The sequence below is a fragment of the Prinia subflava genome, chromosome 1 (genome assembly GCF_021018805.1).
Source record: "Prinia subflava isolate CZ2003 ecotype Zambia chromosome 1, Cam_Psub_1.2, whole genome shotgun sequence".
Lineage (NCBI taxonomy): Eukaryota > Metazoa > Chordata > Aves > Passeriformes > Cisticolidae > Prinia > Prinia subflava.
Genome location: NC_086247.1, coordinates 61,575,125 through 62,055,507, shown reverse-complemented (window position 1 = coordinate 62,055,507; position 480,383 = coordinate 61,575,125). Strand labels below are relative to the sequence as shown.

Sequence of the window (480,383 nt, the reverse complement as noted above, 5' to 3'; positions counted from 1 at the left end):
ACTGAAAGTGGTGCAGTGAGTTATTTTTTGAAAGGCCCAACAGCATGGATACTCAGTTGTTAGAGTTCAATGGGAATGACACATATGACACAGCCAGGTGCACTTGGAAGTCTCAGACATGCCCCTCTCTACTTTTTTGGGCTGAGAGTTTCAAAAATATTGATGAAGTGAAGCGAAGTGAAATGTGTACTGCTGCACACATGTGGCCATAAACTTTGCAGGAGAGAGTATTGGTCTCCAGAAAGCTTGTGACAAGTTCATGCTTCTTGAGCAACTCGGTGCCAAGTGCTGTTTCTCATAGAGGAGCCGTTTGTATTCTTGTCCAATCTTAATGTCTATGATCTTTGCTGTACTTAACCGATGCTGGTTACAACTACACAAAAAGAAAAATCATTATTTCCTTGAACATTTTTAGAGACTTGTTCTTACCACTTCATCTTCTCAAATACTCAAGAAATATATTACAATAATTAAGTTTATTTTCCAGAAATTTAATTTAAATAACCATCAATTTCTCTTTACCAGTGGTGTAACAGAACAGATTTTGTAGCAGTTTTGATAACGAAAACAAATATAAACTTCAGCCAGATTAATATAAACTTCTAACTGAATTAATGTCATTTGTCCTTTGATTTATGGGTTTTGCAGGTTGTATATATTTGGATTTTTAAACATTCTTGAAATACATAAATTAATTCACATAGGGATCTGAGGAAGTGATATTATCTTTCTGTGTCTACAGACATAATTTTCTCCACATTAGTCAAGGTTTAATTACAGTGGTGAAGATTTTTCTTCCTACACGTAAGATATTGCACATTTTAATAGATCTTATTATTTGAAAATGTCTCTTGAAATTCAGCATTTATCATAATTTGACTAACTTCATCTCATTCACTAAATTAAAAACCCAGTTGACTTTTTCCTAGGTTTTTTGTTGGTTCAGTTTCCAGAGCTTGAAGTACTAAAGATCCTTCATCTTTTATTTTTATCTTTAATGTAAAATTTAAGCAGGCATTTGATTGACCATCTCTGTTTAACTTTGACAGAGACTAAGAAAAAACCAGCAGACCAAGGGAGCCTTTAGAGCACTGACGTTTGAACTTCCAAGGATTCGTTTCTTCAGTGAACGGTTTTCAAAAGCTAATTTCTGAACTGTAACTCAAGGAGAAGTATAAGGTGCTCTCTGACATTCTCAAAAGGTTAAACTGGAAAGGAAACTGTGCCTCTGCCTGATATTCTGGTAAATGGTGAGGGGGGACACCGGGTGAAGTAGGAATGTTGCTTTTAGTCAATACAGGCTTTCAGTTTTGTAGTGCTTTCAGTAAGAAAACAGTAAGTACTCAGAAATATGTTGCTTTGACTAAATCTGGATTGTGAAGGAGGAAAGATTAAGTAATCATTAGGTGTTTGTGAAGTGACAGTGGAGACAAGACAGAATCATAAGGAAATCTTACATGAAGAATTTAAAAAATTAGAATTATTAATTCCAGTGTTACATGGGCAATATCAGTACAAGTAGAATAAAGTCTGAGGAGGTGACTCAGATCTTACAGCCCACATTCTTTATAGTTCTCAGTGCTAATGAATATGCTCACATATCTGACTCCAGTTTAACACCAGCCACTTCCTGCTTTCACAGAAAATAAGGCTTCTAAACACAAATACAAAGCATTAGTACTCTGTGAATCTGATTCTGTTCTTCCCTCTGTATTCCAATATCTGTAAAATCAATATTGCTTGCCTTGCTTTTATCTCATTTCAGTAAGGTACAGTGATTGCAAGTCCCAGTTGTGGAAGAGTGACAATCTGTTAAAGAGATTCCTCAGAGATTAAAGACAAGAAGGAATATCTTCAAGTAACCTTCCTAGTAAATTAGAAGTAAGAGTTTTTAGGCAGTGAAGGGAAAACAAGTGATAAATGGTCCATTGCAATGAAAACACTGAGAAGTTATAGGCCTAAAAGTCAAATAAGAAGTGGTATTAATTTAGTAATTCTTTCTTGCAGCTCAGTACTGCATATGAGACATTTTCTGTATTTCTTGCTTGAATTCAGCATTGCAACTGATGGTTTGTCCAGGCACCCTTTTTGGCTGAATTTTGTTCAAAAGTGTTGTTTATAGGAACCAGGAGATTGCCTGAGAGTGTGAGCTGTTCACAAATGAATAGAAACTTGATAAATTTTTCTTTTGGTGTTAAAAATAAAATCCTCTTGATTGTTTTCAGTGCTAGATCTGCTTTTGTTTTTAATTATGTCATAGGGGTTTATATGCTTTTGCTTAGTATCTCAGGTAATATATATCTGATACCTAAGGAAAATCATCTTATTTTGCATTTATTATCCTAGAATATTTTTTATTCTTTGTTACCACCAAAAAAAAGTTTACTCATTTATGATTGCAGTGTTGTCTGTAAATATTAAATATACTCGGCTGATACTTTAGTTGGCTTATTTTGTCTTTTCATCGCATCTTTGTATAAATCAACAGTGTTAGGTTTACAGTCAAGTTTTATTTTAGTGCTCCCATGACTTATAAGAAGGTAATCTGGTAAGGTACCTCATTTGTATACATCCTGTGAAGTTTTTGCTGCAATCAAATTGCAGATCAGTTGCTGTAGGTTTCAGTTGCATTGGATTTGTTGAAGCTTTAACTATCCACCCTAATTATTTGGAAACCCTTATGGATAGTTACGGCCTTGATTAGTATAAGCACAGGCAGAATGATAAGTACAGAAAAACTGTAAAATATATAAGGTAATAGCAGGCAATGTGTATTAATCAAATTACAGAAAACCCGAAAATTTAAAGGATCAACTCTGTGTCATGAAATTTAATCCTTAGATTCTTCTTTCTTCAGTATAGTTTTAAATGCACTCAAGTAAAGGTGAGTCCACTATTTGTTGAGGAAAACTATTGTACTACCTGAGAGTCCATAAATCCTATGTACAATTCATTTTTCATCATTTTACTCATTGGATAGTGATGTAGGTTGTAAATTAGAAATGTTCAAAGCTGACAAAGGCTTGGCTTAAGAGATTTTAAACAAAAATGCATCACAAACCTTGAGTTATTCTAAATCATTATAGCCTTGAGGCTCCCTGGATGTGTACTGCAGCATTTCTAAAGACATTCTTGGCAGCAGGAAAATTGCAAATTACCTTCAGGGCTCTCCCCTGAGGTCTCAAAGAAATTATAGGGAGAAAGGTCAGTTCCTCTGAGTGCCTCTGCTAGGCATCCAGAAAGTGGCATTATTCAGAAGTACTCACAGAAAGCAGGTACCAAACTGATTACTCTGCAAGAGCTGCTTGTCCAACAGTGCTTTAAATCTCCCTGTTACCCCAGTCTGCCTGAGTGTCCCACTTACACCTCACCACGGTCAGTAAGTTAATAGTATTCTGCTTAAAAATAACAAAGACGATTTCTGCACCCAGAAATGTGGGAAAAGGTTTGTAAGGACTTCCTGCCTTACAAGCTGACTGAGGCTCCACTGAGGACATAGTGATAGCTCACTACAAGCTTATTTTGAAGACCTCTCCTCTCTTCTGTGGAGGCTATTTCCCACCCAATTCACAGCCAGTCAGTTTTACTGAAGTGTTCAGTAGGAAAGGTATCACCAGAGTTTCCTCAGACTTCTTGCTGCAGTTTCCAACGTAATTTATGACAGAAACTCCTCTGAAGTGGGATCAAAAATTTGAAGGGAATCCTGACTGCATGAAAAAAAGCAGCAGTCCTGTTTTCTGAACTTCTGTCAAAGTCTACCATTCCACTAAATATAAATTCGTATTTGTTGCAATTGTTTTTCGAGTGTACCTAGAGAAATTGAAGGGAAGTTTGTTCTGGAGAAATGTCTCTCTAGCAGTGCTTTTCCCCTTGTATGCACAAAGGAAAAATGGAGATCTTTCAGCTTCCTTTGTAGGACTTGTTTTTTAAAAAGGAAAAAGGCTTTCTGGTAGGAAACCACTCATTTGAATCAATCTCCTCAAAAATAGATGTATCAGGAGCTTCTCATTCTCAGTTAAGCCCAGAGTGTCTTCCACCAGTTAGGCTGTTTCCTCTTAACATTAGCTGATCTCAGCTAGGGAATCCAAGGTAGGCTGACTCCACAGTTTTTGTCTGAGAAAGTCACAGTATTTGTTTCTTTAATCCTCTGCTTCTACAACTCAATGTTTGTGCCTAAACTTTGGTCTCAGAATGCAAATATAGTCACACTCAAAACATCTAGTTGCATATTGTACATTTAAAGGAAACTGCAGCTTTCACTGGAGTTTCATTTCCCACTTTGTGTTGCTGATCTCTTGCCTCTGGTGTTCTTCTAAAATTTCTCCTCTGAGGGGATGTAATGGGTTTGCTAGTGGCCTGGTAATAGCCTGCTGTGGATGTCTGAGTTTCCACTGCAGATTAGCTCAGAATGAATTTTAGGACCTCATTTCTTGCCTTTTTTGCTATTTTTGAAAGTGAGATAGTTGCATCAGAAATTCAGTATTTTTTAGGACTTTTTTTTCCTTTATATGTGGATCTCTAGCTCACAGATTAGTTAGAACCATGACCTATGTATAACCAAATAAATGGATCTGCCTAAGATGAGAGAGCCTGAAGCAGCTGCTTTGAGAGGTGAATTGCTTCATTCATGACAAGGCTCAAAAGCCATTTCTTTGACACCTCCCTACCAGACAATGCTGTACATGTGACAATCTAAATCTAAGCACCAAGGAGCTAAGATGAAGAAACTTTCCTGTTGCAGGCAAGGGGAGAAGAAACAGATCATTTTCTTGGGAAGTGTACATAAGAATGCTTTCACACCTTCTTTTCTGAGCAGGAGAGAGGTGTTCTCTGTCAATGTCAAAATCTTCCCGGAGAGTAGTACACTAGCTATTTTCAGTTTGATAAAATTGATCATCTACATGACTGTAACATTTCTTAAGATAAATAAAAGTCCAGTTTCTCTCACACGGCCAAAATCACACTGAAAATCCATATATCTTTTTCCATTTTAATGTCTCTAAGATTTAGTAGAACATGTCTAATTTACAAGCGTTACAATTTTTAAGAATAGTTAAACTTTTAGCTCAATCCTCATAATATATGAGGATTTTAAGCAGATAAACCATTAATACTAATGGGATTAATTCCCTAGAAGCAAGAGAAAAAAAATTTCAAGAGCTTTCAGAAAATACCTTCTGCTTTCATAATGTAATTAAATTGTAGTTAAAGTTGCATTATACATTGCTAACTAAAGGGGAAAACCATCACTAACATTACCAATTTCTCTTTTAAATAACAGTAATATGAAGAAAATACTTGCACTTCAATTTACTTATACTAAGCATATCAAACATGATTCTTTCTGTTCAGAGAGGAGGGCTGTAGGCACAATCCACTTCTCATGCTGTGATCAGGGTAGGAACCCCTGAGTCAAAATCATGGAAACTACTTTAAGGGCCAGTATGAGATCTGTTTCTGTCTCTCTTAGGAAAAAGGAGTGATGTCCTACTTTCTTTTTTCTTTCTTTCTTCTTTTTTTCTTCTTTTTTTTCTTCTTTCTTTTTTTTTTTCTTTTTTTTTTTTCTTCTTTTTTTTTTTCCAGCAGCAGCCTAACTTACTCAAAATTTCTTTAAATTTTTGGGAGGCTATTTAAATTTTGAAGGCTAGAATGTGACCTTTTTCAGGCAGATGTTGCATGCTGCTTACTGCTTACATCACACTGTGATGTAACTGTGATGTAACTGATGTACTGTGAATTCAGACAGAATACAAACAGCCCTTGAAACTTGCCCCAGACAAGTAGGTTCAGGTTGAGAGAGACACATCTTCTACAGGACACCCTGAAAAAGCTCCTTTGGGGAGTTCCCCTTTGTTCTGTATACACTTACAGGGATCAACTCAGTGGTAATATCTGCAGCAGCCTCTACAAGGATACAAGCCTGAGGTAGGGGTGGTTTGGTCACTTGGAGTTCTGTAGTGCCACTATGGGAGCTATCTCCATGGTAAATATTATCATGGTAAGTATTATGCCTTTAGTGGATTTTTGGAACAGCTATTGTCTCATTTCTGGATCTCATACAACTTTTTTCTTTTTTGCTTTGTGAGCTGCTAAGTGCCATAGGAGTGTAGCTATTTGCTGACTGCCCTTTACTCTGTAATGGAGCTGGGGTGGCTACTAACCCGTTAATTTAATGGAACAATAAGATGAAAACATTGCAAACCATAGAACCTCATCAGGAATCAGTGAGGAAAGGCATTTACAAACAGAAGCTATTTTCATTAGACATTTCTATCTATCAGAGCCAATTTTTTTCATGTAAATGTATAAGATTTGGAGACACTTTGGTAAGTCAGATTATATAGGTGTTACATGGAATTTCTGACCTGATGGGTAAAAGTTCAGATCCTCCTCTTTTCTGAGTCAGCCTGATTGTTGTTGTTTCTTCAATTTTTTACCCATACCTGAGTTCAGATTGGTAAACTCCACCAGCAGCAGGCAGGCAGAGGAAACAACAGCTAGGAGTAATGTGCTTGCATGAAAGAAAGAGTGAACCAGGAAACCAGATGTGAATCAGCACCTTTGCAGATGCAATCTGGTGTTTTGGATTTCTCACTCAGGCCAGCAGGTGTATAGGTGTTCCCTCAGGCTGAGGAGTGTGGGATGGGTGCTCTCCTAAAGCCTCATAGCTGAAATAATTGATGGCTCTCTTATTTATCTTGTGTGGGTTTCACCCTACATTTTACATTACCCATGTTTACAGGATTCTTTCGGTTTTCAGAGACTTTAGCACTTCTCTCTAGCTGTCAACACAAGGTGTGTCACACAGAAGGGGAACCCGGTGCCCATGGTGCAGGAGCAGCCCTACACCTGAGCTCCCCCAGGCTCAGCCAGCAGATCCAGGTGCTGGTTTCAAGATCCAGGTGGCAAAGGCAGCCACCAGCTGTGCACAAGGTGGGAGCCAGCAGGGCAGGGAAAATCACTTCTTCCCTCTCCTCAGCCATTTGTGACACCACTGCTGAGGGGCTGGCTCCACCCATGGGGATCCCTGCCACTGATGGGGCTCCAAAGGGAGGGGAGAAGGGATTGTAGTGCCCTTGGAAAGGCAGTACCCCAGGGGTCCGTCATGGGGGCTGGGCCATTGAACATCTGGAGGAGATAATGGAGGGCTTGATCCTTTTTTTGGCTGGTGACACCAAACAGGGGAGGGAAGCTGGCAGTCAGACTGCCTTTAGGAACTCGGGCAGGATAGAGAGCTCCAAGACTGCTCCTGGGGCTGGTCCCCAACACTGCAGGGACACACTCAAGATTGTGTGGTGAGAGGAGGAGATTGGTAGTGCAGGGGGAGTTTCTGAGGCCTGGAAAAATGACCAGAGTGTCATTCTGCATGGGCAGAGGGAAGAGATGCAAAGTGCATCTCCATCAGCCATACTTCATGGTTGACTCAGCTCAGAAGGTTGGATTAAATTACCAGAAGTGGGCTGGCAGGAATCATGAGCTCACCTCTTAACTCCCAGAGGTCAGGAGAGTGTAAACCAGGACTGGCCACTTTCCCTGTGTCTTGGAGGCAGGCCAGGAGAGCTGTAGCTCTCCCTTCTCAGCTCTCCGTGAGCTCTGTGCTTTAGTGAAATGGGCAGAAATGTTTGACTCCTAACTCTTTGCCCTTAACCCATCCTGACTATGTTGTCATAGTATGTGTCTTTGGTAGTACATTTGGAGCTGATAATTCCTATGCAACTCCATAACATCTCTATTTGTTGGTTTTAACCCCAACTGAGTTTCACTGATATGATTTCTAAAGCAAAAATGTGACCATGTCATTAGATACAGAGAATAGGAAGTGGGGGAAAGAGTTTTAGAGGATAGAAGGATACTGAATTCAGCTTTTTTTTTGTGTTGAATTTAAGGGTTTGTTGGATAAAGATATGGAACTTGGGAGAAGACAAAACTATTGTTAGAGAAGAAAAATTGTGAGAAAGTAACTGAAATGGGGGCCAAGAGAGGAAACCTGTGGATGAGGATGGTGTATGGATGTTGAAAACAGTCATCATTGAAGCTGCACAAATGAAAATGTTCCCTAGAGAAGTTTGTGCATGACAGAGGAACTTGAATGTCTCTGATGTTCCACTTCTTTTCCTTTGGACAAATGCTGTAGCAGGACCTTTGCTTGTTATGTTTAGTCTCTGTTGGTTTAAGTGGAAGTTAGTCTAGATTAAAGACAGGTTGTGGAATATAGGCTGCCTTGGAGATCACAGGCAGAGGCATCACTTGGCTTAGCTGGCTGTTGGGTGATGCTGAAGCAGACTTACTACTGCTTAGAGTCACTGGACTTTGATCTACTAATTTGTTCTTGATATTGTAGAGTCCTGACCACTCATTAGAGTATGAGGAGAATTGACCCAGATCAAGACGTTTATTGAGGAATGTGTCTTTCTAGAAAATACAATTTGCACTATAAATTGCTTTAAAATGTCAAGTTCTCAAAAAATGAGAAAGGGCTCCCAGTTTTTTACCTTTACTTTGAAAAAATGGGTTATTTTCCAGAAATAATGTATCTTGATGGCCCATGAAGCTAAAAAAATGGAACTTCTGTACATATACTGGATTGAAATTCAGTGCTGAGGAATAATGTTCTGCAAAAGGGAAAATAAGAAAATGCCTAGGAAGAAAATGCATACATTTAGCATAATATGGTCTATACATAATCTATATCCTACTCACTTCTTCCCTAAGATTACAGACCTGAAATGTGTATTCATAAGCTTTCACAGTGCCTAATACAATGAGGTTACAAAGGGACTTGGTTCCTCTGAGTACATTTTAAATTGTACTGAGATAATGGTGTGAGAGGACAACTGGATTGAAAAGTCAAATATCAAAAAATCAGACAAATACCAAACTCATGCCTTTAAGCCTCCTGTTTGACCTGGTAGAGCAGGAAGAGTCTGCAGCTTCCTGAGTCCTGGTTTACTGTAACCTAGAAAGGAAAATCAGGAGGTCTCATGACAAAGACCACTGAACACTCCAAAGAAAGTTATGAAATAAAAATAAAGACTGGATTTCCAAATGGTTATTATTTTGTTTTGTTTTGTTTTTTTTTAATGTCTGTCAGCTAGACAACTCACTTGACCAGGTATTGTAAATATCTAAATAAAATTGGATTTATATGAAATAAAAACTGTCTTTCTTTGCTTCTTGTCACAATGTCACAAATGCAACCATGGCTTCACAAGCTTTGTTGAGAAAAGCAGTCACATTAGAGCAGTAACAACAGGTGTTCTTAGTAAGTCACATCACAGTTGTGGTATGTGCTTAACAACTGAGCTGTTGAAAACATTTTAGTCCTAGTATTAATAAAGAAGCCCTCCTAGCACATATCATTAATAAGAAGTTTGGGAAGTTGCTTCATAAGTAAGCCCTTTAACCTGACTGTTTGGAGTAGCCAGTGGCAGAATCTCCTCTCCCTTCCATTTAAAAGGATATATCAAATGGATCTTTGTTCCCTCTTTTGCTCTGTAGGACACATCTTTAACTACACCTGTAGTGCTGCCCATATGAATAGCACACATGCATATATTTATATATGTATTTGTATCTATATCTGTATCTATGTCTATCTATCTTTCTATCTATCTATTTATCTATCTATCTATCTATCTATCTATCTATCTATCTATCTATCTATTTATCTATCCACCCCTATGTAGAACAAACTAGCAGTTAAATAACCCATGATATCCAAGTGAACAAGCCCATTATGATTCTGAGATTGGACAAGGGACTTTTCAGGTGAGCATATAGTATTTTTTTCTCTTTTTCTTGAAAAAGCTCATAAATCCAAAATGGAAATAATTCACTACCTCTTTACATGAGCATTCTGGTTTTCTCTAGTTATGAGGCTAATAAACCTGTCAGTTTAAGACAGATTGACTGATGGCCATGGACAAACAGAAAGTTTCCCCAGCTTACTAGAACTCTTGACCAGGGGATCATATGCAAAAGATCTCTATAATTTCTGTATTCATGGAAGAACTATACTGCAAAGCAAGGTGTTTCTACTTCTGCATGAAGCAGTTTGATTTCTTTCCATGTGCTCTTCTAAGGCTCAGTCTGTTTGTTTTCCCTTCTGGAGTTATTTTTGTCTTGATGGCTTCCTTGGGGCAGCCATCCAGTGCTACAGGATTTTTTACCCATTTTTTCCCTGACATGGTAAAAGTTGGCATTGCTCAAATTGCACATTGCTATATTGACTTTGAAATTAATTAATCCTTATTCATTAATACTGGTTGAATATAGTTATCCCTCTGTAAGTTAATGTGCTGCCTGTTAGCATCTGCCAAGGGGCTGCTTATGTAATGGGTGTGTGTTTGACTTAAGTACCAATTAGCTTTGTTATTTTAAAATAACATTTTAGAATTTAGAATTTAACATTATTTTAAAATAACGTTCTTTGTTAGAAAAAAATAACAGTCACAAGTTACCCATATTCTCTCCTTCTAAGCAGGAAAAATAATGTTGCTGAAAAACAGCTGATTTTACCCCATCAATTCAATCAATTATGTGAAGAAAGGAATGGCAGATGCTGTGAGAGTAAGAAATAGGTGCCATCTAATTCCTTAATAGTCACTGAGAAGGATTTTGCATTTCATTTGAGCAGAAACTGAACAATATCAAGTTTTTGTAGCACACCAGAAGAAATGCATTCATCTAATTGTCTTATGAACACAGCTCTGTAAAAACACAGTGAATTGAAATATCAATTTCAATTAATAATCTGGAAAATAATTTATATTACATCATTTGACAGATATAAGTCTACTAACGCTTTCTGCAATATGATAATTTTAATGACATTTGAGGAGGATGGTTTTCACCCCCAAACTTACTAGAATTACAGGGAGAGCCAGAAGACAAATAAATCCAATGTAGAATGAAATCTCTGAATTATATACCTGTTACTTCTTTTCTTTAAAACTATACATAAAAATTAAGTCAGCATATATGATAATAAACATAAGTAATAGACTAAAGAGAAGCATAACATTTTTAAAGCATAAGAAAACCAGATTATACAACTGACCCTGACCATATACTGGAGATAAATTCCTGCAGAAGATACATGTTCTACTTGAAAACTTCTAAAGGAGTTCATTAAAAGATTAATGAGGGTTATTCTAATGAACTTTTCTAAGAAGAGATTAACAGTGGTAGCTTTTAGAAATACAGTTTTCTTTGCCTGCAGCAAATGCAGTGCCTGAGTATCATCAAGGAACACTGAGCATAAGCCTGTGACTTGTGACCAGACCCTGAACTGTGCCTTCAGTGACTGAGAGCATAGATTTAACATCTTCCTTTTCCTATGCACTGCTGAAAAGGTGAGCGAAATGAACAGTTCCTGATTGGAATTTATTCTAGCATCCTCCACGGTTGAGAGATGATTGTGTTGCATCAGCAATGATTCCTTATATTTTCCTTCACCAGAAGTTGGAGCATAGATGCTTTTGAGATGCTGGAAGGATGATCTTCTACATCTGCCAGTCCTAGTCCTCTTTTCCTTCAAGTATGTCACACTACCAGGCTGAGCAGTGAGTTGTGGAGAAGTTCAGTAGTGAACTCCTTGTGGAGTCAACAGCACTGTTTTTAAGTTAAAGGCTTAAGCCAAAGATTAAGTTCGTCCTACATCTTTCACAGCACAGCATTGTCTGTCTTCGTTCCTACCCACTTTTTCCTGCACTGCTTTACACAGCCTTCTCCAGCTAAAAGCAGTTGCAGTGGCAACAGGAAGGGGCAGTCTACTCTATTTTTTCTGTTCTGCTGAGAGCAGCAGCATAGGAGAGAGAATTTCAGGACTTGTACTTGAGGTAGTGGAAGAAAAGCATCTCCTGCACATTCTTCAGTGTGTGGAGCTGGTCAGTCTGAGCAAGTATGAAGATTTCAGGGCACATGGCATAGCATACCTATGTTTTCAACAATAATGTGTGGTCTGCCTTAGAGTATGAGGGGCAAAAATCTGTGCTGGACCATAACCAAGAACTGCAATACATATTGTCATGCCTCACAGTCGTTAAGCAAATCAAAATCCCTTTGGGTTTGAATCTACCTAAGAAAATATATGCAAAGTGCAACTTGTTATATTGCTACACCATATCTGCAGTCTCAATCCGTGGTTCATAATCTAAAAAATTCAGAATTTTTTTTTGACAAGCTTGACAGCAGTGATGAAAATTAAGACAATGTGGGAGAGGAGAGAAACCTGCATATAATAAGAATTTTAAAAGCGGAATATTGGGCAAGTTCTATATATCAAGTACTGTAAAGTAAGACTTAGTGAACACTGAGAAAGTAACAAACAGAACACAAAACGTGAAAGCACAATATTTAAAATTGTCAAAGGCTATACTGCAGACAACATAAACACTTTGTTACTGATAAATGTAATGGAGTCAAAAAGTCCAGGAGGCTTTTAAAGGGAATTCAAAGTTTTACTGCTATGGCATGGGAATATTATGGATATGAGAGAAAGCAGGGTGGACCAGATGCAGTGTTTGTTATATATATATTTAGGCTGAAAGTGCAAACAGCATTCACTGCTATTACATTATGTTTACAATATTGCATAATAATATGACATCATCACAAAAGTGTAATGCCATTACTGTCTGCCATAATTGAACTATAGCCAAGATCTAATCCAAAGTTCGCTGAATATCAATATAAAGACCTTCAATGACATCAATATGCTTAGGTTCACTTAGGACAGAAATGAGGGAATGGCTTATGTCCCTCCAGCTTCTAATGGCTTACCGAATTAATGTTTGTTTTGCTTGTTTGCAAAGACCTCTTAGAGGGGGTTGCAGCCGCTCAGTGACAACCAGTATGTCCCGTGCTGTGGAAAAATATCTAGGTATGCCCAGAGCCCGCCACAACCCTGTGTTACTACTAAAAGTGTGAGAAAGGCATGAGGTCTTGTCTCCTACTGAAGTACCATGGAACCAAATATCACAACCCCTGAACATGTTTGAATGGATTCTTCTTCATTGTTTCCATGTATCTTTGAGAGGACACACATAAACCCAAGGTGAAGCCAGCATTTGAGCCTCTACTTGACTAATACCCAAGCCCTGGAACTCAGGCTAAGGCATTGAATGATAATGCAGAGTGTGATAGCTAAATTCAAGCTTGAATTCTTGTTACTGGCCTCTTTGGAGTGTGATTGGACTGCAGATGAAGTGAGAAGTCTTCAGCCCTAGACCACAATACCTTGCAGCACCATCATGAGACCAGTACTAGAAAGGCAACTCTATTTTGGGATGACTAATGAACTGAAACAAACACTGAAATACAAAATTTCATCCTAACCTGATTCAAGTTCTTCCAAAGAAACAGAAACTCAATCAAAAATTAAAGGAAATAGCACTGGATAAATAAATGTATTCAACATGAAGCATTGGAAGTAACCATAGAATAGACAATCATTTAGGTTAAAAAGGATCTGTAACATCGAATCCAGCTGTTAACCCAGCGCCGCCAAGTCCACCACTAGACCATGTTCCCTAAGTGCCACATCCACGTGTCTTCAGAACACTTCTAGGGATGGTGACTCCATCACTTCCCTGGGCAGCCTCTTCCAGTGCTTGACCACCCTTTCAGTGAAGAAATTTTTCCTAGTATCCAATCTAAACCTTCCCTGGTACAGCCTGAGGCCATTTCTTCTTGTCCTATTTGCTGTTTCCTTGGAGAAGAGGCCGACCCTCACCTAGCTACACCCTCCTTTCAGGTGGTTATGAGAGGGATAAGGTCCCCCCTGAGCCTCTTCTTCTCTAAGCTGAACACCCCCAGCTCCCTGAGCCACTTCTCATCAGACTTGTGCTCCAGACCCTTCCCCAGCTCCATTGCCCTTCTCTGGACATGTTACAGCACCTTAGTGTCCTTGGTGTAGGGAGGGGTCCAAAACAGAACACAGGATTCCAGTTGTGCCAAATTGTTCGATGGCAGTTCAGAGAAAGCCACTCTGCTTAAGGGAAGCAGACAGAGTCATCTGGAGATGAAGCATGTTGTGTCATCTGTCCTCATGCAGCCAAAGAATGGCCTTGGCCCTGTTTTGAAACACGTATCTCTTAAGAATACCAGATTTATCAACTGAAAATCTGTATGAATATGTTAGTTGTTTGTAACCTTCAAGAAATGAACTTTACACTGTGGTTGTCAATGTAGCAGAGACTATATAATGATTAAGAGCATAGAGAAGCTTTCTTGCTTGACTACATTAGATTTATTCTACTGCTATGTCATTATGCACATAAGTCTTAGAAATGAGAGTTGTGTAAAACTAGTTGAAAATGAGAGCTCAGCAACGCTGTCAGAAAGTTCTCACCACTGCACAGACATGCACCTTCCCATTGCCTCCAGAAAAGGTTATTACATTTACTGTCATATGGAATGAAAAGCAAGTAGCAGCAATTTAAAATGTTCATATAGGATAATCTTAGGCAGGAAATGCATGAGGTTTGGCTGTACTTTTAAAGATAGTGTGCTCACAAAGGGCTGTGAGTAAGAAAGCCTTGAAAGCATGGGCAAATATGTGTGACATTTAAGCGGCACCTTTTGAGAGATTAGATTCAATATTGTCTTAAATGAGACACTTGGTGTTAGACCTCAGACTGAAGTCCGCACTGCTACACCAAACCGTGGATTTGCATATACGTTAAGGTTAAAGAAAAAAATTATTCTGCTTCTTTAAGGACCTTTGGAATTTCCATTTGCCATCACTAAAAGAAGGAAGCTACATTTGCCCCTTGAAATGTTGTAACAATTGTTTCATCAGTTTCATCACACTATCTGTCCTGTTCTCGCTCTAATCATGTAGAAACAAAGTATTCTTTGTATTCATTAAAAATATTCTAATGTGTGTAAACACTGGCAGGGATCTAATTTGCTAAGCTGGGAGTTAAGCATGCTGTGAGTTTTAATAAAGCTGGTATAACTGGTGACTTAGTTCTCCCAAGTGTATAATCTTTTCCTTTTAAAATGTTAATAATGACATCTTTATTGTGAAGGCTCCCCTTCCTCAAAGTCCTACTATTGTTCTCTACAGATCTGAAATCTTTGGTGCTATTTTTTGTACAGCAGCTCTTATGGAGGGGGAAAGGCACACGGCCTGTGGAAGAGCCAGCCTTATCTGGAAGACTCAGGGCTTGTTGCCCAACACAACGATGGCTCAACATGGCCAATCTGCTCAAGGGCACCCAGACACTAGACAGTGCTTGCTAACACACCTAATTTGCAGCTAGGATAATGTGTAAGGTCCTCACTTCCACTCGCTGTATTTTCCCTCCTTGAAGTGATAAGGGTATCTAAGAGCAGGGCCAGGAGTCGCTTCTAGCCGGAAGGAAACACGGAAGTCTCTTAAGTTGCACCAACCCTGGCTTTTAGCTATCCAGTGGTGGACTGCAGGGATTTAGGGTTTCATTGACCCCAAATATGTTAAGCCTAATATGAAGAGCATTAGCCCTTTCTACAGTGGAAAAGAAAGTGCAGAACAAAAGGGGGAGTTCAGAGGACTGTAAATAGAGGGTGTTGTCCATTCTCTTTTATTCCATACCTGGAGGAACACCAAAAATGTAATGATCCACAGAAGAGAGACGGAAGACCAGAATGCAGTATCCTGCTCTGGCTGACAGTGGGTAACTTGTCTTTTCTGTGGCTAGAATGTTCTCCTTGGCCAGGACGTGTGTAATTGTTCAGTGCAAATTTAAACAGCGGGAAACAAAAGGGAGCAAGAAGGTCCCATCCTGTGAATACGGCATGCAAAAAACCACACGGAGGCAAGAGGTCTGCAGTGAAAAGCTGCTCCCCAAAAAGAGCTGAACTGGTTAATTTTTTCATTTTTATACATTTGTGGGTCTGGTTGCGGATTGGCTTCTGGAGCTACTACCCCTTTATCCCACTGGCCAGACTAGCTGTCAACCAACATTATTTTCAGGCTAGAAATATGTAAACAAAGAACAGTGAACAAAAACAAGAAAGGTTGGTTTTATTCTAAAGTGTGAGAAAGTGAAATAGTGACCCTTAATGTTGTACAGAAACTAAAGAACTGACTCCATCTTATGAACGAGTAGAAGGCTTAAAAAAACCTTGGAAAAACCAGAGCAACACCATCCTAGAGTACTTTGTAGCAAGGTTGCACAGCTACGCTGCATGGGAGAGTGTGTGGAAGACCCTGACTCCCCAAACAGTGTTCTAGATACCAGGATGGGTCTGCATTGCTTCAGTTTTGTCTGCAGATGTAAGATCTGTTTTCTAAAATGTATGGGATTCTGAGTTACTTTTATTTCCAGCTGATTAGTCCCCTACGTACATGCCTGACAACACCCCGCTGTTACTGTCAGCTCTGATCCCAGCTCTAAAGCTGTTGTATCCCTTTCCAACCTCTCTGGCTATCAGAAGCCATATCAGTCTATATCACTCTGCAGTGCATCCACCAAACCCTGTTTTCCAACTGCATGCTACCACTTCACCATTTCCAACCCCCAAGGGTCCTTTATTATTCTTTACCACATATTCCTTCCCTCATAGCCTCCTCTTCCATTTTACACATCCAAAACTCCACTTTCTGTCCCCTCCCCACCTTCCCCCACGTGCCAGCAAGCCTGCTCTCTCCATTTCAGCTTCCTGCCCCATTACTACAAGCAGAAGTGCAGGTATCAGTATAGAGACAGTTGCTGCAGGGAGTTCTGCTGATGTTTGTGGGAATTGGCAGCTGCTGTACTTGAGAGGGAAGATTACAGTTCCAGGAGTACCTTGCTGAAGGACAAGAAATTATTATGCATCAGCTGCTCCATAACAGTGACCCTGGTCCACATTATTTCCTCATGGCAAACCAGAGATGGTTTGTCTCTTTGTAAAAGCATATCACATCTACTCTAGGGTAGGAATGTGCCCCTGGGCAGTTACCAGGAGAGATTTTCTTCATATGTCCACACAGCTTTCTTTATTGTCAAGCCAAATTATCATGCACCACATGACTGGTAAAGTGGCAATATCAGGCACCACTGGATCTCAGCGCTCCACTTCTTCTCCTCTGTCCACTACCAGGACTGGGGTCAAGAGGAGAAGCTAGAACAATTGGCAGAAATAAAACAGTTCCAAGGATCAGAAGAATGATATGGATTATGACTAAGGAGTGACATGGAAAAGAAATGCCTTAGCAGCATGTGAAATGGTTTGCAGAGCTGATGTAAATTGCCAGTGTAGTTGTAAGAATACTTAAATGTAATTCTGGTACTAATTGCCAGCTGAGCCCTGGGAAACTACAGTCTTTACTTAGGCAGCTGAAATGGCAGTCAGCAACAACTTGTGCATCTATGCAATAAAATTTCCTGTATTTAAATTCTGAATGTCATGACAATTAGAAAAAAACCCACCCCAAACCTGGAAATGTGTATAAAATTTCTCTCTGCAATGACATCCATTAGAGAAAAGTTAATTGTAATGTGATTTTCTGGCACCAGCAATTGATACTGATCCAGAATAAAAATATGAGTGATTTTTAAAATTATTTTATTTACTAGTTCTAGCCTGCTTGCCCTGTTCTCTTTAAGAAATATGTGGAAGGGCCACTGTTGTTGAGAAGTAATTGGTTGTAGTCAAAATTTAACCTCAGATATCAATAATCTTTACATACTTTTTATTGATTTCATATTACATTCTCATTTCTTAAGATGAATACTGCCTTAGTCTGTAAGCAAAATATGTACAACTTGCATGTGGATAGGAAAATATAACTATATCTCTGCATATGAAATATGTTTGTGTTGTTATGTGTCAGTTCCCAAAACATATGATACACACCTACATTTTCAGGTTAAGTGACTTTGTTTCAGATAAAAAAAGGAGGACAATCTTACAAAGTTGTGTCAGTCCACAGAAGGTTTTTTAAGTTTCCTCCATTGAAAGCAGAGATGATTGACATTTCATATAAAAGTGGATAAAAGGCTGTGCTGTTTTGGCTGGGGTAGAATTAATTTAAGTAGAATTATTCACAAGTACAAGTTTCTAAAATATGAAGATGGAAACAGTTGAAGAAAGTTGCATCTCATATGACCTAGAACCTTCAGAAACCTCCACAACTTTCTTAAAGTATGTGCATAAACTGACTCCAGATTTATTATAATTCTGTACATCACAGAAGCCACAAAATCCAGATGGGCTTGCGTTCTTTTGATCTAAAATGATAAAATTGATGATGACTCATATATAAGAAGTGCAATATTTCTGACTCAGCATTGAGGATTCAGAACTATCCTACTGATAGAAAAGTTGGGTTTCCAGCACAGATGAAACACTATCAAGTATAATATAAGCAAACAAATGCAAACACATTTTCTGTGTGTGGTAATTAAAATCTGAGTCTGAACCTCATAAGACCTTGGAATAAAGGCAGCAATTACAGGATGTATACTGCTTACTTGGGGATGGTGAGAGGCAGAAACTACAGGAGAAGTCACAAACGGAAGGCAAGCAGAGGATTTGCTGAGGAATTGTGGTGGGCTTGCTGTACAGCTGGATCCTCCAGGGGTCTGGTGCTTGCTGGCTCCCTTCCCCCTGCTGCTGAGGATTTACTGAGCAACCTCTGTTCCAGCTCTGTCCATCTGCCATCATGTCCACAGAGTCCTGGCAGAGGGATTGCTCTTGAATTTTTCACAAAGTCACAAATCTTGTCAGCCACCAATGAGACTTTCTGTCACAGAAGAATGGAAATAGCTTACCTAAAGTTCAGTTCAGCTGGAAACTGACTGATCCCACCAAGGGTTTTGCAAGCTTTCCCCCTTTGGTTCCTTGAGATTTTTCACAGTGCATATTATAAGAAACAGTAAGTCTTGTAACTGAGCCTCTGTTGGTCAGCTTAAAGTATTCTTTGTTTCACCTTAAAATACATAACATGCTCTGCAGAGAGCAGAGACTGGATTTTAGAGCATGCCTGTATTTCCAGGCATAGTCTCAAGACAACATCAAACTCCCATGAACTCAGAAGGCATTAGGTTTCATGACAGCATATGATTTAGGTCTCAGCTCCCTAAAATTTTCTGACTGCTCCCTTCCAGTCAGACAGAGATGCTTTCTAGCTGTGGTGAGTTGACCTTGGGGGGCTGTCAGTCACACAGTCAACAGATCTTTCACTCCCCCTGCTCAAAAGGATGGGGAAAATATTAGATTGAAATAACTCATGTGTCAAGACAAGGACAGGGAGATCACTTACCAGTTATCACAAGCAAACCAGGCAACTCGGGGGAGATTAATTTAATTTATCACCAATAAAATAGATTTGGATGCTGAGAAACAAAGAAAAAAACTACAATTCTCCCCCCACCCCTTCTTTCCAGGGTCAACTTTGCCCCTTCATCTCTGAATTCTATCCCTTCCCCTCAACTCCAAGCAGCACAGGAGGACAGGGAATGAGGGCTGCAGTCAGTCCATAAGTCTTCCTCTCTGTCACTCCTTCCTCCTCACACAGTCTCCTTGCTGCAGAGTGAGGTCCTTCCTGCAGTCCTTTAGGACACACCAGCTCCAGTGTGGGCTCTCCATGGACCACAGTTCCCTCAGGAAACATCCATGTGCTGTGGCACGGGGTGCTCCAGGTGTTGCAGGGTGGATACCTGCTCCAGCACTGCCCTCTCTGTGCACTGCAGGCAAACATCTGCTCCCCTGTGGTCGTCCCCAGGGGCTGCAGAGGTGTCTGCTCAGGCACTTGGTACCTCCTCCTCCTTCAGCTCTCCCCCAGGGTTATTTCTCTTACATTTTTTCTCACCCCTCACTGCCAGGCAGCATTTTACTCTTTTTAAAATACATTTTCCTCAAGGCACCACCACCTTAGCCAGAGGGCGCAGCCGTGCCGTGTGGTGGGGCCATTGGAGCTGGCTGGAAAGGGCTGTGTCCAGCACGGAGCAGCCCTGGCCACCCATCACAGAGGTCCCTGAAGCCCCCACCACCAGCACCTGGGCACCTGCACCCTGCACATGTCTTCAGTTTCTTCTCAATTCTCTGGTATTACTGCATTTTTAACTCGCGTGTGATAGCCCAAGTAGCCTACAATCCATAAGTAAAACTCAAAATTACCTGAAGTTGATCAATTTAAGATAAGTAAGTTACCTTAATATGGGTATTAAATAACTTATGCAGCCCCTATGTAAGAGCCTAATGAAGTTCAAATATGATCTGAAAAGTCAAATTCAAAAACTTTTTTGGAAGCTGGAAGCAGAGAAGTGTTGATATTTGTGTCGTGGCCTGGCACACAACTGAAAAAAGGAGTTAACATGGGGGGAAAAATGGGTTGTCCTGCACATCTGCAGGATTTTATAATCATCCCATAGATATATTGTCAAAACCAAGATAAGATTTTTTTGTCTGTATGGTAAAGTACTACCTGAAAAATTAGCAAAGCTTAAAACTGGCTCAGATAAGATATTGCCAGCATGAAGAGAGAGTTGCTAAACTACATTGACAATTGCTCTGCTAAAACCCTGAAAGGCCAAAACACCCCAAAAGCGACGAAAACAAGCAACTGATTTCTGCTTGAAATGTTTTTGTGCTGTTTTTCGGGGGCTTAAATGAAAGGCTGTGCTTCTCTCCCAAAGTGCCACGGTAAGATAAATAATAAATGGACTTCAGTGTTTGAGCCCTACAACTGAAAAAGTTCAAGGGCAGAGAGAGAAAGTGAAAGAAAGAAACTGTTTATCCAGGATTACACTCTACAGACAAATGTAAAAATTAAAGTTTATGTAGGGGGTGGGTGGCTGACTTCATGTCATTCATCCCCTGTATGAGCAGACCTTTCAAGAATATATCTACTTATTTTTGCAATCTTAGTACAAAATGAGTGCATCACATAAGCATTTTTATAATTAGCATCTCACAGTATCAGCCAGAGTCATTAGTGAGGAGTTGCACTAGGCTGTGAAAACTTTTGCTTCAAGTGAAAGAGAACTTCCACTTCAGATACACTTTTTATGGTGACTGATAAATGCTGGTTCTCTAGACAGTGCTCTTTTTTGTCAGGGTCCGGCTTGTGTGATCTTGGAAACAGAGCTTGGGGTGAGGGGTGTTGAAACAGTTCAAAATGAAAGGAGGGTTTAGCCACAGCTGCAGCTGCTGTGCATTTGTGCTTCCTGTCAGCTGGACTTTGTCTTCAATGGAAATATGATGATCAGGCCCGGCAAAACAACTCTTTAAACATCAATTGATACAACTGTGTGGTGCAATTCTACATTGTAAGGTGATCAATAACAGTGTTCTGTAAATGCATAGCAGTACACTGGGCCTTTTCTACCATTGCCTTCAAAGCAGAGCAAAGCTCACAAACTCTGCCATTTGCTTTCTGTGGGTTCACACATCGCATTTTTAATAAATATTAGATGAGTAAAGCAAATGTCTATACTGGTATAATTTAAGCTATTGTGATTGTTAGTAAACATCAGCAGGTTAGCCTTCTCCTCTCTTTATTTCTTCATATCTGCGCAGCACTTCAATACAACGTGGAAACCACAGATCAGCAACTCTTCACTCAGCATTGTATTTTCATCATCTTCTTCCTGGAAGCACAGCTCTCTGTGGATCAGAAGGCAGCAAACCCTCCTGCACAGAAATGACACCTTCCAGACACAGGAAATGCAGACACTTACTCTCTTTTGGGTGTATCTACCTTGTTGAGTTTGGATCAGGAGCACAGTCCCAGAGTGCATCTCCCAGTCCTTCTTAATGGTCCTGCTTGATTCCACTATGGAGGGCTCCCTGAACACATGAACTTGATTCCTTTTCCATAAAACTAAACTGGAAGCTGCAGTCCAGATGCCAATAGGTGTGGTGCTCCTGGGAGCAACTTTAACCTGGCTGAAGGAAGACATCCTAAAATACATATTACAAAGATGAAAGGTCCTCAGAACCAGCTGCTTTACAGATCTCCTCTTGCTGGCTGCAGTGCCTGCTAATGTGAACACAGGCGTTGTGGTGACCTTGCTTGACCTTGGCAATTTATTGCCAAGTTTTTATCTCTGCATCTTCAGATGTGACTTTGAGAATTTGTGGGCTCTGTGAAGTGAGCAGGTAACTGTGCAGTCAATTTGGGGCACACATCCTATCAAGCAAGGAATATTTGTGTACTTTGAAATGGCAAAGGATGATGATTATTTGGCATCTCTCCTTCCTCCATGCACAATGCTGTTTTGAAGTGCTGGAACAGTACAAAAGTGCTTTTCTAGCGTTTTAAGATATTTTGTCTGTTTTTCAGGTTGGACAAAACAAATTACATGTGGAAGGGGAAAGGGCCTGGAAATTGTTAACTTGGCCATTACTGGTTTTTATAAAGCCAAAAAAGGGATCCTGGTTTTTTAATCAAGGCCAACTCTGGCACCAAACAATGAATCACGGAGAAAGCTCAGTTACTTAAATACTGCTAGAAGCCATTTTTTAATGAAAAAATGCTGGTTGTTTTAAATAAAGAGCTCACTACTTTGTGCCTTACCATGCAGAGTTTAAAATAACACAACCGAGCTTGGAGTTTCACTTCAAAAGAAAATGTTGCTGTGCTGAAACCATAATTGGAACATTTCTACCCAGAATAAATTACCAAAGTTAGGAGCAATTGAGGGGTGGTGGAAAGATGCTGCAACAGAGGTTGCATGTCTCTGTGAATTAGAGTGGTCATTGTCACAGCTTTTATTTTAAGTGAAGCAGACTCTGAGCACTGGATTTTTAAGGAGACTTTGGCAAGCTGTCGACATTTAGACCCCAAAAATAGGCAGAGAGGCTCTCCAGAGAGCCCAAAAGTGGAAACTGCTGGATGCTGGGCTCTCTCAAGCATGAGCCTCCTTTAGATTCCAGAGCATTTGGAGGCATTAGTGAAAAATTACCAGACATACCCTAGTCTGAGGACTTACCTAAACTTCCAGTTGTCATTCCTCAGTTTCCTTGTTTCTACTCTTCCAAGTTCAGTTTTCTAAAGTAGTCTGCGTGTCAATATGCAAAATCTATACACTAGATGGATGAACAAACAATGGTTAGTAGATCCCAGTCTGGACCTAGCCAGGACATTGATAAGGACAGCACAGTATCTCCAAATGCAGCATGATTTTTCCTAGATGAGACTGGCCTTTTGTATTTTATGAGTTGACAAATTTATAAATAAGTCTTTGAGCCTCTGTATGAGGAGAACCTATTTTTTATATCTTTTATATATATTAAATACCTCCTAATTGCATATTATATTTCCTTTTCTAATTGCATTTTTATAATATTTAAAATTTACCTATTTTTAACATAGCTCTTGCTGTATCTCATTAGTCAGATAGCTCAAACTGATAATAAGATATTTGAAATAGCAACATCATGCTGTTGTAATGCTGGATTACTTTATTTCTCTCTCCTAGTGGAAAAATGCCTTTTTAATATCAGAAATGTGTGTTCATTTGTCTAGCCCTAAAAATAAGAACTTTTTGAATGAAAAATAAAAATTAGTTTATTAATAACTTACTTCTAATCCTTTCTTGGGAAGGCATGTCACACATCATTTCTCCCAGATATCATAAATTAACAGGAGCCTTTTTCTCTTTCTCTCACAATAGTCTATAGAAGATGGAAGCAAATTATCTGTATTGTTTTCTTCTTAGATGTCTAAGCACGTATGATAGAATCATGTTGGATTGTTAGTTATGTATCATAGGTATTTGTAAGTTGCTTTTCAACTCAGCATCTAAATGCTTAAGAGAAACAAACGTTTTCTTCAAAGGGATAGTTTTATCATCTTTTTAAAAAACCTAAAGCCAAGTCCACATAAGTGTTAGTTGGGGCAAGATTTTTCAAACTGAAACCTTTTAATCTTACAATAATGTTAAAAAAAAACCCCCACCACCAGGACAGTGATATTTTAAGAGAGTTTATAGCCTACAGGAGTTGGTCTGCAAATAACAAACCTACAGCAATAGTTCTCTAATAAAATACATGCTCAAGTGCACTTGTGCTGTTCATCATCACTATGACTACAATGTTCCTCACAGTTCAGCATCTTTCATTTCAATTGTACACTAAAATAAATCAGAGATGTGACAAATTAGGTTGTCTGAACCTGTGGCTCTGGTAAGAAGCATCAGCTGTGGTGCTTCTTGCCATGCCAGCTGTGCCATCTCCAGGTCTCAGATGAGTGGGGAGATCTGCTAGGCTCCCCACTGAGGAGATTTCAGACTCTTCCCAACTCCAAAAATGAAGTTGTGCATGACAGATGAAGTTTTCTTTTTCTCTGTCTGTCTTGCAGAGAGGGTTTTCAGGAGGGCAGTGCAGGATGTGGCTTTGACAGCTCCAGGTACTCCAGGTTCCCAGAAGGCAAACAGAAGCTGGATTTTATTCCTGCCTAGTGGTGCCTAGGGAAAAGTGAAGGACATCAAATCCACCTCCTAGACATGCACACTGATTTGTCCTTTTTAGTTTTCTTGGTAGCAAGCTTGTCCTTTCACAATTGTCAGTGGGTGATCAGCATAACCTCAAATTATGGATCTTGTCCTGGAAGAGGAAGTGAAGACCTGGATAAAAAAATCCCATCCTGGTCATGTGAGAGACTTCTGTATGTTGAGGCTGTGAAAGGTGCTGTGCAGTCTGGAGGGCAAATTCAAAGCGCCTTGTTTCTTAATGTGAGAAGAGTTTAACCCTTTACACAGTTATACTGACCAGATTTGGCTCTTAGCTCATCCAGCAGCAGCCATGCCAGAGAAACTGTGATCTTGTGCAGCTTAAGGAGAATTTAACAGCCCTTCCACCATTTGTTCCCAGGGATAGACTCCTGCTAGAAGGGGGTATAATGTGAAAAGATGGTATGTGTAGGAAGTTATTTCAAGCAAGAGCCCTTATCCCCAGCAGTGCATGCCAGGTTCATCTCTGGGGGCACTGGAACCAAAACACCTGATACATCCATCTGGAAAACACACTTTCCTGCATGCTAAAATGTATTTCAAAATAATGCACACAAGTAATATAGATGTTGCACATTTCAAACACCTCAAATGACAGAGAGAAAATTGAACTGAAAAATTGTAATATATGTCCTCTTGCTCAATTTAAAACATTACGCTGAATAAACAGAAACATTTCTTACTCCAAGAATGGAGTCTTAAAAGCAGATTAGACGCCACATCATTACTACAAATTCACTTAAACATTCTTTTAGAAATGAGTTATCTCAGTAATACTGGTCACTAATCAATACAAGTTTTAAAAAATGCTCCATAAAATTCAGCTCAATTATCAAAAGCATCTTATTCCTCACTTCCCATCAGCCTTCTTGTGAAAGTTCAGTGTGCAGATTGAAATTCAGAACATGGTTCAGAACAAGTTCTATTTCCTTTGGTAGCAATCCTATTGTCAAGCTCCACACGACATTCAGAATCATGTTGTGCTGTTCCTGAAGGAATATAAATATCCAGAGCTGTGTCAACAATAAGTCCACTACAGACCACGACAGCAAGCATGAAAAGAGCTTTGGTAAAATATGTCTTTTTAGAGCAATTTGCACATTTTGTGGCTCTGATGCAATTCCATTTTTCTCTTTGTGAAAGGAAGAAGTGCAGCAAGTTGAGGGTCTTGTGAACGAAAACTCCTTTCATCATCTCAAGCATCAGCATAGCATGCATGACTTGATGAAGAACAAAGGGATTAATGTTATTCTGGAAGTTAACTATGACTCACATCAGTATCCACAACATCATGTCTTTTGGGGAGGGAGGAAATAATCAAATCTAAATAACATTTTGTGCCATCTCTTGGGGCTGCACGATAGTCATATAATGTCTCTCTGTGTAAGATGGAGTGCATCTCTCTTAATAGTTTTAGCTGGTGCTTTCATATTGATTGATGTATTTCAGACAATTTAGCTTGCTCCCTACTTACAAGCAATTAGTGCCACTTCCCGAACAAAACACATATCCTTGGGCAGGGGGAAGGACTTATTTGAACCTTTCAAGCTTAGAAACATCCCGTGATACAGACAAGATTCCACATTCAAAAACTGTGTGCAATTAAGACTGTGCTGCAGTACCTACTGAATCTGCACCCTAATGCTGTCCATATTTTCTACAAAACAACCCCACCCATTAAAGACAGAGCAATGCTGTCTCAAGAGCATATGCAACGCTGGATGTTGGATGTTTACACCAGTCATATGCCTCTGAAAAGGAAAAGGCAGCCTCCCTTAGCACTCCAGTTGAAAAACTGGGATATGTCAGTAGACTATTGGGACTCCAGGTACTTAGGTGATTTGGCAATGAGGTTTCATCCCTACAGCAGAGTCCTCTGTGCCCATGCCAGGAGGCAGAGCAGCCCAAAGAGGGAAAGCCCTGCAGCCTGCTGATGGCCTGGGAAGTCTGCAGAACAGCTTTCGGCCACTGCAACCCAGCAAAGCTGTGGTGGGAGTATCCCACAGGAGCAACTGAGTCTATAAGCAAGTACTTTTAATCTGCCAAAAGCAGGTTGTTTTCAAACAAATTAATGTTCATTGCAATATATCTGTCTAGGGAAAGAGACACAACCTTTCTTGAGTGGAAGCTGGGATGGGACACACTGATGTCTACAAAGAAATCATGTAATTACAATGAGTCAAGAGATCTGCTCTATCTGCAAACATTTCTATTCATCTCCTATCTTTCCAGGTAGAAATTTCACTATTCATATGAAGAGATTACTTATTAAATCACTCTGTCAAAAGGATTGAAGCTGGATTCAGACCTTTATTACAGTTGTGTAAGTGATGGAAATGCTTTGTACAGTTACGTTAAAAAAAAAAGGCAAGCCTTTGTGAAATCATCCTGGTTCACTACAAAAACATTATTACACAGAAACCAAAAATGCCAGGTTTCCAGGTACACCCTATTCAAGGTGCATCAGCTGTCACTTGTCACATAGAGTGACAGCTCACCCAATAGGTTTTATTCTTACCTTGAAAACTTCCATCAGACAGACAGAAACCCATGGAGCAAGATAGCTGCTTCTCTGGACAATCTAAATCCATAATAGTCTCATATTTCTGGGCACAAATGTAATCATATTAGACAAGTTCCTCTGGAAATGTATTCATTTGGCTTTATTACCCACCAAAGGAGATTTCAAAAGGTTCTGGAAATCCAATAAACCTCCCATTTATAAGTCAGGGCTTGCAAATACTTAGAAATGTGCTCTATTGGAAAAAGCATATTACTATGTTAATGGACACATACTGAGCTTCCTTGAGTTTCAGAAGTTCTTTCTGAATTTTTGTGGAGAAACAAGAGAAGAATATATCATAATTTAAGCACGTTGTTATTCTAGACCATAGTATCTCACTAACCTTAATGTGCACTAGGTTAGAGTTGGCACCTTGTCTAATTCTTCTTTTATATGCCACAATTACTGCTTATGTTAAAAAATATACCGTTCCTCTTCCCCCTTCTTGACAGTTCTGCTTTTCTAAGTACATTGTTACATATTAACATAATGATAATGTAATTGCTTTTGTGCTTGTAAACATTATATATAATGTGGATCAAGAACAATGCAATCTGTCTGTGTTGTTGAAACATTAAAATAACTAAGAAAATTAAGTTTGGGCTGTTTGGTAATGATACCAGGGTGAGAAATATAGCTGTTCATAACAATGCATATGGCTATGCTTAAGAAGGCTAACTGGATGATGATAGAAATCAATGTACAGCATGATGAAAATGGTTAATAAACTTTGAAAAGTTATGCAAAACCAGGGTATGAGAACAGCAGAAGGCTGGAGAAAATTAGACTGAGAAATGCAATGAAATATAACGATAAAGACAAGCTTATGTAATTCTGAATTACACATTGTCACAAGCACAGGGTAGTAATAGTCCCTTTCTATATGACTTCAGTGGGCTGACAAACTGTATGCTGCATCCATTTGGGTGTTTCTGCAGCAAAAATTAAAACAAAATAAAACTGACATTAGAGAAGCCCTTGACAAAAATGTTTGAGAATATTTTACCATATAATGGACTGCTAAATCCAGTCATTGGGGACAATTAAACACAGCATAAAACATGTCATTCTTTAATCTGCTTTTGCATTTTGATTAAGAATTGCAGATAACAATGTGAAGGGTATTCTCAAAGCAAGGAGTATAATTGGCAAGAGCCCTAGTACTCATTAACTGCAGATTAAACTTAAAGCAAACTGAATATCCATCTGATGCACAATATAGAGAGCTTGTGGGGCAATGGAGATCAAGTTGAATGAAATATTTTATATTTTTGCCTTTGAGGATGCCAAAAGCTAAAAGCAGGATTGAAAAATTGTCATGAATTTATGAACACAGTGGAAACTCTGCAGAACTGAGTCAGGCATGACCTTCCTGGTATACCCAGGCAAATACAGGTTACTGTGCTGGGAATTCACTAACAAACAACCAAAACAGCTTGATCAATAACATAAGCATTTAACAGCTTCCGGAAATCACTTTTACTGATCAACAGTTATTCTGGAAGTATTTGAAGAAGAGAGACATCAGCAGATTAAAAGAAACTGAGAAAAGGGTAACAAGCTGGTAAATGTACTAAAGAATTGATTCGTTAGGAAAGATTAAAAGATGTGAAGGTGCTAAGTGACAGCTCATATTTTATTACATAAGCCAAACAAGAAGAAAAATTGTTTGGAATAGATGACTGAGAACAAGTGATATGGGCAAACAAATTTGTGCCAATCCTGAGAATGGTTTGAAGCTTCCCCTACTGTTCCTGCCACACCACTCTGAGTAAATGTCAGCAGAAGGTGTTGGAGTTTGGGAGGAACTCAAGAGTGCTGGAGAAGCATGTGCTTGAAATGGGGTTTTGAAAAGTAAGGATTTTGTTTTGCAGTGGGTACAGAATCCTTTGTGTCCCATGGTTGCTGCTAGAAAAAGAAATCTCTCGCTGTCCTTTTTTCCCTAGCAGCAAAGTGGGCTCTGTAATATTTCTTGACTCATGGGGACACTGTGACAGGAAATTCAATAAGAATAAATATATATCCAGCCTGGTTCTTAAAAATCATCTTATTGACCCAAATGGGCTTTTAGTCATGCCTTTTGACTGAATAAAGATATTCTGGGAAAGAAGAGGCAAAACAACTGCAAGAAGAGAAACAGATCTGGCACCATAGTAAAGGGAAAAGAGAAAAGCATAAAATCTAGGGAAACACCTGAAAAATTAAAGATAAAAATAAAAGGAGGGGAGTAGAGAAGAACTACAAGAGTGGGGTAGAAAATGCAAAACAGAGTGGCACAGTACAAGGCAAAGAGTTCCCAGCTTCCCAATAATAACCAGCCTGAGCACATTGCTGCCTCAGAAATTGGTGAGACATTGAGGCAGCTTTGTGCACTGGAAAAGGACACAGCTGAACAGGGCAGCAGGGTGCTGGGGGTGCTGGCAGTAAAATGGCCACTGCATCACTGCCTGTGTTGCGTGCCCCAGAGCATTGATGAAGTTACATGGGCAGGGAAAAGGCACAAGTAATAACCAGCCTTCTCTTTACCAGCTCTTAGGAGAGGCAACATCAAGCCCAATTTCATTGAGCTCTTGCCCTCCTCTCACTCTGTCATCATTACTGTGACAGCAAATTCAGTTTGGCCTAAACTGGCTTTTTTCCACCCCCCCACTATAGCTTTGATCACTTGATCAAGCACCTGGACCAAAATTTAGACATGTGAAACTTTGACAGAGGGTAACCATTGATCTGAGACTGGTGCCACATATTTAGTCCTGGATGGAAAGGAGCAAGAGAGTACTATGCTAAACACTCCTTCTGTTCAGCTGGGAGCCTTCCAGGCAAGAGAACCTCTCCACAGTTATGTTTGCATGGCAAGTGTGGCAAGAACAACCTGTGCAGGGTCTGCTGGATAGACTCCCAAACCTGACATCATTGTAAATCCTGGGCCATGCATCTGATTGCTGAAGAACTCAGGATTAACACAGAAAATATTCTGTGGTGCTGAAAAAAAATTAAATTAAATACAAAGTACAATAGCTAATGAGCTATGTAGGAAACTAAATGATGTAGCCAGTGCCACCTGGTTCTTTACTGGTTTTGTACTCATTTTCTTTTATCAGAATGCGGTGGGACTGTATACTGAAGATACGTATTTGTATTATCCAAATTGCAAATACTGAAGGTGGCAGATTTAGGTAGGTGTCATTTGAGATTTTGAGCACAAACCCCTAATAGAGACAGATAAATAAGTTCAACTATTGGTTGGATAAACTGAGTACTTTTGATCAAGTAACAAAAGTGAAATAGTTTGTATGAGAGAACTCCAAAGTGTTTTGTTGAGGCTGATTCCAGATTTCATTAGATGTCTTTGATTTAAAACCAGAGGCAATGGGCATGAAACACAGGAGGTTCTCTCTGAACATCACGAAACACATTTTCACTGTGAGGGTGATCAAGCACTGGCACAGGTTGCCTAGGGAGATTTTGGAGTGTCCATCCTTGGAAATATTAAAAAACCATTTGGACACAGTTCTGAGCAATGGGTAGTCCTGCTTGAACATGGTGAGTTGGACAAGATGACCTTTAGAAGTCACTTCCAACCTCAACATTTTTGTGTTTCTTTGATTCTGTGAAAACTGTTCCAGTTCATACTCCTAATGTTTTTGACGTTTTCTTTACAAGTACAGGAGTTGGGAAGAGGTTTTCTCGGGTAAGAAGGAAAGTTGAGACTAATAAGTACAATTCTCTTGCAAAATACCTGGCAAGAGCATGATTCTACTGTCTGATGTACAAGGCTGCAGGGGGCTCCAAACAACACTTTGATGGCTTTGCTAAATTATAGATCTTTGCTCTCCAAGACAAAATAAAATGGTGCTTTCACAATTAAGTGTATCTGTATTGTATCCAGATCTCTGGCAAATGAAATCACTCTTGCTCCTCTGGCAGCTCCTCTCTGTTCATATTCCCTGCTTCCCTTTGGTAGTACATCTTCATTTCTACAACTACAGGAGAAAAATCAGGGGGGAGGAGGGCAGAAATTGTGTGTGCATCAGCAAGGGACTTAAAAACTGCTGGGGGTATTCAAGAGTTCACCAAAGCTGACAATTTTCAACAATCTGTATAGCTTCCTACTTCCACAGAGGAGCAGTTGGAGGTGAGCAAAAGTGAAATTGTTGGATAATTGCAATAAAGTTACATTTAAGTGCCAAAGATGGAAGTTACCAAATGTGGCAGAGTTTAGTGTGATCCCAAAACACACCAGATCTGTCATTTTGTTGGTGTGGTATTCCTTCTGTCTGCAACAATTTGCACTGCAGAAGCAGCTTGCTCAAATTCTCTCTGAATTCTTTTGCTTTTAAAGCTAGCAGGAACGTGTTTAGGGGTTTTTTAATACATATATCAGAGAAAAGAATAGAAATGAATACCCAGCTGGCATAGTGTGAATTTGCCAATCAACCATGACTGTATCACTCACTAAACTAGCTAGAGATGCTTCCAGACAGATAGCACTGCTCAGATGTGGCTTTTCTAGATAAAAAATGGCATGTCATTCATCCCAGGAGTCAAAAAATAACAACAGCACAAAGCCAGAACCAAATCCCGTAAGTTTTACTTACAGTCTATGTGGACTTGTTAAAAGCTTTCACACTAAGGGCAAATCATGCCTGACAAATTTGGTGTCCCTCCACAATGGAGTTACAGCAGTGGTGGATAAGGGAATAGCAACTGACATCAGCTATCTGGACTTGTGCAGAGCATTTGACACTGTCCTGCCCAGCATCCTTGTCACTACATTGGAGAGACATATTTTGATGGATGGACCACTCAGGGTATAAGAAATTGGCTGGGTTGTCACATCCAAAGGATTGCAGTCAATGGCTCAATGCCCAACTGGAGTCCAGTGACGAGTGATGTTTTCAGGGGTGAGTATTGGGACTGGAGCTGTTTAACATCTTTGTTGGTGACAAGGACAGTGGGATTGAGAGCGCCCTCAGCAAGTCTGCCAATGTCACCAAGCTGTGGGAAGGAATGCCACTCCAGAGGGACCTGGACAGGCTTGAGAGGTGGAACTGCTTGAACCTCATGAAGCTCAATGAGGCAAAGCATTGTCCCTGGATCAGGACAATCCCAAACAAATTCAGGCAGAGAATGGATTGAGAACACGGGGAGAAGAATTTGGGGGTGTTGGTGGATGAGAGGCACAACCTGAGCCAGCAATGTGCATTTGCAGCCCAGAAAGCCGAATGTGTTCTGGGCTGCATCAAAATCAGCGTGGCCAGCAGATCAAGGGAGGTAACGCTCCCTCTCTACTCCATTCCTGTGAAATCCCACCTGGAATACAGTGGCCAGCTCTGGGGCCTCCAAGATAATGATGTGGACTTGGAGCATGCACAGAAAAGAGACACAGAGATGATAAGAGAGTTGCAGCACCTCCTCTATGACAGGTTAAATTAGAGTTATTCAGCCTGGAGAAGAGAAGGCTCCAGGAAGAGCTTGTAGCACCCTTTCAGGATCTGAAAGGGGCCTACAAGAAAGCTGGAGAGGGTCTTGTTACAAGGGTTGGTATGGATAGGACAAAGAGCAGCAACTTCAAACTGCAAGAGCGTGTGGATGTCCCATTCCTAGAAGTGTTCAAGCTGTTTAGCCTTCCTGGAGCTTCAAGATCAGTCCCACCCTGGCTGCTGTAGGTATTCCTGGATAGAGGGTACCGCTAAGTACCTCCTGTCCAAGTACCTCGGGCAAAGCTCCCAGGCACAGGCAATACTTAGCAAGCTCAGCTATCAATGATTTCAGCTCTTTGCAGGTTCAGCTCTATTAGTGATTTTCAGCTCATGAGCTTGCTAAGTGCCTCCAGCAGACACAGGGAGAGAGAGGAGAAGCTCTGTATGAGGTTCCACAAATGAGTCTTTATTGACATCCTCTGCGAAGGGTTTCAGGGACAGCTCTTCCACTGAACTGGGCAAAAGTGGGGTTTATATAGGGTACCAAGGTTTGGAGAAATGGTCCAATGGTATGAGTCGGGGTACAAAGTGACCTATTGTCTTACAGGGAGATAAGAGAGGGTCCGAGGGCAGGAGGGGTTATTTGGTCCAGTCACCATGACTAGGCATTTCTTTGTCTTTGGGCAACTGATCCCCAGAGAGGCTTCTCAGGCCTCGTGGCTGCAACAAAGCTAGATGGGGCTTTGAGCCACCAGGTCTAGTGGAAGGTGTCCCTGCCCACAGCAGGAGGGTTGGAACTAGATGGTAGCTAAGGTCCCTTCCATGAAAAACCGTCCTACGAGCCCAGCATATAGTTTGCCTGTCTAAGCTGAAAGACATGGGGAACAGATACAAAGTTGTAAATTCTTTTGGGAACTCCCTGCAGGGGACTACCCACCGCCCTGGAAGAAGGATGTTTGAACTGGGAGAGTACTGATAAAATTTGGTCTGAGACCTCTAGTTTGTATTTGTGTATTTTTTCATTATTTTAGATGTGGAAGTGGGCACAAAAACTGTTAGTAGAAAGAAGGTTCAGAAAACACGGAGAAGATGACTATGTAATCTTGAGGACTGGAATAAAAGAAATGGGATGAAATGCAACAATGGAAAAGATACAGTCATTCACTTAGACATTTATAAAAAGCATTATTGTTATTTTTATGGACTGTAAATGACAAATACGAGGAGTAGCCTGTATTTGTCACTCATAGCATGACCTGAACCATCAGTGAGATTCAGTCATATAAAAAGCAGATTGGTTGTATTAGAAAGGTAATTTTGGAAGAAATGAGGAGAGACTACCTCCATTGCAGAGACTGGCAATAGTTTGTGAAAAGCTCTTATAAACTGCAGCTACGGTGAAGAGAGCTGAAACCAAACTTTATCTAATGCAGTAAAATCTGAGTTACAAAGGCTGTGTCTTATAGGAGGAGACTAATAAAATGTACTGATAGGTTAGCCCAGCAAAGAGTGGCTATGACTACTGCCTATAAATGTATTACAGATTTAGATGCAAGAAAAGGAGAAACGACTAACTGGAACACTGGAACTGGACAAGGACAAATGAGTATGAACTGGTCTTGAATACGTTTGAGATGAGGGCTGCTCTGGTCCAGCCCTTCAGCAAGAGGTACAGAAAAACAGCATATTTAGTGTAAGATGGATCTAGATGTGTTTATGGAAGGAGTTATACAGAGCATTTGCTTCTACAACAGCAAAATACTACCTTCAAAACATCTGTGCCAGTCCCGTGACCCAAAGATCCCAAAGGTTTATCTGCTTAGCAAACCAGACAGCAGCACACAAACCTAGAGAGCTTTGAACATCTTGGCCAGTGTACCTCAGCAGCCCAGTTTCATCAGAACCAGTTCTATTTGAGTTAAGGTGCCCCACCTTACTGAGGAGCAGAACTCTTCTCACATCTAGCATCACCAAGTAATCACAGAACATTCACTTGGCAGAGGCAGCCAGTGCTGAATTCCTGTGTCAAAAAGAAATTGCTCTCTCAGTAATACAGGACTTCATCTTCATTGCTGTATTTAAACAATCATTGTGCCTCCTCAAAGCTTACTCCTGGATTTATGGCCTTGCTCTTGACCACTCTGGTTAACAAATTACTCAAAGGTCTCCTCAGACAAGAGCTATGCCTTAGTGCAAGCCAGATCATCTCACACAAGCTCTGCACCTTACAGCCCATCAGCGGTGTGTAGAGGCAGAGAGATCAAGGAAAGAGGCAGCTTTTGTTCCTGAAAAACAAATGGTTTGCACAGTGGATTAAAAAACTTGCATGAAACATGACAACTGAGACAGGAAAAAATCTCGATGGATGTAAAGCTTCGTCTTGTGCTTTTGCTATGTAAAACCAGTCGCTGCTGTACAGAAAGCTTTCAGCTACACAGAAACCTGCCGAGCATCTGCACTCAAGATGTGCGCCTGATACCTTCTACCTGTGCAGTGCTTCTGACCTCTGAAGTGTCTCCGTGTGAGGGACTGGAAAACACGTAGCTAGTAAAAGCACTCTGTTACAAAACTCACTGCCTACACCATAAACATATTAATTTATGGACTGGTACAAATGCTCCCTCTGTACATGCCGGGCTTCCGTTCAGTAAAAATTCAGCGCAGCCCTTACAATTAATAGAAGAGATGGTCTCTTGGCTTTCTTTCCCAACCCCACTCACTCCGGCTTATTAGTGAATAATAAAAAACCATCCCGGACAGTGACAAACGCTGTGCCAGCGGTCCTCCTTCCTCGACTCCCCTGGGGACCTCTCTGCTCCCTTCGCCCATCGGTGCTGTCCCCGCACGCTGTCGCCCGTGCCCGCTACCGGCCCGGCCCGCCCCGGGACCCCGCTCCCCGCGGGGGCGGCCCCGCCGTGAGGGCGGGCGCTGCCGCCGCCGCTCGCCCTGCCCGCCGAGCGAGGAGAAGCCCCTCACCTCCCCTCCGGTCCCGGGGGAGGGGGCTGCCATCACGTGTGCTTCCTCCCCCTTCTCTCTCTCTCCCTCCTCCTCCTCCTCCCCCTCCGCGGCGGCGGCGGCGGCAGCAGCAGCCTCTCGGCTCCGCTCCCTTTGTTGCAGGCGGAGCGGCGGCGCTGCCGGGCGCCGCGCACAAAGGAGCGCGGCCGGGGCGAGGCGGCTCCGCGGGCGGGCGGGCGCGGACGGAGCGCGGCCCGGCGGGGACAGCCCTGCCCGCGCCCGGGCGGCGGCGGCAGCGGCGGGTCCGTGCGGCCGCTGCGGCGGGGATGCTGAAGGTGCGCTCCGGCGCGGCGGAGAAAGGAGGGTCCCGCCCGGGCGGCGCCGCGGGCTCCGGTTGATGCTGCGGGCCTGCCGCCGCCATCCCGTTGCCGCCGGCGCTGCTCCTCGGCCGCCCCTCGCCATGCTGGGAGAGAGCCCGGCCGCCGCCCGGCCGCTGCTGCGGGCGGGACCCCCGCTGGCGCTCTGCTACACCTCGGCCCTCCTGGTGCTCGCCCTCTCCGCGCTGCCCGCCGGCCGCGCCTCCCACCCCCTGCCCGGCTCCGAGTGCCAGGGCGGCGGCAAGGGGAAAGGCATCAACTGCTCAGGTAATGACCCGCCGGCTCCCGCCCGCGCCCCCCCTGCGGGCAGCCCACGCGTGCACGTGGAGGGAGGGCTGATCGCGGCCCCTGCTCCGCCCGGCCCGCCGTGGCGCTGCGGGCGGCGGAAAACAAAGGAGCGGCGCCCGCCCCGGCCCCGGGGGCGGCGAGCCGGTTCCCCGGCCGGCGGGAGATGCCCCTCTCCGGGGCGCGGGCGGTCCCCGCTCCGAGGCGGAGAAAGGCAAAGGCTTTGCCGCCGCCTCCCGGCTTTTGTGGCTCCCCGCCGCCCCCCGCCGCGGTGCCGGCAGGTGCGCGCCCGCCGCCCCGGGGCTGCCCGCTGCCCGCCCCCTCCTCCGCCTGCCCCGTGCCCGTCCTGCCGCCGGCGGAGGGTGCGAGCCGTGAGCGCAGCCCCTGCCGCCTCGCACGGGCTGTTTGTTTCTCGGCTCTCGCTCTCGCTGTGAGCAGCCCTGACCCGGGGTAGCCTCCCCGCCCGTCCGTCTGCCGGCTGTTGTATAGATTCACTCTGGATGAGGCGTAGGCAGCAAAATACTCCGTGATGTGCTCAGAATAAGCTTTTTGTGGGGTTTTCCCCTGCTTTGGTTGCATGACTTATACATAATATGCATAATTATATGCTGGTATTGTAAGATTGCGATGTGGTTTGGCATGACAGCAGCACGTTTTCTTAGATCTTCGGGGATATGATGGTTTTGAAGTAGAACAAAGTAAACACATGCAATATAAAGTTAACAGGTTTTTAGAAAGATTTGTTTGTCTTCTAAAACTACTATTTAGAAAAGGGACTTTTTTTTTCCCTCTGAAAAATGGCTGTGCATGCCTCCTCCTGCCTTTTAAAATGATAGGTTTATTCCGGTGCACGAATCGCCCGCGAGAGCTGTGCAAAGTGCCTTCTCCAAGGTGATGAAGGTTTCTCGCCCTGTGCGCAGAGCCCCCGTTCCCATTGTCTTCAGCGGGATTGGGAGGCAATTTACACCTTGGAAGGAACTCCCGGTATCTTCCAGAGTAAGGTGTCCAAACTGCACCAGAGATTTCAAGAAATGAATGAACGGAAGAGTGATCTTCCTCCCAATTACATTTTACAATACGGATAATGCTGCTAAAGCAGGCTATCAAATTCGCAGACCAGCAAACTGTGGCAAAATGGTCTTGCAATATAATAAATCTGCTACACACTCTTGAAGTGCTCATCTTCATTCTACCCAGTTTAGAGACACACAATGCTACTGTTCTGCTGCTGTTGCTGCCTGACTTTTCATTCTGTTTGTGTGAATATGATGGTTATTTTTAAAGAGAGGTTAATAGGTTAATGTGTCACCGGCGTTAGCGGCTTACTCATCAGAGACATGTGGGTCATTAGACCATGGCACGAGCATAAATCAGTGGGATTAAATATGGAAGGCTGCTGAAACGTATGAGGAAGTTTCTAAGACGATGTGGAACACAGGGATATAATTATTTAGAAAGAGTCACAGAAAGACAGCTTTTCAGCCTGGAATTAGAAAACCGTATGCTATATTGAAGGCATTCAGCATGGTTCAGTTCTACTAAAAATAGGCACAAGCAAATGTATGTGCTATATACATACTTGTGGCAGGCACTCTTTTCAGGGTAACTCCAAAAATATGGAAGGAAAATTTTGTTTTAAATGCAGTAGTCAGATTCTGCTGTGTGTTAACTGTTTCATGCAAAATGGCAGGGTTTCAGTACTCAACTTTATTTTGAAAGAGCTAGCATCAACACACAGTATCTGGGTCAGATTTTCCCATCACTTACCTTTGCACAGCTTCATTAACTTTTACTGAAGGAGCTACTGCCTGGAAAAGATGAGTTTCCTGTATTTACACATGGGGCCAGATGTTGGCATTAGCACCCTTCTCAGTAGACTGCTACCACATACATTGCTGTTTATACTCAAAGTTAAACTTGACAACACTACTGCTGCTTCTTCAAATGACTGGATACTCTAAATTGCTTTCCATATTTAAAGAAGCAAAATGCTTCTCCTTTCTTCTGCTGTTTTGTGAGTTTTATATGTGCATCAGTCTGACCTGCTGCCTTAACAGGTTTTTTGCCCTTCTTGAGGTTGTTCCTGGGCTGGTAACATTTTATCATTGTTACCAGATTATATAGCTACCTTTATTTATTTGTTACTTCTTTTCAGAAATGCTGAGTCCTTTCCTTTATTGCTGCAGAATATGCTGCTTAAGAAAGAGTTTGCTGTAACAAAAGAACGTTGCCAGGTAGAGGGCACAGGCAGACAACATGAACATTAAGATGGCTTTTTCAGCCTTGATTCTGCTCCTTTGGCACATGCATTGCAGCTTGGCCTTTTGTTAAATTATGATATAATTGCATCATCCCTGGCCAAGGGAAGAACATTTGATAAAGTGATTAGAGCAGGAAACAGAGAATTAAGATATATCTGGAGTTAATTGACAATGTGGACTTGTGTGTGTTTGTTCATCTGTCAATCCATACTTTGCTAAGCTAATGAAATAAAATAACCCTGTTTTACCAGAAATGGGGTAAAAACAAAGTAGGTATTTCTTTCTGGAGAAGAGAGTCCTAGGCTGGTGTTTTGGAGAGGTTATATTATTCCCAGTGCTGTCTGTGGTCTTCTTCTGTAACATTTCCATACTCCCTGACTGTCCATGTGCTGGTGGTGTGATGCTGTGCTGAGGCATGCCGTGTCCTTAGTAGGGGGGCTGTGAACTACAGGGAGTTACTGAGCATCCTGTGTGTGAAGGTAAGTGCAACATGCAGCTCCTTGCTGAGCTCCCAATCCCCTGGTGCTCTCCGGAGACACAGACTGTGCGTGGGCATCGGCAGCTTCCGTTTCGGTCTGGTTGAATCTCTGCTGTGAGATGTGCTCTGGTCACCTGTGGAGCCACAGGGGCTGTAGTTGGCTCATAACTGACCCAATGCTGCAGGTTTAGGTGGAAGGTACACAGACTCAACGAGAGATATCGCTCAGTTTGAGTGATATTTGAGTTTACCACTCAGCACTGGTTTGGATGTGTACACCCAGGATTTTAATTAACAGGGATATATATGCTTGTGTTGTAAGCCTCTCCATGAGCTGTTCCCTCATGTGATAAAATAGGCTTGCTAGGAACGATTCTGTGCACCACCTATGAGTCTCACAGACTATGTGCTGCCCCTGCCTTTCATAAGATCTCTCTGAGTGAAGTGAGTAAAGACAAGGTTGTTTCAAGATAGTTTATTGAGGATTGAATGAGCAAGATGAGATCCTGTTTAAATGCAAATATGGTGCATTTGTTTCCATTACTTTCTTAGATACCTTCATGTCTGTCCTCCAGCTCCTGTGGCAGGAATCCCCCAGGCTTACTCTTGCTCCACACCCATTATGGTGCTGTAGTAGCTGTTTTTCCTTAGGATAAGAAGTCTAAAGCTACTCATATCTGGTATGTCTTCATTTGAGGTGAAGCATTAAGATAATTAGCGATTTGGCCAAAATGAGTTTTATGTGCACTATTTCTCACTCTAAACTATTGTGTTGTCTGGAGCTTGGATCCAGGCTGCCCCTGCTGTAGCAAGGGAGAGTGAACACAAGCATGTAGCTCCCTTGGCCCAGGCCACGTGGCAGATGTGGCCGTGGATTTTGGAGGATATAAACCTCAGGCACTGCTGGTCTCTGGAGCTCAGCCGTGGTTTCTGCCTGGGCTCAGTGGGGGCTCTGTGAACCAGAATGAGATGTGGCCTCAAGACTGGCTTTCATCTGTTCTTATCAGCTAGAACAGACATACCCTTTGTGCTTTTTGCTCAAATTAAGTGGATGAGGGGTTTTGTTTGGTATATCATTCAAAGTTACACAGAGCAAAACCAATTTGTGCTGAAAATATGCAGCCGTGTTGGTGAGAACATTAAGAGCAAAGGATATAAAAGAGATACAGGTTCAGGTAAATTATCATATTTTAAGAATTACTCGTTGGTTTGTGTTTGCATAGTTACACTTGATCTGAAATGGTAGACGGGACTAGAATAATTGGTTATTTTATCTAAGGTACTATGAGTTATGTTCCTGTAAATGAATTATAACAGTCAAGCCAAATAAAATGTGATATGTGTTTGTGCCAATTGAACTTCTGAAGTAAATGATCCAAACTCATTCAAGTTACATGTCACTTTGAGAAACTATCATAAGGCACGAATATAAATCAACTATAAGTAAAAAGTAAAACAAATTATTAGAAAGAGAGAGTAAAACTTGGACAGTAGCATGCATATATTTGTTTCCCTTTAGTGTAGTTGCCTAGACATGAAATGTCCTTGCAGTAGAGATCCTTATGCTGATTAAAGAGCCAAAAGGTAATTAAAGGAGAATTGAAAGTGTCAGAATAGCAGAAAATCATCTTGTAACAGGTGTCACTCCATCATTGTCACTAGTGGGAACTGCTAGTGTGATGGAGCAATTGAGGCTTGACTGAGGGGATTGGATTGAATCCAATTTCTTTATTGGTTTTTTGAAAAGAGGAAAAAAGAAGCTGTGTTTGTTGTGGAAAATACTGCTAATGAAACATTCTTTCTGTACCAAGATCTCTCTGATAATTCCTACTAAGAGGAAAACAAGAAGCCTGGTCCTTTTCTTCCTGCTGATGTAAAGATAAATATTTTATACTTGTATCTTGTCAGTTTTCTTCTAGAGTTGACAGTAGACTGGATAAAGGGGAGAGTTAATATTTACTTGGACTTGAAAAAAAAGAAGCTGTGGCCAAGAGCTTTGGGTAGAGAGGTATAAATGCAGAGAATCCCTCTGATATTGACAGGAGCCTGTACCCTTTTCCTCTAAAGAGATCATTACATTCCACCATTGATCCATCAGCTGAAAGCACTTGTGACTTCTCCAGCCTGTGGTCAGACCTTGGCGAGTGTCCACAAAGCAGACAGTGGCAATAGTTCCTGGGATGACAGTGGCTGTAACATTTGTGGAAGGAAGAATGCTGAGCATCAGGAATGTCGAAAAAGGATCTATTCTTCTGACTCGAGACTCCTGCACAGCCTCCTCACTAAGTCCTTACAGGTGCTGTGGAACAAGAGGGAGATAGGGGACATGTTGTTGTTGTTGAGGTAGAAGCCTGGCTTTTTCTAAACTGACTGTAATGTTTAGTAGAACCGAAGACCAAGGACATTTTTTTGTAGAACTACTCTTTAAAAAATTCTTTCTATCCAAAAACTAGCTTTAGAGAATAAAAAAAATGATAATTAAATACTACGCTGTAAACTAAAGGGTCCCTTCTAATTGCTGTAGTTTATTCCTAGATCATCTTGAAATTCTAACAGTTTAGAAATATCGAGAAATAGAGGAAGAAAAACAGAGAGTGTAGGAGAGTGAAGCTGTATTTTGTGGAACTCCTAAGCGTGTAAGGAAGAGCTTTTTTCACTAAATCAGTTGATAATAAATTTTATTTTATGAAACCATTTCTTGGTTGTCTTTGTATGATATTTTTCTTCCACAAAAGGATAAGAAGTTGAAGATGAAATCTGATTAGGAGTAAATTCAGCAGTCAAAACTGTGATCTGATGAAATTAAAGTTTCCTGGAGAACCTGAAATCTGTTTATTTGTCTTGATAAACAGCTACAATGTACCTTTGGTTCTAAATTAGTTCACAGATGGCTTCAGGGGGACGTGGAAGCAGAATTCTTTAATCTTGTATTATTAGGACAGTATCTAGTGGTGCCATTAGCTGAGCCATTAGCTATCTGGGATTTATGGGTCATGTATTTTACTATTTGTTTGTTTATTTTAAATGAGAAAATTTTCCAGGTCTTTTTTTCTCTTCAAGATTCTTGCTAGGGAACTTCTTCTGTGTTCTGTGGAGCAAGATGCTGTTGGAGTCTAGAACATCCCTCTGGCCACCCTGGAGGGTTTGGAGACCAGACAGGGGGGTCTGGGATCTGTACAGTGGGGTCAGTTAGACCCACACAGATCCCAGGAGGACACTGGCTCTGATTCCTGTCCATGGGAGTGAACACTCACATGCAGGAAGAATCACAAATCCTAAGAATTTAAAATAAGTAGTAGATGGTTTATTATAGAATATAAATATAGAAATTAGGATTCTTAGTATATGGGGCTGAAGAGACAAGATGGAGGAATTGGGGAGTGGCCCTGTCCTCCTTGTTCTTGCTCTCATCCCCCATCTTGTGCTGAGTTGGGTTTTAGAGATTGGCTTAGAGTAGAACTGACATGTTAGCATAGGTAGTAGGTATTGGTACAATTTTGTAAATAAAAAGTACGTTGTGGACGGTGGTTGGGTCAGGGGTACTGTACATAAGGTGTGGGGCTCTCTGATCCGCCCAGTCTGCCGCGTGTCCTGCTCTGCGGAGACACCTTGCAGAGCTGAGAAAGAACTAAGATAAGGTTCCCTGCCAGGGAGGCCTGGCAGAGCTGAAAAAGGACTGAGATAATGAAGAATAAACAACCTTGGAAATGTGCACTGGCGGACTCAGTTTGTCGTCTCTACCTCTGGTGTGTAACACTTAGGGCAAAGAGAAGACTGAAAACCTTATTACCTCTGGGAACAGCAACCCAGAGGAAACCCCCAGGGAACAGCAACCTTGGGGAAACCTTAGTACCTTGGGGAACAGCAACCCCAAGGAGAATCTCAGGGAATTAACAACCCTGAGAAGATGCCAGTGAAAGTCTTTGCTACAAGAGTACCTGAAAGACTTGAGTTCTCACTGACCCGGTTACATCCCCAGACCTGGCTGGGAGCTGGTAGACAGATCAGGCTCTGCATGCATTTGCATATCTATTGATGTGCATTTCTCCATTTAAGAGAGCAATTTAATGTTACACTGATATCAGTATTCAATTTCTTTTAAGTTGCTCTAAATCTGCCTCACTGGTCACAGTGAGGTTTGCGAGGAGGCAGTGTTTGACTAGCAAATCGGGATTCATTTTAGGATAATTTAAATTCTCATTACAATAGACAATTTCTAAGGACTGGAAAGGCAGGACTTTTCTGATAATAGATTGTGTGTTACAGAAACAGTGTTTAAAGGATCTAGATTGGAATAAAACTAAACTCTTGTAATACCTGTCTTTTAGTTGCAGTTATAGTCTTGAAACACCCACATTATATAACTATGTTCAAGCTGGCAGGATCGTCATCCATGGTTCAAAAAGAGTGTTAATTAAGACCAGCAGGAAAACATGTAAAAATTAAAGAAAGAAAATCTAGAACAAGACAAAAGTGTCAGTAATTTTTCTGAAGTGATCTGACTTGTCTTGGTTGGTGCTGGGTCTTCCACACCTTTCCCTACCAGACTGAGACGGGGTGCTCCTATGTATCTTAAATAGGTGCAAAACTCTCTGTGCTTGTGTAGGATGCATAGACCATCCCCTGGAGAGCAGCCAAAGAAGAGAACAGGTACAACATCAACAAACAGACAAAAGGCTGTTCAGGACACGAAATGGTTCTTCTCAGGTCTTGTCTGGAGGCCAAAACCTCCTGAAATCTGGCTCTGCCTAGCTGCAAAGCTGTAGGCAGCCTCATTCCAGTTGCCTGGCTTGCTGGCAGGCAACAGCCGTGTTCCTCAAGGAAAGGCCCTGGGGCATCTCCTGTGCCTCACACCAGTCTCATGGGATCCCTGCGGAAGCAGATGGGGTGAATGGGGGCAGTCAGGCAAGCCAGAAGGTTGGATCTGTGCAAACTCTGGTTAATCTACCCTTGATCACCATGCTGTGTTCGAGGGGAACACAAAATGCACGTCTTTAGGGGCTCCAATTGCTTTATCCCTTATTCAGCCCTGACTGCTTCCCAGACTGACACTTTTCTACCCAGCTTCAAGAGTCTGGCACGTCAGTGTTCACCTGTGGCTGACAAAAGAATGCTGCTTTAGGAAGAGTTTTAACCAGTCTCAGTTATTAACTGATGAGAGCACTGCAGGTGGTGAGGGAAGAGGGGACCCAGCCCCCATGAAAACCTGCTGTCACATCTGCTTGTCTATGGCTATAGAAAACCTCCTGTAAACACACGTATTTCAGCAGTGGGTGACAAAGTGTCCTGTTGCTTAAGCCTGAAGTGTATGGAGGAGTTGGTTGTACCTCACAAGAGATTTACTTGCTTTCTTTCCTATTCAGAGACACTTCACATATAACCACAAAGAATGAGTGTTTGGATAAACATCGTTTGCAGAAAGTGCTCTATTTCCTCTAAAATTTTGAACCGAACAAGATTCTCAGCCAAAGCAGCACAAAAGCTTGAGAGATGGGATAGTTAAGGGTGTTCGTGCGTGTGCTGAAAGTGTCCAGAATAATCTAGGCATTCAACATGAATGAATGCTTTTGAAAATACAAACTTTAATCCTTAAGGGTGTCCATAAAACATATGAACAAGTAATGAAGTCTTTAGCTGGTTGGTGGAGATAGCTAAAACACTGCTTTCAACAAGTATTTCTGTAGAAAGTTTGATAAAAAAATCATGGCTGGATAGCAGTTTGTTGCTTTAAAAATTCAGGGAAACAATGATCTAATGAAGTGTTTACATTTTGCTAATTAGTATTGACTCTGATTGTGTCCGCCTCTGCCTGATCCCTCCGGGAGAGACAGAGGTCAGTGTGTTGGGCCAAATGGGTTCTCCAGAGCAGCAAAGAGCAGCAAAAGATCCTTAGACCAAAGAAAGGGATGCCCTGTCCCCTCCCCAAGCGATATTGCTGGGTGCAGTGCAGATAAAAGGTTCTTTTTCTGAAGCACCATCTCTCTCCCATAGCTTTTTCTTCATCCCTCATCTCTCCCAAAATTTAGCTGGGACAATTCTGTGAGGCAGAGTTCTTTCTTGCTGTCTTGATTGGAAGTATAATTTTATGGAAGTATCATTTCAGGGTTATAAAAGTGAAAATAAAACAAGCAGGCTCCTGTTCAGGTTATAGAATTGTTTTCTAATATAAAACCTGGGATGGGAAGGCAAGTTATTTCATAGTATTTCTTCTCTGTTTTAACTGCAAAAGATGTCCTTTTCTTCACTTGTGCAGGTGTTTACACCTACAAAGGTTGTCTTTGTGAAAATAGTTAAATGTGTTTAGAATGTGCAAAATTGGTTCTGTGGTGTAAGAAATACTCTTCTTCATGAGAAAAGCTGGCTATGGTAGGGATGAAACAAAAATTTTAGCTAGAAAACACAAAGAACAGATAGTTTTTTAAAATTTTGTTTTGCTTTGTTAATGAGAAGAGGCTTATTGTTGTCTCAATGCTCTTTGTTAAAACCTGTGTCTGCAATATGGAACAGTTATCCAGGTGAGAGAACACAACCTCCACATTTGCAAGTGATATTCGTGCTGCTGACTGAGCAAACAAAGAGGATCACTGGAACCAGGCTCCGAATTTGAGTGTTTTGGATGATTTATCTACCAGATGGTAAATGCAGTCCAATGTAAAAAATTAGTCTGGGAGCAGGGAATCAATCATTCAGCACACTGATCAGCAAAGGGATTTGGGTGTTATAGCAGAAAAATTAATGAGCTGGCAATCCACTGCAGAGCAGCATTAAAACAAAAGATACTACACTATAATAAAAGAGTCCTCACCCAGAAGACAAAGGAGATGAACATCCTGCTTTATTAGACACTTGATAAACCTAATCTAAAGCGGTGTGTTATATACCAAGCCCCTTATATTATTGAAACATAATGACTCAAAAATTCAGTATCAAAATCTGGAGATCAGAGTTAATTTGGAAAAGTGAAGCTTTTCAGTGCTTTCACAGCTCTTTCCCAGATATATAGGCTTTTCTGTCACAGGAGTTACTTACCAGTATTCTGTATTATGGTAATAGATATTTCTGTTCTATTTAAAGTCACCCTACAGTGCACTCCGAATAACTTCATGAAAGATTATAAGATACAATAACTAGCTTTATGCCATAATTACATCTTTCTTTAAAAGTCTTGAAAATGTGTCACTAGCCTCTCCCAGTTACTCAAGCTACAAGAGATCAGAATAGTTTTATCACCAAAAACTCTTCATGACTTTTCTCTGATTTTCCTTGTGAACCATTGAGTCTCTATCTAGAAAAGACTAAGACAAGGTGGCTTTTGTGCTCATTTCCCACTTTTAAGGTATTTCTGTTGTTTTGGGGTTTTTTAATTGTAAGGATTAGGATAATTGTAAGGATGGGCTGTTTGGGAAATGCCATGATGTACAGGCTATTTCTGTAGGGAGGAAGGGCAGCAGCAAGGTCTGGCCATGCTGGTGTGGGGCCACTTGACACAGGTGGAAAATCTGTGGTGTCTGTGGGTCCCCTCTCCACCCTAAGGGATCAATGCATTTCTGTGACTGCACGTAACTGTGAGAAATAGGTTGTAACATGTCTCTTTTCTGCTGTGGAAAGCAACCAGAATCTGCTGTTATGTGTTCTCTGTGGGTAAATGCTTTTATTTCTGAAAAGAGTCAAGGAGATCGGAGACCTTTATGCCATATTGTCCTCTGATTTAGGCTTTTTCATATTTGGGGTTTTTTTCCTTAGGGGTGAAGATTGGTAGGTTAAAAAACAGCTAATAAAGCACACACAAAAAATCTTATGTATATAATGTAAATCTAATACCCAAATTGTGTTTCCTTTTCTTAGGATTTCTCCATTAATAACTTATTTAAAAAAAAATTCTACAAACAGGTGAAGAGACCCGATGGTCTGACTGCCTAAACAGTAGAGGAAAACATACTACCTAAGGACTTTTTCCAGAACTGGTAACCACTGATTAAAATCAACAGGAGCTCCCAGATCATGATCCTTTCGAAAACTAGATTTCTCTTTGTTCAGAGTGTGGAGAAACAACCTTTAAATGTTAGTCTCATAGAGCTCTATGGATTGGAGGTGTAGAAACAATGATATTCCATCGGCTTGCAGCCAAAGCTGTGCCAGAGTCATGGGCTCAACTGCCTACATTTGTCCAAGCTGGACATGCTATACCCAGTTCAGCCTGGGTTTACTCATGAACTGTGCCCCAGTCAGTGCTTGTGTGCCCCAGGACTGAATTGTCCTTTTATTCCATTCCAGAGGTGTGGGTGGGAGACAAAAGGCAGAATTCAGTCATGTGTATATTTACCTATAAGTTTGTTATGTTTGGAAATTTTTTCCCCCTCCTGCTATATTTATATGAAGATTTGTGCTGGCTGATTTTTTCCTGCCATTTTGGGTGTGCACCCACCTTTTGGGTGTGCACCCTGTTAAAGACAGCTGACGGAGGCTGTGGGCTGAGTGTGGCCGCAGCCCTGCATTCAGACAGAAAAGGCAGATTAAATCCCCGTTAGCAGCGCCGCGAGGTCTCGCAGCGCCCCCGCAGGGAGAGGATGCGGAGCAGGGAGGGTAACGCGCCTGGTGCCCTCCTCACCGCATCCCCCGTGCCCGGGGCGGCCTCTGCTCCTTGCTCACTTGCCAGCTGTCCCGACACCTGACAAAGTCAAGGTGTCCTTGGCGGCATCTGGGAGAGGGCGGAATGACAGCAACAAGTCAAAGTTCCTGGATTCTCTGCTGTCCGCCAGGTAGTGGCGGCTAATTTACGGCAATTAGGAGGTGTCCCTCAGGAGCTGTAAGGTGACACCAGCAGTATTCCTGCAGTGCCCGCCTGCGGTGCTCCCCGGCCCCGGAGCAGCCGGGAAGACAACTCGTGAGGGCTCAGCTCCAGCCTTACACTTGCCGAGGGAATCCCCAGCAGGCAACCGTGAATAATTTCCACCTGCTTCGAGCTGTGTAAGTGGCGCGATGGGAGCAGGGAGAGATGGATGAGTACGTTGCAAAAAAGAAGCAGCCTTCTGTCTGTCCCTTCAAAAAGGCTTGTTTCTCACCCTGAAATGCTGGGCATCACAGGCCCGCTCAGGTCCGGTGGCTTTGCCCAGCTTGCTGGTGTGGTGGGCTGCACAGATGCCGTCAGCTCCGAGCCAGCTGGAGTTCCACCAGCTCTCCATGAACCTGGGGTCTCTTCCAGCCCTGTGCCAGCCATCCGTGGGAGAGGTGATGAAATAGGACGGTATTCCTCGCTCTATGGATGCCGTGCTGTAGCCCCACTATAAACTCCCCGCCCCCGAAAATCCTTTCCAGGTTGGCAAAGGGGCTTAGCAGGAGCTCTGGGAATTGTGTTTCTCCTGGTGTTTCAGTATGGATAAACAAGCAGGCAGGGAGGAATTATTAGCTATAGATTTATCTGACAAGAATGCATACAGGAGAAAAATGTTATTTCAGTAAGCTGAGCAGTGATTTGGTTTTTTGAAGCGTAATAGAGTTGTTAAAATTTGAAAGGAAGGGAGCCAGATCCTCAGGTTCTTCCTGGCTTCTGTAACTTACTAGAATTACCAGCACTCATTAAGAAACTTAAATGATCAACCAGGGGCTTGTTTGTTTGTTTTCTCTCTGTGACTTTTATGTGGCTGGTTATTTTGTTTCTTTTCCAGTGGTTTTCTGACTGTTTAATTACAGTTTTCAAAACTAGACCTAAATAGCATAGTGTATGGATGTTCAGAGGAGAGAGTTTCTGCAAATCTAATTATGCTCCAGCACCATTCATACTGCTAATGTTTCAGGGATATTACCCAGGAGTTAATTTATTTCCTTCTTCTGTATACAAAATAAGAATCTAATATTATTTTACAAAAGCTTGTGTATTGTAAGAATGCACCACAATGATTTTTTAATTTATAAATCTGCTAAAGGATTTTTAATGAGAGTGAAGTGCAAGAGGAAACTGGGGTTTTCATATTAATTTGGAAACTATGAGATCTAACATTTTAATCTCTTACGTGGCGAACACCCTCTTGTTGGAATTAACTTCTATTTAGCATTCTAAAAGTGAAAATGTACTTAGTTCTTTGAAATCAGTAACCAATTAAGATATTTTTGTAAAGTCTTGATTTTTATATAGACTGGCAGGATCTGAGGTACATTTCCCTCTAATTAAGTTTTGAAGTGTATGCCTGTGGTTTTCCTTTTGAAAATGTCTGTAGCTTTAGAGTACGCAGTGCTGGCAATAAATTCTTTCAGAGCACAAATAACTGCAACAGCCTTTATTTATTTATTTATTTATTTAGGCAACTCACATTTAGGTAAGCCAATTTCCCTGTATCTAGTTAATTCTGCAACTTACAAACAGCTATTTCTTTCTGTTCCTGTCAACAGAACATTCCCACAAAAGAGCTGTCAGGTGTGGTGACTGTCGTGCTGACCGTGTGCCGTCCCCGTGGCTGGGGGAGATCTGCCGTGGCACTGAGCCTCCTTGGTCACTGTTGCTGCACTCAGGCCTACATCCCATTTCTTTCTGATTGATCCCACCATAGACTATTTCCTTAACTTTGTCTTACCAATGGAATTAAAAACCTAGTTTAAAAATATGTTAAAGAGAACAGATATTAGGGACATTATTGTGAACATTCTTACAATAATTTTTAACTTTTTGTATTCAGAAATTTCCCACCTCAGCAACATAACCAGTAACTTTTTTTGGATATGTTTTTAAACATTTTAAAACTTACACATGGCCCAGATTAATCTGAAAACTGCTTTACACTTTTTGTGTGTGTGTGTTAATTAGGCTTTAAGTCTGGGCAAAAACTTGGACTTTCAGGAAACAGTGGATTAAAATACTCGGTTTTTTTAAATAGAACTTGATATATTCAATGAACAGTTTCCACTGCTGTAAATTATTGCATCCCTGTTTGAATTACTTTGAGGAAAAAAAGCAGCCAGACGATGAGAAATGCCCAATTAGTGAACATGTCTGGAAAATCTGATTTGAGAAACTTGTCTAGCATTGCACAAGAACATAAAAATTACATTTGCTCAAATAATATTAATCCAGGAATCTTCTTGTTTCCGAGCACTTGATTTGTGCTTTTAATATGGCTTTGCTTAACACAAGTTTCTTCAGGAAAAAAAATAAAGAGAACAAACCTCTCCACTAACAATTAAGGAAAATACAGGCATTTCTAAGGATGGACTGATTTTTAAGTGGCTGTGAGGAAAGCTGAGACCATTATATCCTGGCAGAGATCTCTCACTTGAATTAATGGCACAATGGGTACCACTGAAAGTAGTTCTCCGTCAACCAGCTACCTGAAAAACAGACATGGAATTTTTCCACATATTTACTGGAAAGCAAAGACCTAGCAACCCTGAGCTGTCTCTCCAGGCCTGGAACCCCATGTTTTCCAGTGGCTGTCTTGTCTCTTCCACTCTGTGATTCCTCTCCTCTGGCTTTCCTGTGGTCTTCTTTCAACCAATGCTGTACCTGCCAGTCTCTTTCCTTCACAGCCAGTTCTCAGCTTTGTACTCGGACTGCTCTCTGCTCTTGGGCAAGGACACCTCTGAGACCATAGGAATGGGACAAGTAGGACAGATATACAAGTTTGCCAACACTGATTTTTGGTGCTGAAGCCAGAGCTTACCTGGGACATCATTAAAAAAGAGTGCATGAAAGGTGCAGCCTGTGACCAATTTTGCTGGTGGTGCATAACAGATAAAACTCTTATAGCAGCTTAAAACTTCAGGTGGATTGGATGCATTTTCACACAGCACAATAAAATGGGCAGAGCCTGGGAAATCATACCTCCTACGCTGCACCTCGTATCTCAGCTCCTGAATGCCAACATGCTCAAACACAATAACACAATAGCTACAATTTAGTTACTTAATGACAACCCAAACAACTGAACAAAACACTGTGAGTGCCCCTGCTTCCTTCTTAAAAACTACACAGCTGGAAATTTTCTGTGAAAACAATGAGCCTGCATGCTATGAGCAACTTAAAACTTGATCTCATGATTGAAAATGTTATACACCATTAACTAAAAATACAGTTCCCAGCTCTGTGTATTATTGCAGCTTTAGAGTTAGAAAGTTGCACTAAAATCAAAGAATTCCACATTTGCTTGAGAAGCTGTTCAGAAGTTAGAAAATGTCAACATTTTGGACTGTCAAACTAATTTTCTCCAGTAAGTCAAATGCCCTTGTTTTCATGGGCATGTTTCTGAGATTCTTTTGCAACTTATCCTACAGAAGCTCTGTACGGCTCTTTTTTCCCAGGGTCAGTAAGACTGTCTTACTTCTCTCTATGAAAGGGAAAACAATAAAAGTGAAACAAATATTTATTCTATGTATTTAGAAACATCAGCTGAATAATATCATCAGATGACACTGTAGAAACTTTTGCAGAGCAGGAAGGGAAAGTTGTAGTTTAGTTTTGGGGACCGGGTTCATCTTGGTTTTTAAATGTGACAGAAATCCCACTTCAAAGAATGCTTCTATGAGAGAGAGTATTGAAGATTGACCTTGCCACCTACTTCAGCCTTCAATGCATCCTGCTCTCAACTGGCTTTTTAACACCAGATAAAAAGTGGAGAACCCTGGTGCAGCAAAAATTTTGGATATTTTCTTTTCTTAGTATTATCTCTTGGTCCTTATTGTCACCATCCAGGGAGTGTTCAAGAAATGACTGGACATGGCACTTAGTACCAGGGTCTAGTTGACAAGCTGGAGATTGGACAAAGATTGGACTTGATGATCTTGGAGGCCTTTTCCAAGCTAAATGATTCTGTGATTTTGTGATTCTGTGATTTTGTGATGCTGTGACAAGTACCGGATGTGACAGGGTCATGAGGTGGAGAGCAGGAAGGGATTGCAAGGAGATAGGAGTCCTTGTCCCTGTTGGCACCACCAAGCTGCCTGCAAATTTTACCCTTGCACCACCTGGAGAAGGTCCTGGAGCAGGAATACCAATGTTTCACTGTCCAGCTGGTGGGGCAGTGTAAATTCCAGACGTCAACCAAATAGGAAGATAAAACCTTTAGGAACAAGTTTTTACCTCTTTGCTTGGCTAGAGGCAGATATACCCATTTTACATATGGATTAACTTTTGAAGGGGCTCTTGGTATTTCTTCATGAACTCACACACCTTAGTGAAATTTGAATGTCTCCCTAGCTTGGGCAGACCTCATTACAGCCATAAATACTTCTTATGCCACAGATGTTCATCACTACGCTGAAATAATGAATATCAGTATTTCTCTTTCTGCAAAATGGACAGAAATCTTGTGGAATAAAGAAGTCTGGCAGAAAGAAAGAGTTTGTTTGCTTTTTTGGAGCCTGACATAGCCAGCATAGAAGCACTGATTATGATTCATTTTCTTGTTTAATTTGCCTTGTTCTTCATGTTACACTTCACTAAATATATTTACTTTTATTTCTGCCATTACACATGACAGAATCTATCTGCACGAAAGGAATTTTAACTGCAAGAAAGATTTTATAGACACAGAGTGAAACAGCAAAAGATGAGGCAGGAATCTAATGCAAGACGTTGAGCACTGTTGTTCCCAAAATTGAGGAGCAATTAAACTTTTTATTCCGCTAAAAAATGTGAAATCTGTAAAGTAATATGGTAGCATAATGGGAAGCATCTCTTAATGGGTTTATGTAGTTATTGCAAGTTAAAAGCAGTTGCATGTTTGGCTAACAAAATATGGGAAATACATTTTCATTAAATGCCAGTGGTAATGCAGTCACAAGAACAACGATATACATAAGCCTCACAGAGCTATTAAATTTGCTATATTTTCTAGGAGGAGCAAGAAAACAAGACACAGCTATAGGGGGAAAAAAACCTCACTGGATTAAACCAAGAAGGCATGGCAGCTAAAAAAGAAGGGTGACTGAGTTCATTTTGAATGGCAGAAACAAAACAACCCCAAACAAACCGAAACATAAACCTTTAATCTCAGAGGAATCCTCTTTTTTCTGACTTCACATCTCTGGAAACACACTTGGTGGCAAATTTTAATCATGTAATCAAACAAGTAATAGAAACATTAATGATCTTTAACCTGCTGAAACTCATTGCCTCTTGGGGTCTGCTTCATCACCTGAGCTTACAAGTTCTGCATCTGCCCGCTTGGCTCATAAGCACAAATCCCAAGGAAAAAAAGAGCAGTGCTTCTAAAAGAGCTGTGTGAACCCTCTCCGCTTCAGCAAGACAGTTGATTCAAAACACTGCATAAAATATACAGGGATTTTTTCCCCCTTTGTATTTATGGGAGCAGCCTTTCCGGGCACTGGACAGTAGGGAAACTGAGGCTACAGTGGCTGTTCCATCCATCTACTCCTGCCTTTCCTTGCAACCTGATGTGTCCTGCATGTTTGCCCATGGTAACTCTTGTCTCAGCACATGCTGTGGATGAAGATATCCAAGGGAATGTGTCCCTGCTGTTCCTGGGCACCATGGAGCCCGTCAAGCCATGGGCCTGGCAGTCCAGTTAGTTTGCAGCCAGTGGGCCCATCCCATCTGCATTTCCTTAGCTTAAAAGGGGAGACAGTATCACGAGTCTAATTAGAGTGCACTTTACAGCTCTCCCTTTGGACTCTTCCTTCATGAAAGAGCATGAGGAAGTCAAGCATGATTTTCCCTTGAAAAATCCATGCTGGCTGTTCTTGCTAGTCATCTTCTGTCTTCAACGATGGATTAGAAGAGGATGTTCACCTGGGACTGAGGTGATGCTGACCCACTAATTATTCCCTGGATGCCCTTCACTGCTTGCCTGTCCATAAAGATGGGAATAATGTTAGCTTTTTCCTTGTCATCAGGGAGCTGGCCCTCTGACCTTCATTTCTCACAGCTGATTTGCAACAGCTTCACGGTCACATCAGTCATCCATGTCAGATCCTTGGTGAAACCTGCCTGGGCTGGTGGATCTGAACATACTTGGTTTCCTCTAAGTAATCTCTTTGCTGCTTTGCTGTTGACTGGCCCTGTGTTCTGAATGAGGTTGATATTTGCTGGGACTTGGGAACAGGCTTTGTCTAGGAAGACTTGTAAGAAAGGACACTGAGTGGTTCAGCCTCTTCTTTGATGCCTGTTACTTGTCTCTTCCCCATTCATCAGCAGACTCACATCTTTCCTGACCTTCCTCGTGCAAATAGCATTCTGGTAGAATAGTTTCTTTTTAACCTTAATGTCCCTTGCTAGCTCCAGCTGGGCTTTTGCCTTCCTGTTTTTGTACCAGAGTGCCCAGGCAATGCTTTTGTTCTCCTCCTGTCTTGCCTATCTTTATTTACACTTGTGCTCCCTTTTTGTATTTTCAATTCATTAAGACTCTTTTCAGCCAAGCAGGCATGCTGCCAGAAAGGTGAAGTCAAGACAGGGAACAGTCAGAGGCACATAAAGGTGCACTTGTGAGAAATGCAGCGGGTGAACAACTTCTCTAAAGGCCATAGATTTAGGCCGATGAGGGCAAGGACTTTAAAATAAGACATAGTGTTGTCTGTCTTTGTCCAAGAAGAGAACATTGATTGAAAGGAGATGAGGCTGGGTGAAATGTCAGACTGTTTGTCCTTCTTTTCAGTAAATTTTTCATTTCACACTAAACTTCATATTACTGCAGCCACATTGCTACCAAGTCAGCTGTGCACAATTCACTGTGTGGAGTCAAAAGTGGACAGGGCAGCAGGAAGGTAATAAAAGCAGAGAGCTTTCCTAGGAAATGGAATAGTTGTGTGTGTTGATGCAGGAAGAGTTTGCTGAAGGTCAGTGTGTAAAGCGAGATGGAGAGGGCAATTGGCTGGGTATCAGAAGAGTTGTGGCAGAATGGCAGGTGAGAAAAGCTGTTCCTCAGAGAAAAGGGATTTGAAGATTAAAAGATCAGAAGAAAGAGTTCATTATTAAGTCTGAATCAAGGGATTGAGAGAGAATAAAACAAGTGAAAAAGGAATGGTCTTCAGTCAGAAGTGAATGAAGACTAAAATTGCTTGTTCAAGGTAAATGCTGAAGAACGAGGAAGAGGTAAATGTAAGGACAAGAAGAATAGGAATAAAAGAATTGGAGACATCAGCCTGCAAAGAGTGTAAAAATCTTGCTGGCCTCAAACAAAGAAGAAAACATGGGGTGGAAACAGGAACTCTTCTTGGCCATTAGGGAGCAAAACTGGATCAGAAGGAGACAAGAGGCAGTGGGTGGCTGTGAGGAAGGAGGCAGTGAGGAGAGGACAGCCCTGGGTCCTGGGCAGGAGAGGGCACGGGCAGCACCCAGGGTGTTGGACAAGAAACTGGAAAAGGGTGTTATGACAGGAGGAAGACAGTGAGGGATGACATTGCATCTGCCTGAGTAGTGGGCTAAGTGAGAGGAAAAGTAAATAATTAGGTAAGAGAAACATGCTGAAGATTCCTGATAACAGCATCCTACATCACAAAGCAGGAGAGGGGAAGTCAGTTCATCAAAAATATAATCTCTGTCTTCTTTTTTTTCTTCCTTAAAAACCTAGAGAACCAAATGTTCTCCCTGCTAGTGGATACTTACCCAAATTCTTTTATCAGTTATTGTGATTTCCCCTTAGAAATATATCTTTTTCTCTGTTTAACAGACCATGAGGAAAAATGACAGATTAAGCCTCTAATACTGAAAATGTGCACGTGCTTAATTCTACAGTTATATACTTATGTTCTTAAATGTTTTGTTAGATCAGAGCTGAAGTGCTCAACTGCTTTAAATACTGAAAATGAACATGCTTTCAAAAGGATTTAATACTGTTTCAGACTTAAGAGATATGGATATTAGATCAAGAACACTTAAAAAAAAACCACCCTGAAAGACTCACATAATTTTTAATTTGCTGTGATATCTGCATTTCATATATTTATCATTAATGAGATTTTTCAAAGCTGAAATTACTTATCTAATGGTTATTGGTACTTTTAAAAATCTCCTAATTAATTTCAGAAAAATTAAATTAAATCACAGATGATGCTGTACTTAACATACAGTGATGGGATCAAGTCTTTAAATTTAAACTGGCCAGGTATTTTTAAGGTTTGGATTCAGAAACAGGGGACATGCACAAGCTGGGGTTTTTTTTGTCTTTATCATTTATATCAAGTTCATTCAAAACATTTAATTAATGATTTTTGATTAATATTTTTCATTGGAATATTTAGTTACGGTTTCTAGTTAAAATGAAATTATATTGTCAGGATTTTCTGAGCATACTCTTTTTCCTAGAATACCATACTAAAATTAATGAGTTGGGTATGACGGAAGTCTCTGAACTCATTTGGAGGCCATTCTTCTCTAAAAAATACAATTAATTTTTGGCATTATTTTCTTAGATATGGTAAACTTTTGATGAAGAAAGTTAGACTGGTGACGAAGAAACTGTGCCTTTTTTTCCTTGGATACATGATGTTTGTAAATATGGAATCACCCAATGTTATATTGTTGTCCCCTAGTCTGTATGGAGAAATGATGGCATAATTTTGTACCTGTGACTTAGAAAAATAAGACTTATTCCTCCTTTCTTTTGCTTAGTTATTTCCAACATAGCTGTTAGGTTATTACACTCTCAGAGCTTAATGTAGACGTGCCTCATTGCCTTTTATCTTGGCAACAGCAAGCTGTTCTGTGGTGAAATTTAGTATCCTGATTTGAGATTCTCAAATCTTTATATTTACCTATATGTGGACTTTTTAAAATGTTAAAATTATGGTAAAGTTTAAATATACAAGTTGTTTTTTAAACAACTCAGAATTGACTATATTTTGTATGTGTTACAGTATTTTTCACAAAATTGATGTTACTTTCTGTCTAGATCTTAAAAAGCAATGGGCTCAAAATTAAAGGCCCTTGCTGTCATTCCGTGTTTTGATTTGGTCACTTTGTGGAAGCAAGACACCTCATTACAAAGTAGAAGAATGCATGTTTTGGAGAATGAGAATGCATGTTTTGCAGAAAAAACTGGTAGGGTAAAAAACCATGAAAAAAAGAGTTTCTCTTGTTACCAAGACCCTTTTGTGAAAGCTGATTTTTACAGCTGTATTTGAAAAACAAATGTTAAATACAGGAGGCACAGTTATGAGTTCTTCAGCTCCTGGGGAAACACAGCGTCCTGGTGTGCTGTCCCAAAAGCAGCACAAGCCAGTGACAGATTAATCAGAAAGTCTTCTGGCTGAATATTTCTTCCTTGAATGTATCTGCCAGACTGAAAAAGGATCTCCTAGTTTTGGAGAAATTTTACTGATCCATGCTGGAAGCAAGAGGGGAAGATGACGTTTTAATGAGAGTCTGTTTTCCTTTCTATTGCACAAGGCCATCTGGGTCTGACTGTGCTCCCATAACTCATGCTCCACACTCTGAGGAAGACAAAGCAAATGCTTTGTAGTGTACTTATGGTGTACATACAGGGATTTTTATGTTAAGGTTGTTGCTGGGACAACATGATTTAAGTTGTCTGCCATTCAGGCAGTGTTTGGGTTTGAGTGGGATGGATGAATAACGTAGCGGATTAGTGCTGGACAGAGGGCATGTGCATTCTGTTGTATATAATTTTTGCAGGGTTGGCTGGAACACGTGGCCTTGTGCCCATTAAGGCATATTCTCCATGTAATGTCCTCCAGTAGCAACATACCAGAGTAGCAATAGTTCTACTAGTGTACTGCTGCTAACAATATCCTGCGTGTATGTTAGCAGAATTGTGGTAGAAACAGGATACATTCTTGAGCAAGAACATTTCTGGTAATACCTCTCTTGATGAGAAATGCTCTTGCACCCCTTAGAAAACAGCTCATTGCCGACTTCAGGCATTGTCCTGTCCTCTGGCCACAGCCCAGTGTGTGGGAGACATGCCAGCATCACCAGATTTTCACAGTGGATGCAAGAGTTCAGAAACTTCCTCGGCAGTCCATTGCTTACTTGATCTTTCCAGACCTTGTAGTTCTTTGTGGGTTTTTTATGTCTGTCATGCCACCTTTTTTTGCCATCCTTTTCCTCTCTGAGGAAAGCCTTCTCCTCATCTTTTCCTCCTTAGGTTTGGGACATTTTAGGTTTATGGACAGAGAAGATAAAGGCAGCCCTTTCACTTCATTTTGTTCTGCTAATGTGTTGCTACAACAAGCCCACAGACATGGTATTTGGGTACCTGCCTGCTGTACATTAAATGAAGTGATAGCATTTGTCATGTAGGAGCCTTCCCTTTTCCCTCTCCATCCCCTGGGGAAAATCGGATGCTGATTATATTGCCATACTTAATGAGCTTATTAGTGAAGCAAAAGTTGAGGACTAGAAAAACACAAAGAGAGAAAAAATTGGAGGACCAGAAATGTCAAGACCGTAAAACGGTGTGAGGCAGAGTATGAATCCTGTCAGCAGGAGATGCAGCACCTTGGCAGGAGGTGGAGTATGCTGCCTCTGGGTCTGAGGGCTCTCACAAGCATCATCACCGGATATGCAAGGGACAATGCATTTCCTAGTATTTGAGTGCTGAGGCATGCTCTGTGTTTGGCCATCATCTTCCTTTACCAAAACTCACTTCTAAGATCTTCTTGTGCTTTATAATCACTCCTTATTCTACATTTTTTGCCTTTCTCATCTTGCATGGAAGTTGACTTTCTTGGCAGGGCAAAGACCTTTTGCTGTTCATGAAAAACATCAGAAACGTTTTCCTCTCTGTTTAATTGAAAATGATCCAGCAATCAGGGGACCGTGAAAATTTCAAGCAAGATTTTATTTCCCAGTGCTAGGAACAGCAAGGGCAAGGCACACTCATTGTGTCCTTGTCCGAGATGCATGCTTAGTCCAGGGTGAGTGAAAAAATGGAGTTATGATTTCATCCATCACTTGCACCCAGTGTTGGCTTCAGCTGTTCTGGATGCCCCTTTTAGTCCTACTGCTAAAGCTGCAGTGTAAAGTCACTGAGTCATTTTTACTGACATCCCCTTATCCCCTCTCTGAAGTGTGTGAAGTGCATGCAGGTGCTTACAGCAGTCAGCAGATATTGATTGTGGCTTTATGGGGAATGTGTTTGGACAGATTCTTGTCCAGCTCGTCCATATCCAGCCTCCTTGGGCAGGGTTGATGTGTGAACAAATAAACATTATGTGTCTCCCTCTTTTTGCTCCAGACCTCAGAGAGCTCCAGACAAATTTGTCTTACTGTTTGGATCCACTCTGGAGGACCTCATTAGAGTAGCCACATCCTGGAGACAGAGACTCCTGATGACGGAGGTGGTGGGGTTCCCTGCCTGCTCTGCACTGTCAACAGTGGCAATAGCAGGCTCTGTCTCTGTGCAACAGCGGGACAGAAAATTCCTCAGCATCTTAGGACCAGTTTCAGTGAGGATTTTAAACAGTGAGTTTGGCAGGGTTTCCTACTATTTCTAACAAAAGCTAAGGGAGTGCCTGTTCCGACACTTTAATTTTCATCCCCACATTTTAGTATTTCATGTTTACGACGGGAGATTTAGATGTTATTGTCTACATTTTTTACAAAGTGCTGAACTTGCTCTCCGCCCTCATACATATTTTGATAGGATGGAGGAGAAAAAAAAAAACCACTGCAATTTGTGAATTTAATTTGTTGTGCCAAATATCCACAGAGGACTTGTGTTGAAAACTGTGTTATTTGCTTAGCAAGAAATGCAAATACTTTATTTAGAAAAAAATGGTAATTAAAAAAATAGACAGACACTAGATCAAAATACTTACCAGATCAATTAACTAATATGTAATAAAGCATACTTTTCTTTCCTAACTCCATCCTTCCTTATAATTCCTTCCTTGTTGCTATTATTTCACAGGGTAATAAATGGCCAGTCTACTAACTACTTTTGGGGAAAATATACTTTTAAAGAATTTACATGACACAGCAGTCCTGTGAACTTGCATTTATTCGATAATTAACGTATAGTTACATTTGATATAAATAATTGTGTCTGATATATTAGTATTAAATTCATTCAGTTGTCAACAGAGTATGTGGAAGGATGCTCAATGAACGATACATTGCAGGTTGTGTTAAATGTGTGATTACACCAATTTTTGAATTGCAAAAAGCAAACACAGCATTTTTATAAGGTATTTGGATTGCAAATGACTTTGTAAAACTAATTATTTGTGGAAAAAGAATGTTCTTCTGTCTCTAAAGGTTTGTCTAATGTTATTTTGTTATTTTATCTCTTTAAAGACAAATTCAAAGGGAATTGGAAAGATTTTGTGTATTTCTTCCACCTTAGTCTCTCACTGAGGATAATATTTCAAAGCTGGATTTTTGCAGGTAGTCTTTTGAATATAGTCAATGAAAACATTCAGGGAAATGGAAACAGCATTATTGCAGAGTTGCAAATTTCTCCTGGAAATAATAGCATTTGAATATTTGAATATTGAACAGCTTTAATGTAATGTAATTCAGATTATGGCTGGTTTACAAACATAAGCCTTAGTTAAACTCTTTCAAAGCACATGGGTGTGTGTTGTGTATTACCTTTTTTAAGCCAGGAGAAATTACAATTTTAAATAGTCACAAAACATAAAATGGGAGGGAAAGCAATATGAAATATAATTTTAAAGCCAAAAGGGATTGCTATGGGCATGAAGCCTGACCTCCTTCGCATATGGGTGGTCTAGACTTTCGTCCAGTAATTCCCATGTAAAAGGCCCATAATTTCTGTCTGAGTTAAATGTGGCTTTTGAGAAGACATTCCAAACTTGGTTTTTAAAGACTTGAATAAGCAGAGTGTCTGCTATTCCCCAGATAGTTGTCTCAGTGTTTAGTCCTCCTCAGTGTGAAATCTACTCAACATTGTGTCTTTGAATTTGTTTGAGTTTCTGCTTCCAGCAGCCAAACTTTGTTGTTCTTTTGTTTCCTAAATTGAAGTGCTCTCCACTGTCAGGAGCCATCTTTCTGCTGAGGCATTTGTGTACAGCATCATCAGCTCCCGACAATGGGCACCTCCAGCAGCTGGGACAGAGGTCGCTAGAGCCCGATGCTAGAAGTTGTGTAGCCTGTTTCCAGCTCACTGACCCCTGAGGTGTGAGCTGTTCTCTGTGTCTGTGCATGTGCTGGAGGTGTTGTCCCAGACCCCACTGCCATGGGCCACCACAGGGCTCTGGGGGTGCACATGATGGCACACCTGACTCAGCATGCTCGGATAATCAGCACGGATGTTTAGTGCATACGTGAAGCTTTGCTTTAACACAGGCAGCCAAGATTCAAGAGCTTTGTCCCTGAAATTTCTGAAAACTGCAGAGTTCCTCCTCTACTAGACCGAGATGAGTGGGGGACTTGGGAGCATTGCCTGCACAAGGAAGGCCTTTGCAAATCTCTAAGGCCTGCTTTGTTGCTCAGGTTTGGGGGCCCCAGCAGCACAGGCTGGGCAGCAGAGCCAGAGCAGGTGGGTGGGCTGAGGAGACAAGGTGGGTGCCAGGGGCTGGGCTGAAGCTGCCAGAGGGGCACCATGGCACGGCCAGGGCTGTGGGGAAGGAAGCAGGGTGCTGTTGGTCTTTGCTTTGGCAAATCCCAACAATGATGGAAAGAAGGTGCTCGCGATTCAGGGAGGGGATTCAGTGGCTGTGCACATGCTTGGAAAATGTCGTTGACATGGCTGAGGGGTCCATGTTAAGCACTGCTTTGATGTCACTTCTCAGAAAACCAAGAGGAGTTTCCTAGAGGTGGCTGTGGCAGACGAATGCTGCCCTGCACAGAAACAAAGGGAACTCAACACAGAAGGGGTTGTTGGTGAGGTACGAATAATAAATTTTGTTTGTACATGACTGATAGGAAGAAAGCATAAACCTCAGACAAGTACATCTCAGGATCGTGTATATGTAATACTTGGGCTTTTAAAAGTGTCAGTTTCACAAAGCTGGTAATACTAATTAGGCTCTGAGGAAAAATTATTTTCATTGAACATGCATATTCTTTTGAAGATTAAATACCAAGTATGCTTTACCAAATGCTTGAATATATTTATCCATCCACAGTCTGGTGCAGAGGGAAGGGAAGCAAAGGTAAGAGGTGAATTAAAGTTTCCAGGTGCACATCAACAGTTCCATTTGTACCATTTTGTTCAACTGTATGCATGTGTACAATCATAGCATCACGGAATATTTATGTTGCAAACGACCTCCAGAGGTTGTCTAGTCCATTGGAGTGTGTGTCTGTTCATGTGTATATATCTGTGTATTTACATAATGTGTTTATGAAATGAAAAATGAGGATGTTGATACAAGCTCATGTTAGGAAGAGTTGTGGTTTGAAAAAAGGAAACAAGAAGACACAAATGAGAAGAAATCAATGCTCAGCGGAGGTAAGAACACCGCAGAATGTTTTCAAGGCACAAGAGGATGAAAAAACCCTCAACCAAACAAAGATACTTTTTCATTACTGTGTGGACAGAGCAGAAAATCACCAATAGCTGTACAGAAAAGTGCACAGCTTAGGGAAACATTCAGTAAGCATTTTCTTTTGAAGTAAAAAAACCCAGATGATACATGTATGTCAAGAAACAATGAGAAGGAGAAGGCAGTATCGTCCTTTTCAACAGTAACTAGGGATAATTTTGAACAGTATCTGACCAATATTTTCAGGCTGTTTCTGAGTAAGGCTGAAAACGGGCATATTTCCAGGATTCTTTCGCCAGTATTGCAAAATGCCAAATGTGATCCTCCTCTGGGAAATGCTTGTTATCCACAGCAGGACAGTTTTCCAAGAATGAGGAGTCTGGAGTGGTGGCTGACTGGGGAAATGTCATTCCAGTGCAGCCCAGGAGGGCAGCCCAACAGGTCACATGTCTCGAAGATCTTCATGCCTTATGATCTAGGAGACAATGAATAAGCTAAACAACTCAACAATCATTTAAGCTGGGGTTTTGCTTTGGAGATTCTGGGTTTTTTCACTCATCCCCAATCTCTTAGTACACTTTTATCAAGGTTTCCCATTTGAGGGCAGAAGTGGGAAGAGGAATGTCAGTTCCTGCTAGCTACAGGTTTCAAACTCATTTTTGTGATGTCTAAATCTTCTTCTGAGACATTTTTACCATGACAAAACTCCTTTTTCTGTGGACATGAACAACATCATTTCTTTCTTTTTCGTACCATTGCTCACGACTTGGTATTGTGGTGTTAAAAGCCCTTTGGGAGTTTCAAGGAAACTTAAGCTACCAGGCAACGCAGATCACTCTGCAGTTAAAAGTCTCTCTCTCATCATTCACCCTTTCATCTGTTGTATGACCTGTGAACTTTGTTTGGGTGAAGACTATATTTTCTCCATTTTCTCTCAGACCATCGATAAAAGTGTAAATGGTGTCAGGCTGAGAATAGGTATCTGAGCATCTCCTTGAAAATGCCCCCACAGAAATCATAATCCCTGATTTGCAGTTATTGCTGATCTATAAGACAAGTGTCACAGATATCTGCATATGATTTTTTAGAAGTAATTCTAAATGAAGCGTTTGCAAGTCTATTTGCCAACAGAGTTGTCCTTCACAGAGGAGAAATCTCACCAGAGCCAGCATCAAGTTTGCTGTCAGTCGTAAAACTGTTGATTCACAATAATAAAAATAAATTAAGAAATTAAGGTCTCAGCATACACATTTCATTGCCCATTTGCTCTTTTCTGATGCTACCCAGGACAACATCAGCCTAACATGAGTTGTTAGAGGTGTATGAAGCAGTATTATTTGTATAAGGACCTGCATCTATTACACAATCTCTCCTGATTAGTTCATCCTGTCCTTAATTTTCATTCTGCCAGAGGGAAACATGATTCCTCTCTGGAGCTCTCTTGTCCTTAGCAAACTGAGCTAATTCCTCATGCCAAGGAAGGACCTGATCCGAGGCTGACATGAATTTTCTGAGACTTAGAATAGGTTTTGTGAAACAACAGCAACATTTGCTCAACTGGCTGGAAAGCAGATGTGTCCAGCTTTGCACATCACTCACATGCCAGTCAGCATCTCGACTGAGGGAAGTGGCACATGATGGACAATGCTCAATTGGCAGCGGGAAAGGGGGAACCAAAGCCTGACCATCAAGCTGGTTCCAGCAGATAAAAATCAAGATTTCCTGCAGAATTCCTCTAGAATGATCATGAAAGTGACAATATTGTCACTTTAAATAAGGAGTGAGTGATAGAAGACTGTTAAAGAGACATCATAACATAAGAACCAGATACATCTAGAAAATATGGTGCTACATAGACGCCTCTCCAGGCAGCAAGGAGAGTCAGAAAAACCATCCAGCCTTTCCCTGCAACAGAAGTGAGCAAATCTCCCAGCAATCTAATTTATTCCCTAAATTTTATGGGGAATTGTTTCAGCTACTTCCAACAAAATTCAACTTTGTATGGGCCTCACATCTTAATTTCCACAGCTGTGTTTGAATAAGCTTGCTAGTCAGCTACCAGCACCTTGTCAAGACTTCCAAACACTGTCCCTCAACAAAGGCTGGAAAATGAAACACATGGTCCCTGCAAAGCCAGACTAAACCAGGACAGGGACGGCCTCATCAAGTCCCTTTGCTATAAGCACAAGATAGGCATTTTCTCCTCGGATATTTGACCCTCCTCAGTTGCTTCTTCTGTTGCCTAAAGAGGAAACCAAGCTGTAGTTTCATGTATAGCCCAGAATGCCAACATGGTTTGCAATAATGAGAGCTGGAAAGTCTCAAGTCTCTTAGAAGTAAGTGAACAGACAAGATGATCCGTAATGGCCAAGAGAAATGTTGGGAACAGAGAAGTCCAAAACGAATGCAGGGAATTTTAATTTATAGCTCCAAACAACATTTCATTAATTTCACAGAAGTCTGGGAGGTTTTATAAGCTTAAGACTGGATATATAACAGATCTTGCTGCTATTTTTCTTTGTCGTCATCCTTCTTGATGAAATCTACTTTCCTCAATGTCTTACAGTAGCAGAAAACATGTGCTTCTATTTTGAGAAACTGGAGCATATTGGAATTTGGGTATTGGGTAAATGGATTTCCCAATCAGCTTCTGTCCTGGTAGATATCAGTGGTATTAAGCATCTCCAGGGCTGGACCATCACATAAACTGTTCCACTTGAGATGGGATGGGAGAAAAGTTGCTTAAACCCACTAGTTGAGAGTATTTTTACTGGAAATAATTGCAAAGAGACAAGGCAGTTTAATTAGAAATTTTTCTTTTTTAAATACCTTCTTACCTGCATAAGTCCTTTATTCCTAGTTTTTCTTTTCTAGGCCACATTTGAGCTGAGCATGAGTCTGATGAGGGTTTTTGTGCTCCTGTCTCGAAAGCCTAAAGAACGAGCAAGTTGCATTTTTAAGCAGAGGCTGGCTTCTGAAACTTTCTTCCTTTAGATTTGAAGGTAAAGAAACTAATTCCTTGAAGTCTTTTTAGAGCATTCTGAGACTTTTGATGCTGGAGAGAGCCTGAAAAGAATATGGCTGTGGAATGAGTGTTCTGAGTCACACCACTGTCTTCCTCTAAGTGGTAATTATGACTCTTTTACAATACAAAAAGGCAGCTGAAATGATGAACCAGATCTGCTTTTCTCTCTTGTTCGCATAACAAAAATGTGTCTGTTAGCCTTTTCCAAGTCCAACCTTCTTCAACCTCCTGTATCAATTTACTTTAGGATACCATACAGCAGAGAACTTATTCTTAAGTGAATATTTAGGTACTATACAAGAATAAACCTGTCGGAAAAATGAGTTAATTATAAATGCCTCCCATGTAAGCCAGTTATAATTTAGGGAGTTTGTGTATAAGTGTAATAAGAATAGGAAGGCACCATGCTCAAATCAGCATTTTTATTTTTACTTTAAAAATTGAGCACTGTTGTTCCAAAGGCTTTGTTCTCGCTGTCATCGAAACCATTCACCCTGGCTTTTAAAAGGAGTGTAGTTGTGTGAGACACTAAGTTCTTTTCTTTAAAGCTAACAGCCACTTTTAGGGCACTGCTCATAAAGATGTTTGAAGCTATCTGTTCAATAAGCAGACTATTCTGGTGAATTATTATGGCAGGGAAAACTATGTGAGAGCTGCCCAGGCACCTGGGAAGATGAGAAGAGTCATCAGTGAATTGGTGGAGGGGAGAACTGCCAGGATCAGTTCAGTTCCCAGCAGCCCTGCTCCCTTGCCATGTGCCTCCCTCTGTCTTGATCAAAACTAGAGTAACCCATCAAGATTTCTGATCAATACTTCTTAGCCAGTGCCCCTGCTGCATTTGTTAATGGAGGAAATGCAGAGAAGAGCATTCCAGGTTGCAGATGGCTGTCCCTGCTCGACGTTAGCCGCGCCAAAGACAAGACGTTATGGGTTGCAGTGTGCCTCAAAGTCCTAATCTGCACAGGCCATCTGCCATTCATTTTACTTATCTATAAATAGGCTAAATAAGGCAGCTGGCATCTTGAGAGGGAAACGTGCACTTTTAAGGGAACAAAGTTTTTGAGTAGGAGGCGCAGCTCTTTCTGTGTGTGGGTTTGATAAGGAATTGTGAATGCTTGCAGTGGTGGGTATCTGTAGGTGCCGTTGCTCTCTCAGCATAGGCAAGCCAACAGCCACAATGTTGGGGAATGTTAATCCAGCTCATGGAAATGCATGAGAGGGCAAAATACAACCATGAAGTCCCTGATCAACATCTTCCATTTTGTTCAGAGCAGTGTGCATCAGGGGGGCTCAGGGTGCTAACGTGGCATTTTATTTTCACTTAGTGATTATTTGCAGAATTGGGTGCCTGCCTGCTGGTTCTTGAGAAGTGATGGCTGGAGCTCAGAAAAGGAGGAACTCTGAGAGAAGGGCCACAGAGGATTGCCAGAGAAATTTGGTGTTCAGTTAAGCACTAATTTTCACTAAACAAGAAAATAGCATTTACAAAACCATGCTGTGAATTTTGTCATTTAAAGTTATTGGTTTTTACCAGCTGGTATTTAAAGACAAAGCTTTGAAGGTTAAACTTCAACCTCAAAACATCACTAAAATTCAAAAACTCTGTGAAGAAAAAGGCAGATTTTAATATGTTTTCCATAATTTCCTAAAGCTTCTTCTAATGGGTTTCTTTCTAGCCCCAGAGTTAGTTTGACTACAGCTTAAGCAGTTTACAAGTGTTTGAAACCTCTCCTATGTGCCAGCTGAGCTTCATAATGTCCTCCTGATCACAGCTGTGCGCTCCATCTACACTGACCCTCAGCCAGAGGACCACCTCACATCCACGTCACCCACTCTCTTCATAAATAAAATAAGTAGGAGGTTGTGTGCAGAATACATATCTTGCCATTGTAGTGGGAAGTTTTATCAATCCATCTCTTTTGTAGAAAAAAGGTGCTAGGTGTCTTGGTGCTAAATTTCCAGACAAGTGGTGTGTTTTTTATTGGATACAATAGAAATGCAATAAAACAAGAAAGGACTACAATAAATGCTAAAAATAATGATAGTTTAAAATCAAGTCACTCTTACTCACACCAACACTTAAAGACATTTGAAGTGCTGTGAAGCTTTTATCTACCAAGGTGAGCTGTTATCTATTTACGTAGCTGTAAACTTTCTTAAATGTTTGGTGTTTTTTTCTTTTAAAGCAGCTTTGTACTAAATCATGGAAAAAAAATTAAGGATGCAAAATGTAGGCATTTATTTTGTCCTGTGAGAGTAAAAACACCCCCAAAAACCCCCTCCAACCTGCCACACTTTTTAATGCTTGTGCTATTAAGGATACTGCCCTTTGACACAGAGGCATGAAATACTGAGCAAATGACACATTTATATCCACCCTTTCCACCTCAGGGAGGGGGAGGGAGTCACTCTCTGACCTCCCACTAACCCAGTTCCTTCATCTGACCACCACCACCGCCAGTTTTCTTTCAAAACCCCCCATCCCCATCCCACCTGCCCATCCTCACCTGTCCTTTCTGTGACCTTCCGTCTGTCAAAATCCCTGACATCTAATTCCCAATCTCATTCTTCCCCTCACTGCTCTCGTTAATTTGCTTCTCCTCTCATTTCTGCCCAGTTTATCTTCAACCCTTGGCTACCATTTTCCTCTCTCAGCACTGTGTGTTAAAGCATCCAGCTCTGCCTTATTCCTGGCATATATGTCAGCCATGTGGCTCCACAAAAGAAATCTCAGGACCACTCAGGGACCCGTTGCTGGAAATATTTTCTTGTTTTTCCTGATTTCCTCTGCCACAGTTTGTCACCTGCACACTCAGGTCATATGCCTTCATGCCTTTCTTCAGAGCAGGCACCATCAATTTCTTCTGTCCTCAAAAACCCTTTTCCTCCCCACAAATAGTTATGTTCTGAACCCTTAAGGCTGCCTGACCTTTCCCCTCTTACTTTGTTCAAACACATAACTTTCCTGAATTCTTCCCTGTGAATTTCTTTCACTGAGGTTTCTAATGATCTGGACAGATAACCTGAACTGAGCTTTGTACCTGCCATCAGTCACTTCACTGTGGTAGCTTAAAGTCATTGTGGTAGCCTAAAGTAACACTTACCTTAGCTTTAAAAAATATTTTTCCAGCATATGGCCTTGTTTTATTTATCTTCCCCATGCCCTTCAGTAATTTCCTCTCCTGCTGGTTGGCTTCATGCAATATCTTCATGTATATCTTTTGGTCAATTGTCCCTCTATACCCCAGCCTCCAGCCAGCTTATTGTGAGCATTGCATTTTTATGGACTCAGGATGAGACTCTCAGTTGCACAGTATGCTTCTTTTCCTCTTGATTTGCTTTCTTTTTCAACCTCTTTTTCAGAGGTCCTTCCTCTTACCTGAATTTTATTTCTCATAGGGTTTCTTTCCTCTGCTATTCTCCATCCCTTTTTGCTGATACTGTTTCCTGAAATAACAGTAGCAGACAACATGTGTGTATGAGGAGCAGTAAAGGATTGTGGCATTCCCTGGGAACCTTTGTGGGAAGCTCCTTGAAACCAAGGTCCATTCAGGCTTGGAGTGGGCTTCTCTTTGTTATTACTATTTCTTAAGCACACCCCTGCCCCTCAAACCGAATCCCAGGAAGCACAGTGACCCTCCCTTTGTCTCCTCCGCTGGTGTTACATCTGCAGCTCAGCACCACTGCCACCACCTCTGTGACCTGCACGTTGTGTGTCTGTTTAAATCCTGATAATTACTCCCAAAAACCATTTACCCTGGCTGGCCTTTTGTCCCTATTCCAACAGGAAAAACAAGATCTATGTGTTGCCTTCCATTTCACTTATTGTAATCTCTGCTGACACCTCCACCTCCTACCTCAAAGCCCCATGAACAGCAGCTGTCAATATCCCCTTTCATACCTGTCATGGTGACCTTATTACCTCCCTCTCTGAATCCTTGTGCTGACACCTCTGACTGCCTCTAGCTTAAATTTCTTGCTCCTTTGTCTTCAGGCCTCCCATAACTCTTTTCCTAGCGAAGCAGATTCCTGTTCTTTTTATACTGCTCCCACCTGTTTCTGCTCAGAGATTCTGCTGTTCTCACTTTCCTTTCTCCTTCTCACCCAGCCCCCTCCCCTTGACCTGGGCTGCAAGGACCTCTGTGGTATTGTTGATTACATCCATTCATAAAAAGCCTCAATACTTTTTTTTCCTCAGACAAAGGAAGAAAGACTTGGGGTTTTTCTGCACTTCCTCCCATGACCCTGACTAGAGGGACCTTATGGCTTTGCCCTGGTCACCTTGCCCTTTACTCGTGTGCCCTTGCTTGGTGCCAGCTCCCTGCCAAGGTACATGGGCAGCCTTGGGGAGGGAATTCTCTTCCTCTGCACTCCAGGGTCTCTAAGAAGCACTCAGGCAATGTCAAAGGAGTTCTACTAATTAATCATGGCAATTTAGACATACAGATGCTGGGGGTGATTTTGACTTTGGAGTATTTGTTTGTCTCTAAGGCAAAGCTGATTTCCCCACTGTCTGCACTGAGTTCTGGCTCAGGACACCACTGCCAAATCTGAGTGGTGTTTCCTGAGTTGGAGCCTTTTGTCTCAGTGATGAATGGCTTCCCACAGCTTTGAAGTATGCTAATCATGTTGTATATTTTATAGTTTGCTCTATTTGCATTTACAAATCAGGGTTCAGTTATGGATGCTCATTTCATTGAGCTAAAATAAATTAATGTTTTTATAGTCTTCTCTTTTATTCTGTTGTTTGGTCACATTTTGTTTCCTCTTGTACAGAACTGAGTGCCTTAAAACCTTCAAGTAATTTCTAATATATTTGGTCTCTTTTTTGCATGAACACATGAAAATCAGAGAGAAAGGTCCCAAATTTTCTGAAGCTTCCCTTTCATCCCTCTTCTGCAATAAGGTCTGAAAAAGTCACCTGCAATTTTAATATTTTGCTGGTAGCTACTCGTATCCTTTTGCTGCCTGAGAGATGTCATGTAACAATATATTGAGCTGCATTTTCTGCTTGGTGTCTGAGAAATGTGTGACTTGCAGAGGAGAGGGCTTGGCAGAGCTGCTGCAAGGTGAGCGGTGGGTGCCCGTGCCTGGGCACACACGGCACAGCCAGGAACCTGTGCACAAGCAGCATGGGCAGTGTGGCTGTCCACTGCCTGGAGAAATCACCTGTGTGCTTCAGTCTGCCATGGAGTCCCACTACCCAGTGTTAGACACAAAACCTGGGCAAACGTCTGCTTTCAGAATTGGCATCATGCTTGCAGTCCATACACGTTGTCTGTGTTCACCAGGGCAGCAGGATCTTTGAATCTAAGTTTCTAATATTGTGCTATGATGGTCATGCTTTATCAAATTCAAATTTACTAATTTGTTTTAGTTTTTATCTGCATTGAAAAATGTGATTTAAAGGGCTTCAGCAAGAGGTTCCACAGGACTATGTTGAAAACTGATTGTATTTTACAGTGATAATAGGGTTTGTCTGAGACAAAATGACAATCAATAGTACCTACTGACAAGCTACTGTTTTTCTTTATATATATGGGTATATATATATATAATATTAATATTGGTAGCTTTATGCTTTGCTGAAGGGCTTAAACAAAACCAATATTATCTCTTCATGGATGCTGTCCAGTTTTGTAGAGGTAATAAAAACCACTAACTCAAAAAGAGTTCCTGGATGAAATGAAGTCACTGGAATAAGTGACTTATGTTTTCTGTGCATTTTTTTAATGTATTGAAAATGTTTACAAGAATCTACTAATTTCCTAATTACCTGCACCTCTTTGAAAAATATTCTTCTATCCATGACCCGGGATTTTTAAGATATCAGTCGTGTGCTTAGCCACTTTACGGTACTATTTTGTATTGTTTCCCTCCGTATTTATTAACAGTCATAATTTCCCACTTGTATTTCTTCCCCCTTCACAGCCACAGTGAATTTATAAGAGCCCTTTTGTTCTCTGTAATCACTTTAGCTGGCATTAAATCATTCTTCTTTTCTGCTGCCCTTATCTTTTCTCTGCAAGGCTTAACCGATTGTAGCTTTCTTTCATTTTTCCCACTTTCTCTGCCTCCTTTTTCACTTTCATCTGTGAGCAGCTCCTATGGAAACAGTTACCTTCCATCCTGCTTTTTGGAAGCTGTTGTTTTCTGCTCCTCAGCTCAGGTTTGCATGCAGAATTTTTGAGCTTTCTTCCGTGCTCCTGTGTTTGAACGTTCCTCACCTCACAGTGACTTGCAATAACACACATTCAAGAACTGATTTTAATCTGTAAAGTCCTTTGTAAAAATTAATTGATGAATAGTAAAACATTCTTTGACGGTGTTCTTGTATCAAATTCTGAGCACTCCGTAGATCTGCCCTGTGCACTGAAGAGTGCATGAAGTAAGTCATGAATATTGCCCTCAGTTCTTCCTTTTATCGGGCAGGTGTGTCCTTAATCCTCAGGGAAGAGCTCAGTCTGACCTGAGTTCAGGGTGAACAGTTGAACAAAAATTTAAGAGAAACTCAGTTCCTTTCAGGAGAGGGTGTCCTTTAGAAGCTCAGTTTCAAAGTTGTTTCTGGAGCCAGAAATAAGTGCAAACAAGATAAGATGGAGAGAAATGTTCAAATAATTTACCTGCTTCTGTAGTTTTTGATTTCGTGTCTAAGTAAGAATTGATAACTTGCTTTTTAATGATCTTATCAAGAATGACTTTTGGAGATAAATGCTTTTGAATGGGGATCTGAATGGGCACAGATAGATCCTCTCCAGTATGAATACCTGCCATTCAGACAGGATGAATCGCTTTTCAGAATTGTGCAGTTTCTCTGATCCGTTGCTACAGTCGGCAGCAGCCAAGAATACCAATAAAAAGGCAGACTTTCTGGGACCATGTCAGAGGACTCTGCCTGTGGCTAACTTCCCAGTTAACTTTGTAACCTTCAGAGGCACTGACCAGCAGAAGAGTCTTCTCCTATTCTTCCTTCTCTGCTGGTTTGATTTTGGACATTCTGAAGAAAAAGTCTTAAAATACAACAAAAATTGCCAACAGCTTTGGAGAGGCAAAGGCAATATCACTCGTTTTTGGCAGAGCCTGCAGAGATTTGGGGTTTTTTTCTTTTTCTTCCACACTGTAGATTTGGGTTTTCTCAACAGCATATGTTTTGGCCAGAGAATTGTTAACTGAGGCCACCATTCTAAAGAAAGCTTCCATTTCCTGAACTAAGAGAAGCAGCTGAGGCAGCCCTCTGAAGGCAGGGAGGTTTCATCCAACCCTTGGAGAGAGAGGGGCAGAGAGAGGCTCTCAGCCAAGGATATCTCTCTGCAAGTTGGCAGCTGAGCTTAGAAAGGGGCTCCTGGCCCAAAACAAATCCCCTAGTTGTCCCTGCTTGCTGTGCTTTGATTTACATCATGGTGTGGTTGTGCTGAACATGCATGGGGTTCATTTCAGATAAAACTGAACTGAAATTTGCAGTTGAGGGTTGCCCCAACAATGCTCCAGGTGCTAATGGTCATTCTGTACTTGGGGCCATCCCTGAGCTCATCTGAAATGTCAACTCCAGGGCGTTGATTTCTGAAGACCAAATAGGACATTTTTTTGCAGATCCTTCTGTTCCTTCCACTCTGGAAGCCTGAAATTTAGGACAGTCTTATCTAACAAAAATGAACTGGCTTCTAGCCATGGTTTCTTGAGTTCTGAACTTGTAGAATTATTTTGCTTCCAGTGTGCTTTGTGTTTTTCAAACAGCAGGTTTAATATGAGAGAAGCTGCAGAAAGGTTCAGCAGCCCAGAAATAGTGCCATATATAGGTACAACAATATTAGTGGTGTTGGGCCAATCTCTATGTTTCAGCTGTGTGATATTATCACTCTTTTGTTGAGGGCAGCAGGTAGTTTCTCTGCAATTTCTGGCCTGAAATGGATGGTTGGGCTTCAGTCAGGAGAGACCGGGCATTTTGTGAGGCAAGTGTACTTTGAGACATGGGATGACTGTCACATCTTCTGTGTGAGATTATAACAAGTTCATTTTTCAGCATGGAGTATTTCCACTGTTGCTGGGAGCAATTGTTTTTCACTGCCTCTCTCTGTCAGTGAGTTTTTCACTGGCTCTAACATATTTCAGATCTCATGAGTGGTTTTTCCATCACTGAAGATGTCTGCCTACTGTTAGATATTGAAAATTATGACAAGTACCTCACACACAGGATGCCAGTTTTGGTAGTAGTTGTAACAACATTCCTGCTTGCTACTTAGCAGCAAATGTAGGCATCTTAGTATTACAGTGGATGTCTGCTATTTTAACTACTGTACTGCCCTCTCAGGAGGCCTACCTGCATTTTAAGTACTGCATCCTTTTGGTACTCCTAGGGATCCCATGTCTTGTCTTTCAGCCCCATGCAGACCCCTCAGACACCTTATAACACCTAGAAGCCAGTGGCTAGGTAGCAAAAATTCTACTCCAGAATGCTGTTATAGGAGCTGGTTATGAAAAACGTCTGCACAATCTCTCAGACGAGCTGGGGAAAAGAGGGTTTTGCAGTAAAACAGGGATTCAGGAGATGGGCATGACTGTCTTCCTATTACAGGAAGAATGGAGTGATTTTTTTCCCCCTAAGATTCTGTTCCATATTAGATGAAATATTCTGCAAAACTTGTTGCACGAATCCCCAGGGAGATGATGTTTTTCCCTGAATTACCCGGGCATTCTGTGTTTGAAGTCTCTCTAGCTCTGCCTGTTCATTACCAGTAGTTCATGCACAGCTCAGTAGCAGCATGGGATCCCCTGTTTGTCCTGTTGGTCTGTACAGCATATCAAGACTTTAGGTGAAATTAGGTTTATGGCACCATCATAAGCTACAGTGCTTCTTTACTAAAAGAGCAGATGATGCTTTCCGGAAGGAAAGAGAGCAGTGACTTTACCCGCTAGCAAAGGCTTTGCTGCCTTTGCCTCTCCTTCTTGGTGCTCTGTTCAGATTAACAGGGAGGTCAGAGCTTAGTCTGGGAGTTAAAAAGTTTTCTCAGTGGGACTGTGGGAGAGGGAAGCAACGTTACCAGTACTAATGGAGTAAGTATGGAGCAGGTATGTAAGCAAGCTCTTGGCACATCCAGTTTAGCTATTTCACATCAGCATCCTCGCACGCTTTGAGGGAGTCATAGGTAGGAAGTGTGTTGGTGATGCAGAATACACCTGTGCCAAAGTACCTCAGTATGACTCCACTGGTTCAAGCAGATGTCGTGAAGATTTTAGAATAATGTGCTTTCCTGTAGGTGTGAATCAAAATCCTTTTGTTTCAATCACAATGGACGTTTTGAAAAATAACATTTTTCAGAAACTATTGATTTTTAACATCTCTGTCACTTTGTCTATCTTTTACAGTTTGACTCTGAAAGAAAACTAGCTTAGTTTTAGTGGAATACCACTGGGGTTTGGTTATGTTTGCTAGAAATGAGGTGGAAGTCTAGATGTGCACTGGAAAGTTCCATAGGTTTTACTTGTGATTAAATGCACATATACACTCATTTAAATATTTGCAATGCAAGTGCTCAGAAACCCTGTAAAGAGACAAAATAAAGACTTCTCTAATAAAGACTTCTCTAATAAAGACTTCTCTGTGTCACTTATTTTGATGATGTTTTCTGCAATTTATATATCTTGCTCAGACTTCAAGAATACATTATTAAGATGCATGTGTTTCTGCACAGCCAAAAAAATAGTCATATTTCAGGGAACAGAATCTAATATATGGAATTCACATGCAGCATCAAAAGCAGCATTTTATGTGTCAGCCTACTGCCTCAGGGCTCTTGTTTTCTTGCTTTCTCTCTTGCTTTCTCTCTCCCTCTCACCAACTTCTGTCTCACTTTTTTTTCTTTCCTTTCCACACTTCTGTTCATAGGTACCTATGAAAGTCAGCTCTATCCTCTACAAAGCCATTTTATTGTGACTTAGGTGTTCTTCATCCACTGGGAATATGCAGGCTAGTTAATATTCCTTTTGTTTTACAACTTTGAGACAGAACATACCAACTAATACGGACAGAGTGTCAGAGAACAAGAAGACAAATGAAAAAGTAATAATAAAAAAGATATTTCTAGCCCCCACAGAAAAAGCTCATGCAAATATGATAGAGAAAGAAAGGAAGAGAAGAGGAAATAAGCCAAAATGGACTTTTAAAGAGGGGAATTGTGCAGATACACATCTTGATTTTCAGGTGTTATGAATTTTTAAATTAAATTGGATCTTTTAAAACATGCAAGATTTACAGTTTTCTCATGAACAGAACAATCCAATTATGACAGTTCTTTCCCCACTTTATGCTCTCGGTAGAGCTCAGCAGTAATGTAGTTTCTCAATTTAGAAGCTTTCTTATTCTTATCTTAAAGATCAACTGTGGTCAGCTTGAAAAAATGTCAAAGCTTAAAATAAGGATAAAGTGCCATGCTTTTACTTAAATTTTCTTGAAAGTGCTGCTGGTAAATACTATTTCTCATGGTAATGATAACATATTCCTGAAGGAAACCATTTTACTGCTACAGTGATATTAGTAATATCATCTGACACCTTAATAAGATAGCTATAGATCATTAGTAATTTCACCAGAAATATAAAATATGCTATTGTACTACAAAAAGGAAGAAGATAAATCCAAATGAATTTATATACCTTGAAGTTAAAAGTAACTTCTCACAAAGCTTGTACTAACAGAAAGGAAGGAAAAATTTATGTGTAATATAAATGTATATTTACATCATGAAATGTGCCCATACTAACTAATATAAGATTTATTTCTGACATTAATTCAACAGCCTCACCCCAGCTCAGAAAATCACCACTGATGGAGCTTAACTTTTAACCACATCAGTATTTTGCACTAAAGAACATAAAGTCATTTATCTCTATGTGCTGAGCTTAGAAGAGCCCGAGGAATGAATCTTAAGTTTTGGTAGTGAGTGATGGAATTCCTGAGTTACCAGAAGCAGAAACTGCCCTTAATTCAGACAAAAAAAAAAAAAAAATGAAAACCCTGAAAAAATATTAACAAAAGGAGAAAAGTGGAAAAAAAAGAATTGTTCATGCCTCCCAGAAAAGTAATTTTATGACTTCTGTATGACTATTTCATTCCCAGCTGTAAGCAAATTTCTTTCAGTAATCCAAGCAGAGTGCAGCTTGTGAACAGCTATTCCCAGCTTTGACCAGCAGCTGAACCAGAGCTTAATTGTCTCAGGTTTGGGGCTTTTCACTGCTTGTCACCTGTGGTTTCATCTGAGCTGGGGTGCAGGATGAAGGCAGCTCCCACCCTCTTCTGTGGAGCTCAGGGGCCATGCACATGGCAGCCAAGCAGGGAGGGCACTTGGTCTCTTTCCCATCACCTGTAACTGGGGTGGGACTACACAGTCTTGTCAACCACAGTAGCTCTGACCATGCCTGGGAAGACCAGGGAGATCAGAGCAGGTTTGGGACACGTTGTTGGCCACAATCACAAGGCCGCCCAGTGCAGCACAACCAGGGAAGTGCTTCCACAGATATAAAAATGACCACCAAACGTGATTGTTTTCTGTTGGGTTTTTTTTGTTTATTTTTTGGGTATGAATCAGCCTAAGTAGTGCCAAGTGCATTACAAAATACAAGACTTTAAAAGCACTGGCACTGCACTATTCCCCTTACTTGACGCCATAAAGAGTTGTCTGGGGTTTGCTCGCTCCTCATTCTGCATCCTACAGCGTCCTGGATCCGTCGTAGCAGAGTGGTTTGTGTGGTCCCCTTTTAACATCTGATACATGGTCACAGTGCAAATGTGCACTGCTGACAGAAATGGCCAGCTGGCAGAGTGTGTGTCTGTGCTTCTGATATTTTGAATTTAGGATGTCTGCTACTCCATCCTTATTCATGGACATGATGACGAGGTTTTCAGAGCCCCTGATTATTTAATATAATATGTTTACTGCAAAACATCTGATGGCTATTACAGAAAATGTCAGATAATTTATTTTCCTTTTTTCCATTAAAAAAACCCAAACATTTTATATCAAGAAAAATTTCAATAGTTTATAGACAAATGGACGAAATGCATAAATGCCAGACACACAGCCCGGAGCAGCGGGGACATGAGCTGAGTAAAACTAGTTGCATTTACTAATGCCAGATAATTGACATGATAATAGAAGATTACAGATGTGGGTATTGTTTGTATTCTAACCCTGTTTTCTATGATTTTCACACTGCAAAGACTATTCCAAAAATTATATCCTTTTGGTATTGAGGTTAGTTTTACAAATAGATTGAGATTTGGGAATGACAATTCAAATTAGCACTAAGGTAATGTTCTGAGGGAGGCTGATAAAGCAGATACTGTAAAGCCTATTGCATTTCCAATATGATTATAGTAATTTATCCAAGATAACAAAGAAACATCTCTTTCACTTTTCTGTAATTATTGGAGGGTAAATTTTGTATTGTAAAATACAAAGATTTGTTTTTCCAGTCTTATGATTATAGCAAAAATGCTTACTTGTTTTTAAAATAAAATAGTAAGCTCTAAGAATGTTTTTCTAATGAAGAGACACAATATATAATGGCATGATACTTGAATGAGGGGAGTTTATACAAAAAGACTTTGCTTTCTGTGAATCTTTTCATTTACAGGTAAGCATAAGCATTCCTGATGAATTTCACTGAGGTTTTATAGACAAGTAGTTGTTTCAATTTAATAATTCCATTTTTATTTTCAGAGGAACAGAATGGTAAAATAAGCTAAAATAATAGTGGTTGTGTATATGTGAAAGAAAATAAATTGTTATTCAAAGATATTTCTTTTGGATGAGTCAATTAAATGTGAATGGAAATGAAAAGCTAAAATTCAAAAGCATTTTGTGTATTATATTTTCTTGAAAAAGGGAGCCTCTACCTTTAACTAGACAATTTGTAGGAGACAGATCATGGCTTCTGTTATTGTACTCTAGCAGCAATATAGAGACAGCCACTGTCCTCTCTGTCACTTCAGGGGCTTCCAGTCTGTGTGTGTGGGGCAAAACATTATCAGCAGCACCCACAAATACTCCATAAGCTAAGAAAGATCAGCTGAGGTTCAAGCGAAAGGAATTTTTGCTTTTCAAAACCATTGACATTGTGCACAATCCATGTAGGTACAAGAGAGTGATTTATTATTAGCAAAACCAATGCTATTTTAAACTTCTTTATTTGGGAGTCTGACTGCTCTACCCAGACCTGTACGTTTCTGAGAAAATGTTAGTATTTCTGTACGCTTCTTACTTTATAAACAATGAGAATTCTGCCCTCTTTACACCACCCATCTTCGTCTTGAAGTCAAGCAAAGAGGGAGTTTCTCTTTAGTTTGGATTCCCTGTGAGGTTTCTGGAGCCTTACAGGTTGCCCCAGTCTTGTTCTACTGTTACCACTGAAATATTATGCTTGGAAAACTGCTTTATTTTTTAATGGTAAGCACAAGCAATCCCTTATTTTTTCTCTTCCCACACCCAACCCAACCTATTTTGCATAATTAAGCAAAGGAAAAATGCTGGTTTAGAAGATTCTTGAAATCACAGTTGCAATGAAAATGGGTTAAGTCTTGTCCTTCAAGTGGTGGGATTTTTATCTTCCTTCGTATTTTATTTATGGTATTTTGGCTCACAACTTCTACTCCCACTGGAAATTCCCCAAAATATGCTTTATAAGATGCTGCTGATGGAAGAACTGGCAAGCTCTCTCTCCATTAAATGTTGCCAACAGTATCTTCTCAATCAGAATTTAAGTTTCTTTTGTAAGAAGCAACTGGAAGAACATTTTGAAAAAGTTTTTGTCCCAACTCTTTAAGTACAGGGTTAGGTAGTGCTGATGCTGTCTGTGCTCTCCTGTGTTATTTTAGAGGAAGCACGACAATGGATTGAGAGGCATCAATTTGTTCAATTCTCATTAGTTTTCTGCATTGCAACTTCCGTCATGCAAATGGCAATTCATGCCTTTTATCTGGCTTTCACACTTCAATCTAGTACCACCATCAGCACTTTCTTCAGTGGGTCCTCTTCAGCTCCTCTCTTTTACCATGCTCTGATAAAACCCAGGTCCCTTCATGGGAAACACTGGGTACCTTCAACACTGCAATTGCTTTCTCTCACCCTCCTAAGAGCTTTGTTTTTCAGCCTGTACCTTGAATTTGGGTTTGAAAAGTGACTTACTCTGTGTCTTGGGTGGAGCATTCCTGAGTGACCTGCAGTTCTGTGCATGCCTATGGACTGCAGAGTTGAATAATTATTGTTGATGGTGGCAGCAATGCCTGGCTACTTGTGTCTGTGCTTGGGGTACAGGAATGGCTAATGGCTCCTTATCTTTAAAGTTGGGAGAAAACTGAACTAATTTAAGAGGGCCAGAGTGTCTCATGGCTTTATTCTTGTTGAGGTGGTCAAGCAAAGCTAAATAGATAATGCCACAGTAACTTACAGTTATCTAAAATAACTTTGCTTGGCTGAGATTGAACAGTAATTAAACACAATAGTTAGAACCTAATGTCTTTGGAAAAAGGTATGGGAATTGTAAAACCCATTTTTAACATCTGAATACCTCCAAGTTTTGAGCATCTACTTGGCAATTACTCTGACAAAGCACTCTATTAGCACAGGGGCTGTGTCCAAGTCTAGTATTGGGTTTCAATTCTTATCCAGGAACTCTTGAAGAGCATCATCTTTTCCTCTGAAGAACATCATAATTTCCTTTTAAATCTTTAGGGCTTTAGAGAAGCATCTCATTCTTCAGCCACATATCTCTGTTATTACTAGTCAGGAGCAAATGCTGACATTTACACTGAGTTGCGTGCTAGCTTTCCAATCTCAGGAGAATACACTGCAGATGCAACACAGCATGAGAATTCACTGGAAGACTGTTACTGTCTATAACCAGAATACAACCATGTATTCAGGAGAAGAAAATACTAAATGACACTGCGTTATTTTACTGGAGAACATTTGCAATGGAAGTCTGCTTTACATCAAACACAGTGAATACTGAATTATTTAGATGGGGTCAAATTATAAAGCATTGTGATAATTTGCAGTTCTTACTTGTAAATGAAAAGACTTAAGCTTTTCACGCAGTATGCAATCCACTTCAGCCCTTTAATAAGGGTAACCTGTGCTTCTTTACACTCCTGGGCTTTTGAAAGGACATAGTTATTCTCCCACCCTTGAATGTTACCTGTGTTGTGTGAGATCTCAGCCAAAATATTTTTTTTCTGTCTCACATTTTCCTTAGTGTCTGCTTTGCTGCCTTTTCTCAACTGTACTCTGGCAGGGAAGGAAATGAGTGCTTCCTTGGAGATGGGATACTGGTTTTTCTCCTTCAGAGAATGAAGTGGAGGGAAGGGGAAAGGAAAGACTTGCATTCTTTTCACCTCTGCCTGTGCAGGCTTGCTTTTGTTTCCACACTTGGCCAGGTGAGAGATAAAAACAGAGTTCAAGGCAAAATATCTTAGAGCTTTTAAAATGGTGCTATTGACTTGTACTTTACTTGACTTACATATAACAATACATGCAGAGCAGACAGGGCACATCCTGCCTGGAACTGACCAGAGCACTTTCAGGCTCTTTTTCTCAGACTTGTGGTTTCAAGATACTCTTAGTGATATCCACACATATATTTTCATAAAGAAAATTCAGTTGAGCACCCAGCCCAAACTGTTAAATACAGAAATAATTGTTACCAGAATGCCAAATGTATTACTAATGTAAGTGGATACATCTTCCAATTTGGCTCAAGAACTTACCCTCTTATTCAAGTTTAGTTCTAGCATAGGTTCTTCAGATATGCTCATCAGCCTATTTTTATTTGAAGTCCATGGCAGTAAATTGGCCAAGGAGAGCTCTTGAAAATCCCATTGGAACTCAAAGAAGGATTAATATTGCAGTTCTGCATCAACAGGAGAAATTAAAACAAAGGAATATATTGTTGGACACTTAAAATGTTCCCCAGCACTTTCTAATAGAAAGTGTGATAAATGATGTACTCTTCAAGGAATGTGAATATCTACAGAGGGATTTTTTTTAACACCAGCAATACAGAACACTGCTAGAAATGCAACTTTGAACATTGTTATTCGGGAGGGCAATGTGTTTGATTTGTTTTCATTTTATTCACTTGGTTCTCATATCTTGGAAATTCCTAACACCACTGGACAGTAACTTCTCAAGAAATCTGATTAATATAAAGGAAACCAGCCTGTAAAATTCTTCAATTAAGAAAAAAAAGAGGCAAAGAAGGTAAACTTAAGGATGAAAGAAATCTCTAAGAGAGCACTGCCAGAAGTTATGCCTGATGGAGCATATCTCCAACAGTTTGATCAGTCAAAAGAAGATTTCAGTACTTTTCTTCGAATCTAATTTTTTCCTTGTTGACTTTACATCCTAGATCCCATAGTCTTTTGCTTTGCCAGTGCTTTGGGATATCCAAGCAATGTTTCTGGGTGAGTCCAGTCTTCAGGAAGGACTCTGCCCCTGAGCAGGGGGGCACTCTGGGGTCCAGGGCTGCTGAACAGTAAGCTGTACCCCATTCACTTCAGGTGGTCTGTCTGAAGTAGGGACCATTTTCCTCTTCTCTGAGAATCTTTGCCCTGAAGTAACTATGTATTCATGTCCCAGGCTTTCCTGGACATTCGTTTTGGTTTTCCTGACCTGGTCCCTTCTGCTTCAGCCTTAATGAGTTGTGCTGCCTTCCCCCCTACCTCCCTGCATCCCAGATTTGGCTTTAAAAGGCCAAAATATTAGCTGCTGTGCAGCCAGTGAATGACCAGCCTGTTGTTCTCTGCTTCCTTTGTGTGCTGTGGCATAGGGTGCTCAGTGAGTAGCAGCACATCCTCTAGGTGTAGCAAGGAAAGTTAATCACTGCCATACTCAGAGATGGAAGACCCTGATTGAAAAAGGAGGTGAAAAAATAAAGGTTGCAGGTTTTTTCACCTAATAAACTGTCATGGCATTTTATTTTAATATCTCTCCCAGTATTCAGTAGTTATGGTTGAGGAGACATTATTTATTTTACTCCCTTTGTCTTCAAGTGCTTATGACTCTTCAGAGAATTTACCTGTGGACTAAAATGTGTTTATAGCAAGGCTTTCAAGTGGCTTCACTTAGGTACCTTTTTATACCATGGAAATCTCATTGAACCACTGCCCTACTGTATAATATTCTTTGACCCTACAATTTTAAGTCATGCTGCAGTTGCATTTAGTAACTTAAATTGAGAAATGATGCTGGGAAATATCTTCATTGCTTATGTAAAGTGGTTTAGTTTCAATCATTTGTAACATAATACTGACAACATAGTTGATGGATCTTCATATATGAAAGCCTTTCTCTGAGGTGCCTCAAATAGTAAAATTTAATACAGGCATTTGTAGTCCTGAGGACTCTAAACTTCACATCTCTTGTCTGAACTTCAGGAAAACATGGTCTCATATTTTCCACTAACTTACCTCTCAGCTTTATGGTTAATAGCTGTCTGTTTCTCCTTCAGTCCTTTCCACCTGTTTTACTCCATATAAAATTCCTAGATTGTGTATTTGCCTTAGGATGTAATATGTCAGAGGTGGAGAGGAGAGAGAGGCATGGAGATATGTCTGTGACACTGCAGGTGGTGAATGATGAGGGAACTCAGACAGCTGAAGAAAAGTCCACCTGAATTCCATCTTCTCTACACTAGAAGGAGAGACTATCCTTCTCTGTTATTGCCTGAATCATTACGATGCTGGAAGAATACTTTAATCATGCTGTGTTTATCTGTGGGTAAAGGGGAGGCTTCGCCTTATCTTTCTTACCATTTGGACTCAATTTGAGAGAGATAAACTGTAGAGGAAACTTGCACATATAAATGCACAGATGTTTTCTCAAATGCACCATCACCTGCTCATAAAGAGCTTCCCATAAATAAAACTTAAAAATATTATTCTAAAACCTATTACTATCCATGCATCATAATACTGGTTATTTTACCTTTTCATGTAAAATTCCACACTTAGAACCAGAAGCAGCATGTTTCAGTCTTCTTGTGATGTACACAATAGAGCTTGAGGAAAGCTGTCCAATGCTCAGGGCACCTGCAGGCCTGACCCAGGTAAGCTGTGAAGCATGAGAATCCATGGCTGCAGTCTGAGAATTCCTCTCTCCCTCTTCCTTTTTGAGTCCTTCTCTGGTTTTTGTTGCCTCCCTGGAGAAGAGGCATGATGGCTGCTCTGGGCCAACTTGAGGAGGTCATGCTGCCATCACAGCATTGCAAGGAAAGATTTGTCTGCTGTTTGTAGTGCCCTGCCAATGTAAGGCAGTGTAGGAGAAGACTGCAAGTGTCTGCCCTATTGCTATAGCATGTGGTGAGGATCTCAGTCTGAGCTGGAGAAACCAGAGGAGATGGAAAACCAAGGAGGGTTTTGTCAGGGTTCCTAGTGGGGAAGGTAAAGGAGGATCAGGGAGTATAATTGTTGCCTAGATGAGGTGTTAATCAGATTTGTTTGGCCAAAATGGTCAATTACTTCAGCAAAACTCTGGTAGATCCAGGCTGATGGACTGGAGATTGGCACAGTAAAAGAAGCAGTGTGGTGCTAGCTTGAATGTTGTGCTCCTACAACACCAAATTAACCACCTAATTGCCTCTTGGGAGGCAGCCAAAATGCTGCCAAAATCAGGCCAGATGGAGACTGCAAAGCAGCATGAATTATATCCCCAGAATTTTTTTCTTTTCCTCTCTAACATCCGTGCTGAAAAAACGCTTTTCTCTGAGTTGCACTGAGAGGTGGTAGTGGGAATGGACATGGCTAGGAGTGTATATACTAAAAAAAGAATAAAAATAGCAGTTTAGGGTTTTTTCTTTATCTCAGGAGGAAGCTAAACAGCCTTTTTAGAGCCTGTGAGACTCTTAAGTGAAGAGAAGCACAAATTGTGTGGGATAATTTAGAAGATTGTGCCTTGAATTTAGTTTGTGACACAACACTAAGACTTCGTAGTAGTTTCCAAAAACTTTTTCCTCTTTCTGCATTAAGGATACTGGATAATAATGTTATTATCTACATGGTGATTTTCAGCCAAATGTTTCTAATTGCTTTACAGCTGCAAACATCAGGAGTCTCATTGTACCACAGCTGCAGAAAAACATGCTGAGCTCTGGTGCATATTTAGGTTTATCTTTGAAAAGGGAAACAACTATGTTTGGATTTCATTTTTGCTACAGAAGAGCTAGGTTTGGTGTTTTTCATCTTCTTTTGTTACCTCTGAACTTTTTTTTTCCATTCTATGTTCTTTTTGCAATAATGGACCAGACAGCACACATTATTAAAAAGGCACTCTAGATTATATAGTGGCATAATAATGTACTCTGGTTTATGCTTTGTTCTCTTCCTAACAGTTCATAACATTCAGTCTAGGGGGTTTTACCACTATTAAGTACAAACTTGACATTTTTGTAAAACTGTCTATTATAACACCAACATTTTGTTCTTACATGGTAATAACAGTCTCAAGATATATCTCTAATATGTATGTGTAAGGAAAGTTGGATTTTTCTCCATATGGTTTCTTCTTCATTTATCTGCATTGAATTACATCAGGCATTTTATAACCCAGTCATTCAGTCTTGTAAGATTTCTTCAGCTGTCCTATTTGCCATCTGTTTTATCACCCTGACACAACCAGAAAGTCTTTTCACCTTACTCTTCATACCCTTTCCAGTCTTTCATGAACAGACAGAGAAACAAGTTTGAACACAGACCCCTCTTGACCTCAGCTGGGTACATCCTGCTGATCTGAAGGTGACTGTCCATGGCCTAATGTTTTTGGGGGGTTAGCCAACCCTTTCTCTGTGTGACCAGAACTTTTGTGCATTAGCTTATTTAAAGTTTTTGATGAAGGTTTTTATCAAATGCACATTTAGGCATCTGGGGATCTCCCTTGTCCACCTGTTCCTTTACTCTTTCAAAGGAGTGCAGCAGTTTTGTCTGGTACAGACTCCTTTTGCAAATCATGCTGGCTCTTCCATACTTGTTCTATGATTTTTTTTTCTGCTATAGTTCTGCTCTTGTAACTGCTTTTTTACTAATTTGCCTGGGAACACTCTACAGGAACCCTACACAAATTGGGAAACTGTAAGTTTACCAATCATCTGGTTCCAAGCTTTTGTGTATAAGGAAGGAACCTCTCCCCAGTGTTCACAGTAAACACTCAGGCAAAGAAGCCATTTAGTTTGTGTGCCATTTTTGTCTTTTCTGAAGACAAAAATGGCTCTTTCTTGCTCTTTGGTCATGGACTATCAGCCATTGTATTTGTGGACAGTGACTTCTACGTGACTGTGCATTAAATAATGATTTAAAAAATCTTAATACTATAGTTTTTTTGTTTCCCCTTTGCTTCTGTCATAGCCGTCTCTGTTCTCAGTCATGTGATCCCTCCTACAGGAGGGATCTTTGACCAAAGAATTTTGGATCTAAAATAATCTGAACTGTAGCAGCCAGGTATAAAACCAGTATACATTTCCATTTTCTCTTTCCATGACTTGTTGAATTCCCTGGGAATATTTGGAGGGTTAAATCATCAGAATTTTCACTCAGATGACAAGGCAGAAGCACTCATGACTGCTGCTGCAGCTGTGAACTCCTAGTTATCTATACTGGGGGGCTGGTTAGAGAGTGCTGGGAGATTCTTGTGCCCTGTGTTCAACTTCCTTCTTCAGCAGCTGAGACACGTTTAAGGCATGTCTCAACTGCTCAGATGAAGAAGCTGAGAGAGTTTATATTAAGTGTAAATCCCACTCACATAAAAAACCCATTGTTTAATTTTTATCATAGAAAATATGTAGTAGAAATCTATTGCTAAAAGATGATAACAATATATTAATAAAATAGTTAAAATACAAATAATACAATTAAAAATTGTAATACTGAGTGATCATCATTCAAAGAATCTTCTTCAAATGCCATTAAAAAAAGCTAGGGCCCAAGAACTTTAAGATTCTTTAAGAGATATTTGGAATGTCAGCTACAGGAAGCACAAATGCCATAATAGTGAGGAAAGGCTGCAGGAAGTACAACATTCAGGTACTCTGAAAGAGAAGAAATTCTCCCATGTTGAGTGCAGCACTATTTTTATATCTGTAGTTTGTATTATATTGTACAGTTCTTTGCTTCCAGACACCGTCGAAGAGTTAGATCTCAAATGAAGATACTGGGAAAAAGAAGGGAAATGTTACATTTATTTTTAATAACCTATCTAAAGAATTGTTTGAACCATATATAATAGGTTAGAAAAGGGCTCAAAAGACAGATTCAGAGAATGTCACCATCTTACTACTCAGATAAAGTAATTTGTGCTCAACTCAGGCAAGAAAATTTGTTTCAGTTCTATAAGACATAAAATACAAACATAAATTTTACCCATGCATGTAGAAAATATGCTCTATTTGCAGTCAGTGCTTCCAAAGACAGATCTACTGACCCACCATTGCCTGTACGTTTAAGGATACATAGAGTCTTGTTGCATAATTGCATTTTCATACAATTGCTTTCTTGCTTCAGGTTTGCTACTGTCTTTATTGTCTACATTTGTTTATAGTGAGAATTAGTCCCCAGGTGGGTTAAAACTATAAGGTAATTACTATAAGTATAGTGTACAACCACTATAATCGATTTTTATACTATTTCTTACTTATTTTCTTTAAAATTTTTATAATTACTTTTTACACATTCTAAATTGCTTTTTTCAATACCTACCCCAGTCCAGATTCTTCTCTAAAGTATTGGCAGCCAATGTATTCCAACCTAAGTTCCAAGATGGAAGGTGATCCTAAGTTGCTACAAAAATTAGGATGAGATGAAAAATCTGAGAAAAGAAAGATAAGAGGTGGACAAAGAAAGAATGAAGTTAGGATCATTCACAGATAAAATAGAATAAAATTTCCCTGTCCTCCATCATAGGTTTTAAATGGCTGATGGTTTCTACACAATGCTTCTCAAAGATGAACTTTTCAGCCCATTTTGTTTTTATTTTAGATTTTAATACCAACATTGAATGATGGATCCTTTCAACCATCTTAATTATGCCAGTTCGGAGTTATAACAGTGAAAATGGGGCTTTGTCAAAGGTAGATTTTTTCTTTGTATCCAAAAATAGAAGATGTACAGAGCCTTACAATAGGACTGGAAACAGAGAGGATGAGTGAACTGAGCTGATCACTAAGTCTTACAGTCTTGCCTAATTTTAAAGGTCCTTTCCATTTGCTGAAACATGCTGTCCATCTGAGCAATGCAAGATGACTGAGGTTAATATGAGAAGAAGAAATGAGTAGGATAAGGAGAGAAAGCACATTTCTTTGGATCCCTCTGGGGTTTCACAGTTCCTGAGCTATTTAGAGGTGGTAGAGCTCAGTCCTGTGTTCCCTCTGCCCTGCGTGCTGAAGAAGTGATCCTAGGGCAGAGTGATCCTAGCAGCAGTGGTTCATGTGCTCAGCACAGGAGCCACTTGTTGTCCCTATGAAGCCGTGGCTCAGGCATGGACCGTGCAAGAGCCTTGGAAGCCAGCGGGGGGTTTTGCGTAAGGGTGTCAATAAGTGTCGTATGACAGTGTTCAACAAAAAGCAGTTGGTTTTCTTGTTAATGTGTCGGGTAATGGCTGCTTCCAAAAGCTGCACGAGCTGTGAGGAGAGGAATGAACTTCTAATGCACGAAAAAGTGTAAAATTGCATGGCACCAGCAAAAAACCTCATAAAAGACTCATGCTGTTCTAAACAGTGAGTGCTTCTAGCCCGCTCTTTCCCCTCAAACCTTCTAAAAGTACCCAGCTGTGAGAGCTTTTAATGAGAGTCTAAAGCCTAAATTCACAATAAAGATATTAAGTTTATGATTTGGAATCAGTTTTAAAAAGATAACATGGCCAGTAAACAATGCTGAAAACTGTTATTATTAGGGGTAGCTAAGAGGAGCTACTGAACCTCTCCTAAAAGTTTTTCTTCTTGTTGATTGTTAATGCCTGGCACCTTTTATATGACTCTTGGCACTGCTTTTCATTATCTATTCTTTCTGTATTTTGATCTAACTGAATTAATATTTACCTTGTCTTTGAAATTTGTGTTCATCTGTTTTAAAGTCCTGTGGACATCTGAGGTATTACAGAATACATATTGGTAATATTTTTGAAGTCCTGCAGTGGCACAATAACAGATTTGTCTGTTTGATATCTTAATGTTTCAGACAGCCTCATGTAGACAGAATGTTTTTCCACAGCCACCAAATCATCAAGAGAATAGCCCCAAACCAGTTTTTATGGGAAACCTGCACACTGAGACATAAATGTAGCAAGAATAGAAAGTTGATTAAGGGACTGCATAATTACCCATCAATATCCAGTATGATCTCTTTAGAAAAGCTACTAAAATGTACTTAGGAAGTACTAAAAATTGACTAAATTTCTATGACATTTCTCTGTAGTAATCATAAAAGGAAATGGAAATGTGACTTCTCTAATAATAGTTTTTGTGATTTTTTTGGTATTCTAAAGGTATGTCAGCTAAATCTTCACATTTCAACGAACATCCTGGAAAAAACACTGTTCCTCACAGTGGATATTACAAATGTCTGTGTTGTGTGCACAAAGCTGAGCTTGGGTGCAGACATGGTGTTTGGGAATTAAACACTTTTAGAGTGTCTCTGGTGCCATTTCACATTGGAGAAGGGAGTTCTTTCAGCCTAATCATGGGGCCCTTTGAGCCAGACTCCTTTAAAGGTGTGCATTGAACCACAGGCACCAAACATATTTCGTAGAGCATTGTGCAGAATGAAGAAGAAAGAAAGGGCTGGCCCATGGGCTGTGCAAATATCCCCTACAAAGTCTGAGTCTTTTATCTGTCAGGAGAAACAGTGATTTTTTTTCTTAAATTTAATATTGATAAGTGTGACTGGCCTTTGAAGTATCTACTGAGTCAATACACAGCTCTAGATATAATTCAGGGGCTTTGTTCTCCCCACTTTGTGCAGCAAAAATAGGAACAGGAGTGATCACTTGAATAATGCATGGGGGATAATAATGATATATACAATTAAAATTCAGTATTAGAACATACACTTAAACAGAATCCTTCTTTTAGTGTTCATCTTCACTATTGATTAAACGAGCTACTTACGTGTACATTTTGGCGTCAGGACCTGCCATGCTCATCTCGGATCCAATGTATTGTGTGTTTTTCCATGCAGGAATGTACAATGTGATACCTCAGGCCCATTTTTATACTTTTCTACCATTCTTTTAGGCTGTGATTTAGAATTATGTGAAAGCAGTGCAGTCAATGCTCATGTAAGCATTAATAAAATGTTTCCAGTTCTGTATTTATTTAGAATTTCCTAACATTTTTATATGAAGGTCAGACCCCAAAAATATGATTTCCTGTCTGAAGACAGTCCCATTTTTTATAGCTTTCAAAGAAGCTGTCAAACAGTTTACCATAATATTTCAAGATACACCAGCTCTAACTCTTGATTGAAGTGCTAGTTAGAATGCAGGTGGTAAAAAACATTTTGTTCTCCTTGTTCATCCTGTTTCAAGTAGCAAGTAAGTAAACCTCAGCAGATTTTATTTTTGGGGGTATCCCAAAGTAACTGGAAGTTTTTGCAGAGTACTGCTTTGTCAGAGGCTGAGTAATAGCAAGACATAATGCCATTTAAGAAGTAATTCCTGTTCTCTTCAATATTTAAGACGTTCCAGTGCTTATCAGCTGCAAGTAAGAAGTCATTGGAAAGCATATGGCATCTGTTGCACACCAGACCATGCATTTTGGTACCAGGGAAATTACAAAATTAAGGGAGGAGCCTGGACATAAAAGCCTCTTTTTCCCACCTATAGCAGATGGTCAGATTTCTAATTTAAAATTTTGTTGGAGTTCTGGCGTACTGCCATCTGACTCCACAGCTGCAACAGTGCAATAACTCTGTCACCTCTCTTAGAAAATGTTTCTTGAGAGTAAATTTAATGCCTAGCGAAGTGTTGAATTTACAGCTGCTGGGAGCAGAATATAATATGTAAGAGATGGCCATGAGGCCCCGCTGATTTCCCTCACCTGGTTACGAGTAAGGTTGTGTTTATATGAAACTGTTGTGAACAGCATTTGGGAATTGGAGGGAAGATGTTTCCAGTTATTTGTTTTCACGGGCCTTTCAGTAATCCTGTGTACAAAGAATCGATCAGCAGTGTCAGTGGAGATTTTGCCCAAAGAGCTTGACTGAGGTTATGGAAAACATTCATAATCATTATCACTGCAAGACGATTCTTTTCTGAAAGTTCTCCTTTTGCCTCAGCTCTATCAACACTGAAAATGCTGGTGCAGACAGACAGGCAGTGGTAATGCTGAATCCCTCACCAAATGTTCAACCCACCTATCCCACCTTACTGACTCAGCTGAAGATGGTGGCCCACCCCTGCAGAGCTGCCAGAACAGTTTCCAGGAGTAGCACTCAAAGGGTATTTGTGACATGGGAAATACTTTACTGATTTTCTCTGAGGAAGCAAGCCAGACTCTTTCAGATAGAAAATGGGTGTCAGGCACTGCTAACTTGAATTATATTTGAAATTTGGTTCTGGAGTTAAGACTTTTCTATCCTGTGACCACAACCTGTCAAGTTTGCTCTGTAGTCTCTCTACTGTGAAGATCATGCAGACTTCTTGCTAATGAAATTTACTTTTTTCTTCAGAAATTTGTGTACAAGTTTGGCAGGCTCTTCCACTTTTACAAAGTTAGAAATAAGATTTATGGTTTACAGTTTTCAGATCTTGCTAAAAGTTCAAAATCTTTGTTGCCCCATCACCTTCTGATGACAGGTGATGTGCTGACATTTTTGGAAAATGTCAGTTGGGTATTCTAGATACAGCAGGTGTCTCCCCATGTTCAGTCAGCCTTCAGCTACACTCATAGCTGAGCCTTACAGAATTTATTTCTCTTACAATTTATGCAAGGAATGAAAATCTCGGTTGACTGGAAAGACAAAGGGTGTGAGATGAAGTGTCTCCAGTAGCAAACTGGTCCTGAGTGCACAGAGACACCACCTGCTCTGTCAGAGCATGGGGTGGAGCTGCCAGCATAGGTCCTTTTCCTCACACCCTTGCAAAGACAGTCTGTTCTGAAAAACAGTATTTGATTTAAGCCAAACTTACCCTCTTCTTTGCCCCCCTGTCCCACTCTCCCTAGGGCAAAGCACATCCCAAAAGCTTGTTCAGGCTTCTTCATATTTTCATGTGTTGCTGCACAAGAGCCAACACCCTACAGTGCTATGTTCCTGAACAAACAAGAGTTTTTCCCAGTGGGACTATGAGACACATTTCTGGCTTTGCATTAGGCTCTATCACAGCAGCACAGTTTGAATTCTGAGCAGTGATTATCAGCTATTTGAATACAGCAAATGAGTCCTGCAAGCTGCATTAATACATCAACAAAACTCTTTAGTTAGCGTTAGTAGCCTTAGCGAGTTAGTATTCATTTTTTTCTCTCATTTTTTAAATTCATCAACATGTACTGCCTAAATCTTTTTGTGTCTGCTCCATTTTTGGTGATCACAATGATTTTCTAGCTGTGGTGTTGAAAATATTTCTATTAAAGGAAAGGTGGTGAGAGTGAGAAAAGATAACCTTGTAGCAAAACAATTGGACAGGGACAAGCTTTATTGTGGCATCCTGTCTTGGCCTCGTGTTGCTGCCTTGGATAAATCCTTCCCTCTATATATACTTTTCTTCCTCATTCACATCCACTGAAAGGGAAATGATATTATCTACTTTTTATCACAATTTGTATGGCTTCTGTGCTTATGCTGTAAGTAATGGGCTGGTTCTACCCATGCCTTTCAGAAGGGAGATCTGATCTTCACTGCAGCCTCTAGGTATTTCATATAGCTGCTAATGATAGTAACTGGGAGCAATGAGTAATATCTAAAATTTAAGCTATTTGAAGGCACATTATAGATTTCTGCTATCAAATGATCTTGCAGACGGCAGCATTTTCCCTGTAGAGAGTGAATAATTAAGATTAATACACTATCTGACAACTTTTTGTCAGATATTTTCTGCTGCTTTCAAGGGAAAGTTTCAAGTCTGGGAAATAAACCGTGTTTTAAAAAAATTCTCCACTCTGTAATTCTACACATTTGTAACCAATAGACGGAAGCCTAAGTCAAGTTAATTGTTTTCTGCATAAAAATCAGATGCTCAAAAGACTGCTTGTGTCCTTGATCCTACAAGCACTTAAGAACATTCTTTGTCTTGCACATGATCAGTTCCACTTAGCTTATTTAGATATCACAAATGCTCAAGGTTAAGTCTCTGTGCAGGCATTTATAGGATTGGAGTCTCAAATTATATATGCCAAATGACAAAACACCTTTTCAAATAGACTTGTTCCTCAGTGAACACCATTTTGTAGGAAATAGTATTTTTCTAGAAAATTCACCAAAAGACACCAGTTTTTCTTGGGTTTGTAGCTGAGAAATGCAAAGGCATTCCATTCCAGAAAGTTTTCTTCTGTTTTTTTAATGCTAAAGGAAAAATGTTCTCATGAATAGAAAAGCAGAAGGGAAGGAGTAGTAGCATAGGAGCCAGCAGTGAACACTGAAAATATTTTTTACTGAAAATATGTGTTTTGAATGCATGTATTTATATTTATATTTATATTTATTTCTCATTTAAAAAATATTTGTCTTCCCCCCCCCCAAGAAACATACAATTTTTGGCAATCATATACAATGTGTGTAATATGCAGAGCAGGTGTAATAACCTGAGTTGTGCAGTATAATCTATGTCAGCATTGTGTTGGTTCATCCATGAAAACCTAGCAGTTCCCCCTAAGCGCTTTCCATTATATTTGGGAGATATTTTATTTGTAAAAAATCATTATTGAATTTATGCAAGTTTTTGAAATAATGGCTCCCAGAAGGTCAGCTCATCCCTACATGACAAGCTGGGAGGCTGTTCCACAGCTGTGAATACAGTTTCTGGAGCTTTCAAGGACCAAGACTCAGCTGCTCTTTAAACATCTCTGTGACTCTGAAACCACAAGAAGAATAAGGGAAAGTGGGGAGGTTAATGAGTAATTATAGTTGGCTTTGACTTCCCCCCAAATGTCTTTAAAATGAGGTAAAATGAACAAGAAGCCAAGTCACTTCCATAGCTTTGCTTAGAGGAAAGTGTCAATCCACATAGAGAGCTCGGTTCTTTTCATGGTAGGACTTAAGACAAACATAGATTCTCGTGGCCTTGAGAGTGAAGAAAATATGTGGGTTTTGTGGCAAATGGACATACTTCTGATGTGATCAGGTTTCTGCTGACTTCAGCCCTTGTTTCAACAATGACAAAACCCCTCATGATCAGGCCCTTTAAACGTTTCCCTTACTACTGCTGACAGAGACGAGGGCTCCTCTCTCTCTCTGCCTCCCGGAGCTCTGCAGGCAGTGATCAGATGACTGACATGGTTATAGAAAGGCTACAACTTCTTGGCATCACAGCACTGCTCACACCAGGGCTTGTTTCTCTTCTGCTGCAGAAAAACTTAAAGTGAGGAGCAGAAACCAGAAGGAGCTCAGGAATTAGCACCAGGACAAGGTAGAGCCACCAGCCATCCCTCCCTCACCTGTATGCAGACGTTGTCATTCTGGAGACCAGATAGGACATGATGCCTATATTCTGGCTCTTAATCTGGCAAGATGGTCCCTGGACTCTAAACTCTTTGAGTTTTGTGCAAGGAACAGGATCAGAATTTGACCAATATTATTTTCCAACTTAGAAATCAACTTAAGTTACATGTTACCTGCAGATCAAAGAACAAATTCCCTGCAAAGTGTATGGAAGATGATTAGTTGCTTTAGTGTTCATTTTTACACTGTTTTACCTGACTTCAGGTTCTTCAGGAGTATAAATGCGGGCACTGTTGTTTCAGTGTCTGAATAGCTTGCCACTCCTCTACAGGCTTAAGGAAATACCAGTCAGATTTACTTCATGAACACAACTGAAGGGTTCACCTTGGTTTGTAATTGGCATAGAAAGATTTCCTCAGGACAAGGATTCCTTGGCCAAAGCTACAGCTTCCATGGGAGCACTGTGCTTGCTTGATGTGTTCTTATATGGGCAATGATGCTGGAAAACCAGAAAAGCTCCCCAGCTTGGGAGGCAGGAGAGAGGAGAGACTGAAGACCCTTAGCAAATGGCTTGCAAATGTTTTGGGTATTTGACCATCTATTCTGCAAACTGAGAGACAGAGAAAGAAAGTAAGGGAACATGAAGGGAACAAGGACAAATAACATTTTCCCACTGACTGTAATTGCACATGTTGCACAACTGTCAAGACTTAACAGTATAATTTACCCAAATGAAAAATTTCCTAGGAGTCTCATTAGTTGTCAAAGGCTGGTGAAGTGTAAGAGCACTATTTTTAAAGTTAACCTACCAGAATAAATCCATTTGTATAGGCATTAGTGTTCAGCAGTACGAATTTTCCAGTATTCTGAAAATCAATGTGTTTACAAGATTCAAATCTAAATTTCTGAGTCTCAGTATGGCAAGGACCATGACAGTGACATGAGTGGAAAAGAGTCAATAAGAGCCACTTATTTGCATGTGTTTGTGAAAAGAAACACATCACATGAGTTTGTGTTCTTGTTGCATGAGCATTGTCCCAATGACATGGTTTTATTCCCAGCTGGAGATTAGGCATTATGCAGCCACTCCTTAACCCCCTCTCAATTTCCTCTCAAGCCCTGGTGGAATGTGGAGGGCAGTCAAAGTAAAACTTGTACTTTGAGATAAGAACAGTTTAATAATTGAAATTAAAGTACAGTAGTAATGGTAAATAATAATGATAATAAAAATGGAAAAAAACAAGTGATGTACAATGCAATTGGTCACCACCCATTGATGGGGGCCAGACCTCCCTTCCTGAACCCAGATCAGCCACCCTTCCAGGTAACTCCTCCCATGTTATATACTGGGCATGATGCTCTCTGGTGTGGAATATCCCTTTGGTCAGTTTGGGTCACCTGTCCCAGCTGTGCTCCCTCACAGTTTCATGCGTGCACCTCCTCACTTGCAGGGCATGAGAGAAGGAAAAAAATGTCATCAGCTTGGGATAAACATGGCAAAACCCCAAAACATCAAGTATTATCAACACCATTCTCATTCGGAATCCAAAACAGCACTGTAACAGCTACTGAAAAGAAATTAACTCTACCCTAGCTGAAACCAGGACATGCCCTGAATTCCTCCAACTGGCAGTGGAGACATTAGACCCCCTTTCTGCAAGCAGCCACTGATTTTCCATTATCTTGGAGGAAGATCAGTGTCCCAGACCTCTCCTGCTGTCAGATTTGGTTGAAATTGCCCAGTGAGTGCAAAAGTTACAGGAACAAACCAACCTGTCTGGAAAGTTGCAGCTCCTGCACAGCCCTGGTTTCCTTAGAGACTGAAGATTGATAATATATGTTTTAATCAATCTTGCTGTAAATATGCTATATGAGCGTGTTGCTTTTCTAATACTTTATTATAATTTTATGTAAAAATATGCAATGACATGCTTAGTTTTTTATAATGGCCTTGCATAATCATTGTCAATAAATTTTTGTAGTAAGACATACTCTGCTTTGTAAGCAAGTGTTGAAGTCAGTGTCCTGGATAGCTGCTGACAGAGAAGCACACCAGACCCAGGTCCTGAAGGCCAGATTGCTCTACTGCCTGACCTTGATACAAAAGTGTTTATGAGAGAGAAAATAATTCCAGATACCCTGTCTCCAACCAACTGCACAGCTTGTGGAGTTGTACCATTTGATTACATATTCACCTCCAGATTATACAGAATTTCTGAAATATTGTCAAAGCTTTTAATGTAAGAAAGAAGTGCATTAACTTTCTCTGCAAGTACTTTTTTTTTCCTTGGTGGGAACCGAAATGTACCACCGGCTGCACCCAATATTTTGATGGAGCTGTCATACAAACATTCGTCGCTATGGCACTTTCCCCTACTTTTTTCACACTGAATAGAGTTAGTCTCAGGCACACTAGCAATGTGAATATTGCAGTGTGGGAGACTCTCAGGTTCAAAGCCAGTGTTGTTACCTTGCTGTGTGAGTGCTAGTTGTTAAAAATTGCTGTGGTTTCCTATTGTGTACAAGAATACTAATTGCTTCAGCAGCATGTAGGCATTCAGTTTTCCTCTGCTCAAAAAGGAGACTATGGTGATTTGAAATGTAAAAGTATAATCATCCTAGATAAATTGGACAGCACTTAAGCAATCAAAAGCTAATGCAGTCTTGTAAAAGTAGTTTTAGGGAAATATTTCAAGCTTTATTCACTCAGATAGCATTTTCAAGAGCCAAAGCACGGCTTTATTTTTTCTTTCTGCACAATTGAGCATTAAATATTGCACTGAGACACAGCAAAACAGGTTTCGCTATCCTCTAATACTGCCTAAGATTGTTTTCAAAACAACAGATTTGCCATCAGCCACACAAGGCATCCATCAATTGACCAATTTAAAAAAAAAGTGGGAGTATTTGCATGCTGTTAGATTATAGTTGTCTATATTTTTTAGGGTAAATTAATTTTAACAATTTTATTTCCTTTATATATATATTTATAACCTCTTGGCTGCCCCAATGAATTGTTTTCTTTGAATTCAATTTTTTTTCAATTCTGAAAAAAAATTATACCATGTAATGTCATGAAAAGGACATTTAAATGACTTTTAACTGGTTTAATTATTTAGAGCTTACATTTGTTTTATATTTTCTTGTCTTACATTTTTTTCCTCTTTTTCTTCTCTGATTGCCTTTATTTAAAAATCCTTTATGTTGTTCTTCTCTTTCAACTCTCCACATTTTTAATTTCTTATAATTTTTTTTTGCTAAACTGTCACCTCAAATCAGTGGCAACAACAATCTTCAAAGGGAATATGCAGTGTCTGAAGGGCATCCTTCTTCTTCCTGAATTATTTCCCAGCAGTTTGTCATATTGTCTGTTTTCTTTTCTGAAAAACATAATTTTTCATTTGAACAAGATAGTATGACCTATTCTGTCTCGCTTTGCCTTGTTTGACATAAGCAAGTATTACTTATTTGGACAAGTAATTGCTAATTTTGGCTGAGGGGCTTGTCTGCTCTCTTTTTCTTCACCCGTAACCTATGACAATTTCTGAGAAGAAAATCAGCAAACATAAACTCTACAATGCAAATTATTGTGATTTACATAATCCATGACTGCTGAAACACGAGGACAATAAAATGCTCTGGAAAACATAATGCAGAGGTTTTTCATTACTTACCAAATAAAGGGTAATTTCAGATTTTGTCAGTGATACACGCTTGCTTAGGAAACTCGTGGTTCCAATGTTTTGGTAATATTTTGTTCTCTAACTGATGAAGCTGGAAAAGCCACTTTCTCCTTTGGCTGCAGTGCCAAAGCCAGCAATGTCCCAAGGCAACAAGGATGGGGAAGGGTCAAGGGTCTAGACAGGGAGCCACACAAGGAGTGGCTGAGGTCACTTGGGCTGTTCAGCCTGAGGAAGAGGAGACTGAGGAGAGACCTCCTCGTGGTCTGCAGCTTCCTCACAAGGGGGAGCAGAGGGGCAGGCACTGATCTCTTCTCTCTGGTGAACAGTGACAAGACCTGATGGAAAGGCAAGAAGCTGTGTCAGGGGAGGCTTAGGTATTTTTAAGGTATTTTTCCTAATATATATATCTTTCCTAGCTATTAGGAAGTTCCCATAATTATGCTTTCTGTTCAGAGCCTGGGTGAAACAGCTCTGTAAGCATTTGCATGACTTCCTGCAGGAACGGCTGTTCTGGATGTACTTTGAAAAGCTGTGGGATGGAGCTGAGCTTGTAGATTAAGACATCTAAATGTAAATGTTTATGTATAAATGTGTGCATGTGAGCTAAGTGTCTGAACCCATGTCAGAGTCACTGTAGGTGATGGAAATCTGAAGTGACTGAAGCCACTACCAGATGGGATGCTCGTATGTCTGCAAGGGATCGGTAGGATTTACAGGAGAATTGTGCAGTTTTGTTCTGAGCTGGCAGCAGAAGGTGAGCAGAGGTATTCTAGGGACATCCAAAATACTTCCCCGGATAATCTTTTTTTACAGTGACACTCAAGCTCACCTGGCTGAAGTGGGCAGGCTGTCCTTGGGAAGCATAGGATCCGAGGCCTGGATCTGAGTGTCAGCCTTGTTGTGTGGCAAAGGTTGTGACTAGCAGGTAAAGGTTTATTCAAGAGTTTGATTTAAGACTCAGGTTATTACTGTATTTGTCATGTGAGCACCTCATTCTATAATTTTTATATATATAATATATATAAAATATATATATAAATATATATAATATTTATAATATTTATATATATAATATATTATATATATAATTTTTTATAAGAGAAAGATTTTTTTAGGGTTTTTTTCCCTCATTAAATTCTCCATTCATTTATAAATAATTTGGCAAAACCGAGAAAAAAAGCCAATGATTTGCCCAAGCCAATCCAGAGTCATGAGATTAACTCCCAAAACAGAGCAGGTTGTACATTTTCTGTTGGTCAGATTTTGCCTTCTTTGACTCTGTTTTGTGGTCCTAAGAGTTTATCAGTCATAACATCGCTGTCTCCAGTTGACTTTGTGCTCATACAGATCCTTACACAACATAATTTCTCCTGAGCCCTTTTCCAAGCCAATGTTGAACTCAACTCAACTGTTACAGCTTTGGGGATTCTATTAAGCTGTAGAGTGACAGACTTTTTACGAACTCTCCTAGGTCTGTCTGTGTGTACGTGTCTATATATGACCTCCAGGAGAGGTCATACATCCTAATTTAAAGCTTGGCTTCACAAAGAACAAACTATTTGGAGGACAGAAAAGCCTTGCCTTTTCCCTCTAATGCAAATGGTGGACATTTCTTCCCCTTTTTTACCAAACCCCTAGGACAAGAGCAAAAGGCAACAAGGGGTCCCGAAAGCTCTACTTGGAATCTTACTCATAGAAAGAGAAAACAGGCAGGCAGGGAGATTTTTCTGAGGAACAGCTGCAATATTCACACGCTCACTTTCACGTGGGAAAGGCATTTTCTGGTTCCTTATATCCATTCATCACTACTATGTACTATTGCCAACCCCAGGAGAAACATGGGTTTTGAAAAAGCAAAGCATACAGATTTCTCCACCTTAGATTTTACTTTAGTCTTGAGGTATCCAGATGGAAACAACATGTTTGATGTACTTAAAGCTACAAATTTGATTTCATCTTCAGGTTCGGCATTTTGACACATGTAATTTACCTTATAACAAGAGCCTCACAGCAAGAAATTTTGAGGTCACAGGCAAAAAGCCAATCTACAGCTACTTGTATCGAGCTGTACTTCACATTCTCTGAAAGGAGTCAAAATGAATAAGGCTTTCCTCATTTTTAGTGATGTAACAAATTTTCACAAAATGAATTATTTTCAACAGAGAAAAAAAGACAAACCCAGAAGACCTTGCTGTGGGTCTTTGCAAGCTGCTCTGTGCCAGTCAGGCTTTACACAACCAGGAAGTGTGTTGGCTGAACAGATACTAGCAAATCATTTTTAATACCTCATTTCAGGTCTTTGGAGATTAATTTTATCATAAATTTGGAAGCCTGATTTAATTGCGCTAATTATATTTTCTCTTGGGAATTGATGGATTACTACATGGCATATTCTCACTGTGTGTAATGAATCACACTGAGGCTTTCTCTTATTTATACCTGCTGAAAGTCAAGGAAATAAGTTACAATAGGCATTAAAGAAACATGCACAAATTTAAGCTAAACCATTTGCTACATATTATCGCCCCTCTCATGGATCTGTCCTTACGATGAGGAGTCCATTCTTCTGGAAATAATTGCAGAAACCCCATTTTAATTCTCTGTCTCTGGGGAATTCACTTAAAAGAGAACACATTTCAGACACGCAAGACATCTACAGTTCCTCCTCACATCCCTCTATTAACATCCATCCACCCATCCACATGTACTCATTTTTGAACGGAATGCTGTGGGTGTGGAAGTAATTACAGCCACCACACTTCCCAGTACTTGTGATTCCATCAGATATAATCACGCACATGGTTGGCACCTGATTTCACTGCTGCTGGAATTTGCCACTGAACGGAATAAGGGATTAGGTGACATCCTGTCACAGAATAAAGTTCATCTGTCATGTTCAAGTACCAATCACCGGGATATCTTGTCTTTTGTACAGCTTTGGAAAATCATGTTTTCTCCTGGTCTCTGCATGACCTTTCCTGCTCAGTGTTCATTTAATGCCATAAAGTTTATAATCAGTATTTATCATTTACGTGGAAAGAAAAACAGTCCATGCCTAAGATGAAGTAATCATTAAAAGTATACAGTGTGTTTTCTGTCCTCTTAATTCCTTCTGTGCAATCAAAAAAACCCCACAAAAGTATTTTTTTCTTCGAGTAAGAGAGGTTCATAAGATCTAATTCTGCAGCCCTATCTTCATATCTTTTCTTATAGTTTTGTTCTGAAACTTTTTTCTTTCTCTCTGGCTTTTGCAGGCAGAGCAATAGCTAAGCTAAGAACAAGTACATCTCGAGTTCAGCCTTGATGCTGAACTGCTATCTGGCCTCTCTTTTCTTTCCCCTCTGCAAAAAAGTGAGGTCCCTTGCCCACCACTTTGGTGAAGAGGCTCCTTTCTGGATGTTTCTGTGCCCTCTCCACACCGGGGGAACAGCAATATTGAAGAAAAGTCTGCACTACACTGCTCAGGCAGTTAGACATTGTGCAGACTCCCAGAAATTCAAGCAGAAGTTGAGCTGCTGAGGGATTTCTTCTGCCAGTGGGGAGCACAGGGTAGGATGTTGCAAAACACTGAGTCCAGCATGCTCAGCGGAGAGTTGAGCAGGGGGGACCAACATCTCATTATTTTCCTGACCTGACAAACACAGTATTTTGAAAGCACTATATGCTCTAATTTGACTGTATGGTTATTCCTTTTTAGAATTGCATTTTCTCAAATGTGGTATCACTAAAGGCAGACCTTTCTTTCAGATATGGCAATCATTTCCCCTTAATTAATTTTGATAGTTTGTTCATCTTCGTGGAACAGATCTTCATGAAGAGAAAGAAGGGCACATTTCCTTCAGGAGCGAGTTATGAACACATTAAATTGAAAAGCTGCGATGTTCTGTCACATTAGCTTGGTCCCTACAACGCAGCAGTCACGCTTGATAAGCGGCGACATTAAGAATAACATTAGAGAACACAGGCACGGGGTTGTGATGGCAACCAGGATACCTATCTGCCCATTGTTACAGACATTGCCCTCCTCATTTATGCCTTAGGGAGTGATGGACATACAGAGGGAAAAGAATCAATATGTTTCTCAATTTTTTCTCATGGTTGACAAAAAAAATATGTGGATTATAACTGGACTTTCCATTGAGCTGTAATCCTATAACTTCAGTGCTGTGGAAAAATACATAGTTATGTTATGTTATGTTATGTTATGTTATGTTATGTTATGTTATGTTATGTTATGTTATGTTATGTTATGTTATGTTATGTTATGTTATGTTAGATACAGAAGCACATGGCAAAAGTGATAAAATTTATTACAGTAATTATTGTTTATTTATTTATTTATATAAACTATATGTGTGGGCGTATAATGTTACATAAACACACAGAAGCAGTTTTCCAGGGCGTCTATCACTGTCATACCAAAGTGCTGATACTGCTCTGAGGAGGAGGCTGATTGCCTATTTAAGACTCTTAAGTGGCAGCAAGGATTATTTTCTTCTGCTTTTGACCTACCTTTCCCCATTTCTGAATGGCTGGTGCTCAGTTCTTTCTTTAAGCCAGTTTTCTGGATAGGGCTTGCTTATTAAAAGTCACAGACATTATTTTAAATCACACTGCTGTCAGTGAATCTCTTTAGTGGATCATACTTGCTGTAGAGTCCTGAAGGTTTCTGGCTTGAACCTTAGCACAGATATCTTTGAATGATATCCTCTGATTTCACTTAACAGTGTCAGGGGATTTTTCCAGAGCCCTTGGTGTTATTTTCACCTTTTCATTGGAATCAATAGTACCAGCACTGTTCCCACACAGCCTGATGAGGTCACATTTAGGCAGACACTGACCACTTCCATTATCCCACTTGTGCTTTCCTTTGCTCTCTTTCCTACATATAATTCAAATCAAATACTTATTTCAAAGAATATATTTATTCTCTTAAAACTAGCCTTGGATGTGATGTCCAAAAAGAGCTTGAAGCTAGTTAGGTGACCTTTGTGCTGGAGCTAGTGCCTATGATGTGTAAAGCCCCTTGGTTTCTCTCTTGCCAGCTGTGCCTGTGCTGCAAGTTTACAGTGACAGGAGCTGCCACTAGTGCTCCATATTTTTATGCACAGAGCTAAGACACAGATCTCTGGTTCATTACTCTGGCTCCTACAGTGCAAGCAAATTATAATAGCTTAAACACAGTTGGGTTTATTTTTAGTCTGAAGGATGACAATATGGCCATGGCAGAGACTGGAAAAGTAGGTAGAGAAATTCTGATGGTTCAGCTTTTCTACTTCCTCAGGACCTTTGTGGAGAGTAAAGCAAAAAGAGGTAGCAAGGAGAAACACAGGCTATAACCTGTGTAAATCTCCTGACTCCTACTAAAAACAACTTCTGTGGAGAAGGGTTTTATACTCTGGTATCCCCATCAAGGGAAACATGGAAGAGAATTTGGGTTATATAATAAACACATGCTTTCTCTGTATCTGTTTATGCAGTGAATCACCCTTTAGCCACAATCACTCTCCTATCCAGGCAAAGCTGCCTCTGGAGAGCAGGACCTACCCCTGGAGAGGAGCCCAGGGGCAGGGCTGAGCCCATGCAGGGCAGCGTGGGGAACAGCTCTGGCATTTTTCCTTTAATTTTTATATATGAGTAAGACAGCAGGGGTGCTTAGAGTATTTAAGGACAAGGCAGTCCTCAAAATAACTCATCTTACAATTTGTTTTCCGTCTCGTTTTTCTATTTTTCTGCAGAGTTAAATGTAAGGGAATCTGACGTAAGAGTGTGTGATGAATCGTCATGTAAATATGGAGGAGTGTGCAAGGAAGAGGGTGATGGCTTGAAATGTGCATGTCAGTTCCAGGTAAGGGCTGCTCACCTTTTTGTTTTCCATTTCTAACAAATCTTTCAGGTGCACTGAAGTATTTGTAGACTCACTGCTTCAAAAATTCCTCTCAGCAACAGGCTTATGGACTCTTATCATAAGCCCCTTTTTCAATGGCACCGATTGGATCAGATAATAGCAGGGTCATCTATAATGACAGTGATCTTAAAGGTTATGAATTAGAAGAATTAGTCCGCTCAGGAAAAAAAAAGTTGATAAAATTGTCTTCTGAAGTTTTTTAAAAAAGTAAATACCATGTTCAATTTTTTGTCAGTTTTTGAGCCTTTAGTTTACAGTTTTTGTAACTATCATGGCAATTCTTATCTCCTCCCGCCACCAACTTTTTTAGAGAAAAAGCAATACAGCAGTTCTTTCTTTTCACAGTTTATAGTCCAAACAAATGTATGAAATATTATGTACAAGGCTCACAGTAAAACTGGAAGAGCTAGCAGTGTTATCAGCAAACCCTGGAGTGGGCCATCTTTCAGTGTTTTAAAAATAATTGTGTGTACTGTTTCCAATAAATAATAAATCAAGGGGAACCAGAATAGCAATGGTGTGTATATGATCTTACACTGGTTTTGGATTCCAGTGTTTCAGAGCTGGCTTTTGACAGGGCATTGTTCGCCTGTGCTGGGGACATTGTTCTAACTGCCTTTTAGAGGGAGAAAAAATTCTTATGAGAAGAGGCTTTATCATCTGTCGCAGTCTGTCTGTAACATTAATTTATGCGAAATAGTAAAATCAAAGCTCAGTAATGATTAAAAAAGGAAAAAAAAAACCCAACAAAACCAAAAATAAATACAACCCTAGGATAACCAAAGGTTTAATTCATTTTCTGTAGGTGGTAAATTTTGTGACTTCCTAATAACCAGGTCTTGAAGATGTAAAAAAAAACCCAAAAAACTAGTCCATGTGATAAACTGTTACTTTGTTTTGAAGAGTGTGTTTTTTACAAAAGTATTGTTTTAAAACTACTTGCATTTTATTTTTAAGTACAGTTTACTTGTACTCCTTGAAAAATTTATTCTATGCTCTTAGGAAAGAAGTCTATGGGTGAGGAGAAGATACTGTGTTTTTCAGACATAGCATGTTAAAAATCTTCCTGGAACTCCCAAAGTTAACTGAGCTTTCTCAATTTGCTGCAACTAGCAGCACCAAAATTTCCAGGCAATACGCCCCCAGACCAAACTGATAGGTTCTTCACATGATGGACTATCTGAGAGCTAGCTAATTTTTTTCTGATATTGCAAGGTTTTGAAAGGAAAATAGACATATTTGTATATAGTGTTTCAGCTGAAGAGGAAGATGTGGGAATATCAGCCTGTTGTTCCAGAAGTGTGCTTCTTATTCACCACAGACCTGGATAATTGTGCCACTGGTCCCATCCAGCAAGGCATCTCTTATGTTGTTAAAAACTACAATTTTTAGAAAAATGCACCCCAGCAAGAGAGTTGCAAAATTAAATTGATCCAGGTTGTGGTCAGGTGAGATGTTCCTGCTAGAGGGTAGATCACAGAATCCATGAATATGCTGAGCTGAAACGGATCCACAAGGGTCATTGGGTGCAGTTCCTGACCCTGCACAGGACACCCCAGGAGTCACACCACCTGACAGCACTGTGCAATTGCTTCTTGAACTCTGTCAAGTTGGGGCTGTGACCATTTCCCTGGGGAGCCTGTTCCAGGGTGCCTGTGCACCCTCTGGGTGAAAAACCTTCTCCAGATATCCTGCCTAAACCTCCCCTGACTCAACTTCATGCAGTTTCCTCAGGTAACCACAGAGAAGAGATCAGTGCCTGCCCCTCCTCTTCCCTCAGTGGCGAATTTGTGACTGCAATGGGTTCAGATCAGGGAAAATGGATGACAAATTTCAGTGTTGTTTGAAACAGCTATTATGTCATGGCAGCAAGAGCTCTGCAGGATGTAGCCAAAGACTATACTTTGGATGAGTTTTACAAAACTTGAATGAAAAATAGATCCACACCTAGTGAGTGTGTTATGAACTAGTGGGGGAGGTAAGATAGGGTGAGGTGGGTGGGGAGAGAGGTATCATGGGGCTCTTTTCCAATCTCAGTAAGAAAGGCTTGACAACATTCAGGTTAATAAGATAAGAGTATAATAGGACAGAATAGGAATAGGAGTAAAGTGACAGTGAGCAAATCTTACAACTCATTCAGATGTTGGAAACTCTGAAATCATGCAGCACTGGATGGATTTTCCCATGATACACTGTGTGAAGCAGATCCTGTGCAAAAAAAGATGCTCTTCCTTTTGGGCATTTGAGGTATTAGAGGACTTCCTCACAAGAAAACAATTTTACTCCTAGAGGGTGCTCGCAGGAGAACTTGGAGCTATACTGTACCAAATCACTAAAGGCTTACCAAAATGTAAAAAAAGAATCCCTTTACTTTTCATTTTCTACCCTCAGGGCAGAACCTGCAAATTTAAAACATCATGAAGAGACTTAAGGACAATTGAGAATTATCTATTGAACAGAGAATTACCTATTGGAAAGTATTGTCCCCCTCAGGAGTGGCCTGTTAATTACTCTCTAGAAATGACTCTTCAGCATGGCATGTGACAGGACTAATGGCTGTGGTTGAGTGTCTGAGAGCTACTCACTGTGGGAAAGTATTACAAAACTGTTAGGAATAATTTTCAGAGCTGGCAGCATGGTTTATTTTTGTCTGTACCTGCTCAGTTCATTCTCAGTTGGTCATCTATGGCAGGATAACAAAGGGTTGGAGGGTAATTCAAAATTATGTTTTAAGATTTCAGTATTTTGACCTTTATATATGTCAAAGCACAAAGAATCTGTTGTGGGAGAGACTCTCATTTGCAATTTGGAGAAGAAACTCTTGTATTTTTAAGTAATTTTAGCTCAACTAATGTTATTTCTGCATGCACTCTCAGGGATTGAACTATACCAGTTTAATCACAAATTTTGTGTGGTTAAGCTATTTGGTAGCTACTCTGTATTTCATCGTTGCTTCTTGATTTTTGTTTTTCATTGGGTTCTTTTTACATTGGTGTGTTGAAATGCAAAAGGTGCCTGACATTACAGTTACCACTGCATACCCAAACAGGGCAATATCTCCTTTTCCATGCTGTGAGGCAGGGCTTGGGTCTATAGTTCAACAAAGGTCCTGCAGCACTCTCAGATGTGGGGCAGATTGGTGATCCCAGCATGTTAATGCACATTATGTGTACAAGGGGTTTATAATCCATTTCTGTTTGAATATAAGAAAAGAGCAAAAGGCAGGTAGCTTCTGCAAAAGCTATTCTGAATGATCAGTTTTTCTTCCTTTCTTTCTTTATATTTGTATCAAATTCTACTAAATTTAAGATTTAAATTTTTAATGTAGTAATAAAAAAGTAATATTATAGTTGTCAACCAAGTAAAAGACGCATGATATTCTTGAATTTAATGAGAATGGTGATCATTTCCACCTCCTTTGTAAGACTATTCTGACCAAAAAGGTCGGCAAATCTCCCCTTAAGCTCTGTTCTCCTTAAATTCTCCTTTGCTCAGTTTCATCCCACTGAGCCTAGTCATACTTTCTTGTATTATTGTGAAGTTTTCTCCTTCCTCAGTGTTTATCCTTCAAATACTTCTAGATGCCTGACATATTCCCTCTAGCCAGTACAAAGTCCCACCATAGTTATTTGGTGCTTTTAATCTTTCCTACTGAATTCCTATGTTCAGTCCATGTGGAGTTAGACTATTATTTCAGTGATCCTAGAGGAATACATATAGTGATACTGAAAAACTAATATATTTCAAATCATTCTTTAGCAAAAGGGGTTATAAGATGCTGTTAACAACTCAACTATCTTCCTGTATATTAATATGCAGATGAGATTAATCACTTGATTTCTGTATGACTGGGTTATTTTATCACTTCTTTTCCAGTGTCACACAAACTATATTCCAGTTTGTGGATCAAATGGAGACACTTACCAAAATGAATGCTTCCTCAGGAGAGCTGCTTGCAAGCACCAGAAAGAGATAACAATGGTATCAAGAGGACCTTGTTACTCTGGTATGTAAAACATCACTTTGTGTCACTAATGAATGATGTTTTATGGTTAGCTCTAGTTTTATCCTTAATTCCAGCAATTAAAATTTTCATGCTTTTCAAAGAATGAAATAACTTGGAAAACCCAAGTCCTTTTTAGGAATGGAACCTTTTGGTAGACAAGAAATCTGATATATCTTCTGATACACTGACAGATTAATAAATAAATATTAAAAGTTGAAATTCTTTAAGAAAATAGATTATGAATGCTTCTGTGGTGCTTATAGAGGAGCCTTGATATTCATCAAAAGGCTTTCAACAAATTTGGAGCAGGTATTAGCCATTTCTTTAGGACTTTATTTTTTGGATACACAGAATTAGTGTGGCATCCAACAAGTGACACTGATCATCCTGACTGCTCCTCTACCTGTATCCAAGGCATCAGCTTTGACTTTGGGTCATTACATTGAATATATGCATAACTTATAAAATCATTCCACCTCACATTTCTAATGAACTTGCCTTTTTTGTCTTTCCACATATTTAAAGCATAGGTTTTCCACATTTCAAATACATGGGACAGGTTTTCATTGTCTTGAATATTACAGCATGCTCTTAGACATAGAAACTGTAACCACAGAGGTGTTCAGAACCTCTGGGTGGCTTTCTCAGAATGAAATTAAATGCTCAGTAGTGTCAACAACTGCAATCTTTGGTACATAAATAACACACACAAAATAGCAAATTGTGGGACGTCCCTCATCTTTGGATGCAGAATGATTGCTCAGATTAATCTAAACAAGGTTACAACTCTATGGCGGCCAAAAGTGTGACTGTGGGTCAGATGCACACTCCTTACTAACTTTATGTTGGTTAACTGCAATGGCCATTTAGAGTTATCAGATTGGAAACTCACTGGTAGCTGCAGAATCTTATCTGGAAATTAGAGTAAATGCACAAGCAGGGTACCTAGTCCAAGTCCTCACTGCTGCCAGTCCTCATTTAAATGCAGCATGGTTCACACCAGCTGCTCTAAGGCCTTTGACTGCACCACAGACCTATCCTGAGGTCTGGCTCATGTTTACTAAGGTCCAAAACTATCTGTGTTGTTGGTCCTAATACTGAAGGAAGCCCATGTTTTGTGCCCAGCAGAGAAGCATAATTCCATCATCCCTCAGGCAGACGACTGAATCTACTGTCTTTCCCAATCTCCCACCTGAAAATTATCTTCAGATGCTGCAGAAATAGGAAAAAATGCAATCTAGTTTTGGAGGACTCACATATTACAATAGCAACACCCAGGAAATACAAAGGTTTGAACTGAAGATGTATAAGCAAATAATATCTTTTAATTTCATGCTTAGGTCATTTTAAGAAATGGACACACAACATAAAACTTTCTATCACTAAAAATTCTAGGATAATGTTTTAGAAACAACAAAAATTTGTTTATATATGCATTCTACTAAGAAAAAGAAACTTCAAAATGAAAAATCAATTCTTCTCAGCCTCAGGTTGCTGGCAGATAATTACTACACCGTTCAGCTAGTATGGGAATTTTTTCAACCTTCCTCTCCTTTGCTTTAAGTCCTACATAAAACCCAGGAAGTGCAGCATAATTTTTAGCACTTGGTGTAATAGATCAAGAAATGTGCTGAAACACAACACTCCAGAAAGTACTGAAAACGCATTTGTGAAGCAGAGGTTCTGATTCAGGCTGCATACTGCACTTACACTGTTAGTGTTAAGTGCCTCGGCAGAGCTGCAGTAGAATGGTACCTGCTGCTCCCTGAGTGTCTGATGTGCTCTGGATGGCATGAAAATACTGGATGATAAAAGCCATCATCAGGAACCTCTCCATGCCCTGCCAGCATGGTGACATATTTGTGTTCTTGATCTGTTACACATATAATGGAGAGCCAGATACTGCAATTAATAGATATTTTGTAAACCTCCATTAATTTTTGCTTCTTGCCTCTGACTTTAATATTAAAATGCTTTGTTCTAGGGCATCATTGGGGGATGAGTACAGATTCACTGGTTTCCTATCCGAGTTTTGTTTTTTCAGAGCAAAGGTTCATCCTGGTGGGAAGCATCCAAGACAATAGGATGAAATTCCTCCTTAGCATTAGAACAGCTGTTTAATATTTGAAGTACATCAGACTTCTGAGTCTTATACAAGAACAAAATACTTCCCGTTTGCTAGGGATTGATACCTTCGATAGCTATGGCACCAGAACAGGCTACACTGAGTGATTCAGTCACTAAATCATTATTCTGTTTCTTGTCAGGTAATATTTTGATTAAAATTTTACAGACATAGTTGATTTGCAGCATATTTATTTATCTCCTTTGTCAGAAGACTGTCAGAGTTTCAATATTCTAAAATAAGCAATGTTTTAAAAAGAGTCAATTATAGGTGCTTTAGAAATAAACAAAATGCAAGCTTTGACGTTAAAAATGGTTGTTTAGAGAAATGAAAGAGAATATATGGCTGAAATTTTGAGTCTGCATATACAGGTTCTAATATTGATTTTGACTGCTGCCAGATTTATATTATAAGCACATGAAAATATAACCACACAATGATGTAGTATTTGATTATACTTGCAGTTTCTCGATGTACTGTATACATTTGGAAGCCACAATCCATTGCTTTCTGTTGGGATTTCTAAGTTTAAAAAAAAAAAAAAAAAAAAAAAAAAAAAAAAAAAAAAAAAAGAGTAAAGCTATTTACAGAACTAGAAAAAACACAGGAATTATTCTCTTAGGAGCTGCTTATGGAAGGGTCCACTTGCCTAATTTGTCAGTGGACTGTTTGTCCTCCTGTTTGTACTTAGAAGTTTGGAGCTGTTCCCCTAAATGGAGAAAATATGGGTCCAATTTTCATGATACTTTGAGTTAAAAGCCCTCCCTCCTGAATGAAAGAAGTTGCAAGCGTTTTTGGTTTTGGGGAGTCTTTTCTGCCTCTGCATCAAAGCAGACCCAGAATACAGAACTGGCTCCTGTTCAGAAAGAACAAAAAAGGAGATTCTGACTGTAGCTGTGTGCTTACAGCATTCAGATGCTGTGTCTGATCCAAGTCCTTCTTTGTGTAATTTATCCAGAAACTCCTTATGGATAAAAGCAGCTTACAGCAGCAGCCTGTATATTTGTGTATTAGCACATTTTTATAGAATCAGGAAATGGTTTCTTTTGGAAGAGACTTTAAAGATAATCCAGTTCCCACCTCATGGCCCTGGGTAGAGATATCTTCCACTAGACCAATTTGCTCTGAGCTCCATCCAGCCTAGCCTTGAACACCTTGAAGGAAAAGCCACCTATTTGGAAAAGGGTGGCTTAAGTAAAGACAGAGGCCAATCACTCCTCCTCTAATTACTGGCCAGTGGCTGGGGGAATGCTGCTTGTGCCCAGCATCTTCACTTCTTTGAGCATCTTTCCTGACAGATCTTGGTGCATGGAGGCAACTTTTGAAAACCCTGAATTCTTTAAGGGCCTGAAAAGGAGGGCTGCTTGTCCAAGTAAGTTGGAAAAAAATGCTACTCTTTTAACCAGCAGCTGCCTGGGAAAATCTAGCCAAGGCCCAGGAAAAGAATAAAAAGCTGGAACACCAGCTTAGTTTAGCATGGTTACCCTGGAGACAAGAGTCCTAGCATAGCTCCCAGGGAAAAGTTGAAAATGATACAGTGTTATTGAGGATGACAGGTTTTTTTTTGTTTGGTTTTTTTTGGGGTTTTTTTTTTTTAATCCTTTTTGAGCACTGAAAGGCCAGAGAAGTAGAAATTAATCTATCCTGCTGCTGTGATGTCCTGCCAAGTGGACTTCATGTATATCAAGCCAATGATCTGTAGAGATGGGTGTTCTGAACATCAGCTCCATGATTTCCAGGGTGCTTTCCACGTGTGGTACCTGCCCTGCCCCCCATACACAGGAGCCCCTCACACTGGAGCTAAGCAGCATTTCTCACCTCAGGGGACAGCAGTCAGAGAGTGAGAGCTGGAAATAAAGACACAGAGAAGGTCAAGCTTCTTTGAGACATTTTGTCCTTTGTCTTCTCTATTACATGGTGAACTTGCTCATATTTTTATGTCAGCTGCCTCTCTCCCAGAACAGGTTATGACACAATTTCACCACCACAAATAATCCTATATATTAACTCATATAAGTAAATTATGCTACTTCAAATTTCTTAATGAAGCAATACTGCATCCTAAGGCATATTTCTCAGTGACTCAACAATGACTTTTTATATGGGGTTGTCTGCTTTGTCAGTAAGGTGGGTTACTATTGATGGAAAAAGGAACCTTCTGGTTTTTGTGTTAATTTCTATAAGGTTCTAAGCTCAGTCTGTTAGACACCAAATAATGGTATAAGAGGAAAGAAAGGAAAATTAAGGAGAAAGAAAAACAAATCTCCATTCCTGATACTACATGTGACAGGAGATTATTTTTAATGTGTGAAGTGACCCAGTAATGTGGAATTTCACATGTTCATCCACGCACTAGAGGGAATTATTCTTAGAAATATAGCTTCTTAAAGAAAAGCAGGGAAGGGAACTGAGCAAAAGGAGGGTCTGTTTTTTCCTCTGATGTGAACAATGACTTCATATGTGGAAGTAAGATTCCCACTCCTCTCTCTGTCTGGCCCCCTTCTTTCAGTCTTTAGCAAATAAATTCAGCTGCTTTCTCCATCTCCCAAGCAGGCATGAAAGGAGAGGTGTGGAATGAGCAGAATGCATACTCTACTCCTCTCCTCTCAGCTTCCAGAGAAGCTAATCCAGTGGGAATGGGAAACAATTCACTGGGAGTACTTGCCATTCCATTCTCTCCTCTCCTCCTCCTTTGAGCAAGAATGGCAGGAGATTTTGTGACTCAGTTCATGTGTTTAAGGGCTTTTCTTTACTGCCATGCTGGCTGGAGCCTGTGCAGAGTGCTGCCCAGCGGGATGAGCCTGCTAAATCCCTGAACACATCCATGGTGCTCTGAAGCAGGGTTGGTTGGCCAGGGGTGTTGAGGAAGCTCAAGCCCTGCTGACACTTGAACTGCTAACGCAAATGGGATCCAGCTGAAAGCTGTCACTCATCAGATGCTAATCCAGTCAGTCAAATGTCAATGAAATAACGATGCTATTAGAGCATCTTTATACAAAGTGATTGACTCAACTGAGAGAAGCTATTTTGTCATTAGATGGCTTAAATCAACTTTACTTGGAGAACCAGTTGTCTTCTGGAGGTACACCTGCAGTCAAGTGAATTATGTGTTGAAGTACTCCTTGAAGTAACACTCCCAGGGCAGAGTGAGGAAAAATAAACATTACAAAATCCGACTTTGTACTCTTTTGGGTTTAACAAATTTTAATCTCTAACAGTTGAAAAGAGGGTAGGAAAGATATTTGGTTTCAGTATTGAATAATGCTGTTCCTTGAGTAACATCTTGACAGGGAAGAGAAAGACTAGGGCACAGTGAATATGGACAAAGCATATTAAAGGATGCCAGACCTTATGTGGGATGTTTGTTTTTACAGCTGACTCATGAAATGTAACATCTGTGTAATGTTTTACAGTGACAAGTTCCTGAACTAACAGCTGCTCCTGGAGCAATATTTTCATTTGCTTTCTTTTTTTTTTCCCCTCCCCCTTTGTTTCTTTTTCAGATAATGGCTCTGGGTCAGGAGAAGGAGGTGAGTACCAAACTCCACTTATCTTTGGTTTTGGTCTTTCTTTCAAACTAATGTGTGCCAGTTTTATGCACATATATGTACACATGGCTACCGTATAACACATGAATTGAGGGAGAATTATGGCACTTAAAATAAGCTTAAAGGTTGCAGTGTTATTGGACTCTCTCAGAACAGCACTGGTAGAGGAATAGGTTGTAGTGTGCATTTCACCAATATTGTTCTTTCAGACTTGACTTATATAATTTTGCATTTGTTACCAGCAATGTAATGTAATATTGAGATCCCTATTTCACCTGTATTTCTTTCCAGAAAATGACCATTCACAATACCTTATGCTCGGTCAAGCTTGTTGCATAAAATATAGAACAATTGCATTATGATATCTATTCATATAAAGTATTTTACTAAAGTATTTTTTGTTCAAAGCTGTATATTCAAAGAGGGAATGTAGCACTGATACTGGTGGTAGTACAAGTGTTCCCATCTTTGAGCACATCTTAATCTTCTTCCAAAGATTAAAAGGAAATTACCTTAATTCTATCTTTGATACTACTAACAAGAATACATATAGAATAAAAAATACGAGACACAGATATATACAAACACAGAAAAACTCTTTGCTTTAAGTTTTGGTAGTATTAAGGTGTTACAATTCATACCGATGAGACTGAGTTTTGAAGTACTGTAAATCTTGTATAGCTACACAAAAATGTGCTTTTGTGGAAAACCATCTATGGCATCACTGTGCAGCTAAATGTAACAGTAAACTTTTCAAAAACCAGGAGGTAGCTCACTCTTTTTCCTGTAAGGACATGAATGGGGGCATTTCCCTCCCCCTTAATAAGCTGCTATCAGTAAATTCCTGGGCCGCTGCTACCACAGGGCCATTCTCACCTTGGTTTCCTTTTGGGGCAGTGTCCAAAGAAAAAATTTTCTGCTCAAACGCTTCCTCTTCTTGCCTCCATAGATAACTTTTCTGATGCATCACACTCTTTCCCCAGCTCTGTTTGCTTCTCTTTCCCCTTTCATTAGCCAGCCTGTTATTCCACTATGACTGCTCCCTGCAAGCCAAGTTTTCTGGCCTTGGTGCTGCTATGCAGTTCTTGTAGCAGACAGACGACAGTAATTTAGTCCATGTTTCACTTTTATTTTTAGAACAGTTTTAGAAAAAATTAAATGCCGTTGAGATTAGTTGGGTTTGGGGTTTTTTTCAGTACTTTCTAACTGCCCACAAAAATCTTGGTTATAGTCCCTTGTAAATGTTACTGTGTTGATCTGGAAGAGATTGGCAGCCAGCTGATAGATGTCAGGATTCTTTGGGTAACTTTAAGAGCAGTTTGGAAAAATGTAGGCCAGAACATGCTATGTTTTATTGGCTGCTCACTGAAGAGTTGAAAGGGGCAGGAGGATTTGGGGCAGGAGGCTGAACACAAATCCACCTGTGAGGGCAAGAGAGAGCCACATGGGTTTTTCTTTGTCATTGCTGTTCTTTTTGTTCTCACTTGAAATGTTCACTGAGCCTGGGACAAAGAGCTGGGGAGGAAGGATTCGTGGACAGGCTTTGTTAGCTGGGGCTGAGCATGCCAGTGCATTTGAATTATTTATGCAAAATAGAATGCCATCGGCTTAGGAGGCTTGGTGGTCCCTGGATACCTTGCAGAAGTAGTTGGTGCATTGTCTTGGGAGGTGGAATATGTAGATTCAGTTCACTTTAGGCAGAACGAATTGAATCTGGCTCCCTTGGCCCCAGGTGAGTTTCTGCACTGCCTGGTATTGAATTAAGAAGGAACAATGTACCCACTCTGTCCTCCAGCAGTTTTGTGACATTAGGCGTTCATGTATTGGGGTTTCTTCTGAGTGCCTTTGGGCCAACTGAAATGTTCCTTCTTCTCTTCAGTATGAAAACAGTTGGGTTTAGTTCTTAATTTTAGGTTAAGGAAAAAGAAATTTAAACAATGAGACACTGAAAATCCTGCTTGTCTCTTCTTCTGTTTTTTTAATACATCTAGGCTATTTGTGACACATTGAATTATTCCTGTCCAGGTGCACCATCCTCACTAAACTGGGTGTTGGGTAATACTGCTGTGGGACAGCTGGTTAGTCTTCAGTGTGCTGAGTCATTTTCTGTGTCTGAAAGCAATCCTTCAAGGAATGGAATCCACTGCTGCTTTGGTTATTGAACTCTGCTCTGGCTGAAAATTCAAGGATATTTTTGTAACTGGAATTTGGGTTTTTTCCATATTCAAGTATCTGTAAAATTGTTACATGAAAACATTAAAACCTGAAAAGTCTTTACTACAAGCTAAGGGAGTTTAGAAGCAAAACCAGACTTCTAGAAGGTTGTTGGATCTATTGAAGATGGAGATGCATTGTTTGGTATCCAAACAAGAAGAAGAGATAGGAACCCAGGCAGATGGTGACCTGCAGGGTAGAGGTGCTCCATGAGGCCCTCTGCAGTTCTACCTCTCTGGTTATTTCAGCTATGGGACTGTCTGCTGCAGAACTGCATCCTGGCCCAGCCTTCCCCCTCTTCTTTTGGAGGAAGTCAGGATATACTGAGATATAATAATCACCCATGCCGGAATGTTTAATCTCATACTCTTGGATAAGGGCGCTCAAATGGGAACTTGATTCCCTGGGGACCCTCTGCACCCTATGGGTTAGGTGCAGCTGCTGCTTGGAAGCACGAGGAAGCTTCAGTGGAAGTGGAAAATCACTGGGATAAGTGAGAGAGAACCAGCAAGCAAGCAAACATGCTAGCTTAGAGACTTGTGTTTCCTTCCTAGGATCTGCATTTGTTAATCACAGAATCAGTGTTTGCTGTGTTTCTCAAACATGCAAGCTTAGAGACTTGTGTTTCCTTCCTAGGATCTGCATTTGTTAATCACAGAATCAGTGTTTGCTGTGTTTCTCAAACATGCAATTAGTGTGATTGTGTATGCACCAGTGATACCCTCACACACAGAATGGATGAGCACAGCTGCCTGTGTGCAGTCAGGAGGCATTCCAAGTGCGGTGCAGATGCACTGTTTGCTGGTGGATTTTCAACCTTGAAAGTACTGGGAAAGCATCCGAGTTGTGCTCTTCAGTTGCTACAGCTCTGGCTGAGACAGTCTCCACTGCTGAAATTAGCTGCTGGCTACGTGTTTAGCTAAGATTTGTGCTACTGATTCACACTGTTCTTTTTAATTTTCTGTATTTCATTGCAGAACAATTTCATTAATTTGACTTCATGCAGATTCTCCCTCCTACTCCCAAACTGTATGATGTTAATGCATTCATTTCTACCTTAAAAAAAAAAAAAGAAAAAAAAAAAGAAGAAGAACAAATTTGACTTAGAAACAAGAGAAAAATCCACAAAAGTCCTCTTCGTCAAAGCTGTTTCAGACAATATCTTGCCTTAGTAGTTATCATGTGCTACAAGAAAAAACACCTAAAGACCATGGAACTGCTGGTTGAGGTTCTCCACAAATCATCTTTATCGTTACAAAGATACTAGGTTTTAGGAAAAGAATTAAGAGTGGGAGAATTTTTTCAGTATGCCTAAATGAGATGAAGTAATATAATTTTTAAGGATGACACAATTGTCTAGCTGCCCTCTGACATTCTGAATGAGCTATTTCCATTTTCTATGCTCTGTTAGCATTGAGTTGTAATAAAATGATCCATTTTTCTAATTTCAGAAGTCTGAAACTTCAATTAGTGTAATAAAAATTGTAGTTATGAAACCAAACAGTTGGTCACTTGTGGCAATGGGTATCCTGAGCCATTTCTAAGAAGAGTATATGATTGTCAATTCAGAAATGAGAGAAATTTGAAAATCTCAGTACTCTACCATTATGTTTCACCCCCACAGAAGGCAATGTCAGAGAGCAGAGACTCAGACTTTAAAGAGTTGCCTAGCTGGGGTCATGGCTGAAGATGGTGGGATCCTTTAAATTTGCATCTAATACGTGGGTTTCTTGCTGTATTTTCATATGAATCATTCTGCAATTTCCCTGTTCTGAAGAACACAGTCATAAAATTAAGCCCTTTGTTTAATCAATATTTTGTTAGACTCTGGGGCAGAACTGCAGAAAGGGAAGGTACAGGCTCAGATTTATGTTCATCTCTGCCAGCTGTAAATTGCAACACTATTTGACCTGCTGGATGTATTTCCTCAGCTTGTAGATTGGGGCACAGAAAATTATTCTGAGGCTGTCACATGCACATAAAATGTAGTTTGCCAGCTCGCAGCTGTGATGTTGACTTTGTGATACAGTAAGGCCTTTGCAAGAATGTGTTAAAAACCATCAGCATTTGTTAGATACACCACGAAAGAGCTAACAAATGGTAAAGGCTTTTCAAGCCAGCCTCTCAGAAACAAATCACTGTCCTAGAAGAGGCAGGTTCTCTGCTCTAGTAATCAACCAACAAGGGTGAGATTTCTAAGTGTCCTACTATGCCCATAACATTAATTTTTCATTCATTTTGTTCAATGTTTGTCTGTGTACCTGAGAAAAATGCCCTTTTTGATATTAAAAAGTTGTAATGGTAGTTAGACAGATGGCACCCAATCATTTCAGGCTTTTTAAGCTAAGGAAATAACATGCTTGCAATACATATAGCTAAGTTAATTATTATTAAAATAATTTGTTTTGAATTTCTAATCCCTCTGAAATTTAATAGCTGAAGTATCTTGTGATGAACGTCTAGCAGATTGCATTTAGTAATTAATAAATTGATATACAGTATGTGCTTTTTAGCAGGCTGCCATCTGTTCCCTCCCCTCACTGGGGACAACACTTATCCAGTAATTGTCACACAGTCAGGGTGGAATAAACACACAATTTAGAGCCTCGAATATTTTCTATTCTAATTTGTAATAGTGCCACTGATTTGTTTTAATGTATTTTAGTATGACTTGCAGAAACTTAATGGTGATTAGCACCCTGGATAGGAGGTAGCATCACGTCTTTTAGCTATTCCTAGAACAGTGTATGACTTAGAAAGATTTAAATGTGGATTGTCACTGAGTATCCCTTTAGCTTCAAATAACCCTATTTGTTGCCGTCAAGATCCTACTTGATGTAGGTAAAATTAACACTGAAATAAAACAAGCAAGAATCGCTGTTGTTACAGCAGAGATTCATAAAGGCAGAGGCAAAACCCTACATGTTCAAGCATTCTGTTGGTGGAGACTTATCCTAAACAGGTTTTTCAGGGATGCTGGCTCATGCTTGGAAGGATGCTGGAGCCAGAGGCACATAAAGACCGACTCGTTTTCCTTCTTGCCCAGGATATGTGGCAAATGAGGACAGATTGGTCTCATATACCCTGCACTGGGCCTGCAGAAAGGCATCCAGTGTGTTCATGAGATTGTGGGACACCTCCCTTGGTAACTGGTGACTTTCATGTCCTCTGTTTTCTACCACCATCTAGTCATGCTTATTTTCCCTGGTGCTTACTCTGAAGCTATTGTGTCTTCCTTTGGAGAAAAAGGAGTTAGCTGCATTTGAAGCAGAGCGCTGGAGTGAATGCATACTCGAGTTCTCTAACTGGAGGCTTCTGCAGTGTGAAAGCTGATCCAGTCTTGCAATATGCCAGCTTTTCCTACCATTATCCATGGTGCCATAGGCACAGAAGCAAACCAGAAGTTCCAGTTCTCAGGCATGTGAAATCCCTAGCACCTCACGAGGGTTGTGGTGGTAGGGAGTTTTACTGTGCACGTCCTCACGTCCTTTGCTTATAGATGTACACATTGTACATATTGTCATTGTCACAAGCACTGGGCAAGCCAGTCACCTTGGCTGGGCTGTGGTTAGGAAATCCCTCTTCAAACCCCCTCCTCCAGGCACCTCAGTCATAAGTAGACCGGGCATTCTCCCATCAAGCCTGTAATGCCCGTCCTTGCAAAATCCAGTTCCAAAGGCCTTTACTGAAGCATGCTTGAAGCAGCAGTGTGTGGTCCACACTGCACATGGGAAGGATCTTTCAGCCACGTATAAATGTCTGCTGTACCAAGCCAGGCTTTGTTTCTAAGCCAGCTGGGTGGCTGGATAAGAGAGCAGGACCTTCCACACTGCCAAATATTGCTTTTGCATATGATCTAGCAGCATGGTCAAGAGAGCTCAAGACTTGCCAAAACTATTGGAGAGCTAAGGGTAGAGTTGCATTTGCTTTAAATATATACTTACAGACAAAAAGAACAGGCTTGCAGCTTTCTTTCAAATTATGGGAACAATCTCCTTTTTAACTAAGTGCATCATTAAAGTTGCCCTAAAAGTTAATGGAATGTAAGATAAGTCACTAAGCTCTGGAGTGAATTGCAGTCCTTAGTGTGCAGTTCTGTGGAGTGTGGTATTTTGAGAAGAATTTCCAGTGCTAGCTGTACTGAGAGAATCACAGTCAGAAACCTTTTTGATATTAGTTGATCCCATAAGATATAGTAAAAATCATTATGATCCCAAACCAGTTAAGAATTGAAAGCCCCAGGTTTTCAGAGAGGCTTTCCTAGACATTCTATCAAGGAATTCTATTTATACGTGGCTACTGAGGAGTAGCAGCTCCCACCTCTTCACTGGGGACAATGATAAATATAAATGTACAGCATAGCTCCCTTCCCAAGCTATGCCTTAGGGCAGACCAAACTTCACCTTGACACAGACGGATGCTTTTGCTTTAAGCCTGATTGAAAGCCCTCAGCAGAAACCCAGCCACATTACCATTGTAAGAACACACAAATGAGTTGCTGAGGGAAGCAATTTACTGCTGCCCAGTTCCTCTAGAGCTGCTGTCCATTGGCAGGCTTCTACCCTGCAGCTCCCAAGACACAGCTGGTCATCTTCTGCAGAGGAATAATGACTCGAGGAGAAGTGTTAGGGAGCACAGCTCGGAGAGACAACTGGGAGTCACTGATCCTACCTTTGTGCCTTGTTTTATTTGAAGGACAGAGCATTAATGTGGGGCTGGCCTGAATCATGTAAGGAAACTGAAAAGAGAGGGAAAATGAGCTTTCACTCAACATCAAATTAATATGTCAAGAACAGAATTAATCAAGATACCCACAAAACCAAGAAGAAGAAATTCTGTAATCATCTATACATCAATATTAGAAGCTTGCATAATAAATAAGAGAAGCCTGAATTGCTCATTTGGTAGCATGTTTTGACATAATTATTACTGAAACCTGCTGGGAAGATTCTATTGATTGGAATATTAAAATTAATGCCCACAACCTATGCAGGAACAATCAAATATGGGGGAAAAAGGAGAAGGGAGAGCCAATATGTCAAGGGATATATTGCCTATTGGAAGATGTTTACACGAGAGAAACATGCTTTCAAATATTAATGGGTTAACATATTTTAGCAGGATACAGGTGTACAGGTCTGCAACCAATTTAGGTTGAAAAACGATATTCATCTACTCTGTACTGATGGGAAAATCTGCGTTTTCTTGAAGGACTTGTCTTGGTTCTAGCCAGGACAATGTCCATTTTTGCAGTAGCCAGGAGGGGGCATGGGCAGGACCCAGAGTTATTGTGTACCACCTTGCATCATTGATGGGGGCAGGGGAAAGGGAATTTTTTTCTGGAAGGAATGGCTCTTTTCTGGTTGGGGCTGCAATCAGGTTGGGCTCTGCAGAGAGCATTTTAGCATGTGAATCACTCTCTCTTCTGTGCACTTTTGTTATTAATATTGTTGCTGTTACTGTTCACTTTCTTATCTCATTGCTGTCTCCAGTAAATTGTTCTTGCCTCAGCATGAGTTTTACCTTTTGTGCCTCCAATTTACCACTCCATCCCACCACAGGGGCAAAGGGGAGAGGAGAGCAGAGCCAGTGAGCAGCACGTGATTTGGAGATTCTTGCTGGGGACTCTGAATGAGGAGTACCATTCCTAACCCACACCAGGACATTGATCTATATTGTATGCAGTGTCTGATACTGTTACTGCTAAAAAATAATGCAGCTAGTAGTGAAAGATGCTTCTGAACATTGTAGGTGACCAATACATGAGGGCCAGCAAGTTCTAATCAAGAAAAAAACAAAAGTCACCCTTTTTAAAAAACAAACCTAATTTTAAAAGGTAGAGAAAGCAATTTTAGTAAGGGGGATTGAATGGAGAGAGAGAGAATTTTACATCAAATAGTTTATAGAAACAGTGAAAAAGTAGTTGTGGGCTCTGATTCTGAAAATAAAAAGGTGTTGGGACATTCACAGGGAGCAGAACTGGAGTTCAAGAGGAAGGGTGTGTATGTTGCATGTGGTTGTGTGTGTGCTATGTCTTTTGCTCCATTGCAAAATTGAAATGTTAATAGTGCAGTAGAAGTGCCCAGTAAAGCATTCTGGTTGCATTTGTAGTCAAGTCAGATAGTATAAGTGGGGCCTGATGAAATATTTTCGATGCTAGTGGTACCATAGAAGGATATCAAGCACCAAATGTTGAAGAAGTATTTTGTAACAAACACGTTTGCCAGGTTTGCACCTGAAAGCTTTAAAAATGGGTGGTAAGGAATTTTATAGGCTGTTGATGACTTCTTGTCTCTTTTTCTTCAGTAGAATAATGGTAAATAGTACACAAATATTTTCAGAAAAGATAAATGTGATGACTAGGGGGAAAGAGCCTCTCATTCTGGCACCTATGAGAAGCATAGCAGTGAAACAGAAGATGGAAAAATCAACTGAGTACAGAATTCAGTGAGGGAAAAAGTATTAATGCCAGTTACTATGAGTTCATGGAAAACCTTTATTGAGAAAATTACCATTTTTTAAACTCATTGTTTCCAAGAAAGGCATTTGTACAACAGAACATTTTATTTAAGCATACTACCTCAGAGCCATAATCTATCTCATAATAATAAATGCGATCTTTAACCTCCTACAAGTCTGAGTAACTAGAGAGCACAGCACCCACACAGGGCACATTTAACGTGAAAAAATACTGCAAATCAATAGATCATTAAATGTTAAGGAGTTGGTAGAAAATGAGTGTATTTCTAGAGACTGCTCTTGGCCTCGTGACCCCTTCCACTGGTGACCTGGGAGCAAATTCAGTCAGCACTGCTTTGGTGTGGATGACAGAGAGCAGGTCACTGAGCTAACAGGATGCATAAGCAGGCAGGATTTTAATGTCTGAGGACATTTATCTATAACGAGTCCAGGACCTAGGTAATTTTTCTTAAATGTCAGGGAAACGTCTCTCCTACAGATTGTTGACCCTGAAAAGTATTCATGGAGGAATAAAGTAGATAATAAAGTAAATATGATTGTCAGTGCAGAAAAATGGTCAAAAAGTAACATGATTGTTGAGTGTTTAAAATGAAGAATGTCACAAATGGTATTTGGCTTTGATGACAACTTTTCTGGAACAGTATGTCCAGCTCTTGTACCTGTAACTCCAGAAGGTGTCAACTTGCTGCAAAGGGCATCAAGGGTCATAAGAACAGAAAAAGAAGTGGAAATATCATGAATGAAAGCAGTGGCATTTGTTTAACTTATTCAAACCGTAGGGGGTCATTTATTAGCATGAAAAAATGAAATCTGACACTAAAGGACACCTTAAAATGCCAAATATAGGCATAGGAATGTGGCACCTGGAAAGAAGGAGAAATCAAATAAGACGTGCATTTGTAAAGATAAAAGCCGATGACCTCTACTGCAACTTGATAAGAGTGGTGATAGAATTTCTACAGCAGAAATTTTGTTTGATAGATATTAATCTCTGGAAAATGCACAGCGTGCTTTAGACAGAGGGCAGCTGGCTTGAGGGTCTCACCTGCATTATTCTTCATGGAAACACAGCCCCACAGGTCAGAGGGAGAGATTCCCTGCAGCCAAGATCCAGGGAAATTAGGAAGAGCTGCTGTGGATTTCTTTTTCCTGTTTGTATGTAAGGAATGTGAATGCAGCTGTTCCATTGGCGGTGTTTGATTTACTGTTGCTACAGCACATAAAGCTGCTGTGAGGAGAGGGATGGAATCACTTTGATCTCCATCCATCCAGCAGCCTTGTGCAGTCAGCTGTGCACCACCACGACACTGTGATACTTAAAGTGGATCTCTACTCCCTCTGCAGATTTCTGTGGGCCTTTTTCTTCCTTTCAAATACTCATCTCTCTGCATTACTTGGTTAAAAATCAAAAATAGGGGTGTCTACTCGTAATGAAACAGTAAAGATATAATTTATTTCTTTTACTCAATGAAGACTTTTGAGGTCCATGTCAACAGCAAAATTATTGTAGATGTTTTTAGAGTATTTGAGATATTGGTTTTACTTTTTAGGATAGATAGCATTTCTACCAGATTCTTGTTAGGATGACTTTTTTCTTTTATTCCTATAGAACTAAACAAAGTAGTCTGGGAAATGCACCACAGCATAAAGGACATATGAACAGAGTCTAATCTCATAGTCAGGAATCAAAAAGGGGAAAAAAATACAAGCATTAACCTTGCATAAGGATATCTGTAATTAAAGAGTGTCACAGAAAATAGCATTTAAATCCCCAGTACCTAATATTCAAGGACATCTAAAGGGACAGGGTTTATACATTATCAGTGGCAATTAAGAGTAAATGTGACTGGGATACATGTCAATGCCAGTTATGTGCCTAGTGAAGCAGGAATAAATAAAAATGACTGAAATAAGAATAAAGGAAGAGCCAATCAATGAAGCATTAGTGTTTCCGGGGATGCTTTTCTATCACTGGTACAGTTCTACCAACCTCCAATTGACAGACTTTCAAAAAGGGAGCACTATTAAGGTTAATAGCTTCAGTATACGATAGCTTTATGTTGACAGTATTCCTGAAGGCAAATGGATTTAGGTAAGCAAAAACAGAGCTTTATATGAAAGTCACACTTTCTGGTTTGGTTTTTTTTTTATTTATTTTTCAGAGTATGAAGGATCTGGGACAGAAGTTCAGAGAAAACACTCAAAATGTGGAGTTTGCAAATATAGGGCTGAGTGTGATGAAGATGCAGAGAATGTTGGGTATGTAACATTTTCCCTAACAATATCATTGAACAAAAAGGAAAAAATGTTAAAAGTACATGATTATATACTTGTACATGATTATACACTAGTAAGTTTGTCCTAGTAAGTTTGTCCTTACTAACTGAAGCTTTAGTGCCATCCAGTAATAATGTGTTTGATATGTGTCTGTAAAGAGCAAACCATCTGCAGTTGCAAAGCAGTGGAGCAAAACAACAGAGAGTTGTACTGGAAAATCTTTAGCTAATATTTTTCAAACAAAGAGCCTTGATTTGGTTTATCTTGCCAACAAAACAACTCAAAAACCAAACAGGAATGCAAAATAAATACTGATTATTCAACCCTGAGATTTTTTTGTCTATGTTCTCCTTGTTCATAAAGTGTTACATGCAGTTATTTCCATCAGTGCTAACCTTGGACCTAAACATGAAGTTGAACTGGGGATTTGAGACAGTGAGGTCTTCCAAACTCACTGTGGGATTTAGTCTTTTAGATGCACCCAGGGGGAAATGAATGAAAAATATTAATTATTGTCAAAGTTCAAAACAAATTATCAAGAAACCAGAGGCTTTTAAAGACAATCCATAATGCAGCAGATGCACCAAATTTCCCCACTCAAGGTACTTGGTTATATTACACCCCAGCTGTCCAGGCTCTGTGTGACTCTCAGAAAGGGCAGAGATACCATGAAAGAAAAGGCTTCTTCAGACAGCCCCGTGAGGCCTTAAGGGGTTTTAGGGAATTAGAAGAAGTCCTGTCTGCTGATGGGGTTTGTTTCCCAACAGCCTTTGTCCTGGCAGTGGCCACCAGTATGGAATAAGGTGTATTGGGATCTGGGCTGGTGGCAGGCACTGGGGTCGTGGCTGCAGACACAGTGCATGAAGGTGTTGGAGAGACTTGCAAATGGTACATTTTTGTATCCACAGAGGGAACAGCATCCCAGAATGACAGTGCCTGAACATCACTAATCGGAGAAAACATCACTCTCTCTTTTCTTGCCTTCCAGCTGGAATCCATTTAATGTTGAAATACGTCTTAATTGCACAAGGTTTTATTACAGGATACCAGCATGAAGACATCTCAGGCAGTAAAGCGGCTTAGCACTAATATTCAAGACGTGTATTCGAGATTAAATAGAATATAGAATAGAATACAAGGGAAAGCAAAATGGTAATAGTGCTCATGAATACTAGCATGATACTTCACATTTCATAAAATGCCACAGTACCGAAGCTGGCTTGTTCTTTCCAGGAGGGAGACAAATGAACTAGAGCTGGTTTTTGTAATACAAATAATCTTTTGGAATATTCCCTTGGTCTGCTTCATTTATGACTGGAAAGATGGTATAGATAAGCTGTATACATACATACATATATATATATACACACACACACATATATATATATGTTTGTTATATGCATTGAGATGTGCTTTTGGCTTTGGAAAATAAATCCTGAAGTATTCAACTTCAGTAAAAGCTTGCCTAGTCTTTCTGCACTCATAGAGCTGGCATTCCTGCAGCTATATGGTATTTATAAGAAAATTAGGATAAAGCTAAGGAGAGCAGAAGATTTATTCTCTACATCCTACTCATATAAAAACCAGTTCCCACTTCTTGACTACAGGCAGAGAGTGCCTTTTTGCCTCTAAGATTTCTTTAATTAATCCTCATTTTAAAAATCAGTAGAAACAAGAACTTCTATGTAGAAAATGCTTGAAAGTTAGAAAATATTCCCATGTAGGTTATTTGCAATTTGTTAGATAATATTTTTCAATTCTATACAGGAATTTAATATGATTTATTTTTTCCCCAGTGCCTTTAACCATTAAAACAGGCTTCAGTGATACTCACTCTTTAGCCATAGCTAAATCAGGGTCTGTTAACACAGATTTCCTTCACAAGGTTGATTTTGACAAATCACAAATAAGTCACAAACTTGCTGAAGTTGAATATAGAAGTTGGCATATTTTTTTTTCATAAAATCAAAACTGTTATTTACCTGGCAGAAACAAGATGGAATTGAAGTCTTCCGTTTGGGAAACTTCAGTAGACCAGCCCTTATATCTGCTTCTACATCTAATTTTTATTCCCTTTCCTGCTGAGTCTCAGTGTGGGGTTTGACATCATAAAATTATATCATGATATATTAAGTTACTGGCAATACAAATAAATTTCATTATGTATAAACATTGCTAGTCTGAATTATAATTGTCGTAGTTGGGGGGGAGAGGTGAATTTTTCCAGGGGGATGTGGGCAGTCCAATCAGTGATCAGCTTTTCTGCTGGCACCTGAGTTGGTCACTCAGAGGTTTGGACACGCCTCTGAGGACACAAAGAGTTAAAAGCAGGAGTCTGAGGGGCTCGGCCTCTTTTCAGATCCGGTTTCAGCAGAGAGACGTCTCTGGCTTCCTTCCCCCCCGCCTGGCCACGAGGCTGGGTGGGGGAGGGGAAACACGTGGTCGGCTCAGGTAAGCCGGAGCCCCGGGGGGGGGGAAAAGAGAAGGGACAGGACTGGAACTGAGCTGCCCCGTCCAGGATGGAGGGGTGGAAAACTGTGGAAGTGCCTTCTGTGTGTGCTCACCCCCCTCCCCCCCAAACTCCGGGAGAAGGTGCCCAGCCACGTGGGGGTTTGCGGAGCCTGGGAGTGCCTCCGCCTGCAGCACCCTGCTGAGAAGAAACTGTTAACCCTTGCTTGGCAGAAAGAAACTTTTCTTAGACATTGATTCTCATGACTGGTGGTTTTCGGAGAGAGGGAAGCGGCCTGAGACCGAGATGATAAAGCATGATTGGAAGGAACTCGATAGAAGAATGAGAGGAGTAGCCTTAGAGCTAGACTTTTCTTGCATAATGTCAGCCATAGACTGAACTTGAGTCTCTTTTGAACATAAACTGCATTTTTGGGTGGATGCAGCTGCCCCTTGCTTTTGCTACAGTGACTGGCACTTGAAGAGTGGAGCGAGCAGAGAAGAGAGGGGGAGGGTGAGGTGGTGCCCTCTGCCCTCAGGGCAGACCTGCTCCTGGAACCCCGGCCCCTGGGTGAAAAGGGGAGAGCTCAGCATGCAGCATCCTTAAAAAGCCCTGTATGCAGTTGTAGCCTATGAGACAGCGGTGAGAGCACTGGACATAGGAAAAAGAGAGAGTGTCACCTTAGCAGACTTCTCCGGGCGGTGCTATGGGTGACATAGAAACACATAAGGGGTGGACCCGTGTTTTCTGAAGAACAGTCTGTGGTGCGAGAGAGACTCCTCTCTCCCTTGCTGAATTGAAGATTAGTTTGTTTTTGAGTGGTGATTGTTTGATCTAAAACCCAGGGGTTGGTCTGTGAAGAGTGATGGGTGGGGAGGTAGAAACTGGGAGAAGAAATGTTCTAAGAAGTTTTTATTTCTGTCTCTGTGTGTGTTTAAGAGTATTTCTGTCCCTGTTCTTATGTAATTAATAAAGTTTTGGTGGGTTTTTTTTGTTTTCAAGATTTAAGCCTGCTCTGCTCTGTTCCTAATCACATCCCACAGGAGTTGTTAGAAAAAAAACATATATTCATGGGTGCACTAACATCTGGCCAGTGCTAACCCATGAAAATAATTTAAGTCAAATTTGTACTAGATTACAAACACTATCACCCCTAATTATAGCAAATCAGAAAACACCCTTATTTCATTAAAATATTCTGGTTTGGTTTTCCTTTTTAAGACATGAGAATGGCCACTGGAACTTTTTGGAGAGTGTGGTAATGCCTACTGAATGACAAAGAAAAAGTACATTTAGTTCCATTCATGTAGGTTTATTAGGCCTGGACAGCCCTTGCTTGCACCTTGTGATGTTAAGACACTTAACAGAGTGTTCCACGTGATAACAAAAGGCATTTAAAGAAAGTTTTGCTCCATTGTGGTAACTGGATGAGTTAGCTGAACTGTTCCCTAATGTAAGTAGATAATCTCAAGCCATATTTGTGACACAAACAGTAAACACACAGTTATGAATTTTTTCAACCTCTTTTCCAAGCTGTGCAATCTGAGACTGTTACAAACATCAGCTCCTTCTGCTCCGACTGCTCTTGAGAAGCGAAATTGTTTCTTTACTCCTCATTTATCAGTAAGGAAATTAATTTAAGGGTAAAATGTCTAGTGAATTGGTGGGAAGGGTGACACACATGCCGCTGCATGTTGTATGGTTTGAGGTAAAGGAGCTGGAATTAATGAAGAATCTCAGGACTTTCCAAGACTCCAGCTGCAATAGCCTAGGGAGCAGAATAGGTAAATTTTCTCCCAATAATGGAAAAATCCTGCTAAACACCATTTTATTCCCTGCAGAATGTCATTTGTCTTTTGGGTCTAGAAAGCTGTGGGATCCTATGCAAAAAATGGGGGTACCTGATGCTTTCAGTGAAAACTGTAGGCTGATCCTCACAATAGAGAAGCAGAAGCAAGACCATTTGTCATTTCCTGATTTTTTAGAGTTGAACTTGCAGGTCTTTAGGGTTGTCTAAGCAGGTCCTTTCTTCTCAGTGGTGCACAATGATGTAGTGAGGGGCAAGAGACACATGTCAAAGCATGGTAAATTTCAGGTTGTCATAGTGGAAAATGTTTCTACCACGAGGGTGTTTGGACACTCCAACACCGTGTCTGGCATTTCCATCCACGGAGATGGTCTTAACCTGATCAGACACAGCCTTGGGACCTACTTCGAGCAGGGGCTGGGACTAGATAATCTCTACATCTTTTAAGTCTAAATTAATCTGTGAATCTCTGTAATTACCAAATCTTGGTGGATTTTAACAGCAAATTTCAACAACATTGGTTGTACAGAGCTGAGATACTTGCCATATTATAAATAAGTGATGTTGATGTTTTGTTGCTCTTAAATTGTATTTTCCCCTTTGAAAAAGTTACAGATTCTTAGTTTTCATGCTTGGTGTTAAAGCATTATGGCTATCTCATGATCAAAAATGGTATATATGCTTTTATTGCACTAGATCACACGTAGTTTGAAGAAGTCAGGCTTTGCACAGGGTTTGAGATTTCTATCTTCACTTTGTTTGATTTCACAAAAACATTATCTGCCTAAACCAGAAGCGGTAACAATGCATAGAGGACTGAATGCAAAAGTATAAACAACTTTATAATTTTCGCTGCCTCTATGAAAAAATTCAGCTTTGATTCTAGGTAGAGTGGTTGAGACACAGAAATAGAGTCTAAAGAGAGGTTTGTCATAAACAGCACACTTGGAAAATTTGTATTCAGCTATATGCAAATCTATACATTATTTCTTTATCTAAACCTAGAAAGGAAACATGTTGAGGAAGCATCATAGAAATATATTTGTCCATATTTTTCTTCTTTTTTCATACAACTTGTAAGTATTTTAAAGAGTTGTTAGTTTATGGTCAATCTTTTTAAGGGTGTAGACAGTCACTTGTGGATGCACTAGTCTTAAATTGCATCAACACATAACATGTCATTTGCCTGAGCAGTGGTTTTCTGCAGGTCTGACACAACAGGATGCAAAGAACAGGATTCACACGGCTTGTGTGGGACTTCCTTCCCATTTAGTGTCAAAACTGAAGCGGGTTGTATATGTCATGGGAAGACCTGCTGCCTGACACCATTCAATGTCTGCCTTTCTCCTCTGACTGTTAAATGTCTCTCTGGCCAGAAGTTTCCTCCTCTTGTTGAAAAGACAACATATTATGCATAGTGGTGTAAAATGTGTTCACAAGAGGTTGGTAGACATATATGCTTGTATGAGAAGGTTGCCAGAAGCCCAAAAACATAGGTGGTATGAATGTGATTGTGTGTGTTCTGCTGGAATTTTGAATTAGAAATGCAGTTGTGTTGAGAAGTGAACACAGAGGTGGCAGCACAAAGCTTGAGGCCATCTAGAGCTGATGGGGTTAATTCTGTAGGTCATCATCACAAACATATATGGTTTGCTCTTGCTCTCTGGTATGCAGACATTTTCTTAGCAAACACTGGGCTTTTCAGTTCTACTGACTGTTCATGAGATAAAGAGATCATCCTATCCATACATAAGCAAAAGACAGGATGTCTAGAGGGTCTGCACTCCTGCCCTGCACTGCAACCAGGAATATTTCATTCATGTGAGCTCAAAAATTTGTCCAGGAGAGCTCTGACCATCTCCATGAAGAAAGATTTCACAGCTGGGCGTATCCATTCAAGGGCTGAACTTCTCTCACTTTGGAATAATTTCCTGGAGCTCAATCAGAATTTCTTTCCTTGCAACTTACAACTGTTGCCTTTCTTTTCTTGGTGTACTTCTGAGAAGAGCCTGGTTCTCCTCTTCTCAGTAAGCCCTCTTGAGGTGCTGGTGACAGCAGCCACCTCCTTAGCCCTCTCTTCTCCAGGCAAAAGAGGTGCATTGCCCCCAGCCCTTCCTCACAGCAGCCCACACTCCATCCCTCTACCCACTGCAGCATCTTGCCACTGTGGCCTCTCCGGTTTCTCAGAGTATTTGCTGTTACTGGAGGGGTCCCAAAACAGGACAGAGTGCTTCCCATAGGACCTCATGAGTGCTGAATGGAGGACAAGAGTCACTTCCCTGGCTCTGCTGGTGGCCCTCCTGTGATGTAGCCCCCCAGCCTGCTCCTCCCCTGGACCCTCAGGTCCTTTTCTGCAGAGCTGCCTCCCTGCTGGTCCACCCCACCCACAATCTGTCCTATGGCAGTGTGGCTGATGTCCTGCCATCTTCAGACCTCTGGAAGTTCCACCATCTCACCATCACTTGAGTTGTTATCTTTTTTTTGGGGGGGGGCGGGTTTGGGTGTTGGTGGTTTTTTTGGTGGTTTTTTTGGTTTTTTTTGGTTTTTTTCTTTGATAAGGAAATCATTAACTTAAAAATAGCCTCCCTGTAAAAATTAAAATTTATCATGTTCTACCTATTTTTTTAACAGATGAAATATGGAAATGAGATTCCAAGCACATTCAGTCTTTTTTTTTTTAATAAGTGTACTATGCTGTCAAAGATATGTTTTGACTTACAATGTAGATTTTCAAGAAAGATTGACAGCTGATCCCCATGTAGACCTTTTGAGATTAACATTTTATGATATTTACTTTGGAAAGCAAAGGTGCCTCAGCAATATATAGATTCAAATGGCCTATAATTTACATAGTGTCTGTCTTCACAAAAGCCAAACCAGAATTTCAGAAGTCTTAGTATTAACAGTTAGAAATGCCAGTGTGGACATTTCAAAGTCCTAGTCTCTTCCTTGTCTATATAATTTGTCCTCCAGAGAAAGATTTGGCCTGTTTGAAGTCTGTCCTGCAAGTTTATACTTACCTCTTTTGACCACTTTTTCATTTACCAACTTTTTTTTTAATTAACTTTTTAGGGTATGATACTGTATGTAGGTATTCATAAGGAAGGGTATTAAATCCTGCATAAATGCAATTCACAGCTTTCTGATCCAACAGAAAAAAAAAATCCTGAGTATTTGTGTGCAAAACAAACCATCCAGACAATAGAGAAAATCAACCTAAACAAGGGATTTGAAATTGTGTTTTAGGATTATGAATTATGAAAATCTGGATGCAGGATATTCTGATATGAGAGGAATAGGATAATGGTCTTTTCACTAAATTGGCTATTAAGAAATTGAATAGATCCTAGATGGGTAATAATCCAGGTCTGGTTTTTTAATGTATATTTTTAGTGTTCTTTGCAGCAGAGTGTGCCAAGTCTTTGAAGGTTCCTATTATTTGATGGTGGAGGGAGGGTTGGGCTGCTTTTGAGAGAACAAACATCAGTTCACCCTGTATGCTGTGAGAAGCTCACTGCAGTAAAGACTAAATTTCTTTGGTGGTCAGAGAGAGCCATGCCATGGAAAAGGGAATGTAGGAAAAGGTATGTCTGGAAAATAGCTGAAGCTTATGGTATTCAAAAGGTGTTCTGGATTGCTGGGCAAAAGTAAAGACAGAGTGTTATAGCCAGGCACAAAGAAGCTTTGTGGAATTGAAATCTACTTCTCTTATGCTATAAAGGGATTTTAAAAAAACACACCAAAAACCTGATGAAGATTCAACTCTAGTCAAATAGGTAAAAAAATCACTTTGAAATCCAGATTTTCTTAGTTCAGGTTTCATCTGGGAAGAACTGCACGCAAGGGAAGAATCATCAAATTAAAAGTAATCCTTCATTTGGCATGGTTATATTCTTAACTGCAATTGCAACACCCTTGCTATTTCAATTCACCTAAATTTATTCCATCAAGCATACCTTTATCCATCAGTGTGCATTTCACACACTTTGTTTTACTCTAGTGTTTCCATTTTACATTTATTAGCAGGTGTGCCAGTAAATTGGTGAGTACCTGAGAGTGCTCACTGTTGTCAGCTACTGGGAAGGGATAGCAAGCAGCACTCCCTGTGAGGCCAGGCCAGAAAAAAACATTTGTGAGTGTCGTAGTTGCAAGGGAGGTGAATTTTTTTCTAGGGGGATGTGGGCAGTCCAATCAGTAATCAGCTTTTCTGCTGGCACCTGGATTGGTCACTCGGAGGTTTGGACACACCTCTGAGGACACAAAGAGTTAAAAGCAGGACCCCAAGGGGGTTCGGCCTCTTTTCAGATCCGGTTTCAGCAGAGAGACGTGTCAGGCCTCTTTCCCCTGCCCGGCCACAAGGCTGGGTGGGGGAGGGGAAACACGTGGTCGGGCTCAGGTAAGCTGGAGCCCCCGGGGGGGGGGGGGGGGAGAAGAGAGTGGACAGGACTGGAACTGAGCTGCCCCGTCCAGGATGGAGGGGTGGAAAACTGTGGAAGTGCCTTCTGTGTGTGCTCACCCCCCTCCTCCCCCCCCAAACTCCGGGAGAAGGTGCCCAGCCACGTGGGAGTTGTGGAGCCTGGGAGTGCCTGAGCCTGCACCCTGCCCGGAAAAAACTGTTAACCCTTGTGTAGCAGAAAGAAACTTTTCTTAGACATTGATTCTCATGACTGGTGGTTTCGGAGAGAGAGAAGCGGCCTGAGACTGAGATGATAAAGCATGATTGGAAGGAACCCGATAGAAGAATGAGAAGAGTAGCCTTCTGAGCTAAACTTCTCTTACATAATGTCAGCCATGGACTAAACTTAAGTCTCTTTTGAACATAAACTGCATTTTTGGATGGATGCAGCTGCCCTTGCTTTTGCTACAGTGACTGGCACTTGAAGAGTGGAGCGAGCAGAGAAGAGAGGGGGAGGGTGAGGTGGTGCCCTCTGCCCTCAGGGCAGACCTGCTCCTGGAACCCCGGCCCCTGGGTAAAAAGGGGGAGAGCTCAGCATGCAGCATCCTTAAAAAGCCCTGTATGTAGTTGTGGCCTATGAGACAGCAGTGAGAGCGCTGGACATAGAAAAAAGAGAGAGTCACCCTGGCAGACTTCTCCAGGCGGTGCCACGGGTGACATGGGAACACATAAGGAGTAGACCTGTGTGTTCTAGAGAACAGTCTGTGGTGCCAGAGAGACTCCTCTCTCCCTTGCTGAATTAAAGATTAGGTTTTTTTGAGTGGTGATTGTTTGATCTAAAACCCAAAGGTTGGTCTGGGAAAAGTGATGGGTGGGGAAGTAGAGACTGAGAGAAGAAATATTCTAAGAAGTTTTTATTTCTGTTTCTGTGTGTGTTTAAGAGTATTTCTGTCCCTGTTCTTATGTAATTAATAGAGTTTTAGTGGGTTTTTTTTGTTTTCAAGATTTAAGCCTGCTCTGCTCTGTTCCTAATCACATCCCACAAGAGTTGTTAGAGAAAAAACATATATTCATGGGTGCATTAACATCTAGCCAGTACCAACCCATGACAGTGAGCAAGTCCCAGGTGGGCATAAATGCAGCAGCCTGATCTGTTGGTTGGAAATGCCAGTCTTTCCCAGCAGCCAAGCCTGTTCCACAAGTCAGTCATGCTTTTCTTTTCCTTTTTTTTTCCTCTTTTTCCTTTGAACCTACCAGGGTTTTTAAGCACACAGAACTTCCAACAGACCACATACACCTTGAAGCCTGAAAACAAAAGGGAGCCTTGAAGTGTGTTCTGATCTCTGGGGATCTAATTAATTTACTAATAGCAGAAAGTGCTCTTACAAACTGAGCTTGTCACTTCATTTTACTAAGCACATTTGCTTTGTTACTCCTAGCAGTCCCTAAAAAATGAGTTGTACATCCTCATTTCTTGCTTATTAAAACCACCCAAAAATCTGCTTGGTTTAATTATATCACTTTGTACTTTCTGGAAATTCAAATGCTTTTCTGTTTAACTAATGGTGTTAATGAATGACATGCACACAACTTCTGAAAGCACATTTTCACAGCGAGCTGGTGCCCTTTTTCTTAAGGTGTCAGCTCTCTGATGGCAGGTGACAAAATTCAGGGACTTTTTCTGTATACCCTGGTACATCAGGAAAACATCTGAATATATCCTGTTGACTTTCCTGGGCTAAGTGAGAGAAATGATCTGTTGAGGACATTAAGCAGGAATCTCCTCCAGCAAGACATCAATTTGGAGCATTAACTACTTGTTTAAACCTTTTTGGTTAAACCAATAGGAAGGTTATAATAAAGAAAATGTTTGTAGGGCTCTCACTCCTTTTATTCCAGTGTGGTTTTTACAACAAGCTTTTCCAGCAAAAATTTGAAGCATTCATTCACTCTTTTCTCATATGAAGCATCAAGCACATTCAAGATGTCCTTATACAATTCTGTTAAGTGACTTTACCTTACGTGACTAAATCTTTTCTTCTGAATTTTACAATTAAGGTTTGCTCTCTTCCTGGGTGCCCCTCTTGTGCCTCTCCCACGTGTCTCTGCTCCCCCTTCACGATCTCAAGCTTTTTCTGCCCTGCCTTTTGTGAGCTCTCTGCATTGTCCTTATGCTCTGTGCTCTCTCCCAGCAGGAGAGAGACTTCAGGGAACAGATTACAATGTGAGACTGCAATTTCGTGCTCAGTTTCAGTCTTAGCTGTGAAGGAAAACAGTCCTTGGCACCTCCTACAGGTTCTCCTGCTTGCAAAGACCTCTGACAAGATTTTTGTTTTTTAAGATACCACTTTTAGCTCATTCTCACTGTCTGCTGTGTCTTCTCACATACTTTGTGTGCTTCTTGCATGGTCTTTGGTATGGTTCAGACCAGTGGGCTCTGTTTGGTAGCCTTGAGATTTCTGCTTGGCTTTGGCTCCCAAACTGGCTGCTGGGGGAAGCTGGCTTCCACCAAGCAGTTGGATTTCCTTTCTTCTCAGTACCAAGCTATTATCTATCTTCTGTATCTCTCTGACGTCAGGATATAACATATTTTCAGTATTTCATACTGGGTTTGTTGGCAGATCTTCCTGTACTTTCCTGAGCTGTTCTTCTGTTTCAGTCCGTGGTGGTCCTGTCCCCTCGCAGGGACTCAGGCTCCAGTTTCGGAGTATTTGATGTGCAGCATCAGAGCAGCAACTTGCTCTCCCATGGTTTTACCTTCCTTCACAAATACCAAGCAGTTAAAAACAACATTCTTTTCATGTTTTCTGTCAAGTGCAGCACTCCCCATATGTCACTGCTCACATCTCACAACCTGGCACCTCCTGCAGTTCCGACTGTATTTTTGGTCCAGTGGAAACTGTCTGTGAGAAAGGACAAAATCTGCACCCTATGCAGGCTCTCTGACGAGTGCAGGTTTCTAACATGTGCTCCTGGCTCCCTCTCTGCCACCCTGCTGCATCTGTGGAGGCCCTTTTCCCTTCAGACCATTGCACTCAAGCTGTGTCCTCTCCTTAACTCTTTCTCTTTCAGCCCTCTGAAAGGCTTCTGAGGTTTATGTTGGAATAAGAGTTTCCATTTTTTTTAAGTCCAGTTCAATTGTTCATTACCCCACAGTGCACTTAAACCACCTGCTTTTACATGTCAGACAGCTCTGCCAAGTGACCAGGGACTAATTGGCCAGGGGAAGGCTGGAAGTGCCACTTGGCATCAAGGTCCTAGGCAAAGAAGTAGCTAATGGCACCAGGCAGATAATCAGATACACATGAAGGGGGTCAACATGTGAAATTTCCATACATTGAAGAGGTGGTTAGAGATACGACTGAGGCTGTTGATGAGAAAACTAGGGTCAGGAATTCAGAAGCAACCCTGAAACAAGCATCTGACAATTCTGAAAATTAAGCTTTTAATATTACATGTTAAGTCTGAGCACAGCAGAGCATGGAAACATGAGCAGTTTCCAAGAGGTTTCAACTCTAGCCTGTAATGTCACCATAAAGAAGAAAAATATTTTCAAAACTCACCTTATTTGTGACATGAATGACAAAACTCTACCATAATTATGAAGCTACAGACATCAGATGGTGACTACAGCAGATTTAAGGGAGAACAAAGGTATCTGTCTGCACACAGCCAGTGTCATACAAATGAGGACCAGCTCTCTGCTAGTTTGTGTCAATAAATATGCATGAGTGCTGTGCCATAAGACTTTTATTTGTATGTTGTAAACCCTAATAAACCCCTGATTAGTCTTAACAGCATGTGGGAGCAGGTAAACAAAATAGTATTTCCATCCTGGTTCTAAGCTTTATAACCATTACCATTTCTAGTAAGAAAGATGATCATATGTTCATCATATTGATATTTAGAGGCTTCATTAGTACTTGGAAGTAGGTCCCTAAGATGTGTAGAGACATTACTGAAGCAGTTTTTCACTGTCAGTAGATGCACTTAAAACTCTGTTTGCACTAGAGATGTTCTTCCATCTAGCAACAATCTGAAGTTCACAGGCATGGAAAATTATCTGCAAAATTAACATATTTATATTAAGCAACAAAAGGTTCTCACGGAAGAAGAGGAAGAGAGAAAAGAATGCTGCCCATGTTCCATGTTTCTGAAGCATGGAATTTGGTTCTGCTGCAGATTTGTTTCTTGCTTGAGGCATACATTCATCTGTTTAATAGTTTAATTTTATCTGTAACAGTGGGAAAGAACATTTAAAAAAATGGTAAGTTGATAGTTTGGGCATTTTTCCCCATCCTGTGATTTACAAGAGTGGATCAAGATGAAGTTAGTGGTTACTCCTGGCAGTCAGATCATGTGCCCCTTGCAGAGCTCTATGCCAAGGAGAGGATCCTGTGCCCACTGCCACCTTCTTAGAAGGTGCAGAGTGACTTTCTCACACACAACATCAGGAGGAGCCTGACTGAGAGCTGGACATGGTGCCACCTTCTTCTCTCCCTCATTCTGCAGGCACACCTTGTTTTCCCCATCCCAAAGGTGGAGATGAACTTGCAGAGTGATGTAAAGCATACACAGAAACTTTCATTCAAAAACAGAATTTCAGTTAGAAAACAGAATATTGATTAAAATAATCAGGGAGTGTGAGGCATGGAAAGTTGCAAAGTTTTCTCTGCCATTCAGATATATAAAATTTCTGGACTTCTTGCTGGGGCTACAAAAGTATCTAAACATGAGTGGTTCATAGCCCTATCTGACTCTTTGGCTGTCCTACCTCTGTGTAGTTAGGAACCAGCTACATGCTAGGTCTTCATTTTTCCTGCTTTCAGTTTAAAATCCCTAACTGCAAATTGTGTGGAAAATGATTCATTCTAAACAACAAAAATGTCAATGGGATGCAATATGAAATAATTCAGATTGCATAATCCTGTTTTAAATGCAACATAATAGACCTATTGTTAACTTTCAAAGGTATGAATTAAAGTCTTGCTGAAATGACACAGTTAACCAAGCATATTGAGTCTATACACCCTTTGAAATAGAACTCTTTCTATTGCCTAACAGAAAAGGGAGTTCTTTTTGTTTTTCCCCCTCAAGGATCCTGACACTGAAAAAATTACAATATTCTTCTAGTTTTGTTCACACTAGAGAATAAACACTACAAACTGGTATATTAATGTAGTAAATCTTCCTAGTAATGTATTATCACTTTTCAAGTGTATTCTATGAGATTGAGACCAGAGTAAAACTACAAGAAACTTTAATAGGTTATTGTAAAGCACACTGAAGCATGTATTCACAGTTTTGTGCATTCTGCTCAGAAGCCTGAGATGCCAATGACTTCCTCAGCATCCTCATGCAGCCCACTCTTCTCTCCTGGCATTGGTGCATGATCTTGTGTTTACTCCAAACTTGACATGAATTAATTTTTGTTTGCTGGATGTCAATTTTGTTTTGCTGTATGCTTCAATTAACAGGTGTGTCTGTAACATAGACTGCAGTGGATACAGTTTTAATCCTGTATGTGCCTCTGATGGAAGTTCCTATAACAATCCGTGCTTTGTCAGAGAAGCATCATGTCTGAGGCAAGAGCAGATTGACATCAGGCACCTTGGGCACTGCTCAGGTAGGATTAGTGTTGTTTTTCTGGTAAATATAAATTATGACATAACTGGTATTGGTAGACTTTCACTTTTCCATTTTTGGTCAGAAGTCACTGATGTAGTTACCAGTGAACTTGTCACCTGCAATTTTGAGTTCCCCACACTACACACAGTCCTGTGTTTACATTGCCTTTCTTTGTCTGCTGTTACCTGGAAAGACAGGAAAAGCTCTTGGGAAAATCTAAGCAATAATCCAGCAGTTCTTACATGAGGGGGTGGTAGGACAACAGAAGGATGTGTGTGGAAAATCTTCCTTCTTGTTGCTGTGGGCTGCAAAAAGTGCTTTCAGTGTGAGTCAGGTTGGGCCCTGATGGCATAAACATTGATCCATTATTCTTAAAGGTCTTTTCCAACCAAAGTGATTCTATAACTTCCTTTTCCACTGTTGGAATAGTCCACTGAAGCCCTCTGTCTGCTACCTTGTAGCTAATTCTGTCCATAATCCTTCAGTTTTGGGGGCTTGCATTTAGGACTTTCTCATGGAATAACAGCTTTCTACCAACCTTTTGCCAGTTACATCTGGATCAGTAACTTGGGCAGCTCCAACACCAAAACAGTCACCAAAATAACCTAGGTCCATACCTCAGGAAAGCTTTTAGTTCAAAACCTAAAGCTTGAGCTGTTAGTTTTTACCCCGGGGTTATTCACTAGGTGTGATACCAACCGGGTTGTGTGGGAGCAACAATGTGGGAGTGTGTCCAACTTTACTACAATTTAAAATAGCTCTTTGAATATTATTCTGGCTGATCAGTGATACACACATAGTGGTCTGAAAAATATCCTTTTTGTAAAAAGTAACCATGCATGTATTTATCCGCCTAGAAACAGATGACACAAATGCAGTTGGAAAGAAAGATGATGGCATGCAGTATCGGCCAGAAGTGAAAGGTACAGTGCAGACTTTGTCTTTTTTGGTTAAGACTTCACAAGACGAGAAAATAGAGCATGCAAGTCTCCTCTAGTCTGCCTTACAGCTCTGATTCCTGTAACTGAGACAGACCTGTGGATAGCTTCTTTCTTACAGTATGTTGCAAGGCTGGCAGGAAGGTGTGCATGACTTGTAAGTTTTGCCTGCTGTATTCCTCTAAGATCCCCAGCTGCTCAGTACCCTGTGCAGTAGGCACAGGATTGGACTGCCTCCAAATACTGTGAAAATGACTTTACTGGAAATCACCAAGCTGTGACATTCCTGATAAAATAATATAGTACAAGCCTCCCTGCCATGATCCCATCTTTTCTGTTAACTTCTGAGAAAATGGATGATTCTCTATTTGTTAGGTTGTATTAAAATATTTTCAGTAAACTAACATGCCGAATCACATTGGTTGAAAATGTTTCACCTATGTGAACCCTACCTTACCTTTTAACAACCTTTAATGCCTCAACTTTTTCTTCATCCCAGCTGGTCAGATGATCATACACATCAAGTATCCCTCCAATGCCTTCTTTAGACCTCCTGTTGCTAGTAACACGCTTGAAAAAACCCTTCTTGTCATCTTACACAACACTGGCCAGATTCAGTTCAAAATGAGCTTTGGCCTTTTGTGTCTTCTCCCTGCACATATGAATCACAGCTCTGTACTCTTCCTGAGAAGCCTGACCTCACTTCCAGTGGCCATACAAAATCTCTTTCCTCTTGAGCTCCACAAATGGTTTCAGTCAAGCTGTTCAGTCAAGCTGATCTTCTACCCCACTTGCTTGACTTACAGTGCAGTGGAATTGTCTGCTCCTGTGTTTCTAAAGGCACTTCTTAAAACCTGACCAGCACCCATGGACCCTCCCAAAGCAGGTTGCTAGGATACTCTGCTAAAGAGCTCCATGAATACTTAAAAGTTTTTTCTACTGAAATCTAGAGTAGCAACACTGATGTCCTTTTTTCTCATTGCACTGAAAGCTCAACCATTAAACTCAACCATTTCATGATCACTGTGGCCAAGACAGACACCTAAAATTACACCCCCCCATGAGCCCTCTATTCACAAACAGCAAGCCTAAGAGGGTTTGGCTCACTGAGTACTTCTGACAAGAAGCAATTATCTCCTGCAAATGTCAAGAAAGTCCTGTTCATCACAGCAATATTATATTCCCAGGTGATGTTTGGGAAGTTAAAAACCTCCCATAAGGACAAGGGCTAGCAATCTGGAAATTTCTCATAATTGCTCATAGAATAAGTCATCAGTGCTCACATCCTGGCTGGGCACTCTGTAGTAGACATCCACTACCATGTTTCCTTGTATTCCCTCCCTCTAGCCCTCACCCAGAGGCTCTCAAGCACATCAGCACTAACTGTAAGTGCTGTACAGTCACCTCTCCCTTACATACATCTGCCTGTAGTTGTCCATCCCAACACCCCACTTGTGGGATTCATTTTTACCAATTCATGCAAATACCAATGCTATTGTAGCTCTGGGTGCTGGCCAGTGCTTCTAGTTCATTCTGTTCTTTTCTCATACTCTGTATGTTTTGTGTTCAAGCATTTCAAACACATTCCTGAGCAAGTGTTCCCACTAGCACTTGCTACTCTCAGGTGATGCCATGTGACTTACCTACTGCAATGGTATTGAAATCCACCTTCTCCGTCAATTCTAGTTTAAAGCCCACTCCATCCTGGCAGCTTATGCCCAAAAAGTCATTTTACTCTTCAGGACAGGTTGGTTCCATCAGGCCCCAGCATACCTTGTCTCTGCCATGATTTAAACCCCCAAAATTTTGGTGGAAACACCAGTCCTAGAGCAAGGTATTGACATCCTGGGCTTACCTCCTTGTTTCAAGTTTCCCCTCATTATTGGGAGGATTGAAGGGAAAACATAATCTGTGTTCCCAACTTTTTTTAGCATTGTCCCCAGGGCTTCTGAAGTCTCATTTGATTGACCTCAGACTTTTTGTTGCTACATCATCATTAGTAGCCACATGAAAGAGCAGTAGCCTGAAGGTTGCAATAACCTCTTTAGTCTTGTGGTGATTCCCCTAATTCAGGTCCCAGGGAGGAAGAAAACTGCTCTGAAAAGAGAATCCACCCTGCAAATGCATGCTTATGTTTTGCACAGGAAGGAATCACAAATGAACATGACTCAGTGTTCTTTCTCCTCAGTGCTGGTCTTAATGCAGGTTTTGTTGCAAGATACCCTCTCTGTTAGCTCTGATCTTCATTTTTCTGTCATTATACTTGTTTTGCACTCCCATGGCTTCCCCAAGTAAAGCCATCCCACCATGGCTTTCAACTTTCCCTGTGTTCTTCTTGAAAAGTCATTCAGGGCCAAAAAGCTTCATATATTTTTCTCTTTTCACAAATTCTCTTATTTTCACTGCATATGATGTACCAGTTGGAGTGATTTAATGTCAATTTTCACTTACATTATGAAGGTATAAAAGGCACCAAATGCAATATACATCTTATTATGTAATGTAATGAAACACCACTTTCAGTTCCTATTCCAAAGAGGTAACAGCCTTTTATTCATTGCATGGAAATTGCCCTTGAAATCTAGTTAGTGGAAAAAACATTGTATATAATTATTATTATTAATGTGTATGGCTTGTGCAGTCTCACATTCAGCAAATGATGTGCATGAAAAGAGTATGCTTCATGAAAAAAGGTTGTTTTGAAATTTTTTAATACAGCACTCAGGTCTCTTTAGATAGTGGGAGCCAGAAGTGAACTTCTTTGAATTGTTTTTGTTTTCATCCAGGTAAGAGAACAGTCCACACTCCTACCTGTTTGATTTTGTTTTCAGTCCCTGAGAGTTTCGCTTGTTAAACCCTGTTCTCTGAATGGATAACATTTTTCAGCCTCTAGAACTGTGTCGATCTCCTCCTGCAGTGCAAGTGGCTACCTAGAATTCCACCAGAGAGGTCTCTCTTCCCAGATTCAGCTGGCTTCAGTGGTTTTGTCATACCAAGACGAGCATCAGGGTTTCAATTTTTATTCACGACTCTTCCTTCTGGTGAAGTATTTGAACTCCTATATCCAGTCACTCTTTCAAGGTTCCTACAACAGCTATATCTTTCACTTTGAAGCTCTGGAGCAGTTTAGCAGGTCTCTCCAATTAAAAATGGATTCCTGTCAAAAGGGGTGTAAATGTCTGTTTTACACTAGGAATCACCTCCTGCATTTAACAGCTCCTTGCTTAATATAAGTTTTGCCTCTGATCTCTGTGTGGCTGTCTGGCCACTTTTCAGGGGACACAGCATTCAGTTTTTTACTTCACCTCACATTCTGTATCAGTATGTGTATTAAAACCAGATACAGAGCAGCTCTCTGAACATACTAATATAATTGTCTGTAGCTCATTACAAGGTTTGATTGGGACCACATATGACAGTAATTAAATTCTTGGGGAAGGAGGGAGATAATAGTTTTGGGATGAGACATCCCCACTTTTCTCCTCAGACATGTCGTGACATAGTCTATTCCACCAGTGCAGTGGTGGACACATTGTCAGCATTAGTTAACGTTCTTCCCTTGTATCAAGTCATCTGTATCTTCAAAACTGCCTGAATTAAAAGGCTTCCTTATATCTAAAACCTCTAATACATGCTGGGTTTTTTTCTCCAGAACCAAATTAGAATACACTCCAGACATTTTCAGAAAAAAATCTAAACCAGTAGCACATCTCTCTTTTTTTGTCTTGTGAAAATACATTCTCCTTCTTACTGGTGTAATTTCAAATATCAGCAATTGTATAATTCTTCACACTCCCTTTTGCTTTATAGACTTTTATTTGTGAAGCTACAGTCTATTGCCAAGGAAATGAACACCATTCCATAATTATGCTCACATCTTAAGATCCCTGATCTTAAGAGAAGTTAGTTATGAAATACCAACCTCTGTGTTTAGGACTTCTTTACAAAAAACAAAAAGATGGGGAAAAAATGGTTGAAAATGAACACAGGTTTGGATATTTCTGGTAACGACAAGCATGAAAGGTGTTGGGGCAGAAGGGACTGCCTTCCTGTGCTAGGCTGAGCTGGACAACAGCTAAGTGCCCACCAGTTTCTTGCTCTATCCCAGCTTCCCTCAGGATGATGGAAGAGAGAATCAGGAAAGCACGCATAAGAAAAACTCATTGGTGAAGCTAAAGACAGTTTAACAAGCAAATGGGGGTTGGGGGGAGAGATTAAAAAAAACAAGTGATGCAAAAGCTGTCACTCACAATATCCCATCAGCAAACTGATGATCAGCCAGCCTGTGAGCAGCTGCCACCTTGGAAACACCAAACCTGTAGTTTTTATTGCTGAGCATGATGTCATACGGTGTGGGATATTCCCCTGGCCAGTTTGGGTCAGCTGTCCTGGCTGTGTCCCCTTCCAGGCTCTTGCCCAGTCCCAGTCTCCTTGCTGAGAGGAGAAGCAGAGTGAGAAGCAGAGGAAGTCTGGATGCTGTGTGAGCTCCCTTCAGCAACAGCCAAAACAGTGTTGTGTTACCACTATGATTTCAGCCAGAAATCTAAACCAGAGCACTCCCATCAGCTGCTGTGAAGGAGGTTAACTCCATCCCAGCCAAAACCAGCACACGGCCCAAAGGAATGGGTATTTTAAACACATTTCTATATTTTTGAATTCTCTCTCCATAGAAATGTTTTTCTGAGGAAAACTGCTATTGAAGTGTGTTTGATTTCAACTTTAACCAGCAGTGGTACCAATCAGATTTGGGCTGTATCAAGTTTCTACCCAGTAATCATAAAATGTGGTTCAGCATCTTTCTAATCCTTTTTAGAGGGTTCTTTTTCATCTGTTTACTCATGGGAGAGATCTCTCTGTATCTATGTATTAGGTTTTTGCCCCAGTGCCACTGACAAAGCTTCTGCTGACCTTCCTGCTTTGGTTTGTTTGTGTCATGAGCACTTTTCCCCTTTTTGAGAAACCAGATAAAAAAAAGTATATTTAGATGTTTCTGAGGATCATTTCCCAGTGCAGTACATTCTAGCAAATCTCTGTAGGTGCCTCTGAAACTTCCCCCTTAAGCCTCTGCTTTATTATTCTCTATTCCTTTATTCACATGTTAGTCTTAGTTGAGAGTTTTAAACATCATACCCCTATGTATTTTATTGTTATGTATATTTCTTTTCAAGATGCCAGTGATCAAAGAGAAGACATTTACATTGGAAACCACATACCTTGTTCAGAAAGCTTCAATGGTTACTGTATACATGGAAAATGTGAATTCATTTATTCCACTCAGAAGGCTTCCTGCCGGTAAGTCCTTCATGTCTCCAAAATGTGATTGAAACCACTGTAAAGCTTAATTAAAATGTTCCCTGAGCACTCTCTGATACATCTAATGACAGGATGTATCACCTTGTGATATCTAAGCAGTGGCACAGGAGTGGTATCCCTGTGCTGTGAGCAGCACCCAGCAGCTCCAGTTAGGAGGGAGATAGTGCTCAGAGGAGAGGCTCGGTCAGTCAGGTACATCAGAATCTGAATCCCTCTGAGGAGTGTAACCTCAGTGTTATCTTCTTATTTTCAGCTGCTAAATCATATCCAGAGCTAAAAAACCCAAACCAAACAGAAACACATTAAAAAGGACTTTGCCTTGCATGGCTTCTCTCTAAGACTGTTTTTTCCCCACTGACCTCTCAGCCTGTTCTTACACTATCAGTACATTTTATTGTTCCTGTTATAAACTCTCTCTGGAGAATCAATACCTTATTTTTAACATTTATTGCCCTTTTTCACAATAATAGGCTTCATATAGAGAATAAAAAATTGCAAAATATTCTCTAGCCCACACCTTTTGTCTACAGTGCAAACTAGAAACTCAGAACACTCAGTATTAAGCCCCTCAGTGTTCCCCAGAATATATGAATGTTCCTTAGCTCCCAGATAATTTTTTTCCTTTATATTTCACCAATTGAATTCTGTATCTTTGTTTTCCTAAAAAATTGTGGTGTTGTTGTTGTTATTATTACTAATATTATTATTATTATTATATAAAAGTTGTTTATAGAAAAAGGCCACTTTGCAATAAGATGCAGTGCCCTACTTACTAGGAGGTTTCACTCCTGAGCTTTTATCTTGCAAGCTTGCACTTTCAGATTAATGTGGCTGCAACTGCTATAACTCTTCGCTTTCCTTTGCTTTTGAAACTTCAGCTGTAAATCCATTGGATACTTTCATATTTTCTCCCTTGATCTTTATTGATTGATGATATTTAGGTGTTTTTTGCACTGCCAGGATTTAAGGGTTTCCAGACACATCAGAGAGCAGGAAGCCCAAATGGCAGAGCCAGTATGGTTGTCAACTTAAGCATTTGAAAGCTTCTATTATTTCTTTTACCATCCAAGACCCTTTCTTGTTTATTTTCACCTTTCCAATAGGACATTTTTGGTTTTCTTTTCATCTGGAACCAAGAGAACTCAACACGGCTTTGCTTCTCTGGAGAAACAGAGTGCATCCCCAGCATCACCTTGATGGGCATTAGGCAACACTATCTGATTACAGTATTATTTTGGTCTAGAACTGTATTTAACACAATTTATAATGAATTTTTCCTTAAAATGTTTAAAGTAGCAGTATTTCAAGGAAAACATTCCTGTCTGAATTACCTAATTTTTATTTTCTCTGATTTTTTTTCTGGAAGATGTTAATCTTATGGTACTTCATCAATTTTTGATTCAGTATAAATTCAATCTTTTAAACATTTATTACTACTTTAATAAGTATTGATAGGCAATGTTTTGATGAATTTAAATAATATACCATCCTTTTAGATCCTATTTTATAGTTACATTTACTGTTACTACCTTCAGCTATGTCAGCACTGAGCCTAGCACAATGAACTTCGCGTGGTTCCAGTCAAGAATTTGTGACTATCAGTTCCTGACCCTGAGTATCAGTTCTCCTCTGGATTTTTCTTGGCTATTAAAATACTGATGGTCTCATGCTTTATGCATATTTCTTACTGGAGCAGAGTTATTAAGGAAACAAATAGTTTATAACAGACATCAATCCACTGTAGTAATCCTGTACCTCCATCAGAGAAAAAAGGTCTCTCTTTCTCCAGCAAGGAAAATATAATCATGAATGCTAAGGGCAAATTGTTATTTTCAAATGCTTTCGGTTCTCATTCACATCTAGCACACACACTGTTTAATTTGCTTCCCGTTTCCTGGTAGTGATGTATGTGGGGTGTCGGATGACCTATAAAACTGCAGAAAATACTTGTGCAGAGCAAATTATGAGTTCTGCCTTCACTGAGGGCAATGAATCCCCTTGTTCATTGTACAGCAGCCCTCCAGGACTGGAGCCCAGCAGGCAGGTGGGAGGAAGGTTTTGTAGCAGCCAGTTGCACAGTATTGAGTTTAGCAGTTTTGCACGGATGGGATCAGGTCTGTCTCCTGCTGCCCCCCTTGTGCAGTGCAGTTCTGCCCTGTCCTTGCAGCAGGCTAAGTCAAGGACACACAGTCCAACCCTTTAAAAACAAATCTAAACTTCTTTGTGCTAAATCAATTAATTGACTGATCAGCTTATTTTAATAAATCCTTTCTGACCTCTATTGATCTTGCTATTATACCAATGCTGTATTATCTTGTTATGCATTTATGCAGCAGAATTCTTTAAAATCTCTTCTACTAGTTTAAGGTAGAAAACTAGTGCCTTCTCCTGCCATGATGTAATTCTTAATACAAGCACTTCTCCTGAATCTGCATTCAGTATTTCTCAGAAATAATTTCTTGTCATTTCAGTGTTTTTGAGGAAATATCTTTGAATTTCTTTGTGCCTCCTCTGCCTTGCTTTGCCTCCTCTGCATTAAAGCAGCTCTCACATTGATAATACTTCATCTGCTACTTTCTTTAACGAAAACAAAAGCAAAGTAACAATAAGATTTAAGTCCTCCTGACTAACAAGGAGATCTCTTCCTTTTTGTCTCTTCTTGCATGATTACCAGTGTGTTCACTGTCCTCATTCTTCTTGTATGCTTATACAGAGTTCTCTTTATTCCCTTCCTGTCTAACACCAGGCATACTTACAGCACATGGAGGGTTTTCTTGAACAAGTTTTACTGGAATTTGGTTCATGCCTGAACTAAAACTCTTTACACAGCAGCTCATGGCTGGATGTAGTCGTGCATTTCTGTACCCGAGCAGGTGTTTCCATATAAGGAAGTGAAGCTAGAATTTTCTATAGCCTGCTCGCTGTAATTGGCTCAGTACCAGCACAGACACAGTGATAGGACTTTAGAACTGCACCTCAAAGCCTAGTGTCCATCTCATTGGGCCAAGAGCCAAAAAAGCCCACCTAGACCATCGAGTACTAAAGGGCCTGCATAAGGGTACACGAGGCTTTTTGGGAGTGCCTTAGCCTGTGTAGCTTTGCTTGGTACACGGTGCTCGGCTTATCTCTTTTCATTTTGTAACGTTTATTATTTTTCCTGTTATTAAAACTTTATTTTACAAAGCATATCCTGGGAAGCCGTCTCGCTATTTTATTAAGCCATTTCTCCGCTGGCTGGACCCTCGGAGTTATCGGGAGAAATCTCGATAGCTGGAGAAAGTAGAGTCACAAGATTACGAACATGTAAACCCCAACTATTATCCCTGCATGCAGAGGGAGATTAGGAGCTGCATTAGCAGTTGTAGAAAGGTCTTTGGTGTAATTATTTTGTTGCTCCAAACAGAATTAATTCCTACCCTAGCACAAAGCTTTTGAATGGATGAGTCTGATTTTGTGTTGCTTTCAGGCTTGTCAGATCCATTTTACAAAAGGATTGTTGCTCTGCCTGCATGTGAGTAGCTCTTCTCCAGCTGTAGAGCTGGAGGCCAATTGATTCAGCTCTCCATAGCGATGCATTCGTGTCAGTCGATTCTAAAGGAAAGCTGTACAAGGAACTTGCTCAGGGTTCTAAGTGGTGGCCTTTGGCTCTGCAGTCTTCATCTCAGTGTTTTGGGTGGCTCTTGCTTTTTCTTGTGCCTCAGCCTCTCTTGCCTTGAGACAGGAATTGTTTCAGAGAATGCTTGCACTGGCACATATTGTAGTGCCAGAACACATCACTGCTCAGGAGCAGCCTCTGCTGAGTTTCTCACTGAGCTAACTGCTGCTTTGCTCAGGCAAGTTACCATTTAGAGAGCTGCTTCTCTTCTGCTTCCAGTGATTTCTGTCTCACCTCATGCAAATTATTTTGGATTCTTCCTTGAATGTGTTTGTGCTCTCACTTGAATGATTGTGAGCCATTGGGTTTTCAAAGCTGACCTGCATCAAATTCTGCCTCAGCCACAAGGCAGGAGAGGGTTTGGTGCTGGTCTTGTCCAGGAGATTTTGCAAGATTCCACTTCTGCCAGTTGCTCCTTGAAAAGGGGTCTTCTTTTTCAAGGTGGATTTTCAATCCATATTTCAAAGTTCCCTTTCCTCTTTGTCACTTCTGTCCCCTATTGACAATGGAGCTGAATGAGTTGTGCTCTCCCTGTGTTTCATGAGCGTGGTTCTTGCATTTCATTCAGCCTTGTCTTGTCTACTTGTTTTCAAGTAGTTGTTCCACCCAGTTGCTTCACTCTTCCTAAATATTGTACCAATATAATAATGACCCAGATAATTCTTTGGACTAATCAGGACCTTCCCCACACTGGTGTGTTTTCAGCTTGTAACCTTATCAGAAAAAGCAGAGCATATCTACTTGCTCTGTCTCTTCTCTTGCCGCACAGATCCAAACCATTCTCTAACACAAATATTATCACAAGTGCACCTTCTCACCAGCTCCTTCTCAGCTGGAGTGACTTTGGATTTCTCATTTCATCTGCAAAATGATTGGGGTGCTGTCAAGTTACAGATTCTATAAAATATTCTTTTTCTTTTTCAGGTGTGAATCAGGATATACTGGACAGCACTGTGAAAAGACAGACTTTAGTATTCTTTATGTTGTCCCAAGCAGACAAAAGCTTACACATGTCCTTATTGCAGCAATAATTGGAGCTGTACAGATTGCCATTATAGTTGCAATTGTCATGTGCATAACCAGGTAGGTAATGACAAAAACAGTGAAAAATTATGCATTGTATTGATACACTTACTATGTATTTAATTATATGATGCCCAACATTTTATTTGCTTAATACCCACTTAAAAACTACCTGATGACTGAAGCAGGATGATTATGTAGCATCCTATCTGCCCCCTTGTTTCTTTGGCCACAAAAGACAGATTTGTTTGAATTCAGAAACCATCAATAACCACTCTGAATCTCCAGACTAAATACACAGCAGAACAGATCAGCCTTGAAACGAATCCAAGCGTTAAGCTACTGTGTTAGACCTTCGCAGGACTTATTGAAGCATTGCTGAAATTTTGTGGAAGCTATGATCCCCAGCTACCAACCAGTGAAACCAGAGAGGTAGACAAGATGTTGTTCCCTGTGGTACCACTGTAAATGGTGTTAGAGAAAGAAGTACCCCTCACACTATATATACTCTCTGAAAATTAGTGTCCAACTTAACCTGTTTTATGAAACTTAAAGACACACAAGCACAGAGTTCAGATTTCTGGGTTTTCTCAAATTCTCACCCTCTGTAAAAATACTGATATCAGAGCAATGGACTCTTATTGATGACAAGGCCTTCAGTTCTAGGACTTGAACCAAACAAGCACTGAGGTCTCTGAGATAGATTAGGTATGACTTAGTTACCTTATAGGTGCACCAAGTATTTAAGTCTTACACTCGGGCATCCGTGCCACAGTTTGACTTTGCCTCCTCAAGTTGTCCTTCAGTTTTTCAGCTCCACTTACACTGAGCCATAAAACTTTCTGCTACTGCCTTAATTTACAACTTCCAAAACTCAGTGATGTAGAGGGACAACCCATGAATGAACAATACAAGCCTTTTTCCCTGTATCCCTTGTAAAGTTCAACCAAACAGACACTAGCACATGTATAAAACACCATCTGCACATGTAAAAGAGTTACTTGGCTCGTGTAATTGATGTCATTCGCTTTTTCACTCAACATTCTGCTGGCCAAAGCAGTGATGTGGTTGAGCTCCTCTTTCAGCCTTTGTATGACCATTCCTAGCTCTCAGTCTCTCACGTCCTGCTGCATCCCAGCAGGACTGCTGCATCATTCATTGCCTGGCTGAGTAAGTGCCATTCCATTCGGCATTGCTGGCTTTTGTGAATCCTTTTAGTTGTGTGTCTGGCACCAAGAAAGGGATCAACCAGAGTCACCCCACAGAGACCCGGGCAGGCTCTGTCTCATGAGCTGCTGTGAGCAGCAAGGCACCTGGAGATCCAGCACTTCAAAAGGCTGATTGATCCAGTCCCACCATCCACTGGGTTTTAATCATAAAATATGTATAAAGTAAAGGGAATGCAGTAATTCCCCACGGCAGGTGTTTGCTGTATCAAGGCTGAAGGATGTAGCACCTTGCTGGTTTTTGTCTCAAGGTCAAGCAGGGTTCCCTTCTGGATGATCTGGGCAGATCCTACAGACATTCCCAGGTCACAGTCCAGTGCTGAACAGCAGGAGTGTCCCACTTATCAGCACAGGTCATAGACTCCTTGCTGTTGTTAAGTACAGAAAATTAGGTCAATGTATGATTGCTAGGCTTAATTATATGTGGCATATATAAAATCAGCCTTCCTTTCCTATTTCTCTCTTTTTTTTAACAGAAAATGCCCCAAAAACAATAGAGGACGTCGGCAGAAGCAAAACCTAGGCCATTTTACTTCAGATACGTCATCCAGAATGGTTTAACTTAGTGCTTTTTATACCTACATTTACCATGTGATGTACATTTTTATTATATCTTTTTTTAAAGAATGGAAATATTTATTTCAGAGGCCTTATTTTTGAACATTCTTAGTGTAACAGTGTTGGTCTGTATTCTGAAAGCATCAGCTCTAACAGCTATGGACTGTTTTAGTGTCTTTACTTTTATGTTTTTGAATACAGTAGTTCATTTTCTGTATCTGTATCACATGGTTATATAATAGACTTGTGCTTTATCCATGGAATGTAATATTTTTGGGAACACAAATTTATTCCAACAGTGGTTGTAGACTTAAAAAAAAACCCCCAACAAACCAACAAAATAAGTCCACATTACCTAACAAACAAGGCATGAACTAAAGGTAAAAATGTTTACAGCTTACTTTTCTTATGAGGAACTAGAAGACACTGTGTTTAAATACCGTAGATATTTAAATGTTTTTGGAAGTTAGTAACTGATTTTTTAGACACTGCCTATCGCATGAACTGTGAAGCTGTGTGCTGTGTGTAGTTGTAACATATTTATAAAATGTGTGGGCTGGGTCTAAGCACTGCCATCTTCATAAATAATTCCAACAATTTATTTTTAAAGATGAAAATTATAAATTTCATAATTTGGGAAGTTACCTGGTAGAGCAGATGGCACAGGTCCAAAAGAAGTAGGTCTTAGTAGATTTAGATATTGTAAAAATTGGTGTTGAATAATTGAACACAAATAATTGGAATAAAGCCTACTTTATCACTGTTAAAACTGTTTTAATACTTCTTAAACTTTTTTAAAGGAAATACATGTTTTAACACCTACAATACAGATTGTATAGTGTTTGTGATTAAAATAAAAAGAAATAAAAGTGAATGAATTCCTAGTGCTCTTGTATAGAGTATTTTCAAGAGCTAAAGAAGTCCATCCAAATTAGTCTGCTGGTCATAGTTATATTAATAGACTGTTAGTTGTCGTTTGAAAGATCCCAAGATAAAGTGTGAATAGGATGTGTTCAGCTGTTTTAACATGTAGTGTAGGCTTTCAGAATTTTGCATGTAGGATTTAATAATTTGTTCAATAAAAAAAAGAAAAATGCTTTCAACATTTTGAACTGGAAAAGCATGTCACAATACAACGTTTTCACTATATTGCCTCTGGTTTAGTGTGTTTATTTGTTACCCCATGGGGTAATTGCAGCAAGTTGAAGACCTCAAGTTGTTTTGCTGGAAAAGAAAAAACCGTTCTAATTTTCCTGACCGCTTTTTGAATTCCCTCAGAGGAAAGCACTCCAATAACATGAAAACAAAAGCAGATCTTTAAAAATATGCAAGTTTGCTTTCCTGCTTAATTAGTAAGTTACTTAACTTTCCTGGATTAACACTAATAACTTCACCAGTACAGAAGCGTGACCCTTTAAACGTATGTTCCTTTCCAGATATTGCTTCCTAATTTTAGGGGTTTCATGTTGCTGAAAGCATCTGAGCAATCATGTGTGGATATTTTGTAGTCAGAAGTATTTGACCAAGCTCCAGGAGCGGCGTTTCACGCCCTACTTTGAGCATCGCCGGAGCCAGCTGTCGCCCTGGCTCCCTGCAACAGCGCCAGAATTGTTCTGGCAGGATCACCGAGTCTTCGCCTCCCTCCAACCTGGCTGAAGGCAGGCAAAATGGACCGCCGTGAAATCCCCTCGGAGGCTGACAAAACACACCAAAATCGTCTCTCCAGCGTCATCGAGGAGGAAGAGGAGCAAGATGCAGCTTACACCATTGTGACAGTCCTGGACAAAGTGGCCAACATTGTTGACAGCGTGCAGGCGAGCCAGAAGAGGATAGAGGAGAAGCACAGGGAGATGGAAAATGCCATCAAGACCATACAGATTGACATTTTAAAGCTTGCCCAGGCTCATGGCAACACAGGCTTCACGGTGGACAAGTTACTGGCGAAAACCCGCAAAGTGAGCTCCACCATGAAGGAGGTGCGGGCACGCGTGGAGAGGCAGAGCACCAGCGTGCGGAAGGTGGAAGCAAAACAACAGGAGATGCTGAGAAAAAACAAATTCCGGGTCGTGATCTACCAGGTAACCATGAACCTAATTTCTTGTGGTACTGTCACTTTGCCACCTCCTTGGTGACTTCTGGTAGGTGCTGGTTAACGAAGCAAAAGGTGCGGTCTGTCCAATGTAGAGTTATTTTATGCTTTCTTTAACACCGATCTGTGCTCCCCAATGCCTTTCAGCATGAACCTGCTGGCAGCAGCACACAGGCTCTATTATTAGTGTGGGTAGGTTTCTGAGCCTGGCGTGTAAGATTAACTGCAGATCAGCAAGGACTATTTGCTGCCCCTCCGAAAGGTAATATGAGGCAGGCCCTGTAAATCTTGTCATACAAACCATGCTTGACATTCATCTCTGTTATTTTTTTCACCGTATTAGGTAGAAGTGCAAATAGCAAAAGTGTTTTCAGATTCTCTGAAACACGGACTTTCTTCTAACACTAATTTCAAAATATGGCTTGTTTAACTTGCAGCATTGCCCAGGCTTTCATTTTGCTGACAAATTGGGAATTTTTCATTGTCTCAGTGTATAGCAGTATAGGTACAAACTAAAGCTCAGGCCCACAAACCCTTCATGACAACAAATACTCCCTTGCATGATCTACCTTGGAAATGGCTTGACATAGCATCATCCTTTCAATCACAGTGGGCAAGGACATCATATAGTTTCTTTCACCGACCTTGTTCTAGGATGTTCATTGTACTTTAAAATAATTGCATTTGAAGAGAAGTGTCGTGAAACAGCATGGTCTCACTTGCATCCATACAAACAGTGCAGACAGTTCTGGGATCTTGTCAATGAGTGCTGTGAAACTCATTTGTCTAATGGTCTGATCCTGCTTTTGCTGGAACTTCCCAGCTTCCCAGGTCAGTAGAAAGGAAGAATGTTTTATCTTTTGCCAGAAGCATAATTGGCCCCTTTTTTACCAGCAAGTCACCAAAGCTTCTTTCAAATGAGTTGTATTCCTCATTAGGTGTTCTTGAAAACATCACCCGTCATGAGTAATGCAATGCACCCCCATCACTCAGCTTTACACCCTGGTCTTGCATCTGTTTGTACATAAATAACATCATTGGCAATGAATGGAGCTGTGTTTCACTGAGTTTATTCACCACCATGTACAGCTGACAAATGTTTCTTTATAACCTAGCTTTCTTAAATAGTTCATTTTCCACTACTGGGAAAAAATAGCTGAAAAAAGGAGAAAAAGCTGAAGGTAGGAAATATTACCTCTTTAATGTTATGTTAGTACCATATACAGCCAAACTGAGCCTCCCAGATTTTCTGACTGAATGACTTACTACAGTTGTTCAGTAGAAATCACAGACCTAATCTGTCCTATTATTACCATTATTGTAACCTGCATCATCATCACAGAATAGAAAACAGGCACTTTCACTTTCTTGCTTGCAAATCATTTCCCAGCTAAAGGTAATAAATCACTGTGACTCCCCTGGTTAATGGCATAATGCCATTTCATTGATGGGCCTTTACCATAATGACTGCAGCAGAATCAATGCTTTGAAAATATTTGTTCTTAAAACAGTATTCATTACATGTTGTAAATTTTTCTGCTAGCAGAAGAGCTGTTGTTTAAGAATGTAGTAAAATATGGTCAAAATGGATTTACACCCAGGTGTAAAGAACAGCCGTTGATATTTTCAGGTATTTCATACAAAAGGTGGCTCTCACAGTGTGTACTTTTCTCTAAGAATCACCTTCAGTAGGAGTTTATGGTGTCTCTGCTGGTTTTGCTGGACAAGAGTGGCCTGCACCCTGTTCTGTGTGTTTAATTCTTAGGTGGTTCTTGTCAGGAAGGGAAACAACATTTTTTTGTTGTCTTTCTGCTTTCCTCTTCCTACTGTGGTTTAGAACTGTCAGTGAGAATATGAATGACTCCCTCCTTAACTTCCATCCCTTTTTAAGGTAGATTGAACAATCTTTTCCCATTTGCATGGAGTAGAGGCAGATATGTGTATCCCTCTAGGATCCACCATTTAGCACTTTTCTGGAGAGAGATAACTGCAGCACTGGTCAAAACCTGGAACACTCTGGGCAGGGAAGAGTGCACTGTAACTTCAAGGCACAGGTACATTTGTGAGAGTCTCTTTCACACAAGTGCGGTGATTTTCACACTGCTGATTTACACCGGGGTAGGCACACTGCTGCAGTGCCAAGACTTGAATGACTGGAGCTTGGCTAGGATGAGTGGGAGTCTGTTAATAGCTACAGAAGCAGTGTACGCCCTGTGCTATACGCTACAAATGGATATAACCAAGCTGTTTACTCTGTGGCTGTGACTGACAGCTCTTCTATAGTGGGTTTTTTTTTTCTGATGAACTATTTGGAGCGTTGTGATTAGGCCAATGACCTGTGTATTGCTGGCTTGGAATCTTTACACGGGTGAGGACATGTGGGTTTTAGTTTTAACTTTTGCCAGAACATCAGAGTATGAAGAAAAAGGAAACACCAATTAAATACTAAAGATTTTCTTTCAAGTGGATAGCTTTGATCTTATCATTGGTGGAGGGAGTAGGCAGGTTGAAAAGGCTCATTGGCTGAAGGAGATTGTCCCAAGAGATCTCAGCAATGATGAAAAGAGTTGGCGATATCCTCACATTAAAAAAAGACAAAGTGATCATCCTTGAGCAGAATGATTAGGGAATTGAGAGCATTCATTTTTAGAAGGCCATGTGGTTGAGGAAAAGATTTGGTAGCAGACAGCTCTCCTCCCTAGGCTGACTGTATGATTAAAAATGCCAGGTTACTTCAGACTTTCTAGTGAAGTTTTTGACCCCGGAGTGTTATATGCCCTGAGACTATAGTAGAGAATAAAAAGGATGTTGTAGGTTGTACAGGTCACTGCTCATTTCTGTTCAGGTTAGTCTGAATAACCAGCTGTAAGAGCTATCATTTCTCTGAAGTCAAAGAGCATTTAAAAGTTTAAATCATTCTGACTAAATTATTTAGCAGTTAAAGGGGATTTTTTTTACCCTGAATGAACTTGTTTCTTTTGCTTTTCTGCATGTTCTGCAAGTCCGTATTTAAATGGAAATACACAGGCACCAGAAACTCCATGTTACTGTTACTGGGCCTTTGTCTATTATTACTTTACATAAGCACCATAAATGAATACTTCCTATGAAGGGTCACGTCCATTTGTTTCACTCACTGCTGTCTGACATTTAAAATTAGTGGAATTGTCATAAACCAAGTAAGATTATGGCTTGACTGACCTACACAGTAGGGTTACAACTGATTTGTTTGTCCAGTGGCTGCTCCACTGCACACATGGGGAGAGGCTAACAGAAGCAGCCTTGCGTAGGTCACTGATATGCATAAATAAGTTAAAATATAAGTGTCTTCTCCTGCCCACTGACCTTCTGTGGTTATAATGAGTAGACAGTAAGAATGGTGAGATCAAGATGGGGATAATAATCTGGAAAATCGAGGTGGAAGCACTTTCATCTGAAATGGCAGCACACATCAGGGTTTCAGGATCTCCGGAGATTGCCGTTAATTTGGTACCATTTGGGCATAAGAATGGCAGGCTCAAAAATGGCCCTGCAGAGCAAAATCCTTAGTAGCATGAAGTTAAATAGCTCACCCAGAGCAGACAGTGCTAGGCGGCTCATATTTGACCATTTTTCTGTTTTTCAGAAACTTGGGAGGTCGTATCCTTTCTCATATTTATGTACCTGGTATCTTACCTCATAACAGATTATCTGAAAAACAACAGGTGGCAGTGCATTGTGTTGAAATGTGAAGTGAAGCTTGCAATGGGTTTTTGAAAGTGTGTTTCTTAGGCTTTGTCAACTGTGCAATATCTTCCTTGAAAATCTCAGTACAGAAAAGATGTGATACTAATAAAATGTGCTCAAAATTAGAAGCTGTCAGTTCATAGAAAGAAATACAGACGGGAAACTAAATTACTTTTACAGCTGGAATAATGCTAATTTTAGTGTGCATGGTGTTAATTCCTGTAATTTTAGCTCTGATCTGAAACCATAAATGGATGTCTCCAGTCCTGGAGACAACGGGGCCTGGACCAAAATGTCTTCTAAAACTTGTGGGAAGAGAAGAAACCTAAATTATTATTAAAGTGTAGCCTGAAAACTTAATCAGGAAAAAAATGGTGTGAGTTGACTGACTACCTCTGACAGCACAACACCGGCCTCAGCAGCCCAATGACACAGGGCCTTTGTTGGAGTCTTGTGGCAGAAGCCTTATAAATATTTTTACAGCTGGGATAGGTAATTGCCTTGCTGAGAATACAGAGAATAAAATAAACCCAACAATTTTGTCAGAGTGTCACGAGAGCCCTTTGTTTGCACTGTCGAGCCCAGTGCTCCAGCTCAAAGGGCAGAGCTGGCCCCATGCTGTGCAGCAGCCACTCATGGAGAGGCTATCAACCAGCTAAAGAAAAACTGAGTTTCCAGTGACATGTTTAGAAAGGAAAATTAAAAAAAAACCAAAAACGAAATAGCTTGCATAGTTCACAGGACTTTGCTCATACCAGATTACAAACTGGACTCAACGCCACTGGATCTGATGCCCCAGACCTGTTCCTTTGGGATGATCCTGGCGGGGGAACAGGCTGTCCTCAGAGCTGCCATTGATTTTTCTCCACCTCTTAGCACTGAGTGGTGGAAACAGCTGATCTTAGTTTACATTTGCACTGGATGCAGGTGTTTAAGGCTTCTCTTGGGGTTGCCCTGCAAGTTATCAGAGGAGCGCAGTTACAGCACGAGCCTCCAGTGTTGTGCCTCTTCTCCACGGTCCTAGAGGCTGCTCGGAAGTGTCACCTGGGGCTGTGGCTGGCTGCTGTGGGCACATGCATATCTTAGAATGGAATCACAGAATCACTTTGAATGGAAAATTCCTCTTGAGAGCATCAAATCCAGCTGTTCAGCAAAACCCTTCTTTCCTGAGGCACAGATTTGGGAATGGACTTGGCTGGGGACATGTGGTAGGGATTCATATTCTCAGCACTGCTGAAGATAGCCAAACCTTGCAATTATTCTTTTAGTACAGGAATAAAGTTGATCAAAACAGCAAGGAACAGAGATGAGGAATATGTGAAGTCACAAAACAGGAAGTTTAGGATCTGGGACAGGACTCATCTTGCCAGGCATTAATTAGACATCAGTAACACAGATGTTTGTACATTGGGTCTGTATATTCATTTCAACTAAGCAGAGAGAAGCATGCGGAACTTGATACAAGTTGTAGACCTCACCTTGTGGATACAGTTTCTACGTTATAAGTATCTGCTCTCTCAATGTAGTTCAAAGATTGTCCAGGAATGAGTTCATATGGAGACACTTTTGCTTGGGGAAAAAAGCTCAGCAGCTTCTGATAACTGTTTTTCACTTGTACTTAAGAACTCTTCCCTGGTCTAGTTGACTTGTAGAGCAGCCATCGTATGATAAATGAATGAATCAAAACACTACCAAATACATATTTTTTTTGTCTTATTACACCTTGTGATGTTTTTTCTTTTTTCCTTACAATGGGCTTCCAGAAAACTTGGAAGTGAGAAATTTCACCAGTTTGATTGCAAGTCTGCACACTGACCTGCAGACCTATTCCCTGGGCTAGTTCCATAAGGCAATAGCAGAGCAGAGAAAGTGTGAAGCTTTTGTTTTTCCCTGAAGCTGCAGTTGTCCTTTTTATGCAGCATGTGGTAGCCTGGAGCCAAGGGCTTCTCCACTGATGTGGTGTAACTGGGAACCGGCTGCTCATTGACTGCTGCAAGCCACAGACAACAATGGCAGAACGAGATGGGCTCCTTTGTAGTCATTGTGTGCTGGTGGTTGAATTAATGAATTTCTGTCAGAATTTAAATAAAAGGGATGTGTCTTAGGCTTCACAAAAAAGGAATGAGAGGAGTTGACTGTTCTGACCAGGCTGGTTTTCCATTGTGTAAAAATAATTATAAATACAGCAACAGCACTTAGCCATAAAGTCTTATATGCTGAAGTGTTTACCTGAGAAAATTTCTTAGATGACCTAAGAGCAGATTTGCATCTGAGCAGATTTTTGGCCTGCTGTCAGAGATTCTGAAGTGACCTATTTGCAGAAGAAATGAGGGGTTCACTTGAGATTTATAAAGCTTCACTCTTAACTGTTAGAATACAAGTAAAAGTACTGAATGATTTGTAATTGTTTATTCATCAGTGGTTCCATGCTGATTTAGAGCACAATTTCAAGATGTTTTCTTGATTTACCTTGGCTACCGGTCTGAGTAACAAATCATTCATCCAGCATACAGATTTCTAAGATTTGTTTAAAACATTGTGGCAATGCAGTTTCCTGCCCATAAGCTGCCCATTGTTTGCATCACCAGTTGTCAGAGACACAGCAGCAGTGTCAGAGCAGGCGCTGGTAGCCTTTGACCATTTTGCTGCTTCATGCTCTGCTTCAGAATTGTCAGGTGCTCATCAGTCAGTCCCATCTGTGCTTATGTTAATCATCACCTGCACTTTCCATCTCATACACCCCAAGGCTGAAAGATCATTTGCTGTGACCTTTTCCCTGTGCAACACAATGACTCCAAGTTACGGAGTTTCATCAGTCTCTCCTCCCTATTCTCCCTCTCCTTATGCTGAGAGCAGTTTCTTTAGGACCATTTTGAGTCTTGGTTTTATATATACAATACATAATTATACATATATGAGTGTGTTATTTTAGATATATAAAAATGAATTCTTTATTTGGTCATTCTGATTTTCTGAGTTTTTTTATTTTAAAACCTTTTCTGCTAAAGTGTTGTTTGAAATCAGGTATTAGTTGAGAGCTGATAACTGTTGCCTTTATTAAAGTTGTTTAGAGTTACATTTTCAAGCCATTTGGAAATATTACACAAAACCAGTTTATAGCATTTCTAGCAAATATTTTTTTGTGATACAGTGCCTTACCTTCTTTTCTCTCTGCCAATTTTGGAAGCCCAGTCTGAATTTTGAAATACAAAGCTTTGAATACATACACCAAAGAACAGGAAAGGACAAGGGATGTTAAGCTCTTGAATTGGCTACATTCATTAAAATGTCTTCATATTCCATTATTTTCCTTTTAAATGACATAATAAAATTATTACTGAAATTATCATTTAAAATGTTCATGTACTTAAATAAAGCTTAATGTCTTACAGTGACATTATGTCACTGCTTTGCTTAGCAAATCAAGTGAACTCTAAATGAAAAACAGACATTTTCTTAAGGAAAATAAAAGTACTGCTGCTATTAATTATTGATCCCATCTGTGCTCCCAAAGAGTGGAAATTTACCTAATAAGTTTGCAAGGGAGTCTTTTCAACAACCCTTTTTTTCTTTTCCCAGCCTCACAGTCCTTGCTGAAGGCATGACATTCTTCCAGCAGCCCCCCTTGGCTCCCTAGTGCAGCAGTAAGTGAAGGCTGCTTTTAGAGCCAGCCTGATCTTTGCCAGGACACCATGGCTGCAAAATACCTGAGACACTGCTAAGCAATTTGCTCTGCCATTTCCCCCTTTCCCTTCCCAGAAGAGGAGAGCCTGACTGTGCAGGCAGGGTTATCAAGCAGGCATGTTCTGGAACTCTTTTCCCCTGTGGGTTTCAATTACCTGAGCATTGCCACCTTGATAGTCTCATAGGGTTGATTAGAGGCATTGCCACATTTAAGATTATTTACCTACTGGTTTTAAGGTTTCAGCGAGGTGGAAAAGTCAGCACGTTTCCCTTTGCATGGTTGAGGAGCAGGTGCATTAGCCTTCCCTCATAAATGCTTTACTATAGCCTATGGGGAAAATGCTATTACTTTGATCCCTTCCTTGTGGTTAGAAGACGCCTGCAGTGCCTGCAAACTGGTCACTGTTCCCTCCCATGGGTGCTGAGCAGCCAGAATTTTGGCAGCTGATGGAAAGTTTGAAGAGCAAAAGGGTGGTTTGAAAGACACAGTCTATGTCCCCTTGAAAAATTTCTAATTGTAAATGAAATTGCAATGAGAGCAGAGGGTAAAAATGCCAGTGATGGAGTCAGACTTTGTTAGGTTTCAATATTATCTGGCCCTGGAGCCATCTGTTCCAATGAATGCCGTGCTGGCCTTCTTCATAAAATCCAAGGGTTACTTAGATGTTTACTTTGTATTCAGCCAGGCCCTTAGGTACTCAAAATTCTTTGGCTAAGCATATTTGAGAGGTTAAATACTCAAAAAATAGGAAAAAACAAAGTTCAGGTTTAAGATGCTTTCATAGCAAACTTGCCATGCCAGGGGCTTCACCAGCCACTCCTGAATTGTGCAATTGTTCTGTTCCTTAAGCTGGGAACTATATACCCTGCAACTACAACTGCAAAAGTGTCCAGGATTTTCCTTTACCATTCAGCCAAGGCTTTCAATACCTCCTTTTCTACCACAAAACCTGAAGTCTTTCTCCTTTCCGGCTTCATGTCCTTCCAGACACATGCATGTCTCAAAATACTTCCACTTTCAACACAGCATCTAATCTGACTCCTTCCTCCCCTCTCTCCTCCCACACCCATTCATAATACACAACTCCTCTTCTCAGCACCATTGTCCCCTCACAACATTCAATCTACAAGCAAGGTCCCTGAGCCATGACGTGCTTGCTTGGAAGAGATGTGAGCTTGGGGGAGGACAGACAGAATGACTCAAAACACAGCCAGCTCTGCAGAGGAGCCCTTATTCCTTTGTGTCAGAACCCAGGTCCATTCTCAAATTGGTGGAAAATGCCCAAATGTTTCTGTGTTAGTGGAGAGATCATGTAAGGGTGAGAAGGTGGGAGACGCAGAATATGAATGTGTGTGTTACACTTCTTTTTCAAATCAAAGACAACTTCCAAATCAACCACTTACATGGCAGATTTACCAACTTTTTTCTAAGTAGAGAAGGAAAAAATATTGTTCTGTTAGAAAGGTTTAAGTCTGTTTCCAATGTGTTGAGTGGCGGATAACTTTTCAGGAGATTATGGCCAACGAACACGCCAGGACCAGTGTGAGCACCCTCTGCAGGTACTCCTTCAAGGAGGAGTGATGAAAGGGAAAGGGAATGCTCAGCTCCCACAAATTTGTTTCCTGATTCTGGTCTGTGCGTGTCTTTGGCAGAGTACATGTCCTACATATTAATTGATAGACAGCCCCTATGGTTGCATGCCTCTTTCCTCGAGAAATCGTGTTAAAAATAATTGACTGCTTGGTATAATGCTTTATCGTGAAATAATCTCCTGTCCTCATTTTAGATCCTCCCTTACCTCCCATGAGTGGTGGTGGTGGGTACAAGTTCTTCCTAGCAAAACGCTTAAGCAGATTTTTAAGAAAAAGTTTGAAAGCAGCAGCATCATTGGCTCAACTCCCTTCTCACCCTCCCCAAAGATTGGACTGCCCAGTCCTGCTATTCCCAGCACCATCTGCTCTATAGCAGGAGCAGAAAGCTCCCACCCAATTTAAGGCTTTGTTCTGTGCTGCTGAAATCAGGTGTTTGGTCTTTCAGTTTTAGTGAGCTTATAAGGGAGCTGGTAGCTATATGCTTTGACTCTGTTTCCCACCTGGTACTAAAGCTTCTTGTTCCTGCCTTAGGAAGGATGAGCTTCTCTCTGCCCCACAGATACCTAGTGATAAAAAGAAATGAGTTGGGAGCAGGAGAGAGAGACACAAAGCAGATTAAAAAGCTCACCTACTGAGCCTAAATCACTGAATTTTTATTCCAAAACCTTCCTAACATGCTAGACAGGCTTACTAATACTTTCCACTTCGGTAACATCCAGAAATCTTGAGAGGAGATAGAAACTCATACTAATGTTTTGCCTTGCTACTTTTGATTCTGCAAGATGTGTGCAGAGACCAAGGAAAAGAAGAAAATCAAAGATTTGGCAAAGTTCATGCTGAGAGTCTGTAGGAGAATGTAAATGTTTCTCAGGATCTAGTTTCTGTGTCTCATCTACAAGATCTTCATCTCAAATATTCTTGTTCATAACTTTTGATTTTAATATGTATGTAGGAAAGCTAAAATGTTCTCTTCTGTAGCTAACAGACTAAAGGTAAACACAATAAAAACCTGGCAACTGAGAAAAAGTACAGACAAACTCTACTTCCAAAGGAAGACAAATATTGCAAAGAAAATAGTGTCTCTGCCTTCCCTCCTTTTAAAAAGTAATCTTCATATGAAAGGCATATTCCTCTCCCCATATTGTATTCATCTCTGTATGAACTGAAATTTCAGAATATTTGTTCTGGAAATATTTTTGTTACTATTTCAGCTGAAGGAGTGGGGTATAATTTAAAAACTTTGAGGAATTACTATCCAGCTGTGTTTTAGTTAATTTTCAGGGAAAAAAAATTATGTTTATATGTAGAAGTCTTTATATAATTAATGTTAATTTGCACATGTTAATGAAGATTATTAGCAAAGCATTGTAGTATTCTTCCTGCTGATTTTGACAGATGAGTTCAACAACATGCTGTAATCAATGTAACATAATTTGTCCCTATTTTTTCTGAGCATTAACAACTATTTTACTAGAGGGTTTTTAATGAAGCCAAGGCATGATGAGAGACACTTAAGTGGGCTTTATCTGTCAAATAGCTCAATATATGTTATTTTATGTATTGCTAGCACTCAGTAAAATAACATGACTCACTACTAGTGAGTCACTGTGAAAAATGACAGACATCTTTTTGGCTGGAAAGAAGTTCACAATAAAATACTCAGCCTTACTTGCTCTTCATGGGTTCACAGCTTCAATCTTTCCTACTGTCTACATTAGGATGATGACACTAAGGGTCAAGTCCTGACACTGCCATGCCCCAGAAATCAGCTGAAGAAGTCATGACTAATGGGAAGCAGCTTAGAAAAGTGTCATACAGCTGTTGTACCCATTTGCACCCCAAGGGCTGCTCCTCCTGGGAGAAGAGCACGGGCATGTGCATGTAAAACGCTGGTAGGGAAGAAGGGAGTGGGATTGTCCATCTCATACCCCTCCTACAAGTTACAGTTTTTCTACTCTGCATACACTGCACTTCTAGATAGAAGTACCTCACTGACACTGAGCTACAAATCTGTACTGTCCATGCAGATCAGGTAAACAGCTTTCTTAGGAGATTCTTCCCATTCAGATAAATCCTTCATTGCCATAATTTTTTTTCCTTTTTTCCCCTTTGACATCCTTAACCACTAGATGATTCTTGGTAATTTTTTTTGTTTACTGTGGACAGTTTTTGGAAGTCTTCCATGTTTTTGAACTTTGAGTTTCTAGCAATTTTTCTTTGGAGACGCTGCACAAATTCCTAGGGCTAAGATACCTAGGGTAGTCACCATTTCTAAGCATGCTGCTGATACACATCAGACGTGTCACATAAATATATAATTCTGCATGCACAAACAAGCACCAAACTCACCACAGGAGACAGAAATGCTGGCTCAGGAATATCATACATTGACAGATTGAACAAATCAAGTTCACCTCAGCGATGGTGCAGGTGCTGAATGAATTGTGTCTTACTGGGTTTACCAAATAACATCTCCCTGCTTCACTGACATGTCCCCTTGTGCAGCCAGCACATGTAAGTTAATATGGTGGGGTTCATTCCCTTCTGGGCAGCAACAGCAGTGTTTGCTAAGTTCCAAACTGTCAAAAATGCACAATTGGTAACAGTAGTAGACTGAAGCTACAGACATCATTGAGGCATCTGCTTGGACAGTGTACAGCTGACACAAGCCCAAGTAACTTTTTTGTCTACAGTGTCTGCTTTTATTGGTGAGAAATAATGGATCTAGGTCCAATCCAGAGAACCACATAAGCTCCAAAAAAAAAACCCAAAAACAAACCACCTAGACGAGTCTGCTCTGAAAACTATTAGAGGCCAGGACTCATAGGACCATTGCACAGATTAATTAATTTCAGGTAGAACCACAGTGAAAAGAATTCTTTGATCAGGAATGTAATATCTTTAGAGAACTTGGCAAAGATGTCTTTTGCTATTTGTGTTATGCATCGATTGATTATGATGGTACAAGCCTACCTTACTGTCTTACAGTATTATATTTTAGTTAGCAGTAATTAACTGCAAGCCAACAACAAAAAAAATAGTTGAATAGTTGAACCACCATCCTTTTGAAACACACTTGCTGGAACATGACTCTCTGCTTTCATTCACAGGAGGAAACCGAGTGTCCTTCGTCTCTCTCTGTTATCAAAGAGATGACAGCAGGTGAAAGTATAGAGGACGATTTCTTCCCACCTGATGATCTGTCTTCTGATGAAGAATACTATATCGAAGAAAGCAAAGCAACCAAGTTCAAGAAATCAGGTATGAGGCGCATTGATGACATCAAAAAGGCATTTTCAAGGGAAAATATCCAAAAAACAAGACAAAATTTTGGCAAGAAGGTAAACAGGCTTCAAACTAGGATAGTGACCCCTGAGAGGAGAGAGAGGATCAGGCAATCAGGGGAGAGACTAAGACAATCTGGAATAAGGATCAAGAAAACCATTTCACAAGCTGCTCCAACAAAGGAGACATTCAAGATCCATAAAAAAAATAAAGAACGAACAGGAGCCGAAGGTCAGGAGGGGATCCAGGAAGCCAGCGTGCACATCGCCTCTGAGCTCCCAGCAGCAGAGCCCTTCACTGAAGAAATCTCTTACACAGAAGTGATCACTAAGGTAAAGAAAGACAAGAATAGTGCAACGAAAGGTGCTTCCCAGTCAACTGAAATAGGGGTGACTATCCCAGAAGTCGTCCTTAGGCAGGAAAGAAAAGAAGGAGGAGGAGGTGACGATGACATCCCTTTGCTAGATTTGAAGCAATCAGTATAAGGAGCCAATGAGCACACACACCATACTGTCCTCACTGAGCAAGAGAGAACACAGTATGTACTCACTCAGCTTTAGAAAAACGTGTGAATCCGTGTTATACCACAAACGTGTTGGTGTTGTTCTGCCATCCCCACCGATGTCTGTAGTGTTGTCTTCCTGACAAAAGTCAAGCCATGCAAACTGAATGAAGGGGCTCCCCCTCTGTGTCGGCGGGTGCCGACAGCCATCATTAACCCGAATGGAACTCGCAGTGTCAAAGGGAGATGGGAATCTGCTGCCTTTCCAAGATTGATTTAGCAGTACTTTACAGCCTAATCGCTCTCATCATTTCATGTTAAACAGTATAAAATTTACTTCCATTTTCTCATACCAACTCATCCAGTCAGAAAACAATAACAAAGCTATTACTTCTATTACTTCATATTAGCAAAAGGAAGAACTATGGAAAATGTCATTTAGCTGTACAAATATTATCACTTAAGGGCCCTTACAGAAAAAGCAGGAAGAGCATATTCCTGCTTTACTCACAATATGAAAAAAATGTGGCAGGAGTTATAGGGGTTTGAATAAATTGTGTTTTTTCTTAATGGAAAAGAGAAACCCCTGAAATGACTACAGGTTATTTCCAGACTTCTGAAATAGGAAGGTTCATTGTAAGTAAGCAATGTGTTTTGGAGTTTTTATTTATGGAGTAAGAATAAAAAACAAGACACATTAAATGTGGAATAGCAGGAGGAAAAGGGAAGGAAGTATTGTATTTATGTTTTGGAAACATGAGATTGTGAGAAAGGCAATGACATGAAGCAGTAAAAAGTGGAATAAGATGAATGCATAGGTTCTGGATAAATGGAGAGAAAAATTAGAATATTGTAACTACAGTTTTCTTGAGATCTTTTAGAATACTATTATTCTTTACAGAGAATCGTAGGGTTTATGAGCATAACTGACCAGACAAGGGAATACTTTTGTTTTCCACTCTCTGTGTTTTCTCCAAGCTTCACTGCAATTAAAATCTATTCTACAAAGTCACAGATGTACAGGGCCAATCCATAACCCAATTCTTTTTTTCCTATCATCATCATTATTGACCAGTCACAGCCTCAGGGATTATGAGACAGACACCCTTTGGACTATGGAATGCTGTTTATTTGCAGCTCTCAGGAGCCAGTGCCCTGACATCAGATATGTTTGTGAACATGACTGCTACGCTGACATGGGGTGCAGGACTGTATTGCTCTCTTCATTCTTAAACGGAGTTGCCTTCAAAAAAGCACTTATCTAAAGCAATGTTAGTCATTACTATCTGTGTGAAACTTGTACAATATTGCCAAAAGCTGTATGATTGTATTTAATATATCAGGTTCATTTTAACAGAAGAGCATAACTTGGTTATCTATATACATTGTTTGAAGACTTCTAGCTAATTGTTAATCTATCATTCAAATATAATTAGTTTGATTTCAAGTATTCTGCCTGCAGTTCTTTCATTCAGATTGGTATACATCCCACTTGAAGTGAAACAGCTTTAGCAATAGTAACTAGGGAACACTGGTTGGGGAAGGTCAATGTTTTGCTAAATCAGTGACATTTCAATTCAAATTAATGTTGTCAGATTGGGAGCAGCAACTCCACTGAGTGGAAGGGCAGGATAGAGCAAGAGAAGGAGATGGGGAAAGGAACACATTTCTGTCAATAGTAAATTGTTCATCTCCACTCTACTATAATCACATGCAAAAAGGAAATAGTGTTTTGCTTGTAGGATGCACTGAAGGTTTTGTTTGGTGTTCTTTACTAGTGATAAGAAGGCTTTTTGGAGCAAAGTCACTTTATGTTCTTCATTTCTGTACAAAACTGTAGCTATCTTCAGTGAAATACTGTATAATTTTTCTGCAAGATTTGGCATTTTCCTAAACTGATAAACAGGGTTTAGTTATTGAAATGAAAATGTTGATGTTCAAATAAGCTATTTCTTTGCATTTTTATACAGAATATTAGCAGAACACTATGTGCTAGAACATCATTGCCTATAGATTTTTCTTCATATAGCATTTAATTTTCTCATTCTGCTTGACAAAGAAGTGATGCAGTTTCCATGGAGCATATCATGTAGCACGAGATATAACCTCTATCAAATACATATATTTAAATGCTTATTTCTAGCTTCAGTTGGTCAGAGGAGGATTTGTTTTATAGTAAGCAGTGAGTTCTTCAGGCGTGCAAAGTATTTCAATGTATGTTTTTTATTTTAAATTACTATCACTGTTACTGACCTGACTTTTACACGTACCAAGAGATCAAAGTTAAATTACTCCATATCCCCTCATAAATGTAGGGGATGGGGAAAACACTATGGTTTGCAACCTCAGTTTCTGCGGAACAGCACAGACCTTTGCTGCTTGAAGTCTCTCCCATTTTTTTCATAATTTCCAAGATCAATTATCATGAAGCCAAAGCCTTCAGCCTTCTCAGAAACAAAATTCTCAATGAAATTGGTTGATGTATAGCTGCACTGCAGGGAGATCTGGTGCCTATTTTTTGAACAGTTGGTTTCACTTGAAAAGATAATCTTGCTGGCACTGTTGCTCCTAGCTCAGTGGAAAAAAGGGATCCTGTCCCTGTCTGCTCTGTTTTCCAAGAAAGAAACTGGCACTCTGTATTTTGTTGGGGGTGTGAGTGTGAATATCAAACTTCCTCATGGAATGAGCCTTGCAATTGCTAACTGCAGAGTAAAACTGGCTACGCAAAGGGATGAAGTACTTTCTTAGACACTTGCTATACAAAAATTAAAAGTGTTTACAAGGAGAAAAAAAATATTAACGAAGTCTTGATTGCAAGTGCTTCTTTAATAACATCCAAGAACAATTTCTTTTGCTTTGAATTTGTGCTAGTGAAAGAAGATAAACACATTTTCTGCCAATAGTCATCTGTCTATTAAAAGAGAAATATTAATCATCCTTCAGTTACAGGGTAGACAGCAGTGGTGGTTAACACAAAAATACTTCAACCATTTCAGGTGAAGTATGGCCTGTGTGTTGTCTTCTTCTTTTTAACTAAACTGATACAAAATACGGAACAAAAATCAGTTAAGAGGTTTGAGTTTGCAAGATTAAGGCATTAATGTAAATGGAATGAGTACTAATAGAGCCAAAATGGTGTTCAGTTATGTTTATTCTGAGAAAACTTTAAAATCTTTGCTCCTGCTAATAATGGGGCGTGTGCACACTTTCCTTATAAGTGGATATAGGTTTACAAATTAGTTAATAAGTGCAAAAGGCATTTCTTGTGCAAAGATAAATGTTCCTGTTTCTATGATTGTTTATATTAAAAAGTGACTGTTCAAGAAAATGGTCACAGCTATTAGTAAAACCACCCAGCAAATTTAGAAATGCAAAATCAAAGGAATTGTGCATTGAAATATATGCAGATAAATATAAAACTTTACCATGCATTTAATTATCTTGTCATTACAGCTTTACTAATGCTATGGATGATAAGATTTTAACTACAAAGTTGAATTTAAAAATAGTTATATTATATGATATTATATTATGAAAAACTCTTGTATTAAGAAGATAACATCTACAAAAGAACCACCATAAGATGCCAGAGCAGTTGACACTATCATAAGCTTTTTTATGTAGTGCTTCTGTTAAGAGCAAGTTGGTTGATTATATTCTCACTTGCTTTATATGGGTTGTCAAATTTACACCTGCAGCTGTTTTCCTTCTGATATTCCCAGGAAAAATAAATTTAGTATTTTTGCTGTGAACAGAGTAAGCTGATCTATGGGCAACTAATATAATCTCTAAGTATCACCTGCCAATTCCTGACCCCCTATGAGGAGGTAGCCACCACGCTGACAGTAACAATGCAACACTGGCTGCAGCTCAGTCCTACTTGGTGGTTCTTTCCTTCATAGCTGTCTGTCCTTACTTGGAACTGCAGAGCAGTGCAACCCCCCTCAAAGTCCAGTGATCAGGATTCTGCACGGTCTTCAGATACAAGGAGAAGATGTACGTCAGGTCTGTTCTCCGAGGCTTTTTGTAGACAGGGCAGGAGTACACATTTCCCTGTGGCTCCCTGGGGTTGTTCGGTGCTGTCGTGCTAACAGCGTACACGTGGACTACGGGAAGGCTGGTGAACAGCACCTGAGAATGTTAAAAGACACACAGGGCTCAGCATCAGAGAAGCAGGATAGGGCATCTGAATTCTAAACACTAGAACTGGATTCAGTGTCAGCCTTCAGCAAAAGCGCCAGCACCTCAGTAGAGGTACATGTGAGAGTACAAGTCCTACACTCACTACTGCACTGACACTAACTTTAAGCCTGTGGCAGCTCAGGGAGAACAGCCATCAGGAAACCTGTTGGAAGGAAAGGAAAGCAGAAAAGTAGAAACCTGGAAAACTGCATGCTGTGGAGGTAGATGGAAAAATGTCAGGGTGGTTCTAGGAAGAACAGCAACCATTGTCTTTTTTCCCTTCCTTTTCCCCTTTCACTAATGTTTCCCATTCTTTTTCCACTTCCTTTTTCCTGAATGGCAGGACTGGAGCTACAAAAACCAAGCTGCAGCTAGCAACCCTCCTTGTTACCTCTGCACTGCTGATAGTGGAGCTTCTAACATCCAAGGTGCTTCTTGGGTGTTTATCTAGATCCCCTCGGGTCTTCCACCAAGATAAAGTATTCATTGTCAGGGGATAAAACAGACCTAGATCCAAGAGCAACTCTGCTGAACCCTGCTGAACACTCCACTGCACTAGAGTAAACTCCATGTTTGGGGGGGTCTTTTGACAAACCAGGCAACAGAAGTTACAGATGGCAAGGTTTGGTTTGGAAAATTTTTCCCTCAGTCAGACACAGATGTGTTCTACCTATGGACAGGAATTACCTCCATTTCAATTCCAGGACAGCTAGTACTGGCTTGGAAAAAATGTACCAGTGCAGACAATGACAATTTCCTCTGGACTGTGACTACAGCACCTAATCATTACTCCATAGCTGGATTTCAAATCTGCTTAGTCACATCAGTGAAACGTAACTCAGTGCATGGATAACTGAGCATAAGCCCAGAACTAATACTCTTCTCATATTGAAAAACAAACCTTAGGGATTTCTAGTCAACCAAACTATGACCTCCATATCAAACCTAACCAGGCTTTGGAAGCTTTGATAAGGTTCCCCCTTGTTCAGTCAAAAGAGGATTGACTATGTGGTGCACTATTTTATTCAAACATAACTGTGCTGCTAGGGCCCCTGAAGCCAAGAAGCCCAGCATCTGGTCTCTTGTAGTGCTATACATCCTAAATTCATTTTCTGACAGAAGTCTCTTTGTTCACTTCTGGCAGGTAAAGAGTCTGAACTCTTCCCAGCATCACTAGTGTTGGTTACTCTCTTAAAACCTGTTGTGAAACCACTGCTGCAGGCACTCAGCATACGTCCTGGTTTTCCAAGAGCACATGCATTATGCCCCAGCCTGCTACACTCACTTGATCCTTACCTTTGGTGCTGACTCCACCAGCCTGCTGTTCCTGCGGTCCCAGCCTGCCCCTTCTAGGAACAGGCCATGTATGTAAACCCCACCAATGTCAGCAGGAGGAGGGCCAACAACATCTTCTTTCATCATCTTGGTCACTTCACTGCATAAAACAACACTGTCCAGTTCCCACCCTTTGGCTAAATTCATGCGAGTTGTCTCTTGCCTCATGGCCGTTAGGAATCCCTAAGGAGACACACAGGAATATGACACAGAGGATTTTTTTTTAAAGCCTTGGACGTGAGACCATTTGAAACTTTTTTTTTTTCCTGTGTAAGTGACATCAGCTGTATAAAAGCTCATCCCACAGGATTTCATGTACATATAAATTAAATTCAGTAGTGTCAATCCAATGCTTTCCTGTATTTCCCCAGTGCCATCCACACATAATCGGTGTGCACTTGTTGGTGTTAAGAAGCCCCCAAGTTGGCTTATTAAACATACCAGAAGTGCCTCTATAACTCACCTCTCATACCTTTTTCACAACCAACCAGATGTTTATAAGGCTGCCATATTAATGTGTTTTGAGAGATACCAAACACAGGTAAATTCTAATTTCTCTAACGCTGGCTATATTATTCATCTTTTCTTATACCAACATTGTAAAAAATGTTTTTCAGTCAACAAATAAGCATTTTATAGAACACAAAGGAAGGACCAGCTGGAGTCATACATTAAATACTGAAAAGCCTCTGACACTTCTCTCAGTGAATTCTTTGTATACTACAATAACATAGTGTTTTAGACAACAGCAAGTTAAACCCAAAGCTCTCCAGCAGCACAGAATAAAACTAACTCTCTGCTCTAGACATGCATGTTCTCATGACCTTGGTATAAGCTACCAAAAGACAAGCCAGGCTGAAGATGCTGGTTAGCTTCACTGATACAGCTGTCCATGGGAAAACAGATCAGTACATGGGAAGTGCCTTAGTCCTTGGAGAGTGGAAGGCAGACTTCTTTGCTGTTCCAGTGATCATGCTGTGGATGTGCATTTTACCTTGTGGAAACCCATTTTTTTAGCGAGAAGGTGAATTAATAAAACACAAAATTGAATAGGCAAGAGCAATGAAAAGGACACCTAGGAAGGAGTAAGTTCCCGACATATTTTGGAAAAGGGAACTAAAGCATCTGGAGACAGAGAAGGGCAGATAGAGAGCCACAAAAGGAACACACAAAGATGGGAATCAATGAGCCAACAGCACAACTAGGAAGAAATCGGGATGGGAATGACAGAATTGAATGAGGGAATTGAAAAAGTTTTTGTTTTTCTTCAATATTCACAGAGTGAGATGTTCTGTTGAGCTACCATTAGGGCCAGTGGGAAGTCAGATTTGGAAAAATCAGCAAATTGTCTACTGAACACATGGGCCAGTCTCTGGCTGATAGGACTGGAGTGCTCCAAGCCCTTGGTAGCCATGCAATACCCTTTAAGTTATGAGAGCATGAGATGACTTTCATGAACTCAGATGTTTCTATTAACTTACACTGGTAGCTTCTCATTAATACAACAGCAGAGACCCTAGGACAAGCACTTTAAACAAGTTTTGTGATAGCACAGATAATGGTAATTGCATTTGAAGTAGCTGGGAACTCCAGTGTACAGCTGAGGGAGACAGGATTAAAGGCCAAGTTCTATCAGAAATACCATTAAATGAAAGCAGAATCCTTGCAGTAATTTGTGGAATTTTAATTTGTAGAAACATACTAGAACCAATAGTTTAAAATACATGAAGTGTTCACTGCCATAAGACCCCAGAGGACTACTGGATACCAGATAAACTGAAATATTAAAGAAAGAAGAGCCTGAAGAGGACAGAGCCATGACTGTATTAAGGGAGTCAGTTCAAAGGCACCATGGAAACACTGGAATAAAAGTAAGCTCCAAGCTGTGAGTTGTCTTCAGGGATAAGGTTTAGATAGCAGATTATTCCTACAGAGATAGCAGGACCTGTACACTTTCTGCAGTGGGACTTTTCATGTTTATCTGCTCATTTTAATGAATCCTAGACAGCGTTTGAAGGCTGCAGCTGTGAGCTGGAGGCCCAGCTGGCTGTCCCAGAGTGGGTGAATGGCACAACAAAGAGCAAGACAGAATCAAGTGGCTTGAGGTGCCACTGTACAGCTGAGGCTTTGGCTCATCCCAAAATCCTCTGTCAGGGACATAATGAACCACTTGCCATGACATCTGTTTTAATTTCTGGTAATCCTTGGTTTTGGAGTTTCGTTTTGTTTTGTTTTGGTTGGGTTTGGATGGTTGATTGGTGAGGGTTTTAGTATTTTTCTTGTATATGTGCATTTGCATTTTTCTGAATTTCTCCCTGTCCAGCTCACTGAAAACTGCTAAAGCTTTGCCCCTTTTGCCTTTTAACGACTCATGCAAACTAACTCTGAACCTTCTAGTGAGGGAAAAGCAGGCCCACGTGGAAGCCATTACAAAAAACATGAAAATCAGTTAAGTCCATTGCTCTCAGAATCATATTCTCTCCTTTACCTTACTTTGGAGGTTTCTTGTTTGTCACTTGCTTTGCAAGTACTGAGCAGATTATGGCAGGTTTGCTAGAAATAAGCAGACACTGAGGAATGGAGGCATTGTACTTCATATTCTGATTAGTATTAGTTTTATTTTGGCATCTAAGGGTTGTAGAAGTAGGTTGAGGGTTCATTATGTTGAGAACTACACGACCAGAAAGACAGTTTTGCCTCACAGTCCTTGAATTCTACATATAGGAAAAGTGACAGGAACTGGATACAGAGATGCAAACAAGGAAACAATAAAACAGTGTCAGCCACTAAATGGAAATTGGGAGGTAGAAATGAGAAATGCCTAATGTCAAGTTTTTGATGAAAAAAATTCCAGTAACATCAGATTAACTTCCAGGAGGGAAGAAAATTTATGGCATTTCTTGTTTTGTTCACCCCAGTTATCTTGGCCCAACACAGACACACATGGGGAATCAGGTTTCTTTTACATACAAGTCTGAGCCAGTCCTCATTTGTATCACTAAAAATAAAGATTAACTTCTGTGAAATTACTGAATTTATCCTGGTGTATAAACAGTCCGAGAGAAGGCAGAGTCTGGTCCTATATTATTTTTTATTGCCAGAATGCCTAGTTTTCCATTGCTATAAATCTACTTTATTGCCTTGAGTTATCCATGGCATTTATCCACTGACTGTGAAGCAAACAGTGAGATATATGCTAGTAGGCAAATGATTCAGGAGCTGCACTTCATCTCACAAATGAAAGGATTTTTCTGACAACTTCTCAGGTATTATAAACAAGCCATTACAACTGCAGCACTAACACCTCATCACCTCAGCTTGTTTGAGAAGACAAAAATCAATTTTCTTAACACATGAAATACTGATTTTAAACACAGCAGTATGACTCTTAACAAAATAATAGCTAATTAAATAGAAAATTAGTCTTTGCTCAGGTGAATTGCTTTTAGAATGAGCCACTCCCACAGCCTAGGTTTCAGAAGATGGTGACTACAAGAATAACCATCTGATTCTTAAGCTTGTGATTGTGGGCATAAATAAACTTTTTAATCTCCGTACACAGTGTACTTAGGGACTTTAAGAACTAGGGTTTATGAAGTGTGTAATTTTTGTATTTCTAGAGGCTTTCTCATTTAGTATGGTCTGTTAAATCACATTTTGTTTGGGGACACTTTACACTGATTATTTGGCAGCTATTTTCAGAAATCCAGCTATTTTGATCCAAAAAAAATGTAGGATGCCTAATTTGGGCTGGCAAAATTTCAGAATAGACACAAGCCCAGAGCACAAAAAAAACCTATCTGAAATGTCCAGTACAAAATCTCTATCAGCTCTTGCTCATCTCTGGTGCAAAAGCAAACACCAGCATAGCCAAAAGTCTGCTAGGTTTGCTTCCAGCCTGATCATTGCAAAAATTACTTTGAAGTATTTTGGGATGCTGCTATCAGTGTGTTGTTAGCAAACCAAGCATGGAAGCATAATCATTTTATTAGAACTCCTACTCCTCTCCCTCATACTTGGGAACCCTCTGCTCAGGGCTTCTGTGATCCTCCTTCCCTGCTATGAAATTGTACTGGCAGACAGCTGACACACACAGGAGAGGTGATAGATGGATATTTCCCAGCAGTAGTCCTAGAGAATATTTGCCACTGTTGCTTTCTCTATTCTAGGCAGCTGTTTAAGCTAGCTTTTGCATTGCTAACAAGTACTGAGATTAAAATAGATCTGTAAAATAGCTCTTTCCTAAGGCTTCATAGAAACCTGTTGGCTGGATACTCTCACAATGACTCATTTCCACAACTCACACTTCCCACAAACATCTGTGAATCATAAAAAGCTTTAATGAATGTGGATAGCTCTGCAAAGAAACTACACATCATCTAGGTATGTATACTTTACTTCTTTTAACTCTGCTCTCAGCTGTTCCCTTTTTTGTGTTTCATTTCATGCCAGGTTTTTATTTTAGATGGTGCAGATGAGAGGCTGTATTTTTTATATGTCTCTGCAGACCATGTCTGGCACAATTTTGGGGTGGTATGAATAATAAACCTTCCATTTCAAGGAACTGATTTGCAAGGATTGAGAACCAAGTCCAAATATCTTCTTCCTATGTCAAAGTTCTGGAACTTATCTTGTTTTGTACTCAGAGGGATTTTCATGCAATAAATAAAAAACAGATTACTGTAACAGAAGAGGTGAAGAAGGAAGATTAAGTTGAAATGTAAAAGTATGTACTTACCCAATTTCCTCACTATAATTAAAGCAGCCAAAAGATGTATTTCATTATTTCCGGAGCATTATTTTTTCCTAGCAGTAAATTTCTTCAGTAGATACTGAAGATGTTTTATCCTATATTTATGTTAAATAACTAATATAGATTATACTTCATATAGTCATTATTGAGTCAACTTGAAGTTCTCCAAAGGTCTAATTTAACTGTTACTCAGAATTTATAAAGTTCACCGTGGCACTCTTACCTGTGGATTAAAGAATCCTGTCAGCCAGAACTGGTTTGGGCGGTCATCCTGCAGCCAGCTGCTGAACTGCTGGTTTCGCTCAAGAAGCTCAGTAAACCAAAATCCTAAAGTAGTAGACTCCCAGGAAATCCTAAACCACAGTTTTGGAATTCTAGCGTCATAAATATTATCTAAAGCATCTTGCAATTCTTCTGACATAATTATGGTTCCTGGAAGATAAGTAAAACGTTCAGAATGAACTTTCCCCTAGCTTGCAAAGGCAATTATAACTTCCAAATGACATTCTGAGTCTAATAAACCCTCTTTTGTTGTGCCTTAATTGCACACCTGTAGCACTGCAGGATTATCAGTTTGCAGTTAATTTGTTAAAAATTATAAGACTTGATTCAAAGCTAAAGGCGATAAGATAAATGATATTTCTTCTGTTGTTTTGATCAGAAACAAAGATATGTTTCTTGAACAACTTCTCCCTCATACACATTATTTATATTCATTATATTCACAGTGTGTCTGGAATGCGATTACTCATTGAAAACTTTTTTACAAATTTTAATGGATCCTACATGCATGATAAATGATAGAGATACAGTGTGTAACTCATCTATATCCTAAGCATGTACTGGCAGTGATTATATTAATGAAATTCACAGTTATTAATGATAACTTTGTACATTTCCATTATCAAGATTCTCAGTGGGAAAGCGGTAGATAGAATAAAGCTAGAGGCAAGATTTATTCTTTTTTTTGGCACTGTGTACTCACGTATTCCACGCATAGTGCTGTTCTCTCTGCTAAAATGTTGGCGTTTACTACGACAGTGATTTTTCAGTGACACTCACCATTCCATGTGCTTGAAGTTCCTACACCTTATGTACTCTCAATGGTGCTGAGATCTGGCACATGGCCATGCCTCAGGATGACTTCTCTGTTCCAAAAACTGTTTCTATTATTCTCTTATAGAAACTGGTCCAGTACCCCAACACTGATTAAATATTCGTATAAAATTCAATGTATCTTCACACACACAGCTGCTGTAATTGCCACAAGGACAACATGAGATACCAAACAGAATTAAGTGGCTTCCACCACAGAACACGGAAAGGAAAGGGAAGGGATCTGGGTGACTGCAAACAAAAACTGCAATGGTCCATGCAAACATATCCATAAGGAAACACTGCCTGTAAAAAGAAAGCATTTCAAATCCCTTCCTTCCACTGAGGTTGACAGGGCTTCAGTTGAGGGGAAGGAAAAGAATGTCCAGAAACCAAACATCAACTTAACTTTGAAGAATACAGTGTTACAACCTAAACACTCCTATAGCGGCGTGTGCAAATTTAGTGCTTTCTACAATATATAAATGTCTTGATTTCTTCTAGCAGATAATGGGTGATCTGTTTCCATTTATATGCACCTCTTTTTGTGCAACAAATTCCTTAGAGAAAGCCATTAACTTTTACAAAACTGTAAATATTAAAAAATACTGACTATCTTGCATTCTCTGGAAATGCTTTGTAGTCAGGCTCAGAATCACATTCTGGGGTAGCTAAGAGTTTTATAACACAGTTAATAAACCTTCTCTTTGGGTATTAATCTTCTCTAATACATAACCAAGAGAACTAACATTTAAGAAACAAGCCACTCCATGTCTTCTCCACTTTGCTTAGAAAAATGTTGTATTACATCATACACTTTATTCACCTTAAAGAGACAGAAAAGGTGGGGGGAAAAGTCTTGCAATGCATGTTGGTTTCAACTTCAGAGCAACCGTACTGAGGGCACAAAACAAGTGAGGAGCATCCTGGTTTAGCCCTGGGGATCACCACCATTGAACTGAGAAAGAAAGAACTCTTTCACCTCTGGTTATTCTTTGTTTTCAGGCTGATGTATTCAACTTTCTCCTTTCTTTCTCTATTCTTCTGGGCAGGCTGGAGCTTTCCAAATAGGGAGATACAACCAGTTTCTGCCCCGAAGCACTGTGAAATCCCTTAGGATGTCTGCCTGCTATGACTCAGAGCAGCTGTTGAGAATGTTAAGCCAGAGTGTTCTTGAGGATGAGGTATGTTCACAGCCCAGGCTGTGCCCATATATCTGCATAAATATTCCTAGTGAGTGGGTGTCATCTCTGGCAGTAGGCATACTATGCTTGAATTTCAGCACTAAATGGCATCTGTGGGTGTTGGGATGCATTCCTGCAGCCAAAATACTCTGAGAAAAATAAAAATAACTAACAAAATAAAATAATTGTCAGAAATAAAATCAGTACCATAGGAGAAAAATCACGCCATCTTTCTGGACAAAAGTGATACAGGTGTTTGAAAAACTGTCTTTGATTAATTGAATGAGTAGTACAATGCCATAGGCTTCTCATATTTAACTTCTGAGAACCTCTGAGCCCTGTACTATATGAAGAGACTGAACGTCCTATGAACTTAACATGACAGGCTTGAGTGTTCTATGAATCAGACAGGCCAACTGTTTATAACTTGGTTATTTTGGGAGTTACTCGATGGTATTCCCTTTCTTGAATGAAGTAAAAGCCATCAGAAAATGACTGATGAAGGGTGAGGTCAGTCAAAGAAAAGAGGGCATTTCCATACTTCAAAGTTAATATCTACTACAACCATACTGTTTGCACAGTATACACAGTTTGGAAATTAGGATTCCCCTTTTTGATTGCCCTACATTTATACCATCTCCCTTCTAAACCACATCGAAATCTATCCTATTGCTGAGTGGTGAATAACCCAAATAAAAAATCTCAGTTCTGAGGGTAACTAGTTTTTATTGATAATTAAAGTGAACAGTCTGTTCTTTTAAAGTGATCTGGATAAAACAGATCTATATCTATTCATTCAGTAGATACAATGCTTTGAATAGACTACATCAGAAGAAGCTTGTGTTATTTCTTGGAGTTGACCCTCTTCATCACCATAGCTTCCACAAACTGAATCTGAAAATTGTAGAATTTGTAAAATTTGGATCTGTTTTGAACTTCACATTTATGAAAGTGTCTATCCAGACTAGGAAACTTGCACAGCTCATTTAAATGAGTAGCTAAAGTTAGGAACAAAGGAACAATCTTAAATTCCAGCATGAATCAAAAAAGAGCATTGGTCCACTGACTGATTCTCTTCCCACAGGCACAAATGTAAATCAAAAATAACAAGAATAATTATGTAGGATGAGATGAGAAAAAGCTACTTTCTCCATCAAGTACAGTTTGCCAATAGCTGATATCATTATAATGAAATTGGAGACTAGCCCTGGAGGACAATACTTGCTAGACACTGCGTCTGTTAAGCCAGCCTGAAGAGTACATAGAGAAAAAAGCTCAGTGAAAGCATCAATCCATTATTGCCTGTCCCAGCTGCAACCCCAGAAGCTGACCTTTCCAGCCTTTAATCCCCACTCAAGTTTACCTCCCAAAGAACCTGCTTTTTTCTCGAAGTAGTCACACCTTGCCTCCACCACCAAGCCCCAACTCCCTCTTCTTTGCTGAACATGTTGAAAAGAAAATACTTGTTTATAACTTCCTAAGTTTTCTTCTCCTTCTGATTTATTGCAACAGCTAACATTTGCCTGTGTTTTCTCCAAAGCTTTTTTAATTATTCCACCCAAATACACAGGGTATAAAAGCCAATGTATGTTTTCCTATACCTAAAACTTAATTTATTTTTTTCACAAGCTTTAGTATGGCTCTGCCAACTCTGTGACCATGACTGCTGTGCTGATAGAAGTCAACTTCTTTGCTTCAGGCACTTCTTTGGGTATTTTCCTCTTTCTTCACCTGCAGTACTTGGGCACTTCAGCATTTGGAGGTAATTTTCTCAGGAAGTTCTCAGAAGCTCATGTAATTCCACTACACTGTTGTAATCCCAAGGCCCCTCTACAGTTTGTCACTTTCTTTTGCTCCTCTAGAACAGGAAGAGTAAAAGAGGCAGCCAAGACCTGCAATGCACAACACTCTCTCCATGTTTTACTTGTAGACTGGTATTCTCTCCAGCTGCATCTAACCTTTGCCCCTGCTCTGTTTTCTCTTTGTTTCCCACCTTTCTTTTCAGGTGCAGAATCTTCTGATTTAATTCTTCAAGTCAAGAGAGATGAGAGGGACTAAGAAACTTGAGTAGCGTGCAGTTTTTCATACAGAGGAGCACAAAAATCCTAGGTTCTCTTCAATAGCTAAATCCTTCAGTCAGAAAGATGGCAATTTGAAAGTAACCTTGCAAGTTGTTACAAAAATTTACCATCTCTACTACTAACTGCTCTTGGCTGAAGAGTCCTCTCCATCAAAATACTGCAAATAAAAAGTTTAAAGCAATAATTTGAAAACAAAAATCCATGCACAGCTCTACCAAAAAAGTAATACAAATCACTACTCTGAGCTGGAGCAATACAACAGACAGATAAACTCTATTCTGCAGTTTATCCTTAATGTGCAGGGTGTGTTTCTAAACAGTTGTCCTGGCTGGCATCATAGCAAGCATATGTAATACCTATTAAGAAGTTCAGGAATGTTGTGCCACACTGTGAAAGACAGCAGGAGGCATTCTGGCATTCTTATCAGGATGAGAGGTAAATAATGGATGAGAGCTTCTGAGCCAAGAGTAACTACACCACAAGATACCCTAGACTCATCCCCTTCATTCCTCAATCTCCCCATTGTTACACTCCATTGATGTCTTCACTGAGCGCTCTTAATCATTTTCAAATAAAATCCCCATCCAAAAGCAATGATCCCTACAAGCTCACACATACACACACACTCAAACACACACTGTAGAACTTAGTAAGGCAAGAGCCCAAAATCTTTCAGACCAAAATTCTATTACCATTGGCAGCAAGCCAAACTAAAGCTGTGTTAGTGTTAGCAGTCTTACACCATTAAGAAGAGTCAAAATAGAACTTAGCCAGACAGGGGGAATGAATCCATACCTCTTCCTTTCATGGGAAATCACCTTTCCTGTGCATTCTGGCAAGACTAGTTTCCTGAGCTTCACTTTTTCACCATGCAGGTTAAAAAACCTCTTTTGACTCTTTTGGACTTCATTTATATCCCTCTTATAAAGTGCTACATACAATGAACAGAAATTCCTTGCAGCATCATGATACAAATGTTACTTTCAACTTCAAGGTGTTCTGAGTTAGAAAAAAGTAAGGAATCTTTACCTTGGGCTTCACGCACGAGTTTGTGTAAATGACATAAAAATCCTACATGACTCCTATAACGTGTAAAACGACATTGCCATAAAACTGCTGTATTTTTAGGAAATGTGTTCTCAGGAAAAGATTTCTTTCTCCTAACTCTGCAAATACTGTTCAAATAGCAGTGGGAGCTCTGTGATCATGTGGCACACGTATTTGACATGAAAAGATAAAAAAATCCAAGGTTTCTCACATGTTCTTCACTTGTTCATGGAGGAGGCCATTTAGGGAATTCCCAAGGATTAGTTTAAAAACATAAAGCTGTAAGGTACCAGAAACTAGAACCAAGTGGATGCAGTTTTATGACCAAAGTAGAACCTAGATATAAGTAAATGAGTTAAGCATTTTTTTCTTCTACAAGAAGCCCTTAAACACAATTTTAAGTGGGTTAAATAGAATAAGGATTAAAATCAAACTAAAAGCTGTGCTTATTTCCATTGTCAAGGATTTGATACCCACTTTCAGTGCTACTACAAGTATGCTCCACTTCATTCATAAAAAACACTCCCACAGAATCTCTGTTCTCACTTTCTTCACCAAGAGAAGACATTAAAATGCTTACCACTCTTATTCAGTGCATGGAGAAATAAAGAAAACCCCACAAAATCTCCCAGAATGGCCACATACAAACAAACTCAAACTCTAAAAGGCTAGGAATAACTGGATGGGTCATTAGATTTAATTGCATTTGGAGACACCATCTTCACTTGTGGGAAAGGGGATTTGAAGTGCCTAAATTACAATAAGCAGTGGAGGATTAGTATTCTGTGCCAGAGGCCTCTACACTGCCAGAGGCAGGACAAAAGTACACAGGAACTCTACAGCTCAGATACTGCCTCCCGAAGAACGTCACTGTCTGACAGGGGCTCAAGATCTGCTACTCAGAACACATTAAGATGTGGCATTTTTGGTGCAAACCCCATGCCTTACTTCTCCTTGCCTCTGAAAAGATTTCTCTGTTTAGAACATGGCTTCTATTTAGGGCACTCGAGAGGACAACCATCACTGCTGTGTTCTGATTTATGGTGAAACTCCGTATTATGCCAACTGTGAAATAAACTCTGGGCAATCAATAAGTAATTAAAGCAGAAGTAATGGTTGTGACATAAATGAGAGTACAAAGTGCAGCTACAATCTAATTACTGCAATTTGAGCCAGAAAAAATATCCCTCTGGGCAATGAAGTTTATTGGTGGAGATGCAAGCTTCTGGGGCATATTTGCCAACAAACATGTTGGACACATGCTGAGCATCCTCACCCATCCCAAAAGCTGAACTGCTTAATCTGCCCTCTGCATAGAAGGACAAAACTGTGTCTGCAAATTCCTTCTACATCCCTCATGTTCAGCTGCACATGGCCTCTCCCTGACAAGGGCTTTACCTCAAATGTAACTTGGTGAGCAACATCAAAAGGCCCATCCATTCACACCCAAACTGCAGATACAGATATTCAGACTTCCTTTCACAACCTAAAGACACACTATATTCTTAAACACCAAATCTATTTGAAATTATAGGTCTGCTAAATGTGAGTGCTGGGACTTCAAAAGGTTCATGAAGCCAGAGCCAGATACAGGAGCACGGCAGATGTCAAAAATTACATGACCTGTTTGAGCAGACACATCAGTTTACCTCTTTGTAAAGAAAATGAAGCCCCTCAGATGACCCGAGATTGCAGTTGACTAGTTTTGGGAGAGAACCTAGTATGAGACAATATGGGTTTTCCCTTTTGCTGAGGTGGAGTGCCTAAATGTCCATCCCCTAATTAACAGTCTACCATACGCACTTGATATAGCACGAACATGCCAGAAGCCATTAATTGTTATTGTTAAATATACATCCAATTTTGTTTTCAGAGCAATTTTTCACTATATTTAACTTGCCTGTCTGTAAGAAATTATGTTTTAGAGAATTGCATGAAAGTTACAGCATTAACTTGATTAAACATCTGGCAGAGGACTGTGCGCACTGTGGAACTGAATGTGAAGTGCAAATAAATTATGTTACTCATCCACTCCTCCGCAGAATATTAGATATAGTGAGAATTTAAATATATTTGTCACAATCAAGGAAAGATTAACACTTTATTGGATGGAAAATATTTTTTTATTTACTTGAAAAGCAACTCTATTCATATATAAAAGGAAACTTTCAGCTCAGGAAGAGAGGACAATTGTTTTTTCCAGCTTGATCTTTCTATATGTTATTACAGAATGAAAGTATAACGTTATCATAATAAAAGATTATTAGCCTTGGGCACATTTATGAACCTCTTTCCTAGATTCAGATTATAGGCAGGAGGTTTCTGAAGCATGTATTTTTGTCTTAGTGTATCTTACAAATAATAGGGAAAAAATCCCTTTTGATCTTTATGTAATAAAAATACAAATTTAAAAAAATCTTCCCTCATGAAAGACATTGTCAGAACACCAGTAAGACAGATTACAGTAATGCCATCAGCTATGTCAGAAGGGACCAATTCTGAGGCATTCTGACCTGCTTCCTGTGAGGACAGTTTGCTGTCTCAGATAATTTCTGTCTCTCTGCTAGAGAACAGCAGACTTGGGTGAGAGTTTTACCAGTGGAATTGACCCATTCCTGCTTCATTTTAATTTAATTCAAGAAGCTTGGCTGACCAACAGTACACTTTCCTTCCTGGGCATTTCAACCCTTGCAGATGAGCAAAATAGAAAGTGAAAACAAAAAGCAGATGGCAACATCATTATCCCATCTCTTTTCTCACTCCTTTTCTGATCAAATTTTCCATCTGATTCTAGTTGCCTCTACTCTTGGTTTATTTTAACTTCATTCACCATTGCTCACTTTCAGCCAGATACTCCTGTCTCTGAGAGATACAGAGTGCTGTTTTCTGCCTCCTGTGATGCCTAAAAGAAGAACCATCCCTCTCTCTCTTTTGACGGACACTGCCACTCACTTCAGCTTCCATTTAGAGACATGCCACTTGGTATAACCAGTTTCACAAAAATGTCAAATTCCACCTTTAATTAGAGTCTTTAGCACCTTGCCTCCTGAGTTCCCTGCCTCTCAATTACTTAGCAGCAACAGTTCTACCTTGTTCTATATCATTATATCCCTGTTTAATTTCATAAACTACTCTGGGACACGACCCGTGGACTTAATCATGCAATTCAGCTCCTCTGAGCTCTGTAGGATCCTAGAGAGAATCACAGAAGTGAAGTAGTGCTGAGGGACACAAGCTGCAATACTGGAGCATATGCATGCAGAATAAATTTAGGTGGAGTGTCCTTAGAGATGCAATCAGGAGATTTTAAGGACTAGAATTAGTGGTCATATAATAAAGAGAGAGAAAAAAACTGTGTAATGCAGGGAACAAAAGAGAAAGGAAGGAATCAAGGAGAAATATTTATTTAGTTATATGGTATAAGCAACTGCTAGTAATAAATATTGCAGCTTAATTACAATTTTTGAAATTGCAGCTTACCATCAATAGCCAATTTGAGCTGAGTCAGTGTGGTTCGAACTCTGGATATAACAAGTTGCATCCGGTCAACTTCTTGACGGAGAAATATGTTCATGGGCTGAAAAGCTCCCATCTTTTGAAGCCGGGCTTTCACCTGAAAAAGAATAGTGCAATGATTATAAAATCTAATCTCCTGTTTCCCATGCAGTAATTTTTGAAAGCAAAAACATTTCCAGATAAGAAACATTTTAGTAACAGATGGCCATTCAAGTCCTGTGCCAACTGTAAGATTTAGCACACTGTGACTCATTAGCTTACCAGAACGAGCTCCTCCATCATTCTAAGAAGGGAAAGTTCCCTCTTTTTGAAGGGACACAGCAGTTCCTTCTGTCCTTGTTAAGCTGCAGGGTCTTAGATCTTAAAATAAAAAACCCCACATGTTATACAAAAGCACTGTTTGATGGTAACTTCCTTGTATTTCCAAATTGTTCTGGGTGAACTTTCTCACCTTTTCTTGCCCTGCTGAGCCGAAATAATGCAACAAATGGAGTTCCACTTAACAAGCACAACGATATGTAAAAGCTGTTACTTTCAGTAGCATAAGACAAGATGCCCATGGATACATTACTAGAGAGGCAAGATTGCCAGAAATAATACAGATGTCACAGAAATCTGTTATACCATTATGTGCACCATTTTGCAAGTGGAAGCCTTTGGCCTTTTTAGTTTTTAAGGATAGCAGTTTCTCTCAAATTCAACACAGAATATTTTCACAATGGAATCAGTTGTCTGTGTTGGTTTAAGGACATGTCATAATAACAGTGGCAATAGCATTCCCTGTCTTGCTTCTGCATATGATGTGTATGGAATGTGCTTCAGACATGGGCTGCCTGTTCCATGTGTATCAAAGATCACTGTATTCTACAGTGCATGAGAAAGGGTTTAATGGCACCTGTAAAACTGGTAAATGGTGGCTATATCCTGCATAGTACAAGAATTCTTGATTTTTCAGACTTTGGAGAGTTGTTCCCTAATTTTAGAAAGCAAATAGCTCATATACCTCATTGTATACATTATTATACATAGTATACATTTTATACAAATAATATACATTACTAAAGATTTAATTATTACCATGAATAGCAAATTTCTGCAATATGAATATCATACAGCAGATGAACAGTTATAATCACTGGTATAAATATGCAAATGCTTTGGCAGTTTCCGAATCTTAAATTTCAACTCCAATCCCAATAAAATACTCTTTCTCAACTTTCTGTGCTATCCTCCTTGGGAGACAGTTATCAGCAAGGTTATACATCATATTTTAATCACAGGGACCCATGGGTTTGTTAGACAGAATGTCCAAGAAATAGGTGCCAGCCAATTATGCTAATGCTTTGCAGTGTGACAGTACATTTTACAGACTGAGTTAATGCGTCCTGCCTGTGAAAGAGAAAATACCTAAAACAGCTATTACAAGACTAGAGCTGAGGCAATAAAGTTTTTGGATAATCCACACAATGAAGTATTCTGACTATTTCATACAACATCCAGGGAAAATATTTGCTTTGTGAAAAATTCACAGGAATTGGTAATTTTACTTCTTGACAAAAACTAAAAACATTTGATTTTTTTTCCAGAATATTTAGAAGTGCATGCCATTAATAAGAAAGGAATTATACAGAATATAATCTATGTATTTTATCCTTTAAATAGGAAATACACTTTTTATTTCTAGTCTACAAAGCATGTGATCCTTTGGGGGATCATTTAGAAGTAGAATTTTCCCATTTGAGGAAAAATTGTATGGAAGATGTCATTAAAGGGGTTATTTTCCAAAATATTAATATTTATGAATCTACAAAGAGGATATGAAATAAAGATTCTAAAATATTACTGTGCTGATTTAACTAGTACAACTACTGTACAATTTAACTATTGAATTCTGAGAACTTACACATTCTTCTGATTTACTTTCATGTACCTACAAAAATACCCATAATGTTTAGAATAGTGGAGCCAACCAACAAAGCAGAAATTTGCTAATCCAACCCATATATGCTCACAGCACTCAATCTGGAGCACCAAGCATAAGCAGATATCAAAACAGAAAAAAAAAATTACATAATTCTTACTTTATTGTATACAAATGAATCCTGATCTATGGTGAGATTTACTGGGTATAACAGTGCATTTCTTGGAATTATTGCTGCTAATTTTAAAACACAAGCACTGAAGTATGATTAGGTAGTTTTGTATTAGAACTCTTCTTATCAAGCAATTAGATGTCTTACATCCTGTGCTGTATTTATTATCACATAAAGATACACATACCGACTCTCTGAAAAAAAAACCCAAAAGACTAAACTCATTAACCAAAATAGCTTTTCTGAGATTAATATACTAATTCCATAAAGCCCACTTGGAACATCCCCTTTTCATTATGCAAACAGCTATCATCTAACATAAAACAATGTGATTTAAGAAAGGAGCTACTACAATCAGAATCTTAATAGCTTTGTCTACATGGTTTCACAATGCATATCTCTACTGTGTGAGATTCCTTTATGCATATTTCTTAACTGTCCTCAGGTCACCAGTTCCCTTGTCTGCACATATTTTATAGGACTGCCAGTAGAAAAGTAGTTGCTGAACTCGTGCCATGATCATTGATCAAGTTACTGCAGTAGTGACTGCCTCTGGTTTTTAGTAAATGCTATTATTTTCAATCAGACATAGTTATTTGCTGCATTCTTTGTCAGCAGAAATGGGAAGTCCATCACTCTGTAGATGGATAAGCCAAAGCTCTTTCTCAAGGGATGTCAAGGACCCCTTCCTTGTACGTAAGGAAGCAGACAATAAAATATGTAGAAAATAGAAGAAGCTCTAGAGCTGGATGACCACCATATTTGACAGTATTGAGAAGTAAACCAGAGACACATTATAGAATCATCTATGTCAGTGTTTCAGCTCAGACCCTGAATTTTTTATTATGGGGTTTTTTTTGAAGAAAAAAAACCTGCACTGAAAACTAGATTCCAGGCACACAAAGGTCTTAGCTTCAAATTAAACTAACCCAAAAGGTGTGCTTCAGGGACTCTAAGGTATTTCAGTTACAAATGAGTTCAGCCTACAGGCCCAGACTAGAGTTAAACCAAGGCAAATTCCTCAGCAAAACATCTAATGAAGGCCTGGGGTCCTCAGACAAATTCCTGTTTCCATGCAGTGCTTGCTAATGTAGCCATAGCCTTAAAGGAATTACAGCTAAATCAATACTAAGAAAAATATTAAGGAAAGAAAGCACTGCTACTTGCTACTCCCTAGAAAGCTGTTTTTTCAAGATGCAAGGATCATTTTCATTGTAAACTTCTCTGTGTGACAGGCTGACATTTATTCTTGCACCTGTCTTCACTCACATGGACTGACTGACTGGACCTAATCATTTTACCACTAATCTCTCTGTAACCTGCGAGGTGAGACCCAGAAGCGAAAAGGGTCATGAAAGCAGAATTCTTACTCAGAGAAAAATGAGGACAGTTTTAGGTCAGGAGGAAGGTTTATTTTCCTTTTCCATCACCTGTGTCAAGCCACAGGCTGAGAAAGCATGCAAAGGTGACTCGTTCTGTTTCGACTCTTTTGGGTAAGTTACTGGACTGGTGAGAAGCATTATGAGAACACAACAACGAAAGAAGCAGCAAATATCATGGGGTAAAATGGGTGCCCTGTTTTGAAAGTTGTTGAGACTGAAGCCATTGCCAAAGGCTAATAATTGAGAAACGAAGGCCTCTGTGACAGCTTGAAATTTCTCTGGATTCACAATGTATCAAGAGAAAATACAATCCAGAGTTCTGAATGTCAGCAAATAATTGGTTTTGGTACCATCTGTCCCTAACCCAGTCTTTTGGGGTTGTAGCTCTGTGCAAATTCACTCCACGCTTTCTAAAGGGAGCACAAGAACTGATCAAAGGTAGCAAAGGCACCTGCCACTTTCCCTGAAGAGAATTTGATTTTAATTCCCTTCATTGTCTCCAAAATTTTGTTCTTTTTCTCCACTGATAGTATCTTTATACCTAGGTTTTCAAAGAGTAACATGTCATGGCATTACTGGAGCACAATATTATTTTAAAATCAAACCCAAGGTGCACAGCTAGGATTAATGAATGTTTCTCATTTTACTTTTCCAATGAGGCACGCATATAAACTCTTTTTCTGACACATTCCCTCAGTCTCTTACAATTTAGGAAATTGGTTTTATTTGTTTCAGATTTATTAAACTAATTAGTATGTAGCAATGTCCTGAATGACCAAATGCTGACTTAAATTGACAAACAACAGAACTCATCTCATTCGCCTTTTTTTGTCAGACATCACAGGAAGTAATTACATAATCCATTTCACTCCTTATACTTGCAAGCATAATTTAATTTGCATTATTTTGGCTTCTGCCAAACTCTGTTGCTTCTTCCCTCAGAGAATACCTAAACTCTCCTTTCTTTTCTGCTCTGGTTGATGAAATTCTTGGTTATGTGTTAGTAAGCATGATATTATTTCTCTATTTTGGTATTTTAGTCATTTGGGTATGGGGCCTTTTTCGGTTTGCACAAACTTGTGTTTAAAATTTTAGCATTTTTTACAGCTCACTCCAGCCATATTGATGCTTTCTAAGAGATTCCAGAATAATGGTGTGACAGTTCAGATGAGAAACACATTTGATATGGATTTTGCTTGCTTATTGTCTAGATGTGGCCACATTCTGGCGCATAAGCAACACATAAAACCTGGAACTGGGCACTAATAGCAGAAAAGGGAAATTCCCTGAAAACAAAGAAAGAATTTTTAAAGACCAAATCAAGTTCCAAGATGTAGAGAATGAGACAAGTTTTAAAATATAAAGGAAGAGACAAAGGATAAATTCACTAAGCAGACTGAAGAAAGAAATGTTGAAAAATCAGGGTTTGGGAGAAACAATGCCAAATCTCATAACGTTACAAAAGTAAAATCTGTAGAAGTTGTAGAGCAGCTGAGACAGCCAAGGAGATATACAGAGGCATACATTATTAGCAATAAAAACTCTTGGACAATGAACAGAGGCTATTCTCTAGATGATCAGAGCAAAGTAATTACTACTATGTTACAGAAACAAAGCATAATTTGGGGATGATTCTGTGGAAAAGTACCGTGTCATCCATCAGTAGTGCAGACTGAAAAAAGCATGTAAATAGAGTGGTATGATTAATCAAAGTGAAGTTCACAGATCAAGAAGCACAGAGCCTTAGAAAACCAGATATCCCCAGGAAGAGGTGGTATCTACTCTTACTGAACTCAGAATGTATTTACAAGAAATATAGAAGAAAAAAGTAGATCCAACAGCACATCTTTTGTACAAAATGAAATCTCCTTGGTTGAATCATAAGAGGACAGCTGTCAAGCAAACTAAAGCAAAAGAGGTTTCCTTTGAAGTTCAAAGAAGATGGAAGAGAAATAGTACTGAAGCAAAGAAATGTTAATTCTGAGCACCATTGTAATGATGATTGCTTATAAGAAAATAAAACCCCTCATGTATGATTGGCAGGTCATGAGAAAAGATAATAGTTTGTCATCCTGCTTGATGATGAGAGTGAAAGAGCAATGAAAACAATTGGTGGTGATTTTTTTAATACAGTCACATGAAACAGTATGTATTATAACCAAATACAGCAGTAAAATAGAGAGAGACAAGTTTAGAGTGCAGGATGGAACGTCCAAAATAAACCTCTCAGACCCTTTGCCCTTAACTACAGTCCCTGGCTCCAAAACTGGTGGTCTCCAAGGCTAAGGCTTGATGAAGTGACTGAAAAGGAGAGGCATCCCCTACGTGTGGTTTGTGTGCATAACCTCAGTGAATAAACCAAGAAGGAAAGTGAATGAGCCTAAGATTAAACAGAAGAAATGCCAGAGAAAAACTGTACTTGTTCAAACCATTTTGAAATGAAATTTGGATTAAACAAGTGTGTGCGCATTTTACATTACTAAAAGGTATTGCACAGACTTCCCAGGGGTAAAACCTGAGGTTAAGACTACCCTCTGGTTATAATGTAAAGTGCAGTAAGTACTATTGATGTTTTCTAAGTATTACAAATTCTTCAGGAGGAAAAAGTTGGCAGCTTAACAAGGAAATGAAGGAATAGTCCTTTGGAGGATTTACCAAGTATATATTAAGAACTTAGCTCAGTATACATATTACAAATATGACAAAAACATACATGCCATCCAGGCATTCAGTATTTTACTGCTATGGTAATTTGAAAAAAAAATAAGGAGCAGAATAAAACTAGAAGAATCTAGTTCTATAAAAGCTTTACTCTGATTGGAAGGATAAAGGAAGAGGTCTGGGAACAATTTAAGGTGTAAATGATAGTTGTAGATCCAACATGAAAATTATTACATTTATTAAATTAATTATTATTTATTAATTAAATTTATTTTCTATTTCTAATATTAATTCACTAATAAATACTATTAAGAAAACTAGAAAACTTAGTCCATTCTTAATCAAATTCTACAAAAAATTTATTTATATACTATCATTAAGACTCACTCAATAAGAAAGTGACAAAAAGAGAGATGCAAGCAGGGATGGATGGAAAAATAACATCATGGAGATAGATGGTAGGAAATGTCACCAAAAAATGTTGTAGACCGTAAGTAGCTTGACAACAGGGGAATGAAAAGAGAAGTTCCAAGTTGAATTATGACAGCACAAAAGTGTCCATTTACACAAGACATATTAAATCTGAGATTAATAGTAGAAGGGAAGACAGGAAATATTGCTGGGGCCTCAAGACTACTAGTTGTTTCTTAGGTGGACATTCTAAGCTGGCCAGAGAAGAAAATAAAGCATGCATAGCAAGTTGTAATTCATACTGAGCATTTTACAAGCCTGAACTACAACTGTGGGGAAAAAAAGGCACTATCAATGCAAAACAGAATTGTAAAGAAAAAAATCATGGAAATGAGGGGTTTTCAACATTTACTGCTCACAAAACACTTGGCAAGACAATAGAACCTTCTTATAAACTGATGCAAGAATCTCTATGCTGCATTTTTCCATGTAATGGGACTATTAATTAAAAATGCAAGAAAACATTGAAAAGATACCTCTTATGGCTCAGACCCCAGAAAATCTGGAGCATGAACAGGTCAGTGATAAAATTCACTCTTCACTATGGTGGTGTCATAATGGAGTAGGTGAATTGAATGCTGTGACCCCTATAGGATCACCAGTCCTTCAGAAAGAGGTACCAGGCTCCTTCTGTAAGGTACTAAGGAAAGCAAGAACTTTCTGAAGCCTTTAATGGGTCTTCTGAGTTAAGACGACTGATTAAGTGGACTGTAGCATTTGAAATATATATTTCTGATGTAGGAATATTTTAGATAATCAACCAAAACAGACTTACAAACCCCTATGCATAATGTTAAGAGCTTTTTTAAACACGTGCTAGTTAAATTTAAGAAGCACAATAAAACTTAAAAGACACAAATGTATATACATGCATAAATAAAACATCTGTTTTTTAAAGTAGTACATACCTCATGAGGGTTATAATCTGGAGGTAACTTCTCTAGCATCTCATCAGCAAGACACTGCACCACTGCTTCCCGGGTTTCTCCCCCTCTAGTACTGCTGTCTTTGGGCTGGATGCTCACTATGGTACCAAATGTCTCATTAGCCAGGTTGGTCTGGTAAGTGATATCTGCATTTGGGTGAAGTCCAAATACCTTAAAGTAAAAGGTATAAAAATTTTGGGGGAAAAAAGTGATTTTTCTTCTAAAAGTATATACATGAAAGAATGCATGAAGAATGGATAAACAAGGAAGAATATTCTCAGCTCCATGAAACAATAGATATGCACAGGTCAGTGGAAGTTTTTCCACTTAAATGGCAAAGGACTAAACCCAAACAACACAAAAACATTAACATAGGTTGCATATGCAATAGTGTTTTCATTTATATCAGTGAAGGGATTTTTAACTGATGTCATTATCTTCACATGGATCATGCTGTGGATGAGCTAAGCTATCAAGGGGTGAGAACAGAGTCCTTTCCTCTGGTTCAGACTAGAGCTTGTTGGAAATGTCATATGTGGACACTGACCCCTTAGCATTAGCTCATTGTCTCTATGGGCCTATTGCTGTTGTACCAGCTCAAGTAGATGCCCCTTATTATCCAACTAGCCAACATTTCTAAATGTTTTGTTTTACTCTGACTCTTAGGTTTATCAGACATGTAGCATGGTGAATAAAATAACACCCACAGCTAAAGTACCTAAAGATGGTGATATATTTAGGATATTTTATGGTTCAGCTATTTTTGGTTGAAGCTTTCCCCTCCTTACTTCTCCTGAAACAGAACTATTTTATTTAAGATAAAGCTAGCACAGATCTACTGCAAAGCTGCCCTTTGTCTGAATGATAATAGCTTTTTCAGAAACTTCAGTGAAATATCAGCAAGTCTATAATTGTCAGATTGACAATTGGAACTCTTCTCCAGCAGGAATTGTATGTACTGTGACTGATTTCACCAGCTCTCATTTAATTATAGCTATTACATATCTCTTACAAACTTTGAACCACTGATCCGACAATGAGGAAGGCTTGCCCTCAAACTGAGCACAAAAGCCAAGCAATCTTCTGTTTCTCATTTTTCCCACTCTTTCATATATTCAGTTTTCATATTTTACATGAGAATCAGTATATTACAAGAAGACACCTCTAGAAACCAGTATTTACATACTCTGAGGACAGAAGTAAAAGGGCCATTTAATATTGTTATACTTGTAAATCTAGAAACTCAGGGACAAGGGATATAAGTGGCTGCACCATTGCCAAAGCCAGCAAAGCTGCACTGATTTACACTACTTGGGAGTCATATCCTTACAACAGCACAAACTACAGACCTAATACCACATTTGAGTGAGGGTGTGACTATAATAGCATGCAGGTAGATTCCAGGTCAGATTTAATGTTTTGCAAATAGTGGTTCACTCAAACTGACTATTTAGAGCCGTAAAAGGTGAAAATACCAATGCACTTTATTACACTCATATTCTATGAGGAAGGAAATACACATTTGAAGATACATTCTTTTCTGCTTTTGCTCTTGCACAGTGAGGGCTTATTTGTTTGGTTTTGCTCTAGCAGATTTTGTGGCAATATTATAGCCCAAGTTAGCACCATGAAGAATATCTGCTCTATCTGTGAATGGAGCCTTAGTCCAAGGGCTAACATAAACACCAGAGCAATATTAACAAAGACCGGGCTCTGGTTTTATGCAAGTGATGTATGAAGAAGAAAGAAAAAAGAAACCAGCAAGTGGACCCGTTTTCTGAATGTCCTGTATATTAATCAAGGACCCAAATCTCTCATTGATCCAAAATCTCTGGGAGTGTTGTTTAAAAAGAGAATTCTGGATTCTGTCTTACAGGGTTTTCCACCCTTATGAATCATCAAAACCAATTGATAATGCTCTACACTCTTCTGAAATCACTCCTCCACCATCTCCTTCTCAACTGGACAGGGGAGAGAAGTTACAACAGAAAGTCCATGGTCTGAGACAAGAACAGGGAGAGATCCATCTCCAGCTATCATCACAGGCAAAAAAGACTTGACTTGGGGAAATCAGTTGAATTTATTACCAATAAAATCAGACAGGATCATGAGAAATAAAACCAAATAAAAACACCTTCCCTCCACCCCTCCCTTCTTCCTGGACTTAACTTCGTTCCCAAATTCTCTACTTCCTCCCTTCCACAAGAGCACAAGGAGACAGGGAACAGGGAACAGGATCTGTGGTCAGTTCATTACATACTGTCTCTGTCTCCTTCCTCTTCAGGAGCCAGACACCTCCCACTCTACTCCTGCTCCAGCATAGAGTCCCTCACCCTTAAGACAGTTCTCCACAAACTTCTCCAGTGGGTTGCAGCTCCTCCTGAACTGTTCCTATGTGGGTTCCTTCCACAGGGTGCAGACCTCCAGGAACAGCCTGCTTCAGCATGACCTGTGGGGTCATAACTTTGGCCAGAAAATCTGCTCTGTCATGGACTCACCTCCCTATGGGGCCACAGATCTTGTGGGAACCTGTTCCACCATGGATATCCCACAGGGTCATAGTCTCCTTCAGGCATCCACCTGCTCCAGGATGGGGTCCTCCGTGGGCTGCAGGGGAATCACTGCTCCTTCACCTGGAGCACCTCCTGCCCCTCATTCTGCACTGACTGTGGTGTCTGCAGAGTTGTTCCTCTCACATATTCTCACTCCTCCCTCTGACTGAAGGTTCACATGCAGCTTTTTATCCTTCATAAATACATTATCCCAGGAGCACTGCCACCACCACTGACTGGCTCACCCTTGGCCAGCAGTGGGTCTGTCTTGGAGCAATCTGACCTGGTTCTGTCACACATGGGGAAAGCTTCTGCCAGCTTCCCACAGAAGCCACTCCCCAGTCCCCTACCACTGAAACCTTTCCATGCTAACCCAATACACCAAGCTCAGTGGTCCTTCTCAGAAGGCAGAGTTCATTCTGCACAGAGGATGAAATTTCATCAAAGAAGCAAGGACACTGCAAGCAGACTGATTCAGTTTTTCTTAACTAAAAATGGAAAAGGAATTCATCAAGAACACACTGGACTATCACAGTAACCTTTGTGAAATGAAGAAGATTGGGAGATTAAAAGGTTAAAGGTTTTCATGAGCAATTTTGACAGATTTTAGAATGACAGAAGAAAGTCACAGCTTTCTTCCTAACAAGCAAAAATGTGAAGGACAAAAAGATGTTTGCATTCCTGGACTTGCGTCTATTTACATAAAAGCCAAAGGTAAAATTCCCCTACCTCAAACCATACATACAGATTTTTTACAGGAATCAAAACACTTTAAAAATAAGTTGCAGCATTGTAAGATAGGTTCCCAAGTGCTTAAAAAAGCAGATCCTTGAAAGCAGCACCTGAAATCTGATAGAACCAAGGTTCATACACTGATAGGAACCACTTCATGAGCTGGGCTGAAATGGATCCCACTGATGAATTATCATGTCTGCATTTACTCTGACTTGGAAAAGTTGCATAATTTCTGGCACAAATACCTTTGCCTTCTGCTTTCACTGTCTTCATAGATTCAGAACTTTCCAAGCTTGTTTTATGACTTTGGGAACTTCTCACCTTCTCAGCCAGTACATTATCAGTAAGCGAAAACCAGTTTTTTCCGTTCCACTCTGTCTATTTAATTTTAATAGAACTTATTTCCAATGGCATTTATCAACTTAATGGAAATGAGACAGAAATTCAGACCATTCACTTCTGTTTCAATTTTCCAGAGCATTCTCTTCTGTTTCAGTTTTAAATAGCTCCCATCATGTGTGTCTGTACTGGAGGGAGCAGAAAGTCACCATCTTCCAATCACTGTGGTATGCACACATTGGGTCATGCAAAACTGGTTAGAACCTGGAGCTACCCTGCACCCTACCCCATCAACTCATGGCAATATCCATCTCTTTCTGTTGTCTAAATGGAATAAACTCCCAACAATAACTTGCAAAAATAGACCACAGGGCTTTTTTACTTTCACTGTTTCTCAGATTGCATGTCTGCTCAATCCCATACAGAATTGTGAAATCACAAGATAGTTTGGTTTAGAAGGGACCTCTGAGGGTCATCTAATCCAAATCACTTGCTCAAGCAGGGGCAGATAGAGCAGGCTGTCCAGTGTCCAGTTGGGATTTCAATATCTACAAAGACATAACTCCACAACATTTCTGGGCAAGCTCTTCCAGTGTTTGACCTCCTTCACTTGAAAAAGTTGTTCTCTTGTTCTCAGATGTAATTTCCTGTTGTTTCATTTATGTCCATTGCTTCTTGTCCTTTTACTGCATATTATCAAAAAAGTTCCTGTTCCATCTTTACAGCACCCAACGGGGTTTTATATACATTGATAAGAATGCTTGAACCTTCCTGTATCAACCTTCCAGAAGATAATTTGGGTTGCTAAAAGTCTTCCATAAGAACTAGGGCCTGTGAATATGAGACTTTTTCCAATTTTTTGAAGAAGGCCTCATCTACCTCTTCCTGGTCAGCAGATCTATACTGAATACCCACTATGATGGTCTGACTGCTAATCTTGACCTATGCATACTCAATTCTGAAAAAAAGCCTCATTAAGTTATTCATCTGACAAAAAACTCCCTTTTAGTGTATTAAAATATTTTACCTCTGGTGTATCAATCACCGGCAATTGCTCTATGTACTGGAGATAGTCTTCCACCGTATTCCCTTTGGGAATAACGTAGCCTTTGTAGAAGCAGAACTTTTCCCCGAGCATGTGCTCTCCAAACCAGACTCTGGCGTAGGTGTTCAGCAGCGCCTTGTCGAGGTCGTCGGTGACGCGGCCGCCGTACTGCACCTCCCCGAGCATGTAGCGAACGCAGCGCCAGTCCACGCCGCATTTGGCGCCCGCGTCGCTCAGGTGGTTCTGGACGAACTGCACGCTGGCTGACAAGTCTGCCTGGTTAAATTCGTAGGGAATGTTCCAGCCCAATGGGCCGAACTTCCTTCGTTCCTGTAAAATAGCCAGAACTAAAGGCACGACGCTGACTGGTATTAATTGCGAAGAAAGCTTAAGTGCAGAAGAATACATGAATTATGTTAAGAATGCAGTAGTCCAGCTGGAACTCTATTTCACCAGCTTAAAAAAATATATATTTAACAAGGCCAAACACTTATTATTTTCAATTAATTATCATTTAATTCTTCATTTTTATTTTTATTAGATTAATTATCTGGTAGCTAAATTTGTACAAACAAAGAATAGGAATATTAACATTTTCACAAAGGAAAAAATCTTCTTTTTAAAGTATTTTTTAAATCTCTGGATCTGGAATATTCAAGACCATAGCTCTTGAATTTCAAAAATTAAGCTACTGTTTGAGGCGAGGGTGTCCAAAATCATCAGCCGTGATGGTTGTGTGGGGTTTTCCTATGGACTAGATACGTTCCTATCTCTGCTGTGTCTGCATGGTGCAGATGCAAGTAGGGAAAACTGCTTCTTAGTGAATCATATGTAGCTGTTAGGGCAATATCTGGTAATTACAACTTTTTTTTTTTCCACCACGAAAGAACTGATACCAAAGTGATGCAAAGAAAAGCATACCACAGGCTTCCACTGGACCACAATATATCAGTGCATGGATGCCACAGAGCTAAATTAACCAGGCTCCAAATATAAACTAAGGATACTGCAAAATCTATCAATAGGATGATGAAAAGTTGTGGTTAATCCATAAAGCACTTTCTTTAATGGAAGTCCTGAAAGTCAAGACCCAAAATCTACTTTCATTTCCTCCTACAGGTTTCATAGGAGAAAGGATTTATATTCATCCTCTTATACCTCCTCATTTTGAGTGCAGCATTTTAAGACTATGGTTTTCCAAACTATAAATTGTAAATTTCTTTAATATGCTTTTATGATTTAAAATATTAGTAAAAGCCAAGTTAGTTGAAAGACAGATCACACAGTCATTCCCAGGACTTTAATAGAAGAGTACTCTAATTGATCACTGCTTGATTGTCCTTTTTTACTTTGAAATATCAGCCCTGTTGGAGGTACAGGACCAACATGAGCAAAACTGTAAGTTCAAATAAGGTTGCAGTAAAAGAGATAGGATGTTCTAATTTGCCAGTGTGGGACTTCCCTTTAAAAATGTTTTTTATTTAATAACAAGGTTCATTAATAAATGAAACATGGCCTTATGACAGAAGAGAAGAAATATATTTTTAAACCTGAACAGTTGTGTGAAGAAATGCTACAGCATACAGCAACGGTTTCCACTGTGGCATTTTGCTCGCTCCCAGCAGATCCTGAGTAACAGCAGAGTACGTTCGTTTTAAGCCAGCTTTCACACCTAGAAGTAAGCATAAAAATGTAATACATTAGCAAAAAAAAAGTGTGGAACCCATAAGTCCAACCTCTGTTAGGTATAACTCTCTATTCCAATTTGCAGTATCATCTTACTTATACCTTCAAATAATGTCTTAGAACCAATTACCTGTTCAGCTGGTCAGAGCAGCCAAACTTCAATAACATTTTGTTATTGGTAGACAACACAAAAATTAATTTCAAGAGTCTGGAAGGAATTAAAATTAAGCAATCATATTCTAAATGCTCCCAATAACAACTGAAATAGAAACATAACTATTTATCAACTACATGGCAATAAAAAAGACACCTAACACCATATGAATTATAGCACTGGGTATCCAAGAGTTTTTTATGATATTTACTTATGAGATTTTAGTTTTATTTAAGATAATTTTATTTAGATTTGATTCCTATGAAAATCTTGAAATTCTGTATGCAGGTTCTCTGTCTGGCCTACAGGCACCAAGGTGACGAGATGAGCACCTAAATTCATGGCGCAAATATTAATACTTGGGAGGCTTGTTTGAGCACTGACATTTCATATACCAGGAACAGCTTTAGGCAGTTGATACTGATACAGTCTCAGTTTCCATGGAACTCAGAAGCTGGACTGCTCCCAAATGTTTTCAGGCAGTGCTACTCAAGCATCTTTTGCCTTGGGCAGACAACCCAAGCATGAGTTACTGACATCAGGTCCCTCTTACGATACTTTCCACCTAATCAGCTTCACACAAGTCTAGAAGGGCAGATTTTAAGCACAGTGAAAAGATTGTCCAAGTCTTCATACTTCCTATGACACAATAAAAGTACTTTTGCTTTTGTTCATACTTCACAAAGATCCTTTAGAACAATATTAAAACAAATAGCTTTTCAAAATATTGAACAGGCATCATAAGAGGATTCCAAATATCAAACAAAAGTGTCTTATTGTATTGTGCTACTAATGTGGCAGGACAGCCTTAAGAAACTAAAACTGTCTATATTTCATCCTGACTTAAATTTTTACACTGGGATTTTTTCAGCAGCTAAATGCAAGTTGCAAATTTGCTGTAACTTGACTTCTAAACAGCCTCTTGGAGATATAAGTTGTTACCATTAGAATGATTAGGAGGGTGCCACTGTCCAATTAAAATATGCTGATCTCTGAATTAAATAGAGGAAGAAGAAATTTTTGTCAATAGACTCACTACCTGCTCTTGAGATGGAGTATAAATGCTGAAACAGGATGTGTTTCACAACATCAAACATTCTGTAGACATCTTACTAATGTTCAAAGGAAGCTAAATACCAAAATAAGAGGTTTAAACACCTGAAGCTTTAAATAGGACCTTGGATAAAAATTCTCAGCTCCTACCAACATCATCAACTGAAATCAGTGGCAACACATATATATAAAGAAAGGGTATATTTATTTATTTGTTGGCATTGAGAAGACGCCCCTTCGCTCCTCAAGGTTTAACAATCATCTTGGCCTCTCCTCACACAGCATGTTCTCCAATCCCTTCAGCATCTTTGCGGGTTCTCACTGGACTTTCCATCCACCTCTTTTTTGCACCCCTATTAATACAGGAACATGAGTTCAAACTGACAATTAAGATGCACATCTCACATTGTGCTTCTGCACATAGACTGCTTAGGTTAGGAACGCTGGCGGCTTAGAGGCTCAAAAAGCAGGAGATGAACATCTGAATATGAGCAAACATCCCGGAAGTGGGGAAAGAACCTGGGTGTACGGAGGTGTGTTGAGGCTCAGAAGACCAGGGGGATGCCCAGGAACATGTCAGAAATGTCCAAGACTGGCAGCTTTAGGTAGCTGCACAGTGACACCAACATTACTTTCTGCCCAACCTTCCTGGACCAGCAGTGATCTCTCCAATGGGAAGGGAAGCCATTCCTACCTTGAGGAGGTTCATTGGTAAATTTTATAGAGGACTGTAAAAGATGAATAGGAAACTCTGGGTGAGCCTCTGTAGTCATCCAGATTCTGAAATCTTCACTCATAGACTCTTTAGTTGTGATGGTGTCCATTAATTCATTAAGAAATTCCAATCCAAGGTGGCAGTTCTGTAGAAGGAGCCATCCTCCATCTTGCATGCACTGATTTAGCAGGTGCCTTGCATGGGTTTCCTGGCCCTGACCCATTGAAATTGCACGACATGGAATGTTCTAAAAACAGAAAAGGAAGTTTATTTTTTATGTAACTCTTTAGAATTATACATGTGATGTATTGCTTCCATAGATCCATGGGTAGTGACACTCTGCCACAAAGAAAGTCATTAATGTCAATGGGGACTGAATTATAACATTATAACAGAGGTTATAATATAAGAAAACAAAACAACAAAAAAACCCCAAAACCCTTCAAGTTCCTCTTAGCTTCCACCTGCTGGAAGAAAACTACACCCACTGGAAATAATATTGTTCTGCTGGTCTAACAAAATCTGTGGGATAAGACATCTGAAACCTTTTTTCAGCTTTTTTGCTACTTTCTCAAATAAAGCAAGACATAAATACAGCCTGACCATTCTTTTTCCTATAATGTGCTATCTTGAGATGAGCTTATTAGATGAGGATATTAGGGCTTCAGACAATAATTAATGCACAGTGTAGACCCAACAATTCTGGTGACTTTGTACTGTCTGAACATGTTTCATTTAAAAGAAAACTGTTGGTGAAGCAGGTAGCACAGGAGATATTAGTTCACATTAAAGCATTACTCAGGACACATTCTGTATTGTTAAATGGCAGCTGAGGAGCCACTGATGCAGAGGATCCCAGAGTTTGGTGATCTGCTAGCTCGAGCAGATCTGGAGAAGATTTAGATTCAGAAGAGACAAAGCTTACAAATGCAAACATCAAATTCTGGAATTTTATGACATATTCTCCAGGAGCTAGGGGAGAGTAAACCCAGTTGTTTAGAAAACCAGAGGAGGACACAAGCTCTCACAAAGGGATCTGAAAAAGATAACGCTGACATCAGGACCACACAAGTCTGTCAGTAAGGTACAGGCAGATCCTCTCCTGCTTATTGTTCTTGCTACTCTCATTATTTTTAGGTCTGGCTCAGGTCAGCTGCCTGACTCCTGCCAGGGAAAACCAGAGTTATCAAACCCAGTTAAACATATTATTCTGCATACATGTTGTAGGTAAAAGAATTGATGAAGACACTTTGTTTTATGGACAGTTTTGTGTTCAAGACCTAAAGCTGAGGTCCTGCAGTGAGCAAGTGAGGTCTTACAGGTCGTGCAGTGAGCGATGAGCTGCATTATCAATCTGGGGCTATCTTCAGCTGTCTGAGAGTTTCAAAGGTTAGTCTTGACCTGTACAGCTACTCAGACTCTCTTACTGTGAAACAAAAAGGAAGGAAGACATCCACTCCTAAACAGCGTGGAGGAGGCTGCCCTACTTTTGCAGGAGAAGAAGGTTAAGCATATGGACACAAACTGTGCTGGGTCATTTGGCCTTAGGGTCAGAGAATGGGCCCTGACCTGATTTCACAGAACAGAATAAACACAGCTGCTGTATATGATCCCCCATATCCTGGCAAGATTTAAGGACATGAGAATGTCAAAGATAAGAAAGCAGTTAAATCCTACTCTCAGGTCAGTGAAACCTAAAACTGTAGCTAAAAGAAGCAACAGCCTGTGAAGCTGGCTATGTGCCAGAGAACCAAACCTTTACCTTTTCTGAGATGCATCTGAGTACAGTTAGCACTCCCATAAGTCAAAGGCTATGACTACCCCTGCATAAGTGTGAATAAATATTCAGAAGGTACATTGTTCCCTAACAAAGCATCTACTCATAACTTGCTCTTCTCAATGTACAGTCATTAAAGGTTATAGAAACATGAAGAGAAGGAAAAAATATTTTTCACTATGAATTGTCCTCATTTTACTCCTTCTGAAAGAACTCTATCAAATGTCTGCATACAGAATGTTTCTTTCAATAGTGAGTCATATCAGCATATCCATGTCACCTTAATACATCTCTATCCAGATAAAAATGCTGGCATTTTAGTCACTACAGTGGCCCTGACAGTTCTGTTGAAGGTTCTGTGTGCATCATTCCCTAAAAGAAGAAACTATCTCTACAGTTTTTTTTAAAACTCTGATTTTAATGAAGTCAAAGTGCTGGCATAAGAAACTTAATTTTAATCCTGAAAGTTAAATTTTCACACCATCTTAAAGTGAAAGTAAAGGGGGCATAAATGCAACTAGTTTTAAGATAGAGCTTTTTGGTTTGTAAACAAGATTATATAGCTTAGTAGCCACAGATACTGTTCTCATTTCTTTAGGAGAGGGCCACCTGAACAACTAAATTTTAGTGAAAAATAAATTCTGGACACAAATTTGAACAGTACCAATAGCAGATAGCTGATTTATACTGTTAATGCCATACTTAGAAGCACCATCAGTACTGGAAATCCATTTTAAGACTACAAATCATGACTGTAAAAGGAAATCCATTTTAAGACTACAAATCATGACTGTAAAAGGAAAATCATTGAAAAAAGAGCCCCAAGTTTTTTATCACTAAGAAGAAAAAAACCCCAACACTGCCCCCCCCTCCCCCCCCCCACCCCCTTCAAGATCAGGTCCCTGGTAGAACTAACCTATATTAAAGATTCAGTCAGGAAAAAAGCAGAGAAATCCAAAAGACAAGAACTAGGTACAATTCGTTGATATACTAGCAAAATAAACACAAAGCTCCCTCGAAAATGTTTCTGAAAACTATATTATTTCTAGATATGTTTTTCAAAAGCTAAAGAATTGCTGAAATGCTCTTCAAGTTCCACATTGTTGTAAACATTTTTATTTTAAAAAAATCTGTGTTTGCTTTTTGTTTTGTGGCATTTAGATGGCTTTTGTAAACTTGAAAGGTTTCTATATGCTGTGTGGTTATGCCTTTACTTCAAGAGATTAGAAAAGAACCTTACAGTTAAACAGTGTTGTTGATTTTACATTTACAGGTGACGACACTAGAGTTGAACTTCAGGTTATGACAGCCTAGCTGATGTTGCCTTGTTCATAAACCATGTGTGAATAAACAAGGCAATCCCTTTAGCTCTTTCACAACCTCACTTTCTATTTATTCTATACACATTTTCTGAAAGTATGGAAACATATTAAGACTGTCCACTGCAACATCCTTTTGGCCTGACAGCAGACAAGGTTCAAATTAATGACTTAAGATTTGAGATTCCCAAATTTAAACACCAAGTGAGAGTTAGGTCATAATTTAAGCCATCTTCAACACAGACAGACAAATAAGAGTCCTGGTTTTCAAACTGAATGAGCATCTCCACTTTATAAATAATAAGCTAAAGAGATTTGTGGGTCCTCCCCACTTTTGCAAGTGTCTTACTTGGTGTATACTAAAATCCCACACCATTAAATGAAGATGCATTCTCACGAGGAGGAAAATTTATGGAGATCTAAAGTGAATAACTTCTTTTTAGGAAAACTATGTGCTGCTACATTGTGATCCTTAAAACACAGAACAGAGTGCCCTAAAGTGATGCTGTTCTGTAGGAAATGTTGAGTGTCTCTGTCAAATGCACAGATTGAATGCTAGAGTGTTAAAATTAATTTCTCTTGTCACCATATTTATGATTCTTTTTCTGTATCTTCTTGTAATCATCTGCAACACAATGTGAACCACAAATGTGCTTTGTTTCCACAGCTCAGTACATTTCCTAGGCAGTGGTCTGTCATAGTCTGCTGGATAAAGACGGAGGTCTCATTGGAATCAAACTGCAAAAAGCAAGACTGCAACATTTTCATTTCCTAGCAAATGCATTTTGGCTACTGGTCAAAAATTAATTTCCAGAGAACACTAGTATAATATAAGTATCATTATTTGAACATCTTTAAAATGTAGAAGTACCACTTCTAGTGCAAAGAAGAGTTAAAAATGTCTTTATCAGCTCTAGCAAACTCAGTTTAGAAGGATACCTTTGATTTTGCAAGGTGTTCTATATTTTCAGTGGGGTCAGACCCCACCGATAAAAGACATGTCAAAGGTGTTCGACAGTCACTTTCTGTCCACATTACTTCCATTTCAAGAATAAATCCTTCTGTATATTTCCCTCCAAGAGATTCTGCAATGTAGTGCCGAGCCTGGTAAAAAAAAAAAAAAAAAAAAAAAAAAAAAAAAAAATTACCAGAAAAATATATCCATCTTTACCTTTTTTAATTTAGCATTAATTGGTGATGTGGAATTTACCAATATCTACATTGGAAGGCAATGACGGTCTACACTTTAACTTTTTAACTTTCATCCACAGGAGGCAACCACTGAAATTCTCAGGTAGCAAACTTCAAAGAAAGAGGAGAAAGAATTCTGCTCACAAAACAACCATCCCGTGAACATTGTAGCTAGAAAAGGCTAAATGGGTTTTTTTAAAGAACTGGAAAAAAATCCATGCAGAAGAGATCCAGAGTCAGCTCTGAAGACAGCCCAGACATTGCCCCTAAATTACTGCCTGTTAAAATCTGGTGGATAGCCAAATAAAAGTTTCTCTGTACCAGTTCCATTCTTAGTTCCCCTAAGTATGTATTGTTGACACTGTCTCTGCAGCACGGTGGATTAGGCAGTTCCTTCATCTGACCCAGTTACAATCTCCCATATATTTATTGGAACTTCAAACAAATTCTCCTGTCCAGTCGTTATCCAATTCAAGTCTCTTAGAATGAATATCTATTTCTACAAAACATAAACTCAGCTCAGACTTGATCCTTAAAGGTCAAACCTTCTTTATGCCTCTATTTTTTTTCCTTTTTTTTTTCTTTGCCTCTTTTCTAAAAGAACTTCTAAAGCTACCTTAGTGCATTAAATTCTTCTTTGACTGAGGTGATTTCTTAGCTATGTAATGACTCTCACAGATTCTGAAGTATGTATGATGAAGAGAAGCACTAAGGAACAAGGTTAACCGAGGAAAATGTGAGCTGCAGGAGAAATACACCTCAGTCACCCACAATTAAGTTTATATTTTGTCCTAGACAGGTAAAATTTCTAATACTTGGGAAAACACAGTAGAGGAAGAAGAGATAAAAGAGAGTAACAAAAGAGTTTCCCTCTCTCCTTAAAAATTAAAATAATGACCTTTTTTAACAACCATTGTTGAGAGACTTTCTTTTTCAGAGATGGTTGTGCAAGACAATAACAAATGATTGATAAACAAGCTGATAGATAATAGTTGATAGATAATAAGTTGATAAATAAGCAGTAACAGATTTAATATTTTGTTCTGTTTAAATTATGGCAGTTGGAGCTCCCATACTTCTCTCCTACTTACTGATTGAAGAACAGAAAATGAAAAAGAGTGGAGAGAGCCTTGTGGAAAAAGAGGAACACGAAAATATGGTGTCCCCTAAATACAACACAGATCGTATCACAGCATGTAACATGTAAAGCTGAGATACAAGGAAAGAAAAACTACTACTTTTCATTAGAGAAAGCAAAACAAAAAAAGTGAAAAGAGGGTACTCATAGGCTCATACATCTCTTTTACACCTACATAGGGAAGAAAAATCAAAATATCACAAACTGTGGAGAAACTGTTCATCTGCTGCAGTTTCTTTTATGACATTTGTCACAAGGCAGCCTTAATTATTACTTTCCCAGTAGAGAGGGTAAGTAAACAGTTTATCTGCTGTTTTAGTACACCTGTTATAAAAGTGAATTGTTCCTTTTCCACCACTTCTGTAAAAAAGAGCAGGGGTGTATCTTTTGATTTACCAGAGGAATGCAACATCTTTACAGGTTTCATGACTAAACCTTGAAAGCACTACACAAAAAAATGGTGTTCTTGCAAGTCCAACACAATTTGTTTCATGTTCTGCTTCCTAGTTCATTGCAATTAAATAAATGAGTGTTTTCACACATATTTTTAATGAGCATTTCAATTTCTGATTTTTCAAAGTAGCTCACTCTGCAACAAATAATATGATTACAAGAAATTCAGAGAACATAAGTTAGGAAGTAGCAGTTCCTCAGGAGATGTCACATGGCATAGCCATTGTACAAAAGTGTATCTTACTTGGGCAACGGTGTGATCAGGGCACCAGCTACGGACAAGGAGCAGTTTATGGAATTGATCCAGTAAGCTGTCATAACCATCAGGAATGACAGATTTTTCAGGAGCTTCTTCATCAAACCAGGCTTTCCAAGACTTCTCATTCTTAACAATTTGCACCAGAAGCTGATTGAAAGGGTACAAGCTAGATAACTGCACAAGATTGAGCCATGTTGTGTCAAGGATCCACTTTTTCGGTTTTGGTTCCACAGAATTCATATCCAAGCTGGCACCTCCTGCAAAGTGAAAAGCACTATAGAGGAAAGCAAACATTGCTAAACAGAAAAATGACAAATAATAAAAAATACTTTTTAAATATAATTCAGGGAGTAACATTTTATGTAAACCAGGATATGGAGACCTAGAATTTGCATGGAAGAAACAATTAACAAAGACCTAATTGGAAAGTGGTGTCAGTTGCTCTCAAAGCTGATATCCTACTAATTTTTGTGTTGCTTCTACTCTCTCTGTAGAGAGACCACCTAAAAGTATACTCAAACCCAGTTCTTCAGAGCACATGTAGAATGGTTAGTACAGCCTTCTTTCATCTTTACTAAAGAATAAGAAAGCACATGATGCATTCATTTCCAGGACTGTGCAACGTCAACAGGCTCTTAGCTCAACCACCCCTCAGCCTCATGCCTATCTGCACACCCAGCACAGCTGAGCCACAGCTGAACAGTAACTCAGAGTTTGCCAGACAAACTGGGATATTTGGATGCCAAGCACCTGACTGTACTTGTCTTTGTACCAGATTGAATTTTTCTTATTTTGGAGACAGTGAGGTCAACTCCTATCAAATTTTAAAAACCTTACTCAAATATTCCTTTGTGTCATTGGGTCTGAGTAGTGACAGGCAGTGGTGACATACGGCAAGGCAATATAGAAGTGTTTTACAACATCTAACAGACTTCCACTTTTTTGTGCTGATACTTAAGTCAGGTACAGTATTCACATGCCTGCACATCAACTATCAAGAGAGCTTTTGGTGGTTGTCTACAGTCTAACAGAGAGAGTAGAGACTGTAAGTTCTCTTACAAGTAAGTAATGGACTTATTTTTTTCCCATTTTGCAATGTATTACAGTTAAAATAATCCTGATCTAAGCATTATTTTTATAACGAATAACCTATACTGCTCTTTCTTTGGAAAATTTATCTCCTAATTTCTTCTTGGACTGCATATGCTTTCATTCACATGTTAAAAACAAGTAGATCCACAGGATATAACACAGTGGTAATGCAAGTACTGCAAAATCTGAATTTGGCAGAACACAGACGTATGTAAACAGGAACATTTTTAGAGAAATTACCTTTGATCAGTGTCTCAAACTCAGTGTGTGAAATTTTCTTGGCCTGCAAGTCAATCTTCAGTGCCAGAAGCAATGTGAACAGGAACCTGTGATTTTCATACAGCCCTCGAATTGTGTACTTGAAGACTTCATAGGTGAGATGCTCGATTATATAAACTACCCTTTTTGCTGGAATTTGAGATTTACGAGATCTTTCCACTGATAGGTCAAAAATGCCAAGGAACTGCCCTAAAGATGTTTGGTACATGACATTAACTGAGCTCATTTCCACAATTAGGAAATAAAGGATGCTACCACGACCTGCCACAGGCCGATACTCTTCACGTGCAGTATTGATTTTCACCTCTGTCTCCATTGCTGTGTTTAACTTTTCACTGACCTTAAAATTAAAGGAAAAGACCATGAAGATTAAGTTGTATTACCTGGGATTTATACTACACAAGCAAAAAGAAAAAGTCTTGATTAAGATCACAATAATATTTTTTGTTGAGCTTTGCTTCTCTCTGCCAATGTTTCAACACAGACATTGTGTCTTCACGTGTTCCATCTCCTGTCACAATGGGAACTGATTCAAACTTACACCTGCAAAATACGCCTGGAATATAAACAGTATCCAGGCAGCAGATTTTTTTTGCAACTTTTTATGAAGAAAAAATCAGTGTTTCTACTATTTATTTGTTAAGAAGTCAGATGTTATACAGCGGCTCTGAATGGAAAAAAATAAAACAGGAATGAATATATATATATACATATTTATATATATGATTCTTAAATTGCAATTACAAAATGTATCTGCAGTACACTCAAAATTCACCTCTTCTGCTGTTGTTTTAGTGATCCTTAAGACTTCTATCAGAGACTCATCTTCAACCAAGGAGCCTTCTGTACTGGTCAGACGGCAGAGCAGATTATCTTCAAGCTCCTGCATTTTCCTCTTGTTGGATGTCACTTGTTCCATCAGTTTGATTCTTTCTGCTTCCAGTTCCTGTATTCAAGAAATTTGCCGTAGAATACTTAACATCAATTAAAAGGAAGATTCCTTATAAAGACACAGAAAACATGTGATTTCATGCATGTCAGATTTGTTGTCTTTTCCATAAAATACTGAAATATTACTAAATATTTCTGTACTAAAATAATTTAGATGTATGCTGAATATAAATATTAAAGTAATTTATATATATCCTGTATTTGTTTGATTAATGAACCATAAACATTGGAGAATGAAAACACATCAGAATTATCAGGAAAAGCTTTCTCATAAAAAGGTGCACAAACCACTAAAGATAGTCTCCAATGGCAAGTGATAAAAGCCATATTACCTCAAGGACACAAAATTAAATCAGATAAAGGCCTGAAAGATGTTTTGTATGGATGGATTTTACGTTGTGAGCAAAATTGACTGGATGACCTTTTCGATTTCTAATTTCTACAATTCTGTGACTTTGAAAGATACAATCCTCTACTGCTTATAAAACAGGAAATGTTGCAATTATTATCTATGTCATATGGAATTTTTTTTTGCCCTTTCTACAAGACAAACAATGACAAGGGAAAAAAGGCAGACAAGTCAGCACAACATCAAGTGAAATGAGGGATCTGTACAGCACAGTTTACACAGATCAGGGATACTCATGCTGGCTGTCTATTTCATCCATCAAGTCAACCTTCCTATAAGAAAAGGATAGTTAATAATAGTCCATCGACACCTATGCCTTCAGTTTATTTTCATTTTTGTCAACAAGTCAAGCTAGAGAAAAAGGAGATGTACAAAGTTATACAGTACAAGAGAGGTTTCCCTGTATTTCAAAAAAGTGACAGATTTCTTTATTTTCACAAACTTCTCATCTGGAAACCTGTTTGAAATATGTTCTAGAGCTACAGAGTGTAGCTCTGTGGAAGCTAAAAGTAACTGCATCCCAAAAGAGGGAAACAGCTTAAGCATCAATAATTCTTTCTTTTAAGCTTTCTACATTTACTCCTCTTTCTATACCACTAAGGCAAAAAAAGATTAGAATTACACAAAAGGAATACTTCCTCAAAACGTTCAAAAATACATTTAACTACAAGCTTAAATTTCATATAAGGATGTGCTTTGTTTAAGATCATACATTTTACCCATGATATTTGTAAGTCTGTAAAAGATATCTTTCAGAAAATTAGCAAATATACCAGGTGCAAGTTTTTGTTTGGAAGGGAACTTCATAACAATATTTGTAACATAAATAATAGTTGTTCTGAACACAAATAGTGGCAGTAACTTCATTAGCAAAGTACAAAAATACGCTGTTCTATATTTACAGGATCGCTGTATTTATAGGATTTACGCTGTAAATTCTATATTTACAGGATCAACCTATAAAGCTGAGAAGAATAAACACTTCTTTGATCATATTTCATTGATCACTAGAGCAATCTTTAAGATGTCTTGGTTCCTTTAATCTATCGCTTTAGCTCGCAATCATAAAGTTGTCTCTTTGTAATAGAGAACTTGTTCTTCATAATCTCTGTTCATGTTGTGTCTTTCCTTTGAATTAAATTTTTCAGAAGCCCATTGGCTCTGACCATCTACAGCACAAGATTCACCTCTTACTGAGACAGAAGAGACAGAACAACCATGTCTTCATATCTGCCAAAAGAAGTTTAATAAATGTTGATCAACTACAACCATGTCCCTGTGCAGGAAGTAGTGCCAATATTAACCAGGTTCCCTTGCAACTCTCTTCAGCTGATGTACAGCACTGCAGGAATATTTTCAGTAACTATATTTTTGACTCAAAATGCAGTCTAGTGTTGCTACCTACATTCAATATGAATTATCTAACAGTTCTGTCCAAGGGAAAAAAAAAACCCCACAGAGCAAGGGTATCTTGGAGGAAGAGGAGTTTTATTTCACTTCTTTCAGTTCTATCCTGATTTAGACCTCCCCCTCCATTCAGAGGTTAGTCAGGATACTCCCATCCCCTCTTGCTGATGCTGTTCAATACAGAAACCTACATCTACTGGAGTAAAGATTAAAAGTTTTGCATGTAAAGCAAAACTTGTCCCACCCTATTTTTCCCCAGTACCTGTTGTTACAGCCTTTCTGTTTTTCACAGAACAATTCTCAGGAAGTTTGTGCATTACACTGACTTTCCAGCCCCTGTTTGTGACTGTCAGACTGAAGGAAGGGCACCTTAATTCCAGTCCTTACTTCAGCAAAGGCTCATTTTGAGAAAAGTGGAAGGGGATTGGCTGGAGAAAATGACAGCACCACTAAGAACGCTGGTTAGAGCCTGCTTTGGGGAAGTCAAAGGAAGAATTTATTCCCTTAGGTAGGCAACTCCTCTCGCATGAGCAAGCCTATCTGAGCTATTCCTGAAAGTAGCAGCTCTGCTAATGCAAACTTCAATTTTTTTCTCTCACCTGAGAGAGGATTTTCTTCCTTATATTAACTTCCACATAATCAATGCAAATTTTAGTAAGAACAGAGTCAAGTCAGTGTTCAGGGCTCCCTAAGAATCTTTTATCTCCTTGCACACTAGAGCCTGGCTGGCAAAAGTAGTTCAAGTTCATAAGCATTTTTTCATGTAATTCAAATTAACTTTAAAAAGGAATTCAGAAATAAAAGAGATTTCTGACTGAACAAGAAGCCCTTTCCATATATGAAGGAATAAATTTGGTTTATGTATGTCATGTGTATGCCTGTGATGTATTTTTAATGAATAATTTTCTTTCTTCTCTTTCCAAGGCCAGATCTTAAAATAAATGTTTAGATTCCCCCTTTCAATTAAAAAACAGCTCCACATTGTATTTCAGCAAATGCACAACCTTTAAACTTCCATTCACATTTTTGTTCTTGCATTTGATTTCAGCCAAGCCATTGAATATGTATGCACTCCTGGTGCAGATACTGAACAAGCCTTCCCTCTATTCAAATACTGCAAGACTTGATACCTGCTTTTCTGTGAGGATGACACGGCCAAGGAGCTGATCTTCCAGCCCTTTCATAGTAACTGTAAAGTCAATCACAGTTGTTCTTGCACTAATTTCTGGAGTGTAAACAGGATTAGCCACCTTTGTTGTCATATAGAGGGTAAACCCCTTTGTCAGATCTACTTCTTTGTCACCTACTTTCACCTGAAAATAAAAAACATTTCTCAGTTTTCAGAAGCTGAATTTAGAAAAACTGTTATTTTATCCGATGAAAAAAAATCTAGGAACTCTTTTTTTTTGTATTTTCATTTACACTTTTTAAACTTTCTGATTAAGGGTAAAAATGCTGCTCAAACAACTCCATGAGTTCACTACTCATTTTCTAACTGTTTTAAAGGTACAAATCATATCAGTATTCAGACTACCCGACATCTGTCCTTATTGGGTTCTAATTTCATGTCTACAATTCATCTTACTTTGTATGCTGAACCAAATTTTATGAAATTTTTTTCCAAGATGTTATCTAGAGCAGGATCAAGTTCCTCTCCAATGTCCTCAATTAACAGAGGTCGGCCAAGGGACAAGCAGTCTTCTATATGACTTCTGAAGAACTTGTGGTTCATAGCTGTAACCTAGGAAGATTGAGTCACAACACAGCATACATTTGAAAGCACACAGAAAACAGCATAAAATCTATTGCAGCTTAAAAAAATTATACTCATCCTGGGATATCTATGCAAATGGATTTTATGCATTTTAGGGACCAAAACTTGCCTCTGCTGACACGAATGGAAGTTCTGCTTTAAGCTTAGGAGGATGGGAGATCGTATTTCTTTATTGTTACTTATCTACTTATTTATCTGCATATCTATCTAATCATTGTAATATCTTAATATCTCCTAAAAATAGATTTATGCTTAGAACACTAATGTGAAGTAGGGAAATATTTATGGAGTTGAGAAAGGGAACCAGTGTTACATAGAGTGCCAGATCTGACATCAGACTCTCATTTTCCATTTCAGTTCTACCACTCTTAAAATTGTTAAAAGTAAAACACAGAATCCTTTTCATTTATTTAAATTTAATATATTTAACATAATTTTTTAAGATGATAATTGAATAGCCTTTCCAGGCATCTCTGCACTCATGGTTTTCAAGTGGTTCTTTTTACCAGGAAAAAAAAATAGGATAGACACATTTTTAAAATAAATCCTTGTCTTGCAGGCAAAGCTCTTTGAAAAAGATATAATTAAAATATCTATAGGCACATTACACAGAATTAAACCAGTATATTATTTACAAATTAATACTCTGTTCCATCACTCTGCACTTTTTGTTTGTTATAATGTAGGCATAAGTGTATCCACCAAAACAGCATGTTGCCTACATTATTATTTCAAATTCAGCTAAGGGATAAAGCTAGTGTCTGGGTGACCAACAATATAACACTAACAAGACCATTGCAAATTACCATATCCCAGATGCAAGCCATAATTTAAGCACTTGTATATTTAGAACCTTGACATAACTCTGTTCCTCCTGGACTTACTGGTAAGAACTCAGATTCAGAGCAGAGATGCAAGTCTCCAGGAAGGTGGAGAATGAGATACAACCTCTTACTTTCCTCTTTGTTTCACTTTTACTGTGGCAAACAAATAAAAGATTCATCATAAAAATAGATATGCCCTAACATATTCCAAGCTCTTTGCCCTGTTATTGATACCCTGATATAGGATACAGGTTCTGTGTCAGTCTTGTTTTAGTTTTTGCATAACTGTATACCAATAAACATCAAATTTAGATTACACATGGCCAAAGTATGACGACAACACAAATGACATAAACATTTCTTAAAAGTTGTAAATTAACTATTTACCTGAAGTCCATTATTCTTTTCCTTATTTTTGATCCAGATCTTTCCTTGACTTTGTGGATCAATCAGCAAAGGATATCTAGATGCTTTTGTGACAATAATGCCATTTTGAATTGAAAGGTCATCATTTGGAAGACCCTGGAGGTTCCATTCACCCACTGTAGCATTGTCAACAAGCATACCAGTAAGGTTCAAGTTCTAATAGAAAATATGCAATTACAAAATTAGTACAAGTAGAAAACATGTTAATACAAAATTAGTACAAGTTACAGGAGCTATACTAAAACATCTCCTGGATGATTTTTCTTCTTATTCTGATCAGAATGCATGATAGAGTGCATTTGTTAGTTATTGCTTACTATTTCTTTTCTTTAAGCGGTTCAATCACTGCAGTTGAGTGAATTCTGTTGAGGCTTTGATCTCCATCAGAGAGTGTCAGAAAAACTCTGAAGCCAGTTCAATATCTAATGACAAACTGATTTTTTTTTTGCCATTTTTAATGGCTAACTCTTTTCCTGCCAGCTCAAGTGGAAGGGTCATCTTGCTCACAAGAGCTTCCACCTGCTGGAAATTGCCTTCCAGGTACAGGATGGCTGCAGGAGATTAAGAGAAGAAAGTGGAGATGTGCTATGGATCAGTAACCATGAATTATCATGAAAGGTTACTGCTGCTAAGTTAAAACCCTTCACAGTTCACATTTCCTCCTAAAGTCTGATTTGAACTTGTCAACAAACTTGCTTTCTTTTACTCACTACGAAAAGTGACTGGCCTCTCAAAAAGGTGTATGTGAAGAAAACAGTGCTGAAAATAGCAAACCAAGCTCCCCAATTTAGAAAAGGACCTTAGCAAGGATTGAGAATTTTAAAAATAATAAAATTGAAGGATTTTTTTTTATTTGCTCCTTACATTTTTCATTCAACAATTCCTACTTTTAGGCTTTCTCTAAAAACATATTTGAAAAAAAGACATGAAAGAAAGTAAAAGCCTGTAAATCTTGCAAAAATCACAGAATTCAGCATCTGAAGCCTAAAGCAAAACTTCAAATACTGTGAGAGTTGTGATACAATCATGAGACTTAATGATACCAGTGGTTGCAAGATGCCAAGGCTTTTTTACCCCTTTGATTTTTTTACTGCTAAAAGTATTGAAGGCTCACAATGAAGCAACACAAACCATTCTCAGAAAACAGAGAAATTTTAGGAATCAAGTTTCATCTGTGCAATGGACAGAAAAGCATTTAATAGGCAAAATTTTCAGCAATTGGAACCTAAAACCATATGTAACTCCTTAAGCAGATGAGTAGGATCTAAACAGCTTTGAATTTTTTCTTACTTAGAGCAAGAAGCATCAGTCACCCTCTCTGAAACTCAGCTAATTTAAATGCCTAACTAAGCAGATAGGTGGCTAACTTTAAACAGATCTTTCTAAATTGTTATGCCTAAATGACTCATACATCCATGGTCTCTTAGTCTGTGACAAAGTAAGGCAGATGTCAAGCCTTTTGCTTGAACTGAAAGCTGCTTTCTTTCCTCTGGTGTGAAGTATCAAGAAAGTATCCATATGCTGCCTTTTGTGAGTACTTAATTACCTGGGAAAAATCAAAACACTCTTTAATACACTATGATGGAAAACAAAATTCTGTCTTTAGTGGCAACTGTCTAAACAGAATGGTAAATGCATTTTGAAACTCGTTAACTATGGTATTCCCCATCCAACCAAGACATATTGGTGGGCGTGGGGGAAGGGGAAGCAACACAGAAATTATAAGAAACTACTCCTCAAATTTTCAAGGACGCAGCCAAATAGCAATGTGGTCAGAACAGCTTCATGGAAGCAGAATTTTAGCTCTTTATGTATTGCTTTCTAAGGACATTATACATCCAGTTTCTTATCCTTAAATGGCGAGAAATTTGACAGATATTCCCCAAGGTAAGTAGCTTTTAAGAACATTTTGTACACTGAATTTGAGAAACAGCCTCCCTGGGATGAGTGTATGTAGGATAACTCCCATGCCACACTGGTTAAGAATCTTGCCTGAAACTGCACTGCTCTTGGTACTTTATTAATAAATCCACCTTGGCCTTACATATTTTTTATCATCAGCAGATTTCAGAGAGCTCTACTGGGTGGGTCAGAGTCATTCATCTTTTAAGTCACAGCATAAATTGGGCTGGATTGCAAGTTTCACTCTGTCAGGTCAAGGTTAATCAGCATTACAAGAATTATGCTAACCTAACATAAAAAATAATAGAAAAGATATTCATAAGTAACTTCTATAAAGAGAACAAACTCTGTACCGAAAAGAGGTCTCCTTAATAGAGGTTTTAAGTGCCAAATCCCAAATAACCTGAAAAGAAGATGCAGATCTACCTTTAGCTGTTTCACAACAATACAGCTGTATGCAGGTTGCTCAGTAGCTCACAGCATTTTTCAGCAGCAACTGCCCTGTCAAAATTTTTGACATCTGAGAACAGGAACAGTTTTGAGCTTAATGCTTCAACTCCTGTGCTGAGAGGAAGAGAGAGTCCCTAAACTATTTCTCCAGCCTTTACTGCTGAAGAAAAGGTACATAGGTACTCACAAAACCAAGTGGAAGACAACATAGATTACTCAGTAAGACAGTTTTGATTACTATGGCCTAAATTCTGCCTTCAGCATGAATATGTCTTCCAGGTATAGGGAAGAATATTAGACAGACCTCCTAAAAGCCATGGAATAGGAGTAATGCTGCTGCTGGCCATGAGCAAAGCCTCTGCACCAGAACATCTGCCAGGTTGGCACTCCCGAGGCAGATAATGGTAAAAGTAAAGGACAAGATTCATGCAAGGGATACTCCCCTGTGTCATAGTCTCAGCATGCAGGCTGCTCATCTTAATGAAGGTAGAATATGAAGTGGCAAGAAACAGAAACTGAATGATGGCACTGTAGCTCCATTGCACTGTCTGCACAGACACAGGCTAGTGAGGGACTGCAACGTCAGCCTGGCTGGAACAGCCTCCCTGGTGACAACGGTGCAGGGATTAAAAAGCTACACTGGAGCAAGCTGAACTGCCAAAGTGCTGCAAATCAAGCCTTGAAAAATGAAGGGTTTGTTTAAATCAATAATTTCTACAAGACACTTCAAATTAAACTAAATTAAATCTTGTGGGTACACAGCAGAGGGTATGACAGGAGGGTATATACTGATAACATGCAAAAGTGCAAAGGTGATGATTCGTCTTATGAAAAGGTAAATGTATTCTAAGCTGATAAATTTTACTTTGTTTCCTGTATTATGCAATTTTGCCCAGGGCAGCTGACTTCAGACAGCATTTCTCTCTCAGATTTGCAAGAGCATTGTCCTACATACCAACTGTGAAATGCCTGACAGCATAAAGAGGAATTTAAAACATATTGGTTTAGAAGTTCAGTTGTCTACTCTTCAGATTTTTTATTTATTAAAAATTTGATTGAATGTGACAGCCTGTATATAATCTTCCAATTATGTACTTTTCTGGAACAAAATGCTCCACATATAATTTCTCAGCAAGGCAAAGAATAAGGTCAGAGCAAAACATGAACACTTACTTTACTGTATGGAATCTTGCTATTGTCCATCTCTTTCTTCCACAATTGGAGTAGCAAATTCCTGTACTCCTGATTAAAAGGTCCAGAGTAAGAGAGAAATCCGGTGGCCAGAAGAACATTCCCCACCAAATTAATAATTTGATTTTGAAAGTTTTTGCTGCTTGCTGTCCAACGAAGCTGTATGTAAAATATTAAAAAGAAGTTAGCTTAAGCAGACACAAAATTAACACAAACATCTAACTTAAAATTTTTTCTCTGTCTGTTCAATAATTTTTCTTCAAAACAGGAGTATTTTTTCTTTAAATCATTTTTTCCAGAAGCAGAAGTATGCTTGGAAGTGATGGCAACCACCTGACCAAGTGGAAAAAAAGCATCTTTGTGAGCAAGCTGGTCGAACGGGTAAGAATAGCTTTGAAGGAGGAATGAAGTGGCAGGCAGAGGAGGACCAATAGTCACGTGAGGAAGTGGAGGACAAACAAAATGTGTGGGGTGAGATAAACTGTAGGGACCTTGTGATCAACAAAACAAACAAAATGGAGGACCACCCTAAGGATACCCACATAAATGAAGAAGGGTTCACTTGACATAATGGTGGAGACAGCTTTCAAACTGCTTATAGGACATTAATTATCACAGCTGGGCACCTCCCTGAAGTGTTTCTACATGAATGTGCATAGCATGGAGAACAAAAGAGGATTCTGCACGTGGTTGCAGCGTCATGATATGATGGGGGTCATGGGAACATAGTAGAAAGACATCCACAACTGGAGAGCTGCATCAGTTGTCTATGGGCTTGTCCTCTGTGTTAGGAGGGACAGGTCGGGAAGGTGAGAAGAGGGTTTTTTTTCATGTGAGGGAGCAGTGTAATGCATGTGTTTGGCATGGGAGACTCGAGGATGGACAGTATGCCAGCTGGGAGTTTATGGGCTAGCATCAGAGGGAAGATCAACATGGGAGATGTGTGTGTCTGTCACAGACAACGTAATCAACAAGCACTAGATGAGGGCTCCTTCAGATGGGGGAAGAAACCTTGCATCCACAGGCCTTGGTCTACATGGGGAACTTCAGCAAGGCAATATCTGAAGGGACAACACAGAAAGACACAAGCAATCCCTGCGGTTTTAAGGAAGGCATTGACAAAAGCTCTCAGCACACTCAAGTGAAGATTTAATGAGGGGAAGGCACTTTAGGGGCAGCCTTGGCTGAAATTGTTTAGCCTTGAATACAGAGAGTGCAGGGGGAATTCGTACACATGTATCTATGTGTACAAATACATGATGGGGAGGTGTAAAGATGCCAGACTCTTTTCACTGGTACTCTGTGAAACAACAAGGGGCAATGGACACAAATTGAAATATAAGAAATTCTAATTTAACACACAAAAAGACCCTTTATTTCAGTAAGAGTGATCAAAAACAGAAATAGGTTACGAAGAGAAGTTGTGGATCCTTGAAGGTATTCAAAATTCAACAAAAGAATGTTCTGAGCCTTGAGTAGAGGGGAAGGAGGGATGTGTGTTTTGGGTTAGTTGATCTCCAGAGGTCCCTTCCAATCTCAATTATTCTGTGGTTCTGCAATTTTATAAGCATTATTATATTTAAAAATTAAAAATAATAAACCAATATTTTTTGCTTATTCCTATCTTTCCAGATTGCTGTTCTTTTACAATCACTCTGCATGCAATCTGGATCAGGACCTACATGTTTCAAGTCCAGAAAACACACATTTAACCCAGTGTCAGTTTTTCCCAGTACTCCAAGTATCATACAGAGTTTTTCACTTCTTTGGTCTGAATTTTCAAAAGTAGAGTGGAATAACAGCTCTTACAAGACCCTATAGCACAAGGCTTCAGAGAACCCACAATAAGGCATTATAATTTCCTATTTTTTATTGCTCTTAAATTTAGAAAAAATATGATAAAGCATCCAAGATTTTTGACTGATGTAATTTGAAGGGTAGCTATGAAAAGAAATGCTGAGGTCCTGGCCTTGCAAGACAAAATGGCTGAAGTAAAACTCTCATTAATTTTGACTTTGTGTGAAATCAATGAAGGAATTAACAAAGCAAATAATAAGAGGGGAAAAAAGAGTATCCTGCTTCCTCTGAAAATCTTCAGGCTCAAGCCAGAAAGATCTGCATAGGAAAGGTAAATTTCAAGCTCAGCGCAGAGGATAACAATTAGCCCATAATTCTGTAAAAGGCTCCAGTAAAAATCCAAGCTTCAATTATAATTCAGGAAATCAGTCAAGCTTCAAATTTGTATTCTTGTATACTTGGTGAGAAAAAGAGAGTAATCCTCCTTATAAATATTTTAGGGCAATTATTTAGGTTAAGCCTAATTCCTCTTCTTACTAAAGCTAAAAGGAATTTGGCTCCTTGGCTTTAAATCTCAACTTTATCCTAATACGAGTCATATGATATAACATAAATCTGCATACAGAAGAATTAATACAAGAAATTGCTTTACTTTGTTAGATATGTTAACTTCAAGGAAAACAACCACACGTATAACTAAAAAAAGTGTCATGTTAGATGTCACCACGCCTTGAGTTTGTTGAGCACTGCTACGATCATTGCGGAGCATTCTCAAAACCGCACACCTGCTGTGTGCTGGGACCTACACATGTGTGCTGATACCTTTTCTTACCTTTTCTCCCCCTAGTCCTTCAATCAGAGCTGTGGCATTGTTCATCTTCCTTCTGCACGCCTCAGCATCATCGAGCAAGGCCTGCTTCTCTTTCATAGCAGCATCATACATGGCTTGAACTTCATCCAGCTCCTTCTGCTTCTCGTCCAGCTGATTTTGTGCACTATTGAGTTCCATTTGGGCAGCTGCAAGTCTTCCTTCTTGCAAAGCTAAATTTGCCTACAGATATTTAAGGTTAAAGAGTAGTTAATACCTAGTTTTTGGCAGAAGCAAATTACATTAATTTAATGGCACATACTGTACTGTGTTGGGTACTTTTAAAAATAATACATGTTTTAAGATGACAGAAGCTTTTTTTCTTTTTACTTCTGGAACAGAAGCATAGCATTAAAGTTATTCAAGGCAATGTTAAGATGTTTAAATAATATTTTCAGAACTGTCTATTGCTCACACAATGACCAATGGTTTTAAATCACAATACAATTTGAAATAGCTGTTTACAAGACATATGAGGCAACATATACAATGCCTTATAAATATATGCTTCCTGTAATATATTCTCAGCACAAAAGAAATTTAATATATTTCTTCTTTAATAATTTCTTCATTGATTATAAAATAATAAACTTTATATCAAAAACTGCTCTTCTGTTCTCTTTTTCCATCAATTACTTCTACAACAAAAATATAACAAATGCATTTTTTGCTCCTCTGGAAAGTAAAGCTCTAGAGACTTTTTTCACTTCTCTCTATAAATTTGCATGATGACTTACCAGTCATTTAAATGTGGCCTCTTAACTTTTATATTCCTAACAGGGTTGAAAAAAATATTCTGTGAATTCAGAATGTATTTCCATATACATTTGCAAAGGATTAGAGCCTGACAAATTTCTTATGAAATTCACACTTACAGATAAAGGTTGCTTCCATTTACTCTGAATATTTTTAAAAGCTTGTTTAAATATCATGTATCTTATTTCTGTTTTTTTCTTCTATAACAGTTACGAAGATTGAAACCAAGAATCTATAAACCTGTTTTGAGTATGAAACTTGACACTAGCATTACCCCACACCAGAAGAGTAGCAGTAGAAGGCATCTCTCTTAAGGGGTAACTCCTAGTTAACAGCATAACCATGGGCTGGGGTCTGGTTTATTTCAAAAGAGTGGTTTGTGAGCAGGGAATTAGAGAAGCATATATGTACTAATCAATGAAGTAGGTTGCTAATATCTATGTCCATGTATGATGCATACATGTGTATGGGGTACAGGTAAATCACATGTGCCTGTGTCCATGTATTTTACAAATCCAGGTATTTGTACAGAGTACATGCTAGAGAATAGCACTGTCAGTAAAGTTTCATCTACTGTAGCCACCTGCTATGCTGACAGATCCTAGAGATAAAAAAATATTTTGGAAATCAGATGAACCAGTAAAATGGCTGCTCACAAAATTTCCATCTTGTAAGCATGCTGAAATATTTTTTCCTCACTGTTTATCAAAAAAACACATTAAAGAGTATCACCTAGAAATAAACACTGCTCAATCAGTGAGCAGTCTTGATTAAACCCAGATAAGCAGATTTCAGAACAACTGCTGTTATGTGTTAGTGAATCTTGGACCATTGGGCAAAGCTCCAACAGCAAAGGAGTTTTTTGGAGGTGATGTAGTGTTACTGTGCCCTGCACCAGGGGAAAGGGTGAGATACAAAAGAGAGAGAGATAGTGCAGGGTTCCTTGTGCATCTGAATAAGAAAGGCCTGACAACAAATGGCTTAATGAGACAACTGCCTGAAAGAGATTCATAAGAAAAAGACAAACAGTGAGTAAACTTTACATCCTTTCAAATGCTGGACACCTCACATTCATGCAGCACAGAGAGAGCCAAGGATAGCTTTGCCCATGGTATCCTGAGCAGAACAGATCCAGTTCATGAAGAGAAAACTTTCTCTTTTGGCCATTCAAACTATCTTAAATGCCTCTTATTATTCTGTCTTATTAAAACAGATACCTCATTTAGCCATCTGTTGTCAGGTGTTTCTCACCGAGATCCAAAAGGAGCCCTGCACCAACCCTCTTCTACCTCTCCCTGTCTCCTTCCCCACTGCAGAGCATCCTCATACCCTTGAATTCTCTGAGGGCTAAAAATGGGAGTCAAACAATACCATGACATATTGTTTCAGTCCCAGCTGACAAACACTGAGGTTACACAAAAGCAAGATCCTTGGAGGGTTGCGAAGAAGAGCCTTGGCAGAACAGCTGGAACAACAGAGAACTTACACCTGGCTGTGTGGTTTCATATAACACCTTGAGATTTATCACAGCAGGATGTGAACTACAATGGAAAAGGATGGGCATGTGAACTCCCAATACATGTCAGCAATGATGCCTTGTAAATATGAAAAGTGGGTCTCTGTGCAGCAGTAAACTACCAGAAAAGTGTAAAAAGATTGATAAAACAGACTTCCCATTCTTAAAAACTCTTAAAAGGCTATCAGCTTTGAAGATGTAGGAACAACAAAAAGGTATTTCAGAGATGAATAAAAAAAAGTATGTTGTATACTAACCTGAAAAAAAATCTCTAAAATTATTTACACAAGACTTTACGGATTTTCTGGAAGATGACCTATAATAAGAAACTATTTTACAGATAATTTAACCAGAATTTTCGGCCAATTTTAGAGTAATCATAACAAATTATAAGACATTATAATATAAGTTTGATTTATAGGCTACTTGATCATATGTTATGAACACTGGTTGGCTGAACAAGACTGACAGCCAATATACCAGGATGACCAACCTACGTGATTTCCAAAGGCAGGAAGACTACTTGTTTCAGATCACCCTCTGAAATCATCACTATTTGCTTTCTTCCTGTTTTGTTGGGGTTTTTTTCCCCAAACTAGAGTTTTCAAAATTTCATGGGTACAAACACGGCTTTTGTATTGACATCAGCGACAGGTTGGCTGGCAGCCTCCTGTAGAGAGCTCTGCCACGAGAGCAGGAGGCAAGTTTTGCTGCCAAAGAGAATCTTCTGCACAAGAAGACTATTACAGCTGCAATCAGCTCCATACAAACATTTCCAGCCAATAATAGGCAGGAAGGAAACATGTTTCCCAACCACTAAGAACCACTGTGGCCTTTCTAATTTTAGTGGCATTGCTCTGTGAACAAGCCTCACACCCCTCATTTCATCCCTCAGAATCACGCAGCAAGGCAAGGATACACAATTTGTTCCAGCTGGATGCAGTGTGAAAGCCTGAATAAAGGGATTTTATGCGGATGAATCATGAGGATTTAAGACGTGAGGTCCACACACTGATCTGCGTTCCTGGAGAAGTGGTGCTACACTGCAACATGCCTGGGCTCCTGTGAGAACAGCAGCCTCAGCCGTTCCTTGCCTTTGGCATTGTGGGGAACCAGGCTGACAATCCTGTCATCACCTCTTCTAGTCAATGCTGCTACCTGCTCTCTGCATCTGTCTGCGCGGGGCGGGTACGGAGATAGCATCTGTGCCAGCAGGGGCCGCAACTTAAAAGAGTTAAGCAGCTGTTTTGCCTTCTTCTGAGCTGCCCTCAGAGAGGACTTTATACCAGGTGAGATGATCCTGTCCTTCTTAACATTTTTGTATTCCACACAAAACCAGAACAAATAAACATAATTACAGTCACAGCTATACTCTTAAATGAAACATGCCCAGGACCTTTCTCTGGCACTGAGGTTAACCAGAACAAAAAATCTCACATTAAGCTCTCCCAGTCTCAAAAACAGTATGACTGCATGCTGACAGCCATGTGGGAAGGTTCTTGGATCACACTAGAAAGGTGCCCAGAGACTACTGAAAAAAGCTGTTTAGCCAAGACCAAGTCCACACTAGGGATCATTCTAACATTCTAATTTACCAGTGTAAATGATCACTTTCCAGTGCCTAAAAAAATTCACTAGTACTACTATTTAATTTATTAGCATTGACATAGACATAAAGTTTCTCAGTCATTCATTGAAAAACTCAATTTTGCAAAGTACCGAGTATATCTGACCTTGATCCAAGGAAGCAGTTCAATAAAAATTACTTCTCCAACAAAAAGACGCCTTGTACCATTTAATATTATTCCTGCTCTTGAATGGAATGTCCAGATCAACCTGTAATCACTCTGAAGAGCAACTGCTGCTCAGTAATTTCAGGAAATGTTACTAGGAGAATCCCATTAGGAAAAAAAAAAAAAGCATCCAAAACTATAGAGTTCACTACAGGTAAGGATGATCTGGAGCTTTCCTAGCATGCCTTTTGTTAATAAATCTCAGCTTCCAAAGTCCACTGTTCTTATAGTGACAATTCACTGCTGCTGGATTAGGACAGAAGGCTTCTTGAACCTGGACTCTGTCACTCTGCTCCTGAACTTCAAGGGATGTGCTAAAGGCTCATCTTTGCCTTTTGCTTCAGAACGGTTCTGGGCACATGGCATCTGGCTGAAAACTCTTCATGGAAATGCAGTCTCAGAACTGCCCCTGTCCCAGATTACTGCAGACTTTTCCCATAGACTCTCTGTTGTTTTGGGATCAACTTTCCCAAAGACTCAATATCATTATATACTTGTATCCATCACTGCTTAGGGAAAGATTGTAAAAACATGCAAAGACATACACAAGTTTTGCAGACTTTCTAAAAACACTGTTTGTACCTCACCAATACAAATTTTAAAAAAATACATACACACATGCACATATACACACATATATACGTATGTACACATGCAAACAGATCAATGCAGAGAGACATTAATAAAATCTTGGCGTCACTGTCTTTGCTATCAGTGACCATTCTGTGGGGTTAGAACAACCCTTGAAAGGCACAGAAATCATATCTCTTATCTGCTTTCCACAGTCTGTATTAACTATTGAAAGACTTTCCATGTTTTCGGTTCAGTTACATGTCCTGACCTGATTCTGTTTCGTTAGGTGATCTAAACCTCCCCTTCACCCCCCAAAGTACATGCTTTCCTTCCACAGTTATTGTGGGCCTTGAATTCAGATTTGCATGCTTGTTTTCCTGCCCAGTGGGCATCACCTTGTCAAGGACATGCTTATTTAAATGGACAACTATCAAATCTCAACACTCCTTGAGTATTACCTCTTCTTCAGATACAAGATTTCCTTCCACTGTCCGCTGTGGTTTTTAGTTCAGCATGGAGACCAATGCAAGTAGAAAAGGCAATAAAGTCTCATACTTAAAAACTGAGTTTGACAGGGAGGATCCTCAGTATCAAACAGAATTTATAAACTGTACACAAACTTCCCTTGATCACCATAACAGCCTAAGGAGAACTCAATTAAAGTCACTGGAGACATCCCTAAGGAAAATTACACTCCTATACACAGTATTTTAATTGGAGGCTGACAGTATCACAGCAAAAGTCAGGGCTTCTCCACTCTGCTTTTATAGTGGATGAGGAGCAGATGGTGCTTCAAAACTCCCAGGTTAGTGCAGCAGGCTGGTTTACTATATAGCAATCTGGGGAGGAACAGCTCATCCTCATGCTGAAAGTTTACAGGAAAGTCTAACTAATGACCCTTGGGCTGCAGGTCACTTATCTAAAGAATGCCAGTATCCATTCCTAGGAATTAGGTGATTTTTGCACACTGTATTTGCTAAAATGTAAGTCACTATTAATTAGTTTTCACAGGTTGTCATATTTAGGATAAATGAGGCAAGGACTCTCACTTAAGATGCAATTTAAAAATATATTGAATCCATTTTGCAGGTGATGAAGGGGATTTATATCCTAGAACAGCAGTTAGGATAAAGCAGCTTGATTAATTCATTCAGTAAACCTGCTTTTAGCACTGGATGGATTAGCCCGGGCTGGCACTTTTTGCAGTTTAATTGTACATTTATTTTCAATTATTTTCTTAGCATCACTCCACTGCTTCCTGCAATATCTTCTGCATACTTCAGACACTTCCTCCCTCCCTCCCTCTCTCCCTCCCTCCCTTTGTCATCTTCAGTTTTTAAAATATTTGTGACTGTTGCTGTACCTGACAATAGGCACCACTTTGCCAATATACGTGTTTCATTTTTTATCAGCTACAGTGTGACAAGAATGCAAGTACTTGAACACAGAGCTAAATTTATATGTAATCTTAAATCATATATATTCAAATAAAAACTACAAGAGCAGGTTTTACACTTTCAGGGTTGCATTTGCATATAAAGCCACTGTTTCCCCCAGGTCTTTCTCCCTTTTATAGCTCTCAATAGCAACATTTCAAATTCTCTTTTCATTAGTGAACATCCATTTGAAAGGGAAAAAAACTACATATCACAAAAATACAGCATTCTCTTGAGTTACTTGAATTTAAAAAATGCTTTTAACATATTTGAATCAGATCTGTCTAGGTATATGAAAAGATTATGCTGAGAGTTTTGACTGTACCATTGACACGGTGACTTATTCAATAAGAAACCAAACACGAGTGAAGTGGAAGCATAATGGATTGGATGTATTTCTTCAGAAAGGAACCATAAAACTGACTGTAGGAGCAATGACTATAAATCATTATATAAATATGCAAAGTCCCTTTTTTCAATATGCTCATAAATGGAGCATTTCCAAGACAATAAAGCTATCTGTAGGAATGCACACAACAGTGGCGGATCCCTTTCTCCTTCAGTTCAATGTTTCAACAGAATTCTCCTCCTCATAACTACTTTCTTCATTACTATGTATACTTGCACGTAGTAGTCTGAAACTCCAAAATTTTTTGGAGGAGATGAATTCCAGCTAAATTCCTTAAAGAATGATTCTGTGCCAAGACTGATCTCTCCTCTCCCAGATGCTATCATGACCACAATGAGTAGGTTCCTTCCCAGGCAAGTAGGACCGAAGAGTTTTCTTGAAGCCACAGTGCCTGGCACCCACTCTGAGGGCAGAGAGGGTATCACAATCTCTCAAGTACAGCTAGACAGGCTCTATAAAGAGCCAACTGAATACTTACTGTGTCCACACAAGTAACAACTTGTAGCGTGTGTAGTTGTGTGTTAGGGTAAAAGTTGCCAGGGCATATTAAATCCCCGTGTGGTTGTCTTAACAACTGGGTGTGAAGAAGCAAGAATCTCTTTTTTAGCCAAAACAATTCTTTTTTCCACTTGACTATATTCATCTCTCAGAAAATAAAATTATCAGTACAAAATACCTTAAGAGGAAGAACTTCTTTATTAATACCGTAGAAGTAAGCCATTGCTTGTGTCCATGAGCAAAGACCTGCTACATTTCCACACACTTTTTTAGCAGTCTCAAGATTATAATCCTCCATGTCCAAATAAGGCTCTAAAAGCTCTACAGTTTCTTCTGTAATTGAGTCCTAGTCAATAGAAAGAAAAAAAATTAAAATGGGGTTTTGAATAAGGTCTGCTTCACAGAAGCATTTTTATTTTTAAAACCATGGGGTATCACTTCTTGCAGAATAAATTAACAAAGCAACACTGTTGCCTTTCACTCTTGTAAAGGACAGATTAGTAGTTTTTTGTGAACTCCTGAAAATAACTCCTACTTCCATTGCAACAGATTGACTTGAGCTGGCATTTAATATCCCTATTTGATGCATAGGATTTACAGACGTTATTAGTGCTCATAGCTCCATGACAATTTAGCTGTTCTAAGTTATTGCTGCTACAACACTGCACCTTTTTCCCTTTCCCCCTCAACCAGATGTCCTTGCCCCATCTTTAACACCCTCACCAATGCTTAGTGATGTAATTTGGAAATGGTTATGATAGAAATATAAGTCAGAAAACTACTGAATAATTTTCTTCCATTCTAGTTCCATAAACAAGCTCACCATGGAGTCAGACAGGCACTGATGTGAACACAGCTAAAGGAACCAAACATGCAGCTTTCGGAAGGAAAAGGGTGAAACTGCAATGCACTGTCTTCACCGGAGCTAACCCTTTTCCTTAACCGTAAAAGAAATTTCTTTCAGCTGTTAATCTAATCCCAGGTTTTTTTTCCCCCCCTCTTTCATGATCTGCTGAGAACATGAAAAGCCAGATCTTTGATGATGGTGGTTAATCTGTAATTATGTAAGTGTCAGGAGAAAATGGAATTCATCTCCTCGAGCAAGGTAGAGAGTAGAAGAGCTTATACAGGCTAAAAACGACTGCTTAACAATAGACATGTTAAGAATCATCCCTTTTTTTGGCAATGTATTAATGCCTTTCTTTTAATGCATCTAAAAATCATCTGCTATTCATACCGTCAAGCAATTTACCCTTTTCTTGTTTTTCTGCACAGCAGAAAGGACTGCCTAGTACTTACCTGATCCTTAGCTACTCTAATAAAAGACATTCACTATATTACTCCCAAGATCAGCCATGGTGATGTTTTCACTATGATCGTTTGCTAAAATGTAAAATAGTGCTGGACATAAATCTTGACTTCTTTATTCTCCTACTCAAAATAATGACCTAATAAGCTGGCAAAGGTGAAGCAAAGATCAATCAGCAATGGCCTAAACCTCTGTTCAAAAGCTTGGAAAATATCATGCTTTTCATTACAAGTAATTAATTTTCAACTCAATGAACTTCATCCACTAATTTTCATTGCCTAAAAAATATTAGGAGAAAACAAAAATCTCACAAACAAGTAAGCAGTGTAGTCTACTCAGAACTCCAGACACAATGAGCTTTCTTGTCATATATACTCAAATTGAGACATGGAGCAGGAGGATAGCATGTCAAGGACCCCATCAGGGATTGAAGCAGTCCAGTATTCTACCCCACATTGGTAAGTATCACTTCCTGCAAGAACTTGGTACCACAGAAGTTGTTCTGACTCCTCTGAGTTAAATGTGCTGCCAACTACAAGCAGGAATACACAGACTATTAATAAGTACCAAAACTGGAAGTCTTATTAGACAGAAGCTTGAGTATGAAGTGCATAATTGGTCCTTGCTGTCTTAAAACTAATTTTCTCTTTCTGTTTAGAGAAGATAGAACTTGGAAAAGTGACCAGACTGACAGCCCCAGGAAAAAACTGTCTACAGAGGCAGTGCAAGTTTCCACAATATAGCTCTCTGGGAGAAATGGCTCCTGGGGATAGTGAGAATGATACTCACAACAAAAACACTCCAGCAGCTTAGAAAAGGCATCAGCAAAATGCACAGCTAAGTAGATTAAACATCAGTGTACAAATGAAAGTAAGTTCTACATCACTGTAGAAAAGCCAGGTTTTGCTGAAATCTGCTTTGTCTCCTGGATTATAAAGTTGGGCTATGATTCTGCTATTTCATATTCTACCCTAGATCTTTTTCTGGTCCAGCTACCTGTGACATCTTTCTTCTCTTCCCTATGGAGAATTTTCCATCGTCTCGCTGCAAAAGTTTGTGTCCTCACAGAAATAAAAACCTGTTCACTTGTAATTTTCTTACAGTTGATAATAAGATTATTCTTCATTTCACTATTTTTCTAGTGAAAGAACTCCAAAAGTTCCCAAACCATCTCACTACCTTTCCTGCTCATTTTTTTCTTATTTTCTGCTAGTTCCACAGCATATTGGAGACATAACTGTTGAGTGCCTTATAGGCAAACAGGCCTGGTGAGCCATTTGAAAAACCAGGAGTGGGCCCCTTTAAGGCAAATCCCTACTTAGATACAGGAACTGCCTGAATAAGATAACACTAAGCTTCTCAAGATTTGGTCTAGTGCTTGAGATACTTCTGTATGCTAGAAGCCACTGCATGGAGAAAAATTACTGATATAATGAACCATGAAAATGAAGAATAGTCACAAAGTATCTTCAACTATAGATAGACAAAACAGTTTTGAACTGCCTTTGACGGTAGAAAACACTTTCATGTGAACTCTGAAGATGGTTATTGAAGCTTTAGTGCCCCTATTAATGACTTACCTTCTGAAAAGTAAGCAACATGCTGAGAAATCCTGAATTATTCATTAGCTTCAGAGCCTCAGTCCATGATGGCTTCACACCTGGGTGCTCGTGATCTAGTGTCACTGGGTCTATCTTCCTTTGGAATAAAAGCAGCACGCAGTCCATGATCCGCATTATCAGGTGAGGAGGTTTACCCAGTTTGCGAACAGTTGCGATGTCAGAAGGTTTTATTGTCTGAAAAATTATAGAAGAAAATAGTCCTTTTTAAGGAGTCACTCAATTGCAAAGAAAGATGTTCTTTCAGGAGGAATGTATATGTAATGCAATTCCTGGAGGTTTGCAGGTCACTCAGAAGCACTACTGCAGAAAAGCCCTAAAGGTGGTCCCACTCTACGACTGCTTTATTACCTGACAGCAGAGTACTGCCCACCTTACCTCTTCCCCTCTTCAGTTTTCAGGGGCTTTTCTACAAGGATTCACAGGCCGGTGCCATTCTTTCAATCCTCTTTTTTCACCCCAAGTTAGAAGCACAAGCCATATTATTGCACATAATAATCATTAACTACATGCATGTTCAGCATATATTTCCTTCTGACCTGCAGGGCTGCCTTGGCTTCTTCCAGTGCAGGTCTTGCAGCTTCAAGCTTCTCTTCTGCTGCTGCTTTATCAATGGCAATGTCATCCACAATAGCCTGAGCCTTGTCTTTCACTGTTTGCACCTGCATTTTCACTTTTTCTGCAGCATGGGCTTTCATAGTTACTTCCAATAAAACTTCATCAGCTTTTTTTGAAGCTACAGCCAAATCTTTCTCCTTCATAACCAATTCTTTGGAAAGTTGATTTACAGAAACCTCAGCTTCCATTAGTTTTGCAAGACCTGTCGTAGAAAAAGTTCCATTTTAGCAACAGGAAGACCTATGGAGAGAGTAACCTCACTGGAGCAATGGGGATATTTTAAATAAGTTGTTCAGATTCATATTTAGGAACACCAGTGGGCGATCTCATTGGTTGAACACCAAAATTAAGCAGGGGAAATTTGGGGGGGGGGGGGGGGGGGGGTATGCATAAAAGCCTCCAGAATCTGTCACTTGATCACTTGATCAATTGTTTATATTCTTATATATGAGATGGAGACTAAATATTAAACACACACACTGAAAAACAGCACTGCGAATGACACTCTTAACAATTGTGTGTGAAATTTCTGAAATCCATGAAAACAAAAAGTACTAGGCTGTACTCTGTACAAAACAAAGAGAAGGAACCTGGCAATGAAAGTGAAGACACAAGGAGAGTAGGCTGAGCTTCTAAAGTCAACATTACATGGAGGTCCAGATGAGATGGGGGTAAAAAAACCTACAGATTCTTGAGCAATACAATGATCCAATAATTTGAATAAATTATGAGAAAATCTCTTAAGCACAAACATCCTCATCTATAAATGCATGCATCCAAATGAATCATATTTTTCTAACTCAAAAACCCCCATAGTTGTCCTTCCAGACAGTCAACCACCCTTTCACTTTGGACATAAATATACATAGGTCAGGTCTGCAATTGTCAGTGGTGGGAGAAGAAAGAGTTTAAGTTTACATTCACTTCCAAACAGCATTCAATTTAGGAGACTCTTTAATTGTTTACCATGTATGACCAAGTGCACAGCAATATTTCTGAAATTTTACCTTTGGCATATACCTGTTTCTTTACAAAATACTTCAGAGGGACTGAATATGAGCATATAATTACATTTCAACAATTTACTATTGGCATGCTTACATGTGAAAACTAGGATCTCAGTAGTTCCTCAGCATACATACATGTCAAAGCAGGAGTTTCAGGTATTTTAACTGCTTACTATTTCCAAAACTCCTCTCTAATATGCACATTCATAAAGTACATTGAAACAAAACTTCTGCGTATTTTCTAATCACACATAACACAGCTGAACTCATATATGAGTCTGCTTCCAAATGAATGTGAGCTCACAATCTAAATTCATACTTTTACATCCTTTTATTCAGATTCTTCTCACCCTTCTAAAAACAAAGAAAGAAACAAAAATCAAGAAGCTTTTACAGTACCTGTTCTCATGCGCTCAGACAAACTTCCAAGACTGGCAAACTTCTCTTTGTAAATAGCTTTGTAGCCTCCAATGAAGGACAGGTAAGATTTTGGTGTTACAAAAGTTCGTCTCCTGTATCGTTCAAAGTATTCAACACATTTTTCAGCTACAATATCTTGAATTGTTCCCATTGTGTTAACAACACTCTGTTTCACTTCATCTGTGCACTCAATATGGTAAGAAGCTAAAAAATGCTGTGCAACTGCCACAAGAGCATCTTTAGGCCAATGCTGGAACCAGTCCATGGTACAGCCTGAAATCAGACCTGGAAATTTGAGTGCATGAGATCTGAATTTTTCCCCAACAGGAGAAAAACAAAGAACAACATGCAAGTTTTTCTGAACTCGGGCAATAAAGTAATTATAAAGATTTTCACCAGTGGGACTAAGTCTTGGGTACTCCTTCTTCATTGCTGGAATCAGGTCTTGTGTGATTTCACCTATTTCATCTCGTGCAAAAAGATTTGAGACTTCACCTGAAGCCAAAACATTGTTCATGTACTCAAGAAAAGATTCATCTCTGACTTCATTGTCTGTCAATATAAAGACAACACCCTGTCCTTTTTGCCCAGCAGTAAGGTACAACGTTTTCAGATCATCCAAAAGGTTGCTGGTGGCATATGTTCTGGAATAGAAAAGGGTTAAGGAAAGAGAGAACAAGAATTACAGATCATCTTAGGAGATATGTATTATCTGGATCAGCTTCCTTAAGGCAATAAAAAAATCTAAATAAGAAATTAATACCATAGCACCTGGTTACATTTTTTAGGTTTCTTTTTCTTAAACATTTTCCCAAAGTGGATGCTCAGTAACACAAATCATGTGAAATGAGGTAAAAGTCAACAAAATAATGTGCTAGGAAAAAGTATGGTGAGAGCAAAACTATATCTAAGGCAATTATGATGCTGTTCTGTATCCCCATGGTTTGCAGACGTAAGTTCTTTGTTAGAAATAGGTTAATACAGCAGGATTAAGTTGTCAAGTAGGTTCTGATACCTGTAACTATTACGTAAATACAGCTGGATTATCTTCTGAACATATGGAGAGCAGGTTAAAGGAAATCATTAAGAGACATAAGAGAATGAAACTAAGGGGTTTATTGTGTTATATGGCTTAACTAAAATTAAGCCCAGAAATGATGTTTGAACATTATCACTTGGGCTGATCAGCTCTTCTGCTAATGGAGACCATGACTGGTTCTGTTGTTATGTGTCTTATAGCTGGTGCATACTGTAAGATTCAGATGAAGTCCACACAAATTCAACAACACTTTTCAGATTGTGCAATATAAAATGACGTAAAGTAAGGCTAATAAAATGGCAGGTTTTGTCCCTAGCCAAGTAAAGTTGAAATTAGAAGCCTCTTTTCTTTGTAACCAGCCTCTTATTTCCAAGAGTCTCTTCAAAGAATCTCTTCAAAATCATAAGTAATTCATGCAATACACACATGAGCCATTCTTCATATATTAAATATGCCACACAGGAAGTGTCCCAATTCTCTTTCAGCTCCATCTTATTTCTGCTCTATAAATACCCATAAAGCAAGCACTGCAAAGCCTGGAAAACAATCCAACTCTTCAGTTTGTATGTATCAGCTACAGTTATTACAGTGATTTGTGGTATTCTGATAGGAACATAAGAATTTCTCTACTGAGTCAGAATAGCAGTGTATCTGGTTCAATATCTACCAGTTATGGGAAATTATACGTAGAGACAAAACATGACCCAGCATCCACTCTTCACTACTAATTTCATTTTTTTCTCCCTCCATATTCATTGCCATATATTTGTCTCATCAGTCTGGGAAATCTAGGGATTCTGTTCTATCACTCTGGGTTTTTTCTTTCCCTCTTTTTGTTTGTTTGTTTGTTCTCAGTGTTTCTTTCTTCTGCTTCTGGGACACAGGAAGAGATTGTGATATATCTTTCTTTATCTTTCCTTTCATCAGAAGCCTCATACCATTATTCATAGATCTGATATATCTTGCAAAAGAATATTTCTCAGCATTTTAAATAGTTTGCAAAGGAGAATACACTCTGCTGGTCTTCATTGCTAACCCCTGTAAACCCTATGTCAAAAGAGACACAGAAGGAAGGCAGTAGCTACTCTCTTTCACTTCAAATTTCTATAAATTACAGAATTCCATCACTACAAAATATTAACTCATTGACATAAATTATCATATTGCAGTTTGGCTATATAAGACCAGAAATACAGTTTACAATGAGGGATAAAATGTTTGAGACGTTTGCATTTCTTTAAGCTGATTGTGAGGAGTTCATTTCAATGACAAATTAGGCAGCAAATGTCCATGTACATGGCATTGTGTTACCTTGTTAAAGTAATATGAAAGCTCTCGTATCCAGCAATGTATGATGCTAGTCTGGTCAGACTCTGTTTTCCAGATCCAACCACACCCACCAACAATGCATTTCCTTGTGGAGTGCGAATAATCCGTGATATTTTAATCAAATGGATGATTGCATCCTGTGTATTGAGAGAAAAGGGGATGAAGAGATGCAAAAATGATGCATTGCATAATCAATTAGAAGCATGTCACTAAGCAACTGCTTCCCAACAGTTAGATGGCTTCTCTGGAGCCTATGCCAAAGACACAGTCCTGTACATCCTGACCCATCAAAATCAGCAGGAGATTTCCCCTGACTTCAGTGGGCAGCAGGGCTAGCCCAAGAGAAATGTCCCTGTATCAAGCTTGTATGAAGCAATGTCAAATGCACAGTTTGTCATCAGCAGAGCTGAGGGCGTGCCCCTTAGGGGGCAGAAAGAAAAGCAGAAAGGACTCCTCCAGCCTTTTAGCTGACCTGTTTACATGCTCTCTAAATAGACTGACAAAAGTAAAATCAAGGGCACTATAGGCATTTCTTATTCAATTGCTGTAGTTATCTTGGGGTGAGAGCTAATCTGAAATGCCCTAAAATTCGATCAGACCACCCAATCTAAAGTTGAAGTAAGCATTGTGCATCAAGACCTTTGACAAGGAGGTAACATTCAGGAAAGCAAGATGACTTTGTGTGCACTGTATAAACAACCTAGTTGCTCTGCACCATCTCCAAAATAATGTGATAGAAACATACGAGATCTATGTATCACTAAGTGCAAAAGACCAGGCACTTTTCTGTATTAATACAATTACAAGCAGTAATACCTTGAAAAATACTAAATCCATCTTTGATCCTCTGACAGTTTCATTGTACTGTTGCATGAACATCTGTAATCTTTCAGCCAAGCAATGCAAAGATGGGATAGGCTCATAAATTTTAGGAGCCTTAAACTCTGCATCATCAGGTTCATCTCCAGCAGTCTCTGGGACATCACGCAAGAAATCCACAAAGTATAATTCCGTGCATTTATCATGTCCAAACAGATTTTGACCGTGTTCCTCAGAAACAATCTACAACAATATATTAAGGATTGCTTTAATAATGAAATATGTCACTGGCGTCTTTCTGTGGAAAATATGAAAATACTATTTGCTTACCTTCCTCATCATATCTTCAAACCAGTCTTTATCACTTTGGCTGATGAACCTGTCTGCAATAACACGTCTGCACTCATGCTGGAATAAGGCTACCAAAACACTGATGCTCTGGCAGACATCAGGGGTAACTGTAAGTATTCCTTGCCAAATACGACTGAGGTCTCGTAAATTGAAGATGTAATGAAATTTAGCTGGAGTTGGTAACATCTACAAAATAATGTCATTAAATATACTTGAATAACTGCTAAATGATAATATTTTCTACTATTATTAAGTGTAAGCGAATGATATTTTCACAGACTTCAGTCTTATGTTAAAGCAGAAATACAAGCTTGGCATTTAAGAGACAACTGTAAAAGGAAAAAATGACAGTAGCAACAGCCAGGTCTTTACTTTCACACAGATTTCAGAGAAAGAGGGGAAGGGAAGGGAAGGGAAGGGAAGGGAAGGGAAGGGAAGGGAAGGGAAGGGAAGGGAAGGGAAGGGAAGGGAAGGGAAGGGAAGGGAAGGGAAGGGAAGGGAAGGGAAGGGAAGGGAAGGGAAGGGAAGGGAAGGGAAGGGAAGGGAAGGGAAGGGAAGGGAAGGGAAGGGAAGGGAAGGGAAGGGAAGGGAAGGGAAGGGAAGGGAAGGGAAGGGAAGGGAAGGGAAGGGAAGGGAAGGGAAGGGAAGGGAAGGGAAGGGAAGGGAAGGGAAGGGAAGGGAAGGGAAGGGAAGGGAAGGGAAGGGAAGGGAAGGGAAGGGAAGGGAAGGGAAGGGAAGGGAAGGGAAGGGAAGGGAAGGGAAGGGAAGGGAAGGGAAGGGAAGGGAAGGATTTGAGAAAATGGTATTTTGTGAAATAATAAATATAAATATTGTAAAATTTTTATAACCTACCAAAAGCTACATTTTCTCTAGGAAAAAATTAATTTGTAGTAATAAGCACCAGTTCTGTTGAATATATTGATTAATAGTGAGTAGTAAGTAGTTTCATTAGAGGTTCCTCTATTTCTCTGTGTAAACCAATTATAGGCCTACAGTGAGTTGTTTGTGAAATTCTGACCAACCTTTTCTGGACAGGAATTTTACAAATCTCTATTTTTCCACCACTCTCCTCCACTTTTCTCAGGAGAAGAACAAATTTGACACACATATCTACGCTGTAGTTATGTTTTTTTCAAATTTCATTCTATATCTATTTTTTTTTCTCTTTCAAAGCAAAATTCGCCCCAGGAATTGCAGTCAAATGTTTTTAACAGTCTGTTTGAAATGGAAAAAGTAAATATTTATAAATTACCAAATACCAGATTTTATGTGTTTTTAACTGATTCCCTCTCTGCCAAATTTGACTTCTTTCCTAAAATTCAGATCTTTAAATTGCTCACAATCACAGAAGATTCCTATCTAATTTTTAATTTCTGGTTCCTTGTGCTCTCAACACTTTTTCAGCTGGAAGATCTCTCAATCTTCCTATCAGCTATGCTTACCATATTATATGTTTATAAGGTGATGCTTATATCAGCTACAGAAGACACTGCATATGATTAGGATTTTCATCAGTAACTTGGTGCTGAGAGCAACCAATTCAGAACAGAGGCATCAGCCAGCAGTTATACCCATAGGTCACAGCTTCACAATATGAAATACTAATGCACACAACAGTACAAAAGGCCTGGGTCAGATGTTTCAAGGGCTTAACAGATAGAATTTTACCTTTGCTTTTGTCATTTGCCAAACCTTGCGACTTGTAGACACTAGTGCTGAAGCCAGTTTACACACTTCTGCGGGGAAATGTCGCTGTTCACAGAAATAGCCCTCAGCTATTGTTTGAAATATCTTATCAATAGAGGAAGTAGAAGGCAGTGTGCAGTTGAAGACGGTGAACTGGCGTTTCAGGCGCTGTGGGATGTCATTCCGACCACCCCCAGGGTGAATCATAGCAGCTACAAACTGGATGTCAACCACATTTGTGAATTCCCCTGGCTTCTCCAAACTGTAGAAACCTTTCTGTTCCATCAGCTGTCTTACAATCTCATTGGTGATCTAAATATAGCCAAGATTAAAAAAAAAAAAAAAAAAAAAGTGTTAAGTGTTTCAAGGTTGTCAACATGCAACATGGCAACCAAGCACTCAGATGCAGTGCATTGGCTGCATGTAAGCTTCATGTGCTAAGTAGTTGTGGACATGAAGTCAGACATTCAACTGGGTTTGCATGATTTCAATTTAAGAAAAGACAGCACTTTCAATTTTCAATCCAGACTATATCTTCAGGTTGACACAAGTGCTTAGATAGTGACAAAGAATGGTTAATTTAGCACAATGTGCAGTCACACGTCCACTTGCACAGAGGCACTGAGTACAGACCTATAGTGGAAGCAGGGAAATTGCTTTTTCTCAGCAGATTTTTTTTTAATTTAAGTCATATTTTCAGAGTATAGGTCTATAAGTATTCTTTCTTTGATACCTCAAGACATCTTGCTAGTCTTTCATGTCAGCTTGCTAGTCTTTCATGAGATCATAGAATTGTTTAGGTTGGAAAGGGCCTTTTTAGCATTGAGTCCAACCATTAAACTGGTACTGCCAAATCCACCACTAAGCCATGTCCCCAGGTGCCATATCCACACCTCTCTTAAATACCTCCATGGATGGTGACTCCACTGCTTCCCTGGACAATCTGTTCCAGGGCTCAACAGCCATTTTGGTGATGAAATTTTTCCCTAATATTATTCCCTAAACCTCCCCAGTACAACTTGAAACCATTTCCCCTTGTCCTATCAACACTGACCTCACTACAACCTCCTTTCAGATGGTTGCAGAGAGCAATAAGATCTCCTCCAAGCTTTCTTTAGTCAAGGCTCAACAACCTCAGTTTCTTTATAAGTCTTGTTCTTTAGACTCACCACCAGCTTAGATTTCACGTAACAGTAACTGCAATTTAAAGTCAAGAGCAAATCAAAGAAAAACCTCTGAGTGTTCCTTGGATTTGCATGCTTCCTTTCCCAGATTGGTTCTCAGGATTGCTAGTTTGGAAATCCTACTAGCTTTGTATGCAACCAAACCAAAAGGCTTCAATACTACAATGATTGAACCAAGTGGCTTGACACTGTCCTTGATCTTTTGGAGCTGACAGTTTATTAGTCATGTCAAAAACTGGCTTGGGGAAATGTATTTAGTAAACATATTTGTTCTAATCCATATTATACCTTTTTTCTAACCTATCCCCTTTTTTCAACCCACAGATCAGTATTTCCATCAGCAACAATGGTAAGACTGCCCCCTCCCAAACGTTAATATTTTCCTTTTACCTGATCACCCCATTTGTTAATCAGAGGCATGTTGATGTCATCAATAAAGACAGTCATTTTCTTCCCTGCTGGAGGGCCGTGTATAGCACCCATTCTTTTGCCTATGTAACTTTCTATGCTCCTTTGGAACATATGTGGCAGAGTGGCAGAGGAAAAGTTTAGGCATTTGGTCAAGTGAACATCGGGATCATACTTGCTTGTGTAATTCTGCAAGACAAATCACTTTTAAAAGTGCATCAATAACTCCAGGTGAATTAAGACAAAAGGAGACACAGATGCCCAGCAGCTCTGCAAAAATCTCAGTCCTGCTATTAACTTCAAAGTCTCCAAACACAGTTTATTTAAGACAAATACACCATCTGCAACTTGAAATTCAAACAAACTGTCAGTTAATGTTTTGCATAAAATTTTTAAGTATTAAAATTTATAAGCTCTTAATAGACTTCAGTAAGTATTACAAGAAGTAGATGTATGCCAACTCAAGATGCAAGTCAAGTTGCATTAGCAATTGTCAGGGTTTTTCTAAAATTAAGCTGTTAGTGACGATCTATTACAGCCGACTGCAAGGAACAAGAGAAAAACCAAATCCATTTTCATGTGTGCACTACAAAACCAAAACTCTTAAAACAAAAGCAGTGTAAAGGAATGGCAGTGTAAAATTAAACCCAGCTACATCACAGTAACTGATAGCCATCTTCTCTTAATAAAGAAAGTAATCCTTGAATTTTATGAATATGTACAATTCCCCAGCTGCTGAGGATGCCCCAAAGCAACAAAGTTCGACTTTTCATATTTAGTAGGTTTTATAATAAAAATATATAACCCTGGAGTCACACCAAGAGATAGGGATATGGAGAGAGAGAGAGAGAGAGAGAAAGAGAGTGAGAATGAGAATGAGAGTACAGATAATATTTTGTTCAGGAAAAGTCCTGGAGCTTCAAAATAGCACTAAAAATTCCATATTTCCAACACAATTTTTTTTTTAAAGATTTGATTCTTCTGCAATGATGACAAAGTTGAATATCATTGAAATTCTTATCTGTATAAGAGGGTTGACTAGAAATGTTCCCATTTTGGTACCTCACAAAAATAAATCTCTATCATTGCTCTAAGAACTCCAGTGCGACATACATTCTGTGTGACAACAGAAAGGAAGATACATCTAGATCCCCTCAAAATATTTTGATGAATGTTGTTGATTTTGTTGATACAGTGCTAGCAGTTTAAGAAAAGGTACCCTTCAGAATCATTTTTTTTCAGACCTCACATAAATGACAACCCACACATACAATGTATATACAGTCCTGTCTTTGGTGTGTACTCTTCACAGCTGAGGTGAGGGGTTGGTGCAGGTCAGTGCTCAGACTTCTCCTCAGGAGTCCAACAATTCATACAAATCTCATGTGCCAGGTGCAGGTGCCCAGGTGCTGGCAGTGGGGCTGTGGGGCAGCCCCTGGCAAGAGGAGGACAGGGCTTTCCCATGCCAGAAACAGCCAGTTCCAGCCACCTCCAGGAGACCCACTGGAGATACTCAGCCTGTGCCAGGAAGGGCAAAATGCTGAGAGAAAAGTGAAAAAAATGTAAGAAAATCAGTCCTGCAGACACCAAAGTGAGAGCAGAAAGAAGGGCAGGAGGTGCTCCAGCACAGATTCCCCCACAGCCTGTGATGCAGACCATGGGGAAGCAGGTTATCCCCCTGTATTCCATTGGGGTTCACAGTGGAACAGAGATCAACCTACAGCCCATGGAGGACTTCACACTGGAGCATCTGGATGCCCAAAGGAGGTGTGTCCCCACGGGAATCCCATGCTGGAGCTCCTGGCAGGACCTGTAGACCCGTGGAAAGAGAAGCCCATGCTGGAGCAGGTTTGCTGGCAGGATTTGCGATCCCATGAAGAGCCCATGGTGCACGAGTTCATGAAGAACTTCAGCCCTGGTAAGAACTGTATCCCATGTGGGAGGAGGAAGCAACATGAGGAGGAAGGAGAGACAGAGTGGAGCTGTTATGGACTGACCACAGCCCCCATTTCTCATCCCCCTGCACTTCTGGCCAGGGAGGAGGTAGAGGAATCAGGGATGAAGGACTAAAGCTGAGCCTGAGAAGAAGAGAGGGATGAGAAGAGGGTGTTTTCAGTATTTGTTTTTCACCATCCAATTCTATTTTTAATTTATTTTTTTTTATTTTGATATTTATTTTTATATTTATTAATATTTAAATATTTTATTCATTTAGAAATAAATTTTGAAAGTGTTCCACAAGTCAAACATTTTTCCCATGGCAGTAATAGCTGTGTTGAGGATCTCCCTGTCTTTACCTCAACTCCTGTGCTTTTGAGGAAAGGGAGGCAATCAGCAGCTGGTTAAGGGTCTTGCAGGTGGCCAAGGCCAGCAAACTGCAACTATGAATTCTCAACCATTCAAAAAACACATTTGTGTTTTATTCCTTGTGGCATTTCAGAATGTTTGCATGGTAACAGTAATATTGCACAGTACAGGAATGAGAACTATCTTTGAAAAAGAAGAGGATATTGAATAGAATTCTTTTTGTTAGTTAAACTGTCAGATAATTTTTAACTGTCCTTTACCAGTTTAGTATTACTTTTTAAATTTTTATGCAATTTAAGAATTAATAATACAGAGAATAAAGGTCCTATATTAACATTCCATTTTAAGTTCTTTATTTTGATTCATACTGATGTTTTACTCAACATTGAAGATTATTCAGATTAATTCAGATTAATACCTGAAGTGTTCTATGTTAAGACTCTTTTACTTTTTCATGAATTCAACTGTTTATATCTGGAAATTTCCACAAGGTGTAGTAAAACAAAATTCTACAGCAGATGAAAGCAGAAGGGGAACAGTTGTGAAGGCAGTTAACACTCACTCCTAACCTTACATGAGATCAAATATCTGCTGGCATACTGCTCCCTTGTGTGAGGAACATACTCTGCTCTATAGCATAGACTCAGTAAGCAACTCCCAAGAATCAGTTCCAGTTATTTTTAGGGACAGGAATGGCAGCTGAAGGCTGGAGGTTGCCGGTATTTGGACAAAATCCAGTATGCAGAATATCAAGACCACCACCCAGACCCCGCCTCTTCACTCTGCTAAAATAGTTCTCCAGCTGGTGCCAGGAAGAGAAGCTGACACTACACCGGCATGCCTGTTGGCATCGACGGCTAAGCTGAAAAAACAGCATTAATGGCTGCTGGCACGGGAACAACCCGCTCTCCATCAGGGCTCAGAGAGCACAGGGCCAGGCACACAAAATGGCTCCAGATTTTAAGGAAGCCAAAGGTCAGTTTAGGCCAGTGCTTTTCTGCTATTTTCCATTTCAAGGCCTCTGGAAATCCTCCAGTGGAGGAATGTACAGCCAACGTACACCCAAACAGACGCCTGTATAGCCAATTCCGCTGTCCCAACAGTAGATAAGTTGGGACATACCTAGCTACCTCGCTCATTGATCAAAGAATCCACACATTCCCCTGAGAAACACAGAAACCCTGCTGAAAAACATGCTTCCATTTTTTTACACAAGGGATGCCAACTTTGGTATGACATCTGGGTTTGTTCAGCCTTTTGATTATTGACTTTTCTGTATGAAGTTGTTAAATTTCTTTGTGTCGTGATTAACCTGCAACATTTTATAATACAGAAAGCATGTATTTGTTAATTTAATAGCAATCCTGTTATTTCCTTCTAGAGAAAAAACATGTCATTTTCAGTGAAGAAATTGAGAGAGCAGATAATAAACAGTAAATTTACCCTCTGAAAAACCATCCTTACTAAAGAAGGAAGCTCTTTTTCTTCGCTTTGGCTTTTGAAAGAAAGCTGTGCAACAAGGGTGTACAAAAGAGCAGTTCACATATGGCACCACCGACAAAGTATAGAAAAATAAAAAATCCTCCAAGAATCAACATTTTTCCAAGCAAAATCTTCTATTAGACTACTCAAAAGAAAAGAAAGCATATGAGAGAGGTTTTATCATCTGACCTTGTGGCCAAAGTTAGCAAAGTTTAAAGACACCTTTATACTAAAGTGTAGAGACTTGGGGGTTTTTGCTTGTAGTCCATGTCAGTACTGGCAAAATGCCTCAGTAGAAATGCTAGCATGTTCTCCAAAGAAAAATCAAACTATCCTTAACTTCAACTTGACTTTTGTGCCAATATCAATGATTGCAATGTTATCATACTAATATATTACATGTTTTTTCTGTTCTACCTACCTTAATCATAACAGTTTTTGCTGTTCCTTGTTCCCCAGTTAGCAAAACAGCTTTTCCTTGCCTCATGATAGTGTGCATTAGGAATTCTGTTCGGACACTGTCTATGTTTGGAACTAGAATGGAAGTATATTCTGGTACTGAATCTTTAGGATAAATATATTCAGGGACCTGCATAAGAAAGACATGCAAAAAAATTGAGAATTCATACCTGCCCACACAATCACTTTGCATCAGAACACAAAATCAAATGTACTTTATAAAATTTACATCAGCAAAGCATTTCTTCCTGAAAGCCAAGTATCCTTTTGTAATCAATCAGTATCTTGTCATGCTTTTCTAAAAGGGTGTTAGACTAACAGGAAAATTTCATTCATCCAATGCCTGATAAAAGCTTTTCCTTGCTGGAATTTCTTAAAGAGTAGGATGATACAGAGTTAGGATCATTTCTGTTTCACTTCCTAAGCTATTTCAAACGCACATTTCTATTCTTTGCCGAAGATATTTATGGGGAAAAGAAAAATTTCCTTCAAAAAGAGAAGCTCTTGCAGATTTGGTAGGGTTAATCTTCCTAAACAAATTATGTAGGGATGTAGTGTTGGAAATAAAATGTCTCTTACCAAATACATCTTGTGTACCTGTTAAGAAAGCTTAGTGTGTTGCAGCATACGAACCTTCTGTGACCAGTGCTCCCACTGGCCACAGGCACTGATACCATATTCAAACATGGTTTCCTCTCCATTCACAGCTGGAAGCTCTTTCACTGCAGAGTGCTTCCGCAGGAACAGCTCCATTTTCAGCTTGTCATCTGGCTCCAGAAGGGCCCCAGCTGACCACATCACAGCGAAAACAAACAGGCGAGCAATGTGCTCCTCACTGAGCTGCTTCTCGTCTCGGCCAGACAGCAAACCCTGCAAAGTGGATGCAATTCAGAACTACTGCCCTCCTGGAACAAGTCACAGCATCAGAGAGAGAAATAGGTGCCATATCTACCTGTAGGAGGTCAATAGCTTGCTTGATGTACATACATTCTAAAATCGACATTTTTGGTGTCACAGCAGAGAAAACAAAATTCATCACATCCTGGAAAGAAAAAAAAACATTATTTAAAAATTCTTTTTATCAGTTTGAAGTGTATGATTTTTCTTAGATAGAATCAATTCCTTATTTTCAAATATAGTCTAAGCTTTATTTCTAAACTACAATTTTCCCAATTTCTGGGCTTATAAATATTCAGATTTGACCATGATTTTTTTTTTCTAACAATAGCATATTAGAAAAATAACTTCGATGTACCAGAGTCAGCAGAGCAATTCATATGAGCTCCACAGAGTAATTTCCTGAAGTGCAATTTGAAGAAAGCTTTTCAGTTACTTCAGGGATCTGCCTGCCATTTGTGCTCTCCACTGGAGATTTTAATCTACCACTGATACTTTTGTAGCAGGAAGATAAAAGCATTGATGATACATATATATATAATGCACAAGTTTACCACTATAAATTTCTATCTGTCCGATTTGTTCTGACTGCACCACACTGTATCAGTCTCTCTTGAAACCAATACTCTCATTCTCCATTAGAATCCTGGCAAGATCCATTTTTTAACTGATTTTAATGCAAGTTGGATTTTCCTCAGGTTTCTTCATAGTGATGGCTACCATGTGTGCCTTTGTCAAGTGTTTTGCAACATCTTGAGCAAAGCTGCAAAGTGATGTAAAGTCCTCTCTGAGATCTGCAGTGCAAAATTTTAAAATTTCAACTGCCATCCAATAGTACAGACCGATGTAAATTATAACCTCCTTCCACCTTCATTCAACAATCTGTAATGTAACACTCTCCATTGGGAGAGGGTTCTATGGGTTCTATTTGCCCCCTTAATCTTTGGAAGTCAACACTGGCCACTCATTCTGAGAAGAGAAAGTATAACAGGGATACTATGGGAGACAGTAATTTTGGAGGAATTCCACTTACAGATGTCATGTCCTGTCAGAGAGAAAGCTAAGACAATGAAAACATTCAGTCATCCAAAGACATAAACAATTTATTTAGCTACTCTTCAAAAAAATCACTGAGCTGTTTACCCACATGCTCACCAGCTTTGTTTCACTTTTCACTTGCCACTGAAGTTCTCCAAGTGCCCTATGCTGATATTTATTGTCAGAGAGTGAATCAATATTTCTTACCCATCCTCCTGAGTTCCATCCCACGAGAATACCAGGTAACACACACACAATAAAAATACATCTTATGATCAAAAACTCACTTAGGCACCTTAATCTAGAGTAGGGCTTATGGATAAGGGGTCAAAGAAGACAATCCGAGTGCAGGCATAGACAGAATCATGGAATAGGTAGGGTTGCAAGGGACCTTATAGGTCATCTACTTCCTTGAGCCCACTGTGGGCAGGGACGCCACCTGACAGAGTATCAGGTTGTTTCTTCTGTTATTTCTTGCTGACTAGCAAAAGTGCTTCCACCTCTGTGTGCTGCCTTTTTGTGGCTTTCCCTCAAAAATGCCTGGTTCATCCCCAATGGTATGTAGGGTGCTCAGCTGAGTAACTGAGGGTGGTATGGGTGCCACAGGGGAGTGCCCACAAGCAATGTGGGAAATTCAGATCTCAGACTTTTAGAATTTGGAACTAAATCTCACTGAGATTCAGCTTCTTCATCTGTAAAATGGACTAGATGTCTCATAGGGCACTGTAAATTGTTTAATAATTGATTTGAAACACACAGAATAAAGATATTTCATGCGTCAAAGTATTCTGTACTATCAAGAGCCCAATTTTCACCAGAACTAGTTTTATGGTACTTATGAATCCAGTGAGGTTTCTGTAGTTTATGAAGGGTTCTTTAATGTTTTCTTTTTCTCTGAGTTTATGGGAAAAAAGAAAACAGTTCCATACATGCTAGTATTTTATTACTACTACTATTTTTAAAACAATACATGGCTAAAAAAGGATGCAGGATTAACACAGAAATTTGCATGATTTGCTTGGACAGGGGGACTGGAAAAATGAGTTGGATCATGACAAATACACATTAATTTTTAAGAATTTGCTCAGGAATTTGCTATCCCATACAAGGAGGCTGAAAAATGAAGGCAGATGCTAAAAACTCATATGAAAGAAAGATCCTTTTGCACAGAGTACAATCACTATAGAACTCACTGGACTACAGAACACTCTTCAGGACAGGAAGCTGGTAACATATTCAAAGGGTTCAGACAAGGGAAAGAACAACTCAGTAATAGAAAGTTATTAATACTTGTAATAATAATTTTAACATCAGCATTAAATATTAAAGGTAAGAAACTCTTTGGATTATATATTCAACTCTATGCTCCAGGTGCAGTAGCAGCCACAAATTGGATTAGTGTGATATTTAATGTGGAGAAAGAAAATTAGTCACATCTGAAAATTAGGTTGCTACTACTTTTTTTTCATTTAAACAGTACACAGACGTGCTGAAATTTATGTTATTCACATAATATCCATCACTGGGTTGAGCTTCACACTTTGCAGATAATCTCAATAACACCACACAGGTAACTATTTTAATTATTTCAATTCTTTGAAACTGTCTCAGATAATTACTTCCATCAGCTACCCAATTCCGTTGCTTACAGGTAGCAGCATCATTCACAGACCAGGAACTGGCAGTGGAGCTTCTAAATTTAGGAGAGAGTTTTTATAGGGATGGGAGTTTATTTGAAATTACTGCGAAGCAGGAAATACTGCTGAGAAGGAAGAATTGGGAAAGGGAGGGGGAGGGGGAAAGTCCAACTCCTCAATCACTGTTCTAAAAAAAATCCTGTGGAAATAGAAAGGACTCTAAGATCGTCTTAAACTGAAATAGGGCTGGCTTTAGGGGTTTGGTTTTGGTTTTGAACATTTTATCTTTTGTATTTTGATTTGGATTTATTTTTTAATGCATAGAAAGTGGTAACTTACAGTACCGTTTATAATGTACATGAAAAGAATAAAGACATTCTTTTTACTGATTCACAACCATTATTCTCTGCCCTTTCTTCCTCCAGTACTGCTACCTGCTGCACCTTTATTAACAATTACTTTATCCAATATGAAGATTTTCAGTGACAAATACTATTTTATTCAACATAAATAATGAGTGTTTTGTAAGCAAATTGGAATTATTATAGCTTTTGTCTTACATCTATTTTAGTTGAGTTTAGATTAAATTCAGAAAATCTCTATATATCTACTTATGACTGAGTCTCTTTAGTTACTATATTTCCATCTATACTCTAACCTTCATGTTCTTTGAAAAATCAGATCTTTGTAAGATGTTTATATCCATGTTTTTCTTAATACTAACATTAAATTCACCAAGGTCTATATCTGGAGTTTGACTACTACTGTTGAGGAACCTTATTTCAAAAATTTTCTTTTTGAATTTTATCCTTTTTTTTTAATGTGGCAGAAAATAATAACTATAAAAAGAGCCATGTGAACACAATAGTAGTGTTACTCTCATCTGTAAAATCACTTTTATTGCCTCTGTTATTTGAGAAGCAAAGACAGCACATTAAAAGTGAAAGAAAACTGCCAGCATGACAGCTTTCATTTACATTTTGATAGTTCTAAACGCTGCCTTCAGCACTGAACTAACTTCATATTTCACTGCATTTTCATTTTTTAATCTAATAAAATACATATTTTTCTGGACTTTATTGCTATTGCTTCAGGCTTGGGCATTTCAAGTGTTGTTGTTATGTTTTCAGAGCAAGTTGTAGCATAAAATAGAAACAGAATTGTGGCAAAGAAGCAGTAAATTGACCCACGTATAAATTACTTTGGAAGCATATTTTAAAATTCATTATCAGAATTGTTTCTCTTGCTGTTGCAGTAAATACTTTGTCATACCATTATGTTTTGGAGGTAGAACAAAATGAATAACTTGTTAAACATTAGTTGTAAAGTAAATGTGCACTGAAATGAAAAGTAGAAAGTTAGAAGACATTTTTTAAAATTCAGGGCATTCTAAACCTATATCAATCATTGCTTTTATCATGATCTATAAAAAGCTTTCTGAAATGTCACTCAAAGCTCATTAAAAACTGCACTTTTAAAATGCAACAGCAATGAAAAATATTACAATATTTTAAAAAACCCTGTGAAATCCAACACCAATTACATGAGTAAACAGGCAGGAGCAAGCTGATGGAAAACCAAGGTATGTTAGAAGTTGCATTTATTTCACAGATATTGAGGAAATCAGAAGATAACAACACTGAAAGGTTGCAAAGACATAAACATGTCTTTAGAAACATTCAAAAGCAAAAATAAAAATTTTGGTGTTATTGAAGAAGTATATTACTTTTATACCCAGTATTGAGTATAATCATCCATAATATTGCTGGAACCTATTTAAGGATTCAGTAAAGTAAGGCCAGACAGATGGGGGAAAACATTCAGGATTCTTGCTTTGGATCCACTGATTGAACAGAATTTAGTCAGATAATGTATCAAAGAGATGCAGTTTTAAAAATTTCAGTTGGAACAGAAACATGGATAATAAAACCAGAAGAGAAAATTATAGTCAGAATTTCAGAACTATAGTCAGATATTCAGAGCAGCAGAGACCACAAAACTACCCTGGATTAATTTGAATTATAGAATGTCTTTTAAAAATAACTAACGGATCAAATGCATTCCTGTGCACCAGAGTAAATCTAGCTCGATTTCTTTCAGAATTTAGTTTTTTATATTTAAAATAAAATAAGAAGTTTATCCAATTCCTTTGTATATCCTAACAATAATAAAAATTGCAGTATTAAAATTACAAGCAAAGAGAGTATCGGTTTTGCCAACATGCAATATAAAATAATCATTGGTTTACTAATTCATTGCCAACTATTGTATGCAGACAAAACAAAACATTCAGATTATTCATCTGTTATACCTCCAGTCATTTATTAATGATAATTTTCTCTCCTTGTTTAATCCTTCATCTTAGTTTATTACATAGACAAAGAAATGTAAATAATTGAAAGAACACTTAGGAAGAAGCAATGCTTCATTAAAAAAAAAGAATAAAAAATGCAATTTTTTCTAAAGTAGTTAATTAAGTACCTGAAATACAGCATTAAAGCAATTCCACAGGACATTGGAATATGTAACTGGTAGGGTCTGCAGCCAAGCCCTTAAAATAGGCTTCCAGTCTAACACTGAAGAACTCATGAAGACCATCCCATTACGAGAAACTGTTGCAGGGGAAGCATTGTCAATGTTGTGAGGTTCAAAAACAATTTTGCAATTGGGGGACATGGGAATGCGATCTCCATTGGCCAAAGTAAGGGTCTTATTATCATCCAGAACAGAGTTCAGATTTTCAATCCATATTGCATCAACAGGTCCATCCAAAACTATCCAGATATGTTCACCCTGAAAAAAAGAGACACGCACATTTGACTTTACCTACATTTGATGCCTTAAGTTTTAGCATTCATATTTTCCAGATTTTGTACTGCATTAGTATATAACACTGAACTTCATATAAAGTGTTAGCAACTTCTTTTCACGGTGTAGTTGGACAAAATAATCCTTTTCCAGCCCAAGAACCAAGGACACCATTGCAGCTTCACATCCAAGAAGTATGAGCAACAGTGAATTGAGGAGAGTAATCTGGGAGGATGTGACTTCATTACCTGAAGCTGTAATTGGACAATTGACCCCAATATGTAAATACAGCAAAACTTACAAAAGTGTAAAAACTCCTGACTCAGAGTCCATCTTGGGTATAACCTCGGCCAGGCTCTTGTACTGCCCAAGGTGTATCCATTGAAGGCTTTTTAATAAATACCTACTTTATTCCTTTTACACTGTCTAGCCTCTGTTCCAGGTAGCCTTGCAAGGCATCACACTGACCAAAAATACACATTCACATAATATCAGAAATTGTACTCTTAGATATAAATATGTCATAATTTGGTGCTCAGCAAAAAAGTAATATAAAAAATGCAATTTTTGTAATTTGCTCAGTGATTTTAATTCTTCTGTTGTTATCTTATGTCACACTAAAAAGGATATTAAGAAACAATAACAAAAATCAATTTGTGCTCCACTGAGCAGAAAGCTGTATCTTTCTTCTACAAAAGTACATCAGCCAACCCAGCATCCATCAAGATGGATGAAAATATTTCCCATTAAATGCAGTCATAGACACAGGCACAAAGTCAGTCCTTGTGGGATGTTACCCAAGTATTTAATGAAAGTTATCCCATTTTCCAAGCCAGAACTGGGTGGCTGTTCAGTAGATGTGAGTGTAATTATGATTCCATGAAACATGATCTGCAGGTTTGACAAGAGAATTGGGAAATCCCTACATCAGTTTCTTACCAAAGCCTTACATTCTGATATAACTAGTGAAATAAAGTGGCAACGACTTAAAACCAGGCAAGAGAAAACTGACTTTTCTGTCCCCACATCAAAATATGAACACAGCTTGTTTTTGTTTGGACAGCTTACAGAAGGAAGCAAACCACTTAAAATCTTTTCTAAGTAAATTCTGGAACCTCAAATGCTTGGGAAGTCTAGTGTTATCTGGGATATATATATATATATATATATATATATAATTCTGACTCTTGTGCACACTGAGCTCATAGACACAAAGCAAAATTACCACTGCATATTCCCACTTGATTTTAAAATGGAAGACCTTTCAGAAAAATGACAGGTAATGACACCTTACGGAAACTATTAAATGTCTATCATGATACAATATCCATTACCTTCTTTGCCTTTAAAGTTTTTCTCCATAATGTAGAGAAAATACCATCTGTCCAGTCATTTGTAGCAACATCAAGGGTACCGAACATCTGGGAAGCTGTGATTGCCTTTGGGTTCATTCTCATCTCTTTATGAGGAGCACCACAATCTGTCATTGCTTTCATCAAAATATTAATGCATTTTGTCTTTCCTGCGCCAGTTGGACCTAGAGTCATCATACCTTAAAACAATATGGTTGAAAATGAAATGTCAATGTGTTGTGCTACCATTTAATGGTTCATTGCATCAACGATCCTTGTTTTATTTTTATCAAAAGCCAATAAAAAGGATGTTTCTCACTCCACTTAATGTTGATTGAAACAGAATTTGAAAGTATTATTTAAAGGTCTCTATAAATGTCTCTCTATTATGATAGGCAAGCCTATCTGTATCTTCCCTCGGGCAATTCTTTTCCTTTTTCTAATGGGACAACAAAACTAACAGCCTTTTGATGTTCTCATGCAATGACATTGACACAAATGGTGTCAGAAATTTCTAAATGTTTCTAATGAGAATGAGCATCTTTGAATGATATAAAAAAAAATAGTGCATCTTTCTGATGCAAAAGCAACAGAAACATGTACCTGCATCCACCCATGCTGGCCTTTTAACATATGTTTCTTTCATAAAACTGACAGAGAGCACCCACAGTCTATACATCAGTCTATACATGTTCATCAGTCTATACATGTTACCTAAGCAAAATAAATCATGTCTTCAAGAATAAATTGGGGCTACTGCTGATCTTCTTTAGTTATGTTTGCTAAATCACCTACTCAGTAGGCCCAGAATCTGTCCAAAATTAGATGGGACATTCACACTGAGACTTCCAAAGTAATTTAAGGGACCTAGATAACTCCTACTAGCCCTAAAGGCAACTGGACCACACAAACCCTGGTTGGCTTTGAAAACTTCTTCAACAAAAGTATAGAACAATCACAAACCCAAATAATAAACTTAATCTAGTGCCATGCAGATTTTGTGATGTTTCTTCTAAAATTAAAGGTAGCTGGATGCTCCCTGAAACATTCTGAGAACTCAGACAATCACTTACTCATGGCATATGTTACATAAGGGAAATCTAATACAAACTCTTCCATGTTAACCAAATGGCTTTTCTGCTGGCTTCAGTGATATTTCAACCAAAATTGTCATGCCAAACAGATTTCAGGATCCTTGCATTGAATCTGTCTGTGTCTGTGTCCGTGTCCGTGTCTGTGTCCGTGTCTGTGTGTTTATAAAAGCACCTCATGTACACATACAGCCATATTTCTCCTCATTATTTGAAATCTGATGGTGACCTCTCCATTGATTCAAGTTAATGAGTAGGACAGGTAGATGTCAGGAAAACATAATCTTCTTCCCTTAATGCGGTAACTTTTGTCAAAAAGCTTTTGGCCTGAGCATCCAACCGTTTGGACAATTAGAGCTGCATGATCTGGGAATAGTAGGGATGTGTGGAGAGAGGAGGCATCTAAGCAGAATGTTATGGTGGATCCTGAAGATTTTTGAGGAACAGAGGAGCTGTAGTGTATCACAAATCAACGAGCTCCTTTTAAAAAGACACATTTAATCATAACTGAAAACATTAAAACTTCCATGGTTCCTATATAGAAATAGCTGTTATGGAACACTGCATCCAGAAATCTGGATGTAAATTAGTAAGTCTGCACAGCACTAACCAGTTCTTCAGTCTAACCTGTAATCTGAATTAAAAGTTTGAGTCATTAGGGACTCAGACTGTGGTATGTGAATGAGTATTTCCTTTCATTTATTCCATTAGTTTAAGTTGACTATTCTTTTATTATGATAAGAAAAGGGAGAATAAGAAGGATGATACCTTTATAAATCTTTGCTGCTTTAGTTACATTTCCTTTACATTTTCACCTTATTATACTCAAAAAACCATTAGTTAGAGCTCAGGGGTATGGGGGATATTTCAAAGTAGCAATATTTTTTTTCCACTGAGCTATGAAATGTAAACATGGATTCACTACTCTCTTTGATACCCTTCCTAGGACAGGATAAACTTTACTCAATGGCTTCTGCACTGTAAAAATGCATTTTCATAGAATCAAAGAATGGTTGAAGTTGGAAGGGACCTCTGGAGTCCATCTTGTCTAACTACCCTGATCCAGCAGGAGGAAAGCTTATTTCTCCTCAGTATAAATGGTAAAAAAACAATCACAAAGAAAACACTTGGAATTATTTTGCATGCATGGTAGAATCTATCAAAATAAAGATTTGAGCAATTATTTTTTGTAATCTTCTCAATATTATAATCTCACAGCAATATTAAACTCAAGCTTCATGACTGAACTCTGTCTGAGGGCAAAAATTGTTTTCAGAACACTGAACAAAATTGTTGTTCCTGGATTTGAATAATATATTTTAACTTGTTCTATAGAAATTTCCATCACCAAAGGCCACACTCATACTCCTCACAAAAAACCTCACCAAAGGTTCACACACTAAAAATAGGTCATAACAAGCAAAATAAAAATACAGGCTTTACAAATTACATCTGTTCAATTTTTTTAAACATTTTTCATGAAATTAACCTGCATTCTACTGGCAGATAATGCAATGTAGTCTCAAATACAATGCAGTCTCAAAGCCTTATCTAGTATGCTAACCATGTCGGACTCGTTGAGTTTCATACAGCTGAATAAGTTTAAGTATCCATGGTGGATGATTAATAAGCCCTGCTTCCTCTGTCTGTTTTTGGATGGCTGACTGTAGTTCAGGATACCCAGATTTATCCAGAGTAATTCCAGGGAATAGGTCATTAATGAGACTCATAAATAAAGGTTCATCTTCATCCACCTGTCAAAAACAAAGCAGAGGGAAACACATTATTTATTTATCAAAATTATTATTATAGTTGTAAACAATCTTCAAGATAAGCCCTTTAAAGATGGAAGTGAAAATCTTATCTCTTTCAAAGCAAATATTATAATTATCCATCAGTTTTATGAAGTGAGTTTCATACAATGAAATCACAAGTAGTAATTTCTAAATTAAATACTTTAGGCTGATAAAAATGTCAACAACTTAATACAGCTTTCTTCAGTGTATACACACACATATTTCTTCACTTGTTACATAAGTCAGCAAGAATTATTCCAATCATATTTTGCCTTAGAATTTTAATGATTTTTTCCTTCTGTAAATCACTGAAGCATTGCTATAGGTTTGAACGCATGTACTGATGCACTGAATAGATTTCTGACATCAGAAACAGAGTAATTGGTTCCATCACAAAACTGGTTCCCAAGGTAAATACACAGAGTCTAGACATGCTATAACCTTTTAATTACAGCAATAAAAAGAAAGATGAATATTTTAAATAGTATTATCAAAAGATGTTACACTGTACAAGTAGGTATTGCTTCCCATTATCTCACTTAAGGCAATTCTTATGGTGTTCTGAAAAGGCAACAGACTCCCATGAAATGTATAAATTGAAATTCTGGATTAAGAAGGATCTTTGGTGACATTATTAAAAGTTAATACAGTGTATTCTTCCTTTCTCTCCTTAGGGTAAAAAGAATTAAAAACAAGAGCCAATTAGAGGACCAGGTAGATCCCCTAGGATCTCATGGTATTTCCAAAGATTTTTTCAGCTAAAATTTATGATGTGTTTTCCTCCCTTTAAAAGACACAGTAACTGTATTCCGATTCTCAACTCACTTATAAATCATATTAAAAACTGCAAAATAATCTATGCAACTGGTGAAGAAAAATAGCTTTTCAGAGTGCATAATAAAGACCCTTAAAAATGCAAACAAAATACTCTATTGGGAAAAGTCACCAGTGTTACAGTACCAGTTTAGAGAGGTTCATGTCCCGCAGAACTCTCATCACAACAGTTTTCTCTGGCTCTTGGGGATTAGATCTTTTCACTGCTCCAAGTGTTCTTAAAACAGACAGAATATTTCTAAGCCCAAAGTCATAGTGAACCTTGAAACAAAGCATAAACAAAATTGGAACTATAAAGATCAAATACACCAAAACAAAAATCAAGAGAGGACTGAAAATTAAATTCACCAAATAAATAAATGTTATAGAATACCTCAGTGTGATTAAATTCACAGCTCTTTGCATTTTCAAACAGATTTCCAGTTTTGTTGTTATCACATCCTGAAGATATTTTCTAGTGTTGTATGTCCATACCAGAAAGTGTGCTTTACAGTTACACAGAGCTCACCCTTATTTCCCAGGCTGACAAACTGGAACAATACACTGTGTAAATCCCAGAACTTTCATCAAGAAATAACTTATTGATTAGGCTTGCAGATGATAACAAACTGGTGAATTAGATCACAACTAGAGTTCAAAATTACCAAGAGAAATTCAATACATTATCTATGTGTGCTGCAATTAAATAAAGTCAAGTGAAAAATACTAAAGATAGTAATAACCAACTGCACAAAGAGTAACAACTCTTTTTCACTGAGAAACAAGTCAGGAGCACAAAGCTTTGCAGAAAATTATCTGACATTGAATTGATGTCACAAGCTCCCCAATAACTTATATGCAATTTTAGTGGGCAATGAAAATACAAATGTCCTTTTTAGGACAATTGAAAATATATTTCCATTGTAGTTGACATTTCAATACTGTGACCAAAAGCTGGATTCCACACTTGAAAATGAACCCTACAGAAGAGTAATCTGAAAAGGAAAAAAAAGTGATCAGTTGACTAGAAAACATATCAGGGAAAAGTGGTACAAAATCTACTGTAAAAGTAGGAAGAGTGAATATGTAGGATGAGTGATGACAAAAGTCTTCAACGTGCAAAAGATACCTGCAAAGAGGAAGACAGGAGGAATAGAAAAGAAGCAATGCACCTAACTACAGCAAGGGTGAAATATTGTGAGGAAAATATTGTGACCATAACAAAAATGAAACTTTGGATCAGGTTGCCTAGGAAACTGCAACCTATCCATCAATAGAAAATGCTAAGAACAGTGACAAACATTTATAGCAAATTATTTAATTAAGAATTATTTTTCCTCCAGAAAGGTAACTGGATAATTCCTCAAGGCTCTGCCCAGCCTCATTTTCTATTTTCTATTATTTAATCAGGTGCCAAGTTGTTACCAGTTGAATATATAGCTATGAATATATGGCCACGTACTGCCAGGAAATCTTATTTTCAGATGGAAACATTAACACAAAAAAATTAACAACTCTGTGTGACGTCGATGAACTCAGAGATCACCTGACTTCATCACCATTTAGTAAATGACATGTCCTAATGAAATGCCCAGAATCACAATAAGGACTGATATTTCTTTTTCTCCATGCTAGATGACCATACTGAAATGAGTTCAGCAAAAGATGACTGAGAGGAAAAGAGGCAATGTCAAAATATCAACAGGGGAAATTGCAACAGTTTGCATAATGAAAAGATTCTTCACAATAAGAGTGGCCAAACACAGAAAAGGTACCAGAGAGGCTGAATATCTCCATCCTTGGAGATATTCAAAACTCAAAGGGTGCCTTAGCAACCTGCTCTAAGGTGCTCAGCTAAAAGCAGGACAACCTCTGGAGGTCCCTTCGAACTTACACAAGTCTGTGATTCTATAGAAATGATTACCTTGTTCAATTTGAAGAAATATTTTCATACCTACCAGAAAATTTAAAATAAGCTTAAATAACTTTTAAAGACAGAATTTCTGGTGCATTCCAACTGACCTACATGATGGGTGGTTCAAGGTGACCATCCTTTATTTACCTTAGTCTGTTTTCTAGTTTTACAATTGCTTTGCCTTTTGGGAATGGCACAGAACAGGTAGAATTTACCAGCAAATGTGGATTACGAGTTATTTCTTTGCTATATCTTTTAACAGAAATCTTTAAAGATTGTGCCTGAGAAAAATGGGCTGAAGTGGTATAGGTGATGCTCTTGAATGGAAGAATTAAAAATCTGAAAAAAAAGTCTCAGTACTATAAGCAGAGTTTGCTCCACGTGGAAAAGAAAAAAAGGGATATCAGTGGTTTGCTCCATATGAAAGCATCTTAAAGAGATTATTCTCAAAAAGGTATTATCACCTCATTTGCTTTCAAGCTTTGTTAGGTTTTTTTTTTCAGTTTCTGTTTTTCCCTAAGCTGTAGGCTTTGTGGAAGGAGGTTCTAGGGAAGAAGTCCCATAACAAAGCCAAATAATTCACCTTTAGGGCTCTGTCAGAATAACTCTTTCACAGACTTGTGGACACCTTGGGCTTCCTACATTTGCTTAAGGACTATTCTTTTACTTTACTATTTATTGTTTTTCTTTACTGAAGGAGATGACAGTTGGTCAGGTTGCCTTTGGCTATATGTGAGTCAGAGTTCCCCTTTCTACAGAGTCTGCATTTGTGTGTGTAAAATGCCTGGAAGACCTCATGTATTTCTTCTGGCACATTCCTTTTAGATTTTCTGCAGAGCAAGTTCTGCTGGTGAATGCTTGTTTGCTTTATTTCCTTCTGTTGATATACTGCATTTGTTGAAAAGGGTCAATGTTCTGCCATTTCCTACTGTACTGGTTCTTTATGTGACCCTGATCTTTCCAGTCAACTGCCTGGAAAACTCAGCATAACTCAACTTGGAATTTCAAATTTGCCATTAAAAATTGAATAAATAAGTTCCACTAGGAAAGAAAGACTAATATGAATTATAGAGTCACAGACTGGTTTGAGTTGGAAGTGACCTTAAAGATCATCTCGTTCCAACGCCCCTGCCATGGGCAGAGACACTTTCCATTAGACCAGGTTACTCAGAGTCCCATCCAATCTGGCCTGGCACACTTTCAGAGATAGGGAGTCCAGAAACTCACCAAGCAACCCTTCCCAGTGTCTCACTAGCCTTTACAGTCAAGAATTTCTCCCAAATGTCTAATCGAACATTCCTCTAAGAAACACTGTCTGTACATTATAATTTTAGTTTTCTGACTACACAGAAGCAATTTATGTCCCTCTGTATTCTTAGAAATAAGTTCAGTTCATGAGACTCCCATATCTAATCTGATGAACTCATTAGATCTCTATCTATATAATCACATATTGCATTAGATGTATTCCCCAAGCTACAATCAACTTCACAAGGAACTTCAGCAAGTATTTCAAATTATTTCATTACTACTATAATAAAAACACACATTCAAGTGAGGGAGTGGTGGACCCAACTGAAAAGCAGAAGATCCAGTCTGTGGAGGACAAGAGAGACGTCAGGGATGGTGGAACATTGTGGAAAGTGACCCTTCTCAAGTGTATGTGTACAGATAAGGACAGGTGAAGAGTACAGCGTTGCGGCAGAAGCTCTCACAGCAGAAGGAGGTGCTGTTTGAAGTGCCTGTTTGCTAAGGCACTCAGCATGACAAGAAAACAGGGAAAAATTACAGCTCTCTGTGCAGGTACAGGGTTACAGTCAAAATAGGAACTGTGGGGCATAGGTACAATGGATGGATACAGGTTCTTTAGGAAGGACAAGACAGGATGAAGAGATGGGAAGTTGCCCTTTAAAATGAAAGAGTGGGAACACTTTCCTTTAGGATGGCTAATGAGCCAGCTGAGAGAATTTCTGTTAGAATTAGAGAGCTCAACAACACTGTGGCAGATGCCTGCTGCAAACATCCTGATAAGGAAGAAGCTGATGAATCTTTCTTTCAACAATAGGAATTAGCCTGATCTTTGCAAGCCCTGATCCTCACTGTGGGGTTGACATATCCCAATATCTGCTGGAAGGGGAACACAGCAGGGCAGAGCCATTCGAGGAGATTTCAACACCGTCTCTGATAACATCCTCATAGACAAAATGGTGAATAGACAAGGTAGTCAGACATTTCAACAGCTTGACCAAAGATGCTGTGCAGTGTCTATACTTGGATATATTCAAAACTCATCTAGAAAAGATGCTGAGCCATCTGCTCTAGATCTCACTTCAAGAAGAGGTATAGCACCTGTTCACCTCCAGAAGTTCCAGAGGGAAAAAAATCATTTTTTCTTTGATTTTATGACTGTATGGAATGGATTTAGATAAGAGTAGGACTGTCCAAAGGGCTACTCACAGGCACAGGAGGAGAAACTAGCATACTATCATGGGCTTGCAGAAGGCTTTGCTTCCTGGCTCATGTACCAAGTATAGTGGTCCATTATATGATACATGATGTAAATGGTTGGAAGAAAGATCTCTATAGTAGGCTTCTCTGATGGGTGCAGTAGAAATGTTTGGTGGTCCTGAAGAAATTATAAGTATGCATGGAAAACTACTCCCCACAGACATCATGGCTTACCTAGTAAGTACTATTGAATTTAAGTTATAGGAAAGACACAAGCACAAGATGCAGATATAAAATTGTGATGTAACTGACTGTAAGGGCTGTGCGTACATGCACACCCAGAGCACCTGGCCATTAATTTTTGTAAATATCAAGGAACTCCCTTGCTAGCATTAGCACACATGAGGCAAAGGACTGATCTGAGACAAGGTGATTGAGCTACCCACCTTCACAACAAGGCATTTGAATAACTGGCACAGGAGTTTTCCAGGTGGGAATTTCCAACAGCTTCACAGAAGTCCTTCAGGTGGTTCCTATGATCTACAGGCCTATGATCTATAAGCTTCCTTATATGCTTCAGTATGCTGATTAATATGATAAATGGAGAATCCCCTTATCTCAGAGGCTATAAAGGGCAATTTCTGCTGAAGAAATGGCCAAACTGCACAGAGAAACTCCACACTCATTGTGCAGATGCAGTAATCATTGCATAATCATTGTCTATCACCCTTAAGATACCTGAAATAAGTTTTGTACAGTTAGGTTTTGTCTGAGTGTGCGCATTAAATTTTTAACTACACTGTCCAAAGGTGAATCAGTTCCAGCACCTGTGACAACACAAAACAAGCAAAGCACTTTTGCAGAGGGAGAAGGTCAAATTTCTGATGCCTGCTTATGTGCCTTTTCCACATTGAAAGAATCATGTCCTGGACAAAAGGCAAGCAATAAGAGAATTTAGTCTTAAAAAGGCCAGGCACTAATAAATATGTGGTATGGAACTGAAATCATGTAATAGAAACTGTAGCCAATTAGCACACATTCATCACTATCCAACCAAAGCAAGCATTTGGGCCACAATTTATCTACCGTTCATATGATTTCTCATTGAGACCATCTCTAGTGGACAGCCAGCACAGGACATTCAAAAGGCAAGAACCAGTTTTGTTTCTACTTAAATACCCCATCCTAAACAGAACAGTAGTTTTCTGTTTCTAGTAGCATTCAGCAAGAGAGAGCCTTGTGGACACTCTGTAGTTATTTACAATTCTTACACTGCCTCTGAAATAGATCTGGCCTTCATAAGTGAAGACATTGAAAAATTTGCCCTCTGCAAGTTCAGCACAGCAATATACACCGTTCCTCGTAACTTCTCCAGTAACTGCACTCTGTTTAAGAATCACAAATCAAACTTCCTATACTACTCAGCTTACTGTGAAAATAAAAACAACATGATCATTTCAGACAGTGTTTCTGGAACTTGAAACTGAAAGCCCTAAAAATGTATAGGCTCAAAATAATTACATATTCTATGAAAGTATATTATCTCCATATCCTTCCAGTGACAGAATACAGTTGGACAAATATTTATTTTACCTGTTTAGATAACTGCTCTTCACAGAGTTTGTAGAGTGTATAGAATTTTTGACTGAGGACTTGGTTGTCTCGGAAACCAGCACTTGCCAGCTTGACTCGCATAATAATGCTACGGTCAGGCACCATCATGGCAACTGTGCGAAACTGAATCTTCAGATTTTCAGGAAGTTCCTGTCGTCCTGCATAGCCAGGGTTCTGAAAATGCAATTTATAAACCCAAAAAATATATAATGATGGCAGGGTAGGAAGTTTAATCTTTTCTGATAACCTTTCAGCACAGGAGCACACATGAGACTACGAAGGATAACTTGAGCATGCCACAATTACACACCAGTACACAGTTGCCTCAATACTGCAGTTCATGAAGTATGGGGTATCACACGTTATTTGGAGACGTCCAAGACTCACAGACATAGGCGGCCAGCCCCTTGCAGATCCTGCTGGAGCTCTTTTAAATGGTTACTTCCTCAGAGTCTAGAGGTTACTGTCCCCTGTGAGCATTCCCAGACCATTTCAGCGCAAAGTCAGTCAAGCAGTGCAAGCCATTACTGAGTATAATTTAAACTAATGGATCTGACCTTTCACTGAAGATGTCTAAGTCATTCATATGAGTACTGCATGGCTCAGTTGTGACAACTGTAGTCACTGGCTGTGCAGTGATAACTTCTTAATCTCTTTCAGCTCTTTCCGAACTGCCTTCCCCGGCCTTTGTATGGCTCTTATTTGCCCTCTCTTTCAAATCACAGTGATAACATTAGCACTTTTTCAAAAGTAGAATCCCCTAAAATAAAGACAAAGGCTTCCATTTTGAGTCGTGGGTATATAGGTAGCTAAGGAGGGAGAGCTACAAAGATGATTTTAAGGTATTCCTACACTTTCCTGCTGCTTTGCCTCCTGCACTGCTAGAAGCAGTCCACAGGCACCAAAGATAAATCTTCAGGAGGTCAGTGAACCAGAGTGAGGGTGGTTTCCCTCATGCTGTCTTCTAGGATTGAGGTCAAAACTTCTTCACAGGTGGTAAAATACTGCCCAGACCAGCTACAATAGTCCTTGCAGTGGTCAATTACTTCTGGTTTATTTTGACAGACTTCAACTGAAAATACAAGGGGGTTAAGTTCCATTTCAATCTGTCAAATATTCAACTAAAAAAGTCCTTAAAATATGCAGGTAATGATAACTGCATACCTCAAGTCCTAAGATCCAGTTAAAAATACGGACAAGAGAAAATTATATTATAATTATTTTACCAAATTATTGTTCAAGTTTCATTAATGATTTTCTAACAGACAGTTCCAATATTTCAAGATGGAAATTTCAATAGGAAATGGAACAGAAAAGGTTTTTCACAATGACGCCATTTACACGTATTTACAGACATACCATAGTCAGAAATATACCAAATTCTCTGTCCATGTCAACAACATCACCATCAGTGAAAGTGAATTGAAGTTTCTTTTTTTTCTTACACTGAAGTACAATATATATCTGCTGAGCAGCCACTGATAAAACTGGAAGTTCAATGCGGTTAAATTCATCAAAGCAACCCCATGCACCCGACTGAGCTAAACCTAAGAAAAGCAAAAAGAGAAATATTCTGTTAAAATAGCAGATCAAACAAGAGTAATTTGTACACAAAATAGAGCATGTTCTATACAACTTAGTGTAATATGAGAAGAACCGAGAACATGAACACAGAATAAAATGAGAAGTAAAAATTCAAAATATGTTTGGCTGTGCATTAATGACTCTCAGGAAAAGTATCCCCCCTTGAATGAAAGATACATAAACTTCTTTGCAAAGAATCCTAGACTTCTATAGCAACCATTAGGCAGAAAGTGGTAATACTGTATATAGTACCATATAGTAGCATAAATGTGCATATAGCATGGAAACTCATCCATGCACAGATTGAAGTTGTCAAAGATGAGCTTGAGAAACACCTACCTAAATGAAAAGCACAAAACCAAATAGAGACCACTACATTTCTGACACAAGCATTGTAGCATTTCAAGAAGCAACTACTTCATAGGTAAAAAATTACTGGAGATTAACATCCTACTATTCAAGAGAGAGGGAAGATTCAGATGTTACACTTAGAATAGTTACCTTGAACAGGCCAAGGAGTTCTAGATAGACAATAGTACCCACAAACGTCATGAAATTAATGGCTTTTGGGAGACTCAAGTACCCCTTCTTCTGTATCATGCTAACAGGATTGAAATAGGAGAGTCTACAGTGGCAGCTTTCCAGAGCAGTAGTGGGAAAGCTACACAAGCCCCTACTCTTCCAGACCCATTTCACAGGAGACAAAGGCTAGTAAGTCTATGCAGGAGCTTCATGGATGCCATCCCTCCCTTCTCAAAGACCACACTGGACTAGTATTTCCAACTGCCTGGGTCCATACCTACAAACGTTCAGAAGTGTTTAATTCACTCCACTGACTGGTGGAGCTCAGCTTGGCTTAAGCACTTTGAAGGCAGTACAAAATGCAGAAAGCATTTGCATGTACATGTGCATAATGCACATGTACAAGAAAAGGCATTTGTGTGTTTGCAATGTTCAATAATCATGCCTAGAGCTCCCCTCCATCTCCTTACTTTATATGCTAATTTCTATAGCACTGGTAAAATAAATCTGTAGGTGGTTTATGTGTAAAGTTAATTCCTTAAGAACTTTAGATAGTTCAAGAGAAAGTATTCAAAAATCAGTAACAATACTATAAAGACATGTTCTTTCACTTTGTCTTGTTTTCTCTTTCATCTTTTTTCTTCTCTTGCCTTTGCTCAGCCTGTTCTTCTCACGATATGCTACTTCCCTTCTCTCTACTTTTCCTTGCCTGATCTTCTATTGCCCTTTAAGATGTTCCTCCAAATGCCCTTAATGCCACTTCTGTGTTTCTTTTCTAACATTTATTTTTAATAATTTGTTCATCCCCATTAACCAATTATTTTAGTAATTTTGCATCAACTGTTCTTTTTACCCATGTAATTTTGGAAGAACAAAACTAGAGGAGTCAAACCAGGTGAAAATCAGTGGTAGTACAACCAAAATTGGTTTCTCAAGGCCTGATTCAGTCAGGGCAATACTGCAGATCTCCCATGAAACTTATCTCAATTCCATATGTAACCTTTTCCTAAACTGCTTCTAATTAATTTCTGTGATATTATAAGGAAAAAAGATACTCCAAAGGAAAAGAATCTGAAGAGATGAAAAGTTACATGGACTTAATTAAAAACATTAAAAGCAAGTGGAATATATAAAAAAGCCATAATGACACAAAGATTAAAGCAATTCTATCAACAGTTACCAAATTTAAAACATGAAATACTCAATCCTACTGTCTTTGAAAACAAATGAAGAATGTTCCTTGACTTCACTGGTGTGGCATCAAGTCCTTTAACTGACGTTCCTCTTCTTTTGTGAGGAATTTCTGGGCTCTGGATGCCCTCAACAGCCCTTCCTGAGGCTTCTATCCAAACTCTGTCTCCCAGCCCAGGAGTTCCATTGTAGCTCAGGCAGGTCCAAACTGTATTGTGTGCAGGGCTGTGCACAGTCCCATCTCCTCTTATCCTGAATTGCTGAATGAACTTCCAGGAGGAGCCCACAGCTCCACAGAGTTACCCCCAGTGCCTCCCGGTGTTTCTGACTAAACTTCCTGGATGGATCCTGTATCCAGCTGGTCATTTCACACTGCCTGATGTCACTGGACTGCTGATGGGAACGAGCTGCCAACAACCTGTCCTGCTTAGGCACCGTGGGACTGTGCCCTGCTGAGTGAAGTCCCTGCCCCTGCCTTTGTGCTGATTATCCTGGGCTCCTGGCTCATCTTCCCTCATGGACCTGCCCCATTCTTGCTGCTCTCCAATGAAAAAAACCTTACTGCAGAGATTTTTTTGAATTAATTTGTCCTTTTTTTGTAAAATGTGTTATATGACTCCTAGGATCCATTCTAAAAAGAAACACCAAAAAGTGGGGGTTTTCTGCTTTGTTTATTAAACATAAAGATCTACTCTTTGGGATACAACAAGGAAAAATTCTAAAGCTGGATATTCTTTAACTAAGAAAATTCCATATAATATTGTCTCTTACACTTTCTGCATCTTAAAGGGGTTTGGAAGTAATTTTGCTATAGAATGGTGAGGTGAGGTTCTGACCAAATGATTTTTCTTTGGGACAGGAAAAAAATTCACTTGTTCTGTAATGCCACCTGCTGCATGGAGTTAGGAAACCTCATTCTCAGATAAAGCCAATATCTCACAACTTTGAATAAATTCAGTTCTTGAAAATTATTTCATTCTGGTGGTGTTGAAAAAGGAAAAAAAATACACGTGCTAAAAACACACACACAAGCAAAGGCACAGCAAGCAAACTCTCTGCTGCAAAACAGCCCAGAGACAATGTAATTTTGTCATATTGTGAATTAAATTCTGTTCTCATGCTCAAAATATGATGGCTATCAAATACAGAAATTGAGTAAAAGCAGAAAATAAAGGACAGGATTAAAGAGATCTTTAATTGTATCTAAAAAATGTGGCATCACCCCTGCCCCTATCAGTCCAGATATCCTACAAACCTCGTTCTCAAATCATAAAAGAATCTCACAGAATAGCTATCAGCTCCCAGACTAAAAAATTCATGTCTGCAATGCAGTGCCATGTCTCTTTTAATGAATTTTCCCACAGGTTTTTTTGCCAGATTTTACACAGAAGTAGAGCTATAGTGATATAATTCAATGGAAATGTCACTGAAACAAAGCTGTGTCTAGGCAAAGTGCAACCAAAAAGCAGCAAACTAAAAAGTAATCATTGGCCCTGAAATGCTTTACAGAATGTCAGATTTGTGTATTCACCTTCTGAATTAACATAAATATAAAAATCTTACATTAAATATTGCATTAAATACCAAATCACAAAAAAAAGTTACTTCAGGTAAGACTGGAAGTGTTTGACTGTGACTACAGAAAACAGAACCAAAGCAAACACAAATTTTATACTCATGTACAGGCAACCACAGACAAAAGGTTTTCTGAAGGGCATCCACCAACAGGTTTCAGGAACAGTGATTAAGTATCCCTGATTTGCTATTCATGGAAAATTTCAACACTGAAGTTGATATAAGAGAAAACTTGAAAATTCATCTTCCCACTTGCACCCCTGGTATTTTCTCAGGTTACCTCTGGTCCAGGTCACGTGAAAAGTTCTATCTGAATCTACATTTTTGTTCTAATTTGAAAAACAAAACTATCAAAGTACAGCCTTGAACATATAAACTAAATCATCTGCCTATGAATCTCTCGAGTCAAACAGAAAAACAAAACAGATGGAAACAGGGAAACAGGAAGACCAAACCTCAGCTCTGACCCAACCAGAAGAACTTCAAATCATATTTTTATAGTATACAATATATGCTGTATTAGTTATCTTATATTTTTGTATTTCTTTTTTCTGAAGATGAAACACCTTGTCTTTACAGAAGAAGTCTGGAAACATTCCTGCAGACAGGACTATGCCACCTGTCCCTGTCTCTCTTCTCTTCACTACTAAACATGATAATGTCTGATGACTTGACCCGCAGCACCACACAAAGTGAAAAGTTTGGGTATGGAAACTCTGGTGATGAAGCACCAAGCCTAGCACAGACATGTGGAATTCTGAAAAATTTCCCATTGTGAGAACTGAAGTGTGTAATATGTTAATGAGAACTTTCTTATCAATCAGTATGAAAGTGCTTCTACAGCTAAGAACTATCCTTCTTTTCCATTATAGACCTCATGTGCAGTAAAGAATCTTTATCTGAACTAACTTTGACCTATATATTAAATCAAAAAGAGCTCATTTCCTTCCCTAACTTCAGTATATCTGCTCTTCAAGAAGCTGCAGATGTTTTAAGGACATAAAAAGGCCCCTCCAAGCAGTGACACTAAGTCCAAAACAACTGACTTCAAATGTCCTTTCACAAATGAAAGCATCAATGACTGTAAGAACAGAATCTTACTTTTACTCCCAGACACACAACAGTCCTATAAATGCTGAAAAATGCCACCCTATTCAGGCCCTATTCAGCTGGATCTATTACCTAATTCTCAGGCAAATTCTTTGAGAAGCAACTTATGATCTCACTTGCAAATTTACTGAAGTAAGCACTCACAGGCATCATGGTTGCTTGAGCAGCAATTAGATGAGTTCTATGAACAGTTTTTCTAGCTCATATTGAATGCCAGCACACCATTAAATGAGGCAACCAGAGAAGGACACACTACACAGTATTACTTTGCTTCTGTAGCATATGATGACAATACTACATGGAAAATGGTCAGCTTATAGAAAAACAACAGAAAAAGAAAGCTGAGCCCTAAAACTCAACTTGTGCTTTTAGACATAGAAATTGTGGCCAGTTTTAATAAAAGAAAAGCAATGACAAGCTGCAATGATCACTACTGCCTCAATCTGAAATGGGAAAGGGTAAGTTACCAAAGTGCTCAGGATAAGAAAACAGAAAAAAGGCAAGGATATGAAACTAGGTGTCTGAACTGACACAAGTCACAAACCATTTAATGCAAAGAAGTGAAATCACCATGGATTCAGGAAAAGAGGTGTTTACATAAAGAGATACAAACATCCTCACAGAAGGAGTAGAGCAGAAGAAGAAAGACAACAGCTTGGTGACATCAGACAAACCCACTGCAAGGAGAAACAAAGGCTGACATCTCCCTTACAGACTGATGACTGCGGGTACAGCAGACACCCAGCAGAACTGTGCTTGGCATTATGAGCATACTCAGATATCCCAAGCCTCTTTTGTCTAATAACAATGAACAAAATAAATCTGTGACACTAAAGGTCTGCACACACGATAAAAGATGTGCAGTAAAACTTGGCCCAATCTGTGGGGGTTACAAGAGGTGCTCTGACAAACTCATGACCTTAACTGAAGGTATTCACAGGCATAGGTAGTTCAGTCTCTAGCTCAGAAACTGTTTAAAAAATCGTGGCTAGCTTTGTTGGCTTCTTAATTGAAACTAAATATTATATTTTAGCCTTCAGGAGGTATCACAACAAACAGTGAAAATTTTGTTATGATATCTTGTGTTATAGTTAAAAGCTCACCACTCACAGAAAATGATGGCACTCTGTGGTCTGTCAGTGCATATACAAATGCAGCTATATAAAATAAAACAGACTTTATCATGAAATTCACACATTTGGGATTACTAATCACTGTTTGCAAAACTAAATTCAAAATTTTGCTAATCATGAAGAATATCAGAGTTTGACTCCTGGTTTCAAAAGAGTCCTATAGTTAAATAAGACACTGCAGCACTTTGCAGTGTCTTATTTCCCTGCCTTGTACATCATTAAGCTTCACATTTGATTGTCTTGTTCAACACAAAAATAGCAAATAATAAATATAAATCCTCTCCACATGGGATGGGTGGGACAGAGGCATTAAAAAAAACCCCCAAACAGTAGAAAGGATTAACAGGCAAAAAGAAAGAAGACATAGGTGGAAAACAATAGTAAAGAATATTCAAACAAAAAAGTACCGGAAACATGGAGGAAGAAAGAGGGAAAAATCAACTAAAATCAAATATCAGGTAAATTTGATGAGTGCCTGGAGATAAGAGGAAACAGAGATGAAAATGCACTCCAAATCACTGCTAACTCACTACTGAAGGGGCAAAACCTTACAACTCTAAAATGAATAAAGTAGGTATTTTCTTACCTTTATAGATACGACCAAGTCCTCTGTAGTCCATTTGGTCTGAACAATTGAAAACAACAACATACTTTCCCAGGCATTTGCCCATGTCTTTAGTTGTCTCTGTTTTCCCTGTCCCAGCAGGTCCTGCTGGTGCACCACCCATACTCATGCCCAGGGCCTGTGCCAGCGTGATGTAACACCTAAAGACAGAACAAACAGCTCTGTGAATCTTTTCCTACCATTAATTACTTGAAGTCCATCAATGCAACCACAGCAGATGTATTATCCAGAGCTGGGGAAGGGGGCAGAAATGTATTTCCATGTGGTGAGTACTCAGTCTCCCCCTTGGCACACTGTGAAGCTGAATTACCAGGACCAGCTTTGCTCCACCTGCAGAAAAACGCTCATCCAGCGCAGCCATGACTGCGACAGTCCAGGAAATCCACAGGCCAATTCTAAACGCTGAATACCAAAATACTGTAGTGTTGTGATTTTCTCAGACTATCATACACCCTTCTTCCATTACAGCCTCATTCCGCAGCACCCAGAGCTACTGGATTTCTGACTTTTCCCCCCTCCCTCCTACTGTCTCGCCAGAGCTCTCATGATGGGCTCTCTGATCTGGCAGTAGGAAGGCACAGAGGCTGGAAGCACCTCGTGGTTTTGACACTTCCACAGCAGCACACCAAACCACAGCAGTGCTGCCAGTCGTGTGAGGTCTTTGCGTTCCAGGAGGACAATGGATGAGAGCAAAGATTGCAATGGGCACTGGAGAAAGAGGAGGAATCCCTGAGTCCTGCAATCATCTTCTGCTTCAGCCTCCATCCTGGGTTGAAATCCACCTCAGCCTTCCCAGATGGTGTAGATGTTACTGAAGGGTGTAAGGAAACCTGTTGTTCTAACCTTCAATGCTCCAAAATCACAGCAAACATATTTTAGCACTGTGAAATTCAATAGCTTTATGATATATGTGGGGAGATAAAATGGGCTCTGGAAAAAATCCCAAATGATAGTACCTAGTATGACTTCTTATGAAACAATAGAATATTCATTCTAATATAACAGCAGTAAGAATGCTTTATCACCTCACTACTCAGTGATCAGTTAACAGGCCATCATTTAACACATAAAAAATACCACTCCTAACAATTCTGCTATTGAAAACGAGGTAAGGACAAACTGAATACATAGCACAGATTCTATGTAGACCTGTCACTTCATTTTTGGTGTATGCCATCATATGGACTGTGTCAGATATGATGCGTAGGAGCATTCAATTTCAGTGCCATTATCTTAATGCAATGTACTACCAGCTGTGTGTATTTATCATGTGCTTAGAGAATCTCTCTGAACATGAAATCATTAGCTAAACAGGACTTGACTACAAGCTGATTAATGGAACAAAGACACCATTACCTGAAATATTTCAGATCAAACAGTTCAATGCGGCAGTATTAAATACAAAAATACAAAAAGCCCACAAGGGGAAAAAAAAATCTGTTCTTGCACAACATTGCTTAGGTACATAAATTTCCCATGGTAACACCAGGAAACATCTCTGCTTCAAATACCTTTTCAGCATGTGACAGTGGGTAGCCTCCAATCCCTGCAGCTTTTTTTAGCTCTTCTAGGTTTGTCCAAAGAGAGATATGCCTGTTCTTTCTGTTGTTGTCGTTACTTCTATTATCGTTTAAACTCATTTAAAAGGCTTGTTTTCCTCAATCATGTCACCCTGTGCTAATTTTCAATTTTGTGTGACACAACACCTTGTAGAATCATAATATGCTCTAGCTCTTGTTTCAGTCTAGTTCCTGGCTCTGCGAAGGAAAAACCCAAAAACCACACCACGTGCCTAAAAACTGTCCAAATGCCTTTTGAACTCTGGCAGGCTTGGTGCCATAACCACTTCCCTGACTGCATTTTAATTCTGTGAACAAATTTTGAATGACAACATTTTCTTGATACTGGTTCTCCCAGTGGGTAAAAATATTTCCAGTGTGTTCATGCTGCCATAGCCAGTGATCAACTGTATGTGCACTGATGCAAACAAACCTCTATCTAACATAGGAAGAGTAAGGTGCATAACATAGAATTTAGGAGATGTGTGTTAATTATTAAATGCCAGGTATCCACATGCAGAGGCTTGGCTTTCTTAAACAGCTCACAGGGAATGAGTTTCATTCAGAAATAGGCAAATATCTGAATTTTCATTACTAAATAAAATCTAGTAGCACAAAGAATGCAAAGAAAATTCCAACATTAACTCAAGATGGGGCTTTGAGCAAACTGGTCTAGTGGAAAATGTCCCAGTCCAAAGCAAGGGGGTTGGAACTAGATGATCTTTAAAGCCCCGTCCAATCCAAACCATTCTGTAAGTCTATAAATTATTGAAACATGCAAAGTATTTTGACAACCGAATCCACATATAAAAGAACAAGCTCTGGCACAGCAAATACATCTCCCTCTTGCCTAGCTGAAGCACCAACCCAGCACTTTAGGAAAATAGGCATCTAATGAATTTTATACAGTGCTGTATAGCTAACACTGCAGCAATAAAACCTTCTCCTTTTGATTGCCCTCAGAGTTTCTCTGTGTTTGTAGTCCTGAAATTCTCCATAGGCCCTGCTTAAAGCCATACTGGCACTATTTATGCAATGCTATGTCTTGAGTTACTGCTTTTTCCTACAGAATTAGTTCAAATTAGTCACTTGCTGTAATTCCAAATTCTCACACAATTACTTGCTTATGGAAAGCAGCAATATATTGGTGTTTAGATTGAATCTGTCTAGGCTGGTGAAGTGTATGGTGTTCAGGCATATTTGTCTTGAGAACAAGTAAGTTTTTCAATGCCCATCACAGATCATATAACTCAAGCAAACACTCAAATTCAACCAGCTTTCAATAGCTGAATATAGAAGCACTGGCCTCTGCTGTTCACCAGCGATATTGCAGCATTGCAGTGCAACCTAAGTAATTCTGACTCATGAAAGTTAAAAGAATTAAGTCAAAGGAATTCAATCTTTGCTCCAATATTATGCACTTCATTCCTTTTATAAATACCTGTCAGTTAAGGGAGTTATAACAAGTCTGTCTGTACAGCCCAAGTATTCATTACAGTAGGTGAACTCCACATCAGTGATTTTGATAATGCATTTATCCAAGTCTTCAAGAAAATAAAATCGAGATTGTTTTTGCCATTCAAAGTCAGATGGAGATTTAATGTTCATACGGACCTATTATGGAAAAGAAAAATCATTAATACAGAAATGAATCAGTAACAAATTAATCCTAACTTCCTTACACAAAAAAAAAAAAAGTCTACTTCATATAAATTCATGACCTTGAAGAATGAGCACAGAATCTGTCAGGAGTCAAGACATCCAGAATTATCTTTTCAAACCTGTCCTACGACATGCTCTGAACCTTCTGTCCACTTTCATTTTCCTCTGGTTTGGGTGCAGAGATTATGAATTGTGTCTTACAGAGATATTGAAAAGCAGTCATGGAAAACATAAAAAATGAACGATACAGGCTGTCCTGCATGGTAACTGCACCATTACTCACAGAAATATTGAATTGTGGACAGCATTTGAATGCATGGTATAGACGTCTGAGTGCTTGGGTTTGGGCATTGTATTTTTCAGTATGAACTTGCCACACACATATTTAGATTTGTGGTAATTAATAGATTCATTATTATTGACACTGGATCTCAAATTCACTGGCCTCTTCCAGAAAATGTTGCCCTGGTTATTGGCCTTGCAAACACAGTGCAAGGTGAAGAGGAGGTTCTGAATCTCAGGCACTTCCTTCTCATTTATCTCATTTACTAAAGGTTGTGTTGGACAGAGAATAGAATGTTTGAAGAGTGAAGGCTATTATTACGTATACCATTTAACAATCCTTTTCCCAGTTTTGGACTTGCTCCTGACTTTTTTATTTCATGTACAGGACCTACAAATTTAACCATTTTCCCATAATTTTATTATAATATGACATTAATTAAGAAAATAGTTATGAAGATAAATTAAAAAATACAGGCAGAGGATAAAACTCCATGCTTATCTTAGAAGCCAGCGGTTTTCTTTCTAGATTTCAGTTCTTTTCTTTATTGTTTCCTATTTTCTTTACATATGCCCTTAATTTTTAGCTTCCTAACATATATGCATTATTTAAGCAATCAGTATTGAATTATTGACCTTTGCATCTTTCAAGCCCTTTGGAAATTATTTTACTTCCATTTTTATAATTAGGCTTTCATTTATTCAACATACTTATCTAAAGGAAGCCTGAGGCAACTCAATTATCAAAAAAATCAAAATATGTGTTATATTTATTGTTGCTATCCTCTTCAAATATATGAAGCCTCACTGTTTTTACCTTTTAATAATTATTACCTTACTTCAACACATAGGCTGGATCAGAAATCACAAGATTGACAGGAATACTTAAGGGAGTTTTTTACATTTACATTTCAATCAAATAATGCATTAAATCTTCAAATTGAGAGTATAGTTTAATTTTAAAAGTTAAACTCTTTTGCCCACAGTGGATTTGTGCATGATGAGATAAACAACCATTTAAAAAACTGAAGTTGAAACCCATGAACACACCTATATAAAAATTCACTGTTCTCACTGCATCACATCTATATTAAATCAAACTAAATCTGATATGCTCTATGACAGCAGTAACATCAGAGCTCAAAGAGAATGGATTCTAAGATTTGATTATAATTTTTTTTATATGTGCAAGATCTTCCATACAGAAAGTCCCTTGATGGTTTTCTGAAACTTACCAAATCATCAAAGATATCCTTCTGGTGCACGTGAATGGTGATTAAAGTTTCGTATTTTGTGCGTTCCATTCTTGTCAGATTATGTGTTGCCATGTCAATCAAATCATTTAAAAGTTCCAAGAATTTCTGATTTGTCATCTGCATTACCTTTTCCACAAGCAAGAGTGATCATATTAACACAAACACCATTTGTTCTTCCAACATTTAGAATTAAAAAATTAAAAAAAAATATTTTAAAACATCCAGGGTTATAATGTCTATATTCTGCTTTGTATTTATTAGGCTTGTAATCCTAAATTTGGATTTGCAGGCCACCTTCCATTCATACATTCTTACCCAACAGAGTACAATAAGGTTACAGCTAGATGAACAGGTCACGCCTTAAGATTTTATTCCAAGACTCTTGCTCCTTTTACTATACATTTTCAGCTGACTGCATTCCTGCACATATTCAGAACCATCAGTCAATTATTTTGGGCAGTATATGTCAGCTCAAACTGTATCTACTCTTTAGGAAGAACAGGAACCTGAAGATCTGTCATGTCTTTTAACTGGAGGAGGGGGGAAACATACTATAATTTTAGATGCTGATGTTAAAATAATAATTTATATTGTGGTACCAAATCTGTTACAAAGTTCCACAAATACTGACTGTACAATACTGACTTTGTAAATAACATCAGCCTCTACCAGCGCCACTCCTGGTACACAACAAAAAGCATTGAGATTTAAGAAAGAGCAGCTCATTTATACCTGTTCCAAATGTGTGACAGAACAATAAGACCAGCTTTTTGTAAATACATGCAGAGCCTAAAACACACAGTTTGCTGAAAAAAAGTGCTAAAAACACTGTTAAAACTAACAGAGAATTAAATAACCTCCATATCCCCCAAACACACACCCAGTTCAGTCCAAAAAACACTCAAAAGCTGTTTTCTTGTTAATGCAAAAGAATCTTTGCACCTAGTTATTCTATGAACTAAAGTGGACTAAAAGCAGGTTTATGCCCTTTTTAAACTTTCAGCAATGCAGAAAATGTAGCAGTACATGGTTTTCTCCACAGTCTAAGCCCTTACTTTCATGCAGTATCAAAGTACAGCATGGAATTTGCCCTGCATTTACTTTTATGGTAGGGTGTTGTTACTTGTTCTTTGTACAGTCTCACTGCATATTACTGATTAATGGTGCAACCCTTTAGTTCACACCTTCTCCTTCTTCTTTCATAGATTCATTGTTAGGAATAGCACCTTGGTTGTTAACAGCATCTTCTCCACGTGTTTGAGATTAAACCAACACCTCCTGAAACAGATTCTATTCTTCCCCTTCCCTAAAAAAAGAACCCATCAACTGAAGGATGTTATACATTTGGATAGAGTAGACCAATGTCCACAAAGCACAGTTACTTCCCCAAAGTTCAGGAGCTCTTATTTCTTTCCACATTTGATGAAAGTAGCAGGATAAGATTCCTCATATTCCTGAACTAAGAAATTGTCCCTTCCCAAGATGATTGCCCTAACAAAACAACAGAGAAAATTACAGTGGGATTAGGAACAATTCTAAAGCACATGCTGGGGGATAATGAGGGGGTGTGACTCCTTAACACGTTTTTTATTATTCTGTTTTCCTGTTAGTTTATTTGTTATTCTGGGTAATTAACTAGTACTTTGTGATTTTTTTTCCTACATGTTACTTTTAACTTTTCACAATATGTCTGCTACAAACAATGCTTTTAATAAATCCCCAAAGATTCATTAAATACTACCTTTCTGTCTGTTTTGGTACTGTTCAGTGCCTTCTCTGCATCTCTGGTCCAGATAATTTGAATTCCCAGAAGTCCTATTTGTGCAGGAAACATTGCCTGAAAGTCATACATCTTAAATTCTGAATCGTTAATGGCCAATGATGCCTGTCTAATGATGGAGTGGATTGTTTTCCTAATCCCATTCAGCAGCTGACCTAACCAGAATTCCACATTGCCCTGAAATAAACAAGAAAGTACTTTTAGCGAATCAGTTTATGAATAATTCACAAGGAGCAAGAGCTCTACGTGACTTTTTTCCCCAGTCCTTCATACTCCCATGTCCATATTTGTTATTCTCTAATTTTTAAAATATTCCTTTCCTCTTTCTGCTCCACTGCCCTTCTAGAGATATGTGATGGATTTGGCACTTCACAGCAGTACTGCTGAGAAAGCAGGTAAAGCAATCGTTACAAACTGACACAAATGTCCTGTCCCTTCTACTCTTTGTTCTTGCTGCTCACATTGGGAGGTTTTCATTCAGCTAGTCAAATAATAGCATGATGCTATACTGTTGGCCTCTAAAACATAAATTTACTTTAAATCAAGTCATGAAAAACTGCAATATATACTTTCATTACCTGAGCTAAAACTGGTTCAATAATATTGACCCGTTCTCCTTCTTGAGATTCAAACAATAAAATCTGGTCGTAGTTTTTTTCATGAAATCCCACTCGGTTAACATTGTCAAACAAACTTAATAAATGTGCCTACAATAGAATCAGAAAAAAACCCTCCATAAACTGATCTGATATGGCATTCTTACTTTGTCTTTAAATGCTGTATTAGAATACTCTGTAAATCTTTCCATAAGTGAAGGAAATTCTCTCAAATAAACAACAAAATCCACCACGGTCTTCATTTAGTAATATCGACCATAAGAACACTATTGCTTTATTCCTTGTACCTGAATAGTGTGGGAATCAGATGCTTGACCAAGGATTTCCAGAAGTGCAGGGTCAGACACAAAAAAAAATCTTGGAAATATTAATCGCTTTTTTTCCAAATAGCCAGTCAGTGATTTCTGACAGATTTCCAACTGTTCCAGCAAATGTGGCAGCAGCTGTGCCAAAGTCTCATCTCCAACACAGCACTGCACAATGTTTGATGTTTCATGGGCTCTCTGCATAATTCTCTGCCACGATTTATCAATGTTCTGGAATCTTCTGGCTTCCTGAAGTACATGATAAATGCATTAGCTTTTCTTCTTGTCATATTCTAAAAATTAAATAATTCTATCAGACAAGGTAAGAGTTTAATATTTCGCTGTTCAAGTCTTCTCTGGAGGACTAATGTAAGAATATTTATAGGCATGCTAATTATTGACCAGATTTCAAATTGCAAGAGAGAGAGTACAATTGGACAGCTCCGAAAATGTTGAGCACCAAAATTTTCCACATTAAAGGATTCCAACACACATGAGAAAACTCAAAAAGCAGCTTTCTCAGAAATTATAGCCTTCCTAACAGCAATACACGATGTCATGTAAGCTGTTGGTAGCAACACTTGATGAACAAAACCAGTATACACAGTCTGAAGCTGCCCCACTTGCACATTACAAGTGTTGTAGGTAAAGGGAACTGGAACTCAACCCAGAACCTGAAAAATAAATATTTTTATACACTGGGTATATTGACATTAAAAACTCTTTCCTCACCTACAACAAATGAAATGTGAATGGAATCATAAATGATCTGAGAGCTAGAAGAGACCTCAAAAGCAGATCCAAAGCAATTTGTCTGTCACATGGCAGGATCATACCCAAGACATGTATTTGTCTTGTGTTTAGTGATGCTCAGTGACAGAGAGTTAGAAGCCTCTCCAGGCAACTTTTGATACTGATGACTTTCTCCTAATATCTAAGCTAAATCAGATGCCAAAAACAAGGTTTTTTCCTTCCTTCTGAGAACAGCCCTTATATTTTAAAAAACTTATCACTTCTTCACTTCAGTTTTTCCTTTTCTTCAAGTCAAACAAGTCTAGTTTGTGGAATTTTTTCTTGTGCCTTATCCTTCCTGGATAGTTCCTCATTGTTACCACCTTCTTCTATGCTCTCTCAAATTTGTCAGTGGATTTCTTTGGCCAAAACCAGATACAATATTTTACTTATTGGTTATTGATGTTTATGTATTCCACTCTTCTGCATTTTACACACCAGCAACCTAAACCACATTTTCTGGTAGTACTATCAGAGACAATGGAAAAAACCTATCAAAATATATGGCAATCACTGTTTTTCCTCTATCCACAGAGTTTCTTGCTCACCCTAAAAATAAATTAGATTTGTTCAACATATTTTGCTCCTAACAAATTCAAGTTGACTGAACATTATTCATCTCCTTGTTAATTTCCAGATGCTAACAGTTACTTGTTGCAGTATTCATCCAGAAATTGCAATTAAGCCCACTCCTCATTACTCCTCCACCAAGCTGTTCCTTCTCCTCCTTCATCAAAGACAGTCACTTCATTTCTTTTTTTCTGGAATATGGGTTCATATATATATCATCCTTGGAAGAAGTAGCTTTAGCAGCATTTGTTCATCAGCACAAGCTGCTAATTGATTCTCTGATGAGCCCTAACAACATAAATATAACTCGTGAACAACAACAACAACAAAATAAGTTATCTAAACAACAATTAAGAAAGCTTTATTTATCTTACAAAAATTAATCTTAATTTGGGATATTTTAAGCCTTTAATTATAAATTATGTGTCCTGAAATAAATTAATACCTAATAATTTCCCAATAATAACAGTTTTGTTTAGTTACACCATTTGATCCAGCACAACTGAACTGTGGTTTGTTAGAACTGTATGGAAACCCCTCATGAGGAGACACAACAAAAGGATGATATTTTTTCTGCTATTTCTCTCCTATTCAGATCATTCCTTAGCTCTTGTGCAGCTGCTACCTTGGAAGGTCATTGGCCTTTTGAAGAGATTGCAATGATTCACACAGATGAGCACATGTACAGCTCCCAAGCCTGGCAGCATCTCTCTGTGGGACTTCATTAAACTGAGTCCTAGCAAGTACAGAATTCATATACAAAATCTGACATTCTATTATTACACTTACAGCCTATAAACATGTGCACACAGGAAGAAAGGGATATTTGTACATATGGCAAAAGCCATAAATCAGTTTTGTGCCATTAAGCAGTACTGAGCCCTGTACTAATTCACTAATATTGCATGCTGACAGGAACACTTGAGCTTGAATTACAAACAATTGTGCTCCTGTAGGTTTCACCAAGTTCTAAGCAACTTAACCACACAGATCCTGGTCTGGCAAAGCTTCTCTTGAACTGTCTATGCACAGCCCACAGATCTTACATGAGTTATATGCACTGACAAATAAACCCTGTGATGTGGTTGATCTCCTGGTACAACATATTGTTATCTTACATCAATATACCTGAGGCAGTTGTTTTGCAATGTCTCCACCTACAAATACCGCTTCAAGGTAAATCCAGAGGTTCTGTACAGTAATCCAGTTTTCAATTATCTCTGCAGTATTGGTCAGCTTCTGAACCCATTGTTGTACAGTGGACTTAAATGGTGCATTATACCTGCATGAACATGAGTTAAAGGGAAGAAGGACCTAAGATGGTAATTGTTTACTTAGGGGGTTGATTAGATTTATACATCATGTACATTTATTACGTTTTGTACCGGTTGCTCATCAGTGACCCCAGCATCATGAGGCTATCTTCCACCAAAGCTATTTTCTCTGATATATCTGATCCTTTCAGAAGAAGTTCTCCTCGAGTTTTGAACTGGCTGAAACTGAAAGCATGAGTATTCCATTCACTGATGATGTGCTTCAGTTTTGCTTCAATATCCTTTTCTTTGACAGCACTGATGCAGATATCCTATGTAAAATTAAAATAGTAAATTACATTCATCTAAGGCTATTATAAAACACACTTATAAAGACTATTAACATGTATTGGCTGGATCCTGAATTCAGTGTAAGTTCAGGCTAATGAAAATATACATTGAAACGCCTCGAAGTTATTATATTTCAAAGAAAATTACATTCTAGTACTGCTTGTAACAGCTACATTTAATAGACTATAATCCATCTTCACTACTACTAGCATCTTACACACAGAGAATTCACTGAGTCAGTGAATCTGCAGGAATAATTTGCCTCTCTGTATGTATTAATATTTGAAATCAAATAAACTAACAGAGGGGTTTAAAGAAAATAAACACTGCCAATCAAAAACAATAAATATTCCAAGAACATAGTGTAGACTGACAACGTGCCTGTCTGCTACTTCTTGAGATCAGTGAGGAGAGGACTGTCAGAAAGTTGGTTATTGCATCAGAGAGAAAAGGATCAAACATTCAGACTGGATCCCAAACTCCAGTTCAGTTGTACATCAGATTTTATCCCAGATTTAAAGCGTTTCCTGAAGTGTAAGGCTGGAAATCTGAACGTTTCACAAGGCTTAAACTCTTGTCTGGGAATTGGCTACAGCAGAGGTTTGATTTCATGGTTTTGCCCTAAAAATGTTCATTTGTGGTACAAGACAAAACAGGTCCCTACTCTGGAAATAATACAGATTAAGCTAAGTGACCATGGAACTGAAGATAGAAATTGCTGGGGTTTTACTTCTTTAGTTTTAGCTATGCTTTGTTCTTGCAAAAAGTAACAAGCATGAAGCTAAGGCACTTGCTAGATAACTTCTGTCCCCAAAACAGAGGAGACAATGGCTTTGTAGCTTGTGCACACTCCATATGACTTCTCATCTATCTGTGCTCTTGTGAAGGGTCACTTTTGAAATACAAAACAACTTTATGCTTCTTTAATCCCATATCCTCCACTTCTACTTTGTTCCAAGGACTTTTAGCACTTAACAGGATCAGTCTTACATCAACTATTTTTTTCTCTCTGGTTAGACATTTAAAGGGAAGAAAAAAATATATAAGTAGGCAGACCCTAAATCAGAAGCATGACACAATCACACTACTCTTAAAACAACAGAAGTTGTAGATGAATGTTTTCCTACGGAAGGATTAGTGTAACACCATCTCCATATTTAAATCTTCTCCAGAATAAAAGGGAAATAAACTAACCATCAACCAATATCAACTACCAAATTCCACTTTTTCAAAGGAATTCTTCAACTAAACCAATTAGTTTTTAATGATACAAAGCTAACTAGAAACAAGATTTCAAAGGCACAAGATTTCAAAGATCACAAGTTAATAATTACCAAAAAAAACCCAAAACCAACCAACCAACCAAAAACCAAACCCACAAAAAAAAAACCCAGAAAAGTACATATACCTCAATATCTTCTTTATGTTTCAATAAAGGGGCATCCATTACATTTTTTAAAGTGAAATTTTCAGAGTCAACATCAAAGTGATGCCCAGTTACTTGTGCAATTTTTTCCCAGTGTCTTGACAACATTGCCTAGAAAAGTCCACAGGGATGCTTTTTTTAAAAATTGTGTTAATTTCAGGTCTAGAATGATCACATACTTTTGCACTGCATCTGTTAAACAAATACGAGAGTCTTAACTTCCACTCCACTGAAAGCATTAGTGGTTATTCTAATCACATTACAGAGCCTTGTGTTTTATTTTTCTATAACTAAGCCTAACCAAATTTTCTGCTATAAATACAGCTGCTTTTATCTATAAAAAGAATTAACAAAAGCATCTTTTACTCATATAACATGGCCTTCAATAGAGCTTCTCAAGTGACTCTTATCTCCAAATTATTATGCGGAACATACTTTGTTTTTCATCATTTCAAGCAAAGGACAGCTCTCAGTGAAGTCATCATTTTTTTTTTTTAGGTCTTGAAAAGCTTTCCATTCCTTCAGTGCCTTCGGTAACTTTCGGATTCTTTAAAAAGCACAAAAAGAAAGAAGAAATATTTTATTCTTAATAATCACCACCCACCATTTAATAGTACAATATATTGTCATTTTTCAATGAGCTGACCAGTAGACTGCAAATAAAAATCCAGTTGCAAGCCAGCAATATTATATATAGCTGGTCATTTGTGACTGCAGGCATGAAACACTGCTAAAGACAGCACAAATCACACTAGAATGGTTTGGCTTCTATTGCAGTTTGAATTAAAGGAAGCTAATTTCATGTGCAAACCCATACCTGGAATTAAGTTCCTGTAGTGTCATTGTTTTAGTTAAACTTGAAAATTTACCTGATCTTGTGAAGAGGCAAAAGAATAAAACAACATATATTTTTCCTACAAAAAAAAGTACATCTTAAACTGAAATTAATCTGCTTGAAAAGAGAAAAATACTTTTGTTTCAATCAAACAAATCTTAATTCATACCTGGTTTGTATGAAAGATATTCAAAGGAAAATTTTCTTTTATGCACAATTTAAGGTGAAAACAAATTTAAAATTAAGAACCTCTTGTACTGTGAATTGTCACAGTTCCTCTCACTTCTAAACCAGTCATGTCAATTTTCATCTGCCAAAGCTACGGACCAAAGACTGACAGCAGTTCTCTTACAGCTCAATTCCAGAAACTAAAAGCTGCATAAAGTATGCCCATAATGACAAATTCCTTCAAAAAAGTTCTCCATTTTTCACAGTTCAAAATCAGACAGATCTGTCACACAATGCTGGAACATGTGCAAATCCTTCACTGCTTGTTGGTAAGAGGCAGATGAACATATGCACACTGTCATGGCATTACAATAACTGCTATAGTCTTTCATCTTGAATCCAACAGGAGATAGCATTAAATATGCTGGAGAAAAGCATTGCAGAATGGAAAATTGATACTCTGCTTTGTATCAAGAAGGCTTTAAGGGGCAGTTCCTGCCTACTTCTGTACTGAGGCTTAGCAAGTAACACCTAATAAACTTGTCTGGGGATGGCTATTAGAAATGGGATCTCTCAGCTTGGTAATGAAAATGGCAATTTTTTAAAAAATTCAAATAACTTTTTCCTTTGTCTTAGTCTCAATAATATCTTCTACAAGAAAATTCCATGAGCTGCACATTATGTTAAAAAACTCTATTGATGAGGTTTACATTTCTGTCCTAAATTTACTGGACATTCTCTTTACACTGTATTACAGTAAAATATAAAGGGAAACTTCTCTCCAGCCATAACTATAAACTTCTATAATGCTCTTTAAATATTTCTCCTTCTTATCTCTTTCCAGTTGGATTTATTTTTATCTACAGAGGTTTTTTTAACTTTTCTTTTCATGATTGTGTTCTCTATTATAATACTATTTCTAAAAGGTAATAAAACAAAATTAAAGAGCTATGCATTTCTTTACAATTAGTCTAAAGCAGCAATTGTATTCCCAGCATTTCTGCTTCTTTCATAACACAGCATACCACCTTAGCTATTTCTGTGAGTATCCCCTGTATGTTGTTTCAATTTCTGTGTGCTTAAAAAGAAAGTTTGATGCAATAATGCTAGCAAACTGCCAAAAGAAGGATAGTAATGGGTTGGACTTTTATTACCAAAAAAAGCATTTACTGCCTATTGGTAGTCACACTGCTCCAAATATAGCTTGACACTTGAGAGGAAAAACAGAAATGTCACACATGAAGTTCAAACAGAAACATATATGAAATCTATCGTTGTGCAGTGGCTTCATTCAGAGTTTTGGAGAAGGAGGCATGAAAACTCCTACATCCTGTAAAATATAATTAACTACAGAAAAGACTACAATGCAGATTCCAGAATCCTACTGAAATGAGATGAAGGCTTACATTGTCCAAATGCAGAATCATACATGTTTCACATACATTCATTTTTACTGTTCTTATTTTTAAAAAAGAGGTTGGGTTGGGTGTCTTGTTTTTTTCAAATTAATGACTAAAAGACAGTTTAGTCAGATTTTTGTTGAAAACATTATTACTTCAAACTTCATAAATAACCCCTCAGAATTTAGCATGGCTATCTACTCTTCTTGAAATACCAATTACAATTTAGACAAATGTGCAGAAGTAAATAGTAGGTACAAAATTTCATCTAATATCATGGACTAACAATTAATTAGTGTAAACTAAATCACTGAAAAGGTACTGCCTAAGATCAGATTTGAAAGTTATTTATGATTACAACCACCTTGACACAGGTTTATGCACCTTGTTTATTAAATAAGCTACAGGCCTCCATTTCAATATACCCCAACAAACCTCAAGGGACTCACAAACCAGCTGCATATTGCATCACACTGCAATTGTGCCCAACACTGAGCATTAGATGGACCAACCTTCTTCAGCCCCTCAGAGCAATTTTCACAATCTAACTAAAAAAACAGAGCTAGAAATAAAAATTGCATGTTCTTCAACAACAAAAAAAACTTACTTGCTTTGAAAATCCAGAAGTTCACTGTTAATTTTTTCAATATTTAAATCATTCCAAAGCATTTCATTGTATCTGTCGATGCTAGAAGTAACTGTATCATAAAGACTGTAAAGTTTCTGAAGCAGCGAAAGTTCCCGTTTAATTTTGTGAAGTTCAGGATACTCTGTTTCAAATTTCAAAATTGGACATTAGCTATTCTTGTTAAAATGTTAATTAGCTATTCTTGTCAAATGTATTAATGAACATAAGAATCAATGCATTTCTAATACTGTTATTTAATAAATGAATGAAAACAGACTTGCAGTTTTCTAGATAGTGTCTGGGAAGAAAAACTTTTCCACTTAAATTATGAAAGAACAACAGATTTTAATGCATAGTAATTGTTTAGATTGCTGATTTTGTTAATCAAGATTCTTCTGTAGAAGTAGATGTAATCTTATAGTTGAGGGAGACAATGTTGAAAAAGTGGATGAAATGGCAATGAAACACAATATAATTTCAGACAAGAACTAAAATATCCCCTAAGTCAGTCTACACTATTTACTTAAGAGGCAGAGTTTGGGGATGACGGGTGTACTTTCAAATGAAATATATAGAATATATTAGACAATAAAAGTATTTTAAATGGACACCCATAACAAAAATGTTTTATTTACATTCTCTCATATCTTTTGGAATTCCTAGTAAAATATATTTGGATTACTGCACATGTCCTCAGACAGGAAAATACACTCAATTTAGTATGCACAAATTAAAGTGCCTATCAGACATTCTGCTGTAGTTCACACCACAGTCTTCCAAAAGAACTGTGTCTGACTAGGAGACATAAGGACATTACAGATCAGGTGCAGAGCCCAAGGGAATTCATTATGCAACTGGAGCAGGGACAATTTGAGTACTTTGGCAACACATTTCCCAAATTTGTACAGGGCAGAATACTGGCAGGAGATGTGCTTAGCTCAGAACAAAAAAGCAAGAGAGCTAAGCATCTGCACCCTGAGACACATAGAGCACTGAAGTATTTTTCCACCTACTGTTTATGTATGTGCACACTGAGAACCAGTTTCACCCATCTACTTTTCATAGGAAAGACTATAATAATTTACTGCAAGGAAATTTTCTGAATTTTTTTCTAGATTTCTATGTGTTTAGCAGGAATCACAAGAAAAATTTAATAGCCTAGAAACACGTATCCTTATCCCCCGAGAAGCTACCTGTGATGGGAAGACCAAATAATTCTTCCCCACCAGAAAGAGAGAGATACTTCCGCCACAGTTCATCAAATTTGGCTTGAAAGATCTGTAATCTGTCACTTGCTTCATGGGGAGGAATATTGTCCTCGTTGGGGCCCCTGTAAAAACCAAAACAAATTCAGTGAAATTGTCAACCATACAGGTTTCACAAAGAAGCACAATAGAACTCAAACCATACTTTATGAACATTATGTAATATTTTTTGACTTTTTTCCTGTAAATTTTCACAAGACACTAAAAGAGAAAATGCAGCACATAGTCAGTGTACCAAGATTTCATATTCAATAGTCCCTGAAAGAAAGCCCAATTCCTTTTCTAATAAAAAATTCATCAGTGTTAATATACATCTTACAAATAGCTAAAGATCTGCAAAAGTTTTATCTTCATTATTTCCTGTTTCTTCTATAAAACAAATTTTAATAATGATTTTCATTTACATTTTAAAAAGGAAAAGTTATCAAATATTTAAATCAGGAGTGAAAACTGTGTAGTTTGCACTAGAACCATAATTAAGTAGTCAGAAAAATATGAGAAAAAAATACCATTTTGCCTAACGAGCACATCTTAGCAGTAGGACTGTGCAATTCCCAGATCTCACACCTGGGACCACTTCTTGGCCCCATCATAATATTTTGGGACGACAGTTCTGTCATCTTCTGTTGTGCCATGGTTATTTCTAGAGAGAAATTCAGGCAGATGGGCAGAAAGCAGAGCAGGCTGGCTGCTTGACAAGGGAAATGGGACCAGGAGACGAAAGCAGAAATACAGTCAGCAAAGGCAGATGATCCCACAGAACCTGAGCAGGAAGAGCAGGGCCCTCAGGGTGGTAATCAGGTTCTTAAATGACAGTCCAGGTCTTCAGATAAGGCCACAATAACTACACAGGACCAAGGTCAAGAAGGGAAGGTGAGTCAGCAAACCAGGGTCTGGGGCAGGTCTAGAGAAGGTGACCGGTTCCCCAGCCCGGGGGAAGCGAGCAGCACTGGGGTCAGCCTCAGCAGTGAGTCTGTGCCCCGGGCCCCGTGTTCAGCTCAGCAGGGTCCATGGCCAGGGGCAGGCACAGACGAGGCAGAGCTGGAGCTGCAGTCAGGACCCAGCAGTGAAGCCTCCATTTAAAAGCACATCCCATAGAATGGGGTGTCAGCCTTGCTGAGGCCTCCCAGCTGGGCTGCGTGGGAGCCCTCTGTCACCAAAGGAGCAGGGAAGCCCTCAAAGGTCAGGTATTGTCCTACAGCCATAATGCATCACAGCAAGCTAAATCCTGTCTGTCTTTCCTTGCTGCTACTGTAGGAGTGTCCAATGAACCACAAATATCCCACAATTTACATCTTCAAAAGTGATAAAGTTTAAAAGTAAGGCTGAACAGTAACAGTGAACTTAGATATACCTAGAACTGGTATCTCCAGTCACATCCACGACACTGCTTTAATCCTCACTGTTAAACATCTCCCAAAGCACTTTGTTGAGTTAAGACTAAAAAAGAACTTAACATTTTGATCTGGATTGAAAATTTATTTTTTTTCCCCAACCTATTAAATGTTATGGAATACCACTCCAGCACTGAAGATTCAGGAATGAATCTTGGACAGTAAGACTGTATACCCACTTAATATTAATCCAAAATTAGGTGTTTTTCAGGTGTAATATATAGAGCAATGCTGTGCTGTGTTTATTTTCTGAAGCCCTTTAGATACATCATTTTCAAACAATCACTAATGAAGTATCATTTTATTGCAACACAGGTCACTCACTTTTTATCATATTCTTTACAAAATACTGCAGTATCAATTTGGAATTTTTGAACACCTCTCAGTAAATCTGTTTTCATGTTTGGCTGTAACTTCAGCAGCAAGTCCTCAGCCTGTCTTGCCTATGTGCAGACAAAGAGAAAAAAAAACAGGCATAGAAGAACAAAAGCAGGAAACAAAAAAATTAATTAGGTAAATAGGTTTGTTTTATCATTTCAACATTAAGAGAGCTGATAATAATGATTTGAGAAATAACACAACTACAATACCTGTGTGTTTAGGTTCTTCCAGGCATAGGCCAATCCATCACCTCTTTCTGTATTTTCATCTTGAAAGAGCAGATTGTATTTGTGAAGCACAGAATAAGATTCTTCTATGTGTCCAACCTTCATGTCAATTTTAATCTCATTCTCTCGGATCTCCTTCAGCGCTTCCATTGTTTCCCGTACATCATCAAGGTCATGGATAGGTCTGCTTAACCTCTTGCTAACATTTTCAATGAATGAATAAATTTCACCCACGTCTGTGGCAGACTTTTTATTTAAAGCTAATCCAAATGCTCTTTGTCTTAAGTGGCATTCTTGAATTAAAGCTATTTTCAATGACTCTGTTGCAACTTCCACTGATTGCAGTGCACAATGATTGGGCAGTTCTCTGATTTGCATTTCTAATTGCTAAGAAAAATACAACTGTTCAGCATTTAATTTCACTGAAATTTACCCGAACAGCTCATTTTTATTAAAGATAAAATACTTACAGAAAAGTATCTGATTTGAGATTGGAATTCAGCCATTGTTGGTTTAGTATCTATAAATTCCTTCACTTTTTCTTCTGGATCCTACTTAAAAGAAGTTTATTTTAATTACTATTTAGCATTGATATTGTAATAACCTACAGGGTACCCAGCTGCCTGGTGTATTGTACAAACACAAAATGTTCCCTCTCTAAAAGAATTTAAGATGCAAGCATTAATTAGTATAAGCACAAATTCTTTTACTTGAACTGTCTTTCCTGACTCTTATTTTTTGTATAATACTCTTTAAAGTGCTTGAAATCTATAACTCAAAAACTGACAAAAGTCAGGATATCCCTTATCCATCCAAATGTTACTACAAAATTTACTACGTAGCTGCTAAAATTTTGAGGGTCTTCCTTCTGTCTGTAACCCCACAAGAGCAGTTCATGTCTTTTAATAGGTTCTAAATGGGAGGAATTGCATTCAGTCATTGTCACTCTTCCTGAAACAGCATCTTTAAACTGCAGTTTCTAGGTGCAGATGGCCTCCTGGCCATTTGAAGAAAACGGTTTGGCAGGGAAGGATGGATCTAAGGTGAGGGAGGGTATTTAGCTTGTTGAAGAGTGTTTATAGGCAATAGAGCATGGAGCGTCCTTCCTTTTCATAAGGTAGGCCGGTCTCTGCAGCGGTGAGAAACCAGTGTCACCAGCTCAAGAAACGTTCAGGATTCTCGGTTCAACTACAAACAGATGATCTTCACCTGTCTCAGCAATGTTCCCCTGCAGTCTGCACTGTGAGATCCCTGAGAATCTGTTTGCACCTCTCTGGTCAATGATGAGTTACCAGCAACAGTTCCCAATGGTCCAACAGAGATTATAAAGGTGGGGGGAACAGTGCTGATTCCTGAGGAATTTTAAGCTTAAGGAGCAGGTTAATTGACTAGTTTTTTAAGATTTTAGTAAAAAAGAAGCATCATTCTATCTGAAGAAGCATCATCCAATCTGATTGGGACTTTCTGGGTGAAATGACAGGCTACCAGCTTGGGCTTAGCTCTGCCAAACTGAGCATTAAGCTTTGGAACCTCAGAAGCCATGAAGAGCTGAAAATGCCCTCCTCAGCCTGGACAGAAGAGTCAGCTGTGGGAACAAGGTCACTTAAGGGTTGACTTAGGAAGGGAAAGTTAAAAATAGTGAGCTGTTTCAAAGACAAAATTTGTTTTGATTGCTTGTTCCTTGGCCTGACTAAAGCACCTTTGATAGGTAACAGCAGTAGCTGTCCATTCAAAGAGCTGAATTTCACTACTCAGAATGTACACAATGTTTTCTTTCATGATGGATTGTCGTGGTTGGGGGGGGAGGTGAATTCCTCCAGGGGGATGTGGGCAGTCCAATCAGTGATCAGCTTTTCTGCTGGCACCTGGGTTGGTCACTCAGAGGTTTGGACACGCCTCTGAGGACACAAAGAGTTAAAAGCAGGAGTCTGAGGGGCGGGCTCGGCCTCTTTTCGGATCCGGGTTTGCAGCAGAGAGACGTCTCCAGTCTCCTTCCCCCGCCTGGCCACGAGGCTGGGTGGGGGAGGGGAAACACGTGGTCGGCTCAGGTAAGCCGGAGCCCCCCCGGGGGGGGGAAGAAGAGAGGGAACAGGACTGGAACTGAGCTGCCCCGTCCAGGATGGAGGGGTGGAAAACTGTGGAAGTGCCTGCTGTGTGTGCTCACCCCCCTCCTCCCCCCCAAACTCCGAGAGAAGGTGCTCAGCCATGTGGGGGGTTGCCGAGCCTGGGAGTGCCTGAGCCTGCACCCTGCTGAGAAGAAACTGTTAACCCTTGCTTGGCAGAAAGAAACTTTTCTTAGACATTGATTCTCATGACTGGTGGTTTTCGGAGAGAGGGAAGCGGCCTGGGACCGAGATGATAAAGCATGATTGGAAGGAACTCGATGGAAGAATGAGAGGAGTAGCCTTCTGAGCTGGAATTCTCTTGCATAATGTCAGCCATGGACTGAACTTGAGTCTCTTTTGAACATAAACTGCATTTTTGGGTGGATACAGCTGCCCTTGCTTTTGCTACAGTGACTGGCACTTGAAGAGTTAGAGCGAGCAGAGAAGAGAGGGGGAGGGTGAGGTGGCGCCCTCTGCCCTCAGGGCAGACCTGCTCCTGGAACCCCGGCCCCTGGGTAAAAAGGGGAGAGCTCGGCATGCAGCATCCTTAAAAAGCCCTGTATGTAGTTGTAGCCTATGAGACAGCGGTGAGAGCGCTGGACATAGGAAAAAGAGAGTGTCACCTTAGCAGACTTCTCCGGGCGGTGCTATAGGTGACATGGAAACACATAAGGGGTGAACCCCTGTTTTCTGAAGAACAGTTTGTGGTGCGAGAGAGACTCCTCTCTCCCTTGCTGAATTGAAGATTAGTTTTTTTTGAGTGGTGATTGTTTGATTTAAAACCCAGAGGTTGGTCTGTGAAAAGTGATGGGTGGGGAGGTAAAAACTGAGGGAAGAAAATGTTCTAAGAAGTTTTTATTTCTGTCTCTGTGTGTGTTTAAGTGTATTTCTGTCCCTGTTCTTATGTAATTAATAAAGTTTTGGTGGGTTTTTTTTGTTTTCAAGATTTAAGCCTGCTCTGCTCTGTTCCTGATCACATCCCACAGGAGTTGTTAGAGAAAAAACATATATTCATGGGTGCACTAACATCTGGCCAGTGCTAACCCATGACATGGATCTATTGACAAAATACTCCCCGGAGCTTTACCATTTATGTGACTGGACCCACTTCCTCATAAAGATAACTCCATCAGCCCAGATTCGGCCTCGGCCTTTGATTTCTCATTGCTGAAAGATTTCCTAGATATAGGTCATCTCTTTTTTTGTGAAGAAATAGAAAAGTATCTTTCACCATTGGTTGCTTGAGAAGAACTAGTCAGTTTAATATTCAAGACTAGCTTTGCTGTCTGCAATTTCTGAGAGCTTCTGCTCAACTATTGTTCATAACACATGCAGACAAGATGCTGTGAGAAAAATGTGTAAGTATATGAAAGCACAAGCTTGTTTATGCTCCAAAATTCTTTTGTGTTCTTCTGCTTTCTTTCTTAGATACTTTAATTGGTAAAGATTTGCAAGTTCTGGTCAACACAGGAGCAGACAGGGGAATTATGGGTGTATGGATACATCCATAATTGGTGTATGAAAAACCATGAAACCAATGCTTCCTACTGAGCACAGACTCCTTATACAACAACTGTAACACTTTTAAAAATGTATTTAGATTTTACAACACAGCAACATATTATATTAAGCATGTAATTAACCTTGTTCCAGATGTCCGAAAATTCAGAAAAGTTCTTCAGAAGAACCAGTGCTTCATGTTTAAGAGACAAAATAATTGTATTTAGTTGGATCACCACTTTGTTTACATCCTTATGTTCAGTGATCTGCTTGTCTAAAGGTTTCAGTGCCACCATCCTGGAGAGTTTGCTCTCATCACCTAATTCTAAAGCAACAGCTTGTTCAACCTGGTATAAATTAAACAAGAAAAAAAATGTTCACTAGTTTATTTGGGATTTCATTTTTATTTTTAAATTACAAAATGTGCAATGAGGCTCAGATAATAAGTACTTCTAAGAACAGACAGAAAGTGCAGAGAAATGTCCAGGGAGGCTCCCTATTCTCAGCTTGGATTTTTACAGAGCTATAGTTCTAGTGTTTAAGGTGATTTTATAAAAAATTGTCATGCAGAGCTCTGTATTAATCATCTCTGAATTACATCAGTTAAATGTGCACCATATACAACTGTGCTTTTTCTCCTCCTACATAGCTGCTAAGGTTTTTCTGCCTCCTTTAGTGTAGAATTACAATCTATACCCATTCTTGACCATTGTTGAAAGTCCTGCAGGCAGTGGAGGGTTGTCTGCTTGGAAATAACCTAACATTCAGAGCTCAGTCCACTCTCTCCTAGGTCTCTTTTATATATATATATATATATACATATATATATAAATTATTATTTATTTGCAGGACTTGAATGTGGGTTTTTCACTGAAAACAGCTGGCCTGCTTTTTATGTCATATCAACGAAAGAAAATATTTTTACAAAGATACTTTTCAGCACAGATCTACATACATCTATATTTTGTTCCCAGATTAGACAATTAAGGCCACATGATTACCAGTACTGTGCACTCTTGTCCTTCAACAAATTTCAGTTTCTATCTAAACCTCAGACCTTCCCAAGGTTTTAGTGCTAATTTTGATGCCTGTTAAAATATTTGTAGTGTATTAACTGTAGTATTATAGGTGCCATATGAAGGCTTGCAGTTTAACTTGAGGATGTTTGCCTGGGAGGAGGGATAATAATTTATATTTGGCTGGTTGTACGTACAGATAATGTTGGTTCTACACAATCATCTTCATACTTAAACAGTATATTTAGAAGATTTTTTTAAAGCAACTTTTGATTTTAATGTTAGAAACTACCAAATATAAGTTCTATGGACTATTATTCATATGTTTTATTTCTTGGCATAGAGATGAAAAGCTAGGCTTTCACTTAACAGGAAGATCCACCAGGTAACAAGTCAAAGTATTGGTACAGAATACAACCTTAAGAAATGTTAACCAAAATATCATTTTTTCTTAAATAATCAAAATAAAATACTCACCTGCTGCTGTTTATGATGTAAGTAAGCAAATTTCCACAGGGGAATATCTTTGGCTACTGATAGTATGATATTTACTGCTTTGTTTACAGCACTCTGAAAAAAGAGAAATATTCACCTTAAGATCACAGAGATATTATGTGTGGGGAGAAATGATCATCCAAACAATATCAAAGATTAAAAATTACACCTTTGTCTTTAAAGGAAATACTCTAAAAAGCATGATATAGGATCACCCCAAAACACATTTTGTAAGGGGAAAGAGTACTCCATAAAGTTTTATCGCAGTCCTTCCAAGTTTATGGGGTTTTCAAACAAGAACATGAGACCTTTATGAACAGTAATCATGAATCACTGGGGATTATAACTTAGTTACAGTACTGTTTCCCTTTAAACTGTTATAAACATTGTTATGTGTTATTAATAATAGTTTTCATGTTCACACCAGAATGCTTGAATACATTTGTCTGAAATTTTTGATGGTATAGTCTGTAATCTATACAGGCAGCTACTGAAATTGTCAGAGGACTTCTTCTACATATGGTATTTTAAAATCACACTTTGTGGCCTCATTTCTTACTGACAACACCATGAAGGCTGCGCATGAAACTGGAGAAATAATTCAGCTACTGATTTTGACAGTCCCCACACTAAATGGAAAGTCTAGAAATCAACACCACAAACAACTAATTCTCTGTGAATAATTTCAGACACCATAGGACATTTCAAATGTATGTGCAAGAATTTTGCTGAATTAAGGTAAGTTTAAAAGAGTATTAATTTTTTTCACAATTTAGGGCTTCAGGCTGGTAATATTTTTCTTTACATTTCACTACTGCTGAATGCTGACTTATGACTGACATTTTAAACTGATTTTATATTCTGAAAGAGTTTAAAGAGACTAGAAAGTCAATCAGGCTGTATTGATGGCATTCATGTTTACTTTTTTCACTCATTTTGAAATGTTTGCCTCTAAGTAGAAGTTTGTGAATCACTGAGTTACTGAGCTTTGGGAAAAGCAGTTCCTTCTAATAGCCTGCATAACAAACCTGATCCATGGTTTCGTGCCCTGAGCACCCAGTGTCATCATGAACTCAAGTGACTTTTTACCTTTTCTTCCTCTTCCTTTTAGCTCTTATACCAGATTAAACTTGCATATATTGGTTTAAAACAATGCATTTGTAAATGTTTTATTGTAAATGACTGAGATGGGCAATTATTTTATTACCTGAATATCTTCAAGACTTGGTCTCAAGACAATATTTGGAATAGCCAGTTGAATTTCAGCTCTGAACAAAGGAACCCTGTGTGCCTCTACAAACTTTGTTGTCTGATACCTGGAGTCAATAACATGCAGTCGATGTCTTAAAGCCTCTAAAGAAATCTTCATGCCTAAATAAATGTAATATTTAAGTGACAATTTTTTTTACCACAATAAGCTTGAAGGGGGAAAAAATCTTAAAGTTTTATTTAAAAAATTAAACACATTTGAAAAAAACCAGGCTCACATCTGATCAAAGAGTCAGTATTCTTCTGACAAAGCTGTCCCACCAGGTTATAGCAGCTACAGGACAGACACTCTTGGCAACGTGTTTTCTGTTTTGTGTCAAGGTGTGCACAAGCAAAGGAATCCTGGACAGTGAAAGGGAAATTCTTTGGTAAATAATCAGATTATCCAGCAAATAAATGAAATATCAAGTATCTGACTAGGTTGTAAAAGGCTACTTTTTTACATTGTAGAGATCTTACCTCCAGAGTTCTTCCAGCATCTGCTTTCAGACTGTGCTTAAGAACATCTATAAGTTCATACACAGAGCATTCCACTTGTTGGCTCTGCCTACAAAAACAACCTTACAGTCACCCATGGGGAATCAAACATGAGGAATACCCTTTGTTATTTCCCAGGCACACATCCCCTGTCCCTCTGTATTCATGTGCAGGGAAATGCCCTTTCGAAGTTTTTCAGTTTGTTCATATTCCTTCGGCATGCAGAGATTTTAAAACATGCTGACTAACAAGAAACCCATTTGTCAGATCCTATTATATCTGATTCAACTAGACTTCACAATAATTTTTTTAAAAAAGGTTTTTTCCTGCTATAGCTAATAAAACTGGTTTATTGTGATGAGGCAGTAAGATAATCTGTGAAATCAGAATGAGTAAAATAAAAACAAAAGAAATATTAAGAAACAAGCAATTAAAATGTGGATGAGATTTAAAGTCCTATCCATCTTTATTTTTCTTGCTACTTATTAGACTGCTGTAAGAAAAAAATGTAAGAAATGCTAAATAAATGCTAAATGTCAAATGCTGTTTTACAACTGCTGTGTTCAAAATCCTTTGGAGTTTCTCCCCTGCATCCTAAGACTATCACTTTGCTCTAGACTAGTACTTTCTTACAATAGCATTTTAAAAGTAAATGCTCTATGCATACAAAAGTAGTAAGTAAATAAACCCTCCCAAAAATGGCCTTCAATCTGTGCAGTTAAAGAAACCTACTGAGACAGTTGGGAAGCAGTAGAGATAGCAAGATTTTCTATTTGCTCCAAGAAAGAAGTCACATCTATAGGTTCATCTTCTGGCAAAACTATCAGAGCAGTGTTTGACATGTCCTTCAGAATTCTTTCAATTCTGCATTCCAGGGTATCAGATGCTGCTTTGACTATATAGTCCAACTCCCTCAGGGCACTGTAAACATTCTGAATAACTAAAGAAGGATTACAAAATAAAAACAAATCAATGCAAAACACAGATCTCTTAAGTCTCACCTCCCCTTCCTCCCACCCACCCCTGCCTCCCCCCACCTTTTATAATAAAATGAAGATTTAATGGCAATGAAATATGAAACGAAGGCCTGAAACATGAGGGACTTGCTGTCCATCTTTCAATCTTTAGATTGAACCATTTCATAATAAATAGAACAATATTCTTCAAAATATCTCTTCTTTTTGGTAATAAAATTATAATGAAAATGATAAACAAAATAGAACAGAAAACAGAAAGGATACAAATGCCCAAAAATTATTTTGGTCCTTCTACATACATACACAGCAAAATGCAGTGTATGTATGTAATTACCATTGTAATTAACTTATAAATGAAATGGCTAAAATTTCCCAAGACTATGGCCTTATTCAACCATTAGGTTTCTTCTTTCACATGTATGACCTAATTTACTTTGGAAACAGATAAATATTGCTTTAACAAATGTGTTTATTAAACGAAAGGAAAAACTGACTGTTTCTGCTGTTTCTGATTAGACTGGAAAAATTCTTCCCCTTGCATACTTCCATTGAAAAATAAAAAGAAATACAGCACCTGATGTTCTTTGTCACTATTATTACCACAAAGTTTTATATATCTAAATATATATTTATACATATCGAAATATGTATACTTCTGCTGTATGTAGAAAGAAATCACTTTGATATCTAAGGCACAACAGTGTGACAGGGTCATCCAAGTGCTCATGTTTTACGTGGGAAATGTCATTTATTGCTATTAGAAAGTTAATATGGAACTTGTCTTTTTTATTGCCTAAAACAGAAAAGCAATCCAACAAATTCCTTACACTTATTTTTTTTAATATATAAATTCAGTAGCCCTAAATCTATTTTTCTGTTGTGTCTCCTGAGTTTTAGTCTAGAAGGCAACTATGGACCCCCATATTTCCAGATGGAGTTCCATTAGTCTTGAGTTCAGCACATTGCTGGCAGGTAAGAGCTATTTTGTGTACACCAAACATATGGGTAATTTGTAGGTGTCCAACAAACATTCTGGGTATGTCAGACATTGTGCATCTTCAAAAAGACATGGTGCCCACACTCAAGAAAGGAATTCCCTTCTAGGTGTAACAGCATTTCAGCTTCAGCAGCAGGAAACAGCCCAGATACCTGCATTACATCTAAACTGTTGAAAAGGGGCACTTTCCACCAGAACTAATGGTGATACAAAGGACCATAACCACCTGAATTATACCTATTCAGATACTAAACACAGTGCAGAGACTACCTATATGAATAAATAAATAAATACTATTGTAAAGACTTTCCTTATCATGTGTTACTAAAAATGCAAATTAAACACAAAAATTCATTTTAGAGCTATAAAATAAACATAAAAACCCATTTGCCATTTGGTTATTGTGCTCTGGTCAGGCAAAGGTCAAGTAAAACTGAAAGGTGACCAGTCCTGCCTTAAGCACTGGTCAGAGCCCTGTGCACCAGTGCCACAAGGCAGAGTCATAAATAAACAGCTGCACGAACCTGTGCCACATTTCACTTTCAGATTTAGACTGTACCTGTTCCTGTTTATATTGTTGCTTCTCCTTTTGAAGAAGAAAAGGGAAAGCCTAACATCAATCAACCTCAACCGAAAAACTAATTTACAAGCATGAGCTATTGTTTTCTCACAAAACTGCAACATGAAAGTCTTGGTGATGGCTTTATATATGCCCATTTCAATGACATTTTACAACAGTTAATCAATTTTGTGCTGTATTTGATAGGGTTAAGGTTTTGTCTTACTGGTTGTGTGGAAAAACTCAATGCCTAATAAAAAACGTTTTCTTGGAAAAAAATAGGTTTTGGGCAGAAATCTCCAACCTTGATTTCAGACATGTCACTTTCAGGATGTTCAGCAAAAGTTATGATTTTTTTTAATAGAAAATTATTAATAAAACTCCCATAGCTGTTCTCTTGTCACACAATCTTGTAGCAGTTGGCCTAAAATTATGCACCTAAAGTGAAGAGGTCAGTCCACTAACACATTTTTCACAGAGAAGCAAAAATAAGTGCAGGCACCTAACAGTATGAACTGCTCATCACTTCTTCTCCTATTACCTACATTTATTGATGTTCAAAGAAGTCCACGACAGCTGCATCAGGCCTGGGGTAAGGGCATCCTCAATTTGTCCTATCAGTGGCTTCATCAGTGGTTTCAGTACAACAGGGATCCTATTCAGATGTTCCCTGTAACTGATCAACAGGTTCTGGAGTCTGAAATACATGAACATGCTTATAATGTGCTTAATTCAGATATTTGAAACACACAGAATTTTGGACACATTTTCAGTTAATAAGGTTTGCAAGTTCTGATCCTGTCTTAAAAGTAAGAACCCTTCCCAGCTCTCCCTAACTCCAGCCAGGCCTCTGTCCTTACCAACAGAATCAGACCAAAGAAATAAGTACCTCCAGCAAAGTGACTGGGATCAATTGACAGAATTCTTCTCCCAAGAAAAATTATTTACAATTAAAAAAAATAGAAACAGGAAATTGAAAACATGGCATTTTTGTTTCCATCTTCTCATCTCGCAAGACATGGCATGAAATTACACTGTTTATAGGAAAAGCTACATCCAAACCACTGAGAACCCTGCATCCCAAAGAAAAAGATCCAAATTCTGAAATACGGCTTACCAGTATAGTTCCATAAAAATGGAGATGCACTAAGAAACTGCATAAACAAGAATTAGAAGCAAATATAATTCAAAGGTCAGATACATAATGGTTTCCTTACAAGAACTGATGCAAAAATAGGAATAGCTGCATTCTGCACCAGATTAAAATGACTTTAGACATCATTGTTACAAACCATATGCTGAGATTATCCATTCACAGTATACCCAGAACTGTTTCTTAAATGTTGTTAATCAAAAATCTATACCCCCTTAATATTTCTTCTTTGCTTAGGGAGTCAGCAGGAAGGATTTTTTAGAGTAGAAGGTAAGTTTGGCTTTGTTTTTTTAAATTTCTGTACTGTTTTTCCTGTTGGACAGTAAAATTTGGGGCTTTGGATTTTAGGAGGCTTGTAGCACCTCCTAAAAGGTGTTTTACCCCAACAGGGTTTGCCTTGCTCATTAAAAATTTATGGTGAGATGTCTTTAAATACTCCACAGAAAATCAATGAAAAATGTTGCACTGTCAGACTGAAATGCTGAAAATTTCAGCAACAGAAAAAGAGAGGAAAAGTTGAGCTATTTCTGAAACTCTTTAAACTTCATCCCTTTTTGTCCAATTCTGATTAAGAATTCAAGAACATTCCTCACAAAGCACTGCTTTTTTAAGACTGAACATCCCTTTTTAGAGAGTTCTGGAATTAACAGCCAGCATCCCTGAGAATGGAAGAACTCTTGCAGCAGAGATTTAGACTGTTATAAGAAATAGAAAGAAATTATTTTAAATCAACAGAAGTGAATTGAGATATTCAATATGAGAGACCAAGTTATAACTTAGGCTATGTATTCCCTTCACATATGTTTGCAGTAATCAAGTGGTAAATTCCAGCTTACTTTTCTAATAGGGAAAAATAAAATCTTGTAATGCTAAGTGTAATGCATTGGGGTGTAATTGCTATATTAGAGTGCACAGATGCACTTTAACAATAACAATAGCAGTACCTAGGAGCTCCTCTTGGAGATCAGCTGTTGAAGTAACAAAACAAAAACATGTACACATTTCCAAGCAATGAGATATGTGTGTAAATAGGAACAACAGCATGTTAATATGGAAACACAGGGGAAAGCAATTAAAATTCAATTAAACTCCATCAAAGAGAAAAATTAAAATAAATCAAAAGCAATATATGCAACAGACTCAAAGTTAGGGATTCCCATTTGCAGATGAGAAACAAATCCAAAAAGTGTTCACTCACTCCCTTTGATGTCTTTTAATCTGTTCTTCATCTGCACACAAGCCAAGGACAACATCTGGAACTTCAAAATGCATTTTTCTCAGGTATTTTGCCTCATAAAGCACTTCCAGGACCATTGGGTCTAAGTTTACAAATAATTCCTTCATGTAGCAGCAAAAAAAAGAAATAGAAAATAACATTGATTTGGTATTTACATATAGTGTGATATAACTGGATCATATACAGAGATGTCAATGATTGGAGAGGATTTTTAAAATATTTACCCATGTTTCTTCTTCAACCTCCTCTAGAAATATACAGCTTTCCCAAAGTATTAATCAACCAATATCTTACAGTGATTTCAATTTCTTGTGACTCCTTCACTGTACCCTAACCACTTGGATCTCATGACTTCCCAAGTTTAATTCTAGTTCTGCAGCTACTTTCTCTGGAAGTTAATTTGCCTTTTCATCTTAGGTTCTCCATCAGTAACAAGGGAAAAATATTGTGCAGGGTAATCTCTGCACCTTTAGGGGCACTAAATGTTTTTAAGATGCTACAAAAATTTGAAAACTATATTCTAGCTGTCCATTATGGAATCATTAGTACAAAAAATGCTACATTTTAACCATAATTTCTCTGCGCTACAGCAGAAAAAAATCTGTGAAGTAAGAATGGTAACATTTTCTGCCTCAGTAATTTTGAAAGCAAGTTAATGAATTATTGCAATATATTCAACACAGTGATATTGATTACTGCAGAAAAGACCATGACACAACAAAAAATTCCTTCCTTCACTAAAATTTTGGTTAACATAGAAAATAAACAAGGAAACAATATCTCAAGAATGTGGATAAGTCAGTAGTACAAATGTATTTGCTGGATACTGCCTCTTTTATACCCTGAATAAGTCAGAAGTCTTATGAAGAAGAAACATTATGAGATGTATCATAAATATACACAAAAAGGAAAAAATATTTCAACTCAAGTAGCTCATTTTTAACACTATTTAAGTTAAGGTTACCTCAATGCTTTCTTTTGTATCTGTAATATGATTAAAGTAGCATGTGTAATACTAAATCATGTAACAGTAATACAAAGAATAAATCATATTTACCTTGGTTTCTGGGTGCCTGACAAGTAAGGAAGCACACAGAGCATTCCTAGCCTGGTCAGCAAACCTGCACCAGGCCCTATAATAAATAAGCTCAAATTCCACAAGAACTGCAGCCATTTTATTGTAGTTCTTGATAACTTTTTTCATTTCCATTGTCTGCAATTTAGGGGGAAAAAATAGAAAAAGAACCACTTGAACAATTCAATGAGTTTAACACAGTAGAAAGGCCCTCCACTAGGCTTTTCCTCTCCACCACAGGAAAAGAGAAAAAATAGACATTTTTAAATTATGCTTTTTTAGAGACAAGATAAGACTCAGAAACATAGCAATATATTCAGGAATTCAATTATTAAGTAGTATTCAATTGCTCTAAGCAACATAACTCTTTTCCTGATTTTTTCTCCCAACCTTGATCATAGAACAAAGTCTATATTATGACATATACAAGGCACTATTGGCCCACTGAGAGAGGTATACAAATGATCCCAATGTTGGATGAGCTTGGATACAAGCTGCTAGAATAGTTAGTGTAGAAGTATACTAATAAACTGTCTGTCTGTTAATAACATCCTTGACAGCTTAGGATAAATCCTGCTCTTCTAATTTCCAACCTTCAAAAGTATGGTTTTCTTTTTAAGGAACATCATTGGATGGTCGATTTTTCTGAATAACTGCTGAGCCCACATAATCTTCCCTGTTACCTAAAACACAGAAGACATGAGGTTATCATTAACTTAAAAACAGTCAAGAAATATAGTAACTTTTCTCTCTCATTTATTTCATTCTTACTGGTGGTATATTACGTGGTATAGGTGGATTTTCTTTTTCCTTCTGATAGAGTTTTTGAATAAACTCTAAGTCTTGGCTGTACTGTTGAAGAACAATGGTATACTTCTCATTTAGATCAATATTATTTTCTCCTATTTGTTCAAGCTTCATCAGAAAACCCAGCATCTGTTCAGTCTAAAAAGGAAATGGAGCATTTACTTCAGAAGATAACAGTTCAGAAAGTTATTGTCCATAAACTATTTTATTAATTTAGAATATAGAATATGCTGTGTAAATTTGTAAGTAGATTTCTAAGAAATACAGAAAGATCCATCCAGACAATTTTGTGAATTTTATTTCTATATTTTGTCCCACACAGGACATACTTACCACTGTATAAACCAAGAAACTGTTATCACTACAGTTTGGGGTTTTTCTGACTCTCAAATCGTCAGTCCTCTTTTTCAGCAAACAGTTGTGGTAGAACAACTACACCTTTACTCACACTTCAATAACATCTCGTATCTGATCAGGGCCTGGGCCAATGAACAATACTGACATTAAGGAAACAGATGGCAGACATTATTTCATTACTCCTGCTAGTGAAACAGGAATAATTTGGACATGCAACAGGAAACACCAGGATAAAGAAAGAAAATAAACTTCAAAATACAGAGCTATAAAATTGGTACAGAAAGATGGAACACAGACTTGGTAACAAGTAAGATTGAACATTCGGTTACAGCACTTCTGCAAGCACCTTTTAGAACATTTGTTATTACAAATTGTTTGATGTCCTCCAACATCATCTCAGGCAGCCACCAGCACAGTACAGAACACTGGCAGTGATGAAGGAGCTTAGTAGGAGCTATGGGTGCTCTGCTCTTCTGAGCACCAGAAGCAGGGGTTTGCATTTGTAACTTTACTTACAGTTACGGTCTTCTCAAACCAGGAATCCACAAATTCCTGTATAGAGTCATACAATGCTGCAATTTGGTTCTTAAACTCAAGGTAATCTTTTTCAAACTAGAATAAAAGCAATAGAAAAAAAAATCATCTATAATGCTGCTTTCATTTTATTAAAAAATCCTTTCTGCGAAGCTTGTTGGGAATCTGCTTTATCCACCCAGTATGTGTACCCAGCTCTGCATTAAAAAGAACAGGAACAACACCAGCAGCAAAGGCATTTACACTCTAAGCAAAGCAAACAAAACATAAGCAGTGCTAGGTTAAATGGTTAAAGCCTCATCTTCATGAACACAAAGGAGCACAGAAGAACACAGACAGGCTGAGGAAAACTCATAACCTCATCAGAGAGAACAAAGCACAGTCACCAGCTACTCGCAGCCCTGCCACAGGAGAGTGCTCAGCTCACTGTGCAGGTGTGAAACCCACCAAAGGCAAGCAAACTGACAGGCTCTCTGGAGCACCTTGCAGACTAATGAAGGTTGTTAACAAATGTGGCAGCCCCTACAAGAAATCTAGGTCTTTATCTGTAACAATTTTTTCTTAAGAGTCCAAAATACTGAGTGCCTAACCAAAGGAGTTCAATGTAAACTTCTCTTAAAGAGTGCACCCACAAGCTTGGGAAGACAGTACATAATAGATATGGCTCCAAACACTTAGGTGTGGAGAAGTCATGCCATTTTTTAACCCAAACAAATTCCAGTGAATAGTAAATGCCCTCTTTCAGAAAGGAGCCAAGCAGCAAGTATTAGAGAAACATGCTGGAAGTATTACAGAAACACAAGCTATCAAAGTTAGAAGAAAGCCAAAAGTACCCCCGAGTTAAATGTTTAAAGGTGTGAGAAATGCATATTATGTGGCTCTGCACAGATATTTACTATATGTATTATGTTAGGTTGAAAAGTTATGCTGTATTAACTTTTGAATAGTATAGTGAATGTGGTTTTGTAATTAACATTAAGCTCTAGTAGTTAAAATAGAAGCTATGTGTGTGAGATATTCTTTTTATTAGCTAGGGAGAAGGAGAAGATAATCAGGGGGTTCTTCGCACAGAGATAACAACTACAGAAACCCCTAAATTTCCAGAGGAGAAGGATTTATGGCGTTCCTTATCTACAGAAACGAACCTCTTCAAGCCTGACTTAGACTCAGAGGCGCCTGAGGGATTAACAGAAAGTTTTTGACAAGTACCAGACAAAAAGTCTTGTTTTAAATAAAATATGCATAATCATGAGGTGACTCCTCTTAAGGGGTAAATTCTCTTTTAACGTTGTCCTTCTCCTGCTGACTTTGGTCTAGGGAGAGGAGACCCAGCCCAGGGCTGTTCTCTTTGCTATTATTGTCTCATAAATTGTCCTACTCTAAATTGTTTAACTTTTATTATTGTATTTATATTACTATTTTTTATAACCATTTTTATTTTTATTAAATTTCCAAAAACAATCCCAAAAGCGAGTGATTAGCATTTATTACAAAGGAAAGTTAATGACAGTGGCAAGCTTTAGTTCAGAAAGGCAGGAGAGCAAGTCAACACTTCTAGAACACCTATTGTAGGCCACTAACTCTGCAGAACAAGCAGGCTATAGCTCAAGAAAGGCAGATCATTTCCAGCATGTACAGGATTAAAACATGAGACTGGGGCATTTGAAAAGCCACTTTAGTTTTTTATCATTCTGTTCAGAACTGGGAGTGATATCATTCCCTTCTCGCTCTAAAATGTGCCTTTACTAACTTTGCTGTAATACTGCCATTACTATTCTTTTTAATAATACTGAGTAACACTTATAATTAGACAAACTGTATTTGGTGTGTTAACATACCTAGATTAGTTTTCACTCTGCAATTCAAAATACATGCATCTTCAAACAATCAGGCTTAGGAAAATTAGTTTGAGGAAACTAAGATTAGTTTGTAGCATTATCTATCACAACAAACCTAGTTTACAAAAAGTTAACAAAAACATTTGAAGTAAAAGAGAAATTTACCCTAACACTTTCAAATCGTATTAAAAGATATGAGAGTATTGGTATCATTGTTACTGCAAAATAATATATGAATTTTTATAGTATTCCACATTCTTTGCATAACTCCAATGAAAAGCACAGAATTAACAGAGTGATTGTCACACAAGTGCTGAATGTAAGTACCTCTTTTTTCCTATGGTCCAGAACATCATACTCTTTGGATTTTGTATCTGTAGCAATGCTCTGGTATTGAGTAGTGATCTCGTCAATGCCTTCTATTTTTATATGCTGGAGCTCTAAAAGGCTTTCCATAGTATTGCTCATATCTGAAATTTTCTCCAAACGTTTACAGAAGGTCTCAAATTTTCCAAATATGTAGTTTTCACTAACAATATAAAAAGAGGAGTTTCCATGAAAATCTCTTTGCAACAGATTTTTATTTAACCCAAATATATTCTACCAGAGCTGCAATCAAGTTTTACACCAAAAACAAAATCATACTGTAATGATTACATATCAACAACAAAAAAATTCAACTCTCTTATATACACCAGAAAAATGCTTAATCCTTACATATGTCAATTAAAAGCCTTTGCCACAAGCCATTTCACAAGAGTAACTCTTTTAAATAAGGTATTTGCAGGAGAAGAAAATGTGAATGCACAATACCAAGAAATGCCCCATGATTTAAGTGCCAATACAGGTAAAACAATACTTGGCATTGTGATAGAGAACCCAGCTCAAAGGCAACTGAATTCCCTGAGAGCGTTTTCACTTATATTCATGATTCATTTTTGTATTTGTATTCAATTAATAAATGCATAAATTCCCCTGAAGTCCCATTGGACATGTGCCAAATCAACAAGTGACTGGCAAAAACCTGGTTTATTCCTGAAGAAAAATAAAAACACACTACCCAAGGTCATCTTCTGATTATAAAAAGTACTTAATTTTAATTGCATATTTAGCTTTTCTGTTAGCCAGCAGATATAATTACATCTCATTTCTAAATTGTACTCATCAATATGATTCAATGTTTGAGTGAATTATTTACCTGATATCAACCTGCCTGTTACTTCGATTTTCCTTTAGCTCCTCCCTAATTTTCTGAAAGGATGCTTTGTACTTTTCTTTCAGGAAAATGCATTGTTGTATCCTCTTTAGCAATTCTTGCCTGAGGAAGAAAATACAGAATACAGAGAATCATCTTAAGGTCTTCAAAAGAGTAGAAATAAAAATAAAATATTTTAGTCAGATATGCAACTTTACAAAATAAGAACACAAAATTATATACCACACTCAAAAACACTCAAAAAACTATAGTTTTGAGTCAAAAGTGTTTCACTTGAACCTGTTATCTAGATTGGATATTTTTATCTTAGGGTTTGTTGTCATCAATCCAAAACTTGCATGGCATAGTCCACAAAGGATGTATAACAAGCTAATGCTATCAAATGCTTGCAGTTTGGCCATTTCTCATCTTCTGTACTGAGTATTGCTGATAGGTTTTCCTTTGTTTGTTTCTTTGTTTTGTTGGGTATTTTTCCCTAAGCAGACAAGACTAGAGAAGTATTTTTCCACACTAAAATAAGGATGAGCCTTGTTTCTTTAAGAAGATACACCGGGAAGAACTTAGTTCCTAAGGTGATAGATAGTTACATCTTCCACACAGATGTTCAGTGACTCTGAAGTACAACATGAAATACATAGATGAAGCATGGAAATGAGCCATAAACCTTTTGCCCTGAGCTGTTCCTCCACTTTGGTTTCGTCTCTCATCTTCCAAAAGATTACTGGGAATTAAAATGATAATCAAATCATATAGTCTGAAATCATTAACTGGGACAAATTTCTGCAGGGATAGCAGATTAAGTAAATGAGAAGGATGTCTGAGAAATAAATTCAGCTAGAATAAACAAACAAAAAAGTAGAAACTTTTATTTACATTAATTCTTAGAATAAACATAACCAGTACTTAATCGACTACAGGTAATTTCTAAAAAATTCCCTTTATCTACACCAAAACACAGGAGGAACCAAAATTGTTAGATTTACTCTTATGTCTCCTAGCCTGTTACCCTACCTTAGTGTCGCTTTGAATTGGCTGGAATTTAAGCAGAGACATCTTGACTGTCTACTTTGATGAAGCCTGTAATACCTTTTCCTTGTAAATACCCTTAATCTTACTCCAGTTAGACTACTCCAAGAGACTATTCCAATTATTAATTTTCTAGCTGACAACTTTAGACGTCATGTTCATCTTAAACTTCTCTCTGTCATTTCCCCTTCTTTTTTTGTATGAAAATAATTGACCTGCTCTTATAGCACGTGTTCCTCCTGTTACCTTCACTTGTCATCCTTCAGATACACTTGCTCTGTCAGTGACATCAGCATTCACTACTCAATTAATAATTTTCATACAAACACTTCTGTGCTTCCAGTAATTCTGAGTGTAGCACTTGGACAAGTAGCTGTAGAGCAGCTAACTCATCCCTTCCCTGAAATGCCCCACAATACAACTGAGTTGTGATTTTGGTCCTGCTATATATTGTTCCCTTCCTCAAACTGACTTTCATGTCCAGTAACAGCAAAATATAAATCTTGGATGGAACTTTGCCAGTCTGTCCTTGGACCTTTTTTATGAAGTATTTCAGTTCCCAGATCCAATTTCTTAAGTGTGTTCTGGTCTAAAAAAATCCATGTGGACAATATATTGAGGGTTGTATACTAGTATAGATTACACAGTTTCCAATAACAGGTTTTTTCAAAACACATAGTAAATCCATTTTTGCAGAGCTCCTAATTCTACACAGAACTTGTAGTTACCAGCTTAAAATTAACATAGGAATCAGTGACTAGTAAGTCAACAAAGTGCTACTTAAATTTACTATTAATAATCTTGATGATTAATCTGTAATTTTACTTCTAATGTCAACAACAGAAGATGAAATTATTAATATTCTATCACCTGTCCAGGTCCCAGATTTTTGAAACACCTTCACATAGATAGGTCTTGCATGTGTTAATCATTTGATTGGTGATTTTGAGAAACAGGGATGTCATGTGCTCTGATGTGTTGTAGTATGGTGATGTACAGTAGATCATACAGACTAGGTTCATTAAAGTGGGAATGTGTTCCATCACTGTTTCCTGTAACAGCAAAAAAATGGGAAAGACAGAAACCTGAATTTCCTGAAATTTAGCACAATGAAAACTGTGACAGCTCTGGGAATATGTTTATCAGAGGACAAACATCTTTTTGTGTTTGTCATTACGAAATGGACCACCCAATTCACTTGCAGGGACCTATCACACCTTGACCAAGACAAAAAGCATGGGAAAAGGGCAATGAATAAATGAATAAATGAATAGGTCTTTCACAGATTGGGATTTTCCACAGGAGAACCAGATGCTCTACTCTGCATGGCCATGGCCTCCAGCATAAGGAGGTGCTGTAATTAGTGTAAGGTGCTCTGCTTTGCAGAGGAACATACTGCCAGAGAAAAAAAGGTCATACATTGCTGGAAAAGAGTTGGATTTCTGCAGGAAGGACAACAATAAATTTGGCCTTTGCTCCTTTTGCCTAGATCTGTACAGAAGAGAAATCCAGAAGAGGGAGGCAAGGCAACAATAACCTCACTTTTACTGGACACTGGACTATAGAGTTTTCTGTCCCACAGAAATATTTCAGAGAAATGTATGCAAGCCAGATACACTGAGAACCCAGAACAAGAGATTGGTCCAGAAAAGAAAAACAAAACTATGGTATCTAAAAGTCAAGTCCAATATGGCAGAACAGAAGAGAAGTACAGTGTAAAATAGCAGAACGGATTCAAAAGAGACCAAGCTTTGAAAATATTATTTAGAAAAATTGTTACCAGCTGGATTATAGGTAAATGTTCTGAACTATGCAAGCTTAGATAATTTTGTCTAGTGTGTGTATAGTTAAAATTCATGTTCTCACTTTAAAAAATGGACTCTGAGACCCACATGACTATGAAAATAAGTTTTATCAACCAGGATGATAGTGCCACCAACAAGAGAAACAGCTGTAACCTCTAAAATAAGTGGAAGCTGACCAATTTCAGCTTGATCCAAGTTTTAAGATAATTTTGTAACTTTTGCATTAAAACAATCACAAATAATTCCTAACTAAAGCACGCAGACAGAAGAGCTGCCATATGTGAGACCCAAGCTCACAAAGACAATTCAGCTCATTACTGGGTTAAGAAAAACACAATCTGATGCTTAGTTTTTTCATACCTTTCAATTATCTTCTGGAATGATAACTACTTAAAAAAAAAAGGTATTATTATCTCTGGTTAATTCAAAATCAGTGAGCTCAATTCACTAATGTCTAAGGAGTTAAGCTGTCCACTAAAAAGTAAGTAAAAGAGTTAACTATTAAAAGAAAAAATAGGGTTTTTACAGGAACAAATGCCCTTCCTTTCTTTTCTGAATCTCACATTAAGTGCCTTTATAGTACTTACAGGTGAAGCATTGGCAAGTGGACCAAAAAATTTATCCAATGTATATAAATATCTCACATTGTCTTTAGCTTCATTTGCAGCAATTGTTATACTACCATCCTGAAGGGATGAGAAAAAAACCGAATAAAATTATTACTGTGAAAATTTTCTGAACTGGTTCTTTCTTTTTACAGCACACAAGGCTACAATTAAATCTTGCAAACACTTTCCACAAAAGTGCTTTCACATATGCTATTTATTTTTCACATAAGAAATAACTGCTTTTACATACAAAAATTGATCTTCCAAGGTCAGCAACATTTTGGATGTGGTTTAAAGAAACTCCTTACTTAGCCCTCCAAAGCTTTTTCCTCCTCATGGATCCAGCTTAGATTTTAGAATGTTTTCAGCACAGGACCCATTCTACAGAACTTAGACCAGATCCCTGAAATGTTACCAGGGTGCTTCCCAACACTGTTTACTAAACACTTGTTATGCCACTAGCAGTTCACTCTCAACAATTCTAAAAGCATTATGATGGACTTTCAGACTTCTACAGTTGGCCTGCACAGAGTTCAGCTTGTCAGAGACAGAAAAATGTTGTATTACTGCACTGCTTTACTTTCACACAACCTTTCCACCTATACTATTAATAAAAGACATACTAGCAAAGCACTGACTTATTTTCAAGTTATCTATTTAATTTCAGAATCATTGATGTTATGTGTTCCAACAAATGGATAATAAACCACAGTGTAAAACCAGCATAAACACTCAAAGATATTTTTATTTTTAGCATTGTGTTCGGTTCTATCTATACTACAAATACAGTACTGTAATAATATAACATTCCAATTAGAAAGTAGTAATTACCAGTTCCTTCCACTGTTTTAATGTCTTTGATCTTGCCGCCTGAAGAATGCTTATAATTTTCTTTACTCTTGAACTCTTGATCTCATCTAAAAGGCTTTGAAGAAGGAAACATATTTAATATCTCTCTCTAGAATAAAAGTTTACACTTATTTTTAAAAAATCCCCTTTTTAAAAGACTTGGTGAGAAATAATGCAGGGATTTTCACCTGTTAAATGATGACATTCTTGACTTCCAGTGTTCCAGCTCTGCAGATGGACCAACATCATCAGCTTCTCTTCTAATTTGTTCACTCTCCACTAAAATTTGTCTAATCTGTTTGGTCCAAATCATGACCACTTCTTCAAGTTTCTCAGTGAGCTCTGTGTTAGTGCCTTCAAAACCATAGAATTGGACAGTTTTATAAGCACCAAGAAATAAAAACAGAAATTTAAACTACAGAAGGGAAGTGTTCTTGAGACTACAGAAACTCTATATTTGAATCACTGACCAGCAGGAAAAGATCAAGACTGTAACAACAAGATGCATATAATACTTGTGTCTACCTACTTTGTTACTACTGCATATCCTTTACAATGGAAACAGATAGAAATACAGTGAATTAATAGGAAATGGTAGAAAGCTATTGTTGAGAGAGACATGGCTACTCTTTTTCTTACAAAAACATATATGTAAATAAATATTTTTTTAGAAATATAGGTGTTTTTATTCACAGAGTCAGACAACATTGGATAGGATTTTCCCAGTATCAAAGAAAGTGAATAGTACACACTAGTATATGGTTCCATTCAGCAACTACTTGGCCAGTAAACTAGGAAGGATTCAGACAACAGCTTGCATGATATATCAAGCAACCACCTAATTCTTTAAGATCTAGGAACTAAAATATGGGCAAATGATTGATGGTCTTAAAATTAAACAATCACAAACCTGGCAAGAGTAAGTAGAAAAATGTATACAGCTCAGGGAAGATGAATTAATTCTTCAAAGTAATTTTTTACCAATGACATAACATTTACTTTATAAACAGCATCATTGTGTTTGCTTTGGTGTAGAAATTACTCACCTGCAGTTATGTAGTCAGATGGGTTCTGTAAGTTTCTGACATAAATATCAATATCCACTTTCGTGAGCTGAATTTTATCTTCTATATTCTGTCTAGATGATGACAAAGTACTCACAAATTTATCCACTGCATACAGAAACTCTTGTATCTGGCTATTCTTCAAGCCTTCTTTCACAGCTCCCCAGTCCTGATTATTTTATGATTTATGCAAAAACCAAAAAAGTGAAGGTTACGCTTCCTTTTGGTTTTTGACCACAAAAGGTATTTTTCATTAGAAAAGTATTTCTTATTCATGGCAGTATATGAAGATTTATCAACATGCCCTTTAAAATAGATTAATCAGTGCTTTAAAGTGTGCATTGATTGGACTATTCTGTTAGATGAGAAGAGACAAACAAGCAAGAGGCTCTAAGAAATAAGTCTTTGACTTCAGTCTGACTTGACTCTGAAGTCAGCTGTCACTGATTTCACACTGGATTGTATTTTGTTTAGTTTTATTTTTCTCCTTCTGAACAAATAAGACAGACTCTAATCTCTCTTTCTGCTCCTGGGGAGAGAAAAATGACAGTGTACGGTAACAGCCCACAACACCATCATTCTCCACAGACATTGAGCTTCTTTGTATTTGCCACCTCTGAATGTGTGCTCCCAGAGGCAACTGAACAAACTGTGATGCTTTACAAGTGACACAGAATAAGGACAACTCAAAGAAGCTGGATATTCTGGATATAGCACTTTTCTTGCTGTCCATGCTCCAGAATTAAGTCATGGACTGATCCCTTGTGTTGCCAAAAGAGACTTCTTTCAATCCAGGTTTAATCCAGTTTTCATAAAGTCATCAGCTTTACCTTGGTATGGTTGCTGTGTTATATTCTCCTTTGTCATAACAATTAAACCTGGCACTAATGCTCGAAAATAAACAGTAGCTACATGAATTTCAAAGATTTGTACACATACAAATTGCATGACTCTTATAAAGGCCTATACTAGACTTTTCCCTTCTTATATCCTCTGTTCTAGGTCCAACAGATGCACAGACAGAACTGCAGCAGCAGCATGTACTTCCACATGTTCTTGAGAAAAAAAAGATGGATTGTTTGATTACCTGTTGGGATTTAAGTGCTGGTATCATGATCTGGGACAAGAAGAATTCCAGGCCCTGAAGAATATTTCCATTAGTACAATCAAACATGCCAAAATTCACCTCCTTTGGGAAGAAACAAAAATTAGCACAATGCATGTTGACTTCTGCAGCATTACACTATTTCAGTGAAATATTTAGATACATGGCAGAAACATTCATAGTCCTTAACATGAGTATCTGTGAAAGCCAGAAAAGGCTGTTACAGTACCTTTTTGAAGCACAAACTAGGAGAGGCTGGAAAACCTTATGTTAGTTTCAAGAATTATCTTTATTTTAAAAGCCTAAAAGATACAGCTTAAGTACAGCGTTTCAAGAATTCAGGCTCATTGCTTAAAATAAAATCTTCTGGTTTAGGTCTTTATTCCCTATTGTCATCAAAATGTATATTTTAACGACTAATTATTAATGATCTTTATTAATTAAAAGTTTGGGGTTTAATAATACTGCAGTAGCTAATTTATAAATGATTAAAATTTTACTTTATCACAAATACTTACTCTTATGAAAAAGAACTTCTGTTAATTATACAACTAGACATTTGCATTCCCATTTTTTTTTACTCCAGTGGCATGAATAAAGATCTGAGAAAATATACTTGTGAACACTGCATGATTTTGCTCTGACCTGAGAGACATTTGATGCACTTATAACTTCATCTGATGTTCTTAGGAAAAATGCACAAGTTCCTGTAAAGTCCTGGAAATAGGACCAAATGCACACAGTTAAAAAGAATACATGTCTACAGTAAAAGTCATTTACTTAAAAATTTACCTACCCTAAAAACGCGCTGAAAACAAAACTGTAAAAATCAATTACTCAAAAAGATAGTGAAACTATTTGCAGGATTTTTGAAAATCTGTCCTTCTCAAATCAAATACTGTTTTTTCCCAGTCTGACACAAGAAAGTCAAAAATGCCCTTTTGGACAGACTGGTCCAGTGTTGCACATCTACTAAGAAAATGCACTTCAGGGAGAGTTTGTGAGCTAAGCTATTTCCTGTTATTGTTCTTGAATGATGCTTATTTTATCTATTTATCCATTAAACCTACTAAAAAAACCTAACATGAACTCAACTGCAACAAACTTGAAAAGCCATTCCAGTTGGCATAATTGGCAGAGGAATGAACCTCACTTTTCCCCTGAAAGCAAGAAAGAATTCTTCTGCTACATCCTTTCTGGCATTACAGTGCTAACATAAACTCTTTGGGGCTGACAAGAAACAACAATAACAACAAACATGAAAACCAAAGCATCACCAGGCCTTATTCAAAGACCATTGTATATGAAGAGCCAATTTCCCCCAAAAGAGGTGGAAAAAACCAAAATTAATCAAAAATCTTAATGACAACTCTGAATATGCTGTTGACTAATGCTTAGATATTACAGGGAAGAGTTTATTATAAGAATTTGAATGGAAGAAAGGATTTATTAAAGGTACTTTATGAGTAATATGCAGTATTATTATATGAAAGAGTGTAGAAAACCACTGAAGAACTGCACTTTTAAACTAGAAGTGCACAAGCCCTGGAAAATACTTAACATGCAGTCATTAAAAAAAATGTTAGGATCTGCAATTTTTTAACAAGGATTTATTTGCCCTGAAATCAGTACTTCTTACTGACAAAGGCCAACCTCAGATCAAGAAATGGGAGACACTGCATTATGAGAACAGAGACTAAGTACTTAAATATCTGTTGAAAAATTACAAAAAATTTTATAACACTGTAGAACCATTATGTCTTTTCAATATTTTACTTTTTAAATGTCATCTAATGAATTTTTTCAACCATACCTCAGTGGAACCCGTGGTAATAAATAACTTCTTCTGAGGCAAACTGTTTGTTGACCCATCTGACCTCAATGATGCATTTGACTTTTGCTAGCAATTAAATTATAAATAAGAGGTTAATAAAATAAAAACTATATCATACAAATACTTCATCTATATGAATATGTGAATTATAACGAAGTCCGTTCTGATTTGTTTGTAATTCCCAGATATAAATCATGAGGTTTGCATTCTTTGAATAATAAGCTTTTCCTGAATCCCAGTAAACAGTTTCACTCCCCTGTTCTCACTGGGAAAAAAAACCAAAATAAACCCACACCAAACAAACAAACAAAAAACCCCCACATACACAAAAAAGAAACAAACAAGAAGAGGGAAAAGTCTCAGAAAAGATAACGAAATTAAATCTGAAGTGAAGCCTAGTGAAACCTCCTCTATGAAAACAAACCGAATGTCTCCCAGAAAGAATCTTGGTCTGCAAAGTCATAATGTAACTGTGAATGGGACTCACAAGCAATACCATCAGCTAGATCCTGTCAACAATGCAAAGAAATTTAGCTTTCTGCCCATTTCTTTAACCAGACATCACAGAAAACTTTCTCTCTGGGAAGCCTTTCTGCCACTGGCCCCTCTCCACTGAGATGTATCTTTAATCTCTTCTCTTTGAAGCAACAAAAAAGCTTAAATCTAATAAAGACCTGCTTCCCCCTAATTATGGGTCATGTATTTTCGAAAATAATTTGTTGAAACTTGGAAGAATGTGACAGAAAATAATGTGGGAGAAGCTTGCAGGTATATTTCTCTTTAAAGTTGAGGAGAGCCCTCTTCCTAGAAAGTCAAGTGCTCAGCTCCTCCTAGACTAAACATGTGATGTGTGATACACAGGGCTGTCTCCTCCCTTCCACCCCAAATGAGCATCTGCTGACCCCTACACGTGGTTTCAAGTAACCATCATGCAGCTCTGCTGGTGAAAAAGAGAGATAAAGAGATGAGAAGCAGCAAAGAAAGGATCTTTAATAAATCTTGGTAAGGACATGCCTCCTAGTCAGGACAATAGTCTGCCCTGCTCAGTATTTTGTCTCCCAAGAACAACAGGGCAAGCACATCTAATATTGCCCTTGAGTAAACTCCAGTTGCCAATGTGCTTTAAATCAAATTGTTGACAGAACAGTCAAATCAATGAGATCTCTTCATTCATCAGAATGTGGCGGAAGATGCTAGAGATGGCATTCATATTTTCCATCAGAAAGATTTTTATGCTATGCTGCTTCTGGAACAGAACCCTCATAAATTAATTTTTTCATGGTTATAAGGGTCAAAATAAAATTAAATGCAGCAATGAAACGTTTCATTTAGCTCAGGCTGGGCATTTATTTCTGATGTGTCAGTTAAGGAAAACAATGTCGAAATTTTTTGTTTCATCTTAATTTAAATCAGAGAACAAGACGTTTATCCCAGAAATGTGCATGCCTAGTCCCAGTGAAACGAAAAACTGATCAAATTGTTTTGACAGCAGAGCTCATTCTGTGCTTTACAAAGTCTCTAAGCAATTCCAGAAACACTCAAAAGTTCTTTTAATTTATATAGGTTATAATTATTCTGCAATCCGTTCTGCATTTAACTGAGGATCAATAATTATCAATCAGTTTTTCTTCTCAACGAGCCCAAAATACCACCACAGGGTGAGTTAATTCTCCCTACCATGGCTCCTCACAGGCATATTTTGAAAGCACTGATGAAGGACTTCTGCAGTTCTGGAAGCCCACAACAGTTGGGTTAGACAATGTCAAGGTCACTTGGCACCTTCTGATATCACACACTCAGTGGGAACTGAACAAAATATTTCTCCCTTTATGCAGAGGCTTCTCCTTCTCAAATCTTAAAGGGAGAAAAATACAACTTGGCCACCACAATTGCCTCATTTCTAGTCACAGTTTTCCAAGCTTATTTTCTGCAGAATGGGACAGACAAATTACACCACCTTAATTTAGAACAAAATTGCATCATTTTCCACTCTCTTGAATGAGTGCTTTGTCCATAGCGGAGTTGGTGCAGTACAAACCAAAAGAAAATAAATTGGTTCTTACACAGACAGCTCCCCCATTCCAATAATACTTATGCTAGCTAATGTAGTATTTTAAACTCGGAATACCATGAACACTTGGTCTCAATTATCTCTATCACTTTTGAAATCTGAATTTTTATTCTACTTGGCCATTTTTAAGTTTCCTTTTGTGAAAACAAGAACAGTATCAAACTATGCCACAAGGCATCCTCCAATTTTCATGTAAGCCAAGATGGAAGTATTTATACAGTGAGGTACAAGTTCTTTTCATACTGGCACAAATAGCAAAAAAAAAAAAAAAAAAAAAAAAAAAAAAAAAAAATCCATTAAGGTCTTTTGAATTTTGCAACAGTCGTGTGATTTATTTTTTTTTTTTAAATGCAAGTTTGCTTTTGCAGAAACAATAACAGAAACATACCTGCAATACATCTTGGTAAAAGAAGAGCAACTTTTTAAGTCCAGTAGGGGCAAAGAATTGTTCTACTAGTTGAAACTAAAAAAATAAATATATATACAATTGTAGTTAAACATGAGATAGTTTCAAAACACTGAAAATTTTGGAAATATTTGTTGTAATAACAATTTAATTAATATTTACCTTGTCATCAGAAATAATAATCTCCTCCACTTGCTGCTCACTCAAGTCTATCCCATCTGCTAATCTTGATATCAAATACCTGTGTCTTCCATCTAGCTGAGCTCTTCTCTCCTCTTTGGTTACTTTGGCTTGCTTGGCTAGTTCTTTTCTGCTTTCACTGGAAAGTACTATGCTTTTCTTAACAGTGGACTACAAAATAGAAGTTTGTTACAGAGAAATTATTTTTCCTCACGTAAGGTTTGTATTTTATATCATTGATCTTTAAGCTTTAAGTTTTCATAAACTACTTCAAGCGGGAACATGAAAAAATTACATGTGAGGAATCCGCTGGGAAAAGAACAGTAATAATTAACTTGCTAGGCCAGAATTATTTCTCAGTACAAAGCTGCTATGAAAACTACATATCTGAAACCCCAGGATCTCAGAACCAAATGTGGATCCATGCTAAATTCACAATACAAATTTAGCACTACAACAGCTCGAATTCAAATCTCAGCTTTGTGAATCCAGGTTCCAAACTTCTTTATATCCATACTCCAGATTTGGGAACGATCTCTATATTGCCATATATAGTGTCAAGTTATTACCCCAAAGGAAATAAACCAAATCACTATAAAATCAGTTACCACAAGAATAAGTATACAACTGATGATTAATATACAGATCATATCAAGGTAGAAGCACAATTATAAAGAGGGAGATTTATGTAAGAAAAGGATTTTTCAAAATCTTCCTATCAGAGTGAACAAGACTGAAAATAGATATGGTGAGTAACATTTTTAAGTCAACAGAAAATGTTCATAAGCTATATGGAAAACTAAAGATTTGGGTAAATAAGTAACCACACTGATCATTTCCCTCTACACACAGCTCCCACTGACATGAGTATCTGGGGTTTGGAAATGTCTGAAGTGTCTCTGCACCTTACAAATTTTACTCAAAAGAAAATAAAGATAAATTGTGTCACTTCCCAGTAGTCTACACTAATTGGAATTGTAATTAATCAATCCTACTCTTGGATTAAAAAACAAAAAAGCTGACCAACTTCCATCTTTGCTTCCTACCATTTGGTCTTACCCCAGACACTGAATGGATGTTTTCCATGCACTCTTGTCTCTACCTGCACCTCTCAGAGACCAGTAGACAGTGACAATGTCTGAATACCTGCAGTTGTTGGTCTGTACCCTTCTGATATCTCCAAAGGCAATTGGGATTCACCACGCAGTTCCCAGCTCATCTATGTCAGTCTTTTATCATCTCTGCTTTCCATGTCAACATCTGGATCTCTTTTTTTGCATATGCCTTCCCTGATGCAGTATGACCTTATTCAAGTATTCTTAAACAACATTCATTTTCATCATGGCAAAGAAAGGGCATTAACCAGTGGGTGTTAAAAAAAAATACATCAAAGAACCTAAAATCCCAGCAACACACACTGTGAGCACAGAAAGTCTGTGACACTTTACTGTAGACACTTTTGAGGGTTCACTGTTCCCTTTTCCTTGCAATTAACAGAGACTGAAGGAACGCAGCATGCTTCAGTAATAGACAAGCTTTTGTCAGCGAAGACTTAAGAAACATCTGTATAGAAGAACATTTAGTGGACAAAAGATGGTTGAGTCACCACCTGTTTTAGAACAAAAACACTTGCCGGAAGAACAGTAGTCAAAGATGATCCTGTGACAGCAGATCCTAGCTCGGTGCTCTTTGTCTTCAGGTTCTCTCCATGTCTATATTTGCTTTCCGTCTCTAGTTAAAAGAAATTACAAGATCTAATTATTTAAGTAAATACACTTATTTATGTATTTACAAGACCTGCAGTGTTTTGTCTTCATATTTGCTAGCTAACCTCTTCTCACAGTGGGGAAAATGAGACCATCTTATTTCTCAAAAAATTATATTTACCTCTCATCATTGGCAGCAAATAGGATCGCCAGTGGAGCATGTAGTAATGCTTATGAGCAGTTCACCAAACCTCCATGAATTACTGTTTAATCTATTTTATACAAATAATAAGATTGTGACTAAAACTAGAATTCTAATAGCACTGATTTCCATATAAATTTTCTATCAAATTGTATCTCTTTTCACCTGATTAATATGTATTATCCACAGAATCACAGAGTGGTTGAGATTGAAAGGGATACTGCTGAAGTAGGGTTACTTAGAGCCTGTTGCCCAGGACTGTTCCCACATGGCTTTTGAATATCTCCAAGGATGGAGACTCCATAACCTCCCTGGGCAATCTGTGCCAGTGCTCAGTCACCTTCACAGTGTTTCCTGATGTTCAGAGAGAACCCCCTGTGTTTCAGTTTGCACCATTGCCTCTGGTCCCACCACTGGACATCATGGAGAAGAGCTTGACTCCCTCTTCTTTACACCCTCCCTTCAGACACTGACATGCATAGAGAAGATCCCACTCAGACCCAGCTCTTACCCTTTCCTCATAGGAGAGGTGCTCTACTGCCTTCATCATTTTCATGGCCCTCCACTGGACTCTTTCCAGTATATTCAGGTCTTTCTTGTACCGGGAAGCCTCAAACTGGACACCCTACTCCAGGTGAGGCCTACCAGTGCTGAATGGAGTGGATGGATCACCCTCCTTAACCTGCTGGCAATACTTCTTATCCACCCCACGATATCATCAGCCACCTTTGCCACAAGATCCATTCTTGGCTCATTTTCAACTTGCTGTCCACCGGGACTCTCAGGTTCTTTCCTGCTAATCTGTTTTCCAGCTGTTTAGCCCTTAGCTAGTATTGCTGCATGGATTTGTTCATCCCCAGGTGCAGGAATTTTTTCCAGCCTCTCAAGGTTCCTCTGGATGGCAGCAAAACCCTCCGGTGTATTGGCCAACCCTCCCTTTTATGTGTTATCAGCAACCTTGCTGCTGGTACCCTCTGCCTCATCATCCAGATCATTAATGAAGATGCTGAATAGGACTGGACCCCGTACTGACCCCCAGAGTACACTGCTACCTTCTGGGCTCCAGCCAGACTTTGTGCTGCTGATCACCACCCTCTGAACTTGTCTGTTTTCAATCCATCTCACTTTCTGCTCAGACAGCCCACACTTCAGTAGCTTCTCTATGAGGATCTTACAGGAGCATAGGGGAAATTTGAACTGTAACTGCTCATCAGTGGTTCTTTGTAACCCAAGAACATTCTGGCCTAGAGAGCAAAAAGGTCCAACTACAGAAGGGGTAAAGCTGGTTGAAAGCAGGAATACTGGGAGCAGAACAATCCCTTGTACGGGAGTATAGTTTCCCTTCATGATAAGAAACAGCCACAGCTTTATCTTGTAGCCATCCTGGAATGCCTGGCTCAGAATCTAGCTTTGGGCAGCAGAGCTGGTGCTGGGGGATAGACCAACAGCTGGGCTGAGGTTCTGCATGCTGATGCTCACAGGACTGGTGATGGTGCAAGTGTATGTAAGGAATTGCTTCAAGAGGCATCTTTGCAGACTTCCTGTAGAATCAGTTGTGGTTTTAAGATGGTCCAATGCATTGTTTATTCTCTCATATATATATATTTCAGCACACACGTGTGTTCCCCACTTCAAGGGGAACAATAAAAAATTCTCAACAGGAGAATGTCAAAAGCCTTGCTGAAGAAAAGGCAGACCATAGTCACCGCACTCCCCTCACCTACCAAACCAATCATTTACTTGCAAAAAGATCACAATTTCTTGCCTTGCTGAATGCACACTGATTACTCCCAGTCACCTTCTTGTTCTTCACATGCCTGGAAATGGTGTCCAGGATTAACTGCTCCACCACCTTTTATGGGACTGAAGTGATGCAACTAGCCTTTAGTTCTCTTTTTTGTCCTTCTTGAGGGCATGAGGGGCATTAGCTTTCCTCCAGGCCTCACACCTCTCTCCCAGTTGCCATGAATATTTATTTATTCAGTACTCTCTAAAGTGATCCTCTTCCACAAGGTCAGTGAATACATAAGTAAAGTGGACATAGGTAAGGGATGCACCCACAGGCACAGAGGGAGATGGCTGTGTTCAATAACCTTTGAACTAACTAATTTAATCCATTATCACTGTTAAAATATTCCAGAGAAATGATACCACATTATGTGTCATACTGTAAAGTACCCTATATTATGGAGCACTACTCATTTTAATTACAGAAAAAATGTTTCAATCATGTTAACATAATTCAACACTAGGAAACCTCTACGGTATCAGAGTTGCACTCTGGATGACCCTGTAAATACATATATGTATATATATAAAAACATATATGCATGTGTTTATTGATGTATACATATTTATTTATCAAACTGAAAACTGCACATTCAACACACGCAGTCCCTACATTGGGAATAGATTTGGAATAGCACTTACCCACCCAGTGTATGTATAAACTTAAACACTCTACTTAATAATTGGTTTCTCATTTTGTTCCCGGATTTTTTTTTCCCATACAAAGCTGACATGAAGTACTTATTATTTTTCCCCTTACCTTTTTTTATATTAATGAGAGGCGGACAGAGATCAATGTGAGGTTTAGAAGGAAGCTGTGTTGCTCTCAGTTGCTCTGATTCCTGCTGTGCAGAGTGACCATGAGAGGGACTGGACTCGTCTCGTCCCCCTAACTGGGTTTCACCTCCCACAGTCTCCTCCATCTGCACCACCACACAAAAATCAACCTAAACAACAATACAGAAAATGACTACACATTGTAATAAAGACACCTTCAGTACTTTTATCCCTATTACAGCAACAATATGATAGACTAACAAGAAAAGGGGGAAAAAATACCTCTACTTTCAGTCGGTGATTTTAAAGAGATCTAAGCAGTTTTCGAAATGATCACAGAATCACAGAATAATGAGGTTGGAAGAGACCTCTAAGATCATCAAGTCCAACCTATGCCTTAACACCTCAACTAGACTATAGCACTAAGTGCTATATGATAAAAGCACTATGATAAAAGCTTCTTTTAGAGTGCCTGTTACCAAACCTTTATTTCTAATTGCACAATTATCCTTCCTCTCCAGTCAGGCTGCCGCAGGTGGAACTCACTCCTTGGGACGGGTTAAGCTCCCTGTGAAGCTCCTGCAGGCGCGGTCCCGCTGCGCAGCGCTGGGCACGGGGCGCCGGCTGCGGCATCCGCGCAGTCCCAAGCAGGTTCTCAGCCTGCGGTCTCCCCTGGGCACTCGGAGCTGCTATGGCAACCCCGACACAAACTCAGCGAGCAACCCAGCCCCCACGAGGAACCCCGCCTGTCCCCATTTCCCACTGGAGGCAGCAATCCGGTGCTGATTTCCTAACTACCTGTCTTTTAAAAAGCACAGCAGTTTCCTCTTACGTGCAAACTGAACCCTAAGCACGCAGCTTCCCCGAGCCTCAGCGCTCCCGAGGTGCTGAGCCAGGGGAGGCCGCGCTGAGAGCGGGATCCCGGCGCCCACACCGCGCTCCCGACCCGTCCCTTGCTGACACGGCAGCGCCTCGGGGTCGAGAGAGCCGACACCGCGGGCTGAGGGAAGGGTTTCCCTTCTCCTCCGCCGGGATATACAACTTCCACACCGATCTGAAGGCACCGTACGTTGTACAGCTTGTCCAGCTTATTCATTTTCAGAACCACAGAATCAGTTAGGTTGGAAAAGACCTCTGAGGTGAACGAGTCCAACCAGGTTGACCCAACAGCACCGGGTGAAGCAGACCATGGCACGGAGCCACATCCAGTCGTTTCCCGAACGCCTCCAGGGATGGTGACTCCAGCACCGCCCCGTGGCAGCCCATTCCAGCGCTTAACAACCCATCCCGTGAAGAAATCACTCCGCGTGCTTCCCTTTTTCCTCCAGACGGCACCCACTGCAGCAGGCGGCCTCTCCAACCCATGGCTTTAACACCCCACAGGAGTCGTGAAGTTTATTTTTAAAAAAATCAACCGATTTCAACGACTTTAAACCAAGCCCCAGTAGCACCTATTGCACCTCTTACATGGAAAACTGTAGGAAAAAAAAAAAAAAAAAAGGAAGCGGAGTGGGTGGGAGGAGGCGGTGCCGCCGGCAGCGCGGTGCGCGTGCGCGGCCGGGCGTGCGCCGGCGCACCGGCGGCTGTCAGCGCCTTCCCGAGCAGGGGCGGCCGCGGCCCCGGTAAGTGGCGGCCGCGCGTCCCGGTGCTGCCTGCCCTGTCCCAGCCCTGTCCCCGCCGGTGAGCGCCGCCGCGCCGGCCCCTGCCGGGCTGTCGGGACCCCGGTCTGGTAGTGGGAAGCGGAGGGGGCGGGGGGCAGGATGGGCCGGGGGATTCCGGCGAGCCCCTCGGGATGGCGGGTCCGAAGGGGGTGCTGAGGGCTCGTCCTGTCCCGGGGCCGCGGCGGAGGGCGAAGGAGCTCGGCGTGCCCGCGGGCAGGTCTTTGGCCTTTGCTCGGCGGGGACGGGCACCTGCGTGGGTGCGAATGATTCGAGCTGAGCCACCTCTGCCAGGGAGGAGCCGGGCGGGTCTGGGGCTGCCAGCCGGGGCTGCCGCCGCTGCTTCCCCCGAGCTCTGTTCGGAGGGCTCCCTGGGTTTCCTCGGGCCCAGGAGCTCCTCTGCAGAGGGGCAGGGGCCTGCCCCTGGGAGCCTGTCGCCCCCGCTGGTTCTGGAGCGTGAGTCCGGAGAATAAGGGTGCGACTGCAGCTGGAGCCTTCCTGAGTCGGCTCGGGACGTAGTTTTGTTCACTCCTGCCTGTATTTTGCACTGAAGATGTATGTAGTTTTGACTCACAGCTTCTATATGAAGTTGACGTGGGTTCCTAAAGTTTGCTGCTCCTTTTGGGTGGTTCTACAAGAGCCTGTCTGCCTCGACGTGTTACAGTGTGCTGGCTTCTGATTGTGCTGACGAGGTCTGCTTGATGTGCCTGGGTAGTGACTACGTGAGCTAAAGGTGTTGTAACTCTGCAGGGCGTATTCAGAATTTTTAATAAAGGCAGTAGTTCAGGATAAAGCTCTCTGCTGCAGAATACAATTTCTGTGGTAAATTCTAATTTTAAAGTGACATTTTTTAAAAAAATTAGGTAGAGCCCTTATAGATTGGAAATGGAGTGAGCCAAACAAAACTGGAGTATTCTTTCCAAAGCACAAGTGATGGAAATTGATCTTGCATAAAGAGTAAGAAATCAGAAATGGTTTGAGTTAACCAGGCCAGTAGTAAAGAAGTACACGAGTTGACACTGTAGAAATAACTCTGGAATAAGTTCATACTTTTGCATGAAATTCTTGAATGTGTTAGAGATACGGAACTTGATACATAAGCTCTTATGGACTAGCTCACAGGCAAACTTTGCCTGGAATGTTTTTTCACTAATATTAAAATTAGGAATTTTGCCAGTGCTCTACAGAGCTGGATTGTAGTTAACTTCCTTTATAACAGTCTGTATTTTGAGTTTGTGACAAAAAGAATGCTACTCACACCGTGGTGTTTGGCTGTGGCTGAAGGAGGCTTGTAGAGCGTGAAGGCTTTCTCTTTTTCTTAATCTGCCCTCCACTCCCCTCGAGCAGGCTGGGGATGGACAGAGATTGAGAGGGCACAGTGGGGACATCAGACCCAAACTGGCCAAAGGGAAATTCCCTAGTGTATATCATACTTAGCAATAAAATACAGGGTTTTATTTCCTGGGTAGTGATTATTCAGAGACTGGCTGGAGCGTTGGTTTGCCTATGAGGGATGGTGAGCAATTTTCTTTGCTTCGGTTATTTCTTAGGGTTTTTTTGGTGGGGGGAGTTTCCTTCATTAATGAAACTTTCTTTCTCTTGTCCCACGAGTTTTCTTGCTTTTGCTCTTTCAGTGCTGTGCAGTTCTTTAGAGCAGTTCTTTAGATCTGTTAAACAGTTTTTAAATGGTTCGTTACACAGTTTTTAGATTACTGTTCTGCTGAGATTAAATGATGTCCTGGATTTATGAATACAGACTGCTCTGAAAACAGATATCTAATTTCAAGGAATAATATGGTATGAGAGAATATAATCTCTATCTGTGGCAGCAGAATCTAAAATGTTCTGTTTGGTTGCAAGACTAAAGACACAGAATGTTGGATATAATTTGGAAGCAATGAGGAGCTCCAGATACGTTCCTCAGAGGTCTGTGGACACCATGGTATTGCATCTTTGGAGATGAGATCCTCCCTAATTTCTGTTAGTAGCAAATGAAGTTTGAGAGAACAGGTCTGCCTTGATGGACAGCAGATGTTACCTTTACCCCATACTTGTTTGCTTGCGTGTCTTGGCTTCAGTAGAAATTCTACTGGAGACTGAGGAGAAATACTTGAATAATTTTCCCATCATCCCTGATGGACTGGACTGATACTGGGAGAAGAATTGAAAACAAGTAGAAAATCAAAAACTTATCCATCAGAAGCCTAAATGGAAGTGCTCTATAGTTAAGTCTGTGGGTTTGGAGCTTCATCTGCTATGTTTCTCCCCAGTTTTGGTAGTAAATTTGACCTATTGCTGAGGAGAACTGTGATTCTCTCAGCTCCACCTAATTGTAGTTCAGAGTGAGGTAGGACTTTTGCTTGAACTTTCTGCAAGATTCCATTATGCTTGTCTTATAACCCTTTTAATAGGCCAGCCTACTTTTGGATTAAATAGAATCTCTTCTTTTAGTGAAGGTTTGCTTCTTTTGTGGTGGTGAGTTTTTTTGATGGTGTTTTGTTTTGTTTTTAAAATTCAGGCCTAGAGCAAGGTAAATGCAAAAACAGCAACCAAAAACATTTCAGGGGAACTGTGAGACTGTCTTTAAATGCAGTTCTTGTAGAATTCCAATTGCTTCTCTTTAGAATGCGGTTTAATGATGCTTCTGTCAAGTTTCACTGCTTTTATTGCCTAAGTTAATTCTCCAGTTGTTAATTTTGAAATGTCACATAACCATCAAATGAAAAAAAAAGTGTGTTTTTAAAAAATGTTGTATTTCTTTTCAGTCCTGTTGCGTAATGAAGGCGTTCTGAGGTCCTAATCAACCATGGAGGAAACGGACAGGGAAGCAGTGGCAACAGCTGTTCAGAGAGTAGCAGGAATGCTGCAGCGTCCTGATCAGCTGGATAAAGTGGAGCAGTATCGCAGAAGGGAAGCTCGTAAGAAGGCTTCAGTAGAAGCTCGACTCAAGGTACAAAGTTGGATAAACCTGAGCGTCTGTGGTGTACTTTCTTTATTTTTTTTTCCTTTTGGTTTGTTTTTGGGATTTTTTTGAATCTGCGTTTCATCCAGATGGATAGTTTTAAACCAGGGACTTCAGTTTGTGCTTTGTATCCAAACCAGAAAGTTTGTGTTCTGAAGATAATGCAAACCAATGTTGTACATCTTACTGATGTTTTATTCAAACACTTCAAGTATTCTTAGGTCCTGTACCTTTTGCAGTTTATTCATGGACAGCTACCCTGCTGTGCAGCCTGTCAGCCAACAATCCTTTGTCTTAGTGATTGAATATTGAACTTGTAACAAAACATTGATGATTGCATCTGAGAAAGGATCAGTCAGTTACCCCTCTGACTTTCACATGGGTTTAGGGCAGATAGCTAAAATACATCACGTCTCTTGTGGAAGTGATTCATGATTTTGCTCCTTCTTCACATGTGTACACGTGAGTGGATGCACATTCACACACACGGACTTAGCCTGAAATAGAAGCGTGCTCGTCATGTGTTTATTGTCTGTGTATTACTGAGTTCTGTGTTTTCTTCCTTCAGTGATGTTTGCCAGCAGTCATTTCAGACCACTGTATCTAGCAGGTGGAGTAGAGTCTTAGAAAAGTGTTTTGGGAAACATTCTCTTGGGTTGAAATGATGTACACTACCAGCCATGTATCTAATCTTACATTCCACTTAAGTTATCTTATAGCTATTTAATGGCTCCTCCTTTGGGGGAGTCTGTAGGAAGTAGAAGAAAACCAGTTTTCTTTCACAGTGCAAAAATTTGCTATTTATATATAATGTGCTATTTATATATAGCAAATTAAATGTTGATTTTTGTAGCATAGAAACAGAAATTTTTCTTGAACTGGGCTTTTCAGATTAAAGTCAGGAAACATATAGAGTCTATTAATAATGGATCAGCTTTTTAGTTACTGTGATCTATTTACAATATATGAGCACAGTAATTTTCCTGGCTGCTTCTATAGACAGTCGTGACTAAGCTTTGTAAGTCTCGTAAATACCTAAATCCACTTTAAAGCTGTTTTCACTATTGTTTGCTTTAAGTTAGTTCAGTTATCTGTAGGTGGTTGGAAATACCTGTTCCAAAGAGAAGTTCAATACCCCTTAATCCACTCAGGATGCATTGCTGAAAAAGGTGCTGGTTAGTGATGCAATGGATAGCAGGGCTGATTTTGCCATGAGAATTACTCTAATGGATGGGAGCACAGAGAGGATGTAGGAAATGCTCTTGCTGTGGATTCACACTCTCTCTGTGTGTGGTGTGGAAGATGGGGAGACAGACATCAGGAACATCAGCCAGAGGAGTTGCTGACTTGTCAGGCTGAATTGATTACTGCTTCATCTGAGTGAATGAACACATGGAAAATCTTTCAGTGTGAACATGTTAGGTGCTGCTTTCTGACTGGATAGGCTGCCATCTTTGTCATCATTTTCTTCAGGTGAATCTAAATATCCTCATCAAATCCTCCGCTGTATATTTACTTATGCCCCTTTTTTATATCCCTCACTGCATTTCTTCCCATGTAACATAAATTCTTAGATGAAAAACTGCTTTAAAACATATCAAACTCATCTCTTCAGTGTATGAGACTGGTGGCACTCAGTGAAGCAGTATTTTTGGGCTTCAGTAGCAGAATTCTGAAAGGATATGTAGAAGAGCGCCAGGTGGCATTGGAGACTGGTGCTTTTGGCTTCCATAGTCCAGAATGTAGGAGAGCTGCTTGAAATCTCTTCCAGAGACTGTAAAATTATAATTGTTGGCAGCCATTTTTGTTTGTGCTCTTACACATCAATGGAAGAATTTGTCTGTGAAGAAGCACTGTATAAATACACATATCCTAGGGAGGTTTCTAGGTTATGGGTGTTCCAGAACATAAACATGCATAAATCCTCTTCCATTTGGTTCTTAGCTGCTGTACAATCACGTATTTGAGCTGTAGGGAGACCAGGAAGCGAGGATTCTGGCTTCATGTCCAAAGCTGTCACTTGAAAACACATCACGAGAGAAGTTTTGAGCCCTTTTTCCAGGATGGCTTAGTTCTGTTTTCATTTCTTTAATACAGTCATGCTCAGTCCAGTTGAAAATGGATATACATTCTAGGAGGCCAAGTCTACAATGCTAGGCTAGGACGTGCTTTGTTCCCTGCCCCAGCACCCCATCCCCTGGCCCCAGCTGACTATTTGAAGACAAACTGAACATGGATGGATGTCTGTTTTTAGAATTTTCCTTGTCCTTTTGTGTCAGAGACTGAGATCCCTGACAGTTTTAGTTCAGCATTATAAAATTTCTGCAAAAGATAAATAGGCAAAAATTTGAATATGTAATACTTGGAAGATCTGCCTCAGAAGAAATTATCAAAGCAGAAGTATTGAACATTTAATGATTATGTGATTTTTAAAATACTTTATGGTCAGCTGCAGAAGATTGTGTTTGAGTGTCCTAATTATCTCAGTTCCTGTAGAGGAAAAATGTGTTAATGCAGCAATTCTATAGATAGAAACAGTGTAAAAATGCCTTACTACTGCTTAACGGTGCTGAGTCTACCAGGAAAATACATTTTTATCAATAAAATCAGCATGTCATAATTGAAAGTACATAAATAATCTTAGTTTAAAACTCACTGCATTGTTTGGGACTTTCCCAGTACATTTAAAACACAGTAAATGTTGTTTGCAGTTACCAGGATTTCCTCTTTGGCTTCTAGTATCCAACAAAAAGTTCCACAACTGTCCAAGCTTTGGGCCTTAAAAGTCTGGCAAAAAACATGTTTTGAACTTAGCAAAATCATCAGTGCCTCATTTTCTTTACTGGTTGCCTCAAGTCCCCAAATTATGCAGCTGAGTTTTCACTGGTGACTTGCTTGTCTTTTGAAGCCTGTTATTTCTAGTTGCATTTTCCACTCACCTGATTTCACCTTCATCACGTCTTCTTAAAACTACGTATCTAAAAAATGTGCTGTGGATGTGATCTGATTTCTTTCAGATATGCATTATAATGCATTTTCTGTAAGGTGTCTGGACACCTGAATGATATTCAGGCCCAACAGCCTGTTTGAAGAGTCATTGTTTCAAGTGTCACTTGTCACAAGACATCCATATCCATAACCTGTGTTTATGCCAAAATAATCTAGTAGCATTGTTGGTCTGGTCATTGATGTTTCGCTGCATGGAAATAGCATTCACTTTGGGGTTTTGTTGTTTGTTTTGACTGAATTGCTTTAGGTTTGGGGTTTTTTTGCCTTCAGGAGCTTTTGGGGTTTTTTTAAGAATATTTCAGAATTAAATTTAGGCTTTTTTAGACCATTTTCTGTTGCAAGTAAAAATTTGTAATTGCTTTAGTAAAATGCTTTGAGAAGCTGTACGTACCAAACATTCCGATGAAATATCAACTTTCTTTGATATCCCCCTTTGAAATTAATTTATGAAGGAAATGCAAAGAAGTCTCATTCCTTTGATCCTGGTTTAATATAGATTATAAAGTTTACAATCTGTCTCCCTAAACTCCTATGTTAGTTTGTGGGCAGACTGATTGTATCGAGGTCCTTCAAAACTAGGTACAGCTTCAGAACTTCAGAAAAATCATATGTGGGCACACACAACATTGTGCATAGGCAAGCTTGCACACTTCTAGTAAATTATAATATTTGATTTTCTTTTTTTTCTGCTGAAGCTGTTAGATACTGAAATGAAAATTAAATCTTGAGAAATGTTGAAAATATGAAATCTACAAAGATTAATATAGGTTCTTTCTTTTTCTTTTTGTATTTAAGGCAGCAATACAGTCACAGTTAGATGGAGTACGAACAGGTTTAAGCCAACTGCACAATGCACTGAATGATGTGAAGGACATTCAGCAGTCTTTGATAGATGTCAACAAGGACTGGAGACAGAGCATCAACACTATAGAGAACCTCAAGGATGTTAAGGATGCTTGTGTGCAACACAGCCAGCTGGCAGCTGCTGTGGAAAACCTCAAGAATATATTTTCAGGTAATCTGCTGTTCTTTATATAATCCATCACCTACTGAAAACACTTTAGAATGGTGCTAACCCCTGCTAGGTTGTCAAGTAATGTTGAGAGCTTTAAACCTCACTGGGAACAAAGACTGAAGGAAGAATGACTTACACATCACATACAGGGAAGTAGCTAGTAACCGTTTAATATAGATGAAGACTAAATTGTGCTGTAGGAACTTCTAGTCTGGCCATCCCACACAACTCACAAAAAAGTTTCTTTCAAGCAATCAGTAGCTAGGGTAACATGTTTAGTATAAAAGACTGAAATATGGAAGCAACAAATACAGAAAGAATATTTGTAAAGTTCTGGTGTGTTGCCACCTGAGCTGGACACCTACAGCAAGTCTGTTGGGTACAAATAGCAAAATGATTTTGGGAGGCAAAACCATTTTGCACTGTTGTACTTCTGTGAGAGTTTGCAAAACGAAATAAGATTAATGTAATAAAATGGATACTGTAAAGATAATGTGATTACCTGTGTAATTTTGTGTAACTGTGATGGAATGCACACTGCATGCCATCTTGAGTCATGGTGAATTCCTTGCCAGGACTGCTCTACTTATAAATAATTTTAAGTATCTTACCCCTGTAACAGGGACTAAACCTATCAGACTAATTGGATTTTATTTAAACAGTATTTTCTCTCCTTTTATCTTCTGATACTAATACATAAAGTGTACCTATAAAGCAAAATTTCTTCCCAGCCATACTAGGTTGATTAGTTTGCTCTCTGTGTGTACCTAACTTCTACAGTATCAGATACAGTGTGCAACTTAAAGAAAAGAGAAGAGTTTACATGCAATGTCTAGCAATTAAAAACAAAGATCAGCAGAATTATGCATGTTCCAGTGTGGAGTTGTTTCGGGGGTGTTGTTTTGTTTTACACAGATGAATGCAACCAAGACAATAAACCTTTTGAAGCTTTCTGAGAGGTTTTTAGTATGAAGCATCTCCTCCGGGAGCTGTTTAAACAGTACAGTTGTTTTGCTCAGAGATGATCAAATGTTTTAGAAACAAAGTGGTTTATATCATGATTGAAAAGACAGTTACACACAATCATTACAGCTTTTTGTGGGCTGCCAGCTTTATCACTGGCTGCCTTTTTTGCAGTGACAAATTTTTCTGATGAGGTTTTTCAGTTCTTACCCCACAGGATCCTAATAATCTTCTGTAGGATTCCTCAAACACAGAAAAATAATAAAGACAAAAATCTTCTAAATATTTTAGCAGCATAGGTAATTATCCCTGTCCTTCATTTGTACCTTAAGTGGCAAAAACTGTTCAAGAAGGAGGTAGAACTTGGCATTTGTTGAGTTTATGCAACCTCAGATTCAATGAAGTGAGTGACTTTTAGTCAGGCAAGTTAAAAGCCTTTTATGTAATGTGTAAGGAGGCCAGCACTGCAGTTTGTTTCATAGTAGACTTTCCAGGATTCATTTATTTATTTTTTGGCATCAGGAGGGAGAGAGAAAATTATGTTGGCACTCTGATCTTTGTTTAGCCACTGATGAAAATGGAGCAATAGCTAATAATGTATAAAGATACATAACATTTACTAACAATTTTTGAACACTTCAAAATAATTTCCTTTAAAGTATTTTCAAATAATTCCTGCAGCTATTCTCCAGGTTTCTTCATAGTATTTTTACTGTCTTGTATTAATTGTTTGTATTTTGATGGCAGTGTTGTACTCTGTGTGATTTTCCTTCTCCTTTGCCTGTGTTTCAGTTCCGGAGATAGTCAGGGAGACCCACGACCTGATCGAGCGGGGGGAGCTGCTGCAGGCTCACCGGAAGCTGATGGATTTGGAGTGTTCTCGGGATAACCTGATGTACGAGCAGTACCGCATGGACAGCAAAAACACCCACGACATGAACCTCATCCACACGTACTTTGGGGACATGCAGAAACTCTCCGAGGAATTGGCAAAGCAGCTTTGGATGGTGGTTCAGAGATCTCTTGTTACAGTCCGTCGAGATCCAACCTTGCTTGTCTCTGTTGTGAGGATAATTGAGAGAGAGGAGAAAATTGACAGGCGCATGTTAGACAGGAAAAAACAGACTGGGTTCATACCTCCTGGCAGACCAAAGAAGTGGAAAGAAAAAATGTTCAATATTTTGGAGAGAACTGTGAGCACACGGATTGAAGGCACTCAGGCAGACACCAGAGAATCTGACAAAATGTGGCTTGTGCGGCACCTTGAAATCATCCGTAAATACGTCCTTGATGACCTGCTCGTGGCTAAGACCCTGCTGGATCAGTGCTTTCCTCCACATTACGACATTTTCAACAGGTTGCTAAACATGTACCATCAAGCTTTGGCCACCCGAATGCAGGAACTTGCTGCAGAGGATCTGGAAGCAAATGAGATCGTTAGCCTTCTAACTTGGGTTTTGAATACATACACTAGGTAAGGCCCCCTTATATTTTTTGTTAGGAATAAGTGAGAGGAGACATGCAAAACACAGTTTGAGTTAGTATTTGCATGTCTGTTAACATGCAAAAAGATAAAACAGAAAAGGGATAATATCAAACTAGCAAGTTCTTTACTATTCATTACACATTCTACTTCCTGGAAATTGCTTCTTAAAACTTGTTTGCATTTTATAATATATAATTTTGAGATGCTTAAAATTTTAATGCAGTTGAAGGCCTGCATGAAGCTACAGTCACCTTGTATTTATGTACCAGTTTGGTGAAGTATTGGGAAGAAAAGGAGACAGAGCTGGTGTGTGAAACAAAATGTTTGTTGTGGCCATGGCCCTGGAAGACCTGTGTGATTATTAACTTTCTATTGTTCTCTTCTACAGGGGGTGGGACTGCTTCAGTTGCCTCATTACTGTTAAATGGAAAGAATGTGGTGACTTCCTTTAGGTTTTCTCTCAAAACTGTGTGATGATTTGTTTATTTAGTAGAATTTCGACTTACAGGTTGTTTTCTGTGGTAGTCTTATGCTTATTTGTTTGACTTGTCTGATTTGTTGGGATAACTTTGGCATTGTGGAGGATTTGTTGGGTTTTCTTTTTCATCTTCCAGGCAGAAACAGCTCAAGTGGCAACTGTTTAGTTTTTACTGGCATGTAGTTACTAGAGCAACAGATTTGTTTGGGAAAAAGTGCTGCTAGCCTTTCTGTGGCTCATGACTGTAATCCTGTTCTGAATAGCTGGCATTGACCCAGGTTCTGTGCTGTGTGTTCTTTTGGTGTCTTCAATTGTTCAATATCACTAATGCAACAGGTTTAGACACTTGGTGGGTTTAGAGTATAGTACCATAAAGCACCTAAGTAGGAGAAAATACTGTTCTGGAGAGGTCTCATAACCAGCTTTGAGGTTTGTGTTCAGCACTCTGCTTTGCACTGCAAAGTCCTCCTGGTTTTTCTTCCCTGCAAGGAGCAATCAGGAGCACCCACTTGAGCATACTTAGGTACCCATGGAGGGTATAAGAGAGGTACAGCCACTAATAAGCAGCTAAGTTAATTGGTCTTTTCTTCTTTTGAAGGCCAGAGCAATAACTCTGCAGGAATGAAAATCAGAGATACGAGTCCTTCTCATGGAAGACCTTGGCAGAAATCCTGCTCCCAGACTCTTCATTTATGTTCTGGGCTTGTGTTCCAGTACGGCAATTCTTGGTCTTAAAATTGCCCTTCTACCTTTCCCCCAGAAAGCAGATTTTTAATAAGTTAGACGGTTCAGAGCTAAAGCTCTAAATCTGTGTGATTGGAAGGGCAAAGGGAGGGAGCAAAGCCAATGTTATGTCTGTGTACAAAGCAAACAAATCTTGCTAAAGCAAGTCATGAGGCTCCTGGTGGCTGAGTCTTGTGAAGAAAGGGAAACAGTGGGAGGAGTAGATGCAGTACAGGATAGCTGAGAATGCACTTTTCCTTGCATATCTGCACAACAAGTGGGATGGAAATTAGAGGAAGTACCTTGAAGGAAAACATTAAGTCTTTGACTTTCTCTCTTCTCTAAAACAGAAGCCCAAGAGGGCAGTACAGGAATTGTATTCCTGTATATTACAATAAAAGGTTATAAATAGGATGATAATTACTGGAACCGGTTGCCCAAAGAAGTTGTGGATGCCCCATCCCTGGAAGTGTTCCAGACCAGCTTGGATGGGGTCCTGAGCAGTGTGTTCTAGAGGGTGGCATCCCTGCCCATGGCAAATAGGTTTGAACTGGATGGTCTTTAGGGTCCAATCCAAACAATTTTCTATCATTCTATGAGAATTAGCCATTGTGGGTTGGTACTGCACAGTGCGAGAAGAAATCAGCTCAAGTTTCTGAGCGGGAAAAAGAGTTCTCAGCTGGGATATTTGCAGAGCTTATCAAATCACAGTTGCTGGACATCTTTTAACAATCCAATAAACAATTCTCTGTAGGGGTATGTTTATAATAAACTAGGAAGGAGGATGAGCTGTCTGGCGTCATGAGAACTGTGAATAATAGAGGGAAAATATAAGTTTGTATTGTATTTGCATATTGCAGCTGCACTTCAAAACCAGCTGAGAGAATACTGAGGGAAAAGAAGCACTGAGGTTTTATTCCATGTGATGAATTGATAAGGTTATGCACAACTTTTTTTCAGTATTTGCCATGTAGGAGTTACAAAAGAATCATGGATGTTCTTTATCAGAGTGTGTCTGCATGGAAGCTGCATGAGCATATTTTAGAAACATGCTCAATTCACAGCTCAGAAATAAAGTGATATTACATGTGAACTAAGAGCCTTTAATATTTGAGTGGGAGTTTTACTGTGCTAGGTGGGTTTCTCTTTCATGATTAAGTCAATGAGAGTTTTGGAAACATACTGTTATTATTAAATCTGTGTTGGGTTGGGACCAGGACTCTAATCTGTGTTTGAGGAAAATTATAAGTCTTGTGAGATCCTAATGCTCATATTTATAGCATAATTTTATGAGATACTGATCAAGTGTTGACAAAACTGCTGGGAGTTCACCAGGATTGCTACAGATGGAGTCAGCTTCTTTTCCACTGGACACTTTGATTGTGACAGTCAAGAAGTCAAGAAGACAGTCATTTTTGTGTTGTGGGCCAGAGGTAGAAGCTTTTGGTCTTTGTTTTGGGGTTTCAGGTGATGTGCTTTGAGAAGAGGTTAATGTCCCTGTGGCCTTGTCAGCAGGGATAATGATGTATAATGAGGCTAGAAATATTTCATAACATGACAGTGCTGTAAACAGCTTCTCACATTTCCTCTAAATCAACCTAGAGCAGGTCCTGCTATTACATGTGTTTTTTCTGTAAACAGCAAGAGAATGGAATTCAGTTTTCTGAATAAATTGAGCCACTTAAAATAATTTCAATCTCTTTTCTTACAAGCCAGGAAGATGCTGTTAGTGTAGGATGTTCAGTCACAGTAGCTTTTATGGTTTCAAATACAAGAATTTTGATATTTAAGTTGGTACCTGCAGTGGTTTTTTCAGTGCTTTGAGATTTATTTTTTCCAGGAAGTGGAAGCAACACTGTGCAGACTCCCTGCGTGTACCCAAAAAACCATTTCAGTTTGCAGAACTATACAAACTGGATACTTGTTTAGGAATTTAAGTTGCCATTTGTTTTTATAGTAGCCTCTGCAAATACAGAATTTGTGGTTTGCTTCTGAAAAGCACACTATAAATTGAATGTGAAGCAATTTATGTTATTAGGATTGAATATATTTCCATCAGCTGTTAATAAAGCACTCTCTGAAGAGTGCGGGTTTGACTTATTGATTTTTTTGAGCATGAAATATTAAGAGTTCTTGCTATATTGTGCTTTGGTATAGCTTTGGGGATTTTTTGATTACACAAGCCACTCACTGTATGATCTTATATAGATGCAAAATATCACTGAAAAGTATTAATTTTATATAATCCTTGTCAAAATATTTTGCTCTAGTTTCTTTCAAATCCTATGAAATCAAGAGCTTTCCTTTGCAAACAATTGCTCTTTTGCAGTACCCACGAAGTGCACCTTTGATTAGTCTTGAAAGATGCTTCTTCCTCTTAGATTAGCTATATTCTTTACCAAGACAGGAAGCATAGGTAGCTTTTCTTTTAATATATTTTAATTTTTACATGGATGTGATACAAGTACCAAAACAGAAGCTTTTTTGAGGATCTGAGGACAGTAATTCATACTTGTCACTGATCTTTACTCCTCTAAAATTCAAAATGTATAAATTGTCTGTCATCACCTCTGAAATTTAAAAGATATATAAAAATGTCCCCTACAAAGAGCCCACAGGCTCAACCGGTTGGCTTTTATTTCATTTCAAGTAATCATTAATTCTTGTTCATAAAAGTAAGGAATGCATGGAAAGGTTGTATATTTAAATGTCTATAATATTTTTATTATATCTTGGGCTGTAGCTTTTACATTCTGTTCTTTTGTTCATATAGTTTTATTTACATTTCTTGTACATGCATTTATTGTTGCAGTTGCTATTTTTTGAAATGTGTAGGTATTGGAAAATTGCCCTTTACAATGAACATACAGAAGAAGTTGCATAGTTTTTAAATTTTAAACTTTTTATCTCATTTTTCTTTATTAATCTGCAATGTTTTATTCTTTTTTTTTTTTTAATTCAGTGCAGAGATGATGGGAAATTCAGAACTATCTCCTGAAGTGGATGTAAATTCTCTGGATGATCTGATTTCACAAAGTGTGGTAGACCAGCTTCTCAGCAAGTATATGTCAACTCTCACTGTGAGTAGTAACAGTGCAAAGGCACATTCAGATCAGTTTATAGCTGCATTAGTAGCTCAGTGCTGCTCCTCCATCAGAGAAAACTGTGACAAATGTGAATCCAATACCATCATTTTTATAAAAGTTTTCATATCCTATGTGTAAGTTTCTTTATAAAGTCATAATCAGATGATTTTATATATGTAAATAATGACATTTCAAGGAGTAGTTATGCTGTATGGACTACTACTAATAATTTATTAGAAAGGAAGGGATTCCAGTCTTCATATGCCTAAATTCACAGTCCTAGTATGTTAGCACTTAAAAAGACACTGTGGGCAGTTTGATCCCCATAGTAACCACATCAACATTTGGTACAGATGTGATCTTTTCAAGGTAATCAGGATGTTCATGTTTGCCAGTTTGATTCTTTTAACAGCCTCTTTCCTTTCATGCCTCTTAACTGCATGAGCATCATTTCCTTTTGTGGATGCCATTTCACATGTATCTTAAATATAAAGGCACGGCTTCTTTGTTATCCTAAGAGTCACTAGAAACTGGTCACCTTCATGGCAAAGTGATCATTATGTGATTGTCAGATCCACTAATTGCCTCCAAGAGTGGATATTTGGGTAGTTGTAACTTTGGCATTGCTGTTCTTACGTCATTCAGTGAATTCCTCCTAATTTTAGGAGCTCTGCTAAGCAGAGGAGGGAAATTTTTGTGCTTCCCTGGATGTGTCAGCTACTAAAACATGTCCAGCAACAGCAACTACTTGAACTTTATACTCTTCACAATAATATGAACCAATCTGGTAATGACTCAAGGAAGCTGTCAGTAGAGGCTGTGCTTCCCATTAGCTTTACTAGGACTTTTATGCAAATTTATTTTTCTGCACTTACCTTTAGGACAAAAGGGTTTGTTTCTCATGCTACTTTTGCCTTTACTCAGGAAATGCCTTTGAATTAATTTTGTCCTCACTTAGCATGAAAAAATGCACCTATATTGGTTTTCTAGAATTGATCTTTTCCTTACTTACTGAAAAATATTATGTATAGAATGTTGCTTTATTTTATTTGTAGAATACAAACAAAACAAATTTGCTACTCTGGTAAACAGAGTGGCTTTCTTTTTGCTGGTTTTAATTTTTGGCTGCATCTTTCTTTTAAGGCAGAAAATACTGTAACTACCTATTTCACTTCTACCTTATTTCTTTTGATGTTGTTTAAAAGTGTTTTTAAATACAATGTAACTAGTTCTGTATGGCTAAGTACAAGTTGGGACTATCAACTTAAATACTGATGTTTACATCAACAAAAATGTCATGAGAAAAATAAAATGCTAATAGATTTTAACAGATTTCTAGCATGTTATTTTTCCAGTCATCTCAGCATGAAAAAAAGTCTGTAAATGCTGATCTTAAGGTGAAAAAAGTCTCTTCTGCTGCTGGCTTAAAAGGTTAAGTCATGCAAGTCATATCTCATTAGAGCAATTCCATGCTTATGAGAAAGGAAGGTAGTGCATCATTTTGCACAATTGAAGAGGGTACTGTATGGACTTCTGTGACCTTTCTGTTTGTGCCTACTGGCAATGTGTAACTTTGAATGGTGGGGCACAGTAATACACCTGTAACATGTTGGAAAGAGGTACAAACATTTTTATTACTACAGGTTTTAAGCAGACGTGAACAAAGCAGAAAAGAGGCAGAAATCATCAACCCAAGCAAGGCAGAAATCAAAGCCAGTTATATATTTAGCAAACATGCTGGTCTTTACTCTTGTGAATAGGCCTGTGGTATGTGTCATGCACAAAACTGGCCTTATCTCCTTCTAAGCCCAGTTGTTCTTAACGTGTGTGTGTGTTCTACAATGTCCTGGGCAGATGGGAGGAGAGCCAGCCATTGTACAGTCGCTGTGTACATGAACATGAGCAGCACTCGTGTTCCAAGAAGTACAGCCCATTTAATTTAATCCTGGGTTTTGTCCCTGGCAATAATGAGCACCAGTTTCCTAAAACCTAGGTGTAAAAGGAAGTACAGGAAAATACGTGCTATTTTTCCTACATTAAGTATTACCCTACTTTTTTCTGCTGCTGAAAAATTCACTTTGAAACCTAAAGCCTGAGCCTTAATAAATTCTTCCAAAATTAGTAAATATGTTGACCTGACAAACTGACCTGCCCTTTGTGTTTCCAGCACTCCCCTTCCAAAATGTGTCTAAGCTTCAAACTACTCCACTTGTGTTCCAGTACTAACCTTTGTCTTTGTCAATGCAAATTTTAATTTGTCTGTTACCTATATCCTGCAGGGATGGCAAGAGTGGTCAGCATTATCTATTACTGTGCCACTCTTCATTATGGAAATGTCTGCTATTCTAGATATTGTAGAAGGGGGTTTTGTTGTGTTAAATTAAATCTTTTCTTTCTGTTGATTGCTTTATTTAATGAAGTCTAACATCATTGGCTGGCTGCGAAAAGCACTGGAGACAGATAAAAAAGACTGGATAAAAGAAACTGAACCAGAAGCAGATCAAGATGGGTACTATCAGACCACACTCCCAGCTATTGTTTTTCAGGTAAGACAACCTGTTTATTCTAGAAAGTCTACAGAAGCAATACATTCATTTGGAGTAATGGAGGGGAAGCCAAACTTTCTAGAACACTCTGGTTTCTGTCTTTTGAAGTACAGTGGATTTTTTTTTACCTGTAGAGCTGTTAGTTGGAGGGGTTGTTTCTTTGAAGATTTTTGTTTACCTTCTTTACTTCAATGCTTAAAGGCATAGTTCTTTTTTACGTGTAGATTAGAAACATATTTTCCCCAGCCTGTTTAGTTGATATTTGTAATTATGAGCTGCTTTTACTTAGGTCTGTTGATGTAAAGCTGCAGTAAAAGCCCACCAGATGAAATATGACTTCTTAGAACAGTTTTTGTTAATACAGTGCTGAGTTAGGCTGTTTGTTAATATGGTGCTAAGGTAGTTAGGCATGTATTTATTACTATAAATTATTTGTTATATACAAACACCTTAATACTAGAACAAAAAGTTCCATTGAAGGTTGAAACTGTTACTGTTTTAAACACAGTTAACATGAATGCCTGTCCAAATAAAAACCAGAAAAGATAAGGCTGTTTCTAAAAGCCTTAAAAAAATAAAGCTGCAAAAATTCCCATGCCTGCACCACCCTGCTGTCGGTAGTGGAAAGTTTTGAAAGTGAAAGATAGGTTATCTCTTCTTCCTGCATTTGTTTCCCTCTTTATTTTTTTTTCCACCTTATACCAGGTTTTTTGCTACATTCTTTCACATTTGTACTTGTGCCAAGGTTTACTTCATCTAATCATTTTCAGAAGGTGTGTGATGTCAGAGAAACTGGTGGCTGATTATTGGCTCTAGTGACGTCCTGAGAAGGATTGCAGTGCTGAGGTGCATGTAGCAGGGAAATTTTCAAAATCATCTTAGCATAGAAACAGCTCATGTTTCCACCTGGCTTTGTATTCTTCCTTTCTGGTTTCCCTCCTCTCAAACACAGTTGTCTGTAAGTCACCTAGATCTTGTACCTGCTTGTGTTTCTAAAGTTTAGAGGCTCTTTTATTTCACTTGTGTGAGCTCACTACTTGCATATATAGAAGAAACAAAGGAATTGAGTTGTAGGGCTGTTCACTACTAGCTGCAGGAGCTGACCCTAGAACTTTGATACTTTGTAAAGCCAAAGCACTACTGAATTAAAGAGATTAAGTATTGTTTTGCTGAAGAAAAAAATGCAGCTGTTTGCAGTATCAGGAGAACACTGCAGCATGCATTAATGGTTGTCAATAATATATGAAATACAGTTGTGAAAATAGTGGCTTTTGGTTTAGTCAGTGGGCTTGTCTGAAAAAAAACCAACAAAGCCAACAAAAGGCATCTGTAGAGCTGTTGTTAGTGAGAGTCTCCAAGACTGTAGGATAGGAATTCTGTCTTTGTTTTACCACTGCTAAAGGCCTCTCTTTATAATTAAACCTTTTTTGTCTTAGATGTTTGAGCAGAATCTTCAGGTGGCTGCTCAGATAAATGAAGATTTGAAAACAAAGGTACTCATTCTATGTCTTCAGCAAATGAATTCATTTCTAACCAGGTAACATAATGTTTTAAATGCAAATGCTTTATCCTACCTCGGTGTCTCTTTGTTCCTACAGTTCCAATATTTGGTTTTTTTTGTTTGGATGTTTCTTTATTGCTTTGTCTTCTTCCCATCACAGTGGGCAAGTTTTTCTTCCCCTTCCTTTTCTTCCTTTTTTCCCTTCTCCAGTTTCACTGCAGAAGTTCCTCTGTGCTGGTGAGTGGCACTTTCACCTGCCTACGGAAAGCTTGTGATTTTTTGAGTCAGTTCTGCTTTCTTACATATCTCAAATTTTATAACTTTTTCTCTAACGGAAGTGTGAAAACACCTCCTTGACTGGATTCTGCATGGAACAGAAAGACTAAACATCACATGAGCAACACACCCTTCATAAAGTACTTCTGAATATCTGACAGGCCCTTATGAAGCATTTGGTCCTATGGGTGTATTTGAGTTCTTACAGATTTGTGTCTGTTTAATGCCATTCCTTGTATGTGTCACAGGTACAAAGATGAAGCACAATTGTATAAAGAAGATCATCTTAAAAATCGTCAGTATCCTCAGTGCTATGTTCAGTACATGATTGCAGTCATCAACAACTGTCAAACCTTCAAGTAAGTCTGCATGTTCTTGCAATGTTGTGAGAAAAATAGCTATTGATACTTCAGCTGTAATACTACCTCTTCCCAGAAACGTCTCCTTTGCATACAAAGAGGGTTTCAGTTAAGATAGTTTTGCTGACTAAACAAAGGCAACAAGTTTAAAGATAGCACTGTTTTAACAGGCAGGTATTGTGATTGCTTTTGCCTTTGGCAATCCAAGCCATTGCTCGTCACTGGTGAGAAACCACTTGTTATTCCAAGAATTTCATTGCCAAAGGAAAAGTTATCTTCAGCTTCTAGAATTTCAAAAGGTCATTTTAGTTTTTCTGGATCTGGCCATCTTCTCTTACATTGGATCTCTCACAGATCACCTTCAAGCAATGTGATCAAGGTGAACTGAACTGGAGAAAAGTAAAGGCAGACCTTCTGTGAAGAGTATCAGAACGTGGCTCACGTTTCAGTGAGGAGCAGTCCAACTTCCTGTTCATCCTTAACTGCTGCCATTTGCAGGTCTACACATCATCAGCAATTTGCTACCAACATATAAGTAATCTACACTGACCACTCCAAAACCATGCTGGAGAGAGAGTAAATTATGGCTTACAAAGCAAGCAGCAGGCATTGTTTTCTCTTGCAGAAATAACTGTCTACTGTGGCTTCTTCTGTGTTTGTACTCCAAAAATTTAATAGTTGTGCAGTTGTACTTCAGTGGGTGATGAAAAGCCTTTCTTTTGTCACAGGGAATCTATCATCAGTCTGAAAAGAAAATATTTGAAAAGTGACATGGAAGACACATTGTCAATCAGTCATGCAAACATGGATGCAACTTTAGACATCATTGCTAAAGAAGGCTGCTCTAGCCTGCTAGATGAAGTCTTCATGGATTTAGAGGTTAGAACTTTTTTCCTCAAAAAACTCAGAAGTATTATTTAGAAAGGAAAAAATAATTCAGACTGAAGTAGTTGTGGAGCCTTTTGATTGCTAAATATACATAAAATATGTGGGGTTTATATATGGGCTAGCAAAGTGTCAGTACACATTAGTATTGTTCTTCACTGGTATAGTTTGTGTGTAGGAGACTGGAGGGTTGCCTAATTAGGTTTGTGGAATAACTTAAGGCAGGTGCTTTGTATATAATTAATATTTTCTAGCAGATATACTTAGTCTTGTATTGTTGAGTTCTAAGAGTTGTTTGGGAAACTGCTGCTGATATTAAGTCATTGCAGGTACAGTTCACCTGTAATTAATATATTTAATTGATTCTAACAGTGGGCCCTTTCTGTCTGGTAGATTTCCATGTTTAGGAATTCTAGCTTCTCATATAAAATCCCACAGGGAAAAAATTACTGCCATAAAGAAACTGGGAGTTTGGGGAAGGAGACAGGGCAATTAGAGAAACAGCAGGAAATGGTGAAGAGAGATGCTCTGGGACTTGTAGGATTTGTAATAAAATTTTATTACAAATTTTATTTTAATAAACTACTTTTATTTTATTTTATAAACTAATATAAATACATTGAGTGGCTCACATGAGGAAGGATATGGGAGAAGCATAGTTTAGAAATTGACAACACTTAAAATTGTCTCCCATTTTTTAATAATTGCACTGATCTGATGAAACTGTCAAAAACCTGATCTGATCTGTTGTTTGTCACCTTCTCAGCCACATCTGAATGAGCTGATGACGAAGAAGTGGCTGATGGGCTCTAATGCTGTGGGGACTATCTGTGTCACTGTAGAGGATTATTTCAATGACTTTGCAAGAATTAAAAAGCCTTACAAAAAGGTAGGTGCAAAATACGCACTGATACTTTGCTAATGTACTTTGAGCATCATGTTGATTTGGAATTTCTGAACACCACGCGGAATTCAAAACTGAAATGCAGAAATTGGAATTGATTCATTACTGGAAAGGAGAAAAGTGTTCATCAGTTCATACTGCAGAAGTCTGAAACTACTTTTTTTTTTTTGTTCACAGGCTTATAATATTGTCAAAGATCTAAGTTACAGTATTTAGTCCAGGAAACTTCTTGGCATGTTACTAGATATTTTTGCCAGTTTGTACTCTCCTACCTCTCCTCAGAAGTTTGTAGTCAGATAAAATTAGCTCTTTTGAAACTATCTTTCCTGGTCTGTAATTACTTTTTTTATAAATGCACATCAAGTAATTCCAAGTTTTAATATATACAATGAAGTATAGTGAATTTGGTGCCATAAGGGTTAAGAAATAAATGCAGAGCAATGTTTAAAGTGCACTTATAATAGTAAATGTGCTAGGTTAGGGTTTTTTTCCCTCTGGTCTGTCAAAGGCTATCTGGATTCCTCTATTGATAGAAACAAGTACAATAATGCAGAAGATTAAAGGCAGGTTCATGTAATAAGACAGTGTTAAATGATTGTCTAACATTTAGGAACCTAATAGAAAAAAAACCAGAAGCTAGTAAGATCAGTATTTGCTGAAGTCTTTGAAGAAGCTTTTAGAAGTGCTTAAAAGATAGTCTCTAAATCATACACTTATTCTTTCTTACCTTAATTCTCAAAGTGATAAAGGGAGATGCTCAGAGTTTCTCTGATGACCACTTAACTTCAGTATTTGCAGATCCTAGAGGCGTTATTGTATATGTATTTTCAGTCCAGAAGAAGTGCACAAAATAAGTTGGGTCAGTCCCAGAATTAGTCTATTTCCGTGGAACAGCTTTCTTTCCCAGATTTAGTTTGTTACTGTGAGGTATGAGTGCTTGGCATGAGTTTTGAGGTGTTAATACCGATCTCTGCTATCACGTATGTTTCATCATGTAGCATTTATTGCCACCTTGTGGGGAAGGAGCTTACAAGGAGATTCTGTGGCTTTCAACATACCTGCCTTTCCACTGTCTCCCAGCACAAAATTGTCCCGTGCTAGCACAGGCTGGACCATGCTTTTTTTCCCCTGATTTGTGATGGGATTTTTTCAGGTTTTATTACTTTGCAATTTGTTGTTTTCTCCCTTTTTTATTTTCCCCCCTTCTCTCTCCTTCCTCAAACCTTTATTTTTCAAATTTTGACCGAAGAACATGTTTCAAGAACAACTTGAAACTAAAGTTTGATCATACTAATAAAACATGGTAAAAAGTTTGTGGCTACTTGTTACACCAGCTTCTTCTTAGTCATAAGTAACTTTGCCACTATGCTTAAGGGGAAGACAAAACACCTAAGGACTTGCAGGATTTAAGGACTCTAGTTACATTCCTGTTGAAAAACAAGCGTGTGAAGGTTTGGGGGTTTTAGTTTTGTTCTTTATTTCCAAACCTTAGCATTACTCTTGCACCAATACCAGATGCTTCATCCAGGTACCAGTAGGTATTTCCCATAAAGAGACAAGTGCAGAACAGCAAATCAGTCAAGGAAGATCTGAGTAGGTGATTGTTCTTTGGTGCTCCTCAAAAAGCTCAGACATGTTATTAAAGATATCTTGGTTTGTTGCTTCTTGTGATTGGCTCATCGTTAGGGAAGGAGAGATTTTAATTTCTGTTAGCACTGTCTAAAAAATCTAAAACAGCTCAGTCTGTATTAGCAAAATTTGTATACTGGTGTTTAGATGCAAATACACAGTTCAAAGCCTAAAAATCATGGCTACATCTGCAGGTATCTGGCATAATCCTCCACCTTTTTCATTTCTCAGACAATGACTCTTGAGGCCCATCGGCGCGTAGTTGTGGAATACATCAGAGCAATCATGCTGAAACGGATATCTTTCAAGAATGCAGAGGAGAGAAAAGAGGGTGCAGAAAGAATGATCAAAGAAGCAGAACAGTTCAGATTTTTGTTTAAGAAGCTTGCAGCTGTAAGTATTTGCTTTGGGTAGTGCTGTTAACCTATGGTAATGGTAAATTACCATAACCACACATGTTTATTGCGTGGGGGAAATGGCTAGAGTTAAATCTCCATGTCTCCAAAACGTTGAGTGACTTGGGAATATCAGAGGATGCCAGCTGAGGGCACAGATGGAGATTCTGAACACAGGCCAGCTGCTAAAATTCCTGAGCACCAGTTTCTACTGCTTTGTGTTTATACAGCGCTCTGCAGCTAAAATTTTGAATGGCCTCAGAGAGATGGGTAGTGTCAGAGAATTCACAGTAGTAAGTGAAAGAAAAAAGAGTTAAAAAGAGTTAAAAAAAATCTGTCTTTCCTTTTCCTGGCCAGAAGAAAGGCTGATCTGGCATCAAATAGATGCCATTACTTACTAGCTAAGGAGTATGCAGTGTGCTCATTTGGATCAATAAGACGAGTATGTTGACTCCATTTAAAGTCCAGTAGAAATAGAAAAGACAGGCTAAAAAAAGGTATTTGAAAATCAATGTACAAGACAGGCCTAAAAGTTTTAGCTGCATAAGGAACAGGATCTTCAAGAAAGCTCCTAGGGCCAACCAGTGATAAAAGAATGGACAGAAAGATAAAGCCTGAAAAACTAGGGTAGTTGATGGAAGAGGTTGTAGAATCAAGGAAACAAACCATACCTGATTGGCAGAATGAGATGAGCTTGAATTAAGGATACTAAAACAGTCCAGAGTTTAAATAGCTACATTTCAATCAATCACCAAAGCTGAAAGCTGCTTTGGTGGCCAGATGACCTGAAGGGATCTAACAGAGGGCCAGTTTTGAAGAAATGTTTCAGAAGAGATCTGGCTTCCATGTCAGTTATTCCTAATGTTTAAGTTCATAATTACCCAAAGTTGAAGACTAGAATGTGTCACCATGTGGATAAATGCAACATATTGTTTGTAGGACACTACATCCTTCACTGATATTCTCAGAGTAGGTCTCTGATTGAAGAACAGGGAGAGAAAAGGATTATGGTGACAATTCACAAATATTTTGGTTTTTTTAATCTCTGAAAATTCAGCTTTTTGGGAAATTCAAGGGCATTGTCAGACAAAATATTAATTAAAGGATTATTTGTAGATTTGAGGGGTATTGCTCTTATTGTTTTGGGCCATTTTTAATATTTTTTGTTTACTTTTGTAGGGTTCTGGAGAGGACACTGAAGGACTCTGTGACATCATTGAAGCCATTGCAGAGGTTATCAAGCTGACTGATCCTTCACTGCTCTATCTGGAAGTTTCAACTTTAGTCAGTAAATACCCAGATATCAGGTAATTCTCCTTGCCCTCAGATTTGATATATATAGATAACATCATAATTTCCTTGGGTTTTGGGCAAATTTTGAAATTCAAAGCAGTGTGAAAATGTGTTCATATTTTTTCATATTTTAGAATGTAAACACTTTCTTGTGGAAAATGATGCCAATTATTTATTATTATTATTATTTTTGTTTATTATTATCAGTGTATGTGAGCTGGACTAGGAGTTACAACTACTTCCATATTGCAGAGGAATACTGAAAAGTCTTCAGTTCTGAAAAGTGTTCAGTTCCAACATATCCTTATGTTGGAAGGATAAAATAGGTTTTAGAGTCCTAGAAGCAGCCAAAACAGTGCTTTATATTGAGCAGGAAAAACCAGTTCTGAGTGAGTAGAGATATGATTAAGAATAAAAAATACCTGCTCAAACTCAGTGAAAGGATTGCCAGTTAAGTGCTGATTTTGACAAAATCTTACTTGTGCAAAGCCTCCTAATGCCAGTTTTCCACGTTTCCTTTGGCAGGGATGACCACATTGCAGCGTTGCTGACAGTGAGGGGCGATGCCAGCAGAGATATGAAGCAGACTATCATTGAAACTTTGGATCAAGGTCCAAGCCAGCCGAATCCAAACTACGTGCCAATTTTTAAAGAAATTACAGTTCCTACTCTCACTGTGCCAAAACTGCTTAAGTAATTGACAACTCTGTGTTTGTGTGTCATTACTGCTCTGGGATCAACAGGTTTGAAATATTTGTGGGCGAATTTGGCAATGCTGTTTTGAGTGAAGTTCAATAGACATTGATATTTGCTAGGCATGTTTCTTTCTAAAGACTTGGATGTGAGGAAATGCAAGATTTCTGAAAGAAGAAGGATTAAAGGTCATGTTTGAAGAAAGAAGCTTTTAATGGCATGGAGCTTTTTTACTGACTGTTTGTCACAGCTGGTTTTGCTGTCAGCAAATACATTTTTCTTGTGGAATAGGTCTGCACAGTGCACTGCAATGCTATATAAAGATATTTATACCAAAACCTGCAGAGCTGTATTAATGCTGGATATACTAACATACATCACTTCCAATACCTGAGACTCCTTTAGAACTGTCTTTATATGGCACTGCATTCAGTGTTAATGTCAACCCACTTTCACATTATATTTTGTGTATGTACTTACTTTGGTGTAAAATAGTTTATTGCAGAAAGCTTAATTATGAAATCAGTTTCCTGACTTAAAGGACTGAATGAAATTGCTACAGTGCAATTTGATTTATAGGTTGAATGAATAAAGACATAAGGTACAATTTTTTTCACTGATTCACTAAAAACAGCACATAAAGCACACCAGTTGAATAAAATGTTAAACCATTGCTATGTTCAGCTATGACTGCAGATTTACAGAGCATGTAAATCTTCTTGTTGTTGTTCCGAGTGTGAATAAAAATAGGATTTAATAGTTTTCTGAAAACACAAGATACTAGGTTTTCTTTCCACAGTATTTTCAGATGAATGTAATTAGAAAATAGTACTAGACAATTGTGAATTCAGAATTGATGAAGGACACATTTAAGGCATTATCTCTTAGTACCTGACCAGAGCTGTCAGAGGTAAGCACAAGGAAGGCAGGGGCCTACATTGTTTAAATTTAACATTCTGGACGTTGTGTATGTAATGCCTTTGGCCTGTGGCCACGCAGGCCTTGTGCCATTGCAGTCCTGTCCCCAGCAGAGGTCTGTACAGGGGCAGCAGTTGGGAGAAAGGATAGATGTGACATTGTGCCTTCCTGCAGGGACAGGGATGTCCCCAGAGATGGTTCAGTGGAGCGTCATCTTGGTATCTCCATGCTTGAAGGGTTTTAGCACAGGAGGTCCTTGGGTCCCATGGGACCATAAACGGCCTAGAAATTTTAAGTACAGGGAGGGGAACTTGACTGTTTTTCAAAAGGTTGTGTTCAGCCCTCAGTAAAGAATTCAGTGTGGTGATGCCAATTTGGTTTGTATTCTAATTCCATCCTCTCCCTGAAATTCTTCCCCTGCGTGCTTTAGTCCTCCCTTAGTGTAAGGGAATCCGTTCCGCGGGCTTTGTTTCCCTCTGTATCCCTTCCTCATCTCAGCGACGGTGCAGAGGCATCTCCTGGGTGTTAAACTTAGGCTCTTTCCCCTCCAGGACACGCCAGCTCCCCGGAGCGGGGACCCCGCATGGCTCGGTTCCCAGGGACGCTCCTGCCCTTGCCGGAACCTCGCTGACGGGTGGTGGCGGGGCGGGGCCGCCACTCCCGGGGAGCCGCGCTAGGGTCGTGCCGCAGCCCCGCCTCGGTGCCTCCCGGCGGGAGCGGCCGCACTCCCCGCCCCGTGCCGCGGCGCTCGGCTCCGCCCGGCGCTCGGCTCCGCCCGGCGCTCGGCTCCGCCCGGCGCTCGGCTCCGCCCGGCGCTCGGCTCCGCCCGGCGCTCGGCTCCGCCCGGCGCTCGGCTCCGCCCGGCGCTCGGCTCCGCCCGGCGCTCGGCTCCGCCCGGCGCTCGGCTCCGCCCGGCGCTCGGCTCCGCCCGGCGCTCGGCTCCGCCCGGCGCTCGGCTCCGCCCGGCGCTCGGCTCCGCCCGGCGCTCGGCTCCGCCCGGCGCTCGGCTCCGCCCGGCGCTCGGCTCCGCCCGGCGCTCGGCTCCGCCCGGCGCTCGGCTCCGCCCGGCGCTCGGCTCCGCCCGGCGCTCGGCTCCGCCCGGCGCTCGGCTCCGCCCGGCGCTCGGCTCCGCCCGGCGCTCGGCTCCGCCCGGGATTCCCCTCCGCGGGGCCGGGCACGCGCCCCCGCCCGGCCGTGACGTCACAGGCGCGCTGCGTCAGGGGCGGTGGGTGGGGCGGGCGCGCGCGGGACCATGGCGGCGGGGTACCAGCACCGGCCGAACGGCGGCGGCGGCGCCCCCCTGCCCGACCCGTCCTTCCTGTGGAACGTGTTCCAGAGGTGAGTCCCGCCGCCGCAGCGCGCCCGGCAGCCGGCCCGCACGGGGAGGTGCCGGAAGCGGGGCGGCTGCCGCGGGAGCCCGGCCACCGGCCCGGCGCATCCAGCACGGGGTTCGGCTGCCGGGGCGCCCGGCAGCGCTGTAAACATCGCGGTGGTTTTCCCGTGGGAGGAATCTGTGGGAAAGGGTTGAGGACGAATAGATGTGGCTGTACTTTATAACGAGGGTAAAGGGAGTTGATGGGAGCGAGAAGGTAACCTTGAAGGCGCTGAAGTAATTTTTAACCTGAGATTGCAGAAAGGATAGTAGAGTCAGGAGGATCAGTGCAGCAGTGCGGGAAGGCTTATAAAAAGGAATCTGATAAATGCTAATGGAAGACTTTAAAGCTATCAACGAGAAGCTACTCGTAGCTTCTCCAGGGGACGTTTAAGTTGGATATCGGGAGGAATTTCTTCTCAGCAAGGGTGACTGGACATTGGAATGGGCTGCCCGGGGAGGCGGGGGAGTCGCCGTCCCCGGAGGTGTTGAGGGAGGGACGGGACGTGGCACTCGGTGCCGTGGTCTGGTTGACACGGCGGTGTGGGGTCGGAGGTTGGACTCGATGATCTCAGAGGTCTTTTCCAACCTAAATGAGTCTGTGAAGTATTCTCTTAACTTCATCTGGAGCAGAGGGACCTGCAGTGGAGTTGACAGGCTTGTGCTAAACAAACACAAACTGGCAAGATCTTATCAGTAAGGAAACCAAAGGCGATTTCCCAATTATGTCACGTTGAGGAAACTGGGGAGGTGCCTACGTTGGATCCATTTTTATGGGAGATGAGTCAAGACAGATCCTCTGACACAAGCAGCAGCAAGAAGAGGTTAACCAGTACACAAAGAGTACTAAGTTTCTAAAACTGGCTGATATTTACCGAGTGACTCAGGAATGCAGCAGCTTACCTACCCAGCCTGCAGTAAAACAACTTCCTCTGAGGATTCGGCAGAGGCATGCATGAAGCCATTTCTCTTTTTAAAGGGTCCAGAAAGAAACAGATCAACAATCTGATTTCTGCACCAGGAAAATAAGTTAAAATAATTTAAAATAATGTAGTTAGTCAGGAGAGTTGCGTGGCTTTTGTTGAAAATATTCCTTCTGGCAGACTACTGTATAAATCCTGGACTATGTTTACTAAGGATTGGATATGGATATGATGGCTAGAATTGGAGCGATTCATATAATCTGTATGCTTTTCAAAAATGCTCCCACCACTGTCAAAAGGCCCTTGACAAAATTCAGTAAACGTAGAATGAATGGAAGCCTTCTTCAGTGGATGGAAATCCGACCAAGGGGGTGTGTGTGGTCATGCGCCACACTGACAGATGGAGCTCTCCTGGGATCTTTATGTAATCTGTTCAGGAGCAGCTGGGGAAAAAAGAGAAGGTTTCAACTGGATGGTGGGAAGAAGTTTTATACTGTGGGTGTGGTGAGGCACTGGAACAGGTTCTGCCCCATCCCTGGAAGTGTTTAAGGCCAGGCTGGAGCTCTGAGCCGTCTGGTGGAATTGAAGGTGTCCCTGCCCACAGCCGAGGGGGTGGAACTTAATGATCATTAAGGTCCCTTTCAACCCAACCCACTCTGTGGTTCTATGATTCTGCGAAAAGAGGATGAATGATCAGTGAGGTTTGCTGTTTCCTGCAGTAACTGAGGCCTGTGAAAGGTTGCAGAAGCACCTTACAGTCCTGAATGACTGGGCTGTATCAGCCTGTCATGGCCAGATCATGATCCTTGTATGACAGGTGATCCCCATATGTCAGGGGGAATGTAGGAATGATGTCCATGAGGCAAACTCATTCTAATTTTGCATAATTTTGTTTATAAAAGGAACATGCTGATTGATGGTGCTCAGGAGCAAGATAAGTAGGTCATAATGCATTTTCCTGAAAATATCAGCTTAGCACTTGGTAACAGCTCATAAAAGGTAAAAAATGTTCACAATACTAAGAAGATAAACAGAGATTAAAAAGGGGGAATATTTGTAACTGAAATCTTTGCAATTTGTGCTTGCAATTTTAATGTTGCCTGCAGGTTACATAATTCTTGGAGATGGGGAAGGAAGCAATAGAATGAACTGAAACTGTTTAGGAAAAGACAGCAAGAACTAAAGGAAAAGAAAATCAGCTTCTGTGAACAGAGATCAACTGAGCGGGGCTCTTCTTCGGAGTGGCAGTAAATGAGGGGAAATGAAGACTGTCAGTCCAAGGGCAACATCCTCGTATGAAATGGAGGGAAGTCCCCACCATTTTCAGATACCCTTCTAAAGAAGGCATGATCATTCTTTATTGGGCAGAAATTACTTATTTCATCAATTTTGGCATAGAACTTGAATCACTAAAACCATGGACGTGAAGGCTCAGTGGAAGCTTGAACCTGCCTGTGCATTTTCCCCTTTGAACCCCTTTCAGGGTCAAGGCCCTGCAATCGATGGAGTCTTTCAGTTCTTTGGTCACATAAAGGACTTTCTATTGCTAACATGTGAGACAGTCTGGGTGGCAAACCTGTTGCTCCAGTTTGTGAAAGAAATAGCTTGCTACTGTGACATTAGACATTTTGTGGATTTAACCAGCATGTGTGCTCTGTAGTTGTCTTAAACAGAAATAAATAAAAATACTTCCTTGTGCAGAGCATGCCCAAACTGTTTCACTGTCAGTGTGCGTTTCTGTGTGTCTCTTTACTCATAAGTAGGTCTTTCAGTTTTCTTTGGAGCTCTTATCATGTTCCAGAGAGTTTTCAGGAAAATAAAAATCTCATCTGGTGAGTGAGAACCAGACTGTCGAAGTCTTCAGTAAGTAGAACCTGTTCATTTCAGCCATTTAAAGCTTACCACCTGTTTTTGTTTGTTTGTTTTTTCCCCAGAGTCGATAAAGACAGGAGTGGAATAATATCTGATAATGAACTTCAGCAGGCATTATCCAATGGTAAGTCTGTGAATGAGCAGTGAGGTTGTTCATCTTAAACTTCATGATAAATTTGTTGTGAGAATTGTTACTTGATGCCATCATTCTTTGTATGAAGGGGGTGGGAAGTGTTCCTACCACTCACTAATTACTATTTCATCTACAGCAAAGGGCTAGAAAGAAAAAAAATGAACAATCCTTGTGATTTTTTTGTTTGTTTGTTTTAAACTGCGTATCTATTGTAACCATTACTGGTCTGTATTCTGAGGAACGAGGGCGTGCACATTCCTTGCTCATCACTACTGAACCTTTGATTTTTAACTAGAATGAGTGCATAACCTGGGCAAAGCTTTGTTTACAGCTGGCCTTTTCATTGCACATAATTTATTTTTCAAACAGTAGGGTGCAGGAAATAAAGTACATTTGGGGTTTTTCCCAACAGAGTAGAAAGATGCACTCTAGATCTAGTAATAAAACTTTCTAGCAGTCTGTCGGTTCCTTGTTGTAATACTCAAAGAATAAATAGGGTATTGTCAAATAACTCATGGAAGCAAAATTAAAAATGAAACATTTTTCCAGCAGCCTATTTTTGCTTTCCTCCCATGACTCAGGGTGGGTAGGGTTGTGCTCTGTGGGTTTTTTTTCTGTTTGGAAATATGAAAAAGGGCATATTCAGGCTGTTTGTCCACTTTTGAGTCCATACCAAGTTCCCCTTCTCCCAAAGGTTATTCCTTTTTCCCTCCTGTGCTTTGTTACTGAGAAGGGCTTAAACTGATGTTGTGAGCTGCAGCACACACAGGCTGAGGGGCCCATTTTTGTCAGTAATTGCCTGACTTGAAATAAATTTATTGGGTTCTATTCAATAAAACTGCAGTCTTGTAACTGAACTGGATTTACTAGAATATTGCTAATAATGTATCTGATAAATTAAAAGCAATGTGTTGTGCCTGCCAGACCTAATCCATAATTAAAATTTTGAATAAAGTCTTTAGCAAAAACTAAGTTAAGTCGCCATTTTCATTTAGATTACAGTGATGTTTAGAGCTGTGAGGAACTCTAATTTTAAATTTTACATGTTTTAAATTCTATATATTTTAAATATCTTCTCATATGAACCTGGCATTTTTAATTTTATGTATTTTAAATATCTCCTCATATGATTGAATTTAAGAGTAACAGGCAGTGATGACTGAGCTCTTTTTTTTCCTTATTTCTAGTGTAGATTAGCAGTTTCAGTGCTTTGCAGTTATAAAGAATGCCTACCAAGAGTTAGAAAAAATATTTACAGAACTGTAAGCTTCCTGCATTCCAAGAGATTCTAGATCTTGTACACCAAACAATTCACTCTATTATTTTCAAAATATATCCTCTAGTGGATGATTGTGCATGGCTGGCCTGCAATTTAAAATGGGCCAAAAGAATGTTATGTGTCTATTTCTAAAACATTAAAAAAAAGTCTGCATTGTGCTCAAACTTCAACATTTGTAGTTCAGTGTGTTTTGACAGTTTGACATTTTCAACCTGTGAAATTTATGCATCTGCAGTGTGCTTACCTGGGAGGGGCTGATCATCGCTTTGTCCAACTGCACAATAAAATCCTTCAGTCCCTTCTTGTTTTCTTCTGTGCTGTTGTGGGAAGTTAACACTAGAGTCAGGAGAGGAGACACAAAATAGTCTTCACTGTCTATTGGAACAGGGTGAAATCAGTACAGTTCTTCACCTCTGAAGTTGCTCAGATTTCACTCTGTGGTGGCTTTGTGAGTCACCTGAATGTTCCAGGATGAAACAAGTTAACTTTCAGACTGTATTTTCACTTTTTCCTCTTATTCTGTTCAGTGTTAAATGCTGGCACCTTATTAATTCTGTTATTTCTAATTTTTTTGACGAGACACAGCTTTCAGGTACTGATATTCTGACTCAAATACTGCTTCAGCATTTTCAGAGTCGTTTTTCCTCTTTCTCTGCTTACACGTCTCTTTACGTGCAAACAGTCGCAGGGCCTGCCTACAGCGCAGGGCTCTCCCTGTGGTTTAGCACTGCCCGTGCCGTGCACAGCCAGCGTGCCGATCCCAGCTCAGCCCTCTGCTGCTGGCATTTGTGCTCAGCTGACACATCCCTGGGAGCGCCTCTGCGCGGCCCGCGGCTCACGACTCCTTCGCGGCCTCACCGATTGCTTGGGCCCCTGCAGGCAAGCACAGCCAGTTAACTACGTGCTGCTTCGTGCTCCTCGTTCCTTCACAGGCTCTGGAGAATCGATGGGGAAATTCCAGATGAGGCACAGGATTCCTCTTTGTTTAAAGCTTAATGCTTCCTAAGGCTCGGGAATGCTCTCAACCAAGTGAAAACTGTTTCATAATGACAAGCCTCTGGACACTCAGAGAAGTACAGAGCTCCTCTCCACATGACTACTGCTCAGGCCCTTTCAAGCAGCATTTCTTGGTCTAAAATACCAATTCAAACTAACCCTTAATTGTTTTAGCAGTGGAGGTGGGATTTGTACTGAACAACTCTAAAGTGCAGTTTATGGTTGTGCCATGTTGGGAACCCTTTCTCTTTACTTCTGTCAGACACTAAATGCCCTGGAATAGTCCTGTAAAAGGAAATGAGCAGATGGGTTTTTTACTGAGGAACAGATATGAGGCCTTGAATTGAGTTAAAACACTTCTGCTCCTGTCACTAGAAAAGAGGTACTTCAGTTTAGATCTTGCCTTACATCTAAAAATTCCTGACAGCCTGGGATGAAAAAGTCCTTCTCAGATCTTCCAAGGTTTGTTTGGTTTCGTTGTTTTTGTTGCAGCCTTAAAAGTGCTGGTTTCTGTGTGGTATTTGTAAAACACTGGTCTGAAGTCATCTCTGAATGGTGAGACTTTCTTACTTCCAAGCAGCCTTATTTTTTGATACGCCAGCTCCATGTCCCATAGCTCTGAATTCAGTGTTCTTAACTGATTTGTTTGGTTTGTTGCATTTTTTTAAAATGCTGAGGAATTCTTAATTCTCAACTAAGTAATTCTTTCTGTTTCAGGCACGTGGACTCCATTTAATCCAGCAACAGTCAGGTCAATTCTTGGTGAGTGGTAGTTGTGTGATGAGACATAGTCCTAAGATACTGGTTTGTGGTCTGTTCAGATGATTGAGAATGCTCTCAATTGCTACACTGATTTTTTTTCCCCTTGGAGTGCTCAGCAGTAGTCAGTTGAATTATTTTCCCTTTTGATTAATAGAGGAATACCCTTTGCATACACACATGTGCACTTAGCAAAGTAACCTGAGAAAATGTTACTGCATAATTGATTAGATAATAAATGTAATTTATTATGCATGAGGAGATTGTTATCTTAAATTTTCTAAAAAGATATTATATAAATTGTCTTGAGAAGTAGTATTTCCTGTCTTGAATTTAAGCCCATGTTTCACTCCAAAAATATCAAACAGAAGCTTTACAATGCTTGAATTCTGTTAGTGTCTAAACCAATTGCCAGTAATGTGGAAGGCGATGGTGGTGGAACAGAAGGATGAAGATTCAAGCAAAATAAATCAAGTCTTTTCTATCACACATTTCATAAATCCAAGGACAACATTTTTTGCTTTGTTTTCAATAAGTGTTCAGCAGCAGTCTTGAGTTCCATCGCTGGGTGACATGCTTACTGTATAAAGACAACAGTAAGTCAGATGCAGATGAATATCCCAGCACTCTTGGAAATTATGTAAGACTTTTTAATGTGTCCCTAGAAAAGAACAGTCCAGCCCTCTGCCCCTTTTGATTCATCACTGGATGATCAATCAAGCCGTCAGTTCTGGTACTTTTACCCTGCTTTAGTTTTTTTCTTCAGTGAATGACTGCTTGTTTTTTCTTGGCAGAACTTTCCAAATTACCACTTGCATTTTAGCAGTTTCTTTTCTCTCTTCAGAAGCTTCCACAGAGCACTCTTGCTAGATAGCAAGACTGCACTCTTAGCTAGACAGGACTTAAATCCTGGTAGATCTTGCTGAGGAGCAGTATAACTAAGGTTTTATACGTGTTTCTTACTTTTTATTTCAGGCATGTTTGACAGAGAAAACAAAGGAGGTGTGAACTTCAATGAATTCACAGGAGTCTGGAAATACATCACAGACTGGCAGAATGTCTTTCGAACGTATGACAGAGACAATTCTGGAATGATTGACAAAAATGAACTAAAGCAAGCACTAACAGGTTTTGGTAATTCATTAGTAATTACAGTTTTTATGACTGGGTTATGTCATAGAATAAGCTGCTTACTGGTACTGTTGCAGAGCTGTACTGCTCTGACAAATGTGACTAAAAAGTGATGGGCAGCTCTCCTTTTAGGAATAAAGTACCTTTTAATGATGTCCATGCCAGAGGCACATGTTTTTTAAAACTCTTTCCTTAAATAAAGAAAAAGGAAAACATTCCACGCATGTCCTGACACATCCAGTTCCAGTCTCCTCTGTGACACGCTCTGAGAGCATTATGAATGCTTCAGGCAAAGTCTGAACTTGATAGAACTTGCCACTTTTTAAAACAAGGCCAGCTGTCTGTGCTGTGAGAGCATTCTGATGGCTAAGGAACTTTCATTTCAGTCACTTCACTTTTAAAGCCTTGAGCTGCAGCCCTAAACCATTCCCTCAATCAAAGAGTCACCTTAATCTGTAATTACATTTACTGTAACTCTGTATATAATTATTATTAAGCATGGGGTTTATTGCATGCATGTTAGTTTAACAGAGTTATTTAGGAAAAAGAATCACTGTAACTCCTGTTTTCTGGTTTTGTTACACATGCCTACTAAACAACCTTGTTCTTTTTATAGAAAGACTGCAGTAATTGAAACCTTTTTAAGTATTTCTCTTTTTCCAAGGTTACCGACTCTCTGATCAATTCTACGATATCCTTATTCGGAAATTTGATAGGCAAGGAAAAGGACACGTTGCTTTTGATGATTTTATTCAGTGCTGTGTTGTTCTGCAGGTAAGAAAGGAGATGTACTTTAATGTCAATTGAAAAAAAAATTACCTTTTCCTAAGCTTTTCTGATTCTCACTTCAATAGTGGATCTAGAACTTGCTTTTATTTATAGAAGTCATTTGAACTAAGTATATGACAAGTGCTAGGAACATCTTTGTGTATTGGCCTCATTAGTAATTCCTTTGCATCTCAAGTAAATTTGATATAATGAGTAAGGGACAAAAAAGTGTAAGATAGTATCACTGTTTGACAGAGTCTGTTAGTTTAATACAGACTTCAGAGCAGTTCCTGCAGGGAAAATCGTAGAAATACACAAAAAACCTTCCAACCTTTCAGTAACACAAGAGAGAGAGAACATGGAGGGAAAGCAGTTCCCTGCAAAAGTAGCATCTCTGTTATTTAGACACATCAGTTGCCTCTGTATTCATTCGTAATATAAGGCAATTATAATTAGTTACAGACTTGAAGTTTGCTAGAAAGGGCTTTGAAATGGAGTATCACTCAGCTGATGTCAATGGAACTGTGCTGCAGTTGTTCTGGTCCTTTATGCTGTCTCACAGCTCTGGGGTTATACAGAGGCTGTTCAGACAGCAACAGCACATGAAGCATATTTGCCTAGAAAGTGAGATATGCACAACGATGCATGGGCTTCTGTCTTCAGATGACTCAGACATTGCACTGTCTTTCCCTCTGCTTTAAAGCCAGTTACAAAAAGCTGTCTGGTCTATAAAGAAGTGCCTAGGTAGCCTTAGGTATTGCATCACTATTGGACTGAGCTATCTTTATATGTAAGACTGCAAAATAGCTACAGAGGGGATGAACAGAAAGGGTTCATAAAGCTGCAGGAGCCCAGGTGGCAAGGGGAGTATGTGGCATTCTGAACCTTCCCCCAGAACAAAAATGTCTGTTATTTTTTGTGTCTGCTCCTCAGAGGCTGACTGATGTGTTCCGACGCTACGACACGGACATGGACGGCTGGATTCAGGTGTCCTACGAGCAGTATCTCTCCATGGTCTTCAGCATCGTATGACGCCCAGCACCAGGAACCGCACACCGGCGTTACAGACTGGAGCTGCCAAACCATCCTCTACTGAATAAGATCATTGATGTATTGTTATGGATGCAACATCACATTCTTAAACTTTGTATGTTGGTAATCACCTTCCGAATCTGTACCTGAGTTGGTTTTTATTTTGTATTATTGTATGATACGACCATCTCTGCTTACTGTAGTACAGAAAGCACAGAATCTAGATTTAACTGGTACAATGTTGAACATTACCTCTTACACATATCATGCATGGGAAAAATGACTCTTTAGAAATGCCAAATTAAAATAATGCTTATTAGTTTATATCAGTGGAAAGCCAGAAATTGCACAACATGTTTTGCATGTGCCTTACTTTTATAAGAGTTTAATGTATTAATTTTTAATACAGAATTTAAAAGTAAAAATACTAGGTCAACTTGTCGTCTATTTCCCTTTTGTACAGCTGTAAGGGGATGGTGATTTTATTTCTGTATTCTTATTTTCTGCGATTCAGGGATCTCTCCACTTGGCTGGCTTTTTTAAATTTTATTTTCTAGCTGCATCTTTCTTTCAGGGTATCCTTGGGAGGGCTTCAAATACACCTTCTTCACACCTATGAAGAAGGTCATACTGCATTCTCCCTTGATAAGTTCCCCACAAAAATGAACTGTGACTCTGAATATGCTCCCTTTGCTTAGTTATCTCATTTAAAATCAGAAGGCTTCCTTTTTGTGCTGAAGCACTTATTTGAAGCGGCCTTGAATTGACAGTCAGCCATCCTCATAGCTTTACCCTACATCTCACCATTTACAGCTAATGAGAGAGTGGAAAAACTCAAGCAAGACAAGTAATGACTGATTCCTGTCACACACAGTCTCTTGCAGTTACTCTGAAGAAGCAACCTGGAGAAAGCAAAGACAACCAAAAAAACCAGTTACAGTGTTACTTCCAGGTCACCCTGAGATTGGCTCAGATGGCCAGAGAATGGTACAAATAACACCAAGCTCACATGTTCAATCCCTGTATGGTGCATTCCCTGAAGAGCTGGAGTTAGTGACCCTTGGGGACTCTTTCCAACTCAGACTATTCTGTGAATCTGTCTCTTACCCACAGTAGACTGTCCAGTGTAGTGTGAAGGCAGCAAAGTGGCAACTGTTATCAAACATCTGTCCTGCTGCTATTTGTCAGGTAATAATCAGACCCTAGTGACAGCTCAGCAACGTTCTGAACACTCTTCTGGTGTCAAGTATGTGGGGAAAACCCAATGGCCCCCACAGCATAAGAACACATAAGGAGCTCTCCCAAAGCACTTTGTGTATCGTCACCCAAAAGGCAAGGAATTGGTCTGCAGTGAGGAGAGAGATCAGGAATAACAACCAGGGTCAGAAAACACCTCATTCAACAGCTGTGAAAGTTACTTAAGTTGAAGAAAACAATGGAAAAAGACTTCTACCAGTTACTCTTTGAACGTTCCTCCCTAGAAGGCTAAGATAATAACTATATATGCTCTCTCCAGGAAAAAAAAACAAAAAACAAAAAACAACAACAACAACAACAAAACAAAACAAAACAAAACAAAACAAAACAAAACAAAAAAAACAAAAAAAAACAAAAAAAAAAAAACAAAACCACAAAAAAACCACAGAAGAGCCCCAAATTTCTGGGCTCAAAACAGCTCCCTTGTTTCTTTCCCATGAAGGAACCTGTCCCTTTGGATCATACACCCACAAAAAATCCAGTAATTTTGGGAAGCATTTTGAGAAATATTAGTAAGTCCAAGGTACAAACTAAAAAGCTGGAATCTGAGAAACTTCCCAAGTTGCCTCCCCCAAAGGATGTCTCCATGTCCAGCTGTCTTGTTGTATTTCACTGCAGAACAGCTGGGTCCAGCACTTCCTAAAGCAGCATCACTGATTCAGAGAATCATCAAGGTAGCTCTGGATTGGAGCAACTCTTGGCCCAGTGGAAAACACACTTCTTTCTATAGGTGTGAAAGCAGGTACACCACAGACCAAGAAACCAGCCAGAAGTAGATCATTTATCCTCAATCCAAGACACGTTCCAGTCTGGATTTTTTCACTGGCTTTTTAAGGAAACTGGAAATTTGCTGCAGGGGCTCGGGTGCATTCTGAGAACTATTGCCTGCATGCCCAGGCCTGTGATGTAGCTGCACTGGTGCTGACATGGGTCAGGCATCCAGCACTGCTCTGCAGGCTGTCAGGACCTACTGTGTGAGGCTGTTTCTTGAAGAAGGATTGGAGTCTAGGCAGACAGAGTTTTGCTCCAATTCTATACTACATGGGAGCAAGATATGGCAAAGTGTTTTCTTGGGAGTAAGGAGTACTCAACCCTCTACAGAGTTCAGGAAAGCTTTAGTAAATCAATGCTGTCTTAATTGGGTAACTACTCCAACTGCATTTCAAAATGCAAAAACTGTTTCCCCAATGCAGGACTCTGCACAACAACAAAGGAGGGACAATAACTTGCCCAGAAGGAAAAATAACAGAACATGTAGGTGGAAAGAGAATCTAATGTGGTGGAGGTCATCCAGCTGCTGTATGCCACTGGGGTATACAGTGATGGCAGTAAAATCCAAACGGGAGTGAGAAATGGGGAAAAGAGTTCTCTGCAGCAAACTCAAATGAAAAGGTTTTATCTTGAATTGACAGAGTTGCAGCAGTAGTATTTTCTAGCAAGACTTTTTTCTACAGCTTCAGAATTTTAATTGCACTACACTTCCTGTGAGATAAAACTACGGCAGTAACATTTGTGTAAATAACTTCTGGTCATTTTTAAATGTAGATATAATAACTATATAATCCTACAGACTTTTAAATCAAAACTCTGGCAGACACCTGTGGTAGAAAAAACCACAGTTTTCCCTTTTAAGCAAGAAGGTTGACTATGTCATTCAGTGGATGGAAGTGTATGGCACAACTACAAGGTGTGTGACATTATAAACCACTCCAACACTTCAGTAAATATGAGCAGTAAAGGACACTGAACAGGAATGAAAAAGGAAAGTGGATCTTTTCAGATGCAGAAACAAATTTTAGGGAATTGAATTTACATGCTCAATAATAAACTGTTTTGCTGAGTTTTTATTAAAATTTACATAACAAGGTCCAAAATGTTTTATGACAGCTCATGAAGGCAAACCCTGCTTCAGCACAAGTATTTAATGCACAGAGACACAGTTCTGGCATGGGTGAGAAGAAAAATGATAGTCCACAAGGCAGCAGTGAAAAGGAAAACAGACACTCAGGAGTAAACTGTCTCACTTTACTTCTTTTCTTCAGCTCCATGTAAGCTGGTTTTAATTACATAAAGCAGATACCTAAAGCCTTCATCAATACCTAAAGGCGTTCATCAGCATGTGGCTCTCATACACATCTGAACAGGTAAGTATTACTCAGTTAGTATAACATTTTATTTATTTTTTCCTGTTATTTTTTCTGATTGTCTGATGTGTTCTACTATTTCTTTTGCCAGTAGAAAGAATCAATAATTTTTATTTTAGCATGGGTTCATCCACCAAATGGGTTTTTAAGACAATTTATAATTATTTCATTTTGAGTAACATGATTAAAATATCTGCATATATTTCACACCAATTCTTCCTCTGCAAAAACAAAACTAATATGCCCCATTAGATACCAGTCCTCTAGTATAGATTACATTTTCCTCATATGGCATCACATTAAGAAAGAATAATTTTGCTGTGACATTCTCCTTTCTCTGTCTACACAGAAATGTAGTGTATCAATTTCTAAAAATATGCTAATTATAAACCCTCAAATTAATGAAACTGGCCTTACATTTGTGTGAAGAAAAGTAAACCTGTATTTTCAATGAATATTCTTCCTAAGTAGGTAACATGAAAGTAAACCTTTCTTTCTCTTCTGAATTGAGACAGGTATTAAAAGGATTATTAGCTTTTCGCTGACAGAGTAATTTTAACATATTTTCCAAAAATAACAAAAAATTTATTTTCTGTAATATACTAAGATTTAACAAATACATTACAAAAAGCCTAAACAAAATAGTATGTTCACCTGTTATGTGCAAGTTCACGTTCCATCCATATTTCACATGTTAAAAACTTAAACCCAACCTCCTTTTACCTTTCCCAAGCCAAGCAGAGTTAAATGCAGTCTCTTTCCTGAAAGCCGAGTGACAGAGATTCTCAAATCTCTTCATCTGTTCCCAGTTCAGCTGCTGTTGCTCCTTAATCTTTCTCTCTAGTTTCTATTAGCACATTGACGAATGTCTGAGTATTTATTTCTGGAAAGGGGAGATAAAGACAGTTAAAGTTACTTCTATCTCATAATATTTCCATGATACAGCATAGAGAATGTGAAAATGGAAGTTTTACTATTAAGTAGCTACCTAATTAACTAATTCTAGTCCCAGAAGCATAGTTTGCACTTGTCCAAACTCACGCCCAATGACAGCTATGCAGTAGTATATGCCCACTTCTCTTTAAATCCCTCTCAATTTCCAAAGGCGAAACTCATTTTGAATAGTATATCATTACTCTCAACATTACTGACTATTTCTACTGTAACTGGAAAAAATAAATTGAAAGGTGATAAACCAGCTCTTTGATAATATTTCTCTGTTATCCCAGTGGGTTTTGATTCATTTGGACTATCTATTATAATGCCATCCAGGTTTGGTTGTGCATGCATTCCAGTATTTTTTTCTTTATGCCAATACATTCCCCTCCCATCACTGCAAACCTAGCAGTACAACTCATGGTACAAACTGCTAGTGAGAAAGATAACCTAGGACAAACCTTTCAAATCAGGAAATTTTTGCACTATCAGTATCTCCTCCCACAGTGTCCTCAGAAAGGCAACAATGCCTTTCTTCAGCTGATACAGATGTGAGCAAAATGAGCTCAACTCCCCTGAACAGCTCATCCTATCTCTGCAACCTGTGATCGCCTGCTCATGTTAAAGCAACCATGGTGATGTAACTCATTTCACATGATGCAAACTAATCACAATCTTACTTTGAAGTCCTGGATAATATGGAGCCAACTCTTTGAGCATACTGGTCATGGTAGGTACATCCTTTCCTAATAGTCTGTTCACAGCATCGGGAGCAAGACCAACATTGACTCCATCAAACATCCCTTCTGAGCTTCTGAACTGCTGGTGATCTTGGTACGAACCACTGCCAGAAAACGAGTCCTGATATGAACTCCAGTCTGTCTGGTAGCCTGATTGCTGATACCTGAATCCTTGACACCTAGATTCCTGCTTCCAGCTAGAGTTGTTGTTCCACCTAGTGTCCTGGTGCCACCTGGAGCCACCTCTACCTGAAACAGCAGAATTTGCAGAAGATGTACCAGAATTCACAGACTCGTTGTTCTTGTAAGAGGAATAGTTTTGTGGAGGATAGTTTGTAGCATATCTTCCAGTTGAAGGATATGACGCAGAAGAATCGGGATATGGTAATTCTCGGTCACTTACATGCGTTGCTTTTGTACAAATTTGTTGATTGCTCCATTTTGTATTTTCCCAGCCAAATGAGAGTCTGTTATCAAGAAGCTCACTTCCTTGCACATCACTGGATATGTATTCTGCTGAGTACTCCTTCACTAGGCTGGCCTCGTATGAAGAGGCCACAGCAGCCGAATTCCCGCACAGCATGGAGCTTCTGAGCTGTCCCAGCCATTCGCTGATACCACTGACAGGACTGTAAGGGGCAACAGCAGGAAACTCCCTGAGTGGAGGCATCACTGCAAAGTTGTCAGATCTCAGATGACAGGAGGATGATCCACCATCTGCTTGGTAACTGTCTGAGTGAGCAGGAGCGAAAGAAGCATCTTCAGAACACTCTTCATACTGAGACAAAAAACCTTGATTCTGGTCAGAACTTCCTGAATAAATAAAGGGCACTAAAAGTTAGCAAAATATTAAAATACCAACTGCAAACACAACTACTTTGAGATTTTATGTGTCCTTATGTTTTTCTCCCACTTCCTGCCTTTATGTCTTACCTGAGTTTGGCATCTTTTCACCCAAATCAGGAAGAGTTACTACTTGAATTTCCATAACCTTAACTGCTGTTACGCTGTTCAGTGAGACAGGAATGTTTTCAGACAGTTAAGTCATTAAAGCTTCAGAAAATGATATCCTGAACTGACTCAGAGGGCAAAGACACACACTACATCAGCTAATAAGCACTACGGCTGGCCATAAAAGTAAATTTTCACAATCTGTGCAGTCTCCAGAGTAAACAAATTGGTAGAACAAGATATCTAGATTACCTTTGTATTCTCCATCTGGCCCATAGTGTTCTGGGACACTTTTCCATTCTGGAAATTCATCCTGAGGTACTGACACCATTGGGCCTGAACTGTTCGTGTAATTATCCTATGGGAAGCAAAAGGTCAGAATATCTGTTTGGGAATGTAAGAATTTAAGAACTTTACAAATTTTGAAAAGCAACCAAAATACAGAAAGTTAACAAAGAACAATTTTAGGTGATGGCAAAGTCTATATGAGGGGTGTTTTGTTACCACATTATAGCACCATTTTCCAAAGTATTATTTGGAAGAGGTAAGTTTCTGGAGAACAGAAGTTGGTGTCTGGTGAAAACAATGTCTCCTGTTTCAAAATGATTGCCTCCTCTCTCTTATCATCACCTGACTAAAATATAAAACTGATGCGTATACAAATCCTGCCTCCATCTGGGGAATGCAGAATGGAAGGCCCACCTGAGAGACTGAGCTACAGAAACAATATTTAACCGGTCTTGGTGGCAGCATTTGTAGAGAGACAGTTACTGTAGCTCACCTGACATGGAATATACAATTGAGAAAACAGCCTGAAACAGCTTTCAGAAAACAAAAAACAAACCAAAATGACCACCGATCACATCCTGAATTTTGTGAACCAGTAGCTACCAGAGTGATGAACGATTTTTTCATAGATTCTGGTCCTTTTTCAGACTCCATTTTCCACAGGCAGTTAACCTCTTTGCAAAGAAGCTATGGAGGTTTTTAAGGACCAACAGATAGTCAAGGACATCTTGCCTTAGTCTTAACAGATAAAAACTCAGCTGACAGCAGAGCTACAACTTAGGAGAAAGACAGACCTCCCCACAGGCCCATGAAAGAAAAAAGTGGCACATTAGGGTGGCACTTAAAGCCTCACTGATCTTACAACAAAAGCTATCAAGCAAGGAACCACCACAAAAGGATGACAACCTGTCCATGAGAAGTAAAATGGTGCCCAGAACAGAACACACACAAAAAAGCCAAAACAGATATATGATGGTGTAATATTAAGAGAAATGTGCTACATAATTAATATCCTTGCTACTTAGAAATTGTGAAAGAAGAAAAGTGAAGTACATTTAACTAGGGGTTTTGACCCATGCCTGAACTGTTATGGGTTGCAGGGTGTTAACACAGTGATTTTAACCACTCCTTTCCTCCCAATGGTAAAATAACTCTGGATAAGATTCAGTTACTTACTGCTGCTTTCTTTTCACAAAAGGCCTTCAAAGCCTCCGTGAGTTCTTGTGTAATGTGAACAACAAGTGTTGCTTCTGAGTCTGAGGTGATGTGAAAAGTCTCCTGTCAAAAAACATGGTTATAACTGGTCATTAGGATGCCAAAAAGTCATATGCACAACCAAGATCAAAGTTATACTTTGATTTCGGTATAACCAAATTTATACTATTGGTTAACATACAGCATATATGATAAATGTATACAAAAATATCAAAAAATAAAATTTGGAACGTAATTATGGCCTGATGAAAGGTAAAACATGAACCTTGATTTCTGTACCACTCCTGTACTGTCAGTCCATAAACATTTTGTTGCAGACAGAGAAGAGCAGAAATTTTAAATTTATATTTTCTGTGTAGAAAATTGAACAAAAAAATAAGCTTCAGGCTGATTACTAAGTAAATGAATTTATAAGTGATTACAGTAAGTTAAAAGAATATAGGCAGTCTTTTGTAAGGAATAGCTGTGATTACTGTAGATAAAAGTCAATTAACTACCAAGTGTTTTTGTCATTTACTGATTATCCCTTAGACTTGCTCTTCCTCTCTCCCTTTCTGAAGTCACAAGTAACCACAGCACAGAAGACATGAAGAAGACATTTCAAAACTTTCTGCTTCTACTTCTAATTGTGTTTGGTGTATAAACACAATTCAAACTCAAATGAGATTTTTCAATTGCCTGAGGTACAGAACATGACTTTCACAGAATAAAATGGTGAACGCAAACGGTCAGGTATTTCAATAAACCCAAAAGACAAACCAAGGCTTACTATGTCACTGTCAACAGCAACAGAACTGATGAAACTTCCCCAGTCACTCCAAGAGCAGCAGCTGTGCTCTCTCTGGCAGCCAGACCAGACTGGCTCCTCTTGTTCACCCTTATCAACAATGCCATTAGATCCAGGCAGCCAGCAGCACTGGAGCTGTTACACATCAGTGCTGCTAACTAACACTGCTTGTCAGGGTGGCTCCTCAGCAAAGGAGAGAACAGACTGAGAGCTCACATTTAATCCAGCCAATTGCTCTGAGCTAAGCTGCAGCTGCACTAACTTTGCAGGGCAGAGTCCACTAAAATAGAAATTAATGTTGCAGTCAAATGAGTTTGATCAGTAATCAGAGGCTTCTTCACAATATTCACTGCATTGTACTGGTGAAACCTCACAACTCTTATCACAATTATTTGACATACGTACCAAGAACTCCAGAGCTTTCTGTTTCCGAACAGGATCATTCTGCGGGATTGTACAACAGGGAAAAAAATTTAAAAGACTGAATTTTACAGCAGTTGTTGCATTATCTTGTACAGAACAAGACATTTTAATCTTTTATTCAACAACAAAAGTCAACACAAAGAAAAGATATAATTTTAGGTCAGAGCCATAAACATGTAACCTTAGATCCTCAGTATCAGTTTGGTAGCAGCTACACAAACACAACTGTGTTACTTCCAGTACCAGGAAGAACACATTTCACTTCTAAGCTACACACCTACAGGAGCTATCTTTCCCAGCCCTTCCTCACTCAGGAGCAAAATCGCGTTTAAAAAAGGCAAGTGCTCAGCTGCATTTAGCATAGTACCTGACCACCCTGAGGCCTTCACAACCAACTCTGCCACTAAGGTAAAAACTTCAGTGTTTGTCTCCAATCAGGACAGATACTTCAGAGATCATTTTGCATTTCACCTCTGAGTTCGAAAAAAAGATTGCATATCTTTAGATGTATCTTAAGATTTAAACCAAACTTTCAGTATTGCGTAGTCTTGATCTGAAGAGGGCCAAAACAGGGAAGGGAAGACTGCAGCACAGGCTGGGAGACCTGGACTGAAGACACTGGCTCTGAGACTTTCGGTGGCTCTGAACAGGATTTATGAGAACTGAGGTGAATGTACTGTATTCTCTTCCCCTCTGCTGTGATGAGCACATAACTGATTCATTAGGTCAACTGCTTCTGCAACAATATTAATAAAGTAGTAAATGAAGCCAAAGAGTAAACATTTTCCAGGAAAATGAAAAACAAAGAAGCTGCTACAACATGAGACACCTGTGGGTGTGTGAACACTTGTGTGGAGTTACTGCCTCTACATACCTCATATTTATAATCATCTTCCAACCTTAAAAGAAAGAAATTATAGTATTAAAATGCATTCTAAATATTACTTAAACATTAGGTTTACTCATAGTATCTAGAGCCAAAATATTTCAGTTTCCAAATTTATATCATTTACCAATACTGGATATCTTTCTCTAAGAAATAACAGTGTTTTAAATATGCTGTAAAAATCCTTATTCTGACTCTCAAAGAGACCAGTAGTACCAAAGAACATTTTTACAAATCAGCTAAAGGAGATGACTAAAATAACAGTGAGTTGGTTTTTTTCTTCCTATATTCCAACTCAGCAAAAATAAACCACACAGAACAGAAGCAGCTTGAAATTTCAATTGCCATTACTTTTTGAGTGCAGTATTTCAAAACACCTGTATCTACTATTTCCTCACAGACAAAAAGGAACAATTTACAGAAGAGGAATAAGTACAGTGGAAAGACAATATAAAATATTTTCCCATATGTCATGACTGCTACAGAAAAATAGATTAAAAAATCTCTTGATTTCCTGTGCAGGTAGTACTCTCACCTTGCTTTCTTCTTCAATGGGGCTAGAAAATGAAAAAGAATTATTAGCAACATCACAAGGCTTGCACCGTATTACTGCAACAGAAGCATGACACAAACAGAACAGTTACTGGCCGTGAAGCAGCTGTGGTTTCTGTAAAGGGCAGGATTCAGCAGCAGATGGCACACATCTTAGAAACCAGCAGGCATCCTTGATGGAAAGTCTGTGGGAGACTTGTGCCCTAAAGGCTTTGCAGGGTACCCCACAGGATCTGTGTTCAGGCCGCTGAATCCCACACCAGAAGGTTGTGTGGAATAAACTGAGGTAGGCCTATCCCTTCCATGAAAAGAAGTTACAAGGTCTGCATGTGGGCTTTTTTCTGAGTGAACCTAAAAGCTGTACATACAACAGCAAAGTTTCCAACAAGAAGTTATGGAGGTTGGAATATCTGAACATCTCATCTGTATCAGTGTATAAGCACAAGGAAAGAGGGAGGGAAAGCTCAGCAAAACAAGGCAGTCTGAAACAGTAACTATGCTTCAGAGAAGCAGCTACTGCATGGTACATAACTTAGCACTTCTTAAGCACTTATCAACACTCTTGTTCCAGGATAAGCAACAGGACATGTAGTAATTCTCAGGACAAGTGACATCTTTGGCCCTACAAGAGAAGGCCGAAAGACTTGTGTTGCCATGTTAACCTGCTCCCATGAATGCCATTAACTCACGCTGGTGAAGCTGTTCATGTCCCTTTCTTGCACACTAGCACATGTGTGCTAGTGGCCCTTCTTAGTTATAACCCCAAACTCATTCTCACTGTCAGAAGAGTTTTGACATTTGCCAACATGATCTAGTCTAAAGCTACTTACTGCTGCTAACCCAGTAACCATGATTTTCTTCTGAATAATCAGGAGTTTTATTGGAGTTCACTTGATGTTGACCTTATCACTTAACCAGAGCAAACCTTTATATTGAAAGGCACAACACTTTTGCAGATAGCTTCCCTCTTGTCCATTTCTCCAGAGTTTCATATCCTGTAGGACTGGGTGGCATCACTCTTTTTGATGTCCCAGAGTGATATTTGACTATGTCTTCCACTTCTACAGAAGTCTGCTGACTTGACTAATATCAGTTTACTCTGAATTGAGAATTACTGAGCTAATTACTGGGTCACATTCCCTCTTTGAAAAGATTTCTGCCACCTTGTTTTGCAGACCAGCATTCAAAAGTACAAGCCACAGAAGCTACCAATGATTTAAAAAAAAAAAAATTTAAAAAAAGAAAAGAAAAAAAAAAAAAAAGAAAAAAAGCAGTGCTGTGGTAGACTCCTACAGCAGGATTCACGCTGACAAATTCTGTTGATCTATGCAATCTTCACCCACTTCAGTCAAACCCACCTTCCTTGTGTTATTAACACTAGGGTCAAGAGGTAGCAAGGAGGTATTCCTCCAGAGGGACATCATTAAGGATCTACAGCACACCTACAGTAACAAAAGATGTAACTCAGCCATACTGTATGAGGGAAGATGCTGGGTTTATGTCTGGGTTTGGTTTCCATCACTTGTTCCAATGGATTTGCTAAAGGACAGTAATTTCCACCTTCACCAGTGATTCAGCATGTAAGTCTCCTGATGATGGAAATGAGGTGGAGGAGACTTTATCAGCTTATTCAGAGAAAGCCACCAAGTACCATTTTTCCGTACTTTTTTACTTTCCTTGATGAGCAAATTCCTGCAGTTATCATAAATACCTCCAGAACCAAGAAGTTAAAAAATATCTAAGGAAGACTGGAAGTCTGGAAATTTCCTTCTTTCATCACTTCAAAATCACAAAAACCAGAAAAATCTCTGGAAACATTTTGTGGTATTACAAGTTGAATGTTTTACATCAGTCAAACCCTTTGAGTTCAACTAGTGAGTCAAATTAGGCCAAATATGAATTATATCAAATCTACTATATTCAAGAAATTCAGACTTACGTGAGGGAGCCGGTATTACATAACCTCCAATCTAAAAATAGAAAAAGTTTCATATTAGACTTTCTGATTGAAATTTCGTAACAGCCTCTACTGCAACTGCCTTTAGGAAAGGAACAAGTACTTTTATTTATGCAAAAAAAATTAAATTGTATTTAAGTAAATGAACTAAATGCCTCTCAAACAGATAAAGAATCCTTTAAATATAAATGAAATTTGAGAAAAAATTTGCTTACATTTTAAAAACTTTAAGTTGCAAAAACTAAAAATTATTGCAGTTAAAGTAATAAAATTTCTGAACCACTGAATTCATACTGAAAGATTTTGAATTTAAAAGATCTAAAACTTTGAAAATATAAAGCTTTGGTTTTTTCTAGATGAATTTCAATACTACTGTTCTCTTCCCTAGAATTTTCAGGGCAACTTAAAGGTAAGCCTTATTTCAACTCACTACACATCCTAGAAACACACAGAAATTTAACAAGCTTTGCCAGCAGTACTTTAAAATTTTACTCTATTAAACATAAATGCACTCATAAAAGGCACATTAACAAATACTTTACATTTACTTCCAATTACCTGATACATTTTTAATCCTTCACTCATCTCTAGCTCTCCTGCTATCTGTTTGAAAAATGCAACTTTGCATATTTTCGTATCTGTTGGTTTTCTCCTCATTTTATCTGGAAATTCTTTAGTCTGTAAACAAAACCAGCTTGAAAAGGTTAATATCAATATTTATCACAATATTAAAAAATTTACACATTTCACCTTCTGGATAAGCTTCCAAAAGACTGGTAAACATTGATTTGAACATTATGAGCTAATTTCTTCTCTGTAACATATGTAATCAAATTTTAGAGTTACTAAAGCAGTCTTCCAAACAAAAAAATGGATACCATGCAAAGCTTGATACCAAAAGGAAACACCCTCTATAGCATATCCAGCAATGCTATGAACATACTGGGGAATAAAAAACAATTACATTGTTTTTGGAACCTGATCCTGAAAGCAATTTGAACACTTAGGAACAGACTTTGGACCTGAAACAGACAGGCAGCCCTGGACTGCACTGCTTCAACAGCCCACAGCACCAATTCTTCATGATCAACAAGAGCTCTTGATGTTGGTCTGACCCAGGGGGAGTCCACCATATAGTACTGGCAATTTATCATACGGGGGTTTAAACTTCAAACGATCTACTTATTTGGAAAAAAAAAAGGGGGGGGAGTACCATAAAGAAATTTTTATCAAAATGCACCAAAATTACTCACAATGTATTGTCTTCTGTGTTTATACCCAGTAAGATGTTCTATCATAGGTCCCACCTCTGCCTTACACCCACACAGCCTGCACTCGTAACGTGGGGTTTTTCTTCCTATAAATCTGATTTCAACCACATGTTCTAAACCTGTAAAAGCAAGAGTTACAAGTATCTCTGTTTTACTACAGGCTACTGAAACAAAGGTATTCTTTTCAATGCTGCTCATTAAATTCAAAATTAATCTATGAAATTATTCCATTTTCAGAATTTGACACTCCCTCAGGATCACTTCAACGCTTCTTTGGACTTATTACTCACATCAGCTAAATTTATCTCTTTACAATGTCTTATTCTGAAAGGAAATACACCATCTATGGCAGATTTCCAAGCCCACCAAAAATATTTCATGCACCTTTACTCTTGTCTGGGATATTTTTTCAAGAAACTAAGAAAGAGAATGAGAATAGGAAATGCCCTACAAATGTCTGGATTTAAAAACTGCACTTGAAATACTTAGTCAAACATAATTTGGACAGTATCTGAGTAAAAGATGTAGGAAAGACATTAATCACTTCATAAAACTGAATCTTTCATAATCTGAAAAAGTTCCATAAACTATTAAGAATTACAAGAATGAAAATGGGATTCTTCTTCATTTTTCCTTGAAATTACTGAGACAATTGCTTAAAAATATTCAGAAATCTTTAAGTTTGAGCAGCTTCTTACCTAGCATAAAAAGTCTTCTTCTGAAACGCTTGAACATAATAAATTTAAGAGCAGTTTAAAACAAATAGGAATATCCTGCAGCTGTTTCCTTATGTCATAATTTCCAGTGCTCTGTATTCGTGATGGGTTGATCCCAGCCAGCAGCCAAGTACCACATTGCTGCTTGTTCACTCCCATCCACACCCCTCAGCAGGGTGGGGAGAACACAGGAAGAACAAAAGCTACAAAACTCACGGACTTAAAGACAGTTTAACGAATTAAGGAAAGAAGGATTTAAAAACCCCCAAACTGACCAACATGCAAAAACCCATCGCTCACTTCCCCACAACCAGACCAATACCAACCTACAGTCTTCTGAACACCCACCTTGGAAGTCAAACCCTGCTTCCCGTCCCTTTTTCTTTCTTTCCCTCACAGTGTGATTACCGAGCATAACATTATGTGGTACAGAATATCCTCTGTGCCAGTTTGGGTCAACTGCCCTGGATGTGCCACCTCCCAGTCTCCTGCCCACCCCCAGCTCATTCAAGGGGGGAGGACCCAGAGTAACAAAACAGTCTTGATGCAGGTGCACTACTGGGACACAAGAAAAACCACTGGGGTGTCATCAAAACTGCTTCACTCACAAATCCAAAACACACAGGCTCCTATGAAGGAATGCAACTCCATCTCATACCTGCTACAGTATCATACTGCTAAATCTTAACTCTGAAAATAAACTATCACCAAGTGAACTGAAAGTGTTCTTGAACCAAAGTGTTTTCTATTGAAATGCTTATAGTAAAGTATTAATATTAAAAAAAACCTAGCAATTTATTATGTGGAGTAACCACATGACAATGCACTAAACAGAGACATTTTCTGCTAATACTAGGAAATTTGCTACTTAGGCCTTCATCAGAGAACCTACTTCTCTAGGCCACCATGACACACTTAGAACACTAAGACCACTGACAAGCAGCCTTGCTTCTCTCCCAAGGGTTGCCTAATCTAACAGTTAGAAAGCATTAAAATTCATCTCACTACTTCCAGTATAGCAAAGGACAGTGAGGAAAAATATCTCACTAAGTAGAAACATCTGTATATCCCACCAAACAGAAAGCCACAAAGAACCACGAGTCACCAGTGGCACGAAGTCCAGCTGGAGGCCAGAAGATAGCAGTGCACCCCAGGGATCAGTACTGGGTCCAGCCCTGCTCAAAACCTTCATTAATGATCTGGAAAACGATGGAGAGCATAACTTCAGCAAGGCTGATGATGACACATAACTGAGAGGGATGCCCAATACACCAGGGGTTTGTGCTGCCATCCAGAGGGACCCCGAGTGACTGGAGCTGGGCTGACAGGAAGCTCAGGCAGATCAACAAGGGGACGTGCCAAGTCCTGCATCCAGAGAAGAACAACCCCAGGCACCAGGGCATGCAGGGGGTTGGCTAGCCAGGAAACACATTGGCAGGAAAAGACCTAGTGGACACCAAGCTGAAGATAAGCCAGCAAAGACTGATGGTATCCTGGGCTGCACAAGGAGTGCTGACAGCAGTCTCCACTGAGCACCAGTAGGGCCGTTCCTGGAGTGCTGTGTCATGTTCTGGACTGCCAAGTACAAGAGACATGGGCATATGAAGGGCCATGAAAATGACAACGCTACTAGAGCATCTCTCCTATGAGAAAAGGCTGAGAAAACTGGAACTGTTCAGCCTGAAGAGCAAAGGCTCAGGGGGATCTCATCACTGTGTATAAATACTTGAGGTGAGGGTGCAAAGAGGGAGCTGTTTTCAGTGGTGCCCAGTGCCAGGACAAGACGCAATGGCACATCTGAAGCAGGAGATACTGTCTGAACATCAAGAAATGCACTCTGACTGCGAGGGTGACTGAGTACTGGAACAGATTTCCCTGAGAGACTAGTTTTTTACATTGGAGATACTCAAAAGCCATTTTTTAGACAGTGTCCCAGACAGCCTCCTCTGGGACTTGAGTAGTGGTTATGATCAGCCTAGGCCCCTTCCAACCTCAACTATTCCATGATCTGGAAAAAGCCTCTTTACTTAAATGGCTCCTTCAGGAACAAGTTATCAGTTAAGGAGGCCTTTATAACATCCAACGCAATAAATTAAAATTTAAATGGTATGGGACAGATAAGTTATTAAATACATTGACAGAAAATAAAACAGTAACTAAAATCTCATCTTTTATTTCAGAAGAAAGCCATTTGATAACAAATTCAAAGGCATACAATTTATAAAACAAAAAACCGTACCAATTAGAGGTTCTTCTCTTCTGGGATCATTCATATAATCCTTCAGACAGTTTACGTACTCTGTGAATGATGTCTTCACTGGAGTGAAAAAAAGGCACATAAAGAGACATTACACATTACATAGTTTACACATAATATCTGTGATCTTAAAGGAATTTCTAATGGGAGACTTTAATGGTGACAAAATTCATTTGCACTCTGAAATGCATAAGGAAAATAGGCAAGACTTCAGTCTCCCAAGAAGTCCAACACTTTGTCTTCCATAACAATTTTATACACAAGGATTTAATGTCTTCAAGAAAAGAACCAAATAAGTGAAACAAGACTTCTAACACGATTCAGCTTACTGAGGAAAGACACCAAGTTCACATTCATAGCATGTCCCAGACTGTGTCAGTTCTCATGAAAAAAAGAAAAGCCACTCATCTCCTCCTTCTCCCCTTAAAACGCTAATACTCATACAGCATTCTGGGACTGAAGTTCAAGAATTAGATTGCTTTAAGGCTTACAAAGAACACAACCTTCCCTAATACAGCAAATACCTTTTGAGCTCTGGGTAGCCCAAAGGCTGCACAGACACAGTATATTCCTGAGTCTAAACTAGCAGTGTTTCTATCAGGGCTCTGTCTTGCTCCTCACTGAGTTTTAATAGCCTGGGTTTTGCACTGCCTAAAACACCTCTAAGGCATTCCTACTCAGCTTAGAACACCAGCGGAGTTCAGCTAAATACACCTGCAAAACAATCTCAAAGTGGCATTAAGAGTATTCAAATGTTGGACATTATAGAAGACTGTGAAGAAGTGTTAAAATACATATTTTTAATCTGTAAAAAAAGTCTAGAACTAGAACTCATCTACCTAATTACATATAACTGACCAATGAATTAACACTGCTAGTTTCTTGAAATTGGAGCAAATAAGTAGAAATACCACAAACACTGAAGTGTTACCGTATTCTTTCCCGCTAGGATGTCAGGTTATGGCTACAAAAACCCCAACCACAACTTCACAAGAAGAGGGAATTCATTCATTCTTAAATATTCATTCCATTGGAAATATGCCTGTGCTGCCGTCAAGTCAAACTCCAGAAGTGCTCACAAAGAAAAACTTCACTAAGTTTTCAGATGAAAAACCTCTTGCAATTTAACAGTGCTACAAAATACCTCAAGGGACAGCTCCTAGCACAGCAACAATCTGGCTCATTCCCAACTAAGAGTTCACAGTCTTTTTAAAATCTTTCTGTGTTTTGGTTGGGGTTTTTTGTTGCCTCAGGTGGCATGCACCAGTAGCATGTGACAGAGTCAACATGTAACAAGTTGGTGCCACATAATTCATCTCCATGGACAGACTTTTATCAACACTTAATGCATGCATTTGTGTGCCTGTGCAGCAGTTCAGTGTCAGCTGGTTATTCCCAAGGTGACAGACAAAGGCAAGTGATCTTTCAGACTTAATATAGAAAGATGCAAGCAGAAAAAAGTTAAAGGTCTCATCAAGGTCATGGCCATTTTCTTCTTGTTTCCTAACATACAGCTACTCTTGTCATAGCATCACCTTAATAGCACACAAGCCATGCACTTCTTGCTTGGGTTTATATGCTATGTTGGTTTATATGCTTTTGGTTTGTCATACTTTCACTGTACACTGAGCATGCTGCAATATTACTAAATGAAAACTTCACCAACTAAAAAAATACTAGCTAGATTCACTACAATATTGTTGGATGACCATGAAGACAAACTGTGTCTCAAGTTTGAAAGTGTTTCTGTATAATACTTGCAGCTTCATATTCTCCTAAGGTATTTTTTTAGATAAATTAACCAGTGCACAAAAGAAAAAAGCAATGGTTCAAATGTCTGGCAGCTTGCATTGCTTCTTTCTAGAACATAATCAAAACCCCTGCTTTAGTCACCACTGAAATTAAACAACTGATTTCAAAGTTGCATCTGAAAAACCATCATTTATATTCAGCTACCTTGTCTGAGCACTCGATGCCTCACAGGAAACTGAGCTGAAGAACCTAGAATAAGAGTTTGACAGTCAGATTACTTCTTCACATTTGCTTTCATTAAGTACTTAGCAGATCACTGAAATATGTTACAGAATTGAACAGTTATCTACATTTTGACATTTAATACAGGATCAATATTCCATCTTGATAGTTTTCTTTTTTAACTTCATTGCTCCAAGTCTCCCATTCCACTCCCCTTCCCCACCAACACAAAATGTCAAACACACAAATGTCACAGAAACCCATAATACTCCATTCTTATTTGATTTTTAAGTGCTTTTCATACTGGATACTGATTTTAATTTTAAGTATCACGCACTACAATCAATCTGTGTTCCAGGTACCCAAGAAAAGCTTCTGGTCTAAACATTCAGAGCCTAAACATAGTCCCAGAAACAATTAATATAGTCATTAAACTACATCTTCTTTTCCATAAGGGTCTGTATCTACTCCTAATCACTCAGAGCTTCTAAGTGAATGTAAAGGTGTGCACTCACACTCCTGTTGGAATGTCTCCCTTGCCCCTCTCTCCCTCAAATCCATAGATACACACAAACCACCGTGCTTTAATGATGTTGTCAATATTTTGTAAGTCACAGCATTCAAGACTAAAATAAGGTGATACACTAATACTTATTTGATTGAAAAAGTAAAGGTATCTTATTAATTGTTTGCACATATAATTCCTAATTTTTAAGTTAAAAAGTTTTCTACAGTCATGGCAAACACAACATGCTGCAGACATATTTTTTTCCTCTTCCTGCGTAAGATAGGGAGTTAAGAGATAAGTATAAAAGCTGTATATCAAATCAAGGTTACAAACATTTTGCAAACAATTCTGCAATATTAACATAGGAAGGGGTATGGGAAAGCATATCTCCCCTGGTAACAAGAAGATCCCCAGGCATTCTGCAATTGCAACAACTACCTAAAGACAGAATTGTTCAATCAGTCTGAAGCTCAAGATTCTAGGTCCAGCATGTGTCGACAACATGGCCAAAAGTTATGATACAAATAGGTATACGCAAAAAAGTGCTCTATTTAGTTTACTTTGAGGAACAAATTGAATTTACAGAGAATTACACCAGAAGCAGTTCACAGCACATTCTACCATAACATGGTTAGAGTTAACAATCAAGCTAAAAATCAAGTTGTACCTGCTGCTATCACTGAAGCTAGCAGACTGGAGGATTTTTATTTTTATTTAAAAAAGAAAAAGCTTTAAGAAAAGATCATTGCTGCCCAAAGAAGTTTAACAAAGCAGTTTTGATCTTGAAGACTCTCCCATTCAGCAGCAGGTTTCCAGGCTAACATTTAACTCACACTTGCTAGCCACATGGTATTGTAATATTATCAGTAATTTATTTCTTAAGCATCTCAAAACCAAACCAGAACAGTATTTTCTCTAAAGCATACCAGACTGATCAATGAGCTGAAAATCAGCTGGTTTGCCAGGCTCAAAGGGAAACAAAGGGAAATATGCCTGTGCTGCCATCAAGTCAAACTCCAGAAGTGCTCACAAAGAAAAACTTCACTAAGTTTTCAGATGAAAAACCTCTTGCAATTTAACAGTGCTACAAAATACCTCAAGGGACAGCTCCTAGCACAGCAACAATCTGGCCCATTCCCAACTAAGAGTTCACAGTCTTTTTAAAATCTTTCTGTGTTTTGGTTGGGGTTTTTTGTTGCCTCAGGTGGCATGCACCAGTAGCATGTGACAGAGTCAACATGTAACAAGTTTGAAAGTCTTTCTGTAAAATACTTGTAACTTCATATTCTCCTAAGGTCTTTTTTTAGATAAATTAACCAGTGCACAAAAGAAAAAAGCGATGGTTCAAATGTCTGGCAGCTTGCATTGCTTCTTTCTAGAACATAATCAAAACCCCTGCTTTAGTCACCACTGAAATTAAACAACTGATTTCAAAGTTGCATCTGAAAAACCATCATTTATATTCAGCTACCTTGTCTGAGCACTCGATGCTTCATCGGAACTTGGATTACAGCTGCAGAATCTAGGATAGAAGTTTGACAGTCAGATTACTTCTTCACATTTGCTTTCATTAAGTACTTAGCAGATCACTGAAATATGTTACAGAATTGAACAGTTATCTACATTTTGACATTTAATACAGGATCAATATTCCATCTTGATAGTTTTCTTTTTTAACTTCATTGCTCCGAGTCTCCCATTCCACTCCCCTTCCCCACCAACACAAAATGTCAAACACACAAATGTCACAGAAACCCATAATACTCCATTCTTATTTGATTTTTAAGTGCTTTTCATACTGGATACTGATTTTAATTTTAAGTATCACGCACTACAATCAATCTGTGTTCCAGGTACCCAAGAAAAGCTTCTGGTCTAAACATTCAGAGCCTAAACATAGTCCCAGACACAATTAATATAGTCATTAAACTACATCTTCTTTTCCATAGGGGTCTGTATCTACTCCTAATCACTCAGAGCTTCTAAGTGAATGTAAAGGTGTGCACTCACACTCCTGTTGGAATGTCTCCCTTGCCCCTCTCTCCCTCAAATCCATAGATACACACAAACCACCGTGCTTTAATGATGTTGTCAATATTTTGTAAGTCACAGCATTCAAGACTAAAATAAGGTGATACACTAATACTTATTTGATTGAAAAAGTAAAGGTATCTTATTAATTGTTTGCACATATAATTCCTAATTTTTAAGTTAAAAAGTTTTCTACAGTCATGGCAAACACAACATGTTGAATATTTTTTTTTTCCTCAAAGGGAAACAATCAACAAAGCAGCCTCCTGGTGTTCCATAAGCAGAATCCCCCAAAGAACAAATTCCGGGGCCTACAACAATGCATCCTCAACCAGGTTACTGATGCTGGCATTCATAAAACATCCCTAGAAAATTCACAGGCAACAGTAATTTATGGGATACAACAGCTACAAGCCACAGCTTCAGCTGAGCGGGACCTTGAGAACAATGAGATACTGCACAGGCAGCTCACTGCAGAATATCTTATTCCCCATTTTCTGGGTCTTGTAAGGATAACTAATATCATCCTTCTTCAATTCAAGGGGGATGGAGGGAAAGCAGAGGGGGCCCAGCAAAATGGCTACCACAACAAACAACCCAGGGCAAATAATTTACAAGAACAGGTTTGGGAGCTGGACTTCTTTAGAGTGGTGGAGACTAAGAGGAGATATAATAGCATGGATACCTGAACAGCATCCAGCCCTGTGGTAATATGACAAAAGCATTAAAAAGTAGTAGACAGAGATAGCTGCTCCAGGTGCAAAGATTAGATATTAGGATAAAATTCCTCTTCAAACAGAGAAGCAACTACAGACTGATTAAACACAGGTAACAGACTCTCCGCCTGTGAAGATGTTCAAGGATTCAGCAAGCAAGTGATGATCCAGCAGTGGCTGTAGTCCTATTTCAATCAGGAAGTTAGGAAATCACCTAATCAGTCTCAGGAACTTTCTTCCACCTAATCGTTTATTTATTTAGTAACAACTATTTTCCAAATACTAGCTATGTACACGAACAAACGAACCCAATGAAACTCCCCAAACAACTTTTTCCTTTCAGTATTCAATTACAGAGTGCTGAACATAGGTGGAGAACAAAGACACATCTGTATTTGTATTTATAATGCAAACACATTCCTAATTACTGCCAGAAATGTAACAGCCAGTTTCAGACACTGTCCATTCAGCTACTCAGCAGCAACAAGGACGTCCCGAGCTCAGAACCAGAGACTCCTTTTGAGTATAAAAGGGAAGTGCACAGAGACGCCAGACTCCACCATGTTGAGGAACTCCCCAAGAGAAAAGTAGTAAGGGTGTTGAATACTGTTTCATCTTATACTTCTATTATTACAGCTTCTGAAACATTTTCTCTTCTAGTCTGTACATCAGAATAGAACTTTCAGGCTTCTCCTTTGAAGACTTCGCAGTAGTTATAAACCCAAAAACCACATTCTTATCCATGTTTAACAGGCCCTGAGCACAGAGAGACATGTTAAAACATATCAATTTCTTAAAATATTAAACTGAAATGTTGATCAGGTTACCGGTAAGGTCATCATGGGTGAACACAAGGCAGAATCCACAACATTTGTGTCTTCACTGGAGGAAGAACTTCTCATCAATGCTGTTTAATAACTGCAGCTTATCTTCAGACTGGATTCCTCTCCTTGACTCCATGTTTTACAGAACAACCATAACAATGCTTTCTTTACTCAAGGTGTGATTCACAGGTTTTAAGTTGAAGGATATAGATGCAGATTAGTAGAGCCAGCAGGTAAGAACATCCCTTATTGCACTTTTCATTTTTATTGCTGTAAGAGCAGGACAAGCTACCTCTGCATCATACTGTTATGCAAGAAAAATTCCACAGGCTGTACAAAAAAATTTAATTAATCCACACCTCTGTGCCATATTCATTTCACCAATAAAGCTAGGCAACCCACAAAGGGCATTAACAGAGCTCATACTCTGTATTAAGCCTCTTGCCTGAGCTAGCAGTAGTAAACCACTGCATTTTGCTACTGCCCAGTAAATGTCTGCCTATGTGCACATCGGCATGTATATCATCATCATTTAATGCCTCTCCCTCAAAGCAAAAAGCTTTCAAAACTTTTCTATTTTGGCTAATAGACTCCAAGAAAAACAAAGTAACGTTCATTCCCCTCCACTCCTTATCCCTAAACCCATGGGCAACTGCCTTAAAAACCAGCTGAAAGAAATATTCCATCTATCCAATGAAGGAATGAAAAAAGGAATCACATGACTGAAATTTATGTACTCAACTGTGGTTTGACTTAACACTCTTAGTAAAGTCTCATAACTTCACCATCTTCTATTTTCACATCTTCCATTATGTTGTTCTCCTCTGAACTGCTGAAGAGGGAAAAAAAAAACAACCCAAAACAACCCAAGATATCCAGTTCTGTCATTACCACAAAAATAGCTTGTGGATAGTTTTCCCATATGGCAACTCACATGGTAATGTGATGAAGAAAGATGCCTTTCTTACAGGAAGTGGAACTCCTGCAAAAACAGATGCTTTTCCTCACTTAATTGACTTCCAAGCCAACATGACTGTACAGTCACACAGGTTACATACACTCACCATTTCTGGATTATCAAGCAACTTTTGATGGGTTCAGAAAGGATACATGGCATATCCCTTTTGGAAACCCTTAGAATCCAAATACTGTGTCTTTTTAAATTTTGGTTTACAAATGGCAGGTGTTTGGTTTACAAGGGAGGTGTTCTCCCTACTGACAAAAGAACTTTTTAAAATTCTGCAGCAAGGAAGAAGATGCAGACGTTGGTGTAAAACATCCTAAATATGTCAAGCCTCATCCTCTGAAGTACCTGTTCCTTTTTAGACAGTGTACAGAACTATTTCCAAGAACAATCATCCCTCACTTTCACTTTTTTCCTGGTTCTTTGAACTCCAGCTCTGTGAACATGCTGTCACATTTCAATCTTACTGGAACATTTGATAGCATGAACATTAGAACAAGATTGCAGATTCAGCAACAGTAACAAAAGCATCTCATTAATCTAGATACTGAAATAAAATTAGATTCATACCTTACATAGTGCACCTAATTTAAGAAGAGCCATACTTTCTATGCTCATTCACAAAACTTTACTACTGAATTTAAAAAGTTTTGTTCGTGCTTACTTCATAGGTCTACAAACAGTAAAAAAATCAGCTATTTAAAATGAAACAGTAAAGGCTGGACAAATTCATTATTTATTCTTTTGTATCAGGAACAGAGCACAATGAATTTACTGGATCTGCTGGACCTTGAAGGAGAATTGTTTATATAATTGGTAATATGTCCGTGGGGGAGTTCTAAAAGTTCTATATACATATCGACTATATAATTCTGCATTGCAGTTCCCAACACCTCTGAAAAGTTACCTAAGAAAAAAGCTTCTCTACTAGTTAAAAAACTCAAAGCAGCACAACTGAAACATGCAAATAAATTTCATCAGGTCAAATTTCAGCCTCTTTGGACAGTGAAACCCTTTTAGTAGCTTCCAAATTGACCTTCCAAATCTTGATCTTCAGTGATGCAGAATGTAATAGAGTAGAATAAAGGAGACACCAATAGTATTAATGATAATTTTCCATTAGAAGTAAGTTTCTGAACACTTCAAGATGATTGCCGAGGCAGAGAACTTTCTGGATGAAAGCACATCTTGCAGTGCTTCTGACATGTGGTATCCTGTGATGTTGGAACTCCCCCAGAGGTTACAGCTAACTTGCTTACCAAAGCTTCTAGATTCTTCACTTTAATAATAACACATTTTGACTTCTTGCTCTGCAGGATACATCCCAGTTGAAAGATTCCAAGTCATGACATTTCCAAAGATGCAGTATTTGTAGCATGCACACACTCTTAAGCCATGGAATAAGTCTTAATTCTCGATGGAACACTGAGACTTTAGAACATGCAGTACTGTTTTCTAAAGCTGTAGGTCTTTGCAAAAGGCTCCTTGCACTGCACCACTCTTTTCACAGTCTTGTTGCCACAACTTCTGTTCTCTTACTGAAGTCACACTTTCTGCCACATGCATCCCATACATTATTCCTCCAAAACCAGATTTTATGATCTTTTATGATCTCTTCAATTAATGAGTATTACTTTTAACGATCACTTCTGACACGGAATTCAAAGAAATCCATAGAAAAGTGTATTCCACTAAAAGCCCTTGACCAGAGCCACTCAAATCTGTTCTTGTTGCTGAGGTGTAAATAGAGTTTTGTAGCGCTTGAATCCAGTGGACTTTAAGAAGACTTGAAAGTTTTCAAAACTCTTCAAATTCTGTCAGAGATCTTCATTACCATGTAGCAGTCATGGCTGCTGAGGCGAAATCTCATAACTCTTCTCACACTTAAATTCTTCAGGGTTCAGTAAGCGGGGAGCTCAGCCTGCAGCATTTCCCTCAGTACAGGACTGACACCATCACTCTTCCCTGTGCAGATGTGCATTTTCAGGCACCTTTGATCAACTTGGTTCAAAGAGGCTGAGAGTTTCAAAAGACACTGGGGAGCAGATGATAGACGTGGAATGTAAGCTGTGTTTCCTGGGAGAACAGGCTAAGAAGATAAAGCAGAAGTGAAAGGCTTGTTTCTTGTGTGACTGGCTCTATAACCATTTTGCTTTTTAATAATCTCATTGATTTTTACCAATATTCCCACATCTGCTTATGCCTCCACTTCCCATATGTCATCATAGGTAGCTTTACAAGATTTTGTTTTCCACTGTGAACTGAGTATACACCAGATTTTTAACCTTTCACCACAACTCTTACTTTCATTGACCTATGACAGTCAGGATTCACATTCTCAGTTTCTGGGGGAAAAGACACCCCAACAACTGAATTTACCTTGAATACATCTTTGCTCCTCCAAGTCCACTACAATAAAGAGAGGCAGAACATTCCTGTGATGCACTCACAGAGCTGCATCTGCAACAGTGCTGTGTTAGCCTGCTGACTTAGCTTCTTAGCATTCTGCCTGAAGCTCAGCAGTGAGTGTATCCAGCTGACAGACAACTGACAGTTTAGCCTGGGAAGCTGAGAAACTAAAACACTGACTATACATCTCTCCACTAGACAGATATATAAATATTTATATGTGAAAAGGCATAGGTAAGGTTTCATACTCTAAAACAATTCTTTGCTCAGCAGTTCACTAGACAGAAATCTCAGATGAAGGTTCAGCATATTGAGAGAAACACAGTTACAGACATATAAATCACAGATGCAAATACATGAACTGTTAGAAAAGCAAGAAAACAGCAAATCCCCAAGCAATATCTATCCTAAGAGGCTGGAAAAAAAGTATACTTACAATAGGAAGCCCTGCGTTTCATGGTTTCCTCTTGCTTTAATTATGAAGATGCAAGTCATCCCAAAATAAAATAAGAAAAAGAAATTAATGTGCTGCATCATTTGAAGGAAAATCCCAGCACTTCTGGAAAAGCCTTTGTAATGAATTGTATTACAGGTTAAATCTTCCACTGTCAAATAGGAAAAAACAGCATTTATGATTTTCTGCAAAAACTGGAAGCACTGACAAAGCTGTACTTACAGTTGACACAAGGTTACTTTCAAGAAAGCTCTGTTACTTCATGAAGTTTTAAGAGGTGATTATGGCTTGAAACAGAACATCTGAAGGATGCCAGGAAAACCTAAAGTATGATTACAGCTCCTAAGTGTAACTACAGAGGGTGTAGTTCCAACAACAACAAGAAAAAAAAATCTTACCCCAAAAGGAAAAAATAACTAAAAGCAGCTTCCCCACCATTTGGAGTAGATTTGTTAAACTTTAAGGCTATCCAAATCTCAGGAAAGATCATTCATATCATGAAGAACAGCAAAAGTGTCTTTCACTGGCTGAATCCACAACAGATGATTGCTTTTTGGCAGAATCTAAAGAAAAGAGGAACTTAAATTTTCTTTTCATAACTAAAGCAATTCTGACTCATTTTGAGAATTTTCTGGGAAGTAAACATAAACTTTTCATTCATAAAGGAATGGAACAATAAGTGTGATCATTCTACCACTACAGCAGCTGTCTGTCCCGAGCAGCCCATGGAGTTAAGTGCTGTATTTTCAATGTCCAGTGGCATGGAAGAGATGCTGGACATGGGTCTGACAATTCAATAGGAAGCAAGACTGATACAACAGTTAATTGTCTAAGAAGCCAAGTAGCTGTACTTCCATGGCAGTTATAAGATAAAGAAGTTACCCAGGTCCCGGTATTACCACAGGCAGTGGATGGCTTTGTACAAACTCAGCAGGATTTCATAAGCTTAGAAATAGAGACACAGTGTTCCTTGCAGCAATGCTGTTCCACGTGCTTTTGTTATTCATTCTCCAGTTTTACAACAAACAGCTGCTAATATCAAGTTTTTCAGACAAGTGCAGAAAACATTAGCAACTGTGAGCTGCTGCTCAAAGAGGATTTCCTCCTGACTATTTTCAGACAATGAACTTTGACTGCAGTTGGGTTACAGCTTTTGTTAATATCTGAAATGCAGTTTCACAACTGGAGCTAAAGGGTCCATTTGACTTGTGATCCCTGCTACCAGACCAGGAATTAAGATTCTCACACATTAGGTAAGACACTTATTGTCTGTTCTGGTTCAGAGATTGCAACAGCTGTTTTTGAGCTAAGACTATGAAAAGTTAGAGTAACTTTTAGCAAAGTGTCTAACTTTGAGAAGCCAAAACTCAAAAACTACTGTTTTTAAGGGCTCAAACCTTCCGAGCACATCGAAATCTGTACGAGCTACTGCATAAAGTAGTTTACCACACAATTTGAGTTCACGGGTTATCTAACAGAACAGTTTCAAGTGCATAGTTAATTATTACATGAATATAATTTAGTTTTTCTTAAACATATACAATCTTGAAATATATCAGTTAGATATACAAGGATACGCATGGAAATCCTACATATTTTAATTCTTCAAGCTCATAATAAGCAAATCAAGTTTTGGGGTTTTGTTTGTCTTCTGTTTGGGTTTCCTCTCAAAAGGAAAGCTCTACAATTAAAGTCTCTGGATCATGAAGATATGCTGCAGAACACAACAGCATTCTTTTTGAGACCAAATATAAACAATCCAACAGCAAGGTAATTTTCCTGTAACTAGCTATGTCAGCATTCCAAGTAACAACACAAATATGTCAGACTGAAATGTTTAAACAGCAGTGGTTGACTTTACTGTCACAAAATAAGACAGAAAAGTTGTCTTCACATTAGGTATTTCAACCACAGGTTTGATGCAAACAATCGGGGTAAGAGGCAGAAGAAATGAGAACACTGAAATGGCGAAGACAAAAGACTAACAGCTCTCTTCACAGATTTGAACATTCCCCGTTTCTAATGAGCCTGTGGAGTCCTGAATATAGATTTTTCTCCTTTTGGGACATGGCAGACATTTCTACCTGTCTAACTCCAGATCTGAAGGGTGGGGCGGGGGGCGGGGGGGCAAGTAAACTTCAGTCTTGAACAGAACCAGAACAATCTCCATCTGTATTCCAGATACAGTTCACAAAACAGGTAACTCTCTTTTGCTGATGCCAGACCAGCAAAGGGCTGATCAAAACACATGGAAAAAAGATGTTCTACTCTAGGATTTCCTTTCTAGCAAACTGAGCCATAAAACTAATGCACATTTACAAAACCAGAACAAATTACATAACATACCACCATATTCCAGGTATATACACAGCAGGTGTATTTTGTTTGGGGACCATTGTCCCAAAAAAACTAAATTTTTCCTCAGCTGTGGAAACAAACAAAAAGGCCAAACAAACCCATCTTTTATGCATTATATCCCCCACTACTCTCACAGGCTTGGTTAAATTAAAAGGATTAGAAAACTTATACAAATTTTGTTTTCTAAACATTTTAACATAATGGCTAAAACTAAAATTCAACTGTTTTTCAAATACCTGCCAACTCCAATTTTCAGAGCCACATCTCTGAATATTTTGGCTAATTCACTTTCTACAACTCCCCATCCCAGGAATACCTGCTCTGCAATGAAGCCACAAAACCCCATCACTGTGCAACCATAGAGGCCACACAGCATTCAATGCACAGGAGACACAGCCTTGTGTGATCATCCCAGCCACACCATCTTCTGGCCACCAGCACCTCTCTGACAAGGGACTGGCCCTGTGAACTAACAGCACTAGAAAAAATCAGAGATAAAACAAAGGAATGCAGAAACAACCTAGAGAAATATCTTATGTACCTGCTCGAAATCAGAACAACCAAACTACCCACATGGAAAAAAGAAAAACGAAAAAAGAAAAAAGAAGAAATAAAATAGCCATGTACACTGGAAGTCCACTGAAGTACTCCTACTAATCTGTCAGCCAAGGTTTTCTGTTGCTGCTATTCAAAACAATACATTTTTTACCTTGACTAGCTATAGGAAATGCAGGCCAATGAAATGAGAATTATTTCATATATGTAGCATATGTTTACATTTGTTTCCTAAAGTTTTCTTAATGACTGTCCTTCTGATGAAGGGCTTTTTCTTGCATTTCTGAAACACCTTCTCATGGCAGACAAGCACAGAGTATCTTCAACAATGCCATTTTAAAAACAAACAGGCAACTGATAGAAAAAAGGCAATTGTAAAAAATGGCTAATGGATTGGTCAGGCTAGTACTGTGGTTTAGGAAAAGAACTACTGCTTTTTGTTTTATTACGTTGTCAGAACATCCTTTGGTGTTATTTTGAACAGGAACTCCACCAGTAAGGAACAAACTAAAAGCTATTCACTATCTACACCTACACTGCATTAAAAAGAAACATAGGCTCGGGACTTTTATAGTCATTCCAAATCTAGTGGTAAAATACCCTGTAATCAATCTATGAGTTCACATCTTTTTCCACCAAAGCACACAACAGATTTCATAATTTAAAGAAAGAGACTGGAGATAACTGAAAAGAATTATGATGTGAGCTTGGAGAGTTACTCCTACAGCAATGCAGTGATGTAAGTGATCACAACTCCACACACCAGATTTCACATCAACAAAAATCCAGTTTTCAACTCTTTCCTACTCCTCTTCACTATCACCTAAAAGGCTTCAACAACACAAGAAACTTTGACAGATTTAGCCCAGCCTACATCCAAGTGTGAAACAGAAGGAAAATTATATGCAGATTTTCTAAGAAAATAAATGCTGGGTTTCCTACTTTTTAAGGGAAACCCAGCAATAATTAGATTGCTAAGAAGATTAACTAAGAAAAAAAAAAACCACAAAAGCAAAGGAATTCTTTGCATCAGCAGGAACATTTGGCAGGACACGAAAAATACAACTGTACACTTCTAGTCAATCAACAGGGAACAAGAATACACTATCCTAGGAGGAATAAAAAGGGGCTTGAGAAAGTAGAGCCACTGACTCAGATAAGAATCAGTGCTATTAAAATGATCAGCAAACAGGTAACAGAATACTATTAACCTGTCTCAATAGCAAGGAGGTGGGGAGACGCCCCTCATTTCCAAAAAAGAAAAAAGAACAGGGCACACCAACACTTGAGAAAGGCAGTTTTGCTGTTAGTCTCAAACGTTCCAGAAAGAATAAAATGTCATTAAGAAAACATCAGAACAGGCTCTTCAGTGCCACAACAACACAATCTGATGGCAGCAAAGGAGCACAGACAAATGTGTTATGTCTCACCTTTACAGACCGAGAATGTGTTGGAATTTTAAACAATCATCAGCCAATCAAAGCCAAAGGTTCAGTCACACAGCATTTGTAAAAGCCTCATCTCTAAATACACCTTCACAGAATGGTACTTAATTATTTAATGCCTTTGCTTGTTTTGTGCTTAAATCAGGTTGCTGTTATAAAGATCCTTCAAACCAACACAAGTGTCTGACTTGATGGTTATGTCTAACTCCTTCAGGAAACCAGAACTGGTGTTACTATCAAAGTAAAGAGTAAGCTCATTTTACTAAAGTACAGGTGAGTTATGTAGACCTAGAAGACAGCACGGTACTCTTACTAACTGTATCCGAAAGTAGAAAGTTGAATTCTTTCACCACCTGCGGCTCCCGTGTAATTCAAATGTTGATTTCACAATTAGCACACATTTACCTTTAAGTGTAGCTGATGATTCAAGTTACATGCTGCACAAAACAGAGTTGTGAGATCCCCACCTCATCTTTTTCTTGGAATATTTCAAGCAAATTACTGATACAAATCTACCAATAAGTTAGATACGCACTTGAAGCCGTGTGAAATCAAGTACTGAACTTGCAAGGGTCCCGGATTTATAATTAAATCTGCATATACATTTAATATGGAAAAGGTTTACCTTTCTATGCTTTGCACCACGATAGTGCGACTGAAGACTTTTAGCACACGTACAGCAAATTTTACAAACCTGAAAGAGAAAAAGTGAAGCACATCTTCAGTTATGCTATGAATATTCTGCCGCTTGTGAATTATAAGTATGAAATACATCCATTCCTACAGCGTAATCTTGTAATTCTCAAGGTCTTCTTTGGCTCAAACAGTACAGTTTGCATGACTTTTAGAAGAGCAGCTTACCACTAAAATGTCCAGAAATAGTATGTAGACCTATTCAAACAATACTTAAACACAAGTTTAAATTAATCAGGTGGTAAGAAGGTTTTAAGAGCTTCCCCTTTCTCTGCTACCAGCACTTTCTGAATTCTTAGTTTTCTAAAGTTCTCCAAGCTGGAAAGCCAGCAAAAAGTACAGTGCAATGACTAGAAGGGACCATAGGCAAAATTAGGCCCTAAAATAACTGCAACTCGGTTAATTGTTAATTCACAGCTATGTTAAAGGCATCCGAAAAACAATGGAGGAAGACACACGCATTTCATTCAGATCCACAGACACGGAGATACAATTGCAATAATTAACAGAAGACAATACAGATGTACAAATATATCTTACTACCTTTAGCTTTTAAAAAAGCAACGACTAATGCATGCTAATATTGTCTGTTTCCTTTACATACTGTCGCAGAACTTGAATGAGCCAGAATCATTCAGTGCTACACAAACACGACAGCACTGATAAATGTAACGCGTTCTGACCCGGAGCTGCACCTTTTGGAGATAAATGAGCTTTTGTGGCCGCCTATCAGAAACACTCAGCAGAGACTGGAAAGGCTGTGATTAAGAACCAACCACCGCACCCGTGAGTGCTCAAGAACAACCCGAATTCACCGAATCCTGAGAGCATTTCTCAGCTCTTCCAGGGCCGCGTTATTCCCCACATGAAGCCCCCTCGCTTCCAGGTCTGCCCCCACGGCCGGGAGCGCGTCCCCAGCCCCGCACACCTTCCAGCGCCTGCCCGCGCCGAAAATCCACCAAAGACACCCACTCACTTTGCAGTAAAATTTTTTTTTCTTAAGCTCCGGTTGGCCATCTTCTGCCTTAACTTCCTCAGGCACGGAGCTCATCCTGCACGGCCGGGAAAAAAAAATAAAAACAAAAATAAAATCAACTCTTGTTTACACGGCGCTTTACGGCGACCAGGTGGGAGCGGGGTCCACGCCTCGGGCGGACGAGCTGGGTTATTATTTTGCTATTTAAGCGCTATTGTTTCATTCTGTGCCTCAATCCACACCGTCCGCCGCCGGCGCAGCCTAGCAGCATCCGGGAGCTCGCGCCCTCCTCGCCCCCAGAGCGTGCGTCACTTCCGCCGCTGCCACAGCCGCGCCCCCAGGCCGGCGGCCATTGGCGGGCAGCCCCGCGCCGAGGCCAATGGGAAGCCAGCGTCGCGCCGCGCGCCCGGCGGCAGGCCACGCCCCCCGACAGCAGACCACGCTCCCGACAGCAGACCACGCCCACGGTAGCAGGCAACGCCCCACGGCAGCAGGCCACGCCCTCGGCAGCAGGCCACGCCCCACGGCAGCAGGCCACGCCCCACGGCAGCAGGCCACGCCCCACGGCAGCAGGCCACGCCCCTCTGCAGTAGGCCACGCCTCCGGCAGCAGGCCACGCCCCTGGGCCGGGCCGGGCTCCGCCTGGCCCGAGGGAGAGCAGCGGGAGCGGCCGGGCCGGGGCGGGGCTGGGCTGGGAGCAGGCCGGGGTGCACAGTGGGCCAGCTCAGGAGGAACCCGGGGAGGAGTTCAAGTACAGGAGCCTGGGACCAGTTCAGGGGTGATACTGGGACCAATTGAGGCCAAGAGAGGATACTGTACCCAGTTCAGACCAGGGTGGGTGCCTGGACCTGTTTAGGATGGATCTTGGGGCCGGTTCAGGCTGGGGGTGGGTAGTGGGACCAATCCAGAGCAAATACTGGGAGGGGGCCAAGGTGGATGCTGGAACAAGTCCAGAGGGGATACTGGAACCGGCTGAGGCCACGCAGTGCTGGCCCTGCTGCGAGGGGGTTCCGGGGCCCAGTATAGCAAAAGGGCAAGAAACACACGCAGCGGCAGCAGCGGCTTTAATTTAAATGCAAACATTTTATTTTAAAATGTCTCAGCTTTACGCTTCTGCCTGGTAATAAATGTAAAATATAATTTAAGAAGTACGCTTGAAAGTTCCTTCTAAAAGCAGGCTGAGGAGACAGTACAAAACACAACAGAAAAGTGCGCCGGGTTTAAACAACACGCCAGAACGTCAAATCCCCAGGTCACTGCCTGGTTTGAATCAGCCACAATATCTTTTACAGGTGTATTATTGATACACCGTGACACACAGGACACTGCTATGCACGAAGCAGCACAGCCAGTGGTTGGGTTAGTTGGTTTCCCCGGGGCTGGAGCTGTGCCTGTCTGCTGCTTCATCTCCCCACATGGGCAGCATTCGTGCCTCAGTCACATGCCCCAGTGCAGGCATTTCCTGCAAATTTAGAACATTTTCAAGTAGTGCTGGGGTGGTTGCAGTGTTCTCTCCAGAAATACACCCTCCCCAAAAAGTTTTGGGGGAATCACAAAGTGCCAGATAGGCCAAAACTGTTGGTAGAACTCCGTGCACCTGTTTGTTAATCATAGAACTGTAGAATGGTTTGGGTTAGAAGGGATTTTAAAGATTATCCTGTTCCAATCCCCCTGCCAGGGGCAGGGACACCTTCCACTCGACCAGGTTGCTAAGAGTTAATCTCATCCTCCACTGTGTTTCTTCAGGAGAAGCAGGAATGGCACTTCTAATACAGGATTGTAGGTGGAGTGTGATGTCATGTTATACCCCTGATGATGTTATTATTGGTACCTGGACATTTCTGTGACAGTCAGTCTTTTACATGGAGTCACATTAAAATGGTTGATCATTATTTGTGGTTTTAATCTCAAAATCTAAAATGGACTAATTGAAAACACTGCACTGGACATGTCATGTAATGCTTCCATACCCTTCTTAATTAAAAAAAAAAAAAATTAAATTAGAAGTGCAATTGCACAGTGAAAGAATAAACCCATGCAGAAAAAAATGAGAGAAGTGAAAAAGGAGAATATTGGTTCCTTGATTTTTTTGAGAAAGAGACCATGTCTAAAGAAAAAAGGATTTGGTGTTGTATACATACTTTGCAGCACTAAACTGTTGGTGGTAGCTGGGGGTTTCTTGGCAGTACAGACTCCTGAAGAGAGGATGCTTCACCAGCAGAGTGAACGTTTTTTCTGGTTTGGGGGCACAGCTGTTATTAGTGAGTACCTCCATTTATTAAAGAGGAGAGAGAAATGGGGGATTGCACTTCTGCCTAACACTGTTCTCTTGGCAAAACTTCTGAAGTGTGCCTAAAGTGGAAATAAAGCTGCAGACACAGAAAACAGAAAGGATGGAGACCAAAATGTACCATCCTAATGCAATCAAAAAGGTGGAAAAGCTAGAGGAGGAAAAGAGAAGAAAGTGTTCTTTGGTTTTCTTAAGAAGGAATTCGGAGGGGAGAGGGTGTGAGGAAGAACCCTTTCAGAAGAGGGAAGTTTGTTGACCATGCAGAGGAATAATCTTCTTAGCTGTGTTGAGAGTAGAAAAAAAACCTGAATACTGTTATTGAGAACTGAGATAACTTTTGCCTTTTTGAAGTTCTTTCTAGAAAAACAAAATTAAAAAGAAAAAAGAAAAAAACAACCTACAACAGTTGATGCTCGCCTCTCCTTATTTCACATTTTAAATCAACACAGGGAGGATACACATGGTCCAAAACCCTAAAAAAAAGAAAGGAAAAAAAAGAGGTTCAGATGGGAGAGCTCACACCCTCCTGTGGAACAAAATGAGGATTCTTAGACCAGAACTTCACCTGATTTTTTTTAACATAGCCTTTTAATTGCTGAAATACAATTATTAAGACTAGCCAAGCAGCTGATGTTCTCTCTGCCTTCTGCCTCATCTTTGTTTACCATAATTCTACCAGTACAAATGTGAAAAAAGAGGATGTGATTTCAGACCACAGAATTTTTAACAGTAGATGAAGAATTGATGCTGTAGTCACAGAATAATTACACCTTGATGAAAATATGTCTTTTCTGTGCCCAAAATTTGTCTTAACATTTTTTTTTACTTTCCTGCTGAACTTCCACTCAAAGAACATCTTTGCCTTAGCACAAGCCAGTGCTTGTATCTCCAGACTTTTGGATTGGTTTTTTTTAAAGTACTTTGTGTGTTTAGGATATATTTCAGCCTGTCACTGATGATTTTGTTCAGAGGCATTTCTGATGGCACGGTAGGGAAATGTGATAGTGATAAGAACATGCCAGATGTCACTGAAACATGACAAAGATCTGTTTGTCAGGGTGATAGTGCTTACAAGATTAAGCTACCTGGTGCAGCCCTCATGTATGAATCTTCTTCAGCTGGACAAAAGCCTTGTGACTACAACCTGAGCACGGCCACCTGCACAATCTCTTTCTCACTACATGTTACAGACAGTTGTTTCAGTTGTGATGAACAATTTCACATAGGACTTGGCAAGATTCAAAAGAAGAAACTCCAAGGAAAGTCTCCTGTTCTAGTGACAAGTTTCCTACAGTCGAGTTTTGGTTTAGGATTTTTGTCTCAGTATGATCAGAAAAGTATTTCCATTTTGAATGTTTACACTCAGAGAGAGCAGAGAGAAAGAGAGGAAAGGAGCAGATAGAGAAGACAAGAAAAATAGATCTATACCCCTGTCATTCTGAGGCTGGTTTTCTTGGTTAAGTGACACTTAAATGAAAGAAAATAAGTATGTTAATTTTTTAACACTGCCAAAGGCAATATATGTACATAGGTAGGGGAAAGTATGCCTTTTAACTAAAAGTTAAGATATAACACTTTTTTAACACAAAATGATGTGCTTCCTGAAATACCTACAGTGAGTGAGGCTGTCCTATTTAAGTTCCAGTATGGCTTCAACACAGAGTTTAAAAAGCTTCTAGGCAGCAGAAGCTGGTCTTATCCCACAGAATATTCCTTGCCTCAGGCTTGTTGCCTCTTAAGTATTTTAAGCACTAGAAATTTCCAGAAGAATTGCACATGCCAGTCTCTGTACCATATTGAATGACCAGCACCCAGTCTTACTGAACTGACTGATGCTCTCATGTCAGACTTCCCTATACCATCTGAGTCATCAGATGTAAGAACTTTAGGAATACATAACTCTTTCAATAAAGTGTGGGTAAACCACCGACTTAAACTGTGCATTAATAGGTTACAATCAAAGAGTGGGAAATTAGTCTTTCCTACAGTGAATTTAGGTACAGTCCCTTAATCTTTCCCTTCTTAAATCTCTAAGCAGAGGACAACTGAAACAAACTTACCACTCACACAGTGCTGCCCTCACTCAGAACTTCTGAAACAAATCTTTACTTTGGTATCCAAACACTTTAAAGTCAATGTAAATTATTTATAAGGTTACCAACAGTGGAAGTGTGCTCCAGTTTATGTCACTGTGTAAGTGCAGAAACATCCCCTCTTTTTGCTATTCAAGCTTACCCTTAGCTCAAATCTTATTGTTTCTCAGTGAAAATAGTGGCTTTCAGCAGTGTTGGACTAGCGTTTGTATGGTGCTCAACAGCTGTCCACTGGCAGCTGAAATCAGGTCACATTCTCAGCAAACTCAAGACCTTGACCAGCAGCTTTAGCACTGATAATAGTCTCTGCCCTCTGTGGACCAAATAACATCCCAGGGGGAGACACCTTCTCACAGCTTTTAAAACTGCTCACCTTCCACACTAAAATATACCCACCCCAAAGGTCAGGGAATTCATGAGTCCATTCTGTCTCAGCCTCTGGAGAGTTTATGGCTGAGGAAGTTTGAATGCTATTATCAGTCAGGCATTTCTTTCAGCCTGAATGCTCCAAGCTCCTATCAGGCAACCACTTGACTAGGCATTTCTTCTACAAGAATAGTTTTTTATGGTTGATACAATAAATGCATTGAGAGGCTCCTAAAATAGACATTAGGGCTGTGCTGAAGGGATAAAAATACCACTTCATTAAGGCTAAAAGCTAAACACCAGTTAATGAAAATATCTTAAAACTTATGTTTCAGTGCTAGTTTTTAGAATAATACCAAAGCAGCAACAAGCACTAAGAAAATATAACCACTTAAAAGAACTGCTCTATCTTTCATCCTATTTACTGGTCAGTGCCAGGGGGTCATTAATGTCTGCATACAAAAAAGTTTTATAAGATTAAATCAGTGGTCATTTAACAGGGCACAAAGCAATGTCAGATTTCAGTCTCAGCTCAATCCAGGGCACATATCATGGGGAGAAGATGAAGGCAGACCTGTGCCTTAAACAGAAACGGCAAGAGATTGTTTTAAGCATTTATTTCCTCTGTTCTTTCCAAGTACTTAGAAGGAACTGGTCTTTGTTTACTACCAATAATGGTTAACAATTGTCCAAAAAGAGGATAAACTGCTGATCTCTTCATAAGCCCAGTTCTTGGGAGATTGCTGTACTGCATGTGTGATAATTTAGACTAGAAGAAATTCTACTGATACCACATTTTTCATGTGAGACCTGAAATAAGAACTCAGCCACAAATTAAGTGGGGCAAAATCAAATGTGATATGCAGGATAAGTGTGTTTTTCTTGGCTTCAGACTTTATGGAACAATAAAGAAACAAACATGACTACATTTACACAGCAGGAAATCAGAAGGTGACATCTCACTTTTGAGGCAGACATTCATCCATCCACCTAGAAGCCCATTACATCTCACGTGTCAGATTACATTCCCTTACATGCAGAAACTTCACCTACCTCTATAATATCGATCAAGATGTGTAAAATGCATCTGGGTTTGTTGGAAACATGAGAAAAATAATTCTAACTGATATGTGCCAGGAAAGCCTGAGAGCGGATAGAGTTATGTCAACAAAAAAGAATGAACTTTGTAACAGGGAAAGCTTCAGAGATTTTCTGTTGTTAGTATAAATTGCTTCTGCACCGAAGAGAGAAACCTGGCTGGTAAAGTTCTCCCACTCTAGTCACAGCAGGTAATATTTCTAAGCACAGACAAGGCTTTTGGTGGCACAGTCCTCTACAGAGTTGCACTGGTGTAACCACTCCCATTGTGCAAAATGGCACCAGCATGTCCACATGAAGATGTCCACAGTGTTTCATAGTCACACTTCATCAGTGCAAATGATGTGAGACAGTGCAAGGCACTGTGAAACCAAGCCCAGGTACTCTCATTCAGAGGGATGTGACAGTGACTCCAAGTCTGGAATTAAACTAGGAACTTTTCAGAGGTCATGCAGGTGTGTCCTCCACTTGCCCCAACCATTGGTTCCCACACTGCCCGGTCTCTCCATCACCTTGTTTCTGCCAGGCAGCTGCACAAGGAGGTGGACTGGAGAATATGACAAGGTTACTTGTAACCCTACAAGCAGCTCTGAGGCACAGGGTAGAGTGTCTGGCATCAGCACATAAGCAGTGCCACTGCTACGTGCCAAGCAAAGCACTGTAGCAGCAACTCTGAGAGAGTCTAAAAAACTGCTGCTTGTCATTATGTAGATAGTGAAGCAATGAGGCAGAGGCTGTGCAGCAACCCTGATTTATGGCAGTCTCACTCGGCATGAGGAGCAAGTTTGCTTGCCCTCAAGTATTTTTGCAGTTTGGCTTGAGTTTGTGTAATGTGGACAGTGGTGTACTGGAGAGCAGTGTGAATTCCACACTGCGGTCTCGCTTCAGAGAGGGGTCTGACACTGAATTGCAGCCACTGGCAGGAGTATTAAAGCAGGGATATCAAGACTGTCTCAGACAAGAGGCAGCACATGGCCAGCAGGGAGCTGATGCACCTCAGACACAAAAAAGGGAACGGTCTCATGGCTTGGATATGGTCAACTGGACAAGGACAGATTTAACCTAGATACAGGAAGGTGTTGTTGCCCCTCTTTACTGTTCAGTGTGCAGCATTTCATACCACAGTTCATAAGCACTTAACTGGCACTTATTTCTTTACATCTGCCAACTCTAATGCCTCAACAGGCAGTAAATTCTGTCTGAAAAGATGGTCAGTCTTCTTGGAGAAGAGCAGCCTCCCAGGTGCAGAACCATTGCACTACCTGAAAACTTCACTTATCTCACATATTTAAAACATTTGGGAGAATTTTATACCACTCATCTGGCATGTAAAGCCATGCCCTTCATGATTAAAATATAAAGGAAGACATTATAATTATTTATAACATTTTGAAAAAGAAAACATTCATTACAGGGCTTCTTTCAAAAAGCACATATACATACATCTGAGCCTTTTTAAAATGATGTGGTTGTTATATAAGTGAAGTTGATATAAAGTTGAAATAGTGCAATTTTAAAACAAAAGTTAGTGCAGGAGTCAAACTACAACAATAACAAAACCCAAAATATAAGTTTGGTTTCTTTTTGTTATAGAAACACATTACTGTCTGGGTTCAAAGAAAAGTATACACTCTGTTTTCAAAAGCACTAAAGTGCACTCAAATGCTTTTGAAAAGTATATATCTATCTCTCAGTGAGATTAAGGGTTTCTTTTGGGATTGAAACTAGGATGTTTTTGAAAATAATCTTAGTGTGGGATTTGGTTTTGATGTAAGGTGATGATATCTAACAAGCTGCTATCAGCCAAAGAAATACTATCAAGTAAAAAAGTGCATTTCCTTTGTTGATGTTACAAGTAACAGCAAGGAAAATAATCAAGAGAAATACTTTGTTCTCACATATACTTAATAGCACTATGTAACTCGTTTCTAGAAGTGAATTATATCCCATTGTTCAGTCTTTCAGCAGCAACATGAAAGGCTGATGGCAATGAAATGGAAAAATAAGGATTCTAAAGCAATAATATTATCAAGAAAATTTGGAGTAACTTCAGTTTGAAGTGAAATAATTTCTAATGCATTTATCCAAGTTGGTTTTTTACTAATGTGGTCCTTTTAAATTAAGAAGGTGTGTTGGGAAGCCCTTTCCTATTGCCATTAATTTAATGCTGGAATGAAGGAATAGCTAATCCTTCTTTTACGAGTAGAAAAATAATTATAAAGCAAAAACTCCTGTGGCAAACTGGCCACACTGAAGACCATAAACATTTTTGATTTGCACAGAGGCATCACATCAGCTTGAGAAAAAACAAGCAGAACAAAGGAAACAGAAATTTCTAGACATTGCTAATAAACTGTAGACAAGAGAGGAAAGGTGATAAAAGAAAAATGAACAGGTATACCTGTGCAGCAAGTAATGATTATTTTTCTGGGCCTGATGTTTTATCTTTCCTTCCTCTTTCCAAAGATCACTAAGAGAAGGGCAGTAGCAGGGGGTAGGATGTACCTGCCTCAGTTTGTTTTCATACACAGGTGCACACACACACACACACACACAAACACAAACACACTCAAAATCTTTCCTCTGGCTTTTGATTTTAGGAAATCATTTATCTCAACTGGAAGAGAAGCTACAACTTCTTGCTTTTAACATTATAAATATTTCAAATGTTATAAAATCTATTGCAAAAATGTACATTCAGTGGTTTTATGAGGCACAAGACCTGCTAATGTATTTTCAGGGAAGCTGGCGTGTACTCTGTTCTGTCCACTGTTGGACAACGGTGGAGAATCCAGGGGCTCACGCTTGATTGCTTGAACCAAGCAGGGGTTTTTAAATTCACTTGGCATTTTGAACACCTCGTGAATCTGCTCTTTCTCCTCCCCTGGGCTGGGGCTGTAGAAGTGGCCGTAGCAAGCTGTGTGTGGCAGGTCAGGCGTGCTTTCCAAACACACGGAGGAGTTCTGAGGGCAAAATGGAGCCACCTCCTTGTTCCGTGAACCCTTGCAAGCTCTGTTCAAGTTCAGGTTGTTGGGATGGTTGGCTATGATGCACTGCCAGTTGTGGGGCGCGTAAAGGCAGTGCCTTGGCTTCTGGCAGGGTAAGGCTGGCTGGCAGAGGTCCGGTTCTGTTTTGAGGTGAATTCTGCTGGGATAGCCGGACACCTGCTTCCTCACCGAGCCGCTCTCATCCAGCCAGGCTCGGCCCTGCGAGAGCGGGTGGCCATCGGCAATGTTCTCAGAATCAGAGTCGTATTCGGTTTTGATGGGCATCTCCACGGGAATGGCGGTGTCATAGAGAGGCTCTGAGGACGTCGGGGGTCTCTGCAGCCTCACATGGTCTGTCGCGTAGCTGTCTGCGCAGTGCTGCTGGAGCCCCGAGAAAGGCTGGCCGTTTTCTAAGCCTCCCCAGTGGGAAGGACAAGTTGATGCCAAATTTAAGAAATTTTGGTCTCTACTGTAGAATGATCCAGCCCTCCTGTTCGGACACATATTCATTCTCTGGCTCACAGAACAAGAACTGGAGTTTCTTAAAGTCCAGCTGCTGTTTGCGGTGCAGTTGTTTTGAATGCCTAAAACTGACGTGTTAGAACTGAGAGGTTCCTCTTGCATAAAACACTCACCATTAGTATGAGGCTCGAACTTCACTTTTACATTATCTTGTTCATTCTTCACTGCTGCCCAGTTAAGATGCTTCCACTGGCCCAGAGTTTCAATGGCACTGTTATAGGAAAGCCCCTCCAGGTTTCCTTTCAAACTGGAAAAACCACTTAGTATCTTCAGTTGTTCATCTTCTTCCCTTTCAATAACAGTAGAAAAAAGAAGTCAGTCAATCAGAGGTTTCTAAATGGTTGTTTGCTGGGATGCAGAGTGGCTTAACATGCATTAGAAGCCATACATTGTCCTCCATATGGGACTCTCACACTCCTGTGCACATAATCTTTGCATTTGCTTGAGAGAACAAAAGAATGTCCCTGCATCTGGGTATCAATGTTTGTGCACAGCTAACTTTCTGAGGCATTGCTTCATTTGAATTCATGCATTGTTTTTCCATTTCAGGCACACAGTTCAATAAAGACCTAAATATTGTAGTACAATACAGTACTTTTTTTTTTCTTCCCTTAAAATATATCTAAACAATATTTGTGTGTAGAAAATTCTAGAGCTAAAATACAAGTAATATCTTAAATGAGATATATTTTGTTAACAAGGAATTATTTGGATACACAAGAGCTTTCTCATCAGAGTGATCTGAGGGAGAACCATGGGGGTCCTACCTTTTGAGAACCCGGATGAGAAAAAATAAAATGTCCAAATTAAATAGCCAAATAGTCACAGACGTTCATATTGGGTGTGGGTTTGTTTTATATGTCTAACTTAATTTATGTTGCCTTTTGTTTTCTAAGATGGGCAGTGAATTAATTTTCCATGACCTCCAGCTGAAGTACTCAACATTAAAGAAGGACACTGGCAGAGAGTGTTGCCTGAGCACTCCCATGCCCAAAGCAGCTGTTTTCAGAACTGGAGTCCAAATCCTGAGATTTAGTTCTTGAAATCACTAATGGGCTGATTCCCAACTCTGCGGGGTCAAGTGCCATAAAACCACCTCATCCCTATCCAAACAAGAAGCAGACATCTCAATAGGAAACTGTGTATGAAAACCTGAAGAGCTACTAAGGAGTTTAGAAAGCTTTTTCTTAGTTCACAAAAGAACTTTTTCCTCGAGTATCGAATTAATGTGCAAGAAAAGGATTTTCCAGTAGAGGGAGTCCATGTTGTTACAAAGACAGAGAGTCCCACTGTAATAATGTACACCATGAAAGAAGAATATTTTCTCTCTCTTTTTCTTTAATGAGGTATTAAATATTTTTGGTCCTCTACTAAATATTCCTATTTTAATTATTGACAGTATTGAGATGCAAATAGTCTGATACAAGTTTGCTGCAGAATACGCTTCTCAGAAAATGGTCAAATTGGGAAGCACAGCACTGAACAAAATGCGATAGTCAAAAAAAGTTAAATCCCCAAATGAAGAATTTTACAGTGAAATAGTATCCAGTGAAAATTCTCCAAAAGAATCTATGTTTCCTGGAGGACAGCATAGACTTTAACAGCAACAAAAAAAAGTTGTAGCAAATACAGACTCTGTTGCAGACTAAGACAGAACTGAATATAATCACCAAGGCCAACTCATGTAGTACCTCAGTCTGTGGGAACTATCAAGCACAAAGGAAGGATTTTATTTACTCAGAAAGCAAAAATGTAACTAAGTAAACATGCTTAATTACACAAACTATTTAGAAGTAGAGAAACCAATAAAAGAAACAGTCCCTTTTAATCTGCTTCTTAATAAAAATTAATTCCCTGACACAGCAAGGTGGTATTTGTGCCATCCCAGTAAAGATAAAAGGTTCCAGCATCCTCAGGTGGGAACTCCCCTGCTACTCACATGGATCTTGGGAGATACGCTGCCTGCAAGGAATATCTACTCTAGGAGTGCAAAGACTTTTTTCATTTATTTCTTCCACCTGCAAGGCATTCTAAGGAAAAAAATCTGGGATCACAGCCACATTTTTAGCACTGGGCCAGATGGTGGCTACGTAAAACTCCTGGCCCCTGCTCACCAAGTCCACCCTCTTGCCTCTTCCCTCAGACCAGCCTGAAGGGATACTTCAACAAGACCCTCAGGAACTGGAACAGACAGTCCCATGGGGGAAGGATGAAAAGCCAGTTCGGAAGGAAAGGGTAAAACTCATCCAAGAACTCCTCTCTGAATGGAAATCTGTGAGATTAATTTACACTCTGTGACTGAGCCTACAGGCAACTAGATAGATCTATCCACAAGCACACAATGAATATGGGTATCCTTCTTTAGATTACATTGGACATATACAACTAAAAACATGAGCTCAACTGTCTTATATGAAGGGCAAAAAAGCTTAACATAGTCAAATGCTGATATGCAGAAAATCTAGGACACTAGATTTTCACCTGCACTGTAAAACAAAACCCAAAATATATATTTTTGTGCAAGAAAGTCAAATATTAATAATCTATTTCTATTTCAAACTATTTTCTTTGTGTTTATATATATGCATACTCAACTGCAGAAGAAGAAAAAGCTGAAGACAGAAAATAAATATTGTTTAGGACTGCAACAGCCATTTCATATGTTCCAAGACAGAAATAGATTTCCATATCATAACTAAACCATATTTTTCTCATTCAGGTCTTCTCTTAGGTCACTACAGCCCTTTGAAAGATTTCATACAAAAAAATACATTCATTTTCCTATTTTTTTTTCTCTTTTTGGAAAATATACTTACTTTAACATTTGCTGTTGGGCAAGGACATATTCTGAACAACCACTTCGATACAGAAGTTGAGTGTTAGCTTGAACCCAGACCCAGTGATCTTCATTTGTTTGTACTTTGACTAGAGAAATGCCATTTTCTCCATTATTCTTTGCTATATAATTTAAAAGAAAATAGATTTTAATACAAACAGTATTCAGTATTTTTTGTTACCTAAACTGTGAATGTTCAAAGATTTCTTTGTTGCCTTACAAGCATCAGCATAGGAAAGTACAAGCTAAAATATGTCACAGAATGAAGCAAATTGCGTCTTAAAACTAAATTTTGAAAAGCCTACTAGAGCACTTAAACTATTACCAAGGATTTTTCAGTATTACTCACTCCTTCTAATATTTTCCTCTCAGTAATAGTAGTAGTACACTCACAAAAAAATATTAATGAAAAATGAAGCCATAAGAGAGGAATGGTTTTAACGACAATTAAGATTTCCAGCAGATATGACAAAAGGATGAGTACAAGTCCGCTCAAGAAGTTGCCCAGTGGGGTAGATTTACCATCAAAATTTTATCTGTTGTAAAATCTGAAATAGAGCCTAGACTCTCATAATTTTCCACAGCCAAACACTGGAAAAGTGTGAGTCAAAGCTGTGGGCACATCATGAGTTTTAAAGACAATGCATTCTAATTTTCCTCTGTTTTTTAATCTTTGGGGAAAACTAACATTTGTAACAGGTTGTCCAGTTTTCCTCAAAGAGGGATAGATATTGTTATTAATTATTAGGGTTTTCCAATGAACTTATTAAATTCAGTACTGCCACTTTTAGGCAAGCATACATTGCATATGCTTTTACTACCATTTATTTACTATTTATTATTTACCATGATTGTTTATTTCTCTGCCCACTCTGAAATCACAGACTGATTCAGTATTATCTTTTGAGGTGGACAATTTTTTTGTATTTTTTTTAAAAAGATGGGTTAGGGAGAAGAAGAAGAAAGAGAGCATTGGGACCGAAACCTGAAAAAGTTCTCAGGAGAAAATAAAAGATGAGGTTCTTTTTCTATAAACTGTATATAATCTAGAAGTACTTAGCAGTACCTTTGATTTGGTTTTCAGCAATCTGTAATGCATTAGTGAAGGCAGCACCTTCATGGTGATTGTTTCCCCCATATGATTCTGTTGCTTCACAAAGTCCTGAGCTGCCTTTTGAGCCGGAGCTGTGGAGGGCAGAAAATGTGGAAAACTCGTTGTCAGCGAATGACAGACAACAGAGTAGAATCACAGACTCAAAAAGATATGATCTTCAAGCTCGTGACCCTTAGCAAAGGCATTTGTTTTAAGTATGTACTAAAGTAACTAGCACTAAATAATTGTCTTTTTCCTGCATCATTTGGTTGCTCCAGCTAGTGAGTGACCGGAGTTCTGTATTCAATTAAGAGGAATAGTTATGTTTAGGAATATTCTGCTCATGACTTACTATATCTGGAACAATAAATTTCATCTGGAATTGAAATAAATTCCGTGTATATTCTGCTCTTCCTATTCAAGTTGCATTCGAGGTATGTACATCACAGTGACCAGCAATGCATTTAAGAGTTAGCACAACTTCAATTTGCAATAAGCACCACATGATTTCAGTGTATTTCTTCCAATCTTTAGTTGAAAATGCTTGAATCAGGGCTTAAAAAGGGTGCAGTTTCTGTGACACTGAATTACAAATGCTCCCTGCATTAAGACCATTCAAGAAAAAAAGACTTTGTAAATCTTCCCACCATCCTTGGCTTTCATGCTTCAGGCCTGAACCAAAGGAAACACTGAAGATAAATGGTTGCTTCATTCTTGTCAAATCCTTGGCCACTGTCCAGTCAGGTGGTAAAGCATCTCTAATAGGAGCTTAATTCTGATCATGAGTTAATTTCACCTGGGCCACTGAAAAAACTAGCAAGTAGAAATGACTTTCCAATTCTATTCCAAAAGCCTGCATAGTCCATCATACCAGACTTCCAGCAATTTAGTTCTTCTCAAAAGGATGTATGTGCTACAACCACATTATACATCTGGATAGTGAATCCACACATACACAAGCATAATCTAATTAAAAGCCAAATGATGATACAGTCAATCATCCTGACAAGCATTTTGCTTCACCACAATAGAACTCATTACTGTAAGGTTATATTTAAGCAAATAAGGGAAAATATGAATCTAGCCTCAAACATCAGCAAATTCTGCCATAGAAGAGTAACAAAAATAAGTGTTAGGAAGGAGATGAGCCTCAACACAATCTGGCCTGATCTTTTGTGATTGCTACCAAATGATCACCCCCAAGCGATTTAGTGCAATTGTAAACTTACGTGTTCATAAAACTTCTGTTGAAAGATAAATGCATACACCAAGTACAACTCATTAGACTCTCTGTGAACACCGCCCCCCCCACACACACACTGAGCTTTCTGAAGTTTTCCTTTTCCTTTGTTTGTTACCAAAATGCCCCAGTTGAAATAATTGTGTTAGCAGAAGAGACTGAAATTACAAAATTGCAGTAAAAATACTTTTTCTTTTCCAGTTTTACAGCTAGTAGACTGGCTTACTGTATTGGTAACTTCTGAAGTTTAGAAAGATGTACTAATGTTCCATTTCTAATATAAAATTTTATATATTGGAATATAGTACAAAATATATATTATAAAAAAGTATAATATATTGCATCATCTTGCACTCTATTATGTTATATTATAGTAATTGTATTATATTTATTTTGTAATAGTTAAATCCAGATAAATTATTCACTTTTCTGAGGAAGAGTTTGAAAATGGTGAGAGATATTTAGCATAATTTGTGGTTTTTAAATGCTTAATAGCCCGTAATCTTCACTAAATGCCAAAAGATTAATTTGTAAATACTTTGTGTTCGCTGCTGCTGCATCATCAGCTTTGTGTTTTGCTCTCACAAGCAGGCTTTTCATCTTCATGTCTGTCACAGAAGGGAGCAGAAGTGGTACCACTATGCAGAATAAGGACAGCTGAGGTGGCAGTACTGTTCCTGATGAGGACTTCTTCCTTTGTCCAAAGAGGAACTTGAGTTTGCCTTGGAACTGCATTGTCTGGTATAAAACAAAACAAAACAAACCCTTAAACATTCAGTGTGTAAACATTTAAAATACTAGTACAACCTATGGACTGTGTTATTTAACACCAAACCTGGTTTTGAATCAGGGATTAAAACTAGGAATTTCATTTTCTTCATATAATTTAAACCATGCCATTTCAGAGACAGGGTGGGTGGAGGTACTATCAACAGTAAGATGAGACTTTTGATGCTGGTTGAGTTTTTTTCCTCTCTTGTGTACTCAGAAGTTCTGTGTTATGTTCTGTTTGCCAAAATGAGCCATGTTAAGTGGCACAAACAGTTGTTTCCTCTGTACCCCACTGAAGCTGGAACCATTATTTTCCCATGCTCTGTTCTCTCCAGCAAGATGGTTTCTTAGCTTCTTTCCTCTGACTCTGCACTTCCTCTGGGAAGTATAGGGACTGGCACAACCCAAGGACTGTGCAGACAGGTGCCAAGGGAAAAGAGATGCCCAAGATAGCTGGATACAGAGTGCATGGCTTGGAAGGAACTGCCTGTCCCTGCCTCAAATGTCTATGTAGAAGGCAGGGATCAAGTTAACAGCAAGCTGCTGCCTCTCAGTGAAAAAATTAACTACCAAAAAAATACCCAGTGAAAAATCAGCCCATTTGAGTCTGGCGTTTTCCAGAGCCACGAGATTAAAGCAGGGATGCAGAAATGGTGCCTGTTAAGACCCAAAGCCTTCTAGCAAATGAGCATCTGAGACAGAACTTGCATTTCCCAGTCTCATGCTGATTGTTTCGTTTTCTTTGCACGTGCTAGAGTTTCCCCTAAGTAGAAACAGCATTGGTCTTTACTAAGGAAAAGGAGAAGTGATTTCTAGAAATGAACCGTTCCTAGTATGGAGCATGGAAGAGACTTTCTAATTCTAGGTTTTATTATTAAAGGATTCATTACAAAAGGGAAAAACAGAGCCTTCGTTTTCCTTCTCCTTAAAGCAAATAGTTTGGGCTTAAATGTTAATTGTTGAAATTCGGGCTTGCCACCCTTGTGCTACGCCCAGTACAAATTGAGGACAGATATTGATGAAAAGAGCTCAAAACATAAAAAAATTTAAAGTTTTTCAGTTTCAAATATTACAACCTTCTTTTCTCCCATCACTCTTTACACATATTAATAACTATCTTTAGGTGTTTCTTGTTAGTGCACAGCAAAAGAAAAGTGTATCCTGTCCATGGATTTCTACAATATTTATGTTGAAGAATTTTTCATATGAAGTAATTAAAATCTGTTATGTCATGCCTACAATGATCAAAGTGAAGTTGTACTTACAAGGAATCCAGAAGTACTGTCCAACAAGCAGCGAACTCGACAGATGAAACAGCGGGTTAAAAAGGAAGAATAATCTGTTGTCATGCTGTCATTCTCTTGTGCTTTGAACAATTTACTGAGAATATATTCCTCTCCTAGGAACAACAGTGGAGGCAACATATATCAGATCACACTAAGAAATAATGAAAATGTTCTGTAGCCAGTTGAGGAAGCTGTTACGGAAATTGCTAAAAATTGCTTTACGGATGAGCGAATATTCAATGGTGTCATGTATGGATACATCTGCACATGCTCTACCAAAAGAAAAATAAAAGCTCTGCAGTGGGATTCGGGTGAGTTTCTTGAGAAATTTGGACTTTATTTCCTGAGTTTTTGTGATTTTTAATGACGCAAAACAGGGTAACAGATGTTGCTGGTTTTGAGATCAGAGATCACAGAAAATGCATTAGACAGGAGAAGAAAATAAGGAAAAATTCTAATCCTAGGAAAAAAACAGAATAAAAAATGGACAGTAGATGATTAGCTTATGTTCAGCTGTTGTGCTTCTTTGATTTTTTTGTACAAGTGCACAAGATTTTGAAATATTTCCCAAAACACACAAATATTCATACAAAACTATGAAATCAAGACCTGAAATTCTTGACAATATACGCTAGGACAAAAAATCCAAATATTTTTAAACTTTATAGTTTGAAATATTGGTGGATGTTCTTTTGCTTGTTTCCTGCGTTCTTCCTACAAAATCTTGCAAAGATGCTTGGATATTTATAAGACTCTTGTAAAACACAGAAACTGTTTTACAGGAAATGCAAGAAATTCCACCAAAGTTTCATGTTTATGTTCCTGAAGGCTTTGTAGGGGTTGCTGAAGGATTTCTTGCAAGTTTCTCCCCTCTCATCTGGTGACTATGCTTCCCAATATATTTCCTCAATTACTACCTCACTTTCTGGTGAAATGCATACATTTTGCTGAGATCAAGAATTTTTTATAAGGTTAACAATCTCAACCTGATTATAAGTTGTCTAGTTGTGATTTCAGCTTAATATCTCATGTAGGAGAAATCTTGAGTGCAGGCATCCAACTCTTATCCGAGGGAAGTATAGCCTCAGAGGAAAATGTACATTGCTAAACCTACTTGTTCCTCAGAAGGCTCCTGTCTACATCACTTTGCATGGGAAAACAAATGGCAGATAGTGATGCTGCCACGGTGGTTCTGTACAGAAACCTTTTGTGTCAATGAGAGGACTATGGATGTCCTGATCTGCTGCCAACAGAAGTTTGAATTGATGCTGCTCGTTCTGAGTGTGTAAGAGAAAAGCAAAGGAAACAACTTTGTAGCATCAGTGGCACACTCTACCTTATAAATGCCCAGGATCAGGAAGAAATGTCATCTCTGAGAAAATAACATTAATAAATGGCCACTGTGCATCTTTCCAGTGAAGAATCTGACTTGACATGGTTCTGACACAGGTGTAGGTGGAGTGCAATTCTATCTCTGTGCAGTGGTGCCTATGTTTCCAATCAACAGACACAATCCCACCTGTTTCTGACTGTAGTTGCTGTCCAGACAACATCTGGGGAGGATTCATGGCCCAGTGCAGTTGTCTACAAAAATCCTGGCGGTCATCCACGTGAATGTAATCATATATGTTTTGGTGCATTACATCAGTCTGAAACAATTACAACAAGGATGGTTAATTAGTAACTGTAGGGGGGCAGCCACTTATCTTTACATTGATACTTTGCTTAAAATAATGGCAGGTGTAGGCCATCTTCAGAGCAGCTCTAATGAGGAAAGTTGTTTCAAATGCCTCTACTTCTCAACATCTGCTTTTTCCCTTCACATCCAAAGATGATTCTTTCTATTCTTAACTCTTTGTACATATGCAAATGTGAGTAATAAACATCCAACTGGCAAGTGATGACTAGTGGCATCCCTCTAGGGATTTGTGCTGGGACAAACCCTCTTTAATTTCTTGATGAAGGAATCATGGGTAGAATACGAGGTTTGCAGGTTCAGCAGGTTTGCAGAGGGTGCCAGCTGGGGAGGGCAGGGCAGCTCCTTGGTGGGCTGTAAAAACAGGCTGACAGGAGCCTCAGGAAGTTCAGCAAAGGCAAATTTCTCTCTTAATTTCGGGCACCCCATGAAAAGAAAGAGATTAGCAAATCAAAATGAGCCCAGGAGAGTGCTACCAAGACGTTTAAGAGAGATGGAGTATATCTAGGAGGGAAGAACAGGGTTTGTTCAACTTTCAGAAGGGAAAACCACAGAAAAAACATACTGCTGTCTACATCAACCAAATAAGCAGGGAAAGAGAAGACAAAGCCTGACTCTTCTCAGAAGAACAAAGTGAGAGTGCAAAAAACAACAGACACAAGTGGCAACATGGGGAGCTGAGACTTAAGCGAAAAAAAGATTACAGTCGTGATGGCTAAACAAGGGAACACATCTTCCAGAGGGGTCATAGAAACTCAAAGCTTGATCAGTTTGCATCAGCCTGCTCTATCTCAATGTGCTTTGAGCAGGAGTTTGGACTAGATGACCTCCAGAGGTCCTTTCAAACTGTATGGTTCTGTTATTCTCTGACTTCAGAATATATTACACACAGGCAATCAGCCTAGAAAAGCAGCGTCTTATACTGAAATTGAAAAGAAACTTCTAGCTAAATCTGAGTTTTACAACAGATCATGTTTCTGCTAATGAAAGCTTTATAAAAGGAAATTACAATAAATAAATCTTCACCTGTCATATTTACCAAAAAAAATAGTCTGGGGTGGCACAAAACCCCCCCTTATTTCAGTAAGTATATGTCTAATCACTAGTAGAAGGATAAGGTGGATAAGGTAGCAACATACAGTGCTGCATTTAAAAATAATAGCAGAAGTTATAATATTGACAATGTATATATATTGACAAGAAAGCCAACATAATGTCAGTGACTGGGTATTCTTTCTCGATATATTTACCTGATGAAACCCTAGATAGTCCACAATTGTCGACGATGCATAAAATATCATTCCATCTGCACTCACCACCAAGGCAAAACCATTCAGTGACTGAAAAAGGAAAATAAAACACTTTAAAAGATAATCAGAATATAAAGAATAAAGTGAGCATGAATGTAATAATTTTAAGAATAACCTAGGAATGAAAAAAATTCACTCTGCAAAAAGTTGGACACTAAATTTTTTCCTACCATGAAAAATTAGTAACAACCTGGAACATGCTTTCTTTCTTTTCTAAAATGTTAAGATAGTTAATTACAGTATAATGACCATATTACATTACTAGTTTATTGTCTGCTTAATTGTCTGCATAATTATATTTTCTCATTAATTCATAGAATTAAAAGTTTAATAGCAAGGGTCAACTACTTTCTTTTTTCTTTTAATATAAAACTGCACATTCCATAATAATTGCTTTGAATATATATGCATTAGTACATATAATATAGTAATATCCAAAGGGAAAATTAAATACATGTGCTGTTGTAACTATGACTTTAAAACTGGATCTGTATTTTTTTAATGGCTTTCTTCTTAAGCTGCTATAAAAATACATACATACCATAACTGCATAAGTGCAATGAATATAAAAAGTAGGCAATAAATACCTCACTGGTATAAAACAATCTAGAAAATCTAGAAAAGAGCTAAATTAATTCTTACACACTTGGGGATGAAAAGACAGTAACCAGAGAGATGAGAAAATAAACGTGAGCATTAAATTAAATACATGATGCAAACGTTAAGATCATGCTGCATGAGGACTGACTAATTTTGCCTCTCTTCCCTTGATAAAGTTCTGGTAACATATCTTTACTCTGGCAGGCTTGCCCTCCAAAGTAGTCTAGATCCTTTCATGTGGTGGTTTTGAGGTCTTTGAGACATCAGTTCAAATAGCTGTTGGTGAAATACTGCTATATTATTATTATCCTTGCTTCACCTTACTCTCAATTTACTGATGTGCCTATTAATCCTGAGTTAATCCTGAATCACAGTGAGGACAGATTTTCAATTGCTCAGTAACCAGATACACTGACATATTTTTGTGAGATGGTTCTCTTTTTGGTTCCTAAACAAGGACCAGATTTCCAAGGCTGCTTGAAAGCTGTTCCCACTGTGACAATGGCGGGCAGAATTTCAAGAGCTCAGTGCACAATAGACTGACCTCCTCAGAAGGTTTGGCTCCCATCATAGATGTGGAGCACCTTTGGAAACGCGGCCCCATGGGACCACACTTGGCCAGAGGCTCTGTGCCTTGAAGAACCTGTGAAACTGACTTGAGAAAAGTAATGGAGAGCCTTCAATGGCCTTCAATGGTAGCAGCAATTCAATCAGGTCTACACTCACCATAAATCAGTGCTAAGAACAGTCAATGGCAAATCTTGTTTTGCTCTGGGTCATCTCCATAGGTACAGATGCTTTGCAGAATGAGAGTGATCTCTGCCTAGTTGTGCTTGTGTTGAATACTAGTTCTCCTTGTCAACTCTTCAAGCACAAGGACTTGCTCAACTGGTGCTATTTTCCTACTCTAAATTATGCCCAAATTTGTCCCAGGACCCCACCAACAAGAAGATGGTAGATCAAGATTTCTGCATCTTCACATCTGTGCCTCTCGCTGCACTGAGGGGAACCTCCATGGATGGCATCTGTCATGTACATTTCCAATGTCAAATGGAGACAAGAAAGCATTTTTGGCATCTTGTCTCATTGGACTCGTCTTCACAACAATGAAACCATCAGTGATGTGATGTTAGGAATTTTATTACATTTTGAGCATCTGGCAGGCCTTTTAATTTGGATAGACTACAATTTTCCACAAAGATAACTGTAGGACACTTAAGGGAGCTCCTTTTTGTCTTTGTCTTTTTGTCTGTGGCTCTTACCATGCATATTCTGAAAAACCTCGAGTCCTGCCCATGAAACTGGACCAGGTAGAAGTTAAAAATTCACAGTTCTTAAGAACTGAAGAAGTGAAGAACTTCTCATTTAAAAAATGAAAGAAATGTGCTTAATTTTAAAAAAAGTTCTTAAGCTACACAAATTAATACACCAAGCCCTACCTGGAATAGCTTAAACAATGATTACAAGATACAAATATTATCAAAGAATCCTACACATTATCACACTGAACATCCTTAAAATATCCTCCACTGTCCTGCAGGCAAGCTGGAGGTTTTCAGCCCCTGTAGGGATATCTGCCTTTGTCAAGGTTTGCTTGTATGAATCGAGAGATAAACTCATATATTCAACAAATTAGTCTTCTTCAACACATTGGTATGTACTCCTTAAGCCTATATACATACTTAAGAGATCAGTCTCTGCCCTTAAAATTTAAGACTTGAGCCCCCACAGTGGAAAGCAGGAAGATTTTTCTTTACACATTTTTTTTTTCACAGAGCTAGAGTCAAGCTGGACTAGGTGCAACAATTTTTAAAATTGGAAAGGGAAATGGGACCATGTGTATTTCCAAGGGTTCAGATCAGTGTACTGGCAACTACATCTGTGAGGTTAGAGGAGGTATTAAGGAAGAGGTAGGAGGGGGGAAGAGGGGAGAAGAAATGGACAAAAAATTCAAGGAGCCATGTGTTTAGGTTAAGCCAGGAACACTTGTGGATTTGAAGCAAGTATGTAAATGAAGATATTTCCAAACTTCCCCTTCTTTGTTTTTGGTTTGTTCTCAAAATGCTGATGTCCTCTCCTGAGGTTATACCTCTTAGATAAGCACCCCCTGGTTTTCACCACCCCAATACCAGACATCAGAAGCTTTGCCCTGCAAGCAGGGAAAGCAAAATCCACTTTGGTGCAAAAACAACTTTTATGGAGCCACATGACTCAGTTGAGGATTAACACAAATTCCATGTCTCTAAATTCATTTTAGCTAGGAAACCTGCTGCTTCAGACACATTAAAAAAAGACAAGCTGGGTATCAAGTAAAACATTATACCAGTGAGTCTCATCCATGTCTGCAAATTCTTCTGCTTTCACAATATTACCCTAAACTGTAGTTCAGTGGGAAAACAGACATCTGTAACACAGAAGACTCTCAATAGAGTCAGAGATGGACTGAGATTTATACTTTTATTATCTACTTACCATGGGTGGGGATAAGGAGAAGGGTGTTTGCTAGCACATTACTCACCCCGAGTGGGTAACGGGGATTGCAAATCAGTAGGGAAACACCTTTCCAACCTCTCAGATAAATCTCTCAGGTACCAAATACAGCTCCATACTGAAATCCTTTACAGTAACACTGCAGAGAGATTTTTCCATTTTTCTGGCCAGAAGCCTAGTGACTTGTTAGACTGAGTAGGAGAGACAGCTTCAATCCACAAGAATGAGTGAAAACTATTGCCAGCTTTTTTGTTCTAAGTTACCACATCTCACATTAAACAGCACAACAAAGTCTATGGCTCCACTTTTGATTTTTAAGCATTCTCAGTCATTGAAATAAAATTCTCAGCAATAGCTTTCATTCCCAGTGAACTGGGGGCTGCACAGGTGTGCTGTGTCAGAATCACAGCAGCCATGTGCCTGGGTGATGGATAACCTGGAGAGATGGAACAGGAAAAAGGACATGGACCAGCCTCATACCTGTGCAGTTTGCACTCCCTAATGAAAGCACATTTGCCCCAAACACTGAGAGGGCAGCACAGAGAAGTAGAGGCAGCTCTGCTCATTTCAGTTTAATCTTCTCTGCAGAAATAATGGAAATCCTAAATGAGCCTCTGGTGTTTAGAGGTGGAAAGAACCAAAATCCACTACTCAGTGTTGGTGGTATTTGTTTTGTGTACAACAAGTGTGTTCCAATCAGTAAAGTCCACTTGCATCCTAAAACTTTTTTGCAACATTGCATATTCTTACACATGCACAGAGGGTCACATGCACACATAGAAACAAACACACAAAGGTATTAGTATGGACCTTAAAACTTTTACAACAAGAAACAACTAACTTCAAATCTGCAAAAAATACATGGTTTTAAACTGCCATTTGGCAAACCATATGGATTCAATGACAGATGGAATTTCTAATCCAGGATAATAGCTGAAACATGTGAGACAGACTTAAGTACGTATTGTGAACATTTGTTTGTTTGTATTTGGCTTTTTAAAAACACTTACATTAGTTTTCTACATTGAACTTAAAAAATGAAATCATGTGGGACTTTTTTTCCCAAATGAAAAAAAAAAACAACCCAGAGAGCTTGGCACAAGTTAGGGGCCTGTGTTCTTTTGAAAAAACATGTACATCCAATTATGTACTCACGAAAAGCTGCACCTGCTACTGAAACAAAAAAACAATTAATCTGTCAGTTCAAAGACAGTATGATATTATTCTGGTGCCTGCAGTAGCTATGAGATGAAAGTTATCAGTTCCTTCCATTAAGAAGTTTTTAAACTTTATTAGTCAAGAGATTCTCTTTGGGAAAGAAGGCAAATATTTTGAGGAAGATAGGACTTCCTTTGGCAAGATCCTTTATATATCCTGATTTTTTTTTTCCTAGTCTCATAGCAGAAAATCAGCCAGAAAATACTTCAAAGATATTTTGGTCAAGGTCACGGCATAGTAAAAATAAGGAGGAGAAAAAAAAAAAAAAGAAAGAGAACAAGTTCCAATGCACATTTCTCTTATTACTCTTCCTTGAAATAAAGGAAAATTCACTAGCATTAGGTCTCCAGAGACCATGTTACTATGGCTACTAAAGTACAACAGTCAAGGCCTGCAGCCATGCCTTGCTTTGAACAGATTTTCAAGTCACGCAACTTGGGTACTAAATTTCCAGGGTCAGTTGGCTCACAGTTTATCTGGAACAGCTTCACTTAATAGTGGATCACTGGGTTTTTGCATCCTATGTGGGATGGGGCCATTTTCTGATGATCTAAATAAGTAGCTATTTTAAAACTCTGGAAATTATATACTTGTTCATGTCTTATGAATATCAGGAGGAAAATGCAGACAGTTAACTGTCTTTTGTCTTAAACTGCATTGTTTAATAAATCAGTATTTCTTTCCACTGGTGTTTTTAGGACTCATAGTTGCTCTTCCTAAAAGTCCCTCTGAATCCCTAAGGTTCTCTTTTAAAAAAAAAAAAAAATAAAAAAAAAAAAAAAAAAAAAAAAAAAAAAAAAAAAAAAAAAAATTTAACACTTACAGAATCCTGAAATAAAAAGCAGCATGAAAGACTACTCATAAATACCATATCTGGTGACATCAGAATATGGCCTTTGCTCAACAAGTACAGTATCTCTCAGCCCTCTGGACTCTTATGTATTTCTCTGGTATATATAAAGCAACTTCAAAAGGAATATTTCTGTGAGTAAGCACTATTTCGTGCAAAGGAGAGTGGCAGAATTGTTTTAGCATTCAGTTTTGATCAAGGGTTTGCGTGTACAGATTAAATTTCAGGCAAAAGAAACAAAACAGAATACAAATTTCCATCATTGGAGCCAGGGAAGGAAGTACTAGCTGAAGTCTACGGACATGGAGTTATATAGGAAGCCTTTCGGAGAGAAAGTGCTCAATCTGATAAACTGGTTTTCATAGAGAGCAGAAATGTACATTTTCAAATACGAAGAAATATGTATGTATGACCATCATGCCCTTTTCACTCCTCCTGTCACCCCAGCTAAGACAAAGTTCATGTTCCTGTCTGTGTCCTTGACCTTGGATATCACTTCAGGCTTCTTTCAGTATGGAAATTCAGCACCTAGTGCTGCACTACCGAGATCAACATTTTCAATGGTCATTCACAATGCCAGACAGATTTGAGCCCTGGCCCTCCCGTTTACTGTCAGAGGGAACAGCGGAGCCATCTGAAAGGCACAAATGATTGTGAATCATTCAGCTGGTGAAATTTCTCATTATTCCATTTCTCAACATCCCATCACTTCCACAAAGGAATTAGGGAAGCCTTGGAGATGCTTGTTTATGTAAGTGTCTTCAGTCTAACAAGGGAGCTGGAACACTGTGGCTCACCAAGAGGCAGCGGTCAAAACCGGCCTCCTGGAAATCAGCTAGGAAAATGTAAGTCACTGGGCTCCGGTAATTGTGAGCTATAAACTTTCAAGAAAACATACTCGTTCCCTGGAGGGTGAGATTGCAACGTGTGCACACATGTAAACACATTTTAAACCATGGTGATGTTTTTTATATGCTTGATATGTAATAAGTATTGGACACCACCAAGAACAACTTGCCTTTGAAGTTGTTTTGAATGCACAACGCAAAATTGTAAATGCAGTTTTTCTTCCATTATACATTCCTTCCAAGCTGAGCTTTTGTAACAAAGCTTGCTTTGTTAAGTCTGTGTCAAGTCCTTGAGACAGGGCCTCTCTTTGTTAACATATACAGGAATTGCTGGTCCCCAATGAACGTGGCGCCTCAAAACCAATTACTCTGCCCAAGATGGGGCTGAGAATCCACGGCTCAAGCATCAGTTGACTTTGTTTGTGTAGGAAGTTGATGTGGTGCATACCAGAAAGAGATGCATCCGAATTAAATCCCACTTTTTACACTAGTACTAAGCACTGGAAAAGAGAATACAGACCATGCTTCCAGAGAAGAGAAATACTGATGACTAATAGCTTAAAGACAGGTTAGGGAAAGTTTTGTTGATGCAAAAATGAATTATTGGGTGATACCACACACCTCAGTACAAATTTGTTATGTGGCATGCTTACTTAGAATAAAATATTATCACTAAAAATGTCTTCTGTTGATGACAAAGTTTTGTGAATTTTTTCAAGTCTAGTTGTAAAAATTTAATTATTCCTTTCTTTGCATTCCCATTTAGGATTTCCTATGGGAAGCAAGAATAAGAACATTATCTGAGGTTAATGGATCGTATACAAGTACTGAAGACTACTTAAAATAATATAAAGAAGAATATTCAAATTATTAATTTTAAAATTGTTGGGGCAAGGCACATTTTATTTGTTAATACATAGATAAAAGTATGATGTTTGCTAGATATCTAGTGAGTATGTGGAGGAGTAACATGTCATTTACCTTTACAATTATCATGAAGGGATACTAAATTACAACATAATCATTATGTCTATTTCTTCAGCCTCCTCAATCATGATGTTGAATTTAAAATTATGCTCTACCAGTAATGGAACCCTCCTGTCAATGCTCTTTCACAAATACTATGCCCTGGTCTACACTTGGAAATAGAAACCATCTTTATATTGATTCATGCAGTTTCTCATTTCACTTCCTTAAAAGCAGATGTTGTATTCACAGATGGAAGCAAAGCTGGGGCAATATCGTATCTTCAGTGCAAGTTCAGCTCTTCGTCCTTTCTGAATTCTGCAGCTGCTCTGAGCTTTTCAGTCCTCTCTTCAACAATTTCAATATAGAAAATGCAAGCCTGATTAATTCCATTTGAGAAGACTCAAAATGAAGCATTAATTGCTCCCTACTCTGCACTTGTAATAACAAATTTAGTTAGGTAGACTTTGAAATAACAAATGTAGTAAGATTAGGCATTATCTTTCACAGAAATAAGTTACTGAAAAGAGTCTCAAATAATATTTATCCAACATGTTGGACAATTAGACATATGTAAGTACCAAATGTCTGGGCTTTTTTCAGTGTTATTTACATGTAAGTGCATCAAGTCCTGAAGAGAGGAAGCCGTCATAATATTCCATCCACAGCTGACTTTTATTTGTACTTGCAAACTGTTAATGAGGATAAATGGCAGACATCTCTTTCTGTAAGGAATCAAAACCTGAAAGAGACAATGTTGCAGCCTATATATTGAAAACAGAATGTTATGTCCTAATTTCAGAGCACTCTTTTTCTGTGTATTTAGCACTATATATCACATTTTCTAACATGAAACTATTTCAGGGGGTGGGGAGAAGAGCAAAACAATCTGTATTTCACAGACTGTTTGATAATATATGCTAAACCAGCCTTTTAAAACCCTATTTCAGGTCAGTAGAATTTTCATGGAGAGTGGCATTCCTGAAACTGACTCTGGGAAGAGTTTTACTTTGCAGGTTATTGTCTTATGGATGCTTTTTATCCTGTAAGTATCCTGTATCAAACACACCCTATCCCATTCTGACAGCAGGGGTGAATCCTGCTATTAAGGCATTGTGCTGACCCAGAAAGGCAGGCAATGCTTTCTCTAATTGAGATAGCAAGTGATGACAGTGAGGAGAGGGGTAAGGATAGAAAGTTAGAGACAACTCCTCTAACCAGCAGCAACGACTGCAACTCTTAGGCAGCATTATAGGCCAAATGAATACTTCCCCAAGTCTTTTCTGCAAGCCCCTGCTTTGGTTTGAGCATTTAAGTTTTATTAACCAAAGCAGACAAAAAGTGGAAGCGGAATGTATTTGATATTTGTAGTAAAATATGTAGGGGTTTTTTCCCCAAAACCTCCAAAACAAAATCCCTGCAAATTTGCAAAAGTTCTCAGGACCGGACACAGTCTAGCCTGGACCTGCTTTCTTGCTCATCACCTCATCTTATTGAGAAGATAGCAAGACTGCAGCTCATGAGGAGGAGGAATATACTGAAAGCAAGTGTAATCTGTGAATTGTTTAGACTGCTCATTTATAATTTCACTTCAGCCAGCTGAAGACTAACAATGTAAGATTGCAATTACTTAAATTGTATTTCTGTTTCTTCTATGTTTTGGGGTTATTTTTGCAATACGTGACTATGCCATCTTAAAAAATGCTTCCTGAAAAGCAAATGCAGAAACTGATATGAAGTGAACAGTGTGTTATGAATGCCTTTGTTGCCTGAATGCAAGAAGTCAGTTCTGGCAGCAGACAAAGTCCTGGTGCATCTGTACAGTGCAGGGCTCAGATACAGACACCAAACCTATTGGCTGGTGGAAATAGTTGTCAGGGATTAGCTCTGAAGTCAGTGAGAGGAAAAAAACCTAACAGAGCTGAAACAGGAGAATATGTTTTGTTGAGGAGGAAGTTATGTGGCCACTGGACTGTCTCCAAGAGGCACCGAAATAGCCTGAGCAGAAACAGAGGAAGAGGCTGTGAAAAGTGAGCTCGGGTGGGGTTGGCTGTGATGAACAGTCTGGAAACAGCAACAGAGGCCTGAAATTCAGAGCTGCATCTGTGCCCAAAGCTTATTGATTCTTCACCTTAGCACTGTGGATGGACAGCTGCTCTGTTCACTGCTACAACTACAACTTCTCAGCTAGCCCTCCTCACACGACAGCAGCTTTGCCTGTCTCCTCTCAGACAAATGGAAGACCCTTTTCCTGATGCCAGCACCAGCCAGGGGATGAGAACTCTCCTCACCACACACCTCCACTGACTGCCCTCTCCTCCTGCTCTGTCACACTAAACGTAGGTAGGCTGCTTGTCCTGATTTTCCAATCTGCTCCCAGCTTGCTCCCTCTCAATTGTAATCTGTAATCTTGTGTTGGAGAAGCTAAATACTAACTCTCAACAGCCCAACATGTCACGAAATCTGGAGAGAAGCGCTTACTGGCATTTTCCCTTTCGCAAAAAGGCTCCACACAAGCCTCTACAGTAGTACCTATTTTTCCTCTTCAAATTCCTCCATAAAACTCTTGCAAAAGTCCTGGCAAAAGTCAAGCTTGTCAAGCATTATGTGTGCTGGCAATTGTGGTTACCATTTTGTTCACTATTTCCACACAGTTTTGCCCATCAAAATCCATCTTCTATCACTTTTCTTGTAGTTAGACTGAAAATCTGAAGGGAGGGGATAACATGATTTTGTTTTTCTCTGTCCTCCTGTCAAGTAGGATGGTGCCATCTCCTGTATTTAAAAAACCTCAACACCGTGGCAGCATCATGATTCTTGTAGTCGTAACAGGAGCACTGGGGACTGGAGCAGAGAGCAAATGGAATTTAGCGGTCATGGCTTTTCTATCCAGATTTGTTAGAGAAGAAGCAAAAAAAAAAAAAGAAGAAAGGAATAAGCAAGAATATTAGTTATTTGTTTAAAGGGCAACAGAAAGGACATTTTTTGCACAGAGCTGTGGCCATGCCAAATTTCAAGTCTGGATTCTAGAAATCTGCCTATTTGAAAAGAAAGGAAAAAAGGGACCAGGGCCTCTGAAGTGTTCCTTTGTGTTTTGTCTATGCCTGGCAAGAAAGAAGTGAATGTGTGCATGTGATAAAACGGCACTCCTAACCCCATTTATGTTATTTTTAATGGATAAATTCTCTGTAAGTCATCCCAAGTGACTAATGTCTGCTTAAATCATGTCATCTAAATGACTGGGAGAAGGTTCATGTCTGAAAACAAAGGAAAGCAAAAGCGTTGATTGGTTAACTTTAAGAAGTTGTATTAATCGAAAAAAAACCCACCAAGACTATGAGCTTTTCACGAGATTTTCCAATTTTGATGGTCCAGTTTTAAACTAGTAGATTAAGAAAATGAAGCACTGTATCATCATCTATCAGGATTTACTTTAGAAGGACTGTGCTAGGAGAGCGTCAGCACTATTGGAAGCTGAAAAGGAATTCCAGACCAGGATAACCAAAAATGTCTCTTTCTACCAGTTTTTTGATTCCTGAGGTTTGTGCTATGGTCATAGATCCCTATAATCTCCATGCACTTTGTTGGCCTTGCAATTTGCCTTTTTAAGTTTGAATTAAAAAATAACAGGAAAAGGAAAAATCTCTTGCTCTCAGACTGAAATTCAAACTGGAATACCTTTTTCAAGAGCACAGTTTTATCAAGAACTGATTACATAAATCAGTTTGGAAGGAGGAAGTGGAATTACACTAACAAGTTTAAAAAAATGACAGGAAACCAAGTGGGAAAAGAGTTTCCTATGTTATTTCCTTATGCAGAGTGAAGAACAGCACCAATAGGATGTTTTCTAATGTATCATTTTCCAAATCCCTTGGAATGAAACTTGAACTCTAGTTCAAGCTGTTAGTAGAGGCCACTGGGAGATAAGTTTCAGTGCCAAAATGTGCACATTCATGTCTCCAGAGTAACTCCAAGAACGATTATTATTTGCATCCATTTCTAAGGTAGCAACATAATGTTAAATAATATTCTTGAAACTTACATTATGTCACATCCTAAATCATTTGCATGCATTAAAAGTCTGACTTTCATTGGTTTTAATTGAGAAGACTTGGGACCTATCTGGTATTAAAGTTGTCAAGAAAAGACCTCATTGACTTTGGTGGGAGTTACCAAGTTAGAACCAGAATTTCCAAACCTGTGATATGAAATTAGGAAATAATCTATAAAGGACTTGTCTGGGTGGCAAAATGCCTATTCTGTGTAATCCAGGACCTACACCTGATTGTGCTGTAGCTTTGGACAGGCAGGCAATTGAAAGCACATATGCTGCTGATTCAGAAGCTAAATAACCTAAAGTGCCTCACTAGTTTTGCTAATTACAACTCAAATCAGCAAAATTTGTCTGCATGCTTTGGTGGAACAAAAGCCTGCCTACAAAACATGGAAGCTCAGGTTGAAAAACCCAATTTTGTATGTTTAAGTAGCTAACATAATGAAGTAATGATTATTAGTATCAGTGGAGAATTATAAGGGTTGTACCATCAAACCTAGCTTTCATGGTTTTGAAGGCATTAGTAATTTGTTTATTTTTTACATAAAGGACTGTATGACTGATTTTAAGATATTTAAGATGCCAGGCACCTCCAAGGCTCTGTCTAAAAATTTAAATAAGTAGTAAGCCTCTCCAGTTCCCTCTGCAGAACCTTGCTGCCCTCAAGCAGGCCAACACTCCCATCCAACTCTGTGTCTTGTGAGACTGACTAAGGGTGCCCTTGATCCCCTTGTCCAGGTCCTTGATGAAGGTATTAAATGGAATGTGCAGTATCACTGAATAAGAAATATCAGAAATGTATCTTCAATGCAGCCATAAGAAAAACAGGAGACAAAACCACAGAAATCTGTGTGCCCTGAAGCCTTAAGGGTAGAGGACTCATGGAAATCTGAGACTGAACTGTAAAAAAGCAAGGCTTGGAACATCCTGAAAAGCAACATGGATCTTCTCTGAAAGAGTCTGAGCTGCCAGTGAGCATGGAAACGACAAAAAAGGCCTCGTCTGGCCTTTATCAACATTCATCAGTGAGAATAGAGAGTGATAGAACCAGGCAGCCTTACTCCACCAGCATCTGCTCGGGAGCTGCCTGCATTGTCCATATTTCTTTATATTTATTGTGATATTGTGGTTATAAAACACTTTTTTCACACCTGAAAAGAATTAGGTCCAATACATCTGGAGACAGAGATGTCATAAACCCTACGCTTCAGCTACAAGAGCATATTAGAAGACCAACAGGCAGAAGAACAAAAGGAAGTCCATGAAGGCACCTCCTTAGCAGCAGGGGTTGAGACAGAAATTTGAACATCAATTATTCTCCCATGACAAGCAAAAAAACTGCAGGAGCAACTGTGAAGTGGTCAATAAAGCCCAAGTGACAATTTTAGTAGGGTGCTGCTTAGTGCACAAATGCTGGTTACTGAAGGAGCAGTGTTGGAGGTGATGATGGGGTGATGCCTGATTCTGTGTCATTACGAAAGCAAGTCCATATAGAGCCTCCCTCTTAACAGCAAGCTTTTAATTCTTCCAGTGATCAGTGAATAGTATAACACATGACAGCTACACAGACATTTGGGATGGGCAATTACCTGCACCACAGTGTAGACTCTGAGTCTGGACTTAAGATTACGAGCACAGCATAGCTGGGGGGAAGAGCAGGAGGTGGCTAACAGCCATGAGATGAATCCTGCAATCAAGGCTATTGCCTAGATACCCACCAGTGATTCATTATTTTTGCAAGTCACCATTTTATTGTGTTTCTCCACCCTATCACCCCATAAACTCTATCTGGATTTGTTGACTGCCAATATAACTTATTTTTCCCTTTTTCTGGTTATGGGTTTGGCCCAGTGTTCCTGAAGTATTCACTAACAGGCTTCAGAAACTGAATGTGACCCTTTTCTGCCAGAAGGCACAGGGCACAAGGGTTGCAAAACCACCTGTCTTGTAAAATATTAAAAGCTAAAAAGTCATTTTAAAAAGTTAAAAATCATTACTGCAGTCAACCTGTTGGAATGAGACGTCTCAAAGGACAGTAAACATTGCGAGAATAGGACATATTAAAAAAAAACCTTATTAAAATTGGACTTTGGTTCTTAGAGCCTTGTCTGTCTTCCCTTCAAAGGGAAACAAAGATGGCAAGCAAAGTCTCTCTTATCCAGAAAAAATGATCTTAAAGCACCAAAAGAAATTATTCATTTAGATACCTGCTGTGCTCCACTAAAAAGTCTTTGATAAACTGGTATCATTGTTTGCTCTGTTATTGCTGATGAAAGCTATTTGATTATAGCTGTAAAAAATCTCCATAAAATCTTAAATAAAAAACACATGTTGTGGCAGAAGCCTTTAGAAATAAAAAACATTTTAAACATATTTTGAAGACAGACTAATTCCATTGTTTTCTTTCAAGCTGAAAGGGGAAATACTGCATTGTTCCAAGACTCAAGAGTCCCAGATACACCATTTACCAGTAATTAGGTTCTTGTTATCCCATATTTCTTTCCATACATAAAGCAGAGTGACTATACCCACTAGGAAAAAAAATAAAGGCAATTATTCTTGATTTTCCATTAAAATTGCACTCAGGAACAGTATTATTCAGGCATATTTTGATGATTCAGATTAATCTGGTTTGTATTATGTAAAGCATCTAGGAGAGGTTGCACAGTGCAAGGTGTTGTCATGGCACAGAAAGCACTTTTGACAGCTGAAAATTATCCTTTGAGAGCAAATAAAGATTCGCAAGTCAATATACAAAGAACAGCAACCATGGTTTGCTTCTTCTTAGAAGGAATCAGAAATGTGATATTTAGTAGAAATCCCACAGCTCCTAATAACCAACATGGTGAACTTGGTTGAACAACATAAAAACCCACTTCTCTTTGTGTGCCATAACCACTAAATGAGGCTGTGAGCCAAACCCAGTCCTCAGAAAGCATTCCCAACAAGCCCTAAGGAAAACTCACCCTCTTATTCTACGTCAGACGTGCTCATAAATGAAGCCTGGCAAGTACCTTCATATTAACATGCACTTAATCATCCAGTTAATGATCCACTTTAAGTATGATCCAGGATAAAATATCTCTCCTGTATTCAAAGGGAATGTGCTCCTGCATACCCTGCAGTAAGCAGAGCATATTTAGCAATAGCAGTCTCTTGCAACCTGCCCCAAATTTTGTGCCAGTGTTCTCCCCATGTACTCACAGTCTACTGTTTGAGGATGCTTAATGGTTATAACTTGTGGGCATGTAACGTGCACACAACAAAACACAGACTATATACTCACCATATTTATTGTTTATTGTACAGCCTGTATTCCCTATTCACTGAGAATGGAAATGGCTGCAAAATAACACCTGACAGCCAAACATCTTGTTTTGGCAGTAGCAGTAACTAATCAGATGCCTCTGTGTTACTTGCTTTGAAATCTAAAATTAAAATCTTCTGAAAATATTAAGAGGAAGGAAAGCAGGGTGCCAGTTTCCATTCCATAGACTTAACTTATGGTATTGGATCTCATGCTAAAATGTGTTTTAATTTAATAGCATTTAGCATCTATTTGCTGAAGGATACTATTTAATTTACATTTACATTTACATGCACCTCAGGGCTGTTGTTAAAACACAATTTTTTATACCATGAATATTATCCTATCCAAACCAACTGTACATATGTAATCTTAATCGCATAGGAATTTCCAAGGACCTCAGTGTATAAAAGGCATTATTACATCATGTGTTTGAAATGCAGATGCATCTGGGATGGACCGCTGGGCTCTGGCTGGTTCAGTAGTTCACGGCCATATTAATTCTTCCCTAAAACTAATGGATCCAATTCTCACTAACAGCATGGCCCCTTTAGGCTGCTCTGCCAATATAAAATCAGCCTAAAGGGGATAAAAACACATAGAAGGGATAACTTTTGCTGACACAGTGTGTGTGCAGAACACAGAGTTGAGGAAGTAAGATAAACTAAAATATCCTAGAATATTCTCAGCTCAGATCAGAAACCAGGAAAGTTCATGTTGACATCCTCAAAATATGGGCCAAGTAAAATAAACCTAAAAGTGAAAAAGAACTGTGAACTGGCCTGCTGAAGTTCACTAGTAAATTCAAGGATGCGTGCAAGGGTGCAAGGTGTAATTTCTCAAATGGACACTGACTGTGACTGTCACGACTGCCAGTCTTGCTCTTGCAAGAAGCACTCACGAGCCTGGTTCTTGAAAGACTCCCACCAAGACCAACTGCTCAAAGCTGCCACAAATCATCAGCCCAAATATATCATCAAACTGAATAAATTACAGCCAGAAAAAAAAAAAAAACGACAGCATTTTGTCACTCACTTCTAGTAGAAGTCCACCTTCTTGTACAGCAGTCTTGTTAGATATATTGTCTTCTTTTATCGTTTGGCCAACCTGCTTCTTAAAGTGCTTTTCTTGAATGGCTGTTGGAAAGAGTTATCATCAATTTAGAAATCATAACGATTAGGGTCACCACTAAAATTCTTGTTTAGGCATTTAACATGCATTGAATTTAATTGGTGGTTTCTGTCTTTGTGGTCTGGATCCCAGTTACTGACAACTTTTCTTTTTTTTTTTCTCCCTGTGCTGGAGATAGATACATATTTTGCAGTCCAGATGTTTTTTATATGAAATATCTATCACTTTTTTTATTGAACATATTTTTTCCGTTAGTCTACTCTACATAAAACAACAACCAAAACCCACAGGAAAGAAACAAAAGAAAGTTAGCAAGTTGTTTTGTTTATAAAAATATGTTTTAAGACAATACAGAGAAATGTCTATACAGCTCAGAAGGGAGTGAATAAGTTTCTTATTTTCAGCACTGACCTCCTTGACATCAGATTATTTTTGGTCTCACTTTACCCTGTTCACTTCTACAAGTTTCAGCCTGACTGTAAGATTCAAGGGAATGTTGTTAAATTGTTTCAATTTTACGGAGTTTTAAAGTTTGTTTTCAGCAGGTCATTTACTCCATGAAATTCATTAATAGTTCTCATTATAGATTAAAATTACATCTATTTTCCCTAATAATAGGGGAAAAAGCTTATTCCTAATTAAGCTTTCATGGAAAAAGCATGGCCAATGCTCACTCAGCTGGTGAGTGCTCTTCCTTCACGTTGCTTGATCTCAAATATCTTTGGATGTTCAAATTCTTCCTGTTAATATATCCCACACAAAAATAGCTGAAATACAATCCCATCTTGGGGATAATGAAAGGATTTCTGAGAAGACTGGCATCACTTGAATATTGGGCTTCAGCATCATCTAGGGAGTACAACAGGAACCTGTCTTTATCACTTGGTCAGTAAAAATTAGTCTGCTTCAGTCCTACTTCCAGAAAAAGGTCATACAAATACTTCCAGAAAAGAGTCTGGTAGCAAACAGAGATCCAGTTTTCTGATTTTTCTCCTTTTTCTTGAGAGAATGAGAGAGGAGAGCGTCCCAGTGATATTATCTGGGATGTTTGATACACGTTTTCCCTTCCAGGCAAAGGAAAGTGGACATAGCCAGAGATGGTTAATAAAACAAAAAACACTGATTGGAAAAAAAAAAAAAACAAAACAAACCCACACCAAAAAAAAAACCCACCAAAAAACCCCAACAACAACCTAACCAATCAAAAATAAAACCTCTCTCCCCAAAAGGAGTTTACATGGCAGGAATAGTTTGTACCAAGCCAGAATAAGAGGAGGAGACAAACAGCAAGCCTCTAAAGCTCCTGAGCCCGTGCAATTGAAGGAGCTCCTGAGCTCCTTATCAATTTAACAGCCTGGTGAGGGACTGTTGCAGGGTACATCAGCATTTTACAATAAATGATGGCAACTCAGAACCACACCAACTGAATATTTGTGAAGGCTTTTAGCTTACATTGTAAATATTTGCTGAAAGTGATAATGCTGGTCATTACCCCAAAGCAATTATCTCAAATGCATAATTAGATGTAATAAATCCCTCCCCTGGGCATGGGAAAACACATCAGGAGAATCCCAAGCTGCTTTAAGCAGGTCCCTACGCATATTTTCCAGCCAATACTATTTTGGGATTTCAGACTTGTAAGCTAGGCTGCTGTGAATGGAATATACAGATTCTTAAACCTGCATTTTCATTTTAGTGTACTTTTAAGCTAATAGAAAATGGTTGCTTTTTTCCCCCCAATCAGCCGGATCTTCTGCTAGGCCTGTCTGTAAGAACAAACATAGAATCATAGGCTCATTTAGGTTGAAAAAGTCCCTTAATATCATCAAGTCCAACTACTAACCCAGCGCTGCCAAGTCTGCCACTAAACCATGTTCCTAAGTGCCACATTCACACGTCTTTTAAATATGTTGTGACAACAACTTTTAAAAGACCAACCCCTATTCCAATGGCCCCTTCTAGAGTTTCTCTGCTCAGAAAAGATGTTTTTGCAATTACTGACATGGTGGTTTGCGGTCTTTGCTCAGGTTAAAAGACAGACAGGGAGGGGTGAGAGGAAATGAAGGTTTATTTCTTTGATGCGCTCTTTTGGTGTTGTGAAAATTCCATCCGTTCAAACTTCATCATTAGTGGAAACTATTATTTTCCCCAACTGAGCAGGCCAGAGCTCCCTGCCTGCTTGTTAGCCTTCAGGCTCATACAAACACAGCAGCAGAAGCACAAGAGATGTTTGTTCTGCAACTTGTCTGGCTACTATAAATTCCATCTCCAAATGGAAAGTATTTTAATGTTATTTTGCCAGTTAGAGTTACCCATATGTTAGGCCACACACATCCGTTCCATAGCCTGCCCTGCTCACTGGCCTGACTGCAAGGAGACCCCCTGTACCATCAAAGAAAGACAAATAACACCATTGCTCCAAGAGGCAAATGCTCCTTGGAGGTGGGAAGGTGTGCTCCTTGCACTCGAGGCAGCAGAGCTGTCCCTCACTGCTCACTCTCCTTCTGCCTCCCCACACTGGAAATCCTCGATTAACCCACCCACGGCTGGGCTGATACTGCAGTGACACCTCAGAAGAGAGGTGCTGGTGACAGCCTCTCACCTGGAGAAAGCAGAGCAAGACAGGCAGAAAGTCAGACCCTGAAAGAAATGAGAACAAAAAGCAAGACGCGACAGGCAGATGAGGGAAACTTGCAAGATGTTATCTGACTAGGCAGAAAAACAGGGAACAATTGTTAGAACAGTCTAACAATACCCCTGTCACCACCAAGAATCATGAGAGAGAACAGGACAGCAAGTATTGGTTACGATGGGTGGCTTGATAGAAAAGACTCTGATGCCAAGACAGCTGTGATCAAGCTTAGACATCTCATAATATGGTGTCCCTCTGGAGCAACAGCAAAGCCTATGATGATGAAAACAAATGAGAGCTTGAAGAATGCAGGAATACTGTCTCTGGTAGGCAGGGAGGAGCAAATTGCAGAAAGCTAAAAAAGAAAAACCAGCAAAGGATGACTCAGTGACCTGAGGGGGAAATGGGCTGCTCAAGTTCCCATGTATCAAGAATGGAGCAAGAGAAAAGCTGATACTGCAGGCAGTCTGATGAATGCTGCTGGCTGAAAAAAAAAAAAAAAAAAAAAAAAAAAAAAAAAAAAAAAAAAAAAAAAGAGAGAGAGAGTTTTAGCTTTATGGAGGTTTGGACTACTTTCTGTGAGAAAGGCAACCCTTTTGATGGTCAGAGCACAGAGTACTCATCTCTCAGGTTCAAAATCAGCAAACTGAAGAGACGGGAAGAGGTAACACCAGAGACCATTTTCTGTGTACAGTATATCGAGCGTGCACTTCCAGAACATGAAATAAAACAGAAGATGGAGCTGTTCTGCCAAAGAAGATGAATGAGTATATTGATACCATAGAATGATAAATACCAGAGATACATGTACCAGGGCTGACAGTTTTGCAAGGTCATGTGATCCAACAAGTCTGGAAATGCTGGGTCCTACAAAGTACAACACTGTGGAAATACACAGGGAAAGGGGGCTAGGAAGAAGAAGAGGGAGAAAAAAAAATGGCCAATGCAATTTCCTGGAAGACAGGTCGAAGGTCTGAGAATATTGTTTCAATTTCTAATCTGAAAGCAGTGAAAGGATTGGAAATCAAAAAAATAATGTTGAGTTAGAATTGAGAGTTAATTTATGGAGAAAAAAGTCCATGGAGCAGATTATAAGATTGGCTGAATGAGTGTGGGATGGTCTCAGATAGTGCTGTTGAACCTTTCACAGCTGCTGCACTGTCTCTGCCCAGAGCAATGTAAAAACCTGAGACCTCCAGTTCTGATACGAGCATTGCTATCTGCATTTGCAAACACCTTGGCTTGAAAACCAAATCTGGAATATTGTAAAGAAGAGCAAAGCTGCCTAACACAGTCTACTGAAGCATTATGAAACTAGCCATTCCCCTTCCCTCAGAAATAACAGAACATTTATTCATTGCAGGATACTCTTTAGTTCAAAGGAATGGCGATTTCAGGAGTCTCATAAAACCATACTTTTTAAACCCATGCGATTACATTCTCCAGAGTGTTTCTGTTTCTCATCCTGCACAAGAACAACCTTCATTCTTCAGAAAATAATTAGCAAAATTAGCTGCTAAGTTAATTTTGCCCCCTGTTAATATGGGGGCAAACTGTACCCCAGCTGCCCCAGGTGCCGCCTGCACCAAGCAACAGCACAGGCAAGAAATGAGCAGTGAAGGAATGCTGCCTCTGAACTGAACACCTTGCCTGGGTTCATGTGGCCTGTAGGAAGGGGACCCTACAGTTCTCTTCAGATTCAGGCTGGTGAATCAGTTTCAAGCCCTCTTACAAGGACTACTGGTTCTCTTCAATGATGCTCAGGGGATAAACTGTTTCTTAAAACAGGTGGATGAAAATACCCAGATCCAGACTGCAGGTTCAGAGACACAGCTTTAAGCATGCAAATCTTACGTTTGGTAACTGTTACTCGAAAGGAAGCGAGAGCAGGGTCTCTCTTCCTGCATCTTCTAGCTGCAGGAAGAATCAGCTATGCGTGTTACTCTGAATACTGAGAAAACAAAACAAATTGACTCGGAAACACTCAGTATGAGCAATTCTGCCTAACAAACCTAGAGCCATGAACTGAACTGGTCTGTTTCCTCTGGCTGTGTTACAGAGAACACCGAGTGACAATTAGGATGGGGGTCATTAGATGAACACTGAAATTAAAAAATATACAGCATAAGTTGTTATATACTGCCAAACAACATGGAAGGGACGTTTGCGCTCTGAAAGGTCACAACACACAGGTTGTACAAATGCTTTGGGAAAGAAATCAGCACCAAAATGCATAAAAGCTGTATGGTGCTTGGTCCTGTTGCAGAGGCTACCAGAACGCCAGATGAAATTACGCTAGCAGTAACGCAGAGTTTTTCTTCCCAACTTAGCGGTTTTTTCAGTCTGCTTCTTCTTAAGAGATGCTTTGAAATCTGACTTCCCTTTGAAGTTTCTCGAGTACACGAGCATGACATTTATTTAAGGTACAAACCGAACCCTTTTGCTTTCCAGATCCCACCCGCTCTTCCTTCCCGAACCGCTGCTCCCCTTTCCCAGCGAGCCTCATCCCTTTTCCCCGGTGCGAGAGGGGCATCAAAGAGCTGCCCCCGCCGGGCTGCCCTCCTCTCTCTGCCCGGGGCTGGCGGGGCCGGCTCGCCCCCTGCGCCTCCAGCCCGTGTCCCGGCGCGTCCGGAGCCCTTGTGAAGGCGGCGAGGAGGAGCGGCCCCGCTGCGGAGGAGGCAGAGTGCTGAGTAACCCCGGGCGCGCTGTCACGCAAGCCCGGCCGCCTGTCAATCTCCCCGCGGCTCTGACAGGGCCTGGCCGCCGTTCAAACCCTTGCGTGCGAGCAGACGAGCCGCATTACCCTATGAAGTATTTCATAATAACAACAGCTGTTAAATATTGATGACTCCTGGCAAGCGCTGAATGCTTTTCGAGAAGGTTAAGCCTTCGTGTAATGGAACCTAATTCCTCATTATATACTGTATCAGATATCTGGAAGTTGCCTAAAAAAAGCAAAGGAGCTTAGAGCGAAGGATCAGAGAAATAACTCTCGTGCAGCGGGGAGAAGGGAGAGAGCCCGCTGTGTGAAGGGTGAGGAGTGTTTGCCCGAAGTCAAATCCCTTTGCAACCAGCCAAATACCCTGCCGGAGTGATCGCCAGTACGGTTGGTTTCACTGTATTCCACTGGAGGGTTTTGTGTTTTTAGAAATTGCTGCAGATCAGATAAACTTTCTAAAACACCGACCCAGCTGCCAGTGCTGACTGTGTGTGTGTAAAAGTACACATGGAAATTATTTCTACAGAAATACAGAGAAAAGAGGGAAAAAGCTCGCATTCCTGTAGTTTTTCTACAAACATCAGCTCTGAGAGATCGGCTCATTAGAAAATTTAGTGGTGATCTGACAATATATTAAGGATGAAATCTCAGACAGGGTTTCCAGCAGGCAAAAAAGGGAGAAGGACGAGCCTCTTGCCTTGGGGAAGTCCTGGTGTGCTTTCCTCCAGTTCCCAGAAAAAATCCACTATCTTCTTCACTCTGCCCTCTAAAACCCATCAGTCTCATCTTTTCCCTCTTGATCTATCTGCCGAGCAAGGCTGTGTTCGGAACAGGATCAGCTTGGGTTGGAATTCCTGATCGACAGAGCCCTTGGGACAGAGCTGGTGTGATGCCAGGGCAGGCTGTACTGAGCAGTCCAGCAAAAAGGCAGCACCAGAACCCAGGTGCAGGTGAAAGAACACAAACCAAGGACTTCTTACAGAGGTGACTGAGTCGGGATATTTTTTTCCTTGCATGTGAAAAAGAGGTCTGTGTGCCTTTGGGAAATAGATTTTACACAAAGCAAGCTGAGAAGCTGAGAAGAGTTGCCTGCAAATGTTCAGCTGTGCTGCAGTGCAAGGAGTTCTGTGAAGCTTTAGGGAAGTGGTTCACTTGTGGGCAACTCAGGTCTATTAACTGAGGCCCTGAGTCAGGATAGGGAATCACAAAAACTTAGGGACTTGTATGTTTGAAGGGACCTTTGAAGGTCATCTGGTCTACCTCCCCCTAATCAGAACAGAGCTGACTTCATTTGGGCAGGTTCCTCAGTTTTTGAGTATTCCCAGTAATGGACATTTCTCATTCCCTCCAGGAAAACTTTTGTTATTTAATTACAAACAGAATTAATTTTGTAAGATAAGGAGTTGCTTAATGTTTTAGGTGAATGAGCATTAGGGTAAATTCTGGATGGACATTTCCTGTTTCCACAATTCTTGGTTTGTAAATATGTAGAATAATTTAAGAAATGCTGAGAATGGTGAAGCAGTTTTTATAAAAAATGTATGCATATGGAGAACATACAAAATAAGTTATTAACTCTTCTTCTGTTTTTTGCTGGTTTCTCCTATCTGTATCTCATAAGAAATCACACTTGTATGTCAAATTTAAATGTAGTCTGGGTCTATAACATCTTTTCTATCCTATAATTTCTGAGGGATCACAGATCCAAAGAAAAGCTCCTCATGAAACAAATTGTGTGCTAACCATACAAACAACAGACTCAATAGAACTTGTCTAGAAAACACATTTCTTCTCTTTAGCTTACTGTTGCAACCTTTCTCTCTTCATATGACTCAACAGATGATCTCCCCAACAGACAGCCCCACATTGTGCCTTGGCAAAGGAGATATTTTAGAGATCTGTTTGCATCACTGTGAGTAAATATTTGAGCTATCAGTTGGTCTGGAAGACTATATTGGCTACAAGGCTGCTGAAGACATGCAGTCCTCTGAAATTATCCCAAGACGTAAGACTTATTCCAAGTAACAGCCTTCCTGCTTGACTTCACAATTCCATTTTATTTTCTACTACATTAAATAAGATGATTTGCTCACGGAAACTTATTGATTTATAGGTTCAGTCCCAGGGCCTTAATTTTATCTGTGTACTATTCCATTCTTTAATTAAGCTGTAATATGTTAGCTTGTCTGAGTATTTGCTTGCACACCCTTCTGAATAAACACATAAAAGGTAAGTAAAAATGGTTAATTCTCTCAAACTACACAATGGAATGCAAGCCTAAGTTATCAGCAACCTTGAGTAAGAAATCTGCAGACTACTTATTCCAATTTCAAATCAATACCCACATTGCTCACAAAAAATTAAGATGTTTCTAACACTTCTTCCTTACACCTTTAAATTTTTAAATTACATGTCTATTAATCAGAATCATGATGTCCAGCATGCATTTAGAGTAGAAAAAAATTTAATGTCAGAGAACTATTCTGTATTTAGAAATTCTGCTTTACGTTGGTTAGTTCCAGAGTTAAGGATCTAGGAATGTACAATGAATATAGCTTTACATTTTCATTTGTGACATCACCAAACTGATCCACAATTAGCCTTAAGTGTATTGCAGAGTGTTCTGACCTGTTACATCCTGATTGCTTGAGTGGGATCTCAGTAAATCCTGCTGATCATGATACATACTCAGAGGAACAGCACATCAGGACACACTGGTTCTAGGATCTATTGAGTACATGACCTATCAAAAATACTTGGAGAGTTTCCCCATTCTTCAAAAAATCCTTCATAATGACTTCTTTTCTCATTAGCTGTTCATATTTTCCCTTGTCCAGATGTATTTTAAGAAATGGATTCTCTATATACTTCAAATTCACGGCATTTTCTCACTCTATGGCCCAAGAATGTTGTCCTCTTTTGATATGGCTCATACTTTTTCATTGCCATTAGGCCATTTTTTCAGGATTGATTCTCCCAGTGAAGATAATACATCAGTGGACACTGATGTCCACAGCAGAGGCAGTTTCCCTTAGAGGAGAGGCTGAAGTGGCTGTGACTTCTTACTGAGAAGGACGAGGGGAGATATAATACAGGTTTACAAAATCATAAGGGCAATGGATAAACTGAAGGCAGAACTGCTGTTTGCCCAACCCCACAATATGAGGACTGTGAAGTGCCCTTTAATACCAGCACAAGAATGCTTTAAAGGAGATAAAAGGCAGCAATTTTGAAGACAAGAATACCAGACTAGATGGACCACTGGTGTGACACAGTAGTGCATTTCTTATGTTGTTATATTCTCACTGCAATGCCATGGCTTTGTCCACAAAATTTGTTGCAGACAGAAAATAAACAACAGATGCACAACAGCAGCATCTGTGACGTGAAACAAAGTCTATCACAGAAGTGACAATAAGAAAAATCAGAACCTTATGAGAAAGCCTGTATGTGACTAAATTTAAGCATATGATGAAAGAGCAGCTTGTAACTAATCATTGCATCCAAAAACAACAAAAAACATCCTTAGTGATAAACAGCCTATTGAAATAAACTTGAGTCTGAAATATTTTTCAGAAACATAAGTAATGAGACCAAAATCCATTTTTACTAGACAGCTAAGAGGAAAGGTCTGTGTGTTCAGAAGTAAGTAATTGAAGTCTACTGGAATCTTTCCCATTTTTGGAATGGTGATTGTAAGAATTGCATCTTACAGAAAAAATGCAGCGAAGTGTTGATAACAGATTTACCTTGACAATATCTGAACATTTTTAGTCTCTCTTGGCTACAGAAGTGCATCTTTTTACCCTCTCCACATATAGTAATCAGTCACTGAAGGACAAATTCAAATCAAAAATCAAACATGAAAATAAATGCAACTAGGAAAATGCATAAGAAAGCATCTCTCCCCCTTCTTGATAAAAGCAACCTGACAATGACTAACTTATGTGAGATTTACATGCTCTTTGCTAGCCTTTTTGGATTTGATAACCTTTTTTACAGGACTATGATTCACACTATCTCCTGAGCTTCCACTCCTCAATTTCTTGTGCCTTTATAATTTTCATTGCACCATTCTGCAATGAAAGACACAGGCTAAACTCACACCTGCTGGCTCCAAGAGAATTTAAGTCTCTTAGAAGAGAGTTGAAAGAACATGTGTCGGTAGACTATATATCATCCAAGAGACTGTTTAAAAATAGCCAATGCACACTATCTGGAGAGGATAAAGGAAACCTTTAAAATGAAATAAACACTGCATCTAAAATATTCACACTGAGACTTTAGTGCACAGGATGTGCATATGTTACCCAGAAAACCAAATCTGGATCCAACAGTTTTAGAGTGGGGAATATTGTAGAACCATTCTTTAATATCTGCTTTATACAGCAGCCTTACTGTGTCCAATATTAAAGGCACAGACATGTTCATTTTCCAGTGTACTTTAAAGAAGCAAAGACACTTGATAGAGGAAATATGGGAATCTCCATCCTTAAATGAGCTGGATATCACAGCCCACTGCTGCACAACAACAGACAAACACACACCCCTCACAGAACACAGCACTCTCAAAGGCAGAGCTGCTCTGCTCGGCCTTTCTGCTGCCTGTGGAGGCTGCCACGGTGACATCGACTGCAAGAAGCCTCGAGAAGTTAAATCACCTAAAGTGCTGTGGGAAAAACGTGCCTGAGAGGAGGTGCTCAAGCTTTGGATTTTCTAGTTCAGAAAGTCAGAACACGTGCTGAGACAAGATAAGGGCAAGGGAAACATCAGGGACACTATCTAAAGATTTAAAAAAAAATTCAGAATCAATTTCCAGGGGCATTTTAAAATACTGAGCTGTATTCCAGAACCTTTTGGAATGACGAAGAAAACCAGTAGCATGACAATCTTACCTAAAAGCTCAAAATTAGGAATTATCTGACAAGAGAAATCAGAAACTGAACTGCCAGATGCCTAAACTGATAATGTTACAATCCCTGGATCTCTTAAATGTGTTTTTATCCACATTAATATTTTAATGTATGCATTTAAAAACTAGTCCTGCAAAGCTACCCAAACAGATGGACTTTGTTCCCAACTGGAATACCTCGTAAGACAGAGGGCCTGCAGAGAAGACACTACAGTTTGTCCAAAAATAAATTCCTTTGTAGAACCCGAACCCTCTGCAGAAGTAGAAAATGCATGCAACACAATGTATTCAATTACTACAATAACCTTTATTTTTCACTTCCTCACAAAGGTTTTGCTTTGCCTTTCCTGACAGCTGTGTTCTGTACTCAAAAAAAGATCCTCAGCAGATGCCAAAGACCCTAATTAGACCAGTAGTGGGCTTACATTTTCTCTCCTTTTCAGGAACCAGAAAAATTAAGTTTCTTAGAAGTGCCATGGTCCCTAGGTCAACAGTCAGAACTAGGACGTTCAAATTTTCTAAGCATAATTAAAAAATCTTGTCTTTATAAAAGGCAGGAAAGATAATATTTAAATGCTCTAAGACTGTAAATTTTCTCCCTGCTTTGATTTGCTTTTCAATTTTTAAGACCAGAGAATACTTAGATATAGTGATAAAATTACAAGGCAGGCACAGAGTTCTTATCAGACTTGTCCCGTTTGAAGATAAGGAAAACCAATGTTTTGTACTTCAGAAACAAAGTCCTAGCTAATAAAATATAACCTTTTCTCCAGTTTCAACTCTTCTGTATGTGTCATTGGCTTGAACAGGCAAGTCTGACTCCTACAGAGGTGCCTGCTGTTTTGACTCATAGCAAGCTTTCAAAGAAATAATGAGTATTCCTTATGGGATAAGAACAGGAATCTTGTATCTCATTCATGAAGCATATAGGATTATGGCTGCAACTTTCTAGGCAGTAATAGCCAGTTGCAGCTTTCACTGAGTGATCAATGCCAGGTGAATACTGTTTATAAGGAGAACTATGATACATAAATTACTTCTAGTGCTTCTTATTCTGTCTCATGTGTCTGGATGAAAAACAGTGATTTCTTATCTACTGATTCATCAGATGTATTTTATGCTCATCATGTGACAAAGACATTAGTTTCTATTGTGTTTTCATCAGTTACAATATGATCTCCATTGGATATACACTGTGGCTTACTGCCAGAGTCAGCCCAATAACCACTGAAACAAGACCTACTAGCTCTGCACTAAGGAAAAAAGGAGCAGGTTTAAGGCAGACAGTGAAAACTACAAATCGCAAAAAGCAAAGATGATCTTGCATGATTTTAAAAAATGCGAAATTTAACTGGAGGCAGTGTACACTCTAGAGCACACTTTGTTTTAAGCCCGAAAATTTTTCACAGGAATCATTACACTGCATCCAAAAGAGGAAGGCTTTTTCTCCTGCCGGGGCAGATTTGCAGGGAGGAGGCTCATTTCTGCATTGCTGGTCTGGCAGGCAGCAGAGCTCTATTCCTCTGATCAAGAGATCACTTTCATAACCACTTTTCTGAGGTCACAAATGAGTCTGCTGCAGTCACGCAACCCCTCGCCTACCAGAGCTTACTACAACAATACAGGTTCACGGAAGCTCTTTAAAGAGGCAGCTCATCCTTTCAGCCCTCACAGATATAAGGCACACGCATATTATCGGAGGGGATTCCCCCAAATATGTCATGGGACTATTTCATTTCAGTTTGATCAGGGAAGAAATGTACAGCTTCAAATTTTATCTGGATGGAACATTGTCGCCTGAGTAGGACGAAAAAAACCTGAAGCTAAAATGCTGAACAATTCTTTTAAACCATACCGGCATCTTCTGCAAATATTTAGTTAGCCTGTTCCTTTTTATTATCTTAAAGGTCTGTGTTTGTCAAACAGGTGCTACTGTGAATTATGCTAATTAAGATATTTAAAAGTCATGGTAAACAGTCAAACAAACATTAGATTCAATAAACAACAAATAGGATTGCCCTAAATTAAACACTGCCCTGCTGCACTGCTAGAAGCACAAAGATTTGGAAATAGGAAACCAGGAAACAGGCTTAGGAATTGATTCTGAAGGAATACTATGAAAGTACAAGTTCTAGTTAGAGGTTAGAGTCGTTCCTAAGTCACAAAATTCTACTTTATTTTAGCCAGCTATCCCACAAATGACCAATGTAGTGATCTGTTGTGTGGACATGTATGGACATGCAGGTGGTAGCTTGAATGATTTTGGGTGATAAGAGGCAGTGGATAATTTAAAAAAAAAATTTAAAAATATTTTTCCTCTTATGGCAACTCAACTCTACCCAATGGCAGGGGTGGGGGGGGCTTGGCCTATTTTCACAAGCAGTTAACGCTATGAAAGCAACCGTTGTTGTTTCATCATCAATTATTTGCACTAATTACCTGAAATAAAGTTTTCAAAAGCTGTTAAATTACTTTGAAGCCTACAATTTAAAAAATTATGGTGGCTATATTGCTCATTGATATTTTGTGAGGATTAGTGTGCAGACACATTTCATTTAATGGCAGCACAAACAGGCTTGCCCAAACCAGCTTTATAATCCAGCTTAAATAAAGTAACAATAGGAATGAGGGCACAGCACTAAGCTTGTTGAGGACTCACAGTGTGGGATCCAGTTTGCACACTGTTCTGCAAGTTCATTGCTATTATTAGACACACTAAACAGGTGAAAGCTTGTTGAGGTGTGCCCATACGTGCTACAGACAGTTTCTGGGATTCTGGAGATGCACCCACAGGCTGTTAAGTACCCTTGGCTTCATCCAAAATTTGGGGGTTTTACACTTTAGGCTTGACCTTGATGTGCATCTTCACCCAGCAGTAGAGAGGTCCTCTCCCATCTCCACTGCAGTTTCCCATTGATAAAAAAGATGACATCCCAGCCCAGCTTTGATACAAAATTAATGACACCCCAAAATTGGCCTTATCTCTGCTCCAGGTCTGGCCCATATTTATGGAGAAGAATTAGGTTGGAAGCTGGACAGAGAATTGTGACTTTACTGCTGGTGGACGTCACTGTCAGAGCTGGGTGCTCTCCCATGAAAATGAAAAACATACAGGATCAACTCTTGTCTAACCAGAGGCAAGATGTTTATGAACTTTGGCTAATGCACAAGAAGTTTACCTAGAGAAAACAGCACTGGATACTAATGTATTTCATTAAGTATTAAGTGTAAGTGTAAGTATTAATTAAGTATTTAATTAACATGGCAATTTTTCCTTTCTAGCTATGGAAAGAGATATGTAAGAATGCTGTTGGGCTTCATTACCCATACAAACAAATTACACTCTTCTTCTGGAGGCAGATGGCAAAGAAATCATTGCTAACTGCAGGAATGAGTTTATGTATGGGCATTTGAGGGTAAACAGCTGCTAGAATACTGCTGCTTAGCTCTGGTCTGCATGCCAGTTTGGCCACAGATATGGTACCTAAGAAGTCTTGCCTTTCTGAGAGTCCTTTTTATATCCCCCATTAAAGAAAAATATCTCTAATCTTTTTTCAAGAACATACCCTCTCCTGCTCAAAGACAGTGTGGTCAATTGCTCCATTTTCTAAGGAGATGCAAGCTGGCAGCTAATACATGTGTCTAAGTCCCACTGGGTCTGCAATTCTAGAGGGAGAATTAGTCAGTAATTTAGCATAGTGAAATCGGGATAAACAATGACTTTTCATGTGCCAATTTCCAAATAATAACTGCAAGCCTTCCTCACTCCCTCCACGGCTCTTAATATCTTGCACCTGATAATTGAAAGATCTGTACATCTCCTATATATATATGAGAACATGCATCCACTAATTTGGATTAGCTGCAAATCTGCCTGTATGTAATTTTTTTTAGTCCTTTTGTGGAGTTTATTTAATCTAAAAATTATCCAGAGAAATTTAATAGAGTTCACTGATACCCCAACTAATAACCCAAAATCAAACCATTTCAGATTAGTGTACCATAAATCATTTTTAAATGAATAAATTGACTTTAAATAGCTACTAAGAGGTATTCTTTCGTTAGAAATAGGTTTAAGTACTGTGACAAATTACAGTCATTAAACTCAAACCTAAGGCTTTCTGAGTAACTCGGTTATAAAAATTACAGCAGGCATTACTCACAAAATCACTTCTACCCTCACCCTCTTCCTTCTGCCCCAACATATTGTACATACTCGAAAATGCCCAGATTTTGTCTGGAAGAGGAGGGAAAGAATGTTTTGAGACTGCAATGTAAATCAAGATCTAGCTTGGTCAGAACCACTGAAGGACGCCTGGAAATCTGCTCGTACTAGGCAGATTGAGAAGGACAGCAAACAGTGCAGCTGTAAAATTAGTTTAAAACTAATTGTTTAGTTGTTCAGTCACTAGCTGTGACTGAGCCTTCTATAAGTGCTGTTTCATACAGCCCGTCCAAGCATAGCACAGCCTTTGCCTGATGTGGAGAATGAGAGAAGGAGCTGGAGTACCTAAAGATCACACTCCAACCACGACAACAGAGCCGGCAGCTGATGGAGTCAAGGCAGGAAGGGGCAGGCTGGGAACGGGGCAGCTGGAACATTCTTCTGCCTGCTGTATTTTCCATTGGCCAGATGTTCCCCAGTTGACATGAGCTGCAAGAGGCTGCATGAGCCAGTCCCGGAGGGTGTTCTGACCCCTGGGAAGCACTAAAGAGGCCCAGGCCTGCCCAGCATTGAGGAGGCACAAAGGTATTTTGAAGCTCTGATCCTCTCCTCTCCCACTCGGTCCCAGTGCCAAGTTCAGCGGTGGCGCGGGAACTCAGCTGTGGCGCAAGATTCGTTTTGTGCATTAACCCGTGAGCTGCAGTGCCATCTGAGACCAACATGCAGCTAATTGCTGTGAGAACAAAACTCTGAATTTCCTGACCTATTCAAAGTTTGAATTTCTCATTCACTCCACGCTCCCAAAGTAACAGATGGTATACAGGGTGTAGCTCCAAAACTTCCTGCATCAGAGCATATGCAAAGAGAACAAGAGGAGATGAATTGCACAGCCCTGGAAACCTGCTCTTTATTTGCAGAATGGTGAAATTCTAAATAAATCAATTAACACGCCCAAGCAGCCCCCATCTTCCATGCAGATATTGCTGGCTGAACCTCTTCCACCCAAGCTATTCCTGCCATGGGGAGCTGGAAAAGCACTGGTTACAGGAGCTGACTCACCAGCTGACTAGCCCACAACCTCAGCCACAAAGGACCAAAAATGCTGGTGGTGGCATGAAGCGTGTGGGTGGGAGCAAGGAATAAGAAATCATCTGGCAGCCTAATGCAGAAGGGAGGGTTGACAACAAGCCATTATTTATTCCCCCCTCCCGCCCTAAGGCTCATCCCTCCGCTTCAGTGATTCTCATCATCTTGACGCTGTGGTAGGGCTCTTTGTAGGGGAGGGAATGAAAGGTACATCCCCTCCCTGTGGCCCATGCAATGAAAGCACCAGCAGTCTATCTGAGCTCACCACACCCAGATCTCTCAGGGCAAAAGGCCCTCATGGAGGAGAGTGGAAAAGAGGTTTGCCTGGTCCTGCTTTCATCCAATAGGAGAAGAGAACAGTGTCTTTTTGGGGAAAAAAAAAAAAAAAGGCAGATCATTGCTTTCCCACCAAACTCAGTCTGTTGCTGGAGAGGAGAGACAGAGATCCAGTTCTGGAATGGCAGACAGCAGATGCAACCAAAAGTTTTTAGGAGTGGAGCGAGGAATATAGAAGTAAAGGGAGAATGCTGTAGCAAAGATGGGAAAAGACAAGGGGAAAAAACCTATATGGAGAAAACAAGAAAATCTACAGAAGAAGATGATACAAAAAAGAAAATTTTACAAAGTTAGGTGGGTTATCACTAAAAAGGCTGCTAAGAGAAAAAGAGGTGGAAGGGAAGGAAAGTCACCAAGTTAAACACCAAAATAAAAATAAAAAAGAAAACCGGCAGACTTAATTAAAAGTTGACATGAAAGTACACTGATAAAATCCTCCAAATTGTTCATATGTATCCCATTATCTCCATATAGATCTAAGTTAATTTTTGAGTGTTCATTCCCTCCAGCAACCTCCACCACTACCAATGTGGCTATAATCTGGCTAGTTGGTCCCCAGTTTAGCTAGCACAAAACATACTCCAGCCAAATTATTGGCATTCACACCTTCCAGGCTTCAACCTCCCCAATGGCATTTTTGCTATGACTCTGAAAAATACACTTAATTTCAGGCAATATGTTTTTTGAAACACTGGGGCAGATTTTGAAAGCCTGGATTGTATTACTCCACTAATGCCAAGGTTAAGCAAAACATTATAAGGAATTAAAGACATGACCAGTTGTCTTTATGTTTTCCCTCCAAACAAACTTGTTGATTTCTGAGAAGAGGCTTTTCACCCAAATTTTGCCTACAGTAGATCTTTCCTGGCAGGGTACCTCAGCGGAAAGGAGATTAGGTTTCTCGATGTCCTCTTTCTTGGAAACTTTCTGTTACATTTCCCAATCTCCAACACAGGCGGTTCAGGGTACAGGAATATACAGCTTGAAAGTTTTCCCCAGCATGCTTTCGACATGCTGTTGTATGGGCATTTGGCAAGGAGTGATGAAGAGTCACAACTCTGTAGTTTGCAGCTTTTGTCTGGCTGGAGAAACCATACGAGTTGAACATTCTCTTCAGAGAGTCAGAAGACAGAATATCTGCTGAGGCTACAATATCTAAAGTAAGCAATCTGACTCCTGTGTGGAGAATGTGACTTAACTTTAGTCAAGACTAGAGAAAGACAAGATAAATTCCTCATGCTGGTAGTGGTGACAATCTCAGCCACTCTGCTGGTTTTAAAGATACTATCAGCTACTACCATGATACTTTTAAGGTATGATGGCAAAGTAACCTTCAAACTGACATTGTCTCTGCTTCCCTAACCATAAGTTGGCAGCAACAAATGTAGGGTGCATCACTGTCCTGAAATGATATGGCACTTGCTGCCAGACTTGTTAAATATTTCTAAAGCGCTTGCTAGCATCAATAAAAATGAAGAATGTATGTTGCAATGTGCAATACCTTCAGACACTCTGACATGTTACTGAGTATGTTTGGCTCAGAAGAAAGACCTCTTCCCTTAGGAGGACATTTAGAACTCCATTGCTGGGGTTTAATACAGTTCTGGTGGTCCTGAAGAAGTGCTGAAAATAATCAAAACCTCTTGAACCACTTGTAACCTGAGAGCATTCTGCACCTGGCAAGACTGCACCTTTAAGAATTATTAAAGTGATTTCACACATTGCTGATTTCCTCTTACAAATATTACTTGCTCTGAGATGTACAACCTTTTCCTACATGCCACAGTGTAGATGAACTGTAGAAAAAGCATGGAAAAAAGAAATACAATTTCATTTTTCTCCATGTACTGTTGTGGTCCTTATAATAACATATTAGAATATTCTCCACATAAATCCTAACATTCACCAGCTCAAGATACATTATTATGGCTGAATTATTTATCCTCTCAAGAAATGTTTTCATAAGGCATTATTTATTGTGCCATTCTCCCATATAAGGTTTGTAGGGGTCATTTGATGGCACAACATCGGTTTAATAAATTATTTGGAAAAAAGTATAGAGGGTTTGTGACAGGTTTTCATTGACACTGATATGCAACATAATACCAACACACAGAAGGTAGCATTTTCTGCACAAATATTGAAATAGTCAGGGGAATATATAAAATTAATATAAGATGACATATTTTGCAGGTATACAATTAGTAAAATGGTTATGAAGTTGTCAATGGGCTAGAAAAAAAATTTAAAAACCCCCTTAAAATACCTTGTGTTTTGATTTAAACCTGATCTTTACTTGTTTTCAGTCTTCTTCTTTCAGCTGTTTCCAATATGTAAGTAGCCAATCCATACTGCAGGTTCAGAGGTAAATGAGAATAGTGGACATTTACTTATTATAACAAATATTTACTTCCTATGTACCTTCAACCTGATATATTCCATGCAGATATAAAGAGAATGCATTGAGGGGATTTCAACAGGATTTTAGGGACACAGTAAGTTCATATGATAAGTACTTTGGCAAGACTGTTGTATAGCATCAAACTTTCACAGAAGTAATGATGAGCTTCTTTGAAAGAAGTTTTAGTCTGCTTCTAACTTCTCTTACTGAGCATCCAAGTTTGCTGACATGCATTCTTCTTCTACTCCATGACAAGATTTTAGAAAATTTGTCAGTTGTATTATTTATAGCATTGCACCAAAACGGGTGATAAAATTAAAACTAGACTCATAAAGGGAGACCTGCTGTGCCTCATCTAAAAAACTTGTGTTTCATTTCATGGTGGGGAACTTTCAGAGCACTGACTAATATGTTACTGTTACATTAGACAGAGAAGAGAAGCATCTTAGTCACACGAGATTTTCTTTCGAATAAAATGAAAAAGCCTTAAACCAAATACAATTAAATGAAGACAAGTCCTTCAGAGTGATTCATTGAGCCAAACTCTAGGACTATCACATAGCGAAGTGAGGAAGGCTTTGCAGAAACCAGCCCCCTACTTGTATTTTATATGGCTCAGGGGGATCTCACCTCTCTTTACAACACCCTGAAAGGAGAGTGTAGCCACATAGGGATTGGCCTCTTCTCCCAGGCAATCAGTGACAGGATGAGAGGACACAGTCTTAAGCTGCACTTAGGGTGGTTCAGGTAGGACATTAAGAAGAACTTCTTCACTAAAGGATTATTAAGTATTGGAATGGACTGCCCTGGGAGGTGGTGGAGTCACAGACCCTGGAGGTGCTCAAGACACAACTGGACGTGGCACTTAGTGCCATGGTATAGTTGACGAGGTGGTCATCAGTCAAAGGCTGGACCTGATGACCTTGAAGGTCTTTTCCAAACGAAATGATTCTGTGCTCTGATACAATGTGATCCACATTGTATCAGAGTTCTCTGCAGAGCTTTACTGTGTGCTGTAGCCATAAAGTCAGCAGTAGGAAAGTGAGAAGGGAAGGTAGCACGACAATCTCCCACACTATTCACTAGCCTAAAACTATTTGTCTTCTTTGTCTTCAAAGTCCTGTGCAGTTACAGTATGCCAAACTAAATTCCTTGTTCTTTTGGATAAGAGGTATTGTCTTTCCTTTAAAACATATCTGTGTTTAAAATAAGAAACAAAGTAAATCATTTTCTTGACAGTAAAGATACATGCTTCCTCTCAGAGATTGTAATCACTCGTGAAGCTGAGAACAAGTGTAAACCAAGCCAAAGTTCATGCCTAAGGGAATGTTCTCCCACCTCCCATCCGTTACATCAGTGATAAGGACAAAACTATTGCTGGTATCTTCTACAGTCACTGAAATTGCAAGTTCTGAAGTAAAAATGCCATTTTTCTTGTGATAAAAACCAGTCTTGTTTTCATATCCAAGGAAAACATGGTTTACAGTAGAACCAAACTCCAGGTTTTTCCTCAGTCTCCAAGATCTAAACACAATTTAACTCAAGAGAATTAGATCAATGAATGTCCATTACTTATAGCACAGGATAATGCAATTTGAGACATGGCAGACTGTGAGAGTATTTCAACAGCTGGTAACAGGCTGGGCCAAGAAGGGCCTTAGCTGCAGAGCAGGGATTAAGCAAGCACAGTGCACAAGCAAGATGAACATCACTGAATACAAAAAGCAGTGTTTGTATCAATCTCCTGGATTAGATGGACCCAGATTGTTCCTTGCCACTTGCACTTACCACACTTATTTACACACCCTTGCCACACTCATTTACATCTATGCTATATGAGAGGTACAGTATGAGTTAAGCAAAAGCACTGAGCACAAAAGCCTACCAAATCAAAATGGTTAAGCATGACTGAGCAAGCTGGAGAAAGGTGAAGACCCACACTCAGTGGCTCAAAGTATTTTGGGGACTTCCCCTAGCACTGGATCAATGTAGAAGCTGTGGTTTGTGTGAACACCTATAAAACCAGGCATTGTGTGCATGGCTGACCATGTGTCTGGTCCTGAGTGTACTTCTACTGTCGGTAGAATCAGTGGAACTCTCCCAGTGCCAAATGCCCTCAGGAGAAATCTCGCAAAGATTCCCCTCATGTCGCTTGTCATTTCCAGCTCCCTGGTTTTCTAATCAGTCTTGATAATATCAAGAGAAACATTGAAGCCTACAGGGATGTTCATTTGGATGGCATCCAGCAACAGAAAAGTTGTATGAGATACAGATCCAGAATTACAAGAGGAAATTCTGCAAGAAGAATCCTAATGATGGTGTGTTTCTTAAAGACAGCATAAAATCTGTGTAGTCCAGCCTTTCTCATGCAGGTGACTAAATCAGTCTAACAGGTCTGAGTTTGTAATAGCTCTAGTAAAATAAACAACTTACAGAACATGACACAAGCACCCAAGGAGCATCAGAAAATGTCTGAAACTAAGATCCTTCATTTATCATTATTCAAAAAATAAGTATTGAATTTGGAGCCAGTCTCAGAAGATGACACAACATAGTGTTGCACAGACAGGTTTCCTTGACCTTCAAAGGTTGTGGGAATTCAAGCAATTTAAAATTGTCTTGTTCTTCCCGAATATATGTTCATTCTGAAGTAAATCCTGCTTGTAAATCAACACTCATCCTACAAAACCCGTCTTGTTTGCAGGAAACTAAAGAGAAAGTTAACCAGGACAAGGAGGTACACCCTCTTACAAGACACCAAGAACAGACACAGTTCTCCTCCAAGAGTCAGCAAAGGCCTTGCAAGGACAGAGAGATCTCCAGGTTATGTAAGAGGACCTGTAGTACAAAACAGCCTCGGTTATTTGTCACATGGAATGAATGGCGTTCCCAGGAAACCAGGGAAAGAGAAAATAATGACCCATTAGTATAAACAATATGTCCCAATAAAATGGCCTCCCTGGCAATTTAATATAATAAAAAATCTAGTCAAAATGATCCAAAATAATGTTTGAAAATGGGTAATGTGGAGGAGATTCAATTTGCAGTGGCTTCTCTAGAAAGGAGCCCTGCCAGATTTCAGGGGTGAATGAATGCAGCTATCCTGCTTAAAGTCTTGACACTTCTACTAAAATTTCACTGATGTAGTATTTTAGCACTTGATTAGACAATGATTTGCAGACAGTAGGTCTTCCTTCAACAATTTACTTATGTACCACTTATGCAGCAAACAGCTTTTCATTTTTTCAGTTACTGCATTGCTAAAAAGATGGTAAAAATAGAGAGCAGTAGAGAGTGGAAAATGTTTCTTTCATGAACAGTCCATTTTTGGCCAAAACACTCCAAATATTGGTGCAATTTGAATATGCCAATTCAACACAGCCACAGGAATAACTTTACCTGTTACCCACTCTGACCATGAATGTTTCTTCTCAGTACAAGCCATTGAATATGCCGTCCTAAGAAACCTAAACAACTTAAATGCTTACAATATAATTAAGCTACAACTGTGGGCTACAGCAATACATATGCTAAGGACATTTTGTATGTGTTCAAAAAAGAAAAGTCCTTATTTCTCTTCCAAGGAAGAAATCATTCAGACATTTATTTTCAGAGGACAGGACTGGGAATGCTCTAACTCAGTAGAAGATGTTAAAAACCTCAAATACACTGGGGAAATCTTGACTGAAGGTATAAGCTTCAACTTTAACTAATCAGAAGAACACGAATTGAATCCTTGATTTGTATCTTAAAGTACAGGTTTCATTAAAAAAAGTTGGAAATATTCTGAAAGCCTCTAATTATTTACATGATGGAAATCAATATATAAGTCATACCAAGAAAAGATTTGGATGGCATCCAGCAATAGAAAAGCTGTATGAAATACAGATCCAGAATTACAAGAGGAAATTCTGGATAGCTCCCAATCTTTTCTTGGTGGGAATGAAGAGATGGAATCAAGGAAGTATAATTTCCTCCTTGTTGTTGTTGTTGATTCAGCCATTTTATCCTGTTCTTAAAAATCTTTCTGATAATATTTATCGGTATTTCAGGTTTTTTATTATTTTATTTTTCTTATATCTGTTCTAAATATATGCATGATAAAGGACCTGGAGAGAGCCCAATGAAAGGACACAAAAATGATTAAGAGATTAGAGCACTTCTATGAGAAAAGGCTGAGAGAGTGAGAGAGCTGGAACTGTTCATCCTGGAGAAGGGAAAGCTCAGGATGGGTCTCATCAGAGTGTATAAATACCTAAAGGAAGGGTGGAAAGAACAGCAAGGTTCTTTTCAGAAATGTCCAGTGACAGGATGAGAGTGAATGTGTACAAAGTGAAACAGGCTCTCTCTGAACATCAGAAGACACATTTTCACTGTAAGGGTGAAATCAGCTGAAGTTGCCCAAGGACACTGTGGACTGCCTTAAAGGTATTCAGAAAGCGTCTGGACTTGGTCCTGGGAAAACTGGCTCTCAGTCACCCTGCTTGAGCAGAGGGCTTGGATCAGGTGACCTCCACAGGTTCCTTCCATCTTCAACCCATCTGTGAATCTGTGATTCACTAAGACTATGGTTTAAAACTTAAGGGAAAGCTTCAGGCTACTGAAACTGGCTAACAAATGAAAGATGAATTTTTCCCATGGAAATGGATCCAGTACAGGCCATAGCTGTAATAGTAAGCTCAACCATATGAACTTAGTTTCAGAATCAGTTGGATCTTGTAGCAGAAAAATTTTCCGTGCTTACGTAAAGTAAAATCTAAAAAACATATTTATACCAAAGAGGCAGAATTTGTCAATCCAGGAAAAGAAAATTAATGGCTGTTTGAAAAGAAAACTCTGGGGAAACAGAATTATTAGGAAGAGACAGTGGGGTAGAAGGGATGCCTGAGAACCACAGGACATGCACTGCAGAGGAACCTTGGATCCTCAGAGCAGGAGCTCTGGTTCAGGTAAGCAGCCCTCCTACAGCACTGTTGATTAGCAATACACTGCAGATTATGCACTGAAAGCAAGATCCCTCTGTGCTGCCTTACCCACCTCAGGTTTTAAGACCTTAATTTTCTGTGTCGCTGGAGTGTCACGTATGTCACACCAGAAACAGGTCCACAGTGGGGGCTGCAGCACAAAGTATTCAAATATTACAATACATAATAGCCTAAAGGGTCTAATGAATGAACCTGAGGAATCTCAATCACAGTTGTATGCTTCTGACCTAGGAGAGTAACAGCCATGCATGCTGTAGGAGGAGAACAAAGCTGAACACACTGCAAGTAATTGAGGATACTGAAAATCAGGCCAGCTGGGAGGAATCCTTTGTTGCTTTCCTCTTAAAAGGGATAAATTCAATTTCCATTAAAGGTAAACATTGATGGGAATTGAATCACACCAAACACGTAGACGAGTAAAAGGAAATGACCCACTAACATAAATGCTAAATCAGAAGAAAGACAGAAACCACACAGTGTGTGCTACCCTGTCAGAAAAGAGGAAAAAATAAAACCCCTAAAAAACCTAGAAAAACTTTAAAAAATAATTGTACATATATATATGTATATAAGAGGTTTAATTGAAGGGGCCAAATGGGTTAGAAGGAGATAGGACAGCTTGGTGAAAGTGATCAGGAAATCCTGAAATCAATGGTTCTTGTAGCAGCAGCCACCCAAGTCACAGCATTGGAAGACAGAGGACCAACAGGAGGGAGACGTCAGTACACCTGGAATAATCTCAGAGGACACATACCTAAGGGGAAAAGAAGCTGGAATTTTTTCAACAAATCAATATATAGGAGATAAGTGTAAACTGTCTCAGTGGCAGTGAAGAATGGGAAATGTAAGAAAAGACTGCCTTAACAAAACCTTGAGCTCTTCGGTGACTGGAATCACACAGTAAATCTCTACTAAAAATGAATAAAATAAAGGACAACTTTATAAGAAGAGAAACAGAAAAGCCAATGTATAGTATCAGATGTAGCAAGGAAGGGAAGGTTACAAAAATTATGCTGGAAGTCCTTTAACCATGGAAGGTTGGGAAAATGGTTTTCTGCTACTCGGCAGAGGGGGAGCTACAGACAATGAAAACAAAAATGTTTATTGCCTCTTTTTGCTTCTGTCTGCTAGGATCACCTTCATGGCTGTAAAAGCAGAGGTGCCTTGAGAAATGGAAGCAATTTTTTTTTCTACAGAAGGGAGGCTTAAACTGAATCAGGAAACTTCTAGCTTGGATTTTAAGGATGACAAAGGAAGGTATTAAATCAGCCATGTCTCAGATTTGCAAAAATATTCAACAATGACCCACAGGTTAAGGCATAGCTTATTCTTTACTCAGGAGGGTTCACTACAGGCTTGTTTCCTAAAAATTTTAATTATACATGGAAACAGATGAACTAACATTTGTAGACAAATTTCCCAAACTATACTGCAATTCAGTTTACAATCCATATATAACTTTAGTCTAAGGCAGATCAAACAACATGTCTCCATGCTTGACTGTCACTAATTTTGCAAAGATATGGATCACAGTTTAAATATAAAACCTACAGAAACTTTTAAGATATTTATTCACAGAGTTCATCTCTGACTGGATACAATCCATATTTAGTCATCCATAAATCTATCAGATTTTTAGCTTTCAAAATCAAATGAAGTCTAGAAGTAAGTAAATACAGAGAAGGCACTGAAGTCTGCAATAAACACAGAGATTCAAAATAATACGTGAGTGAGATATTTGTCAGGAAGACACTGCTTTTGTGCATGCATGCACGTCTCTGTTTTTGGGTATGTATATGTATGTATGCAAAAAGTGTCCAGATGGGCAAAATAACAAGCTATTGAATTAAATTATGCTTTATAAATTATGTAGTAAAGGATTTAAAATTTAAAAAAATTGATCCATATTGAGGTATCTACATTTCCCGTCTAAGACTATACTGAACATCAGCTATCATTTATCAGGAATGCTTATGGCTAAAAGGTTTAACATTAATGAATGAGATGTTGAAGGAAAAATTTGAGTGGCCTGTTGATACAAGGTTAGTTATACTAACAACTGAAAGATGAGGAGCTATATAGCCCTAGTTGTAACTCTGTCTATCTAAATTGTCATAGCTGGTTTTCTTACAAGGACTGGCAAACATAAGTTACCTCTCTCTCAGAAAGGACCTGAGCTGCTATGAGTTCTGACATTTATTTACTAAATCATTACCTGCACTAGAAGGGAACAAGTTAAACAACCAACAAAATGGGGTTGGTTTTGAAGTGGAGCAAGACCACCATTTCCTCACCAGCGGAAAAACTGAGAAATAAGAAGTACTAAAGGATGTATTGTCAAGAGTGGCAAAGGAAGACAGACAATTAACTGAGGTGGAACATGTCCAAGACAGAGGCCCAGCAAACTCAAGTGGTCACAGACACTAAGTGCCACTCCATGCTCACAGGAGCCCCACCCAAAGCAAATCCTTGTCAGGGCCAAATGACAGTCACAGTTTCCTGTAGCAGTTGATGTCTCTAAGTCATCAGCTAACCCTGGTTCAGACCCAGCTGCTTCATGCACGAGATCCGGTGAGACTGGAAGGTTGGCAAGGCATTTTGAAGCGTTTATCAGGAAAATGCAAAATGACTAAATGCCCTAGCTTGGGGGGAGAGGGGCTATTAACAGAGCCTCTGCCAACAGACAACAGAGATGTGAAGAATCTTAAACAAGTAGGCAGAAGAATTGTTCTGAAGCAAAAGGAAAACGTTTCTAAGAATGAGGGAGGGAATTCACCACAAAGACTTAAACTGAATCCTAGGAATATCTGTCTCAACAACCAGGCCTAAATTTTGGAAAGGAACCAGGCCTTTGCTTAAGCTACTCAAATAAGATGAACTGGCCATATGCTTCAAGGTGCTAACCCTTAATGGTCACTAAAATGGGAACAAATGACTGATGGATGTTCTCCATGCACTAATACCTAATTCTCTGCAAAACCTTTTCACACTTGAGGTTACTCCCTCCAGTTGTCTATTGATCTTCATAAATACATTTGTGCTGCACACTGACTATGGCAGAGCAGCTACTAAAAGGACACCTAGTGGTAAGTAAATGAGTGTGCCCAGAAACCACTGGTGTGGTTGAAGGTGTGCCACTCAAACTGGCATGGGAATTGCTGACCTGTTATGGGTTGAATATGCAATGTCACATATGAACTTATGTGTCAAGTAGCACTACTCATTTATTTTTTAAAATGGCAAACAATATCTTTAAAATCACCTTTTAGAAACCTGAAATTTAACTTCCTCAAAATTTAAAGAACATTTTTTTAAACAAAAGATGTACAGTACTGTCTGTCGCACACTACAAAATTGAATGTACTGGATCTCCACTGCATCCACTTTAGGAATATTGGATAGCTGAATAGAACTCATTACAGATACGTTTTGCATGATATTCCAGAAAAATTTCATCTTGGGCATCATCATTCCTTGGTTCCTCTATTGTGCCACTGTAAAATATCCTGAAAAATTCCTTCCCTTCTCGTCTTTTCCTCCTATGAGGACAAACAGCCAGAGAATATAAATTGTACACACTTAAGCTCACTTTAGGTTTTTTGGGGGGTTGTTTGTTTGTTGATTTTTTTTTTCACCCATGCAACTTTACAGTAATTTCTTGCCTGTGTTTATTCCAAACCCTTTAATGTGTACTAATGCCCTTGTGACCAGGCAATGCCCACAACAGAAAGCTCTATTCCAGATGGAGTCATGCTGGTCTCATGCAGAGAGGGATTATAATCTTCCTGGGTAGTGACACGCTGCCTCTGGGCAAACAGACCAAAATCCACACTTTGTTTTCTTGTTTATGTCAACATATCGTATTACAGGCATGGAACAACTTGCTGACCACTGTCCCTCTTCGATTATTGTTTTTATGTTCTCATTTCTAGGTTTGTCTTTTCTATTGAACACCAGTTTCTTTGGATTAATTTTCCCTGAGTGAATTAGTACAGATTTACTAAGCCATTTTTCCAGATAGAATTTTTTATCCAATTTTCTAACATCTCTGTTTGCCACTGGTCTGTTCTCTGTCTTCAGAATGTTTATAAGCTCCCAATTTAGTGCCACCCTTTGATTTAAAAAGCCACAAACAATCCATTTCTGTCCTTCTATCCTCTTTCATCACAACAAAGATTGAAATGCTGGGATGAATATGTTTGCTTTTTTAGGTGACTTGCTACCAAAGTTTTTGCTTAAAAAAAACCCCAAACAAACAGATTCTGCCTTTTTTCTTCATAATTACAAATAAGTAGATCGTGATGTTCATGAAAGATGCGGCAGATTCTGCCCTTAGCCAAACATTTGCAACCATTCCTCATGCAGTTCTGCTTCCACAGGTCACCTCTCCTCCACTTCACCCTTCTGAAGCTCCAGCCTGCTCTCTTCTCTTAAAGTGGCATGTAGTTTCCTTCCTTTACTATAAACAATGCTTTCTGTAACCTTAGTTTCATGACGTAAACATTAAAAAATAAGAATGAAGGGAACACAAACTGTGTTCAATTAGGTAATTTGGGGATTAAATTAAATGAAATCTCTCAAAACATGGAACACAGAACATTTCAACATAATGCAGCCTGGCTTTGCTTCTTTTCCTTTTATCTTGTCCTTTTGGGAAAGGAGACAATGGATTTAAGAAACTCTGGCAGAAGAGTAGTAAATGCAGGTGAAGAGATACTGTTGCTTGCGAATACAAGAGAAACAAAAGTCAGGCTTGGAGGAAGAGGCCGTAGCACTCAGGTATGTGTTTAAAGGGAAAGAGAGGCACTCTGTGGGATGCTGGAGACTGGGCAACCACCTGCCACAGCTGACACGGGAGCCTCCTGCCATCAGTGATATCACCCTTTGTAATCTCATGTCAGCCTGGTGAAATGCCCTGCAGCCTCCCAGAGTCTCTTCAAGCTGACACTTCTTTATATTAAAATGCATTTTAAAAGCAAGAAGGAACCAAAGGATATTATTCTTTGGTTAAAGCAAAAAAAAGTTTATTTATTTAATATATATTATTTTATATATTTATTTATTATTTATATATATATTTGCACTGTGCATCATAAGGAGTAGTAACAGGAAGAAATAATAAAGAGTAACAAAGGAAAAATGATTTCCATAAAAAATACTTCAGTTTATCTCTATTATCTCCACCCATAAGTTTTGGTCAACTATACTCCTTCATAGACAGGACTTTTTTCCTTTTTTTTGTTTTGAAAACAACTCGAGACGATTTCCAAGATTAAATCACTAATCTGTATTTTGCTCTTGTGCGCTCCACAGCAACAGAAGAAACTCAAAATATCTTCAAATTTAGAAGAATTCTTTTTATGTGCATCTGAAAACGCACATTTGACTTTCACTTTGTGGTGTGCCAGACAACTATACAAAGCGTAGCCTAGTACAGCTTTATTCAGCACTTTAAAAGTTGAATCTCTCTTATCCTAAAAGACAGTGATCATTTTGGCTTTTAAAGAGGACCCATTTCCTCCAGGCATACAGCAAACCTAGGTAATACAGTAGTTGGCTGACTTTCACATTGTACTTAAACAGGCATTTTGAACTTTCATAACAACAGCTTCAAACAGAGAATTCAAACTATTAACAGGTATTACATTTGCCCCAAACTTTTTTCCCACTTCAGTGATTTTACAGTTGTGTTTTCCCATTTTCTAAAGCCTGCTGACGAAAGATGGACGTTATCCCACAATTTGGTGAAAAACACACAAACTACATAAGAGAAAATGAATGAAATTTGCAACATCCCAGGCACAAAATAAGTTCAATAATAGATTTTTTCCCCTGCCTTTATCAATATATTTTTATTTGTTACTTTTACTCAGGCTTAGTACAAAGCAGCAATGAATTAGAGGGACACTTTTAACGGGATGCTGAGACCTTAAGGAAAGAGCTTACCTTGAAAGAAACTTTTGACTCGGAGATAGCTGACGCTAAGGCGCAGGACGGACAGTTTGTCCAGCTTGGATACGATGTCAGGGGGGAAGGGAAGGAGGCTGGCCAGGTGATCCAGTTCCGCGTTCAGACGGTCCCTGTGTCTCTTCGAAGGATTTGATTTTTCGTTCCCAACTGCAGGCCTTCTGTGGTGGAGAACACATTTTCGATTACCTGTTTTTCTTCCAGAGACTGAAATGCTGTATGCAATTAATTGATAACAGGAATACTTTCCTTAGCTTCTATGAAAATCTTTAAAGTCTCTGTCCCCTAACAAAAAGAGATTTACAGTTCTGCATTTGCCATAGTGCAATAACACAGGCTTTGTCTTTTCTGTTTGCATCAGGCAAAAAGTCAAGAACTGGTACTTCTTACTCAGGACCTTTCACCTTAGGGAAGTGGGTACTATCTTCATGTTCTAGTCAATACCAGGAAAAACAATTTCTCATCTTTATTGTACAAATGAGGGACAGAACAGCAGGGGAAAATTACCGTGACTAATGCATGAATACCCACTGTATTCATTCAAAGCATCTTAGTTCCCTCCGTTTAGTGACTCAAAGTTAACCTGTGGGTCAGGAGATAATTAAGGAAAGAGCCTGTCTTTCGACATGAGTTTGAAAAGTATGAAAGACAAGGTGAAGAGAGATTCTGTCCTCAAGCTCAAAACTCCTGTGTACATTCTCACTTTTACCTTCCTACATCAGTAATAACAAAGATAAGAATTTGGTTTCTTAAGAAGATTGATATTCCTCACAAAACACAGGGATTAAAGTTACTCAGCTTTCTAGGCCAAGCAAGTCCATCCCCATTCTGTGCTCCTCTTATGTAATGGACAGTACTAGGGAACCAAGAAAGCTGTTGTGAAAATTTATTAAGATGAAATACATCACAAGTGAGGAATCTCAATTTTGGAACGTCCACTCATATTCCCAGAGAACGTGTGAGATGTGCTGAAGAAGGAGCAAAGGACAAGCTGGTCCTTTTGCTCACAGAAATGGGCACCTTATTTCCAGCATGGCAGTGGGGGGTGCTCAGTGCTGGAGCACAGACCTGTCCATTAGGCAAGAGGACCTGAGTGGGAGGTTGAGAAGGTGGTTCCTTTCAGTAGCCAGCTGTTGCTGAACCCAGCAGTACTCAAGTGCATTATCCAGGTATGAGCTATGGGGCACTGGAGCCACAAACTACATGGATACTCAAGAATGGGAAATGGAAAGAAAACTGTGGTTGTGCTAACAGTTTCATTTCACTGAACCCAAGGATCAGATAATCTTAAGTAGCTAGATGATGTTGCAGTGGACAATGAGAGTAAAAACTAATTATCTGTCACACTTTACTACTGCATTTTCATTTGTGTTTCAATTACTACACACATTTACTGAATTTTTCAATCATAATTTTAATTTTGATCATTAGCATTTCACAAGGTGGTTAAGTGCAAAGATATTAAAAATTTTTGCCTCAAAAAATAAAAAACTCCCCCAGTTTGACAGAAGGCTTACATAGTATGTATTTGTATGCAAACTTTGAAAATTCTCTACAAATCCATTTCCCACAGTTAAGGCATTAAATTACAACAATATTAATTTGTCATTACAATTGTAATTCTAAAAAAATTATCTTAGGAATTAGTAAAAAAAAACAGTAAAAAAACCCCACAGTTTTTTGAAGAGCAGTTTTGTACATGTGACTGCTGCTAACTGGAAACCTCTTAAAGTAAATCAGGTATGAAAAATCATTGCTACTTTTGAGAAGCTCACTTCAAGAGAACAGCATCAGTGGATAGAACAGACAGAAAAAAAAATGAGGTAGGTTTCACTGAAAATATCTAATTTCTGCTATTTTGTTCAAAATTTCCAATACTAATATGTGGTTCTTAAATAACACAATGAGTTGCTTCCAAAGACGTGGAAAAGATTTTGCTGATTGGGATAAATGAATTACTTTCCTATATTAGAGACAAGAAAATATGAGAACAAATAATGCAATCAACAAAGAAGGAATAGTGGTTTTTACTTTTTCTGAGCTAACTATTTTTTGCAGTAAACCTTGAGGCTCAGTCATCCTATGGCACCAGAAGGATGTCCAATCTATGGAGGGCAGTAATTTTGTGGGAATATAGCCTATAGCTGAGCAGAAGTTAAAGAACATAAGCTTTTACTAATCAGTCTTTACATCTGACAAACCAGCTGAAGGAAGCAAGCAATGTAGGACAGAAGAAATTAATTACAAAAAGGAAAATTTAACTGATGAGTTCAAGAGGTAAAAATTGTCAACAGTAATATGAAATAAAAATAGAAGTTGTTCAAGCCTGTTTACCACATAAAATAGTGACCGTTCTATGCCAGAGAGGGATGGTTTGAAGCAATTAGATGGTCTGCCTTTGTACTGAGTGCAAGGAATAGTTTTCTGGAGATGGCAGGGAATGGTGTAAAAAGACTATGGGAGAAAGTTCAGGACAAAGTCTTCCTGAAAACGCAAGGAAATGATTCAGTAAGGGAGTGAATCCAAACAAACAAGGGGTTTGATGTAAATGGTAGTAAGGTGCCAAGTGGATGTGATTTTAAACAATGTGAGTTCCATGGAAAGGCTCAATTAACTAGCCATAAACAGAAAGACACAGGCAGGGAAATCTTCAGTGGGCTGCTTTAGGGCAAATGAAAATTTGAGCCTTTATTTTGAGCTGAAAGTAGATGGTGCTTGTTGTGTTCATGTTAAACTCAGGATTGTCAAACTGTAACCAGAGACAACAGGAGTCACTTGGTGAGCCCTCATTTACTCTACTTTCCATACAACACTGCTATAGTAAAGGAGCACATTTAATTAAAGCAATAAATCTGGCTTTCCTTTCTTCACCCTGTTAAACTGCCCAGTAGTGACAAGAACTTGTACCTGTGCAGGACCCATTGGCAGTCCCTGTGCAGTGGGAGCTGTGCAGGAGCTAGTGCAGAGAACAGTTTCTGTCCCAGTGGTACACAAGGCACTGAGCCATTTCTGCATTAGTGACTCAGTGTGCCCATGACACACAGACCCCACTAGTGTAAACCAGTTCGGTGAGCTCGCAGAGGCATTTCCTGCAGCTACAGCCCTGTCTGCTGCTCCCTACCCTCTGCAGAGCCCTACCCTGGTAATGAAAACTTTGCTCTGAATAAGTTTTATAAGTATGCTGAAGTGTCAGACCAGAAGACCCGAGCTAAGAAAGGTCTAATCATTTACCATGACAGCAAGCTTTCAGTAAGAAGGGACAGGGAAGAGAGACCATGAGATGCAAAAGATAGGCTGAGATCAAAGTAACAACAGATGGTTATTGTGGGAGTACTGACCAGCACCCTCAGTCACTGAGCATTGTGTATATTGCATATATTGTATATATGTAGTATGTATAATAATTTGGACATTGTACAGAAATCCTGGAAGAGCTGAGCTCCAGTGGCAGCCATGTGTGTGTGGAAGTTCACCATCTCCTATGATCCAAAAGGACAGAACCAGAGAAAGCTGCTCAAAGGAAAGGCGGCCCTTTCCCACCTTCTATGTCTTTTCTGCACCTTCACAGCAAGGAAAGGTGAAAGCAGAACTAATGGTCAAGAAGACATAGCACCAGCAGAGTAGGTAAGAGGTGGGATGGTGTGGTACCAAGGAAGAGGAAGGGCTATGCCACAAAGGGCCTTAAACTGAGAACTAGAAAGCAGGAGAGAGCTACACTTCCCAAAGTCTCTGTTTAACCTGGCACAGGCATGGCTCTGGCTGAATTGGTCAGTCTTGAGCAGTTTTAGATACACTTAGAGTAGGGCAGGTGCAGTAGCCTTTAAAGAGCTGTAAAGCATTACAAGAAATGTTTTGTAGAGGGAGAGGGTTTTACAAGATGCCAGGGTTTGAGATGAAGAAGTGGCTGAAGTTCTCAAATGGTAACTGTCCTGAAGCATGGCCTTAGCACCTTTAAGTATTAATTTCAACACAATGATTTTAGGTTGAGGTTAAAGAGAAGATCTCTTTAATTTCCAGATGCTTGAATTACCAGTAAAATGTTAGATTTCCACAGGAAATAAACACTTAGTAGAAAATGTTTCCTTTAGTCAAAATGCCAGCTGCCTGCCTGAAAAGAATATCTGATGGAAAATTTTCCATCAGAAGCTCCAGGTGTTTGAACTGTGTCCATAAATGCCAAAATTCTTTAATGTAGACCACATTTAATGGGGCTTGTTTGGAAGTTTTTGGGCATAAAAGGAAAACAGCGATGTTTTTTTAATTTTCTTGCATGTATAAAAGTAGAACCTGAACCTTATGTGTTATCTGAAGAATGGCAACCTAATGAAGATAGTCTCTGCTAGTTCTGTGTCGAAAGCAAGACTGAAACCTATTAGCTCCTCCCAGTAAAATTTTCCACACATTCTTCCACAGTCTTTTGGGTTTCTGTATTTTCCCATGGACCTTTTTTATACATTTTCATCACTGTTCTGTAAAACCACATCAGAGTAGAATTCCTGTGCCTGAAAATCATTCATGAACATAATGAAAAATATCATTCTGTGATATCCTGTCTTATAAGCCAGCTGCAGGATCATCACCTGGTGGACAGTCTGATCATGAAAAGATTAGGTAGAGTTGGCTTCTTGGAATGCACTGAGTATGGGGAGATGTAAATGTCCCAGTTGTTCTGCAGCGGGGAAAGCTGCACCTCTCTCCTTTAAATTTTGACCTTCAAATGCACTAATCCATGAATCCCTATTGCAACCCAAGTATCCTGCTCACACTGAGGCATCTGAGCTCACACTTCTTAAAAGAAAGGTAAATGCTAGAGACTACTTACATTAAAAAGAGAGGACTGGCCAAAGTCCTCCTTTTTATTTCCTGTGAAAAATCAGGTTTTGCAACTGAACAAAAACTCCTCCCAGAACAAGTGCCAGTATCTACCTTGATTCATTGGCAGAATGATAATGGGGAAAGTGCAACGAGGCTGTGGAGGAGAAGGTGCTGAGCTATCAAACAGGAGAAAAAAGCTGTAACAAAGATGGTACGACATGGATTAAAATATTGGTTAACTATGCTGCTCAACTGATAACCTTTGTGTACCCATCTAAATTCAATATAAACTATCCAAGGCAGCATATCAGTAACCTGAAACGTCAGTAAGACCAGTAGGACTGAAAGACGCGGACTGGGAAAGGAGCTCTGTCAGCCAGTCCGTCTGAGGCATTCAGAGCCTCTTTAGAGGAAAGTCCCCGAGTGAAGGAATAAGCACAGGAAAGGCTTACCAGAGACCAAGCCCACAAACAGATAAGGTTTGAGGAAGAGACCAGTGTTGCTAGGAACTGAGAAATCATCCTCAGCAAGTGGTAAGTAACCACAGAAAAAGGAGTGCTGTCTCCAGTGTGGGAGTCCAGTATTCTAACAATCCAAACAGCTCCCTTTGTTTTAACCCATGATTCTTAATAAAAATTGTTCATGTTCTGGCTTAAAAAGTTCATGCTCAGGTACCTGCACTGCAACATCATAGAAAAGCTATTTTCAAGGCAGTATACTTGTAATGGTTCCCAAGATGAAAATTTGGTTGTGTAAAGTAAATGAGAATTTGCTTCTGAGAGTATTAAAGCCAGAACTTCAAAAAAGGCTAATGAGGTCATTTCCATGATTTGTTAGCAGGTAGTTTTCTTAGCCATTGCATTTATCTAGAAGTCATCTTTGAGAGGAGTTCTAGCCAGCATGTAAACTCCAAACATAAGTTTAATGTTTCTCAAAGCAACTGCAAGTCTCCTTCCTTTCCACAAAAGTAATGATCCATAAACAGTTCTGCATAGAGGTAATTTAATGTACTGGAAAAGTTCCATCCCTCTTGCAGTTATTATAAAATCAAATATCCACATCCATACTGAAACAGGAGTGCAGAAATCTTACATACATTTTGAATTCAGTACTTAGGAATTTTTAGGACAGGAATAATCATTTGCTTATGCTATTATCTTTGTCTACTGAAATATGATACATTTTATACTAAAATAAACAATTTTTGGAAGTGGGAACAAGTGATTCAGGAGCAAATACTGCCCAAAATCCAAACAATATCAACAGATGTCATTAAAATCTTCAGAGAAACTCCCCTTTGACTTTAGACCAATATGTACAATTTTAAGCCAAGTGGGTTATTTTTAGAAGTTCTGAACAACTGAAAATAGGGAAATCTATTTTAGTTACCTTCTCATCCTTAAATTGTGTGTGAAGGCCACCAGTGCCAGTTCATAATTCTAACACAGTAAAAATGTGTGTTCCATAATCATATAATCAAGTGTAACACAGAAAATTTGGGATGATTGCATTAAAAAGCTTTATTTCACAGATCAGTTTATGGCATCTAGAACTCATTTACATTTCAGCGATAGCAACCTTTTTTTTCCCCCCTCCCATTTCAAGCATCTTGTAGTAACAAATTTTGATTGCATTTCTTCTTTTCCAGCTTTGCGTTCACATACACAATTCCTCTTACCCATTTTTCTCCTAATGAAAACGATCCTGTAGTAAATAGAAGTCTGAAAATTGTGTGTTCTATATGCAAAAAGTGACTCACCAGTCTGCTCTTTCAGCTGGCTGAGCTGACCCACTTTCCCGGCTCGCACATGTTGGACTCAGCAGTGCCCCACGCCAGGCTAAGCCCAGGAAAGGGGAAGGGGGGAGTGCAGTGCCAGTGCTCTGGTGCCACTCAACACGTGGCCTCTCAAAGGGCTCCTTGGACAGGCGGCAGGGAGCACGGAAGCACAAAGGTGGCAGCCACCCCTCCAACCCACTGCCCAGCTGACATTTAGTCTGTCGGTGTGTTCTGCCTATGAATGGGCACTGTCCCTCTCCACTCTCCACGGCAGCACCACAACCACCACTGCCCTCCTCCTGGGATACCTAGCGATGGGTGAGGATGGTTTGACCCAGGCTTGGCATCCTTTCTGGAGACATCTTACCCATGGAGAGCCAGCCTCCCAGCCAAGGGTTTCTCATTACAGAGAAGAAGGTTAGGTGTCTCCTGCGTCAGCGGACCATAGGAGGAAGGGAACCCTTCTTCTACCTCATTTCAAGCCCGTATGTTTGGAGGGAGATGCCTCCTGATGAATATGATACTTAACTGTTTTTGAATGGGTTTCCTCCTTTTCCTCCCAGCATACAGGCATTCTCCCGGAGGAATCATGGCTTTGACACTGAAAAACAAAAGGAATAAGTTTCTTAGTTCAGAGGTTTCTCTGTTTCAGACTGCTGTACAAAATGCCAGCACTGAGAAAGTTCTGCCAAGGAAAATGTTTGTTCCTTGAGTGTGACATTCAGCAACACTAAAAAACATGGTGGCGTTAGTTAAGATAGAAGCTTACATCTTATTCCAATTTCCTACCCTAATATTATTAGAATATTGATATTTATGTTCAATTTTCTTTTTTTCCAATTAACTATAATATGCGTTATATAAAATGGGTATAAAATACATCCTGTTTACTGGAGATCCATTTTTTTTTCCCTTCCAGGCTCATTTCTAAATTCAGCTAAGTAAATAACAATGAATAATGCTACCCGTCATCTGCAGGGAGGATTTCACAGCTTTTAAAATACACAGGAATATTATCTCCATTACTGACATTGTGACTAGTGGGTTGCAATTATTCGAATCAGCGTTTCTCCAGATCCTCACATGCTCATTTTTAAAGGCTGGAAATGTAGCTGTCGGCAGCTCTCGATGTGACAGTTTTGTGGTTAGCAGTAGGACCCAATGCAGTGCTGACTGAGGTGACAATTTTCACACAAATCTTGGTCTTACTGATTTATTTGAGTATGTTAGCCTTAGAGACGTTTCAGAATGGGAAAAAGTCTTTGCATTCAATCTGTTTAAATCTTCTGGAGATTAGCTGAATATCAAAGTCTCTTGATTTTCTGTCTGAAAGAATATTTTAGTCATGCTGAGTGCTGTTCAACAGTGGGTGCATGCTGCAAGAGAGGTTAGTATATCTCAAGAGTAATTGCTGCTTTGTGTAAGATATAAAATTAAAGGGAACTTCTGTGTCACTGAATCAAAGCCCATGCTGGTGAACATGTGTGTCATGTAAAGCAAATCATTAATTTACTGAGTTTAATATAAAAACCCTTTAGAAGGGCTTTCTTTTTCATTGAAAGACAGCTTTCTGATAACTAGAAACCTTTCGCCTTCCAGCTTAAATTTGTTCATGGTCATTTTATGCCCATTTGTTCTTCTGCCAACATTGTCTTTTAGTTTAAATAGCTCTTCCTCCTCCATTGTGTTTACTCATTGGCGTATTTTTAAATTTCAGTAATATCTTCAGTCAGCCTTCATTTTTCTATTCTGGGACAACCCAAACACTTTTATTTCCCTCTCACGTTACAAACTGGTTTTTTCTTCCTATCATTTTAGAAGAACAGAATTGAGGCCAGTTTATTAAGCAAAATCTAAAGTATGTTTTATTTCATACATGCAAGCACAGCATCCTTTGCTAAACTGAGATACCTTAGGTCTGCTGTCTACTGTGTTTCATCTGGAAAATCAGTTATTGTGTTAACAGACATCTATCAGGTTATTTTATCAAAATCATTTAAATCTACATTCCATTTTTACTCCAACTAACTACAGCTGTTATTTGTTCTTTCCTTCTGAGAATTCATTCTGAAATTATGCATAATATAGAGATCAGACTAGTTGCCTTCTCTCAAATGCAGGTTATGGTGGAAACACCATTAATTCTGCAGTTGGTGCAGTGTCAGGCATTAAGTTCTTCCAGAAACAGAACCATATTTTTCACTATTACTGGAATGATTTCCTGTGATCTCAGTTGGGTGAGCCACCTGTCCAAAGCTGATGAGGGATATGATACAATGCAATAAATACTGCTGCAGGTTAAGATTATGCCACAGCCTTTGCTTAGAAAAAGCCTTCTTACCGCCTTCAAAGACCTTGTTAAGTTGGTTTAATCTCCAAGTTCTTTTTTTTAACAGTCTGCCAGTTTTTAAGATTACATCTACCCTCACAGATTCTTCCTTCAGTTGGAAGCTAAAATGGTGTGGAGACACCAAATGAACTGGAGTTTCTCCTGAGACCTTACATTAAAAGGTATTTTCTTTGTATTTGTGGTGAATTGACACTGTCTGGATGCCAGGTACCCACCAAACCCACTCTACCACTTCCCTCCACAGCAGGACAAGGGGGAGAAAATATAACAAAAGGTTTATAGATTGAGATAAGGAAAGGGAGAGATCATTTACCACCTAATCTCATGGACAAAACAGACTGAACTCAGGGAAATTAGTTTAATTTGTTACCAATCAAATCAGAGCAGGATAATGAGGAATAACCCCAAATCTCAAAAATACCTTCCTCACACCCCTCGCATCTTCCAAGGCTCAACTTCACTGCATTTTCTCTCCCTCCTCCCCCTGCAGCAGCACAAGGGGATGGGGAATGGATGCTGTGGTCAGTTCATCACACTCTGTCTCTGCCACTCCTTCCCCCTCACAGGGAGGACTCCCCACACTCTCACATGAACTTCTCACACATGTCTTTCCCACGGGCTGCAGTTCTGCACTAGCTGCCCCACCATGGGTCCCTCCCACAGGCTCCAGTCCCTCAGGAACAGGCTGCTCCAGCATGGGTGCTCCTTGGGATAACAAGCCCTGTCAGGAAACCTGCTCCAGTGTGGGGTCTTCCGTCCATGGATGCACAGGTCCTGCCAGGACCCTGCCCCAGCACAGGCTTCCCCTGGGGTCACAGCCTCCTTCAGGCATCCATCTGTTCTGGAGTGGGGTTCTCATGGGCTGCAAGGACACAGCTGCCTCACTGTGGGTGCACCACAGAATGCAGGGGAGTCTGCTCTGGGGTCTGGAGCACCTCCTCCCACTCCATCTTCATTGACCCTGATGCCTGCAAGGCTGCTGCTCTCACATGTTCTCACTGCTCTTTTCCCCCTTCACAAACACATTATCCCAAAGGCGCTGCCATTGCTGCCGATGGGCTCTGCCCTGACCAGCGGCAGGTCTGTCATGGACCTACTGGACACGGGAAGCTTCCAGCAGCTTCTCACAGAAGCCACCCCTGTGGATCCCCACTACCAAATCCTTGCCATGCAAACCTAATACAATACTATAATACTTTCGTGTTCTGAGTCCTTCCTGTCCACAATATGAATCTATGACTCATAGTTCATGTTTCAAAACAGTGTCACATGCTGGACTTCCCTTCTCTTGCCTTCATGAGCAAAGTCAGAAGGAGGAGAAAGGCTTGAACAGCATAATTCAACTGAAAACTGAAAGTTTAAGAGTTCATTCAATTTCCCAAAAGGGCGACTTTGCTTTAAAACCCATTCTGGATCAGTTGATCAATACGAGACAGCAAATAGAAATAATTAAAAAGACCTCAGTATTCAAACTGAAAACCAGGAAATAAATAGCAAACAATGAGAGCTAGAATTTATGGAGTGCAAAATGCTAGTTAGGAAAGATAAAAGCCCAAAGGAAAATTCACAGATCACAGTGATAAAGACAAAAGATACTGTGCTGTTTAGAAGAATATTAAAAGGAAATTATTCCAAAAAGTGTGTACGGTTCTAATTATTTGGAGATGGCTTTATGTCAGAACTGCATAAAAGGTAAGAGTGCTCAACAGATTTATTTCTAGTCTCTGAAAAGAAGGAGAATCATACACTCCCATCAAACAAGAATTAGCCATGCACTCTTTGTCCTTTCTACAGGAACTTTCTAGAGAATCAGAACAAAGGGTTACCACAGCAACATGGTATGAAGATCTGCCCCAGCACCTGAACACCAACACCCTAGACACACATACAACCAAGAGGGGTTTCTGCCACTACCACTAATGCCAGTAGTGGCATGTGATTAACATGAGTCTGAGAATGCATGGACAGGAACAAAGACAGTCAGAGGGTTCATGGCTAGTGGTCCTAAAAATATGTCTGAAAACAGCACTTGCATTTGTTGAGCTGCACAGAACCATAAACCATGAAAACATCTATTTTAAAAACTGGAGAAGAGCATGTATTCACAGCCCTACTTGGACTGTGTTTTCTTCTGATTACCCATGATCTCTTCTCTTCACCCCTAAGACAGAACAACCCATCTTCACCACTGAAGGAGGCTGGGGGCTCCTTCCCCTGCCAGACCACCCATCTCATGTGGATGAGAAACAGGAAGAACTTGGGTGGACAGCACTCAGCTGCTCAGAACATTTGTGCTCTTTGCTTTCTCCCTGTAATGCTTGAGAGCCCTCACATTCTCTCTTCGTGTTTGAGGTAGGATGAAAACACACCCAAAGAAGCAATCTTCCACCACTCCAGAAGGAAAGAGGGCTTACAAGCTTGAGGAGCTTCAGGAGGAGGAGAGCTGGGACCAGAAGGATCAGAATTGCCAGAAAAAGGGTAGATGTGGACCATAATATTTTGCTTCTGTCCCATGCTTGTAATCACTACCGACATTAAGTCACAATAAATCTCTGAACACTGGGGAACGCCAAAGGACTGAAAGACAGCTGCTGTATGATAATATTCAGAGAAGGGAAACAGAATGATCCAGTTATCCACCGGATGGCAAGACTGGCATCCATCCCAAGCAAAATACCAGAAAAGCTGATAAGAAATATGAATTACATCACTTAGCAGAATTCTATGGAATATCATGGTCTTTGGAGTGAAACTAGCTCCCCGAGAAGTTATCACCTCTAGCTGATAGAGGAGGAGTTCACTTGTATTAATTACTAATTTAAGTTAGCAGCACAATATTCTGCTGTTTAAAAGCCCCAACAAAGCAGTACAGTGTATAGTTTCCACCAGTAAATAATCTGTCAAGTGACAGAATAAAAAGAAAAGTAGTCACAGAGAAATCACTGCTAAATAGAAAAAGTTTTATAAAGGCCTTACAGACATCAAGGTTCAATACAAACTCATTGATGATAATATTTACAAAGTTATAAAAATTTAGAAGATTGATAAATAATGCTGAAGACACGGTGAAACAGAGCAATCTGGAGTGCCCAGTAGGCTCTTTCTCTTTATTCACAATGTGTTTTAATACAGACAAATGCAAATCCTTGCATCTCAGAATAGGGAATGCATGTCATTGATACTGAATAGGGACCGCATCCTGAAATGTGAGTGATTCTTGAAAGGAATTAGGGATCAAAGTGAAAAATGAATACAATCCATAGTTTGAGCTGCCAGGGAAGAGCTGCTGCAAAGGCAGCTAATGCAGATGCTAACCCAAGTGAAGTGGTTTTAAAGATATGGTAAGACTGATACTGGAACAGTGTGTACAGTTCACATGGAAGTGTTTTTCAAGTAATGTTAGAAACTGGTAAGAGTGAGGAAAGAAGCTAAAATAAATACTTGCAGAAGACTGAAGAAATGTCTTTGCATAGAAAAAAGGTTTAGGTGACTTGAGTAAAGTGAAGTTCTTCCAGGGGAAGATATGAATACTGAATTATTTTAATCTGAAACACTTAGAAAGTGAGGCTGAAGCCAGATACATCCAAATAAGAAATAAGGCATTAATCTGTAACATCACGAGCATTTAAACACTGAAACAAGGTACAAAGGGTTTAATGGATCCTGTTGTCTTGAAACCAGTTAGATGCCTTTTTGTAATATGCACTTTATCCTAACAGAAGTTATACTTAAATTAAATAGAAACAGTTGAGTTGAATACAGGCATACTCAAAAAATCTTTGGTAGCTACAGGAGGTCAGATTACATTATCCAATGATCTCTCCTTTCACTAAATTTTATGAATCATTTCCTGCCCAAATGTAATCACATACCATGCATTCAATGCCTGAACTACAAGAAAGGGCTGTGCAGAGCACAGCTTCAAAGCGGCTCAGTTTTTGAAGAGGCAGCCTGGGAGTGAGAAGGTTGTGTGTGTGCTCATCCCTACCATGCCACAGCACCATGGTGCAGTTTCACCAGCTAAGCAAGAAGGGGATGGGGCTGGAGAGTGGCTTAGTTTATCATAGAATTATGTGTTTCCTCCTTGGCAGGGTCAACTGTGGAAAAAGACTTCCAGTCATGATGGCTCATGGACAGAAATCTACCTGCCTGCTTTTCCTAAATTAATTGTGATTAGCACATTTGAGCCAAGTTTTCTGCTTCTAATGAGTGGTGATGTCTTAAGAGAAAATATGGTAACAGTTTTGGATATGTCCTTGTAAACAGAATGTTTCTGAAGCTGAAGCAGCCCCACTTAATAAATAACCGGAGCAAAGAATGAATAAGGGTTGTGAAACCGAGCCCCACAGTCAGAGTGCAGGAGCTCAGAGTGTTTGGGTTATCATGAAGAACAGCAACAGAGAACTTCCGTACAATAAGTAACTACATTATGTAGGAAACAAACATTTCGTGACAAGAAACAAACATTTCTAGCAAGATCCAATTTACTGATCTTGAGGCTAATTAAATCCAAATAACAATTAAATGACTATCAAAATAATTTACTAAAGCTTGTACAGGATTCTCCATCACTGAGCATTTTTTCATCAAAACATTTTTTTTCTTAACAAAACTAATGGACCTGAATGGACCCGTAAGAATTTGTTGAAGGATGTCTGATGGTCCAGTTGTGCATGAGATTGAAACAGGATCACAGTGGCTCTTTCTGCCCTAAAATTTCCTTTTCTACCTCAATTATTTCCCCAGTGAAAGACCAGAGGGCTAAATCTCAAACATAAGGAGTTTTTAGAAGGCTAAAAAAAATGTATTTAATGCTTGATTTACAGAGGGTATTCTACAAGTACCAGGGATCATATGTTGTCTGACAAACACACATAACATCTCTCTTTAATTTCCTTTGAAGAAAATATGTACAGATTTGGCTATGTTTGGAGCTTCTGAAAAAAGAAAAAAATCCAGCTTGCGTGTGCTTGGGAGACTTGTTGTAGTCTGACAGATATCTGCAGCTTCTGCCTGAGCTGAGCACAGTCACCCCCTTCATTCCTCCCACAGGCATCTGCACCGTGCATTATGCATCCCCCGGGCTTCACAGGCCTCCCCTCCGAGCAGCAAAGGCAGAGCTAGACCTTGCCTCTTGCTGTCCCTCCCCATCCTGGTGCAACAAGGGACTCCAAATATAAGGCACAGGAACAAGGAGTCAGCCATGGGAAGGACTGAAGCGGATTGGGACAAGGAAGGGAGGGAACAGAAGCAGAGGGCTTGTAGTCCTGACCCTCAGTACCCCTAAGACCTGCAGGGAGATGCCGTGCTCTGAAAACACTCTACGAAAGGACCATTCGGGAGCACTGCTTTTGAATTGGCATTAGGAATTTGAAATAACCAATAACCCCCAATAATTTGGGGGTTTACCAGAAATAAGGAGGCCAGCACCTCCCTACTGCAATCTCCCTGCCAGGTCTCTTGTGGGCTGCTTTGCCTTTGCTGCCTGCCCCATGAGAAGCAATCTGAGCACAGCAGCCAGACTCCTGCCCTGCTCGGAGAGCTGAGGGAAGGAATCGGGGCTCTGCAGGGACTGTAGGAATCAGGGCTGCAGGATGTAAGGCACACCACTACAGCCTGGGAGCCCAGAGGCACCAGCCTCTCTTTCTGGCAGCCTTGGTCCCTTCCAAAAGCACTGAGCACTCAGTACTGCAGCTGGAGGCAGCCAGCTCCCAGCTCTGAGTGAGCGCGCACCAAAGGCTGCGTCTTCCGGAAAATCATCTCCTCAGTGCCTGGCATCAAGTAAATGAGAATAAGTATTTCAGATTTATCACTTCTAATACGTCTCAGCAGTATAATAAAGATTAATGCAGTGGTGGATTTGATGTACTTAAATACTAAAGTCACAATTATCACCGAACAGTCTGTGACAAAATTAATAGCACTTTTTTTTGCACAGGATTTGAACAGTGCGTAGTACAGAGCTGGGACCCTGAGGTAAATGAGGATAGTAGAAACAAAATACACAACTTCTTTTAGTATGAGATTAAGTTTAGTGCCTGTCCGCACAAGTGAGGAATTTAACAGCTCTTAGAGGTCTTTTTCAATATAAATGTTTTATGAATTTATATTTACTCCTAGGCTTTCTAATTTGCAAGTGCTGGATTTTAAAACAGAGCAGATCTTTGCTTCAGAATGGATATGTAACAAGCTCAAGTTCATCAGGGGACTGAATTGTCTCATCAGCCTTTCTTTCTTTATATGTTTATATAAGAAAGCCTGATATTAAGTTCAAGGACACTTCTTTTCAGCTTTGAGGATGTAAATAAATAACTTCTTAAAAAAGCTTAGATGCAGTTTTGATGGGTTTTTTTAAAGTGATGTTTGAAAAATACAGCTGTTTTTAGAACTTCTAACATGCACTCTGTCACTTGAGGAAGGATACACATGGTAGCACACATAAAAACACACCAAAAATATTACTACTGGGCATATACTTTGTAATTAGTAGAGTGGTATCTCTTTCTACCAGGCTTGACTTTTGCCCTTCACTGTCTATACCTTTACCTATATAGACCTTTTGAGGAAAATATGGACTTGCCACAGCAGCTGGACTTTTCCTAGGAAGGCGTGAGCAGCGATGAAAAGTTTTTCTACAGCTGGAGCATTTAGGATATTGTCTGAACCATATGGATTATTTGATGGCTAACAAGACAGGCAATCTTGCATTGCAACCTTTCCCTCAGTAGGGATATTAGTGTAACACGTTTCACTTTTAAACTCTAAGGAACACAGTATCTTAGAGATCTCTGTCCCTCTGCTCAGTTTGCTGGAACCTGACTAACAGGTCACAAGAAAAGCAGACATTGTGAAAGCATACGCATCATCTCCATAGTGAATCTAACTAAAACTGGTAAGATAGGTCAATGAAATATTTCTACCAGGAATGAATAGTGTAGCAAGGCCTCAGCTCAGCTGTCTTCTACCTACAGCTAGGTTCAGGTTTTGGGAGCAGCTTTATGCTGGCAACACAGAGCTCAGTACAGAGAATCATTCAAGCATGCTTGTTAACTATATATATAATTTCTCAGAGAGGTTCTGCCCAGATTTAGCTCTGTGATGTCATGATAAGGCTTCTAGAGCTAATTAGTTATTCAAGTTTATGCAGTTCATCATCTTGTCTTCAATTTTAAGTAAAGGATAAATATCCTTAGATAAAAAGAGGATAACAATATCCCTTTGAATTAATTGTGTCACGTTTTTTCACAGGACACATGTGGCTGTGCACTGACTGCCTGTTGAGTTTTTTATCCTCATGCCCTACCCCCTGTTCTATCATAAGGTGGTATATGCTCCTGCACTCACACACCATTGTGATTGGGTAAATTAGACATGTTACTTGGAGTCACAAAAATAGCCACAGATTGCAAATATAATTAAGGACTGGTCCTCCAAACCCTCTTGTAAGTTCACTGGCATTCCTGGTGTTTTTCTCTCAAGCACCTATGATTTAATACCCTGCTTGTCATTTCATCACACTTCAACTGTGAGGTTTGGGGTTCTCTTTAAAATACGAGAACAAGGATCTTTGTTAAGACTATTTATCATCCTGCATCCATCCACAAGGCTAGACTAGAAGTGTGGTTGTGTTGAGTTTGTGGGGCTAGGTTTTGGTAGCAGAGGAGCTACAGGAGTGGCTTCTGTGAAAAGATGCTGGAAGCTTTACCCCGTGTCCAACAGAGCCAATGCCAGTCTGCTCCAAGGTGGACCCAGCATAGGCCAAGGCAAAGCCAATCAGACATGGTAGTAGTGTCTCTGTGGTAACATATTTAAGAAGAAAAACAAAAAATGTATTGTGCAGAATAAATTGCACTCAGAGAATAGGGGAGTAAGAATGTATGAATTGAGCAACTCTGCAGACACCAAGGTTGGTGAAGAAGGGGGAGGAGGTGTTTCAGGTGCCAGAGCTGAGATTCTCCTGCACCCTGTGATGCAGCCCATGGTGAGGCATTTGCGTCCCTGCAGCCCATGGAGATCCACAGTGATGCAGAGATCCACCTGCAGCCCATGGAGAAGACGCACACCAGAGCAAGAGGATGCCTGAAAAGAGGCTGTGGGAAGCCTGTGTTGGAGCTGGCTCCTGCCAGGGACCTGCAGACTCATGGACAGAGGGTGTCCAGTGTCCCCTATGGTTTGTGGGGGATCTGTGTCTGAACAACCTGTTCCTGAAGGACTGCACTCTGCGGGAAGGAACCCACACTGGAGCAGTTTGTGAAGAGCTGTAGCCTGTGGAAAAGATTCAGGCTGGAGAGGTTCATGAAGAACCGTCTCCTGTGGGAAGAACCCCATCTTGGAGCAGAGGAAGGACTCCACTCTCTGAGCAGTGGGAGAAACGTCATGAACTGACCGTAACCCCATTCCCTGTCTCCCTGCACCACTGGGAGGCAGAAGGTATAGCTGGAAAGAAGGGAAGGGTGAGGGGAAGGTGTTTTTAAGATTTGTTTCACTTCTCAATATCCTGCTCTGATTTTGAATTGTAATAAGTTAAAATAATTTCCCTAAGCTGAGTCTGTTTTTCCTGTGACAATAATCAATGAGTGATCTCTTGCTGCCCCTATCTCAGCACATGAGCCTTTTGTTATACTTTCTATTCCCTGACCAGCTGAGGAAGGCAGTGATAGAGTGCTTTTGGTGGGTGCCTGGCATCCACCCAGGGTCATCCCACCACAGCAGTGCAGTTTTGGAGTAAATGCAAACAGCGTGATGGGAAACCCTGAGTTACACAAAGGGAGGCTACAGATAGGTTAGAGGATTGAATAGAAGAGACAGGACAGAATCACTGGCAATCATTTCTAGGAGTTTTCTACTGGAAAGCCAAAGTGGAACTTCCATGGAAGTTTCATCAGGAAAGAATTGCTTATCAAATTCAAGGAGACTCTCCATAGCCAATAAGATGGTGATGCTCTTCTGAGAGAGGGCCAAGATCCAATTCCAAGTCTTTTGAAAAAGTCTGTCCTACACAATAACTGTACTCTCACTGTCCTGATTTCTCTCTTTTTTTTTTTTCACAAAAGGCTTCCTCAAAGATTTTAGTTGTACTCCAATGAGGAACAGGAGTAAAATGTGTGACAGCTCAAATATTTTGAATATCTGTTTTTCCATATATATATAGATCATATATAATTCATTGGTATCATATATTTGCATTTTTTCTGCATCAGTAGAGACTGTGGAAAGAGATAAAAGTGGCTGCCTTTGGCTCAGATATACAGCCTGTCCTCAGAGAAGACACCAGGATAACACAGCACAGCATTCTTCCAAAGAAAAGAAGCAAAAGAGACCTGGATCTAAGGCCAAGCAAATGGAGATTGCTCTAAAAGTTAATAAATGTATGTAGGACTAGGAAGGCAGGCAGGAAAACCAGTAACACACCTAGATGTAAAATCAGCTTATAGGGGAGATGCAATCCTGTTCTTCTCCAGGCTGTGCTCTTCTGTGTTGTTCCTACTCAGTTATTCAGTGGAAGAAAAAGAGTAACTGAGGGATGAACTTACAAAAGCCCCGTGACAGAGATTCAGGAGAGCTTAGATACCTGAAAATCCAGAGGTTAAAAAAAAAAAAAAAAAGTGTTTTTCTCAAAGCTTGAGATGGAAAACTGGAAAGCAGAGAAAGACTGAAATGAAACATTAAATATTTTCTCCTGGAACCCTGAAAGTTATGTTACCTTGATGCTTGAATTGACATTGTTATTATTATTACCATTGCAGTTCAGTGTTTAACATGTTTGTGCCACCATTGTAAAAACTACTTAGTTTGAAAGAAGCAGGTCACAGATTGGAAACACACACCAAGAACCATGTGAATTGTCAAGATTTTGCTCAATTCTTACAAGTCTTCAGTTTAATGAAGTATGTGAAAATAAGAATGGAAACTCAAAAGTTCCTGTTCTATCAGATACCAAATCTGAAAACAAAAGTAAAAAGTAAACCTGATGTAGCTAATACTTTTTCTATAAATGCAGCTAAAGAAGTTATACTGGTTGAAAGGCTGTCTAGTTTTGTCTGCTGTGCTGACAAGGCACTACTCCATCACCTTGGTTTGGATACGTGCAGGTCCTTAATTACCAGTGTATAAGGCCCATGTAAACATCATAAAGCTCAACAAGGCCAAGTGCAAGGTCCTGCAGGTGGGTAGAGCATCTCCAAGCACAGACTGGGCAGAGAATGAATTAAGGGCAGCCCTGGAGGGAAGCACTTGGCTCCAGGGAGACCTTACAGGAGCCCTCCAGTACCTAAAGTGGACTTACAAGAAACCTGGAGAGGGAGTTCTCACAAGGGCACACAGTGATAAGACAAGGGGTAATGTTTGCAAAGTGAAGGCAGATTTAGATCAATTGTTAAGAAGAAATTCTTTACAGTGAGACTGGTAAGACACTGGCACAGGTTGCCAGAGAAGTTGTAGGTGCCCCATTCCTGGAAGGATTTAGGTCCAGGTTGAATGGAGCCCTGAGCAACAGGACACAGTTGAAGGTGTCCCTGTCCATGGCAGTGGGCTAAGAATTAGAATCTTTAAGGCCCCTTCCAGCCCAAACCACTCTGTGATCTATGATTCTGTGTTTTCCTCTCCAGAAACACAAATCTCTCCTTTGGAAGCAAAATATTTTCATTATGGGTTTGAGATCTATGGATATACCTACCTTTCTCATTTGATATTTGACAACTTCTGGAATGTTTTAATGTTTAAACATTTTTACATTTCTACAACATTTATTGTAAATACTTTTACTGTTTTAGAGACCTGTGTCCAGAGACAAAAAAAAAGTTTAAATACATTTTCAAGTTCCCTTGAGTAGTGTTGCAGTACTACTCTCTTCTAGTATTAGCTATATCTGTTACTACCCTAAAGTGGCCAATATATAAAAAATTAATAATAATCCTAGCAGTGTTGTTTCCTATATGCTCATTTAAGTTTTGATCATGCATTTTTAGATTTCAAAATATTAATTTTCATAAACAAGCTATGAACACAAGTATTTCACTTTACATAATTAGGGTAATAGATGGGGGGAAATTTGACCTCTTGCCTTCAAAACTCCCAGAATTTTATTTGCCTCTAAGATAAAAAAGCAAACATTTTATCACATCACATCCTACCACAATATCACTTGTCATAAAGCATTGCTGCTATCCAAAACCACCTGACACTTATAGAGAAGCTAGTATAAGATTTACTGATTCTCATCCACTCCTGAAAAGTAATAAACAGGCATTTTTCATGGAGTGAAAATCACAGGGAATCTCCCCAATTACAGGGTAGGAGAGAGCTCTTTCATCTGCTTTTATAGCCTGCCTTCCCTCCCCAGTCCCTTAACACCCGTCTATCCCAAGACAGAAAGATTTTGTTAATCATTGCAAATGGGACTGAAAAGACCCTCAAGAGACTGTACAGAACATCATTCCCTGCTTCATACAGAAGCAGCTGTACCAAAACCATTCAGAGGTTGCATATCTGAGAAATGGCTTGTGAGCATGAAAGACTTGTCTGTTTTTTCTAGCTAAATCAATTGATTTAATAAAAAAGTGCCACATCTTTCTAGTCTTTTACATGCTTAGGCCATCGTAGCTGTACCAACACAGCTGTTAAACCACTCCCCAACCATGCTTATACTGAAGAAGCAGTTTCTATGAGTACCCCAGAGATTTTATTCCGGCACTTAACCATCACTAAAATCACAGTTTTTTTCCTAAGCACGTTAAACTAAATTTTCCTTACTATAACACATAGTATGATTCTATCATAATTTCTTGCCCTGATATTAACCTAAATTAGAGTTTGAATTCAATTAACTTTGCAGCTAATCCTATATTTCTGATGATTTTTAATTTATTTCTCTTTTCTTGTCTTTAGACTAAATAATTGTTCTCATCTTTACTTGTAAGCAATGTTTTTACACATCTGATGATCCCTTTTGCTATTCTCTGGACTCTTAATTCTACCTGCAGTTTTTTCTCAAGTACCCTTCTCCCAAACTGCTGCAATACTCCAGCTCAGGACCTACCTGAGCTGAGCAGGACAAAAAGATTGATGTACCTCAGAAACACCATTTCTCTTCTAACACACCATTTTTACAACAATGCAATGCTATTGATTCATGTTTAGTTTGTGAACCACCACATTTACACATCCTTTTCTCTTTAGCCATTCCCTATGTTATATTTGTCTCCATGATGTATTAGTGACTAAAGATAAACCTTTGCCCTAAACCTTATAGACTCACATCCTGGTTGGTTTTCTGGAGGTTGTGACTGTCAAAAATCACTCTTGAGTTTGACTTAGATCTTCCAGAGTGCCTGAAACCTGTTTGGTGACCTCTGCAGGCTGAATGCCCACATGCTCTGGCCCCTCATTTGAGACATGCATGAAATAGGGAATAGTCTGACAGATCCTGTGGAGTACCAACCTGAACAGTAGTCCTCTCAGTGTACCCCTCCAAAATCTCTCATGCCTGTACTCCTTGCCCACAAAACAACCTCATCAAATTTTGCTTCTCTATAAATGACCTGAAACAAGAAGAAAGCACAATGTTTGTGGAATGATTCCTCATTTTAGGGCAAGGAGAGGGAGACTCAGTCTGACAAGTGCACTAGGAGATGTCAGATATCAGAAAAACACATTTTGGAGAAGCAAATCCCTGTGAGAGACAATGAGGCCAAGAAGAGCTGCTTTCCAAACAATGCTGTCCTAAGTGTAAGGTGAGAACATAATATTTGAAATTTCAGTGAAGGAGTTCAAGAGATTACTTAGCATCATGACTCCCAGGGATCTGTACACTACCAAATGTAGCAGGAAAGAGAGAGAGAGACCCCAAAACTGCCAAGCATTCAACCTCACTCTGTTTCAGCTCAAATGTTACAGAAGAGGGAGAAACCCTCTAATGGTGGGTTTCTACGGTCCTAAGAAATGACAAAACTTGATTTTATGTGAGCCCATGTTTTCAGCAAGCCCAACTCACTGAAATGACCACCATTCAGCTTCAATACTAACACAGTTAAAGAATGAGGAATAAACATCAAACATATTTAGAGCATGCACAGATATTGCTGTTGAATACAGAGCCATAGCTCTGGTACATCAGGCAGCACTGCAGTCACAGAACAAACACATGATTGCAAACACCATGTTTTGCAGCCCTAGCTTCATATGGATTGCATCATGCAAATGATTTGTGTTGCCTGCAGATGCAGCCTTAATTCAAAAGCATCGAGAGTGTGGTCCAGCCCTCATGCCACAAGTACCTGGGTACAGACTAAATGCTTTGTTCACAAATGCCCCTACTGAAGACCTTCCACTGACACAGATAGCTGAGCACTGCCACCTTGCACAATTTTACACAGCCATCCTGCACTTGCCCTGTCACTGCACACCAGAAGGAATCTCTCAGAGGGAAAGGATAAGATTCAGAATAAGGGTTCAAAGAGGTAAAAGAGATACACTGGGTCTCTTGTGGTTGTAGCTGTACACCTGTGAACCTGAGGGCTGCACTTGAGTGAACAGCTTCTACCTGGTCTATGCTGAGATGGTTGTATCACACACTGGCACAGGGAACCTTGGGGGTTTGTAACTATTTGGGGTGCATTTAGTTGATGTTATGTTGGCATAACTTTTTCCACCCCACCTGTGCAACCCTGTAAGTCCATCAATTCGAGTTCTGTAGTTACTTATGACACGTTTGATATGTTGACAGCAGCACCACGCTGACAGGACTTGCTACCGAAAATCTCAAAGTTCAAGACTCTGAAGGTAAGTTGAATTAAATCCAACATGACTGTGAACAGCTCTGTGGGAGCTCTGGACTGACAGAGACATACTCTTAAAGCATTTCCATCTCAAGGTGTTCATCTGGTTCCTGACTCTCAGTCAAATTCCTTGCAAAGCACCTTGAAATTTTCATTCTTCATGCAGACCCAGAAGGGTCATTTTCCTCTTTAAAAAATTAAAAAGCCTAATTGGTACACACTAGCCTGCATATTTGCCATCATGTCCACCTTCTTTGTTTCAACCTCAAAATGTTAGTAGAAATTGTGACCTGCAGGTTCCTAGTGGCAGCTTGCATAGAGGGACGACAATGAAACTGCTCCTCTCAGAAGCAGCAGCTCCTGGTTCTGCAAGCCAAGGATGGATTTAAATATTTATTTGTTTGTTTGTTTGTTTATTTGCATATATATATATGTGTATATATATAATATATATATTATCATGTATCTCTGACATATAAGCGACCTTTTGCACCAGCTGGTATGGTAGCTGACAGGAAATTAATTTCTGGGGCAAAGACATTTGTTTCCTTCTCACTTCTTGTTGCAGCAATGCCCTGTTCTGAGCACCAGAAAGCGCTGGACTGCTGCAGAATCCTCCTGTCCCACTTCGCCATGGCCGTGTGGTGACAGTGCCCACCACCTGACCTGTCACAAACATGGCAGTTAGGCAGTACTTGTGTGGGAACGTTCACACTGCCAAATATCCCTTCACCTGCCTCACAGCCAAACCATGCTGTGCTCTGCCTGTACCAGGGAAGCAGGCTGGAGCTTCCTGCTCTCCAGGTAACCCCCTTCAGGTGGGAGCAGGAAGGGTTGAGCAAAATCCCACTTGTGTCACTCAGGCAGATTGGGTTAACAGCTGATGAATTGTGGTTATCTGAGCTATAGCTTATAAGGGTAAGCCAGCTCAAATTGAAAACATCAACACTCTCCAGCAACGAGTTAGCGCATACGGACATGACTCAAATTAGAAGCAATGTCTGAGTTAGGGCTACAGCTATTCCATAGTGAAGACAAGTCCATGTTATCCAACATCCCCTTCCTCGGCTTCAACTTTAATGGTTATTCAAACATTACTGTGGAAAAAAAAGCCCTGGCTGGGGCTTCCTACCCAAACTTGGCAATTCTTTGAATTTTCCTCCAAAATCTGCTTTGTCCTAGCTGTCTCTGGGCACAAAGAGACACTCCCACATCCTTTACATTCCAGTTGGGGCTAATTGAACTCACATGTCAGCATGAGTCAGCAGTAATTACCAGGAATATTAAGGAAGGATTTGGCACTGGACTTTGATAATTCAATAGCAGAGCCTCCATGTTCAGTGGGTTCTGAGATTGGCTCAAACCCCTTAAACACACGACAGCAAAAGCTGTATTGAGTTCTCTAGTCTCGTTTAACTACACATGGGCAGCTCCTGATACTGAAAGCATCTTTACTGTATTTTTTGATATACCTACAGAATGGAAAATCTAACGGAAAAATCATTTCTGAGTACTAAATCCTCCTCACTGGAGTTTAAATCTGTTTATACGCTGGAACCGATGAATCAATATTAGACTGGCTGGCTGGGTTTTGTAAGCACTCGCATTGCAAACAGGGCCTAGAAATGCATTTCCTCCTTACAATTCCTGAGCAGAAATCTGAATCAATGGGAGGCTGAGGTAATAATATACCTCCCCTTCCCATGGCTCAGTTGAAATTGAAATCCTGAAACCACAATCACCCAAATTTTCCACATACGAGTGTTCGTTCCCCACCACTCTTCCCGAAACAGCTCCCCTCGGTACACCTTCACCCTACAGACTATGTAGCCTTGTGCTTCCAGAGCTGGGGGATGGAGATGTTTACACACTACCCCAACGCAGCCCTTAAAATCCTAATCTTCTCCTCTACACTGAAAAGCACCCGAACACATTTTTATGGTCAACTATGGCAAAAAAATCATTTGTCACAAACATATGTGGACGCAGAGACGCGGTGGATGCGGCAGCGAAAAGCGAGGACTGTCTCAGCCTGTGCTCTGGCAGAGGATGCCGGCAGGAGCAACAGCGTTAAAGTCACCATCAAAACCTTAACTGGAAACTCTTTCTGGATCTTAATATCTACAGTATAAGGTACTTTGTTTTCACAGAAATAAATTCTTGATCTTGGTTGCAAATTAACCAAGTGTCCTGCCAGTGAATTTGTTCTTGTCGGTCATTAATTCTCTCACTTAAATGAAATTTTTTAGTCTTAGCCCTGAATCATAACACTCTCTACATGTTCATAAAGGATATCTGTTTTATTTTATCTAGTACAAACATATGTGCACCAACATTCTTCTCAACAAACTACTTCTGAACCCAACCAGATCATTCAGTTTTATTTAAATCCAGTCCTGGTTGTCTTTTTGAAACCTCCAACTACCAAATGTCAAGCATATTCTTGTTTTTTTCTGGAGAGTTTTTCTTCTTTTCTTTTTCTGGTTAAATAGTCCATCTCCTAGAAACTCGCTAAATGACGCACAAACATTGTTTGTGTCGGTCTGCAGGAAAAAAAGTTTTTTACATGATATAACTTGGTTTTATGCTATTTAAATTATTCTTTATAAAAGTTGTAAAACTACAGCTTCACCCAAAGACGTACAAAATTCTTATTTACTAAACAAAGTAATACGAAGTCTGAAAAAGCACCAGAGGCTTTCCCTCACTGCTTTTTCGCCCTTTGGTATGTCAAACTGAAACACAACAGGAATCCGTAGCGCAGAAGTTATAAAACGCTCAAAATTATTTCCAAGTCAAGTACTGGCTGACCCTAAGGCAAACCCACCCTGTCCAGTTCCAAGCGAGCGCACCTGGGGCTCGAAAGAGGCAACGTGAAACTTTAGTTCACTTGTTTTCCCCTCGAAAGGTTTCTCGAAGCGTCAGTAGAAAGGATGTGGCCAAGGCGCCGCGACGGAGCCCTCCGCCGCCCCAGTTTCAGCCCTGGGGACAGAGAAGCACCGCTTGGGCATCCCCCACCCCAGCGTCGGCCGGCACCGGCCCCCGCCGGGGCTCCCGCCTGGGAGCTGCGGACCGTCACCGGCGTCGGCTGGAAAAAGCGCGGCGGCGGTCCCGGCGCCGCCGACACGAGCAGAGGGACCACCGACACCCCGGGGACGGCGGGGGGCGAGGCGGCCGGAGCCGACAGCACCCCGGTTCTCCCGCACAGCCCAGGCTGAAGCCTCTCCTGCCCGCCGCGAGCTCTCGGGATGCAGCACTTACCCCACGGTCCCCGCCACGACCCGCGGGTGCAAAGTTTCTCCGGGCGAGCGGCAGCCCGCGGCCGCGGCGCAGGGCGGAGGTGCGGGAGCGAGCGGCGGGAGCGGGCCGGAGGGCGCCGGGGGTGGGAGGATGCTCGGGCGCCGCGTCCCTCGTGATCCAGGTGGCGGGCGGGCGGCCGAGGGACGGGCGAGCCGGCGCTGCCCGCTCGCACGCGATCCGCGCCCGCCGCGCCCGCCGGCGCCAGAGGGCGCTGCTGCGGCGGCTCCGCGGCCGCGGGAGCGGGGCCGGGATCCGCCGGGATCCGCCGGGATCCGCGGGGCGCGACAGCGGTGCTAAGCGCCCGGCCCGGCCGCGGCTGCCGCCGCTGGGCCGCGGGATCCACGGGCGAGCCGGGAGGAGCCGGGACCTCGCTGCCCGCGCTGCGGTGCACCTGCCCGCGCCGCCGCGCAGCCCGGCTATCCCGAAAAGTTTAAAGGGAAAAGTGCGGGTCCTTCCCCGCCTCGCGGATGTCTGGAGCAGCCTCAGTCTCCCCTGCACCGGTGCCTCTGGTCCCCGGCTGCCGCTCCGCCCGGCCCCGGGGTCGCTGCGCTTGTCGTCTTGCGCCGTTCCCGCGGCATCAGCACAGCTCCCTCGGCATCACCGATGCCTTCAGTACAGCACCGCATTTACCGGCTTCTCCTGGAAGCCGAGTAGCAGCTGGGATAATTTCTTTAACTAGCAATGTTTGCTTTATTTCCTCAGAACGCTTTGCCGACGCATTTCTGGTTTGTGCTGGAAGCGGCAGGGGAACCCGGTCAAGCGGCGAGGCCTTCTGCGAGTGGTGTTAGAGGCTGGAGCTCGGTAAGTACCTAAAGCGGCTCTCGTATGGGAGGCTAAAGGAGAGGACAGAAGAAACCAGAGCAGGCTGATGCAGAAAATTCAGAGTAACAAAGTGAAAAACAGTCCTCTCGTTGGTGAAGTGCCAGTCCTTAGCGAGGAGATCCAAACTTTGAATGCCCACCAGACTTCTGGGACTGGTTGCTGTGGGGCCAAACTGTCTGCTGCTCCTCAGAGCTGGATT

General features: G+C 39.4%; 7 protein-coding genes across 15 annotated transcripts; 4 read left to right on the top strand and 3 right to left on the bottom strand.

Annotated features, from left to right (window-relative positions):
* Nucleotides 1-35,451: 35,451 nt before the first annotated feature.
* On the top strand, nt 35,452-152,146 carry TMEFF1 (transmembrane protein with EGF like and two follistatin like domains 1). 2 transcript variants are annotated; one of them, XM_063398247.1, is made up of 10 exons: nt 35,452-36,016; nt 103,205-103,314; nt 107,251-107,380; nt 113,009-113,035; nt 123,910-124,006; nt 138,154-138,302; nt 139,168-139,227; nt 144,411-144,534; nt 149,135-149,293; nt 150,936-152,146. In XM_063398247.1, the coding sequence occupies exons 1-10, from the start codon at nt 35,770-35,772 to the stop codon at nt 151,018-151,020; spliced, it is 1,188 nt and encodes a 395-aa protein (XP_063254317.1). In that variant the 5' UTR covers nt 35,452-35,769; the 3' UTR covers nt 151,021-152,146. The 2 variants fall into 2 exon arrangements, with proteins under 2 accessions (XP_063254317.1, XP_063254309.1); XM_063398239.1 differs by having other exon boundaries at nt 35,557-36,016; nt 139,162-139,227.
* Nucleotides 152,147-152,330: 184 nt separating this feature from the next.
* On the top strand, nt 152,331-168,890 carry CAVIN4 (caveolae associated protein 4). Its single transcript, XM_063398260.1, has 2 exons — nt 152,331-153,095; nt 165,220-168,890. Exons 1-2 carry the CDS (start codon nt 152,685-152,687, stop codon nt 165,877-165,879), a joined length of 1,071 nt encoding a protein of 356 aa, XP_063254330.1. The 5' UTR covers nt 152,331-152,684; the 3' UTR covers nt 165,880-168,890.
* Nucleotides 168,891-169,029: 139 nt separating this feature from the next.
* Nucleotides 169,030-321,090, bottom strand: LOC134551067 (dynein axonemal heavy chain 5-like). 5 transcript variants are annotated; one of them, XM_063398183.1, is made up of 77 exons: nt 320,829-321,090; nt 319,743-319,929; nt 316,920-317,017; nt 315,269-315,457; nt 315,089-315,163; nt 312,609-312,695; nt 311,441-311,512; nt 310,778-310,879; nt 309,673-309,859; nt 308,815-308,980; nt 308,609-308,702; nt 307,757-307,855; nt 306,235-306,416; nt 304,321-304,440; nt 303,450-303,651; nt 301,267-301,362; nt 300,358-300,531; nt 300,180-300,269; nt 299,569-299,724; nt 298,473-298,612; nt 296,667-296,818; nt 294,321-294,528; nt 293,571-293,658; nt 293,330-293,453; nt 293,050-293,213; nt 291,825-291,917; nt 290,475-290,678; nt 287,197-287,277; nt 286,709-287,113; nt 286,443-286,561; nt 284,653-284,789; nt 283,439-283,601; nt 280,864-280,975; nt 280,411-280,539; nt 278,775-278,983; nt 278,527-278,680; nt 276,019-276,285; nt 275,693-275,821; nt 275,076-275,291; nt 273,314-273,460; nt 271,576-271,748; nt 268,537-268,715; nt 262,195-262,382; nt 260,815-261,009; nt 255,006-255,140; nt 253,814-254,003; nt 251,141-251,358; nt 249,480-249,791; nt 244,379-244,468; nt 244,060-244,296; nt 243,389-243,556; nt 239,161-239,367; nt 237,569-237,898; nt 235,880-236,086; nt 235,547-235,792; nt 234,713-234,867; nt 232,342-233,006; nt 230,857-231,137; nt 230,279-230,494; nt 227,568-227,735; nt 220,373-220,591; nt 217,726-217,902; nt 214,162-214,356; nt 212,762-212,917; nt 212,307-212,489; nt 209,185-209,355; nt 208,371-208,749; nt 207,024-207,295; nt 204,937-205,101; nt 200,881-201,148; nt 198,844-198,965; nt 197,276-197,623; nt 192,605-192,793; nt 185,054-185,186; nt 176,390-176,598; nt 171,375-171,596; nt 169,030-170,027 (listed from the first exon to the last, which is right to left on the bottom strand). In XM_063398183.1, exons 1-77 carry the CDS (start codon nt 320,853-320,855, stop codon nt 169,809-169,811), a joined length of 14,031 nt encoding a protein of 4,676 aa, XP_063254253.1. In that variant the 5' UTR covers nt 320,856-321,090; the 3' UTR covers nt 169,030-169,808. The 5 variants fall into 5 exon arrangements, with proteins under 5 accessions (XP_063254253.1, XP_063254241.1, XP_063254244.1 ...); XM_063398171.1 differs by lacking the exon at nt 320,829-321,090 and adding an exon at nt 320,306-320,455; XM_063398174.1 differs by lacking the exon at nt 320,829-321,090 and adding an exon at nt 320,306-320,455 and having other exon boundaries at nt 278,784-278,983.
* A 162-nt stretch (nt 321,091-321,252) lies between these two features.
* Nucleotides 321,253-346,396, top strand: EXOC3 (exocyst complex component 3). 2 transcript variants are annotated; one of them, XM_063398225.1, is made up of 13 exons: nt 321,253-321,381; nt 324,183-324,367; nt 328,184-328,403; nt 330,159-330,840; nt 335,016-335,133; nt 337,560-337,685; nt 339,122-339,222; nt 339,711-339,821; nt 340,550-340,700; nt 341,473-341,595; nt 343,471-343,632; nt 344,814-344,941; nt 345,453-346,396. In XM_063398225.1, the coding sequence occupies exons 2-13, from the start codon at nt 324,224-324,226 to the stop codon at nt 345,622-345,624; spliced, it is 2,238 nt and encodes a 745-aa protein (XP_063254295.1). In that variant the 5' UTR covers nt 321,253-321,381; nt 324,183-324,223; the 3' UTR covers nt 345,625-346,396. The 2 variants fall into 2 exon arrangements, with proteins under 2 accessions (XP_063254295.1, XP_063254284.1); XM_063398214.1 differs by having other exon boundaries at nt 321,312-321,439.
* A 1,322-nt stretch (nt 346,397-347,718) lies between these two features.
* Nucleotides 347,719-357,239, top strand: PDCD6 (programmed cell death 6). 2 transcript variants are annotated; one of them, XM_063398158.1, is made up of 6 exons: nt 347,719-347,876; nt 350,768-350,829; nt 353,831-353,875; nt 354,848-355,000; nt 355,668-355,777; nt 356,705-357,239. In XM_063398158.1, exons 1-6 carry the CDS (start codon nt 347,791-347,793, stop codon nt 356,801-356,803), a joined length of 555 nt encoding a protein of 184 aa, XP_063254228.1. In that variant the 5' UTR covers nt 347,719-347,790; the 3' UTR covers nt 356,804-357,239. The 2 variants fall into 2 exon arrangements, with proteins under 2 accessions (XP_063254228.1, XP_063254219.1); XM_063398149.1 differs by having other exon boundaries at nt 354,848-355,006.
* A 2,647-nt stretch (nt 357,240-359,886) lies between these two features.
* LOC134551049 (uncharacterized) lies at nt 359,887-389,435 on the bottom strand. Of its 2 annotated transcripts, XM_063398127.1 has the most exons (16): nt 389,091-389,435; nt 388,047-388,115; nt 383,046-383,079; nt 377,137-377,187; nt 375,140-375,184; nt 373,166-373,243; nt 370,193-370,329; nt 369,498-369,617; nt 368,922-368,952; nt 366,966-366,987; nt 366,419-366,443; nt 365,527-365,565; nt 364,296-364,397; nt 363,084-363,189; nt 361,821-362,693; nt 359,887-361,087 (listed from the first exon to the last, which is right to left on the bottom strand). In XM_063398127.1, the coding sequence occupies exons 1-16, from the start codon at nt 389,163-389,165 to the stop codon at nt 361,032-361,034; spliced, it is 1,863 nt and encodes a 620-aa protein (XP_063254197.1). In that variant the 5' UTR covers nt 389,166-389,435; the 3' UTR covers nt 359,887-361,031. The 2 variants fall into 2 exon arrangements, with proteins under 2 accessions (XP_063254197.1, XP_063254206.1); XM_063398136.1 differs by lacking the exon at nt 383,046-383,079 and having other exon boundaries at nt 389,091-389,153.
* An 8,180-nt stretch (nt 389,436-397,615) lies between these two features.
* Nucleotides 397,616-479,460, bottom strand: AHRR (aryl hydrocarbon receptor repressor). Its single transcript, XM_063419897.1, has 11 exons — nt 479,324-479,460; nt 460,467-460,538; nt 453,325-453,506; nt 424,047-424,147; nt 408,619-408,708; nt 407,192-407,321; nt 405,652-405,785; nt 404,154-404,353; nt 402,349-402,467; nt 401,263-401,404; nt 397,616-398,735 (listed from the first exon to the last, which is right to left on the bottom strand). The coding sequence occupies exons 2-11, from the start codon at nt 460,526-460,528 to the stop codon at nt 397,616-397,618; spliced, it is 2,280 nt and encodes a 759-aa protein (XP_063275967.1). The 5' UTR covers nt 460,529-460,538; nt 479,324-479,460.
* Between the last annotated feature and the right edge of the window lie 923 nt (nt 479,461-480,383).

Excerpts from the sequence above, each read along its gene's own strand:
- PDCD6 (XM_063398149.1), top strand. The coding sequence starts at position 347,791 with ATGGCGGCGGGGTACCAGCACCGGCCGAACGGCGGCGGCGGCGCCCCC. Across the intron at positions 355,007-355,667 it reads GCAAGCACTAACAGGTTTTG|GTTACCGACTCTCTGATCAA; the intron begins GTAATTCATTAG and ends TCTTTTTCCAAG. Across the intron at positions 355,778-356,704 it reads AGTGCTGTGTTGTTCTGCAG|AGGCTGACTGATGTGTTCCG; the intron begins GTAAGAAAGGAG and ends TCTGCTCCTCAG.
- AHRR (XM_063419897.1), bottom strand. The coding sequence starts at position 460,528 with ATGATTCCTCCGGGAGAATGCCTGTATGCTGGGAGGAAAAGGAGGAAA. Across the intron at positions 453,507-460,466 it reads AGGAAACCCATTCAAAAACA|AAGGCCTGCAGTTGGGAACG; the intron begins GTTAAGTATCAT and ends TCTCCACCACAG. Across the intron at positions 401,405-402,348 it reads TGCTGAAAACCAAATCAAAG|CAAAGAATAATGGAGAAAAT; the intron begins GTACTGCTAAGT and ends TAAATTATATAG.
- LOC134551067 (XM_063398171.1), bottom strand. The coding sequence starts at position 320,392 with ATGCCGCAGCCGGCGCCCCGTGCCCAGCGCTGCGCAGCGGGACCGCGC. Across the intron at positions 284,790-286,442 it reads TGTAAAGAATATGATAAAAA|GGGCCCCAACGAGGACAATA; the intron begins GTGAGTGACCTG and ends TGGTTTTTACAG. Across the intron at positions 212,490-212,761 it reads AATTTGGTTCAGCATACAAA|GTGAAAGTAGGTGACAAAGA; the intron begins GTAAGATGAATT and ends TTTTATTTTCAG.
- LOC134551049 (XM_063398127.1), bottom strand. The coding sequence starts at position 389,165 with ATGAGCTCCGTGCCTGAGGAAGTTAAGGCAGAAGATGGCCAACCGGAG. Across the intron at positions 375,185-377,136 it reads GCATCGAGTGCTCAGACAAG|GTTCTTCAGCTCAGTTTCCT; the intron begins GTAGCTGAATAT and ends CTCTTATTCTAG. Across the intron at positions 368,953-369,497 it reads AAGGATTAAAAATGTATCAG|ATTGGAGGTTATGTAATACC; the intron begins GTAATTGGAAGT and ends TTCTATTTTTAG.
- CAVIN4 (XM_063398260.1), top strand. The coding sequence starts at position 152,685 with ATGGACCGCCGTGAAATCCCCTCGGAGGCTGACAAAACACACCAAAAT. Across the intron at positions 153,096-165,219 it reads TCCGGGTCGTGATCTACCAG|GAGGAAACCGAGTGTCCTTC; the intron begins GTAACCATGAAC and ends TTTCATTCACAG.
- TMEFF1 (XM_063398239.1), top strand. The coding sequence starts at position 35,770 with ATGCTGCGGGCCTGCCGCCGCCATCCCGTTGCCGCCGGCGCTGCTCCT. Across the intron at positions 36,017-103,204 it reads GAAAGGCATCAACTGCTCAG|AGTTAAATGTAAGGGAATCT; the intron begins GTAATGACCCGC and ends ATTTTTCTGCAG. Across the intron at positions 113,036-123,909 it reads CTCTGGGTCAGGAGAAGGAG|AGTATGAAGGATCTGGGACA; the intron begins GTGAGTACCAAA and ends TTTATTTTTCAG.
- EXOC3 (XM_063398225.1), top strand. The coding sequence starts at position 324,224 with ATGGAGGAAACGGACAGGGAAGCAGTGGCAACAGCTGTTCAGAGAGTA. Across the intron at positions 324,368-328,183 it reads CAGTAGAAGCTCGACTCAAG|GCAGCAATACAGTCACAGTT; the intron begins GTACAAAGTTGG and ends TTTGTATTTAAG. Across the intron at positions 340,701-341,472 it reads AAGTCTTCATGGATTTAGAG|CCACATCTGAATGAGCTGAT; the intron begins GTTAGAACTTTT and ends TCACCTTCTCAG.